At 43.4% G+C, this 518,321-nt stretch overlaps 11 protein-coding genes across 21 annotated transcripts; 3 read left to right on the plus strand and 8 right to left on the minus strand.

Moving 5' to 3' along the window:
• Positions 1-4,910: 4,910 nt before the first annotated feature.
• On the minus strand, positions 4,911-30,460 carry adgra3 (adhesion G protein-coupled receptor A3). 4 transcript variants are annotated; one of them, XM_034557225.1, is made up of 19 exons: positions 29,386-30,460; positions 21,952-22,023; positions 17,762-17,833; positions 13,836-13,907; positions 13,658-13,729; positions 13,373-13,533; positions 12,539-12,752; positions 12,161-12,325; positions 11,422-11,623; positions 11,126-11,275; positions 10,469-10,627; positions 10,180-10,347; positions 9,714-9,921; positions 9,369-9,577; positions 9,129-9,253; positions 8,816-8,939; positions 8,159-8,304; positions 7,890-7,985; positions 4,911-7,210 (listed from the first exon to the last, which is right to left on the minus strand). In XM_034557225.1, the coding sequence occupies exons 1-19, from the start codon at positions 29,595-29,597 to the stop codon at positions 5,743-5,745; spliced, it is 4,095 nt and encodes a 1,364-aa protein (XP_034413116.1). In that variant the 5' UTR covers positions 29,598-30,460; the 3' UTR covers positions 4,911-5,742. The 4 variants fall into 4 exon arrangements, with proteins under 4 accessions (XP_034413116.1, XP_034413119.1, XP_034413118.1 ...); XM_034557228.1 differs by lacking the exon at positions 29,386-30,460 and adding an exon at positions 16,601-16,970 and having other exon boundaries at positions 21,952-21,975; XM_034557227.1 differs by lacking the exons at positions 21,952-22,023; positions 29,386-30,460 and adding exons at positions 16,601-16,970; positions 18,168-19,109.
• Positions 30,461-31,967: 1,507 nt separating this feature from the next.
• On the plus strand, positions 31,968-39,285 carry gba3 (glucosidase, beta, acid 3). The gene is made up of 6 exons (XM_034557626.1): positions 31,968-32,193; positions 32,864-33,088; positions 33,233-34,035; positions 34,559-34,682; positions 35,453-37,411; positions 38,799-39,285. Exons 1-5 carry the CDS (start codon positions 32,139-32,141, stop codon positions 35,653-35,655), a joined length of 1,410 nt encoding a protein of 469 aa, XP_034413517.1. The 5' UTR covers positions 31,968-32,138; the 3' UTR covers positions 35,656-37,411; positions 38,799-39,285.
• Positions 39,286-138,535: 99,250 nt separating this feature from the next.
• On the minus strand, positions 138,536-372,892 carry ppargc1a (peroxisome proliferator-activated receptor gamma, coactivator 1 alpha). Of its 2 annotated transcripts, none has more exons than XM_034557832.1 (13): positions 372,812-372,892; positions 170,491-170,670; positions 156,736-156,930; positions 155,653-155,778; positions 153,036-154,443; positions 152,127-152,172; positions 151,841-151,914; positions 147,164-148,403; positions 145,326-145,418; positions 144,197-144,317; positions 142,256-142,377; positions 141,732-141,883; positions 138,536-139,611 (listed from the first exon to the last, which is right to left on the minus strand). In XM_034557832.1, exons 1-13 carry the CDS (start codon positions 372,890-372,892, stop codon positions 139,508-139,510), a joined length of 3,942 nt encoding a protein of 1,313 aa, XP_034413723.1. In that variant the 3' UTR covers positions 138,536-139,507. The 2 variants fall into 2 exon arrangements, with proteins under 2 accessions (XP_034413723.1, XP_034413724.1); XM_034557833.1 differs by lacking the exon at positions 372,812-372,892 and adding an exon at positions 171,427-171,461 and having other exon boundaries at positions 144,197-144,320; positions 154,014-154,443.
• Positions 372,893-379,268: 6,376 nt separating this feature from the next.
• On the minus strand, positions 379,269-402,849 carry dhx15 (DEAH (Asp-Glu-Ala-His) box helicase 15). Of its 2 annotated transcripts, none has more exons than XM_034556736.1 (14): positions 402,454-402,849; positions 400,606-400,954; positions 399,220-399,413; positions 398,267-398,426; positions 396,852-397,070; positions 393,443-393,610; positions 387,216-387,302; positions 386,725-386,874; positions 386,160-386,268; positions 382,985-383,176; positions 381,845-381,967; positions 381,575-381,765; positions 380,487-380,656; positions 379,269-379,913 (listed from the first exon to the last, which is right to left on the minus strand). In XM_034556736.1, exons 1-14 carry the CDS (start codon positions 402,459-402,461, stop codon positions 379,796-379,798), a joined length of 2,238 nt encoding a protein of 745 aa, XP_034412627.1. In that variant the 5' UTR covers positions 402,462-402,849; the 3' UTR covers positions 379,269-379,795. The 2 variants fall into 2 exon arrangements, with proteins under 2 accessions (XP_034412627.1, XP_034412626.1); XM_034556735.1 differs by lacking the exon at positions 402,454-402,849 and adding an exon at positions 402,266-402,419 and having other exon boundaries at positions 379,271-379,913.
• Positions 402,850-410,816: 7,967 nt separating this feature from the next.
• ccdc149a (coiled-coil domain containing 149a) lies at positions 410,817-423,023 on the minus strand. 2 transcript variants are annotated; one of them, XM_034557412.1, is made up of 13 exons: positions 422,861-423,023; positions 421,826-421,987; positions 421,630-421,668; positions 420,742-420,849; positions 420,522-420,638; positions 419,777-419,949; positions 419,182-419,254; positions 418,940-419,009; positions 418,119-418,251; positions 417,821-417,897; positions 413,335-413,439; positions 411,629-412,022; positions 410,817-411,594 (listed from the first exon to the last, which is right to left on the minus strand). In XM_034557412.1, the coding sequence occupies exons 1-13, from the start codon at positions 422,909-422,911 to the stop codon at positions 411,462-411,464; spliced, it is 1,635 nt and encodes a 544-aa protein (XP_034413303.1). In that variant the 5' UTR covers positions 422,912-423,023; the 3' UTR covers positions 410,817-411,461. The 2 variants fall into 2 exon arrangements, with proteins under 2 accessions (XP_034413303.1, XP_034413302.1); XM_034557411.1 differs by lacking the exon at positions 422,861-423,023 and adding an exon at positions 422,200-422,812 and having other exon boundaries at positions 410,817-412,022.
• Positions 423,024-432,044: 9,021 nt separating this feature from the next.
• LOC117747901 (serine/threonine-protein kinase ppk4-like) lies at positions 432,045-438,389 on the minus strand. 4 transcript variants are annotated; one of them, XM_034557399.1, is made up of 7 exons: positions 437,924-438,081; positions 435,014-436,937; positions 434,730-434,893; positions 434,422-434,645; positions 433,688-433,817; positions 433,502-433,602; positions 432,045-433,162 (listed from the first exon to the last, which is right to left on the minus strand). In XM_034557399.1, exons 2-7 carry the CDS (start codon positions 436,917-436,919, stop codon positions 432,943-432,945), a joined length of 2,745 nt encoding a protein of 914 aa, XP_034413290.1. In that variant the 5' UTR covers positions 436,920-436,937; positions 437,924-438,081; the 3' UTR covers positions 432,045-432,942. The 4 variants fall into 4 exon arrangements, with proteins under 4 accessions (XP_034413290.1, XP_034413293.1, XP_034413291.1 ...); XM_034557400.1 differs by having other exon boundaries at positions 433,080-433,169; positions 437,924-438,382; XM_034557402.1 differs by lacking the exon at positions 435,014-436,937 and having other exon boundaries at positions 437,924-438,076.
• Positions 438,390-442,901: 4,512 nt separating this feature from the next.
• On the minus strand, positions 442,902-446,695 carry lgi2a (leucine-rich repeat LGI family, member 2a). The gene is made up of 8 exons (XM_034557193.1): positions 446,412-446,695; positions 446,127-446,198; positions 445,337-445,408; positions 444,824-444,895; positions 444,497-444,568; positions 444,173-444,342; positions 443,820-443,984; positions 442,902-443,719 (listed from the first exon to the last, which is right to left on the minus strand). The coding sequence occupies exons 1-8, from the start codon at positions 446,693-446,695 to the stop codon at positions 442,902-442,904; spliced, it is 1,725 nt and encodes a 574-aa protein (XP_034413084.1).
• A 2,518-nt stretch (positions 446,696-449,213) lies between these two features.
• On the minus strand, positions 449,214-458,346 carry sepsecs (Sep (O-phosphoserine) tRNA:Sec (selenocysteine) tRNA synthase). Of its 2 annotated transcripts, none has more exons than XM_034557513.1 (12): positions 458,213-458,346; positions 457,019-457,134; positions 456,758-456,912; positions 456,230-456,348; positions 455,784-455,942; positions 455,395-455,548; positions 455,200-455,302; positions 454,863-454,992; positions 453,628-453,719; positions 451,710-451,803; positions 451,476-451,566; positions 449,214-449,891 (listed from the first exon to the last, which is right to left on the minus strand). In XM_034557513.1, the coding sequence occupies exons 2-12, from the start codon at positions 457,130-457,132 to the stop codon at positions 449,645-449,647; spliced, it is 1,458 nt and encodes a 485-aa protein (XP_034413404.1). In that variant the 5' UTR covers positions 457,133-457,134; positions 458,213-458,346; the 3' UTR covers positions 449,214-449,644. The 2 variants fall into 2 exon arrangements, with proteins under 2 accessions (XP_034413404.1, XP_034413403.1); XM_034557512.1 differs by having other exon boundaries at positions 454,863-455,007; positions 458,213-458,331.
• A 12,429-nt stretch (positions 458,347-470,775) lies between these two features.
• LOC117747779 (sodium/potassium/calcium exchanger 2-like) lies at positions 470,776-503,020 on the minus strand. The gene is made up of 9 exons (XM_034557229.1): positions 502,006-503,020; positions 488,166-488,204; positions 487,152-487,260; positions 478,129-478,218; positions 476,961-477,043; positions 472,585-472,719; positions 472,359-472,448; positions 471,834-472,000; positions 470,776-471,204 (listed from the first exon to the last, which is right to left on the minus strand). Exons 1-9 carry the CDS (start codon positions 502,906-502,908, stop codon positions 470,955-470,957), a joined length of 1,866 nt encoding a protein of 621 aa, XP_034413120.1. The 5' UTR covers positions 502,909-503,020; the 3' UTR covers positions 470,776-470,954.
• Positions 503,021-511,342: 8,322 nt separating this feature from the next.
• On the plus strand, positions 511,343-513,875 carry rpl34 (ribosomal protein L34). Its single transcript, XM_034557641.1, has 5 exons — positions 511,343-511,395; positions 511,731-511,802; positions 511,890-511,989; positions 513,468-513,571; positions 513,746-513,875. The coding sequence occupies exons 2-5, from the start codon at positions 511,738-511,740 to the stop codon at positions 513,828-513,830; spliced, it is 354 nt and encodes a 117-aa protein (XP_034413532.1). The 5' UTR covers positions 511,343-511,395; positions 511,731-511,737; the 3' UTR covers positions 513,831-513,875.
• Positions 513,876-514,617: 742 nt separating this feature from the next.
• On the plus strand, positions 514,618-516,218 carry ostc (oligosaccharyltransferase complex subunit). Its single transcript, XM_034557131.1, has 4 exons — positions 514,618-514,869; positions 515,210-515,303; positions 515,423-515,620; positions 515,780-516,218. Exons 1-4 carry the CDS (start codon positions 514,731-514,733, stop codon positions 515,796-515,798), a joined length of 450 nt encoding a protein of 149 aa, XP_034413022.1. The 5' UTR covers positions 514,618-514,730; the 3' UTR covers positions 515,799-516,218.
• Positions 516,219-518,321: the final 2,103 nt, after the last annotated feature.

The following is a 518,321-nucleotide window of genomic DNA, read 5'->3' on the forward strand; positions in this document are numbered from 1 at the left end:
GAGGAGGAGGAGGAGGAGGAGGAGGAGGGACCCAGTAGAGGATTTGAGCTGCTGAATCCATCAGTGGGTTTTTTCCCCCACAAGGATGCCCCTGTGCCCACATAGGCTATACTCAAATTGAATTATCACAAGAGGGTTCAAAGGTTTCCTGCAAACTAAGTGTTTGGCTACACAGTGGCAGATCAAATATGAAAAAAAAATAAAAATAAAAAAAAAGTATCTTAATTGGAACATGGATTTCTTGTTGTGTTAATACCCCGAGTGTAACATTATTCAGCAGGAACAGAACTAAATTGAAATGGCTGTTGCCCAGCTGGATTTGTAACAAATAGGTCGCCCATAGCAAAAGACCATCATAACCACATACATAACCAACCATATTATCCTTTCAAGAGAAGGCAAAAGTCCAGAAGAAAAAACACAGTAAACAACCAAAGACACATTGCAGAGCAGAAACATGCAAGCGAAACAAAGAGAAAGACTCAACAATACACATGCATTTAATGTCGCCTTGCCCTGATGGTCTTCACCTGTCAATCACTTGACGTCACGCAACATTTAAACTTTTTTTTAAATCGGAATGTCATCGACAGCTACCGCCATAGACCGTGTGGAGTTCAGGTGAGTTGAGACATTGTTTAACCTCCACTTTCATCAAATTAATGTGCCGTTGCAATAACTGCGAGCCGAGTTAAGGAGTGGTCCTCTAGCACGCGGAATTAGAATAGTGTATATTGTTTGAGCGATAAGCAAGGCAACATTAAATTTAAGTTTTTTAACCGGCGTCTCCGTGCAAAGCCTCGAACGCCACACCTGCTAATCACAACATGCGCGCGCTGCCCTACCAGGTGAAGAAGCAGCAGCATCCACGCGCCCAGAAATGGTCTCCACTCGCTTCCGGTCCATAGTTGTGCTTTTATTTTAATGTAATTGTTCCCACGAAGGTGCGCTGTGTTCGTGGAAACGGCGTCGTTTCAGTCCCGGTACTAGTTGCTGCTCATCGTTCAACTCCCAAGTTTCGTAGCGGGAGCGCGCGCCGGAACGCGGCTCGTGCATCCGGTGGTGGACGGCGGGGGCGCGCACAAGTGGGTGAGTGTCGGTGGTGGTCTCATGTCTGGAAATAATAACTAATATGGATTTGGTTGTTAATGTTTACTGGAGACAGTCATTCTGCGTTTCTGAAGAACTTAACACATGTGAGGATTTGCTCCTCAGTTTAGATGATAGCCTTATTACATTGGAGAGCCTTATGCTTTGGGAGCTTGATTGATTGAGCAAAACAAGCTACATTTTTTAATAATTATCAATCTGGGGGGGAAGTAAAAGCAGATTGATTTAATAATGAAAGTAATCATTGATTTAAATCGAGACATATACTTATCCACGCACACACACCCTAGTTTTATATAGGAATATTTTCCTAGTGGAGTTGACAACATCTTCATTATTATACACGTCAACAATCATATAATTGTTGTGGTGTCCACGTGGTCTTCTTTTGTCCACCTTTGATGGTAAAAAAAAAAAATCATTCCTCACAAACATGTCAGCAACTCCATCCATTGGCTTACACTGATTGAATATGGTCTGATTGAATATGGTCTGATTGTATATGGTTTGTTTGGAATGCCGAGGCTGCATTAAACTTTTCGGGGTGTAGACAGTTAGACCGTGACATCATCTGTGTGTCAAGTCAAACGTTGGGAAGCTTCCTGGTAAAGTGGGAGTCTGCAGACATACACACAGCACTGGAAGGAATCACACACATACACACACACACACACACACACACTCACATTGTGTGTTTTTTGGGGGGGGTTTTTTGAAGGAAAGGAGTCAGCTGAGGTGGTTCGGGCATCTAGTCAGGATGCCTCCTGGACGCCTCCCATTAGAGGTTTTCCGGGCACGTCCAACTGGTAGGAGGCCCCGGGGAAGACCGAGGACACGCTGGAGGGATTATATCTCCCGGCTGGCCTTGGAACGCCTCGGGATCCCCCAGAATGAGCTGGAAAGTGTTGCGGGTGAGAGGGAAGCCTGGGTCGGCCCGCTGAACCTGCTGCCACCGCGACCCAACCCCTGATAAGCGGGTGATAATGGATGGATGGATGGTAAGGACATTTTTAACAATATAGCAAATCTGTTTCATGCCAGCAAAGAATGAGAACTTGCAAAGGATTGGTCAACTGTCTCCAAAGAATACCACAACACGGAGAGCATGTTCTGTCTCACTAAACCCAACAGACAGCGTTAGACACGTCATGAAGCAGGAAGCCATTTACTCAGCTGGTATTTTTAGACATATTTATTTCTTGAATATACATGCAGGAAAATTAAAAAGGCACCCGTTGCTTACATGTTCCACTTACCTGACACGGATTGATGTTTCATCAAGATGGGTGCATATAAACAGCAGTTTCCCCGATGTTTGATACTGAATTTATGCACTTTAAGCATCTTTCAAGTGTTCAATCAAATCTGAAAACCGCTTTGAGATTATTATGCATTATTATACTTAGATGCTAAAATAGATGCTGATGATAAACGCTACACCATGGAGTAACGAGAGTGGCATACAAGCAGTGGGGCTGAATGAAGTCAGTGAACTGACTCAGTGATGGCAATGGACTATCTATGTAAATTAGCTACTGGTCATAGCAGCAAAAAAAAAGTATCCTATATGGTGATTCGCTTTCTGGTAAAAATATGTTGTGAGAAGATTGATGTCACTCTCCTCGTTAAGGGGGTCTAACATAAATTAGGCAATGAAAGATTCTTCACAGTTGTAAAATATTTGGAAACCATCATCACAAGCCCTACAGTGTGTAGACAAGAAACGCATTCATTCCAATAGACAACCATCACATCTCCAGATGTGTGTGTGTGTGTGATAGAGAGAGAGAGAGAGAGAGAGAGAGAGAGGCCTACTGTCACCAAACTGTCACTGTGAACGATGAGTGATGCTGTGTTTGAGGTGGCTATAAATAACACCTGCACAGAAAGATGAAGCCAAAATCTGTTGGGACAGACTGGCTCAGGTAGATGGATGGCAGCGTGAGGGCATTAATGAGAGCACAGGTCCACCAACACATGGGGACGGGAGCTCTGCAGATGGCTTGATGTCATCACGATGTGTGTGTGTGTGTGTGTGTGTGTGACTTTGTGAGGAAAAGATGGAAAATTACATTAGAGAGGGCCTAGATATCATCTTTCTTGATAAATATAGGACGAATAGGGAGAAAATTGCTGTTAAAATATTAAACAGACTCATATTTATGGGTCTTCGATTTGACTCAATACATATATTATTTTAGCCTGTAATGAAAGTCCAGCATGTCTAAATACAAATCAGGAATTATCATCTAAACACACCTACAAAAGGTATTTATCTAAAATTAATGTACAGCTCCCAAAGAGTTTAACTCTGTGTTCGGGGTCAAACATTGACCTCTGACCTCAACATGGACACTGGTGCGACTTTGCCTCATTGGCAAAACATTCCAAACGAAGGAACTTACCAACCTACGTAAAGTCACCAATTATCTTGGCAGACAGCTGCTCGACACCGACAGCGATCATCACAAACCCCGGATGCTAATTAATGCTTTAATCTATACGTCTGGCCTCGGAGGGTCCTTTGGGCGATTAGTGCACCGCAGGTAAAACACATCGAGGTTCCTCTGGACGGCCAGAGCCCCCTAATTACACTCAACTCAGTCAGGCGGCTTCACTCTCTCAAAGGTATCAATCTTCGTTCCAGTGGCAAGTTTCCACAACAGAGCCAGATGCTTCCTCCAGGCGCCACGAGCAGCGATTGGAAAATGTAAACACCACATCACTTGTCTGACTCCGGTCGTCCCTGGGCCTCCCGGTGAGGAATGGAGCTCAGATATGCTCCACAGAGCGCACTAAGTGGAAACTGGCTGAAGAAGAAAAAAAAGGAAAAAAAAGAGACTTCACGGAGGGATCATCACTTAATCTGAAAATAGACTTGTTTATCAGCGGATGATGCGTTGAGTGTTTGAATGGGATTCTCTGATGTATTATTTCTGGGATGTTTGATCTGACCCTCAGACTGAGACTAAAAAAAGATCTGAATAACTCAATTAGTTTTATCTTAATGTATTATTGATTTCTGCCCAAGGTGTCCCTGTGATCTTGAAGCAGAGATACCATCAGTTTATTTGCCTTGATGAGCTCCCCCCCCCCCCCCCCCACACAGCACAAACAGCCTCCGATTGTCATTTCTGCCTCGCCGACAACCTCGATGAACTTCATAACAGATGGCAATGCTAAAGAGCCGTGGCAATTATTTGAAGATCACTCTTTCATGCCCCCGAGGGGATCAGCGAGGCACCAACTAATCAAGGAGTAACCGCGCACTACATAATTCAGAAGTCTTATTATAATTTGTCACATCCAAGATGGCTGGGCAATATATCTTTGCCTGAGTGAAATGTGTGTTTTATTAATGCTTTTGGAGCCGTGCTTCTTCTACAACCGAGATGACGACCATCAGTAGGCGGTGACCACTCGTCGCTTCTTTAAATGTGGAAAATTAAGGGAATATAGTTGCCGCACGACCTTCCACATTTCAACATGGTGGTCAGTGGCGTGCTGTGAGGAGACATGAATATCAGTTTCAGTAGGTAGTAATTGCCTTTATTTAATAATATTGGAGAGGGTACTCCGGTTTCCACGGAGCTTCCGAAGATTATTTCACACGCCCGCCGTGCCGATCCCCAGGTTGTAAACCACTGAACTAAATTACCAATGTATAAAGTTGTTAAAATGAGATCCACTTCAATTTAATACTGTAATCCAATGTAGTACTTTTAGTATGTACTTGCCCTACTTACTAAAATGTTTGAATCCCCCCCCCCCATCCCTTAAACCCTACAACAGCAGAGGCCTGATTCAATGTCAGACTGGAACGTCCCGTGGCTGTCGCTGACACCGCCCACATGTCCGATGCATTCATACGACTCCATCGCTAGAATACTCGGCAGTCAAATCATACGTTGTGCTCTCTGGCCAACAGCGATGTCCAGCTGCGAGTGGGACTCGAGTCCGGCTGTAGGCTGCCGAGGGTGTCGGCGAATGGAAGGACGGACGCGCTCTTCACATTATTCTTTCTCGTCATGGCAGCTGCTCTGACTCCGCTGCCAATCACATAGCCCGGGCATCGAGTCAGCAGGAACACCAAGATGTACAGCGCACTCATCAAATCTGCCAGCAGGCAGGAAGAAAACACCTGTAGAGCCCAAAGCCACCAGTCAGTTGCAATTAAAGTGCCGCTCTGCAGAGGAGAAGGGAGCCCGAGGCCACCTGAAGGTCAGTAAAAAAACAATTACCAGCTGGCCCTATATTGTCAGCAAGGAGTAGCTCTTGGAAACCAAACATCTCTGACTCACCTTTTGGTGAGATGGTGGGTGTTATCACGAGAATAAAAACCTTCAATTGTGTGAACAGAACTTTTTTTTTTTTAATTATTGTTGGGACCAACTAGAAAATGAAAAGGGTCCCCGGGGTGATGATATGCACACAGCTCAGACCATGCAGTACAGAACTCTTTACAAAGTTATAAAAATAGACATTTTACAAAAACACATTGACAAAGATAGTTCAGTGGCAGTAATGATTTGCTTGTTCATAAAACAAATGTACAATAAAAAGAAAAGATGACATTTCACAGTTTGAAGGTGAGAGCACATCACAACGCAGTCTTTGGGACGGAAACGGTCGCTACACGGTAGTTTCATGTTTCCACAGGCCCGTCTTTACGCTGGCCGCACTCTCCGTGTTAATTAAAGGCACCGCGTGTCCGTTTTCTTTAACCGCGCCACCGGCCTGAGTGACGAGGTTGAGCCCGTACGACTTGGGTTGGCTTTCGAGTTCTGTGCCGCTGGTCTGCTGTGCCGGGCCCGAGTCTTTGCTTGAGCACGACCCCGCGGCGGTAGCCACGCACTCAGTCTCCTCGGCCACCGCTGTCCCGTTCCCCGGGATGCTGCCGGCGCCGCCTGCTTTGTCCGCGTAGCGTGAGCGGCGCGGCAGGCTCGCGCTGTCACTGCTGTCCTGCTGCTGCTGGCTCTGATGCTGCTCCCTGTAGGCCATGTACGCTGCCCGCCGGCTGTTGCGCGCGGCTATGTCGTAATGGTGGTGCCGCCTGTGGGGGGCGCTCTGCACGCTGCCCTGTACGCTGCCCTCCACGCTGGTGGGGACGTCGTAGGCGTACTCTCGCAACACCGTCAGCCGGCTTGCCCTGTGCGCCCGCGCCCTGTTTTTGTGATGCCTGCTCGCGTGCCCGTTGGTGGCAGCTGCCGGGTTGTTGATGTTGTTCACCGGGCGGAACTGCACCTCGACCGGGGCCACGTGCATTTTAATTTCATTGTCCAGTGAATGCTCCGTCAAGCTGTTGTCCAAAACAGCTGCCCCCCCGTTGGCGGTCGGCGGTGCTGAGGCGGGCTTGCACTGAGCTGCCTCAGCGTGCAGATTGGTCAGCTTGCTGCCGTGGGCGGAGTTGCGCATGCTCGGTGCACTCTTATTGGTGTAAGACGAGTCTGCGCTGCTGTGGCCACACTTGGTGGACTCCCCGTCTGCCTTGCTGGCCGAGCCCGCTGTGGATGTCATCGCCACACCTGGCTGAGGCAGAAGGACGTCCTCTTGTGCGGAGTAGGCCCGTCTCCCGGAGCAACAGGCCTGGGACCAATAGCGCCTCATGTCCTGCCTGTTGACACAGTGATGCGCCACCATGAACGCCCCCAGAGCCAGTGCAGCGACCCCAAACAGGCAGGTGAACGCCAAGTCGTAGGGGTGGTCCTGGGATACGGCCATGGCCCCGAACACCCAGAGGGCTGCGTACAGCCCCAATGCCCCCGCCGCACCCATCAGCTGGGCAGCAAAGGTGTGCTCGTTCTCCAGGGCCGACAGGGGCACAGGGTGGGGAGCGGACACGATGGAGGACGAAGCCTCGTGAGGCTGGAGCTGGAGGGTGAGGGGGTGGCAGAGGCTGCTGGGACCATCTGACCCGGCCTCCCCGTTGGCGTGAGCCAGATGCTGCTGCTCTTCGCTTGGCTCCTTGAGCTCGTAACGGCGATCGGGGTGGCGGCGCAACTGCAGCAGGATGCTGAGGAAGTACATGCAGTCCACAAAGATGATGAATCCCACTGGACCATAAAAAGCCCCGATACTGGGCTCCCATGACATCCAGCAACTAGAAGGAGGAAAGACAGACGGGACAAATCAAGCATTTCATTTACCATAAGAGGCTTTAAATATTCTTTAACAGCCTTTTTCTCCGCAATCATTTAAATAATATAGCATCTCCAAAGAAGGAAAATTGCCAACAGTGTTCAGTTAAACATTAACTCCTCATCTTTATCTGCCACTGTCATTATTTACTGTAAACCTAAAACAACTTTGATAAACTTTTGCGTCTCGTTTTAACAGTAACTGCCCCATTACATTTAATAACACAGGCTGCATCCGTCTTGCTTGTAAGCAATTAATTAATTAAACTCCAAAGACTTAAGACAGATACGGGTGCAGATTTCTCAATTAGGCCGCCACGTTGCACCATCTAAACAGCTGCTACTGTTGAGGGTGGGGAGCTCGCTGTAAACTGGCAGCAGTTGCTTGTTGCTTGGATGCACATACCATTAATAGGCCACCATAATCAGAACTTCAGGGAATAAACTTTTCCTACTCATAAAAATATCCATTATATCCCTAAGCAGTGCAGCTTGGCCGGTCGATAACTAAAGCCAACTTCTCCTGAGGACAGAATGTAAAAAAGAAGCATCCGGGCCCAAGAGAGCTTTTAAAGGCTGGTAACCGAGTATATGGACAAAGCATTACGATGAGCTTGGGGATTCTATACAGGGACTGCTTACTATGGTGCATTGGTCCGGCTGCCGTAGTTTTTGATGTTAGCTGCTGCAGTGATCCCACAGACAATGATGGGTATCCCTCCGCCGATTAAGTAGAACCTTTTGGAGAAAGCACAGGAAGGGGGGGGGGGGGTTCTGCTTTAGTCTTTCTGTTTTGTAGGATGACAAGCAGGCAGTCCAGGTCTCTACACTGACACCAAGTGGCAGTGTCAACACACACACACACACTTTTGCCACGCATCTGTAGTAATGCAGGATTGCTGGCATTGTACCTGAGCATCGGCCGCGGTGGCGGTGGCGGCTCGTCCAGCTCTTCGTAGCGCTTGGCCTTGCGCGTCACCTGTTTGTAAATGTTGCGCGCGGTCACGCCCACCCACAGTGCGGTAGCCAGAGTGGAATAGTGCAGCAAGATGCCCACCTAGAAGAGATTGAATCATTATAGACTAAAGCAATATAACTGCAATCAATCTCCCGATGTCAGAATGCACCCGTTGTTAAATGTATATAAAAATATAAATGATGGAATGCGTATTTAAAAAAAGGCATGATGGCCCTTGAGCATTTCTTTCATTTAGTATGTCTTTATCAGCCCAAGTTGAAAAATCACCTTGGGAGATATATCTCTATGAGGGGATTAAATAAATAAACAAAAAGTTATCTGCCAAAATCTTTCACCCAGGTACTTTGTGCAATGAAAAATGAATAAGTAATGTGTCTCAGTACAACACACCATGAGGGGAGGTGCGGGATGGCCTCCAGACATGGAAACAATCTTTCTATGCATCTCTTACTGTGTTTCCACATCTCTTTTTACGAGCACACTGAACTCAGCCAAAGGCAACTCTTCCCAACATTTTTATTTTGTTTTTCCTTGAAAACATCGGAAGCACAGCAGGAGAGTTGGAGGACTCCCGGTGGTGTACACTCACCGCTTGGCACACGCTTGCATATCGCGTTTGATTTATGCCGCCGACAAAGACCCCGCAGGTGAGGGAGATGTGGAAGCAGAGGTTGACCAACATGTGCCAAAACTTGCGGCTCACGCGGACAGACCTGGGGTCAGAGGGACAAACGTGGTGTTATGTGCAAACATGTCTTACTGAGAATATGACACATTTACAGCAATGTGAACATGAAAGAGATGACAGTAGTACATGCATTTGTCCCAGGAAAACATAAATAAAAATAATGAATAAGAGCCAAAATAATTAATTGCAAATCAATTAAGGCAAACATATTTACCTGTGATGGTAGATGTAGCTGATGATAATGGTGAGCAGGCTGATAAGTAGGATGATAGTAGTGGCATAGATGACTGGGTGCAGGGGCTGGATGCTTGGAGAGAAATACTCCACACTGCTGAGGTCCTGCATGACATGAGGTGGGAAATCCTCAGTTTACATTTAACAACAAAATGCACGATAAAGGCCATCTTTAATGATCACATTTCATACAATGACCACAAGAAATAGCCCAACCTACCATCAGCAGACCGTAGTTCCCCAGAGAGTTGCACGATATGGTGGTGAAGTTGTCATGATGGCCCAGAATGCGGCAGCCGTCGCTTTGCCACCCTCCGTGGCCTCCCACCAGGCTGAAGTTCCAGCGGGCGGACACAGCATCTGAGCCGCGGGCAAACCGCCGCAGGGTAACGTTAACGGGCGTCCTCAGGACACGCAGGGACATGCCCTCTGATGGAAATCACAAAAAGAATAGACACCTGTTTGGTTCTGGTCGTGCGGTCAAGCTTTGGCTGCATTATGCGTCAGTGGAAGAATATTTTCAGGTTTCCCCTCTGAAGGACGACACTGAAACGTTTCGACTCACCGATCTTGGCCATGATGACCGGGGCGGCAACACTCCTCCTCTTCCCACTATCAGCCAGCTGGGAGGAGTTGCTGGTGGAGGGAAAGAACTTGCCATTGCGGAGGCCCAGTAGATGGAGCTTGTAGACCGTGTCCTCTGCCTGCCCGGGGAGTGCAGCCTGGGTAAAGAGAGACTGAGGAAGCTGCAGGGAAGCCTCCACAATGGTGCTCTATAGGGACAAAACATACAAAGTAAAAATCTAACCGTTCCATATTTTATCAACAGATATGTTGTTTTGTTTGTGTTATGTGTTTGCTGCGATCAAAACCAACAAACACACTAACAACCTGCTGACACGTTGGGATTATCTCCGGGGAGAACAACAGATATGTTGTTTTGTTTGTGTTATGTGTTTGCTGCGATCAAAACCAACAAACACACTAACAACCTGCTGACACGTTGGGATTATCTCCGGGGAGAAGCTGACCTTGAGAAGGATGCTGGAGAAGGAGCTGGTTGTGTTGCATTTGAAGGCGAGTTGGCGGTCCTGTCCGGGTGTGCGCTCGGGGCTGGGCCTCTGGTACAACATGCAGGTCATGCCGTTCCAGTCATTGGCCCTGACAACGTGAACCTCCAGTGCTATGTTGGGGGACGTCTGGAAAGACAACAGGAAAGTGACTCATTTTTAGATAAATCTCAAAGTGCAACATGACATAGAGGTCCTATTTAAATTGCACTGCCCAACAAGCAGGGCCCATCATGGTGACAGGACTCACCAGGGAGAGGATTTGCACTGTGGCCAGGCGGTAAACGTTGATCTTCTGGAGGCAGGTGATGATGCGGGAGCAGGCCATGGCTTCCCGCTGAGCCGTCCAGAGCACCCTCTCATCGGCCAACATCAAGTTACTGGCCATGCTTACCATCACCTCGGCCAGCTGCGTGACGAGAAGAAGGTTGACTTGAGTCAATGCGCACACAGATCTGACAGCTAGGAGCTTACTACATGCGCCGGCAGCACGCCGGCTTCTATTCTAAATCACTTAACCATGTTTAGCCACATCTTGTCTGCATCAAACAGCCTTAAACGCTTGCTCGAGGGAGACTCATGGCTAAGTGACGATTGGAGACACATTCCAAGCACGACATTGCCAAGCAGAACTTTTAATATGCTTTCAAACTATAATGCCGCTTGTCTACAGCAGTTACAACATGCTAGGAGCTCCATTCCCGTGGAAAACTTTTCTGCTTGTTGGCCTACAGCTGTGCTGAAAGTCGCGACGAGACATCTTTTCCCATTAAACATGACGACAAAACAGCTGCCGAGCAATAATCCATTTGTCCTTGAACGAGATAATACACCAAATGCATGCATCGCATTGAACATAAGCTCGTAAAGCATTCACAGACGTGAGAGCAGCTTCGATGGTACTTACGTCTTTAAACCGCTCAACAAACTTGCCAAACTTCTCAATCATCTCAGCCACGAAGATAATGTCCATCTTGTCTGAGAAGTTGGCCGCGTCGATCGTGTACACCAACAGGGACCGAGCCCTGGCCACCACGTTGCTCTCATTCAGGGGCATCTAGCAGAAGGATAGAGAGGGAACAATTGGCCTGGATCGGACTTGAAATGGTCGGAGCAAAGAGGGAACCAGCAGAAGAAGGTGAACTCCGTGAAAGGAGCTTACAGAAAAAAAGAAAAAGAAATGCGTTGAGTCGAGACACAGACCTGGTTGATGACGTATAGAAACCTGGTGACGCCCTTCTGGAACTGGCAGTGGGAATAGTCCTCCTCTGTCCACAGACCCTTGCGATCACAGTAGCGCCACGCCCGCTGCTCTTCGCCCGGGCCGCCCGAGTAGGTGCCTGCGCTCGATGGCAGTCTGTTGCAGGGGAGGTAGGCTCTGATCCCTGCCAGGGTGCGCGGCCACCTGGAAGAAGCCCCAATCAAACAAAGTCCCGCTGTTTCCATTCCTCATTAACTGGCACACGCTACGTTCTTATTGTCTTCTTACTCTGCGTCACGTGAGCCACGATGTGGATAACCTCAACAGCAACAGTCGTTTAAAGATTATGGTTAAGGCTGTGAAGTAATTTATAGGTTTGACCACAAGAGGGGGCTACAGCGCTTGACATGACACCATGCTGACCATGTTTAAAATATAGTTGGTGGTTGATAGTTGTATATTCACTTTGAGAGTGGATCTATGTATTCATTTATGTATTCAGTGTGGAAAATTATAGGGTCAGATGAAAAAAGCTCCCGTTTTCTGACGTAATTTAGTTTCTAAAATGCCCAATAAGGCCCTTTAACTGGGTGTAGGCCCAGGTGAAATACAGCTCTTTTGATTACATGAAATGTAACAAAGTTCAGCCTTTGTCATCGCGTCGAGTTGCGCTCGGTGCTTAAGGCAACTTGTGTGAGTGAGCAGCTCTGTGTCTGCTTTTGTGTTACTGTGTGCACTCACTTGAACTCTCCCTTGTTGTTGGAGACGCGTTCAGGGGCACAGTACTCGGCGGAACTCTCCAACACGACAATGTGGACGGTCCTGGTGGTGTTGCCCCGGCTCGTCCTGACTCGGCACTCCCAGTTCCCGGTGAAACCCGGCTGAATGTTTGAGATGGTCAAGGCGCTGAAGGGAAACATGGAGGAGAAATTCCAAATCACTGATGTGACCACAAAAAGCTCGACAAGGATGCTTTTTTTTTTTTTTTACTCTTGATGGAAATAACACTGTTAAAAAATATGATTGCACCACACAATATAGTGGCAATAAAACAATAAGCAATTTGTTTTCCTCATACAATGCCAATGAATACAAACGGTACAGTCTCCACCTCCATACCTAGCAATGAGAGAGCAGTTCTGCACCATGTGCTTTTCGATGAAGATGCCTTGGGCGGCGTCGGACTTGACCATGCGGCCATTCTGGTACCACAGCACCTGCATGTCCTCGGCCACGAAGGAAGCCTGACACTGGAACGGCAGGCTGTCCCCCTGAAAGACGACCTGACGCTGGGACGGAGTCAGCTGGAATGAGGGCAGCTCCAGTGGAGCATCTGGGGAAACCAGACAAACGTTTAGAAGGAGATTCGGGTTGTCAACTCTCACAGGAAAAAAAGAATAGTTACCGGCTTCATATTTGTCACAAAAAAAAACCTTGTTATTCCATCGCCTCTGAACATACCACCTTTTTGTTTTACTCTTGGCCCTTTTCTGGACACCAAAACAGCACCTTGAATTATGGGTACTTTGTCATTCATGTCAGGCCACGGCTCCTGCTAGACCTGTGCCATGTATTTCATAATCCCTCACTGTGATGATGCCAAACTGATAAGACATGAGCAAGTACAAACAAAGGCAGCGCTGGCCTGGGCAGCCCATTTCTTATCTCCCGTGTCATTGCACAAGCCCCTGTTCTCCCAACACCAGCAGCCTCACTGATACCGAAAAAAGAAACATTAAAAAGAGACTGTGCACCATTTTGACACTACAATCTGTGTCACAACTCAACGTGACTTATTTCAACCTTTCAAACTGTCTGGGACTGGACAAATGACGCGCACCAGAACGTGTCTCGGAAAATGACAAATGACTATGATTTTGAGGCGACATTGTTTTGCGGTGTCAAATCTATGGACGCATGCATGTACAAATTCTTCCAAGCGTGTGTCCCCACCACAAGTGAGGAGCTCCGGCCTGATGGAGGTAATGAGCTGGCCCTGGAGAGACTGGGGGAAGGAGCACTTGGTGTTCTTGACCGCGATGTTCCTCTCTTTGAGCCAACGCAGCAGCCACAGGAGGTTGCAGTCGCACAGCAGGTAAGGCGTCTGGAACTCCCTGTGGATGTATAGAAACATTTGTTAGGACTTTGTTAAAAATGCAAGCATTCAGACGTCACAATTACACACGGATGCCTGCATCTTAATTCAGTACGCAGCGGCATGGTTGTCATCATACTTACAATAACTTCAGAGACACCAAGCTGTCAAAGATCCCCTGGGTCAATGAAGAGAACATGTTCCCTGAAAGGTTTCTGGAGGGGAGAAAAAAACGCTGATCATTTGTCCCAGTCTATTACAAAAACATGCTTTCATAAATGTTTTTGCACACAAGTCACATGTTCATGAAAAAAGACTTACAGTCTGATCAGACTGGTGAGGCCCTTGAAGATGTCTACGTTGAGACAGCCAATGCTGTTGTTGGACAAGTCCCTGTTGTACAGAGAGAGTACATAGTTTCTTGTTTATTTCTTCCACGGTTCAGAAATAACACAACATGGCAGCTACAAATGTCTAAAAGACCATCAATTAGCAATAAAGGCATTCGGGCTGGTGTGTTTTCCAACAAGATATGCCATGAAAATCCGATTGTATTATGTGAAGAAATTATATACGGGAAAATGCTGACGTTGCGGAGATAAAGCATACTAGGATTTATGAAAAAGAAGGGGGAAAAAAAGTGTAACAGACGGGTTGAGGCAAAGAGCCCAAGAACTTCAGCTGATGTTTCAAGGTGATAATGTGTCCCGTGTGTGGGCCTTCAGGGGGAACCAACACATCAAAGGCAGAGTAACACTCTATGATTAATTGCCTATGATTAATGTCACGAAAACGTCAACGGTGTGCGTTTCTCCTCTGGATGTGACCTGACATGATGTCCTTTGCAAACATCAGATGTCTGAGACTCCTGATGCCTTTCAGAAGGAATCAAAAGGCGACTCCGCGGCCGAACACGGAAAAGACTGATCCTGCCACTGTGGATTACACTCAGTTGTGTGGCTGCGGAGACAAAATATTCACTGGAGGCTCCAGGTTAACTTCAGCACGCCATCATCCTCTGATACGATGCTTCCCCACAGACCCCAAAAATGAAGTCATTGTTTATCATAAAAGTGTTATTGGAGTTTACCTCTTACGATTAACGAGATAAGAAATAAGGGAAACGCATAAAAGAATACCGGCGCATCTTTAAAAGAGAACCTCTACAGCAACCACAGTACGAGTGACTCAGAGATCCCAAAAAGTCTTGGCCGCTTCACAATAGCAGCAACACGTATTCTTCTGTGAACGATCCCATCGTGGAAAAAGTGCCAAGTGCAGAAACGAGCGCCTGGGAGAAAAGACGGATAATCACCTCGACCCACCAGCTACCTACTTCATCCCGGGGCACTCCAGGAATGCCATACTGGCACAAAACGATACCTGGAAAACGCGACCGTCAGGCACATGCTAAGATCCGAAACATTTATGTAATTATTGGTGTTGATCCTTAAGGTACCAGCTGGGGAATTTACTGTGTGAGGTTTATTAGTTCCACTTGGAAGAGCAGGCGGGCCAATTTGAGCGAACGGGTGGAGGGAGGAGGCTCCACTAGCTGAAGGCATACTTTTCCCCTCACTTCACATTCTAGAGTTTCAGCTTCCTCGAGGGACTTTGGACAAGATGGTGAATACTGTTATTACTTTAATTCACTTTTACCGCGTTAGGAATCGGGAGAACTAACACGACTCGCGCACATGGGGCATTTTTCTTGTCCGTCTGCTCCTACTAGTCGACTAGTATCCATTACCAAACATTTTCAAACCTCGGGCATGTGGCACATTAACAGCACGGAGGATTGTTTCGGTGCAGGGGCTCGCGTTGTTGCGAATGATACGAGGAGCAGTCGTAAAGAAATAGCCCCGTGTGATTCGGCTCGAGCGGGGACTGTTCAGCTGTTTGGTGGAATGCAGAGTCGAGAGGGCTGAGGCCGGATGTGTCCATAGGCGGCGAGTGTTGTATATTTAGAGAGACGAGGGCATTTGATTATATTTGAACGAGTGTGGAAAATGTGTTTTATACTGTGTGTGTAAAGTGAAGCAGCGGATACACTTGTCTTTCCCCATGAGGGTGTGACTCACAGTGCACCCTACATCTGAGCAGCCAGCACTACAAAAGAATCCCAGACTCCTGGGACCAGCTGACTACTTCTCTTCAACAGTATTTGTGTTGTTTTATGGATCCTGGGAAGATGCAAATGTGACAACTGACTTTTTATTTTATGGATCCACTTCCATAGTTTGTATGCGCTGCGTTGAACACTAAGTCAAGGACTACGTGTGGTGTGGTGGGCAAAAAATATACAGGGCGATGTGGGCTACTGAGGCCTTTTCCCCTCCCCACTTTCAGAAATCTCCACTGGCATCAGTGGCAGTCTACGCTGACCAATCACAGTTATTGTGGTCCAAATGTGGTATATCCATGGTTACTCTTGACGAGGTCATCTGCAGCGTAGCACATGGCGCAGTAGTAAAAATGCAGCTAATGCGTTTCACAACCGCACTTCCAAACCCATATTTTCCAAGGCGGTATGAAAATGACTCAAAGACTACAACTAAATGCACTACAACTACCACTTGAGTGCTCTGTAAAAGACTACGGTGTTTGATGTGTGGAACCTACATCATCCAAACTTCTTTTTAAAAGCCCACGTCACTGCGTTGTGACAAGACACATAAGATGAATGGGCCCTTCGAAAAGGCCCGTCTTGAAATAAAAGAAATCTAATGAGGCAATGCTGAGGGGGAAGGTAGACACACAGACGAAAGGAATTTAAAGACTGCTAGTCAAAGTTAAGAATAAAGAAAGACGAGTCATGTGCCAAAGGAAAAGTCAAATAAATGTGATGTAAAACCCTTTTTTTTTTCTTTTTTTTTTTATGTAGTTCTTGCTGCCAATTAATTAACTTCACTCCCATATTCCAAACAAAAAAAGTAGGGTGGATGTGCAGCGGTGGATGCCAACCTTTGATGTAGGGCTTCTGTGTTTACATTCCCAGGGTCCAGCACTACCTCATCATCCTCTCCTCCGCTCATCTTCCCCTTTCTCTGCTCCCTCCCTTCCACAGTCGAGTGAGTGACACTTACCCTTTGAAATTAACTGAGGCGGGCGGTGGGGCCAATTAAACGTCGCTACCCTCGGGCAAAACCAAACTGTACTGTACAAACATCCATGTGAGGTTGCAGATCACTCGGTGGTGACAGGGACAAGTCTTATGAAAAGCTGCTGGTGGGGCGAAGACTTCAGTATTCAGAAGACATATAGGCACGCATGAATCCATCCGAGTGTGGAGTGAATATGCAGTGAGAATGAGGGGGGGAGGGGTCTGGTCTGAGCCAAAGAGCTGACTGCCTTCCTGTCTCGCTCTTATTGCGCCCCAGCAGCAGCCAAGCTCGAGTTTGTGTTGGCAGCGGCTGGTTACTGTCGGATGATTCCAAGTCATGCTGTGTTCTTGCTCTCTCACACACACACACACACACACACAGAAAAAACACACAACTAAACACTTGCGTACACAGCTTCTGACCTCCCACATTCACATATCCCAGATGTATTCTTCGCATATCAAAATGACCGTCACATGACATTCGTAGACACGTTTATATAGCCCCCCCCCCCCCCCCCCCCCCCCCCTCTCCTTGTGTGTGTGTGTGTGAAAGTATATAAGGCATCATGCTGTCTGCAGCGGCCTCTGGCAGTGGGCCAGAGAAAACAAGGCAGTAGAAATAGGCCGCTGCTTGACCACGCCCCCTTATGGACACTGGACACACTCTAGACCTGCCAGAACACGCACAACACATTGCACAGCTACAAAACAGCAGCTGCTTCAAACACAATGTGGTATTGTGTCATTGCTGAGAGCAGTCTCTGACTAAATGCTGTTAAATAAATACTTGCATATACAGCCTACACGGCTTCGAAACTCAATGGGCTGCTAAGGAATTTGGGAGAAGCGTTGGATTCGCAAACATAACAGTTCTACCAATTTTCCCAACCAAAAGAAAATGGCTTTAATCACGTTTCAAAATGACAAATAAACACATGGGGACACTTGGAACAAGAGGTGCCTCTTCGCTCACAATATTCAGAAGCCACTATTCTCACAATGGCAAATGATTAAAGCGAGCGCTTCAAAGTGCCTCAGTGTGGTCCCAGAGGCTCTGAATGTGTGGATGTAGAGTGCACACAAACTTGCAGAAACCACATGAAAGAGGCCGCGAGGCGGCGGACGCTCTCCTACTACTTACAGTCTTTTGAGTGCTGGCAATCCGATGAAAGCGCCTGGTTCAATACGACTGATCAGGTTACTCCGCAGGTCCCTGTGGGGGAGGCGGGGAGATAAAAGAGAAGTTTCATGAGCAATTTTAACAGCAACAAAATAGCAGAGCTGCAACGATTAGTGGCTCGTCAAACGACAGGAAAAATATCTGCAGATGCTAAAGGATGTGACTCATGTTAATTATACATTTAGGCGTTTTATTGACTTTCTTATAGGTAAGAGTTATGAACTTGACAGTGGTTCAGTATTCTGCAGACTAATCATAGAATCTGCTCTGTGCTCCCCAAACACGCACACACACACACACACACACACACATCCTCCCTCTCCAGAGGTTCAAAGGCTTGTGGTCACAGAATTCCTGCGGCGCTCACCTGCGCTGGCACTGCCGAGTCACTCATTACAGTGGAGGTTCTGGAGGCTTTCTAGTCGCCACCTGAACCCACACAAAGGGCCTCTGGGTAACTCTGCCCGTTTGATGTGGAAGAGCTGTCATCTGAAGGTGGGTAGGTGGCCATAGATAAGTCGTAGACGGAAACCCATTGCGTGTTAAAGCGTTTGATGTGAGCTAGCAGAGATGGCTTCTCCGTGCACGGGTGTTGAGAGACAAATGAGACAGCAGGACAAGAAAAGAAATTCATGGCCAGTGAGAGCACAATTCTAGGACTTTCAGGATGTGCGAACTGGACGTGCAAACCACCACGTTGAGTCTACAAATTTGAAGCTAATTTACTTTGATGTAAACTCTGCTTAGAGTTGCAGTAGTTACAGCCGAAGGAAAGCAGGACATAAACAACATCAGCCATCCTCTACAAGTTCAGACTGCCAACCGCCCGATGGGTCAACAGAAAAGCTCTTCTGCCCACTGGTCAGATGTGTTAGCCACAAAATGAGCTTTAACCAAATAACAGAGTCAATACCAATACTGTTGATATTCTGACATACATACGCATCAAACATGAGAATTACACTTACTGTATTGAAAGGTTTAATGCAATTTTAATATAGTAAAAACAAAAACAAGCTAATTAAGTTTTATTGTTTTAAAGTTCCAATAGTAAGATGGATATCTAAATACGGTTTAACCAACTCTAAAGGACAGAGTTACTGAATGATATCTGAAGGTGGTCTCCACAGTGTGGCTATCTGTCACACTGGGGAATCCTGCGAAATTGTCCGCAGTAATAACTACAACAAAAAAGAAAGCTGTAGCTCTCCGGTTTTCGTTAACTTATGGACAAAATATTGGGGAGTCAGAGTGAACCAGTCCATGCTTAACTATCCATAACTGCATTTCCGATTCCAACGGCCGCTGACAGCACATGACCTGGCTATTTGCAGAGAAAAATGACATGTTTTCTTATGATGCTTGTTTACTTATCAAATATATATATATATATATATATATATATATATATATATATATATATATATATATATATGGCCGGCTCCCAGCATGACGCTGACATTCCCTCTGAGGAGGGGGTAACTCATCTGTATAAACCAGCCACCAGTTGCAAGGAATGATGGATGGCTCCCAGTTAATAGATAATTAATAAGAACTAAAGAACCCATTAAAAACATTTCACTCCCTATAGTGCAAACTCACTGCCAAAATCCAGCTCATAGCGAAACGTAACTTCTGAAAGACAAACTCTAATAAAGTCTAATATTAGCAAACTTGAGCCAATACTGTTACTCATGTTACCTAAGCAGTGCTCTTATTCTATTACGCTTCTCTACTGGTGCCACTGTTACATTTCAGTGTTTACCATCATCCTATAATGGTCACATGTGGACACAGTGGTCGCAAGGATGTCCAACTTTTGCATAGTGTGACGGTAACATACTGTCATGGTAACAAATAAGTAACATCGGCTTGCTTCAAGCCCACTGGATAAAGCAAGTTAGGGCTTTGTCAACAATGTCCTCGTTTCAAAAGGTGCACTTGGTAAAAGCAGTATTGCAATATCCATTTCAAATTAACTTCATGTGTATGTCTTACTTGCTTACTTCCACAGGTATTGTTCCATTCATGAATAGAAAACAACCAATTCTCCAGAAAACACTGCGCACTAGAGTGGTTATCCCCGCTCTGTATTCCACAATAAGCATTCCTCCACAGCAGCGGATTTAGCAAGGAATTAGCATGTGAGGGTCGCCTAGCATGGCTCTTATTTCTATGAGGAGGGTGATAATGGGGATTCTGTGTGGCTTATTTCCAAGCAGGGGCACCTTTGGCCCCGACAAAACACAGCGGTCTCCACAGTTACTTTGCAATTTCATGCAGAGTGCCGGAGAGGCATAATCAATTCTCTACCCCTCTCTGGCGCTCACAGCCAGCTGCTGTCTCAGTCTTCTCGGCTGCATGCAGGCAGAGTCCAAATGAGGGAGAGTTTCTTTGTGGACTAAAAAAAAAAAGAGAAGGAAGGAGGAGGGGTGGAAGGCAAGACGGAGAGCCTCGGCTCATTCAAAGTGACTGGAGAGTTTGTGGAGAAAAAGGGGGCGTGTGATTAAAAGGTAAGGCGGGGAGGGCATCGGAACATTTGAGAGAAGGAAGAGGCTCCGAGCGCATTTGAAAATCGTACCGCTGACACCTCTGGTCTTGGCTTGGCTTCATTACAATGACAAAAGCGAGCAAGCTCTCTAGCAACCTCGCTTCGCTGGCTGTGGGTGGACAGTGGGGTCGGGTCTCTGAGGAACAATGGTAGCTTTTGGAGGTAAACTGGCCTGTGGATTGGTGCAAAGGCACAGAGTTTACAACCAAATTGACAGGCCATTCACAGACAAAGCCTGTAAGTGCCTTAAGGGCTCACTGTGTGGAGGGAGATCAAAGTTTTCTTTTTCACATTCAACACACAGCCTCCTGTTTATCCTCTAGACCCGAGCTCGTAAAACCAATATTTGACCCAATTCAAGAGCCAACAGGGAATTCTCCTGTGAATCTATTAACAATCTAGGCAGATAAAAACTCAAAAAAAGCCATCCAGGACGATTTAACACAACAACTTATAACTACAAGATGAGAAAAGAGGAGTAAATTCGGCACGTGCGTTATACTGATAATGTACTAAATCTATCGTTGGAAGTAAAGCAAAATAGATTTTATTTTCTTGTATGACCAAGAAAAACTAGGAAGCACTTTCTGTGAATCATAAAATCAATGGTCATCAGTGAACAGTTAACAGTTAAAATGATTACGGGCATATTTGAACCTAATTATCTTTCTGAACTGATACCACAAGGCTAAATGAGTCTGGCCTCATTTCCCTTCTATATTGTGGGCCTTTTTAACCAGACTGAGAAGACTAAAGGGGGAAAACATGCCCTTAGAATTCCATGTCAATGCAGTCATGTGTTATTGTAGCCTTGGGTAAAAGCGCGGCCATTAAAAGGTCTGGTTATTTTATCTGCACGAAGCCATTCCAGAGTGATAAATCATCCATGGCCCATATATGCGGACCCAGAGCCATTTTCTTGAAATCTCCGTCGGAAGGAAACACTGGTAATGACATTCCAATCTCTACATGGTGTGGATGACATCTCTCCGCTGTTCAAGGAATCTCTGAGAATATGCCGAAAAATGCCTTCGAGAACGCATTTCCGTCTCCTCTTCCCAACGAGGTGCCTATATGTTACTGCTCTAGAAAAAATGTCCCCCATCCCAAGAATAACCAAGCAGCTGTATGTTGGTATGTCTCCAGGCAGACAACAACCACCCCTTGGGGTTATCACTATAATTAGCTTTTTTCTAGTGCCATCTCCAGTCTTCCACCATAAACTGATAATCTTGACTGAGGCTAAGTGCTGTGCGGGTGCCTTCTCATTTTCTATGACCTGGACGTTCCAATGGCATGAGGTCAACATGTGATTTACAAACCCACTCCACAAGCCGAAGCGGCCTTTGTGATTCCTGCTAATGCACTCGTGGATATAATGGGAAATATTGTGACGGTCTTTAACAGCAAAAGCCCCACCATTGTGAAGTCCATTGGTCCATCATTTAATGCTTTAGGGTGTGAATCTTAATGCATACATTTCTGCTGAGGAAAGCCTTTCTTTAAAAGTGCACTGTAAACATTTTGGCATGACTGTAAACAAAGCAATATTGCCCGTGCAAATCACTGGCAGAAAAGGGTAAATAATAATAATACTTACAGTTTTTCAAGTGTAGATAATCCAATGAAGGACCCATTTCTGAGTTCTTGAATCTTGTTGTTGTTTAGAATTCTGTGGGGAGAAGAATAGAAATAAACTCAATGAAACTGGAAAGAATCAAACTATTAAAATGTAATAAAGTCCCCAAAGTATTACATATTTATTTATGTTGTCTGAATATAAAAACACTTTATGGTGTTTCTGTCAACATGTCACACTAACTCTAATGTAATACAGGCCGACATGTAATTTACCAAATGAAATGTCTAAAAGTTAAAGCTTGCCACAGTACTCAAAAATACCAGCATGTGTGTGTTAATGTATTTGTAAAAGTGGATTCAAAAGAATCTCGTCTCCGTTTCAAACAGTGGAAGGATGCCATGTTGCTACTCGTTGACAGATAACAACATCAAGTGTCACTGTGTTCAGCCAAGTTTCGGCTTTGATCTTTCAAAAAGGCAGCAACTGAGCATGCACAGGTAGCCAAAGCGAGATCAAGAGTGATGTTTGTGTGAAGTACCTCTGACTTCAACAGGTAAATGCAGCAAAATCTGATCTGGAGCAGCAATTGCCGGGTTTTTTTTCCCACATTGATTCCGCAATACTGTCGTAAAGAAAAGCCTCCATTACGCCGGCGTAGATTTTTTTTTTATTACACAGAATCAATCAACAGCAGCAAAATGCTGCACCAGTTGTGATTCTGTATAGCATTCTGGAATTACGCTAGCAAAAGAGGCGTCCACGGAGAATGTATCATACTTACAGCTGACACCGGATTAAATGTAATACAATATGAGGCAACAAATGCACTCAATGCAGATAATCATAGCAGTAGACTGAAGTCTTACATACCTTCAATACAAGCAACAAGTGACCCAGTATAGTAGGAAATGTGTCGTCATTTTCAACTTTATTACCGCAAAAACTAAAGCGAGCTTTAAAAAAAAAAAAGAAAAGTGTGAATTTTTTATTGCTTCCTCACTGAGTAATAAACCATATTTTATTATCCAGTTTATTCCTCGTTCACAGCGCAAGCTGATGCGCTACAAAAGTAAAGCTCCACTTTCTGTGCCGCAGTCCCAGAGAGCTCCAGACTCTCTCCCCAAACTACTCCCAAAGGATCCGGGGGAACCAATAGCACTGTTAACTCCCAGCACAAAACTCAAGCAGGGAATTGTGGTTAGCGTATGTTTCTGGCCAGCTGGGAGGGGATGTGGTGGGTGACATACATGCGAGTTGCACCCACAATCCCGGGGTCGGATTGGAGTCATTATGGGGTGTTGAGGGGTTGTTTTATTGCGGGGTTGGACGGTGGAGACTCGTTGTACATTTGCTGCTTGGCTACGTGCCGCCCAGAGAGATTGCTCACAAAAATGATTCCTGTGTTTCACAGGCTTCTGAATGCTGAAGCAGCAGATGTTAGAACATGTACAAGGCTGCAAATTATATCGCCGCCTGTGTACACATGATCTGATGATATAGGCAGAGACGCTGGGCCTCCCAAGGTTGTGGTCACAAAAGTCTCATTTGTATTACGGAATATTTAGCATGCCAGAGGGATGCATTCACCACGAGGCGTGTGTGAATTAAGGAATGATCAATCCACATAACATAGAGAGAGCAGAACAACACCATATACAACACAGAATTGCAGTTAATACCAGTTTGGGAAAGCTCATAATGTTTGGTTGTTGACAGTGTTGGCAACTGATGCACCAGAATTTCAGTTGGGAGCCAATTAGCAGTCAAGACTATTTTAATGTCTGTAGTCCCATACGAGACATTTGCCTTTACAATCTGTACGTCTTCTTTGGCTCTTGAAGAATAGGGTCGAGAAAATGTCGAGCAACGTCCAGGTGCCACCAAACAGATCGGACCTGAGCCTCACAACCTCATTTGCACCTTATCAGTCCTCTTTAGTTGGGGTCTGACCCTCATTATGTTCATATGGCATTCTTAGCCAATTTACAGAGGTACAACATTGTGTAATGTGGTGACAGGAAAGCACAAACTGGCTTTTTTTAAATTTTGTATATATACTTCACGGAAAGTTGTATAATTAGGTTTACAGAATATATTATGTATCGTAAACAGCATGTCTTGGGAATCATTCTATTCTGCCTGCATAAATACACAATCCTAGCCTTCTGATTCTCCGGGCCGTGAAGATAAACTGTGAAGAAGAGTCCTCCAAAGAGTCATAAGCCCTTTGCTTGCCCTCTTTCCATCCCTCCCTTCTCCGCATGCCTTACGCTCCTACACAGGCCCGTCCCTCTCCCTTCCTCATGACAGGAGTGTGACCTTGTTTGCGTTGGAAACTGCTGCGGCTGCAAAATGTAGTCTTCTTTACACTTGCCTTGGTGAGAAAGACTGAATTTATTTATACATATAGGAACTCCTCAAATTCTCCACACCTCCACCGCCCTCAAGACGTCTGCAACTAGACCGTCTGCTTCCTTACCCGGACAACGGGTTGAGTTCTCCAGACTGAAAAACTGCATATGGAATGTCTTCAGGCTAGGCCTCCAACGATGGAGGAGGGGAACCTTCCTTATCTTGATGCATAGATAAAACCTGCTTGAGCTCAAGCCAGGAACAAGCTGCAGGGGGATCCTAACAGAGCTCACATCCTGTCTCTTGACACCGATGCTATAAATCTCAACGACATTTATGGAAAACCCCAAATTAACATAGAGCAACAAAACGCATTGACCTCAATTTCACCTTACCTTCAAAATGAGTAAATATGACACTATAAAAAGGTAGTCCCAATTTCACTTGAGAAAATAACCTTCCGAAAACATACGCCTCTGGCTGCAGGCACATTATCCAGCGGAGGACTAAAAATGGCTAGCCACTACACACTTCCCACACAGGCACATGGCGTCTCAAGGACAGAGCCAACTAGTGCTCTCTCAACACTTCCTTTATGCTCAGGAGGCTTTTAGACAAAGAACTCCCAAGAGCGGAGCGCTGTAACCCTTCAACAGGTTTTCAAATAAGTTTCAAGCTGCAGTTGAGCTCATAAAACCCCTCCTAGAGCGACTTCCTCGGAATATAGTGGATGGAAAAGTGGGCCTCAGTTCAGGTGGAAAAGGGAACTGGCTCGATGGCTGAGGTGCTACTTTGAGAATAGGCACCAAAAGGGCAGAAAAACTGCAATGAGGTGGAGTATTATTTTATTTTTTTTGTATTGGTGCAAAAAAAAGAAGAAAAAAATGCAGATGGTCGTACAAGTTGTTGTTGCAGCCTCATTCTAATGAATCAAACTTAAGGCCTTGCGGTAGCCTCTTTCAACATCAAACAGACCAGGCCATTACAGCAAGGTGTTCACTGTAGAGCGCTCAGGCTAAATGAAGAAAACAAATTATCTACTATGCAAACACCAGGATTATGCCAGATGAGCAGTATAGTTAACTTGACAGAAGGCGCTGCACAGCCTTGCCTCACATCGCCTTTGCCTGCAAAGCAACTCAAACAAATCCTCTGAGGACACGTATGACAGCAGGCACCTGTGTTCTAGTTACACAAACACAAAGGCTCTCAGCGTGACAAAGTAGTTTTTGAATGTTGTGGAGAACGAGCGCATGAAATGAAGCGCGTGAAATGATTGACATAAGAAGCTGAGCGCGCATTCCAAACTCATGCGTCTGTATTTACAATGCGACGTTTAAGATCCGCACGCCTAAAGGGAAACTTCTCAAGTGTGTCAAAAGTCTCAAGGAAACCAGATGACAATGTATGCCTAAATGCCAGTTTGCTCCGCTGCGAAACACGACTGTTTACTGCGCTCCAGTGTGTCGTCAAACTGTGGGTTCCTTTTCCTGCGGCGAGGGAGGAAATCCCTGCTTTTGTCCCGACATTATTCCTGCGCTGCTCTGCAGAGGCCCACAAACCAGGTGCGCTTGTGTGCACTGTGCAACCCGGGCGCTCCTGTGAAAGGATCCTGATTACACTAAACAAGACCTGGGAAGAAATCGGAGCTGGGTGAGCTACAGACGGGGGGCTGAAGCTACAACATAGATAATGTAGACGACACAGAAATAAACAATGCTCGCGAACACACCCATGCAGACGACTCGCGCGGCCTGATTTATCCTTCCGTGTGAGGCAAAGGTTGAATTCATGCCCTCGTATTTTAGCCGAGGCCTACACTAACACGGGAGGACAGGCCAGCTGTAAACACATTTGTGTCATTTCCTCTCGGATTACTTTGGCATGTGGTATTATTTGGAGAGCCCCAAACACGGGGAATGCATGCTCTCCTCATTTTTCCTCTGCAGAGAAGCAGAGTAAACTAGTACCAGCGATCATTAAAGTCTGGAAAAATAAAAGCTACTTTTACCGTAGAACAGCTTATGTGCAGATATGCATGGTTTAAAGTTTTTGTTTTTTCCTCCATGTGAGAGTATCTGGGCTACATTTTCTGGCCATGGAGACAAAACAAGCCTCCCAGTGGTTCAATGAGTTCAATAAAGCCGACAGGATAGTTGAAGGATCTCTCAAAGAAAACTGCCTGTGCTCCAAATCACTTTATGTTCTCTTATTTTTAAGCCTGATCCAAATTTCTATTCAGTAGGATCCAGACTTCCGAAGAGCAAAACCGGAAATCTTAAGAACAAAGGGGATGATGGGGATGGGGCAGTAAGATGAATGGAACAGGTCTCTAATAACACCTAGCTTACACTGTCGTTTCTGGCAAGGCTTTTAATCAACTCACTACGCAACCAGGCGTGGCAACACCCGATTGAAAAACATCCATATAACAAGTGGACTATACTGCCACCATCACATTAGAGAAACAACTTACGACTGGTTAGTCAACTGTGACAGTTGTTGTTTGGTGTCATGTTTTTAAAACACTTGTCTGAAAAGAGGTCGGAGTCACAACTCCAAAACAAACTATTTAGAGAGGTCTGCCTGCTAACACTAACAGAAGTCAGGTGCCTGGGCCATTTAGATCCAGGTCATTCATATTCGGAGAACATGGCCATGGAAACCCAAAAGGATTAAAAGAAAAAGCCTAAGAAACAATAAGATACTTCATGCAAGGTCTTTCTTTACATGCAATGAAACAATATTATGTATTTGGGGCAATAAAAAGTCACAACCGGGTCTAGTGAACCGACAGCGCAAATTTGTCACTTACACTAGAGAAGTGAGAACAGCTAAATGGGACGGGTTTCTGCTTTAGCTTAATAAGGAGAAATAATGGCCGTAATAATCTTAAAAAAGGGGGGGGAAAGGTCTCTCTTGGAGGCCTCTTCTTCAGTTCACCGCAGTCCAGACCAGCTGCGCCTCGGCCACGGTCAACCCCGTCACCACAAGACAGTGGGGAGAGTTGTAAAACAGGACCACCAGACTTACCGAGAGGGCACGGCAATTTTACAGGCCATAAATTTAAAACACGCAGAAACAGTGCAGTCCACATAAATTGCTGTATTCATTGCCACTCGTGTCCACAGGGGATTGTGAAGAGAGCGCCTCTGGAAGGAGGCAGTGCTGTTGGTTTTCCTACACTGGACGACAACAAATGTCTACAAATACAAAACTTGAGACAGGGAGGTAATCCTGGAAGTCACACAGCTTTCCGTCTGTGCTCTCTAATTACATCTTTTTTTGTACTTAAAGGGCATTCATTGCAGTGCTTAAGATTAATGCGAAATCCAGAGGAACCTGGAACATGGCACGTGCTTGAGCCAGGTGATGTTGTTTATGTCCATGCTAAAACATAGGCTCATTTCTTCAACTGTCTGCCAATGTGGTGCATTTTATACGTTGTTGGGACGAGTCAGCTCAAAAGGTGTTGGGGGAAATGTGGAAGTGCAGTGTGATGCACTCCTAGTGGGACACGGATACTGTTGGGTAGAGACGAGGACAGTGTTTTTAAAAGGACATTCTTGTGTTAAAGAGGCATTTAGTGTGTTTTACAGACAGGTCTCGTTGGCTTTAACTCTCAGTTGAGTAGTTGCCAGGTGTTCAGCTCCACCCAGGCTCCACCACACTGGCCTAATTAGGATTTTGTTTTTTGGCTCCAGCAACGAATAAAAAATGACTGCAAACCTAAACTCCAAGATCAACAACGCGTTGCCTAGACAAACAGGATATCATCAGACAACGTGCTTATGGATTTCCACAATTCACCAAATCAATGTGCTTGTGTCTGAATTTTTTTTCCCACACTAAAAGTGCGTCCTTCTGACAATAAATAGTGACTTGTGGGTTTCCTAGCTCAAGCCAGTCTCTGCAATTGTCCTGAAAATCACTGCAAACCAGTATGTAGGCTTTGGAAAGCAGAATGGAGAATCTAAAAATGTTTACCTTTTGGAAAGAGCTTCAAAGTAAAAGCACAGGTGGGTAAACGGGTTAAAACTTGCACACTTACTTAACTTACCAGTCAGTCCTATCCCCCTCTTTCCTCCCCTGGAGTATATTATTTGCTTTCTACTCCTGCACCCTGCCCTGGTATACTCAGATTTCCACCATCACTATTTGACATTTTTTATTTTTACTAGTTGTGTTGTGCTTTTCTGAATTAAACCCGGTGTGATTTGAAAATCAGTCAGCGTGGTAAGAAGAAGGTTTGGAAGGGAACTCCACTTGTATTTGAGTGTGTTATATGTGTGACGACATAAAATCCACACTGCTGCTTCTGAATTACACAGTGAACTTTTTTTGAAAATGGGTGGTTATTTACCAATCAAGGAGCAACCTATAATTCTATATAATGACTGACTATGTTCAAGTGCACTGACTATGTTCAAGTGCACTTCTTGACAAAAGCCGATAGTGAGGTGTCTCGTCAATAACAAAACGCCACACAAACTAGATCTGACCCCAGCAGAGAGTTTACAGCTTAGCCAAGTGTGTGGGGGGGGGGGGGGGGGGGGGGGGGGAGAAAGAAGGAAAAAAACACCAGAAGGATTTACTAACCCAACAGCTAATGAGCTCTTAGCTCTATTAAAATGCCTTGGAGGTTTGGCCTGATAAGTGACTTCTGTGAGCACCGATTTAGTAGCCAGAATTCCTTCTTGTGTGAATCACCACTGTTAAGACAGGCGGTTACTATTACATAGGGTTTACACTTACACCATGAGCCCACAGTATGCAGCTGTGAAAGACTGGTCTGTGGCTGACAACAAGAGGGCTTATCAAGCTATATTAGTCTTGGTTTCCTTACTTTGAACTATATATATATATATATATTAAAAAATCAGTCATTCACACATTTACTATTACGATACTATTACAACTCTGGAGTTGCAATAGTATCACAAACCCACGCCAAGTCCCTGTAGTGACACCAGGAACATAAGTGACGTTTCGTCAGGTGAAGAACTAACTATACAAGTTGCATCCCCCCCCCCCCCCCCCCCCCCCCCCCCCCCCCCCCCCCACCCCACCCCACACACACACACCCCTCTCCGTACTCACAGCGTGACTGTCCTGTTGGGGAAGGAGTCCGGGGGTAACACCTGATGGAGCTCCATGTTGCTGCAGACCACTTTCCTGTCGGAGGACAGGCTTTTCCCACCGCTTTTCGAGCGCTCGTCAATGGCTTTGCAATCGGCGGATGACGCCGCCGAGCCGCCGCCGAGCAGCAGCAGCAGCATCCCGAACAACAACTGCAGCAGATCCACCCTCATTGTCCCACGCGACTAGAAAAAACACTGCAGCATTTGGCCAATTTGTTTTGTTAGAAATAAAAAAGTGGAGTAGGGGGTGAATGTTTGAAAACGGGTGGACAACGAGGGGCCTTGTTATGAAAAGGACCCGGTCAAAGACCAAAAGGAGACCGTCGCCGGTATCTTGTTTGGCTCGAGCGAGCCTTCCTCCTCCATTTCTCGCACGGCTTTGCCCCCTCTGACTCTGCACGGTCAGTCCCACGGAGGTGTCCTCCTTTGTTCGCCACACGACTCATTCACGAGTCCCTTTCCATCCCCGGCGCGCATCTGCGTCTTCCCTGCAACTCTACGAACCCGCAGACGGTTGCGCGTCCCCGGTTGTTCAATAACGTATCCGGTTGTTGAGGGGTTTCTCTTTGTTGTCCGGAGCGTGGGTCCGAGCCCAGCGGTGTCTTTTCGGGGAGAGGCGGCTGCGGTTGTCCCAGTGTTATGCGCACGAGCTAACTTCGGGGAAACGCAACCAGGTCTTTTTTTTTTTAATTCCCCATTACTTCCGAATGCATAATGTTTCCCCACAGGAACGAGTACACTTTCTCCTTTTCTTTTCCAGAGAGCAACAGGAAATTACCCCCCGCCTCAACAAAAAAAAAAAAGAAGGGAAAAAAAACACGCTACAACAACACTCCGCTCAAAGTGGACTGCGTATGCTCCGGAAACTTAAAGTAAAAGTTCTACATCGCCGAAAAAAAGTTTTCAAATAAGCGGTTGTTGTGTGTTTTCTTGTTGTTTAGCTCCACTGAGTCTTTAGGAAGTCTTCAACGCCAGCTCTCTGTCCATTAAGAAGTCCTCCTCCTCCCATGGCTCTGCCCCGGGCTCCACCATTGTCAAGTCTCTCGGGATTCAAGTGGTATCCGGTCCGCATTTCAGAATAAAGCTCTCAGAGGCCCTTTTCTTTTTTTATATCCGTTCAGTTGCTTTAGTAGGGGTTACCTCTCACGCTTCAGTAGTGGAACGTTACTTTAAGTACGGTAGCCTACCAAATATATATATTTGAGTATTTCCATTGTATGCGACCTTTTAACATCTAGCTACTTCACTTTCAGTGGTTAACTTTTCAGAATAAAACACAAATAATTTACCCAACAATAAAAAAAAGTAGAACATCTACGGCATAGCTAATCTTTGACCAACCACGACAGTAAAATGTATAGCCTAAGTGAAAAATATCCATAAATACTCATAGTAGACCTATACTCCAGCACTTCTTCCACCTCATGGGCTTCTCTGTTTGGTGCCTCGAAACAAGTTCAGTCTAGTTCGCTGTCCACAATAGCCACGAAAGACAAAGTCCAATTCTTGCAGCTATACGAGGAACTATGTTTAGCTGCCATATAAGTTGTTTACCCTTTGGCAAACAATCCATTATATTTGTTATGACCGGGTTGAGTGAGTCCCTTCAGTCTCTAGAAAACTGGATCAGAGGATAGCATTGAATGTATCACAGGGCAGAGAAAATGTGCCTTCAGGCCATTATGCGTTCACCTCCACTAGTCTAGTTGTTCTCAGGACATTGACATCTGTTCACAAGAGCCATGACCGGTTTGACAGGACGTCACATTATTCTCATGCAGCCAACTGAGTGGATTTCAGCTTATGTGTGTGGGAATATATGAAATGTCAACTGTCGAGCCAAAATAGTCCACAAAAATAGGTGCTGATAACCGCATTCAATTCATAGATCTCCAGAAATAAAGGCTGGAGGCATTATTCAGCAGAGCTGAATGTTATTATGTATGTTATTGCCAGCAGAGAATCTCCCCCCTCAGGTGAGTGTTACATGTATGAAATCCAGACTCATTTCAAAAGACCACAAATAATATGAGCTGGCAGCAGGTTTTCTCAGACCTATAGGCACTTTAAGATCAAACATCGTCAGGTACAATATGTTGTAGATCTAATGCCAAATAATGCCCTAACCTATTAAGTTCCCTTTCAGACACTTTGGGATCAAACACCATCCAACATCATTCATCATTATCACCATTGATGAAACCCACAGAGAAGATTATAGCGTATTCAAACCGCACTCGGTGGTGTAAATCATAAGGCTTCACCATCTGGTACTTTTTGCTTTACGCTGCGCGCGCTCCCGCGGACAGGCGGGTAGGCACAGCACTTTGCTGCTTTCAAGTGCTCCTCGGAAGATTTGTAGTTCCCCCAAATCCCCAACTTTTATAGGAAAATCGAAATGCCAACCCGAGTAACTAAAGTGCTTTTGGCTGATTTTATTTACCCACAGCATTTAAGTTGCGCTGCACGGACAAAATAAAAAAAAAAGCCTTGGCTCGTAAATCACGCTGAACGAGACAACTGTCACGCCCCCTGAACGTCACACGCACAACGGAGGTCGTGCGCCTGCGTTGTTTTATCTGCACGGAAACCAGATCAACCACGGAAATCAGTTTGAATGTGAGATTCCTATGAGACATTTACATCAGAAAAGCAGAAAGTACGACATAAGAACCGCTTTGATTGCTGTATCCTAAAAAAAAAAAAAAAAACATGTTCCCACGAGAATTTGCGTGGGGAGCGGGAACTGCTGCCTATCAAATAGAAGGTAAGTAAACACATCACGAGATTTATGAAGTGGACGCAACAACGAATAGATCTACAACAAAGAGTTTACGTATAGTGTCGTTGAGACTTGAATGGACCTGTTATTATGCACAAATATAAATACAAGTATATTTAAATATACTTTGCTATCACATTTAGTATGTCAAGAAAGTCTGTAAGTTACCAACTAACCCTGCCCCTGTTTGTGATGGTGTTAGAACTATTGTGAGATAGCATGAGCCTTATCTAGTATATTTCTAATAAAGTACAATATGTCTAACAATGATTTAAAAAAAGAACCGTTGGCTCCCGTTACAATAGATTGCACAGGTTTTTGTGATATTGCGTCATCTCCCTATGGATGGCACACACCAGGACACAAAGGTCACACAAGGTCATGGACGTTAACTTGTCACCCATATAGACTACGCAGGCCACCATTGTAATGTACGACCAACTCATAGACTGTATGCAGTTAAAAGGACCAATTAAACAAGCTCGCAGATGACGCCAATGTAAAAACTGACACTCTTACAAAAAAATCCGCACGAGGAGAGTCAGTGAAACCCACAGACACAAGTCCCAACAGAAACATTACTGTGATTTGTTTTTTTAAGTCGACGTCCTACATACTTTTAACAAATGAAACAACCCTCCGTGTGCACATTGAGGTGGCTGGCAGGCAGACGGCAAGGGACCAAGTATCTGGGACACATTTTGTCACGAGAAAGCCAGAGTGTTTGGGGAGCAGAATGGAGATGAGGCCTGCAACAGCTACGAGCTGTGGGAGAAGGACCTGGAGTGTATCCAGCAGCTTGGACTGACACACTATCGTCTGTCTCTCTCCTGGGCCCGCCTCCTGCCCGATGGGACGACGCGACATGTCAATCAAAAAGGTATTTCCATATTCCCGTCAGACCCATGCCACATTTGGATCCAAAGCGACACAATGGAAATAGCTCATTTGATTCTAATCAATGGTCGTATTTCTGTTTTACCTCGTCCCTCCAAACCAACCGCACTGGATGTGTGTCCAACAGGTGTACAGTACTACAGGAAGGTGCTCGATGATTTGCTGGCATGCAGCGTATCCCCGATGGTGACGCTTTACCACTTCGACCTGCCTCAAGCTCTCCAAGATCAGGGGGGCTGGAAATCAGCGGGTATGGCGACCCTGTTTGACAGCTACGCAAAGTTTTGTTTCCAAACATTCGGCGACCGCGTAAAACTTTGGATCACTATCAACGAGCCCTACGTATGCGCCAAACTGGGCCACGAAGACGGCATCCACGCGCCGGGGTTAAAAGAACCGGGGGTCGCCGCCTACCTGGTGGGCCACAACATGCTGCGTGCCCACGCCATGGCCTGGCACAGCTACAACTCCTTCTACAGGACCAAGCAGAAGGGCGCGGTGTCCCTGGCCATCAACAGCGACTGGCTTGAGCCGTCGAGCGCAGATGGCGCCGCCGATATCGCCGCCGCCGAACGCCAACTTGCGTTCACACTGGGGTGGTTCGCCTGGCCCGTGTTTGTCACTGGAGATTATCCAGAAGTGATGAGATCGTCCGTCGACGCTCAGAGCGAGAAGCTGGGATGCGACGGTGGCTCGAGGCTGCCCAGTTTCTCAGAGGATGAGCCTGCCGTTTTGGGAACGGCTGACTTCTTCGCGTTGAACTACTATACGTCTCGCAAAGTCACGCCGGGAGGAGGCCGTGGAGAGGTGTTGTGTATGACAAGCGACCGAGGTTCGCGAGACGTTTTGGATCCGTCCTGGCCTATTTGTGGCGTGTCCTGGCTCGCCGTGGTGCCCCATGGCTTAAGGAAACTTCTCAAGTACATCAAGGTAAAACCACAACTACTGGTCCATCCTCTGGCATCATTTTCTATTTAATTGCCCTCAGTCCACATCACTCCAAAGTGTCCCCAAACAAGGCCCGAACACATCCCTTATTTTGAGTGTGAACTCAATCAGCCGAAATGGGAAGTCATTTTTCTTTCTTCTCTTGGCATCAAACTGAATTGACCTACAAGAAGACAAATCGCCTTCAACCAAACGAGTAGAACAGCCTGACATTTGTTTAGTGTCTTGCTATTGATTTTGTATGCGGTAATCTCCTTTTAACACCTCCAGAAACACATTGATGCTTCATTAGTGCTGTCACAATGAATGAAACAGTTACTTTGCTGAAAGTGTTTGCAATTGCAATTTCCTGCTGTTGTGCCTTGTCACAGGCCATTAGTTTGAGCTTGGCGCCGTTGAAATGCAGCTAAACGGCACACTGTCGACCAATCTGTCTCTCCCCGGAATGTCTGACAGCTGAGATGCCTTGTTTGACAATAATATTTGCCCCATAATGACTTTCCAGGACACTTTCAACAACCCAGCAGTCTACATTACTGAGAATGGCTTCTCTCAGGTGGGGCAGCTGCAGATTGAGGATGTCCAGCGCTCAGAGTTTTACAGGGACACCATCCTGGAAGTGGCCAAAGGTAATGTCTGGCAGATCTGCTCTGGAAATGAGCAAATTGCCATTAGCCGAGAGGAGTGGAAGATCAAATGTGGTCCGTTTACGCCTTCACCTCTTGTAATTGGGGATAAATGTGACACAAATCTGGGACACAAAGATTGGTCGCTATTGCGCCAAGAAGTCTTACCGTTGTTTTAACCACTATCACCTGTGCACTATGGACAATGTCTTATCATTTGTGGTTCCTTGGTTCAAGTTTTTTATTAATTGGGTTATTTACGTACATCACGGGGAAAAAAAGGTAGAAACACTATAATGGTGCAAAAAAAAAGACATCTGGATTAGATTTGATTTGATTTATGAATGAAAACAGAATAAATCAATATTAATATTATTTCACTTCATGTCTAAATGTAGAATTATTTGTTTTGGCACCACCATGTTGCCAATCCGTGCATGTAAAGTTCGCACGGTAGCTCCGATGCTTTCTGTACAATGGCATAGCAGTTATTAAAGCCGAGATTCAGAACAATATATAATTATTTTAGCCCCTCTGTTTAAGGTTACACATATATATACCTTATGTATATGTACTCTCCGCTTGTTGCAAATAATTCACGCTCTGGGAATGCATCCGAAGTCTTGATAATATGCGCATCGTGTGATGTGTCATTGATGGCTGTCGCCTCCTAGAGTATAAAAAACAATATACTTGTGTTTTTTAAGAAACGGTGCACTTGAACAAACTCCTTTCTACAAAGTTGTTTTAACTCCTTGTGTTCCTTCGTACAGCGATACAAGAAGATGGGGTCGACGTCCGTGGATACTTCGCATGGTCCCTGCTGGATAACTTCGAATGGGCCGATGGGTTCAGTGTTCGCTTCGGATTGTTCCACGTGGACTTCACGGACGCACGGCGAAGCCGCACCATATATCAGTCTGGACGGGAGTATGCTAAGATGATCTCAAAATACAAATGTGGTCAATCCGAATGAGAAGACCGAATAATTCAAAAGAATTGTCTGACTCACACCTTCGTGCGAATTAGATGAGTCAACCAACCAGGCTTCATTTCACTGTAGATCCAAAGTTTTAAAGCACCGCTGTTTTCATTTTAGAAAATGCTCCGGGTCATTAATAGGAAATCTGCCTTCAGCAGAGGACGTGAGGACACGGGCTGAGAGTGGCTAAGTTGATTCAGTGGGATGCAAATTAGTATTCTATCCTGCCCAGTCAGTCTGTACTGGGAGGTTCATGGAGGGAGGAGAGCTCCTCAGGCGGTCCAAGGCGGCCGTGGGCCCAAGCTGCTGCAGAAGGATGCGTATGAATGCATTGTATTTGCTGCATTTGATAGCAATAAGAGGGCTCATCTTGAGTGACGTTACGGTTATGAGTCCATGAGTCTCAGTACATGCACTCGCCTGTCGTGCACTAAGGTGATGGATTATCTCTAAAGTCTAATCCTTGTGTCTTTTGATATGCAGCCATCTTCTGGAAGACGCCACACAAACAGTTGTTTGTTTGTTTGTTTGTAGTTTTCATAGGATTTGAAGTACGAGGAAAAAATAGACGACAGACAATTTGGCCTTCCTTTGTATATTTTTTTTTCCGACACAAAAAAAGCACGCCACGTCACCCTTCGCATTGGAATGAAACCCTTCAAAAAGTCCCCGTCATAATGCCGCCAGGCTGCATAAAGCACACTCCAGTAGCCTCAGAAGGGATGCCAGCTGAAAGCAACAGATGTCCTGCCACAGGAAGAGAGCGTAATGCTATTTGCGTTCCCCGGGCAGCTGTGCAAACTCTCTACTTAAAGAAAGAAAAGAGTGAACAAGGCGAGCAGCCTCCCAAAGGCCTTCTGTTGATTCTTTATGCACGTCGTGGTTAAGGTAGGATTATTTATATGGGGGTGCCGAACAATACAAGGCTGTTGAGAGCCATACTGAGCATTGGACATGTGCTGTGTGTGTGTACGGGTCTCCAAGAAGGTGGGACGCCGTCGATTATTTGAGAGGTTTAGGTCCAAGTTTTAGGAAAATGCCGATTTAAAAAAAAAAAAAAATCAACTGCCACTGCTTTTTATCAGTATAGGGCGATGCAGAGACTGGGATGAGCAGTTAGTTAGCCTACAGTGCCACCTTGTGGCATCAAAGGGAACCACGGCGTTGAAGACGACGGCCCAGTGTGTGCTGTGCTGCGCTTCACAATATGGTGTCACATGTGTGCTGCTTTGATTAATAAAATGCGTCCTGTTGGTGTAACAATAAACAACTAAAGCCTCTCCCTAACCACAATACATCATAGATTTAACACAATTAATATTTATGGTCTGATGTGAAGGAAAATGTCATTTATATTCTGTGTTGGGAGACTTTGTTTGCATTAATAAGCATGGTGTATCGTGACATCCAGTTGGCTGTGCATACTGTTTTCAACAGATGTGAGTAATACCCTCGTGGCCCTCCTCCATCTATGTCAAGCCGAGTGAGATTCTCCTTTGTCTTATGATGAATAACAAGCTATTGTGGAAACATGAATAATGCCACCGCCGCTCACATTAGAACTCTTTTTCCGGCTGCTTTGAACACAAAGTTGAACCACATCTCGCACTATTTCAATGCTAATGAAGTATATCTAATATCTGTGTCTCTGTCAGAAGCTGCTGGCGAGCCTTAAATCTCAGCGGAACGATGGCGACAGACCGCAGAGCACCAAACATTTACTAAACAGATGTAATATGCAGATTGTCAGGTGGGAAAACACATGCGTGGGGAAAAAAAAAAAAAGAGGAAATGATAAAGACTTCAATCTTTTGTCGTCAAAAAAATAAAAGCAACAGTTCAAAAATGCTCTTACCTGAGTCGGAGACAGAATTATGACTAAAGCAGGTCGGAGTCATGTTTCCGATGGGCAACTGGATTCTCAGCTGAGAGTTGATTAGTAATTCCATCAACTGTCTCCCAGTATTGATGGATTCAATCTTCCTCCAGAGGTAGCTGCATGGGTGAAAGAAGCACCACTGCAGCTGAATTGATTGAATGAAATATGAGCCAGAAGTTACTGTTCTTACTGAATGTTGGAGTCACTGGGGAATAATATGTGCCTATTGCAGGTTGGAAAAGCTTAAAACATTAATTAGCATTTAAATAATTCACTCCTCGGGTCTTATTAATAGCCCAACAACGAATATTCAACAGAATTTATTTACGATTAGGCCGCGATGTAGAAAGTCACAAGGAACCATTTCTAAAATCTGCTTTCCAATTAAGCGCCAAATATATCATGTGTGTAGATAAGTTGCTTTTGACAATGAATTAGTGCGTTTAATTGTAACATTCAATCACATTCACTGGCGGAGATTTACCCCGAGGAAAACTCTGGCAAATTACCGAGAGAGGCCCATTTGTATTTGACCAAACTGAACTGATTGTGTTTTTTTTTCTTCCGACAGACACTATGAAATATTCAAGAACTGGGAAATTCATTTACTTATTATAAATTAACGAAATAATTTAGCTGCCGATTAGTTATCTTCACTGGGAATTAAAAGCACAATCTCGTCTATCGGTGCAGTGCTTACAGGTGCAAAGGGTATGACTTCTGGCAAATAATTACCTTTTTCTATTTACCGATTACCCTCATATGCATATTCCCTGGAGAAATTGTATAATTAGATTGTTGCTTCAATATCAAGATGAAGACGCATCAGCCACTCCCTTCCTCCGGAGCGCAGATACAATCTCCTTCTTCCTCTCCCTCTCTGGGTCTCTCAGTCAGCTGGCGAGGGACCCGCGAGAGCCCCCCCCCCCCCCCCCCCCCCCCCCCGACCGACACTCAGCCTGCCTTCTGTCTGTTTCTGTTCCTCTCTCTCACTTTCTGTAGCTCATCATCTTCCCCTCTCCTAATCGCATTGCTCGTTTTCCATTGACAAGAGAGTATGAGGAGAGAGGGAGGAGAAGAAGAAGAAGAAGAAGAAAAAAAAACATAGCACAAACTTTCTAAATCCCATTGACCTACTTCGCCAGACATTTCACTGGGAATTCATATTAGTGCAAAAGAGTTAGAAGAGGAAATGTTTTCTCATTCCAACCCCCATCTTCCCCACGACCCCCTCCTTCTCCCTCTCTCTCTCTTTCAGCTGGAAGCCATTTCCCTCACGTCCCACATTTGATCCTGTATGACCACCACAGTGCATTATACAAGTGGATAAACGCCTCACCGTGGCATAACCACCAGTTCGGAGCTCTGTCGCCACTTTTGACAGTGGCATAAGAAGCATGACGACGGCGCTATGAAAAGCACTTTGGAAGACCTCGCCTTTTGATTGATGAATTTGGCGGCGCAGACAAGATTGAGGGGGATGAATATCGCTAGGCCTTGAAGACAGGAAGTGGAATTATGACGGACCCATACAGAGAACTGAAGCGCCGAGTCGAAGAGAGAATGAAAAGAGAGAAAGGCAATTCAAATCTTTTTCTTTCAAGTCCCTCCCTGAGGGGCTGCAGATGACCCCGCTAACGACTGTTGAAATTCTAACTCCCTTGAGTGTGATGGCGCCGCGTGATGGGAGGGGGGGTTCGCAGACCTGCCTGAAAAATTTAAAGCATCTAGAATATTCAGCTAACCCTGTGCGCTCGGTTGGGGGTAGCGATTGGGGTGGGGGGGGGGGGGGGGGGGGGGCATGCAGAGATTGGTCTTCAGGGTCTGTGTGGTTGTGTGTCTGTGTGTGTGTGTGTGTGTGTGTCTGGTGGCCAATGAGCCGAGAGCCTTGTCTCACGGAAACAGTGGTAGGAGTGTGAGTGAACACAGTGGGGAAAAGAAAGACACCATTTATGGAACCTTTTAGAAGCAAAAAGAATATTACTGCGATAGCGGTAACAAGCCATGCATCCGAGCAGAGGGACTAATGGCATGGATATAACCTCGTGCTACCAATATGCAGACACCACGTCATCAACAGAAAAAGAGTGAAAGATTCATCCGCTCTAAATCTCCTCTGAAACGTTGGAGACAGAAAAGGGTTACCTGTCTGAAAGTAATGAAAGCAACACTTGTGGTATGAGCTTCATCCCACATTTACCTTGGCTTTCCGTTTCCTACTGCAGTACCTGCTTCTTACCTTCGTAGGTGTTCACCATCATTCCCCTTGGTAATATCGATACTGGAAACGCAGCGATATGCTTAGAATGATATCGAAAAGGGACAGAAACACCAGCAGTCAGGCGAACGGTACATCATCACCTAACTGTTCGCTGTAAATGTCTCTTTTAAATCACTGATTGAAAAGTTCTTTATATATAGACATCCAGAGCATTAATATCTACCAGAGCAGAGAGAAGGATGTTGCTGTATCTGTGTGTGTTCTTCTGGATTTGTTTCACCCTGGGTCTTCTTTGTCCGAGAGCAAGACAGATCTTGAGAACCGACCGACTTACCCCAGGTCCATTGATGCTCTGGCTAACCAGCTTGAGCTTCTTGGCCTCACATTATCATAACCAATGGACTAGAATACAGAAGAAATGAGGGCCATAACTCTGAAAATAAGTTTGCTGTAAGACTTCCTTCAGCTGTTCAGCATGACATTCCAGTACATGTACAGTTGAGAATCTATTCTTCAGGTATTTCCCCGTAACTACAGGTGGTTCCTGTGGTAAACGCCGCAGCTCGTCTTTGATTAACTGCAGACGCTCCGGGTTGAGGTCCATTTCAAGAGCGAGCGGACGCACGGGGCTGCAGAGCAACAGTGCGAGCGCACTAATTAACTCTAAGTGTTGTAAGACATGCTCCCTCCTCACCCGTGTTGTCACTCAGGGTTTGAGTGGCGCTAATGAGAGAATTATCTAGCCTCGGACCCCGGTAATGCATTCAAATGAACACCAGCTGACCTGACCTATGAGATGGCTTTTTAATCTCACTACTTAATACCAATCAGACCTGCTTTCTCATGAGTCTATGCTGTGAGGGCCCTCTGCTCCAAATGCCCCCCCGCCCCCTCCCCCCCGCCCCACACACTGTTGATCTAAAGGAAGAGCGTTAATTGTCTTGGATGGCTCACGGCCTTCTGCTGATATTATGTAGGGGACCTGCAGGTGTGCCGGATAAAACAGGTGGTTATGGCTACTAAAGTGTTTTGCCGGGCCATCAAAGTGAAAGTGTTTTGAGTGTATGCTTGCGTGTGCGTGTAAGCCCCTTATCATGAGAACCCAGTTGAGGATTAAGAAGGTTAATAAGGTCATGAGTTTGCAACAGAAATCGGTGACATACAATAGAGCTTTGGCATTGTTGGATTACCATAATCGTCGTCCTTTGGTGCCTAAACCTGTGACTCAATTGTTGTGCTCGTAGTGTTTCCAGCACAAAACAAAACGTTCTGCAGGGGGGGTGCGGGTTGGGGGAGTTTAATAATTACCTGCTGGTATTACCAATTTAGGCAGTTGTACTTCAGCAAGTAAGCCTGTGTTTCAAATTGGATCAAGGTCTTTCCAGTTTGTTGTCTAGCGAGCTTCACCGTGATAGTTTGTTTTCAGTGCAGAACTTGTGGGCCACATGAGCAATAAGCCCTTTCAAGTGTTTTCGCCAAGTGCTCCAGGTAACAAATAGCAGATCAGACAGGGTTCAAGGCTGCCCGCGAAAATGGCTGTTGCATTTCAATGCCTTTTTGGGGAGAGACTATTATTGTTAGAAATCTCGCCGCGTACTCGGAGCGTGTACATTTGAGCGAATGTGTTTTTGCGGGTGCCAGGGAGGACGAGGAACGCACGCTCGGGTACGACATCTGCTTGTGTGAACTTTCGAATGGAGGTTTTAAGAAGGCAAGTGCACCCTCCCCGTCCTCGCGAGCATCCCACACTTGCAGCGTGCAGAAGTGTGTCAGGGTAGGGAGGAAAAAGACTATTGATGAGTCTAATATGCAAGCTCTTTCCACCTCCCTGAAGTCATTAGAATCTATATTCTTATATTGTTCACAAGCAGTCCGGATTTGCTTGAATGGGGCCAAATTAAAAGGGATTTAATAGGATTAGCGTATTGCTGATTCGAGGAGGCGGTTTGCGATACCTTTTGGAAGCAATCTCACTCTGCAATGTATATTTTCAAGTGGTAGTATTGAATGAGGAGGAAGCCCTTTGGAGTGTTGTCGTCTCGAAGAAAGTGGTGAAAGATGTTCTGTTGAAACTGCAATGATGACTGGATTAGATGCATTATTATGCAGCTTCGTTCGCCTCCCTATTCTATGGATGTACAGTATGCTCATTTCCAAAATACTTTGGATCAATGCAGTCATGTATTCTGACAGCTCTGCGAGCGCGATCAAACCTATTGTCAGAATATTGCTTCTAATTATGTCGCGTGAAAAAAGGGTTTGTGGCGATGACTTGCGCAGACAGACACACACACACACACACACACACACACACACACACACACACACACACACACACACGCAGTATTCAATTACGCGCGACGAGGCCGGGTGCATTGTACGGCACGTCTTTACGTGTTGCCGGTTGACAGCTAATTGTACAGCGGACAATAAAGATCAGCTGGCGTGTTGCGTCACACAGAGTTGCGGCTTTTGTCTCTCAATCTCAGGCCCATTGTCATGCAGGCGCTCAGGTAACGGGCCCAGTCGTCACTCATCGGCCCGACGGCCGCTGCTATCTGCCCTGGCGGTGACTGATGACGGGAGTGTGTGTGTGTGTTGGTATCAGGCAGTGTGTTGTACCGAAGGGGGAGGCGGGGGTTCCGTGGCAGGTAGGCAGGCAGTGAGGGAGGCGAGACAGATACCACCCTGACTCAGGGCTGAGTTAGAGGCCAGTTGGCAGTGGTGATCATCCCTGACCATGCCGGTGGACCAAGTTAGAGTCGGGAGGTTGTTGGCATCGTATAGCGGAGTGGCACATGGCTCAAATTCACCAGTAGGCGTGGCGGAGCTGTAATTCATAGCTTTACTAGTGGTTGTCCGACTGTGGTGTGAAGGTCCACTGGGGGGGAATTGAAGGATTGCAGCGAGGGGGGGGAATGTAAAGTGGAACTAAAGTTGAATGAATGAACAAACAAGAGTGCTTTCACACCAGCCAGGATAACAAGATTTCAGGGGCTGGTGCCTCCGCTGCATGGGTCTGGTGCCAATCGGCTCGTAGCTCCGTCACTGCGAGCTAAACACTCGACAAAGTCACGACTGTTTGCTGTGCTGGCTCCTCATTGGTGGAACGAGCTCCCCACTGACATCAGGACAGCAGAAAGTCTCTACACCTTCCGCCGCAAACTAAAAACACATCTTTTCCGATTATGTCTTGAATAAAAAAAAATTAAGAAATAGCACTTTAGTAGCACTTAAATGCTATTTACTTAAAGCACTTTGTAGTTTGGTTTTCTTGATTCTTGTTGTTCTGAGTTTGTACTCCGGTGGTTAAATGCACTTATTATAAGTCGCTTTGGGTAAAAGTGTCAGCCAAATTAAATATAATTTAATAATAATGGTGCCCTTTTGATATAGTTTTTGTCCCTGCCCCTCAGACAGCCTGCCTCCGCCACTGAATAGAATGAACACATTTTTGACAGGTAAGGTGACAAAATTAATGTGATGCTCATCAGTCAAAAATGAAGTTAAGAAGGCAGCTTGGGTACCAAGCCTCCTGAGAATAGAAAAAAAAAAACTGTTTTGTATCTGATAATCATTTGAAGAAGATTGAGTAAGTCTCGAATCCCGAATGTCAAATAACTTCATTAGTGGTCGCATGTGCATTCCATGTGTGCATGTGTACAAATATGCATGTCCATGCACAAGTGAAATATATGAATGCGCATGGACGTACGAGTGAGCGCTCTCATGTGTCTGCTGTCCGGGAAGATCGATGCGTCCGCATCGATGTCGTCTTGCCCTCCGCACGTGAAGTGAATGGAGGGGGAGGAGGTGGCGGCAACAGGGTGGGAGGAGAGTGGGATGAGAGGCGCGCACTAAATGGATGCGATGCAAATGGCACCAGAGGACATAGGAATCAATTTACCTTATTGAAACAAATGAGAGCACCTCAGCGCTGCCATGGCGTGCGGTCCTCTTTTTTTGGCCGCCCCCATTGTTATTGTAATTAACCCACCGAAACCAAATCCCTGACCCTTCCTTTCACAAACACAGCCAAGCCCCTCAACAACCCTGTCCCTGGCTGGCGCCTGGGGTCCCTTTTACCTTAATGAAAAAGCCTTAGAGGTGCCCAGGTAAAAATGTAGGCGCTGTAATCGTGATTCATGGCCCTTGGTGACATGCTAAAAGGCATGGGAGATCTGCCTAGGAAAGCATTTAGGGTAGGGTTTTCCATATATGAGTGCCAACACCCTCACTTCACCACACACAGACAGACAGACACACACACAAACACACACACACACACACACACACAAACACGGAACCGGTAATGACTTACGGGACATTCCCTGCGACCCAGCAGGCTCTCATGTTTATAAACTCCTCACTTCACATCTCCACATTCACGGAATCCCAATAACCAAAATGAAGTCCGCCTGACGTCGGAATGACCTCGGAGGTCAGTGGCTACCGCAATGCCCGTTTCATTCAGTGACGTCTTATTGAAAATGTACCACTCTTTTGTTTAGGCCACAAGGGTTAGGCCACATTGACGCCTAAGCTCTAATTCCCCAGTGTGGCATGGGCATTGTGTAAGGGGTTTTGGGGGATGGATCAATAGTTAGAGAGAGCGATGGGGTCACGGTGGAATCAATGCGCTGGACAAACGACCTCCAGCTGCCTCCTGCACCTTCCAAGCCGCTTGACACCTGAGGCGATCTTTACTGAAATGTCCTCTGCTGAAATGCCACAGGGCCACGGGCTGCTGAGCAGTCACTCATGCAGGGCTCCCAAATCAAGTGGTGTATGCAAACCGGGGTCCGCTGTCATCCACGGCGGAAAAAAAAAGCCTTGGCTCAGCGTTACTACATAAACAAAACTCACGCACCTGAGAATGTCAATTACTTGCCGCCTGCCCCTTTGGATGGCCCCCGTGCTTGATGGCCAAATTGGGATTAATTTGTGGAGGATGGGGGCCATTGTAGAGGTGACACCGTGTCGTTCCACCCCAAAGAGCGGGAGGCGACTGCCGCATGGAGAACAGGAGCAGCCGGCCGACTTTGATTGTTCCCCTATTACCCTGCAACGGCGTTTTGCATAAGCGGCAAAAGGCGCTGATGAAAACAAGTGGCGGTTTCAGGTTCGGAAGCAGACACCCAGAAAATGAGCCCCCCCTTTTCCCTTCTTACCCTTCCGCTGGGCCGCATAATTCAGAAGAGCCATCTTGTGGAAATGTCATCGTGTGGTGGCGCTGGAGCAAGCAGTGTGACAGAATGCTGTAACGCCTCCCGGGCTGGGGGCCCTCGCCACGCTTAACCACGCCCGAGTTGGCCTGACCTTGCAGGTGCTGATATATGCAGCCACATTGGTGTCGAAAAAAAATGGACATCGGTTCGCCCTCGTCTTTGCGGAAAGCTTTTAGCCACCGCCAGAACAAGTTTGTCCTCCGCCTTGGGTTCATTGAGAGGTGGTGCATATGTTTATTTGCTTAAGGATATAGATTTCTACCCCCCCCCTCTTCTCTTTTTTTTTTGAATAGAGGTCAATTCCCCACCGTGCATTCCCTTTTATGCACCCACTCCCTATTCTTCATTCGTCTTACCTGCTGACACATCTGACAACACGCTGCTGTATTATTATCTCCCAACCCCCAGCTCTATACCTTCCACAACAACGCGGGGGCAGCTCGACTCCTCCACCCCTTCTCTTTCTCCTTTAGAAAACTGATTATAAATGGTCAATTTGAAAATAGACTGGAAAGTCCCCAAGGCTGCTTGCCTTGTCAAATTGAAAAGGGACAAGGACAAGTCAGTCGACTTGCCCCCCCCCCCCCCCCCCCCCCTTCCTTCCCCGTCCGGCGTCCTGATATTTCCGAGGCAGGCGTACGAGAGGGAACATAACAAATTCCCCCCATGCGGCGGGCCGGGCGATGGCGAAGGATGACGAGGGAGGGTGGGGCAGCAGCGAGCTGAGGATCTTCAACATCTAGCCCTCAGCATTTATATCACAAGTCTCCACAAAGAGTCTATGGATCACTCCAGTGGGTTGGTGTTGGCAGTATCAGGAAAAGCCATAGGCTGTCAGGGAGTATGTGCCTTTCATATTTCACTGTAGACAGCCTTCCCTTCTCCCGGCCTCACTCACAGCAGCCTTTGAGGATAATATCTTCAAATCTCTCCTTGGCATGCTGAGAGGCTATTTTTAAATAGATATTTATTTCATTCTCTCAATTTTTCTTCCCCCCTCACCCATCTGTCCGACAGGTAGAGATCTTTACCGCTTGTGACCAGTGGAGAAATCTGCACAAAAAAACAGTAAATGCTTGTGGCAAGGCAGGTATTTCTGTCAGCACGCATCTATGAGTCTTTTTCTTCTTCTATTTTTCCCTCTTCCATTCAGTTATTTAAAAAAAAAAGGGAAATCTCTCTGTATTTTTCTTCGTCTTCTTCCTATACCCTTCTCACCTTTCCGACTTTAATTCCCCAAATTATTGTAAACAAAGCCCGGAGGACAAAATAAAAAGCCATTCAAGATGAACTTCATCAGTCGCATCACCCCATTATGCCGAGGTCTCGTCTCATCAACAGACGGGAGTGATGAATACTTGATTTTATGAGTCTTCCGGTGATCTGCCGTGACTTTTTGTGTTATATAAATATATAAATAAAGTCCCTCTCTGATTAATCACACTAGTGAGATGGAAAGCATCCTTTGATAAAGCCGAGATGTCCATTGCAGCATGATTCATCAGGGAGGACCTTGCAATCAGATGGGACCTGCGCCTTTTTCCACCAACACGCATCCCCCCTCTCTCCTTAGAATACATTAGTGGAGTGTGAGCGACAGAATCATCAGATACCGGGAGGTGAATTGAAGTGGTCATGAACCTGGTGTCAAACTCAAATAGCTGAATGGCGATAGATAAAACAAACAAGGAACGTGAACTGCTTGCAGAGGGGAGGCGAGGGGACGCACGCTCGCACTGTCGAGAACTTTTACAGATGAGGCCCGCTAAGCCCTGCATCACAATTGGGCTATTATCGAGCGTGACCCCCCCCCCCCCCCCCCCCCCCCCCCCCCCCCCCCCCCCCCCCCCCCCCCCCCCCCCCCCCCCCCCCCCCCCCCCCCCCCCCCCCCCCCCCCCCCTCTGCTGGAACTGTAAAATATGACCCTAAATGTATTGCGTGAACTTTCTCCCCTACGTAGCATGACACGGGTCATGTTTCATGTTGAATTGTGAGCTGTCCCCGCATGCTTCCCCCCACGCCGTCCTCCTGACCCACTGCAAAAACAATAAAAAAATAAATTAGATACAAAGAAAAATGAAAAGTAGATGGAAATTTATGAGGTGCGACTTTCCCTTTGGGTTGAGTGTTGCTCTTAGCAAAGTGACGATGCCTTAAGGTTGAATACTGTGGGGATACACACACAATAAAGCTATAAAGCCGATTCATTCAAAAGCCTTTTTACTCTTAGTCCTCCAAGGCAGGCCTCACAAATTGACAGCTTTTCTGTCTGAAGTGGTATTATTCTCGTGTTTACCATTTCAGACACAAGAACATTAGATAAAAACACAATGCCACTAATGCTTTACTCTACCCTCCTCCCGTATTCCCTGACGATTGTCTCCTGCACAGTAAGCACATTTGATGTTGTTGACTGTTATTCTTTATCTTATTTCGTTCCTCTAACCATGGCTAATAACAGTTTTTCCTATCTCCCTCTATTTCTGGTCTAAGCCGGGGTCTGAGAGCTGGCCCTCCGTTTTACAGCGAGGCAGAAAATGCTGTGGTAAGCAGAGGAAGGATTCCTCCGTTGCTACTTCAGGTAGTCCCCTCCCTCCCTTTAGCTGAGATTTCTATCCCAGGCCCTTATTATCACCAAACAAGCACTTTTTGATGATGATAAGTAATAGCCACATCCTTGCGTGTAGGACTCACTTCTCAGGGGAGTTAGGAGAGCATGCTGGCCATTTTTCTTGCCTGTTTGGCATCCAGCGATCCTCTAGAAAATAGAGGCTGCATTGAGGGGTGTGTGTGTGTGTGTGTGTGTGTGTGTGTGTGTGTGTGTGTGTGTGTGGGGGGGGGGGGTTCGTGCAGCACTATTCACAGCTGGACGAATGAGCAAAAGATTGTGTCCCGCTATTCATTGTTTTATTAGTGCCTTTAACTGGTTTAGGAGAGAGAAAAAAAGTATTAGAATTAGAATGACTGGAGACACTATATGTCATATAAACATGCAAGCAAATGGAGGCATTTAAGAGTTTACCCTTTACATTGCTGGTGAAATAAATCGGAAATGGCCACAGCTCCACATTAAATATTTCAACATTATCCAACATTACAATGCGGCTGTCAAGCAGTGTGGATAATCCTAGTGATAAATCCCCGGCTTGATTGTTTGGAGCAACAATGGCAGAGAAGGGAACACTCAGAAAAGGGGGATGATTTAAGGGTCAGTGCTTCCTGACAGAAGTTCTGCAGCCTTTAAAAGCCTAGCTGGGTGACAGCGGTGGCTGAGGAAGGGGATGATAAGCTGTGGACAAAAGTGAAAATATCCTGCGAACGAGCGGACACATAAACAGCATCTCAGGGCCCTCTAATCCCACAGACGAGCTTGACAGTGGCCTGTCACATTGCGCGAACCAATTTGAATGCGCGGCAGGGGGACGTCCTTTCTTTTCAATTTGGTGGGCATCTTGTTTATTTTCCTGCTATAGCTGCATCTCGCTGCCAAACACACCCCCTCAGAAAATCTATAATTTAGTTGGACTTGTGCAATAGTTTGATGTTATAGTCCGCTCAAGGACAAAATTAAAGGGAGGGATGGAGAGATGCGAGAGAGAAAGAGGAGAAAATTGAAAGACACAAAGGATGGAAGTGAGAATTCTCAATGTGCCAAACAACAGTTTTTTTGGACGGAGAGTTGAAGGTTTAGGTCTTGTGGACAGGATGTTCCTTTGTCAATTTGCCCGCTATAAAAACCTGTGGCCTTGGGTGTGGTCTGCCAAGTACGCCGCTCAACAGAAGTGGTAATCCAAGCAGGTGTCTAGACCAGTGTGTCAAGAGCTCTGACCGGGAGCCAATGGAGCCTTTATTGGGGAGGTGAGTATTGTGGAGAGAGGCAGTGCTGTTGCTTTCACGCGTCCCATCTGTGACAAATTGGTAACATTTTCTCAGTACGTCTTAAAAATGCAAGGGGATTGAAAGCCATTTGGTCACCAATGGATGACAAAAAAAAAAAGAAATACATGTGTTGACTAACAAACATTTTCAAGATCTAGACCTACACAACAGAGTCGCGGTGTGATACGACCGACGTATGAAGGTGGTGACTCTCCCCGTGCCGGTGGCTGTCACAGTCTATCCCTGAGCTGCCGCTTAGCAGCCTGACCTTTTGGCTCTGCCTCTTAGTGCATTGATCCACTGGCCACATTGAGCCAAGATGGCTTCCCTTGTCTCCCTTGCTCCAACCCAGTTAACCTTAGTGGACTCTGCGAGTGCCTGTGCCCTCGCGCTGTGCCCTCTGATGTGTGGTTGCTCTCATACACACAGTCCTCTGCACAACCCTGTCAAAAGTATTGCCCTTTTAAATGTCTAAAATCATAATGAATTCGGGACAAAAAAAAAGAAGGAAGGGAAGGCTTTTTCTTTCCATGCCAGATGCACAGGGTCATGCGTTCTAATTTTAGGTGGTGTTAATTGCAGCCCTCTCAAGTGTCCTCACTGCCACCTTTGACAAAAGCACCATTCATAGGCAGAGCGGCCAGGCGGGCTGGCAAGGCGCCTGCTTTGCCAGTTGTTGCTGACACCTCCTTGGCAGCGCCGGGCCGACTCCGGCTGAGGCGTCTGTCAATGCCGCCTTCCCCAACGAGCATGCCTCGCGGTGTCTGTTCTATATGAGCAGATATTCCTACGTGCTCTCGTCTGGGTATGTAACAAATGTCATATCGGGTCCCCCCCAACCCCCCACCCCCACCCTGCAGGATTTCACAAACAAGTTGCACGGGAATACGGCGGCGACAAACCCTAAGAGGCACGCTGTAATTTCAAGATAAGGTTGATATGATCAAGTCGCAGCGTGTGAAATGGAATAGATCCTCTGTAAAACACTGGCGCTGTCTTCTTCTAAGCGAGGGCATTTTGTCACTTTAAGACCCGGGAGTCCACCTTTTGTCGGGCCTCGTGACATGGTCCCTGCAAAAGGCAATAGAGGCGCAGAACGTTACAGCACAAAGCAATTCAGCATTCTAACGCCCTGTCACTGGGCTCACATTTCAACCGTTCTTTATTCTCTGCCACAGTTCCAGCAGGGTGTGAATTGTGCTGGGCTGTAATTAATCCATGTCAGGTCAGAGAAAAAGAAGGAAAAGCGAAGGGAAACGAGCTGAAGTATGAGGTCCCTTTGATTATAGCACCCCCCACACCACTCTACACACAGACACACACACACACACACGCCTGAGCTACAGTTAGTTGTGCTTTCATGAAGGAAAATCTAGAACCCCCAAGGAGCTAGGCCTCCTACTGTACCTTCATGTTTCTAAATCCTGCTAAAGCACTATTTGTCCAATTGTGTGTCTCCACTGTAGGATAGCTGCAGCCTTCTAGTGGGGGCGGAACAAAATATATATATATCTTCAAAAGACAATTCATGCTGGGCTCATATATGTGACCACTGTATAACCCCAATTTCAACTCGCACTACCAAATCAAGAGCATAGAAATGTAAAACGTGCTACCCCTATGAAATATAGAAAGGGATGTAAGAGTCCCACGCCACAAAACATTCTAGTAAAGTTATGATGTTTGTCGGATAAAAAGACCAATTTTCAGGTTTAATGGAGGGGAAAAGGTTTATTAAACTCCCACCTTTGGTGATATCATGATAGTATAATTCAATAGCTTTTTTAAATTAGCCCCATCAGAAATGTGTGGCTGTCAATCATGTTGATGAACACTTGCATTTAAGGACGGAAGAAGGCCAATTCCTCATGGGAGTGGTAGCGTTTGCTGACATGATTGACATTTATTGGAAAGAGAATGATATGAAATTGGTACATGCGACTTGATTACAATGTACAACTAAATATTGTTAATAACAAGTGTATAACGGATGGAAGTACTATGTCAAATCTGAGGCAGGCATTCCTAGATTTGGTTTGTATCCATAGTTGAGTCCACAACTTGTATCCAGACTGAAATATCTCAACAGTAATTGTGTGCATGCATTTGTGGTCCCAAGAGGATGAATCCCTTTGACCTTTCTAATAGTGCCACCACCAAATCAAAAGTATCTGGTGAAATATCTAAATTTCTACTAAATGGTTTGCCACAATATTATGTCAATTCAAGACATTTATGGTTCTGATGCAATGAAGGCTATCTCTGTGATCCGCAGACCTTTTTTACACGACTATGAGATGGACATTTGTGATTTTGAGTGAAATATTGTAACATTTATCAAATGGATTGCCATAAAATGTGGTGCAGATGGTTAACCTTCTCAGGATCTTTTCATATTGTGCCATCACCTGGTCAAATATTGTCCAATACTGTGGCTTTGTGTGGGTTTTAGTGGGTTTTTTTCCATACATTGTAATCAATTAAATGTTCAGGTATGAAAGGAATATATATCATGCTGCTATAACTACCCACATCAAAGAAAATCTGACATGACACGTATGCAGCCAAAGGCTGAATAGAGGACAGTAACCCTAAAGGGCCTCTTATCTTTTCCTCACTGAGCGGCACAAGTTTTGCTTCATTATTACTTCTGCTGAACATCTCTTTCTTAGTCTGGTGAACAGAGAGATGAGCGAGCGTGAATTTAAGTCTGTCGGGTGGAAAGACGAGCGGAGGAACCACAGCGTAGAAACTTGTGTCAGGCTCCATTTAAAACTTTGAACGGATACTTTAATGTGTTTCACTCCAGACTCTCAACGGATGAGGGATTTGGGGTTTCAGTTCCTGGCCTAGTGCTCATTTGGGCCTTATTAATCTAATTACTTCCCCAATTGTACATATTTAACATCGCCCCGGTCCTCTCCCAACTCGACTGTAAGAAGATGCCCGACAAACTCAGCTGGATATACCTTTATAAGTAAAATAGCTGAAGCTTGCAGATAGTGAAAAAAAAAGGCTAAATGGCTGCAATTCATCACACAATTACACCAATTATGTCGCTGGAATCTGGATGGGCTCAGATCAGAGACCTCTCCGTCTGGGACCTCTGGCAGCCAATCCCATGTGCACACCAGTCTGAGATACTAAAGCCAATTTATCTACCTTTGGGGAAGTCTGAGCCAATATTAATGCCCTGACCATGATTCCCCATCATCTGCTTCACCCGGTTTGTGACACTAGCGGTTTACACATAGGTTATTAATGGTCTATAAATATTCACTCGATGTTTAGTGGGTGTTTGTGGCGGCCATTAGCAAAAGACGTGGGAGGCAGATGAGAGTTTTTCATTTCTTGACGTGACGCTAACCTTGGCGATCTGGTCTGATGGGGAATTGGACCTTGGTTTGTGGCACCACTTCTATTCGCTTGCTTTCCATGACTGGTGAGTCTGTGAATGATGAGCTGCACGCCTCAGACCCCTCATTCTTATATTCCCAAAATACAAGGTTAGGAAGGGAGGGGATGCACACAAGTACACCCATTCTTTGAAGCAAAACAAATCCATCAAAACTTAAATAAACATCCCTTTCTGACCAGAAAAATAAGAAGAGAAATTAATTACATTGTGAAAAATGATTCAGCCGTCTCTTTCTGTGTCATTTTCCTCCCTCTACAAGTGAGCATGAACCAGATCTGCACAGAACCAAATGCAACCAGACAGCTTCCTGGAACATGCACAGCATTACCTTGCTCACTATGGATTATATTGCCATTGACTAAGTCTTGTTGTTGCCCCCTCTTTTCTGGATATGATTTGAATTGGATTCATGTAGACATTTCTGACACAGTAAAGTGGAGAGAGGAAAAGAGGAAGGATGGAACAGACGCTGGGGGAGAGGGAAGGTGAGAACAGAGAGAGAGAGAGAGTGAGAGACACATGGGCAATCAGAGGCAGGGGGAGGAGAGAGAGTAGGAAGAGAGATAAAAAGAAACAAATCAGAAGAAGAGGGTTGAGCCAGCGAGAGACAGAGACAGAAGAAGAGAAAAGGGTAAAAGAGAAAGAGAGCATGTCTGACTGTTTCACAGGTTCATTCTGATGCATGAAGACAGACAGGAGAATAGATTGGTAGCCTTGGGTGGATAAGGACAGAACCATTCCCCAGAGAGATGGATTAGACGAGGGAGTGGAAATAAATGATCGTCGATTTTAATGGCCTTTTGGCTTTCTGCACCCCCCCCCCCCCCCCCCCCCCACACTGCTACTTTCCCATTTCCGAGTGGGGGAAATTTTACAGTGATGACATTTTCACATGCCAACTGTCTACCTTTTTTGCAGTTTAACTCTCAAAAACAATCATCGCGGTGTTCGTCGGTAGCGCGGGGATCGAGGGAATGTAGGAGAAGCGTGTCCGTCTTCCAGTTACAGATGCACGGCAAGATAAGGGGAAATGGACACCTGAGCTCGAGTTTCATGCACAATAGGTGACCTATACAAATCAGGATGTGTGCGCAGCAACCTCCACTCTCTCTTTCCATCCAGAGGGCATTACACAGCATGAGAAGAGTCACAAATGTCCCCCTGTCCTTTACTAGAACACGCATTCAGGCAAAAACACGACACGGACAGTCAAGTGTTTATGAATTTAAACAGAGAAAGCAACATAGAAAACTTTGGGCGAACATCTTGGGGAAGTATGGTAGTCGAAGGTACACTGAGAAGGACGGCGTAATAATTTACTGTTCATCTTTGTTTGGCTCACCTTATGAACTAACTACTGGTGCTTAATTATTTTTTTAACCACCGGTTACCAAAAAAAGTTAAAAGTAAAAATACTTTACATTTTTCAGTTGATTTGGTCATGAAATGAATGCCACCAGTACGCTGTGTCTACTAGATATCTTTGCTACCATTTTCGTCATCATGTTTTAAGGGGATGTCAATAATAAGTATGTCAATGTTGTGTATACAGCATGATGCATGGACAACAAAATAAGGAAAACCATTAATGCCCGTGTAACTTACAATGTTATCAATACCAGGTTGTATGAAATGGAAATGTCCTCGTCAGTCAAAGTCTTCAAATGTATAAAGAGCAATGTTTACATCTCTTTTTTCATTAAAACACTTGTGCTGTGTCGGCGCTAAAGAAAGATCGAGCTCCACTTCACATCATTCTGCTGTAAGAGAAAGAAACGCTCTGGTTTGTTTTTCTGGATACAATTTTTTTTTTTTTTTTACAATCTCAATTGTTTTTGGGGCGGGGCTAACTAAGCACCGGGAGCAGCGACGATTTCCTTGCAATTCAGAAGAGTAGGAAGGGAGGAGAATGTGGGCCAATGGCAGGCTTATACCCACAGTCCACTGGGTCAGACTCTCTCAAGTTTAACCCGAGGGCCAAGTGTGTGTTACCCTAACTGATCCAGCACACTCCATGAAAAATAGCAGCTGGTCGATAGCACGCCCTATATTCCAGGGACAGACTGTGGGGGATGCATTGTTTACTTCTACCACCTGATCAGAGGCAGAGAGAAAGCAGCCGTTATGAAATGTCTGTTCAAACACACAAACATGCACTACCACTCCCATCTCCAGGTGCGCGCTCTTTTCCTGTGCAAAGGGCATTGTACATTAATGGCACACTATTACCCAGCTCCACCTTATCTCAAAATGCAGCACCACATTAATCTTGGCAATTTTAACAATATATATATATAAAATACATTGTTAATACATTTTATATATATATTTAAAATACAGGGGAGCCAGCACATAGGCCAGTGTAGTTGAATAATATACTTGGCCATTAGTTTTTATGGAAATATAGCCTTGGGTCGTGGAATAAAAAATGGGTCTCACTCCTAATTTCTGTTATGATAAGTTCCATACCTGATTGCCTCCATAAGAGGCAGATCCGTCTTCATAAGGCCTTGTGAGGCTCCTGACAACTATTTAGCTCTGCTAATCCATTTGTTTGATTTATTTCTTACAGTATGTGGCTAATGTCTTTTAAAGATCTAGCGGCTACAGATGAGATGAAGGAAAACCAATTGCTGACAGATAGCATCAAATTTTGGAGCATCTAATCATTCTTGCATATCTTCCTCTCCTCACAATTCCTTTTGGTTAATAAATGAGATGCCTTGATGAGCACAAGAGATACGGATGCTATTCTGTGCCAGTCTCGACAAGATAGTGATTTTGAGGGTGAGATAAGCGTCGTCTAAATAATGCAATGCACTGCTCAAAATAAATTGATGACATGAAACAAGTCGCAACACTCAAGGAGCTTAAACTCTGCTAGAGAGGAGGAACACAGAGGAAACAAAGCCAGTTAGGAGCACTGAAGGAGTATTAAGTAAACTTTACTTTCTCACAACCCTTCTCTCTCTCTCTCTCCTCCTCCTCTTCTACCTTTCCTACTCCGGGAAACAGTTCCCTTCATCACTCTCTGACCTCTGACCTGTAGAAGCCTTGCTAAGGGACCAGGCCAGCAGGTTGAGGCCTGTGCTCAGATGACTTTGGGGGAGCTCCAGCCCTGTCCGACCAGGAACATCCGTCACCGTCAGAGTGACCACAACCTGCGCTCAGTCTAGCATATGGGAGGCGTTGGTGGTGGAAGGGGGGGAGGGCAAAAGGGAGCGATAAAGACTGATGGGTGAGGGGCTGCCGCTCCTCTATCATCATTTCACAGGATTGGGACTGTGAGACAGCAGCCTCTCACAGTGGGAATCACCGCTGGTTTGGGAATGGATGGGACGTGGTAAAAGAAGAAGAATAGGATGCTACAGGAAGGAGGAATGCAATCAGTTTGGTGGACTAGACTCGGCCACTTAAGGAACCACTGACTAAAGCCAGTGAGTGAGCTGACGGACTGATTGTAATTGTGCACAACAGCATTTTGAGAACCACTTGAATAGTAATGTATTTGGTGTGCTAAGTTGCAAAGTTTAGACGCCGAGCGGCTTTCCTCAATTCCTGTGCTCAGTCTGCAGACATGCAAATCCAACTCTGGGAGGGCATGCATCCACACTGCACACAATGTGAGGACTTATCCTTCAAGGAACAGAATGTCGGGCAGAATATACGTATTCACGCGCACAAAAACCATGCACGCATATCAATGCAAGTACACTGGAAGCCACGCACAACTAAGTATTTACTCTCCCGTAAGTAAATACACAACTACACATGTGGAGAGCACACGCAAAAGGCGTGCACACACACACACACACATGCAGATGCTTTCACAATCGTGCACATACACTCACACACAGTCAGATTAGGCTACTGCTGGGATTCAGGAAAATGGCTTTAGGGGACCCACGGCAGGGGCTGTGGTTCCCCGTCTCTGGCTTAGACACAGCCACGTCGATAACTAATCCTGACCTTTCCCCAGCCACCAAATTGAAAAATAAGAATAAGAAAAAATAAAATAGATGGCGGATGGTATCGAGACGGCCTCTGCTGCTTCCTGCGGGTGTAAGAAGCGCTCCATCTAATGGATCAAGAGGAGGGGGGAAGGAATAGGGAGAGGGGACGGGGATAGGTGTTGGGTTGGCCCTGTCTGCCTTTCACAAGGTCCCTTCACGTGAGATTAATTCCATCCTTGGTTTGCCCCGCTGTCCCAATCCAAACTTGGAGAGCCAGAAATGAGGTGGAATACAGCCTGACAGTCTTTAAAATCACAGATACACTGCAAGATAGGAGAAATTGACACCTGTGCTTCGATCATATGCAAAAGGGGATCTATACAAACCCAGACGTGGTCCTATGGTTCATTACATGAGGGGAGTTTAACCTTTCCTTTGGTAATACACACATGCACACACATCCACTCCTTGCTCTGTCATACCTGTTAGAGCTCTAAATTACTTGTGCCACAACCATGGCGAGTGTTCCCAAGCATCTCACTGTATCGAATATATTTGGTTACATTACCCAACCACCCGTGGTGTGGCACCAAGGAGGTGATGTGCTCCCACCGGACTCCCAGATATTTGATTTCATCAAATAGTTTGACCCCCTGTGAGAATGGATCGAGCCATTTGTGTCCACCATCAGAATGAGCAACATCAAATAAAGTCCATTGCTATTAAAGTTCATTATACTATGTGAACATTGAATGTGAGAAGTCAGAAATATCCCTTCATCGGAGGATACAGATGAGATATGCATAGCTCCGGGACGATCAGTGATTGTGTAAAAGTAAAACATTACATTAAAATCTGTCTAAATCACTTAAGTGAACAATAATAGGAAAATTAAGCCAAACGACCCATTTAGAAATGGTGAAAAATGAAGAGAACGCTCATTTGGGAATAGAAATTACTGCAGTCACTTGCTCAAATGGGACCATTTTCCTATTCTGCCCACACAAATGGAGAAAATATCATTCACGTGCTGAACTGGAAGTAGACTCATCGAAAAGTGCAACACAGTAACATGCACCGAGGCACACAGTAACAACATGCCAAGATTAACTTATGGGGGTAAAAGTTTGCACAAACACAGACAGTCAAATGTATGTATCCATGTGTGTCACGAGACATAAAGAGGGAGAAGAATGACTACAGAGCCCTTCACTCCATATTTCAAAACATGTACGCACAGACACACACATCCCTGGGTGGTGAAATAGGCTGATGTTCTATAAATATCCACTAGGGGGCGTGGTTCTCAGTCCCAAAAAGCGTGTCTACACAATGGGAATCTTCTTTGTGCATGGATGTTGCACTGTTAGGACCCCAATTCAGACTATTGCAGCCAGTTGGGGGTGACTAGGTGATGACAAATTTAAGATCCAGTGGTCATTAATAACGAATCCTAACCCTCATGCGCTGGAAATGAGAACATTTTAGCATACATGCAAGAAGCAAAATAGTGAGGAGTATTATGCAGACAGGTGTGCTGTAAATGGGCTGCATTGAAGATCGATATGCTCACAAAAAGCATTCAGTGCGCCGACTAGGGAGAAAATGTTCTTTTATCAATGATGGTGCTACCGCAGAACACTCCACCATTCTCCCTTTCCTCTTTCCATCCCTCGTCTCTGTGGGCAGATCAACAGGCTCGACATGCAACTGCCTCTCGTTGCTAAGCTATCGGTGCGTCGCGCCGCTGAAATCTGTCCCTGTCTTTTGATGCAAATAATACACATTTGTAAGACTCATTATTCACTCAGTGGGTAATGCTGCCAGACGGCGCTGAGAGAGAAAAAACACACAAGGGCAGGTGAAAGAATGGGAGAGATTAGAGTCTTAAACTTTTTTTTACACACAAAACAAAAGTAGATGCATAGAACTATATACTCAACTATGCGTGTTGCAGATGCTGCACCACACACGAGGAGTAAAAGGAGCTGTGTATAACATTCTAAACTGTAAAGAAAAACAAGAGAAACATTATTATTACATTACACTATTACATGTCATTTAGCTGACGCTTTTTATCCAAAGCGACTTACTATCATGTTACATTCATACACTGTAGACGCAGCTACAGGGAACAATGCAGGGTTAAGTGTCTTGCTCAAGGACACATCGACTAGGGCAGGGATTGGACCGCCAACCCCCTGTTTGAAAGACGGACCTGCTAACCACTGACCCACAGTCGTCATAAAGATGTAAAAGGTACAGTGGGGTCACTCGCCCTCCATGTGTGTTGTTGTCCCACATTCTCTGTGCTTTGTGCCCCCCCCCCCCCCCCCCCCCGGTTATCTCATGGCCGATGCTCTGCACTGCTGTCATACGCCGCTTACAGACGACACCCGCCCTCCGGTCTTGCGCCTCGAAGTTGTCTCCTTGGTCGAGACGATGTGCTCCGAACTATCAGACTGGAACTGTGAGAAACTGTTGTTAGGAGACATGAGCGTTCATCTTGATGACAAGAACACACTTCATTGTAGTGCATTTCTGATTCAGACTTTTTTGGCCACTTTATCAAACTTATTAAATTTGATATGGAAAAGGCGTTAGCAAACAGTTGCCCACTCATACATCTCGATGGCACAGAGCAACATTATTAACATTCATTTGTGCTCATGTTTCTGGCCACCATAAAATAATTCAAACACTTTTTTTTTCAATGAAGACCAAGTAAATGTATGTTTTAATGTAGTCATTTGAATGTCTACCATGGTAACATAATATTACTTTTTTTCTATTGGTGTGCAGAGATAGATGAGATAAACCTCTTTTCTAATGATAGAGAATTTAAAGTGTCTCGTGTTCAAATGAAGCTCCTCCTCTACATTGTATTGTGTGTTTTATTCAGTCAATCATTACATAAAATAAGTAAAGCCACAATCTAATATACAGAGAAAGAAATGACCGTAAAGGTATAGGCAGAAGCATAAAATGCTTAGAAATTCCTATCCTAAATTCTTATCAATTAAATCAGATAATTAGATTTAAAGAAAAAATAAATATATATATATATAGCTTCCTTAAAACATTTTCCTTAGCAAAATAAGTTAGTATCGTCAGCAAAAATGACACATTTTAATAATTTTGAAATGTTTTTGATAATAACTTTACAAATATTGTTAATATAAAGTATAAAAGGTATCGGCCCAATCACTGATCCCTGTGGTACTCCACAGGTGACCTTCCTAAGTCCTGACACCATGTCAATAACACACTGCTGCCGATTTTCCAAGTAGCTTTTCAGCCAAGAGTGAGCTATCCCTCTTATCCCTTACTTCACCAATGTTCTCAATAATTTACTGTGATATATAGTATCAAAAGCCTTCTGGAGGTCAATGTAAATACCAATAATCATCATTTTACCACCATCTTTACCACATTGCACACCTTCCCAGGCCTTGTCAGAAAAGGTCACTGGAGTAGCACCTTCCAGTGGTGACGTTACAGCTATTTTCCGCTGTGTTTTAGCTCTTTTTAATGCAGTGTTTGCCTCCAGCTATCCACAGCATGGCTAATTAATCGGAGTAATTATTTGCTTAGGCAGACAAAGTGAGCGTTTTGTCTGTGTATGGCAGTTTTCGACAGGAGAACATTGTGTCCGGATGAGGGCACGGGGGCTGGAGCGCCATCGCCGACAACGACTCATTGATGCAAAAGCTTTTTTTATTCTTATTCTACATTTGTATGTGTGTGTGTGTGTGTGTGTGTGTGTGTGTGTGTGTGCGCGCGTGTGTGTGTTGCTAGGTTTCTGGGTATTTGGAGCCAGGTACGTCTTTTGAAGACATGACACTAATTAACCATCTATGTCTAAGACTGCAATCAGCCATACTGAGGCTATTTGATTTCAGTGAATTTACAGTGATCATATCCTTAATACATCTACTGTCCCACTGCTCTACACCGACATGAACAGATCACTATGCGGTGGTGTTTTCAATGATAATACAAGCAGAGTGCAGTATATTTGGGACACAAAAACAATTTCAAAGACATATTCAAAGTGAAGCATTCAGTCGATCACATTTGCACCCACAAATCCAGTTGAAATGACTTGAACGCATGAGCATGCGCTCACATACACACTTGTTTAAGGTCGGTAAAGGTTTGTGGTTACGGTTAATAAAAAGGAAAATGTGACTTGCAGATGTGCTCCATGCATCCGACACCCCGACGTCTACCTTACTTTCCGCCTCACTACATAAAGGGCACGTCACTATCTGCAGTGACAATGGAGATTGGGATTGGATGTAAATCGCGAAGTGTGGAATCACCCAATTTGGATGTAATTTCTAGGGATACTGGACTGGCTAAGAGGCAGATAACACTTTTGAGTTCCTGGATAAGCTTCCTGGGTTTCTGGATGAGTTAATGCAGTGCAACCCAGCCATGAAAAAGCCAAATGACAGGTAGCAAATGATGCCAGGCATGCAGTAATGACTGGGTGTGAGTTTGGGCATCATGGTTGTAATGGTGGAAGGTTATCCCACACACACGCTCCATCGGCTTGCAACTAGCAGCTCAGCTTCCTTTGGCTTAATTATGACGAGTAAATGTGACACTCATATTTCCCCACCCATTACACAACTTCATGTTTCAGTGAAGTGAAATAAAAGCAGGCGTGAACTGAACATTTAGTCAATCTTGGCAGTCACATATAAACAAGCAGTCTCACACACACACACACACACAAGCGCACAAACTTACTCGCGCCCTCATATTGAACAGGCCGGGTCCTTCGAGCACTCTAAATCTGTTCATCTGTCAAAGTGTCAGAGTCTATGCATCATCGCTGAGTCTTAGGAGCACACACACACACACACACACACACACACACACACACACTCGCGAGACGGAGAGCATCTCTCAGAAGCAAAGCAGAAGGCTTTACCATATTTTAAATGAAGCAGGCTTGCAGAGATATCAGATTGCTCTCGATCTTATGGGAGTCGGTGGCTGCTCTTGTGTGCGTGGGAGTAACAAAACATAAACTATTTTCAGGGAGCCTGTGGAGCCTTACAACACTGCCTCTTAACACCAAACAGAAAATCAAAGCAATAAGACGTATTCATGTTTCCAGAGTAGTCAAAGTCACACTGACGATGCTGTGCAGAAGAAATGTATTTACCTTGCTCATCCGCTTACAATAAACTGAAGACTCTGCAAAGATATTATTCAGGTTTATTTTCTTGTTCCTCATAAGCAAGGAGATGTGTCAAGGGAGCATGAACATAAAAGGTATAAAAATACATAGAAAATGTTATTTGGGGACAGACAAATACTGGATTATGTCCGGAACTTCAAGGATATTGTCTGTTTATTGATCAACTTGGGTCTTATTCCGCGAGTTTTGGCCATCATTTCCATCGGTTATGATAACATTGCTCACCAAGTTAATGGGAGATGTGGGGGACACAGCATCATTACAGAAAAGTCAGGAGCAGCAAAGTAAAATAGGGGCTCAGACGGGTCGTTAACAAGCCAACAGCTTAGCACACTATCTAAAACCCTTTCCAAAAGGCAGGGCACAGGATGTGTTGGCAAAAAAAAACATATTACACAGAAAAACTACAGAAATGCTGTATATATTATGCAATATGATACAAAAATAAATGTGTCTAATCTGGGGGTTCATTAAAAACTTGAGTAATCGTGTAACTGCTTGTGTTTCCTTCCGGGTCTGACTTGTATTTTTTTGTATTTTTTTTTTTGCAGTGTTCCCTTGTTGCAATATCTCAGCAGTTATGAAAACACTACCCAAATAAGATCCCACTAGTATAAAACTGGCAAACAAAACTATGTAGTTTAGTCACTGCATAGAGAACAGAACTTTTCCAAGACACTTGGATATAAAAATGTCCTTATGTCTTTGTTCTTAATGTAACTCCACTTGTGAAATACTTGAACACCACAAAGAGATCCTCAGCCACCACAATTGCGTATTCCACAGAGGCCTGAATGTAAATGGGAACAGTACGCGTGTACGAATATGATTATGGTTCAGACAAGGGCAGCGAGCCTCCGAACAGGTAAGGGCAGTCATACTGTAGATGCAGCTATAAACAAAAAGTGATGCTCAAGCTCGTTAGAGGGAAAAGTCATTTGTAATATTACATCGTCAGTGGAATCTCAAAAGCACATACACCTTCGGTCCCTGCTCTCGTCTTTGTCTTTCTGCCACGCGCACACGCACACACACACACACACACACACACACAGTTTCTGATGGCCATAACTCAAAGGTCATGGGCGCCCTGAAGCGTGGAGTATCTAAACTACACCTCAGTGGTCCAACGCAGCTCCCAGGTGAGAAGGGATGCTGTGGGCTCAGCATGCTGATGCAAGCACGTCTCCTCAAAAGAACAGAGCGGAGCAAAGTAATTTGTTTGTGTGTCATTGTCTTTCATTGTGTTTATTCAAGTGTGTGTTTTCTAAAGGCTTTCCTACCCTTGCTACTGCGGGGGCCTTTATGCGCGGACAATGTCACGGTGGACAAAAAACAACAACACAAAGAGCTGCAATCACTCTAATTGATCAAGCCGCCGCGCTTTCGCCCAAATCACCTTTGGCGTTTCGACAGGTATCACCTTTCCTCACAAAGATCCGCTACGAGACAAGGCCTGGTGGAACGCTGGGAGAATTCAGAGTCGTCCCACTGAGCATGTAACATTAAAGGATTGATTTTAACATGGATGCTCAGAGATGATCAAATGGTTCAGAACGCCGTCCCCTGGAGCCCCAAATTGTGTTTCCAGGAACCTTGGATTCAATTCAACCCAAAGGTTTTGTCCCCACATTGTCTGTTTCTCGGATTGTTTTCCCTTTGCTTGAAAAAAAGAAGGGAAAAAAAAGGAACTCTTTTTGGTGAGTGAACACCCCAAAATCCTTTTTGGAGACCAGTGAGATTGTTATAAAGTTATAAAACAATTATGGAGAAAGAACACCATTAGGTAATTGACTGCTGGGTAATCCTTCCCCTGAACAACAACTGTCCACTAATTTTTTTGGGTAACAATTAGAGTAAAACACAGTTTGAGCAATAAAGCATCAAACTTATTTCTGTCCTGCCCATGCATCGACGCTAAGCAGCTAAAATAGGGTTGCGTTAGAATGGCAAAGCAGTCCACATGTTAGCTCAATATCATGTATGCAGCTATCAAGTGCAGATTGTTTTGGAGGAACCCATTTTGAGGGCTTTTTACAACGTTAGTGAAATCAACTCTCAATGATGAGAATCCTGCTTTTGTGTTCGGCTGTCTGAAATCGACAAGCCTCATTTTGAAACAAGCAGTTATTGCTATAAACTCTATATGTGCGCTGTAAAAATGGAAAATTATCGATTGTAGGCCAACAGCGGGGTGCAGGGCTTTGGGAGTGGTCAATTGGGTTGTAATGGGCCATTCGGAGGATATCCAAAAAAGTTTTTCCCAACTTGAACTTCTTCTTCCTTACTCTCACCTAGTCTGCCTCTTCCTGTTTGAATTGTTCTATTCATTCTGCGTCGCTGCCTGGCTCCCGCACCTCATGCTTTCTCGGTTAAAGCTCTCTTTGGATGCCTTTCACACATACTCACACACAAAATCACAATCACACATTGTCCTCCAGTCACTTCCCCTCACTCCTTCCCCACCTCCTCTCCCCTTGTGAGTAGTAAGATGAGAATGTGTGTTTGAGGAGGGGGGGGGGGTCTAATGTCAGCCCGGGCCATGATCCGCTCGGAGGAGTTGATTTGCTGCGGCTCAGCGCCCCAGAGGCCGATTAGCATTCCGCCGCTAACTCCCCGACTCCCTCATACTGTACGGCGGCGCAAACCGTAAACGTCTGCCTCTGCCGTCCTTCCCCTTTCTTTCTACACTTCTTCATTTTTACTCCGACAATCATTCCTGCCACCCCATGCCAATAATGAGCTCTGCAAATATCACCGTTACATTCACTTGCAGCTATCCCGGAGCAGCCCCGTCGGATTGAGCAAAGTGCCTTATTGCCCGTGTGGAATAATTGTCAGCAGGAAGAAATGGCCTTTCTCCCCCACCCCCCCTCCACCTCTGCATGTGAGCTTTTCTCATTGCGACTGCGGGGGGGACTGTTGGCTCACCCTCGGGACAATAAGCTCAGACAGGGGCTGAACTTGTGACCGTCTTAAAGCACTTGCCAAGCGCATTGGCATTGAGGCGTGGTGCTTTCCCTCTCAGTCAATGAGACAGCCTTAATGATAGGTGTGCCAAGGCGGCGCGGCGACATCGATCGCGAAGAACCAGATTAGTCCCTCATTGGGTCTGGGAGTACGGATAAGATGCGCAACTGGGTTTCAAGATGACTCGGATCAGATATTGGAAGATAGATGACGGCTCAGAGTTTTGACTGCTGGTGCCAATAAAAAGCAAAGAAATAACAGTAAATCTGCAGAAGTTACCTTTGAATAAAAACTACTTTTAAAACAGCGTGCAAAAGTTATTGTCCACGAACATCTGGGAGGAATATTTTGACGCCACTGTCTGCCACGTGAATGCATTTATCTTCTTAGACATAATTGCTTGAGCATGTGGCAATTCAACGTCAGTTATGCGGAACATATCTCATGCACAAATTGATACGGAGTGCTTCTTCATTGAACTTAAGCAGGAACAAACTTTAGGTTTATTGAACACACCCCAGGTGCTCAATAACCGTCAGACCCCATCAGACGACAGAAGCTCTCTATTGAGCTACAGAGATTACGTTTCTTAAAGTTAAGCCTCTCCAGATGAGAACAAAGACCTGAATAGTGTTGACAAGAGAGGTTTAATGAAAAATAAGATAAAGATGAATGAAGCGAGAGGATATATTGACATCTTATTGGCATCTCACAGCGCCTGGCCATTAATGTGTGTTTTGACATGGTGAATAGGATGCACCGGCTCAGAGAAATAATCCTAATAAAGAATACAAATGTACAAATGCCAGATTCAAGCAAAAGTGCTCAATCACCTTGCTTTCCCTTTCCTTGCGCAGGTGCAGCATGAGTGTTCCCAGCATTTTGGACAGGCATTAATTCACCTGAGCACTGCTGCTTTATTCTTTCATACATCAAAATAAGAAGAGAGTGTGTGTCTTTTTTCGTCTGCGAGTGTATATTTACAAATGAGTGCTTTTAATTTAAAAGAATGACCCAATTCTTAGGCGGTGTCAAAGACATGATGACTAATGCTTTGCCTGGAGACTCGCTGCAAGTGATTGGTTTTCTATTGCATCAAAATCAGAGATTCATAGATCATGATAAAGTGGTGCGACCGGGACAATGCTTCATAAATGACCAGAAAGGGACGCCGGCCAGTGTTCTTGAAGCAACACCCTTTTCTCATCTGCAGCTCAATAAGGCCTTCAACTCGGCGGAAATCTGAAGCAAACACAAGGTGAAGGGCAAATTCTCCACAGAACTGGCAAACTTTGACTTTGATTGGAAAAATACACAAAGTAACAGTACAGGACAGTCCACTGCCTAGTCTTTGTCTTTTTGTGGACATGTTTATCTTCCCCCTAACAGCAGCAAGACTTGAAATCCGTAAGGGGAACCGAACCCTCTTTGGCTCCCATCTGAACCCCTACTGTCTGTATGTGTCTTTAATAAAAGACGCTGTCCCCACTTCCTGCCGACTCCCTTCTGATTCACAGCTCTATTTACAGTTCCTGCATGGCGCTGCCAAATCAGGGGCCCTCAAATTGGGTAGTTAAAGGAGCTGCGGGTGGAGAAGCGCATTTTATCACTAGATATGCCCAGAAATCAATGCCCCCTCTCAAATGGCTGTCTCTTTATGGACCGTCAGGGAAATATGAGTGGAAATAGAGAAGTGTGTGTGTGTGTGTGTGTGTGTGGGGGGGGGGGGGGGGGGGGGGGCAGTGATGTGATATAAGTGAAGGCCTTCATTCAGAGTCGTTCCTCCCAGTTCAAAACAGACATTAACACGAAATGTCCCATTAGTTAACACTCCCCTCTCTCCGAGTCCATTGTGTGCAGTCGTGCTAGATTTTGCACCTGATTACTGGACATAAAAATAACTAAAAAGAAAGTTCACAAAGACAAGTTAAGCCAGAGTATACATTTTGATTAGGACATTTACAGGCTAGTTTATAATAGGAGTATAACCAGATATAGTATTTCAAGATCACTGCGCTGTGTCAACACTATATGGAGGTACAGAATGGTGCTGGTTTACGATGTAGGAGGCCGAGGCCTTGGAGAAGGAAGGAGAGAACTTTGATTTAAATTCCAATTTGCCAACAAGGTAAATAATGGACAAGAAAGGGCAATATACACTTACTGAAGGCAAATTTTGTCATGAAAATGTTCGGACTGAAAATATTGCATTAGAAGGTTTGCGGATCTTTTCTCCCTCCGTCCAATGTCAAGACCAAAACCTGGTTGACTAAGCAAACTCAGATTACAAACCAGATTAAACTGGTAAAACTAAAGAATACTTGCCAGTCTGTTGAATTAGTCAATACGTCGTTTGTCATTGCCCGACAGAACGACATATACAAGCGCTGCTGTCCGGTCAGACGCCAGGCCGACGTTATCCGCCGGCTGCCAAAACCATATCAAATCACTTTTTTCCGATCGTACACAGCTTAAATTAATATTTGGTTAAGGTCGGGGGAAAGATGCTGATGCTGGTATTTTGCTTGGCAGTTGTTTTACTGTTTGTATGTACTGATAACAGCGTGCTACCAGGGCACTTTGGGGAGTTTTTAAAAGTCAAAGCCGTTAACTCTCAATCAATCATGCAGGCCACGCCTCCACGTGAACACCTGCAACGTGTTCATGTGCTCCATCCAGGTGTTGCCACTGCTTCGACGCTGTCGCTTCCGGCCTGTGGAAGCGGCGCATCGACTCTTCTTCTTCTTTATTTAGAGCCCCGTCTCACTCGTTGAGACCCAAGGTCATTGCGTCACGCTATGGACCCTGGCTGCCAACAGAGTAGCCTATCAGTCATCGGCCCTAATGAATAGGGTGCGGTGTAAAAATAGACACAAAAGGCACGCCGTCAGAAACGCGAGCTTCCACAGGCAACAGTGGCATTGGCACTTGGCCCCTTATTATTAGTCCACATGACTGCGTGTGCTCATGTCCCAAAGAGTTATCTTCGGTTTGTTGATGGTTAAAAATACTCATCTGACACAGACAGTACGCATACGCTTTCTCACCAACTACTTCTTTTCCAGTGCATATATGAATACTGTATGTACATTTGTTTTTATCGTTTCTGTGACGTTGCAAGATCAAGACTAAACTGTTTCCCATTAATAGAAACTCTCAAATGGAAGGCTGAACCAGTCAGGTGGTTTTTTAAAGATTACCAACAGTAAAGCTGTGCGGTTGAAGATTTAAAAATCAGTTTCAGCTTGATCACCACACCCAACGCAGATGTCGCAGTTTCACTGCAGGAGGAGAGAAAAAAGCAAAGGGGCTGTTAAGTTGCTCGATGAAAAGGTTCCCCGTTTAGTGACTCGAGCGGTGCTTTTGTGAGCAGGTTGTAGATTTGTTTGCACCTCGTGCACAAGCACAAGGTCACACACACACACACACACACACACACACACACACACACACACACACACACACACACACGCATGAGAGTGCAGCGACGCAATACACGTTCCAGCTGCCACCTCAACGCTACTGCACTGAGCGTTGGTGGCAGTAATGCAAAATACATTACCGACACTCCAAACTTCTGTTTACAATGAATGCACTTTGACCCAAAAGTCATATTGTCCTTTTTCTAAAACAAATCACGCCTACCCACTCTCAGTTACTGAGGGGAAACTCAAGGAACGGACAAAGACCTGGAGTTATGTTTCAGTCCAGTTCCACAAGCAATGCGAGTATCCGAAAACTACTCCAATTATCTGCAATAGTAAATTGTATATACATCACATCCCACCTAAGCCTTGCAGTTTAACTGCAAACATGTCTGAATGCTGACCATAGGTTGAACTTAATATTGAGCAAAAAGCTGCATGATAGATTCATAAAGTGATATTCCTAGTAGCAGCCTTCGGGGATCAGCCATGTACTGAAAGTGTCCTTTGACAGGGTTGTTGCTTCTTTTGCTAAACCCAAATTGGTCCTTAGGCATTAGAGGTACAGGGCGGCAGATGGCCGGCCCCCCTCGCAGGGTGGCTCCACCAGCTTGGACTAGCACACATGTTCCCTCAGTGCAATTAAGTCTAGCTGACCCCTCAGAGCCCCGAGTACCAGCGGGGTGTTTCCGTCGCGTTCCGCCATGCAGATGCTAGCACCGGCGTGTTCTATGTGCAAACCCTCGCTACGCGTGTCACACTGTGCACATATGGCTGCTCCGTGTTCAGCATGTTTAATAATGCTGACATGTTTTAGGAGATAGCATTAAGGCAGCAGGAGACCTAGACTAAATTGAGCATCCGTATGACAAATAAAGCTGTTAGGTTTTGGTGTTTGGGCTTTGCCGTGTGCACGGGAATGGCGGCAATAATAAAGTAATAATATATTGCGAAGAACATGACTGGGAAATGCATTTTCATTCTTCCGTTGTTATTTGTTTGGTTATGCATGGCAAAAAGGTGCTTTGTTCACTTACTGCTCCTAAATCAAATCCTATTTTTTGATTGAAAAAACAAATCACTCATCATTTGCAATCTGACTCCTGGAACAGCATCTCACTTTCTCTCTCTCTCTCCACCCCTCTCGCTCTCCTTGTCCATATGTACAATAAATATATCTCTTTATTTGCATGCACAGACTGCACTGAGGCATGACAATAAAAGAGGCAGCTTAATATATCAAAAAATCTGTCTGATTTATTGGCATCTGAAGTGTTTGCTAGCAACAAAAATCATTCCAATGCCAAATAGCCTTTGTAAGGCTTGACTGCTATTTACTGTCATGCGTCTCATTTTAGTGTTATGTGTGATTATGATGGGGAGGCCTGTGCAGTCATATATTAGCATGCGCTGAATGAGCTGTGGGACATGATGCCCCGTGACTGTGAGGTAAATGAAAGCTGCTTGCTTATGCAGATGATTTTACAGCACGACATGAACTGGAAATAGCCTCAAACATTATTCAGAGTTGTAGTGCTATGTAGATATCCATACATTTGGTATCTTTATAATTTAGCCATAAATCCTTCCCTCCATCCACATTGTGTTCAACGTCCGTACCCATCAGTCTGTTCCTGAAGTCTATTGCCTCAGTCAGTAAATCTCTGTTGCTAGTATCCATCTAATTTGGGATTATGCAGAAGAGATGACCCTCTTGTTGTTTCAGATTCCAGCTGAGGAACCTCAACGCATCGGCGTGGCTGTCACTCTGTGGGTAAATTACTGTGGTTCCCACTATCCTGCTGCAAGGCCCGGGTCAGCCTGGGCCGTAACGTCCCCTTTCATCCAATTAAGAGATGGGTTAAAACCTTTCCCTTGTGCTAGGACGAGCTGACTGACACACACACTCACACACACACACGCACACACACACACGCACACACACACATTCTGGGCACAGCATCTGCCCCATCACCCGCGCCATTTCTTAATTTAGATCTCAAGTAGGATAACCGGTCAAAACACACATACAAACACACTGAGGGATAAATAGACCGTCTGTCTCAGCCCCCCTCCAACCCCCACCCCCGTCTGCCACATGGTGCAGACACACATCAATTGATTCAGCATCTCTCTTCCCGTCTTTCATACACACAAACACACACACACACACACACACACACACACACACACGCGCATGAAGTCTCTACCTTGGGGATGAAATCTCTTACGCACACACACAAATTTCGGGTGGCTCGTTGCTGGAGTGGACAGGTCTTTGTGAGATAACGGGCAAACGCAGCCTGACAGGCTCGGCTGGGCCATTATTGAATTGCAGTGAAGACTATATTACTTTAGAGTGAGATAAAAGACTACATACAAGACGGATGGGTGGGGGACATCAAACAAGACTGTGTCCGGATTGTGCCACGTGTAATCCGGTTGAGGGCAGCGCTGATTTCCCCCAGGCCAGGTGCCATTTCTCCTTGAATAATTCTTATGAGGAATCCAACAGCAGCTACGGCTTTGTGCCGCTATTTGTATTGTATTTTTCCTCCATCGCGTCCTGTTTTTTGTTCTCATCCCGGTTCTTGCCCATTCTTCTATCTTGTTTCTTGGATTGCTGTTGCACAAAAACTCCGATGTTATGATTGGAATTCCTCAAAATCGTTTAACTTCATGCGGTGCGCCCGCGGTCGGGGGATGTTTCTGGACTATGAATGGAGAGGGAGGACCCTCTGGGGAAATACTTGTGATGGTGTTTGGGAGGTTTGGCCTAGAATGCAATATGGAGAAGCCATCTGATGTTGAGGAAACATTTGGCACCTTGTGTCATCTGCTGAACTTGTTTGCAGTCGGAGGAGTCTTTGATCTCGAGACAAAAACAATGTAAACAGATGCTTTGTGTTTGCTCATTCTGAACATCTTAGGCTGCAAAAAGGCTGACAGGTATGATGATGATAATGTTGTGAAGTAAGGTGATCATTACTCACTTCAAAGGGGAAATTATCAACTATAAAAACAATGCAGAAATCCCTTTATGGAGCACGACTAACAGCTCCCCTCTTTTCGTCTCCTCTAATATCTGTTGCAAGGTGATAGCACTCTTTTGTAGCTGGCAGTGCTGAATGGCATTGGACTTGACAGTGATGCTGGCATGTCATTAATCAAATATATATGCATGGAAATCATCTAGGCGCCGTGCCATAGGTTACGCTCAGGTGGCAAGGAATAAAATAACTGGGGTGAAAAGAGGCTTTTTTTCCACCAAGATCCATTACAATTCCCACAGAATAAAAAAAAAAAAGAAGGCTCCAACATAAATCCAGAATCTACATTAATAAAACATCAATGCTCAGTGGTACGGGAAAAATTGATCTATTTGAGTTGGTTCTCAGAATTACAATGCAGAGCCAATTCAAGAATCTCAAAAAGTGTGGACTTCTTTGTCGAGTGTCTTCTTAAGGACGCCTCCTGTTATGGTTACAATACATTGTGTGTCTGAAGGATTGCGAGTGATTTGTTATTGTGTGTCTGATGCCTGATAATAATAACGCAGTTCAAGATAAGCTCGGACCGGGTCAGCGTAACGCTGGCGCATTTAAGATGACAAAATGGGTTCCGTGTGAACCGCATGCATGCATATACATCACTGTTCTGACTGGCTAGAAAATAATTTTGAGAGGGCCTAATGTTCTGGTTTAAATCAAATTCTGGTTTAAAGTTACTTTTTTTCCTTCCATTAAAAAGGCACCTGCAAACCCTAAACCCCTTATGTAACTTATTTCCCTTAAGCAGTTAGAGTTAGAGTATTTAGACCCGATTACAGGATACATCAATAGACATTATCAAAAATACATGTGCGCATGTCGGCAACGTTGTTTTGCCGCAGCCATCCAGACAGGTTAGCAAACTCTAAAAATTAAAACAAGGCTGTGAACAGCATTATTCTGTTCCGTCAGAGGAGGTTTTGACAGAATTGTGACTGGTGCTGTTTCAGTTTATCTTGACTGCGTTAACTGGTTTCAGTAGAATGTGTCCACGGTTGCTTGTAATAATGTAAATAGTTGTCATAAATAAATTGACGGGGTACACCTACACGCGTTCCTCTTGGAACTGAAACCAAAGAGGCGTATATATGCAAGCTATTGACCATGGTGACAACCATCAGCTGATCAAAAATGCTTGTGTTTGTCGCGCCTTTTTTAAAACTCGTGATGATATTTTTGACTACACTGCACCAACATGATATGCACGCCATATCTGCCCACTAAATATTGGGCTACTGGCTAATGTACCCTGTCCACTCACTAATCGCACACAGATATGGAACAATCTAAATGAATTTCGGCTGCATTTTGCGACCTAAAGTGGCGAATGCCTTTGCACGGCTATTGCATTCTGTACTTCTGTTGCCTAGCGAGCGAATTGTAAAAGGATCTGTGAGATTGTGGTGTACCTTTCCCACTTGCTATATATACTGGATGTCTTCCCTATTCATCGTGCAGTTTGTGTCATCGATTACGGGCTAAAAACATGATGCAACGACTCGGAATACAACCTGGTCTGGATTGTATTTCCCTCCTCCCTCCAAATGCTCCTTGTAGAGTTTTCTTTTGAGAGCAAGACAGCCCCATTGTCTTATTTATTTGCTGACGTGATTCACAACACGATAATAGTAATTAACTGAGGTTATTAATTTTTAATGAGAGACCTAAATGGTGCGCCCCAAGGGCCTATAACCTCTGGTTTTAATTAATATGCGGTGGGTGCACATTAGGCTTTCAATTAGAGTGGGGGGAATGGCCAGGCAATCACGGAGCGCTTTTAATCCATATGCTCATCAACGGTCCAAGTCAAGCCTTTTTAATCAAGCACTCCAGACCTGAAAAGAGCAAAAACACACGTCTATCAGTCATTTAGTGGGAACGGTTAGGACTGACTCTGGACTTCAAGAAAAGTTCCGTCCTTTTAATGAGCTTGACTTAAGACAGCAACGCGGCGTGAAACACCGAAGGAATTCAGAGAGGAGGAAAAAGAAAGTCGAATTCTTCAAGAGGATCTGGGCGGGGAGGTGGGATTAATGAGATGCAAATTAGTCCCCCATTTGTTCAAATGCCGACAGCTGAAGCGTCACTTTGACAGGGGACACCGTCAGTCCAACAAGCCCAAATAAACACTCCTCTGTTTTACCACCAGAACAAATGGCTTCCCCGCGCCAAGAAAAGATGTGCCACATCCTGCTGGCTTGCCGTAGGTGACGTGATGCCATTCATGAGAATGAGAATCCTGTGCCATGAGGGGACGTGTGGTATGCATGCGTGTTGGACAAGTGTGTTTGCACATCTTGTAAAACAATAGCCCCACTGCCATTTCATCGCAACACCACACACACACACACACACACACACACACACACACACACACACACACACACACACACACACACACACACACACACGCTCTGGCTGGATCATTAAACAACCCAGGTGTCCTGGGTAGATGCTGCATGCGAGTGAGTTCAATTTCCTCGGAGGCTATAGTGTGGAATCTTTGCTCTCAAGGGTGCCCTGAATGAGTGAGCCTTAAAACTATACTCCATTTTCAACAATAAATACATGGATGACTGTCAAGTGATTAAAATCACTTTGAGAAATGAGCAAGACATGCAATGTGCACAAAAAGCATACAACCTTGTATCGGCGAACGTCAAAGCGTTGCACAACCAGAACCACTATGTGGTTGTCGGGAAATTAGTGAAGAAAAAGAAAGTTGTGACACTAAGAGGGAAAGAAAGCAACTTATAGACAGAGAGGAGGTCGATAGATACATCGACAGGTAGACAGAGAAATCGGGGGGCGTTGTGCAGCAGCTAATGCACACCAGCAATTATGGGCCATCATAATCACAGCATCCAGTGACAACATAATCATAGCACAATCAGGTGGCGAATCAGAGGCAATTTGCAGACTATCTCTACGACTTGGAGGGGCTGTCGCAAATTCCCCATTTGTGTGCAGCAGGCTGAGAAAGCTTAATTATCCTGATGAGGGGGTGGCGGAGAAGGGGACCGGCGACCTCGGCACGCTTCAAGCCACCTATGAGACTAACGGCGGGCTGGCGTCGAGTCCTCAAGACACCTGGCAAACTGGGTCTGTGCGCAACTCTGTGAATATTCCTTTGAGGTAACACGGAGCAACGGGCGGGTGTCAAATTGATCCCGATTGAGAAGACAAGGGGGAGCAAATGCACTAGTTGTTGTTGTTGTTGTTGAGTTTTTTTTTCTGCAGATTGTTTGTGTCTGTGTGTGTGTGTGTGTGTTTACAGTCTGGGTGCGTTTATAGAAGATGAACATCAATTTTTGTTGCCACAGAGGCTGATTATCTTGTCAGGGTCTGACTGCTGGCCGAGATGAGAACATATTGATAATCTCAGAATGATAATTTATAGTTCATGCATGTTTAAGGGGTGCAGGATTTGAAATCTACAAGGAGACACACATTACAGAATGCAGAGAGGGCTCACGGAATGTTGTGTTGACTGAAAAAAGAAATACCTTTGGGTTATGTTATTAAAACTTAGGAATGAACAACAAGGGAACTGAATTAATCTCCAGCAAGAAGGGGAGTCAGATAATTCCAGTTGAGCAAATTGAATTGGAATGTAAATGTTAAAAATGATCCACATGCTGTCCCTGGGTTCCTGTGAGCACAGGCTCAGAATTCAGTCTGCTCCTCTCCCTCCGTTGCTCAAATATGTGGATAACAACAAAATTAATTATACATATTAATGCTTGCTTGCCAATTTTCCATGCGCATCTTCCTGAAAAACGGCTTTCTTCAAAAAGCACCCGTCCAGAATTTGAACTAACTAATCTCCAGTTGCCTGGGGAGAGAAAACAAGCGCTTTGAGGGAATAAGTTACATTCTGTTGCGGCGTTTACACGTGTGGCTGAGCACAGAACTTCAGAGCTGGCATTTCAATCAGGAGCCATCAGAGGCTTCCTCGGCAGATAAGAGGAGCTGCACAAGCCCCTCTGCTCGAAACTCTAATAGTGTGTTTACGCAGGAGATACACTCTGCATACGGAAGAACAAATCGGCGGCTACACTGAGGCCCTACATAAAGGCTCAGTTCTTACTGGCCTATATTTTAACCAAAAGGAAAACGTGTGTATTGTTTAATGTTTAAATGGTAAAAAAAATAAAATAAAAATGTACAAAAGCAGAAATATTTTTAATGCCAACATAGTTTCACTGATTGAAAACTATTTGTAATCGGATACTAGTGACATTCATTGATATTATAGATCAGTGGTTCCCAACCTAGGGGTTGGGGAAACTAGCAAGGGGTCATGAGGTTAACCTAAGGGGTCACAAGAAGATTATCAGGTTAGAAAATAAATGAATCCAAATCTGCAAATTATGTTTGTTTTGGTATTCTTTCTTGTGAAACACTTGCAGTTCTACCTCTACAGACCTTCATAAATAGTTTTGTATTAAAAGGAATAGTTCTATTCAATTCAATTCAGTCTATTTTGTATAGCCCAATATCACAAATTACAAATCTGTACACATACGACATCCCTGTCCCAGGACCTCACATCGGATCAGGAAAAACTCCCCAAAAATAACCTTTCACAGGGAAAAAAGGGAAGAAACCTTCAGGAGAGCAACAGAGGAGGATCCCTCTCCCCGGATGGACAGAAGCAATAGATGTTATGTGTACAGAATGAACAGCATTTACAAAGTTACATAAACACATTACATGAATATGACAATGTATGAATGGAACTCAAATCCATGAAACAGAAGAAGGTAGAGAGGAGGGGGGGGAGGGGCAATAGGCAGGTTGGTAAATATGCTCATGTGCTGTATTATTTGCTTATACGAGGAGAATGTATGTAGCTTCAGCAGCTGGTTTGATTATGTTAGCATTAAAACTGGAAACGGGGGGGAACCGCTCACCTGGCTCCAACAGGTAACAAATATGTCCACGAGCACCCTTTAAAGCTCACTTATAACCTCCGTATTTCTCTATGTTTCGTAGCCGGCGACTGTTTCAACAGTTTGAACTAGGTGTGAATGAGGATAACATTTGAAATATGTTGATGAGCAGAATTCAGTTTGTGATTTACACACTTCAGTTGCAACGATTGCAGCTCCCACACGCTCACGTGGTGCAAACGTATTGGATCCTCACAGGAGAGAAAACTAAACCAAGTGCATAATGAGACTAAAATGGCATCGTCTTACACTGACATAATGTACAATTTACATCTTGTGCTGACGTGCCATAAAATAGTAGCAACAGCTAGCTTGTGCATATAAATGATGACTCAATAACTAATGCAAAAGAAAATGCACTAAATTAAGTTATGTCTTCAATGCCGTCAAGGCCATTTGCTTTTGCTCTTCAAAACTCCTTTGTTATGTCAGATATATTTCCTGGATGGCTTCCCAATATCCTTAAGGCTTATTGGAGCGCTGCATCCACACAACTCGCAGAGGACACCCAAAGATAAGAGGAAAAGTTGGGCCTCCTCCTAAAGTCAGGTATTACTGAGCCGTGTTGTGCACTGGCTATTCGTACCCACAGCATTACAGGTTTATATCATCCAGTGTAAAGATTCATTGGCGCGATCACTGGGATTGACTTTTAAGTGACCTGCTCGCTATAAAAATGAGACTAATTACGCTGGAATGGGAGAGTGTCACCTTTGTGAAAATATCTCATCTATTGATGCCTTAATTTTAATGACACGCATGACCTTTGCGAGTCACACCCTTGAGCCAGACAAATACAGAAGAGAGACGTCTTGGCTCATTTCTGTGAGCTCTGGGATGTTACTTTTGGAAAACCTCCTGCAGCAACGTTTTGCTTTTAAATCTAACAGTCATTTACATTTCAGAACATTTAAATCAAGAGTCACTGAGTGTCCTGAATTATCAATAGGTTATAGTGAAATATGACGTTGTCAACGGCAATAAATGTGTTAAGAAATCTTGGGAGCCACTCCACCAGTGATAGTTATCCTATCCAGCATCATTTATGTTTATAGTTACAAGTCGTACATATAATATAATGTGTCTTTGCATAAGCACGAGAGGCTTTTAATATGATGTGTGGTTGTCACCGTAAAAACAAAGAAGGGATTTAAGGGATTGAATGTGTGGCTGAGGGCAACAAATTATACTTCTGCCAACGATATTATAAGCCTGAGCACTGCCAAAAAATAAATTATGTTGAGTTAGGGGTGTTTCTTAAAATCCCATTATTCTTGACACAAGAGAGAAATCTGCAATTGGGGGTGAAACAACTGAATTTATTTCAATTGAAGTCTTTCTCTCCCTGTTTTTATCATCCATCTGTATTCTATAACATGTTTTCTACAACATTTACATGGAATATGTATACGAGTTGTCATTCTCCTCTGACCACCACATTCCCTATTATTCAATAGTAAAACCCATGGATTTAAATAAAAGCACATACAGTACAGAATCTACATCAATAAATCCACACAGCTATTATCTTCAATAAAAAAGGCAACTTCAAAGTTTTTTAGTTTGTTTAACATTTTCATTCATCACTAAATTCCCTTATGAGAATTGTACAAAATCAACACAATTACGAATATTGGCAGATTTATGAGAATTGACGTCACATGGAAAATGCACATGCTTTTATGTTTTCGGAGTTGAGCGGCATACTGTCGTCAAGGTAGAGCGACTATTTGATAGCGAGCCAGCTGGCCAGTCGCGCTCAAAGACCTCCCCCGCTGTGAGCTGGCTGGAGCTTTCTCAAGAGACGGACCGCGTACGAGTATTTAATGTCCCCGTTGATGGATGGTTTGTTTAAATATCACAACACAAATGTCCATTTTTTTAAAAAAAAGGACTGAAAACCTGTGGCAATACGCCTTTTTTGGAGTTGAAAAGCTCCGTCAGCGCCTGAGGGGTGGAGCTCGCTTGCCAGCCGCCCGGCAGGCTGACTAGAGCAGCGTCTGACAGGAAAGAGACATTATTGAGCATTTTAGTTGTGAACTGACAAACTATTACACTCTCCAATATTTATCGAGATATCATAAGAGGAAAAGCAACTTGAGCAAATGTTGTCTTGCAATATTGCAACCATACAGTGTCATTCTTTTTAAAGCTCAAGAAATTGCTTAGTTTTTTCCCCTAGTGCTTTAAGGGCTTATGTAAAGGATTATAACGCCTGGCCATGCAAACTGAAAAATAAATCAATTACTGTTTAATACTGCATACTATATGCCGTATGCGGTATATACTGTGGTTGTCAGTAGTATGTAGAAAGTTGTTTTGAATATACAGAGAGTGTATTTTTCCTCATAATAACGTCAGTCAATGCCAAGGTTGCAAGTGTAAAACTGGTAGGGGGATCAGTGTTTGGGTGCATGATCATTATGCAGGTCACATTAATAATTGTAGTCAGAAAGAAATACAGCTTACCTCAATGTGATCTCATTTGTAAGTCGCCACGTAGACCATTACAGCAACTCAGCCTCCTAATAAATCTACAAGCCCTCAGTCGGTGGCCACCATCATTTCAATGACTTTGGTGTTCAGGCAGAAATCATAGCTACCCCAACTAAATTGACGTGGACCAGTTTTCCACATCAGAGGTGCTCTCCAGCTGTCAAGAGTGTGTGCATGTGTGTGTGTGTGTGTGTATCTGTTTGTGTGTGTGTGTTTGCAAGTGTGTCTTTGCGTGCATGTGCGAGATCTCATTTCTGTATCGTTTCGGTGGGTCTGATGCGTGCGTGGGACTCAAGCCCACAGCGGATAGTCAATCTGAGACATCTATTATGCACTTCATCAATCTTTTTGGACTCTTGACATTTCACTAGCTGAACAAATTGTCAGTTATCAAAACTCAATTTCAGAAATGACATGTTGAAATTCACTCCCCTACCCTTCCCTGCCTACGACCCCTCCTCCGCTCTTGCTCACTCTTCCGCTCCCTTTTCTCTCAGCATATACCTCTTTGCATTTACCTACATGCGATCACGGAGAAACACATACACACACACACACACACGCACACACAGACACGGACATAATCATGCACATGTATACACTCGAGAGGACAAATGAAGTTCAGTCCTTGCCCTCTCTACTCCGTCTCACATTTCCCTATCGCTTAAATGGCTTAGCGATGGTAGTTTTGTATGCAAAGAGTTAACGGCTGTTGCAGTTAATCGCTCCTGGGCTACCCGCGTTCCTGTGAGCAGATAAGGCTGTTTATAAATTGATTTGGTTATGCTTCATTGATAATAAAAGGAGCCAGGCTTTGTTTACCTAACAAAACACACACACCTTATTTGGATCCTGCGTCAAATGTGTATGCAAGGTGTACGTGTGCGTGCGTACATTTCTGTAGGTGTAAGTGAGACTTAAGAAAGCTGTGTGTTTGAGTGAGTGCGTGAATGATGAAGGAAGGGAGAGTGAGAGAGAGAGAGAGAGAGAGAGAGAGAGAGTAGGCCATTGGAGTGACAGGGTCAACCTTGAGGAAAGGATGCTGGGGGAAAATCATTAGGAGGAAAGTAAAGGTGAAAGCAGGCAACACTGAAGGGGGCCTAATCCTTGTTCACTCCCGTTAATGAAAGTCATCAGTCACATTCCTATGCATACTAATGACGTGTGCAAGTGCAATGACACATGCACTAAATCTCACACATGTGCACATTTAGCCTACACATGCATGCTCGTAATGTCAAATAGCAGAGCACTGTTGTATCTCATTTAAACAAACTCTGGCCTACTTGCAGCATGACTCCTTCCCCACATGACCCACTGGGCAACTGTTTGTTTTTCCACAGATTTACCTTTCAGAAACGCCTAATCTCACAGACAGATCTGAAACCTGTGTCACCTGCCTCGCTTGGTGATGTCAGCTAGTGTGTGATAACTATACCTTTCCCCCCCTTTGTGAACACAACACATACAGTATTATCGGCTAGGTAGGACAAGCCTCAGGGAGGATTTGACTTTCAGACTCATACCTACCTTCCACAAGACGTTTTAGCACTGAACTGAGAGCTGTGTAGGGGTGTTAAGGTTAACCATTAATACTTATCGGAAAGCAGTCGTTGTCACATCCTGTGTGCTTCCTGTTTTATTTTGAAGTCCTGTCTCTCGTGTCTTCTGTTTCCCTGCACTTCCTGTCCCTGTGATTGTCTGCCCAGTCCCTGATTGTTCATTCCCTTCACCTGCCCTCAGCCTCTCCTCTGCCTCCCTGATTGTTCATGCCCTACACCTGGGTCTCGTTCCTGCTGTATATTTAGTCTCTGTCTTCTCCTTGTTCTGTGCCAGATCGTTTTTGTACTTCCATAATTGATTTGATGCTGGTATCAGTTTTAACATTTGACAACAAATGCTTTATTCTGGGAGAAAATATCATTGGCGTTGGCAGCAAAGGACTAAATTATTGTGTGGCTATGAATGTGTTTAGAAGAAAATGGCTGAATTCACTTTACACGGAATCTGCGGAGTGTCTGTTCTCTTATGCGACGCTGTTTCATTGTGTAGCATAATGCTACGTAGCGTTAGCCACCAAAACGCGCCAATCGGTTGACGAAATTCTGCGATATGAATTTTGATATTTGGTAATTCATTTAGTTAGTGTTTGGAGCTTATATATTCTTGTAGCCCAGGTTCTTGATGGCTATATTTGATGGCATTAAACCATGAGTCCAAACTCAGAACAACAAGAATCAAGCAAGTACAATTTCTTCAATAACGTTAAACTATCTGTACTATCCGTAAGAGACATTTAAGTGCTACTAAAGTGCCAAACTACAAAGTGCTATCGGTAAGGGACATTTAAGTGCTACTAGAGTGCTACTAAGGCTCTACCTTCCCTATTCAAGGTATAGTCGAAAAAGATGTGTAGCTAGCACATAGCTTCCACATTCCCACTTGCCACTGTCACGTTTTTTCTTTTCATCCTCTTCTTGTTTTTTTTTCGTTTCGTGTGCCCAGAGTGATATGTTGGCTTCATTTTTTCATTTAGTTTGTTTGTGTTTGACCGGCACCGTACGTCGATGCCGGCTAGTAAGGGGGCCCCATTAGGGAGATGTCTGACGTGTCATTGCAGTGTCTACGGGGGTTTCAAGTTGTGTCGCTGATATGGAGCGATATCAGCCGTCTGTCGGGGCCCCCTACTAGCAACTAGCCAGTGACAACTCGGAAAGGGCCATGTGGGGGCATTTCCGATGCGTTGTCGTTGCAGCGTCTAAAGCGGTTCCATCATTTTGTCATTGACGTCAGCCGTCCCTCGGGGCCCTCTTCAGCTCGGGGCCCTAGGCAATTGCCTGGATTGCCTGTTCCGTTGCGGCGCCTCTGCTGATAACATTAACGATGGCTCAGTTCTGTTCAAGTGTCACAGTAAGCCGTAAAAGTTTAATGAAATTAAGTCATCATTAATTTGACTATTTACAGCTGTGTTGTTATCAGAATTTTCAGTGAAAAGGGGCTGGTCTTGAGGGGAGTCAGTGGGAGGTAAGCTAAGTTATTAACTCATTGTTCTGACGGACCATTATTCAGAAACTATAATAATTCTAAAAATATCCCATTAGACAGAAAGCCCATTTCTCTGAGAGTCCCAAAATGCCAGAAAATATATACACACCCTGGAACAAACAGAGGCACATGGCTAATTATTATACATAAGGATGCTATTGTACCTTCCCAATTTCTTTCTGCCAAAAATCCTCTTAGAGCTAGAACATAACTATAAATATATTGTTTTCAAAATGGTCAAGAGGATGGTGGAGTCAACTGACAGCCAATCAAAAAAACCATCTGTGTTTACAGGAAGTCCCGTTCAACATGACAGATGACCCTGCAGAGAGACTCAACTGCGTCTCCTCCTTATGATCAATAATCAATTAATAACCTGGACTGGAATATCCATTTAGTGTATCGGGTTAGCGAACCAAGGCACGAGTCAGTTTACTGTACTCGGAGGCAACGACAAGAAAAAAAGACAGCCCGCTGTCACAGAATTTTTACAGCCGATCATAACGTTGAGAATTGAGTTTGAAATGTATTAGGTTTTCTGCATCGAGTCATCATTTCTCAAGTGCTCATTCACAGGTGCCGTTGTTTTCCCCTGAAAATAAAAGTAAACAAAGGTGTAACAACATCACGCCATGTTCCTTCTCACAATAATCTTGCGTTTTGTCTCGTATGAGCAAAATAATCTATAGAGAATACGTCGACACCCCCAGAAAACACAGATAATAATTCAATGTAATTTAATGTACTATAATTACTTCTTTAAGAATATCTCTGGAACGCTGAGGTCTAAATAAAAAGACTTACTTTAAATGGCTGCCGCTCCATCACCACTTTCTAACGAGGCCTCATTGTCTTGTCTCTTTTAGAAGCTTTATGATCCAGCCAGGAACGACTGGTCTTTTTTAGAGAGTTAATACAACTAATACATTTAAATAGTTAGTTCCATTTGTCTGTGTTCAAAGGAGGTGTTGATGTAGTCGTTGGCCGTTAGCTAACGCCTACTAAGCGCAGCATGTGTGTAATGATGCTTTGATTGGGTTAAGTATTCTTCTTCTTCTGCGTGTTTATTGGTAGATCACTAACTACATGTGCATACCGCCACGTCTGTATGTATCTGTCGTGGCATTTTATTATCTGAATCAGAAAGATAGAAAGACACCAATTTGATTTTACTTTTCCAAATAAAATATGACATCTTTTTGATAGCTGCATGCCTGAACCTTAGTCATTTTATGATTTATGATGACCTCCTCCCAGCAGTAACAATATATTCCTTTTATGTTGTTTAATCTGAACTGACTATTGTATTATATAATAATGTCTCCTTTTATTATCTGCATCCCATTCCTTCTGCCAAGCGTTAATTATGTCCTCTCCCCTATTTACCTTCATGTACTTGAATTATGTTGTTGTCATATACTTTAAATACAATTTTCACTTTTCAAATGTTGTGATCAATTACAGGAACATGAAGACCTTGGTTGTGTGTGTGTGTTGATGACGCAGAGAATTTAAGGCTGAACTTCCTGTCGTTCCCTCAACAGTCGGTTAATTGACCTGCTAACTGATTGATTAGCAGCTTGAATTTGAATCCAGATAAAAAAAATTGGAAAAAGCCTGTGCATAAAAGCACGTGGGGAGGTGCTCCTCTCCTCATCCAACAATTATGAAGCGCTCTACATGTGAACCTCATGATTAAAACCTTTTTATGATGAATCCTACACTGTAGTTTTGCAAATATGATAATAACAGTAACAAGGATAAAATCACTCACGACAATAATAATAATGATTGATATTATTATTACTATTATCTGGCTGTACGTTGGCGTAGTAGATAGCACTGTTGCCTCACAGCAAGAGGGGTCAAGGGTCTGGGGCAGTCCTTGTGTGGAGTTTGCATGTTCTCCTTGTGTCAGCGTGGGTTCCCTCCGGGTTCTCCGGCTTCCTCCCACAGTCCAAGGACATGCAGCTTAGGTTAATTGGACTCTAAATTGGACGTTAGTGTGAAATTGTAAATATATAATATATATATATATATAATACATTGTAAATTGTTGTCTGTCTATATGTGTGCCCTGCAATAGACTGGCGACTGACTGTCAGCTGGGATCGGCTCCAGCAGGACCCTAGGATAAGCAGTTTGGACAATGGAATTATTATTATTGTTGTTGTTCTGTTATGTGTTTTCTGTTCAAACTAACAGAGGCAAAAATGCACTATGTTTGATATTACTGTTAAAAGGTGAAGCCTCTTGTGTGTTGGTGTCTTCGTGACACGGGTAGTCCTAGTTAGTTTATAGATATGCGGCCGTTTTTAAAAATGTTAACTTTGATTATTGCTCAATGTAATCCACATCGACGACTCTTCTGATGAGGAGCAAGGTGATGTTGATTTTGTGGGGTAAGTTCAGGTGGAGCTTGACTTTGCAGGTGACGGAAGGGTAGGTTGGTTACCTGGATCTTTTTGACGACGACGAGGGAGAGGACGAGGAGGAAGAAATCTGGTCCTACTGGGACAGCGAGGATGGAGAGGAGGATGAAGATGACCCTGAGGACGCAGCGTCTTCCAGTTCAGGTCTCGGTTACTCCACCAAGAAGAGCAGGGAAGAGGACTACAGTTGGTCTCCACCCTCCACTTCAGGCCTCGGCTACTTCATCAAGAAGAGCAGGGAAGAGGACTACAGGTGGTCTCCACCCTCCACTTCACAGGACTGATAAATCGGCAAATAGCTTTCCCTCGCGTCTGGCAGTGTTGGCAATGGGTCGCATCTTGCAGCAGAGCTTTTAAATATCTTCAGATGGATTTTTCTTATAAATGATAGTTGATGATGCTAGGTGGGGCAGCTGCAGGTGGACGTCAACCAATCCAGCAGACCACTGAATTACTCTCAGCACTCCAGAGAGACCCAGACTCAGTGAAGTACGATCAAACCCCTGACATCACCCGCTTTCAGTAAAGCAGATTAGTATTAGTAGTAGTATTAGTATTTGTGCTTCTAATATAGTGGGCCATAAACAAGCACATTTATATTGTTAAAGATATTGTAACGGACTGAGTGAGACATAATGTTAACCTGTAATGTTATGAGTGTTATTGTGTTTACAGGGAGAAGTTATTCGAGATAAGAAGTATGGTTCTTGCATTTACTGAGTTCAGGAGGTCAGTGAAGGCCTCATGACCTGTGTACCTGTCAATCATCCTAGCTGCCTTTGGGGGTGGGGGCATCATGAGCGTACTTGTGATTGGCAGAGCGAGTGAGATGGGCTGTTGTCTCGTAGCTTTGCTCACCAAGGGTCGCTACAGGAAGAACCAACTCCAACGTCACTTCATCTTTTATCAGCACTGTCTGCACCATGCAGGGAGCGCAGAGGAGAGACCGAACTACCGACACGTGTGGTCAGTGGAGAATAGCGACAACTACAGCGTTATAGAAATGCAGATAAGAGCAATACTCTTCTAATAGCGTGCATATATCACCACTTACGATATGTTTTCATTAATGTATGGTGTATTCCATATTGACAGATGCAGCATACCCTATCAAACTTCCTTTGTTTTTTAAATGAATGGTGGATGCCACTGATTGTCGCGAGCATTAGTCAGTACGATTAACACATCCGAGCAGCTGATCTGGTCCAAGAGCCCCTAAAATCCTTGATCTCTCCTTAAAGAGTAAATGTCTTCACCGAAAACGTTGCCAATTGAGCTTTTATGACATTAATGATCTGCTGCGGTATAAATAACAAGTGTTTACACACTGACAACACGGATGAATTACAGGGAGAACATTATTAGATTCAACAACATTGCATGAAAACAAAGCGTGTTTAATTTTCCATCCAGTTTGTCTTTCTGTGTTCAACAGAGCGGTCCCCTTATAAAACACATGAATGTGAAAACTATTTAGTTTTTACCCGAAACTCTCATTTGTCTCGTTAGCATGAGTATTGCAGATTATGTCATGTTTACAACAACACTGACATGTATGATAAATAGTAATAGTACTAATCAAATAAAATATATGTTGGACAAATATGAGAAATGAATTAAAACGTCTCTTTTTGCGTCTTGCGTGACTACGCACGTGACCACGCCCTTCAGTAATTGCCATAGCAACGACCCGCCGAGGCTATAAAATTAGCCGAACGTTGATATTCGTCCCTTTTGCATTTTGACTTCGACACGAGCTTAAACCCTCTTGTTGACCCAAACTGTAAAGCTAACCCTTTGACTTGTTGACTGCTAGCTAAAAGCTACTCTTGACTCTCTTTGGATAACAACTACTGACTTCCCTCTATCGCGGACCCCCGAGAAGCCGGAGAATGGACAACCACCAGCTGCTGCAACAGGTGCTGCGCAACCTTCCAGGTAAGTTTTATATATTTATTTTTAGCATTTTTCTTATTGATTCATCCCTTAAAACCTTTTAAAGCGTTCTCAGTTGAGGAATTGGTGAAACTTGTTTAGTTTAAAGTTGAACAGTTCACAATGTTAAGAGGTGTGTTGGAAAATTACAGATTTTGTGGAGGTTTCTCCGTGTAAAATGATTATTTGAGTGCCGGAATGTCTTAAAAGTCGCGGGATATCTGTGGTATGCGTTAACAATTACTGAAAAGGTTTAAAAACACTGTTATTGTATTTAGAGGGCATCAAATATGACATATTTGACCTTGAAATGTCTAAAAAAAGATGGCGCCCGAGCGGCTTGTCATTGAGTTCTAATTCTTAATTCTGAAATATAATCATGCGACATGTGACGTCATCGCACCAGGTGTGTTAGAATCACACTTGATTGTGACAATGAGTTGATTTATTTTGACTGTTGAAACGTGACTTATTGAACAAACATCTGCTCCTTTTACTTCATAATATTCCATAAACTATTTCTTTAACATTTAACCTTTGCTTTTATCATTATTATTGTTGTTGTTCTGTCATGTGTTCTCTGTTCAAACTAACAGAGGCAAAGCTGCACTATGTTTGATATTACTGTTAAACGGTGAAGCCTCTTGGTGCCTTCGTGACAGGTGTAGTCCTAGTTAGATAATAGATATGCTGTCGTTTTTAAAATGTAACCTTTGATTATTGCTCAATGTAATTCAGAAATATTTCATGTCATGAGGAATCCTGTTTAAATGTTTCCCTGCAGCTTGTGGGGACTTTGCTGGAGTGCCTCAGCTTCGCCCCCCTGAACCCCTTGGAAACGACGAAGGAGGTAAAATCAGAGCAAGGCACAATTAAAGGTTTATATAGGGGGACAGTGGGAAGATATGAAACATTGTTTAGTCTGGAAGGTGTGGCTCACCAGTCTAAACAGTTGGTTAATTGAGCTGCTAACTGATTGATTAGCGTCTGGAATCTGAATCCATTATTGCTCAATGTAATCCAGAAATATTTCATGTCATGAGGAATCCTTAAATGTTTCCCTGCAGCTGGCGACTTCGATGGAGCTCCTGCACAGCTTGACCCCCATGACGCCATCAGGTATGTTCCTGAAGGTAATGGCATGCAAAATGAGTTACACAATGCGGTTTTGGGTTTGTTTTTTCCCTTGCCTGACTTTGACTCAGATTTGGACGACCGCCTCCGACTCGCCCGACTCCGACTGGCCCGGTCCCGTGTCCGAATCGCCCGACTCCGACTCATCCGACTCCCCCGACTGAGGCTGGCCAGCTTCCAACGGGCCCGACTGCGAACGCTCCGCAGGTAAGTAATCAGGTAAGTTATCAGGTAAGTTATACACTTGTCACTTTAAACTTACACTTACATTACACTGTTTAAAATACTGTTATCCATTTTATATTCTACTGTAAATGTAATGTTTTAATTCTTGCACTGTGTTGATTGTTGTTGATTGTTTACTGTTATTGTCCAATGTTGCACCACCCGCCATGACAAATTCCTGTTATTATCTGTGATGTTCAATTTGAGGAGGATCTGGCCAGAGGTGATTTATTATAGAAGTTGGCAGGAATATTCTCCTGTATCTGTCCTTGCTTATTCCTTTCCTGCTGGCCATCCTCTCATCCTCCCTTCTGGTGTGGAACGTCCTGTAGAAGCTCCAGTCCCTCAGAAACCAGAAGAGTACCAGGAGGAGCAGGGAAGAGGACTCCTCGCCCGACTCCCCCGACTGCCTTCCCTTGCGTCTGGCGGGGTTGGCTGGTCGGAGTGGTTATTACTAACGTTAAGAAAAGTCTCCAAGTCTTTTATTCAGGTATCGATTGCTGTGACACAAGAAGCAACATCCAGGATCTCCTTGACGACGAAGAAGATGACTAGGAGGGAGGACCACAGGACCAGATGAGACGGATGGAGGACTACAGGACCAGATGGAGAGCGGCGGTTGCCTTTCTGTTAGTGGGCGGAGTAAGTAATCCCTCACTAAGACTACAGAAGTATCATTAATACGATTCCATCATTGGAGGCCAGATTCAACACACTAATGTAAAGGTTGTGTAGTTCAGTTCAAAATAATTAATCTCTTGTGTTTGTGACAGGACCCCCTTGTCCGTCCACTCAAACCCCGACACCACCCGCCCCGCCCCGCCCGCCAGCCGAGAGGACGAGGGGCGTCCCGTTCCCACCGGCACAGAGGACGTAGTTTGTCTCCGTCTGCTTCTTCTGTGCTGGTGGGTTCGGGAAGCTCCTCACACCCACAGGAAGCAGCTGTTTGCATCTGCTCACAAATCCAGAAGGAGATGGAAGCTTCAGGCTGAACAAGATTCATAATTATTCTAAAAGTATTTCATTTGTCACATAGAATACTGTGTTCATGTAAACTGTGTACAGTATTTATATTGTTATCTCCTGAAGAGTTGAATGAATAAATGTACCACAAAATCTCAATATGTCTCTTTATTATTTAAAAACTACTGGGTCAGCAAACACCACGTTATGATCTTCATATTGGGTATAAATCAGAACTTTAATGGTTGATTCTTTTATACACTACAATGTTATAGTTTTTATATTTCCCTTTTGGGTAGTTGATTCATAATAATAAGCGTTAGTTTTTACGCCAGTGCTCTCATTTTTCATCTTCGTAATGAGTAAACATGAAAATTATTTTTCTGTTTTGGCAAAAAGGTTTACCTTTTTTAAATTGCCACAAAGATATTTCGTACAAAACATGAAACAAATCAAAAACGGCATCAAGTCAACGTGTCAACCAGCAGTAACAAATACCAACATATCTTAAAAAATATATTTGTATATGAAAATGATGCTTTTACTACCAAACTGGATGGAGAACATTGAAACCAAACCAATGAACAGACAGCATGGAGGAGGACGTGTCCACGACCTTTGGAGCTCCAGCAGCATGAAAGATGTCCTCTGGAGTCTGAGGACAGGAGACTCTGAGCCGGCATCTCGTCCACCAGCTCCTGAAGAGACGTCTGGAAGCTGCTCGTCTCCCACAGCAGGACAACGGGCTCAGCCTTCTGGACTCTGTAGATAACGTGCCGTGTTGGTTCCAACCCGTAGAATTAATCAAATGGAGACTTTTAACGTCCCGTTCATCTTCGGGCCGACGGGCTTTCTGCACAAACAACTCCTGTCTCACATCAAAAAAACAAAAATAAACCGGAGCATGACGACTACAATAATAATGTATTTGACATGAACACTGATTCTGCTGTTGTTGCGCTCGAGGCTTTGACTAGAAACACAACGATCAGAGCTGAACATGTGACGTCTTGTTTCTAAATGGTCACTTGGTCAAGGGGCCAAAAAAAGCCAAGAAATCATCTAAACCGCCTGTTCATCAGAGATGTGAGAGTCTGTGGAGAAAGATCAGTCAGAAAATGTTGTTAAAGTCGGCTGATTCTGTGTAGATCGCAGAGAAAACACGAATGACAATGAATTTAAAAAGACAGTTCCTAACCCAGAGGGTCAGCGGTACTTTAGAGGGGCAGAGGGGCAAATTAAACTTGGTTCAGACTTTGAAAAAAAATTGGATTCAAGAAACAAAACTCCTTGGTCAGGTTTTCGGCAAAAATCATGGTTTGGGTTGAAATAGACAAAGAATATTTTAAATGGCAATGTCCAGAAAACATAATTCTGCGTAATAATTAGCCCAAGCTTCTGTTTGTTGCAGGGAGAGGACAGGGTCTTCGGAACAATGGGACATTATTCGGATTACTGGGAATAATGGGCTGTTGGCACATCCGTATGGCACCAATTCAATCCGGTAGTCATAAACCAATCATTTTTCCTCTAAATGTGTCCTCTCTTGTCTCTCGAGTGTGTAAAAATCACCCTCTCTTGCTAGCTGACGTACATTACCCAAATCATGTTACTTCAGTTACTTCGCAGCAGAGCTACTCCACCACCAAAAAAAAAAGACCCACTACTAAAAAATATTTGGTAATTAAATCGTTAAAACATAAAATCCCATCAAATCAGAGTTGAATCAATAGGCCTAACTCACTTTAAATTAGAGCAACACATTGAGGGCTATCACTATGTATTTTTTTCCAATCCGATCATTTTGAAGATGGAACATTTTCATTCCAAACAGATATGGACAACATAAGAGAATGGGTGTAAGTGAGATGTGACGCATTTCTTGCAGGCGTCGACTCAGATGATTATACCCGCTGCATGCGAGGTGAACTCTATTTAGTGCTTTTCAATCTTCCCTCAAGCAGCCACCGTGTGAAATTTAATTTAGCTTTGCATCTGTCCACGTAACCTTGACAAGTTTTTTGGAATCATTTGATTAGTCCCCACCACTTAAAATTGGTCTACTGATTTAATGACATTAGTTTTCCTTTTTTAAAACCAAGCATCCAGTTACAGTTTTGCCGGTGCAATTGTGCGTATACACGGGGAGATGATTGCTTAAGGAAGGACACTTTCAAACTACAATATTCTTCAACTAAAGTATTTCATCCCAACCTTACAGCAATGTAAGGACACAGTGGATTCTTATTAAGCTCAAGTCAACTATATTGTGCACCAAAATAGATTTAATTTCCCTTTTGCCATTTTTTTCTGCGAGATTTGTTTCCACTGAAAATATCCTGACCTTTCTCTGACACTCTCCATATAAGCATTCCCCCTTTTACACTAAAAACTGGTTGCATGGGAGGTACAGCAGATTACAAGCTCAGTAGCTCTGCTCGGGGGACACTGCTGTCTCTAGATTTATGATGATCAGGAAGCTCATCAGAGGAAGGGAAGAGAGAAGAAGAGAAACAAAAGGAGAAGAAAACATTGACTCAGAAGAAAAGTTCCAATAATCATAAACATCCGGCTCGTATTCCCAGAACAGTAAGTCCTGAGTGAAGCTCATTAGCATTCAGCAGACCCACCAGATTACTCGGGGCACTCTGTAATTTGCAATAAAAAATAAAGATGACGCCAAAACAAAAACAAATCTGAGCCGATACAAATTAGGAGGAGCGCGCTTGGTTAGTCTGTCAAAGCAGTACATTTCCTCACTCCGCGGGAAAATCTCAGGTCGCCAGGCCCACAAGCACAGGCGGGCGGAAATTAATGAGCTGTCTGTTTGTGTGACTTTATTCCCATTGTGTCGCCACCACTTTTTTTCTGGACAATGTATCAATCTGCCTCTGCGGTAATGATGCGTCGGTGCTGAAAATTATTGCATTAAAGTGATTGGAATTCATTTTCGGTGGTGAAAAAGGAAAGTTCTGCTGAATCCTCCTGAGGAAGGTATACAAACAAGAAATATTCAATTCTATTTGGAATAAAACAGCACTCAACCAGCTTCCTCTGAACAGTGTTGCATGGTGAGGACATCATTGCACATTGCGTGCATCCCTTTAATCTTTAAAGAGTCCCCCTTTACTCTAGAGTTGTTATATGGGACATTTATCACATCTCCACAGTTGGCCTTAGCTGGTTTATCAGCTGAACCAGCGATGTCACCCAATCCTAGGATGTTTTAATGAAGCCAATCCTTTCCCATGATGCCAGTGAGGGTCTCTCTCAGCATGGAGGCTCCAGCTGCTCGCTGACACCCCGATAAGCAAGACCTCTCACTCCAGCACCTCACACTCATGCTGACTCATCACTCGACCTTTCAGATTAAGAGAAAAGGTCTGGTGGGTGACACTGCATGGGGGCTAAACGCCACCTGCCCCATCTCAAAACCTACCTAACCTCTGTTTACACTGATTGAAACGTGCTGATATGGGATATACCCGGCAGGGGGAAAAAAAGAAGAAAAAAAGTTGGAAAAACAGACCAAAATAGGTGCGGGAATGAAACGCTTGCTGATGCTGCACTAACGTGGCAGATGGGAAATGAAATTGTTGTCTCTTTCCGCTGTGTCCCTCTATCTGTTCGCCCATCCATCCATCTAGTGCTCTATCCTCCAGCAGCAGATGAAGAAAAAAAAAAGCAGGGGTGCAAATGGAAGCCACCTGAAGCTTTTAGGTCAACTCTCATGGGACCTCACCCTGCGTCCCTGAAGACTGCGACTCGGTTACAGAGTCCTAACCTGGCAGCACGGCTGAACGCTCTTCGCTCGGCATGCTGCGCACACGATAACCGCAAGGGACTGTCCCGCCGGACAGCCGGGTTGAGTCTCTTCCGCTCGTGTGTGCCTTAAGCAAATATCGGATTCATGTAACCGTGTGGAAACATGGCTGCTCGACTCCCGAGCTGCATGCTAACCTGCTCAGCTGTTGTTTCCTTTCTCTACCTGTGTTTTTACTTGAGGTCGATCAAATCAACATTATGGGTCACCGAGGACGTCCCGCAGACAGCTGTGGTGCAACAGACCTGCAGTTATGGGCAGGCCTTTGTGATTTATTGTCGTCATTATTTTTGTTATTGGATGTGCTTTATCAAAAATGTTTCCTTGGCAGGCTATTCAACTGTCTTGCAACATTAGTGTATAGTATGAATAATAATGTATATAATATTGTGTCTTAATTGGGTGCATTCAGTGTTTACAACTTGGTGACTTTCTCGCTCAACTTTTCAGACCCTTTTGGCGTCTTGCTGCTCAGAGGAAACTCATTTAACAACTCCTCTGGCAAACGCGCCTCTCCATCTCATCTTCCCATCGGGCACAAGGCAGAGGGAGTTACTATAGTTACGGACATCAGTGTCGCCAGGTCATTTTGTTGTGGCTTATTCCTCAATGTTTCGAGTGTAACCTTGAACATAGTTTATGCTTTCTTAATACCACAATGAAAACGTAGCTTTAGAAAGGCTTAATGTCAATTAATATGTATTGAATTTTCAAAATCTTTCCAATACATTTGTACGTGTGGGCAGAGACAATCAAAGACGACTGAGCTGGCTGAGGAAGAAAAGATGGATTACTGCGCACAATCTTTCAAACTTTTTACATCACAATTCCTAATTCATTTGGAAAAACATTAAAATGTTCAATGCTTGAGACGTGTACTTTGCATGTAAACAAAGATACAGGAAAGAAAATACATGAAATCACCACAAACTCGTAACAGGGCATTATTTAGCGGTGGCACCTAATGTGCTAATAGTAGGTGTCGCCACTGCGTAAACAATTAAAACAGATAAAAGGAAATAAATAAATCAACCTTACATTTGGGTTCACACATTTCACACACAGCACGTTCAGTAGTCTCCTGCGTTAAAGTCCTGTCTGAACCCCCACACACACACACTAATGCGTTGTTAAAGTTGGGGTCATTACTCGTATTTATGTGAGATCACGCTGGTCCATACAGTATTCGATTAGAATGTATCCAAAAGTTAAACTACTATATATCTTGTTTTTGTAACAACATGCGCTCTTTTCAGAATGTGTGTGTTATCCTTTAAGTTATTTCCACACAGCTCTGATGTGTGGCTGACTGAAACAGTCGGACATCTAGTTCTGGCTTTCTCACCTTCACATAAATCCCTGACATGGCTGTCTGGAGATATTTACAGATAGAGAAGGCGTCAGGGGACGGCAAAGTGCTGAGATAAACCTCCCCTCACCCCCACCCATTTTTATATCTGAACCCATAAATATAAACATATACATTCATATTTGCCAAATCGGTATTGCGGCTGCGTTGCATGGCTGGCGACAGGAGGAGACACAAGAAATAATCCATCATGCCCCGAAACTGAAATAGCAAACCTAAACCTCTGTGGACATCCCAGGCTGTGTCTTCGGGCCAGAAAACAGGACTGCACGGATGCTTTCTATAGGACTCTTGAGCTGCTCAAAGATTATGGGATGAGAAAAAAACAAAAAAGAATCCCTCTTCGTCTGTTCTCCGAGCTTGGCTGAGGTTCTTATTGTCGACTATGTATCCATTACTGCTTTCCTCTGGTGCCCCCTGCGTCAATACGGCCCAGAGAAAAATCTGGTGTGGCGGCACCTTCCACTGACAAAGCATGTCTGGGTGGGTCGATAGTGTATTAATATGGGACAATGGTGTTAGCCACGAGTGGCTCGCACCACTAGGCCACATCGGAGTCTCTAGCACGCCCAGTCCAGTAGCTGTGTGAATGGCCTTTAGCTCCACCGGGGCAGTGGATGCTTCTTGTGTGTGTGCGTCTGCATGTGTGTGTCTGAGCTAGTACTGTTTTCAAGCACAGAAGTCCCAAGAAACAAGACCAAAGAGAGAGGAGAACAAAAGCTAAAGAAACTAGCTCCATCGCTAACAATGCTACTATTTAACTGGGAAATCTACAGTAACGACATGCGACAGAGGACATGCCAATTTATGGTACGCATGTGGAGACATTTTAAACATTAAAACTTAAGTCCTTTAGATTTGGGTCCAAGCTTAAAGCAGTCTGTTTTCTTTATTTACCATGCTAACCAACAATATAAATGATCCACACATGTCGGTGTGTATGTGCTTATTGATGGGCCTGTCGTACTCTGCTGAGAAAGACCATGCAGCCATGTTCAGTCATCAGCAAGAGCTTGCTTTGGCCTAAATAGGCTTTGTCAGTTCAATCCATTTTGTGTGTATACACCACTGCGTTGCTATTGGAAGAAGACGTGTTCCTGTGTCACTTTTGTCCATGCTCAATTTGGTTAAAAGGAAGGGGAGTAAATATTTGTTATCACACGGTCTGTGCATATGTGTAAAAATGTGAGCGCACAATACGCAAATATAAGTCATTGATCAGTTTCTCGAAGCTTTGCGTTTCTTTTATATTAGGTGAATCCAGCGAAACATTATGAAGACCAGAAGACAACAGACCACTGGCATTAACACCCAACTGGCATCCCAAACCATAAACACACATGTTCAGTCACACAGTTAAATGTCCCGTCTTGTACATGCTTGCACGCACACACACACACACACACACACACACACACACACACACACACACACACACACACACACACACACACACACACACACACACACACACACACACACACGTTTGGTGATTTACTAGAACAGATGAGGCCCTGGGAGTACCTCTGCCACCACAGCACTCAAATCAAAGCTGTCAACAGTGACCCTGAAGGAAGGGAGGAATCAAAAAATATCTCCTCTCTTTTCCTACTCACCATGACCTGTGTGTGTGGAGACAAGCTGTTGTGAGTGCATATAACTATTTGTGTGTGTGTGTGTACGTGTAAGAGACAGACATGTATGAAAAGATGGGTGACTGGCTATGTCGGAGATCTGCAGGATGCAGGCAGTGGCCGATTCACCTTCTCCTCCTCTGCCTGGCCATTATTCCTTGGGAAATATATGCCTTTAGATGCATGGTGGCCAGAGGCTTGTTTACTTGCTCAACAACCTTGGTAGCTGAGTGGCATTTTCAGTGATGCAGCGAGGAAGATTGACTGTCTGCCGGCAATGGGTGGGTGTCCACAGTCCCGATGCATTCTTTACTATCTCTGCCAGCGCGCTCGCCTCCCATTACATACCAGCTCACCTCACAGGCAGAAACACACTTTTGCCATTTGTGTACTCATCTGTGAGCCTACATACACACATGCAAATGCACACACACACACACACACTGACACACACACACACACACTGAGACACACACACACTCCAGCCCATTTCAATCCAAATGAATTGGCTGTTCCACGCGTGCATGATATCTATCCCACCCCTGGATCCAATTTCCATGTTGATGAAACTGTGAATTTACAGTATAAATGCATCTAAACACACTGGTGTGCGAGGTGTCTATTATAATACTGCTGATGAGTGATTGCACGGGTTTCACCAGGCCATTATCAGTGTAATCACTGTAATCATTTGACCCTCTTTTGGCCATTTCAGTAAACGTGCAACCTTCATACCTGGCAGTATCTCTGTGTGAAGCGATGCAGGAATGACTTGGGGAACGGCACAAATTGATTTAGAGGGGGGGAACGCCTGCCAGTTCGCTATCAAAGTTCATGCATTGTATTTACCCGAGCCCGATTACCTTAACAAGGCACATATATCACATAATTAATCCAGAAGATTACCATCAAAAATCCATAAACCAGTAACATGCTTCCTTGCGCTCTGCCATTAATTATATTTGTGGCGCAGGGAAGGAGATTGAAAACAGAGACAAAAAAACAAAACAGAAGGAGGGATACACGCAATAGAGGCGGCCACAGACCAAAAGGCGTATGGCATTTTTAATAAACACAGTGATTACACTGTAATTCATCAGATTATCTAGATCGCTTTCGGTCATTGACATTTTTATGACCACTGCGATGTGAACATATGAGAAGTGGCAAACTAAACATTCCGAATATTTTAATATGCATATTACGTGATGTCTGCATATCCCGTACTCTGCTCAGATTCAAAGATCAAGGCTGACTCGCTCTATTACGGATCTTTTGTCAGATTACTTAAATTCCAACTCGGCTGATTGAGGTTTTAAAGGCGCGGGGGTCGATTTCTAAAGCCCATTATTTTCTTACTGACAGATATAGACAGTGTCGGCAAGACATTTAGGCCTCCAGGCATAGCTCGAGGGTGGCACTGGGACCCGTTGCCTGGGTTTCATTTCACTTCAACCAACTTTCTCTCTCTCACCAGACGTTTTTTTTATACATCCTTTTGCCCATCGACCAACTTTGTTGATTTTTGTCTCAAGGTAGGAGTACTTTAAAATAATCGTACGTCTTTCAGAAAGTGTCTGCCAATGTGTGTAACATCTTTATCACTCATGCTGTGGGGCTGATTTTGCCAGCCTTGCCAATGGCGTGTTTGACGGAAGAGAGAGCACCCTGTCAAGAGGTCAGCCCCCCCGAGCACAAACAAGGAGACGAAGCAAGACACAGAAGTCAAAATCTTCGACTTCTCAAACTATTTCTTAAGATCTTGGAAACTGATGCAACGGCAATAAAGAAATCCTCTGATTTCCATTTTCCTCCTGCCAGAAGTGCATCTTATTCCTCTTTTCACCTGGCGTCCCGGTTTCATACCCTCTCTGTCATCTCCTCCTTTATTCTTGTGTCTGGTCTCTTTTTCTTGCCTTGTTCATTACATTTGTTTCCCCACTCACAACGCCTTTCTGTCTGATGCTAACATCTGACTCTTCGCCTTTGTGGATGTGGTGAGTCTCTATTCCTTCTTCTTTCGTCTTTGCTCATATGTCTACTCCGCTCCCTCTCTCTTCTTTCTGCATGATGGTGATGGATGGGGCTTATGGATGAGTGGGCTGTGAGAAGGACTGCGATGAAGACTGGCCTTGGAGGGGAGAAAGTGAGAGTGAGAGGTGCGTGAGAGGGGTGAGGGGGTGGGGGGGGCACAACATGAAAGAAAGGGAAAAGTAGGGTATGCAGAAAGGAGGACAGAGAGATTGAAACAAGCGTTGAGAGGTGGAGGAGACAAAGAGAGCAAGACGGGGAGAAAACAGGAAGATGATTGGAAGAGAAGGTGGTGAAAACGGCGATGGGTGTCGGCCTGGGGGCTTTTGCTGTTAAGGTTAGGAAAATGTTCTGACCCTCCCCTGTGCCTGGGGCTGTGCTTTGACAATGGATCAAGTCTGGGGCCAATCCAACAGCAGGTGATGAGGTGAGGTGAAACAGAATTTGGGAAAGCTGTATATCCTGCAAAGACTACGCTGTATATATGCCTTCTACAAGTCTTCAATGCTTTACAAAAAGACACTCTTGATCTAGACTGCGTGTTAATGTCGATGTAAGATTTGACACATTTCATAGACACACACATCAAACCCATTGGGTCCATAAGATAACAGTGTAAAGTAGCTTCCACTGACCAAAGTCACGTGGCAGCAGTAAACATGTGAGCAGATGTATTGCTAGCTCGGTGACCTGAGTCTTCTCATACCGTTCATTTCTTATCGCATGCTTTTCTCTAAAGGCTCAGACTGGTCTCATTGTTATGTTATCTTTTATGTACTAGAAATACAAACACAAATGTCTGTGATTCAAATTTGAAAAATCAAATATTAAACTACATATGTATATACATAATATATGTGGATTAAAATCAGAAATGTACAAAAGAGGAAAATGCAGAAATATGCAGAGAAAGACTAACACACTGACTGTGTACCGCTTCCTTTGTAGGGCTCAGCTTCTCTAGGAACTAAAGAGACTCAACATAACGGATATCATCTGATTTGGACAATGCACAATAACTGAGAAGAATGCTTCAATATTGTATGAGACTCAACCATATATCTTTACATCCCATTGCATCCTACACATAAATGCAGGGATCTTGAGATGATGGGCGCATTGTAAAGGCCCTTGATTTTCTACTGGCATCATAAATACGGCAAATCTCATCCTGTCAATGACGTAGCCCATCCATTCAACTTCCTACTTACATTCTATTACCAGGCAAGGATATGAAGGATCCCTTGAGAGTCCCTAAAGGGGATCCATTTAAAGTGGAGGGGACTGGTGCACTGGGAGATTTTTTGACCCCTTTCAACCATCTTGAAGCCTGTGGGGAATGAAGGGGCTCGCATAGCTTTGTCAGTGACAGAGCCCTGGGGCTCTGACACCTGCACAGCTCTGCGATGTGACAACAAGAGACAGAGGAGGCTAAGAGTAGGTTCCTGATGACAGACCTCTATAAATGCCCCGAGTCCCACAGCTCCAAGACATGTGAAACGGGTCAAAAATAGGGTAAAACGGCACGGAAATGCTGTTGAGAAACGTCTGGAATCATTCAAGAGTTGGTGGGACACGACCACATGAAAATGTGTTCTATTACTATTTGAAGACACTGAAATTATAACAATACATCAATTATAACAGTATCACTTGTAAGTCTAGGATTTTTCTAAACTCATAAATATACCACGTCCAAATTGAAGTTCACCTGCCTCTTTAAGTGTCGGACACCAGTTGACTTTAATTAAGTGCTTTAACCAGCAGCCATAACCATGTGGACCAATTTGTCGTATTCATCAGTGGTGTGTGTGTGTGTTTGTGTGCCTGTGTGTGTGTGTGTGTGTGTGTGTGTGTGTGTGCCTGTGTGTGTGTGTGTGGCCATCTCCATCAGCGTTCACTAAAGTCCACGCAGCTCTGGACAAACATCCATCAGTGGCGACAGGCCTCTTCCCCTGGACCCAACTGGAGGTGACCTGTCCAATCTTATCTGGACCCGGAGTGCCCTGTTTGCCTTCATCCCACCCCCTCCCCCAACTGGCCCCCTCGCCCACCATTCGGTAACTGCCAACCTTAATCTGCGGATAATCCCATCTAGCCCACACCTGTATCGTCTCCGAGGCTGTTTTATTGTTTCAGGAGCCTAAGAGGATACTAACTTACTGATTGTATTTGGTCACTTAACTATAAAAAGATCGAGCTAATACTTGAAAGAGTAGCTCAATCAGAATGACTCAGTGCTACTGTTTGTGCTGTCGATGATCAACAGAGGCTATTTGTTGACATGCAAGAGGTGTAATGCAATCCACATTTTAATAATACGAAATGTAATGCACAGTTTGCAATGTTTTATGAATAATTGAGGGAATGTGCCATGTCCCAGTACATCTATACTTTGCTACCCAGAATATAAATATATAAAGAGCCACGTATTGACAAAAGATTGCAGTAGATAAAATATCAATTACGATGTGGGTCAAAAGTGCAAGCTGCAAACTCAAATAGTGATTTAGATTTTAGAAGAGAAAAAAGGAGCAAGGGAGGAGTCAATTAGCATTGTCAAGTGCATCAAGAGCTTGTTTGCTCATAACCTTGTGAGACATCGCATGTCTGTTTGCATGGTACACAAATGAATCAACTATTTTAATATGCAAAGAACAGTGGAAAATCGGTGGACAAACAAACAACAAGTAGGAAAGTAGAACTCATCGTGAGCTATTTATTATAATCAAACAATTCCAGAAATCGGAACAATAGAGTACTAATAATAGTAATAATATATATATAATTATTTGTTTGTGTTTGCAAAACTCACTCGAAATGCACCTTTTCTGACAAGGTGATTATTTCCAACTAAGGGAATGAAAGCTACCCAATGTATGTCCTGGCCAGCTCGCCAGAAATGCAATATAACAGGTCATTATGGCTTGGCGGCTTCCTGGCTTTTCATAATATACTGCTAAATGAGATAAAAAGGTGAGGCACGAGGTGACTCAGTGTCACACCGGTGTTTGTGTGTTTACGTGTGCGCTTGTCTGTCTGATCCCTTGACTGTCGGAAATAAAAAGCGGACGTCTCCTTTAAACAGACCGCGCTGAAATGGCAAAGTCGGCCCATCCCTTCTCATGCTCCTACATGATCTAGCACAGGTAAGCCCATTAGCATGGGGAAAAGGTCACTTTGAGGAGTGGAAATCAAATACAGGGATTTGGGAAGGGCCATTAAGCCACCAGGGCTATTAGTATTCATGCGGTGCAGATTAATGGAAAATATGAGCCCTACAGAGGGGCCATAGTATTAAACTTGATAAGAGATGATTTGCCCAACCTCCGACATCCCTGTTTTCCCACTCCCTATTTCTACTCTTTCCTGTATTAATATTAATGATCATTTATTTCTTTTTTGCATTTGACGGTACAATGCTGTCAAGATTGCAGGGTTTTGTGACTCACCCAGCTGCCACTGCCATGATTGGCAAAAGATGTGATTAATTGTCATCCAGAGGACCTAACGTTGCTAGTCAAGCAAAACATTGTCGGTGAAGCAAATGATAATTACATAACTTAATATTCTTAAATGGTGATGATGCTTCATGATACACGCTTTCAAAGTGATATTTCTCCTGTTAATCTACTCCACAGCAAGTTGTTGGTATGTTCTTTTTAAGTTAGTATCCCATTAAAGCTGGATTTATGGTTTAGCATTAAGGGGTTTTCACTAAAGTTCAAATGTTTAACAATAAATTAAAGACAGGCCTTAAAGACTGCAATAACTCTTACATTTGAGGTACTTCCATCCCTCGAACTCCAAAAATACCTAATGAGTTACAATAATTCAGGTGTTCTTCATTAGCTTTTCAATCAATGGAGCCATTTGTCACCCACCTGTGACAGACAGAACAGGTTTTTATTGGGTGTGACCAAGGTCAGGTCAGGTTTCAGCTAGTTTCTGAGAATCACAGGATACGTTGGATGTAAAAAGAAATACTTTTCATATCGGCCTTGTATCAAGCTTTCAGAGACGCACAGTGCCACATGGTTAATGTTGTGAAATAATTGCTTCGTAAACAAAACTACTTATAGCTAGAAAGGCAATAGGTTGTGTTAAATAATGGCGTATCACCGTAATGCAACTACCGTGAATAACAAACCCCCTTGGCGAGCTTTCATTCGGAACTTTACCTGACAAGCCTAAACTCAATGCTTTTTTTCAGTTCGGTTTCAAACAGCACACAAAGAAAAAGAAAAATAGAAATGTACTTTTATTGATCCCCGTAGGGAAATTCTTCTCTGCATTTGACCCATCCTTAGTTATTGAGGAGCAGTGGGCTGCAGTGAAGCGCCCATGGAGCAACTCTTGGCAGATCCCCACCCAAAAGTTTCCATGCACCCCCCCCCCCGCACACACTCTTTCCTCCAACTCCCACCCCTCCACCCCACAGTTGCCCTCGTCAAGAACAACCCGCCTTCCGCTCCATCTGTCGGCCAATAACCTGCTGGAGCCTGCCATGCCGTTAGCGCACCTGTGCCTGCCACCTCAAATAGAGCTGTTTGACGCATGCAACCACACACACACACACACACACACACACACACACACACACACACACACACACACACACACACACACACACACACACACACACACACACACACACACACACACACACACACACACACACACACACAGCTGCCCAGTTACTGAATCATCCATTGTATATTGGAACTTGCCCCCCTTTTTATGTTTCTCTTAGATACACTTGTTTCCTGGGCTGTGACCGCAAGAGCACAATTGGACTGCCTTAGGCCACAGTCCTCTTTTGCCATTACCTGACACAACCAATGCTTCCATACACATGGGATACACATGCCACAGAGAGATGGCCACCTCTTTCCTCATTAGCTGTGAAATAAGGGCTGTGGTCCACAGAGTCTTGACCTCTATTCCCCTCTAACCTAAGTTCACTTTTACCAATACCTCCCCCCTTGCGCTCCCCCAGCTCAGTCGAGGTGTCTCTATGCGTCTTCTTCAGCCACCTGCCTACTGTCTGCAAAATACAAAGTTAGCAGTAAAATAAGTCAGACAAATAGCATGTTATCACATGTTTCTCCTTGTGCAGCCCTAAATTGTTGATTCAGTATGAATTTAGGCCGTGTTATGGGATTTGGTTGGATTGTTTCCATAGGTGTGTGACGGAAGATGTTTGAGGAGAAGACAGTCAAAAGTGTAATTGTTTGAGCTTTTTTATTTTTAACTTATTGCAACCAATTGCATTCAGTTCACATACTTTTTCAGATTCACCTCAGTAAATGCATCCCAAGTGGGATTTGAACGGCACTCCTCCAAAAACAACTGCTCTAATCCTTCGAATCGGGCAGGAGCATGCCGTTCAAACATCTGTCATGCCGTTCAAATGCGACTCAAGCATTTCAAATGACTCAAATGACACACACACACACACACACACACACACACACACACACACACACACACACACACACACACACACACACACAAAAAAGACTCCACTCAACAGCTTGAAGGGTTTGAATCATGGGAACATTTAGAGACTTAATAGCCACAGACACAATTAACCAAATCTATTTATATGAACACATTATCAAGCTTATTATAGTTATATCTAGAATCAGCATATATGAAACTAATGTTGAATGAACAACTGAATATCAAAATGGCTACCATTTTCCTTTTACTTATTAACTACAATGTCTTTAATTTTCACAGTTTAAAGCGCAGTTGGATGTCCTCAAGACCGGATACTCCCAAAAATAGTGAGCACAATGGGTGGCATTTAACTCAATGGGACGCTGATGCCATATAATCCAACTGTTGAATGACAGGCTATTAGTAAAACACCTGTTCTACTTTCTGAGCAAAATGTCAAGACTTGAGATCAGCTGATGAACACCAAGGTTAAGACCCAATTCAAAGTCGGGCTCACTGTCAGGCTCAAATCACCACAAGCCAAGGCCTATTTGATCACGAGGGAAATGCGTAATATATATTATTTATAATTTCTTATAATGCAAGTGTATCTGAAAAAGACAATCTACAAGCCTAAAGAAAGGGAAACAAATCACAATTGCACATTTATGTCTACAGATGATGTTTCTTTTTTATCCTTTAACATTTTCTCATAATGAAAGAGAAAAAGGCCACAATTAGTCAGCATTAGCCATAAATTAATAATTGATTCAGATTTGAAATTCAGATCAGGCCGCAAGCATATTCCCACATGGAGGCCTTGGCACAACAAAAAGCCTGTCAGGGCAAAGATGTAGTAATACTACAGGAATCCCAAACAACCCCAGTGGAGAGCGATAGCACCACTCCATGTCAGCCAAGCAGCCAAGCCACTGTACCTCTTGGCAGGCTGCATTCGTGATCAATAATCAAAGAGAAATGCTTTGAACTGAGATCTTGATTCTGGCCAAGACGTCCCTCTAACTGAGCTCGATGTAGAGCAGACTTTTATCTTTGTCAGGATTAGCCTCGGCAAGCCAATGGGAGCAGCCTCGATAAAAAAGTGCAGCCCCATATACACTTTCTTTATATTGACAATGAAGACAGAAACCCAAGGATTGAAGTGTCAGAAGACGGCAAAAGCCAGTTTACAAAAAGGTATGGTGTTACCATGAATATTTTATATGCGTATTCTTTCAATTTAATTGACATTTGGGCGCGTATTCATACTTGTTTATGTACGCACATTCACATTCAATCCCTCTGAGATGCAGCTGTATGTGCCTGGATGCCTACATGAGTAGGGTTATAGGGAACATTATACCTCATACAAAATAAGGGCCTATCCCTTGATAAACTAAAAGTATGGCATTCCAGTGCTCAAATTAAAATAAACCAGCCGTGTGGGGGTTGTGTTTTAGATTCTACATTTTAGTCTGTTCATTTAGGTCCAACATATCCATACTGCATGTCGTATCCATATATAAAAAGGTTGAAGTATCATTTGCTATAGACTGTATCCGTATCATTTGAATTTCTGGAGTCTGAAAGCTTGATTTAACGTCCAGATTATCTGGGATTATAGTTCCCTAGAATCATATTGATCATGGTCCCATTTCTATTTTTGACTTCCTTTTTAACTGAATGGATTTGTTTATGTTAATTTGTAACTTTTCTGCACATTCAATTTAAAAACTGAAACTTGCCTGTAATTCCGTATTACTTTGAAAATGGCTAAGAAGCTTGCCCACTAAACTGTTCAGTTTTTCAGAAAAAAAAGATAAGAAAAAGGACACTTAACAGGCATTGGTACGGCAGACTAATATTTCTCAAATTGCTTGTCCATCCCCTATAGTTGCTGGCGGCAATATTGCCTGCAAAAGATGTCTTCTATTCAAGGACCAAATGTTCCCCGTGTTGCAAGATGACCTCTCGACAGACGAGCAATCACAGTCGTCAGCATTCGTAAAGCCAGTGCTTGGCTGAGCTTGCAGACGGAACCAACAAGTTTTCACTCAGCTTGATAAGACAGTAATACTGAGGAAATAACCTTGGCAGGTTACGGCTGTACACTATCATTGATCCTCCACAACAGCAAATAAGGAAAATGGAGACAACGGGTTCAAAACGGCACATTCTCCATCTCTTGTGTCCTTTTAATGGAGAGATGGTACTTTCCCTGTATGCTGTCCTCAGCGCAATGCTTCTCTCCTGCTTCTACAATTTAATAACTACCTCTATTCCTTATCGAAAATGATTTTTTTTCCCTGTTTTTTTAGGGGGTTGCTTGTCAGATAAAAGGCCAGGTTTGTCACCAAACTTCTTATGCTGCTGCGAGACAAAGTCTGTTTACTTTTTTTAGTCATCTCTTTGCTCTGTCGGGGAGAGGAAATGCAAACGATCTGTATAGAAAAGTCCTGGGCTTTTACTTTGCTCATCTCTGTACCCCATTTACTCTCTTCTTCACTTTCATCGGCTTTGGTTAGTTAAAGGCTCATTGATATTCCGTTGGTCAGCACGAGGACCAATAGACCTTTTCCCCATCAGGACTCTGGAGTGGCCACTTGCAGATTGCAAATGACACTGGTTGATGATAATTTAACAAAGCATGGCACTGATAAAAAGGCTTATGGGATGGGATGAGGTTTTACCCTCCCCTCTCATCATGTCCAATCCTAATTGCGTTTGACATCTTAGTTGTTTATTGTGCAAGTGTCATGGCAGCTTGCTATCATTTCAAACCCGCTTCATCTCCCCCTTTGCTTTTAGATTGACATTGATCACGGTGTAGCTTTAGAATAAACACGCATACAATGATCTTATCAACAAGAACTTAGTGAAGACCATCTAGTGTGGACTGATGACAATTAAAGGGACACGATAAAGGGGCTTTTACCCACGCACGCACTCACCAACCCCGATGATGACATCATATTGAGATTGAAGGGTACTCATTAGCAGAAAGTGATAGGGGCGTGGAGTTAAACATATTTGAGTATTTACAAGGCTGTGAGGGTTTGGTTGCATTGTGGGAAATGTAGGAACAAGCATTTTAAGGGCTTGGCCAATTTGAGACTAAAAGTCTCAAAAGATTTTGGCAAATCTTTTAAATATCTGTCACTTGTAAGTCTGCCAAGTTTACGGAAGATCAATACTAAATCCTTGGAATGGCCATTTATTAAATGAACAGCAGATTTCTCGGTGTTTACGTACGTATCTGATCAAATTCCTCCACAAGAACACGGTTTCCAATCTGCTTCCACATCTGTACAGTATTATTTTTCAGAGATGCAAGGCGTTAGATGTTGCTGACCTGAATCTTAGCTGCAAATCTACTTTTGAAATAGCAGCAACTGTGTAAGTTAGAGAGTACACTTTGTCCCAGTTTGCAGAATGCTGCTGAAGAGCCGCAGTATTTTAAAAAAGGGAAAAAAAATACAGGTAATGTCTGGGCGATCCTCAACCTCCTCACCTCCTTTGTCAATCAATAGTCTCTTTCATCGGCAGGGGTTGAGCTATCATTAATAATAGCTGACACGCTCCTATAGTGGTAATAAACTGGGGGAATCTGGTATGTAATGGTACAGTAATGGCACCTGGGCAGGGTGTTACGCACTCGACAGCTTCTGATGGATAAACCCTAGGTAAATGGATTTGGGCTCATCCAGGGGAGAGGAGCTGCTGCTTTTGGATTTACTCTGTTTTTGTGAGCGGTAGTGGGTGAAAAGAGCCCGTACAATTCTGGAGAATGGAAGAGGGCAAGTGGAAAAGAGCTTTTCAAATGGGACAGTGGGGCGTGCGGTGGATGGACACGTAGATTTTACTTCAGCTCCATAGCAACAAGACGCAAGTGTGTCTGAGTGTGAATACACTGGGTGAGTGCTAACTGGGGCATGTTAAGGCAATTGTCATCCCCCCCCTCCCTGTTGCCACCGTGAAGAATGATTTGCTGGTTGGCGTGCCATTTTTTCTTCTAAAAACAGAGACAAATGTGGACCCAGAGTGTTAAAAAGACTTATCCCATCATTTCCAAAATCAGAGGAATATAGAATCAGATTGATAGATCTTTAGAGATGATGAGTTGTCACTTCAGATAGGGGGAATAGGAGAGAAAAAGTTGAGCAGAATCCGAGAGGTATTTTTCCTCCCCTAACTGACAAGCTTGAAATATGGTCTATTCTGGTTAACCAAAAGGAACACATACATTTCTACATTAGAAAGAATTCCCATTATTTCTCTGTGAGCCATGAAAATCAATTCTAAAATGATTGCTTTCAGTGACGATGGGGAGAGAGGAGAGCAAATAGTTGATGTGCCTTTGGCTGGTCCAATAGATAGAAATAGTGGTTGTTTTTTCCAATTCTATTTTCTCACGAGAGATGGTTGAAATGGGGAGTGTAACTATTTCAGTTGTTCTTTTTTCCTTTTCTTGTCATCTCTCAATGCAGCTCTTTGTTCATTTCTCCGCACAAGTACCCAAATCTTAGAGCATTACATGATTTCTCTGCAGTTCCAAATCCAGGGGCTTGTTCCGTTGGCTTAAACCTTTATCGCATTATGTTGTTTTTGTAGCAGACAACAAAAACGGATTCTCTCACTTCATTGGCAATGCTCATCAGCATGTTTTGCATTGTTCCGTCTTTTCCATTTAATGAAGCATTTAGCAGCAGATTAGAAAAGAGCTCATCAACTGTCAATTTAACAGATTAAGTAATTTCTTAATCATGGCACTAAATAAGGCGTTTTAACTTTGCAATTGCAGTATTGGCATCAACTTGTTTACCCACCCCAAGTTTATATATATATCTTGCCTCTTACCCTACATCTAATGTTCTAAGTGGATTGAAAATCCTGACTCTTCATGTCAATAAAACACAATATACATGCGTTACAGCCAATAACACCATCTATTTGCGAGATATTGCTCTTCTGTGCAGCTTAGAAAAAAAATGTCGATGCTGCATTGATGCGTGTATGATCCAAGAGAGAGTTTGTGTTTAACCCTTCCCCTCGACAGTGCACCGTGCCAAGTGCTTTCTCCCAGGGCAAAATCACTAACCCTTTGAAAGGCCACTTTCAGGCAAAAGAGGCAAGAGAGCGTCAATTCACTTAGAAGCATTCTTATTTTGTGAGTGTCAGATAGAGTTTCATGGTTTGGTCCTGCATGTAAAGTGACCCCGCGTTGTGCTGTAGAGGCGAGCACCGTCTAAAATAAGCAGCGGTGGTATTGCCTTCAGAAAGCCACAAGAGACCCGAGTCCCCTTGGGGATCTCTTCACATTGATACTCTGTCTACCATAAAGAGGCTTTTAAAAGGCAAGACAGATTGGGTGAGATTTGAGGAATGACCTTCCGCTAAAGTGGAGGACATCTTGTGTGCAGAAGTTACATTTTTGAAATTAATAATATTTACATATTCGTAGATTATAATTTAGATTTGAGAATTTTTAAACAAGATAATTGAAGTTTAGTGTAATAACAGGCAAATTCATATTTGTATGAAGCATTTTTATAAGGAGGGTAACTTTCACCATACATTGTATACGTTTACGTAGTCACTATGACGTCACCCATTGGAGCAACATTCAGGGCCATAAGTACTTGGACTGACACCATTTTTCTTATTTCCCTCTTGACACAACTTTACACGGATTTGAAATGATGCAGTCAATATGTGGTTAATGTGTAGACTTTCAGCTTTAATTCAATGGATATAACAAAACTATATTGCATTAACTGTTTAGAAATTAGAAGCATTTAGGCTCAAAAGTAATTGGACAATTGTCTTACAAATGGTTCAATTACCAGGTGTGACCTGTTCTCTCAAAATAAGTAGATTCAATGGTATGAAGATGGTTACACATTTTTAATTTGCATGTGGTAGCTGGTCCAGAGAACTCTCAGCATGAGGACCAAAGAGGTGTCGATGCAAGTGAAGGAGGCCATTAAAATGCTGACGAACTACACAAACCTATCAGGCAGACAGCAGAAACATTAGGATTGACTAAATCAACAGTTTGGTACATTCCTAAAAATAAGGAATGTACTGGCAAGCTCACCAACACCAAAAGGCCACAGAAGACATGTAAAGTAGATGTCGCGGAAAGTATTCCTTGGTGGAGAAAAAAAAACCTTCATAACACTAATACTGTAGTCAAGAATACTCTGGAGGAGGTAGGCGTGTCAGTCAAAGTCTACAATCAAGAATCGGTATAGTGAAGGTGCAAATCACTTGTAACACTGAACAGGAAGGCCAGATTTTGCCAGATAACATCTGAATAAGCCTGATCAGATTTAGATGAAGGTTCTTTAGAAGATGACATCAAGATTAACTTGTACCAGAATGATGGGAAAAGAAAAGTGTAGAGAAGGAAAAGAACGGCTCCTTATCCAAAGCAAACCACATCATCTGGTTAACATGTTGGAGGCAGTGCTGTGGTATGGGCTTGTATGGCTACCAATGTCACAGCTGATAGAAGTAGTAGACTGAGTATTGAGGTGCTTAGGGCTATACTATCTACTCAGATTCAGCCAAATGGTGCAAAACGGATTGGACTGCGCTTCTCAGTACAGATGGATAATGATCCAAAACCTACTGTGAAAGCAACCCAAGATCTTCTCAAGGTGACGCAATGGAATAATTTACAGGCCAAGTCACCTGATCTCAACCAAAGTGAGCATGCTTTTTCATTTACTTTAGGCAGAAAGAGCCACAAACAAGCAGCAACTGAAAGAGGCTGCAATAAAGGTCTGACCAAGCATCTCTAGCGAGGAAACTGTCACGGTCTAGGCGTGGTAGAGCAGAGACTCAGGAGCAGAGGACAACACAGGAGACGAGGTGAGGGAAAAGGCAAGGTATTTACTAGGCAAAAGGTCATTCACTGGGGGTCAGTCCGGGAAGGCAAACAAATGCGACAGGGAGTAGGCAAGGATCAAAAACAGAGTATCGCAGAGTCCAAAAAAACCATAAAGCTGGCACGGGAAAATACTACTTAAAGACGATGCACACACACTAGGTAGTAACAAAGACAACCTATGGTTGTTTATATGCGTTCTTGTCTTTACTCGCGTCCTTGTGGACTTGTGAAACGTCATAAGTCCCAGACCAAGTACGGTTCCAATTCAAAAGTCTGCATCTTGCAAAGCATTTGGACCGTGCTTGGCAAGATGCAGACTTTTGAATTGGAACAGTACTTTGGACACCCATTTTTTGTGATTTGATCCGCCCATTTAACCAGTATATATATATATATATATATATATATATATATATAAATAAAATTATTCTAATTTAAATTAAAACAAAAAAAGCAGGGTTGCAATATTATGTTTGATTGTAAAAATACTATCAGGAAACACACACATGGAAAGCAGGGGACTGAATGGGAGCAGGTGAAGGGAATGACAACTCAGGAGACACACATGGAACTAATGGGATGTTACAGTAACTCAGCGTTTGGTGATGACTATGGTGTAAGGATTTTCCTCTGAGTATTACAAAGAAATGTTATATTCACTATTATGTTAGTTTGTCCAACTACTTCTAAATCTCTGAAAATGTAGAGACATTTGTACAAATTAATTTAATTCATGAACAGTAAATGCCATATTGTTGTTATATCCATTAAAATAAAGCTGATAGTCTACACTTTGACCACATATTGAATTCTTTATTTTAAATCCATTGCCTTTCATCCAACTAGGCACTAAGATAATTAATTTTTTCCTCATAGATGTATTTACAATCAGAGTTTGCAGTGTGTTAAAGACAACAACCGTGAAGCACAGCGTACCTCCAGTCTGGCCAAGGACTTTTATTTCATCTTGCCACTTTTGCTATTAAATAGTAGATCATTAAAATGCCCACAAGATGTTGCCATATTTTCTCTCACCAAAATGCTGGCTTGGAGATAAAAAGAATTGTTGACGTAATTGTTGCAGAATCGTCCACCATCAATGTACTTGAATAGACAAATTCAAGTACATTGATGAAAAAAACAGTTAGGTGAGGAGCCATTGCTCTCTCACCAAGGGGGCAGCAAAATAAATGAGGCCCCACCAGAGGATAGAGAGAGAAGAGCAGCAAAGAAGAAAAAAAACAACAAAAAAAACAGACTTATAGACCCTTCACCGGTATTCCTAAAAATACACTGCTGTCATATGTGCTCTTGTAGAAGAAAGGGGTACAATTGGGTTATCCGGGCAGCATATAGAGACAACAGCACACACGGACAGGAAGATACACAAATATACAACTGAAGATAAAACTGATGAATCTATAAAGCTTTTACTCACACATGCATGCATACGCACAGTAAACATGCACCGCTATCTCTCTTTTCATGCTCAGTGACCTGCCTAAACTGACCCCACATTTCTAATGTGACTCCTCATCCATGTGTGTGTATTAAAGATGAATGAGACCGACTCAATATCTCCTTCATGGCTTCTTTGACACCACCAGACCCTGTCTTTCTGAGCCTCCTTTACCCATCTCTGACCCACTCCATTTTTTCCCCCCTATTATTTTAAAAGATTATTCAAGGTTATTACTTTCTTCAAAAGGCCACTTAAGATGTGCAGTGGAAATATGTTGACTCTCTTCGATTTCTAAAGGGGTTTAAGTGTATTTCTAATTCACTGGTGGCATGGTTCACTACATATGAGGCTGCAGTGTGGCTTTCAATGGACCTTAGGGGAACATATTTATAAACTGAATTCCTGAACCAATGGGACTCGTAGGGAAGTGTTTGGCTTCGAAAGCATAAAAGTGAAGGGATCACCATCTGCGGTACTATATTATACATTAAAAATTGAGATGGGGTGACTTTGCTCCACGACTGACCCTTATCAATATTTGATCGCAGAAAAGAGCAACTAGTAAACAATAAGGGAAAAAAGGTGATTCAGGGGAGAGGTGAAGGTCACGCCACAACCATGAAGCCCAAGGAACTGCACACCTGGATAATGTTTGATCTACAAACTCCACCGCTAGATCCACTTTTTTTGACAGTTTGGGGCCCAGAACATATTGGTTGCCATGAAATAAAGATGGGTCACTGAGGAGAAAACCTTCCCAACTAACTCATCTGTCCATTTGCCAGGTAACAATATATGCGTCACACACTCTTTTAGCTTCTTCCAAGGAAAATCACAAAGGGTGCTTAATAAGTCTTCAGCTCAGAGATGAATTTGGTTTGCTTGTTTCCTGAGAGCTTTAAAACGCAAATGGAAGGCTTCTCTCTAGAGGAGAGCAAAGTGCCTCAAGGCTGCTCTGACCCCTTAACCCAAGTATAATTGATGATCTCACTTTTTTTTTTAGGAGCAAATGCAAAAGTCATCCGCATGTCAAGAAGATACATCATCACAGGAATGACGGTTAAGGGCAACAAACACCGACGGCGTATTACTTGCGTCAAAGCACCCTATTGTTTGCAACATGGACCCACGCACCGGCAGCAATAAAACCCATGTTTGTTGTGGAGAGTCTTGTAGCTTGACACAGGAAGCTATGTTTCTTGTTGTATTTTTCCAACACTGACGCACACGCACAGAATCACAGGAAGTGAGAGGGAAGAGAAAGAGAGAGAGATTCAATGTGTGGTAATCGGAGCTTCTTTGTGCTTTGTTTACACGCATACATAAACATGCGTGACGCGGATGCCTTTCAGTGCATGTTAGCGTGCCCAACTGAGGCCGCCGCTCTGCACTGCCATCGTAAAGTTAACATTTGATCTCCTTTATTTAATTCACACGATAACTAAAGTTTAAAAGTTGACGAGTTGTAGTTTCGTGAGGGAGTTACACGCTGGACCAATTTCCTGGACGGGGTGCAATGACTTCCTGGAGCCTGGCTGTCAATATGGAGGTTGCCAGGTAACAAGCATAGATAAGGCACAGAAGCAGTTTTATGAGTAGCTGTTAACAGAGACATATAGCTGGATCACACACACACAACAATGCAACACAAAAGTGCAACCAGTGGGTCTCTAGAGTAAGCCATTGTTGTGCTGGATACTACAGCATTTTTATGAAAACAATCCAACAAGTAGACAAGGATCAACTGGTGTTTATATTGTCGCCTGTTTCGATCGTCATCTCAAATGAAAAGGTTAAAGGTCAGCCAGCTTAATAGACTGAGGCCGGTCTATGGTACATCAGGCTCTCACACATGAACCGGCAAACATGCACTCACTTCTTTATTTATGATAACGTTAGAGATAATCTTGGTGGCATGTGGAGGGAAAGAGACAGAGGAATGGGGTACAAGTTAATCATCTCAGAGTAGCTTCTCCCATCAACTGGCAGCGACTTTAATCAAATTATGACCTTGTAAAGCATGCACTTGTCATTTGGGACCCTAATCTCTTCGCTAATGACTAATTAGCCCCATCACCTGTTCCTCTACGCTTCCATTACACCCCCAACAAAGCTTTAAGATAATGGAATAAACAAAGGGGGGAAAAATACTTCCCTTGCCACACATAAAAAAAAAGAGAAAGAAAGTAGACCAGACATACATCAATCAAAACCTGGGAGATTGATTAGAGACTGACAAAACCGCTTTGGGATTTTGTTTCCCCTCTCTGACAAGAGACCACTCTTGAGGACAATAAGGATGCACAAATTCATTAGGAGTAATTAACCAAAAATAGCTGTGGAACAGAGGCCAAAGGGAGAGGATTCAGCCCAGGGACGCTAAGCCAGCGTCGGTTACAGCACACTGAGCGCGTGGACATAATCTAGTGGCCTTGTTTCATCAATAACTTCACCTTGTGTTGGGACAAAGCCCTTTGGACCCGAGTTACAAATGGGTAAAGCCCACTTGTTTGTATTTGTGTTAGGTCTTGTTATGGATTAACTCATTTGCCTCAATCTGAGGCCGCACACGTGCAACATCCTGACTTTTGCAGCGGATCTGCAGAAGGGGACGGAGGAGGCTGTTGTTTGTGCCATCCAGCGCCCGTGCAGCTGCACTACTTGGCGGCAGGCACACAAACAGGCGGCTCCCATTCATTAGGCCTTTTTATATCAGAGACACTCACCTTCTGGGGGCCCAAAGCATCTGCCTCCATATCAGTAGGAGTGAGGGGAGGGGTGTGGGGGTGGGGGCGTGGGGGGAGACACTGAGTGGAAGAAGATGGAGAAACAGAAAAGAGAGAAAACTGATAAATCTGTGAGGGAGATAAGAGGCGCAGTACAGAAACAGAGCAAACTGTGGCAAGAGTGGCAAACTGCACTCGAGTGTGAGTGAGACAGCAGTTGAAAGGGGCAACTCTGATGCAGCGAGCCTCATTATTTGGTTGTCTCTTCTCTTCATCACTCTTTCCTCATCCTCCAATCAGAGGAACATCTGGCTCTAAGAATTATAAAAGAGCTTCGGCTGGGCATTCATAGATCTCACACACATTTGAGCGCGCACACACACACACACACACACACACACACACACACACACACACACACACCTCAACGAGCTATGCAAAAGGGACCCATGGGACTCTGTGCACACAGCCGTGCGCAGCTGTAATGAAACACTATTATTTTAACACAAAGCCCTAACGGTTTTCACTGATTCTGTATCAGTGATATTACATGAGCTCATGACACGTTGAAACACTTTTATTTTGTTCAGTTAATTAATGCACTGTGCAGATTTCAGTTCACTGTATTTTGGGATGCAGAACTCAAGGAGTAATGCAAATTGTGTGACTAAATAAAACAACAAAAGTGGCCAGTGTTATAGCAGCTATGGTGGCCTTTGGTTCTTTATCTTACAGTGACGAATGAGGCATGCCACATCCCAAATGAAGATATCCCACAGGCCACCACCACTGCTGTAATGAAGCACTTCAAAATGATACGGCCAACCCCAATGGAGGTTGTGCTAAATTTCATCTCATTGAATTTCATTAAAGTCTACACCAGGAGGTGCAAGGACAGTGGCTGTCTTTTGTTTTTGTTCAGTACGTATAAATCATGACACCCAGAGGGTACCTGCGGCTTTTCTCACGGGGCGAAAATAAATAAAACATCAGCTATATCTTCATACAAATCAAATTTGATGAGAAGTAACAGGGGAATGTGTGGTAGAAACAGTTGAACCTGTCAGCTAAGATTGTGTCGGGTCCCTTCAGCATTTCAAATGATGATACCAGGGGTACAGGGGTAGATCTATGGGTAGGAGATGAAAAAGAAATAAAGAAGATATTCAAAATGCATGATTGCATATTAAATGGAAACTTTTTTTCCCTCCATCCCGGCAGTGCCAGTTATAACAATAAAGAGGGAAAATCATATTTTTTTGTTGAAAAGTATGCAAACTTAGGAGAATTCATCGGGTTGCCAGAATTCCTGCCAACCAATGTAAATGCTGTTTTGAAAGATAATGGGACAATATGGAACTTGGATGGACAATCTGCGGAAATTAACATCCACAATTAACCTTTATTTATTGCGGACAATGCACCTCTGGCCAGGTCAGACAACCGATTTGCATGAAATTGAATACAAAGCATCTTCTAATGCAGAGCAGAGACCTGCTATACGCTAAAAACACTGCCTCAAATCTAAATGGAAATTGTGCGGGCCATAGACCCAAGCGGAGGAAGATAACCTTGCTTTGTTGAACCCGGGCCCAAAGAATACAGATACATGAAAGAGAAGGGAGGCTGTGGGTACAGCAAACAAAATGATTACACATTTTAGAGCAATTTCTGGGTCCTGCGGTCATAATCATTTTGTCGATAGCCTTCCAGTGTGCAGGTGTGCTCATACAGATGGTTTTATGAAGATCCATTAAAAATAATTTCGCTCATCAGCAGGCCCAGGAGGGGCCCAAACCAGCAACTGGGAGACAAGCCCAGATGCCTGCTTAGGCTACAGCTTTAACCCACGGCATACTCCTGATGCAGACCCCCCCCCTTCCCCCCAGTCACCATGGGAACGCAGCGTAATAGCAAAACCTGTGGAGGTAGGAAGCGAGGATGTGTTTGTGTCCACACGTACTAGCTCATGATCACACATAATGTGTAAACACATACATCTTAAGGAGTGAAGCTCGAGCGAGCAAAAAGCAGCGGTGTCCAACATGTGCAGGAATGATGTCAGCTATAAAGTTTTAATAGAGATGAAAATGCTTCTTGTTTTTGTTTTTTTAAAGAAAATTGGTGAGTTTTAAACACAACATTGCTGATTTGACTGTCACTTCAGGCTATTCCACAAAGGAAAACAACTTCTCGCAGCATTCCTCATATCACTTCAACATGCGCCGCGGTAAAGCAATGCTGCATAACTAGGCAGCCAGCGAGCGAGGAATCTTTTTGACGTGGTTGTCCTTGGTGGCAAACATTTGATTTTGATTAGACTCCGGTGGGGGGAGATTATCAAAGGCTAAGAGAAATCAATGTTCTTTTAATAAAGAGGACTTGGGTGGGAGGGAGACAGACAGTTCTGTTGATGACAGGGCCTGTCTCTGCCTTATCTCCAGCTTCTCAGATCCCCTAGACAGGCAAATATTTTAACTGTAAACACCCGTGGCTCGACAGCCTGCGTGGGACTCCTGTCAAGCTTTTCCACTTGCTACTGACTCACCTACTCTCTCACATGACCAAAAAAGGGTTTGCACAAACACGAAACCACACACACACCAAAGCGTCGACAACTGCACACATTGATAATACACAATAACCTGCTCCGACTGACCCACAAAGCTTCATGCGCACACTGTGTTGACTTTAGAACGGTGCCGCATACACTAAAATGATACCTGCGTCCTCCAGCTGCCATCCAAATCCACTGTCATCCAGATTAGGCTGGACACCACCAGATGCCTCAGAGCCGCCAGGAGAAGAGAGGCGCGGTGTCGTGAGTTCCAGTAATTAATCCCAGATTACATCCTGTGCCTCTCCATCAAGCGAGTTAGCCACAGTGTGGAGAAAAGGCTCACTCGTGAGAAATACGACGCCAATGTGGGGACACTTGAAGAGGTCTCGTTGCAAGGACGTTTGTAAAGTAATTTCATTTGCGAGTAATGATTTGTTAGAGATCCTATGTCCTACGATAAAGAGAGGTTTCATCCAAACAAGAAATTCTGAAGTTACATGAACTGAAAAAACAGGAACTTCACAAACTAATCATAAAGGAGAGGGGAGTTCCTTTTTTTTTAATAACTTTAAAAAAGGACACACTTGCTTTCTTTACTTAGTTGATCGAGTTGAGTCTGAATCAGGAGATAGCTGCAGATGTTAACAGCGAGCCAGCGAAATGCGAGCTATAGGAGATAATATGCAAAAAATACAACTACCCAACTTTTTAATTAGGAGCACAAATTGATAAACTACCACCCCGCTACATTTATGATTTTACTTCTTCACCTGCACACTGGGGAAATGCACCAGTGATGACGGCAATCAACGCATTAAATATCATGCAAATTACATTCCCCTTGTTGGAGAGGATGGGACGGTAAGTGTTGTGGATTGACAGTAAAACAATGGTTTACATCCGCCGATAACCTGCACATGGCACATATAAAGAATATGCAGGGTCTCGGCTGCAAGGAGGGAGATAAAAGCATCCCTTCAACAGTACGCTGTATCCTCAGCATACTGAATAGCAGCCTCTTTATCCATCAACTGAGGTTTTTACTCTATCATCAATAAAACTTTGAGGCAATTTGCGGCCGCCTGAAAAAGTTCACGCCACATTTTCATAGTCTGCGAAGGTAGATTTGTTTGAAAAACTAATAGAGCTGGTGTGCTCTGGAATGCTTATATGTTGTCTGACCTTTTCAGCTCAATTCCGTTTCCCCGACTATTGAATCAAAATTAAATAAATGAACTACATTATACATTAAAAGGCATTTCAATAAAAAATGGTGATCCCTTTGATGCTGAGGCTTGGGTGGTTGCTGCGCTTGAGATGCCCCCCCCCCCCTCCCAACCCCCTCCCAGGAGGCCTTGAGAGCCTGTTTACTCCAGATTAGGCCCACAGTCATTTCTCCCTGTCAGTCTTGTAATAAACAGGACTGCTTAGCAAACTTGCTCCGAAAGACTCCCAACTCATACGTGGCCCATTCAATTTGCTGCTGGAGAAAATATGTGCATGCATTTGTTGCGTTACTCCCTCATGCTCCTGTTTCCAGTCCCTGACATTTGATATGGAAAAGCATCAGTAAGTCATCTGCAGAGCCCTATAGCCTCCCGCCCTCCCCAAAGACAAGCCAAGAGCCCTTGAATTAACTCAATCATTTAGTCGTAACAAATTAATTAAAAGAATAATTAAATCATTAACACATTAAATACGGCAATTAGAAATCTTGTCCTACATCACTGAATTTGAGTGAATTTAATGGGGGAAGCAAATGGAGCAATGGGGTGTGCCAAAACATAATTTTTATTTAATGTTTTTTTCACAATAACATGCACTTTGGGATAACCCTCCACTACCGAAACGGTTGACTAATGTTATTTCAAAATGATATTACGAAAATACTAAAAAGGGGAATCTTTTACGACTCTCAGTCTAGGGATAATGTAGACAGAACTTTATGGTTTTAAGCATATTTTACATCATGTATAATGCATGAATTAATAACTGTGCCCAACAACTGGCCTCTACATTGGCTCCAGCCCCATACCTTCTTTTGTTGCCTAGTAACTGCAGCATCACCTTGAGGAGGTTGAAGGGGGGTAAGAATGATTTCGGGGGGTATCGAGCAATGAAAAGCCTTCTCCTTCTTTTCCAAATCGCTTGTTGGCTTATGGAGCTCCCCAAGAAGGATGGCTCGTCCAGAGCAATACCCCCTGATAGCAAGCTAAGTCATAAGCAACATTGTGGAGCTGGTTAATTACATGCTATAACACCCGCCGTATTTATCCCCTGCCAACAGACATGATCTTTAAGTTCCCAACCTGCTGGGAACTTAAAGATGCAGCACATTTGAGTAACACTGCAACGTACTGCTGGACAAATCCGGATAGAGGGGCACGGGTGATGGGATGAAGTAGGGATGATGAAGATGAAGGAGATCAATGGAGCACCCCTCCTCGGTTAAGGCAGGCATGGAAGGTTTATAGTCACATGTTCCCTATACTGTTAAATCATATATGACCATGACCTATCTCCAACAATTTGACTCCCATTCTACCTGCAAACACATTTATTGCTGCTACACCCCAGAAACTATAACTTCATCCACCTCCTCGGCTTCGTCCTGCATCAGTATTTAGATTTATGTGAATTTAGAAGGTGTATTTCCAGTACGTGTACACGGAAATCCAAATGTTGTGCTGCATCTCTGCCGGGGGGGGAATCGTGAGATCGAGGAAGGCCTGTGTCAAGCTTGCTCACATCTGATGCCAGAGCATCACAAGAACAGCACCGCCAAACCATCCGCTGAAGTTCAGGGTCTCGTTGAATTGCAGGGTAAAGAGATGGCCGACTCCAGCCGTGTTCATAGCAATATACATAATAGTCCCTTTTTTCATACAGCTTTCCCCAACAGGACGCTATAGATTTTAGAAAGGAGACATGCACTCCCTGCCCAAACACAAACACTACCCACAAAAGGTAGGACGTCCAGTTCCTCATAGAACCCTCACATACAGTGCTGTGTCTGCTATACTGCATTTCTTTGACAGTTGTGATTAAAAAAATGTTTTGTTAAAAATGTAAACATGCACAGTTCTTTTTGTTGCTCATATCACATCCACATTCTGTTTCGAGACTGCCAATAGCTAATGGCTTGCATATATGTCTAGTTGCTGGTAGAACATGATATACAAACAACCCAAGGACTCATTTACAAAAACATTGTTCTACAACGCTACTAGATGTCAGAAACTTCCGTTTTCCTTTAATGACATTGAACATGCCAGCGCTCATGTCATTTAGGCACACAATACAGCGATAAGCTCACAGCAAGAGCATCAACTCTGGGGCAATAGGAATATAAAGCAGGTGATTGGATGTACCTGACCATAAGTTTTATATTTATATAATTATATTTGTTTATCTTTGTTGAAGAACACATGGTAGCTAATTCAGCACATACATTCACATACACACTCTTCTTTTCATGGTTATTTAATAGACCATTGATGGAATAATGAGTCCTGGGGGAATGCTGGTGTGATAGTGGATATGTTACTCCTGTAGCGAGTACGCATGTGTGTACGTATGTGAGTAAGCGTGACAAAGAGAAAGACAGAGTAGCGAGTAGCCTATAGACACAAAAATAGTGGTAGAAAAGACTGAGGCGTGCCATTAAAGTAAAATAGGCAACATTACATTGTTTCTCAAGGATTGAGACAACTGAAGCGGAATCAACTGATCTTTCTTTAGAAGTTCGGCGTGCCACATAAAAGCAGTTGATGTTGCTTGGATGCTATGGCAGCATCTTAGCTAACCTCATCGGGAGCCGCCATTGTTGTTTTGGACAACCTAACCACGGCTGTAGCAGCCAGTAGCTTGGTGGGTCCGTGCACTAGCTTACCGGAAACAAAAGCATTACTTGAAGTCTGACAAGATGGATTTTCAGTGCGATATGTGATCCCACGATTCTCACATGAACCCGCGTTATTCATATAACCAGATTACAAATGTATCAGATTCATTTAAAAATGGACTGAAACGTTAATGTTAGGGATGTTAGGGAAGCGGGGCCTATAGCTGAGTGCTTTAACATCTCTGTGTGCCGCAACAGTCGGATAGCGATCGAACGGCTTCACATGAAAGCCTCATGAAAACGACTTGACAACAGCTGGGTCAGAAAGTTTGGCACGGGGAGTGTAGATTGAAAAATACATCTGCTGTTGAAAGTTGCGGCAGAGTAAAAATCTCCCGACATAATCACACCGCAAAGTAAAGTGTCTCTGGCGGGGCACGCGCCGCCTTTCACAGGCATTATTCTAAGCCTGAGGTTTTATATTCTGTGAGACAAGCTCAACCTTGCATTATGAGATGTAAAAAGCTCTGCATGCACGGGTGAAGGGGAGCCAGATATAGTGATTGTAACTATACGCGCACACTCTGGCAGCGGAATCACCTCGACAGCAGGGCAATATAACCATGGAGCCCTAAGGGCATTCAATACCGTCAATGGTCTATTTGTGTAAACATATCGCAGCAGAATTGAAATGATCTCTCACATTGATCCTCCTAGTCTAAATATTTTTAGAAAGCCATCGATTATATCGGCTGGTATGTTCTGGGAAGCATTAGCAGAGAAATGTGTTTATGCATTGGTGAAAATATACAATAAATGTCTGTATATATGGGGATGAACAGTAATGTTTGAATGATTAAATTCATGCCTCGTCAGATGCTCTAAACAATGCTAAATATATAGAGCAGCATAGTGACCCTGCAAAGATCTGCCTCCTGTGCGTGGAGTCTTATTGAATCTCTCAAAATATACCTGTGCCTGTGTAATTTGCACGCTTTAATAGTCACAAGTCCCTCCGATTGGCCGTGTGCTCAGTGTTTTCAATGTTTGTTCCAATGGAAGCAGCCCAATGGTCCCACAGGTAGTGTCGCAGGAGCAAGCCAAATCAAAGAGCCGGCACACGCTGCGGCCGTATTACTACACGCCGCAACCAAACGGAAAGTTTAAACAATCCTTCTCGCACTGTACTCATGAAATCTTGCAGACAAATGCGAGAACGCACACAGAGCATCAACAACACCCTCGAGTTTTTCTAAATGCTGCAAATGGATGCTAGGAAATTGATCTCTCTGTGCGGTTAATCTATTGTTGCCTTTTTAATGAAACTATTGCAAATTAGCACTACCCAACATTAAAATGCATAAGTAATGGATTCACTTTCTAGAATCTACCGAAGAGGCAAATGCACAGGTCCTAATTGCACAGATTTAACTGATAGCACAGCATGTGCTGCGTATAATCTTTCTGGAAAATTGCGGGGTGCCGATTTAGCAGATATCCTGGGAGATATGCATTGCCACAGCTAATTGTACTGCAGGCGAGGTTTGTACAAAGTGGTTCTTATTCAATGAGTTTTAAAACATCAAAGTATTTACTTTTAAGAAGAAAAAAAAACACAAGATAGTTCTTTTAAACACAGGGCTACTGGAACTCTTATATAAAGTTAATGTGCCAAATGTTAATACAAAATATTGTAATAAAGAAGCAATACATCTCCAAATTACGGACGTATAATATATTAACGACCACAGCATTGCACTTTTAAGCTACGCGGTAAAACCCAGGCATAATAGTATAATGCAACACATAACAATGGCTCCAACACATAAATATTACATTGTTTTGTCCTGGCTTTAAACTGTTTATGGTGGCAACTGCAATTCATTGTTTGATTATGCCTCGATGACCAGAAGCCATTTGTGTGAGAAAAAAAATACTATTAATATGCTTATGAAGGGCCAAAAGGGATCAACCAATTTGAATAACACCCCCTAAAACTAATGTATTCAGCATCTTTGAAGTGTGCTAGCTACAAAGCTGGTTAGATAAGGTCCAGAATGCAGTATCTCTAATGCCTGCTTTGTTGCTTCTTCTCCTGAGTCTACTTACTTCGTATATATACACCAAAGACAATGCTGTCCTTGCAGTCAAATTGAGAAATGATATATTTGACAGTGCATGCAGACTACTTGGCCTCATCTTAGTGAAACAAGCCCAGGGCTTCAGCATATCTGGAACGAGCACTGAATGAGAATATGGTGACGGAGGATACGCATGTTTCCATTGACTATTTACCACAAATACAAGAGGAGGAAATTTGAATGCAAAATCAGTCACCCGAGACCATTTTAAAATGTATATTCACAAGAGGAAGGAACATTTAGTGCCTCCATCTGGCTCTCATCAAATCAAGATACTCTAAACTGTTGAGTAGAAGAGACGCATAGGCATTTAGGCCGTCGCCATCTTGATTTTGTCGATCCAAAAGTGACACAAAAAGGGTGGAGCTAAGTACAACAAAACACTGAATAATTAACACAAATGTGGGACCATAATTTACTAAATGAACATCAGGCTGTACAATCATGATGTATAACTAGCAATTGAGATCATAAAGACATGTTAACCAAGGTAATAGAGTGAGCTGTAACTGTATAAACCTCTATACTATACACTCAGAATCAAAGGAGCCACTGCAGGACCCACAAGTAAACACCATCACCGAGCTTCCAGCAACTGCTCCAAGATGCACAAATGAAATTGTCCATTTGAAAAGAAGATGGACAATCTCAAGGGGTTTATCCTAATACATGTCGACACTTGCTGGCGGAGCCTGGCAAACTCAGGTTCCTCGGCCACTCACCGCACACAGAGCACTTTAACAAACACGGATGACGTTATTAAAACATTAATATAAAGTGGTCTGACACGTTGATTTCGTGTAGGTTCAGTCTACAAATAAACCCAACATTCTGAGCTGCAAACCTCGACAGAGATGTGAAAAATACGCCGCTGTAAAAATCTGGAGTCTGAGCACTGTGTACAAAGATGCAGCACGAGATAGGGGCCGAGCACATGCCGATAATGTTGAATTAGCTCCTACAGAGCCGCCTGGTTATGGCCGCAAACCTCATCTCAGATCTGTGTCGGAGAAATCACTTCTCCACCTTTTCTCGCGCACTTGCGTCAGTTCCCCCTCGTTTGTTTGCTGATGGACTGCCCCCTCACCACCCCTCACCATTCGTGCAGACACACACACACACACACACACACACACACACACAGCAAGACATCTTAAATTTGAAGACAATTTTAGTGAGCGGTAATGATTTCATCGGGCCGTCGTGGCAGCTTATTGGAATGCCTGTCAGACCCCCGATCCATTTGCGGTGATGAACCCCAACAGCATGCACACAAATACGTTTTAATGTATTTATCAAGCATATCATTTGTGAGGGGTATCATGTGAGAGGAAGTCTGTCAGCCTCTGATTCATGGCCAAATATTCATGGGGATCGTTTTACTAGACATGGGTCTGACCCCCCCCCCCCCTCCCCTCCTCCCCCAACCCAACCCAACCCTCACACACGCACACACCCTAGAGAAGCACAATGTACATCTCTGAGCAGACCATCACTGGTAAAACTGTAGAGTCGTAATGTTCTCCAGCCTTGGGGGCTTATTAGGAGGCATAAAAGCTGCATGCTACCTTCATTCATATTCTCCATAAACACCCTGCCACATCACAGCTTTTATTTATTTTTTAGCTGCTTTCCCACTCTGGGCAGTCGGAAAAATATAAGTCTCTGTGCCACTACTTTGTGCTGCATGATTGATTTGCAAAATAGGCCTGTACTGGAAATGTATCTGAATAGAGCTAGGATTTGCCTCTGTGTGTAAGTGCAAATTGCAGTGTCAGATCTCCGCGTGGATGTTGTTTGTCAGGCGTAAACTCAGCATGGCAGCAATTTTCTTTCCTCTCTTTACACCGATGTCTGTATAATCTACAAAAATGGGAGCTGCCGTTGATTATATCCGAGGAGAGAGAGAAAGGACTGGGCAAATGACATTTCCAACCTAGAGATCCTGGTGCATAAAAGCAACCACAGAGTGCCCCGAGATTTGCAGTTATAAGAATAGAATGATGCATCCCCCCGTACAGCTCGCAAAAGTTCAGCACGGGACAAAACCCACTGCAGCTTAAGTACAGACAATTACAGGGACTAGTGTGCCATCGTGGGAATCACATTTTTAGTATTATCTGGATTTGGAAACATGGCCCGGCCACTGAGATCACACCTCTTATCCCCCCGCGTGCTGTATTGAAGACCGATTTAAATCAAACGGTTGGTTCAACTTAGAACTAGGTCGCTCGCATTACATGACAAGCAGAGGGGAGGTAGAGGAAGTTGGTTTGTGTTCGTGGGTGTGTTGTGAGTAAATAGAGGTAGAAATGGAGGATATGAAGAAAAAACGAGTTAAAAATAGGGAGAAGAGTTGGAAAGAAAGTGAGTTTTCTCCCGACCACCCGTCTCCCTCCTCGCAGCAGAGGAACATCTGGTTTTGAAGCAGCCCAATGAAAAGGCCACTGGGAGGCGGAGGAGTGAGCGAGAGAAAAAAGGTGTGAGAGAATGTGTGAAGGATAGATAAGATAGTGGAGAGATGCAGCGATACAGAGGCAGTGAGAAAAGACAGTGAGACTGTAAGAGAGTGCTCGGGGGCTGTCATAACTGCCGAACCGGGCCCCCCTTCAAATGACACCCTTCCCCAAATCATATTTCACACGTGGCGACAAAGGCCACACCACATTTAGAGCACTCCGTCCCCTGCAGGGATGGCAATGGCACTCTGGGTTCCCATTCGCCTCCTTCTGCAGAAATGGCCACTTGCTCCCCGTGTGTGTGTGTGTCTACATTTACAGTGTGCAATAAAAGATTGTGACGGCACCGACATGCAGAAGCACTTGTAGCTGGACACTAATTCACAGGGGACCGCATCTGCATGTGGATAAAAAAAGGTGACAGAAACGGTTTAAAAGACACTTTTTTTTTTTCCTTTTGGAGTTGACCTGAACATAGCCATATTATTATAGTCTTTAAAGAAAAGGAATCCAATCCAATACTTTAATGTTGATAGTTTTTGGTCACAGTCTCTCCAGCATCACACGACGACACTTGCTCATCAAAATGTCAATTTCAAGAGAAATAGTATCCTTGCCTTCCTTTGCTGCAGTACAACTGTGTGCAAGACCCGAACGGCTTGTAAAAAAAAAAAACACGCGTCGATGGTAGTGGCTGGGGTTCTGCGGCTGACAGAGTGGCAGCTATGTTTGACAGCTACCTGTCAAGCAGGTGGAGTGTGGCACTCCAGTCACAGTGTGATCACTGTCATTTGCGATGCTGAGCAGGTCTTGTAGGTAAACCAAGCGGGCTGCTGTCGAGAATTCAAACTGATCAATAACATCTCAGTGAAAACAAACACCACAGTATATAGAACATAATGATGAGTCCAGATAAGTTTCAACATAGCAGATAGAAAGACGGCAGTACGCACAACACTGCAGTGAGTATATGGCATCTAGTCTTTTTCTCCGCCAATTGCATCATGTGTTTGGAAATCCAACAGGCAGGAAGCAACAGATTCTATTTGCATTGGTGATCTGAGCCTCGGCAATCCCTGCCTCCAAAGTAGGTCAGCGCGAATCGGCGCCTCCGAAAATAATAACAAAAGGTGAGCCCCTCGCTCTCTCAGGGGTGAACGCTCCGCCTTTCGTGCGACTCAGATGCCCCCACTGCGAAATGTGCCGTATCAGCACTTTGCAAATCTGTAGGCATTATACCAGGGCACATTAAGGCACAGTATTGCATTCGGCATGCGAAGGCGCTCAGCAGCCATTGTAAAATTGTAACAAGACAATAGTGGATACACACACACACACACATTGTAAATATGCAGAGTTTTGTTAGAAGGCACTGGAGTTGAAATTGTAATGATGTTAGTGTGTGACGGGGGCTGCCGCGAAGACCGAGTGTGCCGCTATAGCCTCATCCTTTTTCATCAGTGTGTTTTCCCAACCCGAAAAGTGAGTTGGAAAACACAGTCTATTCCTTAGGGGCCGGGGGGCCGGGGGGTGGGGAGGGGTAGCTTTGAGCAAAGTGCACTTCATCTACAAGAGTGAGTCAGGGCACTATCACCTCAGCACATGCATTACACACAAACAACTACACTACAGTATGTCCTCTCTTACTCCGGGATTCACACCGAAATACAATATGCCCTTCCTCTCTTTGTTTGTGATTCTCACACACACACACACACACACACACACACACACACACACACACACACACACACACACACACACACACACACACACGCCCTCTGTCAGTATTTCAACAGTACATGCAATGTCCAGAGACCGAGCTTCATGCACAGTTAATGTCTCTGCTGTCCAGATGATTAACGTTACCCGACTCACAATCCCAAACGTTGCCCGAGTTCCACTCTCCTCTCGCCTCACCTTCTGTGTTGAGCTCACTCCTGGGCTTCAGGTAAAAATAGCCACTCCATCCTGTTCCTCTCCGCCGTCACACAACCTGCTGTGATATCGCTGAGATATCAGACCTGGACGGAATTGATTTTATTGAGAGAAAGAAAGGCTTTTTACACGTGTCATAAAACATTTTGCATTTCAGGAACTGTCCAGCTACAACGCTATTGTTCTTTTTGCCAATACAAAATGGAGAACGCAAGTTGCAAATTGTACCCCAGCTTGTTCTCAACCCATTCAGAACGCAATTATGTTAACAAATAATAATAACATAACCACTAAACAAATATTACAATGCTGGATTTCTGCTCTAAATGCACTTGTTTTTTGAGTTTCAAGTCAATTGAAACACGCGTTGTGTACTTTTAAAATATGTTTAATAGGTTCATCTGTGCCTCACAGGCAGCCATGTGTGTGTCCACGCTAAATGGTGTGGAACAATGTGATTGGCTTAAAGACATCCAATGAAATAAGTGTGTGCATTCCGTTGGATACAGATGACAGTAAACATCTAAATATCTCTGCAATCCCTTTCTCCAACGTAGGTTTGACAGACGAAAGTTATGTCCACTGGAATGGACGCGGGATCTGAACGGGTTAAAGTATAAATTCACATTTTCTACAATTCAGACAGACTCATCTTCAGTTGGACTGCAGAATTTATTCTTGCAAAGAACAAGAACTGTAGATTGTGTCCTTGTGTCCTCACTGAAGACACTTTAGGGAGGCATCTTCACATAGTGTTGTGAGGAGTTTAGACTACAGCGAGTACCTTCTTCATTGTGTCATGACAGAACAAAGACTAGAACCCAAATGCACAACTCAAAGCAAAGTAACAACAAAAATCTCAGTTTTAATTAACTGGAAAACATACAAACAGAAAATCTACATGAACAAAGTAACATAAAATCGTGACTGATGAATTCCATGAAAATGGCTGGTTCTCTGGCACAAAAGACAAGACGAACTGGCCCAGAACAAAGGGAGACACAGACAATATATACACAGGGTGAGGGCACAGGTGGAAACAATCAGGAGGCAGCCAATCAGACCAGAGGAGAAACACACAGGGGGAGGAACAAGTTTCCTGAAACAAGAGGAGAGTTGACTTTCACAATAAAACAGGAAATCACGAGACAACATGGACACAAGACACAAAACTGATTAATTTAACGTCAGTTTCCTGGACATGACACATTGTACATATAAGTAAGTGAGTATTGAGATACTTGGGGGTGGGATCTATAGCCTTTAACACATGATGTACACAGAAACACAAACTGTGTTATAATATTCACTAATAAAAAAAACAAGCCCTGGATTTAGGCCACCAACCTATTTTGACGTTGTTGGCAACAACAACAACAACAAAATCACACCAATGAGCTGAAAGCTTGCAAAGCTGCATTGTGCTGCAGATGGGTGGGTTGACTGTCAGATTCTCAGTGGGTTCTGCAGAACAAGCATGCATAATGGATATCAGAGCTTTAACTTAGAATAGAAAACTTTCAAAAGCTTTGACGTGTAAAAAGAACATTCAAGCCTTCATCTTGTTAACATGGTAGCCCAAAGCACCTGATTAGGTGCAATATCAAAGTGTGTTTCTTTCTGTTTTGTTTGTGAACGTTTCTTCCCCGAGTTGTCGCCGATCGCTTAATAAAACTTTAAGTAACTCAGTCAGAACTTACCTCTGACAAGTGATGCAACGCAGCTTTTGGAACGCTCCCACAATCCTCGGTTGCCACGTCGGTGATTGGACTGGATGTGAAAGTCGTTGCCCGGGGCCAGAATGCACACATTGGGAGTGAGTGGAAGCTCTCCAGCATGGCATCTCTCTTTATGTAATGCAATAGCATCTGCTGAAGGCGTTGACATAATCCCAAAAATGAGCAATGCGGTCGGCATGCCAACATGTTTGCAAGAAAGGGATCTAAACAAGCAGGCAATCTAGGAAAGAAAGAGGGTGACACATTTTGGGTAAAAGGTACGAGTTCAGATAGACGGTGTTTGTTGACGGTGGCTGCTTTAGTATGCAAAAAAACAAACAACTTTTATGCCATTTAGTTGCTCCAAACTTTATCATCGTTCATTAATAACGACATATAAATATTGATTCTTGTTTACCAAGCGGGGTTAAACCCAACACTGCAACCCACATGCGTGTCCTTATTGCATTTCTGCATTTACAGACTGAGGGTGGAATAATGCAAAAGCAAATACATGGAGGTTTTTTTTTTTTAAAGTGGGAACAAAATTGAGAAAAATCAGGGGAAGCAGTAATTCAGGAACAAACAAACAACAGGGGACTTGAATAACTGACACAGGATTTCCAATTAAGCCGCAGAAATCTGCAAAACAGTACCGAGCCCTCTGTGAGGCTTCCCCGCTGTGGGGAAATCACATAAATGCACATCTCACTTAAAGGTCGTGATCACGTAGAGGCTTCCTGCCCAGCTCTCAGCTGACGTGCAAGATAAGTCACATGCTTTCCTCATATTTGTAAGTTAAATATAAAAATGACGATGGAGGGGAAACATTGGCTCCGGAGTGCGGAAGAGCGCCGTTTGAACACGAACTTCTGGTGTGCAGTTCTGGGTAGTCTGTTCCATCAGCTGTGCCGTGTGCATGTGGGCCTGTTGCCACTCTCCAATCAGCGTTGATTGAGTCCAGGTGCAAGTTTGTCCTTCCAAGTGTTCGGGAGCTGAATCAATACCCATCCACCGGCCCCGATGTGTTCATCACGCTCGCCACACAACTCTAGAATTACAGTATGTGGCGTTTTAAACCCAAACCGTGTCCGATCCCCCCCCCACCCCGGTGTGCTGCTGTGTACGAGTCCAGCACACCGCGTGTCCTGCGTTGTCCTCTAGCAGCGGCCGCGGCCCCCGTTGTCCTCGTCTCGTGTGTCAGCGTTCTGTACCGTGTCTGCAGCAGCGTCAGCCCAGAGGAAATCCCTGCGCGCCCGGTTCGACTTTTTTTTTTTTTTTTGTTGGAACAAATGATTTTGAAGGGTCTGCTGTGAAATTGTCCCTAAAAGTAAATGTCAGCAAACCTCAAAAAAAAAACAACCCAAAAAACATATTCGCAATAAGAATATTGCCGATGTGTTGCTGCTTCTCACAAACTCACACACATTATGTCCGCAGACTGCTCCTATAGTTCCAGTCAGCGTAATACAAGTGCTTCTAATCTAACACGGCGAACCGGCATTCACGAAAATGTGAAAACTTCCCACAAACTTCCTTTTGTCCTACAACTTATTGCCCTGTCTCTCTCTAACAAGAAGCAGGCGTGCTTGAATGCAAGAACAGTTCTGTCCTTCACACTGTCTGATTTGCTTAGGAAAGGCGCTCACGTCTAATACTAATCTGAACGACAGCAGTGGAAATCTTGGCTCGGTTTCAGAGGCTAGATTGGGCCTGGCCCAATGACCTTCTCTGAGAGAACATGGAAAGTTTGCCGGCTCAATATGACACAGCCAGCGTGAGCTTAGAGAGAGAACAAGAAAGGAGTGATTAAATGGGTTAGATACGTGGCTGGCTTTGGTAGATGTCAGGAGGAGTGCAGCTCCAGCTGTATTCTGATATTATCGGAAATTCTATGAGTTGGAAACTCTCTCGTCATGGATGCGTCACACTTTACAGTCCAGAGAACCAAGAGACGAGTCCTAATTTTGGATTTTAGAGGTGATTGGGCAGTGTTTTCCACATTCAGCTCTGGAGGAGCTGCGTCCGTTTAGTATGAATGCAACAAGTCGAACACATCACCATCGATCAATAAAGCCAGCCCAACATTACAACGACTGACAAAGCTATTATTCTGGTTCGGAGCCAAATTCCCTTCCCGGACTAGAGCAGATCCCATCCACTGAGAATCAGTATTTCAACGTCATAAACAACATCCAATTCAGAAATTGGACATTTCTTAAGGCATAATTATAGCAATTGAAGTAAGTTTAAAGCAAATTAGCCTCACAGGAAGTTGAAACAACGTGTTAAAACGGGGTTAATTGAATTGTAAGCCTTGTCACAGAAGATTACCAAGTCCAAGAAACACCACTTTAATTGCGTTATTACCATGTGGATTAAGGCATGGGGTATTTTTGCCCAGTAATTATAGCTTGACTGTCCCTGCATTTTAATGCACTTTAGTCAGGATGATTTGGGCTGAAATGTTTGACAGTCCAAACAAAGGAAAGTTCAATTACAAAATGATCCCTAATGCTTTGAGAGAACTCTGGCATTTCAGTTGTAAGGGTGTCCCCAAAATCAGGATTAAAAAAATGCATGGAGATAATGAGTAATTAATTTTACAGGACATCGCCTGACTTGATGCAATCAGAGTAGAGAATCAGAGGAGCCCAAATCAAAGAGACTCAACACACTGTGGCCATTTTCTTTTAAATACCAGGATTGTTAGCAGCCACAGAAACATCTAAACAACTACGGGACGGATTGCCATGGTGCCTCGACGATGAATTCGTTGCTTCTAGCACGTCAACTTGTTCACCCATCTTGTGAAAGGCTTTTGGTGATCGCCTGATTTGGTTTATCACCAAATACCTGCAAGAATAATGCCCATCAACCTCATCTCCACTTTGTGTTTAGTGCTAATTAGCTCAGGCACTAAACTAAAACGTTGAATACGGTAACGTCGTAGCTAATAAACGGAGCACAACCTTTCCTACAGCCTCACGCTTAGTCTGACAAAAGCTTCCGTGCGCTCTGTTTCCGGTACAATTACAACTTGTGTTGATTGGTGAGGAGAGGGTTTTTCAAATGGACTGTTTTCAGAGAAGCTGTGGCCTTTAAAAGGAGAGTTGATGTCACTGAGCTTTGAAACGATATGGAGGACATAGCGCATCAAACCTTCTTCTTCTTCTTTTTATACTTTATTGATCTCCTGTTGATATCCCAACCCATATAGTCTTTGAAGCTGCCGGGAACTCTTCTGACTGTTGCTCAAGGGCACTACAGGCCAGATGCTACCAGACGCTGGAATCTGATCACGGCTCTCCAATTAAGCAGCGGTCTCCCTGCTTTCTCCTACTTCTCACATTCATGATTTCAACAGCCAGGGAACCCAGGACGGTTACGGAATATGATTAGCCTAATGGACGGGAGCGCGGGACGGCTAGAATGAATGATTGCATTACGGTGCCATTTGCCGCAGTCTGTACATTGACATAAATAGTGCAAACAAACAATAACTGTCCATGTGCCCATTCTACTGTATTGTGATGGCTTGCTGTGTGATACATGGGTTCAAGCAGGGGTCTGAGAGAGAGGGAGAGATGCTCTCTTGCGCCCTTGTGTCAGAGTGAGTGGGTTTGGTGGGGGCTAAGTAGCTGGGAACTGGATTTAGACACAACTCCGCGATCCTCCCGGACCACTCTGTGAAAAAAAATACAAGGGGCAGATAAAAGAGAGAGAGAGAGAGAGAGAGAGAGAGAGAGAGAGAGAGAGAGAGAGAGAGAGAGAGAGAGAGAGAGAGAGAGAGAGAGAGAGAGAGAGAGAGCAGGAGAGAGCACTCAGCTTTTCTTTTTCCAAGCCATCTTGTCAAGACTGCTTGAATGGAGCCATTATGAAGCCTGAATCATCTAGTATGGGACAGTTTAAATAACCCGAAAGATATATATATATATAGCTGGCTAATACTTTCCAAAGAAGTGGTTCCTGAACTGGGGGTTGGACGAGCGGGCATGAGCTGAATTTCAGGGGTCGTGAAATAATGAGAAAAATTCAGAAACACAACATTTTGTTTATTTTTCTCAATAACCCTTTGGTTGTTCCTGTGAACTACTAAGGAGAGCGTTACCTCTTTAGGACTCTGAAATGGTTCAAATGCAATATGAATGTCTTTTGAAGATGAAATAACTCTTTAACTAAACTGCTCACAAGCCATTGCTTCATTTAAAGCTCAGATGAAATAAATGCCTTTTTAGACCTTTTAGATATCCCCATCCACATTTAAAAATACATGCAAATAAAATTCACCAACATAATATTTCAAAATCCAATCATCCTTTCCTTTGATGCTTACGTAAAGTAATATCCAGCTATTAACTGATAATAAGACATCATCCATCAATTAATCTCTACATTATAAGGGAGGTAGTGTGGAGCCACAGTCCAGAGCTACGGAGGGCTGTGGCCACGCCCGCCCACTTTTTAGCAGTCCAATGAAATACAAAGGATTTGATTCAAATCCCTCTTGTGACGCTCAAATATTCTGTTTCATTGGGGAATGCTCACAGCACAGAAACTAAAGACGCTCTAACTTTCGTTTCACTGAGACTTTGAAGAGGTCACAAGCAAAAAAAAAAGATGAACATTTTTTTAAATTTAGGTCTCGCGCGACTTTTTATTTGTGGTACTTGAAGTTCTTAATCCAGTCCGTAACAGACTGTAAACGACCGATTTGTGTGAAGGAAATAAGCATATTTGATTTGTCAGTATTTTGAATGGAGTCATTAAGTACTGAAGTCATGGAAATTATGCTAATTGTTATTGATGCTACTCCGTGATTGCCAAATAATAACCGATAATATGCTGCTCACATCATCACATTTACATGTCGCTCTCCACATTGGCTCGTTAGCGGCGGCGCCGTGACGCCCGGCCTAATGGGATCCACTCGCACCACCTGCACACTCGGGAGTCTGTGAGCGAGGGGACAGCTTTGGTCCGTTGCCGTCGCAGCCTTGTCACGTCAAGTCAGTCCCGCTCCGTCTCTTTCCTCTCTCCGTCTTCCTTTTCCCGTCAGGTGAAAAAGCCCAGCGGTCTGCATCCGGAGCCCTAACCCTCTCTGTCAGCTGGCTGTCCCTGCAGTCACAGTGGAGATTCATCTTTCTGCTGATGTCCCTTCTGTGTGGCGGAGAGTTGCCAGGCCCCCAGCATTCTGGAAAAGGCCTTGCGTGGCCTCGAGGCTCAGGAAGCAGGTAAACGTGAGCACGCCGAGGCAACACTGATCTGCTATTAAATGATCAAAAGGCCAAATCACCAAATGATTGCCTTCTGGATCCGATTCCTGTGCTAATCCATCAAGAAAATCTATACGAACACACACACACACACACACACACACACACACACACGCACACACACACACACACACGCACGTCATTAAAGACACTTTTAGGTCTCCGTTTTTTTGTTGTTCTAATTAATACGCCACGTCTTGGGCACACTTGAGGTAATTAACATTGTTTTTTGCCAGCAACACACAGCAGATGGTGATTGAAAATAGAGGGATGAGTCGCTCAATCAACCACCATTTGTCTGTAGCCATTAATTATCTAGCGAAGAATACATTCAGTCCCCAAAGTTGATAGTTTGGGGGGAAGAAGAATACTGTCCTTCTGTTCCTCATTACTCTTTAACAGCAGAAGGTACTGAAACTAGAATGCCGGATAGGGAGATTGCGATTTTAATAGCACTGTCATTATCTTTTTCGCATAAGGTGGCATATGATAAAAGGCGTGTGGGAAAAAATGGCGCTAACAAAGAAGCATTTCAATAAATGGAAGCCAGGCAATATCTACTGGTTCATTCTGTTCGGATTCATCAAAGACCACTTTCAGAAATGGTGGGGACGAAATGCAGTTTCATTCTAGATGATGAGTCCAGGCACCGCAGAAGGAAATGTTGATTTTTTTTATGATCAAATGAGAACCAAAGGGTCACTTGACCACCACCACCACCACCACCACCACCACACACACTACAGGCCATGTGACTTAACCAATCAGCCCTAGTTTGTACGTGCAATCTGATTGGAATGGAAATGGAACAGCATCTCGCCTGCAGCCAGCGCAGTCATATGAGGATGTTTCATGTGTTTGCTTCTTCCCCCAGATCTGGCAAAAGTCTTGTTGGTTTTTCTTCACTTCAGCGCCTAATTCTGCCTGGCAACACATTGACATAACACACTCAGTTTATATGAAATCCTCTAAAAAAATGTTTAAAAAAAAAACTACAGGAGGGACAGAGAGAAAGAGGATTTAGGACAGAGAAAACCTTGAAGGGACACAAGGGGCAAGAACTCAGCGACACATCCTGGCTTTACTTCTCTGATGTTTAGTTTTTTTTGGTCACCAACAGCTTCCTAATCCTACGTCTCTAATCTTGTTTTTATTCTCTCTGCCAGCCTTGTAGTCAGAGATAATCAGTGTCACCTATTTTAATTAATCGTGATAGAACCGGAGATACATGTTGCTGCTTCAATGTCAGTTGTTCTCTATTGGTACAGAAAGGAAATTTGTACTCAGAAAAAAAAGAAAAGAAAAGAGTTCATGAATGTAAATTACTGGTAGGATTGCTCATGTTCCACCCCACAGGCTTTAATTAACTAGTCTCAGGTAGTCTAATCTTATTATCGAAGACTGCATTCACACCCTAACCTGCTTACGGAGAGCCAGTAGAAGGGGGATATCCTCATGAAAGAGTTGCCAGGCTAGTGCAGGGATTTCATTTTCAAGTTGCTCTCTACTGCTCGGCCACCAAAATACGAACCATTTACAAACTCATGTCACATAGCTGGAGAAGAAGGCTGAATAGTCGGGTGCTATTTCCAGGATTTCAACAGCTTCCGACACAGCAGCCACAGCTAGATGCCCAATAAAATACAGAGCAACACAACTCAGCGGCAACATCTCAGTGCTTGTCCCACAGAGAGCCCGGCCCCATCAAACCCCATTATCTCCAAGGCCACTACTTACTTCCAACTGGAGTAGAGATAGCTGCTTATCTACTGGTTAATAATAAAAAAGACACATAACAGATAAAAAAAAAGCCATCCTATCGTGATGGAAAGAGAGAGGTGGGAGAGACGAAGCCGACAGGGAGCAGGGAGATTTCCAGGGACTGTTTCATTCTGTGGAAAGGGCAAGCAGAAGGAGACCTCCCGCTGTAATGCGGCAGCCGAGCCGAAATGAAAGCCAGCCGCTCTCTTCTCCGGGGCTAAACAGCGGCCTTAATAAAAAACACAATCAGACCCCCAACCTTAAAGTTTAATGCACATTCTTCCCATATTTCTCTTTGCGGCAGTAAAAAAAAAGAAGAAAAAAGACACGGTGGAAGCTCTAAGATGTGTGTGTGTGTTACATATAAATAAAAGAGGGGGGTTGTTATAGTCATTTAAAGGCCCCATTGAATATCAAGCACACCATCAACCCACTATAGCTCTCCATCGTGTTAATGAAATTGTTCCCCCCCAACTTTTTAATTAGCTTGCAGACTCACGGTGTGGAGTCAAGTTGTGGACACAGACAAAGACTACGGCGCTCTCTCCCAGGTGATATGAATATCAAAGAGGGAAGTTACTCTGAATTAGGCTGAGTTCCTTTATTAGGGGAGAAACTTCAGAGAGAGACAGATGTGCTGAGGTCGGGCCGGTGTCATTTCTCCTTCGTCACTCAGCCTTCATTCAACACTTTGATATACAAGCACAGGAGGGAGGGGATGAAGCTTTTAATGTGAATCCACATCTACGACATGCATTGTTTTCATAACTTTTACATTTTCCCTTTTAACTTCAAGGATGTCTCGTTGATAGTAATCAGAGAGAGCACAACTCATAATCATTCCACAGCGCTGACTGAACAGTGCTTGATGAAGGGATATTAATCACAGGGGGAAGGAGATAATAGGGAAAAGACACTAAAAGAAAGAATGGGATTTTTTTTTTTTTTTTTCAAACACATTTCCCTTTATTGGCATGGTGAGGCTGATGAGAATTGCACATAAAAAAATGAAATTCACAAGAAAGTCGTACAATAGGTAGAACCACAAAGGCATTGGTAAGGACTTGGCAGAAGGCAACGTGGATAGGACACAAACAGGTAACAACCCATAGCGAGCGACCCCCCCCCCCACCCCACACACACACACACACACACACTCCCAGCACACACACACACTCCCAGAAACACACACATACCTGCCTAAAATCACAAACTCACACTCACATACATACATTTGCTCATACACATATTGTCCTTCCAAAAAAAACATGATTACCCAACAAACGTTTAAGCAGTGGCAAAGTCCTCAGTAGGTCACATTATTAAAAAGTCCGCCACATTTGAAATTTGAACCATAAGGTGTTATAATATATTGCTACTCTAGGCAATTTACAAAGCATTTTTTATTACAATGATTAAAGCCACATCTATCAAATGGGGCACGACACCATTACCCAAACGCTATACAGACAGCAAAAAAAGTAAAACAATGTCTTAAAACACAGGTAAAGGTTTCTTTTCTTTTTTCTTTTTTTTTTAAATCCTTCCCTCGACCAATTTGTGCCTCTTTGCATCATAAAAATGTGACGTTTCTTGTCTCCACAGTCAAACTCCATGGAAGGAAGCCTGTGATCAGCAAAGCTTTCATACAGAAGACTTCTCCTCCCCGTGATGGAACCTGGTTCTCTCATTACTTGGCTCGAGCTAGGAACGGGATATTAATTGAACCAGAAACCGCAAGGTTACCTTTAATGTCATGTCGACGGCGCTGTGATATCTGGACTGTGAGTGGGGGCGGTGTGTGTGTGTGTGTGTGTGTGTGTGTGTGGGTGTGGGTGGGGGTGGGTGTTGGGGGGCGGTGTGGCATGCGATACATTGTTGAGTAGTTTTCTACAGGCTTATAGAATGTCATTTAAAATCTGCCAGTTAAGACAGCTGAGAGGCAGATATCCAAAGTGGTTTATACTGTACCGACTGTCATCCTGTAATAGCCATGCACTACACAACAAACAGTTTCAACTCGACACGTTTTACACACAGGGTGGAGTTGAGAGTCAGTCACGTTTGCACAGATGTCACAAGGTAATGCGTGCATTACAATTACATAGACTCAATTACATCTTAAAGGGAAGAGCGGGAGGTGGGAGCGGGGACCGCACGGTGATGAGATGCCAAGATATTGGAATAGTGTCATCCTAGCTACCAGCGACTGGGTAATGGGTCAAGTCCAAAAATCACACAACAATAGGAGCTAAAATACAACTCTGAAAAATAATTTATTGCTTTTTATAGAGTTTTTTCTTTCATTTATATTATTATCATTGTTATTATTAATCATCTTGTAATTATTTTTGAATAATATTAGTAGTATTATCAATATATATATATATATATATATATATATATACACATATATAGACACATATATACTGTACATATATATATACATCAATATATATTTATTTATATATATATATACATAAATATATATTTATACACATACATATATATAAATATATATATATATATATATATATATATATATATCAATAATCATACAAATATATATATATATATATATATATATATATATATATTGTACATCAAATACAAGATCTTAAAAAAATTCAGGAAAAGGAAATTGTAAACTTTTGTTTGGCATTCACATAATCAAGCATGAGTGGAGCGATGACAACAAGTGTTTACAGTGGTATAACAAAATTCCTGCAAAATCAATTTATTGCTTCATGTTCTGCTTCTGTGTGGAAAGGAAAAACAGCGACGTGCTGCAGATGTGACTGATCGTGGAGACAGAAATCACTAAAACGAAGAGGGTCTGACTGCTGGAGTGATTAGCTCAATGTTTTGATTGTTTTGGAAAGGCATAGAAGGTAATATTATCCCCACCAAACCATTTATTGTACACCCTGTCTAGTGATTGTAAGTTAAATAACACAAATCAAAGGACAACAAAAACAGTAAATACATTGTGTGAGGTACGCCAAGTAAAATGGAGTCCATAAATATTCTTGATTCAAATATTAAAATAAATAGATAAATATGTGTATGCACTGATTTTAAAGATTTGAATGCAGTATTCTCTTTCAATGAAGTTAATCAAAAGGAGAACCATACGAAGCAATGAAATTCCACATTATTTATATATAGATATATATATATATATATATATATATATATATATATATATATGTATTGATTGCTTCAGAAATAATGAATAAATATAGATATATATCTATACATATAGATATATATCTATTGTAGATATATATCTATACATATATATATATATATATATATATATATATATATATATATATATGTATGTATATGTATTGATTGCTTCAGAAATAATGAATAAAAAAATGGGGTACCTTTTTTACAATCATGAAAAACATGTTAAAAATGCATTTTACACTGGTTGTATAAGCAAAAACACTGATTGAGAAACTTTACAAACAGAGAAAACTATACATGGTTGACTGTTTTTTTCCCCAACAAAATAACTTAAAAAAGGACGTTTGTTCACATGCTCTCTCAAAATGAGCAGCCGGACACATCTTTTTTTCTTTTTTACAATCATAGCATGTCTTCTAAACATCATGTAGGTGTACAATATGTTTTACAGTATTGTAATTACTACAGATCGACATTCTGAATTAAGAAATTTTCTCCTCATTTTAAAAAAAGGCTGCGTTTTACAGTGCATAGCTGTAACAAATAAAGAACTTTATCCGATATGTACATAAAATAAAAATATTCCTTTTTATAATATTTGTAAATACATGGCTACATTTCTTCTTCAAATGTAGACAACAATGTTACCTTGAGAATTTTACCTCCAAGATACAATTCCCTATACTCTTGTTTGTAACACTATATCCAAACACCAGATTTAAAAATAAAGAAAAATCAACAGCAAAAGAAAACAAATCTGGCTGAACAAGCTGCATGTTTTTACCCTCAAAGAATTGTGGGCATTGTAGTGCTTGGAGAAAAAAAAAATCATGAAAGTTTTTTTTCTTCTTCCTCCACTGATGGTTGTACAGCAGTCGAGTGCACCAATCAGGTGCATCAGGTTCTGAGGGTTCACTGGCTTTCCCAAAATGCAATGTCTCTTCCCAGCTTTTCAGCAGCTATGTTCATGTAAACTTTATTTTTGATATATTCATTTATATTGATATAGGTCTATAGACTTAATCTTATATACTCTATGAAATAGAGTGTAAAACTTCCGGTAGTCTCGTCGTCAAAGGAGCGAGAAACAACAGTGAGGTATCAGAAGTCCCTCTTTGTGACAGACAGCAGGTGCCTCTGAACTGGTTACCTTCTCAGGCTGCGCTGGGCCTCCCTCAGCAAGCTGTCAAAATCCATGGAGTCATACTTGCTTTTTGTGGAGGCTGGATCAAAGTCGTCCGAATGGGAGTCTGAAAGTGGCAAGAAGGATCGTGGTCAGTGGTGAGCAGGGGAGCGTTTCTTTTAACATTCAAAAAGAACACCAAATATCCAAATGTATGTTCGGATTTCTTGGCTGGGCACAATAAATTGTTGAAAAGCAGCTCAAAACATCACTGCATATTTACACTAGCAACCATATTAACTATTACAAAATAATTTCTATAGTGCTGAAAGAAAATAGTGCCTTATTTTTTACGCAGAGGCAAAAGATGTGAAAGCTTATCCTGCGGTCTGTCCATTTCTCACATGTCCTATTTTTTTTCTGATCCACCTGATAATACATAAAGAGTATCTTATCTCTGCCAACAGACAGCTTCAAAAATGGGGCCCCCAAAGGGCCCAGCAGCACACTCCAAGAGCTTTGAGAAATGGGAATGACCATGGCAGCTAGAAGGCGCCAGTCGTGATCTAATGCTATGGCCCAGGGCTGGATTATGTCACACTGCGCACCTTGAGGGATGAAAAACACCTCGGCGCTCTACTTAAAACTAATGGACAGTGTCTCAGAACACACAAAAAAAGATGCGAGAGCCAACAAGATTGAGAAGACGGGGAAAGGTTTGGATACCGTGCTATAATAAGATCCTCCCTTCCTCTCAATCTCTTTATCCTGTGCTATCAGTATGGGGGACGATCCAAATAGCCTGTTCCTGACAAAGAGACGGTCGAATGAAGGCCTTTCCATTTCAGCAGACTGATTAGTCAATCTCAGCATAATGTCTTTGCTCAAGGCTTTAGGATTAGCAACTGTTTCTCAGTGTGTCAATTTCTCATCACGTCTTCTCTTTAAAAGCTGATAGCTTCAAGCATGTGCTTTGAAAATGTATAGCGACCGCTTCATTTATGGAGGAAAGTGCTCTTTTTCTCTCCAGTGACCCGTTGACCCCCTTGTAGCAGTGCATTATATCGTTCCTGACCTCGCATTTTGCTGCTAAATAAACATCAGGAGGAAAACTGGCTGCAGAGTCAATACCTATCTTGTATGTCATCATCAAATGAAGGAGATGATTGTCTGTGGGTGTGCAACACTTTACATAATGGGGAATCTCTTTAAGTTTCAATATGGCTGCTCGATTATCACAAACAATATAACAAACAGAAGAAAAGAAAGTAGTTATTTTCTTCTTTTTTTTTAAACCCACATTGATTTCATCCATTTCAGCACAGATTTCTGACAGATTCATGTATCAGATCAATACAGAAGCTATGTACACACATCGGCAACATACATGGACGTTCACTCAGAGCAATCACTTAGTGTAGATGAATTCTGCCATGACGCCCCGTCTCCCAACAAAGGCAGTAGGTGTGCATAAGTGGGTATGCTCCCACAGTGGCCCCTCCCTCTAAGTGAATGACCGGCCCCTACCTGCCACATCACGGCTCTGCCTCCTTTCAGCGTCGCAACAGCTGGCAACAGACGGAACCTCACTCTAGAGAAGGGAGGGGTTGCTGGACTTAACCTTGCTCCCACCTTCCTCTTCTTCACCTCATCTCTTTTCTTGTCTTTCTTCTAGCGTGCCTTTCTCCTCCTAATTTCATCTCTACTCCTCCCTCCTGTTTGCCATTCTCTTGAAGTGATTCCCATCTCACGCACACAAACACACACACACACACACACACACACACACATACATATTATATATACAATGGCAGATGAAAACACATCTGCACACATGCTTTTAAGCGCTATCTCACCTGCATTTTATATCAACAAGGTACAAACAAGCATCTCAAGTCCACATGAGTAATGGAGTCTGCCTTGTTTTCTTTATGACACCACAGCTACTAACAGGGAAGAAATGGAGCTCTATTCTTGGTATGTTCACAGATTGACCTCTGAACTCTTTTTGCCCCTTGAGCCATGAATGCCTGGTGGACACATTCAGCACTGTAGGAATTGTTCCCAGCACAGAGATGGGTCTCTAAGGATCTGGAAGCATCACTCAAGCCTTTTTTTTCCTGCCGTCTTATTTTCTTCTTCTCCCCCTCCCTCCCTCCCTCTTTTCTTTGACAAGTCCTCCAAGCTACGCAAATGTCCTGCATGACTGCAGGGGGCAAACGGAGAGAACAACAAAGCTGCACTTACCCAAGTCTGTGTAATGTGATTTGCAGAACTGCTTTTGTCCGCCAAAGCACAGCTCGAACTGAGGCTCGTTTGACCTGCGTAAGGTGTGTCCGTTCTCAAGGGCGGCGAAGGCGTCACAAGTGTAGCGGTACGTGATGAAGCCAAAATTGTCCCTGGTCGAGAATAGAAAACGATACGTCAGAGTGGTGCTGCGGGGCAACAATAACTGAACAGGGGGGCCTTGTCTTAGGTGACGATCACGCTATTTATATGCAAAAGAGAATCAATAAAAATGTATCTTTGGGGCTCCATAGGCTAAGACCTAGAGGGATCAGGAGACGGTGAGAGACTGCAAAAGCTTTGTCCTTGTCTTACACTTTCCTTTGCTCTAATTTAACAGTTACAGCAGACCACTTGTGTGTACGACATGACATCCAGAGGGGAGGAATAAATGTTCCACACCCCCCTACACGAATACCTCACTACTATATAGATGCACACACACACACACACACACACATGCACAGGAAATCCTGGGGCCTTACCCATCGTCCTTCAGGTTCACAGCACATTCTTCAATTTCGCCAAAGACTTCAAAGCGGCGCTTCAACTCTGTCCGGGTGCAGTCGGACCTCAGTCGGCCCACGTACACCACCCGTCTCTCCTCCTGCTCGTTAAGAGGAAAGACAGAGCGGAGGGAAGGAGATTAAAAGGGGGGGGTCTGTTTTTTCTTTTCCCCCTCTCTTTCTTCACTGAGCCTTAATGAATTGGTCTTGATCACTCCTGTGGATACTGCAGCTGACTTGGCCCCCCCCCCCCCGTTTTTGTCCCTCTTCTCCGTCTGTGTGTTGTGTTTCTCTGTGATTGGTTCAGCCTGCTTCCTGTTATCTGATGGAGTTGCCGTTTGGAAGCGCCCTCAGTCTGCCTTGGCACTACGATTCCTCTTTCTCTCTGCAACTCATCAACCAGAGGCAGAGTGATTTTTTATCAAATGATGCCATGTCTTAAGTTTGGGGCTGCTTCTTCTTCTTTTGCAAAGTCTAAAAATAAAGCGGTGAGGTGACTCAGCCATATATCAGAAAAGCATCTTTCCCTCCTTCCAACTTGGGAGTCAAACTCACAATGTGCAGTAAACTAGGCCTGGTCAGTTAATTGTGTACAGATACTCATATCCAAGAGAGAGGGAGCATTGGGAGCAGCAGCAGTGAGCCACAGGGTAAAAAACATGGATTTCCTTCAACCTCAGAGGACGTAAGGGTCATAGCGGAATAATTTAGGAACAAACTGCACAAGGCTGCAATTATGGTGTTTGAGTACTTTAATTGCATATGCTAATCATATAATGCAGCACAAGCTTGGGGCTATAGTGTTTCACTAGTATTATTTATTTATTCATTCATTTACTTGCCATTACTGGGGCGCGTCCACCGAGGCCCACTGAAATGTTGAATGCTGTCTTGAGGATAGTAGTAATTCCAACAAGTAGTAAATCAGTAGCCTGGTGCTAAACTCAAAGTTTACCTTTGCCCCGTCCGACTTATATAGTCGCTGCGGAGGATACAAATTAACTTACAGATTACTGTTTTTATGCATTTTTTCCCCCTACTCCCTTAAAGGCGTACGTACGTACTGTATGAGACAAAAAAAGCATTTGCTGAATTAGGGGTTTAGCTGCTGACAACTGATAAATAGGCGGCCTTCTCGTGACGGCACCCTGAGGGCTGCCTGTGTGTGTGGGCGAGTGAGAGAATGAGGCAAAAACAGAGGGAGGGAGAAACCGACAGGAGGACACGCTTCCACATCCATGGCCTTCCCAAACATCGCTTGACAAGCTTGAGCTTTGCTGCTCGTAATTGTTTGTCTTGTCATCTCTGAACATGTATGCATGCCAAGCCACGTTGCATTACTGCATCACTCAATGTGCGCTGCATCAACGAGCGGTGGTAGCGCTACCCCGCTGAAAACCTGGGTAATTTCACACTGAGACGTGGAGAGCGGCGATATGGGAGAAATGTGATCAGCGGCCGTTTCCTTCTTTGTCCTTTTCCTCCGTCTTGCTCTCCTAGTTTCTGTTTTCCACAATTTTAACATTTTACCCCCTGTGGTGTGATTAATAAGAGTCGACAGTGTTTCCAGACACTGGAGCTGTTAAAAATACACAACCCCGAGATAAAAAAAAAAAGGAAGGGCCTGTCGCCTGAGTCATTCAGGAAATCACTTTGTATGTATTCTTTCAGTGGGGTGGCACGTGGAACTGGGCTGGAGGATTTCCCATCCTAAGTAATGTGTGTGTGTGTGTGTGTGTGTGTGTGTGTGTGTGTTTGTCTGCGGGAGCTTTCTGGGTGTTTGCAGGAATTTCTACATGTGCCACAGCAGTGGTTGCGTGCGGTCTTTTATCAGTGTCGACAGGAAAGACTCAAAGTCAAGCTCAGAAAAAATAAAAGAGAGAATGGGAAATTAGATGGCGTTCGTGTCAGTTAACTCACTATTGCTTTTTGCTTTTGCCTCTCTCTTTGCTCGGCCCTTTCGAACTCCCTCTTCTCGTAGTCCCGGCGGTACTCCTCCCTCTTCAGCCTCTCATGCTGGTACTCCTCGTAGCTGTCATACCTGCTGGGAAAAGGATACGTATGACATCACTGTCCTCGCTCGTCCTCTAAATTCACCCTTCCTGTTGATGACTGTGAAGAACAATTGCCAGTATTCACCAAGGAGTAGTCCCCTATTTTCTCACCACTGATGGTTGAGAGGGGGATTTCAAATGGAAAGGAAATGGACATGTTAATAAGATGTCACTTCGCCGTCGCTATGATTACGGAGCCCACAGGATCGGCCCGCGGGAGTGCCGGCGAGCAGCGCAGCCGGGGGAGCCAGGCAGCTGCAACTGTCAGCACAACTTCACATGTCATTACTTTCTGCTTAGTTAGGGCTTCATCAAGAAGGAAAGTGCAACTTTCTCCCCCACCCCGGACTAGCACCAGACGTGTCCGTTAAGTTTTCGACTGATGAGCGACTCTCAGGCTTGTCGGGTGTCATTAGGCCCGCGGGTGCCAAATCAGCTCGGAGCGCTGAGATGGTGTCAGTCTCCCTCTCTCTCTCTCTCTCTCTCTCTCTCTCTCTCTCTCTCTCTCTCTCTCTCTCTCCCTCTCTCTCTTCCTGCTCTGTGACAGCACTTCTCTGCATATGAAATGGTCGCCTCTGCGGGGGCTCACGGAAAACTACAGAGGCACTAAGTTGAATAGGCGTCGTTATACACTGGGAGCGTGACTCATGAGGAAAGTATGAATGTGCATCAGTGTGATTTGGGAATTCTTTTGTCACTAGTCCAATAAAACATGATTAAATTAAACATATTTGCCCCCAATAATTGTCACAAGACCCCCGTGTGGACAGGACGAGCTGCAAAAAGCTTCAGTCTGGATGCGTGAAGGGAATCACCGAGTGGTGACAGGAGAAAGTTACTAACACTGCATGTGTCTACAGTGACTGTGATTCAACCACACTCTCTCTTGAATTGTGACAGTTTCTAAGAATAAACATGTGTCCTAACCTGAAGAACAGCGACTTAACAATACGATACGGAACGCGTATAACTGAAGGGGAAATTTAAATAATCACCTTGGCCTGCGGCTGAGAGGAGATCGAGACTGAGGGTGGGGGCTTTTGTGAGTCCTGGAACGAAAGGTGCTGGAATCTGTGTTGTGACGAGACCTGTGAGAAAACGGAAACATTTTAAATAGAAGAAACACATAGGAATGCTGTTTAACTCACACATTTGAAAAAAATATATGTTTAAATAAATGATGCTACATACTGATGACTGAAACTTGTGACACCTTGGTTAATTTATTCTAGGCTTTGGGATCCAAATTAACCTCACAAGACGCAGCCATTTTAGATGTTAGAAACTGGGTTAATTCCAGATAAAAGCATTCTGTATTCTCCTAATCTAGCTCATGGCCACATTTAGTGTGCATGATTTCGTACAGCTCTTTTATACACACCCGAGCTAGCACCTTCATACATGCACCTGCTGTCTATGTTGTATGAGGACATGGTCAATACTGTGGGCCCCAGTGACCTGACTGTAGAGCTTGTCCTGTGTCTATGCAGTCCGTGAGCTTCTGATCCTTAATTATTGAAGCGTTGCTGAAGAGGCAAGATCTGAATGATGGAGGAGGAGAAGTTCGGGAAGCGCAGCGAAGCAAAGGAGTGACAGTTTTGAGAGATCGAGGATCCTACGCTGCGGAACTTGAGACAGAGAGGAGGGATTTTGAGAATTATTTTGCTGATATCCTATTTATCTTTTCTTGCATGAAAATATAACAAGCTTCTGGTTCTGTCCCTTTCAAGACTCCAATCCCTACACAGTATTTTCAGAAAGCTTGTCAGTGTCAGAATGTGATGGAATGCCTTGAGACTATTACTGTATAATTTGTGAGCGAGTTGGTGTAGAGCCCAAGAACAAGGGCCCGGGCAGAGTAAAGTGATTCTCTTGGCTCTCAGGAGTAAACTGACCTTTAAGTAATCAGGCAAACAAACTGAGTCACCGCAGTGGAGTCATGCACTGTGAGGCACTCAATGGACCACTACTGACAAACTTAATTTACTCACATCCTTCTCAGTAACTACGGTTTGCCTCTGTTCTTCTACCAAAAAAAACACAGACAGAAACCCCCTCAGCTCTGATCAAAGGGAAGCATGGGAAATGTAGTCCTCACACAGAGCTATGATGATAGGAGTCTCTTTTGAGAGGGGTTTTGAGACTACATTCCCACACCCTGGATTTGGCTTTCATCTGTGGGGATGTAAAAGAGGAGGGTTTGCCACTCAGTAAAAACAACAGCTGCCGCTTAAAACAATAGCCCCGGCATCAAACGAAAAACAGGAGCATGCGAGGGAGCGAGTGAGGAAGGGGGTGAGCGTTCGGAAGATGTTCAAATAAAACTCCCTGCCTAGAGATTAAAACTCATACTTTTCAGAAGTCCAGTGCCTCTGGCGCGTTTAATGTTCTGTGTTTTTTGCCTTTTTGGTTCATTGTGTGTTTTGGGGAAATCACACCATTCAACCAATCTTTTTTCCCCATTGTCACTTTATAGACATTAAAGTGCCGCCTGGTTCAAAAGGCAGCGTTTGGTTAGTTTAATAACTGCAGACACTTTGGTTAGAATCTCTTCAACATGGCCTGTTCAATCCCTCTGTGTAACACTTGCCATCTATTCTGCATTTCGTCCAGACAAGGCAAAGAAGCAGGAGATCAAGAACCCATGCTGAGAGTCACCAGGGTCTATCCTGTCTGACACCAGCTCAGATGACTGATCAGGCCTGTTTTACACTCCTAAGCTAGATCCCCTGACAGCTCCAAGCTCCTGTACAAAGTGCATAGGTCGGGAGCAGCCAAGGCTCAGCGAAAAGAAGCAGGAGGTTTGTGTGCGTGGGTCTGAGAAATGTCTTACCATGAGGGGTGTCTGTCGGGTGAGCTAGAGAGGGAGCGCCTCCGATGGTGCGAGGAGGAGCTGCGGGAGTCAGAGTGGGAACGAGAACGAGAACGAGATCGAGATCCGCTGCTGTTCCAGCAGAAAGGCCTGCTGGGAGAGAGGAGGAGGGAGGAAGGTGGGGAGACGGAGCCTCGTGAAGGGGAGCAGCTGGATGGTGGGGAACAGGAGGGAGAACAGGGGGGGCAGTCAAAGAGAAGGTCCAGAGGGGTGCCCTCCCAGGGATAGAGGAAGCGACTCTCACGGCCCTCACCCAACTCTAGCTCATCCTGGAAGGGCAGGGACCCTGGGTGCAGGTAGCTGGAGCCAGGCAGCCTGTGGGAGTAGGAGCCATTCGCTGCCTCCTCAAGGGACATAGCGGCCGCAGCCTTACTTGTTTTGCTGCCAGGTTCTCTCTCCTTGGCACCCTGGCTATAAAGGGCTTGTAAAGGGGGACCAAAGTGCTTGTTGAGTTCTTCTCTGATTTCCTGGTCACACAGGAGCTTCCTGCTGATGGCAGAAGAGTAGAGTTGGTCCCAGTCAATAGGGACCTCATGTGAGGGGATCTGGGGGGATGGTGTAAGGGTCTGCTTGCCTAACTCCTGGACCCGGGCTGCGTCTCCATTCGCAGAGGCAACATTTTTCTGCTGAGCCAAACGACCAGATGAAGCTGATAATGGAGAACGAGAAGATGAAGATGATGAAGAGGATGGTGGCATGGCTGAGTCCTTACATTCGACATGCCTGTCCCCCACTTTGCCTGCAGTAGGCATGGGAGCAGCGGTGGCACCTGGGGTGACCGTTATTTCTGCTGCTGGAGTCATGGTAACAGTGGCTGTGCCGCCGTGCTTCTTAGCGACAGCTGACGCCTGGCAATAGTCATGGTCACTGTAGCCACGGGGCGCCGCCCGCTTATTGTTGCTAGTGCTGCGATGCTCCTCAAGGTCGCCGCCCACAGTGTGTTGGGTGACCGAGTAAGGTAGGGTGGTGGACGCTTTGTTCAGCTGGGCATAAAGCTCAGTCTGTTCGGGACCCTTCCTGGTGGGGCCCCCGCCTGAGGCACCTGGGGCCGGGGCCAGAGCGCCGGGGCCCAATTCGCTCAGCCTGGCTCTTTTGCATGCCAAGGCTGATGAGGAACATGAAGACAACTTGGTTTTGAGCGATGCTTTGAAAGGATTCTCTTGACTGGCTTTGTGTGGTGGCGTGGTTGGTGGTGTCAGACCTGCAAAGGAAGGGAAAGGCAGAGGTTGGTGGGGGTGTGGGGGCTCATCTATAAACTCCCAGGTCAGTTTATGGACAGTGGACACAGATACATGCCTGATTAAAATATTCACTTTCACTTGGCCTAATCCTGATCTCTATTTCATTGCAATCTTGACAGATTAATGTAATGCTTGGTGTAACTTAATACGGTGGTGCTGTAATACGGATGACTTGCCATCCATTTCCTCTCTGACCTTGGAAGGATCCCTTTCACGAAAAAAAAGAAAAAAACATAACACAAAACCCTGCAAACACCCAATGAAAAAAAATGAAAGTACATGTATCATATCTCTGGCTGGCTCACATAAATGTCTGTACTGGACAGCAGCCAATTCATCTGAATAAAACCAAAGACATTTTTTATCAGCCTAAAAAAAAATTCATCAGTGACATGACGGCGTGTGCATGTTTCACGATTAGCCAGGACAATGGCCCTTTTCTGTGAAACATTGGAGCATGCCTAGTGAAGTTGCCATGGCAAGATGTCATAGGAGCACAGGAAGTACTGGCGAATGGGCCGTCGTTCTTCTCAGATGGCATGTCCCGTCTACTTGTGCCCCCCCCTCCCCGTCCCCCAAGTTTGCCCAGCCTCTTACAGATTTACAACCAGACAGATGGCAGTTATATGGGAAGTCCTGAGATGAGCCCACTTTATAGCATTGTTAATGCACTCACACAAGCACCCGCCACCATTATTCTCTCTCTCTTCCCTTTAGTCGTGTATTCTCCCCTTTTCTCTCTTCCTGTCTGCCATCTTCCCTGGATCAATCTCTATTTCTCCCTTTCCGTCTCCCAGCATCCTATCCAGTTTCTGTCTCACACAGAACAAATGTGCCCACACACACACACACACACCCTCGTCACTAACAGTCTCTCACTGGAGTCAAACTCAGCCACTTTGAAACACCTACGCTCTCCCCTCTTCTTTGCCTTCCTTATAATGCACATCATTCTTCGCTTGCTGGTGAATCGCACCAGATGAATGCTATTAGTCTCAAATCCTGTGTTAGAGTATGCACTGGGAGTGCGGGAGCCTGATACATAAATATGCAGGTTTCTGAAACCACTTGCTGTGTTTGGAATGCCTGATCCAACGGCTTATCATCCTACTTATTTTCTAGAATTGTCTGTGAGTAGGACTGCAAACCCCACTCGCCTCTTTCCCCCCTTTTCTTCCCTCACTTCTGAATGCGATATAGACATATTATTTCTGCTGCCGATGGAAATGAGCTATGAAAAGAAGGGAGAGAAGGAGGGGGACGCCTGAGGAACTTCTGTTTCACCAATGCAGCGCCATCTGTCCAAAACAATGTGCGCGTGGGGTCATAAACTAGGAGGCATTAGCAACGGGGGTGAAATAAATCAGAATTAGATAAATATGTGTCTCTCAGTCAAACTCGCTAGTGATGGATGATCCGCCGATACAAACACTAATCATGTAGCCACCGGAAATGAAACAATGAAGCAAGTGAACAAGTCAGAAAGAAAGAGGAGCATTAGCATTTTTTTTTTTTCGCCAGCTGTAAATTGCAAGGAGACCTTGGAGCGAATAACAACTCTGTGCTTAAAGAGTTGATCCGGCGGTAAGCCATGCAAATAGCAACACACAGACCACCCCAGTGTCATGAGATACAGTAATTAAAGACAACACTGCAGCACAGGGTAAATCTATTAGCTTGGCAGAGATGAGGCCAGAGCAGTCAGATCCCATGGGGGCCTCATTGCCTGTTGTAACCTTTACTGTACCAAGAAACATGCAGCCAACAGTCCAAAAGTTGACTTAGTATTAAGAATCATGGCTCAGGACACAATGTACAGGTTCTCCTGATAACAAAATCAATCTTCCTATGAAACAGTAACCACTACTACTACTACAACTCATCATAAAGGTATTAAATAATATGTAACTGGCAGCAATTCATGGAAATTTCCAACAATGAGTTGTCGACCTGGTGGAGCACACACACACACACCTGGCTTACTTCCATCTGGTTATCAGTACCACTGCCATCATTTTTATTGTAGTGGAATATTACTGTCAATCTGCAAAGGACATTCAACTCCGGACCTCAAAGCGCTCACCTGCGCTGACTGGGATCCATATCCATTTGTCTCCTGCAGCACGAGATTCAAAAGTGAATCCCTAAGTAGGAAAGGGGCTCACTAACCTTGAGTATTCTGGACTAATGATTTTCCTGCTAATATTCAACCCTACATTTGCTGTAAACTCAGGCTTTATTTGACTGTGCTTGTAATGCAGATGCAGTGGAACAGAACGGTCACCCGGACTTGGCCACAGGTCAATAAACTCACCCACGAGCAGTAAAACAGGAAGAAATATTAACCGCACTTGATTGCCCCGGAGCTTAAGCAGCCATGCTCTTTCCCTTCTTTAGGTCTCAACAGGCATCCCCTTTGACCCCGAAAGCTTATCTACACAAAAGGGTTAAACACCCCTTGGACAGAGGGAGATCTCTTGGGGTGTGATGTGCCCCACAAGAGATAAGTAGAAGGTGCAGGGGGCAAACATGAGGTATGTATGAGGACCATTTTACCTGCTGGTAAATGAATACTCAAAGGGGGCCAGTGCAACATCACACAGTACAAGAGGCTAAAGGGCAGCCATTTTGTTTTTTATTGACCTGAGATGATTCATTTGGAGAAGGCGATAATTACTGACATCGTTCATGCAGAGAGAGAGAGAGATAGAGAGATATGACGCCCAATATTGCAGATATTCTCTGAAATTCTCTTCATTTTTGTCTTGTAACCTTTTGCCTATAGCTGTCTTCCAATGAAGTTAATTATAACTCAATAACACAAAAGGATGACGGCAATAATGATGCTGAAAAACACCTCACACTGACTACAATTACAAAACAGCATCCTATGCATACACATCTTCACATTGGAAATTGACTCCCCAGCCAGCTGATCTAATTGCAGAATTGTCTGGGGGCCTAAGGACAGGACGGCACGGATCACACAGGCAAAACCAAATTACAACGCAAAACCAATTAAAACAATAACACTGCCATTTCAATTTTCCTATGATGTGTAGGCTAAGTAAGCTGTCAGTCAGAGAGCATTAGGATCTGATACAGGAAGAGGAAAAGCATATTAACTCATCAGTAAAAGGGGAGTGGAGGTGGTGGAGGACGGGAGGGGTTTGCTAATAAACCCCGAAGAGATTGGAAAGCCTAATCAATACTCAAGCACATAAAAATGTTCTCCTATGCCTTCACCTTGAACTCTGAACTGTAATGGACTATCAAGATGTTGAAACAGCCAGTATTAATAATAGCTACAACAGGGAAGTGAGAATTTCCACCTACTAGTGTCTTTTATATGTAAAATTCTAACATGTGTTTTAAATAGTCAGAAAAGTATGCTTACCTGGGGTTCCAGCAATCTCCACACTTAATGTGCGTTCAATGGTTTTGTTCTCATACGGTGATCCCTTGTGGTCACTGGAAGACAAAAAGAAAAAGTGCAATATTTTACTTCTCAGGTGACAGTAAGACCTCAAAAAGCTTTTGTGATCTAAGAAATGGAAATGAGTCACAGAAATGCCTCAACTTGGATTCGAGTCTGTGTTGTTTTCTTTGGATTTGTGTTTTTCGGTAGTTTTTCGGTGCATTTTGTTTGCCTAGAGTAACGTGGAAAAACATCTCACACTTACTTTGGAGACTCTGGGGTCAAAGGAAGTGGCAAGGTGGTTGGTTTGGCTGCAGAACACAAAGGAGCATGTGTAATTATTGACCTAGTTATAACACGCATGGCAGAAGAGAACAAGTCCACATTCTGCAACAATTAATCTCAATTTGGTGCATTAAATGCAATTATTGCTACAAAAAAACCATACCTGGTTAGTAAGTATTTCTATGGACACTATTGTGAAAACCAAATCTTTTTAGATTGACCCCGTTTTAACAATATTTTTGCCTTAAGTTAGACCGTCCACTCTGTGAGGCAGGATGAAGTGATGGTACGTTTTTTCACAGGTGTCGAGACACAGACATACCCCGCTCAAGACAACAAACAGATCGAAATGGAATAAAGACACAAAGAGACGATGCCACAAACAAGACACATGACAGTGGGTGAGCCCCTCTCTGAACAAAAAAAAGGTCATAATCGCATGCACCAACAGCAGAGGAGGGGAAAAAGAAGGAAGAAAGGAGAGTCAAGGAAGCTTGTGCAGTTGCCCGAGGCTCTGGCCGACTTGTGCTCCAGCTAAGGGAATGTGGCTTTAGTAGCACGGCGCTCTAGAGCAGCACCTGGGCTCTGAGTCTAAACCAACATATTCAGCAGACTAGGCTCATTCAGCCAAAGATGGTTCAAGGGTCGACTCTGAGTACAAGACGTACACTAGCAAGACGAGGCTCGGCCCTTTTCCCACTCCCTCAAAAAAAAAAAAAGCATTGGCTAGCAGGCTGTTTGTTGTCATTGTTTATGCCCTCAGAATGACTGTTAGATTCGAATTAGAATAGGGATTAGTTGTGAAGTCAAACTTGGAAGTGATTAGAGCAGGAGAGGGAGAAGAGAGAGCAGAGATAAGGCCAGTGGGGGGGGATGCAGTCATGATTACCTAACAACGAGAGGCCCTGGTCGTCGGGGTGCTCGCTGAGTGCCTGCCTGTGTGGGTGCCCTTGCCCTTGTATGATGTAGGGAGGGGCGGGTTCTGCAATTCTAGTATCTGGGAAGAGTGGGCTTGGTGGGCCCTGTGAGAGCACTGCATCGGGGCTGCCCGTGACATGGTCATCATCATCAACACCATCATCATCATCATCATGGTCAACATCCTCCCCACAGAACCCCTGGTTTAGCCACCGGAGCTCTAGTCCAAAGCCCATGTCTAGCCCTAAGTCTGTCTGGTTAACCCAGCTCTCTAGGTCAAAGGCCAGAGGAGACAACAGGGACCCTGAGTCAGGCTCTTCGAGCTGACTTACTCCCCGGTTTCTACAATCATTGGTCCCTCCCAACTCTTCCTCCTCCACCTTTGAGGGAGCCTGTGCTGGGCTCTCAGACCTCTTACCTGCTGATTTGCTCTGAATGGTGGGTGAAGGGGTGATCTGAGGTGGGAGTAGGTAGGCTCGATACTGAGCAGGCCTCTGTTTGGAGGTGAGCAGCTGGCTAAGTAAGGGGTGTCCCGGCTTCTCATCCTTTTTCTTAATAGTTACTGTGATGTGCCTATGTGGTGCACGGCTGGCACCTCGATTATTTCTGCGGCCTTGCCTGCCAAAGCCCTCACTAGCCTGAGTGGCGCCCTCAGCCTCTCGGCAATGCTCACAGCTGTGACTCACCTCTCGGGGAGGGAGGGAATAAGAATGCATATACCTAATAAACCTAGCGGCGGCCAGGCGGCCAACATCGCCTGGCGGCCTTCCTTCTTCACTGGGCGGCCCGTGCTCCAGTTTGGGGCGGGCATGGCCGCAGGTGGAGGTTCTGTGGCCGACAGGGATAGAAGCACCCTCCGACTCCTCAACCCCGTCATCGTGAGTGCAACGCTGCCACTTCCCAGCCCCAACACCAGCCACACTACACTCGGCTGCAGCCCGGCTCTCACCTCGCTGGTGATGCTGCGGTGGCGGCTGTTGCTGCTGCTGTTGTTGTTGTTGTTGTTGTTGCTGTTGCTGTTGCTGTTGCTGTTGTTGCTGTTGCTGTTGTTGCTGTTGCTGTTGCTGTTGTTGCTGAGATGGCACAGCTGACTTCTTCTTGGAGGTGGTGGAGGAAGAGGAAGACGAGTTGGAGGAGAGGGAGGAGAACGAGGAAGTAGATGACGAGGATGGCGAAGACGAAGAGGAAGAGGCACCAAGACCACTCTTGTCCCTGCTACTGGCACCCCCCCAGGTGCTCTTGGCTTCGCTGGCTTTGGTGTGGAGCAGGATGTCATCGGTGGCTGTCAGGTATTTCAGCAGCTCAGTGCAAGGCCGCCTCACCGGGCGGTTCTGTTGGCTGGAGCCCCCTCTTGCTTTGCCATTCCAGGGGCTCTCCGTCTGCACAACAACAAAAATACAGAGAGAAAGAGAAAATGATTACGTTTGCTTAAATACAAAGTTTTGCTCAGTGTTGTTTGTACAGTGCGGTTGTACAGTTGTGAGAAAGTGCTTTATATGGCACAAGAGGCTGAAAGAGAGCCTCCGACAGCCTGAGCACAGCGGTTAGCCAACTGTCTGGGAGGCGATGCTGGGGGTGCGGTCCGCACATCATCTTAATTGCGTGGCACCGCGAACACCACCACGGCACTCTGTACGCGCATCGTGTCCTCCGGGAGTCCTCATTCACTGTGCTTCAGAAATGGATGACTCAAAGGCACAGTGCAAAAATAGACCATGCGAGGAAGGTTGACGCACTGCATGTGCAAACATTGTGTGCGTAACACACACACACACACACACACACACACACACACAGACTGTGTTGTGTTTCCCACAAAATATGATCACACACATTTGCTTTTTACATTCAAAGGAAATTTAAGCACGAAGAAAAAGCATAAAACCGAGATGCCAGACATGTTTCCCCAAACAAGAACAAATGCTGTAAGTTGTATATGAGACTGAATATACAGCATGGCACATTCAAACATGAATTGCTAACAGATCACTAAAATCACATACTTTATTTAATCACATTCCTAAACCCATGATTCTTAAACTGGCAAAAATGGATCTTAATCAACCCCACCCTTTTAGAAAAAAAGATCCTTTCGAGAGCTGTCTAATGAGACCATCACGTCTGATATTTTGATCTCGTCCGCTCAAGGCATCAATCTCTCCCGCAAGAGCGCCCGTCGCTGTTTTTTTTAGTTTTTTTTCCAACAGGCACCATACCAAGGCGGATAAGTGGTGGAGCTAATGAGACAACGGTGCCGATGCCTCGCTGGAAAGCCCAACAGCAATCAGCCTGTTTTCATTACGAGATGGCCCCCTGGGATAGTAGACTAGAGCAGTATTCTAACATCTTCTAAAGGCGGCCACCAAAACAAGAAAAGTGTGAGAGGGAGAGGGAGGGAGAGAGAGAGAGAGGAGAAAGAGAGAGAGAGAGAGAGAGGAGAGGGAGGGAGAGGGAGGAGAGAGCAGACGTTGCAAGAACATAGTGAGGGAGAGATAAACAAACACTAACAAAAAAATGTGTGTTCAGGAGTGGAAAGCAGCAAGGCAGTGTGTGTACGTGTGTGTGTGTGTGTGTGTGTGTGTCCCTACCTTGACGACGGCAGGTGGTGGTCTGATCCGGTGGTTGCTGCTGGCTGCATGGTTCTGTGCCTTGCCACCTGTGTATTGATTATAGCTGAGCTGGGAGTTTGCGGGTGCCAGAAGGAGCTTCTTCAGCTGCAAATGGACCCAAACAGAACAAGAGAAAGTGGTGAAGGAGGGGGAATTGAGCGTGGGTTATGCAAATTACCATTTTCTTTCAATTAGACCACCTGTGCTTTATAATTTTATACAACCAGGAGAGACCAAAGCTGCAGTTAGAAAAGATAATATCACTGACGTGTTTAAAAGATTAGAGAATTTCACGCAGTTTACAGTATGAGACAGGACACGTTTTGTTTTTCTTTCTTCCTGTGCAGGTGTTTTTGTGTACACAAAGCCAAGGTTTTCTAATGTGATTGAATAAACACACTGAGGTACGTGGCTAAATGTTATTTGAAAAGGGAACCGGGATGGAATACAAACTGAACATAGCATAACATTTTAGGTCAAAGCCCTTAAGCTAGAGAAATGCCCAGATGTGTGTCAAAAAGGTAGGCTGACTAAACCGAGAGACCTGTCTCTTTGCCAAAAAAGATGACTCGGGCAGAGGGAGATTAGTTGGGGCCCAGTGAGAGTAGACGAGATGGATTACTTTCTCCCCTTACTTTCATTTTGTGCCGGCTTGATTTCAGGGCCTGTGGCACTGTGTCAACCATAGTTGGCCCAACCACAGTGTTCATATCATTGAATTTGGCGCCACAATAGCACGGTTATGTAATTAGCACTGAGCAGCGAACACACTGATCCATTCCATTTACTTCCCTCCTCACTGCATCTCTGCACGCTGTCACTACACGTACTGTGAATACATAGTGGAAACTGTGGCAGAGTGTGGATTGGGCGCTGCCAAATACAGAAGCCCAAAAGACAAATGGCCACTTTTGGTGCCCGGTCTTGAAGAGTCTTCCATGGGCCGGCGCAAAAGCAACAGAGTGTGCAGGGTGAGAGGTCATGTCTTCAAAATAACTTGTGTTTTAACCCTGGAGTGTTGGTGATGGGAGGTTCTTGAGGAGGTCAAGCAGTTGGTCTTACCAGGGAAGGCTCCTCGGGCTCTGGGGTGCGTGGCGAGCCGTCGGGGGAGGAGGGACAGCTCCGGTCACTGGCATTGGTCACGTCCCCATCTGCCAGGGCCTCAAACGAAGGCAATCCGTCCTCATCCACCGGGATGCTGTCCAGGGTCTCTGTAAGCACTGCCAGCAAGTTGGCCTCATTTTCTTCATCTATCTTCTTGGGGGGGGTGGGGGGGAAGACAGAGACAGAAAAATAGAGAGACGGGGGAAAAATAGGACATTTTAGTTTAGAAGTTGCATTGCTTTTTTTTTTTCTTCTTCCAGGGAAGTAAAGGTGGTGGGTGGTTGCATGCAGGCTTTCATTGTTAGCAGAGTGGGAACATTTTTTTCTCATTTTTGTTTTGCATCAGAGCTGGCTCTATTTTGGCAGCCTTTTTAAAAAAAAAAATTCTCTCCCTGTGCAAGTGAGTCAAGCCTGTCACTCATATTTTAAGCATGCAGCTTACTGGACCAAAAATAATATCTCCCCCAAGAAACCCATTACCAGGGCTGACAAGTAACAAGTATCTCGGGGAGACAGGAATGGGTCGGGGTGCGTTGCGGTGTGTACGGGTTTGTGGGGGTAAGCGAAACAATGAGCGAAGTGGACTCTCCTCTCTCTTCCTTCGCGGAAACTGAGAGACGATCGGCGCGCGACGACAAGATGTTCGCAAGCAATCCACAGATAAGCCGAATTACCACCCGCTAATGCTAAATAAATGTGATATATTTAAAATGTTGGCATGACAGCTGATGTTCACAATGGGCGGGAAGTTGCCATCAACATTTCATGAAAAATAAAGCTTGTTCTTGCCACTCAGCTCTTCTTTGATGTACCCGAGGAGTTGTGTGATTGCTGCAGCTGGCTGTTTAATGGTAGAGATAATAACTGTGTGTGAGAAATAAACAGACGGAGAGATGAATATACTGTATGGAGATGGGTAGTGGGAGAGAGGGAGATTGGAGCTGCCAACTTCTTTCAATGAAGGTTCACCGGGGATAATAACTATGCATGTATGTAGAGAAATAAACAAGAAAAGAGAGAATAGATATTAAGAGTGAGCGGAACGCAGCTAGTGTTCGTGTGTGCGCACGGCTGTGCCTTTCCACTGTGACAAGTGACAACAGGAACTGTAAGTTCCAGGCCCATAAAAGCCCCGGGGACTTTAAGACAGCGGAAAGATAAACAGCGTCGTCACCTCGGGATGTTCTGTGGCCAGCCCAACAAGAACAAATCCCTTCATGCACATGGCAGGATGTTCCTCGCTTGGCGGCGGCGGCGTGTGGCCGTCATTATGCCATGGGGGCCGACCACCTCTCAGATACCAGCACTAGACCTCAGAAGATTCCCACACGCACAACATTCACCCACCCACTTGTTTCTGTCTACCCCACTGATTTTACATAATTATACACCCACCACGGATGTCACTTTTGGAGCAGTTTTGGATTTACCAATGAGATAGCGGCCATTTTAATGCTTTCCCCCCTCCAATTTTCATTTATAGATGACAGAGATAAAGAGGTAAACGTTCAGTTAGTTAACTAACAGCGAGGAAAACGTTAATCTGATGTTCATTGAGTAGATTTTCTCCTAACAACATGAGCACTCAGTCATTATTAAAAAATGATAAAGGGGACATATTTCACAGAGATAACGCGACGTAGACTGGGGCCATGTCGCATTGGCAAGCAAATGCCTTGCAGGAAATTGCTCTGTATGAGGTGGCATGCTGTTTAATTACTTGCAAGGAGCTTCAAATCCACTGTGCTGGAACCCTATGCTACTAAAATGTTCCACATTTCCAGCATCCCAAGTTATTACCTGAGCACTAAGCGGGTAGGTATTAACCGCTGATAAAGACGGAGCCTTTTCTTAGCGCCAACATACATCCTCGCATGAGAAATTGAAAGTAGGATCATTTTTAGATTATCACAAATGAGTCTTTAATGAGCCAGCCATCTGTTTAGGCCCAAACTCACCAAACATCAAAGCAATGCTGTATTTGGATGGGGCTTTATTCACCTCTATAGTCAGTTCAAACCTACACATTCTGGAGATATTGCAGTCTGTGCCACACTGTGACATGAGTAACATTACGAGTTGAGAGGGCTGTGCAAGCTTCATTATGTCATGGTGTGGAGAGGATTGGGGAATTTCTGAGGCTGTGGAGGGCTCAAATGTAGCGATTTCAATCCTGTTTCAAAAACCTCTACCAATTGGCAAGCTCCCACAGGCACACTGTATCCTCGCAGATAACCCAAAAGGGACTCTCATATTCTGAAAGAGTCACTTGTAAAACCCTGAGTCGTGACGATCATGCTGAAGCCGCTGCTGCAGCTCTAGTGGAGGCACTCATCGGCCAAGTGGGGATTTGAGGAACTGGGGTTAAGAGCAACCTCAGTGATTGTTTCTACCCTGGAGTGAGCATGATCTAATACCCCTGTCCAGGAGGGCAAGCTTTTCTATGCCAGCTTATGGACCACACATTGCTGAGTTTCTGCACCAAAGTCAAGCTTCGACCAATGACTCACTTGCCCCTTGTATATTTATTAAAAAAGTCTCTGTGTGGGCCGACTTCAGGAGCTACGGCACCCAAAGGGGGCGACGCCGGGATAACCTAGAAACCTCCTGACGGCCATGTCCACTTATATTGATTACTACAGCAGCTGCTGAGAGGAAAAGAGAGCAGGAGGAACAAAGAGAGGAGAGAGAAATTGTCTCGGTGGGAGCACTTTCTCGCCCATCCCGCCTAATGGACCTCACCAAATTAAAGAGATCTTAACAATCCTGGGCTAATTGTGGGATCACAATATATTAACCCCACTCCAATCCTAAAGGGTGCCATTTTGGGACTGTTTTATTCCAAATGCTTCAATTAGCCATAAAACATGCCGCTGGGAGAGCTCCTCTGCCCCCTTCCTTCACCACAGCATCCCCACGTCAGAGAAGACAAAGCCAACTCCAGTTGTTCATTATTAGGTGAGGCCCTTTTCTTATCAGTCAGGCTGTCTTTGAGGTTGTCCTTGCCTTTAACTCTTTTATTGAGTTCCATGGCACAGCATTGTGTTCCAGGAGATACTATTCACGCAGCTGATAACGTGAGGTGAAAGTGCTGTTTTAAACAAACACCCACTTCTGCACACGGGGGCAAATGGCCAAATTAAATCTGCTAATTGCTTCTTGAGGATTCCAAGCTCCTGAGCAAATTTGCCGGGGATCACATTTTAACGAGCTTTTCAGGGCAATGCATCATTTACATGTTAAAAGGAACCCAATGTGTTGTGAAAGTGCCAGAATGATAGACCCGATCACTGAATAACACCGAGATGAAGTTTCAACAGACTAAACAGCTCCGCCGTTATCAACAAATGAGAGGCAGAACATGTGACAGACACTCTGGATGTGGGAAGATAAAATATCTCCCATTAAATGGGTCATCTGGTATTTAAAGTGCTGTTTATTCTCCCGATCTCTTTTTTGCACACTCTTTCCTTCTCTCTTTCTGTAGATATAGGAATAGCATCCGGTTAGTTCAGACAGAAAACATTCTTAATAAATTGGCCCCCAAATTGCGTGGCGGGGTTAAATCTGTGCCTTGACAATTTAATTGCATTGCTTCATCTCAATCTTTTTTTTTCTTCTCCTCTCTGCTCTGTCAGATTTGAAAAAAAAACATTCCCTTGGAGGGTAAGCGACTAGCCAGACCTTCTAATCATGGCACAATCAGAAATTGCGGTGTGTGTGCGTGTGTGTGTGTGTGTGTGTGTGTGTGTGTGTGTGTGTGTGGGGGGGGGGGGTTATCAAGTCCTCACATCTTGAGTCTGCCAAGAAAAGCAGCCTTGGATTTTATAAACAAATAATGCCATTCTGTGTTATTACCCCCAGCCCCCCGATTTCAGAGGAAATAAATCAACGTCAACCTTGCCGTTAAGGCGTTAGTCAGGCCTGACACGTCAACCGGTCACACAGGCACAACATATGGCAGCTGAGAAGGAGGGGGAGCAGAGAGGCAGGGAGGGTAAGGTACGCCACGATGCACGGCAGAGAGACAAATCACGGCAGCCGCCAGAGACGTCTGGTCATTTAGCATGAGCTTACTGAGATGGAGAGAGGGTGATTATGGCCTATACGGAGCAATGAAGCCATACATAACACTGTTAAGTCCCTCTGTGTGTCTGCGTCTGTGTGTGTGAGGCGGCGGTGAAACAGTCTGGCAATGTTCCAAATCATAAAACTAAATGTTAAACCTCCAATGTGGGCAGGGCTGCGATTGGCTCTGTAATACATAGAAGCAAACTGAAGGCTCCTGTTGTTTTCCATCTGACTACAGAGTCAATAGGGCATCTTGTTATTCGGAAACAATTTCCCAAGCGAATGGTACTATAGACTAGATATTGAGAGATGTTTTGGATACACACCTGGTGGCCAACCGTATCTCAACAGGACGTACACCGCCCCTCTGTCTCTCCTCTATTGTCACCACTCCGGGTTCAGTCTATATTCTGGCTCATCATGACGGTTTGTGTTAATTGCATTTTTTTTAAAGTAAATTGCTGAATCTTGAACCCTCTAAATTCAGACACGGTTGCCCAGTCTGAGCACCAGACAGCTGATTTTAGGATTCTCCATCCTGCTTAGCAATAATACCACAACTTGTCTTGTGATAATCCCTCCGCCCTGGCAGGCATTTGCTATTTTGTGCCTGTGCTTGAACAAAAATGGCAGCTCTCTGAATGAAGAAGAAGTGCTTTTGCAGAAGCTGACAGTTTACATGCCAGATGTCTGTCTGAGTTTAGAAGGCTATGTGAGTTGCACATCAGTGAGGAAACGGTTCAACCAAATCAATGAGGACCAGTGTGTGTGTGTGTGTGTGTGTGTGAGAGAGTGAGTGAGTGAGTGAGTGAGTGAGTGAGTGAGTGAGTGAGTGAGTGAGTGAGTGAGTGAGTGAGTGAGTGAGTGCGTGTGCGTGAGTGTGAGTGTGTGTGTGTGTGTGTGTGTGTGTGTGTGTGTGTGTGTGTGTGCAGTGATGATGCATCTCCTGGGAACCATTTGAGACCGTTACAGCCCTATCTGATGAGCTAATAGGGGACCGAGAAAGGGAAAGAGAAAGTGAGAAGAGGAGATATCTGTGTGTGTGTGTGTGAGTGAGCCAAAGAGAGCAAGAGAACTGTTGTTACACATCCTGACACGGGCCAGATCCAACCCAAGGGATGTTAGCGGCGCTGTTCTTTCTAGTTCTCTGCAAAAGAATCCTTTGACTGGTAACCCTGCTGCTGAAACTAACCACCTGAACTCTGTCACACAACTGCTGAGATCAGCTGAGGCTGTCACATGACCCGCAGACACACCGGGCCCTTTCTGCCGTAATTTTTTGTGTACCTTTTTCACAAAAGTGCACACAACAAGAACTATTTACGGTGGACCCCGGGGACCGAACCACCTGGAGAGACAACGGAAGCCACCCATGAAACATTCCCATCCGCACGCCGCATCAAGTGCATGTGCACTCGTGTTCATATAAACTCCCAAGCATTCTCACACAGCTATGCAAACAACCACGAGGATCACAGGGGGTTCTGTGTGTCCTGGTGGAGCCTCCCCATCTACAGTCCTGCCCCAAGCTGCTGTTGTTTTCCTTCCACAGCCGTCCAACAGATGGTCCGAGCAACCGTTTGCTAACACCACAGAATCACACGCCATCAATATGATTGGACTCTCGCTCTTTTGTTTTGGCAGCAACTTCCCAATCGGCTTGGCGCGAGGAAACACTGATTGCCATGATTGCTCTGACTTGCTTTGACGATCATAGCAGGAGGGCGAGAAAAAAAGCAGAGATTCGGAGGCTGGAATAAGGAATATTCAACTAGATGCAGAGACGGGATGAAGAATGGTGCTTCCCTCTGCTTTTTTTCGCCTAATAGAATGCAAATAGCTATTTGCTTAAGTCGGCAGCTCTGAATGTGCACTACTAAGCAAGGGGCCTTTGAACATACTGTTACACTGTTGATAATGTGTTGGAGGAACACAGGGAGGGGGGACGGAGCGCATGCAGAGAGAGATAGAATAAAAGGAGCATTGACTGATTCCAATGGCCATCTTGCTAAATGGACGCTGCCACATTTCCCGGCTGGAATGTACGTCTACCATCAGCAGTCAAGCGCAGCTGTCCATAAGACTATCACACACACACACACACACACACACACACACACACACACACACACACACACACACACACACAAGGCTGGTCACTTTGGTTTTGACATTTACATTGATTTGCGAGGGGAGCGGAATGGAGCACAACTCGTTTTTTCCCACCGAGGACTCAATGTTATCATCCATTGCTGACACCACCTTTACACAGAACCACACACACACACACACACGCGCACACGTGCATGCACGCACGCACATGCACACGCGTGCACCTGCACAAATACAGCTCCTGACCTTTCAGGGCCTGCCAAGGCCATCGAGGGTGTGCGGCATTTCATTCGTCACAGTAATGTCTTCCTCGGAAAGATGCCAGCGCAAGCAGAGTCAGGGTGCGGTGGACAAGACGGAGTGGTCCACGCCGTCTCAAACAAAAAGGTGTGTTTCTGTCATCTTTGCGTGCATGTGTTTGGCGCATATGATGGGGGAGGGGACGCAATATCACAAATTTATGGTAATTGAAATATTTTGGGGGGAAATGCAGTCGATTTGATTCTGCGGCAAAAAAAAAGGTCACCCTATTCAATTTGCGCTCGATGCCGTCCGTGGTGCGACAGGGAAAACACCTGAAAGCAAACGATCTTATCACGGCCTCAAAGGCTTCACCACTTACCCACTGCATAAAAGCTATTTGCTGATTACTAAATAAACGCATTATCTTTTACCTTGACTTCTGTGTGCGCGAGTGAGTGCCTTTTCACTCCTGGATCCAGGTAGGAGGCTGCCGCTGCAGTGTGTATGCCTCTTAGCCGAGAGTGACTTTGTGAGATCTGAGCGGGGGGCTTTTTTTTCTTCTTCTTTTCTTGCAAACTTTCAAGTGCCATATGTGTATGGGCTGCACGTGTAGTAGCAGTGGTCCAACACAAAGGACTTCACAAGCCTTTGCGCGATGTGTTACTGGTAACGATGTGGGGATGCGTCGATCTTCGCTGTTAAAGAAATGAAAAATCATCAAAGAGATTGTGCACTTAAGTCGATACAAGCCCTACTCGTTGACGTGAAGCAAGGATACTATGAGAAAGGATGGGGGGGGCGGGGGAGGGGGGGGGAGGGGGGGGGGGGCATGAAAGCTCTTGGAGTTACTTTGTAGCACCAACATTGAATGTTCAGCTGTATTTCATCTTAATCTAGGATCTATTATCTGTGGAATACTGATCATGTTGCCTTTATCTTGGATAGGCTCGCCTTTCACAGCTTACATTTAGCTGAGCCTGGCCAGCACCTAAACACACAACTAGACTGTGAAATGTTTGCCAAGAGCAGAATAATCAATGGTCACTGACCACTTGGTGACATGTGTCCAATCTGCCCGTCAAGTTATTATACAGCGCGGCCCACAGCCATATGAAATGGGGTCTTGCCGGCCACTGCACAGCCTGACACTGGTATTCTGGAAAGAGCTGATTAACAAGCAGAGCTGTTATCTTCCTGAGGTCAACAGCGCTGCAATGGCGGATACATGCAGCCAATTCTTCTGATATTAAAAACGCTTGCTTTTGCCAAATAATCATGTTGACGTGTATTGCAAGTACTCAATACTCTTGAAAGTATTGAGTACTTGCAAGTGTTAATTAGTCTTTCATCAGTGACGTTGCCATTTGCTTGAGACGGACTTTCCTTTATCTTCATACGTGCACAATTTTGTTTTCCAAAAGGTGAAGTGCAAGGAATGTGTTGGATGTGCAATGACCAAATGTCTGTAAAAGCTTCTGCTTTCAGTTTAGAGTCAGGAACTACTGATTGGGCAGCAAGTGAGTCATCCAAGCATCCAGTCACTCATGCATCAGCAGAGCCTAAGAGAGCCTCTTGAACTATTTGAGGCCTGTGCAGACTTAAATATTTCAGGGGGGAAATAAGCTGGAGCTATAAGCATGCAATGCACATCATAAAGCTTAGTTAGAATGGGGAGGGTTTTTTTTCTGCATGGACGACAACTCTTAAAAATAGACTCTCAACCAGGGAAAACTAGTCATTCACATGTACTGTACACGATTGAACATCAGTTGGGTGAGACTCCAGGTGCAACCAAGCACACTTCTGACTACACTCAGCAACCACAGAGGCCACACCTTTTCACCAGAGAGGGCAGTGAATTGCTTGTATTTAGCATTAAATCACTCTTTACTGGCTGCTGTCAGCTCATCCCATAACTGTACTCATCTCTTTTATTTATTATTTTCTTTAATTAATTCCTTAAAGACATAATTTGTTCTCTGAATTATTCATTATTGTTCAGAATCAACAAAGTTCTCTGGAAGCTGTGACGCAAACACACAGAGATGGACAGAATATGGCAAACCACCAGAGCAGAAGGGCTGGGCAAGGCTACTGCCACTGCTGGGCATGCTGGCACGAGACACACACACACACACACACACACACACACACACACACACACACATGGGATCGATTGGCCTTTCCTGGAGAGGGGAAGCAGGCTCTCATCCAAGACTGATAGCGCTTCACCGTGAATTGCGGCACTCACTGATTGACGCTCCATCCTCTTCCCCGTCTCCCTCCCTCCGTCAAGGTTTCCCCTTTTGTCTGTTATTCACACTGTTTTCTCACGACTGGCTATAGCTCTACCTGTCACTCTTTTATCAACTCGTTTCATCTATGCAAACACCATCTTGTGCTTTCACCGTCTCTTTTTTGGTTGCAAAAGGAGAAGAGCATAAAAGCATTCTAGGAATCCACTGTTTATACATCCCTCCTACTAAATAATACAAGGAAGGTTGGTCTTATCGCACGGCATCGTTGAAACGTGTTGCTGAGTGTGTGAGAGTATAAGTGTGGGGGGAGGGGGGGGGGGGGATTATTGGCTTAGTGTTTTGGCCAGGTTTAAGTGAAACAGCTCTGAAAGGCTCTTAGTGGAGATTACCCCAGGTACTAAAAATAGTCATTCCTGGCCAATACACACACATGAACACACAAAACAGAAAGCGATGATAGTGTTGTGTCTAGCCAAAAAAAGACCACTATCTGATCTTTGTATAGGGTGTCTCAATTACACAAAAGACACACATGCACACGAACACATCGGTGGCTCCAGTGTGATGAGAGAGATGGGTATCCACAGGGGGGTGGGGCAGGGGATCAGCTGGGGCAGGAACACCAAACCAGGCCTCAATCAGCAGCAGTGGCCCACTGGGAATGTGGCTTGAGTGTGTGTGTGTGTGAGAGAGAGAGAGAGAGAGAGAGAGAGAGAGAGAGAGAGAGAGACAGAGAAAGAGAGAGAGAGAGAGAGAGGGGGGGGGGGGGGAGCAAGACATGCAGCCAAGAAGCCACCACCAGACCGAAGGATGTTCCCTTGCTCTTTTTCAAAACATTCCCTGAGGGGACTCTTTTTTTTGGGCCCCCTCCCCCTCGTCCCCCCTGCTCACCATCTCTTTATTTTTTTTGCTTTTGCTCCAGAAGCGATTGTTGGAGGCCAGAATATATTTGTTTTGCCACTGCAGCTTCAACTTCCCATCAGCCAGGAACAAATGCTTTGCCTTGGGAGCGAAAAAAGACAGCGGGATGGAGGGAGAGGGAGAGGGGGAGGGAGAGGGGGATGGCAGAGAGCAAAGCCCACAGTGTTGCAGGGCGGTGGGCTGAGAGCTCTTGTTGTGGAGTGGATCTGACAGACGCTCCAAGAAGACACAGCCTTGGACAGCCTAAGTCTGCATCTCTCTACTATATACGTCTGCGCCTACTTGTCTGCGCTCCCTCTCATTTGTGTATCTTGAAACAGCATAGCCGCGGGTCTGAGAGCGCGGTTTGCCTTTCAGTTTGACAGTGATGGAGGATTTCTTCCATCACACAGTGCAAACAATGCATCAACACAGTAAAAAACTGGAGGGAACTGGAGATGAGGAAAGTATGGTGTATTGTAATAAGACTCACTTGAGAAAATCATATTATACAGGGGAATATGATAATTCATACACCCTTTGCTGGAGCGGTGAACTGGTGCGGGTGGTGTACTCTCAAATGTCAGCATAAATTTGCAAAATAAACGCAACCGGCATTCAGCAGGGAGTAAGAACAGGGACAATAAGGGACTCTGCTGTCTGTGTGTGTGTGTGTGTGTGTGTGTCTGTGTGTGTCTGTGTGTGTCTGTGTGTGTGCGTGTGTGTGGGCAAGACAATTCCTTGCAGAGCAGAGGATCGATGACTTTGTGCGCACTACTTTTTCAACAAGTTTGTGAGCTAATCTGTGCTTACACGTGTTCGCAGGGAAGGAAGAAAAAACATTTAATCACAACATGTTTTATCAAAGCCTACTAAAGATCACCCAATCAATTTAATCTGCTTTTACTTAAATATAAGCGCCTGAGCATCTGTCCAAAAACGCTCAAACAAGCGAGACAAAGCAGGATGATGCCTTACAAAGTCTGATGCCAACACACACACACACACACACACACACACACACACCGCATCCTGTTGGGAGTAATATAAAAAGCTTGCGTGGCCCACATATGTGCGCTCACATGCATTGCAATATCCGAGTAATGCCCTGAGCCCTGGCATCTTATTTTACTACCTGCAAAGCCCACAACCTTTTACTTTCAATCCATGAGCTTTGATTTGGGCTGGCACAAGTCCAAGCTGTTCCTGGTCTCTACATTTGTCTCTTTCATTACCCATCTGTCCCCTTGTCTGTCTGCGTGTCTGTTGTGTCATCTGTTGGCCTTTTCCTGTCTATGGCTGCGCCTCCCTTTGTTTCACTTTTATCTATCTGCCCCCCCGTCCTTTTGTCCAACCTGTCCATCTATCGTCAGTGTATCACACAACAGGACAGGTACAGCAGCGTTAAAATCTCAGAGGGGGAACTCGGTGCCAATGTTCTTGCATAATCACTCAGACACGTTCATCTGTATACGTGCGCCCCGTGGCGCATCCCAGTGCGGCCGCCATCCGGGACGTCCACATCGGAATCCGACTGGGCTAAAACTAACAGGACCCAGTTTCCATCAATCAAACGGTTGAAGCATGACATGAAATCTGAGTGGAGTCCCGCGGTTAAAAAGGCTTTGGGTCACGCTTCTATGCTATTATCTTTGGCAGTACATTGGGAACTTATTGGAGTAACCACCCCTTAACAACTGCAGCCCGAAATAGACTGTGGACTTTCACGGTCGGCCCGTTTTGAAGAGGTGTCAAACACAGGGTGCCAGGAGCGACAGCTATTATGTGCGTGTGTGAGTTACAAGGGGGGGGGAATATCATTCTCCACATTTCTCGTCAGGGACAGTCGGGACGGTGGCAGGGAATGGAGCAAAAGGCCAGCCATGGGACAGCTCGTGATCTCAGACCAAATGTTGCTTACGGAACAGAACACACGTGCATGAACTGATCGAAACACGGGCTTATTTACATCCAAACAAACGCTTACACTGCGTATACAGGGTGTTAACAATGTATAACCCTTCCCTGTGGCATACCAACTATGCTCCGGGTCCCAACTGTTCAACCAAGACAAACTCTGCTTACTCATTTGCTGCCGTCCGTCACATGGAACTGCAACCTGAATACAAGCCCCCGGTCCACAAAGAACAGTAGGTGTTTGTCTTTCTTCCTGAGCTGCAAATCATTTCAACAGTTGACTTACTTGAACTAATGAAAGACGGTTCAAACTTCCAGGGAGCACGTTGTTTGATGGGGACTTTCAAAAGAGGGGCCTCAGCGGGACAGCTGCACCCAGCTGTTACACGTGTAACTCGGAGCAGGCTTGATCACCTGCCACGCGATTTTTATGATGACACGCTGATTTGTTAAGGAAGGGAAAATGAAAGAAAACAATGAGTACACAGTCGCAGGCTGTAAATCTGCCCGGTTATTAACATGTTCTCTAATCTTAAACTTTTGATTGGTTGCTTCTCTGCCCTGTGTAGAGGCCAATCAGGGGGGTGCAGGAAGTACAGCTGCAGCCCCCAGCTTTGTGATCCTTGCCGAGCGGCAAACTTTCCCCTGTCAGATTAAGTAGGATTAGCTGGGTCCTGCCGTATGATGAACTGAGCACTTCATATGGTGACTTGAAACTTTCCAAAGATGGAGAAAAAAAATTCCTCAGTCAGGGAAATGCATTACTTGCTTTGAAACCCCAGTTTTCACTGCTTAAATCGAAGCCTTTCCATAACCTCAGCGTAATACAATGGCTGCTGGCTCGCTCAGTGTGTGAAAACATCACCCGCTCACCGCAATGTACAGCATTCACTGGGATGTAAACACGTGCACTGGTGTGCATGAGCATGTGCCTACGCAGGAACACAAAATACAGACTGGGAGTCAGGCTTCTTGTTCAGAGCTAGTTCCTTCACAAGGGTCCTCCGTGGGTGCTAAGTTCCATTGTGTTTTAAAATGACACACACACATACACACACACACACACACACACACAAGCCCATGCATACACTCTCATTTGTATTTTTATCCATCCCCAGAGCCACTCAGTGTCTGTAAGCCATATCACTCTCAGACGCCAGAAGAGCCACGGTCACACCAACTAGTACTTAAGGCGCCCCTTCCTGTGTGAGTGTGAGTATGTGTGCGTGCTTGTGTGTGTTGGGATGGTCAACAGAGCTAGAATGTGTGGTGATATAAAGAGGCTCTGAACAAAGTGGCAGTAGTAGAGGAGGTGAAACGTGGAAAGAATTCAGTCTGTTATCAACTATTGCCTGCAAGACCACTGAGGAGTCACCCACACACATTCACACACACACACACACACACACACAAAATACAAAACAGAGACCCTGAAACGTGACCACATGACAGGGCCATAGGCACACACGCACTGCCTTCTCAGACAGGGTTTTTCGTCCCGAGGCGAGGCTAAAGCATCCAATCTCAGTCTTTCTTGTCTATCTCTGGCACTGATAAAGGCTTATAATGAACTGGGGACTGGAACTCAGTCCCAAGACCGATGGCTTTATGGCCCTGGCCAGATCATCACCCTCTGTGGACTTCGTTTGTCACCGGGTGAGGACAGAGAGAGAGGGAGTCAGATGGAAAGTGAGGGATGGGAGGAGACAGAGAGAAAGAAATAGGGAGAGAGAGGGGGGGAAGCAAAGATTAAAGTTTTACAATCCAACCTTTGAGAAGTGTTTCGCAATACAGTGTCCAGAGTTTACTACCGGAGCGTTCTCTCAGATGTGTGCCGCGGTACTGACTCTCGGCAGAAATAAACGCTCAACGTTTTGATAAGAATGCTAGGATGCAAACAAGGGAACAAAGGTATTCCTGGGCTTATCGTTCTTCTGGTTATCTCCCCTTTTGTACTTCGGAGCAATGCAAAGCATGTTTGTAAACTGGTGGACATTTTTTTTTGCGTTCAAGATGTGCACATTGTAATCATTCCAGCTTGCTCCTGACCCCTGGGAGAGCGCATAGGAAATCACTTACGGATGCAAAGGCGTTTCATAGCACCACGCTGCTTAGAAACAGCACGTTCCCATGTTATACATATTGATGAACATAATGAATATGAAAATATATAGATGCTGGAATTAAAAAACAAACTGTGAGCTTTACTCACCTCAAAAAGATTGGATGCATCGTTGCCATACTGGGTGGAAATAATCTCCGATTGGTCACTGTACCATTTGAGGCCCCCCAGGAAGCTGTCGGCATCTAAGTCACTGACATCCAGCTCTGAGAGGTCAAGTTCAGGGAGGTCTGGGCAGAGGGGCTGGTCTTCACCAACCAAGGCAGCACACTGGAGGGGACAAAATAAAGGAAACAACGAGGATTGTCAGACACAAATCACATATATTTCATATGCAAATTAGACGATACATTCTTGGTGCCAAGTTTGAAAACAATGGGGGAATCCAAATCTGGGCATCAGACAAAAGTCTTCTGAACACCTGCTGTTGAGTCCGAAACAAACGGAAATACATAAGTGTGTGAAACATTCAAAGCCTAAGCTTCCCATCTCAATGACAATTAAAATGTCACTTTCCCTCATTTGATAATTGGGAATACATCTGCCACCTTCAACGAAGTGCTTTTTCTTACGACGTCTCTATTGCTTGTCAGAATAGTTCTGATTTTGCACAACAACATGCAGACCTGCAACCTGCTTCCGCTCCGACCCGCAGAACGCCGTGGCCTCTCACCATCCCTCCCCGAGCACTGCCGTAGGCGCAGGCCTGCTAAATGCTGCTTGTTGACATTTTGTTATTCACCAGCCACTTTTGTGTAATGGAGCCCATGTGGACTGTATGTAGCAGCTGTCCCCACTTCCTGCTAATCATCCGCTGCAAGTGAAGAGCTCTGGACAGGAAATCAATATGTGAAAAGGTGTTTTTGGTGGAGGGCAAAAAGGTGGCAACAAGTTATGGGGCTTAGCTGATTTTGCATGTTAATTTCAAATTGAATATTTACCCGTACCTTCAGTACAGTGCGATCCCCATTTCTAATTGTTGCACTGTATTGATTGATTTTGTCCAGAGAATGACAGCCTACTCACCACGATGGATAATGCACTCATTTTAGTATGCGATCCATAGTCTGAAACATACAAAAGGCAAACACAGTGAGTGTGTTTACACTCCGACTGTGCACATGCAAACCCAACCCATCTGGCTCCTGATAGGATGTGCACTCTTAATTGTGTAGGAAACACGTCAGCCGATGAACGCACGCCACGGTTTGGCCTTAAGACAGATAGATAGTAGATAGATATCTCCGGGCTAAGCCGGGAGGTATTTGACCTGCAGCTTCTCTGGATGAGAGTCGGGTTCGGCTCAGGGCAAAGCTGGGAGACGGATGCTGTGCCAAGTAGGAACAAGCGGCCAGACACCGCTGTCACAGCTCATCCCGTCGTCGGATTCGCACCAACGCCAATGCACGATGACTTCGACTACGAGGAGACAAATCCGTGATGTCGCAAGAGCGACAGATGATCCAGTCTGACAGGGCATGGAATGGGGGGGAGGGAGGGGGGGGGGGGGAATACGGTAACAACGACGTGGGGGGTGTTGAGGCTGGACGTCCTATGAGCAATCTATGCCCAATTATCTCGTGGACGTGTTGGTGGACTAATGAAAGCGCCGCCAGAGCGCTCCGGTGATTTACGCACGCGCAACGCACAGAGAGCACCTGCTAGGAAGATTATTAGAGGAAGCGCTGACGTCCTGGACGAGTCCCCCCCCCCCCACCCCCCTCCCCTCCCCTCCCGTAGAAACAGCGAAGGTTCCATCATCGAGTCGACGTGCATGCATTTCATAGAGTGAGTCGGAAAGGAAACGCGTGCATGTGTGGCACCGACGCGGGCAGACAACTGGAAGCGTGTTGTGCCCCGGCGATTAAAGTGCAGAGGGGGCGCATGTGAATAAAGCGCAATCCCTAAATCGGTTGTAAATAACACATCCTTACTTTAATCGGCAGCTTTTCTCTCCACACATTCTCACCACGCAGCGTGGATAACAACATGCAGCCAGACTGCAGTCACATCGTGTCGTTAGAGAAAAACCTCTGAAGCGTCACGCAGTGTTGCCAGGTACACTTTAATGTCTACACGCCTGGCGGACTCGGTACATTAGGAGGAGGGGGACGAAGAAGTATCCCTTTGATGTGCCTTGTTGTCTGTGTGCACTTCAACCAGAACGGTGGAAGAGGTGAGACAGGTTTGTGTTTAAAGACGACGGGGAAGCTATTTCTCCAAAGAGATACAAAATTACGCAGCAGGTAAAGAGGACATTGGCACACACGTGAAGTGATCACGTCTGGCTGCATGAGATGCTGCTCTCCAGCCAGTGCAACACTCCAACCCGCCGGGATGTTGGCGTACAGACGTGCCCGGTACCGGTAGTATTATGATGCTCCTGCGCAATGCCAGATAGTCCTCAGTGTGGACAACCTTTGCTCTTGCCTCTTTTTTTGTGTGTGACAATAACACGCCTTCTCACCGACACAGCACATCAAAAGGGAGTGTTATCGTCAGCGGGTTTCACGCATCAGCGAAATACCTGACTTTGAGACATTTCAGTCGTTTTTGGGCATGAACACCTTCTCGGCACCGGAGCGCGTGCAGTCCGCGCGGCTGGGAGGATATCCGCAAGCTTGCAAACACTCGCTCCGACTGAGCAGAGATCATATGGGGGGGAGAGCAATGACACCCTGAGCCTGCGCACGCGTTACGACAACTACATCTTTAACTGAGGCGAAACAGGGGATTCCACTTGTCATATATTCCCGTGTTGTATATCCCCCCGCATCCTCAACTGCGTCCAGACGCGCACTACACCGGCACGCCGCCGCCAGCAACCCGCAGACCAGAGGAGAAGAGAGCCGCGGACTTATCGGTCTCGGATAGCCAGTGTTGTCCAGGGCGGAAAAAAAAACAAAAACAAAAAGAGAAGAAAGTCCAGGGGGGGCTAGAAAGATGAAAGAAGTGCGCTCACCTCTAATTCTCTCCACACCGAGTCCTGGTTACACCTGTCCCACGCCATCCAGCCACTGAATGACGGCCCGAAAAAAAGAAAAAAAAGAAGGGAAAAAAAAAAAAAAAAAAAAGAAAGAAATCAAGTAAAAAAGAAATCCACACACGCTTCCCACTCGCTCTCACACAGGCTACTGCTGCCCCTCGCCGAGAATGAACCGAGGGCACCTGTCTTACAACTGCTTTCCATCACATGACAAAGCTATTAAAAGTAGGCAGGGGAGTGACTCCGAGTCCACACTACTCGCCAGTGACGCGCGGTGAGCAGGCGGGGTCTGGCTGCGCACATAGTAAAATCATCTCCGTGCACTGCAAAAAAATGTACGCGACAAATTCTGCTTTTAGATACACTCTCTTCTGGAAGTAGCGGGATCTTGAAATTAATTTCAAATGCTGTAGTTAAAATATGTTCTTGATGGAATTCCTGCAGAATCTTAATTACTTTTAATTTAGAACTCAAACTCATGATCTCAGCTTTGTTGTGAAATGTTTCCCGGACATAATCAAATGATTGGGGGATTTGTCGTTCTTATCCCCCCCCCCCCCCCCCCCAGTGTGAACGGCACATTGTAGAAAATCTAACTAAAGGGGTTTGAATCTATTGTTGTAGTGTGTACCCCTTAAACTAGAAACATGTCAGAGATGTGTAGCCTTCGACATTCAGGATCAATGATATTTTTGGCGAGGTCCATTTGTCAAGGAGTGACTGCCCATCATCAGTCACGTATTCGGTTTGGATCGAGTGAGCAGATGGGACTTTACAGCACCTCGGAGTTTAGTGAGCTGACGCCCCTGACCTTGGGTAGCTCCCCAATAAGTGACAGCTACATTTTCACAAGGCTGGTCCTGTAAATATGTCACCGCTCCCACCGGGATTCCTGCACAAATGCACAATAACCACAATGGAAATGTCATTCGTGCAAACATAATAAACCAGTCTCATCGTGGCTTCCCAGGAAGAAATTGTCACGAATTGTCACTAACGTTAAAAAAAAAGAGAGCTTCAGCAAATGAAAATGGAGGGCTATATTAGAGTAGATGTCTAACACATTTAAAGTGTTTCTTTTCTCTTTGTCTCTCTCCGCACTAACGATAGTGTAGGTTGTTTAGCAATTTGTGTGAATAGCTTTAATTAAATCATCGTTCTTTCCCATGATAATTTGTTTCCATTGTTTGCTCCGTTCTTGAATTAACTCCAGACGTTAAACTCAAATGCCCATGTTTGGCGTGTAGAGTATCAGAGTGGGTAATTCAACCTTTTGGAGAGTATTTCTTTGTCCATTCAGAGGCAATATAAAGGACAGGTGGCAGTATCAACCATGTATACAGTGTCAACAAGACGTGTATAGGCAACACTACCTCGGCAAAATAAAAACAAAAGCTTTGTGGACATTTCAAACACAGTGGGGCATCTGTTGGGTAGACGGAGTCCTGCAGCAAGAATTCTCTTTCAATGACAAACGTTATTGTCTTCCTCCATTCATACATTTACCTGAAAGATTATGTAAATTGTCATTGTCCCCTTGATTTTCTTAGCAAGTCCGTGAATAATGTGATTCAGACGCGACACCGTCGCATTAGATCTTTAACAACGTGGCTAGTTTCCTGTTTAGACGTAAGAATTTCACTCCGTGGAACTTGCTAACCCCCCAATCCAATTTTCAGTCTTGTGAGCCTATTAAGTCCACCTGAGCATGCGAGGAGCAATTGTCTCCCTAAATTAGTGAACCACATACAGTAAGTCTCATTAAACACAAAATTGCACAGAAACCTGTAAAACGATTGCGGGACTGGATATGTAAATTGTGGAGTGTGTGTGTGTGAGCACGCCAGTGTATGCCCCGTGAGTGCAGTAAGACATTATGTATGTGTGTGTGTGTGTGTGTGTGTGTGTGTGTGTGTGTGTGTGTGTGTGTGTGTATGCTTATGGGTGTCTGAGGGCATTTGTACCACTCAATCCATACATCTGCCTCTCCACGCGTGCCCAGAGAAGCTACCCAGAAGCAACGGCGACACCCGATCGGAGCAGGTGGTGTGTGCAGTGACCTCATAGAGCCCAGATGGACCAGTACCACGGAGACATAATATAGCGGGGAACATGGGAGTGACATGCGGCTCGGTGGTGGCTGGCTTCGTGACTGCGGCAGAGATAAAAACACTCAGACAACAGAGATTTAATGATGAAAAAGTGTTCAAACTAACCTCCCAGTCTTTATGTGGTGTTTATGTGTCCAACAGATGTACCCAACTGCCGGTCCAGTGGCAACCGGTCAGATAGATTCTTTCACGACTTGAGTAATAGCACCATGGTGAACACAGACTTGCCGAAAAAAAATCACAAAATAAAAAGGAGAACAAAAAAATCTTGGCAGAAGATGTATGCTGGTAAACTATATTCCTCCCTCTCCTGAAGCGGCATGCGAGTCACAGTCAAAAGGCTTATCTGATTGTACTCTTCATGCCAATTAAGACAACGGAAGCTAAATATAGATATTATGTTATGATTTCCTTTCTTGAATGGCCTTTGATTCTTCCTTTTTTTCTGTTTGCTGCAAACACATTCTTGCTCGAGGCTGAATATTTACGTGTGCTGTGGTAGAGATTTGTAGATATAGGAATCATATCAAAGGGGGGGGGGGGGGGGTTCTACAGCCCCACTGAAGTACAGGTAATCTTTGAAATGCCACAGCTTTTGTTTCAGTCGCAGAGAGATGCTAATGAATGGGTAAGTATGGCGAGATTGTCACAGACTCGTGCAGAATGAGAAATAGGGGATGTTTAGTAGCACCACATCAGAGGAGATATTTGGGCCAGTGCACTGCCAGCTGAAGAATGACCTTGGGCCTTGCTTTCACACTGCTGTTGCATTTATCCGCTCCTATAGATATCATGTCGACAGGGGACTGAATCTATAGGTCGGAGTGCGAAAACTTGTTCACACCGATTTGATGCATATAGCATGTTGTCATATGCCGGACCTGCACACTTTGAATAGTGTACGTTGTAGAGCACAACCTTGCAGACAAATGCACTTCACCAGGAACCATTACGTCGCAAATCAATTAAAAGTGACTGTTGATTAATTGCTAAATGGCTCACAGCTCAAAAATAATGTAATGTGACAACTTTTCTGTGTGCACAGAGAATACGGCCAGCTCCACGCGCAGACAACTACAATCAGACCTGCTCGAGTCGGGGCTGTGCTGCTGGCATTCCTCAGGAAGCAAAGGGTCTTCATGATTAAACAATTTCTCCCAAGAGTCAGCTGACAAGTGGCGCTCTCAAAGCCAAAATGGGGCTAATCCATAGCTAATTATCTTTGTTTGAATATTCAGACTCATTGTAAAGAGTCTCCCATTTGCATCCACAGTCTCCGATTGAATCTGATATTAAACATCTCTGTTAGAGAGTCGAACGTGTGCCTACATGTTTGATTCCGATACAGTCTGACAGTGTTTTTGTATTTGTGTTTTTTTTTTTAACAGTGTCGCTTTTGACAGTCCATCCATACTCAAGTGGCTGTGTCTTGTTTTCCTTTTTCCATAAATTGTGTCACCGGCCCTCTGAGACTGAGCTGCTGCACAGCGTGTGTGTGTGTGTGTGTGTGTGTGTGTGTGTGTGTGATGATTCATATCACTTTGTTGCATGTCATTGCTCCCAATAGAATCTATCCTAGCATCTGGCCATTTTAATACATGGTGGCTGGATTCATAGGAATTAATTGAGGGCAGAGGTATAACAGAGTGTTACATCTAATCATTTGTTGTCTGAGACTGTTAAAAGACGGCTTATGCTTTGTTTCTCCCGCATGTCATTTGATGTGATTTCCGTTCTTTGGTGCTCGGGTGATTTTCTTTTCCCTTGACAAGTCATATTGTTTTCTCCTTATTAGGAGGAAGCGGAGGAAGTGGTCACATTTCACAGTAGTCAAACGCTCTACAATAACATCGGATACAATGCCATACGAAACGGGCAACAGGAAATGTAAGTGGATACACAACAGTGCAAATGTAAGATGGTGGTGTCAAATAATCACACAGGACCACTTTAAAAGTACTCTTTAATCAACTCGATTGACTAAATTCAACTGGTTTGCATATTTGAAAAATATTAAATACAATATAACATTTTAAATTGGTTGCAATTTCTACCTTTTTCTTCTCAGCGCCACACAAAGATCTCTCACTAGAGCGGCGCATGCACTTGGCCTCCATAGGCTCCTAACTCATGCATTACAGGCCACAAGACAAACAGTGTGACGCCACAAATTAGGCCGACGCTCGCCCTTTGACATACGGGAAGCTGTTGCGTTCTCCTCCTGTGAGGATTTCACATCTCCTCTCTTTGTAGTGCCCTTCAGAGAAGCGGTCGCCTTGCCACCCTGCGTGCAATCCTTTTCATCAATGAACTCCACTGTGTCATTTAGACACTTTCGTGATGGCGGGTCCTTTTCCCCGCTGAGAGTCCAGCCCCCATTATCAAGGCAAATGGCATGAAGGGGCCAGGGCCAGTTAGCCGTGGCGGAGCCTTGGAACTGAAAATAGCATCAGTCCCATGCAGGGGCAGGTAAACACAAAAAGGAGCCTGGGGCGCAACACAAGACGGTTCCACCCTCCCCTTCCTTACTCCGGCTCTGTTTTGGAGGAGCCGGGGGAAAAGCGGCGGCTTTGCCTCCCCCGCCACAGATGAATAATATCACGGTCACATGGTGATGCGAGTCGGAGTCCCCCTTTGGAGCCGTGTGTTGTGGGGCTGCTTTTGGGCTTGTTTAAAAATCACCAGCGAGTCATGCAAGATGCATTTGGAAAGTGGTGGCACAAAGAGGGTGAAGCCTGGTGTGCTATGCTCTTGGTGGAGAATTGTGCTAAACTAGCGCTCTGGGCAGGGACTTGTTAGGCACTTTGTGTTCCGCTTGGGTATAGCACTCACCAAGAATATTCAAATTCACGGACCATGAAGGTCTGGGTTGCAAACACACATAAACAAGACTTAAAATGCTACAAACCCAAACTTTTACATTTGAATTCCTTTGAAATTGCTGTAAAACCGGTGGTGAAGTTGGTGAAGTTAAATATGTTTCTACTCAAAGGGCACATGGGAATAGTGCTTGTTGTCATGCTGAATATCCAGTAAGGCACTTTGAAAGTTTAGTATCAAACTTAAACCTATTGAGTCCAAATTCAGAGGTGGGGGGGGGGGGGGGAAGGTTGGTGACACACAGGTAGAAATTTCTAGAGCAGCACAACCATTTCTTTTTTTTAGACCTTTTACTCGTGTATCATGGAAACGTGAGCAGAAACGTTACACCCCTGAGTCTACACTGCAGTCTAATTATTTTGAGCAATGAAAAGAGAAGGGAAAGGGGAATGAGAGAGAGAGAAAAAAAATGCATGCGAATTGCAATTCTTTCATACAGCCTGCATACGGGGTGTGTAACCACAAGCCTGAAAAAAATCCTTACGGCACAATAAAACTGATTGTATCATCACCTTTTTTCCCCTTACAGGGTGCATTTCTACTACTCTTCACATCACCTCCTAAAAGGAGCATGTACAGTGCTGGAGTACATAGTGATGGGGGGGGGGGGGAGAAAAGGAAAGCGGAGCTGGGATGAGAGGAAAGAAAAGGCACAGTCAATACCCATTTTTGCCAAGGCATCCTCGTGAAAAAGAGCAAAGAGACAAAAGGAGCAGATGGATGGAGATGGAGCTAATGGTGAAAGAGAGTGTGACAGGGAGTAACAAAAGCAAGAGGGAGTGAGCCGCTGTGAGTGATAGAAAGATTTGGACAAAGACAGGGCATGAATTAGAGGCAAATATGGAAGGAGGGGAAGGAAGATGGAGGCTAAGTACAAGGAGAAGTGATTGGGGACAGGAAGTGTGGACTTTAACAAAGGGTTGAGAACGATGGGAGGCTAGCATCCACCTTGCCATGCTCCTGGGCTGTTCCATCACTCATCTGAAGATAAACCAACTCCCTGTCCCGGTCTGCGGTCCGACCGCGTCCACTATCTCGGTGTTCATCTAATAGCTACCACCCTCCTCTCCCCCGCATATTCCCGTCATGGTCTCAGATCTTCCTGTTTACGATGGGTATCTGGCTCGCTCGTTACAGGAAGGCCTCGATTCTCACACACATACAAACAGATTCGGCCAGTGCCAACATGACCTCATTCCCCCCCACATGACTATCACGTTTCGGATAGAAAATCGTGTCGCAAATGCACTCCCTCCCTCATTAGCAATATTAAAGTGGGGAGAAATAATAAGGTGCAGATGTGACGATGACAGAAAGTAATTGGTTTTGATGTAAAATGGTGATTTCAATTGGACACGATATTCAAATGGCTTGGCAGCCGCCCATCGACATGGAAGTGTGTGTAAGCACATTGCAGATTGTGCTGAGCAATAATGTTGGCTTTTCCTCGTGAGCAGGCAATGTCAGTGTTTTTTGGCAACTAAAGCTTTTTTTTTCTTCTTTTCACCAGTCAAATGTTGTTATGCCTCCATAAGGCATAACAACATTTAAAGGCACTTTCTGGATCTCCATCACTTTTTTTTTTTGTCGTGATACCTGATGTGGTCAGTGGTAGAAATCAAGTTCCAGATGAATCAGTCAACCCCTGCCCCCTGCAGCCTTGTCCGAGTCCCTCTCATAATCCCTTGGTGTGTGTTTTGTGGCTCTGTGTCCAGCGGGACTGTCATTGCCGACACAATAAACAGGATTAATCCGTTCTCGCGTTGGGCACTTTAGTCCAGATGACGCGTGTAATTAAGGAGTAATTGGCATGTCATCTGTACATGAGAAAATATGACGTGCGCGAGCCAGATGTATTCCTCGTGCCGCCCGGCAACAAGCAGCGCTTTAACAACTGTGTCCGCAAAGGCTTTTCTTTTTCTTTTTCACCATGAAGATAACTTCCTTCGCACTGCTGACACTCTCGCTTCCATAACGTCTTTATTCACCCTGCAAACTCCCTTGCATTGTAATTCACTCCCTTATTCATTTATTTACATGCTAACACACTTAAACACTAATTTGTTAACTTATTCATTTATTTACATGCTAACCCACTTACTGCCGCTTGCATTCAGCAACTTATTCATTTATCCACATCCAGGATGACACAGTTACTTTCTTGGGTATTCATTTATGCACGTAGCAAGTCACTTGCATTCTCACTTGCTTAATTAAGAGGCCCCTCTCTTTTCACTTGGCACAAAAGGTTTATGCAGCTCAATATATACTGTGGCTGCACACAATGGGAGATGGCCAAGATGCCCTTTCATGTTTAGGGTCATGCCGGCTGCAACAATAGGTCTGAACTGCCCTTATCTCTCCTTGTAAACGTGAAGCTCCGGGATAAGTCAGAGCGCAATTTCATGGCTCATGTGGGAGATGTTAGGATGAACATAACTGAGGGGAGAGTTTTCGTATTTGCCCTTGCACGTTCTATTTCCACGGTTGTTTGGAAAGTCAGTAATATAAAAAAAAATTCACCACCAGGCTTTAGGACGATGCTTCATCTAAGCGTAGACGCATACCTATTCATTATTACTTCATAGTTACTTTGAGTATCCGCAGCCATTTGTCAGCGTAAATGCAATTTTGAATTGCATTAACTTCAGAAGCAACATTAGGAATGCCAAACTTGCACCGCCTTCGCTTTATAAATTCAATTGACTCGGGAATATTAAAGGCGTGCCAAAGAAAATTATTATAATGGATCATGCCTCTTATTTCTGGGATCATTTTAAACATACCAAACAAACTAAAGAAAGAGCATCACCGAGCATCACTGAAACAGAGTTCAGGCTGCAGCTGGGCATGGAGCTGGTTCCAGGAGGGGTGAGCTTGGCAGGGAGTGAGGTCAGCGATGCACTTGGCTGGTAACCTCAGATAGCTGCTGGCTAATTTGCAGTATGCCTCCAATCGCAACAGAGAGTCACGCTGAGGGGAGAGAGGGTGGCCATAACGGCAAAGCAAATGGCTCATAGAGATATCCCAGTTGTTTTTCATCACATCAATTTCACGCCTGTGCCACCAGTTTTTCAGAAATGTGACAAGATGGAGACGGGGAGGGGAGAGAAAAAGTAGGAGAAAGAAAAAAGGCGAGTGAAGAGGAGGGAAAAACAACGAACTCGGAGAAACATAAAGCTGGGAAATGTTAATCTCAAGGCTCCGTTCCTGGCGCCAGTGATTGCTGTCATAGATGTCTCCTGAACAAACAAATCAGAATATCTCCAAAGCTAATATCTACACTGACAATATTGTTCACCCACTTATTGATGCAACACACAAGTTCTTCCGGCAATTCAGTTGTTTCTGGAATGTTTGCAGGGCGTCAAAGTAAGTCATTTGTTTTTAGTGCAATAAGGCTTTGGAATGAGCAAATGTCGACCTTACTGAGCCTTTTATTGCAGCTTCCCACAAGCATGTCCTGCTGTGAATGAGCAATACAACTACAGCTGCTTTTAGCTCTGCTGTTACGTTCAGGTACTGGTTATGTGTCGCGCCTCAAAAGGAACAGGACTGGATCCACAACAAAAACTTCCGCTGAGTTCCCAAAAGGCGTTGCAGTCATAGTTTTTATCTATGGTGCATGTTTATACAGGCTGGGATAGCAGATATTTAACCTGCCAATTGCTTTATGGTGTCATGATCAAACACACTTTATAGCCGTTTGCATAATTCCTATCTTGTATCTGTTAGAATTTGAAATGAGCGGTGCGCTTTGCCGCATAATGACTAAATAGTAAGGCATCAGCTGATTTAGCAGCAACTGAAATTTAATACAAATGCGTTATTGCAGGTAGAAATCATCTCAAAACTACAGAAATTACTTACTTTTGTGAAACTATAAGATAAGTTTGTGTTATATGTAGGGACTCAAACACTGCAGATGAACAGCAGGAAGTCCAGGCCTGATAAAAACTCTATAAAGCCCTGGCTAGTCAACACGACTCCAAACTCATTGGACAATCTTCCATCCAATATAATTAATGATAGTGCATTTTTAATTACCCCTGTGTGGCGGTAGACGCTACAGCTTTTGTTTATTGAGCCCCACTGATACCCATATTAACCAAGTTAGGTTAATGATAGAGGTATTTATCTTAATAGCATTTTTATTACTCCCGCTAAGAATGAAGCTATTAATTAACAATGGGCGAATTAAGTTCCTCTCCTGTAATGGCCTACCAACACAGGACATCATTACCAATAGTCAAAATAATTCATAAAGCGAGGAGTCGGGTGGCAGGACGGCAGTGGGAACAATGAATATTCCCCAGCATACGTTTGATTTTTCATTTTAGACTGGAATAAATTATGAATACGGTCTGTCAGCAGACAGGTTGGTGGTACTGCATGCAGAGTGAGCCGCAGGATCAAAGATGCAGTACCTTAAGTCGCACATTTGACATAGGTGTCTGGCACAAAAAAAAAGAATGTTTCGGAGGACAATATGAGCAGGTGAGTGTTATTTGAAAAGATAAAGCGGTGAATTAAAGATGCGCAGATAAATGAGAGAGCAACCAAAAGAGGAGAGATGGGGAAGTGAGGGAGAGGACTGAATGTTCAAGAAATGACATCGAATAATGGACCTCAAAGACATATATAAAAGCGCATAATCTTTTAAGCTTGCATTTGAAGGTAATCTTCCATTAAAGAATACTAGCTATTTCTTTGTGGAGGAGAAATGCAAAGACAGCAGAACTGATGGGGACTATTGGTGTGACTTTGAATAGAATTTGACTGAAATGGTGCAATTTCGTCGGCTCCGGACGGCGTCGGTAAATTCTTCCATTCCAAGAAGAACTACTAAAACAGTGGCTGCAAAGAAATATAATCCCCCACCCCCAACCTCCCAACACCCAACACCCAACACACACACACCCTGAGCCCAAGTACACATGCAACAAAGAGGGAGAGATTAAAGCATTAATTCAGTGAGAGGGAATAGGATACTGGCATAAATTTAGAGTGAATGTTTGGGGTTATCTTCTCTGCTGACTGCTGTTTCTCTATGTACTCCATTGCACTCCACATGCACATGTAAATCAGGGTCACACCCTGTATCCTGTAACATATCAGGCTGTAAACTCTTGTTTTTCTTTGATGAGCTCTGAATATGTGTGTGTGTGTGTGTGTGTTTGCAGCAACAACAGGTGCACGCTTGTGTGTGAACGTGGAAAAGTACCAGTGCTCTGTCTTTATGAATGTATATGTGTTTGGGTGGGTGTGTCTGTGAATGAGAGTACACCTCAGACAATGCCTTTCAAGCTGCACGGCTGCCTTGAAAAAAAATTTGAATAAAAATGAACAGAGAGCCTTATTTGTTTGCTTGTCATTGCTAGGTGGGATGTATGCACACCACTCTGGACACCAGCAGAGCGCCACTGTCACACACGGACGGGAAAGTGTGCCTCATCATATAGAAAGGTAAAGTCAGGCAGCCTCCAGTCCTCATTAAGTATGCACCAACGCTGAATGCTCCCATTAATCTAAGCATACTGTATTTAGCGAGGGTAGCCTTGTGTACAGTCTACACAACAGAGCAATTAAAGCAGGTACCTTTGACTTCATCAAGGCCCAGCCGGGCGCAATGGGCCAGAAATGTGAAAAATTCCTCCAGCAGCCAAAGCCCTGTCTGAGCCAGGATGTATTCCATAGCACTAAGATAGATATGGAATTGGGAGATGACATGATTTAATCTTGCTCCTGCCTGATAATGGAAAGAAAATCTGTTAATGTTCCATCTACAGTGTTGCAGATAGTCATCTTTGAGGTATCAATTCTTATTTCAAGACATCAGTCATCCTAATATAGACTAGAAAATTAGATATATGGGATATCGTGATAGATAATACTAGTATATGGTGGTAATTGCCACCGTGATAATATACAGGGAGAAGTAATTCCACTTGCATAACCCCAGCTAAATAAAATGGTGCTTATTTGTGTTGTGTCATGTGTGTAACATGCTTGTTGGTGCAGTACAAAGCGGAGGACATTCGATAACGACATCTGTCATGACATCATTACGGCTGCTGTCGGAACTTCTAATAGCAAAGGGTTCAAGGAGAAGCGCTAAGATGCAAGCCATCGAAGCATGCTTTCAACTGCAACCCGAGTAGGTTACAACGTGGAGAGATCACATGTGCAGACCCTTTAAGACTTTGATGATTGCTCAAAGGGACAGACAGAATAGCTTGCATCGCCCTGTCCCATAGCAACAGCTTTTTCCTTCTCAGGTTTAAAGCTGGCGCAGCCATATGAATGCTCGTGGATGTGTGAAATAATTGACAGAACCGTCCACAGAAAAGACACAACATTGTGGGGTTTCAAAGGTTCTATTGGCTTTGAAAGTAGGCAGACATCAGTGACAAAACAATGTGGTCTGTTACTCTGACTCTTAAACTTTATTGGCATGGCTTCGATGCTGAATGGTATCGTGTGTTGGTCCACATAAGCATTCAGGTCTAAAGCGGCGGTCACAGGGGGTAGGGATTCAAATTGCCAGAGCATTGTTGTAGCATGTAATGCTGGTCATATCATAATCACTAATAAGCACTTATTTTGTTCCTGTCCACGCTAGCCCACAAGGGTTATACTGCATTAGCCACATAAATGGATAATGAGGCCTCGCTCATAATGAAAGGATGCATCGTCCACAAAGTAGCATTACAATCCAAAGATGTGAAGGAACAGATCAACCAAACAAAATGAAGTCCCTCCAGAGACTCCAGTCCCTGCTGGAGTGCCTTCCATATAAACCGGTGAGAGTGACTGTGTCACTGTGTTGTCTTTGCCAGTAAGGCGAGCTCGACTATGTCACGCCGTCAACATTTCCATATCCTAATAATAATTACCCTAAATGTACCCTTTGCCCCACAAGCAGCTGGAGTAAACAGGCCAAGGATATAACCACCTCCATGCTAGAATGTGATTTCTCATCGGGAGGTGGCCACATGGTCTGGAAGATAAATCACTTTCTGTACAGTATATGAGAACTACTGTGCTGCCAAGTGTAAGATAAGAAGTCCACTCAGTCCACTGTTGTTTACAAGGTTCCTTTTTATGGATTATATTTATAGTGGATCATGACCTTGAATAAGATTAGTGAGTCAATAACATAAATTCTGTGAATTGCATTCACTGATAGGAACACAATGCAGGATTTGTCCACTTCCAGTGGATATGAAACGAGTATATGATTATGTTTAAGAGTGGAACTTTACAATCTAACTACTGTATAAAGATGAATAGCAGTGTGATTTGATGGCTGCCCTTGCTGCTGACAGACACTTATACAAATCTGATTGTTAGTTCCCTTTCTTTCCTCAATAGAAACGTGTGCCATCCAATCGGAGTATTGAGCAGGATAGTGCTGTGGGATAAGGGAAGCCACCTATCACCAATGTTATAGATGGATTCTATGAGATACTGTTGATGTTCATAGAGCCCCTGACATTTCAACTACTTTCATTGCTAAGATGTAGACTGACTTTCAGCATTTAAACTACATACAAACGGATAACTTCATACAGAGTGTAAACTTGAAACTAAACTTTTAAATGTTTTTTGGAAATTGAACTCGAACTGTCATCTCGAGAACCTTCAACTTCAGCTGACACTTCAACTGCTTTCAGTAGCTGCCTTAACACAGAGATTGCAAAGAAGATCCTCCATTGCTTTTCCACACTGTACCAAACACTAATGCAAGGAGAAAAAGAGGCATTACGCTTTACGCAACAGTGTTGACGTCAAGTGTGACGAATATCACAAGCGTCGGGCAGCGACCTGCGTCCTAAACAATGATGGCGGGTGAACTGAGTGTTGATGTCCTCTGCTGGAAGGGTAAGTTGCTCCCGGACCTCGTTGTCTCCCCGATTCGCTGCCATGCTCGGTTGCTGTAGGTTAGCTGCTAACTGCTGCGAGCGTTTCATAAATAAACATAACCAAAACGTCACACCCGTTTCACCGCACCGGCTATCCGTTTCACACAGACGTCAGCTCAGCTCTGTGACTACCTCCTCCGCCGGCTCAGCGGCGGAACCACTCTGGCCCCCCCATTCCGCCCCCGTACCTTTCATACAGACGAGCAAGACGGGGAAAAAATGGCGCAACAGGCCCCTCTTGAGCAGGCTGTGTGAAAGGGGCTTGTGCTTCAACTTCAACTGCTACCCCAATTTAACATCTTAGAAAAACAACAAAGACAAACTTTAACATTTCATTTTCATAATTGATGTTGTATTTTGCATCCGTAAAGACACTTTTCAACCAATACGACTAATAGAATAGATATCCACTGAGAACACTGTTCTGAAACTGGTGTTTTCTTGAACCTTATTAAGACAAAGTGGTTATCCTGCATTAACCTTGAGAACTACTGACATTTTGCTTTCAAGTGATGAACTAAATGAGACATGGACTTTGATAGTTTGAGTCTTGTATTGAGTGGAAGTAAACTCATCTACACCGGACCAAAGATGCAGTAGGGTCCAGATAAATTGACGAACACCTTATTATAAGCTACAGTTGGTTACATAGAGGACAAACCTTAAATGTTCCTGCCTGGGTCCAACATCCTGCAGAAATGAGAAATGATTGTCCACAGTTCTGCTATGTTGCAGGTTCTGGGTTTGGGAATTGAGGTCTGGAAGCATTTGTTAAGGAATGAAAAAGATAATACATTTGTCTATGTGTTTTTCACTCTTATGTTCTCCAAAACTACATCTCCTTAGGGACTGCCAAGCTCAAACCACAACTGTTCCTCAACCATGTTCACATTCTGTTGGCCCAGACTGGGGCAAGGCAATTTGGCACTCGGACCATCTATACAGTGCCTTGTCTGGGAATGGATTTAGTGATTCTGATCTTTTTTTTGTGCCTATGCTCTTTGTCTCCATTGTCAAGACTCAGGAAAAGAGAGAGAGAGAGAGAGAGAGGGGGAAAAAACAAGTTTGACCGAAGCCCAGTCAATTATCTCCCAGGTGTTTGACTGAAGTGATTGTAAGCGATCGCGGCAGTTCCCACGAGTCCTGGACTGAGACGGGCTGGAATTAGCCAGGAACAAAACCCAATTCAGCAGAAGTGAAGAAACAGCAGTTTTGAATAAAACCAGGCAGAGAATGCAAAAGAAAAGACTCCCTGCAGAAGATAAAGTCGAATCTTGGCTCCTTTTTTTCCCTCTTCCTCCATTCCTCGGTTACACACAGCCTATCATATAGCCTAGTCTTTCAAAAAAAAAACTGTGGGGCTGGAATTGTGTCTGTGGTGCTTCCAATGCCTTATTGTGTGGAGGTTAATTACTGGCAAGGCATGAGAAAATTACATTCTCAAAATAAAGTATTATGATTGGCCCTTCCGCCGGCTATTTTAAGTAATGCCTGGTCTTCATACAAGATAGCTGGGAAGCCAGATTTTTAGACTTGTTCGATATCAAGTAACCTCGTTTCAAGTCCTCTATTAAAGCGACTATTCTGACATGCAAATTACCTTTCTTTCCCAGGCCCCAAACACCATTTCCTCACGAAGATTAAGTTATAGCCTGTACTTGAGTGCACACAGTGTTGTAATAACACAGGACACTTTTCTATTGATAGCAGTGTCTTTTCACATATCTCCCTGGGAGGATTCAGTCATGCTGAAGGGAAGCGTTTCTGTATGGGGAGGATATTGTGTAGATTGACATTTAGAAATGGAGGGGGAGGAAAGTGATGGATTTCTGAAGCACAACCCGCGGTGGTGTAAGCTAACGTACGTCGGTCTGGCCGAAGCTAGCTGCTGCAGGAGACCGGGCACATTCCTCAAGTCATTTCTCAACCACTAAAGAATGGTTAACCGAGTAGGGACTCTGACTCAGCATCAATGAAGAATATAAGCAGGAGCCTGCTTAGGTTTGCATGAATCTCGTGACGGAAGGCAATGATTGTGCATTTTCCTCCCTGCTGAAATCTTATTTACTCTCGCCTTCCACATGAGATGGCCACGTCAAGCATGGTTTGCGTCCGCTGCACATTCGCTCGGCTGCTCGTGCCGCACGCCAGCTCACACACATCAGGGCTTATGAATATGAAGCCTGGGGAAACGGGCCTCGCCTGGCGCGGCAAGGCTGAAGGTATATCTGCGGGATGGGCAACCCGGAGTCAAAGAGCACATCTCGTGCAAGTTGCCGCTGCTTTGGACTGTGATGAGCATGTAATCGCAAACTGGGATACAACTCCAGGGGCTATATGAGGCATTGTGCTTCATCACCCCAACAACCCCCATACTCCACCAGCATATACTGGCACACACATACACCCAAAGCACATGCACCCTTAACCAGAAAATGTCATCTAGATAGTCTTTTCCAATAATGGGTGTGTAAGCCCTATGTGGTTAGCATTAAAGGCTAGCATTAGTCTTGAAATAACACATTTTCTTTAATTCACAACAATCCATCTCACTCTTCTCAGTTCACTGATCAAACTGCATGCTTGTGTGCGTGGGTTCAATCATACGGTCCATCCCACACACACAAACATGCAGCCAGCGACAAGTGCATGTCTCTGCATGAGTTTATTAAATTAAAGCAACACAGAAAGTAACCCAAAACAAGAGCTTCCGCAAATGAGATGTCAAGGTGGTCTCACACTGAGCGGTGGAATACCCTCTAAAACAGAGGGAATGAGGGTGATGAAAGGTCCATATGTCCCAGACAAACACCTTCACGGGCTGAATGTGGTTCGAGAACCTCCTGTGAAAAATAAATGCCTGGGCCAAGGCGACACCTCAGCTTGTTGATGGAGTGCGACATCCTGCAAGGAATGAAACTCCTTCTTTTCCTAATGACCCATATGCAAACTAGGCTCGAGCATCAAGCTCATTTGTAGTGTCACCTCCTGCCCTCAGTTTTGTCATCTTCACACCAGATCACATGACAATTACACGTTAGCGTTTTGAAGAAGCTCCGGTTTACCTGCACACACACTACTATTCATGGCTAAATATACTGTATGTGCTTCGGAGAGTACATCCCTGAAGCAAATTTGATCAGGTAACACTTGCAGTATGTTGAGATCTCCCAAGAATATCCAGTGACATTCAGAGACATCTAGAGAAAATTATTCAATATATGTATATAATGTTGCAGTTCATTATAATCCATGCTTTCAGTAACACCCCTACTAATGAGCAGCCAGTGCCACTGTGTTGAGCATGGCATCTGCCAGTGATTGCTTTGTAACAGGGTTGCCAGTTCTTTGACATCAATGTACTGACAGCAACTCCCACATCCCAAACCAACAAGCAGGAGACGATCTGCTGAGACTTGTGAATCTCCTACAAATGATAGAACAGAAGCCAATGAGTGACCATGTTGACACACAGTATATACCTACACTATAAAAATAATGACTGTAACAGTGTTTCTGCAACTTTAATGCAACTGCATCAAATAACTGATAATGTAAGACTGCTTCTGGTTAATACCTTTTATAATGCGAATTAAGCTATTTTTAAAGAAAGATCAATACATGGACTGTTATCGTAATCATCTGTGACACATGAAATGTGGTTCTCTAACTTGCCAACAGAATTGCCTGGCAAAAGCAATGAACCTTTTGCTGCCACACAATGCAATGGCATGGCAATGGGTTGGCCAACTATGTACAAGGAGATAACTTTGCTACCGACTGCGGATAAATGTGTCACTTTGAGACACAGTAACCATGAAATCATAATTATAAATCCTGCTTAAACATTCAGCTTCAAACAATGATGATGTCGGCAGTAAAAAGGTCTTAAGTAATTTAAAATGCCGTGATGTGTTGTGCGTCTGATATAACACAGATGTTTTACTGCGACAAGTGGACTTCTCAGATCACATTTACCACCAGTACCTGTAAACACCGCCCCCCGCCACCACCAACCCCTCACTTTTGATTCAATCACACCATGTTTGGTCTTAATGTCTACAAATAATCCATCCTCCTTGCTGCCTGAGCAGTGGTTTTGAGGTCTCAATTGGTGCAATAAGCATTAGCAATTTAAATCAGGTGATGCTTGAAGTCAGCAGAGACGGAACAAATGCAGTAGCAACGAAAAAATTAATTCTTACAGTCCACCTCTAACATAGCAAACACCTTCGCACAGGTGCTACTAAAAACAGATAATGTTGACGTCTAGTCTACTGCAACAAATGGACAGTCCGATAGAACCCAAATGAATTTGGAATTGCTGCAGTCGCGCTGGGACTTGTCTCTGTAAATGTAGCCCAGTTACAAGGCGCGAGTGTGTACCAAAGACAGAAAGAGATAAAAACAGGGCCATTAAATAAAAACTGCCTGTACTTTAATACACAGTGGAAGAAACAGAAGCTGGTGCGTGTCAGCATGCAAGACAGATTGACAAAGTCATCACTGGCTTGAAGCTCAGGGCTTTCATAGCCATACCCAAAACCTGTTTGTAACATCTTATTTGCAGCATGTGCCCAGGGGCCACTTCTGTGTGTCTCAGAAAGCTGTGCTTTGCAGCCACACTAGCGTGAACCCCCCTGTTGGCTGGCAGAGCCCTCTGATCTGGCTGCTCACACTCTGGTCCACACTCTGGGGATCAGGGATAAAGGACCCTTCTCTCTTCTCAACCCGGTTTTTCCCCTCCCCTACTTCCAGTACTCCAACCATGTCCGTTTTAACAACCGCCTGCCTCCATCACTCACTTGTTTTTTTAACTCCCTCCTTTACTGCTCCTCCTCTCACACTTCCTCCCCCTTTCCTCTCTTCTTCCTTCTTGTTTCCTTTCTGCCACTAGCCATTGAGTGCAGCCAAGGCTTTTGTGTGCAGAGTGGCTCTTTATTGAGTGTCACGCTGGCCGATAATCGCTGTTTAGCGGTTATCGCCCCTCCACACCAGGCCCATTAATTAGGCTTAATAGTCGAAGAAGCAACTTTTAAGGATGCACTTGTACAGCAATAAGGCCACGGTTATGAGATGCCACTTGTTTGCGTGTGACTTCTGAGTGTGTTTTTATTAATGCCTGTGTGCAGGCTCTGTTATTATTAGCCTGTTGAGCTAATCAGGGGGAGCCAATTGTAAGTGACATGTCCGTGGTTTATCAAGCCGATGATGTGGCGGGTGAACAATGGTGGCGGAAACAATGAGCGGGGGAGCGGTGTCAACTGAGATTACAGACGTCTCGGGGATAGGCGAGAACCCTCGAGGATGTCAGATCACCATATTGTAGGGCTAATGAGATGGCGACACACTGTACACAAAAGGTGTTACGAAAGCCTTTCTCTGTGATGGCTCAGCCCGCTCGCTGTGACATTTCAGCAAGGGTCATATTGAGGTGACACACAAAGACAAGGTCCTCGGAGTTAACCTGCCTCCCGAAGAATGTAAGCCAGGATTCTCTTTGAAGCAAAGGCTGGATGGATTTCTGAATGTTACTCAGATAGGAAAATAGCATTGTCAAGTTAAGCAACATGTCTGCTTTGTTGCCATTTCTAGTCGGCATAATCTAGGCGTAAACATGTCAGTTTCTCACCATGCACAAGTAATGTGTTCTTTTACATTCCCATTAAAAGCCATAGGCCCATTTTCTATGGGAAGCCGCAGTGAAATAAACTCAAAATATTTGTGCTTGGCATCAAAAGGGGCTTACATCGCAGACAGCACGTCCTCAAACAAATATTGGCGAAAATGTTGGGGAGGGATTTTGTTAATTGATGCTGTCCTCTTCCCCTTTTAATCACATAAGCCCTGGATGAATCTTAGTTTAATTCGCTGATAGAATGCCTCTTTTTCCAGCCTTCCTCTGCCTCGTGCTGAAAGCTGAAGGGATCAGGTCTAATCCAAACTTCCCCTCCCCGGTCCCTCCCCAACGTCCCATGGATGGTCAAGTCTAGGCTGCTCGGGAGAACAGAGGCGGGGGGAGACAGGAAAACTGGCAGGCAGAGGTGGGGGACTGTTTGTCGGACCTGGTTATTCCGCTCTGTGGATCCCATCAGGCGAGTCGTGACATGTCTCGTCCGAGGCCAGGTCCCACCTGAGCGCCGTGCAGGGGGTTGGACTGCGAAGGGGAAGAGTGAGTTTAACTGTCTCATCTGGTCACATTCAGTTTGCATCCCTGGTGTAGCTTGTTTTATGAAGTCCAAATGTGCCAAATCCTTCTTTTTTTTAAGTGGTCGGCTTATATTTTAGCAATATTTTATCGAATATAATTTTTTGTTTGCTTCGACTGTTAAATTAAAATGGTTCAAACCAAGATAAGCTTATCACCCCAAAAGCCTACAGCTGCAGCTCAATTTCCCGTATTCCTCCCGTTTCCATATTTTTTCATCTTCATTTTTCTTTTTTGTTCTCGACTCTCCTTCTAATAAACTGAGTACCCCCTCCATTTAGAAAAATTCAACCTCTCTGTAGCCTCGAATATGAATACGTCAACTTAAGCGGAACCTTTATGCCAGCCAATATCTCTCAATTCGACAATTGCTGAGAATCCTCCAAGCTCCACTGACTGTGATTCAAGCGCGGAAGCTGCATGTGTTAGCCGTTCCATGAGTAGGTTGGAGCGCAGTAGGGGGTTGGGGGGGTGTCCATCCCTGAAACCCCACCTCCCCAAGCCGGTGAGGCGTGAGAGCACTTTGAACACCACGACAGGAGACTCAAGACCCCCAACTGGAAAAAAGGAAGTTTCCACCCACTGAAAAGCTCATCTGACCGGTATCTCGACTTGTTGAGTGGCAGTAGAGGAGTTGTGTTCTGTGTGTAAGATATTCACCAGGAGAGGAAGTGACAAATGAAAAGACGAGAGGACGGGGGAAGCAGCATCCCATTGAAGAGAGAACAGGACTAAAGACAAGTCCAAGGGGTGAAGAGTCATACGTGCGACTGGGACAGCAATCACGCTGATTTGCATTGTTTTACATCGCTCAGACACATGTGTAGCACATGCTTACCGGCAGTATATCTTTGACAGTATGTCTATCTTTGTCAGACATTTGCGTGCATGTGTTGCGCCTCTGTGTTAGCATGTGTGATAGCATGTGTGCTCATATTCATGTCTTTCTTTATATTTATATTCACTTGTCTCACTGTGACATCCGGACCATAGCTTGAGCCGCTGATTACAACCGGTGCTAAACCTCAAACCTGCCTCAGTGACCCACTCACAGCCAGTTGTCCCTCATTGTCTGGTTTGACCTCCCTGCTCTGAGTACAGCTGTCAGCCTCATAAATTACATTGCACAGCAGCGTTATTCTTGCTGTGGATTTAACTTTTTTAAAGCTTGTGGATAACCTTTTTTTTTTTATGGAATTCTGAATGTGTTGGCTAATGAACACCAAATGATTAGTCAGAGAAATGGTACCAACAGTGGCTCATAAAATATCACCATAAAGAAAATTCAAAATAACAGTAAAAGGCATTTGTATCCCCATTAGACTGCATGCGCAAATAAAAAAAAGCCACAGAGGACTACATCCAAACTAAGCCAGTTAAATATGAAAACTTTTTCCTTCTTATCCTTTAATAATTAAATATATAATATTTTGTCAGATCACTTTGTGTCTCCAAAATATTGATATGATCAAAACCTTGAGTTAGGGGCTGCAATGTATTTACTGTTTAAGTAACTTATGAAGGGTAAATTAACACATTAACTTGGCTGGGTGCAGTGACTTCAGTTCAGCTGCCAGTTTGTCCTCATTTCTATGTGCATGTGTCGGCAGTGGGACGTAAAGAAAAATGGTGGTGGGTGTCGCAGGTCACCACTGCCAATTGGCCTCGGAAGCGTGTCTCCCGGTGAGGACACATGCTGTGTTTGAATATATGTGCACATAGTCTGGCAACACGTGCAAGTGTCAGAAGGCAGGTTAGCATTCTGTGACTTTGATACTGCTATCGCAAAGTCCATATTCGCTTGCCCACATGACTCCACACACAAACCAGAGCAGGCACCTCAGAGTGTGTGTGCTCCATATTTAAAGGACATGTCTCAGTTTGTGTGTGTGCGTGTGTGTGTGTGTGTGTGTGTGTGTGTGTGTGTGTGTGTGTGTGTGCTCGTGAATGTGTTAGAATAGAAAGGGTTCAAGTTGACAAACTGCAGACGCCAACACTACCAGAGCGAGATAGAGAGAGAGAGAGGGGAGAGGGGGGGCTGGCCTGGGCAGAAAGGATGCAGGAGAGAAAGAGGTGGGGGTGGAGGGGAGGGGTCTAAATCTGTGAGAAAATGTCTAATCCCTGGATTGCTGAAGCTTCGGAAATCCTGGAAATAGATTAGGAGCTTCGCTGGCCCAGCCGCCTTTAATAAGAAGGCCCGTTTGGCTCCAAAGTCATGGCACAGCACTTGCATAATGTGCAGAGCCGCCACTTCTTGTAATTATCGTTTCCCCTATTTGGAAAATGATTCAATAAACACTGATCCACGGTGTCCCACGCATACTGACAAGCTGCGGATGGAACGCGCAGAAGCCCTGGTACATGTGCGACACCCGCTCCGGCCACTAATCCAAATACAGGAGGAGGATGAGGGGTGCGCTAATCGAATGAGGACTGACCGTATCGACGGGAGAATCTTTGTGCAGTTTCTCTCGAGCCAGACGGCCACTGAGCCGAGGAGGCTGCCGATACATTTAGAAAGGTCCGCCATCAGATAAGAGAAAGTTGAAACGCTACTCGCGACATTATCTGCTTTCACACATCAGCAAACTTTCGTCCTTTTTTCATTCTCCTTTTGGCATTCCCTGCCACCAACGTTGTCTCCGATATCTTTTTGTAATGAGCGAGTTCTGAGAAATAAGTCATCTTCATCTATTTGCTCACAATGAGATTGCATTTCCCTCTCCACTGGCTCCGCTGTATGAAACCATATATGTCTCCCTCTGAGCAGGGGGGGGGGGGGGGGGGAGGACACTTGCAGTGGCAAAATGTGATGAAATCAGGATTTGATTTGGGTTTGCAAAACACAAGAAGCAAATTCCTTCATTATGAAGAGTGAAGTGTGAACACGCTCAAAAAGAGATATGATCATGTTATCATGTTCTCTAAAATGGTACCAGCGATTGCATCTTCCAGCATCCAGATTTATCAGTGTAACCAAACTATGACAGACAATAAACTTGAAATAGAACATGACCTTGGCACTTGTTGAAGTCATACCAAAGCCATTCTCAACCAGCCTTCAAAAGGGAGAGGGCCAATAAACAAGTTCACCTTTCCTTCATCTTTGACTGGCTGTTTTTGACTTGATTGTGTACAACTGAAATAACAATAATGAAGGTGTTACTTGCAAATCAGCCACGCAACTTTGACATCAGCAGTAATTGCAGTAAATAGCTCTAGTACTTCAAAATGACCTTAATACCAGACTCTGGGTCCTCAGGTAGTTGGTTGTCAGCCAAAAGCTCAGTCGCCTGCAATTCATTCTCATCTATTGACACATCTGAAGCTCCATTGGACAAGGCTCCAGAGCCATAATGGACGTGTCAAAATGAGAAATATTAGCTCTCCTTTCCCTCAATCAATTAAGAAAACTAGTCAATGAAGGACTATTGATGACAGGACCCATGATCCAGGGTCATTTAAAGAAGTAGGAAATTTCACTCCAGTATAAATAACTGCCTCCCTTCTGTTTTGCTCTCCTGGCTTTGTGCTGTCTCTCTCCGTTTGCCAAAATGAGGGTAATGTGCTATGAAAGGTATCCCAGATTTCACACTTCCTGGGGCCCTGAGAGATGGAGCGACCAGCTGTCCATATCACAGCACCCGTGTTCCTGGCTACCCCCGGCCAGAGAGAGCCACAGGCAGCCAGAGAGGGGGATATGGAGTGAGAGAGAGAAAAAGAGGGAGAGGGGGAGAGAGCCAAAAAGGAGAGAATGAAAAGAGCAACCCAACTGGGTTTCGCCTGGTAGAACAAAACCTCTTTGAAAGTGTGTTGATATTTCGAGACTATACAGTCTGCGATTAGAGGCCTCATCAGGTGAAAAGCCTGAGGAGTTCATCAAGGTCTGCCGAGTAAAGGAGACAACGTTGTGCAATCCAGGGTAGCTAATGACTTAGTGCACTACTGAAGGGTTCATTAAGTTTCGAGAGTAGCTTTAACCTTAACTGGGATTATCCTGCCAGTGGATACATACTAAACAGCATTGTTTGATGAAGAATTTTCACACTCTTCGTCCACCTTTGTCCTTAATGACAATACAGTCATATACTGTTTTATTCACTCTGATATATTTCACAGATTTTTGACGATGACGAAGCTGCAGCTGTCAAAGAGGTCATTACTACATTTCTCCTCAACATCTTTGTGGTCATCAAAGCCAAGGATGAAGGTCTTGACAAGCAACAGGAATAGCCATCGAGCGAGCAGAGGTTCTTTTTGGTATTTACGATATGCATGCTTGTGCCTGACTGAAATTTACCTTAGTGCTTTTCCAGAAGAGTTTTCTAGAGCTAGAGGATGTAAACAAAACAATTATCTCAGGGCAGGATGAAAATGTATTACTATAATGTATTGTGATTTTATATCATTTCAGTGGAATCATATTGGCAATAAATGGGTTGTCATGATTTTTTGTTAGGACATAATATACAGTATATTGACAATAAACTTTTCCTTTATACTTTATATTTCCTTTTTTACAGAAACATATTGTGCTTGATCTACTTGAAAAGAAAGACTGGTCTTTGTATAAACTACTTAATTATTTGTATGTAAAAAATATATTTTCAAGTCAAGATCATTTTCCAAGTTTAAATTGACTATACTTTACTGACTTTAACTTGCGTTAACTTTATTTTCAACTTGATTTTACCTGAAAATTGAACTTTACTTGGTAAATGTAGTTTTTAGATAGACCCATCTTGCTTGATCTACATGATAATCTGATGCAAAAAGTTGATCAAGCAGGATATTTGACATGTGTGTGGAGATTTACAGCAATGTCATCTCATTGAGTCATGAAAAGTCAGGTGAGCTTCCTGGAAAAAACATTAAATCTGGAAATATCATGGATCACAACAACTCAGGCCTAGGTTGTAAGCAGTCTGTGACAATGAGCTCAATCAAAAAAAAGTGTCCAAAGTAAGATATCCTGTCACTTTCGCTCTCCCCCACCCGCACACAAACACCACTCTTAAATGCGGTTGCCATAACACTAGTGTGGTGTACTGCTCTAGGGCGCAATTTTCCATAGACTTGCTCTATATTATCATCTGAGAGAGCTGGATCAAAATGGCATGGTTTCAGCTGGGAAGTCTGAATATTATTGTAGAAATAATCAGAGCAGGAGTTTGATATCAGCCAGCTATTGTATTCATGTCACAGTGTCGGTACATTTAGGCCTTTGGATCTCACACATCTGCAGAAACCTTCCATGTGTATATTTTCTTATATCTAAAATGCCAATGACAAGATAGGAAAGACAATGAGCAGATTTGCATGTGATTACCAAAAAAGGTCGCAAGTGTTATTTCAATGGAGACACAGTGCTGCATGCAGGAGTATCATTTTCAAATTGTATATCCATAAAGAGTACTGGGGAATTTGTGTGCAACTTGAATCCGTTTTCAATAATATCCCCACAGAATGTGTAGGAATGCATCAGACTCAAAGCAAATGCAATCAAATACTCTACTAATACCTTATACTGAGTTTGGAAAATCAAAACAAAGGTTTATGTCCCTCATCTACTGTGTCTTTCTAAGGCTTGATGGAAGAGTTTGCAATGCATGTATTCGGTTTCTTGCTGAGAAAGTACCACTGTCAGTATGTATGAACCTACCACTAGCAGCATATTAGCTTAGCACAAAGAATGGAAACAGTTAGCGGGGTTCTTTTCAAAGATAACATTATCCGCCAACCAGCACACACGAGTGGTATCACTCCTCTCATCTAACTCGGCAAAGACGCCATTAAGCCTATCCCCCCCCCAAAAAAAACAATCCTTTATCTTGCTATGAAGAAAGGAATTTCTTTCTGTCTGTTTGCATTTGGGTATGTCCTTTGCACATCTCAAGAACCATTCGTCCGGTCTACTTCACATTTGGCAGGTGTATTGGAGGGGACCTGGAGAATTGCAGTGTGGCATTTTGTGTAATTTGGACACAAGACATGTTCAATATTAATGAATTTAAGCAAACGGCACTCTGTGTAGCAGCGGGGGAGGGGAATCCATAGATATGCTGCTCTTTCTTCAATGACTAGAATACGGTTGACCGAACCAATTAGGCTTGAAAAGATAACAGGATTGAAGGGGATGATCAAATGCATCAACAAGCACATAAAGGTGGTACAACAAAATCAATCTGTGTCCATCAAGCCAACCCAGAATATTCACATTACATTCTTTAATGATATCAAAGGTATTTGTGTTGCCCAAGACCACCATGAATCACCGTAGGGCAATGCACACACTTGCAAAGGGCATATATACTCATAGCCTGACAGGCTGTTATACATACACTGACAGCACATGTCAAGGGTCACTAGATGAATTATTCCAGGATTTTTGACTTGTGATTTCTAAATAAGAGGAAGTGCTAAGTCTCTGTGGCAGGTCGGTCCATGATGCCTGTGCTGAACACTTTAACCTTCTTTTCAGCATAAATAATCCCACATTACTTTTCAAAGTGCCGGTTTCAGAGACGGTAAGTCGTTTGAATGGGTGGGCGCTGAGGTCACTGGCGGTAGTAGCCCTGAAGGTTTTCACCTGGAGGGAGCGGGGCCATTTATTGATTGAGGAGTGTTCATTGGACTATATCAGTGAATGATTGACTGCATGCTAATCCCGCCCATGAATGTGGTTCAGTAGCTTCATTTTACCCCTCACTGCTTTCTGGTGGTGATCATTTATGCTTCATTTCTGACAACACTTTTTCTATGTGAGAAAAAAAGGGAGAAAAACCTATTTGCTGCACTTTAAATCGTGAGGATTAGGTGTGTAAGTGAGCGAGAGAGTAAGAGACAGAGAGTAAAAAAGAGAGAGAGAGAAACCGAGAGAGAAAGGGCACAATACTATTCCAATCACAAGTGCCAGAAATACAGAGCAAATAAGCCACAGCAATTTATTCCAAGACAACACAAATCTTGTTCTTTTTGTTCAAATGAGCATTGTGGTTTTCAGGCTCGTGAAAAAGAAAACGATAGAACAAACACAGTTAGAAGACGAGGAAGCAATGCCAACATCCCTAATTATATGCTATTCATGTTCTCTCTCATCACTTTGCAGGAAAACGAGAGCTGATGTCGCCCGTTCTGCGGACATCTAATTGCGTGAGCAACAGTGTGCGCTTCCAATGCATGAGAAACTCTCAGACCGATTGCTGTGTGTTCGAAAAAATATATAAAATTAAACAACATGTTTTGCATTAGTGCTACCGTAGCAGTTGCTTCTCAGCACTTCAGGAGCTTTAAGCATGGGGTTCTGGGTTGTTTCAACCACCCGGGGTGCTTCCTTTGAAAGGCCAGGAGTCACAGTGGCCTGCCTTTCATATTTGCACTGATTGTGGGGGCTATTTTGATTCCCTGGTTGCTTCGGCCAGACGACCTGCTGCTCATTCCAGTCACACACTCAGCCACCGCCTGATAGAAGAGGAAGCCATTTCTGAAGGAGTGGTCACTCTCAGCTAAATAAAAAGTAACTTCAATAACCGTGAAGACAATTTCTGGAACATTTTCTTCACTTTTCTCGCCCTCGTCCACTTTTGTCTGTCCTTGTTGTAAGAGACTATGTCCCATCAAAGTTCTTTGAGGTGAAGTCGATGGTGCGCACACAGTACGAAGTGCATCCCTGAAGCCAATGTGATCCTCGGGCTCTGTCACTACTCCTGCAGTGTGACGGGACACCGGGTCCCGGATCCCAACCCGAGAGTTTTTAAGTGGCTTTGAGATGGGAGAAGTGATAGTGGCTAAGCCCTTAATAGCCATTTCTCTGTAATCTTTCCTATGAAAGGCTAAACTATGGGGGTATTGATTTGTTTGAAGAAGGGTGGAGGGGAAAAATGGAAGAGCGGGTGAGAAAAGTACTCCATCAGGACGGGGCATCTTGAACTGTGACAAAGTTGTTCAACAGCGGCAAAGATAAGCTCAGATTGAGCCCATTTCATCCGATAAATGCTGCACGTTTTGCTCCGTGAGAGCAAAACAAAGACAAACTCATCAAATCGAAGTTTGACAAGACTCACAAACAATAGTGCTCTTTCTGTCTCAACCCAGTCGGCGCTCTGACATGGCGGTGGTAACATCAATGGCTTTTCTTTTTTTTTGCCTCGACTGCGTTGGCTTCAACCTTTAATCAGGCGCTCCAGTTAACAGCGCCTCCATTGTCATGAAAAGTGCACACGATCCCTGTGAGGAGGCCGGGGAGGGAATGTGCTCCTGGTGGCGTGTTCTGGGACTGCCTAAGTATCATAGGTCTGTTTGTACTGGTATTATTTAGATGACTGCTTTTCAAATGACGCTAAGCAATGCTTCATGCTATATCTCACTGCACACGCCAGCACACATCTCCCCATGGTAACAGCCCTGAAGGATATGGTAATAGGGCTATTATTAGATATGGCAGTGATAGCATTGTTCTCTTTGTAGTCCCAAAGAATACATATTCCTCTGTTTGATGTATTAAGATAATGTAGAATGTACCCTCCATGCTTGGGCATGGAGCATGATTTAAGAATATACATATTATATACGGTGCACATGCTTGAACTTTTGAGGGCAGAATTTCACAGCAGCCTCACAACGATAATTCCACACCGCGAGCGGCTGCCGCCAGAATCTCGGACTGTTTTCTGAGCACAGGAGAGACATTTCCTCGCTATGTTGGTTCATCTGTCGCTCGAGGGAGGGCAGGTGGTCTCAGCCTTATTTCTGGGCTCCATGTTGATGTTCACTTCACCTGGCCTCCACCCCCCCCACTCCCATCTCTCCCTCAGCCCGTCTGTGTGCTTGCTGAAACAAAAACCCACCAAATCTCTCAATAGGTTCAGGCCAAAACACACACTTCACATCACACCTTTGCCATAATGAAGACAGCTTTTCTTTAAACCAACCCTGCTGTATTCCAGGGACCTGACAAAAAGTGAGTTTATGTGTTCACGTGTGTGTCTCGCGGAAAAAACAAAAACAGTCTGAACTCTGTTTGTGGTAGCCTCACTTGCAGAAGATCATTATGGATTAGTCTGTTTTATTCATTTATCATGAGCGCAAAGACGAGCAGAGAAAGTTAGTTTTTTTTACCATCTGGAAACGCAACAATTTTGACACCTCACATACGGACACATACACTCACACAGAGCCATACAAAAGTATACTCTATTTTTTTTTGATCAGACAGTATGTACTTCTCTCTTGATTTTCCTCTCCTGTCTTTCCAACAGTCATTAACCCTCATGTTAAATCCACTTCCAGACACACTCAAGGTTCTTGACCCTTTGACCACCAGAGGTTACTCATTATCGCATGTCTGTTTGTGTGCATTAGGGGGGGGGGGGGTTGTCTTTCTAGCAGCCATCAGACTGAGACTAGTCCAGTCAATAGGCTCCACTGTAAGCCATTGAGTGGACTGAAAGGAGAATTAGCAATTATTAATTTATCATTGACAGTGCATTAATCCAGAGTGTGCAACCAGGCCATTGCAATTGTATTCTAGCTTTAATGAGTAAGAAAATATGTAAAAAATATTTTTTCATAAGTGAAGAAGTGTAGCAGTTTGAGGCACTGTAGGACATAAAAGAGCTTAAATATTCATAAAGCTAGAATAGGTGTTACTATTTATTTTGAATAGTCCCAAGACATTTCTTCACAGTCCATTCCAAAAGAAAACAGACAAATGGTGGGGGGGTAAGCCCTAAGTAGAACATGCAGTAGAGGTTTGGGAGTTGTTATTCTCATTTATGCATAGTCATGTGTGTGAGCTAGTGGGTGGCCAGGGGTTGAACGTCCCAGTGGTAAAAGTCCACAGTGGTAAAAGTCCACAGTGGCTTTAGTCCGTCTGGGTTATTGGCTAACGGGTTCTTTGGCTGTGAGAACTAACCTCCACAGACGTCACTCGTCCCAGGCTTCTGCAAACATGATGGAGTGATGAACGCACACTCGTACATGGAGGTGGAGTAACACCAGCCAATTACACAATCACACAGCACTAGACGTAAGAGGGAAGAAAATCATTCACACTCGCTCCTCCCCGCCTACTGTCTCACTCACACACACACACACGCCAGAAATTTCCTCTTGCACAAATCATGAAACGCACACACACACACACACACACACACATACATACATACAAACACACACATGCACGCACACACACATACTGAGGACAGAAAAATCAATACCGATCATAGGGCCAGCTGTTTTGGGCCTATCACTCCATTGTGATGCCGACTTCGAGGTGATTCATGACAGACCACGCTTTCCCACTCCCACGCCTCACAGAACGACTGATGGATTCCTCCCTTTCTTCCCCCCCCCCCTGTCTCCCATCCCTCTCTCTCTATCTCCACCCCCTCTTCCTCTCGAAGGGTCCGAGGTGACACTGCACAGAAGGGGTCTTTATGCAAATTTGATATGCCCCCTCCCTAAGCTCATTTGCAAATCCATGCGTTATGGTTAGACGGGACCAACTGCGCAACCTGACCGAAGCCGGTGAGCTCCATGCAGACGGCGTGAGGACTCAAGAGAGATTTATTATTCAGCTTGGTAAAGAGTTAACATTAAAATCAAGCAGTAAGCAATGAGAAGCAGTCCTAAAATATATTACATGCATGGCCTCTTGTGGATTACAGCTTCTATAAAACAAAAGTAACAAAGGTTATGCGATGTAATATATATATATATATATATATATATATATATATATATATATATATATATATATATATATATATATGTATATATGTGTATAAACAAAACATGATCTTTATTTTGAAACGATCATTGTCCCGCAGAGTAATATAATTATATTAGTGGCATAAGAGATGATTTCTGGTGAGTGCATTAATATTTAAATCAACTATTATGCGGTCAAAGGTGTGCGTTTATTGGACATTTTACAACAGCTTGAAACGTGACCAGCCAATCAGATTAGACCGAGACTATCTGCTCAAATATAGGTATTTATTATTCCCTGTCCAGGATGGAACTTGAGCTCTTTGCCCAGTTGTGTTTTGTTATTGTGTTTTAGAATGTCAATGCTCCGATGTCTTGTTACCCAAAGCAGCTGCTCTGTAACATAAATACAGGCCTTGAGGTATGCTCAGGAAAATGTCACGATATAGCGAAAATAACAGTTATGAAAGAAAGGAAAAGGCAATACTTTGCCTACGCACTAAACACACGCACACACATACATACACACACGCACACACACACACACACTAAATGGCCCATTGTTTTCGTAGCAACCCAGTGTGACACACGTGCGCACAACCTTGCAGACGTTTGTTCATATGTGTGGAACACACAGACACACAAACACACACTACTTTTGACATTTGGGGATTGTTGTTGTTTTGGTTGACTTCAGGCAGCAACCCCACCTGTGGCGATGGCTCTGTTTTGGGTCCCGACTTGTCACACTGAGAGGCATCAGGAGAAAAAGCCCAAGGCAAAAAGTGGCCCTGTTTAGCCCCGCAGTATGCCGGTTTGTAATTGGCCAAAACACCAGGCGGCCTGTGGCCATTTGTCCATTTGAATAATTGATAGAGGGAATGGTCACACTAGTAAACGCGCTGGCACTTTAGCTCACATTCATATCCGGGCGTTTCCCTCATTTGCAAAGCTCTACGCACGTCATTTTCACGTGCAATTCTGTGTGATGTTATGAATTATGTATTCAGCTTCATTCCGATTAACATCTAAAAACACAGACCCATGTACCATTAGTCCAACTAATCAATTATGAGAAGTATAGAAATGAGTGAAGATACAAGCAAATGAAGATGAAACTGGGGAGATAGCTAGTCAAATTAACTGCCGCTTGTTAGGGAGGAGAAGATGAGATTCTTGTCTGCTGTTTTCTTGTTAATTCAGGCTTCATTAAAGACACGTTCACTTTAAAAAATACTACTATTCTCCTGTTTAGCAACGGATCCTCAGCCAGTCAAAACCCTTCATTCGTTGACATGCCCTTTTCATGCTGCACAGTCGAGAGAAGGGATAGTTTTGATGAGTGCCTTTTGTTTCACTCTTTCTACATTCCTTTTTTTTTTTCCTCATGTCCTAATTAACTCCCTTTTGTCTCACCATGTTTTCCAAATGAGAAACGCTGTGATTCGCTATCTTGGTGTTATTTTTGTCGCTAATAAATGGAGGTTGAGTATGGTTTCCTTGTAATTAGTTGGAGGAACAATGCAAAACTGCAGCATTTCTGGCCTTGGTTTGTTTTGGTGTGATTCAGAGAGTGTAAGAGACAGAAACACAGAGAGAGAGATGAGGTGGGGGGGGGGGGGGGGGGGGAGAGAGAGAGAGAGAGGAAGCACAGCCAGAACCCTACGACTCCCTGTTGAGAGAACATAAGCTGCGTTGCAGGACTGAAAAATATGCTGCCTGGCTTCTAATGCCAGATTAGCGATGGCAAACCATTGTATTGCGTGCCATGGCATCAGCATGAGACCAGTGTGCATGTATACGGCCTAATGAATCTGTCACTAAGTTTGAGGCGGTTTGGTATGTTTTTTAAATTAAATCACAAGCGTCTGTGTTTAAGGTCAAAAGCCTTTTTAACATTTACATTATGCGCAGTATTGTGTTGTTATTTTTATAGTACGATGCATATGGGACCAATGTATGGTACAATTGTCTTCTTGTCTTTTGATCCAACAGAGGCCGATTCAGGAGAAAACCAGTTAGATTATAGTACGCATGCATTTTTCAGACACAGCTTTTCTGAATATGACTTTTGAGTTTGACATTTTGGGAGAAATTAGTATTCACTTTCTTGTTGAGACTTTGAGAAGATTGATACCACTGACATATCGACACGTTGGATATGAAGCTTCAGCTAGCTGCTGAATAGCTTAGTTAGGGTAAAGAATGAAAGCAAGTAAAGGTCAAAGGTGAAAGAAAATCCACCTCGAGTACCTGGACCTCCAAAGGTCACTAATTGGGTTTAATGTGCTTGTTTTAATATGAAAACAAAGTACGTATCAAAATGCCATTTTCGCTGCAAGGCAGATTCTGGACAGAGTCACAGTCGCCATAGTGTCCCCCTGTTCCTCGACGTTCTGCCCAGCTATCTGGCTGCTGGTTTTAGCCTCATATTTACCTTCAGACATTCTCTCATCAAACTCTCGGCAAGAAAGCATATGCGATGATATGTTTTTACGTCAATCAACTAGTTTTTACGCACTAAATATACAGTTATTTGCAAGGATGCAGGAAAATACATGCGTGTGTTGAGTGCGCGTCTTTGTTCATGTTGGGTGACAGAAAGCCTCACTGCAGGTACCTCAACACATTGTTTAGCTTCAGCATAGGCCTTTCCCATCATCATTGTGTGTGTGTGTGTGTGTGTTTTTGAGTGATGCACGTGCATATCAGCATCCAAACCACATTTGCAATTCACAGCAGCCTCCCTCGCGCATTGTCCAAATCTCTGCCTACTTACAGTGCTTTCTTTTTCTGGTTCCCTCTGTGCATTGTTTTGGCCTGCAGCTATTGTGTCTGTTTAGATTGACTGGTGGTTTGGCTTTACCTCTTGGCTTCAGGATCGGGAATGGGGTAGCAGAGAAGGGGGTAGATAGCAGAAACCGACAGGGTTTTGATCACCCACGCTATCCCTCACCTAAATATTACGCCACAATTCCCGCCCCCCCCCCCCCCCCCCCCCCCCCCAAAACAAATAGGACATGTTCATTTCCTCTCCTCTTTATCTCCTCCGTCTCATGCAATCCCCCGTCTCTCCTTCGCAGATATTCCCTGCCACTCAGCCCTTGTTTTTTTCCCCTTCTTTTTCCTCTTTTTTTTTTTTATCTAATTGCATATATTCCTTGATTCTCTCCTCGTTTCTCCCCTCTCAGGTTTAGCAGAGAGGAGGAGCGCCAGTGATTAGGAGGCGTTAGAGAGAATGGACGTGCTGTTCCCGCAAACCGCTCTGTGCTGTCAACACCAGCTTTGGTGGAATGGAATCAGATATATTTTTTTTAAAGTGTGTGTGTGTGTGTGTGTGTGTGTGTGGGGGGGGGGGGAGGGGTCAATTAGAAGTGTACCTCGCCAGCACCAGTGAGACACACGACTCTCTTGCCCACTACTGTAAAGTCAGTTTGCCCTTCAGCTGAACTTTGGCTTACTTGAGCTCAGCAAAGTCGGGCCAGACGGAAATGAAAGGTGGGGAAAGCGAGAGGAAGAAAAAGACAGCGAAAGGACCGACTCACAGTGGTGGAATTAATACCCCCCGACCCGTCTCCACATGCACTCACACACGCGCACGCAAATATCTGGCAACATATGGAGCGAGTGATGGGACACTTTGGCAGGGGACCGGGATATGGGGAATGCAGAGAGTCTGCCAGAGACTACCAGGGCAAAGGGAAGCAGCAGTTCCAATGACATTATCAGCTGCCTGCTGTGATTCTCCTTTTCCTCCCTCGTCTCTCAGATCATATATAATACATAATCTTTTCTCTGAACATGCCCATTGGAGATTTTAAATAAAATCACACTCAGAATATGAACTTACTTTAGTCTTACCTGGCTCTTAATTTGAAGTATTCAAATAACTGAAAAAAATATCTTTTGTTCCTGCATTTTTTCCCTTTCAGGCGAAGGCTGCTTCAAGTTTCAAAATCTATTAAAAATAAAATGTCTAAACTATTAAGAATGCACAGAACAGTGTATGAGAAGAACAGCCTATAACAAACTGCTAAGAGATGCTACTAATTAGCAGCAGTCTCAGCCTTGTTCATGGTGGTTTCATCAGAATGTCACTCCACTTGATACACATGTTTCTATAAGCCGGACACATAACTTTCAAATAAAAATGTAAAAGAGGAGAAGAACGTGAAATTAAATTATTATGTATAAGTTCATTTTTGAACAAGTCTCTCTCTCAAACTGTCACACTTGTTCTTGATCCACAGGTATGCGGATGGCTTAATGTGCGTGACTGGAGGTGTTTCTCTCTGCAGATACCACATGTCTGCCTGCCTAGTGGCCCAACTGGCTCTGTGTTCCCTCACAGGCAAATTGTGTGTTCGCCACATATTCTCATTTGCAGTGGCCACGCATCATCTGCTTAGAGAAATCAGGGTGAACCATCAGAATATCAAAGAGGCTGACATTTACTTGGGAATGTAGTTGTGTGTGTCTTTAGTGTCGACATGATCATAGTGTTCCCTGCTTTCCACTCCTGGTTCCGTCCTCTCACACACCGACGCGCACACACACACACACACAGTGCCAACACACACACACCAATTGGTGGTGCAAGCGTTAGATTCACTGTGACAGGGAGAGGTGGAGGGAACAGAATGAGAGGAAGCAACAAAAAAAAAGAAGGAACAAAAAAAAACAGAAAACGGATGACAGAGTGGGGAGCGATTCGCTCATGCTGAGTGAGTGGAGTGTCAAAACAGGACTAAAGTGTAGCGGTGTCATGAAAGATTGAATGCTCAGAGAGACTCCATGTTCCACATAGCATGTACAGACAGACGGGAACCGGCAGAAAGAGAAGGGAGTCGCAAAGATAATGTATTTTGAAAAACCACAGCGGGACTGGAGGAAAACATCCTCACAGTGGGTGAGCTTCATACCTCAATGGATAATAAGGCTAATATAGTATAGTTATGAGTCTGAGATTGGCATCTTAAGGTAAAGCCCAGCTATCGCTCTCTGCGGTAAGCCATTCCACGACTCCCCTACTTGCTATTGCTTCACGCCACTGCACAATAAAGCTGCAATGCAATAAGAATAATCGAAGAAAAAAGAAAAAAAGATCATCAAATAGTTATGGATTCTCATAAGCTCAGAATTCACTAAAATGCTGAAAATGTGAATCAGATATCTAACCCAGATCACTCCACCTGTTCTCCTGTGGTGGATGCTTATACCTTCAGCCACTAATTGGCAATTATCGGGCAACCCGCACACTCCCTCCACCACTCCTCACATGCACACATATATATACACACCTAGGAAATGGATTGACCTCATTCACAGGGCTTGGGGGGCCACATTAAAGGGTCTCACACTCTCTCCCTGGCAGATTGTCAAAAAGCAGGTGGTCAGTATAAGTGAGAATCATGGCCTAGTTTGGCAGGCTCTGTTGGGAACCAAGTGGTCTTTTGACAAGGTTTTTAATGGATAGGAGTGTACTATGTGGATCAGGACCTTTGCACTATATTGAAGCTCTCCGAACCTTTAGCTTGGTGGACATTGCCTGTCAAGCTGAAGAACAATTATATTATTCTTCTGAGATTGGATACTTAGGGTTTGGGCCTATTGAGCATTGGGGAACTCCATACATATCTCTTCTCTCTTTTTCAAGTCCTCCACTAGAGTTATGAACATTTTATTCTAAATTTCTAATCCTGACTATTTTCCATTACGTTACCTATGTCCACGTTGTTTGCATTTTTGTCTCCACGTGCAATCTTTGCTCCTCAAGCTGGTTGTGTTCGTTACATATTTCAGATGTCTCATGATGCAAAAGTGCTGCAAACTTGCCAGTTAACCTGCACGCAGCCATGCCAAGAAACACACATGAAAACAGATATGCCCACACTCAAAGAGCACGCAGCCATAAATCATTTAGAGCACAAGTCTTCACTGAGAAATGCTTCGGATAAAAACAGCCCACCTGAGTCCAGCAGCACGGAGATCAATCATGTATCAAAAGAAAGTCAAGGGAAGAGTGGGATAACAGAAAGAGAAGTAGATGGGGGGGGGGGAAGAGCTGCCTTCTCAGCTTTGAGCACCCTGAGGCGTGCGTAGATCTCTCAACGAGTGCAGGTCCTTGCATGTGGGAGAGATATTACATGGAATGGTCATGATGCACCATGCGCGTGCAAGTTTGTATATGAGGGTCCTGCATTTAAAGGCCGCGGCTATCTGAGCACACAATGCATAATGCATCGGCCGTTCATGCCACTGTGCATTTAGCAGTGCTTACACGCAACCAGTGCACGCATTAAGCATCAGCGACTTTTGGCCGTTGTGAAGGCATTAGCCACGGCACTCCCTCCGCCACTACAACCCCTCGTTCTTTCTTCTTCTCGTCAGTGAGAGAGGCGGACAGAGGATAAGATAAGATATTTGCTTGGTTTGGCCTCCATTTTAAATAGGCAGTATGCACAGCAGGTGGGGGGAGGTCTATTATAAAGCGAGCTTGTTTTAGGTTCGCAAAGGGCGCTCAGTGACAACAACTAGTAATCCTTCTTTCCCAGGCCTCGAGGGGACAGAACGATAGTATGGAGAAAAACGGTAAAAGAAGAAAAAAGTCTGGCAAAGAAAGATAGCTGCCGATATACTGGCTGACCAGGCGCATGGAATATTTTCCTTGAAAATAAGTGGATGGATTTTTAGCACTTTTTCGCTTGAGGCAAAAGGTCAAATTATCTCAGTGTTCTTGACAAATAACTCATTGGCAGAAAGACGGTTGAGCCATCGATAATGAACCTCTTCTTCATGTGATACAAATGTCCAAATACCTTAAAAACAGTATGTCATTCGTTCCTCTTTGACTCTTTCACCTGACCCCTCCGGGCTTGAAAATGTCCTGGGCTTCATGAAGAGAATGTGTCTCTGTTCTTGGACTAACGGAGATGCAAGGGAAGCATCCCTTCAAAAAGCCAGTTCGCTGCTGCCTGCAATCTTTAAAATTGCTGGGGAGGATCAATCTGGGTCCGAAGAAGGAGCTCAGGTCGGTCTTCCCCTGAGTAGCAGGGCTGTGTGTAACCTTATCCCCTGATGGATGTGGAGAGGGCTAGCTTTAATCCTGGACTAACAGCCAGTTCGCTGGCCCTTGATTGCTGCGCAGCACCGAAAAACAGCCCAAGGGGACAAATATAGTCTTCCTTTGATATAAGGGGAACCAGCAAAGATTTATATTTGTGAGTAACAGAACATGCGCAAACATGTGAAAAGAGAGGTTGATTTTATTATTTGTTTGTATTGGGTTCTTTGCTCAAACATAAATCTTGGCCATCAATAACAATCTCACTGAATGATAACGAATGAGGACCTCGACCAGACAGAGCAAGAAGGCTTTGATTTCACATAAATGTCACCACGTACATGTCAGCAAAATAGTTTTGAAAACTCTTACAACATTCTCAGTTTTTACAAAGAATAAAAGTAATGTAATACCATGTTCTTATTTTTAATTGGTAGGCTATTGGCAGGATATATTGTATGAGATTTGGATCCAATAATGGCTTTTACAGCCTCTTACATTATCAGAGTTTTTTATTAAAATATATATTTCTTTTAAATGGATTTCCAGTTTCCTGAATTTCTTACAGACACAAAATGAGTAACAGCCAGAGTAAACACACCATAGGCCTCCATACCAAATAAAAGGCGTTGCCACTTTGGATCACTGTTAATGGGTTGATTAAATATTGCTGTCCTGTCAAATCAAAAGTATTCTTGAGCAAGAGCCCCCATATATATGAATACATGTAGTGTACATCAGATATAATGTGGTGAAACAACACAACACAGAGTTAACATTGAAACTGATTTATAAAAGGACATGGTCGTGGGGATTCTCAGCATGGGACCTTGCGCCTTCAATGTAAATAGTTATGAACACTCTCAGCTGCTTGACCTCTGGCCTCCTGTCTGTTCATTTAGACATGGGGAGCACAGACATGGTGATTATCATGCTGGACAGACAGCAACAGGTTAGGGTTCCGGGTTGGCTGTCAGCTTTGGCTCATTTAAAGGTTTGGATTGGGAAGAGATGTTTTCGACAAAGACGTCATTTGGAAGGCTCGCTTGCTTCAGGCAATGTTTCCATGTCATGTTTTTATGTCACACTCTGCAATGTAGTCTAATTATTTCAGGGTGTAGAACAAGATAGTTGTGAGGTTGCATTTCGGAATACACGAGGCCTTGATGTGGGTTAATTAAAATATGGTGAAGGTGAACCGCATTTCAGTGCAGTGAGAATGAATAATGTTTCAGCAATGCTTTCAGTGTTTTCAGTGTAAATGCAAATCTTAATTCTTTACAGGCAAAATAATTCCCTATAACACCTAATTACTTAAACATGCCAATCCCCTGGGAGCAAAGAAAAGTCTAAAAAAGGCCCCCCCGTGGTGGCAGTGATGCCCAAGTCATTGAAGGTGGCAGTGCCAACTCGGGCTGGCACTGTGCCCAGCCTCTCTGGGGACCACTAGTGGGATGCACCATTGCACGTCGGTTATATATCTGAACCAATGAGCCACCCCACCGCCTGCCTTTGCCCTAAAATATGCCCCTTTAAATGCACTCGCCTGCCAAAATGCCCTCATGCACAACGGCCCGTGCAACCTTTAGAAAACCTCACTGTCATCTCTCCAGCTCACCCAGGAGGGCATAAATGAGAAAAATATACATTTTAATTGAGCTACTTAGAGTGCCTTATGCCCTTGTGCAGGCAAAATGACTAACTTCTATACGCACAAAGTGTACAGTGTTCCGGATCATCCATCTCTGCTGCCAATGAAGCTACCTTGCCCGAGGGTGCAGCTACGCACTGCAATGCCTTCCTATGGGGACAGGGCCACTGACACATAGGACTGTCACCTTTTCCAGTCCTATTTCTACTTCTCTCCCTTCCTCTCCTCCTCCAAAAGCTTCCCTTCCTTCTTCATGCTGCTGCAAATAAACAGCAAAAAGGGCTTAAGGGTGACCGAGTGGGTGATTTCTTTTTTTTCTCCACGCTCCTTCCCATTTCCTCTAAAGTTACGGTCCCCAAAAATGGGCTTTAATGGGAAACTGAGGACAAGGTAAATGGGGACTTTATCTGGCCATCAGTTTGGCAGTTAAAACTGCTGCCGAATGGACTTTGAAATCTCCTTAAGGCAACTCTGAGGTGAGGAGAGGAAGAGAAACAGCGAGGTGAGGTCAAAAGTAGAAGAAAGAAGGAGAGAGAGAGATAAGGGCTATATAAGGGATAGAGGGTGGGAAAGAGATTGCTAGTGATGGGAGACAAGGGTGGCTGAGAATGACTGTATGGGCAAAGTGGTAGAGGTGGAGATATGATCGGTCAGTGAGGACTAGAGGAGGTCAGAGTTGGATTAACCTGCATAAGGATTAGACAGTGCTGTAAAGTGAGCCTCAGGGCGACAACAGCTGTTGCCCAGGGTGCCAGTCACTTTTCATCACAAGAAGTTTGTGTGTGTACAATTTGGCCAACAGATTAAATACAGTGAAGATGTGTACATCCGTACCACACAAGTGAGGAGGATGTTGTTTTATGCCATTTTATGTCGACCGTTTTCCTCAATTGGAGAAACAACACAAAATCATTTAATCGGAGTTAAAGAAGTCAATTCAGTGGTCTAGAACGAGGCTATGATAATCCCTCTAGTGTTTGACAAAAAAGAATAGTTTTCAAACTACAAACTAGCCACATTGCCGCGAAAATATGACATGGTGTAGAAGACAGGAGGTATTGAGTCAGAGAGGTTTTGGTCTATTCATGGGATTTTAGAAAAATAAGACAACTATACAATATTATTTAAATAACATCACCTTGCTGTAAAGTCAGCCTGAAGTGACTAGATGCCCTATTTTGCATTTGACTTTAAGTTTCTGTCAAAATGTATGTGCTTAAATATGCATGTACATGTGACCAAGTGTCATCCCTTCACACATATAAACACGGCAACAGTTTAGAACTTCCCGCCATCTGTGGAGCTGCCCGTCTCTCTTTCCCTCTTATCTTTTGGACTCGGCTGCAGAGGGGCTCTGGGCTATGTCATCTTGTCTTTCTGTACACACACACACACACACAGACAGACACACACACACACACAGATCCTTCCTCCATCACAGTAGGAGACAGTGGGCTTGGCTTTCGCTCTGATCTCTCCATGCAGCCTCCGAGCCTTGGAGATAGGGTCAGCTCAGCGAATGATGGCCTTCCAATCCGTCTCTGATACAAACAATACACGCACACGCACACACACACACACACACCACCTGAACATACAGTCTCAGAAACTCACACATCTCACACACAGCACGGGTCAATAACCAGGGTATACCAACAGCAATCACAGGACTGCTGGACGTGGGGGCTGTGTATTTGCGTGACATTCGATCGGATGGATTCGCCTTGTTCTTTGCCCGTCTCCTGGGAGAAGAAGCTGAGGGGAAGCGATCTGTGGCGTTCTTTCAGGGATGATTCTTTCCTCTGTCTTTCTGATGCTGGTGGCTTTGGCTCACAATGGGTACACAACGGTCCGGCATTGAAACAATTGCTCCTCCACGGGCTCACTGTATTCTCTGTTGACCCAGAGGGGGATGGTTTGTGCACTGTCAAAGGTTTGGGTTTCATTGTGCCGCCTGTGTGTACACAAGCACGTGGCAGCCTTCATGGTGTATCGTGTGTGTGTGTGTGTGTTTGAGCAAAAACACACAGAGAGAGAGAGAGAGAGAGAGAGAGAGAGAGAGAGAGAGAGAGAGAGAGAGAGAGAGACAGAGAGAGCTTTTATCTGTATTGTCAGGGGATAATCAGCAGCATACCCTTGAATATCCTGTGTGATAAAATCTGATGTGACACTGTGGGATTGCAGGGATGATTGAACTCTTGTCTTAAACAAATCAAGCAAATCCACCGTCACTCCGCTTGAGATGGGGATACAACACAACAATGTCAAATGACAATGTTTGGAGCATGAGGCAATCAGGGAAATAGGATAGCGGTTACAAGGCAGACCAACATGAAACCTTGCTTACACCGGGGATGATTAATCTCAAAGAATTCTCGAGTGAATTAGATCTGAGAGTGTCTTTGTGTGTATGTACTCCTGAATCAAATAAAGAGAATGCATCATGGATATCAAACAAACTGAAAGAAATTGGATTTAAACAAGGCGCAGACTTGAAATTGCTAATTTCTGAAGGTGTTTTATAGATTGTTATTTACATGTTTTTTTGTTGTTTTTTATCTCCGAGGGAATTTCTTTTCTTCTTCTTTCAAAAGTTTGCATTTACTATAGAACAGCATCCCTAGAGCTTTAAGGGATGCAGTGTATCGCGTAAGGACACTAGATGATGCATTTTAAAAGAGTCAGCGGTTAAACATTAATGGGAGTCCACATGTGAAGCGAAGCATCCATATGTGCAACTCACATCGATTTAAACCTCCATTCGGGCCATCAATGACTTCAGAACCAGCTGTCCTGTTAGCAGCACAGCGCCTAAGACAGAGGATCAGAACTCTTAAGAACAAACATTCTTAAAATACGCTTCATTACAAGCATGCAGGAAGATAACTCAACTGTTGGATTCATCAATTCTGTTTCCGACTGAGGCGTTGGAAGACGAGAAAAGGTGCGAAACAAACCAACACACGTCCATACACTGATGGCAGAGGCTAGCATGCAAGGTGCCACCTGCCCACCAGGACCCTCAACTAATTCACCTTCATTCACAATCATACATAGATCGGTTTTGCAACACGTACCAGTGGAGATTACGCTTCACTATACAGAACATGCGCCAAAGAATAAAATAGATACATTTTTTTAGGCCGGATAAAGAAATGCGGCGGGTCCTGAAGTGACGTGCATCTCTCTGTCTGTGTGGATCGCTGCATTTGATAAAATGGCCACTTATCTGTTCTATGAGACGTGCCAGTGACAGGCACTTCAAATGAAGCTTTAGGTGTGGATTGCCCTTTGCTCTTTCTGTTCTGTAAACCCAATTGTCCATTTGCTCTATTTTTTAAGCTCCTCAAGCGGTGTGGTCCATCTTTGTGACAACATGATGTGGAGACGGGCATTGTTAAAATCTGGACAATTTAACTGTTAAGCCTAGCCAAGACCTTTGCATTAGCGAGATACAAAAAACACATCAGATGTGTAAAATCATGCACAGTGTCTAAAGGTTTACATTTGAGTTAATTGAAAAGCTATATCAAAAAAACATTTGGATCAAAAAAACATTTGGATTTTGACATGTGTAACTGTAAGTGCTGTAAGTGAAAAAAAAACTAAAAACATTGGATCCAGTTTGCAAGTTTCTAAAAGAGAAATGTGTATTTGTCTGCTATCACCAACAACTTAGAGGGAACAAACAGCTTAAAAATGGCAGCCAGCGACCATTAGCATGCTAACTGCAATGCGTAGAGTTGTGAGAGAAGCCGAGCTCATAAAGCTTTGCCTCTCATAAAGCTTTGCCTCTCATAAAGCTTTGCCTCTCATAAAGCTTTGCCTCTCCGAAAGATTTTCCACGCTTGACCTTACGAATGATACTTCCGCCAGATTTTGGAGTGCTTAATAAGTAATATTCTGCTAAAGGCCAGCAGGTATTCGGAGCAAGGAATCATTATTGAATGAGGCTCAGACCCGGTTTATGGTCCCAATTATGCTGGGCTATAAAAGTGTGATACTGGCCAAGCAAAAACTTTCACAGAGTTTCCAAGTTGCTGAGGAGAAATTAATTTGAGAAAAGTGATCTGCAATTAAGATCGTGAGATGGGGGGGGGGGAAAGAAGTTGCATCATACTTGCACCAGCTTTTATCTCTGGTCATATCATGGCTAATATCTGTTTAAATATGCAGCTTTCAAGACTGAAAGTGATTGCAGAGACACACACAATGGCTCCAGCCACACAATTAATTTACACAGAGCTTTAATTTAAAACATCGCTTTTACAAATCTCAATATGCTTACTTTTTTCAAACATATTCCATTGAATTTATCTCAGTAATATTTAGTATCTAAATGTGTATAAATATATTTCACCCAGAGACAGAAGATACACAGCAGATGAGTTGGAAATATTTCATTTTTAATTCTGGGATGAGGTTTTATTATTGATGAAGAGGGTGTGGACCTTCTCTTGCGTATAGATGATGATACAAATGGATATAACTCTCACTGAAGGTTTTATAACAACTGCTCTGGTTAAGATAAGAGCATGAATGACACCGAGGGAAAGTTCAGTCTTCCATCCTCTACCTATATAATATCACCTCTTCCTCTTTTTTTACTCCGTCAACTCTATTCCTCTCTGTTGGCCATGAACCTGCACTTGCACCCACACCCGTTCCTTTTTTCTCTGCCATGGTATATCATTTGTCTCATTGCGTCTCTCTCTGCCAGTCTCTGTCACGCTTTCACCCTCCTCTCATCTCACCATCCACCCCCTCCCAGGAATGGATTCAGGTGAGCCAATTTCATCTCGGTCATGCCTCTTGTTTGCAACAGTCAATTCGGCTTCTCGGGGAAAATGGCCTCCTCTCTTCATCGGGGGCCTTTTCATTTGGACAACTTGGCTCTTTTGCCCTAACCCTGAAATTACTTTTGGGTGGTTGTGAAAAGGGTGATGCGTTAGTGTGATATGCTCCTGTCTAGTCATGCTGGACCGACACCTCTGTCCAGTGGCAATGGTTTTGTTTGACTCAAGCCAAGTGTGAAGAGCAACAAGACTAAATATGGAAAGACTATAAGCCAAAATGCAACTTTTGGTGATATCAGTCACACTAGCAAAAGGCTTGAGCAATCATGAATAGTGTAAACACCATGGGGGAAAAAATGATGACGGAAGGTACTTGTTTTATTATTTACATGATGACATAGTATTTTACAGAAAATGTGTATACAGTATATTTGGCAGTTAATCACTGTTATGGTCAGCGAGAACAAAGGTTGTGTACAGTTTGTGCCAAGTTACAAGACAACCCATCTCCTGTTGTTGACAGTATTCAAGGAATGTCTAGTTCAAGTTATCCCGATCAGACTATATTAGGTATCTGCCAATTGAGAGTAAAATCCAATTCTTATATTGACCAAAATGTTGATTAAATATGTATCTGACTGTAGACTTTTAAATATGACACTTCATTGTTTTAGAGCCACTTGGTCCAAATACTAGAGATCCTGGTTACATTTTTAGCATTTATTTAGTAAAGGCGGTCCTCAAAAAAGTTCTAACAAACACAAGAGGGCCATAAAATACAAAGGGTTGAGAACCCCTGTGCTAGAGGGAAGACTTACTACTCTGTTTGAGTTTTTCTTACCAGGATAACTCTATCCATGTGTGATTGTAAAGCTGTAACAGAGTGAAGCCTCCTCCCTCACAAATTATCTATGGATGATACAAATTCTGAGGATCAGCTCAGGTCATCGCTACTCAAAACCAAAAATGTCAACCGTATGATGGCACAATCTGGAAATTGAAGGGATCATCAAAGCCATTAGGATGCATCGTCTGCACCTCATGAATGTCTGTACCAACATGCATATATCCATCTGGTATATGTTGATATATAAATACTGGATAAGTGATAATGTTGACCTACCCTGACCCTGTGTGTTCCCTGGCTTACCGGACACAAGTGCTACTACTTAAAGCCTGACAAGATGGAATTTTCGTGTGACGTGTGACCTTGCGTGATCTCGTGATCCTCGTTCCAGCTGGCGTGCATGTAGAAGTTGATCTACTGATGGCACTAAATCAAATGTCAGGGGACAGAATAACCTGACAGTAGGCCTCATCCACAAGGGGCCACGAGTGTCTGAACAATCTATCAAATAGTGTAGTGGAGATATTTCAGACTGGATCAAGGTGGTGGTCTAACTGACCAAAGAGAAGACCCCCTGACATTGCAATCCCTCTTGTGATTCTTCAGACACTTCATCTTCATCTACCTCGTATGTTATATTGCCAAATAGTAAAGCTATGTACAAACCATGGAAGTAAATTAAAACTGTGAACATTTCAGGTGTCGAGTTGAATTGATTTCATGAAGAAATGTCGCTGCGATGCAAATTATTGCTCAGAAAACTACAATTGCATACAAAGTAGGACCGGATGTTCCCTCGACGTAGTTCTTTAAAGTTAGAATGATGTAGTCAGCAGCTCATTAATGCTTTGTTAACATTTTGCGTAATGGGAAATAAATTAGGCACAAGCAATATGGCAACCTCTGTTATAAGCATATTCTCTCACCTGTTCGTAAGCTTTGACATTTCAGAAAAGAGACACCTCACCAATCAAGTTTCACATTATGTGACAGACATCAATGTAACCCAATGATGCTGATCCAAGTATGCAAGTATTCTTTTGATGATGCTCTTCTCGCCGCCTCTCTGTTTCACTCCCCATCGCTGGCTCTTTTTCTCCTTTTTCATCTCGCCCTCGGAGAGATCACACATGCTCCAGCCATTAGCTAATAATTCTCTCAGATCGCGAGCCATTTACTTCACTCACTCACACACTGCCAGGCTAGTCTAATGGTGATGACCCAGGTGTGTGCGTGTGACTGAAACTTGAGTGCGAGTGTGTGTGTGTGTGTGTGTGTATGTGTTAGCGCGCGCACGTTTATGCATACTTTGCGGATGCATCTGTTACCTGCGCTGCCTTCACGCGTCATTGGCTGTAGGAAATGAGAAGCCTTCGCCTCCCATCCTAAGGAATAGAAGCATGGCACACCGCTCTGACCTCAGGCAATCAGAGTTAGCGTTAATGGTGGCGGCTAATGAGAGAGGGCTAGCGTTGTGACTGTGTAAAGAGGGTGCGGAGCCACGGCTAACGCAAACATGCTCAGTTGATTTTAAAGCATTGTGCACACACACACACACACAAAAGCTAGAAATGGTTTAGCTTTTTGGATTGTATTGGCATTTAGATGGCGAAAGAAGTAAGGAGGGGACATACAAGCAGCCTCAGAAGCAACTCGAATACCTGGGCAGTGTTTCCTCTCGGAGGAAATGTCTTCCAAATGTTCTCAGTTGCGTGAATTGGACACATTTGTCGGATTAGAATGCAACCGACAGGCAACAATTCCACATCATCCCCTCATTCGGACATATTTTTCTGCATACACATACATTCACAGACAGTACATTACGACTGCATCGTCAAGGGAAATCAGGCCATTCTGAGGCAAATGTCACATGTTGACATTTTACACTTATCATTACTTGATGCATAGGAATGGAATTACTACAATTTCCCATTAACATTAGAAATCACATCTGTAAATGTTGAATTAAACAAACAATGGAAATGTTGATAACAAGTGAGATATGCAGACAGACAGAGAGAGTGAAGCTGAAGACCAACAACACCCAAACACTCCCTGGCTCTCATTCAAAGATAGGATCACAATCAGATAACAGACACACACACACACCCACACACACCTGCTTGTTTGTCTGTTCCCCTCCTCCGACCTCACTGATTCTTCCAGTAAAGAAATAGGGATGAGGAGAGAAAGACAGGGGAAAGGACAGAGAGAGAGAGAGGGAGAGAGAGAGAGAGAGAGAAAGAAGGGAGGGAGGGAGGAGTAGAATGGCATTATGTCTGTGGTGTGGATAATTGAATGTTGGAGCGTTTTTCTCCAAGCCTTTGTTGTCCAATCAATACAGCAGTTCCCATGGGAGCTAATCTGTATTAGCAGAATTAGCCTGCTGGCTAACTCAGATGTCTCAACCAGAAGGCCCCCTTTCCTTGTCCACCGGAGTGATGTGGGGATGCGGGACCACTGACAGCTGCATGTGGATGATTATCTACTATAATATAGAGGTACATGTACCTGTTTATCTGTGTTGGTTAAAACAGTAACGTTGGTTCTCCCCTCAGTATTGAGGACCGCTCACAGAACTAAACGCCTGTTATGTGGGGAAAATTGTCTGCTTAAAAAGGAAAATAGGAAATCAATAGAATATTGAGAAAAGATATGAAGTGATGCAGACTTAAGTTTGATGGGTAAAGTGATGGCAACAACATAAAGCATCACCGCCATCTCTCACCATTTTGCTGGAACTTTATCTGCCTTGAAAAAGAAAGTGAAACATCAGCCCACAATAATTAATACCATCAATCATGCAAGATGCACTGTGGTTCCAGGTATGATGCTCTGAATGTGATAGAAAATGATGAATATAAATGATGGAGGGGAACTGGTGTTTATCAGTAACACCTTTCACACAAGTTACAGACACAAGGGAAACCACAGCGCTGTGTTTACAGAGCTCAGCATGGAACATATGAGAATTAGTGGGGTGTGTGTGTGGTGTATGGTACACTTGACTGGGCTCTATTTGAGTTCAAATGTGTGTTCCACTGTGCCTGTCTGTCTGTCTGTGTGCATGTGTCTGTGTGTTTGTGTGTGTGCACGTGAGCATTAAGAATGAGCGGCCTGCTAGTGCTAATGAGAGGTGAAGGGAGACAGTAATTGAAACCCCGGGGAGACGGAAGTGGAGGGGGTGCAGCAAATGGAAAAAACACACACAATCCCTGTGCTACTATATTTTCACCATGGATCTAGGCAGCATGTTTCCCCAAGAGACACAGCCAGAGGGGAGAGTGCTCTCTTTCTCTCCTTTTCAGACGTTTCAAGTCGTGCGGTAACACTGCAAAACACACGGTCAGGACCTATGAATGAATGACATAAAGAGCCTGGTTTAGATTTGCATGAAACTTTTTGTTTCTTTTTTCTCTCTTTTCAAAACCTCCATCTGCAATTCGTGTACGCCATGGTTCTGCCCATCCAGCTGTGGAATACGCCTCTCTGCTGTGTTGCATGGATCTCAAGTGAAATGTGGACCATGTCGACTGTTGAGCGGTACAATGAAAATATAGAGATGCAAAATGGGGCTATTTAGGGTCAAAAGTAAAGTCACTTTTTCTTTACTTAAAACAAACTTTCACTCACAGCGCCAACATTTTATTATTATTAGAGATAATGCCATGCTGAAGCTAAAGATTATGCCTCATAGAATGGGATCAGCTCCTATTTATATTTTGGATACATTTCAAATGGCATCAGTAATGGTGCGGTGCATTGATACCAATTGCAACAGTAAAAAGTTCAGAATGTTCTGCTTTGTGCCTCTAACTGGCTTCTACTCCTTTGCAATGCAATGGTGGCTAAGTGTTGGGTATTGTATGTATTCAGAGTCACTTACCATGATATGTGAAAGTGATCGCCATAACTCATACATAATGGAACATACATCCACAGTAGTTTCATTAATACCAGCATGTTCCTAAACCTTTACCATTAGCTCTCTAGCCCTTTCACACTGTTTCTTGGTCCGATATTAGCAGTATGTTTCCGATGTACGATTTCAACTTGGCTGTGATGAGCCAGAAGCATGGGTTTATTTGACCCCGGCCATATCTGGACACTGCCCGCTACAGGGGACCCAAGTGTTGTAACACTGTCATCACGTGATAACTCACAACCTTTCACAATGACATCTAAGACGCTTTGCGCACACACACACACACACACACACACACACACACGAGTGGCAGTTGGAAACTGTATATGCTTATCCTACCGTACATTTTAAGTTGCTGATGATATTTAAGTAATGTATGTTGGCTGCATGCTTGAATGTGATCAATGCAGGAAAGAAAAGATGAGGCCAGGTCTTTAATCAACCAACCACTCAGCAGGCACAGGGCAGACACAAGGACAACCCTACATGTGCACTCGCTCACAAAACACACACGGACATCTTCCAGGAAAGCTAGGGTAAGAAATCACCATCCCCTTCTGCCACACACGCAGAAACACACTCACCAAGAAAGACATTACATTTGCCGAGGCTGCAGCGAGCGAGGTGAATGAGCTAATACTGGGAGTTGATAACAATGCTAATGCTTACATCCCCAAACACTACACAATTTCCAAACTGTTTTTCTATATTTTAAATTACATTTTCAAAGACTTGCTTGTCATGTAAGCTGCTTTTCCACAGACCGAATTGTATTTTAGACTCTGACATTATTCTGGAAGGACGCAGTGAAAAACTTTATTTAAGCTTCTCGCATGTATAAGTTTCTTCAGAGGTGCCAGCCACGTGTCTTGGAAACAAGCAATAAAGGTGATACAGACAAATTACCGTAGCACCCCACTAAGCCAATCGATTTTCAGCATGAAGCCAGCATAAGAGAAGAAAAACACTCTAAAATGTGTATCAAGTGTTAAGATATATTATAAAATATAGCTGTTATTGTGATTCCCATCACAGGAGACCACGTGTGTGCACACACACACACACACACTTGCACTGTATGCAGACCTTTTTCTAAACTGGTGCTTTAGCTTTAGCTTTAGCATACTGTTTGTGGTAGGTTCTCAGCCTAAAAACAGAGATACAATATGAGTAATAGGACCTTTTGTTCAACCATGTCAGCCTTGTCATCTGGGCTCTTGCTGCCAACTGCACACCAACTGCAACATTCTATGAAAATAGAGACTCTCATAAAATGGTGACACTGCAATCAAGAGAGAGGTGTGACAACACATCAAGGGTCTTATTTTCAGAGGACACATCATGAGATATCATTCTAAGGATATTTTAGGAAAAGGGGTGCATGGCCACATGTTAAACAGACAAGAGGGCAAACCCATGGACACTTCCTTACACGTGCACACCATTCATTTGCATGCAGGAGCCTTTGAAAGCCTTGAAGGCAAATGCATTAAAAGCAGTTGCTAATTCCAAATCCTCCGATTATCCCCCAACACAATTCCCCGGCCACAGCAGCTGGGCCTGCATTCAACAGATTGATCAGAGTCCCACTTGTACGGAGCCGGTGCACACTTCTGTGCATGTACGTTTTGCATGGTGCAATACGGTGGCTGCCGGCCAATGCAAGAGCTGCGAAGGCAACATTCCACCACACATCCAATGGCAATTTATATGCCTGCTTGGTAACTGGAAAAGTTGAAGGTGAGAAAAGGATGTCGTGACATCTGCTGGATTCTGCACATCCCTTCATAAACAAGATTCTCCACAGTGAGTACATTCCTGGAGATGTGGGGTCTCATGTACAACCAAAACGGAGCCAGAAAGCGGCATGGCCACTTCCCGAGCGAAGGTTGGGATCTATAAAAAAGAACTAGATGGAAGACCTTGCGTCCCTGTACGGCACACACTGCCGCCTCTAGTCACCTCACCTGGAACATCTTCCTCAAAGTGGGGAAATGAAGCCAGTTGCAGGTCTCGCGTCAATACACTCCATATCCTAATTATCAGTCCTAATCATAATGCGGGCCAAAACAATACTTCAATAAATCAAATATAGTGTGTTCACCTATCAAACTTCCATTTAGAAGAAAATAAGATTGAAGGGTGGGGGATACCACTGACCGCCGCGATCATTTCTGCAAGTTGTGAAGCAATTAGTCAGATTGCTGTGAACATAAACACTGCGGTGACTCTCGTGTGTAATGCTGCATGATGGATGGGTACACTGACACTGCTGGAGGACGACGTGAACGGAAGAATCGGGAGGGAACGAGTGTTCAGGGACTACCTCAACCACAAGCACCTCAAGTTCAGTGTCAAAAATAAATCCTTTTCCTAGTCTTTCCATTGATCCGCGGGCTCGGTCATTTGCATCAACATTCATGAGGTGATTTTCAGTCACCATTTATGGTTGAATGTGGGCGTGTAGAGGGCTGGATATGAGGCAGATCCACCTACACACATTTCCACTAGGATTGTGATTTATAAGGGGAACGTGGCCTGCAGTTTTACAAGGGCATGTTTTTATAAATCTGATTATTTTTTGGCGCCCCCCATTTTCACATTTTGTGAAGGGTAATTTTAAGCTTCCGCACATTTCGTCCGACCGATGGATGCTAATCGTGAACGTCCAGACCTTTGAGCAGTTGCTGAGACACAGGAAAAGAAATACACCCGAGTCATAAAACATGAAAGTGCAGGAGCTGGCTCTCTGTCTTGGCCGTGAGTTAGCCATTCCTACTTTGAAAACAAGGCCTTAAAAATACCACAGCCCTGAGGGGTGCGGTGTGTGTGTGTGTGTTGGAAGGGTGTTAGGATTTATGTCCGTTTGCAGAAGGTGAATGAATATGGGGCATATATAAAAAGAACCAGAAAGGTCTAGCCCATAAATTAGGGCCAAGGGGTAGATGCAGGGCAGGCCCATAAAAGAGTGGGACCCTTTTGTGCAAGGTGTTCGATGACGCCTCATTGTTGAGTCTCTTGTACATTCTATTGCCTCCACTGACATGAGGGGAGAAGAGGGTAAAAACAAATCATACACACATGCTGTGCATACACAGATTATGGCAGAACTTTGGTGTTCAGCTATTCAACAATTGGTATGGTGGATTAATAACGACCACACTCATCATTGGAACGTTGCACGTTCTCATTGGCTATCGCTTTGCAGATTTACAGTGGATGAGAAGCACCAAGGTAATGAGTAGGCGGAAGGATATAGTGAGGACGCGAGAGTGAGAGTGGATGGTGCACCTCCCCCCAGTCTCCCTCCCTCCCTTCTCAGAACTGATGCAGGACTTAATCTCTGCTGCTACTTCATCAGTCCAATAATCTAATTAGGGGGAAAGGAAGAGTGTCGGGATGGATTCATACGTTGGACTGTACCGCGCCCCCTTACCTGCCCCCGCTGCCGATGCCTTGCACATTAATCAGAGAGGAACCTCCTCTCCTTCTCCTCATGAGAGAGATAGAGGAGGGGGGCATGAAACAGACACTTTCCAAAAGGCCTGGCTTACATATTTCATGGCACATTACGGATGTCTTGCCTCAGCTCCGCCGACAACTCATTAAGACCTTTATGAAGGGGGGAGTAGAAAGGGAGGGAGAGGAGAGGGAAAGAGCAGGAAAGCATTCTTAATATGCATCCATATATCAGTCTTTTAGACTTTTAGCACAAGTTTAAATGGAATACCCAATGGTGGGTTTAAGTGCAGATTTTTCTCTCTATATTTTTAAACGATGTACAGTACAACTTGTTCTACTCGGCAGCAGAGAGCCATGCACTTCATCCAGCACACATGGAGATGGTAGAACTCACACAGAGGTTTATGCTGTGGCGCCCAGGTCCCCACCAATGCAGACGTTCCAAGCAATCTGATGGAGTTACCGGTACGGGAATAGGAGCATAAACCCTCAACGGTTTCCCACCAGCAAATATGGACACTTGGGTTTGATAGAGTGACAAGAATTCAACCCGTGTTGCTGTGGCGCTTGATGAGCTCTTGCCTTTTCTGGTGCTCTTCCTAAAAAAAACACAATCATCAACTATTGATTTCAATGGAATCTAAATATCCTACAAGCCCCCTGTGTCAGATTATGCAAATATTACCAAAATATGACACAAATGTGATACATAACAAGATAAAGCTCCAATGGTTACACATGTGGTCTCAGGAGGGCCCATTACTGCATGCGCCTGTGATGGTACATCTGTGATAAATGGGTACTTTTGGGCATAAAAATGGATTGTGCTTGTGTTTTTGAGTTCGCACAAACATTTGATTGCTGGCGAGTGTTACAGCATACTGTACATGTGACACGCCCACTTCTTCCCCTTGACTATTTGAGCTACAGTTTATTCCAATAGCAAACAAGGCAAAGTATTCACACTTTGAGATCTGAGGAGATGATTTGTATGCCACTTTTTGTTAAATATGTATAATAATGTATATTTATTTTGTGTGATGATTCCAAGTGTGTAATTTCTCTGCTATGTTCCACAGTTGCAGGACTACATGTCTGATAAGGGTGATGGGAGAGGTGGGTGACGCACACAGAAGGGAGAGAGCTCAGCTGATGGCTTGCTGGTGGCCTGATTGCTCTGGCCCAGCGGCCCACTGAGCAGTGATTGCCACAGCTGGGGCCTCCGGTACAGATTCCTCCGGCGCTCCCATAGCTCAAAGCTGACACCTCCCACTAAGCACTGTCTGCCCAGACCAACCTCTCACGATGCCATTTGTCCTGACAGATGGAAAGACAGAGGTTTGAAACCATCCTATATCTTCTTCCACTGATTTGTCCTTTCTTTTGTCTCCCTTGGCTCACCCATCAATCATTTTCATCCTCACTTTCTGTCTCTATCTTCTCCTCTCCTCTGTCCTGCCCTACTATCCTCTCCTTCCTAGTCTCTCTCTTCATCTCATCCACCTTTCTGTTTCCAGGGCAGAATCCACACCTGCCTTTTCAATATTCCTTCTCCAACTCTTTCGCCTTTTGCCCTGGTGTTCACATTCATTTATTTGGATCGCTTCCACCTCGGAGGGAATAATCCGCTAACTGGTTCATTCATACGGATGACATCATCAAATCCCTTCGTTGCCATTGGCTGGATTAATCCTGCTCATTCTCTTGCACTGACGGAGTTCATTATGAAGGCACAAATCCAGTCGGTTTTAAAAGCGCGAAGGGGTCCGGACTACTACTGAACAAGCTCCGGGGGAAGAGAGTGAGTGAGACAGATAGTGAGAGAGGACGGCAGGCGAGGCGGAAGGAGACGGAAAGGAACAGTCACTTCAGGCCACGGTCAAAGTGCAGTATTAAACTAAGACTATGGATTTTAGGATCTGCATTTGCACGAGGCTGAAGCAATTCATGTTATGCACCGTGTAGTTTTGAAGAGGAGGGTCGGGGCAGGAAAGAGTCTGAGGTGGTGTGTTATTATGAATGCTACAGGATGTGAAGCTAAACAGTGTTTATACATACACCTATTTATATACATACACACATATATATATATATATATATATATATATATATATATATATATATATATATATATATACACACACATACAAACATTCCTTATTACGTAATGTGCTGGTAAGGTAGTTTAACCTATAATAGCCTACAAATAAACTAATGGTGTTAGAATGTATGGGATATTATGGGATTCCTTTAATAAACTGCTCTTCTTCCTCCCAGAATAACTCATGGTCTAAGCCTAAAGCTAGAGGGAAAGATTTTACTTTATATGCTGCTTGGAGCTCCTGAAAGTATCATGATTGCAAGGTTGAGAATAACATCCCAAAAAAGAGCTATTGTGGCATGTGAAGTTGCAGAAGATTAACTTGGAAACCATATTTTCTTTTTAAAACATTAAAAGAAAGGCATACTGTGTAAGTATTTACCTTTGGTTGTAGCCGTTTCTATTGTGCAATATTTTTGCAGTTCTTCTTTGGGCAATAAATAAAAACAATTACTTCAGCTATTATTTGGTGTTGATTTTGAAGTTGTTTTCAATCACCAAAGTCCCTTTAGAAAACCTTTTTGTTTTTTACTGCAGTAGGGTCTGACAGTCTGTACTGATTTGAGTTCTCCCGTGCCACCAGCGGGCCCAACAATAGGACCTGGGCTTCCAGCATCGTGGTGCAGGAGCGGCTGCTGCCATGTGCGCAGCTCTCCGTCTCCCATCGGAACTCCGGCTGCAGGTCAAAGGAGGCAGTGGAGCCGGATCTGGGTCTCTCGTAGGTGGGCCGGAAAAAATATTTGCGTCTGATTTCATGGAGGATCTCACGAGATGACAAGACGAGATTGGGAGCAATTTGATTTCCCCTTAACGGCTGTCAACATGGCAACGCGAGCCGGCCGCACAGCGTGGCCGGCCCGGCTACGTCAACGAAGCAAGGAGAAGCAATACGACCCTATACCTTTACATAGATAATGCCCTGGATGTTAAGTACACCTCCTTTAAGAATAACATTATCATAGCTGATGGTCTCGTTTGCCTATGTAGGTGATAAAAAGGCATAAGTAGGAAATTGAGACGGTTACATAACCAGTTTTACTGGCACTACAGTCCATGTTTCTATCGTTACAAACAGATATAGCACATATAGCACCTGTGTATTGCAGTAGTCCAAAAAAAAATTCTGACAATTTAAGATTGGAAAAATGGAACAGATTAATCGGTGTAAAATAAAAACATTATATATTAATATTAAACATTATTGAAGTAGTGTGGTATCGGGATACCTTGTGGGAGATAAGCTTAGTCCAAACCTGCACCTTCGCTTTATCGGTTTCCTAGAAATGTAGACTATTAGCGGTTCTGCTGTTACTGTGAGCTCCACTCAGCTCATTAAGGTTATACAAAACGACATAGCTATGGGCAAGAATCAGAGTGAGGGGGGTAGCATACAGGGGATGGAAACTACATGCCGGGCTCCACAGGTGCAGCGTCATAGCAACGTGTCTAACCAGATCCATGTTGTGTGAAAGTGTCCAGTATATACTGGGAAGACTGTGGCGGATTCGCTAGACTCCGCAAGGCCAGGAGGGTCAGGAAAGGGAGGTGGGTGAGGGGAGGGGGGCTTTAAGCCCCTGGTCCTTGCGTGACTTCACTGATAGGATTGCTTTGACTAACGGGCATTTAAGTGCTAGTGTGACCCAGCGGCGGCTGGAGAGGTCAGCGATGAGGCTGTGGCCAATGACAGGATAAATAAGCTGTGGCATTCCATTTATGCATTATGTATAATTGCTTACCTGAATACATGTACAGTGTGCTGTCACTGTGGTATAGGATACGCATGTGCATGCATTGATTACGTTTCTCCAAGTATTCCATTGACAAACACATACTGGCACAACGTGGAGGAATAGTGAGAGAAAGCAGAGACGGGAAAAATACAGTCGTCACTTTCCACGACCGCTTTTCATGTGCTGACTGGGAAGAGGCGCGGCTCCTCCTTTTTAACCGGGTAGTGCACATGATTCATTTTGTTCTTCATGCTTTCTTCTCAAAAACAGAATTTTGGAAACTTAGTAGACTCAACTATTCTCCTGCTGTAGTATTGGGCCATTCTTTTTTTTGCTCCATTAGCGGCGAGACTAATTACTGTATTTCAGATCGGATTGCTATGAAATTTACAGTGAGTATTCAAGACCCCCCCCCCCAGGATGATGGTGCAACATAGTTGATATGCCACCATCAGCACTTTTCACTTGAGCAACACTTGGGACCATGCATCCAAGATGTAATGCCTTAATGGGCAGATTTTCATGTTCCAGTTTGATATAGATACTCATAATATACGGCAGATGAATCCCTTTGTTTTTGGCGATCAACTGACCTTTTATCCAGGGTTATCTTCGGTTCAAATATCTCAACAGATTGCCTCCCTCATACACAAGTTGTTTGGTCCACCCAGAAGCTTTGTACTGTGTGGTATGGGAAACATTAAGGACATAGTCTTTTGTCAGGCATATGGTTTGGCTGTCTTTATGTCAAATAGATGGAGGTCCTTGGAATGCATCGGTTCTTTTCTTCTATTTTTAGAGACCTGTAGGCTTTAGTGAAGAGTTACATTGAAGTATTCTATTGTAGGCTGGATGTGTGTGCAGCCATAATGGAAATAGTGAAGGGAGTTACCAGGGTGATTACCACAGAAAATGAGAGACAGTAATAAACAATAAAAATGCTAAATATATAGACCCCATCATCCAGGATGTTTTTTGTCAGTGTGTCCTACCCAAAATCCCAAAAGAAACGTGTAATAATCAATGTGATATACACATTTTAATCTTCCACTGAATATACGCATGGCTGACTTCTTGCAGACATTACACACATAGATAAAAACCTGCGTGATATCTACATTCTGGTCCGAACTAAAAACCGCGTGTAGAAGTGTGGACAACACAACTGTCTGTGGTTCGACTGGCCAGTCGTGGGCGATGGAGGGAGTGGTCGATCATTCACGTCTATCTGCAAACCACCTCTCCCCTCCCTCTCTCCCTCCTCTAGCCAGATGACACACGTTGTGGCTGATCCGTCAGTGCGCCGACATCGTCGGGGCAGGACATGCATGATGTGTCAGAGATAGAATGTCACGCTAGAGGCCCCTGGATTGAGAGGGGGATGAAAAGAGGGGAGATAGAGAGAGAGAGACATGACAGATGAAGCGCGATCGACAAAAGAGTGCGGCACACAAAAGAAGGATGGAGGGAAACAGGTGGATTGAAGCTGTTAGGCAGAAAGAGAGACAAGGATGGAAAGGAGGGATCAAGTGAGGGGGGATAAGCACACGGAGGCAGATAGAAAGAGATTATTTCGAAGGCCAATGATGCACATTCGCAGTGCAGGCATAAGGACGGCAAGGTGGCTGCTTACACAACACACACAGACGTATACACACACACACATAGTTAGAGGTTGCCAAAAAGACCTGCTGGGCGCCTGCAGAGACATGAGTCATAGTATCCATATCACTACACCACAACACATACAAACAAACATATTGTGCTGCTTGAGTACCGCCGTTACAGGCATTTTGACATTTCCCCGACAAAAAGCTGAAGATCTGAGGATTCTGCCCAGCTGTGTTGAAGGAGTGAGAGGAGAGCAGCAGCTTTGCATCGCTCTAGTTGGTTCAGTACAGGAGAGCAGTGAGTTATAGCTGGCCTCTTACAACAAAGGTAGAGCCTGTGTTGTGTGTGTGTAGGTACACAGTTGGGAAAATGTGCTCTGTGTGGGCTGGTGTGTGTCAGTAAAGACACAGATAGCTAGTGGGTGTGTTTACTAATGTGTGTTAGCGGAGGATGTAGTGTGTTAAAGCAAGTGTGTGTGTGTGTGTGTGTGTGTGGTAGCGGGGATTTAATGGGATTTCCAGCTCAACAGAATGCGCCTGGTCGTCTCACACACCCCCAACATGTTCTGGCGCGTGCACACACACACACACACACACACACACACACACATACACACAGTGTTCGCATCGATCCGACCGCCAGCCGCAGGGTCATTCATCAGATCGTTGGACACACCCAGGTGTGTTTTACTGTTGGCCAGTGCTCAGCAGCGCATTCGAGGAGCAGACAACCATCATCGGAGACATGCCGAGAGAGAGAAAGAGAGAGAGAGAGAGAGGAGAGAGAGAGATTTGAGTGTTTTGTCCCACATGTAAGGTTTACACCACTAAAACAGATGATTAGGTGAGGCAATATTATTAATTTCATTAAATATTAAAGAAGTCAACGTGTTTCTGAGGTGTTAGCGGATCTTATTAAAGTGCTTTCAGTTGACTGAACAAACACAAATGTTCATCATACTTTAGTTGGCAGGAGGAGATGTTGGAAAAACAAATATACTCTCTGTGAACACTTTGCAGATATGTTAATTATTGATATTTCCCTGTTATAGAATAAAAACCTAGTCTTGGCAGCATTACGCTTCCTACTAAATGTATCCCGCCATGGTTTTCTGAGAAGCGCTGACGGCCTCCTTTCGGCTCACATGTAAACAAACCAATAGGGACTGAAAGTAAGCACTGGACGGACATGTCTAGGGATACTGAGCTGCTTAGGAAGCTTCTATTTCTTCTTCACAAGAAAATAAAAAAAACCTAAATTGGTGCCATTCTCTCTTTTTATGAGATTGACAAATACCAGACGGATAAAAAAAAAGTGTTCATGTTTTCACCATTCACTCTCAATATAACTCTGTTGTCATGTTGAAGATTTCATACGAGCATTCTATAAATTACCTCAGACATTATGCAGATGTACTGACACCAACAATCAAGTCTGACAATGGCCTAATTAGTCACCCCATAGTGATAAAGGCTGATCGCGCTGATGATGACTGTCACATGTCTGAGATACAACACAACTTGACATACAGCAGCTTCAACCTCCACCCTAATGACAGAACAGTTGCCCCCAACGCCATAGCAACAACTCCGTGGCCTTGTCATGGTTGTACCTCTGATTCAATTACCTTGACCTCGGCGGGTGCCTGGGCCTCCCTCCCGGTCTTGCTCCTGTAGCCGGGGAAGGTTAATTGAAACGGAATGCAACATTAATTTCCTTATTAATGAGAGCAGGTGACTGGCCGCTAACTGTAGGAGAGGGTGACCTCACAGAGTTTTTTATTTTATTTTTTTTACTTTCCCTTGCCAGGAAATGTGATCATTGTGTATTAATCAAAATGTACCAATGTATGTTATGTGTGTCTGTATCTCTGGCCTTTGGAATGAGGTACAAACAATTGGCATTTGAGCTTGTGAAGAGTAACTCAATGGACTCTTATGGCCCAATACCAAAGGCCACACACCATATAGGGGCACACGATCACATGAACCCTGGCACACAACCCTCTTGGCCTCCTTCGAAACTCTGGAGGGCTTCACTTGGGTTACCTAGCGCTTGGCACTGAGACTACCAAAAGTTATAGAGTCCATTGCTTGTGTATTAAGAGAGCCCATTGTGAGTGCTCAGCCTCCTGCATTGGGTTTCCCTCTTAATGCATGAATGGGAGCGATTAGCTTATAGTCTCTGAAAAGAAATGTCAAGCGGTTTTGACATCTACCAACGCACATTTGCGTGGCAAAGTGCATTCCTTGTGAGAATGTGCATGCTGTTGATAGTGGTTATGTACTATTTATGTGTATTTAAAAAAGGTCAGCCTCCCTGCTTTCACCCCACGTCGTTCAAAAAGTCCCAGAAAACTTTACATCCAAGAATAACTTGAATTCATCCGCGCAGCCGCCCGCAATGCAACAATACTCCACGTGTGTGTGCATTCGTGCCTCGCGCCCGTCATCTGTCAAAACATGATAAGATATAAAAACTCTGCGGTGACTGGAACAAGCAGCCTCCTCTTCAATCTCCTTAAACAAATACCAGGCAAATGAATGAATTTTGAACAGCCACTGCCGCCTCTATCACCAGACGGATCTCTGCTTTATTTCATTCCGGCACCTCCAGAAGCCTTTCCGGAGGATGCGAGCAACTTGTTCTAATAGGATTCCTTTTTTTTTTTTTTTTCTCTCTGCCATTTTGTCTCTTCCACCAGCCTACCCCGACTTCCTTGCTTAATCACAGAGTCTATTAAAAAGGCAATTAAACATCATGCAGGTAATATGTATAATCCATTGAACAAATCCTGGATCAAATATGCAAATAGCAATATTGGAAAGTTGATTAGTGTGCCTTTTTGCCTGCACTATTGATTCAGTAGAGTTAGAGCGAGACCTTGTGCCCTTAAGTGGCATGTTGCCTGGTTTTAAGGTCTAATAAAAAATGCACCGATATTTCTTTTATGTTCAATTTATGCAACACGGTTTTGAAGGGAATTCCACATTTCTGCTCAGAGGCTTTCTGCGAGTATTGCTGCACATTTGGCTGGGATGTGACTTTTTCCATGTGAAAGGAATCTGCAAGAAGTCTTGTAGTGTTTATCCCCCCTAAGGCTAACACCCCAGAGCTATGTGATTTCTGTGTGTGTCTGTCTGTATATATGTGTCTGTGTGTGTGTGTGTGTGTGTGTGTGTGCGCGTGTGTGTGCGTTCAGCAAATTCCTCACATTGTTACAATCTAGCACATAACAAAAGTTTCACGGCATGTGCGGTACAAAGATCTAACAACCTGAATGCAATTAGAGCTGAAAAATGACTACACTTCATCGTCCTAAAAGAAAACTTTGGACACAAAAATCAAAGTGAGAATCACACAGCACAACCAAAGCACTCGCTTGAGTAACACCATGGCATTTAAAAAGTATTTGTTTGACTCGTTCATGCCCGTCTGCCGGAAGGTACCTAAAAAGGCACATGGAAATGTGGAAAATTATCCCAACTTCAACTGTTAAAAATAAGAAAAAAAGCACTGCTTTATCACTTTCTCAGCTTGATGCAGTTTATTTTAGGGGCCTTTGCTGTTTTGTTTTGAAATATTAAAAGTGGAGGAGGACAAGCTGGAGGGAAAGGAGGAGGAGGAAGAGGAGGAGGAGGAGGAGGAGGGTGTTTGGTGACAGAGGATGGAGGGAGGGAGGAGGATGGTGGGGTTTGTGTTATTGATGTGCAGGGCTGGCTCAGATAAAGGATTGGTGGGAGCCAACCAGCTCCTATCTGGCTCCTCCAGCCAAAGGCCTGTTTGCTTTCCAGGAGTTGCCGTCGACCAAAGTTTGTCTGTGTGTGTGTGTGTGTGTGTGTGTGTGTGTGTGTGTGTGTGTGTGTGTGTGTGTGTGTGTGTGTGTGCGTGTGTGTAAGTGAGCTGGGAGGCTGGAGAATGGAAGAAGAGATAGTTGGGAGGGTAAGCGTGTAGAGGCTTTTTTCGGAATTAGATTCTGCTTCCCTAACAGCAAAATTAAGGTACAATCGGAGAGAGACGGTGCAGGGAGAGAGAGAGAGAGAACAATTCTCAGGGTTAAGCAAGGATAGTGTATAGTAATGGACCGAGTGCAGTGTCACAGATGGAATATGATTACCATAGATCCATTTCTGTCATGCTTTAAAAAAAAATAAAATAAAGGAGGGACCAAATTAGAAACACCCATGTGGCCGAAAATAATCTGAGGACGAATCAATGCGGTTAGTAACGGAGGGTCAACAGCGCTTGATGAAGCGGCAGCTTTATCAAAAAGATATGTTCCATAGATGGGGCTCTTGATTTATATAGATAGGGTCCCAATGATGCAACATAAATTACTGGCTGGTTAGAATGCAGGGATTGAGAAATGGAGGCTAAATGAAGCAGCACTGTGGGGGGATGGGCCAGAGAGGAAGTACGTCTTCTCTCCAGCAGCATCTCAATGTCAGCGCAGAGAGAGCTCGACACGTTAAAATCATACAGCGCATTGGGAGATGAGCACGAATGACTCAAGTAGTCAGGTAAAACTATGCAAGTTACAGAAAAAAAACTACTACAAGCTGAACACCAGTGAGCTGCGGTCCATAACGGTCTTCCACCTGCTGCGATTCTTTGGAGGACAGTTTCGCTCCGATGGTGGTCACATGTCTGCTTTGGATATCTATTTTTTTTTCCATCTAGTTATACTTCAACTCCCTGGGTGGAGGTGTACCTAACTTTAAACAGAGGATAATATTTAACAACATTGAAATCATATTTTTAGAACTTGCAGAAAGATCTTGCTTTCACATGCTATGCTACATCACAGCTTTTACTGTGCATGTACAGAGTTTATTTACAGAATCCAAAGTCCACTGGTGCCAATGATTCACTGTTATAACCCATAACAACAATCATTGATGAGCGAACGTCTGAGTTCGTTGGCTTTCAGTGAGACATTGAACACTGCAGTGGTGACGATGTGTATGTGTTATGACAATGGGGATTGCAGGTGTTTTGCAAAACTGTCTTTGAAGGATTTTTAGGATATTTTGAAATAAAATGTTTTACTTTTGTGTCTTGTATGACTTTGTTGTTATAGGGATTTCAATCTTTCAACCCTTTATGATCCGTCTTGTGGAGACCCCAAAAGTTATTTTGAAAATCTTATGCACATCATGTCCTCTAAAAAAAAAAAAGGAAGATTTTTCTTCTTATCCTAGTCCTTTCAGTCCCTCCCTCCCCTGCTCCCTTCATCATGAGTGATACAGGCTCTGTGCAACCCTCCATTTGTGTGACCCTGCAGGAGGGGAACTGATGTGCTTATCCATCAGAACCACACGGCTCCATTTACGGGATGGACCCCTGCCTCTAAAGCAGCTCCTCCAGCCGGCACCAACAGCTGCCCGCCTGTCTTAAACACACGTCCACCAAGGGCAAGGGCAGATCCCCAACGCTACCACTGAAGCTTCTTCAGCTCCCACTCTGTTGACTAGTGCAGCTACTAGAGAACGCTCTGTCGAAAACAATGAAGTGCACCGCGTCTTAATGTCGATCCCAGGGACGCTGATTGAGCATGTTGGCTTTCATTCCCATTGAGCATCGGTGTGACACTAACTTATGAGCATTTGAAAGTTGTAATCAATTACACCACTGTCTGAAACACACAGAAGGTTTAATAGGGTGATGCTGAATAATTAAAAGCAGGAGAATATTTCTTGGTTGGATCAAATTTAAATGCTCCCAGTGTGTCGAGGCCCCATTCATGAAACCTGATGTTTTAGCTTCATAGACACGATATTCTTTCATCAACTTATTGTTTGATCCCTAAGCATATGCATGAAACTATCCCATTCAAGTTTCCTCCATGCCGAACACGTCATGGGGTGAACACACTTCTGCGGGGCCCCACTTTCCAGCCCATTCATGGTCTCGCTCTGCAGGGGCACAGTAGGACATATCAATTGAAGGCAGACAGGGGTGACTAGTGCCTCTGTGTGTGTGTGTGAGTGAGGAGGAGGGGAGAGCCAATGTTGTGTGCCTGCACATAGAAGAGAGCTGGAACTGATACCCCCCACAAAGGCAAATGCGCGAGCAAGAAAAGGGTTGGCAGTTGGGAGAGACTCAACCAGTGTTAGCTGGCTTTCCATTTCCACACTGGCAGGTCAGTCATGGGACTGAAACTCCATCCGCCCTCTGGAAAGTGCAATTTGAACAGTCTGTTTCAAGACGAGGCTCTGGTTGAGCATAGATCTCATTTACACTTCTTCAGTCTTAAGCCAAGTGCAAGCTGTTGGGCAATCTGTTTGAATATTACAGCAGGCAAACATCAGGTGAATGCTTCTACTTGGCTATAGACGAACAGTAACCAAAAAGAGGCACATTACGTAGTCATAATGCGGCTATAACGGCTTTGGTTGTGTCCGCAAGACAACTCAAGTTGGAGTAGGTGTGCACCTGCAGGTGGGTGCCTCTTGCCACCCTTGTTATGTTTAAACCCGGCAACCCCTGAAGCAATGACACCTGGAAACACTGTGCCGACTTTGGTGTTGAACATTAACATCTCCTGTACACCAGCTGGCTGACTCATCCATGGAAACTTTAGACTCAAGTGTCCCTCATTTCCCTCACACATGAGAATGTATCTCTTGTAGAAATTCGAGGGTAGCTCACTTTCCCAACCTCAACCCCGTCACTAACCCCAACCCCCCCTCACCCCTATCCATCTGACTGTAACCGTACCCCTATCCCGGGGTGTGTAATCTCTCTCATGTTTCTGTCTCGCTCCGTCGTCTAATCTAACTTGTTCCCTCGGCTGCTTCAGGCTTGACGTGGAATGCCACAGGTCACGACTGGGGCAGCTTATATACGGGGCAGGTGCTGTCACGAGGTATGTTTCCATGGTGGCAGAAATATGCGAATCGTTTTTTTTCTTAAAGGCTAAAGAGATGGCTTCCACTGGCCCCTCCTCTCAGTCTCTCTCTCTCTCTCTCTATCTGCACCCCCTCTGTGCCTACATTTGGCTTCCTCTTGGGCTGTGTCACGAGTTGTGTCAGTAGCAGTTGCAGTTTGGCCGGGGAGAGCGCTCGTCATGGGCAGAGGATTGGCTACGAATCTTCCATTAAAGTTGGCCTGCAGTAAGTAGCACATGATTTGAGTCAGAGTAGAAGGGAATGACTCAACAGCACATTCACTGCCAGATAAGGAAGAGCCACATACACAACACCTCCTTAGGATGATAGTGCTGCACTGCCAAGAGAGAGAAGTCCTACTTTCCACTTCTTTCTTTTCCTTCCAGATGCTTCACATATTGTTTGGTTTTATTTCACTTGCAAATGCGGCAGTTACAAGATTTGCATACATTATACTCATCTAACCACCATCTCCCTCGTACTCGAAACCATGAAACTAAGGTCAAGGGGGCTTGAGTCATGAGGACAACCTTTGACAACACATCCCAAGTGCACGAGCAACGGTGCCGCTGCTGAGAGTGACAGTGAGCAGCGTGCAGCCGCCACAGTGGAGGGTCGTCTCCGTGTCAGCTGTCAGTGATGTGAAGCTGCAAGCTCAGTGGAGTATTTTGACCTTTCGCTAACTATGATGTCATCCTCTTGCTTATTTACATAGTTAACAGAGCTGTTCCCTGGGAATCTGTGTCACAAGTGCACATTGAGTGCTCGGTACAAATGTTTTCAGAATATTTGCCTTTGATACTTAGTAATGTTCATGTGACACGATATCAAAATCACACCCCCATCTTCTGGTTTAATCAAAGTGTTACCTCGCAAGGGAAACTGCACTTGTACTAAATTAAAAGACTGCACACATTTTGTATTGAACCTGCAATCTTCAAGTATCAGATGAAACAGACTCCATAAAAACAAACACTCCTTTTCATTTCATCCACTTGATTCTTCCTTCTACTCCTCATCACTCTTCAAAGACGAAGGTTGACTCTCACAGCTCCAGGGTGTGCTTGTTCTTCGGTGCGTCTGTATCCCTTGCCTCGTTACTGAGCTTCACAGACAGTATAATTTCAGCCTGACACTGCCTTGAATGTGCCGCTGTCAAGTCGGAGCGCGGCGGAGTGCGAGTTGAGGGATGCAGGCTCAAAAATGTCACTTTCAGTCTGGCTGAGATGAGAGCGAGAAGAAGAACGGGGGGGAGAAGGGGGAAAGGGGAAAGGGCCGGGGAGGGCTGGTGGATGGGTGGCTGGAAGAGGCCTTGGAACAACTGTTTAAATCGTGACAGGAAAATGACCGCAGTCTAAAGAGGTTTGTGTGTGTCTGTGTGTTTGTGCATGCACAGAGAAGGATCAACAGCCTGTGCTCGTCTGTGGAGTGTATTGTTCTCTTGGTGTGAGCGTGTGTGCATAAGTCGATCAGGGACTTCATGCAACTCTTGTATAAAAACAAAGTCTACGTGCTTGCCTGAGAATGGACAACGATACAAAAAAAAGTGCACTATCTGCACCTGGTAGGTCTTGTAAGTCCATCAAATGTGTGTAAGAAATGTGTGTTTGTGTTTCTCGCCATACGTGTGAGTGCGTGTGCCCGCTTGTGCTCCAGCATATCTGGCCCGACTACAAAGCCCCTCTGTTCTTAGCATGAGCTCCATCTCTGGGCCTTGTCAAACAAACGGCTCCTGGCGCCTCTCTCCTGGGCATGTGCCACGGCCGCTGCCAGGTCCGCCATGGCTTGTGGAGACCCTGTTCTTGGCATCTTGCGAAGCGCTGCTAAGCATTAACGGAAGTCCCCTCCGTCCTCGTTTACATTGATTAAAACGGTAGCACTGGGCTCCCCCAGAGCGTTGGGAAGCTTCGCCAAGCCTGCCGCAGCCGATAAACCGGGGCCACCTCTCACTGCCCATTCGCTTTGCTTTCTTCTGCTTTTCCCTGTGCCGCCCTCTGTCTGAGATGGCGACCCACAGCACCCCTCTGTGGGCATGGGGCTCTGGTCTGTTGACAACATTGTGTCTCTTTCTTGGTCTTTACTCTTGTCTTTTTTCTTTAATCTTTGTTGTTGTTTTTAGTTAAAATGGCACATGTTGTCACTGTCCCAAGATGAAAGGGCATTGGAACCAGTTTTGTGGGTTTCTGTGACTTTAGTACGAGCCTCGACTGTGCAGGTAAAAGTACAACATAAGCCAAAAGCAGATAGTTTACCATTTCAAAACCCAAACAACGACTGCAGTTAACTGCCACCTATGAACAAAAAGCATCAGGTTCACCGTGTTAAAACAATATGTGTTTAATACATTACAGTGCAAGACTAATCTTGAGGATTTGGTCATCAGGGTCTGGAGGTGGAAATTGTAACTGCAGCTCCTGCAGTCAGGTTTTTTGGACGGATGTCTCAGGGAGTGAGGGGTTAAGCACCTCCTGTTAAACTCGTTCTAATTCTACTCATATCACTGGACGTGCCTTAAAGGGAGTCAACTGTCCTACAGCTTTCATCCCCCTTTGTGGCCATGGCTTTTTGAAAATGTTAGGTCTAAGGTTGGGACCTGAACCTCGTTGGGTGGTTGGGGAACAGCGGTAAGCATCTTTCTCTCATTCCGCGCCTGGCTGACGAATAATAACCCTTAGCTCAACCGGCATACAGAAAATAGTGACGTTCCAGCTCTACTCAGCCCTTAGAGTCCTTAATGCCAGAAACATTTGAAATGAAGCTGACTGACCACTAACATCACTAGCTCTCAACTCCCCTGTGCCTCGACTGTGTCTTTGGGGTCATTCTGTTGTACTGAATGGATGTTTGTGTATGCACGTGTGATGGATGAAGGTAGTTGCAGGGGGTGTGGCTGGTCAGACGAAAACATAACCTCTGGCGAGAGGAGACGATGCCGCTCTGGAGGGAAGATCAAGAAATGCACTGCTGGAGGAAAGACAGGCCATTGGCTGAGGGGGGGAGCAGGCAGAGATGACAGAGTGTCTAAATAGAGAGATGAGGGAGGGAAGTCTTAATTACAAACAGCAAGTAGGGATAAGGAGATGGATTAGGTCATCCATGGAGCACGGAATTAGAGGAAGAAGAGGGGGAAAAAAGCTGACTTTAATTAGCATTGTTGGTGGGGCAGTCACGTGTTAGTGTTAACTCCAAAGAGCTACGGCTAGCTGTCATTAGCATTCATATAACGAGAGCTGAGTGCAACCAGGCCATTTCGGTAGCAATTACTTTAGCCTGGCTAGTGGCGACATGCTGGGACACTACACATAAAGATAGTCACTCGTGCTGCAGGGGAGACAGAGGCCAAGGGAGTGAGTGATTGAGAAAAAGCGACTGGATATTCACTCCAACCAGCCTTAGCATGTCATTAACTTCCTCCCCATCCCTGCACTACCCCTGACTGGACATTATGAGCTTATCACATAGAGCAAAAGGGAATAATTACCCAAATACTATCCAGCACAGCCATCTTTAATCAGAGGAGTGTGTAATTACTGCCACACAAACGACTTCAGTTCATTACGAGGCTGCCGTAACATGTCCAACGATGGATTGTTCATCATCCTAGAGTGTATTATTTACCAACGCAGCAGCAAACCAGGGACAGATAAATACACAATTGTCATTAAGGAGGAAAGGAAAAATGGATGTGCCGGTCAGACAAGTATTTTTCAAAGACATTAAAAGCCTAAAGTAGGGAGAGACATTAGAGGGCAAGTGAGATGATAGTGGAACCCCGGGCGACTGACGGCATGTTTTAAAAGCAACTTCCACTTGATTAACTCCCTGTTCTCGAAAACAAATCTAATTTCTGCATATTTACATTAACATTTGGATTTGTTTTCTGACATAAACAAATCTGTTCATGGCAGGGATTTATTTCTTCCCCGGCACACCGCTTCGGAAAGCATTTCCGAGGCTTGTTGTTTTTGTGTTCCTTGAAGTACACGTGATGTGTATTTTCCTGGGGTCCAGTAGCACACTAATCTTCTGGAGCCAGATGTGCTTGTAAAAGGCAAGCCACAAAGCCGCCACCACTAGACGTCTCTGCATCGCTCCTGGCCAGATATGATGCTGCATCCCTGGGGGCATTAGCTGAGAGCTTTGCTGGGCTCCAAATAGAACTATGCTCCTGCTCTGGAGACAGCAGGATAATGGAACAGTGTAAGGGAAGACGACCAGTCAAAGTTCAGGTCTATCATCGGGAACCACTGGTACGCCACTTTCGAAAGCAATACATGTGTGCTTTTTAACGACAATGACAACCACATTGTTTATGTGGTTGTCATTTCACATTGCACATGTGATATGCGTGGCCGAGTCCTGATCGACTGTGTTCATGTTATCCCGAGACCATGTATGGAAATTATCAAAACTATTCATAAAGTAACTCTTCATTTGGTATTGGGAAAATGGAAATTAAGGAACCACACAGCAAACGTATCAGCAACCGGACATTTCTTCCAACTTCGGGTCTTTGTTACAGTCTTCAAATACGCATTTCTAAGCTGTTTTTATCTCAATGATTATTCAATCAATCATTGCAGCATAAGGCAATTTCTAGAAAAAGTATGCTGGATTGCATTTGGATCCGCATCCGCGACGAAGCATTTAAAATGTTGTGCGATCTGGAAGGCTGCAAACGCTATGCAACAACAACAAGCAGCAGCAGCATTTCTTTCTCGATTGAGTGGCGGTAATTGTCGAGTTGTCAAGCGGGCTTTTGTGGCCACAGACGGAGCTGACAGAGCCCATCAGTAGAAAATTACAGAGCAAAAGAACAATCAGCTTCTCTTCTGTTACTTAAAAAGAAAGAGTTGCCCAACAACAGGGGGATCCAAACGGAGATGAAACCAACCCAAAAGGAGACTGTTTACCTCACTTTGTCTTTGTCTTGAGAACGAAATGTCAACCGGAAACCAAACGGAAAGAAGAATGAAAAAGAGAAAATCAACTCAGGCTGCCATTGCTCATTCCTCAAACATCTGACAACAAATCATTACGCCGTCGCTGCAATTGATTAACAGTCACCTGGTAATTGATATCAACAAAGGGAGGGTTGTTTTTAATTCAAGGCTCTCACAGGCAGGCTGTCTTTTTCCATGAAAACATTTGAAATGCTCTTTTTTTACTGCCACTTGTCACGAAGGCAACCAGCTCAATTCATCAACTAGTGTTCAGAGCAATGGAAATTAACACAATACAAACCACTCAAACAAGATCCCATTGTATGGCCTGAAGATGTTGCATCCAATCTCATGCCGTTTCCCCCTTCGGCTGACCACCGTTTGGTACCAATGTGACAACAGTTAACTGCTCGTATCTCTTAAAGACTATCCGCATTAATTGCGTCCCTGCTGTATAACCTTGTATTGTGACATAACCAGTTAGTAGCAGTTTGTTTTGAAATGAAAAAAAACTTGTGTGAATAAATATTCTCTATTAACATACATTAAAGCAACCCTCTTGATCGCTCCATGTGAATATTCCATGTACTACAAACAGAGTTAAAAGTGTGTATCGGGCTGTAACGACACGTACAATGTAGCTTGGATGAGTACTGGCAAGAGGACAGTGAGAGTCTAGCATACCTGACAGGGCAAGCCTGCTGGCCTTGATCGTTGTGCATGTTTAGCTGGCCCGGGCATGCAGGGCCACCCGCATGACCAAAACCAGTGTGACAGGAGACACTTCTGGACCTATGAGAGGGGTTTGTTTCGTCACCACCTGCTTCACAGCTCATGCATGTGAACAAATCCTTTGTGGCGCGCGCACACATGTCACCCACCTCCTCCCCGACTAAATGCAAACAAACCACACTTACGAGATCAATACCCTTAAACAAATCCTCACTCCTTAATTACTCGCTAACGCCCAAACAGAAAATGATGATCTGAAACACAAACACCCATCTGTATTTAAGGTGGCCTGCCTCTCTCGACATCTGGCGCTCACTGAATTACATTGGGCCCCCACACAGAGCAGCAAGCAGGGGACCCGTGCTCTGAATGGCGCAGGTTGGGAAACAGCAATGGAAGGTTCGCCTGTACCCTCTGTATGTTCCACAGCCTTGCTCCTGGGGCTGAGATATGGCAGCCACCCATTGCAGGGAGTCTCCTCGAATGGAGTCCGCCATGGGGGCTGCGCAAATAACATTTATCCTGATGCTCATACATATGGCGTCATAAGTGTTTTTTTCTAGGGCAGAAAATAGGCTAAAGTGAGAGTCAGAAGCAAGTAAGAGAAAAACAGATTATAAATAATTACAAAGAGCAAATTATGTGATGTGTGTGTGTTCATTAGGAAGAACAGTGACTCATCAGAGTTAATAGGGTCGAAATGCTTTGTCTCATGCAGTGTTGGAGGTGGTTGGCGCTTTCCTTTTCTAAAATGTATTCCGTGGGAGATATGTCTTTTACATTTTGGGTAAACTGTTTAAGAGCAAAGTGATGGATGAAGAAAAAAAGCATCACAGGAAGTGGGGGTACTCTCACTCTTGACCTAACTAACTGGTCGCCTAAGTGAAAGCCAGAAGGCCATCGACTATTACCCATAACCCCAACCACCTCGCTCCATTGTCCTATGCCATCATCTCCCTGATGGACACTCAAACCCAGCGCTAACCCCACCTCCCCCACTCGAGCACCCTGTCAAGCTCGGAAGCATTCTTCACATGGGCGGCGTTACTTTCACGAGGGTGTTAGTGAAACTGAGGACGCTTGCACGAACATGGGGAGGGGGAGGGATATAGATTTATGTTGCTAGGGAACATAGTAACTTGAAATCCTTGTATATTTGTCATCACGGTCGTTAGGATATCAAGGGATACAGGTCACCACTCGAGTAGGAAACATCAAAGGGAACAGATATTTAGCCTGAATGTTTCAGTTTCCTCCAATTGGTAACACCTTCATAGTGGGGAGAACAAAAATGAATGGCATGCAAGAGAGAGCGTGAAAGAGAGACGCGTGAGAGAGAAGCGCTGCACCCTTTGGGCCATGTTTTAGCGTGAAGAGGCAGCCCATTTTGCATGCCTGGCTTATTGGTTGCGGAAGTATGCCAGCACACTTTGTGCAGGTTGTGATAAATAATAACATTTGGATGTGTATATGTTTCTTTAACTCAGTCTGAGCTCAAAGAGAAACTCATGTGTGGTTGCTGCTCATTGTGTACACACACACACACACACACACACACACACACACACACACACACACACACACACGTAATGCGTCTTTACTGCACATGCTAAGTGAAATCCAGTTCTTTGCTTGTGTGTTACATCAAGTGCACAATGTGGTTTTCACTGGTTCACGTGTCAAAAGGGTTTAATGCCAATATAAGGCTCCCTTCTATAGCTGGTGCTGAAAATCAATACACCTGCATACTCCTTTGAGAGTGTTTGGAGCCTAAAAACACAAACGCTCAATCGTACACACACACTGCTCTGCTTGCATGCAGTCTCCCCAGGATACCGTGTCACTTCGGGGCTAAGCTACACCTGTCCACCTGCACTTAGGTGGCTACTAATATGTTTGATCCAGAGTGACAAGGTCCTCACCTCACAACACTTCCAATTTTCTCTCGTTGGGAGAAAACTTTCAATTCTTCGTTGACTATGGGTTTGTGCATGTGCGTATGTGTGGGTTTGCGCAGATGTGTGTGTGTGTGTGTGTGTGTTGCACTAAGGCATATAATCCCCAGATGCATTTATTTAGGACATAAAATACATTAGCATGAGGGCTTCTGGACCTATCACACTCAAGGGGGCCAGACAACACTGATGTGGTTTGAGGTTTAAAAGCCTCAATAACAGTAATGGAGACTTTTTGAATTCACTTCACCAAACAACACATTTGTGTCTTGTCTGTGGTCACACTCGTGAAATACGCATATTTACAAGTGGCTGTCATGCTTAAAAAACAGTCAAATGTTCAGATGATAGGAAGAAATGGTTCCTCCACTTGGTCAAATTTTCCAACCAGAGTGATCTTGAACTTATTTCTCTCCGTGTTAACAACCGCATTTTTGCCGAGGTTTAGGGCCGTCTCGCGCCATCAACCAAAAGATTCATCATGTCCTGCAAAAAAACAAACAAGCGGTGTGTGGTCATCCTACTGTAAGTGCTTCTAATTACATCTTTAAAATCCCGCCAACAAGCTATTAAACAGCCACATTCTCATTTTTTCTCATTCCCTTCCACGCTGTCTCGTATCTTGAAACACTGCGAGCAATTAGTCCGAGTGACTTTATTCATTAGGGGCTCAGTCCTAATGATTATTAAACTGCACACAAGTCAGAAAGTAACCGCAGGGCTGCATGGTGGGAGAGAGTGAGAACGAAAGAGGAAAAAAAGGGACAAGGGGAAAGGAGGCGAGGAAGGACGAGAAAGCTAGAGGGAGAGAAAAAGAAACAAAGACAAAGGGTTGAGGATGAGAGTGTGGGAGAGATGATGGGGATTAAAAGAGAAAAAAGGCAGGAAAACTGTGGACAAAGTCGAATATGGTTGAATTTATAAATCGGGGACAAACGGATATGGTGCAGATGAGGACGAGCTGTCCACTAAGAAATTAGGGCCGATCATTTGCATTGTGGCAGGTGGATAATCACGCGTTAAAATCAATCATATAAATCACCAACACAGCACGCAAACACGTGTAAAATGTAGAAAATAAATGACAGACAGCAGATGCACCTATAAAATCTTGCAACAAAATGCACGCACACAGTAAATGGTCTCAGGTGCTTAGCAAATGAGTACACACCCGGAAAGACTCATGCCCGCAGTGCAAACATGCATAGGCTTTACCACGTCCCTGCTGCTCTGTAGCCCTCTTCAATCCACACCTGATGTTATCTCTAAGGGAGATTTATGCACTCGCCGGAGTGAATTTATGAGAGACGGCCTCCTCAGTCAGCGGTACGCCTGCTAAGAAATTGCTTTGTTGGAATAAAGGGGTGAAAAAAAAAGAAAAGGCCGATTTGAAAGATTTATTTCTATCTACAACAAGGATGCATGATATATTCAATCTGTTTATTTGAGTGAAACAATCATTTCAGGGAGGGAGGCCTACGACACGCGATAAGGCTGAATTGTGTTTAGCGCCTCCCCCTCCCGACCCCAGTTTGCAGTAGGGCCTTTGTGTGCTTGCTCAAATCTATTTGGTTGTCATTGTTTTTATTTGCAGCGACCGAAGGGGGGCGGGGGGTGATGCATCATTTTCTGCCTTTTGTTTGTTTTGCCTTTTTATTGATAGATTGATTGTTACCTTGGATGTTGTGATGGAGGATCTTGGGACAAAAACACAAGTGGCAGCTCCTCGCCGTCAGCTCACCTGTCAGACTAGCGAGTTCATAAAACATGATCAATATTGCCCTCTCCCCCTCTATCCATTCATCTATTCATTTTTTTTCTCTCCGGCTCCTTATACTTGTAGCTAGAAGAAGAAGAAAAAAAAAAGACCTGGTGTCAAAAATGCGAAGGCAATCCCTGTGTCTCATACAATGCCGCGATAATTCAATGCCATTTTCTTTTCTTTTTAACCCTTCCTTCTCTGTACAGACAGATCAGTTTGGTCCTCAAAATGAGTGAATATGTGATGTGACATAAAGTACAAATACTGTGGTGAATAGAAATAAAAAATAGTGCATTTGGTAGACCTGACGTTAGATGTCCGAGGAAAGAAAAGGTCAGGGTTTGATTGTACGTTCCGGCGTTGCTCAAACAAAGCCCCGTCTCCGAGGGGGCAGAGGACAGGCGCAAAGTTAGCATCGGCTCCCCCGGGTGCCGAGACATGCCGCTCCACTTCCATCTTAGATAGGAAAGGGGGGACTGAGGGCAGACGGAGGGCGAAAGAACAATCACTCTGGACTGTCGGGGACAGGTCACTCAAATGCAGAAAGGAAAATGTCCGTCACCTTTTTTCATATGGCAGATAAGCGTTATTCTATGGTCTACCGAGTTAATGTCAAAAAGCTTAAAGAAAGCACTCTGAGGAGCAGAGTTACAACTTTAACATATCATGCATATTGTGCCAGTGGGGCCACCGTATCAGGTCTGTTTATGTAAGGACTTATGAAAGATTCACGTTGGATGTACTACTAGTTGATCTCTTTGCCAACACAACAGGAGCCAGGGTTGAGTGAAGGTCCACAGCTGACTGTTGGGTGACCAGATGGGATAAATGGGTGAAGTTGGGGACATGGGGAGTTGGGGGTTGGTGTCAGGTGGCCACCAGAACATTACATGTATCCTAATATATTATCTACTTTTCATCTGAATATAAGACGTCTTTCCAGAAACTGTGACGTATTCATCCATTATTTATCTTTACTCAATCATGGTTTTTCAGCTATTGCCTTATCAGAAACATGGCTTAAAGAGGACTCTAGAGAAATATTTAAAATACTTCAATACAATTTGGTTCACTATGTTGGAGAGAATAGATTCTGAGGTGGAGTATCTCTGTTTATTCATGGAGACTATACATATACAATTAGGCATGATCTAACTTTGAAGTCAGATGGGATGAGGTAGAATATATAGAATAGCTTTCTGGTGTCTCTGGTGGAGCGAATGTTATTGTTGGTGCTATTTCTGTTCAGTTCTCTTGACCTGATAAACGGTCAGGATGAACTTTGTTACATTATAGCAGATTTTAATATAAACCTTTAGAAAATAAACTACATATTACTACAGACTTGGGGATTTTCTTTACTAATCAACCCTTTTGGGACAGGATTTGGGGCAACTGCTTGTACATTTGGACCGTCCCAAATCAGGCAGTCTAGTCCACCTAACTGAATGAGATATCCTTAAAGCAATTCAACACCTAGAAACTAAATCGAGTTCAAATTTGGTGAGCTCTGACATGTGAGATTGCGCCATTGACTCTCACTATTTTCAACAATAATGATCTCTGAAGAATCACAGAGATTGATTGATGGATGGATGGATGGGCGAGCACTTCAAAAGTGTCAACCTGTTTTTCAGAACCCTCATCCTCTGGAGTATAAACTGCTCCACAGAACAGGAGCGTATGATTGAAGAGATGCAGCATGATTTGTAGTCATTAGTGAGACACAAGTGGATGGCACATGTACATTCCTTTGAAGGAGCTCCCTTAGTGCACTCACTCACTCACTGTGCCCAGTGAGTAGTCACTATATCACCAAGCTTTTAACGACGCATAAAAAATACATTTAGGAATCCGAACGTGGAGATTTTGAGCGAAAGGTTGCTGCAAATCAGTATCAAACTATTTATAGAGGAAATGCAGAGCTTTTAATACCCATGTGATTAATGCTCACTGTGGCCTTTGTCAATCTGGGGTGAAAAGGTTTAGGAGCAGGAGCTCATGACATTATGTTGTGTGATCCCTCATCACACTGACGTGTTGTTTCTGGTAAAAATATTGTGTCCGGGACCCTAACCCCTGTGTGTCTGATGCTTCTGGTGTCGCGTGACCATCAGGGGGTAGGGAGGCCATGTGTCACATGGTCAGAGATAATCCTGGTCTCTTCCATCGAGCGCTGGGGGAATCGCTCTCCCCAGTGGTGGGACTTATTGGCAAGGCACTGGGCAAATAGGTGACAGAATCTGAGACGAGGCATTTTCAGAGGAAAATGTGTCATGCCTCACATTCCTCAGCCAATTAAAGTGTCTGCACCTAAAGCAGAGTTATAGCATAGTTAACCATAATGAGTTGCAAAGTTTAAGATCACTGCCTGCCAGACATAAAAGAAAAGAAATAGAAGGTGCTAATCCACTGAGAAAGTTTGGAGTAGCACAAATCATATCAATTGCTCTGTATATGGTGCACCTCTGAGAATATTTACAGGTATTAAGTGTTCAAACAGCTGGCTGCTCACCTGTTATTTACTCTTGTTGCCTCTGTCATCCCGTACATACTGTCCTTTGTCTAACTCCAGCAAAAGGAGAGAATGTATTTATTTTTATACCAAGTGACAGCTCTTAGATCATCTCATGCTCAGTCAGGTTTAAATTTTTAAACCGTCTTCTCCCAGTCAGAGCACTTTTATGTCTTTCATTGATTTAGTGTCCTGACATTATTTCTTGAGGCCAAATTCACTTTGCATCTTGTTCATTTGAAAGTCTCGAGCTGCATCTGATTTATGTCAGCAGATAACCATTCGAAGTAAATCACGGGCCGGATACATCCTGTGTACTGTGTTTTCACTTTCACATTTCTGCTTTATTTTTTCTCTTCGGTTTTACATATTGCCAGTGAAATCTGAGCTCAGATTCGGTGCGTGTGCCTGTGAAGATGGCTCGTTTTAACTGGATAGAAATCACCGTCAGTGCACCACTCCCCTGCGAGCAGTGGATTTAGACTGAGGTTAGAAAAGTGAAATCCTGGGCTGGCAGTATTCCCTTCCTGCCTCGTGTTTTTTGCGCTAATCTCCTGGTCGGGTCAGCGCGAGAACAATTAAATGAGGAGAGCCGAGCGATTCCTCCAGGACCCGAGGGCCTTGTCGCATGGGTAGGAGGTTAGCTCGACACCACTGGTGGGAGAAGATGCATCATTAATGAATCAGGAAGTGGAGACCGAGCATGTCGGCACCCCAGTAAACTCTATTAGACCACACCCCATTGCCTTTTACTAATGAATAATGTATGACACCCTGCTGGTTCCAGGTGTGACTTGACACAGCAGTTAAAAAAAGCCTATATGAATATTCAGTGGCGGGTGGTAATGAAATCAAAATGTTCAGTATGGGAGTCCGTTTTAGATTGAGTCTATCTCTGCTGTGCGGAACTGGTAGACTGTGCTGATGGAGAGAAATGAGAGACTTTATATGCACTGACAAGGCTGAAATTTTGCCCTGCACTTTTAATGGTTTGCCTGACAGCAGATGGAGATGTCACTGTGTGCGCACTGATGAAGGCCATTTTGTTTTGGCAAAGCAGCGGTGATTTGTTTGTCTGGGAGGACACTGATGAGCAGGAGGACAGAGAAATGACCCGTCGGTCAACACAAACCAGACTTCATTTAGTTGCTCTAATAGAGGGCTTCAAAATTGCACTGTCAAGGAAGGCATTGTTTTTTGAACATGTGATCCGTTCTGTATGTAAAAGGTTTCATATAATCCACGTGAGACTTTAACATGTGAGAGATGACTGATTCATCGCTGTGGCATTGTTGAAACCGGTGAATATCTTTTGCTAGTTTGTCTAGAACCGCTGCTGAAAAAGAAAAAACATCAAACTAAAACATATTCTCTACTGCATGCTTCTGTGTCCTCTCTCCATGCCCCAGCACACTACTACACTCTGGCATTTACAGGGTCCATCCAGAAGCAGAAACACAGACAGAAAGCTTGTGAACAAGAGAGCATGAGCCCGTCATAGACAAATGACCAAGCCTCCGAAGGTTAATGCCCGCCATGTGTGGAACGGGGGGCCGCAGGAGGCCAACGTCGCTGCATAAAAGCACGTCCCAGACTACCCGGCAGGCGCGAGGGGCTCTAGCTGCTGATGAATGCCATACTTTGGCTAATTACCTCCTCAGCGGACGTTAGCTTTAATGACACAAGTCATCAGAATACGTCAGTGTGGATGGATAGCCAGTTGGGGGGTGGGGTTGAAAGAAGAGAAAATCAGGAGAGATATCAGCGCAGCCGAGCGTCATAGAAAGCCATCGACTGCGCCTTCCCACCCCATTAGGTTGATTCCAGCACACCCGCCACGCAGGCGTCCGTATCTGAATAATAACTGCCGCTCACTTGCAACCCCACCCCCCTGCTGCCCTTCTCTCAGTCCACCAGACCAGCATCAACTGGGTCCATTTGGTACCTTGTGATGCCTTCAGCCAAACTCTAATTTACAAAGAAATAAATGGTCTCCATAATAACAAGGGCCTGAATGCCCCAATCTCAATGAATCTGCCTCATCCTCCCACAACAATTCCAATGCACCTCGCTAACGGAGAGCCAATGAGTGGACAATGTCTACAGATATCCTGCCCAGCTGATGAGTTGAAAGTGCCTGATTGGCTCCGTGTGCTATCCTACAGTGTGGTCATTCAAGCCCCAGTGGAAGAATGAACTTCGATGGCAAAGCTAATTTGGATATGCTTTCAACCGGGAAATATGGAAAAGAGTTGCTAAATGAGCAATTAATCCCACGGAGATACCATGTACCTGTAAAAAAAAAAGTCCATGGAAAAAGAGAAAAGAACAGAGTAGAGACAGGAGCACATTACCATTTTAACTTTCCTTAATGTTGCAAATAGTTTTGAAACATACAAATTACTTAACATTTCAAACTGAGAGAAATATAAAACACTTCAAAAATGTTTGCATTGCATTGCGATGCAGACCTTCTTGTCATATTTTTGAGCTACGCTTTGCCATTTTCACTTTGAAGGTTCCGGCTAATTGCTTGTGGATAACTTTAGCCTTTTCATTCTCTGAAGCCCTAATTGTAATGTATTGCTATGGAAGGCCGCAGGGCTCTCCTGGAAGTCTTACTTATTTTTGCCATTTATCAGTCTGTTAAATTTAGTCAATACCACTGTCAACGTAAATGACATGGCCCGCTATAAAGGCGACTGTATATGGACGAAGTAACCAAAGAAGGACCTTGAGCCGGTTCCAAGAAGTGTTCTGAAATGCGACACTGATGCTGATTCTGAGCTGAAACAGGGCGATGAAAAAGGGTGTCCCTTGTCTTTTTGCTCTGCTTGCGATGTGAGAGGAAAGGGTTCATTCCAGTGCCACAGACAACAAGTGCCTGGCTTAAGTGTCTGGCACTGTGACATGTAGCTGAAGAAATGGTTCTCCATCCCTCGTCTTGTGTCTCCCTCAGCGACAGAGAGAGAAAAGACAGACGCTGTGTGTGACTGCATTTCAGTCCCATCTAGCTCTGGCAAAATATTGATTTACTGAATGTCAAGGTAAATGTTTGCCACCTTTCACTCTGTAATTATGTCTTGAGACAGTACGGACACAGTGCATACATACACAGTTTTGTCCTTGAAGTTGAGTTGGGTTGGCGTTAAACTATTTCAATTTGCACAAGACTGCCTCGGTCTATTTTATTCAAACAGAAAGGCTCGGAATAATCTCCGCCATCCCTTGTGTGTGTGTGTGTGTGTGTGTGTGTGCACGTGCTTCACACACACTAATAACTAGCAATCATGATAATCTATAACTGCACTCCAGCAGAGTCCCTGGACAGGCATTACAGTCATGTTGCGGGCCAATAAATAATGGCACAAATAAAGCGTCTGTCCATTCTCGCACCCTGTGTATGCAAAATAGGTCAATAACACTATCCTGGAGGTCATTGCCAGACCGTTTGCTCTTTTATCGACTGTACTGCAATTCCAAAGGAATTAGGCTATGTCACAATTCATCGTAGCCGCAGCCTCTGGGTCTTTGACAAAAAGCGAGCCTTCTGTGGGGATGACAAAACCTATTTGTCTTACAAGGTTGTGTGTGTCGGTTTTGTTTCTGCTTCGCCTTCAGTGACCTGAATCAAAATAGGAAAAAGGCTTTCATGGTGTGTCTTTTATTTTAAGTTTTTGCCTCTTTTTCTCAGAAGTGTTAGAAATCTATTTCTCTCTTTTGACCGAGTGATTTTCAATGATGAACCTCCTTTTTGCACCACCCAGAATTAAAATACTACTTCAGATCACTTGTTACCTGGTGTAATCTAAACCTGTTATCTTATTCACTAGATCTCTGGCAGGCTGACAAGAAATCAGTCACCTCATTTGTTTAACGTCTACATGGGTATCTCAGTCTGCTATTTGTCATCACATGTCAAATATTTCAAAAATGCATCCCATCTGTTTCTCCTCCTCTAAAGAGACAACGCTTTTTGGATGACTCATTCTGCACTTAGATGCATATACAAAACCCATTCAACAAATGCTTTCAGATTTCGGGTGTAGTAACAGCAGAATAATGGGATGGTGATATGAGAGTACTATACGTGTCCGTTTGCAAAGTCATTAGCTGCTCTGTCCCCTGCCAAAGGCGCAAACATGTGGCTTCATGCCCAGTTTAAGAACACATCTTTCCTTTCGCCCTCCTCCACTCATAATTGAGATATGAGGTGGTGAGTGATCCTCAAAGGCCACTGTCCGTGTCCATTTTATAGTCTTTGTCTCAACTAACTCGAGGGCGCATTCACACCAGCCTTGTTTAGTCCTGTTGAACTGAACCCTGGAGAGTTTACCCGCTTGGGCGGGTCCTTTGGGTTGGTGTGAACGCCGGACTGAACTCTGGTGCAGCAAGTCAAGTGCGCTCTAGAACGGTGCGTTTCTGTTGTGAACAGCATTCAAAACAATCACAGGAAGCAAAACCATTTATGTGCCATTTCATGGGTTGACAAAAAGATTTGCTTCCGTGTCTTGGTGACTGGTGAAGCAAGGCAAAAAGGACCAGATGGAACATTTAAACAATGCATCATCATCACATTGCTTCTCTGAATCTCTCAATCAGGCCTAAAGCCATTATGAGGGTCTTTTTGGATTAAATTATAGTCCACCTTCCAAACTGTATAGGGTAGTGAAACAATCCTTTGTCGTCCCTGTGAGTCTCGGGCAGGTACAAACGAGGAACACACAGGATTCACTTCTTATGGGTTTTTCATTGTTCCAAATTTATGCCGTTTAATGGTGTCCTTAATCCCGGTCGCGTCGGTCATCCACTCCGATCCCCCTGCTCCACGCTTCTATTGCTTTTATCGGAAAGAAACACACACACACACACAGATTGACCCCAGCTGAGGCTGATTACACCTCATCCCGGCACCGTTCCCTGAACCACCCCCTCGCTCTGTCCCCTCTGCAGCTGAGCCTAACACCCCACCGCCGCAGGTAGGAAACACCACGATTGGTTTCCGTGGATGTTTTGGTACTTTACTTTGTGTCTTGTTGCCTTGTCACCATGGGAGTCTATTTGTCTGTCCAGAATACAACATCATCTGTCATTCTATGTTTAGGTAACCTTTTACAGATGTACAAATAGTGAGTGTCCGCTTTCGACAGCTGGTCGACTGGTGGAAGCAACAGGACATTGTTCGACTGTCGAAAAAATAGGGCAAAGACCACCATTTTTCCAACTTACAGGTGCTGAATGTTTAATATTCAAAAGATGTATTTGGGGTAAAATATCACTGAGTATGCAACACTCTGCAATCCTGTATCAGTAACATGTTAATGTTTCATTGGAGACTTTTTATTTTTCCCTTTTACAGATTTGACTATCACATAAATCAGCCATGGTTTCAAAACAAACAAGGACTTGGGGATTGACCCACCCAAAGTTGTATCCGCTCTGTCATTATAGATTCATTAACGTCCGGAAGACCCTTTTTACCTCTGTGATGTGTTGGCTGGTGCTGCCACCACTAAGCCAGTGGCGGACTCTTTATAGAAAAGCTGACAGACAGACTGAGGAAGAGTGTCTACCACGTCTGGTGGGTTTTGATACTGTCACAAGACATCTCTTCCCTCTCCTTTCCACCAATCTTCTTTGTCCATCGCTCTCCTCGCTCCTCTCCCAGTCCCATCATGATGGCCTGAGCATGAAGGAGCCATCTGTCACTCCGTGCTCATTCCTGCTCGGGTCCTGAGAGCCCGCCACTCGCCTCTCACCCGCCTTGGCTGTCATGTCCGCTGGCTGACGGGAAAAGTGACGAGCGGCGACAAACGTCCCCAGCTTGAGTCTGTCAGTAACACCGCCGCCCCACCCCCCCTTTTTCTTTTCCACTCCTTCTCCCTCCCTTCACATGCATGCACACACAAACCCTTCCAAATGTATACACCCATCTATGCTTGAAAGATCTGCTCTCTGTATCTATACAGACAGCCTTCAGAGCGCTCACGTTGAATTGATTTTCTCCATTTTGCTACAGCATGACATTCTGACAGGGGAGAGAGGGTGAGCACACGAATAGAGGAGGGAGGAGATGGGGAGAGACATGCAGAGAGTGGTATTCCCCCATCTGACCATTATGAGCGGCATGTCAAACGAGGGCGAGAGACAGAGGCCTTGACATGGGCCAGCCCACACAGGGAGAGGCTGGAAGGGGGGGAAAGGAGTAAGGGGGGAGAAGCAGGGACAAGGCAGGCAGGGGAGGGTAGTTTCAGTCAACGGAGAGGAAAGACCGTGAAGGATGTAGAAAGCCACAGTTAAGAAAATAAGAGGGAAGAAAGAGAAGAGGCATGTAATAATGAGGTAGAGCAGGTGGAGAAGAGGAGGCGGCAGAGAAAGAGCGCTCCTTATAATCTCCCATCGATCGGGTACAGTTAGCTTGGCCACGCCGACCTCCTCTTAGCCCTCTTTTGCCCGTGATCACGCCCTCCCCTCCTCCTCGCCCCTCCCACCGCCCCACTCGCAGGGGGCAAAAGTAATAGACAGTGAGAATCTAGTGATAGCATTTGATTGTCAGCTGAAGTGGCAGTTATAAATTTACTCCAGGATAACCATTTACTGTGACGGCTCGGGATTGAGACAGCGCGGTGTGGAGGGAGAGAGATGGAGAGAGGAGGATGAAGGTAGAGGGGCATCTCTGGGAGGGTCCCCTGCTCCGATGTTTGTCTCCCCTCATCCGTTGTGATAAAAGTGCTTTTATGGGTGCCACCAACAGACACAACCCTCTCCTTGTACACATAAAACCTTCAAAACCTACAATATGGCTGCTGTCTCAATTTGGGCAATTCAGAGCTTCTAGCTGGCTCAGAAAAAAAAGAAGGTCTTTACACAGGGAAAAGAATGACCTCTGTTTCGTATAGTTTACTGGAACATCTGTCTTTGTTTACAATAGCTTCCTGATATTTGGAAGCATGGGGCTTCTGTGGTGCAGCCATTTCACAGCGCTCCCCCGCCCGTCATCCCCCATTCCTGGTGGATTATTCCTTCAATTTGTTAAAAGCCAAAGCCTCTGTGGGATGGTCCAATCGCAGGAGAGGGATGGGGTGGGGGATGAAGGAAAGCAGTTGGCATTTACAAATGCTGTGGGTGCAGTGAAATATGGCAGCCATATTTCAACATGTGCGAGGCTGTACACGAAGACACACACACACACAGGCAAGCCCAACTCTCGCCTCCCACATAGAGAGAGCACACATTGTCAACATGCTGCAGGTGAATTTGTGTGTTTGGGGGGGTGCTTGCATGGGTGGGTTTGTGTGCACCTTTGACACTAACTTGACAGGCTCTTAATTGCATCCAGGGTCCAGGATGCCGCTTTCTTTTGCAGACAGTGTCTCACACACACACACACACAATCTAAGATCCCGATGTTGTCGAGGACATAGTTATTGACATCCATTTTTTTTCCCTTTCTCAAACCTGTTAATTAATCCTAACCCTAACATCAACACTAGCTTTCACTGCATCGAAAAAATTACACTTTCTACCATGACAGATTCCTGCATCTCGCAGGGATATTCGGACCCCAGAAAATATTACAAATTTGATCGCACACAAATGTGGCCCCGCGCACACGCACACGCACACGCACACGCACACGCACACGCACACGCACACGCACACACACACACACACACACACACACACACACACACACACACACACACACACACACACACACACACACACACACCTCATGACATGAGCAGGAGGAAAATGAGACAGAAGAGAAATACGACAGGCACGTCTACCTGAAGGCACAGGCTCTAACTAGCAGCTAAACAAAAGAAGCTTTGTCTGCCTGTGTGTCGGCTACCTGAATTTTTTAGCTTCAGCATAGGCCTTTCCTATCATCATTGTGTGTGTGTGTTATTTAACTCTTTCCTTGGCTTCCTTTGGCTCTTTTAGAAAGTCTTATTTCAGAGCTATTCTCCACGAGAGTCCAGTAATGTCTCGACCAGACAATCTCATCACATTGCCCTTTTCTTTTCTTTTTGCATGCGCAAAGGATTTCTGAGGGGATCAAAAACGGTCGTCACTATAGAGACGAGCTTAAAAAGAAAGAATTACGATCGAGATGTGATCTCCAAGTGAAAACTGAAACTAGAAATATTCTGTCATGTGCCTCCACCAAAGAGCTAACTTTGGTCATGCTGTGTGATCTGAGGATCAATATCAGCACAGACATTTGCATATTCAACAATAACAAGGCCATCCACAAAAAAACACTATACTCATGTTAGTATTGTGTTGGAATATATCTCTTTCTGTCAGAAGTCAGGGTAGGTACAATTGAAGAAAAGAAAAACCATCATGGCATTCCTGGCATGCACGGGAAGCTGAGGCACAACAAAGACAGGTACAGCTACAGCCTGAGATAAACAGACAATGTGATTACTGTAGGGTACTGCATAGTACATGAGCCAAACACACACATTCATAGTCACACATGTATCACACACATATTCAATGCATATTTGTGCTCACCCTGAGTGAGAAGGAAAATTATAATGGTTTTTGTATCTGGAATTCAGCTAACCCTAAAATGACCTGTACTGTTAGCATTCCTCTCATAAGCCAATAAATATTGCTGCTCCCCAGCTGGCTCGCCATTTAATATCTTATTGGTTTCAATATGAAAGAATAAGAACGGCAGTATGATTATAACACTCAGCCGTACGAGAAATAACAAACTAATTGTAATTGTAATTTCATTTGTCTACAATTTAAGACCAATCTGCACAAAGATAATGTTCAAATGTTTTTTGTTGTCGCTCTCAAATGCTTCTATTGACCAAATATTTAATGTTCCATGAGATGCACAGCTCACACACATCAATATGCAACCCCTTTCATTCTGCCACTTGTTTTTTTTTTGCACTCCAGTGAACCATAAACCCCACAGGCTACGGACTGCTGAGCAAATGTTGGTCTTAACTTCAGTCACATGACCAAGACTCAAGGATCTGAATCCAGTCACACATGTGATGACTTCATACGAACTTAAACAAAGACCGACTTTGACACCAATACCACCGGATTAGAGTCGGAACTGAGCCTGATGACTTCAAAGACTTCATATCCTGATGTGATTTTGATGAATGACTTCAATGAACTTCAAGGCAGGTTTCTTTTAGGGTTGTCCACGTTATAACACTATAGTGTACGTGTAGAAAGATTAGGATCCAGAGGAGAGAGGATGGATGGTTGGGTTGGGGGGCGGGGGGGCGGGGGGGGTTAGGGATACAATATCCAATATTTAGGATTATTAGAGTGCATTTTTAGAGCTATTGAAATTATTATAGGCTACATTAAGGGGAACATAAATGATCATGTGTTGCCCGTTTTGAATTTCAAAAGAGTAATTTTATGAATAATGCCACGGCTTTTTCTCCATCTTTGCTAGTGGACTTTATAATGTTTGAATCAATGGACTGGATAGGGGTTATAGTGGTTAGAGGCATAGGGACTAATATTTGAATGTCCATGTATTATGTTTCATGTATGACATTCATCCTGTACATCCTGGATGTAAACAGAGACGTCCCACAAGACTACACACATTCTGCACAGTACAAAGTAGCTTTTGTCTTTAATTGAAAGATCTGGGACACTTGTATTTCATTTGACAGAATTCTCCTGTGGTATCCATAGATAATCTAAAATAATATTTAAATCTGAGTCGGATGGATCTAAAATCAAGTTTATGCTATTCATAGCCTCATTGCATTCAGAAATATAAATTAAAAATCAGAGGCTGTTTTGTAATCACAGCTCCTATAAAGTCTCTCAAACACCATGAGGAGAGAATGTCTTGCAATAATATTAGATGCCAGGGAAATCTATTGAAAAAATGACAAAAAATTAAGGTTTATAATCTCTGTCTAGGATTAAGAAATGTGGCGAAGTATCAGCAATGGATTACAAAACAGCTATAACTTTTGACGAACGCTTTGAGGATTATTTTTAAAACTTTCTTCCTCCTCTCCTAAGTTTCCCATCATTGTTGTTGTCTCTCTTGATGACAAACAAACAAATAAAAAAATAAATACACCCTCATTTCCACATCCCTAATGGGTGAGGGAAAAATATATTTTGTTAGGTATTTCCGAAATCACTGGCCCTTTTTGTCCCCCCCCCCCCCCTCCCTCTGAGCCGTCCCCAAAATAAAATATGCATAGGTTGTGCACTCTATTTTAAAAAGCGCCATTCAACGGGCACTAAACTGAAACATTTAAAGTTGCAGCAGGATTCACTCTGGATCTCGGGATGTGGATGGCAGGACACAACAAGCAGTCACAATACGTGCCGATGAAGTCCGGCTGCACTGCTCTTAAAGACACATGAGATGGCTCGTCCTCTGCACAGAGCTCGTCTTCTTATGTATTAGCACGAGGGCCGAAACAGGCGGCGTGCTGGAGGTGAAACCGTTCGTTTAATATGGATTCAGGCGCTGGCGCCTTGTGGGCCTGCCAACTGTGGGCCTCCCAGACCTCATTGTAATTTCATTAGCTGCCGCTGCGACAATGGACGGCATGTCGCATCAACACTTCAACCCCCCCCCCCCCCCCCGAGCCGCCGATCCCCACGAGCCAGCGCGCGCATGCACATAAACAAAAGAAAAAAGACTTACATCTGTGCTAATGCATGCATAAACACAGAAACCCACTCGCTCACTCATTCACTTTTCGCACTCTCTCACACACATTCCCACACTCTTCCCACCCTCCACCGAACCTCACAAGTTTTCTTTCTCTTCTCCCACCGGTAGGTCTCTGGTGAGCAGAGGGAGCAGGATTTCTTCTGGGGCTTTCCCTGCCTTCCCGTTTTAGAACGGCAGAGCTGAGAAGGAGGACATGGTGGAGGCAGAGGAGTGGAGACGATGGGATCGGCTTTGATATATGGAACCAGCTTTGATGGTCTCTCCCTTCTTCTCACTATAAATAGCGAGCTACGGCTTTAGGGGGAAAGGAAGAGAGAGCCAAGAGGAAGAGGAAGGGAGAATGGGGAGATCCTTGGAAATAACATGTTATGCTCATAGATGCACACATGTACACACACACACACATACACACACACACATACACAGACACACACACACACACATGCATGCATACACAACAATCTGAGATGAAAGAAAACATTAAATAAGTTTGAGTGGCAGTTCTCATTGGCAAAGACATGGACATGTTTACATTCTGACAAAGTGACACACATTTGAGACACAAACATGTATGCAGCAGACACGCAATCCACACACACACACACACACACACACACACACACACACACACCATCACAGGGGTGTTGATGGAGAGAGGTTTATGCCTGGGGCATGTTGCACATAAGAGAGGTCAGGTTCCTTTTAGCTGTATAGGAGTGTAAATGGAAGGCAAAGTGAGAATCACAAGTACATCCTATTATCATCAACACGTGCCGAGTGTATCACCATGATAGCATGTGATGGCACACAATTTCTCACCTCTTTAAGAAGGGCCATGCTGGTGGCTTCGGTTGTTTAGCTCATTAACCTCAGACCGTGTGTTCTTTCCTTTACTACACGCCCCTTTCCAAAGGGTTTTCGCAACAGTTTCCTACGTTCCAGGAAGATTAGTTTAAAAGTTGAGTGGCAGTTGGCTTGAGATAATCCATCATACACAAGTTGTTGTATTTAGAGTGTTCTATCCACTTAAAGTGATGACGTTTATAAGCAGGGATCCATTTTAATTCAGCTTGTTTCGCATTGAGGGATGCTCTGACATACAAATATACGGTAACTTGCAAAAGAAAGGATTATACTCATGTGCTATGCTTTTTGATAACCAAACTAGGAGGGTGGAGAGTAACAAAACGGAGCATTTCGCTATTGATCTTTTCAAGGGTCTGCAATTCTAGTTATGTTCAGTTAAAGCTGCCGCTGCTAGCTGGAATCATGCCAGCAGCCACAACATGCTGTGGGCTGAATGATTGCTTTACCTTATCACGGTTTCCATGATACAGCAGGCATTTGAGTGTGGATACCCGGTCTGACGGGTCGGCCCAGGTTCGGATAATTATTTCCAAATGATGTTCAGATTGGGTCGGGTTCGATCTACTTGAAATGACGCTTGCTTTTTTTAGTGAAAGAAAAATGGAAAGGTAAATTGAAAGGATGGACCGACTGTGCGTGTGAATGTGTTTGTGACTATTTCCGAATGCATATCTGGAACACAAACTCAGTGCTTCAGATTATATTAGTCGGTTGGCACCGAGTCAGTTTGGACATGAAATCTGAATGTCCCTGAGGTTCAGTTACTCTCTCACACTCGGGTTGGGTCCGGACAAAAATATGTAACCTGACTCGCGCTCTAATTTAGTCACACATATGTCATGAAATACCAGAAAGATCTACCGTCTACAATTACATATATGGGGACTTGAACGCAACTTGGCTGTTGGTACTCAATATGAATATTAATTTACTTTGGATTGAATGAAAACCTTTTACTGCCACCCAAGAAAGTATAATTGAAACAAACCCCAAGTTATATCTTACATAACCACCGTTTGTCATATCACATAATGGCAGCAAATTACCCAGCATGCAATAGAGTACAGGCCTGGAGGGCCAGCATCCATCCTACCCCACTGTAGCTTTACAACAGGCTGTCAATGAGAAAGGCTAAACAATGTCAACTGCAGCAACATTCAATTTAAGACCTGCTTTACACTCCTCGCAGCGAGCCTTCAGACGCGCCGCCTCCCTCTCTTTCCCCCGCTCTCACTAACGCACGTGTACACAAATCAAATGTAAACACGCAGACGGCGTGTCTCCATCAGCCACAGGGGACAGGCAGTGGCAGCTCTGTGTGCACCGCCCCACTTTTACCACCCAGAAACAAATGACCAGTCCTTTCATTTCCCCGCCACCACGCTGTCTCACCTAATCACTTGTCGTTCGTAAACATGACAGAGCTGTGCCTCAAGTTATGACTCCTGGATGATGGCACACTTAGAGGCTGGCGAGAGAAGTTAGCGCTGAAATAGATTGATACATTTGTCGCTTCTCTGAGGACCCCCCCCACACCCCCCCTTAAATGACAAATGAGTTTAACTGCAACCGTTAAAGGCATTTATAATATTGATCTGGCGAGAGTCAATAGTCAGTGCTATGCTCAGGCACTCATACTATTACTTTGAGCAGTGTGCACACTTGAGCATAAATACCTACACAGAGACACACGCGCACTCATATACGGTCTAAAAAAAAAAGAACAAAAAAAAGAGAGAAATCAATGGACAGTGGTGCTAAGAGAAAGACTAATGTTCCTAACTAATGAAAATAAACACATTAGGAATGTACGGCGTCAAACGACCTCTGTGTTGACCTCACTCCATCTTGTCACAATTAATCCCTCGTTAAGGGGGTAATTGTTTGCCACTGCTCATATTTATTGTTGATCGCGGTGGCGAAGGTGCCCGCTGTGTTGAAGCCCGTAAACACACGCACACACACACACACACATATAGGCGGGCCGTTCATGCACGGGTGTGTTGAAGATAGCCGTGGTGGTCTTGAAGCGCTCGTGCCCCAAGTTGCCGGGGGCAGCGATCGATGAGGAGAGGGAGCATGCCGGCAAAGGCTCTAATTGAAATGAATTTGGCTGCGGATAGATAAACGATTGGACATGTAAAGAGAGAGAGGGCGAGAGAGAGGGGATGAAAAGGGAGGGTTCGTCGGAGAGGGGAAGAGATTGAGATTTTTTTCACCTTTTCTCTCAAAGGGCGAACGTCTGGGGAGTCTTCAAAATGAGAAATACGGTCACTTTATCATTGCCAGCGACCAATAGGAATTGTACACAGGGCTGAATCAATCATGCTGGGGTTTCATATGGAAAGGGTTGAACAGAGGAATATTTGCACAATGTAACAACACTGTCTCTACAACCTGTCCATTTGGTCACTCACGTTTGATTAGTAGCTCAAATACTCAACGTGTCTATGCAACTGTATCGCATTAGCATCTTTTCTTTTACATTTCAACCGCTACTTGTCGATAACGTGGTTCCAGTTCACTGCTTGCATTACCGTGTTGGTGTTTGCGGAAACAGCTAGAAAAGTCGTACAAGCCAAGACAGAAGAGGAAAAACATTAAATAAATGGACAGATTTTTAACTCCATATCGGTTAAGCGAGGAAGAGACGATTAGAGCCTCATTCACAATCAGATGATTGACAGCTCAGCTTTCTGTGGGGCTAACATGCATGCTATAAAAGGTCAGCCCTGTCGCTGTGCACTCGTTCCTCTGTGGAGCCGTGCACCGGGAATCAGCTCTAACAAACATGTGATCTTAACCTCCTCAACAGGGGAAGTGTGCTCGCATGCCAGGCGTGACGCTCTGTGTACAGAGGGATCAATGTGCTGACTGCCATTCCCCTGACTACGCAGAAAAGCGGGGGGACGTTGTGTAAAGGTAAGGAAGAGAAAGTCTGGGACATCGGGGAGAGAAAGAGCACAAGAGTACACATGTACAAGATCAATTGTGCGTGTTGTTGACCAGGTTCCCCACGCTATTTGTGTTACACAGAGGGGCCGTCAACCTGAGGGGACACTTCCAGGACAGCCAACCACCAACCTACATACACACTGTCAACATATACTTTACATGTGAGCACACACACACACACACACACACTGTCCATAGTGTGTCCTATTAGTCCCTCCTCTGGCTTTGACTCACCTTTTGACGCTGCCTTTGAATGATTGCTTGGTATTGGGGTCAAAGGTTAAGAGTGGGTAATGATCTGGCAGTTACATGCACAGCCACGACACAACACACAGACAACATTTCCCCCATGGTGAGAAGTAGTGTGAAGATGACAGCAAGTCTAACAATATGATGCATTCTAATGACTTGGGAAGGCATCGGAGAGCAGTTGTTTGAATCTATATGTTGCTTTAGTTTCCCAATGGCCTCAGAAACTGAGTTTTGTATTTGAAAAAAACGTTATAAAACAGTGTGACAATGAAAGTTGGAAGACCGAGACATTAGAAATCAAACTACCTGAGAAGGGAACGGAAAGTGTGTCGATGTCCAAGTCCACCAGTGCCGAAGAGGAACATGGAAAAGAGAAGACAGGAAAAAACTCATCAATAAGGACATTAAACAGGCAATATTTGAGAAAGAAGAAATGCGAGAAAAACCGTTGACATTTGTTAATTGAAAGGCTAAATGCTAATCAACAAAGAACAATGGTCCCTGTTTTTGTGATAAATTACTCAACTTTGTATTATTTCCATTTGATCATTACCATTGATTCAAATAGACATGCATTTGTTTTGGTAATGATGTCTGTTTTATCTCTAATTATTCAACCAGTTGTTCAATTATAAAAAGGAGAAATAATCGATCAATCAGCTGTCTGCAGGCTAAAACCGCCTTGACAAGCTAATTTTGTTGGTCATCACAGGACCTGACCGCACCGCCATATCTGCTCCACGGTGTGAGAGTGACCACTTTGTGCGGGGCAACCGTAATTAAAACATGCTGCGTCCACTGCTACATGAAGCAAATTAACCGTCGGAAAATGAATTACCATGAAACTCCAATGAGAGGGATGATGGATGACAGCTGTCTGACACTCTTGACAGTTTTTACATTTGACTTTCTAATTAATGTAGGGATTTAATGTGTTTGTTAATTCTGTCAATAGCAATTATGTCTCTTTTGGCTGGCTATGCCACACACACATGTGCCCGATTTTATGTTAATGTGCTGTTCTGTATGTGCCGGAGCCATGACTGCCAAACGAGCCCGGCCAGCAAATGGGCTTTGGCTCCCCGTGGAGAAAGAGCTATGCTGAATATACATAGCACAGCATATGAATTCAAGACAGCACCTCGCTGGTGTATGCTTAAGGAAATTGGCAAGCGACTTGGGGAAGTGAATTGAAATGATTTGTTGTGCATGAATGTTGGGAAAGGATCATGTTTACAGAACAATGGAGATTAACTGATGGCGATATTAAATGAAGAAAACAGAAACATAAATGATGCAGCGGCAAATTCGTATCCAGTACAACTACTGAGGGCTCGGTCATATATTCCCGAGCATCACTTTCACCTGGTTTGTCAATTTTCCATCAAAACATTAAAAGAAGGACTTTGTTTTGTTTAATCAGCATTTGTAATTCGCACTTCCTCAAAAACATTTTTGAATTTACAGTCTCAATAAATAAAATAACAAAAAGTCCTTGGGTAAACTTTTGTAATAAGGTTGCAATCTTGGTACTTTTTGGAGGGGGACAGAGACAAACCCTGCCGAGTCAGCACACAGCGCCCAAGGACAGAGGAGCCGTGGTTGGAGAAGAAGTGAGGAAGATAGATTCAACTTGCTGCGGGACAAGTCCCTTGCTACCGCCCACTCCTCTCCTCTTTCACCTGGCCCACCACTCTCTGGTGCGCTATCAATCCCTCGCCTGCCCTCCTCTGACGCCGACTCGCCCCTCAGCGCCAACACACACATAAACACACAGAGGACATCAATCACAGGACTGCTGTTACTTTAAGTGACTCACTCGTGACACTCTTCAGTATGGCTACTGATTTTCCTCACTGCGGCTCTTAGAGGAAGTGTGTGTGTGCGTGTGTGTGTGTGTGTGCACAAACATTGCCGTCGCCATTTATTTCCCTTTTTCAATTTAGCCAGACGTGCTCCCTATGAATTGACCCCTTAAAGTACGCAAATTAGTAGCGTTGATTACTCCAATATGTGATCAATGAGGGGGCAGAAAGACGGAAAAAAAAACTTCTTTTATTTACTAATGCTGTAAAAGTCAGCGATACTTTTGGGTCGCCATGTTGTAGAAATCTGGGACTATTACCCTTTAAGCAATATCAACGTGTATAACTGCAGACATGATGGAGTACTGAAGGGTCCCTTTATGATTGACCCTTTAATATTTAAAATGCAGACGTGATGGCTTGTACAAATGAATTTGTGACTTCCTAAAGGAAAATGTAAATGTTTGCAGCTCCGGCCATTTGTACTTACAAAAGTAATTGCTGAGCTCTTGGAACCATCCAACATTGCATACGGTAAAAAAATAATAAAACATGCAAAATAAAGTTGAATTCCAACTTTTTTGCAGGCATGTGCAAATATTGCAATTTACATGTCTGACTTGTACATTTTCAATGATCATAGGTTTGTTGATTCTTTAGCTGCAGTTAAAAAAAAAAAAAAACATTACGCCTCCTCAGACAATTCTTTCATAGAATTAATAATGTAGTTTATAATCAGATCTTCAGCAGGCTTCTCCCTCATAAATTTAGCGTGCGGAGACAAAGACAAACTGACAGGAAAGCATTTTGTGGAGCTGTTTTTAGCAAAAGAGGTCCCAGGTTGGTATGGGAGACGAGGTTTTGGAGTCGAAGAAGCGAGGGGGAAAAGCAAGCAGTACCTTGCAGACACAGTACATTACTTTTTCATCAGCACATGCACTCCCCTAAGCCTTGGTCCATGGGGGTGTGCGTATTGAATCACAAGCGTGGCCCAGGCTCTTTCTGCTGCACTCTCATATATTGCATACCATAGGAATGGAGGGCATGGTAAACTCATATAAGCCACAACCCCACAAGATGCTGTCAAAAACTGCAGACAAACACAAATAAACAGTGGCTTGGAGATGTGCATACGTCGCATAAAACACACACAACACCACAAGCGGCACGGGACTGAAAGGCGACTTGGACATGGGCCGCAAAATACACACAAAAAAAAAAGAGCATCAAAGTAACATTTGCCAACTGTAAGGATCTGCATCACATCAGAGGAAACTATAATAAGACGAATAAGACTTAATGAGGAGGCAAATAAAAGTGTGACCAAACAAAGCAGTGGTTTACGAGCCTGGAGAGAGAGCTGCCTCGGGTGCTGCAGGACATGACCGCCATGTCACATTTACAACTTCACATCAAAACCTCTTTGTGTCCTTGCCAAAGTTATCAGTGTGTAATTACCACTTACTTGCTCTTTATTACATATCTGGCTTATCCGATAAGGCCCGAGAGGCCGTCTCCCCATGTGTGACTTCAAAGTGTAGCTGTTTAAATCTACAATAATAACCTCAGAGAGCAGGTATGAGGTAATTTGTCGTACTTATTTTTGCTGGTTTCCTACAGCCTGGAGAAATGCTTCCAGGGTAGATATGAGAATGTCCATTATTGCTACTTAAGGGAGTAGAGAAAAGGAGCTTGTGGAAGAGCTGGGGAAGCGGAGGAGGAGAAGTCAATCAAGACGGGTAGGATGTTCATTCTCTCTCTCTTCTTCTTTAGTGGGCCATAAAAGCTAACGGGCCCGGAACAGCGCTCACCTCGGAATCGCCCGATTGCTTTTTTTCCCCCCTTCTCCCCTCATGCCTCCCCTCCCTGTGCTTCTCCGACAAATCAGCAGCATGGACAGGGGGGTCATAAATAAGGAAAACAGTAGTCACTGTCACATGCAGGTGCTTGCATGCATGCACACACACACACACACACACACACACACACACACACACACACAGTCTCTCATGCATGCACAGCTCTAGGCACTTTTTCTCCTTCCTCGCTGCACACGCAACACACACAAGCGCAACACACACAAGTGCAAACATGTCGAGCATGGCACGCTGCAACCGAGGACCTCCCCCAGAAACGGCCATCCTTCATTTTTTGGTCCACCCCGCCCCCCCACATCGTGTTGCCTCAGGTGCCGAGAGGGGAAACGTGAGCAAAGACTTCTAAAAATACCGTCTCAGGGAGGAGTTGGTGCCACTGCAGAGGTTAAACAATCCGAGGGCTGCAGGCAATCATTCAATTTAAAACGCACCAGGAGCCCTTGGGGCGCGAGGGGCGCAGGACGCATAAAGAAATTTAACAACTCAATGTTTTACGGCCCACGAAAATGAGATCCGAGTACAGGAGAGGGTTGGAGGCACCGAGAGTGGCTGTGTGGTCCGTATTGTCCGGCACAATGCTGCCAAGAAAAAAGAAAAAGAATAAGGGGTCAGCCGTTGAGTGTCGAGTTGAGCTCATGACCCTTTCCTCTGGACTAAAGTACAGTGCCGCCACAGCGAGCTGGCAGCGAAGGAGGGAGAGGGGACAACAAATCAAGTCTTAAGAGTGTTGCCTGCTTTACCTCTTTTTTACCCTCACTCTCTCCTTTTACGTCCGTCACATATGGATGTTTTTCCAGATTTACCCATGTATTTTCCGTGACTATTTTACAATTGTAGGTAGTAAACGTTAACCTTCTTGGTTAGACGATCATTAGTATATGTATGTGCTGCTAGTCGGGCGCAGTTTTTCTGACACTTTTCATCTTAAAATGACAGAAGGCCACACTGATGGGAATTGGTCGCTGATTCAAACAGCATTAAAAAAAAAAAGAACAATCAGAAAAGTCGAAAGGGATGAGACGAGACGGCTCGTGACAGACAATGAAAACAGACATTCACAGACAGGCTGATAGAGGCAAAGCTGGAGAGAAAAAAAAAGACAAAGATACATAGAGAAAAAGACAGGCGGGACAAGTTGAGACCCATAAAGACAGGCGGACAGACAGGCAGATAGGAAGGCAGACAGTTTAGATAAGCCTAGGGAGGACACAGTGCAGCTAACCAGCGAGAGCTGGAAACAGGAGTGTGTCACATGCAATGAAGGCAAGCACCCAAGACGGATTGTATTTTTAAAGACTTAAGAGGACAGTAGGTAGTGTGGGGTAGGATAGGTCACAACGAAGGAAACAAGCTGGAGAGAGGGGAGGCTTTGCAAGGTACAAAATATTTCTATTAAAGATGTACCATTGCTTAGTGCCTCGATTATTCAATATTAATATAACATATATTACCAAAACATTTACAAGGGCCATTCTACCTGGATAAAAGGTAAAAAATAAATATTCCTGTGTACTTTGCAGTGGTGGAAGATACACAGTTGATGTTCGCAACGAAGTAAATGTACTTTGTTACTTTCCACCACAGGTACTTAAATGCAGGACCTTTAGTGGAATTGCAATATTGTTTTGACTTGAGCAGATGATCAAAAGACTTCTTCCACCACAGAATATCTTGGTCAAAGTTCCATGATGATAAACTCCCCTGTGAGTCCTCCACCCTCTCAGGTACATCCTTTTGTACATTTTCACCTGATGCATCATTTACTTCAGCTCCTTTTTGCCGTCAGCATCCTTCTCATCTCTAAACCTTCAGTGGCGTTTCCTTGCTCTGCGGTTACTTCCTTCCGTGCAAGCAAATTATCTGCTAATTCCCTTTTACAAAGTCAATTCCTAAATACTTTAGCTCCCTCTCCTTGTTTGTACTCAAGTCCCTCACTTCTTTTTACCACGACCTGCAATGCCAGACCAGTCCTTCTCCCTCCCATTGCAGTCCTCATATAGACCGAAGTCCTCCCCGTTTGACAATAATTCCATCCATTCAACACACTTCCTTCCCCTTTACTACCATTTCTGTTCACTATATGCCTCTATGCAGCTCTCTCCCCTCAACGTTCCTCCCCAGTATCCCTGCATCCATCCTTTCCCCACACCTCCTCTCTGCCGGCGTTCCCGTTCGACACTTCTCCCTTTCTCCATCCTCTCCCCTGGCAGTGCCCCCCTGGCAGAGGGCCTGAGTGTGGGCCTGTTTCCTCAGCAGGCAGCCAACCGCTGCATGCCCGCATTGTGAGCTGGGGAAATATGCTCCATTGTGTCTGTGCGGCGCTCACTCCTCAATGTGAAAGTGGTCTGAATGCAGGCTCGTTAACCAATCAATAGAGCAGACGTGTCTAAAACCTCGTCCTTGAAACCCCTCTCTGCTTTTGTTCTATGCATGACAAATGAGCTAAGTGGAAGAAAACATCCTGTGGTTTTTTCAGTGCGGATTTTGCCTTGTTTTAACGATTTTTTCTATAAATCACTCCCTCTTGCTAAATAGCAATTTGACAAACCTGATTAGAACATTTGGAAGAATCAAACAACACTGGTTTTCTAGATGAATCGAAGAATGGGATCTATGGTCAAATGAAAGCCACGCGTCCACTAAAGTGGAACATGTGAAACTCTAACTCTCCCTTCTTGCCAGTCCAGCATAAGAAGGGAAATGAGTCATCCCCAAACAGATGAATGGCTTTACAAGTAGCCTAATAGAGTCCTCCGATGTGTTCACCAAGTAAATGATCCTGTTTAACCTATAAAAGGATGTCAGTTACATTCCATTTCATTCCTGAACATGGTGCCACAAGTGGGACAGGATCATTTTAATGTGATTTGCGATAATTAAACGACCTGTTTTGAGGTCCTTCAACTTAAAGTATAGAACACTTCATGACACCCAATGTCTTCACGCTGCTGGATGTGAGCCACTTGGCAGCATCACTTCCTCCTTTCCAGACACAATCTTATAGAAGCATTAATACGGACATGCCAAAGGCACTTTGTCAAGACTGCACTGGATACAGGAGCAGTCTTGACAAAGTGCCATGTTCCATGCTCAAAACTTACTTATTACACAACATTCTGCGTGTTACTGATAATCTACATTATATTTGGTATTTATTTAGCACAGGCCCGTTAAAAGGTGTCTCAAAACAACCCCAAAACCTTTCTATGACTTTTTGCAGTCGTAGTAAAACTATCAGAAGAGAACATCTGCAGGGCGCCATGAAGAGAAAAAAAATAACAGTGGAACCAAATCCACAGAACGGAGAGTCAAAAAGGAATCGGTGCCAGTGTCCGATCTCCACCCTGGCATCGAATCAATCCAATCACTCCCGGAGACGTCTAGACAAACCCTAAACACTTACAACTCTGAGCAATCACTTTCATCCCATGATGCATTTCGTTGGTGATAGGACAGGTCTCTTTCAGGGTGACAGTGCGACAAGCATTCAGGTAGAGATTATGTAACATAACAGCTTTGGTGTGACAGTGATTTGATAATTACGCGGCAGTGAGGAGTCATACACTGTCAATAATTATACAGGTTAGTTATACCGCATGCTGTATGCAATATCAGTCCGTCAATATCAATATTATTCAGTTGACACATATAGTTACGCGGCATAAAAAGCCACACAATAGTGGAATAAATATAATTATTTTTAGATAGAGGGTTCCAAGAAAGAAACGGTTGAAGGGATGAGGGAGAGTGAATTTCTTTGTCTGTCAACATTTTAACCCGGTCTCAACGCTGACAGCTTCAGTCACTTATCCACGGATGAAAATGAAAAGAGGCACAGGAAGCAAGCAAGAAGAGAATAAAGTGGAAAGGAGCCAAGGAGGGCCAAGCGGAAGAAAAGAGTGGACCTATACTCTGCTGTCTCAAGAGTTACCTGCGTTTCACCTTTAATCCCTTCTTATTTTGCTGGGAGAACAAGGCCGGCGCCGGTTTACTGGGAGAATTCCTTTCCAACTGTGAGACGATGGCTCCCAGGGCTCGGTATTTGTCAAAGAAACTCCTGCACAGGCCTCAGCACCAGCCCAGAAAAACCCTTTGTCAAACAGCCAGCATTTTTCATTCTGCTGTTGTTGTGTCTCGGTCTCACCTAAGGCCATTAAACTCACAAAAGAATAAATTACATTAATTGCCAGTCTCGATGAGAACAGCTGGGCTGAGGTGCAGAACAACAACGATAAAACGAATTACAAGGAAATAAACCCCGGGTAAGAGAAGCAGCTCAACTGACTTTTTGGGGGGTTTTTTGGGGGGGGGGGGGGGGGAAGGGGTTGTGAAACAAAATGGCTGCTATTTGATGGACTTCCAATTGCGGGATGAGTTTTCATTTAGGTCCCGCACGAGGATAAGTCAGAGGACGTTTCATTTTCTTCTCCTGAGTTGAAGGCGTTCTCTGCACCCGTGCTGCCCCAGTTCATCTTGACACCTTTCACCATTAGGGCCCAGGTGCATAGCTAATGAGGGTCTTGTGATCCACACACCTGTGTGCTGCGGGAGGGAGGCGGGAGGCCCAGCACCTTGACTAATGCACTCACCCCTGTTGCCCTGTTTTCCATCTGTCTCCTTCCCTTCTTCCTTTTGTTCTGCCTGAACAAACCGCCTCCGTTCCCATATCCATCAGACTTGAGCTCGCCCTCTCGTTCCTCCGATGCGCTCTCTCACTTCGACGCACGTCTCCCCGGCTCCGCGCTGAGTTTCCTGATAGTTTGTGCCTTTGGCTGAGGCTGCCCCGAGCACATGGCTGAGGCCTACCTCATTAGAAGGTGTGAGCTCAACCCCTGATTGATTTCGGAGCATGACACAGTGAGAGAGCCAAGATGTAGCGCAAACACCTCTTCTGAAGACAGTGTGTGTGTGTTTGTGTGTGTGTGTGTGTGGAGAAGATGCGAGAGTTGAGGGTTAGGGGGATCAAGAAAGAGAGTGAAAGAAAAACAAGGGGGAGGTGAGAAGAGGAGACAGCCAGCAGAGACAGAAACTGACTATGCTCTCTATTTCTTTTATGTGCCTTTTATATTTTGTTGTTGTTTCGCTCGCGTTCAGGGCTGTGCAATGAACTGAGGAGTGGCTAACTCGCTCCAATTTGTCAAGAGCTCTCCGACTGTTGTTTGGGCTGTGGGTGGGGGTGAGGAGGGCGCAGCCGCTGATGCCAGCCCTCCAATAGCGGAGTGATTACTGGGCACTGGGCCGTGCTGAGCCGGGCTGGGGCGTCAAAACATGCCGTTGCACTCCACTAGACACTGCTGTATAAAGATGTGTGCTGAGACCTATATGCTCTGACAATGCTTTGCTAAATTTAGAGAGGCAACGCAACGTTAAAGGGGCTACGTGATTATTTGCCAGAGACTTCGGCTCTTGAATATCCATACGGACGCTGCAAAAAAGGAGATATTTCAGAAAGTTATATTGCATTTTTAAAAAGGTAATACAATCTTGTCTTCACACCGAGGATACATCATTTTGTCAAGCATCATTTGCATTAGGTTATTAAATTTGTTTCAAGGTAACTGATCTTGATCTGTCTTCGTAAGAATGTCTAAGATAATGTATTTTTAATCTAGATGCAGATAACAGGGTTGTCATACTGACATCCCAAACATTGTTTAAGAGGAAACTGGATGGCTTTCAAGAATCAGACCAAACTGGTCAAGATAACAACAACACCGCAAACATCTTTTTTATTTTTTTTTTATTTAATTAGTACATCCTCGTGCATCAGTCAGCCATGCCTGCTTATTCTCTGAAAGGGCCGCAGGAGAACGCAGCTGACATTGGGCCGCCAGTCGATCACAAGGCTGACACATGGAGGCAGACAACCATTCCCGCTCACATTCACACCCACGGGCAATTTGTAGCCGCGAATGAACACAACCTGCATGTGTCAGGCCGGTGGGAGGAGGAAAGCTCACGCAGACGCATGCAAACTCCACACCGATCCGGCCAGCTGGGATCGAGAGTGATCAGCGCCACGCCGCCAGCGTCACAGCCCACAAGTAGAGTCAGATCACACTATATCTCTAAATAAGAGGGCGCCGTGTAGAGCATGCAGATACATGACACTTTACAGTACGGGTATCTCGCTTCACGTACTCAAGCTAATGGAAAATTGGACAGAATCATTTACACAGAGCAACCCAGCTGTATCTTGTTAATGGTTGAATTAAAGCGAGTGACAATCTATATTTTCTGCAAAACCCTTTCACAAAAATTGTATTGGGCACATCTTTGGTGCCACGGTGTGGAAGCATGTCTTGTTCTCCGGTCCCTGTCCCTTTATAGCAGCATGTAAACAACCCCGTGTATATCAATTCCCCATCGTCATTCTTAGTCTCTCTGCCCCACGTCTGCATATGATTATTGATTCTATAAAGAGGGGGCCCTTCAATAGCGTCAAGGCATTTAGATTTGCATTTATATTCTCGCTGCGATGGTGTTCTTCTAAAGCAATGAAACCTCTCACTTGCCCAGGATGAGTGGAATGGAGGGAGAGAGTTTTGATAAGGCTACTGTCATTCGTTTCAATTTCCTTATCGAGCCTAAGTGCCTTCTATGAATTGGCCCTTTAAAGTACACAAATTAGAGCCATCAGTTATGCCAGAATGTGAAACAAGGACGGGGAAGCAGTGAGCGGATGTTAGGGAGGCAGAGAACAGTGCCAGAGCCACGGGGAGAGAATTAAACAAACGGAAGAAAGAGAAAAGAGTAGCGAAAATAAGAAATGAGAGAGAGAAAGACAGCGTTAATGAGTGTGTGAGACAGTGAGACCACTGTGTGGGCAGCCCTAAAGAACAAATGTCTCTAATGCTTAATTCCACAGGGAGCAGTCAGGGTACGGTTCTTATCATTTTATAATGATGATTACTCAGGGTCTATGGAATAGGCACCCACTCAGGGGCCATAGCGGAAAGGAAAAAAATGCCAAAGTCAAGCAAACACAACGGGAAGTAAAATATATGCTGAAGAAAAATTACAGGACATTCAATTGCAGAGATTATGTGTTTGCTCCTAATAAGTGCGGTAAAAGAACAGAAAAACTCATGCATTTAAATATGCTTCTTAGCCTAGTATAATCCCTAGTCTCTGCGTCATTGTGACTCTGGCAAGAGATGCACCCAAACAATACTTCTATACCAAGTACTGTTTGTTTGCTTTACATATGAATAGCCCACTTTATTTCTGGAAGTACACCAATCACTTTTGGTCCATTAAATTCTAATTAGCAGAGATAGAGCCTAAAGCCTCACTGAGAGAGATAATATTATAGAGGCTGGGAGAGAGCAGAAAAGGGAGAGACAGAGGAAACAGAGCCTAAACAATGCCCCATAATGGAGAAGGCCTCAGAGCCGGTTTGAGAAGCAAATCAACCCCTTAAGGCCCATTAACTTGCATATTTTATTATCTGGAACAAACCTTTTGAATTCATGTCAGTTTGGATCCATTTCTATAGTTTTGACCCACCTGTCTGAGCTGGGAACACACATGTGTACCTCGTGAATTGGGTTACCAACATTTCTGATGCACGTTAAGTTTTACCTCCAAAAAAAAAGTAGTTTACATAAATGATCCCCAACGATTCCACTACTGCATATGACCAGTTCAACCAAAACGTAATCTTCATTATATTTGTTTAAAAGCCTGAAAAGATAAAAATCTACAATGTGCTTTGATTTCTCAAGGTCAAAATACTAATTAACATTTACATTTATTTCCGGTTCATACCCTGTTAATCATCATGTGACCCCTTTTCAGGGTCCAGGTCCCCAGCTTGGTAACCACTGGTTTAGATATTCCGGCCAAACTGTTTCTTGTTCTCTTTCTCGACATACTGGACAATTACCATGTAAACCACATCTGATGATTATTTCCTTAGTTGTTTACATGTATTATGTTCTGGGTGCAAATCAAATCTAGGAGACAGTATTTCACATTATAAAACCAGCTGGTTAGGACTCCACTGGGGTAAAGTGAACTAAACCATGTGCACCCTTTGGACTCCAAGTGGCTCCAATGTTGTTTTAAACAAACAATATGTGGGTAAACTGTTTATTCTGCCACCAATAATATTAATGATACATCACCTACATTTTAAAAAAAATATAAATTCCAAACTTTTAATTCCAGGTTTCTTCAATGCTCAGCTCATCGTCGTGACTTGGATAGTTAGCTGCATTTTTTTCCCCTCACTACAACGCACCTGACTTACAAAGTGCAATGTTATCATAACAGACAGAGAAGATGGACAAAACTGCTCAAATTCAGCCCAAGTTATACAAAACCAGTATTATCCGAGAAGTAGTGTGGTAAGTCCATTCCTGATTCATATCAGCAATCATTGTTGTTGTTGAGTGGATCCAGGAGTAATCCGAATGTGTGTGAGTGAATCAGCCATCGATCTGATGCAGCCCATAAAGCAGCCTCAGACTTTGGTAACTCAGGCTTCAGGGGGTTGGTACAGTGTCTGCCAAATAGCAGGCCTGATTAATGCACTGATAATCTGGTCCAATAATAGAACCACCAGTCAGTCTCTGTTTTGTATTTTATGTATCTGCCTTTACTGCAGCAATAACTGTTGGAGGGCTGTATTTCACGGTTGTTCAGCCGCCAAACTTCCCTCACTTACACCGTGTCTCTCCCTCTCTCCTCCTCCTCCTCCTCCTCCTCCTCCTCCTCCTCCTCCTCCTCCTCCTCCTCTCTGGCCTGGCTCCCCTTTGATGAAGAGTGAAAGAGCATGTTGTCTAAAACTTTTTGGCAAGTGGTGAGAATACAAAAAAGACTGAGGAGGTAGAGGGAGCTTTCACAATACATCAAGCTCTCTCTTCAACAACACCTACAGTTTGCCGATACCTGTGGGTCTCTGTCATCATGAGTCACTGATAAACAGAGAAGAGGCTGCCGGATTAGAGAAGAAGGCTGGAAAACAGCACCCCCTTTTGAGAGAAGAAGCCTTGCCAACCAATAACATGGGTCACCGGTTCCCAGGCCAAACTGTATCGTGATGGAGCACTCGGATGCCAGGGCTCAACCAAGAGGGAAGGTGACAAAAGGAGGAAAAGCTTTTACCACATCAGCAGCAGAAAAAAAAAAACATTTGTTACTCACTACAAAGGGAACATGGCAGAATTCCCTTGTCCCAATCCCCTTCTGACTGGAGATATAGCTTCGGGGTAGTCATGCTCTAGCAGACCTCGCCTGAACCAGATCTTTCTCCCACATTAGCATTCTCATGTGAATAAATAACAGTGGTAATGGTGACACTGTTCGACATGCTTAATGGGAGATGGTGGGCTGCCAGTTCACAGGGAGAAAAAAAACACACACATCCCTGAAAAGCATGTTCAGTGAACAAAAGCTGGAAGATACATATTTGAAAACGTACTCATTAAATGAGTACAAAAAAACCACTGAGGGCCAAAGCTGGAACTTTTGAGTCATTAAGGTCTCCAAACAAACAATTCAAATAGTTATCATATACCGTTTGCTGCTTTGTTTAAGCGTCACAGCAAAACACAGCAATAAACGCTGGCCTTTATCCTCATATTAGAGAGCACACTACTCTTCAATCCCACCCATTTGCACAGCTTATGAATATTCTAATTTAAAGCATGAAAACATCCTTTAAGTGGCCGTTGGCAGTTACAAGCTGTGATTGTATGGCAGCAGAAAAGCAGCTAAACAACAGCAGCAACCTCTGCATGATCTTCCAACTTGACCGCTGTTTTAATTACAAAAAAATATAATTATGATGAGTCGGATAAATGTGTCCACTGGGCCTAAAAACTCACCCAAAAACAATGTGCTTTCATATTCACAATTGTATTTTGTGAGGGCAGAGGAACACGTTTGAAATAGGGCCCCGAAGCAATCGTTAATTCCCTGTATCCTGAGATGTTGCCTTAATTTATTGACACCGGTTTGTTTTCTATTTGAGGTGAAGTGCTCTGGAGAGTATTGCTAAAAGAGGGCGAGGGGGGGATTTCCATTATGTTCAAGGAAAAAAGGCAGCGACAGGAGCCTTTCAGTGCACAAAGCTGCCCTGTGACTTGATGAATGGCCAGCCTTTAATGTTATGGGGGATTAAAGATAACTTCTGAACGATCAGCGGGCCAACGTATAGGCAGCTCCTCTTTCACCAGCATAATAAGTTCTCAGCTGCCACTGGTTTAATTACCTCCCTTTAAAACTCAATCCACGTGGACCCCACTTTAAAAAAAAATATATAAGATGGCAGGAGGATTAAGTTGAGGGGGGCCGTGGGGGTCAGGTATTCCATTGATTACAAGGTACCATTAAAGATCAAGAGAGGAGCCTCTTAAAGACATCCATCAGGCTAAGACTGAAGTGGCCGTAATGATCTTCCTGTACACCATAAATAACACTGATCGTGTTGCTTATATCTCTTTCACACCGCTCTGGGTTTGTTATGAAGTGGCTCAGCCCTCCTCCGTGCAGGCAAGGCCCTCGGGAGTGTCTGTTTGGACCACCCTCCCTCATTCCACCAACCCGTGCTGCTGAGCAGGTTTGCAAGAAATCCATCAGGACTGCGTTGCGACGAACAGATCATGTTAGCCGTCATATGGAAAACACAGCGGAGGCACATCTGAGTCACATTATTCATGCGGATTGCAGGATCGGCGTGCCAGGACCTCGAGATGCAAAGAGACTGTCCGTTTTAGTCAACGGATGGACAATGTTCCTGACAAAAAAAAACCACTCTAATTGTCGAAGAAGAATGAACTCTTCAAGCAGTACATTGGTGATAGATGCAACAGTGACTAAAACATGATGTTAACATCTGTTACAATGACAAACATCTAAAACGGATGTCGTATGCGCACAGATTGTAAAGCCCTCTGAGGCAAATTCGTAATTTGTGATATTGGGCTATATAAAATACCGGTAAACAGAATTGAATTGAGTTAAAACGTCTAGTGTTTAACCACCATTGGGAAGCAACGTGTAAGTTGATGTTACTAGCAACTGAGAAATGTATTGGAGGGAATCCCTATCCTCCTCTTCACAGGAGATGTGTGTTGGTGCATATGGAACCAATGTGAATTAAAAGCAGCATGAGAAACATATGCTTTGGCTCCCAGCGGACTGACAGACCACAGGGACCATGTGCTTCCACCCCTGGCTCCCCCACTTTGTTTTCATCTTCGTTTGTCTCCAGTGGGCGGCTGGTCGCGGTATTATAGAAATTAAAAAGAAAAAAAACAACGTGTGGCAGTCGGAGATCCTTATGGGCTGGTGATGAAGGACGGCGGCATACAAAACGGCCGCCTGTTGACACCTACTGGGGGCGGGGTTAGAGAATGGGACCGCTGTATCTGTAGGCGCAGGGTTAATGGAGAGCACAGCTTGAGACGCTGCCGCCATTACACATTCCAGGATTCCAGGAAACCAAATTAAACTGCTGGAATATCATCTGCTCTCTGCAGGTTTATTCACTATTCCCTACAACCAAAGGCATGAGGGCAGCTTTATTTTAGTGGTGCACTGTTTAGCGTGTGTGACTTTCACACAGTATGCACTCCATAAGCTTCGGCAATACCCACAAAAAATAATGAAGCATTGTCCCCAATTCCCAACACAGTGTGCTTTTGAGTTTATTCCTCTCCTGAACAGTGCGGTGTGCCTCATTGATCAACAAAGCTGTGCATCGCCCTCGGTGATGGCGTTGTTTTCTGTTCCACAACAACTCAAGCAGGGTGGGACGCGGGAGGAACAACGGGAAGGTGAAAACATGGCCACGTCCTAGCCATGCTGGAAGAGAAGAGATGGCGAGGAAGAAGATCCCACGGGATCCATGGTACAGCAGATGACCCTCTGCCGGGTTGGCTGTAGGGTGTCCTCATAGTCTGCACCCGACTGATAAAAAGGTAAGAGGAGGTCACAAAACGCCCTGCAGCTCCTCTCACTTTTAGCAAGCAAGACCAGATCATCATGAGAAGAAGAAACAGCTTCTGCATCCATAGATATGCTCAAAGAAATGAATGCATTCAGCTCAAAATAACTGACCCGCGTGCACGTGTACATGTTTTCGTACATGGGCCAAAAAATAGGACAAGTCCCAACGTCGTATCCTGTCATATCATTGCACACATGCGCAGTATAATCTGGTCTGGCACACGATCATAGAACATGAGGATGATTGTTTGGTTTCACTGAGGCGCCCTCTGGAAGGGTGTCATTGTAGCCTACTTCATGGGTGAGAATTACAAATCTACAATTACTTAAAAAAATTAAAGACCATAAATAAACGCTTTCTATTTGAAAGCGGTCTATTGTACATCGGCCGTCATCTATTTGAGCGTGCCCAAAAAAGTAGTGTCAGGCCGAGCGCACCCAGGGGGCAGCTGAGGAGAAACCATCCCGTTATTTCTTTCCTGCACCGTCTGCTGTAACCCTCCAGCATCGCACTGCGCATGTGTCCAATCCCCATCGCTCTCATGGGGTCACGGAGCGTGTCGCAGCCTTTACACCGTACCCCTGGTACCCTTCGGCCTCCTCGCATTCTGTGCTTTGAGCACTGCAGAGAGGCTGCTAATTTGAGCAGATGCATGTCAGCAACAACACAATGTGCTGGGGACAGGAAAAGAGACTTTTCTTCTTCTTCTCTTTTCTTCCTTTTTTTTTTTTGCAAATAAAAGATTAGAGGATGTATAAAAAAAGAAGGAGGGGGCGAGGGGAAAAAGGAACAATTAGAGAGTGAAAAAGAGAGTACTTCAAAGAGAAACGATAAACATTCCATGTACTTTTGCTCTCCTGATGAGAAAATGATTTGCTTTTCTCTATGCTTGATTATATTGCACAGCAAATAATACACTCAGTATCGCAAATTAACATTTTCTTGCACAACTAGTTATGATTTGAGGTAAACCTGTTCAAGTACCGAGATAAAAGCTGTACTGGTTAACTGTAACACTGCCAACTCAGGGTTATTCCCCCCCGACAACATTAAGCTGGCTGCAGGATGCAGGCTGAGACTACTGCTACTCTTGGCAGGGGCTAACCCAGAAAAAGGAAAGCAGGCAGGCAGGCAGGCATGCTGGCTGCTGGAGATTGGGTCTGGTGGAAAGCAGGTCACACATACATCAGAGACCAACGCAGCGCATTGCCTGTTACAGCTTAATATCCACAGAAGCCGGAGCCAGTACATATACACCACCACAGATAGAAGGAGAGAGCCAGGCAGAGAGAGAGAGAGACTACATAGAGGTAAACAAGAAGAGAAATGCGGAGAGCTTGCAGGACACGGAGAGCAGGAGAGGGAGGAGAGGAAGAGCAAGCTGAAATGATGGGTTTATCAGGTGTCAACATGGGTGAGGGAGTGAAAGAGCAGGAAAGCAGAAGATAGAAGAAGAGAAGATATCCAGTTGATCAAAAAGAACTGATGGAGCATCAAGGAAAGAGGACAGTACAAAAAGACTGCTGCAAAGGCTGAATACAGTATAAACTGATGGTTAGGTAGAATTGAAGGTGAATAGTGAGAAAAGTAAGTCAAGTGAGCTGAAACGGTAATTACGTCTACAAACATATATTCTTGGTTAGGCTGGCGGTGCTTATTAAATCATACAGATGAGGGCACATAGCTTGTATGCTGACTCAATGAAGTTAAAACATTTTTGGTTTGTCGTTATCATTAAAATCCCGGCTATAGTTGTTAAATGAGACAAGAGACACAAATAAAAACACCCTAAAGACATCAATTAGCTCCAGCGAACTGTTGGAAGGTTCCTCGACATTTCAGCTGTGCTATAGAAACAGGAAAGAAAAAGCATGTGCAGTAAGTGAGAGGAAACAAAGGGACGACTAGGAACGAGTGTACAAAGCGCTGACAGGCTGTAATGCTGGAGTGGAGGTTGTGAAGGGAGTATAACAGAAAGAGCACGCAAGAGAACGGGAAGGGAGAGATAGTGTGTGATAAAGGGGGGAGGAAAAAAATCACAAGGCCAGCTCCCACAGGAGGAATGCACAATAGTGCAATAAGCTGGTGATATAATGGTCTTTTTTGCTGTATCAAGCCCATTCTCTTCATCTTTGGCAACCCTCATCAAATCAGCACGCCGTCACCTCAGGTGGTGCTTTAATTACTGACGGAATCTCAAGACCAAATAGCAGACAAAACATGCTTCTGCTAATTCCAACACACTCACACAGAGGGCTTAAGACATACCTCGTGAACAAAGAGTCAGAAATACTGGCGACATGATAAGTCAATGGATTAACAATACCTTTGATTAGTTATCGTTTTAAAGTGATATATTTAATAAAGATCTAAAATAGTTTCTCGCCGTTTCTCTTTTTTGTTCAGTAAATTGGGTATCTTAGGAATTGGAACGCTCCTCAGACAAGACAAAACAAAACAAGCAATGCAATCTGTAAAATTATTAATTGTGTGCTGCAGTTCAAAGCTAAATATATAAAAAGAAACGCAATGGGCTCCCTTCTGTTTTCAAGGGTTGCTAAATGATTGCACATTGGTATGCCTTTATGCTTTGTGTTACAAATGTGATAATCCTCATGACAAAACCTTTTCCCAGGACTTTTCACGTCGTATATCAAACCTTGTGGATTAAAAGATCTAATGTTTAATTTTTATAACATTTGCTTATTTCATATCTCTTGAGAATACTCCTCCCTTTACGTATGATTGCCAACACAATTTGTAATTATACTATACACATACTAACTCACGTAAACACGTGCACATTCTCAACACACAAATCTAAAAAATAAGAAATAAAAAAGACAGAATACCATCTCGGCGGGCGTATGCGTACATAGCCATGAATGTGTGCATCTTTCTATCATATGCAGTTATGTTGTTGTTGCCATTAGACTGTTATGGGACCGAGAGTGGTCCCAGGCGGATGCACGTCTGTAAGGCAAACCATCGGTGACATCCTAAGCACGGTTAACGTGGTTACGGCTGCAGCGACACAGACGAAGAGCCTTCCCAGGATACTCGGCAGCACAGACGGAGCAAAATGAGATGAGTGCGGGGGCCAAATCTAATCAGGGGACGAAGACACAGCACAAGAGGCATGGAGACGGCACGGCAGAGAAATAGAAAGGAAAGAACGGGGGGGGGGGGCGTTCAGAAGAGGTAAACAGAGAAAGCAGAAGGGAAAACAGGGGGAGTGAGAAAGAGAGTACATTTCTGTCACCCACTAAATATCTCTGAGTGCTAAACTGCAAGGGAGAGTGTGAGACGGAGCAGCGAGAGAGAATGAGGCCGTGCAGGAGAGAGGTCTGCATGCACATGTGTGGGAAAGCAGGCGGAATTGGTTGTGTACCCCCCTTCCCGCTGGTAAATGGGAAACACAGCCTGTGCCGTGTCGTCGTCGTCGTCGTCCCCCCCCCCCCCCCCGGCACCCTGCACCCTCCTCCTCCTCGGCCTCTCTGAGCGCTGCCTTTTCTCAGCCAGCGCCACACAATAGCAAGCTGATGAACCTGGGGCTAACGTGCCCTTTGAGCTCAGTCGAGGCAGAACGCATGGAGGGTCCTTAATGATATCAGTCCGGCGCAGCAAGAACGCCAGCACACACTCGCTAACTCCTTCACTTCCTCCCTCCCTCCCTTCTCCTCGCCATACACCTCCTCACTCGAACCTTTTCCAGCTCTCTACAGAAAGAAAAAAAGGAAGAAGCCTCACATCCCAATTCCGTTAATGAAGAAAAAGAAAATCTCAACATTGGACAGAGATCGTGAGCATCTTGGCACTCCACGCAAGAGCTTGAAATTATTTTTTTTGCAATAAATGCTGCCTCAAGTGATGGCAGCACAGCTGATAGGTAGATTGGATGGAGACATGAGATTAAAAAGGGCTGATTTTGGCTGCCTGATGTCCTTCACTTCCTGTTTTGAAAAGATGAGGATGATATCAAGACATACTTTCAACCTTTGCTGGCAAAAAAAAAAAAGGAAAGAAGAAAACAATATGCAAATCCCAAGGTTTCCTCATATATTAAAGATGCAAAAAGAGATATGGGTATGTTGTTGGGTTGGCAATTCTGTGTCGTGTAACTAGAAGTGTGTACTTGAGGAAAACTACAGGAAAAGATTGACTGAATAATTGAATATGTGCGATAAGGAAAGGTTAAAGGGTCACAACAAATGAATGTCTAGACTTGGTCTTTTCTCCTTTTAAATGGTGACCTCTGAACATTAATGATTAGATCCTACAGCCAATTAAAATCCGGCTTCTGTTAACAGGGAGGCCCGGGTGAAGAAAAAAGGCACTCACTCAGCTCAAACCTTGACAGTGGTCCTTTCAACGTGGCCACGCACCCCATAGAACAAACAAGTCCTAAAACCAAACAACAAAGTAAGTTGCCTATCAGTATCTTCCAAGTAAAAAGCATCAACGAGTGACTTCAGGGGTACTGCAGGTAGCATGATGCTGAATTAACCCCTGCTGGGCCAATAGCCGAGTAAGCAGCAATCAGTGCCGAGGAACTGGTCAAAGTAAGAGAAGAGGGTCCGATGTCTGACCCAAGATGACAAAAGTAGCCCCTTTTGTTTCTGAGGAAGATTACGTCTCCTTCTCCCTCCTTAGGTCAACTGTGCTGTCAGTGGCACGTCCCATAGTGCAATGGAAATGGAAGGAAATTTAAAACGCAACATTTTTGACACTTATTAGAGCAAATTTCAATTCATTTTAGATCACAATGTCCAGCTGTATAAGTCAACAATGTGGTAACTTTTGATTGTGCATCAATCAGCATCAGCACAAAGACAAATTAGATGCAAACCTTTCCTTCGCTAGCAGGATGCATTTGCCAAAAATATTGTCTATTTCCATTATCCAAGATACCGTTTTCATTGAGTCAATCAAGCCATCAAATCAACCACTAAGATGTAGTCTGACAAACGTAATTTACCAAAGACGATCAGCATGTGGGCTCCATAAGCATCCTCTCCAAAACATGTTCAGTGTTTGAGTGATTACATTTTCATTCCACTCAAGTTCCTTGTTCCATTTTTGGCACAATCTGCATTTTTATCCTCTTTCGACGATGCTTAATATATGCTAATGCTGATAAAGCCTGGATTTCTGTTGTTTTTTTGGTTTAATTCTTTATCAGAATGAAGCAATCAGCTAAGCTTGAGGGTCAGTTGTATCGCCGCCGGACACAAGGGCTAAGCACGTTCCTTTAATTCATCAAGGTTTGATTACTTCTGTGAAGATATTTTCCTCCGCCTGATAACCTGATGCTCTCCAATTAATGCCGTTTCACAATCCTGCAGCCGCCGACATGATCAGAGCGTGCTGGGCCTCCCGCGTGTCTCTGTTCCCTCGCTTTGTTAGAACACTCTTAGAAAGTTACACCTTGGAGATTTTCTTTAAACCATTTTCACTCTCAACTCTATCAACAATTGCAGTTCATCAAACAAGATGAATTAATCCCGTTGGCACTCTGGCAACGAGCCCAGGTAACTCAAAGTGTGTGTAGAAATCAGTCCATGAAAAGGTACATGCTACTTCTGTGATCATTCTAAACATGACAAACTTAACACATCTGATCCACACTTGAAATAATTATAACCTTTTGCACAAGGGTAGTTTTCTGGGGCATCGCTTCTGTTTAATTAGTGATCAAGGCATAAAATATGCTGTACATCAAGAGCCCACACATTGAAATAGAATTGTAAACGTACAATGTCGTAGCCTATTTACTATGTTGTTTGGATGATTTATATTTTACTTACAACTTTAAATTTGTTTTGGGGTGGAAAAGCTGTGCCACAAACTATGCCACTGCCGGCATAGTGGGCGTAATTTTCTCTCATGTGCACGCCGTCTCTGGCCGACAAAGCAGGCTTGTGGTGCAACATATGGCACTAAAGTAATGTAGTGTTATGAGTTGAGTTTAGAATTATGAAAGTAATGCAATTATATAATAGAGGCTCCGATGTCTGACCCAAGATGACACACTTTGTATTGTACCTACCATGTCAACGACGGCGCATTACAGCGTCACGTTTCTCTGCTCTTCCCTTTCAAAATAAAAGCCCTAGAGATGAACACTGAATTACTGCTTACCAGAGATCATTTAAATTCTATCAGAGTATTTCGCTATGAGGCAACACCACACTGCTGGTACTTATCTCTGCTGGGAATTTTCCTTGTCATAAGCTAAAGTGGGACGTGACGGTGGAGTGATGTGAATGCGTAGATCTAATGTGATCTAAATTAAGAGTTTCTCCAGTCCTGATTGGATAATATAATGTGTGAACACACTATGGTACAATAATTAATCCCGTTGTTACATGCCTGCTTTTCACATCCTCCTCTGCATTGATGTAGTTTTCTATAATTCCATTACTTTTCCGTATGTTTTTTCGGGTGTTGGCGTGGGATTGTTTTAGTATAGGTGTCAAGACTTTAGGCAGGTATCATATGAAAGTCATAATTTAGGTATTGTGACCATACTAAGAGCCACTGCAGTCTTCTTTGGATGTCAAATCATGGAAACAAAACAGTACAAACAGCTGCAGTACTCATTTACAATCAGCACCAGGTATGCATCGGACGATCTGACCTCTATATGCCATGCTCGAACAAAACAACCCAAACAATTCTGACAACTACAGCCCTATTTGTGATGCTTATGGGCACGACGCACAAAACGCAGCAAATATGGAAGCTGCTGAATTTGAGGGTCTAGTTGCCTCTGATTCATGGACAGGAACATGTACGATACTCCACATCTCACTGCAGCTCGGGCCTACTGGGTCAGCCGCTCAGCCTCTCAACACAAAGAGGCTTCCTCTTCAAAGTCCGCAATCAAACACGCGCGGCACAAAAGCATTTATCTTCTGTTCATTTGGAAATTAAATTTGCCCACCAAATTAAAGAGTGGAGGAACATAATGGATTGATCTGGAGTGCCGGGGGGGGGGGGGGGGGGGGGGGGGGGGGAAAGAGCCTTTGTAAATAAAAGAGAACAGCAAGAGCGTTGAAAGGGAAGGTAAGCGGAGAGGTTTGCTGGATCAAGTTGCAGTATTGTCTTATTTCATCGGGGAAGCGTTTGTGCGTGTTTGTTTGTGTGTATTGACCGCGGGGGGGCACTTCATTTTCGAGCTGATTGTGCGCTGCCCACTGGCGGCACCCGCTGCCAGGCTACTCAGTGTAAAGCTTCCACTTCCCTCTCCTTTTCGGCTGGAAATAAATCAGCCACAAAATCAGATTACGATCAGGAGAGATTCATGGGAATGATACAAAAAAAATACAGCGCTGAGGGGACTTTGAAGCAAAGCCCCAAAAGCAATGAGACTAGAGAGGGGAAAGAGAGAACCTTGCCTGCACATTACATTTTTACTAGGCAGTAAACAATTGGGCTGGTTTTCTCAGGGCAGTGGCAGGTTGCTCAAAAGTGATGCGTAGGTTAAGTCAGTCAGTAAAGCTCAAAAGGAGATTGGAAAGGTTACAGTGCTATGAAAAAAAATAAGTAGGCATTTGTGCACATAAGGAAAAAAGATTCCAATCTGGGCTAAAATATACATTAAATACTCGCTGTTAAAGAGTCCCGAAGACCAGCATTATACAGGCCAAATGAATGAAACATGAGCACAGTCAAAGGCTTAAATTAACAAATGGATAAAATGAACAAAAGTTATACAGCATGTCCGTCCTTCTCAAAGAATACAGCTTTCCAATCGTTAATTCAGTGAAAGACTAACTACCTCAGATACTTAAAAATATATCACAGAAATTGGCCTCTACTAAGGGACATCATAAATATGACCACATAATGAACATCCGCTCGGGAGACTGACTGTGATAGGGGCCATAAACCCTCTAAATTCATTCATACTGTCTAAAGGAACACCATTTGTCCTATGAAGGACATAAAAATACATCTTTTTGCCCAGGTAGTCTTCTACATCTCTCCTTTGGCACCATTCTCCAATCTACATGTCTCGAAGGGCTTTTGAGTAATGCATTTCTATTATTGTACCTTGTGTAGTGTCACATTGGTGACTTTATCAGGAAGTTGTTGTAGGGTGAAGCTGGAGTGGGATGGAAGGGTTACTTTGTGGGCTTGGCGTGCATTAATCTCTGTCACTTGTCCTCTCTGATTTATACTCCTCCCCAATAAGCCAGTCTATGGCCTCCACTTCAATTGCTACTTTGTGATAGCGCTCCATGTTCCGCCTTCGTCCGCACATTGAAGGCTTGTTCTCCAGACCAACGGAAAGTAAAAAGCATAGTAAAGAATTACATTTCCTGCACCGGGAACAAGAAAGACAAGATAATAGGAGCCTGGAGCGCCCTCCACCCCCATATGAAGAAAGCCATTCTCTTCTGAGTGCATTAAGCCCAGTGTGGCTTCTGCTTGACGACTTTGATCAAGAGCAATTAATCTTTCACCAGGAGAGGGAAACGCGGTAAAGGCCTGGCCATGAATACATTCAAATTTTAAAACCTACAGAAAATATGTTTTTAAAGGTGAAACAGGAGCGATCTATGAGAACGAGCCTCTGATTAATGAGCATGAAGGCTTAGCTCCAAGCTATCTGGTCAGAACGATTCAACAGCAAACTCCTCCGATCATCTCCTTTGCATTTATTAACAGACCACCAGGATGGGCAACCATGAAACCCACCTACTGTCTTACAGCCCCCCGCCCTCTGCCGTGGTCCGTATATTACCAAAGTGTTTAATTACAGATGATTTATCACCAAACTGTCGTTTGCTAACTGGGCCCTTCCGTTCTCGCTCCCCACGCCACTCTCCCGCTGTGTTGAGGGAACCTTCGCGTCATTATGAGAGAGCTCATTTATATTAAAATGAGTATCACCAGTTAATTCGCTCCATACATTTTGGTAACAGCATGTGTCATGCATGAGCTTCGGATCCCACCTGGTTCGTGGGGTCTTTCGGCATACATCAAGTGCTTTATTGCAGGAAAGTTAATGCACATTTGATCTTGCTGCGATTTTGCCAGAGAGATTAAAGAAAAACATGGAGCGTAAGTCGTGTATGTTAATTCCATATTGCCCTTGCAAACATGACCATCTAAGGGGACATTAAATAGTATGCACTGAATTAAACATAGAATGCGAAAGGACCATTTATGTGGAATCTCATTTCCTCAATTCACCTCTGGTCATAGCTTTCATTCATCTTCACTAGTCAAGGACAATCACGATGTTTTGCTTAATGCAAATGGAAAAACCAATAATGCATATCAAAAAGTAGTTTATGAGAATAAGTGAACTAATATACACTCTTCAGAGTGGGCTGCATCGTGCCACAATCCTCCAGCTCTTCAGGATGCATTCACAGAGGAAATAAACATACTCACTTAGATCCATAGAGACAACGCACTACCGCTAACAACCTCCGAGCAATCCTAAAGGACGGCAAGCAAAACTCAGTTAAATATCCACAGGGAGCGCATCGCTACACATACCTCCACAACCATGTAAATGAGGGCCAATCGCAGACAGCCCAAAGAAATTATCCAAGTTGGGACGGGAATAGCTTCCTCTCAGTTCAGTGAGGGGGAAATAATAATGAGGGTATTAAATACAGCCGGCAGATGAAAAATAATAACATATCGATTGTGCACATAGTGCTTTCAAAAGGAGCGTAATGGCCTGATTCCTGGTATTGATCTGCTCGCAGGCTCGGGGAGGAGTAGCTAGTCGCTCCTTTAAGACCCCCAGTGAGAAGGAGATTGGTGAAGCCATCTGAGGTTCTGTTTCTTGTTTCCTTTCAAAAGGGTGGCGTTGTGTTTTTTCCTGAGCGGATGTGAAATGAATGCTGCAGAAATGGTCTGACACATACAATATTTTCCATCTTGTGATCATACTTATCTGTAACAATGTGGCGGTGGTATACAGAACTGTGCATTTTGAAACCGAATATATATATATATTGTATGCTTTTTTTAAATAAAGTGGATTTGAATGTCCTTCAAGAGAGATATTTAACTTTTGGTGCATTTACTTTGCAAGGCGCTGAGTATGATTTGCAGGGAGGAAATATCATGCAGCATTCTGGGTCCTTCATATTATTTATGCTTTATGGATGCTTTGTATTCATGGCGTATTATGTGCATGTTTGACTGTGCAAAAGCTGGACGAAATTCAATCTTTAACTTAACACATATGATCCCTAACCCGCCTCTCACAAACTCTTCAAGTGATCTTATTTCTGGCTCAAAGAGACAGAAAAATCTATATCTCAATTTGGTACACTTCAACTCCACTCCAAAAGTGCCCTGAGAGAAAACTGAATTAAACTGAGACAAGCTGATTCAACACCCTGAAAGATGAATTTAAGTAGTTGTTTCTGAAATATGTATTTGCCATGTGCAATATCGGGCTCCTCAGCAAGAGAAAACGTGATAGGACTTCACAGCAGCCTTCCGTCTGGATAAAGGTGTGTTTTCCCAGAATAAAAACGTGCATGACTGGGAATACATTAATCATAACAATGTGCCAGCCATCCTGACAAACAAGCAGAGGAATAGGCGCTTTCTATTCCTCAACATGTTCAAAAAAGCAACAAAAAAAACTTACAGGGCAATTAAAGGAGCATCAATAGCCGTGTCAGCTGGATTAGGGGCTGGGCGTGAAATTGTCACATTGTGTGTCAGGGGTGCTCTGTTAACAACTCGGCCCGGCTTTTGCCATGGAGTGGTGGAGGGGGCCCCGATGGAACGTGACACTGGAAGAAATACCGTCAAGTCTGTGCAAGGCCAGATTAGATTAGCACACTGGAACAGGTGGTCTTTTATTGGCTGCGTGATACTGTCAAGGATCCTCTGAAACTGGATGCAGCATGTGCGTACAAATGCACACACACACACACACACAGGGAACATTCAGGGCGAAGGTGGCACAAAGCTTTTTGTGCTGGAAACCAAAAAGAACCTCGACTTGCTCATGCCGGAGTCAATTGTAATGTCAGAATGCAGCGCATGCGGTTTGATGCTGCAGTCACTGTTGCAAAGAATAGAAGGAGGGGGGGAAAAAAGAAGTCACGCTAGGGTTAATGCGCTTTGGGCAAAATAAAAACACACTGAGGCGTCTGTTGAGCGACAGAAAATCCAAGGATTGTCCAGCTGTCTACCAGGCAACAGCCACAGAGCAGCATCTAACGAGTGAGCGGAGAGGGGCGACGGCGCTGAGGACAAGGCAGCCTGCCAAACCGTTCTCCACACCCACCAGTATATTTACTGTCATTTACGGGGAACATATTAACCATGAATAATACATGTGGGGATGTAGGAGTACGAGTTGGCTTCGGATAAATTATACAGCGAACCAATACTGCGTCATCTCCCCATATGGACAGCGAGGCATAAAAAATGCAGGGAGACACCTCCGACAAACTGATAGTGGGTAATATACAGCCCACTCTCTCAGATCTGGCTGAAGTAAATCTACGGAGCAGCGCCAAAGACGGCGGATCCAAATGCCACCTTGGCGATCAGAACAATGCATTCGACTGTTTTGGGTTTGAAATTGTGTGGGGATTTCCCACAATGAATGAGGCCAAAATAAGAGATACCAGACAGTAGACTCTGGGTGTTCTTTCAGTGGGAAATGTGTTGAGGTGTTTTGATGTGAGAGAAGTGAACAGAGTCTGATGAGGAGGTCTATTCAAACTAGGTCACGAGGGGGGACATTTAGTCAAAAGCCTGAGTGAAAAGCATTGCAAGAAACATGAAGCACATTTCCAGTCTAGGAAGAGAAACTCTTTTCCATTTCTAGGACAAAAGAGACTCAGCTCTTCTAACGTCATGGCTATATAGGAATGAGACAGTTTAAACGTTTTAGAAAAGCTAATGTGTCACGTGTGTCTTCTGAAAAATAAGTAATAAACGTGGGTGTTTCAAGTACACTTGAGCAGGAAGTTGACGAACTTAGTCTACTTTTAAATGTGCAATTTCATTACTTCTGGAGCCAAGTTGGCCCACTTGTTTTAAGTATGCTTGTTGATTTGTTGGTGTACTTCACATACACTACACATTTGCTTTTAAGTGGTACTTAAAGAGTCTATCAGCTCATTTTATGATGTCACTTTTTCAGTGATTTGGGTAAAGTCTGGCCTAGAAAATTCACAAGGTGTGGATCTGTGGCCTTTCAATTAGGCAGAGTTTATATAACTGAGAAGGGAACGATGATTGTAATAATTCCAAGTTATTCATGCGTAAATTCTCATTTTAATCGACTAGTCTGTGAAAGGAGTTTATGAAAGGAGTTTGTACAACCCCAAGTTTTGCCAAACTCTCCCATATCCAATAAAAGCTCTCAAAAAGGTACAGATAATGATGTGTCTAATTCAACCATTAACTTCCCACACAGAATGAGATAAGATAGAAGGATCTTTATACTCAAGCTATGTCTAGAGCGCTACTGGTTACACTATGATATAGGGAACAAAAAAGAAAACAATGAGGCAGGCGTACGGAGAGTCTATTTAGGGCAAAGACTGCAGATGAAAATTCATGTTGGTGCCTTTGGAGGAAGCTGAGGTAGAACACAAGGGAAAGACGATATTCAAATCCCGCAGTACTCGATCAGACAGTGTAACATGTGGTTTGGCACTATATGTAACCCAGAATGAGTTATGAGTTGGACCACTATTATGGCTCCATTCTAATTGAAGGTGTACAAGAGCAGGTTTTTGTCTCCTCACAGCATCAAATGAAAAGGTGTGATATCTTGTACTGGCTGGTAAATGGCACACTCAAGCTAAAGAATTCATCTTGACTTATTTGAGCTTTGTCAGAGTTGATAAGTGGTCGTAACTACAGCCCTCAAATGAATACGAGTGTTTCAGCGTATGGGGGTAAAAACAGGACCTCCACTATTCTTCTGATGTGCCAGAGACCAAAAGTTGGGAACATGCATAAGATAAGAGCCTGAACTAGCTGGGGAAATGTTTGGCCTCTGGCAATACACAGAATCCAAAATGTGTAATTAATTGTTTATTGCCACCTTGTGAAGAAGCATGGGCAAACCTTTCTTTTCTTTTTCTTTTTTTTTTTAAATGTACTGCACCAGCTTCTTTCTCAGTCAGGGCTCCATAACAATACCCGGTGAACTTTCCATGAATTCTTATGCCTAAATACAATGCAGGTGCCGGTTTGAGTCGACGATTAATAGCTGCAATTTACAGCAAATGGGCTTCTGCACAATATGTTTAGCGAGGCTAGATAAAATGGGTCCCTGGCCACTGATCTGGAGACAGATTAGGTTTTTAGTCGGCTATGATTAAGGCATGAATAGGGAATGTGAGATCAGACTTTGGTCCTGCAGTGTTTAATGCTGCCCACCTGTTATAAATGAGCAGTTAAACGAGTCAAGCGCTGGTGGTCCCGGGCCAATTCAAGGGCATATAAGCTAGCTTACACACACACACACACACACACACACACACACACACACACACACACACACACACACACACACACACACACACACACACACACACACACACACACACACACACACACACACACACACACACGGCAAAATCCGTTCTCTACCTCTCTCTTTTTAAGCCACCCCACCCCTTTTGGATGTCGACACTCTCGCTGCTTTGAGTTTCTTCAAGGTGCTTTTTGCACGCTTGGCAGGTCAGTGGGCCTATGATATTTCTCTATGATTTGTCACTGCGCCAAGATCAACAGATCTTCTCTACATGTACAACCAGACTGCTCCGAATGTGAAAGTGGTAATAAATGACTCTTTAAAAGAGACTTTTTGCCATGGACTCATCGTCGTCCAGAGTAATGAATCACAAATATGCGTGTTCCTCATAACCACCAGACCAAGAATTGCCAAAGGCATCTTAACTCTGTGCATTTTCAGTCTTTTAAAAGAGCATTTCTTACATCTGCTCCATGAAAGTGAGGGCTCCAAATTGGGTCAACAGACTGTCGCTGAGGTTCTTTTTCTCGTCAAGGAGTCTCTCCTTGTACCTGCAGGCTGAAAGTACTTAACACGTTCTCTGAAGTTTGACTTTCGTGCACACTGTAAAACATCTGAAAAGGCTCGCTTTCTGTGCGAGTGCTCACGTTCGCCGCCGAGTGTTGTCCTCGTTTATTTCTAAATGGGCTCGTTGCATAACAGCCCACGGAGGGGCCGGTAATCTAAGTGGTACAACATGTGAGAGGTGTAGAACAAGGAACTGGGGCTAGCCATGGAGAGGGGCCACAGTGGTAACGCAGGCTAAAAGGTTAAGGCAGCGGGGGGAATTAATACGTCTTAATGACATTCTAATGAATGGGAAAATATGGGACATCATTTATTAAACGGAGTCAAGTGTATCAGGGAAGTGCGAGGACTCACAAACGCATTAATTATCTGGCGGTCTCTCTTCATGGACGGCAGAAGTAAGCACTGGTGGAGAGGTAATGACAGGCCCCGAACGGACGTTATAAATGACCACAGGGGGGCTTGAAGACGTCAACGTCTCGTCTCACTCCTGCACTCACGCAGCAAGATGTGCTCTCATGTGTCCAAACCGTCGCTGGGAATTTGGACAGAAAATCAGAGTTGCCTTTTCAAACTCAGTCATTTCCAGACAAGAAAGGAGGGAGATGCCCTTTTTTCCCTCTAAAGCCCTGATATCATACTGGCGAGACACATCTTGTTATTTATCATACCTGTCACACTGGAAAAGAAGAGATGTAAGCTTAAGTCCTGTTTCCACACTTAACTGTCGTGGGACCAAGGATGGGAGGAGGGAGGTTCAGGCTCCACTCACGAACTGTCATCCATAACCGCTGACCTGCTTTTAAGATTTGTGATGTTTGGGCCTGATCCACGGTCACCCAAGCACCTGTTAACGATTGCACAACTGAAGAGCAAACAAGAGGTGAAGCACTGTAAGCGCCACAAGCATTCATTTTCTGATAACCTGATTATATAATCTTACTTCTCAGAACATTACATTCCCTCGGATTTACTGCTTTATAGTAACGTTGCCCGTTACTACAGTCACGTTGAACCACATGCATAAATCTTCTCTGAATTAGAAATTTGAAAGAAGCACGACGCTTTCCAGCATTGAGCACCTGTTCAAACCTCCCCAAATGCTTCTGTACTGATACATTACAGCAAACAACGGAGAAACAGCCTGCTTTTCAGCTCTACAAATTGGTTAATTCCTCACGCAATAAACCCGCCAATGTCATCCAAGGGAATATTGACCAACCAAATGTACATCCGAGCTCAGTGGATCTACAGCTTGGTGGCCATATGTTGTTATGGCAATACCAGCCACCCACAAACACAGCCTCTAGCAGAGAGATCTTTGTTTTTTCTCTCTCTCAGTTTTTCTCTCTAATCTCCCGGTGCTGCTCGTCTGTCAGCATTTCAGTATCTGACTCCGGGGGTCAGCTGAGTCAGAGGTCGAATGCACACAAGCTTGGCACAAGCACAACAAGGGCTTAACTTCCTTGGACAGTTCAGTGAGGCCGAGGTGAAGGAGGGTTTTCCAGGTAAAATTTGATGTTATATTTGATGTCAAAGTTATGTGACATGGAGGAAGAAACCTTTATTAAAATGATGTGTTGACTGACATTGTATTATGTCTCTCTTATCCAGACAAAAGACAAAAGTTCAGAAAGGTACCCAAAGAGTCCAACAACGCTTTTTGATGAAGATGTGGTTGAGTTGCTTTAATTCACTTCACCTTGTGCTTCCCTCTGTTTGAAAACACCATTCTTCCTGCTATGAATTGTGGAAATAATTTCCTTTTGGCATCTTGTGGATTTCAAAGAAAGGTCTCAGATCAAGACTTAAACACAGGAAAGTGTCAGAGTGACATGTTGAGACAAGTACTGAAATGCTCTTGTCACTCTGGATTGGAGCAAATGACACTGAAAATTGCTGCAATTATTGCCGACTTAAGGCCCGCCTGTGGGCCCTAGGAGAATTAGAGGAGAAAATACAGACTCCGTCTTCAAAGGCAATTAGTCTTCATATTGTAGCGTGTCCATTCAGCGAGTGTTCTTGCCACTCATGGGACTGCACATGTGGACATGGCTAATAGTCTCTGTTAATGAGCCAATTGTTCATTATCAATCATCTGGGAGGCACAGTGTGAGAGCAGCATCCTGTTGACACATTTAGAGGAAATGGCCGCCGCATGCCGTTCCCTATATACGTATGCACAGCACTGCGGCGCAATTGTCGCTGAAGGCTGCGAAAGAGCTGCTTGATTCCACGTGTCCTTGTGGAGACAGCTAAATTAGACAGATTTGCATACTCGCACATGCAAACGCATACACGTGAACGCAGTTTGAAGCCGAGCCTTTTCTGGAGGGGGAATGCCCTCTTTGTCCCTGGCCACCTGGTCAAAACACTAACAGCTGACTTGTTGCTGAGCCCTGCGATGGTAATAAATCACAGTGCACCCCTAAAAACACATACATGCAGTCGCACACTGGCCGGCACCATCAGCCTATTCCTGTACACCCCGCCAGATAGCATCTCTTCATGTTTTATGGCAGGATAGTTCACCCTTTTTTCATCAGGGTGCAATCTCCTCTGCTGTGTCTACAAGCTCTGAGTCTGGTCCTATCAGCTCAGAGCTCATGGTGGATGTTGGGCCTTTCTACATGAGCAATGGATGAGCACACCATTCCCTACATGTACTCTTAATGCGAGCACATTGTCTTTTTTTTCCTGACATGGCCCAAGTGCCTCTCTTTGCCTTTGGACAAATAACACTTTTTGACTTTGACAATTTGTTCATCCTGTTTTGAATATTCAGCTTTTTCCTCTGCATCTTGGTTTTCCTCACACTGTCCCTGATGTGTGCCGGACGCAGCCGTTTCCACAAGCGACCCACAGTAATCTGAGCTCTTAAAAGCCCTGTACATTCCTCCCTTACTCATTCATTCTCACTTTGTCTCCCATCTAGACAGACTCCATTTTAGCAGTCCAGCAATTTCCATTGACCTTACAGTGCTTGATTAAGGGCACTGGGCCTCTGGCGCCAGTGCATTTCCTCCATGTTTAATTAAATGGTGAGGAAAGTCCTCCGTCTTGTGATGACTGCTTGGGTACATGATTCTTTCCCTGCCAACCCAAAATCTCTCTCTTGTGGCTCGGGCCCCAGGCTTGTGCTTACACACGTCCCTTCACTTTAGGCTGTTTTCCCAAGACTGAAAACTTTTCTTGACCTTTACGCTACCGCCAAGGAAACTGTCTATCTTTCAGTTTCCCTGTAATATGCTGAACTCCACAGGATCAGATAAGATGAGGAGATTTTTTTTCTTGCCACTTTGTTTACTGACAAAATATATGTTTTGTTGAGAAGGGAAGGAAACGATCGTCATAGTCTATAACATAAGTCGCCTTGTCAAAGCCTGTTTAGAATACATCCTCAGAGGAGCCGTGCAGAAAGGAACACAGGGGTGCACTTAGTGTCATTGCCGATGGGGAGGGGGCTGTCGAGCGCCAGAGCAGCAAGGAGGGGGCTGCTGTTTCATATGTCTATGGCAATTAACGCTGATGTGACACATTCTAAAAGGTCCCTTGGGATTGACAAAGCCAACAAATTGACTTACCATTTGAGCACAAAGTCGTGGGAGGGAAGCAAAAAAAGGCATGCGTCTTCATCTCATCGTCATTATGAATCTGGAACCTACTCCTGGCAGGTGTGTTGCTGGTGTTTATGATTGCACTTCATTTCCTGTATATGCCATAACATACCACTGTGCTCATAGGGACATTGTGTAGCTTTTGACAAGATGGTGGTGGGGTGGCTTTATCGTGTGGTTCTGGTAACTTACACGACAAACAAAACCGTTGCTTTGCTGCTCGCTATAAATGTCTCCTTAGGCCCCGGAGCAATGCAGGGAGAAAGACAGATGTTTCATTTCATGCCATGTTTTCAAACTCTAACACAAAAATATGAACTCTGCCAATCTGACAAACCTCTCCTCAATCCTGGATGATAAATGCATCTCGCATAATTTCCCAGTGCCGTACTGGAATCACCCTCCAGCTCAGGGGGCAGGGCCATTGGGTGGCCAATTTGTTTTCCCATGGGGAGCTGTGGTTGTGGCATTCGGCTTTCCTCAGGGAAACAAGCGCAATCAGCTGGAGCTTGTTGAGAACTATGAGAGCTATTGACCTCTGACCTCGGCTTTGGAAGCCACTGGAGGTTTCAAGAAGACGGACACCATTGGCATAGAATAAAACCTTACACGATGCTGCCTGATGTTAAATTGCACTGCAACGCACCCATGATTTTAACCTGCACACCACCGGTACAGCACAGATCCTTGATATATAAAAAAAAAAAAAAAGAGGCAGCACATCTGTTCTGATAAAAGAAAATAATAGAGTATATAGAGTAAATATTAAAAGGGAAGGTTTTATTGATGGAAAGAAAAGTAGTTGACATACAATTAACAACACCATTAATTCTTAATCACGACAAAAACTCCCAGGTTGTGTCTAACTTGAGTGCCACAGAAGCAATGACGAGAGATTCTGTGGGGAACCCTTACACGTGTAATGTTGGTCCACAGGATGTGGCTGAAGGAGGGGTGGGTGTTTGGTGGCATTGAGGTGGTTGATGGGGCAGATGTCTTCTCTGGGCGGCCATGCATACAGGCCTAGCCCGGGGGATCTCTACCCGCTGTGCATCAAGAGCAATTAAACACGCCTCGTGCTGGAGTTCACTGACGCAAACAGGCTGTAAAAAGCAGACGCACACGCAAGCAACCTTAAAGGACAGGACGAATGGGGAAAACTGAAGCGCCACGGGCAGAAAATGTACAAAAATCAAGAGAATCCAGTTATTTTTGCTCCCAAAAACAATTCAACAAAAGTGAAGTGCATATACAGTATTTAGCATCATGCCTCTCTCCAAAGGCTCTGACCTAATCTGTGGCATTCAGCTGCGCTTTTAACAATCCTACAGCTACATGCTAGAAATGTACACGAGAACAATTGACATGGATTTCAAAACACCGACAGCAGGTACATATTCAGTACAAAAACAGTATTGCAAAGCCTTCCATGAATGTCAACAATAAAATATTATTAAAAAAAGGCATGAACACTAAAGCTAGTATTATAGTACATTAATATGAGTGATTTTCATTGCACATATAATCAGAAAATGATAATTTGTTTCTTATTGATATGTAGTGAGAGAGTTTCAAATCCTGGTTTGCTGCAGGCAGGAAAGAGCCACACTTTGGATTATTTACAGTGTGATTAAATAAAGGGCAGGAGGCATGTGGGCCTGCAACGGAACCAGTCAAAACTAAAGATGTTGCAGGGAGATCAACTTGATATCGAAAGAAATCTCCATTTACTCCACTACCGTTATCTATATAAAACTATTTCATTTCCTGCAATTCCGGTTCTCTTTAGAGGCCTGACAAATTAATTCAACACAGTTCTAACTAGATTCGGTGGCGTGCTGAAGTAACCAGCATTCTACAGCTAAATCAACATCAGACACTAGGCTGGTCCTCTGGGGGCGCGCTGCAGTGCCTCAATGTTTCTCAGTCAAAGCAGCGTGCTTTGCCTCAAGCCCCCCTGGAATATCTCTTAATGTAACTGGCATCTTCACTTTGGCTTTGCTCTGATTTTGCATGAAAAATCAAATCCTCTATTTTAAGTCTGAAAAGTAAAAGGTTTGGGAGAAAGTGGGCAAAAGAACAAAGAGTGCGAGACCAACAGAGGAAAACGATGTAAGCTGTTAATGCTACGTTAATCCTCGACTAAAAACAGCTGAAGGTAATGCAGAGCTAGATTGCTAGCAGAGGAGGTGAGTGAGAAAGAGGAAACGGGGGGGTTACAGGGCATGCATTAAATAAGAGGAAACATCCCCAGAAGTCTTTCAACCACTCTGAGGTATATTTTCTGGGATAATTATAAGACTTCATGCCTATTTAACTTTGTTTCGCCACAGTCGCACAGAAATCTAACAGCCTTTGGCTTAAAAGACAACAAGTCTATTTAAAAGGTACTATATGAAACAATTTGTATCGCTGATGTGTGTACGGATTGTGCGCAAAAGTCACTTTTCAGTGCTTGTGAACATACATTTGGGTGTTTTTGTGGGCTGTTTCAATCAGAAATCAGGTGATTCATCAAGCCGCTCATTAGGACACAACGCCTCCCATCTGAGTACCCACGTTTTGAGAACTTTGCAAAGGTGAGCCATATACCTTCGAGCAAGCCAATCAAAGCAGACGGAGCTTTTTTAGGAAGGGGTCTTAAAGAGACAGAGGGTGAATACAGGTATATTCTGACAGGCAGTATGAGAAAAGAAAAAAAAGGAGAAAAACAAGTGTGAACCAAAATAATAAAAATAAAAAGTAATTTCTGAAAGTTCCACATTGTACCTTTCAACTTAAAATTGCAAAATTGCTAAATATGGAAAAGTCTAGAGTCTATAATTTGGAGTCTATTAATGCCATTGTAAGTTATATGTTTATCGGATAAGCACTCCTAATAAAAAGGAGAGAAAAATGCCCATGACATTGATAAAAGATTTAGTGTCTCTGGAGTTACGATTATTTTGTACTACAGCCTGAAGATGCCCTAAACACAAACAGCCAACACCAACGGCGTAATCGCAGGCTGGAACAAATAATGGGCTGCACACAAATGTCATTTGTTCATTATTCATTCATGGAGTGCATACACATACAAGGCCATACAAGGCTTCAGGGTGTGTTGACTTTCCTGACCATTGTCAGTTGAAAAACAAAATTCTACAAAGAAAGGCTGACATGGGAGCTACACACACAGCAGGGGATGAAAAATCAATCACCACCTCCAAGCACATGCTTTCAAAATAATGAAAACAAGGGGCAGGCAAGGTTTGTATTGAAGACTGTTTTTCTTATTATTATTATTATTATTATTATTATTATTATTATTATTATTATTAGGCAACAATTAAATATGTTAGCTCTTGGAATTGGAAATTCTGCTTTGAATTGGGATTTTAATGAGCAATGACTACCTGCAGTGTACATTAGGTGTGAAATTAGATATTTCACATCCACCACCTCAATGTAAAACATGGTTATTATATTGCGTAGTGTTTATAAATTAAAAAAAAGCTGCCTTTTAATACCAGCATCTCTCCATAACTGCGCATTTGGATAGCACTGCTATTCAGTATATTCAAATATCCTCATGGTAATATGAATTGTATGAAGCTCTTACACAAGAGGTCACCGCAAAAATGTACAAAACAATAAGTTTGTTATCACTGTGCACAGCTAATGTTTAGGTCAAGTATGTCAGCAGCCATTGCTGTGGTTATAATTTATAAAAAGGGTCACAAATATACATTTATATATAAATATATTAAAAAGCCATACCTCTGTAAACTGTATCAAATGTCTTACCTCCAGCCTAACCTGTGTTCAAGAAACAATGGAATAAAACAGGTAGAAAGAAAAGAAAAAAAAGAAAAAGTAACAAATATTGTGTTTTTTATGAGGACAGAATGAGCCAAGCAATAGCCCATGAATATTCATGTGCACCACAACAAACAGTAAAAACGGCTTTGTTAGGGAAACCAAATCCCATGCTCATGTTGGAGAGAAGAGAGGAGGGGGAGGACTCTCTGGAGGGGGCTTGGATCCCAGCCTGCTAAGATGGTTGCCACCAGTGCTGGCGTTAAAAAAATAGATTTTTTAAATAAACAGTACGGCTGAAGTGCTGTTTTCCTCTTCGGCAGACACGCGGCGAGCCCTGTGCTCGAGCATCAACAGTGGGTCGGTAAAAAGCCACCGTGTTTGGTAGCTGTTAATTGAGGCATTGAAGTGATAAATGTAATGTTCCAAAGTGTGAATTTAATGTCCTTAAGTGTGAAGAAGACAGAAAAAAAAAAAGAATTTCAGACTCTACAGGTCGTCGATAAAGACATTTATTTTAGGGGAACATTTTGCATGTGAGGAATATACGTTTCTGACTTGTAACCAGGGGATAAATAAATAATTTAAAAAAAATTAAAAGCTAAAAAGTAGTTCCACAAAGATAATAGTCCTTGTTATAATCCACATAATATGTAATAAAACAGAAGAATGAGATATGCAGCATCCTGATTGAACAGACAGAACTGGGTTTAGCAATGCAATTCATTATTTTAACTTTTTAGAAGTTGGTGAAATAATTAAATAATTTTTTTTTCTATAAGTAATATATTACATTTTAGGGTAATCATGACATAATTACCAATTCTAGCCTCAGTATGATACCGTTTTACTTGAAGCAGCACAAACATAGTAAGTAACATTTATGTATGGTAGATAAGTAATGATGAATATTAGCAGAGTACTGAAGGAGGAACCATTACATACTGATGTATTAACATCATACTGTTGAGTTATCTATTTTATGGTCCTTGAAGAGTTATTCAGGAACTATGTTAGCTGTTGATTAAGTTAGCAGTTAGTTCCTAGTTTATTATTCTTCACTTGTAACTCCTCAGAATGTTCTGCATCCCAACGTTAAGTGTTACTGAAGACGAGATAGAATGACAAAAGAACCCGAAAGCAGATTAATCCGGGAGGAATTGATTCGTTAAGCTTCTCTCTTTTCGCGGGGCGCTGCAGTCGAACAGGATTTAAGCACGAGCCCCTGAGATGCACATCTGCTCTGAGCTTGTCCTCCCTGGGACCGAAGGGACCCTCCGACCCGGGCTCCGCTGGGTGTCTTCCGATGCCAACTGCCCACCAACTGGATCAGTGTGTGTGTGTGTGTGTGTGTATATATGGTGTCTGTGTTAATCATGTGCGCACATGTGTAAGGTTTCATGCCCTGCCAGGATGAATAGGTGTGTGGTGCGTGTCGGTGTATCTACTGTATGTGTGCGTGTCAATGCGCACTTGTACAGTATGTGTGCCAGCTGTCCAGTGCCGCCTTCAGGAAGAATGTGTAATGGGGATAAGCTACTTCTAGCGGCTTTACTGCAGATCTGTTCCAGGTGTGTGTGTGTGTGTGTGTGTGAAATTTAAAGAAACACAAATGCAGTGGAGCCAAGCCCCCAGCTAGCTGCCCAACAGAGAACAACATCTCCATCTAAGAAAGCGACAGCGATAAGCCTGACATAATGATGTCACACTGAGCTATTTCAAGTTGAAACACAATCGTCAAAGCTCTCACACTGCTCCATCACAGCCTTTACCAAGATAAGAGAACGTTGCTGCACTTCATCTTTTAACTACAACAAATTATTATTAAAAACTGTTTTGATCAACGTTTCATATGTTCTTCTTTTGAAAGGATATCTTAGAAAGGAGAACGCAAACTGTTATTCAAATGAAAAATAAAAAAGATAAATACATCATTCCAGCTTTGTTATGAAGCCTTAAAGCTGAGTTGTGCTGTTTGGCCAGAGGTAAAGGCAGGGAAGCGGATTATGGTTAACGATATTATAGCGCTGATGCAGCACGGTGGAGATAGAGTTTGGCGTGGAGGAGGGTCTGCTGAGATGGAGACGGTGCTAATACTGGGGTTTCTGACCTTGGATCACCTACTAAGCCCTCCATGCATGGGTACCTGTGAGCACAAACACACACCAACCCACACGCCTCACACTCAGCCCTGAAGCTCTCTCCATGATAAGCCAATGAGGAAGAGGGACAAAGCAAGGCAGAGGAGGAGGAGGATGTGGCACTGCCACTTGCAGCAGGCTGTTTACTTGCATTGTTAATTTCATTAGCCCTTCGGCAACCACTTCAATATTTAACATTCTCGATTTAGCTCTTCCCTTTTTTATTATTTATTTTTGCACCTTTTTCTCTTAACAGGTTTGCCACCAAGTCCAACAATTAAACAGAGTGGCCAAAGGTAATCTATCAGCACTCTGGTCTTACCACTTAATATAGTGGCACTCGATTTGCACTCAACTGGAGGCCAAACCTTGTAAAAGCCACAATCCTTTTAAATGGGCAATCAATTTGGCAATGTGACTTTGCAGCGTGGTGCTGCTCAGCCCTGCTTGTATAAAACAGCAATACAGAGTATTAGCAAGCATGTGGAGGCACAGTGGAAAGGAAGACCTGGCTATGTATGACACCTGATCCACTGAGCAACAACATATGCCAAAAATGACAACTAATTAAACTTTAAAAATAAATAAAAAAGTGATTTCATGCTACTTGCATTTCCTCTAAAAGTAGCCAAGTGTCCAGGGTCAATGCCACAGTGTTTGGTATAATCTAGATTGTGAGTGTGAGCTGCAGTCAGTGTATTAGCATTAGCGGTCACATACATAGAGCGCGCTGAAGAGTGTGACAGCCTGCTAATGGCTCTGTCACAAAGGGACCGGAGTTTAGACACAGCTATAATCATGATCTCAATAAGCGTGCCACCCTACCAGCACACCAGCTCAGTCGTGTCCCTTGACATCCATACTCTGACATCGTATGCGTACAGTCCCATGAAATCTAGCTGCGGCTCAAAAGATGGCTTTGCATACTGCCAGCATTTCCAGTTGGGAAAGCAATACTGGGACTACTTTGCACACTCCTGCAGTACAATGTCTACTCATACACCCTGTGTGAATAATATCCTGGCCTCTCCTATAATCCCCTCCCCTCAGCGCAGGATCGTATTGTCGGGGTCTTTCATACAGACGACGCTGCAATTTATAAACTGGTCTTTCCATTGTGGTGCGCTAACCGCACGTCCAAACCACCTGTCTCCATAACCTCTCCCCCTCGGCTGATTTATTAAACAATTCGCACACATAAAGTTCATTGGTAGGTGTGCTGGCGAGGCAAAGCGTTAAAAAATATTGCAACAATAGCACAGGAGACCTTTTGATTCACCATTCAAAACAAATCGGACTGCAGCGGGCAGAGAATAAATTCTGACTTGTAAGTAAATACATGTAATTGAAGCAGTGGACTGTTGAAAATGCATCAGGAGCAGGCTTTTTCTATTATGGGGATATTTATCTTCCTTCCTGAACGAAAAGGCCAAGGGAGAAGGCAAGCAGGCGGGTGCCGAATGTGTTTGTTTTTCGTGCAGTACAGCACTGTGTGCAAGCGTGTGTGTGTGTGTGTGTGTGTGTGTGTAATTGCTGCCTGTTATCATTAAGCTGGAGCGATCGGAGGATGCAGAACAACCTATGAAGGGCAAACCTGGGGATATTGTGCGTGACATTGGGAGTCTGTGGGTAAGTAATGATCAGAGCGCCGTGTGACAGCCCAGCCTTAGCGGCGACAATGGCACATTGTTCGCTGCGCTACGTTGCCCGTGTCCAACTCCTACCCACCTCTTCATTAGTAAGGAAGCCCCCAGATTCACCCATACAATCCTATAGAAACAGGAATGCGACCAGCGCTGCTTCTTCAGTACTAACGGAGACATTATATTTAACAGTCATTTGTAGAACGCCTGTATGGGTGTTTTCACACTTCATGAAATTGTCATTTTTTATGCTGAGGAGGCCAAACAGAGGGATTTGTTCCTCTCTTTCTCTCTGGGGTCATTCACTTATCCTCTGGCGCTCGAGCAGGTTCAAACCAGGGCCACATCACCTTGAGTAAAAAGCGAAATAACCTTTAATTGAGGAATAATCCTCAAGAATTGGATAGGGGAGTGTAAGATAATGAGCAATTGTCTGTTCACAACATGAGACAATTTACTTGGAGCTGTGACATCAAGATGGCAGATGCAGATGTGAGAGCAGAAACAGATTAATGAAACCAAATACCATATTAATCCATACGACCAACAACCATACAATGGACCATTGGCACCTACCGGCTCAATGGATGTACAGTATATATGCGTCTTTAAAGGGTAAAGCTGCTTTTAATCTTAATTTATTTTATTGTCAACGAATCCCAATAGCAGACCAAACACAAATGCATGAGTCTGTCTCTCAGGTCTTCCCTGCCTGTGTCACAAAGCCCCAAGCCCATTAATTCCAATTGTAAACGTAAATCTTTAAAAACGGGTCACAGATATAGACTAATTTGAGAAATGCAGGTCATTTTCAGCTTGGCAATGTAGTTTTTCACAAAACGCATGGGTTAGTAGCATATTTGCTTGCCCAGATTACAATTTTATTCATTTTCTTTGCCCCAATACACAATTGTTTTATCAGAGTATCACAGCATTGTATATTTATTCTTATTAATAATAATTGCATTTCAAAATAAAATAATTATTTAAAATAATACTGTCAAAACAAAGTCTGCTTTGGTCATTCTCTAGAGACTACAAATAAGCACCAAAAAAAAACAATTCATGCAGTCATATGAAATTATGTAGAGTAATTTGAAAACTTTATTCATCTAATTTGCTGTATTACTCTTTATGTAGCACAGGTGATGGAGTCTAGAGTTCAACGTAATACATCTTACATTCATATAATATCCGAAGCAATCATAACTGTAACACACAATTGGTGAGTCTTCACGCCACCAGGAAAGTGTTTGTGATCGACTCAAATGAACCTGTGCCCATTTTCATCACAATAAATGAGCATGTCTTCCGGCGCAACGGTGACAACAATCGAGGTCTTTGGCAAAGAGGAATAAACTCAAGCTCACCAGATAAAATACACTCATTTTGGTCTCTCATGGCTTTTGTTGACAATAAGAAAATAAATAACATTGTCAGCCTAATCTATATTTGAAGTCTGAGGGGTGCAGTTTGTCGACACCATCACCAGAACTACCCAGGGCATGAATTTGTTAACTTAGTCACTTTGTAAACATGTCAGCACTGCAGGTAGCACACCCATGAATGTCACTCAAGAGGCAGAGTAATTTCATTTTGTTGGGAATAAATAAACCTTCGTCCCTCAAACTGATTACGCTCCCCTCGGAATCTTTTCGGCTTGACTCCCGCTTTGATGAAACAGTGCCCCGCTTAATGATGCTGTTGATTCATATCCGGTGGGTATCGCACCAAAAAGGAAGAGAGAGGCAGAGGCTCAATTGCTGCTCGAATCAGCGGATCCCCTGCTTCCATCGAGCACTGCTAAAAGAAAATGGACAGACAACAGCAATTCTTGTTTTGGCTGTCATGAATAAGTTATATCAACCTCCAATGTATGAGTGAATATGAAAAACGAATTACCATATTTTCCATTAATGGGAACAGAAAAGTCGTGGGTGAAGTTCTCAAACTGCAGTAAATTCTGTAATTATGGGTCTTTTCTTGTTATTCTTGTTTGGTAAGACGGGAAACTCACAATGAACAATATTCTCTGGATTTATAAGCACCCAGAGAACTCTGGTGGTAAGCTGATAAAGGAACGAGCTGAGCTGGTTTGGCGTTCTTGTGCTAAAGACAGATTTTTAACGGTAATAGGAAGTATTTATATGACCTCAAAGTCTGGCTTTGTGCCTGCTATTAGAAAAGTTAGGACAAACAATAAAAATGTCTGTTAGAACTCTTTTGGTTTATAATTGCCAGCAGAAGCCCATATACAGTGGTATCAAACATCCCACAGCTGGAAGCGAAATAAACTGCTGCATTCATGTCGGAACATGATTGATTCATTAGGCCAATATTTCATATTAACAGTCAGTTGATGTAAACAATCTACATTTCAAATAGACTCTCGCTTTGCTAAAGGACTTGACATCTCTCGGGGTAGCTCTTAATGCGGTTCAACAACAAAGCAGCCTCATCGCGGCCAGGAAATACATGGGACCAAGTGCGCACATGAACTTAACATGACTTCCCTTTCCGAATGGCAAAAGTGGGTCTGCAGAGCTCAAGGAAGCTGGGGATTTTGTACACTAACCCCTGCATCGATCCAGATCAAGAACTGGCAGAAAGCAGTGGGCGTTGGGAGCAGAACCCCTTTGATCAAACAGTGGTCATGACTTCTTCAAGAAGCAGCAATCTCCCACTGAAGTCTGGGAACAGTGTGAAAGTCCCACAAGGGCTTATGTCTGAGTATGTCAATTACAGTATGTACGCAGAGCTACTCAAGGGTAGGATCTGCCAATCTCTGCAGCTTTCTGAACCCACCTTGGCTCCAAATAGAAGGTTCTGTTGTGTCTGTGCCAAAAAAAACAACCTTACTGCGAAACAACAATCACACATTTACAGCATACAATGATATAGTGCTTTATTAAAGCATATCAGGATGTTTTAAGGCCATCATGACAGGCCCCTGGCACTAAATTACCAATGTGATGTATAGTGTGGTATAATATATAAACTCATTTGGTTTGGGCTTTACTGTTCTTTTGAATCTTAAATGTGTTCATATATAAAAATGTGAACCCAGACTATAGAAGGTAAGCCATGGCTTGTTTCAATTGCCATGGCTACATTGTTCATGGCTGTGGAACTGTACAGGATCAATATAAAAACCGTTTGAAGACGCTGGCTTATTCTAGACTAACTGAACCAACTGTGACAGCTTCACTGATAGACTGTGGGAAAGCTACAAAAAAGTTACTACGTTGGGCTTGATTATTTTGTCAAATACGGCATGAGCATGAGACATGGTTGATCCAACCCGGTTGCCAGAAAAGAGTTTTGGCATTGTGAGTTTTGGCAAAACATGGGATTTGTTGAATGTCAATGTTTCTGAATCAAAAATATGTTTCAAAAACGTGTTTCATATGAGCCTCATAGCACGCTTTTTAGAAGCGCACAATGCCACAAGATTAACATTGTGTTTTGTGATGAAATAGTGACGATACAACCGTTACCATTGTGAATAAATGACAGCCCTTTCTTATGGAACATTGTGTAACAATGTTCATGTTTTCATTTGGTTTTCCACGGGGCACGAACATCTCTTGGAAAGTCGGCTTTCGTTTCTCCCTTTCACCACATCGCCCACCCTCCCTCAGTGGACTTGAGCGCTGGTTATACTGGTTACTACTATACCACGTGACTTCCAATAAGGGTTAAACTACATCACCTGCTCAGCGTGTTGCTCATTCTAATACGTCACTTGCCCTCCCCAAATGCAAATACGTCCCTTTCCAACACTATCTGTGTTTTGCAGTAATACAATGCTTTCCCGTTGAATCTCAAAGCATTTAAAAAGGGTTTAAATTCGAGGTGGGGAGCATTTTGATTGCCTCACAATGGCTCAACATGGAAACAGCTGACCCGGTGGCTTGAAACCAACAGTCCTCGCAGCGCTAACAGTGCAAACTACCCCAAAGTGTTCACCTGGGGGAGAACCGGAGGTTGGGTGCTTCGCTTCTGAGTCAGCGCCGTCGGTCGGGTCGGCATCATCAGCTGGAAACGCAGTATGAGAGCGGTGCAGTGCGCCGGCTGTACGCTAACCAGTGGGACTCACATGCATGGACGTGGTTAAAAGCATGCGCAGCTAGCCCGGCCATGTCAGCAAAGCACAGAGAGGCTAGAATTACGACACACAGAGGGAGAGTGACTTCATTCTCTGCTCACGTAGACAGTACTAGCTGTTTGCTCTGATTCAATGCTCTAAATATCAAGTTTAGCACCTTAAGACAAGTTTGACATACATTTATACTTATTTATAAGAGAAGTCATCAAGAATAAACAGACTTTTTGGCGTTTTAAATTCCACCTGACAAGTGCCACAAGGTGCATGAAGTTAGACATGACTTTGTCAAGTTGAGAAACTTCTATAAAAAAGTAAAGTGCGAAAAATACATTTCTGTTATAAATTAATACATCTATTAAGGTAACCCAAAAAAGGTAGTAATAGCCAAAAAAAAAAGGTCCTAGTCCCTCAAGAGGAAAGATCACAAAAGAAGATGTTCCAACACCTTGCAGGTCTCTGTTTTCTGCCAAATAAGATCAGTGTCTCAGTTCCTGAAACATGTCAAGTCACTGTACAATTGGAGCTGATCCAAGACCAGATTAAAAAATGAAATGAAGATCTTTTTTTTCTCTCCTGCTCTTCCAGAGTAAACACACTAATCCGCACACTTTGCTGCCTCGTTACTTGGGCTCTTAATTAAAATGCAACCACTTCTCCTTCAGGCGGTTACCAATACTTGATGCGCTGGATTACCGGCAGTGAAGTCGGACATAATTTGTTTTTAATAAAACATCGGAGGGATTAAGTCGATGGAGTTTACTGAGATTTGGCTCCAAGGAAACGCATGTCTTGTAAATGCTCAGCACAAACAAGCAAACAAATGCTTTGGCATCTTTAATTGGCATTTAATTGCTCCTAATATAGAACAAATGATTGTAATAACAGGGATTCCTTACATAAATGCAGCTACTGTAAATAGAGAAAAGGCGCATACTAATGGGAGACTTACCTGTATATTTGCATTTGTTTATATTAATCTAGGGTGAAATGGCTTGGTGTAATGTTTGGAAGAAGTAGTATTAATGTGTAGCCTTAATTAGGATTTTTATGGGTTGCCACAGTAGAGAGCACATAAAACGACAGCGTCATCACTAATTCAACATGGCAAGCCTGCAGAACGCCATCTGCTGCCCGAGAAACTGTTAATAAAGTCACAATTATCTTTTTGTTAGCACTTTATTGAGAATAAAATGTGCTGATTAATTAGGTACAAGTCAAGTCCGCGGCTATGGGGAGAGAAGGAGGGGAAGAAAGGCCAAATCACCAAAGGCAGTGGCAAACCATTTGATTCAAGAACGTTTTGCAACCAAACACACCCGTGGCGCTAATGATAATTCCGGGTTTCATTGCTGATGATTTGAAACAAAGGCTTTGTTTCACTTTTTAATTGCGCTTCACATCCACTTACACGCATTTTGTAATGAGGCTACACATTTAACCGTAGCCTCCTTCCTCTCATCACAACAAACACAACCCCAAAAAAAGCAGTCTTCGCAGCCAGTAATTGCACAGTGTTAACAGCTGGCTATCAAAACCCAGCAGGAAAATACAATTCACCCTGTAAAGTTGAGCATCAAGCCTATTCATGATCAATACTGCCGGGCCAAGAAAGCACTTATCTGCTGTGTTTACATTGTTGTTAGTTTCTCATCAAGAGCGCTTCCCTCATTACCGCCCTCCCCCTCGGCCTCACCCGCGTCAGCTTTCTCTGCGTTTCCAGGCCTTTGTCAACACCGGCACCGACAATAAATGGCCAGAATAGAGGCCAGATAATTGTGTTAATCCCCTTTGCCTAAGACCTTGACGAGTTTAATTCATGGTGATTGTTTTGACTCCCCTCATTGCCGATCAATACGGTCCATTTCAGCACTTTTCTTTTCTTTTTTGCCAGGTTCAGAAGAGCCATTGCTGCATCACTCTTCTTTATGAAGACTGCACACGGTATCCTTCAGTCATCAAATTTGTAGACCGCACACAGACACGCACAAACCATTGTAATAACTACTCTTCAAACTCGGCGGCTGCCAGTGGAATTCACATGTCACGTTCTACTTTATGCGTCTCACAGTATCTAAGCCTGTAATATACATGTCACCCACTTTCTTTTCTTTCTTTTTTTACTGTAATTGGCTATATAGGGGAAATAGTGGAGATGATGCTGTGTGTGTGTGTGTGCGTGTGTTGGGGGTTGTGTTGGGGGTGGGGGGGGGGGCGTCATTCCTTCAATCTATGTCTCTGAAGCGCTTATCAGTGACCCCAAGCAGCTAGACGCCCTCTGACCCTGTCATCAACACACACACACACACACACACACACACACACACACACACACACAACCTCTTCATTTTAGCCGACAGGCGATATGAGCAACTACCTCTGCAAGAATAAAAGATAAACAAACACACACACACACAGTCCTATCAAGCTCCACTTCCCTTCTTTTCATATGGATCCATAGTGGCTGCAGTGTAAAATGGAAAAGCGGTGACACTGAGGTTGCCAAATTAGCCACTGTGGCACTGTTTATTTCCCATTTACAGCAGTGGAGAGGACACCCTGGAGAGGGGTGACCAACAAACATTTTTAACAGAGGCAAGGAAGCGGATGTGCAAGGTAATTGTTCTTGTTAGCATGATTTATGATTCATAAATTCTGCACTCACCCGGTAGTCCCTTTGAACACAAAAAAATAGGATAAAGAATTTCCCCTTTTCGAACGTTTATAAAGCTTAATTACCTGGGCCTGGCCGGCGGTTTATGTATTGATGTGAGAACACCAGGGCAATCACCCCAGGTCTCCTGTGTGTTTTTTTAATGAAATGTGCACGGCTGCTTATGCATAACCAGATTTGCAGTAAGAAAGTGCACAAATTAAGCATGCCCATTGCTCAGACGGTGGTACCTCCTAAGTGGCATTTGGAAAATTACCTCATATATTTGTGGGCATGCTTTGTTCACAGAGTGGCAATTGACAGCAGTGTAATGAAATTGCAAGTGGAATCGCTGAATGTGTTTTTTAAAGTCAATAACACAAAATGTAATGCCCCGCCGAGCAAGAGTTTGGGAATACAATAATGATCAATTTGAGTGCTGAGGGCGGCCATTTTGAATCAGCCTCATACAGAGACAATGGGAGCCTCTCACTCGGTGAGCTCATAAAAGAACTTCATCAGTATTTGTGCTTATGGGGAGATTGAGCACAGACAAAAGAGATGCATGCCGAGTAACAGCTGAACCTTTTGGTTGTTTTAAAACCAAGAGGTTCCCCTTTTGAATATGGATGTATTAAAATTACTGGATACAGCGTTGGAGGCGGGGCCCCGTTCATTCAAAGTTCAAGTATGAGATTCAGATAAAATTACCAGAATCTACCAGTGATCCTACACATCCATGGGCCAATAGAGCAAGCGCATTGGCGGCTGTAGCTCATGGGGATGAGGTGGTTGTCCCGTAACCAGAAGGTACCCGGTTCGATCCCCGCTCCCCCCATTAGTTGCATGTCGAAGTGTCCTTGAGCAAGACACTGAACCCCCAGTTGCTCCCCGGGTGCTTTCACAGCAGCCCACTGCTCATTAATAATCAAGGATGGGTTAAATGCAGAGGACAAATTTCATATATATGTAAAAATGTAATATGACAATAAAATACGGTTTAAGTTTAAGCACTAGCGTGTCCTTTAGCTCCGCCTCCCAGCCCTCGGCCTTCGGCACATTCACAGGAAGGAAAATAACTCTGGATTCAGCTTTCAATGCATTTTTCAACCTTTAGGCTCCAATAAGGAGTAGTTGAGTGTTTGTACTAGTAATTTGAGTCCCTGCTGATGCAAGGCAATCTCTTTCCCAATGCAAATGTATTGGGAAAAGTATCTTTCGGGCCCAGCGACGTCAAGTGATCTAGAGGTTGTAAATCCACGTTTTGGCCACTATGTCAAGTTTTGACAGTATGCAGGTACACAGTAGTTTGAACTATACTGTGGCCAGCGGTACACTTTGTTGCACTCCCCCTGTTGAACTTGTTGAACACTTTTAAATAAATCAGTTACAGTATTATTACAAGCGAGTCAATCTGCTATTTCCTGAATCCCCTCTTTCGTCTTGTGTCTCAGTCTTTTTCATACTACTCCATTCCTATTCTTGTCCTTGACCAGGCAAGTATGTTTACAGCAGCCTTTTCTCCCCTTTTTCTGAGGTGGAGATCCAACTCCTCGAGTGTGTCGCTTGCTGCACTTCACGGCTCAGGCACTACATTCTGGTTGAACGGTCTGGAGGAGACGCCACACCACGCCAGTGCTTTTCACTCCTCGTTCACGAGCTGCCTTTAAGTGACCACTGGCCGAGGAGGCACGTCTGATTTATCGACTGGAAGGGAGAAAACAAGTTGGGTTGGGCCTTGATCTGTTTCAGGGGTATGAGTATAATGGGAACCTTGAGGAAGGAAGGGGATTGATAGGGAAGATAGGTTTCCAAGCCTCAAGGCGTGTGGGCATCATCTCGAGAAGCAGAAGAGTGCAACCCAATGTATGTACCTTATTACAAGAGAATTGCTTTGTATGATGATTTGGCTCAGATATTTTTTTTTTTTTTTTTATCAAAGTAACTATGTAAGTAAAACAAATCTACTTGTATCTTAATACCTTCATACAACATCAGACTACTTCCCTTTTTGGATATTTGATAAAGAATATATTGTATTAAAAGCCTATGTAATAGCATATAACTTCCCAAGAAGCCTTGTATATCATAATTACAAACTGTAAATCTTAAAACTGGAAAGTGAAAAAAAAATTACATTATTAACATCCCAACATTTTTGGGGATCTTGAGCAGCTATACGCACGTTCAGGAAGGCGGCTTTAAAACCATTGTTTGTGCATTAGGAGCTGCTATCTGATAATAGACTGCTCTGTCTTAAGTATGGGGACCATCAGGATCAGACTGGTCAGACAACATGATCAGATTGCACTCACGTCAGACGGCTTCGGAGCGAAGTGAACGGAGCCAGCGCCATCGTGTTTTCCTCATTAGACGCTATCAGGTGGCATCAGCTGACAGAGCAGGCGATTGCTGCATAACCTCCAGACTCCTGGTGGCTGGCTTCCCGTAGGCGCCTGGGGTGAACCCTTTGACATCATTACTATGATCACCACTGCTTTGTTTATCAGATGACAGAGTTGTAGCACGTGGCTGTCATGCTCAGACCGTGGCACAGTATCATTTGTTCCTAAACAGGATAAGCAATCTGGTCTACGTGTACTAGACAACTTCAAATGCTGAGCAGCTCAAACAGCATGCAGGCATTCAGTGGAAATGTTCTGCAAAAGTGCTTCTTGAATAAAGGGTCCACAAAAAAGAAAAAGAAAAAGCTATATATATATATATATATATATATATATATATATATATATATATATATATATATATATATATATATATATATATATTTAATTTCCAACTTATTAAGCAGTTTGTTTTTTAAAGCCGTTTTATTCACTCAAAAGTGGATGAAAACATTTTTACATACTGGTGGCGCTAGAGAAACAGACATGGCTATCATTAAAGTCATGCGTTTCACCCAGTGGTGATAACAAACATCTATTCCCCAATTGCATGGCAATTCATTCAATAGTTGTTTGAATATTTCAGTCTGACCGACAAACAGGGAGACCAACATTGCCTTTTTTAAAGCCATGCCACCAGCGTAGCTAAAAATAAACTAAACTAATAAACAAAACAATCCACTATTATCTAGTATCTTTAGAGTGTGCAATGAAATGAAAAAAAACTATCCTGCAAAATATTATTATCAGCATGTTATGTTCTACTGTACTGGATGAAAGGACCTTACAGTAAAGTATTCACAGTTCAGTGTATCTCTGTGTTCATGTTTGGCACCAGTAAGATTGGATTGACATTAGCAGATATTGCGGTTGTGGCCATGTCAATAACCCTTCAGCCTGTGAGAGTGAGCCACGGGAAATTTCCCAGTCCCTGATCTAATTAGCTGCCAACCAAGCCAACTCAACCCGGGCAATCCCCTTGGCCGCTTGAGCCACCAACAGCAGCCAGACGGGCAGAGGTCAGAAGGTGGGCTGCCACCTAAACTTTGTACATTGATTACAGTTGATCCCTCTGGATTTGGTGATTGAGTGTGCTTCCAGTCCACACCGCCTTGACACCCACATACATAAACATATAAACACATGAAAACATAAACGCATGAAGCCAGGCCTGACATATAAGCGTGGGAAGGGAGCAGTTCAAAGGCTCAGTGCAACAGTAGCGGAGGCCAAATGAATCCATATTGATGAGTGAATGATTTTGTTTTCATGGTAGAAGATGTCCAATCTGATTGCCAACACAGAGTGGGGCGGTCAGCATTTGGATGAAGACGTTACAGATTTGAGTCTGTACCCTCCGTGAAGAATGAAGCTGTTGAAGCTTTGAAGTCGATTCAATATGCTGTTAAAATTGTGAGGGTGGGCTGCCAACAAGAGCTAGCAGAATTCCAGCCTCTATTTATCCCAGTTTTAATCATTTTTCAACCCGAGCTCCATCAAACGCCTCTCAGTCTTTGTAAAACTTCACAGACACTGCATTTCTCAGTCCTTAGTGTCAGCAGTTAATTAGTGGTTAACACACACAGTCTGCCCAGAGACAGATGAGTGCACATCAAAAGGGGCAATACAACAAGATGGCTCCTTCAGTTTCCATGTGTTTATCCTCCAACTGCAACACCCTGTCAAACCTGATACTATGTCCAGGGCAGTCTGCCACCTCTAAGGCGTTGACCCTGCTCTGGTCCTTCAGCTGTCCACTCCTTTGGGATTCCTAAAGACCTGCTGCCCCCCTGAGGACTGAGCCAGGCTCCCTCTCTCTCTCTCTTGAGCATGAATTCACAAACATCATCTTCTATGGCATGGGGTGAACACCTTTTGCATCTTCAGTAAAAGATAAAGAACAGTCATCTCTGCAGCAATGGCACTTTGATGCCGGACAGCTTGCTGGTCAGCTACTGTACGAGTGAATCCAGGAGAGCCGTTGAGCATCGTCGTCAAAGTGCAGGTTAAGTGCGATAAGCGAAATGAGCATATGCCGGGGGGAAGATAATGACTAAAAATGACTTTCCACGTTCCTTACACAAAGAGAGACAGGTACAGGGGCACAGCTGCTGTGGAAGATTAATGGTGCTGCCAGATGTAGGGACTCTGGAGAGGGTGACCAGCCCCTGGTGCTCTTCACCATGCTGGAGGAGGACAAAGCCGCCATCAGAGGTGCATGGGACAGACACAACCAGGAATGTTGATTCATCACTGCATGCAGGATATAAGATTACATGACAGCAATGAGCATAAACTGCCACAGATGACAAGCTGGAGGTGTGCAGGGGTTCTAATAATGATGTTTTTGCTGCCAGTGATGCCTTAAAAGCTATGCCTAAATATGTACAATACCCACAATAATCCCTAAATAATGAATCACCTTGCATTGACGACACCACGCCAGTAATGCAGAACATATTTTAAAAGATGTACCTCTATTCTACACCTCGTTTTGCAAACGCTTTGCGACACAGTATGAATGTGAGGGAACTCTCAAAAAGCCTAGCATTGTCACAGCTGGCTACAGCACAAGTGGAATCATTAGAGGCCAAGACAGCAAACAAATTTAGGAAAAGAGAGAAAATAGATAGGGGAGTCTTTCAGCAAAGCACACCGCTGCCTCTCTTCCTCTTTAGAGTCACCTCTGACTCACCTCCAGGTCACCTGAGCAAACGACATGCCATCACAGCACAGTGTCAATACTGCAATTTGTTTTTCTATTTCCTCCCTTATCAAGGTTAAACGGGACAAATCAATCATCTTAGCCGCTGCGAAAGAGGGGAAGAAGTACCCTTCTTGTCAGAAAACAAGGGTTATAAATAAAACGGCAGCAGAAACCAAATACTTGCGATACAAATTTCTCAAAAAGGCAATTAACTCTGGTAAGGGGAGAGAAAGAGAAGAAGAGAAACCTGAAGCAAATGCCTTCTGAAAGCCCTTCTGCCAAATCTCAGATGTGGAGACACCGGTTACTTGTTCTCAGTACAGAGAGAGTTTCAATTACATGGAGTTTGTCCTTGGTTGGGCTATTTCAATATTTTATGTTGATAAATTACCACTGAAACATGCCTACATTTATTTTCATTCAGGAGCAAGAGCTTTAAGCAAAAATAGACCTTTTATAAGGCCGTGCTCTGTGTTATATTATTGTGTCTGTTTCGATAGAAAATAGATCTTAGAGAAGACACACTGCCTCAACATAAATGAGAAATCCACAATTACTTTTCATATGGATTCCTGCAGAGCCAAAAGTGGCAGTGAGATTGTTCTCGCACAGCTCACGCAATATCAGTGACATGTCTTGTAAATGTTAGCATGTAATTGGTTCAACCAAACACATGCAGTGATACACGGGTGTGTTTTGTAACATTTTGCATAATACAGGGTTGCTGACACAATGCGTGCTGTTCATGAACCAGATAATAGAGAAAGGCATTTGCAGTACATCGGGGACCACTTCAAATGGGTATGACATTGTGTTGTATGGAGGTGGAGACAGGTGGTCACCATATACCTGTGCAACAATAAGAATTCCTTACACAATGCAATTTGTAATTGCACGGGCCACTTGACGAGCAATGACCGATGTGAGAGCAGGCTTCTCGTGAACTTCACAGCACACCTATCCAGTGCTGCAGGGATGACGTATGACCCCAGAAGTCATCATCCGGGTTCCCTCAACAAAAAGCCAATGGGATTTTTCAATTGAGATTTGTTTAGCGAGATACTCTTCACAAATTAACAACATGTTTGTGATTATGTATGTGTGAATGGCAAAAGTCACATGAGCACGACTATTCACAACGAGGCTGTAAAGGCGGACTAGTTGCCATTATGACGTTTTGTAGTCCCATTCAGACACTTGTTAGCAACCACATTTTTTAAGATTAAAAAAGCCTCACAATTCACACGAGAAGTATTTACTGAGATATTTTATATCGCATAACAAACCGTTAAAATCTCTTACGCTTGTGTTTAACACAGACCATATTGCAGGCATCTAAGCAAAAACTATAAAACTCAAAAAAGAGAGACCGGGAGTGCAAAAAAGCTAACTAATCTCAGAGTTCTAGGGCTCATTCCTGCAGCACTCTATTGGCTCGCACCAAGAATTTCAACTGTGGCCCTAGCCTTGAAATGTCTATGAGTAGAAGCCAGAGCGAGGGTTAATATGTCCCATATCATTGCATGCAGGCTATATTGTCCATTTGTTCCGTTTCCACCCAAGGTTTCATTAAGCTCCATAGCTGGGAAGGCAGCGAGATAGATAGGCTGCTGGTATTTATTGGGCACTGATGGCCCAGGTGCCGTGGAACACAAGCATCAAGCTTTTTTTAATATCTGGTTTACAGCACAGCTGTTTCTGCTGTGCTAACGCTGTGCACATAATCACTGCAAAGACACTCAAATCATCATCGAAAGCTTCTAAAAATGCAAAGAGAAAAAGAAAAAGAAGTGTGGACCTGTCCACTTAGCACTAATGGCTTAGGGCAAAGGTCAATACGATGTGTCTGAGGGAGTATTGGTGTGCAGTTCAAACTTGAAGGGATCCTCCCACAACTCTCAAAGGTTTGTGGTTAATACCAGCAATTGGTTCATTCAAAATATTACATTCCCCCTCCCAACGCCTTTTTTTTGTTGCCTTGCTCAAGAGCTGTGTGTCCTCTAGAAACATTATTGGAGCGTGTGGCAGGTCCACTGGAGTGTCACTCTAATCATTGTAATGTATCTCTGTTCTTTTAATTAAGGGATAATGTCCAATTTCATGATGTTTATGAGGTTATAACATCCATTAGCCTGCAACAGATGCTGTGGCTGAATAGCTAACTAGCCTCGAGCTGAGCCACACAGGTCCTCCTCCAGGGCAGCAAGCCACACTGTCCGGCACCTAATGGTGAAAGACATTCACTCTTCTCTCTCTACCTCTCCTTCTGTTTTTTGGTTACTAATTGTCCATACTTTTGTCTCCTATTCTCTCTGTATCCATTCCCTCTTGCTGCCTCCGAGCAGAAATTGGAAGGAGATTTAAAGAGTATAGCTATTGAACTTTAAACAGCTTATAGCCATGGAACATAAAACTGACATTTGAAATTTGTGATTGCAATTAAACGCAAGTTATTCGCAATGAGAATGTCAAAAGCAGGTCTAATCATTTTTATTGTGCCGCTTAATTATTGCATTGCACTTTTTCCTCACCCGAGCCAAATGCTTTCTGGGTGCATAATTTCAACCTTTAGCTCCTCTTCTCTCGCTTATGCCAACAGCAAGATGAGCAGTCTGCTCTGAAGCCCCTCAATTCCAACAAAACGAGTCTGCCTGAACCTCTCCAACACTATATTTTTTGGGCCTACAGCCAGCCCTCCTCTCAGTGGTGACCTCAATTTTCTTATAAATACCTTTTTTTACTCGTCCCAGTGAAGGGTGAAGGACACAGTCTACTCGAAGCATCAATTGAGATATTATTAGTTTGCTGCGGAACCAAACTATGAAATATGTATATCCACGTTGGGAATTAAAGGTGGTCAAATGCTAAATCGGTAGCTGATGCACATGCCATGGCAGAAAACCATTTGGGGACATATTGTGTTCCATGACTGGTTCTATAACTGTTGAGTTTTAGTGTTCATTTAGTCAAAGTAAAGGTTTTTGGATAACTTTAAATCGACAGACTCAGACAGCACTTAAGGAGAATTCAACACCAACCTTTACCAAAATTATTATTGTCTATTTTTAATGAAATATTTGTCGCGTGAGCTTAGGTTTGTAAACTCCAGCGAACCACCATAACTCCCCTGAGGCGCCCCTGTCAACATCCTGCGATTGAGACAAACTTGAATTGGCAACAATGGTGCCAGGTCTCGGGGTCCAGGGTTGGAGGACAGGGGAGTGAGTTAGACGGCTGTCCCCAGGGCAGGGTGAGGGTCTGCTGGGCAGCTGTCCGGTAATTAGTCCCCTCCCCTATGCTTGCCCCCTGGCATCTGTCGGAGCAGCAGCAAACCGTGCACGTGGCCCTCGTCCAGCTCTCAGGACGCAGCTCAGTTAGAACCATTAGACTTTATTTAATCACATAAACCAGCAGTTGAACACACACCTGGTCAAGTTGTGTGATGAATGTGTCGATGTGTGTCACTCCAAACTCAATGGTATAATACCTGTTAAAATGTTCTTTTGTCTTTGGTTCCAACAGTTTGACCAAGTTTATAAATATAAGCCATATTGGGCATGCTCTTTAACTCTCAAACCTCCCATTAGTAAGAGCTCCTGTGGGAGTCCACGTTGCTTGTGCCATGCTCCGATCTGCACAGTACCTCCAAGACAGCAGTGCCTGAGCTTGCATTTCCTGACGCAACATTAACCTTTACAAAACAGAAAAAGGACGGCTTTCCCCCGGAGTCCAACTCCTCACAGGGGCTTTAAAAAAGTCCTCTGAATGAAAAGGATACTGTGCACCATCAATACCTTAATATGGATATACTGTAAAACACGCTATTAGACAACAAAAGCACTTTACTTTTACTGCGCTTTGTGTGGCCCTGCCTCTGGCTTTCATAAAGCAGTGAGGGTTCTCCACACTTGGCTGAGTAATAACCCTGTCGCAGGACAAACAACTGTACCCTGAAGATAGAACTCCTGTGCTGGTCAAGTCTCTCTTTATGTCCCTCCTTCCTTTTCTCCCAATGTCACTCTCTTTGTACTCTCCCTGTATTACCAATACGATATACTCAGAGTATTTTACACGGTGTTACATATCTTCCTGCATCTTCCATTCCTGTCAGTATACTCAGTTACACTTGCAGTTACCTGAAACATTCTCAATCCAGTATGCTCACAGTATTTTCCTCAAATTCTTCACTTCATGTCTACGTGTAAATCCTGCTTAAATCAATCTGAATGCACATCTAGAACTCCAGGGTCCCTTACTCTGGTTTTGGGCAGGGCTCAAGTCTCTCTTGCATGCTCTGCCAATCTTTTCTTTTTTTGGTGTCAGTCTCAACTCCCTCCATCTCCCACTGTCTTCTTCTCCGGTGCATCAGCCGGCCTCAGTCGCACTTGGAGAGAGAGCCTAAGTGTCCTTGGGCGAAGGGGGTTCCCGAGGAGCTAATGGTTAGCGCGGTATGACTAATGGGGAAAAAGCGTGACAAAATAAGACAAATGGTTTAGACCAACTTCATTACCTAAGTGACAGCTTGACGGCCCTGCTGTATAATTTGGTATTTTTCAGCTGTGACTCATTTGGCAAAGGAAAGAAGAAGGGACTAACTTTTTTAAGACTTCAAAGCGCTGCTGATGTTATACCTGCCTGAGCAGCAGAAGTAGTTGGAGAAGTTTGACATTTTTAAAAGGTGTTGTGTGCTTTGGAAAAACAAGCATACAGTACGCGGAGAGAATTTTTGATTTTGAGTAAAGATACAGTATTCTGATGCATTGGAGAGTGTCTTAGGTTTTCTAACATCAAACTAGCAGGCAGATCGGCACCTAGAGGCTAGCAGTGGCAGTCTGTTTACTCACCAACCTCCCTTTTTTGTATTATACATCTATGGGCAAGTCGCTCAGACAATGGCACATGGAAACCTTTATAATGCATCAGTATTCAACAAAATATGACTAAGAGATAAAGCAGTAGTCGAGAAATGTACCGTGATTCCTGTCAGCGTACAGTTTCTGTAATAAATTGACAATTAATAATGAAAACTATTTAAAACGTCTTCAGCTTCTGATGGAAAAAACAAGCCAAGTTGATGACAACTGATCTCAGTTTACACTGGAGGGTTACCCTAAATAAACCCTCATCTGCTCAATATCAGATTAATTTTTCATGAAAGGAAAGGTCATACGGTCCACTGTAATCTCAAGTCTCAGTCTCTATGTATCAGCAGCTGTCCGTCTTATGCTGTAGCATACATTATTCAACAAATACTTGAGAGTTCTTCTAGTGAAATACTGTGGTTGTCCTCACTGTCTGCTTTTGAATTACACAAATTACACTACGATATTGCAAAGGTAGCCTAAATAATTCACGATTTGCTTTCTCCTTCGAGTGGAAATCGAAAGCGAAATAAAGAAAAATAAAGCAGATAAGTCAAGTGTTTTTCAAAGTCTCCTTTTGAGATTTTGCATGAAATAATGTGTGTGAGCTTTGCTTTTGAAGTGCGAATGTCGGATCACTGTTTACTTTGCGCTGTATTCCTCAGGACAGTGATGGTCAACATCAGCTCATTTCCTGTGCAATATCCACCCAAGTTAATATAACACGCTTCCCAAATCTACATTTTACTCACTATACCATAAACACACTGTTTATCTGCTTTATTTAAATTTGTTCCACATTTCAGATGAATTTTTATATTTTACACCATCCACGTTGAATTAAGCCAAACGGGCTGAGTGGCATGGAATCATTTTTTTCCTAGGTCTGCTGGATGCCTTCAATGGTATATGTCCCAGACTTATCCCTGAGTAAACGCTGCTGGGCCTCGGCTTGCTGCATGCTGCGTTAAAGCCAAGGAGTCATTGCCTCTTCTGAGGAGGGGAATCCATCAAAACCACCAAGGAATAGCTGGTAGAGCAGCTGTCTGCCAGTAAGGGAGGCACGAAAAGTGGCAGAGTTCCAGATTATGTGTTATTGTTGAGCTATCAGTCCTTACTTTCTCTCTCCTCTCCCCGAGTTCCCAATCTCCAGGTATACTTTGCTATTTGTTCCTGCAGTCCCATCTTTCATCACAATCGAAAACAGTGCTTGAGCCACTACACAACATCACTTTCAACTATATTCCACTGCAAATAGAGGCTTATTTTATTCTTGGCAAAAAGGCAGAAAATCTCTATATTTTTGTAATTTAAGAAGAAAATCTGGCTTGAAATGAAATGTATAACATACATTCCATTTGAGCTTCTGGGAGAATGTGATGGACGCTGCCCTCTAGCAGGTCATTGAAAGGTAAGTGCGCTGACAGTTTTCAGTGTTTTAGTTCACTGTAGTGGTCCACCTGCCTTTCAGGCACAGCTAACAAGCCGTTCCATAAAAAAGGAGAAAAGAATCAGAGTAGACGAAAAGGGCACAATGAGTGAGGTGCAAAATGAATTATTCTGCGGTTGTTCTCCAGTCCCCTGTACAACACGAGGCTGACAAATCCAGCAGGTGTCCTGGGCACATCGGTCCATGCCAAAGAAACTGATTTTTTCACAGCAACATGCAGTGAGACATCCACAAAGATTTATGAATTAAAGCTCTAACTTAGCATCCATCCCTCTGTTGTCCTCCCTGTGGCTTCAGCTGAGTGAAGTCTGGACTTTTCAGAAAAGCAGACGGGTCACTGCCCACACAGCTATCTGCCTGCCCTCACAGGCCAAACCCCGGTGCAAGCCGGGAAAAAGAATCCTTTGAAAAGAGCAGCACTGAAGACTGTGTACACAGTCCCAATGTGTAAACATCCTTTCTGAGGCCTTCCCTGAGACGATGAAGGCACTCAGCTGGGACCAGAGAAGAGGAGACAGGAGGTTCAACAAGATAGCCCCGAATTTCTATTATCACATCCAAGCGACGGGTCAGCATAAAATAAAAGTCAACTTCAACAGTTGAGTGTGCTCTGCGAACATGTGATGCATTTATTTGAAGTTCCCAAAGCGTTCCAAACAAAAATGGAAGAAACGGCAAAGAAGAAGAGAGGGAGTGGTGGTGAAGCAGTTGTTTCATCTCTGCATCCCTGTGGGGAAATCAGGAAGAAATTGGTTTTAAAAGCGAAGCCGCACATTAATGTATTTCTGACTAACTCAATGTGATAAAACTTACGACTAGTTTTGTGAAAGCAGTATGTTTTTATTTCAAAGAGCACAACTAAGAAAAAAAAAAAAAAATGACCAACTGGTTTCATAAAACAAGGGCATATAAGAATGGTGGCATGTTCACACTTTGTGTTGACCACTATATAATATCATACGAAGAGGCAGTGGTTCCTTGTACCACATTGATTCACACATTTATGACTCTGTTCTGCATGAGGACTTTTAGCCATTATCATTTTCCTGACCTGTCCCACATTGGATAATTGCCATAGATGGACTAAATTCTCCCCTTCTGCCAATTTCAGCCTGGCCTCCTCTTCCGCATGGTTGCCCAGACCTACATTTCCTGCATAATTGCCATGGATCATTGTATTTTATGAATAAATGATAGTTTGCTGCTCCACAACTTGAGTCAAAAATACATGTAAACAAAGGTGTTTGTGTTGACTGCATTATTATTGTTTATGGTACATGCAGTTTGACATCTTCCTGCTTCTAAGGACAAGATTTTAAGTTAATTCACTTAATTAAAAGTAGTAATATCACAACAGAAAATACTCAATTGAGTCCCGCCTCCTGCTGCTACTCCGTCAAGCTGTCAGAGCCATAGAGCCCACACCGTCACAAACTGCACTCCCTGCATCACATTTTTGGAAGAATTAAAAAGTGATTTAAGGGAGCCGCAAAAGTGGAGCGTTTAGCTGCTAAAGAGCCAAGTTTTCGATTAATTAATTGGTGAATCGAAAAAAGAGATAAAAGGGGAGTGAATATAGGACCCAAGAAGCATTCAAGACTGATTGTTGATTATGTTGTATGTAGATCTTGTTCTGTATGTACAATCTTAATGTGCCAAGTCACTACAACTCAAATACATTTAGTGGAGTAAAGAATATACTGTAGTATCTACCGAGCATGGATTATACTTTAATACACTCCTTGAGTTAATGTATTTTTATCTCCAAGACTGCACATCAGGAGAGCATCAGTAATGCTTGGAGTTAATGGATTTTATTTTATCTTTGTTTTGTTTTGTTCCTCAACAATTTCTTTAATGGAGAATTTAGCGGGAAGTGAAACGCATCAACATCAATAATTAAGAAGCAAAAGCATAACAGTGAGATGGCGTGATCCAGAAGCTAGTTGAAATGTACGGCCAGTTTGTTTGTTGTTATTCTGTGCGGGTTAAAGAGGTCTTCAGTGCAGGAAAACCCCTTCTGGATTGTGCGAGTGTGTGCACCGAAGTGCTTTTTAATCACTATCCCCCGGTGAAGTAGCTGAACGTGCTACCTTCCGACTCCGCCTACCCTTCAGTCTACTCTGATGACATGGCATCATGGTGGACTGAGAACAAGAGGATTGATGAGGGGAACACCATATTCATCGTTTATGATATTCAGTTAGCTATGCCACCATCTCCACACAATCTTCCTCTTATTTGGAATAGCAAAAACAAAACCAAGTGAGCATACTGTGCATCTACAGTCACTTAGATGCAGCTCAGCAGACAAAAACAAACACCACACAGAGACACATTTCATACCGAGGGAATAAAAATTAACCTGAGATGCCATCAGCAATTAAGCCTAATTTCAATAACGTTCAACATTTTATATTCGTGTGTGCTTTCCCATTAGCGTAATCAAGCGACAACAAATGTTTCTCTGCATGATAATGGCAAGCTGCCTCCGCTGTGTGTGGATAAATTAAGAAAAACATACAAGTACTGATTAAATTTGGCCCATCAGGAAAACGAAGTGGGATGATGCTTACACACCTTCTAGACGGTGAAACCCCCCACCCTGATCTAATAGAAGACCAAAGAGGTATCCCGACACACGCAGTCAGCTAACCTTGAACCCCGCCAAACCCCAGGACCAATCACTATTCAGGAACACACCACTGTTAATGATGTTATTTCTCTGATGAAGTGACGTTGCTGTTAAGAGTTGTTTAACATTAATATTCAGTGGTACTCTAGGTAGGACCGAGCAAGGCAGGCGTAATTAGAGTTGATGGGCTCCATAAGCATTAATATTGTAGTGTGGGCTCCCGATTGGCTTTAAAGGGCCCAAGTAACGGTGGCTCACAGCTCTGGCCTCTCTCTGCCGGTGCTGGGAGGTACAACATTTCCCTAGCGAAAATTCTTGCATCTCTAAATATATATATATATATATATATATATATATATATATATATATATATATATATATATATAATATATATATATACATATATATATATATACATACATATATAATCCCATTTTAGACATATTTCTTTTGTGATATCTTGATATTGTAAATGACTTGCAGCCAACAAAGCCAATCGGGTGTTGCACTATTGCTATCTTGGACAAACATCATGCATTTATACTCGATTACCAGTTTAACACATACTGGAGACAATTTTGAGTTGACAGAGCCAGAAACCCTCAGTGATAAAAGCACATGTAAACATTATTCAAACATGAGATAAGAAGACAAAAATAGCCCCACTTATAGGTGCTGACTATGTTTCATCCACGGCGCCAGATCGTTCCCAGGTATTGATGTCAATTACAGAGACGTCCATTAGCTCTGGAGTATTCTGAGAGGAGTCAATTTTGGTCATGTCATGCAGTTCAGTTTCACATTGAGGAATGACCCTTGGAATCGGCTGGGTTCAGCTAGCACTGGGGCTAATGGCCCTAATGCATGATACAATAAACATGTGCCTTTATAAACCAGCCGGAACCTCTTACTGTGACAGCGGGCTCTCAAATGACACACACTTAACATTAAGTCTGGCCCATAAGAGTGTGTAGCTTAGTGTGATTACATTAGCAATGTGTTCTACACTGTGCAGTATGGCTCAATGAGGTAAAGCTGGGATAGTAATTACTGCCATTCCACTCTGTGCTTGTGTTGTACAATCACTGGATAACAGCTGGTTCTGAGGTCACCTATCCAGTCTTTGTGAATTTGTTCATCATAAGCGCTCATTAAATCTTAAAACAGTTCCTTTGTAAAAAGCAATGGTGTGATACCTTTGAATGGCGGCACTTGCTTGATTCTTCCACACAAATACATGCTGCACCGCAATCTGCTTTTAGCAACCATGCAGAGATAAAAACCAGCTCTGACCTATCTCGCGAGGCATGACCCGATCTTGACCCCAGTGCTAGGTGCACACACACACAGGGAAAGTGAGACATGAAGTAGGACAACCAGTCAAACCTTTCTGCCAAATCGCATGTTATCCTGAGATGAATTAGAACCAAAGCATTTTTGAGGTTTTTATGATGAAGGATGGAGCAAGGCTGATATTATCAACCTCAAAGTATGGTCAGTATTAATGTACGTGGTATGAAGGGGGGGTGAGTGAAGCTGAAATACGAGATGCTGGTCTGAAGGACAAGATGCCTGCTGGAGCTCCGGGGAGTATACATACATACACATATATATATATATATATATATATATATATATATATATATATATATATATATATATATATATATATATATATACATACATACATACATACATACATACATACACACACACACACACACACACACACACAAACACACGTTCGCGTGTGCGTGTGTGTGTAAAGTCTGCATGGGTGTGTAAAGGAAGAGGTAATCTCAAAAGTGAATGCCTGGCAAAGAGCTAAGAGATGACCTCTCCAAGGAGGAAAATGAGGAGAAGAGGGAAAGGACTATAAAAAAAAACAAGAATGCGATCAAGTAAAGGAGGAGGAGGAAATAAGGTAAAAGCTATCGGAAAGAAGAAAGGTCAAGAGAACAGCAGATCAGAGGGCAGGAAGTGGAGTAGGACGGGATTGGTCTGTGATGAGGACCCGTCCAACTCCCACTTCTGATTAGAGACTTTACAGAAAGCTGTAAAGACTGCAAGAAAGGCTTCAAGTAGCCCACGGTTGGCCTTTTCTCTAAAGACCTGTCTCATAAATCCCAGTGGGGAGAACATCTAATAACCGTGTCATGCTGCACAGTCTTTGACTTTCCCACCATTTAGTTTAGTATCTCTGGCTGAAAACAAGTATCTGGCTTGATGACAGCATTGCTCTCGGGATGACAATGTTGGTCGGACGGTTCACCAAATTGGCAAAGTCACAAAAGTCTCACCAAATATTTGATGATTGCTGGGAAATTTGACAGATATTCATGGTGACAAGAGGACTCTGACTTTTCCTGTAGAGCCACCAGTAGGTCAAAGTTTTCACACATCCTGTGAAATATCTTTGAGCTAAATGCTAAACACAGCCTCACAGAGCCGAGAGCATAGATTTAGACAAGGTCAGACTGGACTAATTATTGATTCTTAAATTTGGTCCTGAAAAAAGACAACGACTTGTATCTGTGTGCGTAAACTTGACCAGGAACCAGCGTCTCTCCTAGCAGGAGTTAGACAGGATCGACACAATCCAGCAGAGTGAGTAAAAATGGAGCACTTTCTCAAGGTAAGGTGAACATTTAGTGCAACCATAATAGTGGGGGGGAAACACAATTTAGTTATGATGATGAGGCACCCTTTCAGAAAAATTGCACATAGGCCATTTTGATTTATTAGTAAGCCCCAGTTTTTAAATTAGCTTCAGTGAAAATTTCTAGATTGGACCAAAAACAAATAATGCAACTGTAAGGCTCTATACGCAAATGTACAGTATTAACACTCATAATCACCAGTGAAATGGAAAACATGCAAAGGCTTACAATATGTATATCTCGCCAATAGTTTGCATCAGGAACACAATTGTGCAGTGTTATGCATAATAGGGATGAACAGCATCATGCATAATCAGGCCTTTTGTTATAGGTCCACAGTGACCCGGTTAGTGCACTCAATTTCACATAAACAGAAATCCTGCTATGACAGATTCCAAAATATTTGTTTTGGCCAAGAGGAGCCTTCTAAAGTCTCACAGCAGGGTGTCACATGCAGCTTTCCCTATCTGAATTCCAATGTTGCCACAAGGCCCATTTGTCGAAAAAGACTACTGTACAAAAGTCTCATGAATATAACATTTTCCTAATCTAGCCAGGTGAACTGTGGTGAACCCACAACCACTATAAAAAGATGACTCCAAACATTGCTTGTCTCACAAACACACAGCCTAATATACACCGTATATGCAAACCAGTATATTGTGTGCAGGCAGTAAGAGAAGAAGGATCTAACCTGGAAAATGATGGTTGGTTATGCCAATCCATTAATAATAAACACTGACCAAACAGGAGAAACAAAGACAACTGGGAGAAGAGAGGGAGTGGTGGGGGGGGCATTTGTGCAAGTGCTCAAAGGATTGTCTGTAATCACACATTGCCGTTACCTCCCCCCTCCCTATCTAGGAACATGAACGTGAATGTATTATGCGAGAGGAGTCACGGAGAAGATGTTGATTATGCATTTTCTGCGCGCGAATACAATTTACAGCTATCAGGTCCTGTGATGATTGAATGCCGTCTGTTGCCCCCTGGTAGTTGAATGGGGGAGGAAATGAAGAGTGGCGTGCGCGCAAGGAAGACGGCGCTTTCTGAGGAGGAGAAACTGTAACCAGACTATCATATCTGGTCCTGTTTACCTTCCGACGCGATCCATCAGTCAAGCAACAGACGAATCCCTCATGAGTAGATTACCCATCGGCCCAGCTTTGTTGAATGCGTAATATTTATAGCACCATTAGGGTCTGTGCATTACATTATGTGCCGTAGTTGCAGAGAGGGAATCACAGAAGAACTGTCTTGTGTATCACTTGATTATAATGAAATGAGAATGAGGCCTCGAGATGGAAGAAAAGTCTACTTCAAGGAAGGCTGGGAGGATAGAGAGAACATGAAGTTTCAATTTCAAAAGGCCCCAACTCAGAAGCTGCCATAACATAAACAAAACGCTGTGCACGATACCTGTCGTTGGGAGCGCGAGAGAAGGGGTAGGGAGGAGGGTAGGAGAAGGAGACAGATTCAAAGAGAACATTAAAAGGCAGGGTATAATGCATGTACACATCACGTGCTTTGGCTCTTATCTGTTCCAAACAACACATCTGTTCAAAACAAGAGCATATGAAAATACACCATTTGAAGAATGCAATCAGAGATGGTTAGGTTCCCGTGACAGCGAAGCGCAGCTTCATCTCTCTCCTTGCAAACAGAATCCTTCTTCCGCGTGGCGGGAGGCGGGTGGCGGTGGCAGCTGCGATTTCGCGAGGCCCTGACGCAACAGCACGCCTATGGTTTGTGGCGTTCACAATTATTGGCGCCCATGTGTGACAATATGATGTTTGTTGAGGGCTGCTCCGAGTGTCTCCAGTAATAAGTTGGCAAAAAGACAGCAGCGCTGCTTGAGTAAACAGACAAAGTTATCTGATGAAATACTAAATGAACAGCATGAAGTAGCTCACAAGCAAACTCTAACCATCTGAAATCCTTTATTTTATGTAAAATACTTTCTGGACAATTTTGAAATTCTATTTTCAGTCAAACAACTCTTGCTAATGACGGTTTGTTCAATACATTGACAATTCGCAAGAGCTTTGACCATTTAAGATTTTATAATGTTGCGATCTATCTGCTCAAATCCCAAATTAATTAATTCATGGCTGTTGTGGTAAAATAAATAGTGGGTAAATCCGCCCTGACCTCTGCATTAGAACCAATTAATCAATCATTTTATAGCAGCTTCTAATCTTGAGTTTTTTTATTTAGTTGGATGTAGATTCTATGTTGATAAACTCTGAACAGTTGTTCTACCTTCTCTAGACTTTGTTAAGGAACATTGTTTTTAACCGTGGTCCTACATTTTGCGTATACACTATGATTGTCAAGCCCCCAGGAAAGGCACAGGGCATTGAATGAAATTTGACAAAGTGGTCCAAAAATACTTTACAATACTTACATTGGAAACTTTAATCAAGCAGATACATTTATAAATGAACACTTTAGCCCTTATTTAAATCAGGGGGCCCTAAAAGTTGACCGAGCAACTGGGAGGCAGAGTTAAAAGTGTGCTTGCTTTATGGGCCCCATGGAGGCTGAAGATCAGGGTCATTTTATACAATAAGTCAAACTTATTTTGCGTAATGCACCACTGAGCACAGGATTGAAAAGAGCGCAAATAAAAATAATCAAGGAATGCCGAAGCCATGTCACAATAATCCTGTTGGATAGTCTTTAGATCCTGGAAGAAAGTATCAAATATTTGTGTCTGTAATCGCATTGTTAGAATTTATGTTTTAGGGGCGAAACAAAACGGGCTGTTTTTGTTCTGTTGCATTGGATGATGAGAGAAACATTTTTATGAACCTTGATTCATCAACTTGAATGGATTCGGGCAAAGTTAAATATTAAAAAAATCCAGGCTGACAAAAAAGCACAATAGCAACATTTTCTGCATTTATGTCAGAAAAAAACAGCTTTCCTCTTTGGCTCTTTGGTAATGAGTGATGTCTTCTACAATACAATTATACTTTGATCAATTAATTTACCACATTATTAAACCTTTGATTTGGTGTGGTAGAAACTGCCCATATCTAGTAACTGTGATATTTGGGGTGGTGGTGAGCAGCCACCTCATGCAATAATGATCATAACCAATTACAAATCCTCCAATCACTCTGGAGATAATGCGGCAAAGTTGGTGCTCGCCACTGGCCAGGATAGCTGAAGACAAATTTCACGCTAGGTTAATGCTGGCCAATTGTATGCCACTTTCAATTAAGTTCATTTTCTCCTCATAGAAGCTCACAATTGAGATATTTTTTGACAGATTTTAAAGCTAACCATGCAGTAACTTTCATATCTTGATTCAAACTGGGCTGTGACAGGAGAGGTTAGTCCACCCAAAACCCTCCACACCACGATGATTGAAATCAAATTAGCTATTTGCTTACATGCTTACACTCACATATTGCATGTTTAGCATTCAATCAATAGTTGGTGTTGTGGCACAATAACTTTTTGAAATGCAATTAGCTCCGTGGCATGGGAATATGTATGTAAAGCGTTTCGGCATGAATAGACTTGATTCAGGTTATGCAGTAGAATTATCTGCTAAGGGGAAGCGCCAAACAGTGTGGCAATTTGGCCCCAGCTCGCGCACACTGTACTGTTATGATTACCTTTATAGTCCCCATTGATTTCCTGATGACATTATGACTTTTTACAAGCAATCTCCATGAGAAGAAGCTTGCTGTTCATTTGAAAGTCATGATTTCAGTTCCTTCCTTTAGCCTGGGCATATAGTATCCCCCCCCATTCTCTCATTCTTTACTCTCCTCTACCCTCCGTCCTCTCACTCCCCCATGCACACATACACAAACAGATGGGAATTTCTAAGAAATTAAAATCCCATTTTTGGCTCGAGTTCAATCCTTTTCTCTCTCTCCCCCCCTCCCCCAAAGCTTCTGGCACGGAAATGGGCAATTCATGACAGCAAAGCTAAGTGAGCACACTAGTGCACACATTTACCCGTGGCAATTTCTTCTAACAAGATGAGGTGTTTTCCGTCTCGTGTTTGATGTGATACAGGTATGGATGTTACCTTTCTAAGCCTAGACAAGTGCACTGTAATATCCCTCTAGACTAAACACTCTGGCATGACCAGGCTCTGGAAAAGAGGGAAAGAGAGAAAAAGGGCAGTCACTTCACAGTCAATGTAATGCATGTGAGTATTTACTGTGCCACTCTCTTTTTTTTTTAAAGCATTCTGCTTATCTTGTGTTAAATAGACAGCCTTGTTCATAACATGCCAGATATGAGAATGGGGTTGGGTGATAACCTCAATCTCTCACCCCTTTCCTTATAATAATCAAAGTTACTCGCCACTGCCAGTACTGCACTTGCAGCGCGATTCGCTTCTCGATAGCCCACCATCCCTCTAGCAATTACAGTTCTGACAGCTCCACTAAGACACGCTTCCCCGCTATAATTACCCATGCCGTATTTATCCAGGATGGGTATGTAAGTGTGTGTGTGCGACTGTGCCGAGCCGAGGGGGTTTGGACTTGTAATAATGATCATTTGGGAACCTGATCATCTAACAGGGTGGCATGTTTGTGCTAAATAGAAAGGGAAACCCCATTATGTTGCCTTCACTTCTGCAAAGAGTCTGCCTACCATGTTATTACAAGGCGCTGGTTAGCAGCATGCCCTAATATAAAGACAGAGAGTCTCCATTTTTCTCCAACTCGATACCAGAGCAGATCATCAGAACAAAACAGCCGGTGGATGGAGCAGCTTTTTGATGAAGACAGAAGGCTCGACTGCTCTGATTAGGGTCAAGCGTCTGCTGCAGCGTGGGAAATAAAACTCCTAAAAAGCTGCCTCTTGTGATTGAAATATATGACAAGATAAAAAAAAATTGGGGGAAAAAAGCAGCTTCGGGGTAAATATGTCAAGTCCCACTGCCTTTCGCTGCTTGCGACCCCGTCTGATGAGATCACAGTTTGTGCCGATGATACCGTCAGTCCCACTTAGCAAAAAAAATGATTGGTGCAAATTCACTCAAGACATTTGCAACAGGCATCAGTGTTAAAGTCAATGTTTTCTTCTGCAGGTCTTGTAGTATTTAACTGATTTAAGTATGCGTCATAATTAACAGTTGTCTGGTCTCAGCATTAGTATGTCCTACACAATTATATGCCTTTGACTATGACAGCTGTGTTGGCAAACGTGAGTTGGCTGCACGATGCAAATACATTCGGACATTTCACAGTGGAAGAGCATCAAAAAGCTAGTCACATTTTCCCTCCAGTACAACATTATGACTGTTTCCTGGGGAATAGAAGAATCAAAGTACGGTAGGCTGTCCATTTGCAATGTGTATTACCCTCGAGATCCATAATGTGATTTATCTTTACACCACCTCATTTCGTTACTGTGATCATTCGGCGGATTGCCTTGTTTAGTTTGGTTTCCCTCTGCTGTGCTAATTTTGCCACATTAAAAATACAGGGAAGGTACTGTTCTGACAAATTATTCTTTTGTTATCCTCATGGCTCACTGGCAACTGGAGGTTCATATTTACATTTTCCAAGCTTGTAAGTATAAGTCTTAAGCACACCATTGACAGAAAGCTGACAACTTTAGAAAAAGAGAAATGGAAGGGACTTTGACTTTGTTTGCAGTTTTTCTGCTGCTATTTAAGTTGGGATGTTGTCTGCATCATGACAGCAAATGATGGTAGTGCAGTTTTTGGTGGGGGATTTGCTTTTTCCTTGTGAGTGGCTGTCACTGCGGTTCAAAATCAGGCGTCATAGCCTCTTCCCATTAAACACCATCCATTAGACACATGGCCCTGAAAGCCATCCAAACAGAGCTCGTTTTGACCCTTTTACATCCCTTTTTCTTCATGTGCCAGTGAGAGGAGCAGAAAACTAGTCTGTAGCTGGCGCACGATAGACAAGGTCATTTTAGATGCTCTACTGAGGGACTTCTGCTGTATTTTTCTGGCTATGGAAAAAAACGAGCATGTACTGTACATATTTGAGATTTTTCTAATCCCTGCAATTTTCGTCTCCGAGCTCAATCCTCCAGACCGGCTCTAATGCAGCGTTTCAGTCTCAATTACATTTAATGGATGGATTAGACATCTAGCCTATTCAGTTTGCATGTTATGCAGTTGAGCATGTGAATTGGGTTGGAACTGCAGGGGAACACTCCTTGTTTTCTTGGGACCAGCCTCAGAGGTGTACAAGGCATAGCTGCCAAAACAGGCAATGTTTGCCTCCATCAAAATTCCCCAAAGTTAACCTCGTAACATGTAAGGTGGAAAAACCGGCACGTCTTGCATCTCTGCACAACAGCTCAAGACGTGTCATACTGTTTTTCCTCCGCTTCGATGTTCTTAGCTTCATGGGAAGCATTATACAAGAAAGCCATGCTGCCAAAGTGCTGAAGTTATGAGTACTTTTGTGCCTGAGGATGAAAGACTGTCTCACTTCCCCGCAATGCTGTCAAGACATACACAAGAGTTAATCCTCTGTGCCCCAAATGTTGTTTCATATAATTAATACTCAACAGATGGACACATTATTTCTGAATGTTAAAAGTTGCAACTTCTTGCTTTTGAGCTGCTGTGTTTATCAAACGGTAATTCGTGATCCTTCAGTTACTGTCGCATATGATTAAAGGAATAGTTAAACATTTGGGGAAATATGCTGACTTACTTTCTTGCCAAGGGATAGAAGAGAAGATCATTACCACTCATGTCTGTACTGTAAATATGAATATCCCCGACAGCCAGTTAGCTTAGCTTAGCATAGAGACTAGAGACAAGGGGAACAGCTAGCCTTGGTCTTGCCAAACGTAAGGAAATCCATCTACCAGCACCTCTTGAGATCACTTATTAATACATTACATCTTTTTTAAGAGACATAAAAAGTGTTTTATAGGGCCTTTTTTATTTCTTGGCTGAGACCAGTAGCGTTGCCTGGACCCAGCCAAGAACGAGTCAGAAGCAGCCCCAGACAATTGAGTTATATAAATGGTTCTGTACCTGATGATTCATTTCTATCAATTAATCTATCGACTATTTTATTATATTAACCTACATCTATCAATCGAACTGAGCATTCATTTCCCGTTCATTTTATAAATCTGTAGGTTATTGTTACTCCTACTTTGACTTTTTTCACATTCTTTGGCATTCTTTCCCCCCCCCCCCCCCTATAGCCTCGAATGAAAGGGGGACGTAACAGGTATGTCATTATATAATGCAGAACAAAATATATTCTTACGGTAGATTTACTGCATGCTAATACATGTTTGATGCTGTATTAATTCTCTGAATGTCATATATATATATATATATATATATATATATATATATATATATATAAATGTCATATATATGTCATATATATAAAAAATACATGACAATGTTTAAAGTTTATATATATATATATATATATATATATATATATATAACACCTTTAAACAATTCAGTTTCTGACCATATACAAGAGTGTTATCAATCTTCTCATAACAGATGTTATCATCAGTAATGTGTCACTGCAGTGCCCGAGTCAGCCCCGTGTTGGACACCTGGCTCCGTGAGACATCTTCTGACATGCAACAGTCTTTGGAGCAAAGGGAGACAAAGCATCGGGATTACCCGCCTTGTGAAACCGGTTCGTTTGACTTGCAGAACATTTTAAAACTCTACCAACATCACTTTTTAGGCAGCAAATGATCAAAGCGTAGCAATATTTGGAACATCAAATGGAAAATCTTAAAAAAGCTGGGTAATGAACAGTCAGTTTCTTTTGGCGTGGACACATTCATTATGTAGCATGGTGAGACGTGCAGCAGGACAAGCTAGAAGGTCCTGCAAACAAACCGAATATACACATGACGCAAAGTCCATCTTTCCTGAGCAGTCTGGTTCTGTTGGACTTTTAGCACAGTTGTGGAACTGAGGACCAGACGCCACCCTGCACCATGTTAATGAATGCCACAAGAAGAAATGAATACCCTTTTAATTTGTTTCATTCTGGGATGGGAGGGGAGGTTGTTATCATTCCAATTCAAGTAATTAAAACATCACTCTGCATGTGCCAAAGAATTGCTGCTTTTCTTTTTTTTTTGCCGCTGCACAGGTCTCCAAAGCATCAGCACATTACAAACCAATTTCCCTATATCAGCTTATATTCATATTTGATTCTGTCGCAGTGCTGATGGGAGTTGGAACACGGGTCTCTGTACACAGGAATCTAAATAACGTTATGAAGCCTGGCACAGACCTCATTTATAATCCAATGCCTTGGCTGAATTCCATTATGAGTTCCCCCCCCCCTTTATTTGTGGGAAATAAGGGAAAAGTGAGATTATAAAAATGGCATCAACGTACAGTAGCTGCTTGGAAGCCGTGGCTCCAGTATAAAAGCGACCATGTCCACAAAAGGTAGCCGAGGACCAGGTTTTATAAATTACCCTCCCTTTGGGGACAGCAACAATATATCGGCTTTGCTTGCTGAACTTTTATCATAGGCTATTGATACTTGATACCTACGGGTCCTATTTTAAACTTAAGGTCCAACTGCTTCATGTAAGGCAGAGGGGCTGTGTGGGGGAAAACAGCTGAAATTACATATTTCTCTGGTGTAAGCAAACACACTGAGGAGGCTAACAACACCAATTAATCTCAAACCAAACATGTCATCATAGGCAGCTGCCTTTATCACAAATACCGTGAACACCTGCAAGCCAAATCAACATCTGGAACAAAACTGATAAACCATTTCCAAGTGCAGATGCTTCAAGCAGAAACTGCTTTAATATACTCAGAACTTACTTTGGAGGAAAGTTGTTACACTGACTCAGGTGTCACAAACGCAATGTCGGGATGGTGATTTGACGACAGTGGCCTCCACGTACGGAAACCTTGGAACATCTGGAAAATCCCTTGGTGAGCGGCTGGCAGCCGGGCTGGGAGAAGGTGTCAGACCTGAGTGACACAGATGTGCGGCCTCTTGCCTGTCCGAGGCGACGAGGCTGGGATAACTCATTAATCAGAGGACCCTGCCAGGCAGAGGGTACCACCACCGCCAAATGTTTCCCTGCACACCGCCTCCACAGCTCACAGACAGAAACACATTTCGGCCTGTGATGCATACTGTATATTAATTGACATACTGCATATATTTCCTGTTCTTTTCTGTCACAATCTCGGCCTGAAACTCTGCGATAATTGGCACAAATGACCACGACTGACAAATACTAATGCAATCCTCTGCTGCAACCGCAAAATATGATCCATTTCCTTCATAGTATCAGGCACAAAACAACAAGCTCTGCACTGTATATCATCATTACAGAGCTACTCTCCACGGGGGGGAATGACAAAGAGTTACCTGTCACCTTGTCTTGGGTAAAGGCTATTTAATTACTTATCAAATAGCCTTCAATGTCAACAGTCTAAATCTGTTTCATAAATGTGCAAGTAACAATTTTTGACTTTTTCCACTTCCCAAGGGGAGGAAAATCAATTTTAATCTAAAGTCCTCAAGCCATTCCATATGCATGTCCCAGTGCAGCGTACTGTACATCATCTGAGGCAATAAATGGCTGTGTGACAGAAGAGTGGGGAGAGAGGGAAAAAAACATAATTGAAGTTGTTGTTTGCATTGCTTAGTGAGGCACTTTTTGCTGAGCGCTGCCAGACTCATGTTATTGTATTGTCAACATTCCTAATGACTTGCTCTTATAATTTAGGAGCCGGGCATCTGATGAAGGATGGAGGAAAAAGGTGCAAAATAAATCTTTTGTTTGTCATGTTGCTGGATGATTACTGTATGCAGACCCTTTGCTTTGAAACAACCCACTCGTTCTGATGCGTTTCTGTACATGTTAGTCACTCAAAAAGCTCTCCACAACACTTGATTTATATATAGGAATAGGAATTATGCAAATGGTAGAATGCTATTGCTCTTTTTTGAGTGTGCTCTCTGTGTGTATGACACTGAGGTTGCTTTCCTTAATTCAACTCAGATTGCATTTTCTGACCCTTAATCCTGACAATGGCATTCGAAAAGAGGATTTCACATCCAGTTAAAATACATATATATTAATAGAGAGAAGGAATTTGTTTATTTCTGTCTAAATGCTAAAGGGCTGACTTCTTTCATCACCAGTTGGACTTTTGGCAGGCAAAACCCCAACAAATTAGCTGGAATGACAACTCTGCCTTAAGCATTGGAGGAAACTCGTTTGAGGCCACCATCTAGAGACTAATCTATTTATCACACTTGGCATTAACTCGACCGAACGGCTCAGACCAATGCATCAAAACATTTGTTGGTTGTTACGTATTGAATCACTGCGTTACACAAAGCTTTTTTGCATTTTCATTTTTTCAACCCCCCGGTGGTAGAAAGTCAGGCATGTTTATACATGAAATGCCCAGAGAGTATTTGCTCTGAAGGGTTTCCTCCGTGAATCACAATAGCCTTCTTAGGGAGGAGGGGGAGAAGAGAGAGAGAGGATGGACAAATCTGCTTACTTTGGAGCTTATTGAGCAGAATGAGTCATGCACAGAGATAAAACGTGACTGCAAAGCATAAGGTAAGGAAAGCCTGACAAGAACAGAGGAGCGAGGAGATGAGAGAGCAAGAGGAGGAGGGTACGGAGAGGTGAGACAGACAGGAAAGAAACACACACAAGGAGACAAAAGGGGGGAGCATGAGAGTGGGTAGGAGTACAGACAAGGAGGCATAAATATGTGTACACGTGTGTGTGTGTGTGTGTGTGTGTGTGTGTGTGTGTGTGTGTGTGTGTGCGCACGTGTGTGTGTGTGTGTGTGTGTGTGTGTGTGTGTGTGTGTGTGTGTGTGTATGGGACTGGGATGGGTGAGGGAAAGAAGGGAGGGACGGGAACATTAAAGGCCAGATGAAATTAGTTCCATCAGGCCACTCTGATTGTTCTTTTTATAGTGCGACCTGCCACCGGGGGAGCTAGTGCCTTCTGGGAGTGTCAGGCAGGGTTGCTGACACACAGCACTTTCAATATCACTGACTGGATTGCTCAAGGTGTCACTATTGATAGGGACACAGCCCACCGAAAAAGGAGCCAGCCTTCACATTTTGTTTTTCGCTCCCTCAGTCTCCGTCTCTCCCGCTTCTTCTGCCGAGGCCGCTGTAGTTGGTTTCTCTCCATTTTAAAAATAACTGTACAGTCAAGCGGTTGGGTGGGGCTGTCTGAGAAGGTGGCCTCCTTTCTTTAGCTTTATATGAGTGAATCGCGTCAGTGTGGCGGCAAATCATCCAGCCCCCTCGTCAATGTCATGACTTGACTGTGGCAAACCTTAAGTCCGCATTGAATTTCCTCTCATTCAGGTGGAACAATGCTAAGGGTTTCCAGGCTACTTAGACATTAATGACTTTGGGGCCTTTAATTGTCAATGGGGACCAAGTCTCAGGCACAATAGACCTGGGACGGGGAGCTCTTTTTAATGCTATCGATTATTTATTCTGACCTTCAGCCATGAAAAGAGGAGAAGGCAACAAAGAAAGGGAATGTTTCCTGAGCAACTGAACACCTCTGCCTCTGTTTCTCCATCTTTTATCCACCGCTACAGCCCCCCTGTTTTATCCTATCCTTAAGCCCAGCTGCCTCTCCCTCTCCGATTCCCACTGTAGTCTTTAAAGCCCGTCCAAAAGAGTAATCCCCATAACTAAACCAAAAAGAAAAAGTCCAAGTCCAACAGGATGAGGTAGCCAAAGCACTGGCTTGATAGCAAACAACAGCCCTCCTTTCTTCAGGAGCACTGTGTGGGATTATGATGCACATGGAAATGAACATCACTTAATATTTCCTGAATAAAAACTATCAACAGAGCTACTGTACTGCAGAGGTCCATTGTAGTAAACAAAGGAAACCACCATTGAGTTGTAATCAGGTTGAGACATGAATCAAAAAGGTAACAACAATCAGGTGTTATGCTCATTAAATCGATCATCTACATTGAGGATACACTTTGGAAAGGTACCAGAATAATACCGTAAAGGGCTGCATGTATAATTGTATAAACCATATGCTTAAGAAAATAGAAATTCACCAACCATCAGGGGAATTACAAAAGGGCGCGAGGCAAGTTTCAAAGCCAGCAGTTAAGCTTGTTGACACATTTTAATCTAGGAAAGCCAGACGTGTGCCTCCCAACCCCTGACTTTGTGGAGAGATGTAAAGGCTGGAGTGTGCTTGAAACAGATGTCAGGCTCTTTTTTCCTCGTCCCTCTGAGTGCGATATGGATGCCATCAACATCACGGGCTGCATTCATAACAGCGTTATTGTACCTGGGCTCGGCTCGATTGGAATTCACAGCCACGCCACGCTGTTAAGGCTCTATCTTAAAACATGCACCTGGCTACGTATGGAAAATAAGCTTGTTGTTATCCGCTGGAGGGAGATGAGGAACCCCGCTGGCTCTCAGCAAACTCACCTTGATGGCCAAAAGGCTTTTTCAGAAACAAAGTCTCCCTCTTTTTTTGGAGAACAGGGGGAAATGCAATTGATCTTTAATTTGCATAATCCATTTGTGATTACACGGCTAATTTTCACCTCAAGTTTATCGTAATTCTGCCAAACTTTGATATGACCAAACAGGAGTACATAAATGTTTATCAAACTAGGAAAAGTCAAATTTCAAACGTAAACTTCTTATTGCAGCATGCCGGATTTGAAAAAGACCCAGGATATCAGAAATTCCACCTTAATTATGAGGCAACTCACAACAAGAAGCCATCTGTTATGTTTTGTTATTATCTAGTCAAATAATTCCTTCCTGAGTAGATGGAAAGGGAATTTATGAAGCAGAAAGAAAGTAACAAAGAGCCCCAGCACTGGCAACTATAAAAATATCAGTGCATCTAAGTGGAACAGTGGGTGACTCAAAAGGTGACACTACATGAATCTATATCAAGCCCTGGCATGTTTGTTCCCCTGAATTATTTGTAGTCGCAAATCCCTCTACTGCTGTGAACCAACCTCAAATCAACAGCTAAATTAGCACCCTGACAATTACCAGAAAGTGATCAAAGTTGATTTTTAGTTCAACAGTCCTGGGTAGGACAATTCATGCCTAATTGTCTTGGCTGCTGCTGGGATTGAGTGTCCCCTTATGTAACAACTACAATGACTAGCACAGTGATATGACTGTTGAGGGGGGGGGGGGGGGGGGGGGGGGGGGGGGACAAACCAGGAAAACCAATACAGCTTTGTGTGGTGAATGTTCAGGCTGGAGATTAAACAAGTGATTCACTTAATATGTAAATTTAAAAAAAGCTAAAGTGAAATGTGTGGTGCCAAAGACGTCATTGCGAGATGCATTACGGCCAGGGTTTGCTTGTGGATTAAATAAGAGTGTGCAGTATTGGCAACTTTAGCACACACCTTGCACAACCATGTCGCTATCCAAAAAATCATCTATAAATTCGCAAATGTGCAATAAACAGTCATTTTTGACCAATGAAAATCGCCAAGCCTATCAAAAGATGGACACTTCTTATTAAGACCAGCAGTGCTTTTGGTGATTGATCAAATTACTGGTCCAATTGTTTCAGTTAGGACATTATAAATCTTTGTGAGTAGTTTTTTCCAAACCACGAAACTTCTTGACAAAAAAATTAAACAGTATCAGTCAACAACAACAACAAAATAAATCGTGTTCAGGGTCAGTGAGGTCTTCTCTGAAAGCTTCTCCCAGTTTGCTCAATAATCAAAGAACAATTCAGAAACTGAACTGTCACACAGGCGTTTATGCAGCGCACATATCCGCACTGCTTAAGTTATACATGAACATTGCTGCCATGGAGCCAGTTAAGCAATGGGCATGCCTGGGGGAAATACCGGAGGTCAGTCCCCTTGTCCATTCATCTTCTCCTCTCCCTCTCTCCCATGGTGGCCTTTCATGCTAATTATAAGATTTATCCGTAATCCTGCACAAAGTCACAATCTGCCGTATAGGAAATATGTATACATACTCCTGCATACCCGGAGCTGCTCTCGTTCATACTGTACATTCCTCTCACTTAATGGTTTATGGGATCTAGTCTCACCTCTGCTTGGCAGGGGTGGCACACACGGTTACACGGATTTATGCAAATATGGTTAGCTCACCTGCGGTGTTTGTGTGTGAGGAGACGCGTGTAGGGTGGAATCACTGGCATAGCAGGGGGGCGGGGGCAAGAAATCACAGTGGGGATTTAACTCCCAGCAGGACAGGTTACCAGAGTAACAAAGCCTGAAGGTCAATTATTCTAACTCATTTGTTTGTTTAGGGCTGAGTGGTGCCGCTTTATCAAGGCCGGCCTTGACACACTTGGATATTTGCCCTCTTACTGCTCCACACAAGGTTCCCTCGCATCAATTGATTGAACACACACACACCTGTGCTTACTGAGTAGATGCTGATCATTCAAAAACATGGTTGGCTAGTCTTCACAGGAAGGCTGTTGCAATGCTGTAGGTAATTAATTAGAGGGGTTCCATTGTCTTTCACACAGGAGGATAACTGTCCGGTCGCTGCCAGCCAAGGTCCGGGTCCACCAGTTAATGGCACGGCGCTCCAATTAGAGGTGGCAAAAAGGAAGGTCCTGACCCCCATAAACCTTGTCAGTGGAGAGCTGTCAATCAGAGCGCAGCAAAGGGGAGGACCCCTCGCCTGGCAGTTATTGGCGTGATGGGCGAGTCTAGGTCCGTTGTGATGAGGTCGACATTGACCTGCGTGCTTATCTCCGATCAAACATCTGCTGCTGATACAAGCGCAGGGGGAAGGTACAGGAGCGTAGCTGAATGACACCCGCATCCGTTAATGCTTAAGAACGTGATGGCGTGGATGAATGGATGGTTGTTCAATTAGAGGTCACCTGGACACCATTGTCATGCACATGTGAGATTCAATTTCCTGATTGCCTGGGTCAGTCCTCATGCCGCCCTTAAGTAGACACAACACATTTCCGTGTAACCGAAAGAGGCTCATTTCATCGAAGAGTAGAACATTAAAGTATTGTAAATGTTGGATAGTTCTGCAAATATATCTCCAGTGCTTTGAAACCGTTTCTCTAGTATAAAAGAAAAAATGTTCGGCAGAAGGTGTTACATTAGTCTGTGAAGGAGTTGTCATTTATTCAAACCACATTTAAAAATGTATGAGATGCTGCAACAAACAACAAATCTAAATGGAGATGATTTCTCTGCTCCGAGTTGTTATGATGGCAATAAGGCAATTTCACGTATAACGAGACAATCAGGAAAACACAAAATGCTTTGGGATCAAGGATAGTTTGAGAGAAAAAGTTGAAAGAAATCAAACACAAGTACCACAAATGAGTGCTGGAGATCACTCGCATCTTACAATGACAATGGAAGGCAAAAGATTGATTGAGACTTACTGTACTCGTCCGTATTAGAACCTGCATTGTGATATTTGCATTGTATGCGTCTTGGAGCACTTCAGACACAAACTCATGTGAGAGTTTTTGGACTGAGTTAAGTGTGCTAACATCATGTGTTTTCCTAAATGTATCAAAAACAACTTACATTTTATAACTGAAGAACAAAAAAAGGTTCAAAATGCATATATGTACAACTTCACAACAACAACAAAAAAGCAGCCCTCAAAAGGCTCTCATGTTGTGCCAGCTTCAGGATGCGTAGGAATATCTAGGCTGCAGTAAACAGTCACCGTCACAGAAGCAGAGAACAGTGCCAGTAAAACAAATGCACTTCGAGATCTTCCTGCCCACTGACCTGCATGGACTGCTCTCCCTGTGCACCTGGATTCTGGCACAATCGGTTTGTTGAGTGTTGAATTTGAGAGTGTGGCTCTTTGAAAAGGCTGCAGACAAAAAATGTTAATTTAGGAAATGTTTTTTAATTCAACGTGACTCCTTAGGGGGAACGGGTCATTTAATAAAATACTAATTAAAGTCTTCTACCTTGCACACAAATTCAAGGACAGCACATTGCAGGTTGTACATGTTTTACACTCTTAAAATGACTGGAGAGTTTTTCTCATGTTAAGTTAAATGCTAAATCCTGTAGCACCTTGGTATAGCATGCAACAGTGTCCAGTTCGGAGGTGTATGGATTACCCATGTAAATCCATGATTATAATTACTTCATATTGCTACATTAACAAGTGCACCTTAATATAAAGTTGAATTGTTATGCTGTACAGATACGTTTTTTTGGAATGAAGATAAAAAAGGAAAGAGACAGCATGAAACATAAACCGGTGTGCACTGAGGCCCTCTTATTATTGGATAGGTGCAGTGCTTCTCGAGGTTACCATGAATGATCTCACACTCATTTCAGGCATTAGATCACACTGATTATCAATCCCACCTGGGCTGTGGTGTGACTCTCTGCTGCTGCTGCAATATTGTCCGGTCTCACTTCCTGGGATAACTCCGACGAGGTGTTGTCACTGACAACACAAACCATCCTCTCTAGGCATTCTCCGCCCTGGACATGCAGAGATTCCTTGACACGGACAACTATGTGGCAGGGCTATGACAACCTGTTAGTAAGGTAACGTGTGTGTGTGTGTGTGTGTGTGTGTGTGTGTGTGTGTGTGTGTGTGTGTGTGTGAGTGGGTGTCTGATGGAAAGATGATTGAGGGGATGCAACATGCCAAAAGACATGCCGTCGTAGTCGCTGTCTATTTGCGAGGTGTGTGATGAAGTTGGTGCGTGTGTGAGCGACTTGTTTTTCTTCCCGTCTTTTAACTCCTAACCGAGCACGCCCTCCCGTCCTCTTTCTGCTCCGTTTCTCCTCCTCCTCACCTCGCCTGGTCCCAAAACCCAGAACAATACATCAACGGGTGTCCAGGCTGCCGCTCTGTAATAACTCTGAAATCTCTGGAGGAAATACTCCGTCACAATGCATGCGACAACATCTTTTTTTAATCAATTGAGCAAAACAAACAATGCACACTGACAAACGCTGCCCACGACCAACCACCGAAAAAAAACACACTGAATGAAGAGCGATACACAGATGGGAAACTAAATTACCGTCACCATTTATCTGAGTACATTTCATGTCTTGAAAAGGGGTGAGAAAATGAGAAAGCAAGGAACACTCAATCATTAAATGATGCCCATTTTAATTTTGTTCCCTTCCATCACTTTCAATTATTAAACACCGCCTTTGACAATGAGTTACTTTATAACTACAAAAAGACCAATAGTCCCTAAAGCTGCATGTTACATTAGTAGACTGTGTGAAGAGCAAACGACTTTCATTTAGCTTTACAGCTGACTAGCTTTTATGTCCCTCTGAAAACTATCCTCAGAGCCAAATGGTCACGTGAATAAGACTTGGGGGGGTGTAAAGATGGATGCGAGGTGGGAGTATATCAGTCCACAAGCACAATGACTATAATTAATCATCAGCTGTGTTATTTCTTATCAGGAGATTATTTAGGGGAGGAGAGGTTGCAAGATAGGAGGGAGAATGCGAAGGTGGTAGGGAGTGTTCACCACTGACCAAGGGTGTTCATGGGAAGTGGTGCAGTTGTTGGCCATCAATATGGTTGCTTTGCAACGCAAGGATTAGAGGCAATACCCCGATTTCAACAGTGTCACCCAACTGTCAAATCAACAAAGATATCCTGAAGTCAATATTTAGGTTAGTAGGTAACTGGCAAGAAAACCGCTTTTAAAGTCACACTGACATGGTTAGAGACGCAAATACACAAAATCCAGCGTGGGAACAGATCCTCGCTCAACAGTAGGTCATGTGGCTCGCCTCAAATGCTTATTTTAGAGCCTGCTTGAATCATATATTCGATCAGGCTCTGTGTTTAGCAGTTTAACAAACACCATTTCCCAATTCCTAGACCATTCTGGGTATAAGTTTGGAACAATAAAAAACCTGTAAGAAGTGAATCCTGTGTGTTCCTCTTCTATACCTGCCCGAGACTCACGGGGACGACTAAGGATCGTTTCAAAGATGTATGCAATACAGCCTTTGGGGATTTTTTTGCTCAAATAAAAATATGATAAACTGTAAAAATAAAAACAAACAAGGTCATATATTGAAATGTTGTGGTTAGCATTTTATTATCAGGGGGGTTGTGCCCCACAAAATAGGGTCTTGACAGCCACAACTTGACTTTAGATTCATAATACCTCAAGGGAAAGCTAGCAACTTACTTTTGGGTAAACAACCTTTTATATGGCTCTTATAAGCAATAGCCTTGCTAAAAATAAAGATTTTTGCTAAGAAGACTGTGCCTTGAAGACATGTTTTATTGAAATTCGTAGAGATTGCTTTTGATGAACACAAATGTGTTGGAAAAACAGTTTTTATATGTGATGGTTTCCAAATTATGGGACACTCTAGATTTCAAGCAATATTAAATAATAAAAATGACCTTTTGTTTATCAATTACTCACCCCATGGTACCATTCATTCTTGAAGAAAGAATTACAAAATTTAGAATGATCTTTACTAAATGCAAAACTATACATCAAAACATCCATTCACAAATTCTTTGTCAACTTGTGCAGTACAAGCAAAGTCTCATGTATCCAGTCGTATGCTCACTACTAGAGCTGCAGTGGTTAGCACTGCCACCTCACAGCAAGAGGGGCCCAGGTTCGTTTGCACGTCCTCCCCGTGGCAGCTTGGCTTCCCTCCGGGTTCTCCGGCTTCCTCCCACAGTCCAAAGACATGCAGCTTAGGTTAATTGCAGAAAATTGCCCATAGGTGTGAATATGAGCGTAAATGGTTGTCTGACTCTATATGAGCACTGCGATAGACTGCCGACCTGTCCAGGGTGAACCCCGCCTTCGCCCAATGTCAGCTGGGATGGGCTCCATCGACCCTGAATATGATAAGTGGTTCGGATAAAGGAATGGAACGCTCACTACTTTAATTGTGTGAACGGATGCTTGATATAGTTGTGTGGCCCCCCATTTACTTAAATGCATCAAGACTTTATGATTCATTAACTGTGGAGGCAGATTCTCTGCAAGAATTCAAGGCAACAAGGGGTGAGTGACTAATATACAAATGGTAATTTTGTGGAGGGAAGTTTTCCTTTTAAATCAAGACTCTTGTAGTCTCAGAAGAAAATCTCATAAAAGAAATGTTTCTTCACACTGAAAAACTCCGATCAATAGAAAGCATACCTACTCAGACCCAGGGGTCTGCTGATGAGTGCCCGTCACCTTTAACTGACCTTTGAGGAGCTTTAATGTGTTGCTTCTATCAAGAGGAGGATTTGCAACAGGATGACATGTATCAAACAGCTAATACGAAGTAATGATTGCAGTGGTATAATCCTGCTGTGGTTTTATTTGAAAACCACATGAATGTGAGAATGTTCAGAAGTGAAGGAAGAGAGATATTCAATATGTCAGTGTAGGGCGGGTGTCTGCTAGATATTTAATTTCTCATAGCTCAGGATCACTTGGATCTAATAAGCACTGCATCCAACCCCTATTAAGGATAGGGATACATAGACACAGAGGAAGTAATACCAGAACCTCTGAATCTTTTGGCTAGGTGGCACTTGACTGTTTCATCATCAATATGGGATCAAGTACCTTCTCTAATGACTCCAATACGATGCCCTGCACTTACAGAGGCACGAGCCTCCGAAAATGTCAACAGTGGCATTTTATGTGCTAATGCCATATGGGTGCAGTGGGGTGGTAAAAAGCTTTTCCTTCTGCAAGCTACGCTCAAATGCTAATACCTCGGCACTCTCTGGTCTGCTTCATTTTCAGTTCTCGTTATGCTAGATTAGCGGCTGACGTCTCGCAGCAAGCGGCCAGCTTGCGTTGATACAGAGGAAGTTGTTCGTGGGTGGCCATTCTGACTCAACCTCAACAGATTGGTGTGCCGTACAAAGTGAGTACATTCAGTGCTCTGCCCGGGACCTTTTTTATTTTTTTTTAACTCGGTGGCAAGGTGAAGGGGCCCCCGAGTGCAACCTGTGCAACTTGTTCCACAGAAAAAATATATTATGTAACATCCATATTTTCCACCCGAAAATAGCAACATGGGCTTGGCACAGTGTCGGGGAGCCATGCATGACAGCACCCAAGAAGTGTGACAAAACAAAAGCCGCAGGGGACATCAATCAACCTTGCTCATTTTGTTGACAAGATTTTAGACCTTTGCCAATATTACCCTCTATAATATAGAGAAATAAGCTAGACTACAGAACGATTGCCCTCCATTTCTCACCGCACAATATAACATCCAGGCCCAATGATGAAAGTAGGTTTCCATCTATTAATAAAAGATTGTTTACTTAAAGTCAGAGCATTTTGGATGCTTTCCAGACTACCAACAAATACTATGGACTTCTATGAAAGTAACAAAACTGGAGAGACAGCTTTTTTTATTGTTCTTTCTTGGTCACATGTCCTGTACTTGAAGAGCATCGTTGTTTTTTGTTACCAAACACCAAGTTTCTTGACCCAGTGCACCGCTCCCTATTTTTTCTTCATAGGTGGAGAGATTTTGTCTAATAGCTTTGTTCTTTGACAAGCCAACAGTCTCTTTGTTCCTCATCACACTCCATAACCCAACATGACTCATTTTGTCACTCATCTCCCACACAAAGGCTGTCCTTGCCTTTTTGCCCTGTCAACTGACTCACTCTAAATCTTTCTGTAAAGATGGGAATAGCGCCCAGGCTATCCCCCCCCCCCCCCCCCCCCCCCCCCCCCCCCCCAGAACGGATTTGAAATTAGGTAGATAACCCCTGGAGTGCTTTCTCTTTCTGCAATGCCTTGCACACTTGTCACGACCTGCAGGTGTGCCCACGTCTTTGCATCCCCCTCACTCGTTCCCCCACTCGGCCTGTGATGTGACAAGAACAGAGCAAACTGGCTCTCGGCAAATTGCAGAATACGAAAAAACGCTGAGGCCTGGAGAACGGCTGTGTTTATCTGCTCCGAGATCTGCAGATGAGCTGACTGATCTAAAGCAAGCAGGGCTCGGGGCAAAATGAGATTTCTAATCCTAAACACATTCTGAGGCAAGGCGGAACAGAAGACCTGAGCTCCCTTATTTACATAGGCTGGTATCACAAACACAAAGCGACAGGGAGGCAATCCAGGCAGGCAAAATGTCAACCTTGTTTGAGTGACCTCATTATGTAGATTAATACTGACATAACTTGCCATTTAGACAGGATGGAGTAATCCTGCAGGTTAAGATTATTTGAGTATCAATAGCTTGTAGGCCAACTCAAAGATCCATTAGGCTGACCAGGCCTTTAGAGGAGTGAGAATTTGTTTTGTGATGCCTGAAAGCACTGCTGAAATGTCAGCGCAGCTGTCACTGACATCTGATCAGTTTCAGGGTAGCAGTGTGTTGACATTCAGTACTTAAATCAAATAAATACCCCTTTCAGTTGTGGAATCAAAAGCCCTTTATATGTTATGTGTACATTTTAGTGTGCAGTTTATTCAATCATTGCGCTTCAGTAATCTGCAAGACCCTCCTCGCTCCTGTTTTTCCATCTCCCATTAAATGGTAAAGATAACAGCAACACTTAAACTCACTGAGAGTATCCAAGCGTATCCGTTCACTAAGAATAATTTGGAAACATCATGCAATTCAGATTTTAGGGCTACATTAATTACAAGAAAGAAGAAAAAAAAAGAATCTGATCTATAACAAATTAATTAAACTTGGGTGAGTGAATGTAGTGAATGCTGGGGGAACAACTGAATAATCAAAAATGCACTTAAATCATCAGTGGTTCTACAATACCCTACGGCAAGCCCAATGAAAGACTTGCAAATTAGGAAAATGACCATCATTTATTGGTAACAGCTTAAAGGCCAGTTCCCGGAAACCCAATAGCTGTTCCCAGACCTGTTCCGGGCCCCTGTAGCCATTTTCATTTTTAATAACAGTATTGAAGCACAATTTAAAAGTACTGCTTTCCTACAGACTGTTGCACACGGGGAATACATTTGATCGCTCAAGTGTGAAGTAATCACGACTCAACACAGAAATAGTTTCACACTAAAGTCGACACTTTGTTCATTTGGACCGTCGGTACACGTTGTAATCTGAATAAAGTCAGTTGAACATAATCAAAACATTGTTGCACCGAAAACAGGAGAGAACTAGTGATGAGAATTAATAGACAAATAATAATTTCTCTTATAATCAACCAAGTCGTGTCGCACTCTAGTCGCATTAACTGTATAGAATACATAAATCCTAAGGATGACTGTTAAGAATGTAATGACGTTGTCTGTCAAATGAAATGTGCTCCTTGTTTAAATTTTAAAAAAGGACATTTTCCTCTTGCTCTTCTTTATAGATTTTGAATATGAAGATGTACTTGCAAAAACAGTCAATATGATGTGTTGCTATGTTATTGTTCTTTGTAGCTACATCACAACATGATTTAATTGTCACACCTGGCATTCATGGCAAAAATAGCGAGTTGTACCCAACAGGACATAATGCCTTTAGCCTTCTTGAACAAACCAACTGATGTTTAGGGAGACAGCTTCTCAGCAGAGATAAACACTCCAGTTCAGCTGACTCGACCTCCTGACCCACAAAATACAGCCACTTTATATTTACATGGGAAGGGGGGGGGGGGCACCGTTTCCACACCATGAGAACTTGGCACGTGCTTCAGGAGCTTCACACACTTACTGGAGCTGGCATCACTCTACCCCTCTAAAGCTATGTAAAGGTCCAGCCGTGACGCAAGGCAGGAGTATTTTGGGATGAAGTGCGTGGGTTCCCAGAGAGTGACTGGAGATAATTTAGACTGGATGAGCACAATTCCTTCCTATTCCAGTGGAGAAGTTATTTTTGGAGGATGCTTTACAAGGTACCAGGCACAGCGGAAATAAATACCACACAGTTGGAAGAAACAGGAGAGGAAACATCTGACACGGTATGGCGTCCTGCAGCCAGGGAGAGGTGCTAAAACGCATGTATCCTACGTAGTGGTACAGTCAAGCTTTTGGCTGAAAAACAAATCTAATTTTGTGGGTGTAATATTATTTCACAGCATCTGATATGTCAAAGTCTTCCAAAGCAATCTATGATAGTCTGATTACATTACACATCTAGAATATTGCAACAAGGGGACTCCTGTGCATATCTGGTGTATTTATACTGAGGATTTAGATTATACCTGTGTTTCTGCATGCTTTCATAATTAACAGGGTTAAGCAAACTGAGAGAATAGCAGATTATATTGGCTCAGGAACAAGCTGCACATTGCAAATATAGATGGACACCTTTTTTTTTTTGCTCTCTAATTCATATCTTCTTCTGCACAGAGAGACTCATTACATTATCAACACCTTCCTGGGCGTATTGCCATGTCCTAGATTTACACAGCACACCTTGCACACTTCACTCCTGTACTCAAGAGCAAAGAAAAAAGAAAAAGAGAATAATGCGATCATTCCTATAAAAAGGGGCAAACAGAGTTTTGCCTGTGGTTCACAAGCTACTAGTTTCCAGGTTTTCTGTTGCAATGCTTTGTGCGGACATTGCATTTTCTCTGTTCCTGGGTTTCGTGTAAAGCGATCCTGGCACACCACTGTTCCGGACTGTCTCGAGTGATCCATTACTCAGAAATGTCATCCCTGGTGCTTCTTGCAGCGTATGTTTCTATTGCAAATCAGTGATTTTTTAAACATTAAGGCATTTAAACCCCACACTCTTAAGTCTTCATATCCGTATTAAACTGTTTTGGGTTAACTATTCGAGGCTGCAACTGGGGCCTATGTACATCACTCATATGCAAGCAAAACACGAAATTTCACCATGTGAATTCTTTCTAATTTATTTGGCCCCAGGCTTTGTAGAACTAAGCCAATGGAGAGTCTGGTTGTATTCAGCCAAATTAACACACTGCATTCATTGAAGCTCATGCAATAATTAGCTTACATCGGGCCCAAGAAAAGTTGATGGTTGAGTAGTTGTCACATTAAAGGTGTAAGGGGGAATAAAAAAAGAGACGTTGAGTGCCAAGTGTGAAGCAGTAAACATCTGTATAAGTGCAATAGTCTTCGGCCTCTGACATGGTGCAAGTTCAGGAATAAGCGGAAAGGTGATGCGAGGTGTCAAGTGTTTGGGTGGGTTGTAGAGAGGTAGGGCCTTACTTTTTCCTCAGTGTGTATGTGTGTGTGTGTGTGGTAAGGCCCGCTGCTCCACGGCTCGTTCTCCTAATCGTGCGGAAACTCAGACTACTTACAGAAGCAATGAGGGAGGTAATGAGAAAGTAATTTTTACTAATTTCAGCTAGCTTTGCCTCCATTCTTTACGACTGTGTGTGCCGTCTGCATCATTACAGGCAACATCTGCAATGACTCGCCATGCGTACGCCACCAAGAAGGGGGAGTGTGAAGAAAAGAAGAGGGAGAGAAATACATGAAAGACTACAAGCTGGTGAATAAGTTTTGATGTGGCTTGAAGAAAACAATGTCTGCCAGTCCTCCGTGCTCATACTGCCTCCTGTTGCCGGGATTCTTACTCATCAAGGTGGTTGTGGTCTGAGACAATGAAACTCTCTTTTTTTTTTTTTTTTTCAACAAGTCTGTCGCCAAACAGCTGCTGCTAATCTCTGTTAGCAGAGCCCCGCTGAACAGCTGACTACAGCCTTTAATCTGGTCCCACCACAATCATTACCTCTGGAGCCAGGAGGGGGGTGCCTAACACAATTGCAGAAGAGTAAACAAATGAAAACAGATTTGTCTCCATTTGTCTGTCATTCCTTTGGCTTTCATGTAATATCATTTGAATATTTGTTAAGGAGCCAAAGTCGCTATCATTTCATCAGGCTGTCTCATACATGCTCCACAGCCCGGGCCCGAGTTTGCCCATTCTGTCCAATCGTTACGGTCTTCTTTTTGTTACCTTTGAAAAACGTAATGCAGTAATTCAGTTGTATTCCACCTTTGACCTCCAGGAGATCCAAGCTAGATGTACGCGCACTCTTTCTACAATATAGTTCGACCCCATCGAGCCTTCTGTGGCCCCTGTGGCTCCCATAGCGGGCCCTGGCTTGACATAAGACTCCTGGTTGCTTCATCATTTTCATGTCACGCTTGCCCGTCAAACTAACACACCGAGGCGGCCACTTCAGATGGCGAACATCGGCACAAATTTGTCTTTGGTAAACACGTCTCCACCAGACAAGCATGTCATATATATAGCATGTTCATATTGAATCGCAAGTCCCTGGCTCGGTCCCAGTGCTTATATGAAATTCCTGTGATACGAGTCCTCCGCCGTGAGCACATGAAGGAACAGGTGCCCGTGAAATTAAAGTCAGGGGAGGTTTTCAGAAGTGTGGAAGGAAATGCAGAGAGGCCCTTGCGCTGCACACTGCAGATTATCTCTATATGGCATGAGGGCCGCTGGAGAGCTGAGGCAGCCCCCTGTGTGGAGCCCACAGGGAATAAGTTACCAGCAACTTGACAATGACATCTGGACATTTTGTTCTTTGCTCCTCTGCGGGGAAAAGAAACTGGACTTGTTTGGTGATCACATGGGTTTTGATGCTTGCTGTGTTATCAGAAGATGCAGTGCTTTGCCATTATTGTGCCCCTGTGCTTATTATAGATTCCATTAAGATGGCAGTTAAATTGGATGTCCCCATCAGCTCTGGAGCATGTTGTTTGTTTTAGAGAACGGGATGCTGAGTCACGGAAGCATTATTAAGTCTTTCAGAAGATAACAGATGAATTAAAGTGCCAAAGAGAGCAAGATGCTGCTTCCTTTTATTTCGACAAGCTTTATTAACAAAATGAGAAATCAAAATACCGTTAAACTTCAATCCATATTTAAGATAAATTAGTGTCAAATAAGTTTTGTTCAGGGCTTGAATCATCAATGACTTGGAATATATGATGTCAAGTTGCACAGCAGGGCAACGCCAGTGATAACAGGCTGGAGACTGACCATGTGGACACTGACATGCGTGTTGTCGCACTTTAAGCTTAAATCATTCCTCAAGGTTTTCCAGTCAATGGAGTTAATAAATAAACATTGCTAGGGGACTTCATAGATAACTTCAGACATGTTAGTTATTGTTAGATGTAAGGTATCGTTAAGGTTTAAAGCTATAATCAATTGTATCAACAATGGATCAAAAGCAGATGCTTACACTGCGGTTCCCTTCACCTCAACAGATTTTTCAGTGTCTTTAGCTCATTGTTTAATTTTTATGGGCTGCAGCATCGAAAGGCTCTGATAAACCTACTGTACACTAGCTGCTGAGTACCAAACCACAGACAGACACAGCGAGCAGGTGAACATAGTGCCTGAGGAGTTGGTGAAGGGGAGTGAATGTTTGACTTATAATCAGATGGACAAACGCGTCTCCAAATGAATGCTAATGTTGCTCTGTATCTGGTGTATGTGTTAATAGGCAACTGTTTCAACTTTATAAGGTTCAAATATTAATGTTGTGTTTACAGCTTGTGTACAAAAAAAGGTATTTCTTTCCTCATACTGCATTTTATTTACTCCAAATGTGTAATTACTTTAATATTTGACATTTATTGAACTGTTATTTCTCATGATACCAAATTTGTGTTTTGTCCACCTTTTTTTGCTCCATTTTATATGCATTTCAGAACTGAATGGAATTAAGAAAAAAATACAGATATGAATTCACCTCTCCAGGATCACCTCAAGGTGTGTCACGTTTAAAAATAAAAAGGTAAAAATGACCTAAAAAAGTCAAATGAGACAAAAAAACTTTTAATGATACTATCAAAAATGTTTCAAATATGAAGCACATACAGTAATAGTAATCAGTGATAGTAATATTAATATGAGCATTACCAACAAAATAGTATATTTACTTTAACCCTTTCAAATCATGTAAATGCACCTGTCGAAATCTCAATGCTTCAAAATAAAATTGAAAACAGTCTGTGTACTGTGTTTACATGTATGAAAGTAAATATTATTGTCTACTAATGGCTGAATGCAGACACACAGACACACACACACACACACACACACACACACACACACACACACACTGATGACCTAGGACCTATGACGACAATAAATAAATAAATTATTGTTATCAAACTGCCAGGTGACGCTAAAAGTCTCTTATTTTCTTCAACATACAGGATATTTGTTACCAGGAAGACCAACAAATACTGCAAGCGTACAGTAATCTAGTGAAACTGCCATGCAACCAATCTGTTTTTTACACAGCCACTATTTTAAGAGATTTTCCCTGCATGGCTGAGGAAGGCGCACATTGTAAATGAAAGATTTGTGCGATTGTGTTACATTATTGTGAGGTTCCCCTCTCAGCAAAGGCTGATTTGTGAGCCCGTACAGCAATGTTTTCCAGCACACTCCCTTTGTAATAGATTCACTGGGCCTTGAATTGTTGTGCAGTAGAGGGAGTTCAATTAATACAGCACCACCATAAAATAACTATTGAAATGACAAACGGGTAAATGAATAAGCATTCGCCTCTGCAGGCGTGGGGAAGGATTTGTGTCTGCTGAAATTTATGCCGGCAAATCAAGCGCTTTTGGGGACGATAATGCAGTAAACTAAATATATCCTGCTGTCGCACACAAGAAGGGGCAGGAAAAGGATGGACTCGTTATCTCTCACACCATCGACTGATGATGGCTTATTTGAATATTTACAGCTGCACCTTGGGTAGGTAGAATGATCTCCCATCATTAGGCCACGGCTCTTCAGTGCAGCATAAAGATGCATCAAAGATGGCAGTGAATGCATGGGAGGGAGGAGGAGGGGGGGGGGGGGGGGGGGGGGTTGGCATGCATTGTACTCAGCTAACTCACAAGCAGTGAGGAAGCCAAGTTGGCCATGTGGTGGGATAGAAAACGCCCTCTCACTGTTGTCAATATTAATTTCCGGCAGCATTGACAAAAGCTGCAAGGATAAATATGCATGAGGGCTGAAGGAGGGAGAGTAAGAACTCCTGGTTTTAGTCAACAAGCCCACACTGTTCATGGCATGCTGATTAAACACTCAAGTGCAGGACGACTAAGTCATGTCTGACAACTGCAGGGTGAGTTTTTAATTCACACGTTGCCACATCCAGAAGGTTGTCTCGTATTAGTCACTCCTGGCTGCTGTTTTTACTCGGTGTAATTGGACTAAGATGCTTTTGACTATCCAAAGCCTGTTATTTTTGGTGTTGCATGTCACTATCCCAAATATATTTGGTTGTGGTTGTCTTGAGACATTTCCCATCAAGACTTCATTTTGAATTAATGGCCATCATGTGCAGGTTTGGGAATTACTTCGAAAAGGGATGCAAATTCAATGGGGAAATGATCCAGTTCAAGGTGAGTTAATCCTGGCATCAGTTTAAAAAAAGCAGACAAATTGCGCACACATTTCCCTTTTAGTGGTGGCTTTCAGGAAAATGGATGGTGTCCAGAGTGTAGTTCACATGAGTTTCAATTAGCAGTGTCTAAATGAATTAAGAGGTTTAAAGCCATTGCTGTTCTAGTGGTGGTATTAACCTGGTGCTTCTCATTAGACACCCCTGGCTGATAAAGAGAGTAAGGGGAGCGGCGGTGCAGACGGACACCTCTTGCTGACAACGGGTGACAGATTGGATCACACTGCCTCATGAATAGTAATGGCCGCCAACATGTCCCATTCTCCCCCGTGTGAGGAGTGACGGATTCTTGTGTCAACAGGGCCTATGGCTAGGGAAAAAGGACTGACAACTGACTGAGACATTCTGGAGGGAGGAAGAATGGAGAGAGAGAGAGAGAGAGAGAGAGAGAGAGAGAGAGAAAATCCAGTCTTGACATGACGGCTGCGTCATAAGATTGTTTGTCTGTCAGAGCCACCTTCATTGCCTCCCTGAGAGTGAGTAAATAAATAGTGTTTGCAGGGAAAGGAAGTGAGACTGGATTGTTACACAGTGCCCTTTGGGTGCGTAGAGGGGCGCTGGCGCGTCTCAATAAATCAGGCTGAGCCGCCACTCTTAATGCACTCCCCAAACTATCGATAAGTGAAAGGAGAGGGGAACGTTGCTTTTTTTTGCAGGGATGTCACTGATAACCTGGCGGGCACACACTCTTCCTGACGGACTGGGTCTTAGCCAATCAATAGCAGCACAATGCCTTGCTTGGCAAACGCACAGTTGTGCAGAATGTCAAATAAGCAGCGAAAGAACGAAATGTACAAAGACCAACTTTCTAAAAAGGAGCCAGAAGTAATAGTGATGTCCAGTGCTTCAGACGGGAATCACTAAAAGCTCTTCACACTTTAGCCAGGTCCACAGTCTTGAAACAGGGATGGGCTGGAATTGCACTTCTACTCCCAATTGTCTGGGTGGGGCTTTTTTCTTTTTTTTTTTTTTTTCAAAATCTGTTTTTGTCATTTCCAACCAGGGGGTCGAGCAGGGAGCTGCAGGCTGAAATCTGAGCACAGCTGGGTCTAAAACGTTCATTTGTTCTCTGTGAACTCCCCAGGCCTTGGACAGAGTTTAGACCTAGTTCTGAAAAGAAGGTTATAGGTTGCACAGGCGTATAACGCGTCTCAAGCCTTTCAACACAGCAGAGCATGAAACATTTTATGAAAAATCGCTCAAACCAGAGTCGATGCTTTTTCAAACTACTCTACTGTACACTGCGGTCATGTGAATGTCTCATACCCAGGAGAAGAAAAAAAGGGGGAGCTGTTTAGTCACTTTGCCACCTGTAGGAACACAAAATAATGGCAGCACAAGTTTAGGATGGTCTCCCCCTACAAGAGGAGAGAAACAAGATGGTTACACCTGCTACAACATACTGGTAATGACTATTTAAGATGTTTTCCTACAAAAGCTGAACCAAGCTTGGTTTCCGTCCTCTGAATCGCTGCTCACATCTCAAATGTTATCAGCAATTAAACTATGTCAAGTTTTGCACATGGACAGCCGTTCGGCCAGTCAGGACTTAGCAGGCAGCATGAAGAATGGGAATGCAAACTCACTGCAAAATGCTGAAAAGATGGCAACAGCTGCCCTGTACAGGTTGGTGTGGGTCAAAATGACAAAATAACCACTCACTGACATTTCTTTGATCAATGTAAAAACAGATCCTAGCAACTCTTATCTCAACCTCAGAGTCAACTCAAATTATTAGTGGGTTGGCAAACCACACCCCCACCAAAACAAGAAATCAGTTACCATGAACATGGTGTCAAACCAAATGACTGCATGTAGCTGGCCAAATAGTAGCAGGTATGATCTTGTCCGTGGACGGTGCACATCAGCTTGTCTACATCTGCTTTTACTTTCCTTGTCAGCAGGTAGGTTTCAGGTGCTTTGCAGCAATGACTCTGCCAATCCTTGGTCGGCTTGGAAGGTCTTAATAATCTGCGCACGCTTTCTGACTGGAGTGACAACTTTTGACTTATCAGGTAAAAAAAATTTCAGACACAAAATTAAGGCATGGTATTCACAATCTTCCCAGAACTTTCACTTGTTAATCAATATTTCACAATGTAAAAGGACAATTTAAGGACCTTGCAGGGGCAACCTTGGGCCAGGGCTCAAGATGGAATACCATGTTGATATTTTACTTCTTGCTATGTTGCATCCAGAAGATCGTTGTGAAAGAAGCCATTGTTATCAATATAGGATCTCTCCCTTGAGAGGTTTCTTATCACAAATGAAATGTGCATCAAGGCCGACGTGGTGCCGTTTGTCAGACAGCCCTCAAATCAACCTCAGTCTGAAATTAACTATATTTTCACACCATTTGTAGTCACACATTCAGCCATTCTTCATAAGGATGTGATATGTGCGTTTGTCAGTTGTCAAATAATTACTGGTGGCAAAATGTTTTCATGTCCTAAATGAATGAATCAGTGTACTGCAACGGCTCAAAATGCGTACCATTTGGTAGATAAAACGGTTCAATAGTTAAAGAACTGTGGCCATTGAGCAATGCTCTTATATAAAGCTTGTGACAAACGGCACTGACGCACGCTCCATTAGATAATCTTTGACTCAATTTGTTTCTATATTTATGTTGCTAGTCATTTCAGTCAGCAGAATGGAAGGAAAATGTTCGTTTGAATTTAATTTTCACAGCAGAAAAATGAGGGGATGCTAATCTAAAATCTTAAGGACCATGTTAAAAGCAATGCAAAGACATTTACTCTGCAATGTAATTCATCATAAGCCATTAACGTTGGACTTTTTTTATTATTTCCGTATTAATGTGATCACTGCACCCAGGCAAGTGACTCACAAGCATTTTGTGTGTGTGTGTGTGTGTGTGTGTGTGTGTGTGTGTGTGTGTGTGTGTGTGTGTGTGTGTGTGTGTGTGTGTGTGTGTGTGTGTGTGTGTGTGTGTGTGTGTGTGCGTGTGTGTGTGTAAAGGATAAGGGGGGGGGGCATCATTCTGAATTTTGAAAAGATGAGCACGATTTCCGGCATCAATTATTCAAGTGTACAGCCTGATTCTGTAATCGTGCTCCTATTGTCCGCTAAACGTCCCAAACCACCACAGAGTCGACATGGAGGAAGACCGAGTGTGTGCTCAGCAGGAAACTATGGGATGGGGTTTCCTTCAGCACCCTTTTTTTTGAACTTATGATGTACATTATATTAATCATGTGATACAAAATCAAACTAAGGTTGTACTTTGACCATATTGACGATTGAGTTGAGCAATGCACTTTTTTTAAATCAATTCCCATGTTGAGTGCTTCTTACTGTACGTACCTGCTCTCCTTCAAACAGTCTAAAGCCTTGCTAGTGGCTGCAGCTACTGATAACATGCTCACAATTATAATAATGTAATAATATCAATAGGCTGATGTTCAGCATGTATAATGTTTACCATGTTCACAATCTTAGTTAACAAACAAAACAGTATGGATGAGGATATTGGGAATGTAATTAATTTTGCAGTATTTAATCATTAACCTTGTGCAAAATATTGACCTGATGATTGAGCAAGAGTTATTATCATTAATTCTGAGGCGAACAACTGATCTGTAATAGTTGTTGCCATATTTTCATGTGGACCCAAGTTGTGGAGCCATAAGAGCCATAATGCTAAAAAAAAAGATAACAAATTATGAGTAGCTAATCTTACAAATTGATATCAATTTCAGAAAAGGATGAACGCAAGGAACAACTGATCTCATACATCAAAGGCTGAGCGTGTGCATTATTGACTTTCGGGTGTAAATGTCCATGTTTGGTTGTAGATTTATAAACTTTTGTTCTGGAGATATAATCCATGAAGAACTGAGAGTAAAACAAAGATAATGCCTGAATCAATTGTCATATGGACTCGACAGCATCAATCCTCAGTAGTTCCATTTAATCACATTAAATCAATCACTGCCGCAATCACTTTTATCTTGTTTTGTTTTTTTTCTCACCCACTTTGTTTTACAGTTGGATTTTGGCCATCAATAGTCAACAGTGCTATCATTTATTGTCTTCTTTACAGCAAACAGAGGTTGATGTTCTTTTCAGTGGGGTTTTACTCTCGTCTGGGAGCTGGACGGCTCCTGGTTAAGGAATCAATTTGACTGGACAGCCTTACAAATTGCATAAAGAGACAAAGTTGTCCTTGGAGTGCGCCACAATTGATTGATGGCTCAACACACTTGCGCCGTAAATCCTCCCGACAGAACGGAGAAAAATCAGTCGCTTCTGCTCCCCACCCTCCCGTGCCATTTACCTACCTTCCCTATCTTGCCTTACTCGCGCACAAAATGATTTAAATTTCTTCCAACCTTTATGTTTTGCCAGAAATTGCACACAAGTGCATCTACAACACACAAATATGCTCACCAGACACTTTATATGTAAATTTGCAGTGAGAATTGAATGACAGTTTATTTTGTGAGGCTGTTACAGAATTAAGAAAGCCATCCTGTGGCGACTAGATGACGTTCAATCCAACAGTGTTTTTAGTTTTTTTTAATGTAATCAACTCTGTCGCCATCCTGCACGTATCATCATGTTCTTGTGATGTGAAAAACAAGGCATCAGCAAGCGCACAGTTTAAAGCCAAAAGTTAACAGCACTTGGGAGATAAAACAACTTCTCTCAGGGTTGTGCTGTGCTAGGGATATGGCAGTCTTCCCTTGGGAGGCCACACCACTGTTTGTTTCTGGAGAAAAACACCACATGCATCTTTTTAAAGAACGCCCACTAATCAGAAGTGATCCGTTCACATGTGCTATCCACTTTCCCCCGGGAAGGAATGGAGAAAAAAAAGTTATTTCTAAGAGAACACTCTTAGAAATGAACATCCAGAGAGGGCAAAGGGGTTGAAACATAAACTAGTGCAAAGACTAACCACCATATACTGTATAATAAATTAATTTGTGCTTGCGTGTACAGAAGTGCAAAAAAAATACCACAGACATGCCTGAGACACGAATGTGAAAGATGGCCCGAACAAGAAATGAAAACAAACAACTGCAAAGTAATCTAGCAGGGCTACTCAAGGAAAAAAGGATTTAAGAGTTTCTATGCACACAAGAGGGCAGAGTGGGCAAACACTCTCCCTGCCTAATGAACACATTGAAACGGGATGATACTATAGCACCTTTTTGTGAAGTAAGTAAGTGAGTATTATTACATTTATTTATTAGAGTATGTTCATGATGGTGCAAACAGGTAGAACACAAAACAAGCCATCTGTTTGGGATTCAATTGAATGCTACCGTTCCCCCTTCCACATTTAGGGATTCTAAACTAATCTGAACTAGACACTCAATGGGGGAATATCAGATTTCTCCTGTTGTATGCATGTTAGCGTCGTCCCGATTTTCATACCGTAACAGATAGGTATAAATTATTAAGCAGCCTGTTGCCCTGAATAGCCGGAGAGCAAAAGGGAAGAAAGGAGGACACAGGAAAATTAACAGCAATCAGCCCCGCTTGCAGCATTTAAAAGCATCTCAAGGAATCACCAGGAAATTCTTATACTAGGACAAAAGCCTTCTACATTCTCTCTCCCTTTCTAATAATTAAAATACAGTCCCTGCCCTGCTTAAATTAAAATGCAGTGTGCACTATATTTTTTGCCACTTTAATGAGAGCAATAAATGCTATGCTAGCTTTGCCTATTTATGAAATTTATGGGACAAATTTTGGCATAAAGGGCACAAATCAGATAAATGACAGACGAAGGACAGCTGCGGCATCGACCCTCCATTAAACGCCGCAAATGGCCAACTGTGGCCCGGGCAGTTAATTAGCCAGAGAGGGCCTAATCAGAGTATTGGAGCTGTGGTCCTCCCCAGGTAGCACACTAATAGGAGAAGCTTGTGGAGACACAGATGGAGTGTGGAAGCAGGGTAACTATTGGCTTTGGGCCTATAAAAAAAAAGCATCAGTATCCCACAATAACCTGCTTTGACCTGTGTGTAAAAAATAATTAGCTGATAATTGCATTTCATTACTAATAAAACATTTGCGAGGCTTTTAAAATATTTTATATTGTGCATTGTTTACATCCATGTTTGCCAGGCAATACTGCTTTATTACTGCGTTTCTTTGACATAATCATCGTAACTGCAGTGCGCAGGTTTAATAACAGAATCCTTAAAAATGAATGCCTTTACTAAACCGAAATACACCTGTTGCCGCACCACGCCGTCCATCTCAATAGAGCACGGAGAAATGTCTAGCGATGTCTCCCATAAGTCATGTCATGGAGATGAGCCAAGCCTGAGCCCTGGCCACCGTTGCTCGTGTCTGAGCGTTCTCCGATGCATCCTATGGGGGCCGAGTGAAAGCCCCTGGAGGCCGCATTGCACACTGACTTGCAACTGGGCACTGCCGGAGAGACGGTGCAGAATTTACGGCGTCATGAGCCTCACAGCGCCACCATCTCGGGGCACAGACACAGCAAGTGTGACTTTGATACACGTCTACACTCACATACACAGAGGGATGCGGAGAAGAGACGCTGAGCGCAGACTGAGCAGTGGCTCTGTTCACAGCAGTCCCACCAGTGACTAGCGCTGAACGCACGCTGCATACATGGTCATAATCCCAAAGATGTTTGGGGAATCTGCAGTATAAGAGAGATCGAGAGATAGAAAGTATGATGGAAACCAAATCACCGTTGTCCCTCCACAGCACAGAGGACAGAAGCAAGCATGTGTCTTCGGTTAGTACGGGACAACAGTGGAGGGACTAGCACTGAGCAAAACAGTCACCCAGACGACACAAAGGTCTTAAGCACCCTGAAGTTAACCTATGTACATATCAAAACATGTCCCCCAAAATAAAATCCAACCAGCTCCCGTTGGGTTATCTCCTAAACAATCAGTCAGCTTGCACATCCCATAGAGGAGAAATTGTGAGGAGGAGTAAAAGACAAGGAGGAAGAGAGGAAAAGGCAAAAATAAATGAAAGTCAGGTTGTCCTGACTGATGATGTGATGCTGTAAACAGGGAGCCTTTTTTCTAACAATTAAAGAGCAGGGGCTTATTGATTTCCAATGGTGCTCTCGAGTGACTTGCTGGCTGTCACAATGAAGCCCGGGGTAAGGTGACCATGTCTCTGCTCAACGTGATAAACCTTGCATCAGGTAGGGAGGACGCGGTGTCCCCCTTCCTCACCCCATCCCCTCTGCCTCACAGACTGCCGCTCCAGCATTTATTATGAGGCGCTTCATTTAGTAATGGAGTCACCAAGGAGTTGGTGAGCGCAGCCGGCACATACCAAAACTGGAGTAAGTGAGTCAAAGTGCCCTAAGAGTCTTAGTACTAACATTAAAAATTCAGATGCTAAATGCACACCAATTCTACTTGTGCAATATGAACTTTCTCCAGATGACACATTGGCCAGCAAGCCAATCATGCAACTCAATGCGCGGTTTTCTAGGCATCATGGGAAGTGGTGGCAACCTAGATGAGGGGCCAACTCCAGTCTTACTCGTCCGATAAACAACCATAAATCAGAAGACGAGCTGTCACTCGAGTAGATCCATCATGGTCCAACCTGCGGTGCCTTACACATGCGCGCACACACACACGCACACGCACGCACGCACGCACAAAAGCTTTTTAACAAGGGCGAGGAAAATAGAGAAAAGGCCCATGCAGATTGATTGGCTCTTTTAAATGAGTGGCAGTGGGGTTATGTTGATCGATTCCATGGATAATTGACTGATTCTGGTGTTGTTAAAGTGGAGTAATGACTACATGTCAGCGCTGTGATGTGACACGGCCCGCGGGCATCTTAAGTTATAGACATGGCTAAGAAAGGATGTTGATAACGTGCAAATAAATTGGCCTTAGTTGTTGCTCTCTGAGATTTTTGGACTTTGTTAAAAGGGTTTTGCAGGCAAAAACACTTGATTCTATAGGAAGCCATGGAAAACATAAATTGCAGAAATCCACGAATTGAAAGCATCCTGTTTCCCAGACTCATTTGCGCTGCATTTTAGTATTGAATCCTGGCAGAAATGCATGCTGCATATAAATATCCCTTTTTATTGTCACTTGGAATAAAAGTTGATGGAATTTTTATGCTTTAGAATTCATCCAAATGGAGAGGCTTCTCATCTAATATTCCTGCACCTCCGCCGGCAAGTCGCCATTCTCTCAAGTCTAGACCAATCGATGAATTAACTCGTTACTCAGGCATTAAAAAGGCATAACCGAAGAGGAGTAGTCGTCTACATTTGGAAACCTTCCCGCTTTGTGACACAGAAAATAACAGATGAAAAAAGAAGAGATAGAAAACTGTAAAGTGCAAATTCAAGAGTTTTCTATAGATCTGTGACAAGATAAAAAGACAGAGAAGTCCAGAAAATGCCAAATCACTTCTGAGTGAAGGACCCCTCCCCTATAGGATTCAGCCAGACATATTATGCCAAGAGGTGGCCACTGAGTGGAGGAAAGGACATTGATGCATAGAATGCAAAGCGGCTTTTAATTATTCTTGGGAAAAGAGCACAAGCCCTTGGCTTGTTTACCACTTTACCGGAAACAACTTATGATTGCTTTGTAATTATCTCCTTGATAATGTAAAATGTACCCCCCACCTCCTTTCCGTGCACTCCTTTCCGTCGAACACCACGCAGAAGTGATCAAGCATTTATCAGTTAGCCCAAATGTTTTAACTTATATTTGGGGGAGGTGGAGGGAGGGCTAATAGATTATGGGTAATGAAGCAGCTCCAGCAGAAACACAAATGGGGCTTGTTGTGAAAGACACAGGCTAAGGCACGCCTGTGCTGTGATAATCAGTCTCTCTTTTGTCTCATGATAAGCAAAGAGCCCAACCTTGCCCCAAAGAGCACATCATTTCCCCGATGCGAGACTTAATGAGACATTAGCCATACTAACAAATGGTGGACGAGAAAGCGAAAGTGACTTTCCAGGTAAAGGCCGTTTGCCTGACCATAATCAGTCCCCGAGTGCAGCTAAAAGATGGAAACAACTCGGAGTCTCCGTCTCTACAGCTTGCTGTGGCTTTTATGACGAGCCTCCCAGGGCCAATCAAATGGCATGTAACATCTTAATATACCTCAAAGAGAACAGGTAATCAGCTTTTGTTGTTGGCTAGTTTGCTGTGATACAGACAATGCAGTTTGTCCATTTCTGTTAAGGTTTAACACAGAACTAGAACACCATTGCCCGTCAGCTTGGGCATTTATGTAAGAGCTTATAGTTGATTGACTGTATTGAGGGTTATCTAATAGAGAAATAATTGAAACTAGTACTATTGGCTTCAAAAAGCAATACAGAGAACTGCTGTCATTTACCATGAAGTATGGAATTTGCAATGCATTTAAATCCCTTTTCAGATAAAATCAAAGTGCATCTGGCATTACTGAAACATTGACTCGTGCATTAAAGTACTTTTTCTTTTGTGCCGCACCGAGTGGTTTGGAGATATGGGACTAAAGACACAGTGGTGGATGGATAAAAAAAGGAAGTGACGAGCTGGTGTGTGAAAGGGGCCCTGTTCCCCCGCCGGGCCTCCCAGCTCAATTAGCTCAGCTCATCCCGGCTTTCTGCTGATGGGGAAAATCAGCTGTACCATACAGTCCAGGGAGTCTAGCCTGTTAGTGAGTGAATGAGTGAGTCAGTGTGCACATTATGCGTCTGTTCATGTCTCACATGCAGATTTTGCATTTGTGTATCCGAGTGTGTGTGCCTGTGTGTATGCGTGGGCTGTCTCATCTCTGCAAGACTGGAGCCCCACAGTGCTCTCTGTATCAAACACCTGAACCAATTAGGCTACACTCGGAAAAAAAAAAAATCCCTCAAGCCACTTACAGTAATGTCATAAATAGTCATGCAAAACTTAAAGTTATAAGAGAAGTTTGTCTGGATTCACTTATAAAAGATAAAAAAAGATGAACTGGAGAGAGACCAAGACCAAAAAGTCTGAGTTATGGATTATGAAACTCCAGACTAGAAAGGTTATATTTCCAACACGTTTCTGCCAACAACTCTAGGCTAAGAAAGAAACTTCATCATGTCTACATTTTGAACTCAGGGAAAATACCTAAGAAAGATCTGAGCTTTTCTTTACTCCTTTGGCAATTAAACTTATAGTCATAGTGTATCCCATACTGTGAATGTACTGCATGGTGGTCTGCATGTGTGTAGTGCATAAATCATTAGGATGGCCCCAGGATGAGTTTTCAGGATGTGCTGGAGAAGAGAAGGAAAAAAAAGGCCACGGTCTGAAGGAAGCAAGCCATTGCGATACAACAGTCTTTGGAGATGTGATGCACATGCGTGTCTCAGAGGCAAAGTGAGATGCTAAAGAGCACTCGGTGTTGGGAAGAAAAGGCGTAACTGAAATTGCTTGCCCAACACAACTCAAGGCCAAAATCTATTTAATCATGAAATAAGGACAGTTCTAAAAAAAGGCAGTGTAATATTCCTGCATCAAAACGCCCCCGCATCACTTGACACGTGCCCCGCAGTCACTTTATGACACACAATACATTCACCTGACAACACACATCTCATCCACTGTAGTAACTCTTCCCAGAAATTAATACACCTCTCACACAACTCATCGCTCAGCCTTCCTTAAAATATAGCCAAGAGTGCTGCAGTGCGCCAAGTAAGTAGCTAAACAAACAAAGTAAATACACTGATAATGCCGATGATAACATCCTAGGCGAAATGAAAGGATGAAGGTCAGTAATTGAGAGAAGGTGGGGAGATAGAAGCATGGTGGGGTTTGTTTTCCTCCTGGCAGGGGTCCATCTGGGCACGTGCGGCGGGCTCCGGGGCAGTGTAGGAGCACGTCTGTGCAGAGGTTAAGAAAAGCAATTAATCCACAGCGGAGATAATCAAAGGAACCTCCCCCTCCAGACACCTTGGTGGGGGAGGAAGAGTGAGAGAGTAGAGCGAAAGGGGAGGCAGACAGAGAGGGAGATGGGAAAATACTTGTTTACAAGCACTGCTGGCGCGATCAAAAGCACAGGGGTTCAGCTCTGCCACCGGGGCCCCTCCGTTTCAGGTGGAATTGATAACACTTCAGATGTACAATTCAATGTTTGTGAGAGTACTTTTACCTCCCGGTGAGAAGGCAAGGATTTTTCACAGTCTAAGCTGCATTTCCTTTCATCTCAGATTTTGCAAGGTATCAACAGATTGTCAATGGTGGGGAAGACATTTTCCCACACATAATCAAAGAATGTCGTCTGGAGAGCCTGCACGCCCCCTGCTAAAACGTGGATTCAGAGAGCACTGAAAACGCTCCGATTGATCGGCCACTGATTGTTATCGGCTGACAATTTTTCTGAATATTTTGATCGTGGTCTCTATAAAGAATGATCAGAAGAGACGATCAGATGGCTCAAAACAAGAAGACCATTCCTCTAATCGTTATACAATGATGTTCAGAATAGTTAAATAAATAATGCAACACGATGAAAAGAAGGCTACAAATAGACCCCGTGTTCGGTACAAGCAGGTACTGCAGCCATCGGTGATCTGCCCCCAAACATCCTGATTGGAGCACCGTAAGACAGCACTGTGCGAGAAGCCTTTAATATCTCTGGAAACTGATATTGTGATTATCAATTTCTGTGAAACAATCACCTCCCTGGGACATACAACTGAAGATTAAGCTGAAGGATATTCCTTCAAAAAGCACCAACACTATCCCTTTTGTTTCTCTCTCTCTCTCTCCAACTAATATGCAGTTTGTATTTGGCCGTGTGCTTTAGTCAAAAGGTTCTCCTGCTGAAAATATTTTAAATGTGTCAGTTCCATTGGGAATCAAAGCTTGTTGCTCCTCTGGTGGTTCACATCTCCTTTGAATAAAGTGTGCTTTGAGTACATCTATGTTCATGCTAGGGTAACAAAGCTGTTGTTTCTCTGAGTGAGACCCTGCCCTTTGTGCTCAAACTGCATTTTTAAATCGTTCAAATGACAGAATAGCTACAGCTATGGATAGTATCACACTTTGGCATTGGCATATATTTATGCATCATCAAGTGACATGTTGCCATTTCAATTCATCCTCTTTTTTAAAATGGTCCTCTGCATCATCCATGTAAACCTTTAAACAATATCCTACACTGTAACAAGCACCCAATGTAGCTATATGAACAATTTAAGTATAAAACCATCTTGCAGCCAAAACTGGCAGACGGTTAGCAGGTCAGTGGTGAGTAAGTGGCGGCACTTAGATTAGATAATTACCCATCCATATCTTGGCAATATGTTGCAAGGGAACAACACGCTTCTCATTAAACTGCTGACAGGCCCTGGTCCTGTGGGTTGCTATCAAAAGTCAGGTCTTCAGCAGGCACACACACTTGTTGATTAAAAAAAAGATGTGCCAACATGGAAATTAGATATACTCCTTTGGGGGTGCTTGTAAGAGGTGGGAGTAGTTCTAGGTGCACAGAGCACATCATGGACTGAAATCATGATGAAAAAAAAGTAGGTGAGTTTGTGGAACAGATAATAAGACTTCTTTCGAGCTTTGCCAGAGGTTTTGCCCTGCGTTTGTCAAATGCAGTTCACCAACTACCTTCCTCATCACTGCTACAAACGTGTCCTGAAACTAAAATGAGTCTCTGCTGATACACTTGGGTTTACGCAACAAGCAGTAAATCAATGTTCTCTCCATCAACATACATTATATGGAATAGTCTCAATCAATCAAATCCTCAAAGAACAGCCAAAAGGTAGAATTATTACCTTGTGGTTGTAGCCTCAACCCATGCAAACCAGTCAAATTGCAGTTTGCATTTATACGTCTGTCCAGAATGTGATCACTTCATAATTTGTATCCTATTATAGTTATAATTTAGTTATGGGCAAAAGCCTTGACCACCAAACTCTAACCTGTCCATCCTTGAGTCCAAGTGGATGTGTGTGACAGATGTCATGACATTCTCTCCAGGCATTGCTGCGATAACGTGTTCACAAGAATGTATGTATGTATGTGTATGTGTATATGTATGTGTGCATGCATGTGTGTATGTATTTGTGCATGCGTGAGTGTGTGTGTATGCATGTATACGTGTGTGTATGTATGTGTGTATGTATGCGTGTATGTATTTGTGTATGCGTGAGTGTGTGTGTGTGAGTGTGTGTGTGTGTGTGTGTATGTATGCATGTAAACAGCATACCTCAGCCACGGCTGTCGTCGGAGTGGAACAACATGAAACAGTATCAGACATTACTCAGCTCACAATCACTTGTGCTCCAAAAAGCTACCATATTTATATATATGTTATCCCTTTATTGCTGTTGTGTGTGCCTCCACTAAACCCATTCAGTCTACTGACTCATTACAATGAAAAAGAAGTGACTCGCATGGATCAAATACTGTACATGAGAGCGCACACAAAAGGCGCTTTCATTTAACCAAGCCACTGAGTGAGTAGTAACGTAACTTGAGCCTTGCTGTGATGAAACATGCCGTAGGCAGAAACAGACACATAAAAAAAAATGCATTAGTCCTCACTGCTTCTGAGAGCACGCTATGTTACCTGCAGCTTTTTTGAAACGGCTTGAATGATAGGCTTCACCCTTTTGAGCTGGACTGCCAAGTGCTGGCACACTTTGTCGAGACAAACTGAATACATTGCTTTTGAAGAGCAGGGATTGGAGCATGGAATTTTAAAAAGACATGCACAAAATGTGTGATGAAACTTTCAGCACCATGGACAGCAGCCCAGAGAAGCCTGGCGAGGGGGAGCGTGAGTGTGTGAGATGCAGAGAGTGGAAAAGAAAGATGGCGTGAAGTGAGAGGCAATTGTTTTATTTGATAATTAACAAAGACATCATCTTTCCCATCCTGTGCATTTCAGCTATCCCCATGTCTGCACTTTCAAAATTGGAGGCGCTTACCCCAAAACACACACAAACACACTCCTGCGGCAAGACCCAGCTTTTCCACAGTTTTCCCCATCTCTGTGTCTTAGGCTGAATAATGCAGGGCCTTTACCCAGTGCTCAAGCATGAGTGGATAATCTGGCCACAAGGACAGGCTGTGTCAACATTTCCCTTTACTTCCTTATTTATTTATTTACTTACCCACCCGCCGTAGGACTTGGGGAGGGCAATGGAGGATATGTGCATGGCTAACAACATGCTGGCCAAGCCGATGACCTGCTTTTTTTATTTTTATTTTTTTACAGGGAAGGATTATTAAGGGGGGTGCAGACTGTTCCAAACTGTTTTTGGGAGATTACACGCAAGCTTCCCAGGGAGACCAGATTTATTTATTCAATAATCATTATCAACTAATCCTTTTGTCTATGAAATGCTAGAAAATATTGTATCATCACAGTTTCTTGGAAAAACTTTTCTTTTGAAATGTATTTTTGTTAATTATTTTAGAAAATTGCACCACACCTTGGAATGACAAGACGATTCATTGTTCACAAGTATGACATTAAAGTTGAATTGAATTCAAAGAGCTTTTTCTGTCCGACCCTGCAAAATATTCAATTGTGATATATAACAGAAGCAAACCCTCACATTCTAGGAGACGAACAAACCAATCTCTGGTATCTTTGCTTGATAATGGACTTACAAGAGGAAGATGTTATAACTTTAAAAAAACAATGTACTGACCATTTCTTTCAGCTCTCCAGAAATGTAAAGAAGGCTGTCACATTCAAGTCACATCTAAGAATGTGTTATGAACTTTAACTTAAACCCTCTGTTCAAGTTGAACATAAGAGATGGGCGGCTTCAAATATGTGCTCTCATTGTGAATTTAAGTGTCTTAATGTCCCCAAATTGATTTGACAAAATCAGCAGAAACTGCTGAGGCGTAGTTGTTGCCCGTTTAAAATGCCATTCACTGATTGAGGTGGCTCTTGTTTTCTGTGCTTAAATAACTGTTACAATATGACTCTTGGCACAGCCAATCACGAGAAAGCTCAGACTTCAAGAGCTTAATCCTCTTTATTTCGTGATTACTTGTATTCAAATGCTGGCCCACTAAACCACGGGAGATGTATTGTTTAAAAGTCTTCCTGCTGCATTACAACCTGGATACTGATAACAGAAGAATGCATATCCTGGATATATACACACTGAGCTCTCACTGTGGCATTAAAGTAAATTACCAGTAAAATCACTGTACAAACATGTTGGCATCAATCGTGGAGCATAAATTGCTAAATAGCTGGGAGACTGTCTTAGCATTCAGAGAATGATTTCATTGGCTTTCTTGTGGCAGATGACTTTCGCCTCTCACATTCCTCACACACAAATTATAATGTGAGCATTAAGAGGGATTTCATACAGCATGATAAGTGTATTTTAAAAAGGCATAACTGATTAAGCTTGAGGGAGGAATTAGGTAATAATCTCCAAAACAGACACCACAGTTCCTCCGCCTTGTGAGAGAACAGGCCCAAAGTGCTCGGTCTGTTCTCACCGACCAATCCAAAAGGCGCCGTTACCTGACTCCATCACCTACCTGGCAACCCACGGGTGTCGGGACGCAGAGGTACCGGGAGCGCTCGCGTCTCGTGATCTCTGCGCGAGCATCACTCAAGATGACGCATATCAGTTACTTCAAAAGGAATGCTAAGTTTGTGTTTTACCTCCCCCCCCCCCCCTTAATTTATTTATAGAATTCCTGGCAGAAGATTTATTTCGTCTACTCGGTTAATTTAATATTGATTCCAAGGGCAGGATGTTTGAGGCCATCCAAAGAGCTGTGGAAGTTCGGCAAGGCGACCTTTTCCAGAGAAGTGGTTTCGGAGAGAACTGCAATGGGCTGCACGCACCTGGTAGTGAAATGCATGCAATGGGGAGGTGGGGTATTCGGGACCCTCTCAAGGGGGCATCAATTAAGTTTGGTGAAGTTGCGACCTGCTCTCGCCTCGTGAGCTGACTCGTTCGGGGGGTAACCTTTGCAACTTATGTGACTTTTTTTTTTTAATACGTTGTGTTCGTTAGAAACAGTAGTAATGTTTAGTATTATGTTAGAGAGAGAGAGAGAGAGCGAGAGAGCGAGAGAGAGAGACGCGTCCTACCTGCTCGTAGCAATTCTCCCAGGTGAGGTTCAGGAGGCACGAGGAGAACAGCTCATCTTCGGTCCGGGCATAACCGTCCATGATGTGTGCCAGCCGTCTCGGTGGGAAGAGTCTGCGGAGTTCTTAGGTTGCAGACTCGGGCACGAGGACGACGAGGACCACGCTGTCTTCGCTTCGTCTTCCCTCGGCGAGTGTCTCTTTGGCTGTGTGTGTTTCTCTCTCTCTCTCTCTCTGCCCCGCTTGCTTCTCCGTCCGGCGCCGCGGAAGCTGTCAAACGAACAGCGGCTGGCTGGCTGGCTGGCTGGCTGGCTGCTGCTCCCCCTGTCACGTGTGCGGCTTCTCCCCAAAAAAAAAAACCCCGAGTGGGATGCTTGGCGAGGGCACCGTTTCCCAAAGTGGGGCCCGCGGACCGCCTGTGAGGTGTCGTCGTCTGCGGGTTCAAGAGTGTGTCCACAAATGGCGGAGGCTAATTTAATTTTCAGAGTAATATGTCACTTCACCTGCTAAAGTAGTAATACGGTTGTTATTACCACTCGAGACGAAGTTTCCGCGAGCGCAATAAGCTAGCTGGCCTCAGTTAATTAAATGCACCTGGTGCTTCCAGCTGCTATTAGCTCCAATGGCAGCAATTTAAAAAAAACGAGCTGTCCTGGCCGGTCCTGCTACACTCAATAGTTTGTCTAACATTGACATTTTTAACACTTTCAAATCATCGGCAACCATTTTCGCATGCAACAGAAAATGGCATAATGGTAAAGAAAAGGGGCGCAGTAATGTATTGTGGGATATCCAGCAACAAGTCCTGCAGATGCTACTTTAGTTCCATTGTGGGAACTTTTTAGAGCCTGTGGGCTGAGTGACATCAGGCTTCTGCCTTTTAATTTGGGATGACTCCTGCCTGAGCCCACAGACACAAAATAAGAATTATATAATAATAATAGAGTGCAGCGAACTTCCTTTTTTTCATAACAGTAAATATAATTTGAATCAAACTTAGCTGTGGTTAACCCAGGTGGACGACAAACTTGCAAAAACTTTCAGCTCTGAAATTACAAACGATGTAATTGTGTAAAAATAATAAATATATACTGCATCGCTTTACTTTGAAACGTTCTTAAGTTTTCTTTGAAAGTTTTAAAAAGTAAAAGGCAATAACAATCTAATTTAAGTTTCACAATCATGCCACATCATATTGGTGTATTGTCAGAACTGCGTGGGCGTGTCCACTGTCTTTGATTGGCATCTTCCTCGCTCTCACGTGACATGTGTTGCACCTGTTGCTGTGGGGCAACACCTTTATCATGTTAGTACAGAGAGAGAGAGAGAGAGGCGCAGTGACATTATGCCATTCCCACACCGCCTAGCTTCAGCCTGAGCAGACGTCTAGTCACATAGAATAAGTGAAAACAACTGCATGAGTGTGCAGGGCATTTAATTCGGACTAAATACTGAAAATAAAAAATAAACTTTAAATGTTTCGACCTATAATTAAAAAAAACAAGTACGCTAAAACTTCCTGTCACTTCTTGAAACACACTTTCATAGATGTAGCCAGAGGCTCCGGTTATTCCCAAAGCAGGTGCCACTTAAATAGAACAATACAAAGCAAGGGAAGGAAATTAATTAGTGACAGAAAAACGTTAGCGCAAAGGTCAGAAATACAATATCATTACAATCATTTTTGACATGCGAGTACACCAGCTGCATATACATTTACCTCGCTAGCCTATAAAGCTCAAACTAAAGGATTGCTGACCACCAGTGTAAGTGCACGACGGGGCAATCCGTCCCTCACAGCGTTGCTTCCATGATACCAACCAAGGCTTTACAGCAGCTTCAAGAACATAGTGTCCTATAATGTAGTGTTTGATTGCGTTTTAAAGGTTTTATCAGTCGCATGACAGACGATGAGGCGCGAGTTTTAATCGAGCCCATAACGATGACTTCAAATGAAAAGCCTGCATGATTAAAATTGAATTATATTCGCACAGCTTTAGAAAAGAAAAACTAGGCGAAAAAGCAACACAATATTTGTACTACAGAACGTGTTGTGCACGTGCAGCCATGCTGAGCACAGAATATCTTTCAGCTCTGTGGACGGAGGGGCTGCTGGAGGAGCTCATTTGGAGAGCTGTCTCTCAGCACATTATTTATTGTGGCGTGAGACCCGTGCAGTCAGACGGGCCTTTTTTGTTCATCAGCCTTCTTTGCCGGCCTCCTTGTTTGATCAGACGTGTTTGCCACGCATGATCTGCACCTCGTTTGAAGTGTGGTCAATTGTGCATTTCGTCTTTTTCCTGGAGGAAAATTGTCAAGGATTCACTGCAGTAGTGAGAGTATAGAAAGACAGAATGACAGTGAATGTCCCCCACGGTGACCGACCATAACACAGCCTACATATTCCATCTTCTTAATCCTCACGAGGCTTGTAGCGGTGTCAATGCTGCAAATTGTGGAATAAAAACACATTAAATTGCTCTTCCTTTGAGAAGCAATAAATAAGGATTTTCCAAGGCTTTGAGCTTTCAGTTGAAGGTCTGAGTGATTCTACAGTTTTTGATTGTTGTTGCATATTGTTTTTTAATGAAAAATGAATTGGGAGGGGTAGAGGGGGGGGGGGGGGGGGGGGGGGGGGGGGGGGGGGGGGGGGGGGGTGGGGGGGGGGGGGGGGGGGGGGGGGGGGGGGGGGGGGGGGGGGGGGGGGGGTGGGGGTTGTGGTAAGAAGTAAGGAAGAAAAAAAAGAATGATGCAAGCAAAATGAAGAGCAGTTTGTTCTTTAGCCTTATCTGTCACCATCGTCCATAATCTGTCCTCTGCTGTAGATTAATTTAAAGATTATGGAGTGCCATACATTTGCACAATGCAGTTGAGTGCCATGGCACAAGCGGGATCACCAATCGGATCGAGCTGGCTTCTTTCTGAATATGTGGCACGGCTCGGCCTGTCCCTGTACTTGTGGCTGCGAGTTCCCCTTCTTCAGCCCAGTGACACATGAAAGCTTTTCACGGCATCAAATCAACAGCCTGAAATAATTCAGTGTGACAATGTAACAATTGTGCTGCTGTGATTTTATGTGGGGATATTTCTTATCGTTCACACGTGTCTCATGAACGCTGCTGCGCCTGGGAAATTGGGTGAAAGTTCAGGACAGCCACCGATGTGGCCGCGTTGAGGGGGAAATAAATGAGGTCAAATCAAACCTTGTTTCCCCCTCTGCTGACAGGCAGTGGCTGCACATTCTGCCGAGGTGCCTTCAGTAGTGGCGCGATCCATTTCAAACTGGCAGCCCATTTTAAACATGCAGTCTACATGCCACATCTCCCCTACATAACCAATTTATCAAGCCTAACCCGGCGGTACGTGCATATACTCCCATATCACAGAGAAGGCTGGGAAGCAACTGTCATAGATGGCATGATTGAATTGTTCCCCTTGCACTGTCACCAGAGGGGCTATTACTTCAAAATTAGCATACAAATTCAACCAGGACAGATGGATTTGTCACATTCCGGTCGCCATCTTCCTGGAAGATTGGCTGTGCTTGTGCTGCGTGATGGAGATAAGACACCTGTCTCTGCTCCGATTGGTGGGTGAAAGGATCGGCGTGGGATGGGAGGAGCACTGGGTGGGGGCGATGGATTTCCTGAAACGCTGAGGTGTTCTGCAATAAACTTCCCTACCCACGGGCTCAAATGATGATGAGGCACCATACTGGACCCTGTGGGTGGCAGGAGATTGAGCTGTATAGCGGGGCGGGTGATTCACACTGTTTGGAAACAAGCTGAACAATACCTGTCTGGTATTTGTTTTGCTACTTTTCTTGAGTTACTGTCAAAGAGACACACAAAACGGCCTCTAACATCAGCCCAGGGTGCAAGGATGGGTGTGTTGCGCGAGGAAAAAGTACAGTAATATATTTTTTCAGCTTGAACAGCGGAAACAAAACTCCAAATGTCTTCACAACTCTGTCAGAAATCAACTTTTAATAACGCCGAAGATCCCTGCGTGAGACCATACTACAGACGGACTGTGCGATTATCTATATCGGATACTAACAAAATACGAGTTGGGAGACAATTATGACTTTCATTTGTAATCACGGCAGTGTGAATCAATGGGAAGTATTGAGTAAGAAAAAAATGTTCTTACCTCAGGATCAATTCCATATAATTTCCACATCAGCTCAAACTAATGGGTTTTCTATTGGCTTCACTTTGGAGAGACTAATCTCTTTAGCACCATTTTGTGGTTCTGTGTACGTTCCACAGCAAAAGGCCATCCACTTTAAAAACTTGTCTCCCAATAGTCCAAAAAAATATTAAAGCACACATGCTAATTTCCTGACTTGGCATATTACACAATCTGCGGGCTTCATTTAAACTCCCTTAGCAGGCCGAGTATCTCTGCCTGCCTACTTACACTACAGAGATTGTGAAAAGTGCTGACAGGTTCATTTCTGCGTTGTGTATATTCCCCGACAAATACAGAGGAAGACTAAGGTTACTGAACAGAAAACAGATCGAAACAAGAAGCAGTTCAAAATAATTGACATTTAAAATGCAAGAGTGCTATGAAAACAATATTAGGGACTTTAATTTACATTTATCATTGCAGAGAGCGCAAACTGTATTTTTATTGGGGGCTACCAATTCTTCCACATAAGTGTCCAACTGATGATGTAACAAGTACATCACTGAAACAATAAGTCGTTTAATCCATCAGAAAATGTATTGACTCCCAACTATTTGGATCATTTTCATCCTTTTCCCCCCAAGCATAAAATGCCAAACGCAGCTCATTAAAAGTAAACATTTGCAGGGAGTTTTCTTATCTCACATAGTAAACTTAATACCGTTGGGTTTTGGTCAGAATGTGGGGAAAAAAAGTTAAATATATATATATATCAAAATCGATGCAGCAGAACAAGAGGTATTGTACTTATAATTCCCTGCATTCTTCTTTGTCAAAACCTGGCACACACATTACCCACAATGCAACACCACCAACAGTTAGGTCGGGTCTTTGGGTGCATAATGTTCGTGGTGGCTAATGTAGCTTGAGTCACTCGCCTCAGGCAGAGATCAGGAAAAGGTTGCAGAGGGCTGTTCAGATCACTTTTATCTAACTCCACTTTTCAAATATATTTTTGAACTTGGAACTCTTCAACGGCAATCAATCAGTCACCTGAGGCAATATATCAGGCCAAAGGCTCTGTACTAGTTGTTGTTCACATGTAAATAGACTTTAATATGTCAAATTGATGATGGCAAAAATAATTGGCATATTAGTAAATCATAAAAAAAAAACTTGTTAGTTGCAACCTTAGCACAAGTCCCATCGCAAAACATGAAATTCGAGAAAATGTATTTCATTAAAAAGCTGAAGGCTTGAAAAAGAGAATGGTCAAAAACCCGATGGCGCAGAGGCCACACCGTGATCCTCCCCCACTTCATAAACGCAAACATCTTTTCAAACACCCCACCATCAATTTGTTGTGGAAGATTTCTGTAAAAATATTATGCCGAGCTACAATGCCTGGGTGATGTCCCAAGCCATTTTCTCAGACTTGACAGACGTTGCACAATTGTTTCCACAAGATGTGGAGCACTGCTGCCGACTGGAATGAGCTATTAACTGTGAACGGGTGGAGCGCTTCTTTAATGCATGTTTCAGCTCTGGAGCGGAGCGGTTACTCACTTTGAAAGACTTGACACACACCATTACCTGGCAGGAAGCATCCCTTAGGGTGGTTCTGTAAGACCGGGATGCTCCCAAAGTGATCCCTTACCCGAGCTCAGGGACAGCACCCCCCCCCCCCCCCCCCAAAACCGTCACAGGCCCCTCATGAGTCGGGTTAGTCAGACTCTTTGTGGAAGTCACGCTCCGTCACTCACAGGCAGCTTGCCTTGTTGAAGTTGTTGACCCGCAGAATGAGAGGGGAAAGCCTCTCGAGAAAGTTTGTAAGAGCTCATCCAACTTCTCTTGTTGCTAAGGACTTCTTAAAAGTGTGGTGACACAAGTTTGACCCGATAGCTGTGTTAAAATACACATTCAGGTTTTGTCCCTGCCCATTATCCTGGTTATGTTCTAGATCACCACCAGTGTTTCATATCCGTGCTTCTCCCAAAACTGCAAGCGTTACCTTCCACATTACAGCGGCACTGACACAAAGCAGAACAGCCGGAACAGGCTCCAGCACAGCGGGGATTTCACACTGATCTTCTTCCGAAACATTTGTAATTAACATTTCCCCTCACTCCCAACTGTTTCTGAAGCTATCAATATCCCAGTAAGAAGATTTAACTTCCCCGAAGAGCCAGGAATCGAGCTGGACTTGGCAGTTCAAAACGTGATTGCTCAGTTTGTGTGTGTGTGTGTGTGTGTGTGTGTATGTGTGGGGGTTAAGTGAAAGGTTTACACACTGATTATCCTGTTATTTAAATGCTGACACTGGAAAAACATTTTATTACAAAGTCATTTTTATTAAGTTGAACAGCGACAAGAAATGGGACCAAAGTGGCCCTCGTTGCATCTCCATGAAAAGAACAATACATTATGGCCGCATCAAAATACAGTATAAATTATATTGGATCAAAAGCTTCCATGGGCTTTATGCCATTTCATGAGTAGAAGACAGACAACAGCAAAGAATCCTGAGCTGTGACTTAAAGTATGGATGTCTTGAAGAGGAATGTTGAAATGTACACAACATATCATGCTTTAAACAGAGTGGATGACTCAATTCCTGATAACCGGTCATTTACGGTCCATTTCAGGCAGTGCTTACCCTCTGGGCTTCAAAGAAATGACACATGGTGGCCCTCGAAGGACACATTTCATCAATCGTCATGAAATACATCACACACACACACAGCACGACAAAAATAGAATTCAAAATTAGGTTGTTGGTGGAATTAAAAAATAAGTTCAGGTTTTTACTTTGTACAGATACTGAGGGTGTCGTCGCAGCACATGCAAACTTTCTTAGTACTGAGTGAATTCCTTTGATGAGAATTTAGCAATGATACGCTCCAACTGTCTCTTTGCTTCACACTGGGGGAAGTTACCCATCTCATAGTACTGCGGGGCAATTTTCACCAGCCTAGGAAAGAATGAGAAAACATTAGTCACAAAAATGGTCTTCAGTGTTTACTTGTGGGAGAGCGCCGTTCTTCCATATTCACACGGCGACTGCAAGCTCAAGTTTGATACTTAATTGTCGAAGCGCACACGGGGTCGGTGTATTGCAGTGTGTGCAAACAAGCCTCCACTGGTGAGACCTACATTTTATTATGAAGTCAAAACTCATAAAAACTGTGTTGGCTCTGTACACTAAAAAGGTAAAGGCTAACTTTTAGCTTTAATTAACTGTAATTAATAAACCTCTGTTGTCACATACTGTACACCCCCCCCTAATTTATTGAAAACACTTTTATTATTATTATATTAGAAGCATTATGCTTCAGTCTATATCAAGTGGTGTTTTTCAAAAATCTCCACCAACAACATTAAGTTAGGTAGGGACGCGATTCAAAAGAAAGAAAGAATTACCTCTTTAGAGAGATCATGAAAAAAAAAAACACTATCAATTCATCGAGCACAACATGGAAGCACTTAAACCACATTTTGTAATTAAATCTGATAATTCTCTCCACAGCGTACGGCTGAAACGTACCATTCCGGTTTGATGTCGGTGCATGTGCGGATGTAATTCTTGGTTGTGAGCACAAACTCGTTGTAAAGCACCCATTCGGGCTTGTGGTCCAGCACAGTGGAGGGGTGCAGCTGAACGACCTGGTTGTCCTTCACCGTCAGGTAATGGCCGGTGCGTTCCAGGTGAGCGATCTGTTCGCGCCACAGAGAGAAGAGGATCACTGCCGAGCAAATCCAGCTCTCACAAATACAGAACCAAAAAACTAAACATGTATTCATTTCAATTAATTTCATTCCAGTCATTAATTTACCTTGACAAGCACATCACAATCTTATTAATGAATTTCTACTATTTTTGATACAAAAGCAGCCTGATGCTGCAAACTGGCAGGCAGTGAGAGACTTTCCCTACTTTGGAGACGCTAGGTAAAAAGCTGCAGTGGCTGTTGTGATTAACCAAGGCAATCAGTCCCAATAAAGACATGGGTTCACAAATGCCGTGAAAGCTCCAACATGAACCTCAAAATCTGTCTCCAAGTTAAAGGTTAATGTTGACAAATATTGTAATATTAGGACCATAATTCTACTTGTCAGGTTGCTTGTTTCGTGTAGCCCTGAAAACAGCTTCTTGCTAAATGCCATTTGTTTCCTTACACAATGAGCAAATTGACTTGATTTCTTGTTATGCGTTTAAAGCAAAGCAGCTCTCTGGGTGTCTGTGTGTGTGTGTGTGTGTGTGTGTGTGTGTGTGTGTGTGTGTGTGTGTGTGTGTGTGTGTGTGTGTGTGCGTGCATTACAAGGCGGTTATCCATTGCAATTAACATCTCTGCAAAAATGTTGTCAGTATTAGGTTTATTTTGCACAAAAACACTTATTTTTCAAATGATCAACCCAAACAGGGGCAAACTTCAATGAGCATCAGCATAGCACTGGAGCTGGTTATAACGACTGCCTTTGCACAAACAACAAGAAATATATATTCAAGTTTAATGATGTATTGACAAAGAGAAAGTAAAAGACGACAAAATGGCTACGAATAGGCTAAAGAAAAACATGCCGACACAACAGGCTTCTGGGAGGGCTTCACAAAGGGACCCCGACGTGACTGACCTGCATGAAGAAGCCAGTGACCAGCGCGCGGCGGATGTTGGTGTAGTAGTCTCTGCTGTTGAACTCGGTGCTCCGCCGCGGCAGGTTGAAGCGGTCCATGATCCTGGACAACTGCTGGCGCACGTTGTCTGCCGACGTTAGCGAGCGGTAGTTGACGAAGTTCTCATAGCACCACTGGGTGGAGTCGTGGTCTGTGTGAGACGACAGCAATTTAGGACTCGAGGCAACCACAGCCAATGTTAAACTATTCAATGAAGCCCTTGGACTCACTTTGTTTAAAGGCGTGGTAGACGTTGAGCAGCGTCATGTGATCGCCGTCGATGTGTGCAAAGCGCATCTTGGACTCGTCAGCCACCTTCTTAGCCTCCGTGGGTCGGACGAAGCACTGTGGGACTAAACAAGGTTGGTATAGGCCCCAACACAGCCGCCCATAGGGATAAGTTAAGCAAATCCCACAGACAGGAACAAGGCCTCAGCTCAAGAGAGGCACAGAGCACAGTGTATTGAGAAGTGTTTATGGTGGAAAAAGACGATGAGGGTCAAAGAGAAGGGAAGAAGGATGGGTTCTCCGTCCTGATGCGCTACAGAATGGCTTTATACAAGCTTCAGCAACCATGTGGCACCCATTTTATAGATGAGATACTAGAGCTAGACAAATCAGTGGGGAAGAGTTCATCCAGAGGACTCAGGTTCTGCCGTCTCCCCTCTGTGAACTTTCTCTGGGTTGCTTAATGTCAAACCTGCTTAATTGTGGCTCTAATGGGTAAAAGCTGTGTTTATTGAGCCTTGTGGTTGGTTGCTGTGGCGGCACCAATCTCAGGTGTACTTCCACTGCTTACTCTAATGAACTCAGCAAAAACCTGCCGTCCTGAAACACCTGCTTGAAGTGCACGCCACGTCCAAAGAGCTAGTTAAATCCATTTCCCCACTCTCAAAGACCCTCGCACTCCCTTCAAAGGCGTCAAGATTCATCTCAATGAGCAGCATTCTGCTTTGGCAAGCCTAAAGTGCAATTACTGCTGTAGCATGCTGGTGCTGCTCCAGCTACACCTATACATTTTGTACTTTCCTCCCTTCCTCACACGTAATAGCTGACACCACTGACTTTATCCCGTACTTGCTTTGTAGTCAAGTTTAATAGGAGAATTTATTCTGAGTAGTTTTCAACTTCTGGGCTCGACTGGATCTATTGTTCGTACAGGTTAAGTCAGTTGTAGGTGAAATTTGATGACAAATCTAAAACAGAATGACGGGTCAAAGAAAGCAAATACATTAAAAAGGGACCTAACAGAAGCTGCTTTATATATTTCCTTGAAGCTCACTGGTCATTTCTGAAGCACGGTCCATGAGCACAGGAAATGGAAAGAGTAGCAGCTCAGACCCACACATTTAGCCAGCCCTGAGCATTACCTGACAACATGGCAGTGATGGAGAGGATCTCGTTTGAACAGTTGAATTCACAGCTGGCGATGACCATCTTGGCCAGCTGGGGGTCCAGAGGGAACTCTGCCATCATGGAGCCCAGCTCCGTCAGGTCACCGTCGTCATTGAGCGCTGCCAGGTAGTTCAGCAGCTCCAGGGCTCGCATCAGGGTCTCTGGGGCTGGGGAAGACAGAATGGGAGAGATGGGTCATTACCAATGCTCCAAGCCCATGGGCAATACACACAGATAATAGAACAATTCACAAAACTGTCATTTTATCATCGCAGCAAAATTTGAGGAGAACCATTTGGGGCCTTTTCAAACACACGGATCTCCAAATAGATTCATAAAATTGTTGGTCAGATGATACAAGACGTTTGAAAAAGTCACCTTGGGCATGGGTTATTATAATGGGAAATTAATTGAGAACATTGGCAGATTAATCAATCAAAAATAATAATTGGTCGCAGACCTATTTAGGTTTTTGTCTCTGCAGTTAGTTACCAAATAATACATTTGTCTATTATGGTTTCAAGGATAATCTGACACATTTTGTTTTAAAATCTTGACTGGTCGAGCATTAAAAAAAATCCTGCCTCATTTCACGTGTCTTCAAAATTTAATTAAATTATAAAAACACAAATGAAGAAAAAGTAATAATTGCAATTGATTTCTTTGTAGATAGTTCATTTAAGGGGAATTTTTAATCCATGTCATAATTCAGCCGTGCTGGTAGTTCTGGTAATTTAACGAACCAAAGAAAAAAACGCTGATAAAACACCAGTTCCAGCGCCTGCTTTACTCAGACCTTCAATAGAAGACAGATGCGAGTTCAGAAAAGACAGAGACAGTAAAGCGGTGGCTAAGTGGTGGCAGGGAGCATGAAGTCAGTCAAAATAAGAAGGCTCTCTTTGCGTGGTGCCCAGAGTTACACTAGACAGAAACTTAGCGGAGAAGTAATCATGGCAGAGCTCATTTTTCATCCTCTCAGGCAATCCTAAACAACTAATGCAATTACAGGGGAACTTTCTATTTAATGTTTCAACACAAAAGGCTTCCACCGTTTGGTGAAAAGATTTTTCCTCCAGATGCAATTATTGACCTTTGGCTCCCGTGAGCGGAAGCCTAATGACCAGTTGCATGTTAACTGAAAATTAGCTTCAAGCTCCGGCTGCGGTGCTCGTTCACTTTCATTTCTCTCAAGTGCTTCCAAAAAATTCAATTTAAAACAGCAGGGAGGCATTATTTTATGATTAAGAAATATTGATTTGGGGCATCAAAGCTACTTTTTTTCTCCTCTTTTTTAATACACAAAGTGAGTGCCGGTCACATTACTTACCACACCATTGGCTTGTGTTGGGATAAACAAAAAGCTGAACATTTTCCACACAGTAACTGCTTTGATGATGAACCAGTGTGGAAAGTCAATATACACACACACACACACAAAATCAGAAAGTAACTATTGACTCACACAAGAATCCGATATATTAACCAAGGGCCAAATCAATAAGATGAAAGGCTAAAGGTACATTAAACCACATTGGCTTCGAAAGGCACTTCTTTGGAAATGTCACGAGGCAAATTAATTCCACCCAGCCAAGTCGTTGTGTAAATCGCTAACGATTTCTTTTGGATTTTCCATTTGGTTGGCTGGCTCACAGTCGCTCCTGTGCTTAGTGAGCGAGTAGCGAGGTGGGCAAAGAGAGAAAGAAAATAGATATTTGAAAGGAAAATCAAGGTTCCCATTGAGAATACGGACAAGCTGAATGGAAAAAGCCAATGCCTTTTGGGGCCGACATTGTTGGTCATCAGAGAGATGATACCTAAATCAAAATCATCCGAGTTGAAATCTAAACATCAAGGAACAACAATGAATAAATAAAACACATGTTGGCCTGGCATCATCTATGGCTTCCAACCAAGGGTTTTGATTGCAACAAGTTCAAGAATGTCCACCTTTCCACTCATTTTGGATTTGAAAAAAGGCAAAAAGAATATATATATATATTAAAACGCATCTTAAAAGTCATGTAATGCTTCCCGTTTCATCTGCTGATTCTCAACTCTCCAGAAAAGCTTCTCTGACCTGTCCATATACCCGGAAGTAGGCATTTGACACGGCGTATCAACATTGATCCGGTGTAACTGGATGCTATAAACCTTCTCAGACTCAAAGCAGACTTCATTCGTTGCACAGAAACTAGCGCCGGCTCAGGAGCTAGTTAGGAAAAACCTTCTGCCATAAGGGGATCAAATAAATAAAAAGATAATCCTCCCCTTTCCCTTCACCCCACTGTTCTCAGTTACTCGGCAGACAAGGCCAATCCCACACGTTGACGCTTACTCTCGCGTTTTGTGAGAAACGTGTGGGTGGTGGTGGTGGAGGTCAGTCACATTTCACTGGAGGAATATAAAGGGAAGGCAATAGCCAAGGTGATAGTGCAGCTATTGATGTAACCAATTTCATTCTCAAAATGCTGTTTGCCACAGTGGACGGGGAGAGATGGGTTTAATCTCAGAGGTGAGATGAAAACTATATTATGGTGAGAAAAGGGGGGAGGATAAGGATAGGGAAAGGAGGGGTGGTCTCCGCGGGAACACACATTCTCCTGGAGAAAGTCATAACTTTGTCCTCTTTTTTTGGGGGCCTACATCCAGCATGATTCAACTGAACTTCAAACCGCATAACACTGCTGTGTAATCCATGTCTGCCAGAGCGCTTAGTCAAATCTCCAAACATTCACTATGCAGTATTTGATCTCTGCAAAGATCATTTTATCTTTGCTTTGACGTTTTCCCCGAGCTCCCATGTGACACAGCCAACAGATTTGATATTGTACATGAAACAACCACGGTTCAGCTAAATGAAGATTTCATAGCAGTTTGTTATGGCACTGATCAAAATCAAGAGCTCACTAGGATTTGATATTGGATGAAGAGCAACTGGTGTATCAGTTAAGAGTGCACCCGAACATTTATGATGTAGTCTGAATAACGAGTCAGTCAAAAACAATTGCAAACACAATCCTATTTCCATGCTGCACAACGCGCAGCGATAGAGAGATAATTCTTCGTCGAGCTTAGCTGAACGACATACTATATAAAATAGACTGAACACACAGTAGAGATTATATATATATATTTTGAAGTCATACTAACCTGGTGGGTCCATGAAGTCAAAGTGCACCAGGTCGTCAATACCCAATTTCTTCAGCTGCAGCACCACAGAGCCCAGATTAGACCTCAGAATCTCTGGATACGTGTTGTCCTATGCCAGTTAAGAGGTACAAGACAAACCCAAAGAACAATTCATTATGAATTAGTCGGGGTGCTCATTATCTCCTCATGCGTTGCTCATGTCAACTTGAACAGAGACCGGGAGTCTCAGGCAATTTAACTTGTTTGAAAGATTCCCTTTGCCACTCAGCATGACGTGAAATAATTAGCCTGTTAAAGTGGAGAACTGAGCCTCCGCAGGTTCATTTGTCACAAGGTGCCGGTTTCACGAGCATAGGTTATGAAGAAGGGGGGAGGCGGTGTGGTTTAGCACCAAGCTCTTGGAATTATAATTCAGTTGAACTGGGAATCATGGATTCGTAGTGCAAATGTTGCATAATGGAGAGTTCTTCCAGCAAGACGGCTGCTTTGGGGGAATGCAAAGTGCTTGTGGCATTGAAGAATGTGAGAATCAAACACCTCATAGTATTTCTTACCGTTTTCTTACCTGCATTTCTGTCTTGTAAGCTTTCTCTGTGTAAAGGCGGAAACACTTTCCTGGGCGTGTCCTCCCAGCACGACCGGCCCTCTGCTGGGCCGAGGCCTTGCTGATGGCTGTGACCAAAAGGGATTCCACTCTGATACGCGGATTATATACCTAATAGGAAAGGGATAGATGAATTAAAAAATAAACCGATTTTTCAGGAGGTGAAAAATAAAAAAGGAGTAAAGTGCATACTAACACCCTTAATCAGCTATATAGATACAATATATAAAGCAGACGTATACACTATCCACTACCGTAAGGAATCTCTACTGGCGCCCTGTGTGTGACTTGGCTCCAGGCTGGTGAAATGTCAGAGGAATAAATAACTGGCTTTTCCATCTTTGCCGCTGTCAGGTGTGCACTGCTGTGTTTAACAGACGCAGATGATCGTGACAGATAAAAAGGTGGTGGGAGAAGACGGGTGGGTGGTGGAGCGGAGGGGAAAAGCTAACCTTTTGCTTGGCAAATCCGGGATCGATTACAAACACCACGCCGTCAATGGTCAGCGACGTCTCGGCGATGTTTGTTGACACGACAACCTGTGCAGATGAGAACAGATGGGTTAAGAAAAGATCCACCCGGGGTGTTCGGGGGGGGGGGGGGGGGGGGGGGGGAATTCAGCAATCACGTTCAATGGGCTATATTAACGCATTTGCGGCGAGCGCTGCCTTGGCGCTCAGTGTCCCATCCAAATGCATTACCTCTGGCCCTTTTGGGTTATGCGATTGTGTGTGCGAGGTTGGGGGTTCAGTCTGAATGTCCTCAGCATGCTGCAGAGATGTCAGTGTCCCCCTCTTGGAAAGGTTTTCAAAACAGTTTGTAGTGTAGTTAAAAAAAAGAGTCGATGTGATGGTTCCTCTTAGGTGGCCTGCTTTTTGCTCTACAATGGCTACTGCTTTCATCCAAGCATCATTTCTTGCAACTGCAAATGTTACAACATCATTGACCACTGGAAAGCTTTAATTGTGTGGCTGCTTTTGAGATTCCTACTTAATTCTCAACACCAACAGTGGACCTTCATCCCAGCATGTAGCACTGGAATATGTATGGGCACATCCAGTCCTTGAAAAGAAAAACTAGTGAGACAAGACACGGGGTAATTTGTTAAAAATACAATGCAGTAGTGTGAAAATTAAACACTAATTTTGGAGTTGTTAAGTCACCTCAGAGCCCACGATCCATACACCCTGGGGGTGCAGGTGTTATGAAGAAGTGAAAAGACCCACCAAATGCAAAGCTGGATTTTTGTTGATGCAAAGGGTTAAAAAAAAAAGTCCTGTCGTAGATATGAAAACACCTTTGGAGTAGCTTTTGATTTAGAGTTCAGCACTGATTTCCCCCGTCGATACCACCATCACTTGTTGGACGTACTGCGATTAGGCAGTATTGTGCTTTAATTATATGTATTCCCCACAGTAACTGTTTACATTCCTTCCTTCACTTTGGGAAATATAGGGACTGTGGGCTATGCATCTAGTTATACAGCTGGAGTTACACCCACGTATTCTAGACTGTACTTTGTCTTATCACAAGAGAATATTGAAAATACTTTTCCATGCAATCAATTCATGATACTGCTACTTCACGTTACAGGACAACACGGCGATAAGGCCTAATAACCACCGTACAATGTGTGCCAACTAAGAGTTAAAAAGGAGAAACTGGTTGTGTACCATTTCCATTGTACGCTGACAGTTCTGGGCACAACATTTTAAAGCAAGCTAACACATACCCCGTGCCATTATGATCAACTGATAATGCCGTCAATACCAGAGGTGGTTTGCCACAGTGGTATGGGAGTAGAGTAGAGTAGAGCATCAGGGCAGATGTCACTGTTCAGTGTCTTTGCACAGAAATGTAGGAAGAAACGGTAAAAGAGCATAAGCAGAGTGGGGAAACTGTGATCCAGCACCGTCTCCCAGTCTCAGATTGTTTTCTATTAAAACGATCCCCTATAGCAAGGCCGTCTATATGAAATGACAGTTGAATCTGCGCAATGAATGCATACACAATTAAAATGAGTCACATCACCCTATGGTCTCTTGCTGTCAGCATATACACAGCGGGAGGAGAGGACGACAGATTTGCAGCGGCTCCTCACGCGAACCTTGACTGCCGCTAGGCTGCGTTCCCCTTACATAACAGTTCAAACAGACTGGACAGAGAAACCTTTTGGAGTTATCTTAGCGCTCGAGACTGTGGCGGCCGGATCACAGCCCACTCCACTGGCAACTGCCACAGCTTAATATGCAAGAGGGTGTTTGGAAAAATGCCACTCCACACATCAATATCCTTCCCTTGCTAACTTGCTCAACATCTACCAAGACGGGAACAAGCTGTGGGCTTCCCAAAGCAGCCATTTGGTGGCATCCCGTCTGAGGTCTTGGTTGTCCGCGTGATGAAAGCACAAAACATTTCTCTATAGTCATTGCCGATACTGGTCCACAGAACCAATTTTGCACACTTGACACACTTCCTTTGTAGCTGTGCCTCTTTAGCTGTCTTCAAGCTGCAAGCTTTACAGACTTTTTAAATCCCACCTTTTAAGTGAGGATTTCTCTTGAGCCTGAGAATGCCTGAGTGTTAAGTTATTAATGCCAGAGAGGGCCTTTTCCACTCATTCAGACCTTGACCTTGGGTTATTCACCTGACAAAAGACACATTCCCCTATTCAAGCAGAGGAATGAGGAGATGGCAATAAACGCCTGTATGAAACTGATCAGAGAGCAGTATCTGGCAAATGTTTGGGTTGTTTGTGTTTCCTGGATGAATGGCTGACTAGATCTGATTGACATGAGCACCCCATGACAAATGTGAGTTGCTTCATTTTGATAGACAACTGAAAATAATATGTGCTGTCAAAAACCACAACCAGTAAGCAGCAACACACCAAAACCAACCGCTTGGTTTAAAGCTGCACATATAGCCCATTTTCAGTCGGAACGTAGCATGCAGCCATTATTCTGCTTAAGGGACGTGTTCCTGAGACATCATTTCTAGTAACTGTTGAGTTGTAGTGGATTTTATATACACTTGCACATGTAGATAAGAGAGGTTATGTTTTAAATTAATACATAAAGAAAGATATGATAATTAATTTGAGGAATGTATTATAAAGCATAAGAGAGTATCACTGTTTTATTATTCTGTTTGTTGATGACAAATGTAATGATTAACTGTATGATGCATGAGAATGAATTATGTTTTATTGTTTAGTTAAAAGGGATGCCGATTGAAACCTGAGATGTTGCTTTTATTCTGAAGGCAGGATAATAGGTTTTATTCTGAAGGGGAACTTCCTGTCCTTGACAGGAAGTGTGAACTTTGACCCCGTTAGCTTATCGATTGGAGGCATTCTTTGAACTGGCCAATGGAACTAACCCTTAGGTGTGAACCTCATGTCTTATTCGCTGGTCAGCATAGCATGCTGTGTCTCTGAAAGGTATTTGCATGAATACCTCCACTAACCAATGGGAGCTTAGCTCAGCGAATGCACTGCGAATAAAACTAATTGTAAGACGCGAATTCGCTCTCTTACGGGGTTACGCCAGACAGAAACGGCTGGCTACGTCAGGAGACTGTGGAAGCGGAATCACGTGAGCTCGTCCAGGCCGGGACCATGTATGTATACTGATGACTCTTGTTTGTTAGGATTAAATAATGATTATTATACATCTCTGGCTTCGGAGCTTCTTCTTCCAAGCACCAGGCAGCTCGAGATTCTCTGAACTTTTATATAACTCTAAAGCAAAGTATTTCAGAGGTTGCCGTCAGTCATTATTTGTTAGGCAGATGTGTCGTCACATTTCAGTGAAGAGGGCGACAGAAAACACGAGTACTGCATATGTATCAAACAGGACAACCAACAATAAAGAACAATGGAGAACTCTCGGAGACCATTGGAAGAGAGCTGGAGTGTGCTGCTGGAAATGAAAAAGGTGTCGGGAAAACGTTTTCAGTGTCTGGCACAAATGGAGATACAACATACTGCCAAAAAGTGCAGGGAAACAAATCTGTAACAACCGCTTATTTCAATCTCCTACCAAACGGCACAGGAAATGACTTGGTAGGTCCCGCTTTTGCCTTTCAAAATGGCATATATATATATCTGAAATGTCCCAGGTTTTAAAATACAATAAAAACTCAGGAAAAACCCAAGTACCAAAGACTCAAAAGGTTCCTAAAAGATTAGTTTATGTGAAGCTTCAGGGAATGGGTGGAGTTCCTGCAGTGGAAAAAAGGCCCTCAGTGGCCTAAAGATACAGAGGAATTATATCGTCACAAAACCTATTAGCCACACTGTGGCAGAATGAAATTAAAGTGGCTGTCCAAAAAAAAAGACAAGAAAAAAAAGAAAAAGGACTGTTTCGTGACAGACACTATGTGCCAGCGACAAACGTCCCAGCAAGGAATGAGAGGCATGGCATGCTTTAAAGTGTGCTTTACAAATGGACTAGGCTAGGTTGCCACTGTCCTGCGTGTTGGGACACAGTCGGTGCTCCAGCAGATGCCACACATGACAACCTCTCACATTTCATGATCATATGGGTGGCCTCATTGACTGCATTGATTCTGAAGGATTATCCGGGCTGGGGCCATTACACTGAACGCAGGCTGGCTCCTTCCAGTCTGTTGCTGCACTGGATAATCCTGGCTTCTTTATCAGTAATATCATTAGAGCATCATCTCTGCATGTTATTTCTGGGTTATTACCTGCAGGAGAGTAAGTACTATGGCTAACACGGGCCATCTTTCACGTTCCCCGCTGGGGAAACACAGCCTTGTTGACGAATAAAGCCTTCCCCTGACTGGGGGGAAAAGGAGAGCGTGCCTTGAGCTGCATCCACGTCCAAAGCCCATTGGAACGGATACGCGGCAGAATCACGGGTGACATTTGAGGAGTATTCCAAACGTGACAATGTTAAAAACAAAACCAACACTCATCACAGCACATTTGCTTGAGACGCTTGAAAGCAAAGTGAGATTATAGTCTTTGTTTGTAATTAGTCAATTGCTGCATTGGCTCTAAATGATTAAACTGTTCAAAAATAGAAGATCAGTGGCTTTCCTGGAGAAATAGAGCAATGATGGGCAAGTGCTTTATGTTAATTGAGGGGTGCCTAATGCAGTCGTTAGCATGCGTAGCTGCAGCCGTCGCAAACCTTAATTCTTTTTCACTACTTCCTCTTGGGCGGGCTTGGATGACATCTCTGCATTTTTCAATTGCTGATCTTGAGGGGAAAAAGGGGGCATCGACGGTAATGTTCAGACGCTGAAGTGGTGGCTGGCTCGACAGTTCAGAGGTTACACCATCACTGAATTAACTTGGTTTCCTGTATTAACTTCCCTTCTAACTCAAAGGACTCAGGAGAAAGTTGCCGAAAGATGTTCACTGAGAGGAAGAGACGCTTTTAAGTCGGCTGCCAGTGGAAAAAAAACTAGTTCTATCACATCAGATGAATACAAGTACATTTACAGGGCCTTGCAGGTACAACTGCAGGAGCCACATCATATTCAAATCTGTCCCAACGCAACCACGGCCCAATTCCATGTCAACTTCTCTTTGAACAGCAGATGCAAACACTGAGAATTATATTTTGAACTTTTTGAAAAAGAGATCTTATCCAACACTGGCTAATCAAACTACTCAGAATGCTGAGTCTGTGCAGCAGCAGCACACACAATTAAAGCAAAAGACTGGAAGAGATAAAACTATGATGGTGCTAGTGTGTGAAATCTTTGATCAAAACCGTGTGGGGAAACTCAGTGCAACACTACACTGTTGTAAATGTAAACTTCAACACACAATTGATCACCATTGTATAGTGAGTAATTAAAAAAAAAAAATTAAAAAAAATAATATATATATATATATATATATATATAATATTTAATTCATATTACGAGGAATCATATGTTCCCAAAGTCCAGGTTGAAATGAACGTTTACAGTATTGTGATGCGTTTAACTTTGAACGTCCATAAATATTTCCACTGCAGCCTGATCTGCCTCAATTAGAGGGGCTGTAGCAATGAGTCATTCATCAACACCGTCCCCTATCCGATGCTGGTGTTTGTTTGAATGTTTACTCATTCACTGGCAGTGATGATATTCTGATATTCTGTCAGATCCCCAGCCAACAGGGTGGCAGCGCAGGTGGTGCCTCTACACTGGCGATGAGCCCATCTGAATCCAAACTGTCACACAAAAGGGAGGAATTGTCTCACGTCTGTATCAATGAGAGGATCATCCACACCTCTGAGATTAAGGAAGAACCGAGAGGAAACTCTTGTTTTGGGATCAGCTCACATAGTGCGTTTCACATGGCTTCAGATGGCAGAGGTCTAAGGCCTCCTCTCTAAGCAACGGCAGGGCCTGTGCAAATGTAATGGAAAAATAAAAATGACTGAGAATGCAGTGCTTTCCTCAGGCTCAGAAGGCGTGAGTAATAACCCGGTTATAATTTAGAGCAGAGAATCGCATGCTGACAAAAGCAGCATATGTTGTGTGAGTCAGTTCTGCGCTAAAGCTGAGAGGGGGGGGGGGGGTCCCAGTCCCTACCTTCCAGCTCTCTTCCTTTACCCACCTTATTCCACACAAAACCCACTAATTTTCTCTCCAACTCCCCTCTTCAACTCCTCCCCCTCTGAGTGTTTTTACAGCAACAAGGCAGTTATACCTTCCTTCCGATGGCACCGCTTGGTTTATTGGGTGGGGGTGGCTCAAAGATCCTCTGCTGCTGCTGTGGAGGCAACGTGGAGTACAGCGGGATGATCTTGATATCACCGACTTCGGGGCCCAGGTCGTCGACCTCCCTCTTGATCCGCTTGCAGGCTTCATCAATTTCCTGAAAGGCGCAAGTGCAACAATTAATCCAGGTTGTCACCTGTGTGTAAACAGGAAATATCAAACAGCTTCTGATCAACACCTGGATGAACAATGGCAGTGAATCTGGATGATAGAGGAAGGCGTGGGGATGCGGCCGGGGAAACCGTGGTTCCCTGCTACAGTACATTTGTTCTAACTATCGCTCCAACTGACGGAGGAAATTAAACCTGGACTGCTGTATGCTTTGCTGAGCTCCCTGTGGCTTTGTTGTCAAATGCAGCAATCATGGAAAACATGGAGGCGCACGCTCCGAAGGCACACACACAGAGCCAGACAGACTCAAACAGGGTTCATTATTCCACAGTGCCATATTGTAGAGGGGAATGTGAGATGAGACTGCAGCACTGATGCATAACCAGCGGCAAATCATGGCAGATCAGTTTAGTGAAGCTGAACGTTCGAGAGCCGGTGGGCTGGCAGACAGACACAGGACCCGAGTAGCGGCAGGAATAAGAAAGCATGATAGTGAGCATGGGGTTAGAGCCCTTTCTCTGAAGGCCTGTTGGAATACACTATTAAATGTCCTAAATATGCTGACACATTCCACAGGCACCCCTTGGTTGGAACGCATTAGCTCATAGAAACTTGTATTATGTCACATGCCAGCATACACATTTTTTAAAAATCACCATACTTGAACAGCTTGTCGTTTCCGCTGTTAAGAACCATTTTCTTTGTTTTGCTAACAACAATCATTTAATCCTCATGAAGGAGCCGTTACCATATGCGTCACGTTACAGCCTATACTGTTGCACCACCTGCAGGCCCGTGGGAGCAATGCAGCAATGTTTCCAAATGAGAAGTCATAAGGCGACGATGAACAGGAACCAAATGTATTTGTGCATAAAAAAAAAAAATCAGATGTAGCACAAAACTTATTTATTTAATAATATTTATTATTTAGTACGCTGACAAACCAACCCACAAAAACTTCTCAGACATTTGTCTTCTTCTCTGAAAGCATACTGTGCTGAAATCAGTTTAAGCATGACTGAAGCGGACATAATTTGTACCGCCGTGTGAAGCCAGTAACCCTTGCCGTGACACGAGAAAGCACCGCGGTGCCGTTTCCTGTTTTCCTTCTGGACCGCAAGTGTGTTATTAGCCCTGTTGTTGCCCTTGTTCATCGCATTAAGTTGGACCCTGCTGATGGCCATGTACCCTTTTAATCAACACACGGACACGTGGAAAATGGTAAATCTGAATGGATTGGTAAAATTAGCCTGGGTATTAATAGCCTATCAAGCCTCTGGATGCAGCAGCTGCCGTGGAGAAAAAAAAGGGACCTCTTTGCCAAAGCGCTGGAAGCAAGCTGGCTGTCTATCCCTTAGGGACATCAAGACAGAGTGTGTGTTTGTGTGCGCACACACACACACACACACACAAACGGGGGGCAGTCAGTTGGCCAGTGTTGGGAACCTGTCCACTAGCTCTCCCTGCGACCCCAGGAGCAACAATCTACAGCCAAGCTAATAACCGACACATTTAGGCACTCCTCTTGACTAGCAAACAATCTCCCCCCCCCCCCCCCCCAATCCCCATGTTTTGATGTTAGCTGCTGAGGGGGAAGCTTAACTATTAGGACTTATCTTTGCTCAACAGCTGTGATAAGTTTCAACCTTCTTGTTTGTAGTTGGTGCGTTGGTTCCATTTGTTTGTGGGAGCAAAATATCCTGTATAAAATCTGGAGGAGCGAGGAAGAGTCCATTTTTGCTTTCGTAAATTAAACAGTGGATAAAAAGAGTGGATGGATTTGCCATGGATCTGCCTCCCAATCATTAGTCTACATCAAAGTTGCTGGGAGACTGAAGAGGTTAAGAAGCGCTCGAGGGGCGTGCTGCAGTACCCTTTGAACACCCATCTCTGCCAGACCTACCACACATTAACTTTTTTAACCCAATTAGGACGGGGTGATAATGAACTCAACGTGGGAGTGCTCTCAGTAATGCCTTAGCTTGACACAGCGCGGGGTGGGGTTAGGGGGGAATATAAATCAACAACTTACATTTAACTGCATGAGAAATGTTCAACACATTGCTTGCAAATATCCCAGACTTTTCTAGACATCACAAGACTATCAGCGTTTCTAGCCCTCCGAGCAGCTGGGATACTACTAAATCTGAAATCAATTACCAGCCCTCGAAGGAGACCACTTCAAACACCATGCCCTCCAATGACTTTATCCCCTTCGTAACAAGCCGCATATTGATCCTGCTTTGGCAAATGAAAACTGACGTCGGTGTCCTGCCACAGTCAAGCTGATGTCGAGTGACAAATAATTACTGCTAATAAACAACATGTAACAGGATGTGATTGGAGAAGCCACAAAGACAACCACGGGCTAATACCGAAGTCTAACGTGTCATTTTAATCTCCAGAGCAATTTGTGCTGTATTGACACCAGTTACATTTTCCTTTACAACCACGAGTAATCACATGGTCTCCAACACCATTTTGTCAAGAGTGCTGAGAGAATAATCATACGAGCACAGGCCCTGTTGGCTCCGACAGGCTTCTCCTGTCCAGTGATCAGGACATTGAAACATGTGTTGCTGCTTTCCTGTGTGCGTGTTCACCCTGCTGTGACCAAATTCATCATTTTGGGCATGATCCCTGCCCTCTATTACACATCAGTGGACGGCATTTGCAGGGAGGGGACCAAAATAATAAATTACTTAATTTCAGAGATTTGTGATAAAGGCAGAATGTGGGTCACTCCTAGCTTTTTTTCTCCACTGTGCAAATCCTGGTAGTTCCCAAGCAGGCTTACTCACGTACATCTATCAAACTGAGGATTAATAATATCCTGTGCTGAAGGTGCACGAGTGGGCTCATAACACTGTGTATGCGAGTAACTCATCTATGTAATTAGATTAATATGCGCACTCTTAACTTTGGGAGATGTATAACATCTTTGCCCAAGTTTATAACCATGTTTGTTTTGCAGCAGAGAACCATATACATGCATCTAGTGCAGTAAAGATCGGTTGATTAATCAATCGTTAGTTGGAATAATTGTGACGGACATAACTTTCTGACAATTTAAAGTCCAGACATCCCCCCCCCCGCCCAAAAAAAAGAGTAAATTGGAATCTGCCAAACAAAATTGAAATCGGGTCATCTCTATTAACAAACTTAGCTTTTGTACAACATGGGCAACCGGTAAAACCACATCTCATTTAAAACCTATGGAGTCGTACCTCTTGTCCAGTGAGGAAGAGCAGAACGTCGCCTTCATCCACCTCACACATGTGGAGCTGGATCACCGTTCGGATGGCCGCCTCCAGGTAGTCCCGCTCTGGTTCGGGTGTGTAGAAAATCTCCACGGGATGCGTGCGTCCGGGGATGGTGAGCAGCGGGCAGCTGTCAAAGTACACCTGGAACTTGCCGGCATCGAGCGTGGCACTCATCACGATCACCTGGACAGACAAGGGCACAGGAATAGGAGAGAGAAGTCTGAGGGACAATAAATTCACAAAAAGAACTGCAGGGTGTAAATGTGGTGATTCTGGGAGTAAGCACTCAAGTGTAGAATGAGTTAACAGTTTATACGGCTTGATGATAATTGAGGATAAGGACACATACTAAGTGGATATGGGTGCAACCAAATACAGAACAGATGAAGAGTGCAAAAAGCTACACAGGATGAATAATGCTTTGAATCAGGATTTCTGCTACGATCCCAAGACGGCGGTGTCTATGGTGTAGAACTTGGCATTACACTCCCGAGTCACTGACCTACACAGAGCTATGACCCGCCATGTTCTTGATGTTGGATACACAATGTTCTCTCCAGAGCCATTAGATAGAGCGCATTAGGATTCTGATGGGAAACGCGACTCCAATTTTCAATCTCAAACATTTTCAGGGGCCAGTGTCTCGGCATTTCGCTTTACGCTCTGCGAGACATCATAATTGCTCTTAATCAAGGGAAATTAAACTTTCGAATTTGGAAGGGGATAGGGATGAAGGGGATAGAGGGGGGTGGGTGGGTGATCATTCCCAATAACCTCGAGCTCATTTAACAGTCCGCGAACAACAATCTAACCTTTGATTCCACACTGACAAACAACCAGTCATTATCCATCTGCTTTATGAGAGTGAGGTCTGGCACAGTCTGCCCATAAAACTTCCGCCTGTCTGTACGCTCCCATCCACACATTGCCATTCTCCCCCTGGTTGATTGGCTTAAAATTGGGCTGACTCGAGGAGCAATCTGCACTAGTGCTGAAGTGCAGAATAGATGTGCATTTCTGAGCCCCAACAGCAACATTTCTCTTTCCTCAACACAGATACGCAGCTGTCAACGGGGACACCGTCAGGAGAAAATGTGACAAAAGGAAGGTGACAGAAGAGGGGCATACCCTGCAGGAAGTCGTGTTTAGGGTTTTGACAGTGTGACATATTTGTGGAAACAAAAATCAGACTAGTGTCACAAGTATTTTCCACACAACATCTGGAGGTACAAACAAAGCTGTAATTTCCTGAATAAAAAGTAAATTTACATAGTTACATTAATATTTAGAAACTTGGATTACCTTTCAAATAAATCAAAGGATTTCAAAACCTAATCCTGAAACAAAGATCATAAAAGAAAAAAAAGCTTGCGTTTTACCTTGAGGTCAGCCCTCTGGCGGACCACCTCCTTGAGGACTCCCATGAGGATATCTGTCGCTAATGTGCGTTCGTGTGCCTCGTCTAGGATGATGACACCATAGCGCTCCAGCAGAGGATCATTCATGGCCTCCCGCAGCAACATTCCATCCGTCATGTACCTGGAAGAAGACACGCAGGCTTCATCAGCACACACACACACACACACACACACACAATAGCATCATCTGAATAAACACCCGGTTTAAAATTAACGTAATGAGCGCAGCATTCCCATACGGACCAATTCCCCGGACAAACTGCTGTGGGCAGAACATAAACAAAAGGAGGAGAAAGTATAAAAATCCAGATGGATTAAAGAAAATTCAAACATGTCCTTTAAAGCAAGTAGGCCACGCGTCAGTAATTTACATCTATGAACTGAAAAACTTAAGTTTACTGTGATCAAGAAAATAAAAGGAGCAGAAATTATGGCAATGTCAGTTTTGAGCACCCCATTCGTTTATTGAATTAATGTTATATTGTTATTTACTTCTGCCACCACAGCTGTAGGTTTTGTCCCTTCCCGTCTGCAGTAACTATCCCCAGGGACTAGGAACCTTTTGAGGAAGTCATTGTGCGTCGACAGAAGGGACCAGGCACTAAATTAACTACCCCGGGACCTTTTGGGGTGGGGTTTGCCGATTGGTCAAACGGATACAGTGCTGCTGCTGCTGCTTCAATTTGTGTACCGTTTCAGTCATAAAACAAGGAATTACTCAAGTATCAATTTAGGGACCATTATATGAGGACAGCATTTTTAGCATTTTATAACATCAAAAGTAAAGTTAGGCATTGTTGTCTGCTTCCAAATTCATAGAAAAAAAGAAAGAGATTGGTAAAAGAGAGAAAATGCTGTGAATGAGAAGGAGAAAAAAAACACACAAGGGGACCATTTCTAACTAGCCTTCTTACTTGAGCACAGTCTTGGCAGAGCTGCAGTCCTCGAACCTGATGGAGTAGCCCACCTCTTGGCCCAGCATGACGTCCATCTCATCAGCAACCCTCTGGGCGACGCTCATGGCCGCTACCCTCCTGGGCTGGGTGCAAGCCACAGCCCTCTTTGTTCCTGGCATTGACCGCACCATGTCCACGCACCACTGAGGGATCTGGAAGACGACAGACAAGCCAGATTGTAACTTAAAACTAGGAAAATTAATGCAGGAAATATGATATAGGAGGTTGAACCTAATCAGCCTATAACAAACATTTTAAAGGAAAAAAAAGATGTTATAGTACTACTACTAGGAAGTGCGCCACTGCAGTTTACCATGTCCTGAAAAACAAATACCTATGATAGTCATACCTGTCAACATTTTCACAGACGTTGTGTTCTTGCATAGAGCTTAAAAACAGAGAAGCCGCTTACTGAGAGCAGCTCGAAACGAAGAGTGTCTTACTTGCACTCTATTACGCTTGAGGTGCCCTTTAGAGATGATTCAAATCTTACCAGTCTTTGAAATGTCATCCAATCAGAAGAATTATAAAAAAAATTTAAAAAACAGATGACATGTTTGGAAGAGATAAACATTTCAAGGACACTGTAAACATATGTTATTAGTGGTTACAGGGCCTGACCCTAATCACCGGAGTGTGTTTAGTGGAATGCCTCATTAGTACATGACAAAAATATGCGCTGCATTTAAATTTTTTTTTAAAAAGTTAATGAAATATATGTTTTCGTTTTAAAAACAGATTTTCTGACAATTGTGAGAAAGACGTTTGTCAAAGTAAAATACTAAACACTCAATAGAAAAACACCATCACCAATGACAAAAAGCAACCTGTAAAGATCCATAAATGTAGCTCCTACCTTGGGCGAGCATGTTCCGTGTCTATTTAAAGGTGACCGCAAACTAACCAGTCTATGTCGGTCTGTTCAAAAAGTCATGATAAATGTGTGGAATACACATGATTTCTTGCATCAGAGGTAAAACGCACAGACAAGATTACACCAAATAATTTAAGAAGTGTTTGGAAAATGGTTTGTAGTCCCCTCAGGCTCAACTAGTAATCAATTCTAATGTTCTCACTTATAGACAACCAAGAACTTTCAATGAACTTCACCAAACACTGTGAATCAGCTTCACATAGGAACTGTTTAAATGCTTCATCTGTTCTTTGCTCCTTTTTTTATTTTATTTTAATAGTACTATTAAACCAATTATATTACTGGATTTCAATGAATTTTGACACATTTTAGTCAATGTAACATTAAAGATGGTTTTATGGGACAAATGACAACAGAAACGCATCTTTGTGTGATGGAATTGCAAATGCGCAAAACATTCTGCCGTGTACCTGTGTGGTTTTTCCAGAGCCTGTCTCTCCCACCAGCACAAAAGACTGGTTACGCATCAGGATCTCAGTGAAGCGCTCTCTGTATTCAAAGACAGGCAGCTGCAGACGTTTCTTCAGGATCTCATAGTAGCGTGGCGTGTGTGGCAGGTTGGTAAAGGGGTTGATCTGCTGCTGAATGGGGCTTTGCTTAAGGAAGCCACCGACGCCTGCGGCTAGGTTGTTGGAGACCCCGGATGGCTTCACATCTCTGTCCCAGCCACGGTCTTGGGCTCGGTCTTGGGCTCGGTCTTGGGCTCGGTCCCGGTCCCTGTCCCTGGACCGCTCATCACGGTCTCTGTCCCGGTCACGCCTGTGAGAGAAAGATGCACAACGTTAAGATTTGATGAAGCATTGTCACACAAACTAACCCATTAAACCTACCAAAGAAATGCAACAAATACTAAAAATGCATGTATACAACTCCCCCCCACATACATTTAAAACAAAATTGCACTAGAAATGGAAATGATTCAACCAAACGTGAAATGCACAACATAGAATAGACGGTGCACACATGTTGAAATTGAATGAAACGGTTATGCAAAAAGCCTGCAAAGGTCACGAATAAACTGTGCACAATCCACAAGCGTTTTCTCCTATTGCAGAACAATGCATGCAATGGCTTCAGAACAGAATGTGAGATTGGATCGGTTATGCATCTGCAAGACATTACTAAAGTATACTTTTACTACCAATCAACCAAAGTGAAGCCCAGCATGACTCAGAGGTGTATCATCTGGTCTGAAAGCTCAACACCAATCAGCATGCTTGGATGTATGCCTCTCTACCACTCAAGTCCTCCACGGTGGGAAAGCTGCAGCATGCACGTCGGATGATGCCATGCTGGATTGGTTTTGGACGTGAATATAACCGAGCGTTTCGGTCACACGATGCACGCAATCCATTCAACGGTGGCCCTTTGGGACATTTGCATTTAGCCTGTCAAGCCCCTTTAGCCAAAGCGACGTCGAATCCAGGGCAGTGACCCTGAGAGTACCCGCGGTGACTTTGACAACTGCCAAGCAGGGACGCTTTCAACCTCCTCAGTCCTCCAACGTCCACAGGCCTATCAGACCCGTGTGGACGCGCAGCGCCCAAAAGAGAGCTCGAGCGACGTAGGACTGTAATTTGATCCAAAGCGGTGACATCTCATTTCCGCTAAACGGCTAACATGAGACTATCTATGGATGGTGGTCTGAGTTCAGTGTTCAGCTTCCCTTCAACGTGTTGTTAAAGCCCAACAACAATTCATTCATTATGTCATGTTGACTTGGGCTCGTGAAATGCGCGTCCTTTCTCCTCGAGACACGGCGTCTCGACTCACGCTGGCTAGCACGTAGCCACGTGCAGACCGGTACAGGCGGGCTTGTTTGCTAGCTGGGTTAGCCGACGGCACGCGAGCCACTTTGCTGGGCCTCTTCGCGACCCGACAACAAACCCCCGTGCAGTCGGGTGGCCGTGTCGTCGCGAGAACACGTGTGCATTTCCAATACAGACTCGCTATCTGAACGTGCGACGGTCAACGTTAGCACGGCTAGGTAGAAACAGGACAACACAAAAAACAGCCGGAAGAAATAAACAAATACTTCAAAACCGTACAGGCCACGCTAACGTAACATACCCATCCGAAGGTCTCTTTTTACCCGGGGAATAATCTTCCCCCAAATCTAAACGATGTCGCTTGAACATTCTTCCCCCGGTACCAGTCCAAACAGCGGCTTTAGCAGCTTATTATTCCATGCAGGCCCCCCCCCCCCTCTCTCTCTCTCTCTCTCAAACACCAGCAAAATGGCGACCGGAAGCTCTTACCTCATCATTATCCTTGACAAACTGACTCGAAAAGCAGCGGTTTACTGTGAGACCAACACGTTGCAGAGAAGAAGAAAAAAAAAAGGTACTGGCTTTACTGAGCCCCGCACATGATGCGGTCCGTGAGCGCCGATCGCAGTGGCGTGGGGATGGGGAGGATGTGGGAGGTCTGCTGCCTCTCGGTCGGGTCGGGTTGATGATGTGCCCGCCAAACCGAGGCGCGCGCGCGCACACAAGACTGTTCCCTCGCCCCCTTCAGCCCAAAGCTCCCAGTCACTGCAGTGCAGGAGGCTCCGTGTTTAGGCTCAGACAAGCCCGCTGTTAGCTAGTTGTTATGGGTGATCAGAGGAGTGAGCTCAGTGTGTAACGTTTCGACTGCTTTGTCCCTTGCACGCCACCGTTGCGGGGGACCCCCCCCCCCCCCTTTTTTTAAGGACCCCATATCATGGTATATTAAATTAATTAATTATTCTGAAACAGGACAGAAGTCATTTGAGTGCATCACATATTGTTATTATTTGTATTTAAACAAAAGATATATATCATATTTAAATAATAAATACAGAAATTCACATTGCAAACACGGACATCTAAGACCATGCAAAACAGATGAAGACATGCCATCACATTTGGAATGAAAGTGACATTATTGGTCAAATTAATTCTCTGCTTTTCCTCTACATTCGTTTCCTTGCATTACGTTTACATTGCCTACAGCAGTATTGGGACCACATTTAATATTATCAACCACTGATTAGATGAATCAATTTAATCAGCCCTTCACATCGTGGTCTGTAACTAAACCATCTCCTACGACTGGTTTAAGGAGTGTTATCAATTATTTGTACTCTATGTGGAATTGGGCAGACAACCGCAGAAAAAAAACAGTACTGAAATCCCGATGTTCGAGAAATGTTCCCATTGCCACATAAAATGAATGCGTTTCGCAACTGATGAATACCATTTGTAGCGATTTATGCAGTTTTCTTATGTGACAACCCCTCCCTTTCACTTGGTCTGTGTCCCTGTGTCTCTTTCTGTCTTTCAGGATGTTGATTGTCGGTTAATAAGCCACATCTGAGCCTGGTTCCAGCTTTAAAGTCTCTCCACCTGATCTTTACCCGTCTCTGAGTTGGTGGCGGTAATGCACCAAACAGTTGTTTGCCAACCACCAATACAACTTAAAAAAGAAGGAGAAGATTGCCCGTCTCTGCTTCCTTGGCTGACATTTTGTTTGTTTCAGACATTTTCACACATCCACGCATTCTGACATCACTGATTACTGATTCTCCATGATTGTTTAGATTAGTTTATGTATTTAAATAAATGTTCATTACTTTGAACTCATCTGGCCTCCCATTCATGTTGCAGCCTTTGAGCAATTGTTTTCAGATAATGCTGGATGCATTTTACGTTTACAGAAAGAATAGGTGTTTTTCTTGTATCACAACTATTGACACACTTGATCCAGTCTGAAAGGTGCAACCAGGAAAAGCAACGAGCATAGATCTTTTTACTTGGCTCTGCTAGAAGAGCTAGAAATCCTTCTTTCAACCTCGACAATTATAAAGTGATGAATAATCTGTCACTGAAGACAATCATTGCCGTTGACACAGGTAATTACACAGCCTGGACATTGCTAACAAGCTGCATAATGGCGAATGGCTCATTGCTTATAGCTGGGGGATTGATGGTGATGGTTAAGGAGAAGTCTACAACAAAGTCATAATTCTCTAATATGCAAGGATCATTTAAAATACAGTTTTTATTCCCCCCCACTTTTGTCTGTCTCGCTTTCACAGGCTATTAAATGTCAGTCCAAACGCTGTATGAAATGGCTCTGGCAAACAAAGCTGCAGCGCTGGCTGGATGAGAGAATGGACATTACTAACACTGGGGACTAATCATTTGGATTATTGCTCCATTAACTTAAACTGCAACCCCCAGCTTTGAAGAGCTGAACACAAAATAGGTTTTAAAATGACTAAGTTAGAAAATATGATCTAGAAGGCATGTTTTCATGCCTCTATCATTTTGTTTCAAACAATATTGGAGCATCAATGGATCACTGAACCCCCACAGCCCCTGGGTACGAGCATTCAGAGATCCCCTGGTCCCAGGCTGCCGTTTGCAGTGACTATTGTTGGAAAGTCAGAGCTCAGTTAATGTCTTGATCTTTTTTTTAAAAATCCTGATCAGTCAATATTTTTTTTCTCTCTACCAGTGTTTACCCCACTGTCTTTTGAGTTTATGCTGTGACGGTTACTCATCCGGTTCAACTAATCATTGTTGTTCTCTACCGTCCACCTGGTTCCTTGGGAGACTTCTTGGAAGAATTAGACGTCCTCCTAAACTTCCCAGAAAACGGCCCTCCGCTCATCCTTCTGGGTGACTTTAACATCCAGAGAGAGTAGTCATCTGAGCTGTTACTCTTACTGTCTTCCTTTGCTCTCTCGCTCAGTCCATCCCCTCCTACTCACAAAGCTGGCAACCACCTTGACTATATTTTCACCAGAAACTGCTCTACATCTAACCTCACTGTAACTCCACTTCATGTCTCTGACCACTTCTTCATCTCTTACTCTCTCCCACTCTTTGGAACTGACAACACTCCCACAACAACGGACTCTGCACCTGTCCGTCGCAACATCCGCACCCTCTCACCCTCTCACCCTCCTCTCTGGCCTCGTCTGTCAGCCCTCCCTTCAACTGACTCCTTCTCACTCATGCCTCCTAACTCTGCCACTGACACTCTCCTCTCTACTCTGTCTTCCTCTCTTGATTCTCTCCTCTTAGGACTCGAATGGTCCGCAAGTCCTCTCCGGCTCCGTGGTTGTCCGACTCGGTGTGCGCCGAGAGAGCCACTATGCAAGCATCGGAAAGGAAATGGCGAAAATTCAAACACGCTGACGACCTGCTCGCCTATCAATCTCTTCTCTCCTTCTCTGCCTCTATCTCTGCAGCCAAAAGCTTGTTCTACCAATCCAGAATCGAATCCTCTTTTTCTAACCCCAAAAAACCCTTGACCCCCAATGTCCCCCTCCTCCCTCCACCCTTCTACCAAGCCCCTTTGTAGACTACTTTACAAACAAGATAGATGACATACGCTCCTCATTTACTAATCCATCTTCTATAAATACACCTCCATTAACTTCATCTTATTCTTCGCTTTCCTCTTTCACCCCCCTGTCTCCCAATCAAGTGCTTACCTTGGTAACCTCTGTCCGCCCAACCACCTGCCCCCTCACATTCTCCAGTCTATTGCTCCAGACCTTCTTCCCTATCTCACCCATCTTATTAACACCTCCCTCTCAACTGGCTGTTTCCATAACTCTCTGAAGGAGGCAAGAGTCAACCCTCTCCTGAAGAAACCCACCCTCGACCCATCTGAAGTCAACAATTACAGACCTGTCTCTCTCCTTCCCTTCCTTTCCAAAACTCTAGAGCGAGCTATCTTTAACCAAGTCTCCTCCTTTCTCCACAGTAACAACCTTCTTGACCCCCACCAGTCTGGATTCAAGGCAGGCCACTCAACAGAGACTGTAAAACCATACACCCCAGCTCGTTCACTTCGCTCGGCTTCTGCCAATCGGCTCGTAGCTCCTTCACTTCGAGCTAAACACTCGACAAAGTCACGACTGTTTGCTGTGCTGGCTCCTCATTGGTGGAACGAGCTCCCCATTGACATCAGGACAGCAGAAAGTCTCTACATCTTCCGTCGCAAACTAAAAACACATCTTTTTCGACTATACCTTGAATAGGGAAGGTAGAGCCGTAGTAGCACTTTAGTAGCACTTAAATGGCTCTTACTGATAGCACTTTGTAGTTTAACGTTATTGAAGAAATTGTACTTGCTTGATTCTTGTTGTTCTGAGTTTGGACTCATGGTTTAATGCACTTATTGTAAGTCGCTTTGGATAAAAGCGTTAGCTAAATGACATGTAATGTAATATTGAGTAACTGACAAACTAAATCCTCACAATATTGAGTAACTGACAACTAAATCCTCACCAATATTAATTTTGTTCCGGTTATTTTCAAGGCTGTACAGTAACATTTAATTAAAATACAGCACCTGAGTGTCACCTAAAGCGACAAAAGGACCACAACCGACACTCAAGACGACTACAAAGAGACACAAAACAACCACACACCGATAATTAAGGACTGCCTCAATATACCAATGCTCAGAATATGTTTGGTCCAACCCTGATTGTCTTGCCGGTAAGGGGAAGGTATAGCATCTGCAGCTGTTGCCCCATCACTGATATCACATCAGGTCCTGTCAGCTCTTATCACACTGGCCCACCATCTCCTATCTTAATGGAGATCTGACTGTACGGCGTGGCTACGTGCTGACCCCAGGCGTGGCCTTTCTGCTTATCGGACGTCCACAAGCTCACAATCCTCCAACATCCTGCGACTTTGCCGGCCTTGCTCGCCAGCAGGGCCTTCGGAACCATGTGGTTTTTGTTGCAATTAGTTTTATTTTCTGTAATCTGTAAACTCCTGAGGTAGGTCACAAGGGACAAAGAACAGGCTGCGGCATGGCAGCAAGTATTCTGTGATAAAATAAACTTCTATATTGATATGAGGGCTGGTCCAGTGTATTTACAATATTTCTGTAATTTGAATAACTATACCTATATAACTACATAATGGTTTGATGTTGCTTTAAAGGAATGGTTTGACATTTTAGCGAATATTATTAGAGTTATGATAATATGTATACCACCCTCATATCTGTGATGATGAGCCTCCAGGAAGTTACTACGCCCTGCAAAGAGACAGTCCCACTCAGTGTTCAATGGCAAATATTTTTTTCTACTCTTCTATTTTTGACCTTCATACTTTATTTGAAATTTGTTTTGGACTCCATGCTGCAGTTAAACAATGCCTAATGTTGGCTATAGAAACGGCCACGTCCAGGGTTTATGCGACACATGGCCGTAGTTTCATATTCAGCAAATAGATACGAGAGTGATATCAATCGATTCATCTAAATACGCAAAAAAAAATGTTTATTTCTGTCAATGTTGACCTATTTCTTTCGCATTTAAAAATCAATTAACCCAAATCTTCGAAGGGATGCCAAGCCTGTATGGGAGGACACTGTCCCTGTTTGTACCTCAGGACTACATCTACATAGCCTTCATAAAGTGGAGACACAATTTATCAACCGACTAAACCATATGCAAATTTGACAGCCGAAGTGATGAGAAAATCCACACAGTAATTGCAGAGATACCGAGTCCATATGAAAATGCAAACCGAGCAAATGATGCAGTTATGCACATCGTGTCTCTGATACATTAGTATTATTATCTCCACATGAAACAAGTGGGGAAAAATATGATTGACATATTTTGCCTGTTTTTATGTCTCCTCCTCCTTCCACTATTATCTCAGATAATAACAGCATTGTCAGCAACGGAGCAGAAAGTTACACTCCTCAAATCACTCGGGGAGCAAGTCCTGCAGGGCTCTGCGTCTCAGAGGCACCACATGATATAACTCAGGTAAGCATAAAAAAAAGCAAGGTGAGCGAATGTAGCGTGGATCATAAGGGCATTGACCATCACTGGAAGGGGCATCCTGTTGGTATAGTAATTAACCCTGCTGAGTGGTTGGCCTGGAAACTGCTGGCTCCACATGCCCCTGTCCACCCCTATCCCTCAAACCTTTGGAGGACCCAGAGATGATGGGATGTCAAAACCTCCCTGGTCACACTTATTAGAGCCAGTGAGCATTTGCTGTGACCCGGCTGGTCTCTCCCAGTATCCAGGCTCCGGTAAGATAACTGGGGGGGGGGGGGGGGGGGGGGGGGATACTGTGGTAAGATGAGTGGTATATATGATATGATACATCTTATCATGAAAGGGTGCAAAGCTACACAAGTCAAAAGGACACGCACACACATACAAATGATTCCTCCCTAGATCTCTGTTTGAAGCACAAATACAGATGGGCAAACACACACCTGAGTGATGGAAGCAGTATGGGGCCAATCAAAGCACTTTCACAATGCACTTTTCTTTTAACTTGCCCTCTACTGGGGGATGTCGCCGTCACAGATAAGGGGCTAAGATTAGTTTTTGGCATGTGTTAGCTGTCTGGTACTGTAGCCTCATTTTATTTGTAGTGGTTATGATTGGCTTCAACAGCTCTCAACAATTCTATTTGGCTCTCTGGGGTCATGGGAGGCAGCCTGAATCTTTCAGCTGTGAGATAAGTCTCTGATGCTCATATACAGGTGGTATTTCTACAAAGGTTGCTTGAGTGGTTATAAGAGGTTATTTCAAGTAATTCAAGTATTATTGATATAGTTATATAGTCTTGCCTTGTCTTACTGTTTTTTTCTTGCCTAATGGAACTTGCAATGCATTCATAGGAGCTTAAAATCACTTTGTGCTATCCGACATTAATAAACTCACCTATAAATGTTGGAGTTTCCTGCTATAATATGACCGATACTGGATTTTCGACGCAAACACATTAAAGAATTAAAGAAATCTATCGGCAGATTAAACACATAAACATAAGCATATACAGATCTAAGCATTGAGAGTTGTGGCCACGACATGTTCTGAGTTGGACAATTTGCAGTCAGGGCTCTCTGGTGGACAAACTATGTAATGGTAACACTATTTCTACAAGACCTCAAAAAATATCTTTGGCATGTCTGCACTGTAATTTCTTTTCATACATTGGCCAACATATGCACAATACTATCAGCCGACAGATGGGATCTGTTCAGTTGTGCTGACATGTCATCAGTGACATAGTGAGAGAGCCTCGAAAGGAAAACGGTTAACCTAATGGTGAAAGTCTAAGGAATGCAGGACAGATTAAATGAATAGTGTCAACCCTAACCCATGTCCCACCTTTAACTGGCACCACAACCGTGACTCTGTCCGACTCAGGGAAAATGTGGTGAGGAAGTGCATCTCACTATGTTCTTTCTTCTTTAACAGCAAAGCTCAATGGAGAACCCAATGCAAGCTGGTGTCATCTTACAATTCCATTAGTTCAGACTCCATCTGGTTTATAAACTTAAACTCATTGGGAAAAAAAAGGCTTGCTGCAGTGTGCCAAATCAGCTGCCTGGCACCGGGCCGACATTGGGTACACACCATACTATAGCTTCCCGAGCTTGAATTCTCTCTCGCTCTCTCTCTCCCTCTATTTCGTGTCAGAGATTAAAAATAGCAAGTGGCTTTCTGCAGAATAAGCAGTTCGTGGATTCTGGCTTCGACACTGTGTTTTCCTGGAGAGGCCAGCTGTCACCTGCATGCAGGGAGAAAAGGCCTAAACCACCGACTCTCAAGACACAGTGGGTTGTGGTTTTTGGCTGCTGGACAACATGGGTGTGTCTGTGCATCCATTTTACACGTTTGGGTGTCTATAACTCTGTTTTTTCAAGATTCACGATCATACTGAGATATTTTCGAACAGAATCGAACAGAGGAAAAAAAAAAAACTTTCTTTGGACATGAACCAAAGCCCAAACGGTTGCGGATACAATAAATATCTTTCCAGAAAATTGATACATTAATTCAATTAAAATAGAATTGGAATATTTTTCATGATTTTCAACAGCTCATTTGTGATGGCCGAACAATTCTCTCCCAAGGCTGGAAAGAAGAGAACCAAGTTAAAGCTTTTCTAATCTGTAAAACAATCAAAAGACTGAGACTGCTGCATTCAGAATTAATGAGAGACCAACCTTGTGAACACTAAAAGAAATTAGTCAGAGATTTTCTGTGGATACGGGGCTCATTTTCTGGTTCAGAACATTACTATTAAACAAACCTCATCTGTGTGTGAAAGCTCAAACAAATATGACACCAAGTTCACAAAGTCAGCCTCTGTGTCCGAGTGGACGCTTCAATCAGATTGAACTCCTCCTTGTGTGGTTTCTAGCTTAAGGAGGGAGCTGATACAAATAGCAATCAAAAAACACTTTCAATGTCGTTTTTTCTCTCAACACCCCTTCATTGACAACGTTGTGCGTGAATAGTTATGTAAAGTGGATATTGTTAATCATATATTTGAGCTGTCAATGTTGAGGTCGGTCTAGTCAAGTTTGCATTTTTTTTAAATCCATCTTTAGCCATTGATTTGAGTTATTTGAACCATTTATTTACGAGGCTACTTTTAGCAAACCATATTGATTACTTCTAGCTGACTATTTAATCTACATGACCTTTTAAGCTATTTCACCATTTATCTATTACTAAAATCAAACTCCATTACTTTTGCTTTACAGCCTATGGTACAAGTACCCTTGGGTGGGACTGCAGTAAACAAAGATATATTTTGTTGTGTGTGCATGGGTAGGAAAAGATCAACATCCAGACAGGTCATATTGCAGAATTATGCATTTATATGACTACATATCAATAAATACAGCATTTCTACATATAAAGGCACATGCAGGCTCATCCAAATATCAACTTCTAAATGACCATAAATAAGACAAAATAAAAACTGACTGATCAGTAACATTCACCCGTACAAATGAATATACATAAATAGAATCTTGAATATTAATATTATCCACTTACACATATTGACAACACATTCATTTCAAGTTTTTTTAACCACCTATGAGAGTAACAAGAAAATGCAGCACTCTGTTTATTGGCATCCCCGAGGAAGAAGAAGAAAGCAAACAATTGGGATTATCTTATCGCATGGGGATAGGAAGAAGGGAATATGGGGCACGGGAGTCGAGGCTGCCATATCTGTTATTTTCCTAGCTAAATTCTTCCTGGAGGGCATGGAGTTTGCAACTCCATTGATTTCAAGATTGCCTGTTCCTGCGCAGCAACAAGCCTGTCTAGATACAAAGTGCACCTCCGGCTCCGTCAGCGGTGGCTGAAAAAGTGTTTTCTCTCTGTTTTTATTGACTGAAACCGAGCTGCGAGGAGGAACCGGGCGCTCGTGAGAATGTAACTAGATTAATGCAATTATCAAGGACAAGGATTTAAAGGCTTCCAGTGACGTCAGATCATGCCGAGGTTGTCACTACGGCAAGTGTCCCTCTGCAGTTCGACACCGCCCCGCCCTCCTGCACTCGACACCTCTGTGGACTGGTTCTCCGGACTGGATAGTGAGGCTTCGACATGTTCAGGCGCGGGAATTGACCCCATCATCCTGGGATTTGCAGGGCTGATGGCCCACCTGTGAATGATCTACAGAGACTTGCTCATTTGGAAGCCAAGGAAGGTCTGATTCAGTGGACGTGACACCCAGTGCCAGAGCGGCCTCTTCTCCTTCCTCCACCGTGGAGCCCAGTTCTTCATCCTCGACTCCCTCAGCCTCACGCCCCGCCTCTTCCACCGGACTCTGGCCCTCCTCCAGCTCTAAGACAGCTCCATCTTCTGTCCGGGCTGCGATTTCTCCCCCTCTCCTGTCGATCCCATTCGTCTCCACCCCGACGAGAGGCTCCAGGCTGTTGAGCAGTGCAGGTGCGTCTTCCCTGCTGACGCCATCTGTGCCAAGGTTGCTGCCAGCAGTGAGGCATTCCCACGATGATTCATGTGAACTTCTGTCGTCTGACACAACTGGGAGAGGGAAGATGAGACAACTGGTCATTTTAATTACTCACTTGATTCGAGGCCATAGAGTACTGTTGCCCCTATTCTGTTCCTCTGAAGGCCTGTGATTTGTGTTAACTGGCAACTTCCGCATGATCCACTACCAAAAAATAGAGCTGCCAATAACAACAACAATAATACCTTCTGCTACTTCCACTTCAACTCCTCCTTCCCTGAGACAAACAATATTCTTTGTGATGACTCCACCAACTACTTTTTGGATTAATCGATGCATCAATGAGTTTAAAGATAGTTTAAAGATACCCATCTCAATTGCCCAGAGCCAAAGACGACATTTTTAATAGCCGTTTTTGTTTGAAAGTACAACTTTATTTGATTTGCAATTATATGAAATAGAAAAAAAAAGCAGAAATGTCCCACATTTTGAGAAGCTGGGAACAGCAAATATTTGTCGTTTCTGCTTAATAAATAACTTTAAATGTGTTTGTGAACATTGCTGTACAAATTATGTATAACTATAATATTACTAACAAAAGATGTTGAGTTTACCATTAATTTTAAGGAGCAAAGGAAGCATATGAAATACAAAACAATGATAGTCAGTAACAAAAGACCTATTATCAAGTGCAAATTAAAATATGTTGAAAAAACACTTTATACAGCAAACACAAAGAAAGCGTTCCTCTTTTGGACCATTGTGTCAATGTAGAAAGTTATTTCAATTACTTATGTGACTGAAGTGCTTCCATAGCAACAGGCTAAATATAGCAGCAGCGCCCCCAGACAAGGGGACGCAAGACAAGTGTGACGCCCCGCATCTCGGCAATAGCAACAGCTTAGTTCTGCTTCTTCACCCAAATATGTTCTCACTTTGGGGATTACTGACCCATATTTGTGGATGTGCAGGCAAAAAGGTTAAAGACTGCATACAAGAGTCTCAGCCACCTTTTCCACACACTCACACACTCACACACAAAAACAGCCAGGAAGAAAGCAACATTACTTGAACTGGCATCCATATTTATGCCCCCCCCCCCCCCATCCCCCATCCCCTTTCAAAAGGGAACACGGCAGAAGTTTCTGAATGTCAGCGGACGAGAATTTGCTTCACATTTCCAAAATGCCATGGCATTTGGGCAGCTTGCACCAATGAGAAGCAGAGAGGAGTGGAGGCGCGACGGGGAAAGGACTCGGGTTAAACGTGGGAGATGGCAAGGAGTGTTTAGTACGAGGTGGCTAATGACGGTGTTGATGCCGTTGGCTGCGGGTTCTCTCATCAATAGCTGGAAAAACTACTTACACAGAACTGCACGCTCACCTTTGGGTGGCTTCACACTGGGCTGCATGATGGGCTGAGATGTGACACGCGTTGGATGAAGCTCCGGTTGAAGATTGTCACGCAGTGGGATGTTGTCTCGGTTTCCTGTAAGACCCCAATCAAGGAAAAAACACCCCCCCCCCCCTGTTACCGTCACATCCCAATCACAACAAAAAGACAAAGTGAGCAGTATGGAGCGTTTTAGGCATGCGAGGGTTGGATGGAGCCTGTCCATGCACATGTATGGTGTCGTGTTGTGCGTACAAACGTACATGCACGTATGTGTTGCAGTGATCACAGGAAGTGGCTTCAGTCCCCTGTCATCTGTCTTCATTAGTGATGGCTGCACGCCTCTTAGGCTAACATATGCTCCTCATAGGAGACTCTGCACTATAAACCAGACATCACGATTACGCACACAAAACGGTCCTCACAGTGAAGACACACACACACACACGACAGTGAGTGTGCACATCAGCCCGCGCCTTTACAGAAACCCCCTGAATAGGCCTGTTTCTCTGACCAGTCAAGTGTGAGGCACAAAAACAAACAGAAGAATGAGAAAATGGATGACTGGGTGACACGATGCGTAAGAACCATGAATGGCAAATTCATTGTTATGAATGCAGGCCATATTGTTGTGGATGCTCAGCGTTGACACTGATGGGGGGAGACCAGTGAGTGATAGCATTGGGTGGGTGCTGTTTGGATCCTCAGGCTTCTGCATACCAACTGGAGGCGTCAAGAGAAACTTCAAAGTGGCCGATTGTCTAAAAGGTTTCTTTTCTTGAAGACAGTGGTTTTGATCCTTATGTCAGATGTTTTCTGTTTATTGAAATGGATCAACGACTATTGGATGGACTGCCGTGCAATCGCTCACAGAGCCGCTAGCGTGGAAGTAGACTTATAGCCTCGTTCAATCATAAAATTATTATTTCAAAACAGCCACTTATGACATTTGAGTGACTGCCCCAACGACCCGATACCAACAGAGATATCAATGGGTTGAGAAGAATCTCCACGTAAACGATCGTGACCATTGGTACGTCTGTGATCTCAAGATACATCGATATGCATTACACCTAACAAAACTCTAGCTTCGCTTGGGGTTGTCTTCAATTTTGTGAGGAAAAAAACGATAGGTTGTTTAATTTTGACGTATCGTGTAGCGGTTGTCAAAAGGACAATAGAATCAGCACCTCATCAGAGGCAAATATCTTCTTCATGAAGCTTAGACATCTACGCCTGCATCCATGTGTCTTCACGTTTTGAAAGAGGGGCCTGAGAGGAGTATCTACTGCCTTTGAAAGCCAATATTACGGGTGCGTTGGTTACTGAGCACAGCAGGGTCCAGGCAGCCCTCGGGAGGAGGCACCAGCATCTCCATTTAAACCTCACAGGCAAGCTGCATGTCCGGCCATCGATCCATCTCCTCATCACACCCATCTAGCAGAGATGACAGTCTCTTCTGAACTATATGATACTCCAATATACCAGACCATATTCTCTGTATTACAAATAAGGAGAGAATAAAAAAAAGAAGAAGAAGAGATGTCTGTCAAGCAGTCACATGGTTAAACCCTCCGCTGAGATGCAGCGCTGTCTAGCTCTAGAGTGACAAGGAAATGCCTTCTTCTTAACTGGAAACAGTCTGTCCCCGGACCAAAACAGAGCTATATGGATGCATTTTGTATCCACCTCGTCAATAGCTGATGCACACTGACAGGCTTTCACTTGCTGTGTTACGTTTCAGCTTGCACTCATTCACCATGGGGGGTTGGGTGGACTGGAGGACTGATGGGGATCTATCAATCACATTTTCATCTAACTCACTGCATCCATGTCACTGTTATTGTTTTTGTCTTGCTCTCATCCGGCGACAACGTAGTCACCTCTAGTGTTCTCCGGGCCTCAGATAGGCTGCCAAGGCCCTCCATCCTATCCTGTTTGCCTTTAATATCCATCAGACCAACTTCATATCACATCAAGGCCACAGACGCGCACATCTCTCTCTATATATTTCTGTCTCGCTAACTGTGGTGGACAGCGTGGTCGTCAGGCACTCTGGGCCCTCGCCTACAAATTCCCTAATAACGGCACATTCCCCTAAATGTGTTTGTAATGTGGGCAATCATTTCCAGTAATGGATGCTTGTCAGTTTTATGGCGGTGAGAATGACGGTCTCATGACAGGGCACCTCCATCCAGCCGCAGTCTCTCCACCTCTCAATTTGGTCTATACACGGCACAACATCTCCCTCCGGTGGGAAAAGCAGGGAACTATTTACTCGGCGGACCTGACTCGTCTCCCGCGTTGCATTTGGACATTCTTTTCAGACTGCAAATGGAGTTTGGGATAGAGCATTTTGATGCAGTTAACATTTGGTAGGTGACGTATTTTTCGGTGGGAAACAGCTGGCAAACGGCTTAGCAAAATGTAAGGGCTGCTATACGTACACTGCATGTTAGAATATTTAGTTTGGAAGCCTGGGTTTACTTTATAAAGCATGGATATCGGTGCACTTTAAAAAAAAAAAAAAAATGTAATTACATTTTGCTCCTCTCTGTCAAGAATATTAAAAAGAATACCTGCGGTATTGAGAGCATATTTCACTACGAATTTCCCTCTCATCTCCTAAAAACACTGTATTGGGTTGACCCCAATTCCCAGAAAGAAAAAAAAAACGTGGTCGGTTCTCTTATCCCTGACTACACAGTCGGCATCATACACTTCTCTATGCTATGACAGCCTTCAGTCTTGGTCTCAAAACATCCATCCATCCATCCATCCATCCATCCATCCATTATCACCCGCTTATCCGGGGTCGGGTCGCGGTGGCAGCAGGTTCAGCAGGCCGACCCAGGCCTCCCTCTCACCCGCAACACTTTCCAGCTCATTCTGGGGGATCCCGAGGCGTTCCAAGGCCAGCCGGGAGATATAATCCCTCCGGCGTGTCCTCGGTCTTCCCCGGGGCCTCCTACCAGTTGGACGTGCCCGGAAAACCTCTAATGGGAGGCGTCCAGGAGGCATCCTGACTAGATGCCCGAACCACCTCAGCTGACTCCTTTGGACACAAAGGAAAAGCGACTCGACTCCGAGCTCCCCCCTGATGTCCGAGCTCCTTACCCTATCTCTAAGGCTGAGCCCGGCCACCCTACGGAGGAAGCTCATTTCGGCCGCTTGTATCCGAGTCTCAAAACATGTACGATTTAAAATCTTGGCAGAGAGAATCTGAGCAGATTTTGAAATGAACCCAGAAGAAAGCACCGACATTGAAAAATGATCTTTTTTTTCTCTCCCCTGAATGTACCATTTCAGACGTATCCACCAGACCAAAAGGATCAGTGTTTGATACGCATACACCTGCTCCAGTAAATGGTATCATGAGCAGACACATGAGCGGGTGGTCAATGGAGTAAACACATTGTAAACGATGGGCATGAGGTGACACGCTTTCTGGGCGTCTGCCCAGATTTGTCCTGGCGTAACATAGAGGAGGGCATGGATGGGCTAAGTGGGGCAGAAGGAATACATACTCCCAATTCCCACGGATACGTGGTAGGTCAAGCCTGAGACGCAGCCAGAGAAGGGAAGAGAGAAAGACACACTGTTATCAACATAAAACCTCAATAATGTATTTAGGTAAAGAAAACAAAGCCAGTTTGCGAGCTAGAACAATTAGAGAAAATGTTTGTACTAATATATAAATGATTTTTTAAAAAAGAGATTCAAATGCAAAGTACTAAGTGATTCAAATTAGGAAGAAAAAAAAGCATTTCTCTCCTCAAATTTCTATAGCAAATTCTCAACTATGAAAAGGGACAGAAATGAAACAGTTAACACAGTCACAAGTTAACTGGTTGAAACGGGTTAACCTGGTTAACACGTACATAGTCACACGGTCATGTTTGCTAATGGTGTGGTACAGTTTCCATTTCCAACCAGGTCAAAGCATATGCAGATATGCTTCCCAGGAGAGGATACATACAGAGGATGAGCCTGATGCCCCTACCTCACACTGAGGTACACAGAAGGTTCAGATATTACGCAACAGCTTTATAGCAACAAAGAGCAGCTGTGTTTGCTCTAATTCTATATTCTTGGAAAATCCCTTTTGACATGTTGGATTGCTCAGAAACCCAAATAAATTTATATAAATTGTAAAATTATGAATATTTTACACACAAACCAAAAATAATGTATATCCATGACAAATGACTGTGCCATTAAGAATACATTTGAAAATATAGCGAATGTATCACCAGTTGATTGTTTTCATATTCTCTCTCATATATATATATATATATATATATATATATATATATATATATATATATATATATATATATATATTCCAATAGATAAATGCTCTGTATTTGTATATTACTCTGTATTTGTTTTATAAGTGCAATGTGTTACAGCGTAAATGTTTTATTATTATTTATTTTTTTATTTAAAAAGTCTAAGCTTTTGTCTTGAGACCCACCTGGAAGACTCCAGAGTCCAGAAACCTCCAACGTCTTCAGCTTTCTTTCCAAATCTGCTACTCTGTTTCCAAGGATCCTGCAGACCAAATACAACGGATCAGGTTACTTGGGACTCATGAACAGTGTTTGTGTCGGTGTGTGTGCGTGTGTGTGCGTGTGTGTGTACTTGTGTGTCACAGTTCAGTGTTTGCCTTGGAGGTGGAGGCCGATTTTCAGAACAGGTATGCAAACATTCCGATATGTGCCGGGGGGCATGAAGAAGTCCTTTGACACCACTGTAAGGTAGCATTTCAATACCTGTTGGTGTGCCTCTGGTGCTCGATGACCAGGTTCTTCTCATGGATGGTCTCCAGCAGAGCCATGGCCAGGGACTTGAGGTCAGAGATGGACTGAGGCGTGGCTGGCAGGCTGCAGCCCTGCTCTTCCAGGACTAAAAAGGAGAAGGTGGAAAAAAAATAGAGATGAGAGGAGAAGGAGAGAACAAAAAGGAGCGAGAAAGCATTTATTGTGTGCCGATGTTCATCGACGATAATGTGTGGTACTTTTCTACAACCTGTCAATAGTGCATCGGTAAAACTTTCGCAAAACTTAAAAAAATATATATATAAAAGAGAGGGTGATTTAAGATGAGACGGGGGGTTGGGGGGGGGGGGGGGAACAGCATGACAAGAGCAAAGAAGAGATGGAGAGTTAGAAACAGCTGTCTGCTAGTGACACTCTTCTATCTTTAACTCCGGAGCCCACTGCGCTGCTTCTGCCAGCTACTGTCAGTCATCTTGGCAGGCTCATTTCCCTGCCAGTGGTGCTCTCTCCCACTCAGAATACAATTAGTAGCCCAGCTGGAGTCCAGGCGGTGGCTTGAAGCATCGGCAAAAAAATGGGTTATTAAATAATGCGTTTAGACGGGGCAAGAAACCAAGGGGGCTTTTAAGAACATATTTGTTATACTGAAGACAGAATCAGTTGAAGAGTTTATCCGGTCAAAAACGACAACTCGCGGCCATAAAATTGAAGCGACGGCCAACGTTTTACTGGCCTTCAATACTTTCCGGATCAGCCGCTCTCGGTTTCTATTCATGTCCGAGTTTCAAAGTGAGCCGAACAGTTTGTGTTTTCACCTTGTTTGGCTCCGGTGCTGCGGTTTGATTTCCCATATGCGCTGGAGTTTTTCGCCCTCTCAAGAGACGTCTGCGGAGAGGGGGGAAAACAAGATAATGAAGCTCAACCACGCCGCGTTTGATTAACAATTCAAATTAAAGTTTGGCTTTTAGTGCATACGCAAGGGAATACAAATTTAGTGAAGTCAAATGAATTGTTCAGGATTCATAAAGCCCCAAAATCAGAGACATCGCATCGGCACCTTGTACTTCATGAGGTTGGATTTCAGCATGTTCACCTCCTCTTGTAGTTGGCTGAAACGGTCATGCAAATACCTACAGTAACAACGATCAAAATAATAAAGCAGGAGAGCCAAAGCACATAGAACAAGGTTGATGAAGCGCAGATTACATGCAAAACATACCAGACTCTAATCATTTTTACTTGAAGACAATCATACATATATATATATATATATATATATATATATATATATATATAAAAGGTATTTATAGTATAGTATTTACACAATGTTATACTATCAGTGTAAACCACCTCTCATGATCATCTTGAATAATAGTCAATCTACATTTTGGGGTTATTGGTTTACTCACTTAATGTCTTGACTTTTATGTGTTTTATTCTTCAATTTTCTGCTTTAACCAGATCATTTCTTTAGCCTATATTCCCCCATAAGTATGACTTTTCATCAAAGATGTGTTTACAACCAGTAAAGCATCAGAAAGAGGAAACAGGGGAGAGAAGATTGAGAAGACTAGAAGTGGAACAGACTTGTAACAATGTGACCATTGTAGGTAGTAATGTGTACTCGGCATCTGCTTCTGTGTCCCCCTTGCCTGTTCTCCATGCAGAGGGCATCCACATCAATGATGCGGGCCTCGCGGTTCCCCAAGACGTGGTTGAGCTCCACGTTGAGTCGGTAGGTCTTCTCCCTGAACGCACTGCGCTCCGCCTTCATGTCCTGCAGCTCGTCCGTCAGAGCCTTCATGTTGTGCTCCATCTCCGCCATCTAGAAAGAAGCAGCAAGGACAAAAACTCTTTTGTCAGAGTGCTCAAAGCTTTTTTGTTGCTAAAGAGGAAATTGCTGAGAGTGCAGACACTCTTTTAGGCAATTTAGGAGCTCCGCACTGTGAAACCACGTCTACTGTTTTGTGGGCGGCTCCACCAAAGCAGATAGACGTCAGAAGCCTTGCTTGGGAATACCTCAGCAAAGTATTGTGTCATCAAAATAATAAAATCTAATAGAACACCACCAGGTTTTGAAAAAAAAACTACAAAAAACTATGTGAACAGGAACCGCACCTGAACTAAAATGCAACTATGTGGAATTGTTTTCCTTGGTCCAGAACAAATTAATAACATGTTTCTACAATAGTTCCCGGGCCGCTGAAAAAGTCCATGTGGTCATATCAGAACAAAGTGGCACGTTTAGGTGAAGCCCTTCGTCATTGTTTCTGACAGGCTGAGCCCAAAATTAAACTGTATCTGTGTTTGAAAAAGCTGAAAATTCACCTGCAATCATAAGCCATTGTAAATGCACTGTACATGTTGGAATATGAATTAAAAAAGGTATCCATCCACCTGTAGCCCGGCTGTCTCAAGCTGGTGAACTAGATCCTCACGTTCATGGGTGGGGAAATGGCGCGCCCCCACCTCCTCATCCCCCAGCCTCTGTCGAGTAATGGTCATCCTCAGGAGCTGCAGAAAAAAAATGTAAAAATAAAGAAATTCACCGTTTCTCTCAAACATCTACTCATTCACCCGTACGGGCATCAAGTTCATGTGCTCCAGGTAACTTCACCTTGTTGTCCCCGTGGGCCTCCGTAAGTCTCTGAGTCAGCTCCTTCACCTCCTCGGCGAGACGTTTTGCTCCTTCCCTCGAGTCTCCCAACAGCTGAGCCAGGTTCACCTGAGGAGGAGGAGGAGGAGGAGGAGGAGGAGGAGGAGGAGGAGGAGCAGGAGAAGAAGAAATGAGAAGACGGTCATTTATTGGAAAACAGCTGGCGAACGGCCACTTGATCCATGATGGAGAAGGTCCAGGTCCACCAATAAAACCCATTTGATTTGGGGAGCACTGCACATCTTTCTTCTTCAGCTCGAGGAAACATACACAGGAACAATTGTTAACATGCAGACACAACGCTCAACTGTTTTCATGAACAGCGTTTGAATGGGTCGTGCACCATCAATCACATCAGACAAAGGCTCAATAAAGTTATCAAAAAGACAATATCCTTCTAAATAATCACGATCAGAACAAAAATAAAAGTCCAAGAATCACATTATTTACTCTCTAAAATGTCATCTAGTCGGCATGATCCTTTTCACAACACTGCTGTTTGCCCTCGAGTCAGCAAGACTCCTTTTGATAATGCCGTTCAGCAGTTCTGGTTCCCACATGTCCTTGAGGGCCCCACCAGGCAGAGTCCCAGGACTCCTACAAGACACCACCACCAAACTATCTGGTGTTTTGACTGTTGACATGTCATAGAAGAGGTCTGCAAGCCGTGTGAGCACGTGATCTGTATTTGATGTGCAGTCATGTGCCAGAGGTTATCCTCACCTCACTAAATCAACGTAACAAAAACGGATTTAACCATGACACAACATTTACACTGTAATATGATGTAGCAAAATAAGTGTTGCGTAAGGGGCAGAAATAAAGTCTTTGAAATCAATCACGACTTACTTGATTACGTTTTTCTGGTGGCAAAGAGGGGTCACCGTCCTAAAACGTGAAAAGAGTTAAATAATCAACATATTCTGAACATTACTCTTTAATGACCTGTTGCTCCGTCATAGAGTGGTAATAAAGCAGCATCTTGCAGTCAGTCATGTGTGCACACGGACAAACCAACATCACCGTGAACGTTTCAACCACTCACAATGAGTTCCCTGTACTTCTTCTTCAGTCCCTGGTGGCGCTCCCTCAGCTGGTTGGCCATCAGCTTGTATTGGTCTCTCTCCTGCTGACAGGTGTCCAGCTCCTTGGACAGAATGAGGAGGGCCTCCTTCTTACTCTCCAGCTTGCGCTTGCACACCAGGAACTACGAGGAACATGTGAGAGAACACAAGGAGAGAACAGAGAGCGCTGGTATTATGAGAGGCCTCGGTGTGGATACAGCTCACCGTCACTCCTCTAGCTCTGGGTTGACTCCAGGGGCCGCAGGTCTCCCCTCCATATCCATCTATCATCTGTTCTTGGCTTTGTTCTTTCAAACAGGCCCGGATGGAGATGGTCACATGACTTAACTGATACCTGGACAGTTCCCTACGAGGTGGAAACACACACGCACTGGAGCCAAGTGTTTAACGTGTAGATAAGACGCGCAGAGGGAACGGCGTGGACCCTGACAGCTCTCACGCTACCCAAATGACATCGCAGAGCTGCGCATGTGCAGAGGTAGCGTGTAGTAAGACGTGTACTCCGGTGTGTGGCTCCACCCGTACCTCATTCCTTATGTAGAGCTACAACTAATGACGAAAGAACCAGACGGTTATTTTCTCACTGAAAAGATTGTTTGTTTGGTCTCTGCTCCTCACTCCAGAATCACAATATATTATGCAGTTTACCTTCACAAAGCAGCACTAGTTGTGTTTACACGTAAAGGGAAATGCAGTCACACAAGTGTACGTGTCAAGTCTAACATACACACACGCACGCACACACGCACACACACGCGCGCACACACGCGGCGCCTGTGATGCTGTCGGCCTGACAGAAAAACGCGAGCTCAATATCAATCCGCAGCGCATCTAGCGAGAGAGACTCGTAACGTAAAGCGGCTTCTGTGTGTCGTACAACAGCCCATCGGGTCTATTGAGCCGCGACACCGCAGCTCGCTCCTTATGGACCGGGAGCGACCTGTAGATCAGTCCGTCTCTGCAACAGCTGTTCGCGGTGTTCTTCATCCACGTACCTCGCTGACCAGCCCCTGCCAGTCAGTCTCACTCCCCTTAGAGGACTGCATTGGTCCGGACTATTCAGACCAAATGTCAGACTGCAGGTGGCCCCTCTCTGCCTCTGCCCAAGCTCCGTTTGTTTCGCCTGCAATGTCACTTTCTTTCTTTTGCCTCTGCTGTCAAGTCGCACGGATGAGAGAACGTAAACAAGATAGCTCTTCCGGTATTGCATTGGAAATAAAATTATGGATGATGAAAAATGAGTTTGGAGCAATTCTGCTTTTAAAAGCAACACCGTTTTAAAGAAACACTGGATAGCGTGCACTATTCGGAAGTAAAGGCAAACGTTAGCGATCCTGAAGAGGAATTAAGAATAATCAAACGTAAATTGCTCAATTGAACAATATTTCCTTCACAATAAAAGCACAGTTATTGTAAAAACTAATATTAATTCGGGATCAAAATAAGTCAGACATTTGATTGATTAATATGTAGCTCTTATAGCTTCATAATTAATGAACTGAGCCTAAATGCTCACCTTGTATTATGGTACAAAGGATGTTAACATGTTGGGTGCATTGAGATGGGGGAAATTACACTGACTGACCAATGGCACAAACACGACAAGACACATCTTACAACAGTGTATTACTAATATATGATGTGAAAAATATGAACATATTTATTGGGATAGGCCTACTCAAGTTTTATTTTGCACTATATTCTGAGAATATTAAATATGCCAAATAATTAATAAAGTAATAAGATGATCCGTATTTTGTAAGGCTGACATATTCTATTATGTTATGACATTACTATTCTGGAAGAGCCAGGCCTTCAATATCCAAAGGCTTGTAAATGTGTCTTTTTGCAATACAGACTACTTTCAAGGAAAATAAATGGACGGCAGCAAACTGATTGATTGACAACCTTTATTTCTGCAAACAGACTAACATTTTACCACCACAGTGTCTTCATCAGAGTCAAACAGGAAGTGTACTTTGAATAGCCAGATTAAGGAAGCAAGTGAATTTACGGCACTCATTTACAACCACACACTACCAGGTCTTTTTGCATGAGCTGCTGTTCATTGTTGCTGTTCAGTGGTGGCAGGCCTCATTTACATTTAAATAAAGATGCCCTGGAATTGAAAGATGGCAGCGACAAGCCTGGTGGCAATTAGCAGCTGGCTGAGTTCAAATGCTTTGAGATTCTTGATCTGGGAAGTGGAGATGCGCTCCACACTTTTTGGGTGGCGTTACAACTCCGGGGGTGAAGCCTTCTCTTGGACACAGCTCTGTTTACATTTCCTTCAGGGGTGGCTTGAAATTCCTCTCTTTGCTTTTGGCAAATGTATAAACACACCAAAAGAGATCAGGGAACGTTGACATCAGATCAACTTTGGCCGTGTCCTCGGCACTGCAAACAGAAAGATACAATTGTATGACAAAGAAAATCCCTGAAAGTCATCCACAATCTAACCATTGGGTCCCAACATTTTGACTTGTGACCCCCTTGAACAAATGTAATGTTAACCTGTAATGTTATGAGTGTTATTGTGTTTACAGGAAGAAGTTGTTTGAGATAAGAAGTATGGTTCTTGCATTTACAGAGTTCAGGGGGTCAGTGAAGGTCTCATGACCTGTGTAGCTGTATCACCTGTCAATCATCCTAGCTGCCTTTGGGGGTGGGGGCATCATGAGCGTACTTGTGATTGGCAGAGCGAGTGAGGTGGGCTGTTGTCTCGTAGCTTTGCTCACCAAGGGTCGCTACAGGAAGAACCAACTCCAACGTCACTTCATCTTTTATCAGCACTGTCTGCACCATGCAGGGAGCGCAGAGGAGAGACCGAACTACCGACACGTGTGGTCAGTGGAGAATAGCGACAACTACAGCGTTATAGAAATGCAGATAAGAGCAATACTCTTCTAATAGCGTGCATATATCACCACTTACGATATGTTTTCATTAATTTATGGTGTATTCCATATTGACAGATGCAGCATACCCTATCAAACTTCCTTTGTTTTTTTAATGAATGGTGGATGCCACTGATTGTCGCGAGCATTACAGTCAGTACGATTAACACATCCGAGCAGCTGATCTGGTCCAAGAGCCCCTCAAATCCTTGATCTCTCCTTAAAGAGTAAATGTCTTCACCGAAAACGTTGCCAATTGAGCTTTTATGACATTAATGATCTGCTGCGGTATAAATAACAAGTGTTTACACGGTGAAAACACGGATGAATTACAGGGAGAACATTATTAGATTCAACAACATTGCATGAAAACAAAGCGTGTTTAATTTTCCATCCAGTTTGTCTTTCTGTGTTCAACAGAGCGGTCCCCTTATAAAACACATGAATGTGAAAACTATTTAGTTTTTACCCGAAACTCTCTCATTTGTCTCGTTAGCATGAGTATTGCAGATTATGTCATGTTTACAACAACACTGACATGTATCATAAATAGTAATAGTACTAATCAAATAAAATATATGTTGGACAAATATGAGAAATGAATTAAAACGTCTCTTTTTGCGTCTTGCGTGACTACGCACGTGACCACGCCCTTCAGTAATTGCCATAGCAACTATGCGCAGAGGCTATAAAATTAGCCGAACGTTGATATTCGTCCCTTTTGCATTTTGACTTCGACACGAGCTTAAACCCTCTTGTTGACCCAAACTGTAAAGCTAACCCTTTGACTTGTTGACTGCTAGCTAAAAGCTACTCTTGACTCTCTTTGGATAACAACTACTGACTTCCCTCTATCGCGGACCCCCGAGAAGCCGGAGAATGGACGACCACCAGCTGCTGCAACAGGTGCTGCGCAACCTTCGGGGTAAGTTTTATATTTATTTTAGCATTTTTCTTATTGATTCATCCCTTAAAACCTTTTAAAGCGTTCTCAGTTGAGGAATTGGTGAAACTTGTTTAGTTTAAAGTTGAACAGTTCACAATGTTAAGAGGTGTGTTGGAAAATTACAGATTTTGTGGAGGTTTCTCCGTGTAAAATGATTATTTGAGTGCCGGAATGTCTTAAAAGTCGCGGGATATCTGTGGTATGCGTTAACAATTACTGTAGAGGTTTAAAAACACTGTTATTGTATTTAGAGGGCATCAAATATGACATATTTGACCTTGAAATGTCTAAAAAAAGATGGCGCCCGAGCGGCTTGTCATTGAGTTCTAATTCTTAATTCTGAAATATAATCATGCGACATGTGACGTCATCGCACCAGGTGTGTTAGAATCGCACTTGATTGTGACAATGAGTTTAATTTGTTTTGACTGTTGAAATGTGACTTATTGAACAAACATCTGCTCCTTTTACTTTATAATGTTCCATAAACTATTTCTTTAACATGTAACCTTTGCTTTTATCATTATTATTGTTGTTGTTCTGTCATGTGTTCTCTGTTCAAACTAACAGAGGCAAAGCTGCACTGTTTGATATTACTGTTAAACGGTGAAGCCTCTTGGTGCCTTCGTGACACGTGTAGTCCTAGTTAGTTTATAGATATGCTGTCGTTTTTAAAATGTAACCTTTGATTATTGCTCAATGTAATCCAGAAATATTTCATGTCATGAGGAATCCTGTTTAAATGTTTCCCTGCAGCTATCGGCGACTTCCCTGGAGGTCCTCAGGACGGCCCCCCTGAACCCATCCGAATCGACTACGGAGGTAAAATCAGAGCAAGGCACAATTAAAGGTTTATATAGGGGGACAGTGAGAAGATATGAAACATTGTTTAGTCTGGAAGGTGTGGCTCACCAGTCTAAACAGTTGGTTAATTGAGCTGATAACTGATTGATTAGCAGCTGGAATCTGAATCCATTTGTGCTCAATGTAATCCAGAAATATTTCATGTCATGAGGGATCCTGTTTAAATGTTTCCCTGCAGCTTGTGGGGACTTTGCTGGAGTGCCTCAGCTTCGCCCCCCTGAGCCCCTTGGAAACGACGAAGGAGGTAAAATCAGAGCAAGGCACAATTAAAGGTTTATATAGGGGGACAGTGGGAAGATATGAAACATTGTTTAGTCTGGAAGGTGTGGCTCACGAGTCTAAACAGTTGGTTAATTAAGCTGCTAACTGATTGATTAGCAGCTGGAATCTGAATCCATTATTGCTCAATGTAATCCAGAAATATTTCATGTCATGAGGAATCCTTAAATGTTTCCCTGCAGCTGGTGACTTCGATGGAGCTCCTGCACAGCTTGACCCCCATGACGCCATCAGGTATGTTCCCGAAGGTAATGGCATGCAAAATGAGTTACACAATGCGGTTTTGGGTTTGTTTTTTCTCTTGCCTGACTTTGACTCAGATTTGGACGACCGCCTCCGACTCGCCCGACTCCGACTGGCCCGGTCCCGTGTCCGAATCGCCCGACTCCGACTCATCCGACTCCCCCGACTGAGGCTGGCCAGCTTCCAACGGGCCCGACTGCGAACGCTCCGCAGGTAAGTAATCAGGTAAGTTATCAGGTAAGTTATACACTTGTCACTTTAAACTTACACTTACATTACACTATTTAAAATACTGTTATCCATTTTATATTCTACTGTAAATGTAATGTTTTAATTCCTGCACTGTGTTGATTGTTGATTGTTTACTGTTATTGTCCAATGTTGCACCACCCGCCATGACAAATTCCTGTAGTTATCAGTAGATAGATAGATAGTTAGATACTTTATTCATTCACAGGGGGACATTTGGTTGTAGAAGCAGCAAGCAAGGTTACAGAGTAAACATAAAATATTAATATCAAGTATGAAAAAATGCACAATATATACAATACACTGCAAGGTTTATTGATGTTCAATTTGAGTAGGATCTGGCCAGAGGTGATTTATTATAAAGTCTTATAGAAGTAGGCAGGAATATTCTCCTGTATCTGTCCTTGCTTATTCCTTTCCTGCTGGCCATCCTCTCATCCTCCCTTCTGGTGTGGAACGTCCTGTAGAAGCTCCAGTCCCTCAGAAACCAGAAGAGTACCAGGAGGAGCAGGGAAGAGGACTCCTCGCCCGACTCCCCCGACTGCCTTCCCTTGCGTCTGGCGGGGTTGGCTGGTCGGAGTGGTTATTACTAACGTTAAGAAAAGTCTGCAAGTCTTTTATTCAGGTATCGATTGCTGTGACACAAGAAGCAACATCCAGGATCTCCTTGACGACGAAGAAGATGACTAGGAGGGAGGACCACAGGACCAGATGAGACGGATGGAGGACTACAGGACCAGATGGAGAGCGGCGGTTGCCTTTCTGTTAGTGGGCGGAGTAAGTAATCCTTCACTATGACTACAGAAGTATCATTAATACGATTCCATCATTGGAGGCCAGATTCAACACACTAATGTAAAGGTTGTGTAGTTCAGTTCAAAATAATTAATCTCTTGTGTTTGTGACAGGACCCCCTTGTCCGTCCACCCAAACCCCGACACCACCCGCCCCGCCCCGCCCGCCAGCCGAGAGGACGAGGGGCGTCCCGTTCCCACCGGCACAGAGGACGTAGTTTGTCTCCGTCTGCTTCTTCTGTGCTGGTGGGTTCGGGAAGCTCCTCACACACGCAGGAAGCAGCTGTTTGCATCTGCTCACAAATCCAGAAGGAGATGGAAGCTTCAGGCTGAACAAGATTCATAATGATTCTAAAAGTATTTCATTTGTCACATAGAATACTGTATCTTCATGTAAACTGTGTACAGTATTTATAATGTTATCTCCTGAAGAGTTGAATGAATAAATGTACCACAAAATCTCAATATGTCTTTTTATTATTAAAAACTACTGGGTCAGCAAACACCATGTTATGATCTTCATATTGGGTTATAAATCAGAACTTTAATGGTTGATTCTTTTATACACTACAATGTTATAGTTTTTATATTTCCCTTTTGGGTAGTTGATTCATAATAATTATCGTTAGGTTTTATGCCAGTGCTCTCATTTTTCATCTTCATAACGAGTAAACAATTACACCAAAAATTATTTTTGTGTTTTGGCAAAAAGTTTTAGCTTTTTTAAATTGCCACAAAGATATTTTGTCATACAAAACATGAAACAAATCAAAAACGGCATCAAGTCAACATGTGTCATGTCTGTTGGCAACCAGCAGTAACAAATACCAACATATATCTTCACTCTAAATAATATATTTATATTACATGTGTATATGCAGTATATGAAAATGATGCTTTTACTACCAAACTGGATGGAGAACATTGAAACCAAACCAATGAACAGACAGCATGGAGGAGGACGTGTCCACGACCTTTGGAGCTCCAGCAGCATGAAAGATGTCCTCTGGAGTCTGAGGACAGGAGACTCTGAGCCGGCATCTCGTCCACCAGCTCCTGAAGAGACGTCTGGAAGCTGCTCGTCTCCCACAGCAGGACAACGGGCTCAGCCTTCTGGACTCTGTAGATAACGTGCCGTGTTGGTTCCAACCCGTAGAATGAATCAAATGGAGACTTTTAACGTCCCGTTCATCTTCGGGCCGACGGGCTTTCTGCACAAACAACTCCTGTCTCACATCAAAAAAACAAAAATAAACCGGAGCATGACGACTACAATAATAATGTATTTGACATGAACACTGATTCTGCTGTTGTTGCGCTCGAGGCTTTGACTAGAAACACAACGATCAGAGCTGAACATGTGACGTCTTGTTTCTAAATGTGTCAGGTGACCAGGAACAAGGAAGGTTCCACGTTGTCATCACATGACTGACTCTTGAGCTACAAGAGTCAGAAGCATGAAGAGATCGGATCAGTCGTCAAAGAGCAGAAACTAACGGCAACACGAGTCAGTTAAAGACCGGATCACTTCCTGTAGCTCCTCTTGGATTGATCAATTGTTAATATTACAAACTGTGAAGAGTGTCCTGTGTGCTTCAGAGTTTTGTATGTTTTATAAATGACTGTCTTAACTTCCCTCTGATAATTTAAGTATTAACTGTATATCTTCATAACATACGTTTTTTGCTGCTAGTTTACAGAAAATGATTTAATACTTGGATGATGGATGTCAATCTAAATATATCTTTAGGATGCTAAATTTCTCATTTTATGCATGTAACTGAAAAGACGTTCTTATATGACCTTTATTTAACCAGGTAAAATCAAGTGAGAACTAATTCTCATTCACAATGATGACCTGGCCAAGAGGCAGTAGCACAGTCCACACAAGTGACACAAACAGCACAGATACAATACAGTATGACAAACACATGAGAAAATGGATAAAAACAACATAGGTAAATTAATAAACGCCATGTACAAACAAAAAGGTGGATTACTGGATGCTCTTTGTAAAAATGGAAGAGAGAGAGAGAAGTGAGGGCTGGTCAGCAAGTAAAATGAATGAAAGGCGTTATGACCAAACACAGTACGGACTTTTGGAATGATGAGCCTGATGAAGTCACTGGATCTTAAACAGCGATCGCTGTCAGAAATGTGCAGAAGATTTGAGAGGTAGCGAGGGGTCATTCCCAAAATGGATTTGTAGACCACGAGCAGCCAGTGTTGTAGCCGCCTGGTATGAAGGGAGGGCCAATCCACCAATCTGTACAGATCACAGTGGTGGGTGGTGAAGGGTGCTGTGAAGGAGGCCATGTTTCGATACAGGAAACCCATCTAGCTTTGACTTTAGCCAGAAGGTTATTGATGTGTATGTTAAAGATTTAAGTCAATGAAGTATATTAGTTGTTTATGTACCAGTTTCTCTATGACTTTGGCCAGACAGGGCAAGATGGAAATCGGCCTGTAGCAGTTTGGGTCAGAGCCAGAGCCTCCTTTAAAGAGGGGGAGAATTGTAGCCGATTTCCAGTCAAGGGGGAAAACAGATAAATGAAATGACAGGTTAAACAGTCTTGTAATAGGGGAAGCAATAATATGAGCAGTTTTATTTTGGCCTTCACGAAGACGAGGTGGACAAGGAAGTCCTTTATGAAAGTTGTATCTGATCTCACTGAAGAACGGATTATGAATATTAGCCTCCTTGAGACTTTGATGCAACATCTTTGTACATGTCGATCATTCAAGTGTTTAAGGAGGCCCTCCATGTTTTGTAAATGTCATTTTGAACCTTGTTTGTTGTCAGTACCTGAAAGAAGTGGACAGATGCAGCGCGCGGCTCCACTGACCGTGAGCGTCTTTCAGTCACATTTACAATTATATGAACCCAATAGAGTAGCTTAAATCACCATTCAATTGGCTGCTTGCACATTGACTGCAGGTTGTTTTTCATATTTAATATTAGCATTCTTTACACACACACACACACACGCACACACAGGTGTGATGTTCACGGTGAGAATGGCGCCACCTAGCGAGCATAGATATGCATGACACAGGCGAGTAAGCAGACAGCATATAATGGATACATGTGTGGAAGCGAGCGGAGAATAAAGGCTCAGGAACCTACACCAAGTTGTCGTTCATCTGGTGTTTAACCAGAAACAGAAACACTACAATAGGTAAGGTAGATATATGATTCTACCGATGTATACACCCCCCGTGTGCTTTTCATTTGCCATCGCAATTCATCCCGGGACGGCCCCTGCTTATAACACCGTACAAGTGCGACGTTGACAGCTATTTGTCCCTGTGTTCCTGAACGTATCACAGGAACGTGGGTGTGGCCAATTACTGGATGCAGAGCACCTGTTCCTGGAGCACCTAGGGGATAAAAGCCCTACTCCAGGGTAGCTCTCCCCTCGCGCTGTCCGGCTCAGACCAGGTTAGGCTTTTATTTGTTTACTGTGATAAAAATACAAATATTACAGTGGTGACAAACAATGAGAAAGCAAAAGACATGCGCCTAACCCAGTTTGTGAGGGATTGCACAATCTGAGATGAATAGATTAATTGATGTTAACTATATACTCAAGACATTGTTTCCTAGAAATTAAGAAGTTTCATTGCAGGCTTAAATTGGTACAAATAGTTGCACCAACAGGTTTTTCTATTATTACCATGAAGGTGTGTAGAATATTAAAAAGGAACAGCTGTATTATGTGTTTGTCTGCAAAATTGGGAATGGTAAGAAGCCTGATACATTTTAATGTAACATTCAAATAGTAATAGCTGTGAAGACAAAATATTCCAACTTGTCTTTAAGTAATCAAGATAAAACAGTAATTGAGAGGGGAGACTTGACCTTCAACTAAGGTTGTGCTATAGTCACAAACATCATGAAAACATCTCACAATGTTACACATTTATTTTGATACCCTTACAGCACATGTTGAGACACATTCAATCTGCTTAAAACAAAACCATGTCATCATGTTGTAAAGCTTGCATGTTCCATTATGTTTTCATTTATTTGCAATAACATTCACTTAATGAGCAGACACGCTTTTAGACTTCCGAGTTTGTTCAGTTTAAAAATTTTAAAAGGTGGCAAATGACAACAAAAATGTTACAGGACGTGCAAAGATTAGTTTAGGTTGTTGTGGGGCAAACATGTAGTGGCATTGCAGGCCATGCTTTATGTATCTAAACAAAGAATAACATAGAAGTAGGTATGTGTTTTGTCATGATTTTTTCAGTGTGTATAAACCTTAATTTGTGATCTAACTAGCAACTACAAACATCTGAAAATGTAACAACATCAAAGTAGGATAGTTCCTTAGAAGGAGAATGGTCAACTAAAATATATAACATAATATAAAAAGAAAAGGTCCCTTAAAATTGTACGACAGTCTTATTTTATAATCTACTTTATGTTGCTGTCACTTTTTGTAAAATAGTTACTGTGTATAATAGACATGTCACATTAGGAAAAATACAACATAATAAAATGAAAGATGGATGCTTTCCATTTAGCTGCTTCAGTTTCAAGGTCCTTGTATTGTTCGGGACGTCTCACTGTGTCACACTGGCATGGCTTACTGGAAACCAAGCCATTGCTAATGATATTAATAACACCTGTGCTTTTCCTTCTATTATAAGTCTGACAATGTCAGGTGTGAAAAATACCTATTGGACTTCCTTTCTGTGCGTTTTTTTTGCCAAATTCTTCCTACGGGCCATGGGCTAGACACCATGACGACTAGAAAGTACAACATCAGAGTCCTTCAGCCTTTTGGATTTAAACTTCACTTCAAGTCTCCGGGTTGAGACTCTTGAACAGGGACACCCAGATGCTCATCAGGCCGTATTGACAGCTTGGTAAAGCTGTTGCTGATGTCTTCTCTTTGAAACATTTCCTTGAAGGGGGACTCTAAATTCCACCCTTCGGTCTTGGCCAACTTGAAAGCACATCCAAAGAGATCAGGAAATAGCTTCAACACATTCACTTCAGCGGCCTCGGTGGGACTGAAAACAAAAAAATTAAATGTTATATTTCATTTTGGTATATTTTCTAATCAGATTTAGTGTCATAATATTACTTTCTGAATTTAACTAAGTACATACTTGGCTTGTTTATTTGATTAAATTGTTATTTAGGGTGGTTATAGGTGCATCGTATCATCAAGCAGTGCAATGGTATGTGAAGAAAATTACATTGTTTTATAAGACTTTAGAATTTTAAAAAGACTGACAAACAAAACTCGCTGAAGAAAATAATGCAAGTAAATATTATGCAAGTGTTGATGGATTATGAAGAACTGATTTTTAGGGACATTTTAAGGCCCTGCATCCCTTTTCACTTACTAGTGGTCATTGAGGTTCCGTATGAAGCGCAGTAATCCCAGTGTGTTGTCAGGGTAGGCTTTGTTTTTGCCATCCATCTTCTCGACCAACTCGGATGGAAACTGCAACACCAGCAAACATCATATCATGTAGTCATACATTTGATTCAGGAACACAAAAGTTACATTTGGTATATGTTGTAGTTACTTTTGTTTTCCACTGTCTGAAGGATCCATCTGGGGCCCATGTGTCCAATGAACTAAGTAGTTCCTGGTCAGCCTTTCGACAGTTTTTCGCCTCATCCGTGTTGCCAACCTTTATCAGGTATTGAACTCTCCTGAAAAATGGTTTAGTTTAGGATATATGAATTGTAAAATGAACAGAACTACTCACGTTACTGGGCGCAGTTGTCTAATCACAGCTAGCCAAGACAGGCCTGGAATGCTTTAGATTCAGCAGCATGCATGACTGATCTTTAGAAACACAACTTCACAACTATTAGGAATTTATTTTAAAGTACGATGTAAGCTACACGCATTTCAATCCAAACCAAATGACCATACTGTTAGCTACAATATTATGCATGGTCCAAAGGTTTGAAAAGCCCTATTCATGACTGGCATCTACTGTGTCAGAGTTGGTCATGGATGATACCATAGCATAGTTTAAGCTACCATGAACAGTTCTGTTCATACAGAGGATGAATCCTAGTTGCATTAGGTATGAATCCTGAACCAAAAGTGACAATTCATGTCTGGGCTAGATGAAAAGTCCTACGATCACCAATCATCAGGATACATTTCCTTGGAATCATGAATATTTGGACCAAATGATGTAAAGATATTTAACACTCTGGACCAAAGTAGTAGCACAAACAAATGACTGACAATGTCCTCCCACCGAAAAACCAAAATCAACTCAATCAGCGTTTCATTTTTTACTTTTCAGGGTTCCAGAAGAAGGGATGACTCAAGCTTTCTTCCACTTGAGGTCTGTTCTTTGGTTTTTCATCGATCATCCACTCAATGAGATCCTTCGCCACCACGTCTTGAACGTGGTCCAAAGTGTACTTCCCATCATGAATGTTGCTCTCACATTTATAGGATTTGTCCCCAAAAGGATGGTGTCCTCCAGAGAGGATGTAATAACTGAGCATTCCGGCCACCTAAAGAATTAACAGAACATTTGAGCAATTAAGGAGTTTAAACAAAACAAATTGTCAGTAAGTTTGTAAAGGAGATAACCCAACCTGAATATCAGTGCTTGACTTGTATGGTATGTCTCCTTCATCTGCTAAAGTCTCCTTAGCCATCCAGCATTTGGTTCCTGCACTGCTTGTGCAATAAGTTGTTTGACCTTTGTCAAGCCGTCTACTTATGCCAAAATCAGCCAGTCTGGCCCTCCCCTGAACATCTGTAGGACAAATCCGGTGGACAAACTCTATTATGCATGATATTTATACATTTAAATATTGTTTTCTAAATTAAGAAGATAGTGAATTTAACCATTGTATTCTATTCTAACTTGTTTTACCGATCAGAACATTCTGTGGCTTGAGATCCCGGTGGAGAATTTGAGGATTTTGACAATGAAGCACCTTTAAACTCTCGAGGACTTGAAAGACAAGTTTCTTCATCAGCAGATCATCATCTTTATCTTGGATGTATTCTTCCAGGGTATATTCACAAAGTTGAAGACCAAGATATCCAAAGTTATGATCCTCCGCTGCATCAACATATCGCACAATGGATTGATGATCGAGCTCTGGAAGTCGTAGAATTCCCTCCTCATTCTTCAGCACTTCATAGTTGCATTTAGACATTCTCTTAATGGCAACTTCAGTGCCATCATCTCTCAGCCCCAAGTAGACTTCAGTGCCATTACTACCCACCGCTATGCGGAAATTTGCATCATTCACATATTTCATGCTTCCAATTCTGTTTGTTTCCCTTTCGCCCAGCAGCTTCTCTAATTGTGCTCTCCACCTCTTGCTGGTTTGTTGCCATTTCGGTGTTATTGAAGACACAGCGTTGCTGAAGGGAAACGGCTTCACATTCGAAGTTGACTCCTCAATAGGAGCTGCTTTTAGATCAGTTAAGGCAACGTCATCATTTGGCTCTTCTTGCTTTTCCGACTTTCCCTTTTTCTTCTTCTTCCTCTTCTTCTTACTGGGTCCAGGCAACGCTGCAGAGTCCACACATTCCATGTTTGGTTTGCTGAAATGATTGTTCAGTCGTCTAAGCGCTTCTTTCAGCTTGTCATTCATTTTCATATCTGCAGATGTCAGTACGCTCTCAGGGACTGAAGTGATCCCCGCCGATGTAAAGAAGGTGGCTGCGTGTTGAACTGAAAGTAAACTTGCAAATATGCCATATGTGTAGACTCTAATGTCAGAGGAGTGCTGGTCCTTTACAAAAGGAGCAACTGTTTTGCATAACGTCTCAATAAAGTTGGGGCCCCAGCTTTCTTTGCCGTTTGTTTTCCTTGTTATCACATATAGTGTTTGCAGAACAGCATGACATACAACAGTATTCTCCTTTATTAAGCAACGCTGTAGTTGAGGGATTATAGCTAGTGCTTGCTCATTTGGTATATCTTCCATTGTACAGAATACTGCATGCAAACTATCAATGGCCCTCTTTATATTTGCCTGAGTAATGTTTGGAAAGCGTTGGACTGCATCTGCAATGTAGGAGTTCCGTTTTTCAGTGTCTTTCAGCCAATTAACACTTCCCTGCCGGTATTTTTCTTCATTTTTCCCAGTTGCATTAAAAAGTATTTCAATCATGGTCAGATGGTTCCGGGGATCCTCCAACATCATGTGACTGTCAAATGTTGTGAACACTTCTTCAGGGGATCCCTCTTGTACAGCAATTTCCAAATCAATAAAGTATCTAATTTTGGAGCACAATCGTTCTCCTTTCGATGCAAGCGTATGAATCATCTGAGATATCTTTCTATTGTGAATATATTCAGGATCAGTGGGGGGTAACAATGTTACCAGTGCCCCAGCCGAAAGGAGCACTTTAAAGACATCCTTCCTGTCATTGATGGCAGCAGTTTGCAACGGTGTTAATGGCGTAAAGGGATTCCATACATTTGGTTCAGCTTTTGCTTTAAGCAGTTTCTCCACAAAAAGAACAGGTGCTTTGGATAGTGAGACATAATGCAAAGGTGTCAAGCCGGTTTGGGATGCCCTGTTTGGGTCAACGCCTTGTTGCAAAAGGAAAGTGAAAATATCCCTGTTGTGATATACAACAGCAGCAATCAGTGGGGTTAAACAGTCATTCCACTCTTTGCATGGGTACACTTGATTGATGTTGTTGACATTAAGTATTTGCTTGAGCTTCTTGAGGTTTTTGTTGATAATATGCTGTATTATAGGATGCGTTTCCGTTACGGGGACTTGGACGATCTGAAATGTTGACGAAAACTCCATTTCTGTGCTTCATAGGAACTGTAAAAAAAAGAATTACATTCTGATGTTACTTTGGTGCCATTTGACAAGCAGCCAAAAGCTATAGAATTCCAGGCTACAGGGTTGACGAGACTTGCTGTGAGAGGGGTTAGGCCTCTTTCATTTTCGTTTCTTATTTATTCATTCTTTTAGAAAGTTATCTCTGAACGTTCTCTGGTTTGATAACAATATTGATACGCTCAGCTGAGTGCCTTCATTTGTTACAGTGCGTTTACAGTCATATGCTTCAGAAGGTAAAAGATCTTGCTCTTGGTTTTGCCTTATTCGACATATGCTCTGCTTGTTCTAATTTCCCATTTCTGTGCTTCATAGGAACTGTAAAAAAAAGAATTACATTCTGATGTTACTTTGGTGCCATTTGACAAGCAGCCAAAAGCTATAGAATTCCAGGTTCATTACATTTATTTAATTTTGTAGTGTGATTGGTCAGTGCTTTGAGAAGCTTTAATGCAATTCGATTGACCACCACTGTATCTAGGCAGGTACAGATGGTGAACAATTCAAACTAAATGAGAAACCATCTACATGGCTGCAAACCCAACCGTACAACATAGGGTGCCATTTATCACCAAGGGAGTGGTTCAGAAACCCTTCAGCCAAGTACCGACATGTATTATGTCATGTGTTTCGACCTGCTGGTCCACAAAGGGTGCGACACCTTGCACTCACTGACTGTTTTAGACTTTGAACTTTCTCATTTAGGTTTCAAACCGGAACTGAACTTTGAAGTTGCACAGCTGTGAATGACTATTAATAATTATTTAACTTAACCAACAATTAAATATTGTGTTAATCGACAAACTGACATAATGAACAATCATAAGAATGGATTTAGAAAAAAGAGAAGGGCTTTTGTTTGTGCTTCTCCTAAACTAGCAGACAGATTAATTAAATAAAATCATTTAATTCATTACAAAATACAGTTTTATGGTAACTGTTAGAGAATTATATGAAAATGTACTTACAATGTGGTTGTAGAGTGTCCGCTGCAGAAGGAATTCTAGCCAACAAAAGTTAACATGCTGTGATGTTTCCTGTTTTTCTGTCTGGTACTCTGACACTGAAACTCTGACACCCAGATTCTGTTTCTCTGTGTTGCTCCTCCCATTAACAGCTACAGGGTTGACGAGACTTGCTGTGAGAGGGGTTAGGCCTCTTTCATTTTCGTTTCTTATTTATTCATTCTTTTAGAAAGTTATCTCTGACCGTTCTCTGGTTTTCAAGTCACCAAAGTCCAAAAGAGTTGATAACAATATTGATACGCTCAGCTGAGTGCCTTCATTTGTTACAGTGCGTTTACAGTCATATGCTTCAGAAGGTAAAATATCTTGCTCTTGGTTTTGCCTTATTCGACATATGCTCTGCTTGTTCTTATTGGTGAAGGTTTGACACCGAACACAACTGAACACCAGTCAAGGATAAGACAGCAAGTACAGACTAGTACAGCAAGCCGATCTATAAAAGAAATTAAAGTGATTGAAGGTAGCGTTTGTGCATTAATAGTACAGGCGTTTATATAGCATTCATATTTGTTCTGGTATACTACCATTATTATAGAAAGCAAAATAACAAACTGCATATTCATTTGCTAGATTAATTCAAATGGCGCTTCACTGCAGTCCACTGCTCCTTAATAACTAATGATGGGTCAAATGCAGAGAAGAATTTCCCCACGGGGATCATTAAAAGTGTACATTTCATTTTTTATTTTCATGATTGATTGAAACGCATTGTCCTGCTGCTCCTGAACGCATCATCTCTCTCTTCCGGTTACCAGCTAGCGATGGCTTCCTGCTCTTCCTCTCGCTCGGAGTGTCTCATGTATAGCTATTCCTCTGCCTCCCTTAATGATAACGGTACATGCAACACGTGTAGTTAATTTGCTAGGTTGGAGGCAGTTCTAAGTGGGTTAGATGCACGGCTCCCCACCATCGAAGCTCAGATGTTAGCTACATCCGTTAGCTTGCCTCCACCCGTAGCTTCTGCTAGCTGTTCGCTAGCAGCCGGATAGCTGGGTAACTACTCGAAGGAATAATAAGTCTAAACAGAAGCCCACTGTGCACCTCTACCCTCTTCACGTTTCTAACCGGTTCTCCCCACTCAGCTACACACCCGCTGAGAAACCCACTCTGGTTATCGGCAGCCCCATAGTCAGAAACGTGAAGATAGCGAAGCCACGGACCAGTCATATGCATCCCGGGGGCCAGAGCGGGCGACTTTGAATCTTGTTTAAAGCTGCTGGCTAAAGATAAACGTAAATACAGTAAGATTGTAATACACGCCGGCGGTGTGTATTTATGCCAAGACTATGTCGGACTCCCTAATTTTCTCTGGCCCTCTTCCCAATTTGGTCAATGACGACATGTATATTTTTCATTTTATATTCATATTACGTTAGATAACTGGCAGACTTTCTGGGGGAAACCTAATCTGATGAGGAGAGACGCCATTCATCCCACTTTGGATGGAGCAGGTCTCATTTCTGCTAACATGACCAAGTTAGTTAACGGACATAATCCATGACCCAGGGTTCAGATCAGGAAGCAGACGTAGAGTTGTAGTCTCACATCCTTCTGTGTACTTCCACTAGAGCAGTTACCCACCCTTATCTCTATAGAGACGGTGTCTGTCCCACGGCCACTTCAATTAATTAAATCAAAAGTAACCAGAAGAGGAGTCATACAAAATAACCTCATAAAGGTTAACAACACTAGTGCAACAGTGTAACAAAAAAGGAGAATTAAATGTGGACTCCTAAATATTTGATCTCTGTCATCTGAAGCTGTATTAGTACATGATGTGATATCAGACAATCACATTGATTTATTGTGTCTTACTGAAACCTGGCCATGTACCACATTCCTTCAAAGTAGCTGTAATTAAACCTCTCCTGAAGAAGCCCACTCTTAATCCAGAGGTGTTCGCTAACTACAGACCAATCTCTAACATTCCCTTTCTCTCTAAGATCCTTGATGGCATTGCCCTGGCATCCAACACCACTGTAAAGAATCTCGGTGTTGTCTTTGACCGAGACTTGTCCTTTAACTCCCACGTTAAGCAAATCTCAAGGATTGCATTTTTTCCATCTACGTAACATTTAAAAAAACAGGAACATCTTGTCTCAAAAAGATACAGAAAAGCTGGTTCACTCGTGTATTACTTCTAGACTAGATTATTGCAATTCCTTATTATCAGGCTGCTCTAATAAGTCTTAAGTCCCTCCAGTTGATCCAGAATGCTGCAGCTTGTATACTCACAACAACTATGAAAAGAGATCACATTACTCCTGTACTTAGCTGCTCTGCACTGGCTCCCTGTAAAATCAACAATCACATTTAAAATTCTTCTCCTCACCTACAAAGCCTTGATTGGTGATGCACCATCATATCTTAAGGAGCTTGTAGTACCATATTGCACCACTAGAGAGCTGCGCTCACTAAATGCGGGGCTACTCGTGATTCCTAGAGTCCTAAAAAGTAGGATGGGAGCCAGAGCCTTCAGTTATCAAGATCCTCTTTTATGCAACCAGCTTCCACTTTCAGTCCGGGAGGCAGACACAGTCACCTCATTCAAGAATAGACTTAAGACTTTCCTGTTTGATAGTGCTTATAGTTAGGGCTGAATCAGGTTTGACCTGGTCCAGCCCCGAGATATGCTGCTATAGGCTTATAGGCTGCTGGGGGATGTTTTAGGATACACTGAGCACCTATCTCCTCTTTTCTCTCTCCTTATGGATGAATTTACAACTCTCCATCGCACATTATTAACTCTGTTTCCTCCCCGGAGTCTTTGTGACTTCACGTCTCATAGGGTCCATTGGACCTGGCTGTGTCTGAAGCCTCCTGCCTGGTGGGTCGGCCTCCTGCCTTGGCCCTACTGATGAGCCCCACCCCTCCTCTCTACCTCCTTCTGTCTCATGGATTGTGGAGGTCTGGATCATGGTTCATGCCTACTAACGTAATTTGTGATATTAGGCTATAAAAGTAACTGAATTGAATTGAAATGTAACCAAGGCAAAGTAAAGAGGCTACTGGGGCCTCAATGGTAGACACTGGGGTTAGAATCATTAGGAAAACTAAATCAAAAGTTTGACATGGGTTCCCTACAGAGTGGTAACACAAACATACAGAGACTAGGGAGCGCCACCAGCTCACCACCCTGTATGTCTAGTAGGAGCATCAAAAAGAAGGGAACGGGTTTAAGGGCTTAGAAACAACATTGCCCGAACCATCCAGCTTATAGCTCGGTCGAGTATGAATCCATGCCTCCTCAGTGGGAGATCAACTCCCCATTGCCCTAAAAATAATGTAGAGGCAAAACTGATAAATAGTGTTTTAAAAATTGTTCATGATGGCCAGCTTTAAAACATATCTTCCATGAGGAAAGCCTGTTCCATATTAATTGTTGCAGCTTTAGGATCCCAGTGGCCTTTTGTTAAAGCAATGATGAAACACTTCTTACAATCATACTTTTACACATTTATTTTGATTTACAGTATATTTTGAGAGTAACATTCAATATGCTTAAAATAAAATAATACAAAAGAATCTGCATGTTTTAAAGCTTGCATATTCAATTATGTTTTTCATTATTTGCAATACCATTCACTTAATGAGTAGAAGTACTTTTAGACTTCAGAGTTTGTTAGGTTCATCTAGAATTTGTTAAACACCCTCTTTTGAATGTCATGCACTTGCAAGCTGTTATTTTATTGTAAGTGCAGAGTTCTGTTCAGGTTTGTGTGTGATAAACAGGTTTTATGTACTTGTAAGTTAACATATTAGTAAGAACAGAACGACAGATGGAAAAAGCCTCTCAAATTGAATATATTTACATTAACATTTTGTTTCCTTCATTTTTTCGACAAACAAATGATGTCCTTTTATCAAATAATTTGTTTTAGTCCACTGGCTGCTGCGGTGAGGAGCCTATTTCTAGTTATAGTCTAAAAAAAGAAAAGTTGAAATATGTCAGTTGTCCAAGAACTGGTTATTTTTTTCTAACTTATGAGCAGGTTTACTTTCCACTGACATCCCCTCAACACTAAATGGATGGAAAGGCTTCCATCTGCTTTGCCACCTATAGTACCTCAAAAGTAAAAAGTAATTTAATTCTCGTGTTTGTCTAAAAAGGCATCAGCTATATACTTTCCTGAATATTTCACCTCCTAAAACAAAAAAAACACTCCTTAAGTGTCTACTGTACGCAATACAATCTATAGCACCTACAGTAACATTTTCCACTCACTCTATGGATTGGGGTCTCGGCAAAGGTAATTAAAGGTTTGTGCTTTCAAGACATTCCCTGTATGGAAAAAAGCAAAGGGGTGTGACACTTTATCACGGCCAGATGGGGGCACTGTGAGCACAGAACCCAGAACCCCAGTGCTGATAAGGCCACAATCTGCACATTACCACACAGTATGAGGACAGGCGGTAAGTTGCACATAGATAAGCAACCACACCTTTTACATTCCCAAAAAAAAGAGAATAAAAAAAAACTAGTAAAACTATTTTTCTTTCAGGTACTGGTGTATATTTTTGGGGGGTATAAAACCTTTAGCACAGGGAATACTAAACCGAAAGATATATCCAAATAGATAAAATTATATTTTGAATACACCCTCAGGAATGTGAGCTGGAGTTTTAGGAGAATACCAGCCTCCCCTCAGTCTTTGTGAAATGGTCGGGTCTCTGAAAGTCATGAGAGACCATGAGAACAGATATTAAAACAAGGCCATTGAGAAATAGTCAGGAAACCTTAAAATACAAAAAGGATTCCAAATACCACTTGTCCCAGCTCTTATCTGTGACAGAAACATATGGAAGAATTGATATTTGACAGTACATTAAGTCTGCCCTGGTCCTTTTTTTTTTTTTTTCACAAATATATCTTTTTAGTGGAAGACGTTCGATTGCACAAGGGGCAATAAAGCACAGCCCCTCACAAGCTCAAGTCAACGATGATGTGCTCAAAGATCTGTGTGTTTCCCTTGAAGCTAGAGGTGAAGATGAAGTCCCTGCGGTCAGTGAGGACCACAGTGAAGGAGCGCGGCGCCTGGATGTACACCTCCTTGAAGCGGTCAAAGAGTTTGTTCTCATCATCCCACAGGTAGATCTGCGAGAAGGTGTAATCACTTCCCAGGGCCAGGTAGTAGCGGCCTTTGAAAGAAAATGGCTGGAGAATCATGGAGCCTCGTGAGGGCAAGGCCTGGAGCTCTGCAAACTGTTTGGCACCCCAACGTAGAATTTTGGAGTCACCGATATAGCGCGTCATAGCCAGGTAGAGTTCCTCCTTGATACGGAAGTGCTTTACGGCCACAACATCCTCCATGTTGGGGATCTCGCCCTGCAGGACAAACTTCTGGTTGCTCCGGCTCCACTGGTAGATCACAGGCACCTGTGAGCGGCTCGCCAAAATAAGGTGGGCCTTCCCATCCAAGTCCAAAAACTCTGCATCTGTGTCGCGGTACCACTCATGCAGGGACTGGTATGAATAAAAGCCCTTATCGTTCCACTTGTAGAGCGTTGACAGGCCTGCTTTGGAGCTGTCTGCAATCAAAAAGAACCAGTCAGAGCCAATCTGGAAGGCCTCGATGTCATTGGGCTTGGAGATCTTGGACACCTCAATGTCCTGGAACTTGCTGAACCTGCTTTGGTCCTCATCAAACTTGTAGATGTGAGAACCACCAAAGAGCTGAGCCACAATGACAAACACCTGGTCCTGGATGACAACTGACTTGCAACCCACAATGGACTGACCTAGAAGGCAGGGGAAAGCAAATAAACAGGCCAATTGTACACAAGAGGGTAAACACTCAACCAGGGTATTATGAGACAGCTTGCGGAAGCATTGCCGTACCTGTGATGTTATCGTAAGTCCTGAAGTTCATTTCTATGTGGTCCCATTGGAAAACCATACAGCTCTCGGCGCTGGGAGCAGCAATAGTCACATAGACGTCGTTCTTATAGCTGAATGTGTCAACAGACAGAGACTCAGATGCCACGGACTGATGGAGGACGAAATCTGTGGAAAGGCACACTCCGAATTGAAATTATCCCGGGAAAAAAAAGTAGAATAAGTAGCCACATTATATCTGGGATAAACTAAGAAAACTAAACTTGTTTGTTTTCCTAACACTTCTTTGGATGACCCGATTGAGTCGCATTATACTGATGATAGAGACTAGGCCAGCTGGCTCAGGTGTTTCTCACCCGTTGAGATGCATTCATTGTGCAGGCTGGTCATATCATTGAGCCGCTTGTCCTTCATGTCCTCCGGCCCGGCACACACAACATCGGACACTGTGGCATTGGTGTTCTTCAGCCACGTCATCAGCCACTTGGCACGGCAGTCACACTCAAAGGCATTGCCTCGCAGGTCCCTGCAGAAGAGGAGTACTGTAAGTCATTGCAGAGAAGACGACAAGCTAGAAGGCGCCTTAGAAGATTAAAAAGAAAGAGGAAGAAGATATGCACGGGACCCAGGATACCTTTTTTTACACAGATCGTGAAGTTATAACTAAAAGACTAACTTACAGCTCTATCAATGAGTCCAAGTCAATGAAGAGGTCCCTGGGCAAGGCTTTGATGTTGTTGTTTGCCAAAGACCTAGAGAAATAACAGCACTGAATCAATACAGGAAATGGCACTAATTAAGATTTTTAAAACTCATTTACAAGAAAATGGAAAAGATGATATTGTGGAGGTCAAAATAATATTTTAAAAAGTTAACCTTCATCCTAATAAAATAAAAACAGTGAATCGCCTAATATTGTCAAGGAGCTCCTTTTAAAAATAAATATGACAAATTAGACATTTTAACAGTGTTTGGTAAGAATGTTGAATATTGGTGTTGGAACATACAAGTGAGTCAAGTCCCTGAGTCCTCTGAAGGCATATTTGGCTGCAGTTTCCATCTTATTACTCTCAATGAACCTGTGGAAGATAACAACAACAATGCATGTTGGATTGAGTGATGAGCTGGTGGTGAAAGAAAATTAAGTCATATACATTTATTGGAAAAGTTCAGTTCATTCTTGAGGATTGTAAAACATTCTAATAAAAACATATTATCCAAAATGGCTATAGTGCCAGCAACAACACTGACACGATTTGTAATATTCTTGCAAAATCTTTTATAGAACAAATTGAACCACTAGAGGGCGTACAGTTGATACTTTCCTGCCTCATTCACTTTTTGAAAGACCAACATCCAACCACATACATTAACCTCATGCCCATAAATGCACTAGAAGACCATTTCATTAAGTTAGATTGAAGTGTGCATTTTATTAAAGTTACAACTGATTAAATTAATGTGGAGAACATTTTTTAGTAATTACTTAAAATTAAAAAAAATAGAAGTGTAGAACTTACAGATATTCCAGATGTGAAAGACCTGAGAATGCATCATCCCTTACAGTTGTGAGAGAATTGGAATTCAAAAGCCTGTAACGAATAATAAAATACACATGTATCAAAAACAATGTACCATTTTAAGCCTCTGGCTGATAAAACAGATGCAATTTCTCAGATAATTATTTCACATTCAAGTAGCAAAATAGAGCCAACGGGGGAATGCTGATAAAAAAGAAAATCAGTTGCACTCTCACCACATGTATCTAGCTGCAAATCATCACGTGTTATGACTAGTTAAATGCTCTCCATCTGCCACGCCTTTGTTTCTGCTGGCATCACTAGTGGAGTAACAACGTAGATGTATGGCCTCTGGTAAGTACAACACTGCTCACTGAAAGCTCAGGACTAGATTTCCATTATTCATTTCCAGGTGTCCTTTTAAACCCTTCCCTGCTGATTGCTTTAACATGCACCAAACAGACTTTGCTTTACTGTATCTAATGCACAACAGACAGCTAGTTACTGTACATGCATACAAGTCTTAATTAAGTCATGCTATTTACATGCCAAGATGATAGGTTATTATATCTGTGTAACAAGGGTTTGTTGTGTGTATTGCAGCGTTGGACTTTCAGGTCTCTGCCATCTTATAGGCTGCACGGTCTGATGCGTGTGTCATGTTCATCACACACATTAAAGATCAAAGTTTTAATTTGCATAGTTTTTGTCCTAAAAACGCCTTTTTAAAAAGGGTCAACTCCCAGAACCTCATAACACAGTTCATCATATGATGTTGAAGTGCTCTTACAGGAGCTGGAGGGATGGCATGTGAGCGAACATCGCCTCTCTGACCTCGGAGAAAGTCCCATTGACGAGACTCCTGAAAGGAAGAAGCAGCAACGATGAACAGAAAGCCACCGACATGCAAATCAGATGCTGAAAAGTGATCAATCAAGAGAAAGGGACTGCATCGGCTTATTAATATGGTGTACGGTATGCAAAAAGACACAGCTAGGGACCACCGGAATGGAATCAAATAAGCCTCCATTGCTGCGTATTAAAACGTGCATGTTTCGTATGTAGAGCTACTCACAAAGAACTGATGTCGTTGGGGCTAATCCTCGGGACGTTGGAGGACCCCACGCAAATGATGGACTCCCTGGAGCAGCTGCATGTTGAAGGACATCGGAAAACCTTCTTGAAATGGCCCGGTTGAGACAGGAAGCAGAGCGACACACAAAACAGTGCCCAGATCTGGAGAGTTGGCAGCATCTTTCGTGCCGGGCTCGCATGTGTGAGGGTTTTTTCTTCTTCTTCTTCTTCTGAGAGCACCGATGGAGGAGGCAGATGGCACCGCGCGTTTACACCCTGCACCATGAAATGCTGCACTGGCTCCCTGACATCAGCAAATCAGCTGCAGCTCCCCTCCGTCCACTTTAATTATTTATTAAGTCAGAGCCCCACTCGGAGAACTGTTTGGTTAAACCACCGCGCACCATACATCGAAATCAAATGGGAGTTCTATAGGCTGCCGCAGATGTGCGGGTAACCTGAACGTCGCACACATCGTTAGTGTTGCATTCACGGACGCATTAACAAACACATATAGAGTTGGCGTGCATGTAGTTTCGTTATAATGTGAGGTACACAGCGTGTCATACATTTATAGACTTCCAAAATACATTTCCAATGACGTCAGTTATTCACACATGTACATTTTTGTTAACAATTCTATCTCTGGCAGTGTTTTACACATTTATAATATAAAAAAAGGGCGTCATATGAAAGTTTCTTTGTGAAAACGTTTGGCAGTGATATGCCGTTTATGAGGGACGTTGTACCTACAGTGAGCTGCACAGTACGGGACCCCTCCTTCATACAGAGGCGCATAACTGCAGCACCATGGACAGCGCCTCTGCTCAGCTGTAGGGCTTTTAAAGCAAATCCCATGGCTGTCTGATTGGCTGCACGTATGCAGACTGCAGCATGTACAGTATTAAAAACAATATGACAATATGTTGGTCTCTATATACCAGCCAGGTGTAATGTTCCTACTGGTACCAGTCTGGTAATCCATGACCCTATTGGTAGTCCGTTAATCTTTGGCCCTGTTTGTGCCACACTCCGTCATCACTGAACTGTACCTGGCAGCTGCTGAAAGCCAGGAGAGAAGGGCCGTTTGTCATTCAGCAGCCTCCCCGGGGTGCTTAGACTTATGATTGAGTGTGTGGAGTACAGATTAGGGAGACATGTTTATTTAAGTCAGTCTATTCGGGCGAGGAGGGATGGAGTTAAACAATCATTTGGGTTGAAGGGAAAACAAATGTCTTTTACTATTTTAAGATCAAGAGATACGTATACGTTCTAATGATAAACCAACTCACTTGGGTCACGATGAGGCCTCGTCTCACCGTAATCAATGCCATTTGATTTCCCTGAGCCGTTTCCGTATTGGAATGCTTGACACTGATCACAAGTTTCTCAGCGGCAGCCCTTTTTTAATGTACACACTGCAGCAGACTTGATCAATATACTGGGGAGTTCCTTTCAAATTGGCAAGCACAAAAAAGTGAGTCTGACTCTCTCGATCCCCACAGTATTGCTGCAACCTCAGCAAAGAACGTGGGAACCCATCAACAGGAACTGGAGAGGGAAGAGAACACGACGTTTGCACAACAGCTCTGCACATGACGAGGCAGCCTGCAGCTTTGTTCACTACATACCGGTTCCACATCAGTCATCAACAGCTGATTAGTTCTTAATTCGGACTGGATGTGATGAAACATTTGCCACCGCAGAGGCGGCCGTCAACATTGAGAAAATAGCTGTTTTATAAATCCCACTGCTGTTTTTAAAAGTGCTGCACCGTAGTGTGTTTCCACTGTATTTTGTTATTGGTTCTGTACAGCATGGGAACAGTTAGTGTGTTGATGCAGCCCCCTCATCTATCCGACTCCAGTCCACTTTCAAAGGCTGCTGGGTGGATTAGGCTGTGCTGTTGCTATACTGCAACACACGCAGTAAGACCTGCATTACCAAGCCCGGTTGAACAACCAACATGCGGCCCACGCATATAGTGTTTGAACTTGCAGCAGCATCTACTTCACATGCCCTGAGCTTGCATAACAACAATCAACCCTAATAATCCACAGCAGATGATGGGGAGGGCGCAGCAAGAACTTGGACAGTGCAGTGTCGAAATATAGATTAGTCTTCAGTCAGTGAGGCTTTAGTAGGAGTCTATTTTTGTGCCTCAGGGCACTACCTGCTCTGCTTACAAATGAGTCAGATTGAAGAGCAGAAGGAATAAGACACAAGACTTAAGAAAACCTGATGATTGATTGATTGATTCCCCTGGTGAAGTCCTGACTTCATTCCAAATCCATCCAACGCTGTGCAACAGTAAAATACAGTATAACAGTCAACTTCCCTTAAATTGTTAATCATCTCTCTCTCTATATAGATAAACATTTCCTTTACTAAACACAGGAGTGATCTATATTTGGCATACTAAATCGATTATGTGATCCCTGCAGCCTGAAAAGTAAATGAGCTAACCCAATACACCTGCTTCCAATGGAGATAATGGCCTAAGGGCTTTAGTATCAGATTACAACACACTGCAGAGGACATGGCATAACATACATCATGAGGCTATATTGTTTCACATGAGTGGAAAAAGCAGCCTAATGTATTCCCAAAACAGAATGCACATGAAGTATGCACAACGATGTGTCTGCCTTAACATTAGCGGGCGAATCCCAATTATTAACCTCCTGCAGCATTGTTTTCAAACTGCACAACTGGCTACTTTTCTTGTACATTTCATCCCATAACTGCACTGTGTAGGCTGACGATGGGTTTAATTAAGAGAAATGACACACCGGAAGCAAAGGCCATTTCATATGGTTTATCCATAATCTATTTTTAGACAAAAAGTCACAATTAAGTAAAGCATTTTCAACATATATATATGGACAACAATGCAAGTGTTTGCGGATGCTTTGGTCCAACTTTAGATCAGTGGTGAACAACTATATGCACCCAAGAAGCATTTGTATGCAGCGTGTGTCCTCACATAGTGACACACCTTCACAGAGGAGAGAATAATCAGTGACATCAGCGTTTGTAATGAACACCTGCATGCGTGTCATCGCCAGCTGTTCCTCGCTGGGCTCAAGGCGTTGACCTCATTACAAAGTCTGGTTTGGTAATCCATCAGCAAGAGCCATTCAAACACACACACACACACACAGTTCAAATCAGGGTAAGAAGGAAGTGCTCAAACTAAGTAGAAATCACTTTAAAAGTGTTCAGCTCAGTCGGTCATTCTCCAGTCGTGTCCCCCTCGCCCGATGGTGCTGCTGGGGAACTACTTTTCGCAGCATTGCCCTCTTTCTTCAGGGTCTTCAGGCACTTGTCAAGCCTTTTGATGCACAGCGTCACATCCTCCCGAGCGATGCCCACAGCTGAGGCAGCATTAAGGTAGGGACAGGGGTATGCCTCACAGTGGGACATAAAGCCGCGGAACTTGTGTCCACTTATGGTCTGCTCCTTACCCAGTGGTATTACCCTAGAAACATAGGTGGAAAAACAGGGACAATGTGGTAAAATACAAATTATTTCACTATATCAAACGACTAGTGACAAGTCCAAAGCTTAAACTACATCCAGCAGACACGCAACAACATAAGCATTTGCTTGGAGGGATGCTTCTGGCCTCCCGACCAATTTAGGTCCAGTATTCACTCTCCTTTTGGCCTCCACCAAGTCCTGAGGGAAATAAGCTGATAAAGGTTGTCTGTTGTTTGGTGTACAGTGGGTTTATAGAGCTTTTTAGCACAATGAGAGTGGTGACAGTCAACCGGAAAACCAAAACAACGAGTTGAAAGACTGCAGAGCGCAGAACTGCATGTTTAATAGTGATGATGGCAGTTTTAAAGATCACATTTCTATAATAGAGATCACACTTGTTCCGGCTTGCTGGCATCTGATCTGGCTAGGTGACCTTCGGCAGTTAGCATGTGACTTATTGTGTCATTTCAGCACAATAGAACAAACGAGAAAGGTTTAACTTGGAATTCAACTGTCGCTAGTTGTTTTTTTTTACAAGAGTTAAAAGATTAGTTCTAGAAGTACATTCCTTTAGAAACTTGAATGCTTTAAAAACAAAAGAGCAACCATTTTGGGAGAGAAAAGTATTGTAATGAGATGTAGATCTCTTAATATGTTAAATAGCACATTGTTGATAAAAATTTTAAAAAGCCAGCCACCTCTCATGCACCGAAAACACTTCATAAAATAAACGTGCATCATATCCTGCAATAAATCATAAAGATGAATATGTGTCATTGATGCATGACTCTTTAAAGTCATTCTGTATGCTACTGCGATACAAGGAGGAACGATTTGAGTAAGCTCTGCACTCTGGCCATGAGAGAAGTGTTCACATGCTCACGGAACAAATCAGGAGGGGAAGAAACGGAAGTGTGGAGGCTGTTTGATGTTTTTTTTTAATGCAATTGGGCCATAAGTGCATTAAAACCCAAACACAACACAAAACAAGTGTGACATAATGACCCAAATAAATCATTCATTTGGGATATTTAAAATATTTAGATAGGCTCCAGTTGCGTGGCCATAAACCATTGAAGGGGAAAATGGAAAAAATAAAATGGACAAAAAGCCAACTGGTACTTTTGCAGCCATGAGGCAGAAGGCAACAATGAAGGCTTGACAAATCCCCCCCTCCCTCCTACTCAGAAAAAGCACAACCAGTGGGGGCGAGAACATGGCTGTGACGGTCTGTGTCGCTGTCCCAGTGGAGACAACACCGCTCTGTGGCTCGTAATGGAAACGCGTCGTTAAATTGTGAGGCGGCCCACGATAGGATGGGCAGTCTAATCATCTCAAGTGGTTTCCTCTCCCCCAGATACAGCAGATCCATCCGGCTGATTGCTGACTTTTCAATGGCCGTTTTGTTTGGCAACGCACAGCTCATCCACGCATTTTTTGAGGATGCAGACAAAGCTATTTTTTACGTTTTTGGCGAGTGGAATCACTCCCCAGCACCTCCACCCCATCTTGTATTCAGTCACCTCCCCATGTTTCCATTTCCAGGTCAGATTGCGGTCATGCCCTTTGAAAGTTTTCATACCTGGCTCCGGACACTTGCCGGGTGAACAACATGGAGCCCAGCTGAGTCACCGCCTTGTCACTCTCGGCCTGGAGACCATCCAGAGACATGGCTGGAGGAGAGCGGACACGGACACACACACACACACACACAGAGAAACACAGAGAGACACACGCACGCACACAGGGTCAGAAATGTAACCAAAAATAAACCAAAATGGATGGACAGAACATACAGCCAGTGAGTTGAGCTTACCCAGTGAAATGGGGTTATGTGGGGTGTGAAGCAATCTCTCCCCGTGTGCTGAGGCTAGACTCTTGAGCTCCTGGGCCAGGAACAAATAAATCTCCTGCAGACACAGAGAAGAGGCATGGAAAGACAGAACAAGAGGGAGCCGTGGCCATGCGAAACAACTATAAAATAGGAGCACAATGCTCCTTTCACACTCTGCCACAGTGTTATTTTAGCAGCTGCAGCCTTGTTTTTTCACCCGCAAGCAGACCGGTCCACGACCAACACCACCCACCCTCCTCCCCCATTTACTAATTTGCCTGACTGTGTGCGTTTCCATCCAAGCCTCAGCACAACAATGTTTCCACTTCCTCTCTGGCCAGGACCTTCGTCCTTATCGCACATCCACCCCTGGGATCAAATCAGAGAGGCAGGAGAGGCGCAACACGCGCCTTCGTCCGGAGATTTAAACATGTTCAAAAATATGATGACCAAGTGTGTTTAGCTCACAGAATAAGGCCAATGCACACAGATGTTATGAGCACAGGGCAGGCAGGGAAGCTGCTCGACAACAACATGAAGCTGGGTTTTGTGTTGCTTGCTACCAGCACCCGATTCCTGAGTGAAGCACATTAAAGGATCTGCTCTCTACAACAGTGTGCGTGTGTCTCTCTACTGCGCACTCTGCTGACTCATCGCTTCCATTTGAAAACACCAAGAAGGAAAATATTTTCACTGACATGAGTCGAACACAAACAGCCTTGCAATGATGTCAAGTGTCTCTTGTTCTCTTATAACAATGGGTGACTTGACTATCCTTGGAGGAGGAGGAGGGGGTGCAAGTGGTGGAGAGAGTGCCCGGCTACGACTGCACACAATAAGTGGGTGTGTGAGGTCTGAACCCCATTTCACGCACGCGCGCGAGGGGTGGGAGGTTGACGAAATCACTCGGTTCTGCAGACACCATGGAAAACGGGTCCTGTACATTAATTATGCATAATGTGGACCAAGAGAAATCAATAACCCTTGATGGGTTCGGCTCATCCGAGAGGCATTTCCTAAATGTATATTTCTGATTCAGAGTCGGCTTCACGCAGATCATATTTTGGGTATTTTATTCCGTCCCATAAGTATGCCATTTTTTTTAGGTTTAGGTCCAGTTTGTAATTACGCAATGTATTCGTGTCAGAAAACTTGACATAATCCATCAGAGAATGTCCTCTTCCAGATTTTGAACATTAAATAAGAATCATGTATTTCCATATCTTCCAGAGTCCTGAGTGTCAACAGAAGCAAACGTAGTCCAGCACACATGCAGCGCATTCACGGTGGAGCGGTTTTGGAGGTGTGAGAATGCTGCAGTGCCGACCATTTGAAGAAGAGGGGGATGCTGCATTGTGAGCAAGTCTGCTTTAAACCAGGGAGCCACCAGGGGATGTTTTCTGAAACTTCTGAATCATTTTTATCTTCTTATAGCATATTCCTCACTAGAACGCTCATTGAGCAGTGGAAAGTCTCATTCCTGAGTCAAAATGCAGGGAAAGAGCCACACACACACACACACACACACACACACACACACACACACACACACACACACACACACACACACACACACACACACACACACACACACACACACACACACACACACACACACACACACACACACACACACACACACACACACACACACACACACACACACACACACACACACACTTCAATACAACTGATGTAAGCTGTCCTTTTCAGTCTTCAGGGGAAAGATGTTGACAGAGCGCCCATAGAAACATATTCAGACTGACATTGGCGCAGTGTTTTGATACCCATCCACATTTTTCTTGCCATCTGGAAGCATCCTGCAGATATCACACCCCATGTGAAGTATGTGATCAAATCTATCTCATATTATAAACAGGTGATGTGTGCGTGCTCTCACCTTTCTTTCAGACAAGAGTTTCTTGTAGCCGCTGGCTCCCAGAGTGAGGAGGGTAATGAGGACGTCAAGGGAAGGTGAAGCTGATGCTCGACCTGGACAAAAGAAGCCAGACGAGTGACTTTGTTAAACCGCAATAGGAACTAGACAGAGGTGGCTGTGTGGAAGCAAACCTCATTATCAATATAAAACATATACACTCCTAACATTAACCTTTCAACAACAAGAAAAGAAGCATCAGCAGCTGCTAAGGTGAAGCATCACGTGTCTCTATGGCGGACCAGGTATCACTTTTCTCTCACTGTCTGCATGAGTCCTGCTCCAAACATGAACAACTGAAACTGTAGATCAGTGGATGGCGGTTAAGGACGGACATCGAATCTATGACCGAAATGCATCTGTAACACTGACCATCAAAAACTGTATCAAAAGGCGGCATGGAGTAATTAGTTTACATATTCTTTGGCCATATAGTTCTGGGGTTATTCTATATGCCGTTATCAGATTAGCCAAAGCAAAATATAACTTATGCCACAGAGCTTCATTGTTCTGGGAAAACATTTTTGTTGTTGTTCCTTCATTAGGATAAACATGTGAGCTGTAGTTTATTTAGAGTCAATCTCTCATACACTGTCCTAATGTTGTAATTACACAAAATTTGACAATGGATTTGATGACAATAATAAAATTATATCAAATTGATGGGTTTAACCTTTAAATCAAAATTCTACTTACATACAGGGCATTTTGGGCTATATTTTATACAAACAGAGTTTCTGTTTGTGTGAAGACTAGATAAAAAATGTATCGATTTGTAGGGGAAAAAGTACTATTCCTCAAAATAAATGTAATTGAGTCAGGAACAATATATCAGAGGGATGCTGGGACATTTCAACCAGTACTCATCCTTAATGATGGCCTACTCTCACTAAATATTTATGGAAAGCTGTTTTTGTACATCGATGCATTAAAAACTATTTGCTGAAGAAAAAACTATGACAGTATTAATTATCCTGAATTTACTGACGTCATTACTGATTCAGCATATTTTAAATGGTGTAGATGGAAATGCCCTCGTCATAGTGATATAATAACGGCAATAAAAGAAAAAAGGAAAAGTAAGGAATACAAATAAAAATAAAACTGAATTAAATACACATCCATTTAGCTACTATTTGAATCAATTACCTCCATAATTTCACTTAATGTAGCTAAGCCATAGTTTTGTTAATACTCACCGGGGTACATCTGGCTTATCTCCTGTATGAAGGACTCGTCGAAACCTGCGATAATGGCGCCACCTACTGGAACCATGAAGTTCTTGTCCAGGCTCTGGACAAAGGCATCGATTCTTCCAACTCGAGCCCCCTGATGAAAGACCGCCTAGACAAATTAAGCAACCCCCATATCTGCCACAAATGAGTAAAGTACATGTTGACAGTAATGACGCTTGAATAGCACACATTTGTAATCAGAGGTGAGCTCCAGTTCAATTAACAGTGAAGACAAGTGCAAGTTCTCCAGCGCTTCCAAAACAAAGCGAAAGAGAGATGGCTGAGGATGAGCCGTACCAACCTGTTGTATAAGGTGCATGCATTTGGACGACTGCACGCCGTATGCATTGTTAACTATGTGGGGGATATTATGTTTGGCACACACAGCAGCCAGTTCTTCAAGCCTACGAGACGAGATAATTAATGACGTATCTTCACTGTGTGAATCAACTGCTGTGACATCTAGAAAAGAGGGGAAGTGAAAACGTATCAATACCTGTCAGGCACACGCGGGGCAAAGCAGGACGTTGTTGAATGAACACACAGGATGTTCTCGGCTCCGAGCTCTTCGATCTTGCGCTCGACTGCTTCCAAATCCGTCCGCAACTCGTCGCCCTCGAGAACATTCTCCACCACCGCCGGTTCAAAGCCTGTTTAATACCGTTGAACGTGGGCAAGAGAGTGTGTTACTTCTACCTCTCATAGGGGGTGAAAACGGCAACAGAAAGTGCACGAGTTTAATCTGTCATCACATAATGAGGCGTAATGGCATTTCTTCAGAAATATTTCCACCACATTTGCTATCTGCTGCCATATTTCTAACGCCGACGTAGTTTGTGAACAGGGTGATGTAAGGGTGACATCGGATAGTGATGTCATCATCACCTGCTGTGATCATGGCTTTGAAACAGGACTTCTGGTCGATGCGTGGCCAAACGATGTAGCGGGCTTTGGGTCTTCGATGACGAAGAGTCAGGAAGCACAGAGTCAAGCTCATTCCTGTTGCCATGGGAACTACAAAGCAGCTCGCCACACTCCGGACACCTGTTGTCCAGAAGAAACAAAGCACGCGTATGTAAAAACCTGAATACATTTTTTTTTTTTTTAAAGGGACACCATACTGATATTCGGGAGCTTTCTAAAGTTTTGAAAAAATAACCCTGGTGATGTCATCAGAGGTATCCCAGCTTGGATTTAAGACTTCAAATGTAGCCGACTTACAAAGAGGCTAATGAAAGATGCCGTGTTTGTGGGACTAAAAGTAAGAACATCTCTGCTTCTGCGAAACAAGTACTGGATGTTCTTGAGTTTGAATGATAAGATACACACACCTGACAGCTTTAGGATGTCCAACACCACGGAATTGGTCAGCTTGTTAAGCAGACTGGATCCTGCAGCTTTGGGCTGAATAGCAGCAATGTCACCTGACCGACCTATGCCATGGATCAACCTGCATAAAACAGCTGGATGTCACAACTGTGAAACAACTTTCTTAATTTGAGCAATCTAAATATGGTATTTCACCGGTCACTAGTAGAAATAAAAAAATGTAAGATGACCTTGATTTAAGATTTTTGTTCCACACTTTAATGCATTATTTGGATTAATTCCTTATCAACCACGGTCATGGGATCCTCATGGAAATGCTGATATTAACAAACTGATTTTATTATTCTCACATATCAATATTGATCGGGCTACAACGATGTGTATATATATAAAAAACCTGACCGACAAAGAAGCACATTTTTCTACAGTTAGGCTGCTTGCTTGATAAAAATGTGCATTTCTACATCGGACACAACATTATACAAAGTGACTCCGGTCAAGCGTTGAGTTCACGATGTTTAAACTTGAACCTGTAATGTCGTCTTGCCACGAGGCTCGATGCCACCCGGCCCTCCCTCTCTCCGACACCACAGTTGCCGAGGAAGTTGTTGCTGTCCATCACAGCCAGCTCACTCAGGAAGAGCTCTACGGTGCTCTCACTCCAGCCCTCCTCTGGACACTTACCCTGCAGCACACACACACACACACACACACACACACACACACAACATGCAAAGAGGATGGATCTACAGTGACCTTGAGGAACCTTGAGGGGCGGCCGTAGACCTTACCTGCTCCAGTAATTGTCGAATGAGGTGCTCATGGCCGCGGCGCGCCTGACTCCCCTGTCGAACGTAGGCAGTCGACACTATCTTCTCACTCAGGCTGAAGTTTTCACTGTTCATCTCTGGGAAAGAAAACGGCTTCATGTTAACACTAGACGTCAACTGTCTGGAACACATGGGAACATTTCACACAAAAATACTTAACTGCACTTAAAGGGTGCAACTGTAGAATATATGACCAGCATATAAAACAATTATATCAAATAATCTCCAATATCTAGCTCTCCTCTCTTCAGTACAGCCATATTGGATCTCATGTCAGATATTGGCATATTCTGTATGTCGGCCTATAAGTAACAAGACAGTGTCGTGCCAAAATAGCAAAGAAAGAAAGAGACCCCTGACAGAAAACACGTTTTTCAGCTGTAAATGTCAAACTTAGTGGATACTTTATTGATAAGTCTTTAACACATTTAAAAGTTACTTATTATATTTGTCAAAACTTCCAAATATGAATGTTGATATCGGGGTCATCAACCTAAAGGATCTTGCATCCGTCAGGCTCTAATATTCTGTCCTAAAGAACAAGACTGTCAATTGAGTCATATTGTGCACATTGTGATATTTGAAATGTCACATAAAGCCCCACACAGAGCAGGTCACTAGATTGTTCATAAAGGGGCTACTAGATCATCAAAGATGAAGATAACTGTTCACGAGGAGCCAATGAAAACAGTTGCATGATGTCTCCCGAGATACCTACATCACAATGGCCAACATTGGTTTGGGCTTGTAGACTATCTGCAACAACACGTCTTCGTTACACACTGTGGATGATGTGGGCGTGTACCAGCATTGGGGCGGGCTCCAATAGAAAGAGGTTTAGTTGCATTATGGGTAAATGTCGGACCCAGTGCTTTTGGTGTTAAATCCATTGCAATGACGAAAAAGTCAACTCAGCCTCTGACGCTCTGGTTTTAAAACACTTTATCTGTGCATTATGTTTATGATATTATTATACAGCCACGGCGTCACGTGTTTCTCTCTCTCACACCTACCAAGAGAGGTGTCTCGTCCCCTAAACCCAAAGGTTTCACTGCAGACCATCAACGAGAAGCACGTGCCAACGGGAATGTTCGCGTTACGCCCTATATAACCCCAACACAGCTTCCGTAGATGACAGTTAACGAATCTTCTTACCTCACAGCTTATCCTGTGAGACTCCCTGAGTTTCGTACCGTCAACCCGCCTCCAAACTAGCGACAGCAGGAGGACGCAGCGGGGACGGAGCGTCAACACGACGTCACGTCTTCTTCTTCTTCTTCTTCTTCTTCTTCTTCTTCTTCTTCTTCTTCTTCTTCTTCTTCTTCTTCTTCCGGAGGGTTTGACAGCATTGCTGCCATCCCCTGGAGGCAGTCAACTACTGCAGTGACCGGTTTGTCCGGTTTGTCCGGTCCGCTTTCTAAAAATCCAGTTATCCGGAACGCGTGCCAAACATCTGACGTCATGTCCACGTGTGCACTCACTCCTGTTCGCCCAAATCTTGTCATTATTACCTCCTCTTTTTCTATTCCCACCCCGTTTCTCACAATACCCACTCTATTTTTAAAGTAATGTAAATGTCTCCCCCTGACCCCAGTGCTTTGTTTCCAGCCACCACACAGGGAGGATAGGCCTTATCCCAGTTGGACATATACTCTCGGGTATCTCGATGTTGCACCTCCATTCCTTTCTCAGCAGGCCTGTTGCACTTTTTGGGTTGTGTGACTATATTAAAAAACTTCTCAGATTCATCCAATAGTTGGCTGAAGCAGTGGTGTCATGCTGCATGAGCACAGTGGTATTCATCCTGCCTCAACTCGCAGAGCACAGACTCATATGCAGGAAACGTTGATTTATTGTCATTAGTTTAAGTGGCCTATTTATGTTTCTTACAGCTTATTCACACCTACCGTCCCTCCATGGTAGCCCTCTGCCTTTCGTTTTATTTAGCTTGGACTATGAGGGTTGTACTGCAGTGCAACTTATTACTATACACCATTAATGTACGTTTAAGAATGGATAATGGTTACTTCAAGGGTTTTAATAATTCACAACCACTAATTCCTTACTTCCCTTCAACCATGATTCCATTTTTTTATTTTTAATATTTTTTGTAAGTATATATAAATATAAGCTTTCATTAAAGAATGTTAAGCTGATATATTGCCATTTTTTATAAATGTCGTCAGAAACCAATGGCAGAAAGGTATAAATCAATAGAAATCGAACATAAAACATATTTAAATATATTTGTATATAATGGACTGAAAGACAAAAACAGAACTGTACAGTGATTGTTTTGAAACAGTTATGTTTTATTAAATAGTTAATGCACTACCACATACTTGATATTGTCAAGCCTTCAGAAATAAATCATTACGTCATCATTTCAACTCTATAATCAAATGTAATAGAATTATTATAACAATTGCAAACCTGAATCGTTTAAATAACAATATTTCTCTCTGATATGCAGTGGAGAGTGAATGGAAATACTCAAATAAAGTACCAGTACTTCAAAGTTGCCCTTAAACACAGTACATGAGTACTTAGTTCAGACTTTCCACCACTGGGGGCGGGTTTGTTTTTTTGAACATGTTCTTATTCTTCAGAAAAACAATAACAGCCTTTAGCCTGCCTGATTTTGTTCTAATTATTGTAAGGCAACATATGTCAAAACACATGGCTGGCCAGTCTGAAATTAATAAGATTGTTAAAGTTTCATAATAGTTCACATATATGCAACACATGTGTTACACCCACTGTTGGCATTGCATCTGAACAAAATAAAAATAATTTTGTCAGAGATGCAATTTCTTTAGAATAATTAATTTAGACAACATAATTACAATATATTCCAGTGAAATTCAACTGAAAATGTTGAATATTGAATTAGAGCCAACCCGTACGAGACAATATAAAAAAGAGTATCACTCACTCACAGATGAAACGCTTTTATCTCATATTTTATTTTGTAATGAGCCAACAACTGTATTGCAATCACATAATTTTTTCCTTATACAGAGGCAGATTACTTTAAAGTTATAACGTTGTTGTAAATGGACAATATTGCTGACATTTACATGCAATATATATATATATATATATATATATATATATATATATATATATATATATATATATACACATGATTCAAAATGTCCACAATTTAAGCATAAATGAATCCACTACAAAGAGCACAGGACAATAGACTTTCGGGAACATGTCAGATAGATCTACCCATGGACTTGCTGCAAAGGGGAGAGAAAGATGGCAATGTGATGGCATAGCAGGGCTTTCAACTTAACAGCTATGCCAACATCTTGCCTTCCTTCCTGGACCCATGTTTAGGTCGGGTGGTAAAGTCCAAACGCGCACGCTGCTTATCACACATGCTAGACTCGTGGCACGTGGAGTGACTGAAACAAGGAGCCAAACGGAGTCCAACAGGTTTATGCTTAGTACAATATCTTAAAAAAAAACAACAACCACCATTGTGATAATGCAAATTCAACTTCACCATAACTTAAAATGGGCGAAAGTGAAAAACGGAGGACTGGTCCTCGCATAGAGGGTTCCACTTCACAGCAGGGGCAACAATTCAAAAGGAAAAGCGAACAGGTTAACACATAAGTCATTGTAGAGACCTGTGTCCTCACACCTACCTGTGGCGGTGCGTCCTCACGTCCATGTGCGTTGGCATCAGGCGGCAGCAGAGTGAAAGTAGGCTGAGGGTGGAGGAGACGCGTCTGCGCTCCGCTCACTGGAGGACTGTGGCAGTTCACAGTACAGTAGGTGTGTTTGGGGTTGGCGGAGCAGCTCTGCACGTACGTGGTTTCCTGCACCTTTGGGCGCTGACGAGGTATCTAATTGGCCTAATTTGGAGGAGGGGGGGCACCCGTTCGAGGAGAGAAATCCGTCCAAACCTGTTTGGACTCTTGCATCTTCCCCAAATCCCAAGATAATTATGTCGTAAAACACAATATGTTTGTACAATGTGAGACAAAAACCCAACCTTTAAATGTGTCTTATAGTACAGGCACACTACTGTACTTTAAGACACATTCATGGTTTATTTTGTGTCCTGATAGTGATGTCTAAATAGCATCCTCTACTACAGGATGCTATTTAGACACTTTATACCACAGGAGTTCATTTAAATGATGAACTATTGTTTCATTTCCTCCAAAGATAGTATAAATAAGTATGGTCAGAGGCTCAAATTGTTTTTTTATTTTCATAAATACCCACAACAAACAAATATCACTGCTTCTATTCATGCTCAGACTAAATGAGTATTAGGCTAATGAGTGATTGTCCTGTAACTTACCATGTGTATGAGGTTTTGCGGTATGTGTATTGTGTGAAGTGTACTTTATTGTATATCAATATGGTGTCGTTTGGCCATATGGATATAGAGAGCTATACACTTTAGGGATACAGGGACACAAGTTGAGAACTATCAAATATAGCATCTCTGTGCAGCACATCGGTTTCTTGCCCTGTGAGTATGTTAAATATGATCAACCCAAATAAAATAAATTGGCCCCTGCAGTCTGCATGTGGAAGTGTCCTGATTATGAACCCCAAATTGCTGTGACTGTGCATGTGAATGTTCATCGCGGTAACCCTTGTTTCCGGCTCCTTAGTGAATCACACAGAATGATTCAAAAGCTGTCTAGACCAGAAAGAGATGGCTATCCAGGACAGGAAGCATCATTTTGGGACAGACCTCTTTGGCAGCTTTAGCAGCTCCTCCATGTAAAGACGTTGCTGTCGTTAGTGCCAGTCGTTGCTGAGCAGAGATACAGTAATGTACACACATTTGTCTTCAAGAGAAGATTAACACTGAATTACAGCTGTTGCACATTCACGAAGAGAGAGGAAAGAACATCTGTGTCCCATCTGGGAAGTAACATTTACTTAATTATGTAAGTACAATGTTGAGGTATTTTACTTGTGTAATTCTATTTTATGTTACTTTATACTTCCACATCACTGCATTTCAGAAAAAAAACATGGCACACTTTTTACGCCACTTCAACACCTTTCATTATAAATTACTTTTCAGATTAAGACACACAAAGTTTGATTAAGATTAAATATGGATCTCAACCTTTTTGATTTGTGACCCTTTACCAAACAGTGGCGTCTCGTTGGGCCCATGTCATGCATCATGTCTATGAGTCACTAACACTTTCAGAGACATTTTTTCCCCTACTTCTCACATCATTTAACTCAAATGTTGAGGTTCAAATAGTTCCTTTTGGAGGTCGCCGACCCTAGTTTGGGAACAACTGGATTAAAATAGCATATAGGCTAGCTAAGGCTAACTTCGCCGTGACCAGCTACAACTTTGAAACGCAACTCAAGACAGAATATATCTAATATATATATATATATATAATAGGGTCAGAAGCCTGCAGATAGTGTACTTTTACTTACCATAAATTAAGTACATTTTACTGCTATACTTCTGTACTGAAATTATACTTTGAGAGCAGGACTTCGCCCCGTATAGAGTGTTTGTATATCATGAATTTAATTTTAAAAAGGTGTTATCACGATGGCAAAAACAACGTAATCTTTCTGTTCATTCACCTCATACACCTGTAGACCTACAGACAATTCTGTTCTCTAGTTCCAGCTTTTGGGAAAGAGTCATTCCAAGATTGGACTGTTTTATCTAATCTTTGAATCCACATATCAATTTTCCGTGTGAGTAGATATTAAGTGTGTAAATATAAGCGGATGCACAATACATCATTCTATCTTTTGAAACAATTTGACAATCCTAAAGTTGACTTTGCAATTGATGACTCACTTCCGAAGGTGACGACACCGGCACACCTGTCAACTCCCTCAGAGCAAATACTTTACATTACAGGACCAGACAGGGTTCACTTTTCCATTACGTACAGTAAGCATTTGTTTATCATGGTTACCGTGTTGTAAATAGAAATTGTAGGTTATACCAATTTTAATTTGAGATTTATTGCATCAGGTAGTGCCATTAAGGTGACTCTCCTTTGAAATAATATATAACATTTAAACCGCAGTGACTAACAAGATGAAAATAACAGTTGTGATCCAACTTAACATACAACCGCTAAATATCACGACGTGGCGTTTTTCAGGACAGGTGTTTATTTTTACTTATCTACTTGATATTTATCTAAAAATAAAACAGATTTTTGGGAATCAAGATTAAATATTGATGATAAGAAAACGTGAACAATATCAAATCAGTAAAGTAACACCAAGCAACACATAAAACACACTGTAAATACACATTTATGACTATGAAGGAACCTTTCATTACAGGTGACTGTAATGAAAGGTTGTTACTATGTATGAGAAGTTGTGACATATGAACATTTCAGAATAGTTTCTTTTGAAAGGTCAGCTGACAAAGGGTGGGAGAGACTGCTTTCTCCTTATTTGGTGTTATTCACACTGTTCCTGACTCAGTTTAAAATATCATAACGGCATGTCCCTGCATTATTGGCTGTTGTTGTCCACCATTTTCTCTGCTTTGCAAACCAAAACCCTCTCGCAGACGATTGTCAAGCTGAGTCACAGAGCCACATGTGCAGCAGCTCCAAGTGAGATCAACAATAACCCTCTTGTGAGTCATCGTATGGTCTCAAGTCGACTGAGCCCCCCCCTGTTCTTTTAAAGTAACTCACCAAAAACAGCCAAACCGGGCTCTTTTTGGTGATGACTCGTCCGTGTCTGAGATATTTTGAAACTATTCTCTCAGTCTGCCTCAGACTTGCTTGTGATAGGATTGAGTGAGTGTGCAGGGTTTGGACTGGAGCCTCCTCGGAGACGTTCTTTCTTCTCCTGTTCGCTGAGTCCAATGGAAGCACACCCTGTGACAGATGAAGTCACGGAGCAAAGTCTGGCCGATAGGGAGCTGACTCGCCGAACAAGCCGCCTTCGGTGCTGCTAACCTTGCCCTCGGGACCATGTGGAGTTTATTAATGGTTTTAGTTGGTCTGTCGTAAAATATGAAAATCCTCACAGACTCTGCCACCACTGCCATTGACTCACAATTTTAAACGGAATCTGGATTTCTTTCGCAGTCAACTTGATGAATCATAGTAACATTTTAGAAGTGATTTAACTTTCCAACATCTATTGTATAAGGCTAAATTATATATTTCCCTTATATTTTCATATGTTAGAGCTGTTCACTATTGAAACGCTTGTACACTCACTACTGAAACACTTACACATACATACATACATACTCTGTAAATACTCTTACATGCATACAAGTGAAACATGTATACGTATCTATCTGTTTTCAGTTATATGTATGTATGCTCTTACATGAGGATGTGCAAGCGTCTCACATGTATTCATACAAGTAATTTCAGTAGTGTGTAAGTGTTTCAGTAGTTAGTGTACGAGTGTTTCAGTAGTATGTGTGTAAGTGTTTCAGTAGTATGTGTGTAAGTGTTTCAGTAGTATGTGTGTAAGTGTTTCAGTAGTATGTGTGTAAGTGTTTCAGTAGTGAGTGTACGAGTGTTTCAGTAGTATGTGTGTAAGTGTTTCAGTAGTGAGTGTACGAGTGTTTCAGTAGTATGTGTGTAAGTGTTTCAGTAGTATGTGTGTAAGTGTTTCAGTAGTGAGTGTACGAGTGTTTCAGTAGTATGTGTGTAAGTGTTTCAGTAGTATGTGTAAGAGTGTTTCAGTAGTATGTGTGTAAGTGTTTCAGTAGTGAGTGTACGAGTGTTTCAGTAGTATGTGTGTAAGTGTTTCAGTAGTGAGTGTACGAGTGTCAGTTTCCAGGCAACGAACCAGGGAACCAGTCTTTGGGATTACCGTTGAAATCTCTTGGACTACCTGGAAGAATGAAATACACTTCTGAGGAAAGATTAGAGATGTTTGGCAAGTTTGAAAAGTACAGAAAGAGAGACACGCCCCTTTTTAAATGACGTGGGATGACGACAGGGGATTTCTGTGTCTCCCGAAGAACTATTACCACGAATAACACAAACAATTAACCTTATCTTGAGTATGAATGTCTTTTCACGTTCAGAAATGTGAACACCCCATGTAGTCTCATCCACATAATACTTTCCCTTCTGGCTTTCAACGTCGAATTAGCCTTTTCTTTTTTTTTGTCAAACCAATATTCAACCAGGATATGTATGTGATGTCTGATGGGATGCACTGGTGTTAAGGTCATGGGCCCTTCATGGGTTTTAATTAGGGCTTCCCCTGAGTGACGTAGGGCCTGCAGTCTTCCTCCAAGCTCGGTATGTAGGGCTCTATGTTTGTGGACATTGACAAAGTGCCCCTTCTTCATTTAAGCCCTCTTTGCCTTTGGGAGTCGGTAATACGACAGATGAACAGTGGTGAGAAAACTGTTTATTGTCGGTGAACGCAGAGCCTGACATATACTGACTCATCGTTCAGGTTTTCATGCATCACCTGCTGGGTAGTATGTGGGTAGGCTATCAGGAAGGAAACAAAGTGATGATTGCATCATTACTGTTAAAATATTGAAGAGTTGGGCTGTGAACACAGGAGGGCGCCCTATTCCACAACTAGTCTTCATACAGGCAGGAAGGCACCACAAGAGAAGAAATGCGAATCATTGCCCTTGTAAAAATGTCCTTGTTTCCAGTGCTGATTTCTATTTGAGATCGCCACTGAGGCTTTAACGCCACTCAGACATTTGGTGCTGAAAACCCTGTTTCCTCATTGCAAGCCTCTCAGCGTAAGTGTGGTTCTATTTTGAAGTATTCTTACAACGGGCGACAACAGACGATGGAGAAGTCAAAGAAGCTTGCAGGTTTACAAACAATGGGGTGTAATCACTTCACATCTGCAGGAAGGGTGTATAGTCTTTCTAAAGGATAATTCAGAGTACTCCTACATAAGAATTGTGTCGGCCAGGTGTGCACCCCGAGACATTATTGCATGAATTTGGAAAGATGCTCAAAATCATCCAAACTGAATTCATTTATTTGCAGGTGTATGTGCTTTAGGAATTAATTGTTTAAGTTAATGTATTCTGTGTCATTGCATGGCAATCAGAACAATGCACTATACCATTAAATGCTGCAGGAAATTGAGTACTTCCAATATTTAGTACTTGGGGGACCCATTAGATACAGGTTAAAAAAAGAGTGGTCAAATGGTCAAGGCAAATCATTTTGTATCCATAACTTTTATCCTGTCGTTTCGGTAAACTCCCATAATGTAACTCTGTACCAATTTCATTAGTCCCCACCGCCTCCTAAATACCCACTTATTTCAAATATAAAAAATCTCAGTCTCAAGACCAAATCCAGATGACCCTGATGAAAGAAAGAAACACAGAAGTCATTACGCAACTGTTTTCACAGCTCGAGTAGTCATAACCATGACGAGTACACTAAATTTAATTTGGAACATTTGTGAAGTGCCCCTTTAATTATAATAAACAAGTAAAAGCCTAGAAAGAAGCCTCAAAACATAATTAGTTTCCAGTTCAACCACACATTTTCTACCACTATTATGCACCTTAAAACTGAGTGAGATGCTGGCCCAAAAGCATTTGGGATTATTACATATAAATGAACGTCCATTAACTAGTTCCCACAATGCTGATTAAGCCTATATCGTCATCAGGGAAAGCTCTCTGTGTTTCGCTGCAGCAAACTGGAGTTGTTAAATTAACCCCTAAATAAAAAATAATATAAGCAGTTGACTTTTAAAATAATGTCCTGTGATTATTAACAATTAACATGTACTGCTGGTGCGTGACAGACTGCTCCTGTCTGTACCTTTAACTCACACACTCACTGCCTTATGTCAGTTTTTTCCATACCATAGATAAGTAAATGTACATGTCATGGCAAAGAGTCCTGGGCATGGGGGAGAGGCAGACACCCCATTTAGAGTCGGTTTTGATATCATCAATTCTTTCACCCCTTAGTCACCAAAGTAAATATCGGGCCCATTTTCCAAAAGCCACATATCTAAGCTAAACAATACCAACATGCTAAATATATCTGTTAGCTGTGTAAATAGGACTATCTAAAAAAGCAATGTAAATACATTATGCAAATAGGACCCAATATGCATTGAATTCATCCATTCGTTCGCAACACAACCACTTAGGAGACAGGAAGTTTAATGTTATACAATTTCAAACCATTGGCATCAATTTTAATGAGTCATTTTTCTCACAGAGCACGCGTCAACAGCGTTGGTGTAATTCCTCTCACTGCCAGGGAGGAGCGACAAAGGATCTGAACTCCAGCCTTAAGTAAAACGTTTCATTTATACATTTACACGGTATGGCTGTAACACGTCTAATGCCATATAATTACACATTAGAATAAATAAGGAGTTATTTTTGGCTGACACCTCCACTATGGTGTGTTATAAACCACATATTACATATACAGTAGGGGGGGTGGGGGGTGGGGGGGTTGAAATAAAGCACGACTGACAGTAATGTAAAACCAGCGAAAACGTTGTTGCATATTTGAATTATCTTTATTTGTTCTATTATATACTTTGTGTTTTTACATAGAGACATATTTCTTTTACACATATAGATTATATGGTTAATTTGTATCTGTATATATGTACACCTTAAATAAATCTTACATTAACACCAAGAAAATGAAAACATTTACAGTGCAAGAATGTTCATTAGGAGGTCAACTTTTCACGGCCGCTTACCCTGCAATCACAATCAATGCCAAGCTCACATGCTAAACCGGTTTGCCTTTTGATTTTTGATTTTTTTTTCTTCCTTTCTCCATTCTTGGTCTCACATAAAAAAAACACCATGGGAACGTTGGAGGAAGAAAAGAAATATGTCGTGTCTTGACAGGAGGGGTTTTCGCAATGGAAAGTTACAGGATGCACAGGTGAGCAAATGATCTCTTGACCCTTTGAAGCAATAACACACGTTTTATCTTTCGTACCGAGAGTCAGACGAGACGATACCACTCCGTAGTCTGTACGGTAAATATGAAGCTACCGCAAGCAAACGGTTAGCTTAAATTAGCTTGGCCTGCACTTAACCCCATTTAAAACTGAAACGTGTCGTTTTTTTACACAACAAGATTATCGTTTTTTTTGCACTAAGATAAGCAGGTGTGTTTCTAACTTTGTGTTTACCCCACTGAAGTACAAGCGGCGTCCATCTTCTCATCTAACTCTCGGCACAAAAGCGCCGCAGAGCATTACCCAAAATGTCTCACTCTTCTTGTAAAGAGATGTCAGTGTGTGGGCGCTCTGAGGGAAGAGTTTAATGGCAAATGTGTGCAGGAGAATTTCACAAAGTACACGAGTCATTGTAGAGGCCTGAAAATTGTCTTTTTGAATTTTGGGTTCTGGAAATGTTGAAATGAGATATACTGTTATGAGGCCACGCGTAGCAGTTTGACATATGAGTTTGGTTGATGCAGGGATCATAGTTATATATTACCTTTATCTTTGACAACAAATGCCAGAAAATATAATTATATAGTGGCAGCATCACTAAGTCTGACTGTTGTTTAACTCGAGGAAGCAATAGGGTATTTAAAGCCCACGTTTTCTTACCAGAACCTGAACAGACATGTTTCCAGTGTAAATACGCTAAAGAGATGTTGAGTAGTTTAAAAATAAATTCTTTTGAGTTGTCTTTTTTTGTATATACTTTAGGGCCTCCAGCATATCACTGACCTTTTCCATCCACTATTACAAAAGAAAAAGGAAAATAAATATAATACATGTGTGAACCATTTTGTTCTTGCAAAAACAGAAATGTATATTTACAAAGTATAACCAATAAGTTCTTGGTGTTCTGAATGGATGCATAAAAGTGAACATATATAGGTCTAAGCTCAGCTGTACAGTCAGTGGGTAACCAGCCCAAATTTCTCGCATGCATTTTTCCTCACATATTCAGAGAATCTATTTACCGTATTTTACAGTTACTACGCTGCTGTACAGAGGCTGTGTTGAGGTAAAGCGGGTGTTTCTGGCCAGCTGGGGACAGTTTTGGGAGAAATGGTCACCCACTTTCTTCTTGTGGGGTGTTGGACCACGTCGGACAGGAAGGACAGCGAGGGACAGACGCGTGGTTGGTGGGGGGTGGGGGGTGGGTGTTGCAGTTCTCAACGACGACACACACCGTATATTGCTGTTCAATTTGTGATTTCTACATTCTATGTAGCTTAAGGAGAGGTTGTGATCATTATTTATATGTTCAGTATAAAACACATTATGTGTTTTCTTTCTTTTTTCTTTTTTTTGTTGTTTTGCAGTCAGTTGCAAAATACTGGTGGTTTAACTTCTATTCATAGATAAATATAAGGAATGGTCATTGTGTGATGAATTCAAATGCAGACCGCACACATGCACACAAAAGCACCTTTGATTAGAAAATAAATTGCACAAGTTCGAGAGATATCATTGACCATACATGTTGACACTTTCTACATAGAGACTGAGCACTGGTTTGCATTAAGGAGTTATGAAACATGTTTGAAAAAGTATACATTTTGGTATACAAATTCTTAAATGTCGATTGTTATTATTCACCTCTGAGTGTCTATTTTCACATGCAGTTGACTCCTTGGAACTACTACCCCAGGAGTTTGACTAGCCGGTGAGTTGAGCCCAGTTCTACTGTGAACAAAGCACTACACATTGACTATTCTAAATCAACCATTACACTTAAACACTGTTAAGTTTTTTTTTCAAATGTATTATTTTGACATTGACTTCGTTACGGAACGTTAATGAGCCTAAAGCACTCATGCCTTTTTTTCTTCTTCATCCAGTGAAAGATATTGAAGGCTAGCATATATAATGAGGCTAAACTTCAAATTAGGCCTTTTTTTTCTTGCCTTTGTCAGTCTGAATAGTGTGAAGTGTGAAGCGTAAAGCATGAATGGTTCTGTACAATCAGAACGTGTGTTCAGTGGCAAAAGAACAAATGAGAAGAAAAATGGTTGAGATGGCTCTACATTACCTAACAATGCTACAGTACATCTAATGCTACTTCTTATATTTCATGAAAATGAAAAAAAAAAAGAAGAAGAAAAAAAAAAAAGAGTCTTCTGAAAAGACATCCCGTGGTGAAGAATGACATCCGGCAGGGGAGAGAGGGGAAGCTTAAACTCTTCATTCGGGCTGAGCGCATGATGAATTTGCAAATTAGAAATGACAACGGAGAAGTTTGTCTGCGCCGGCAAGAATGTTTCATCCCTCGTTGCTCGGGTGCGAAGCCCACAGGAGAGTCTTTTCGCTCAATACCATCAGACGGGAAAACACACTTCATCCACAGAGTCTGCAATTCCCTCATCCACAAACTCCTCTTCACTCTCGGCGACAGCTTCTTAGTCTGTTGAACCAATGTGTGTTCAAATATGCTCACAATTTCAGCTCAGCCGCTGCATTTGACATGAGGAGTTATTTCACGGCGCATCTCTTGTTCTTCTCCCCACAAGTTCACAGGAGGTCATTCTACTCAACCTACCGGGCGTGGTCTCGAATCCAGCTCATCTAGTGACACTAAATGGCATGCATAATGCTTCTATATTTGGCTTGTACACCCATAACCCCCCCTCGCCTGCCAATTAAATAGTAATAATAAATATAAATCCACTCATGTTAGGCCTATGCTAAACCAACTAAGGCAAAGTATTGTGCCCTTGTTGGTTTATCCCCTCCCCACCACTCCTCGCTAGCTGAAAATATCTGTAGATTCCATATCTTTTCATATTTTTATGATTATTCTCTTGTCAAGTCCTCCCTATTCTTCTTTTGTTCCTGGGGTAAAGGATCACAAGGGGCAGGTAAGAGCGATGGCAGACAAGAAGGATGGTGGTGAGGTGGTGGTGGTGGTGGTGGTGGTGGTGACGAGGGGGAGGAAGTGGGTCCTCGAACGACCTCAGACGGACACGGGACAGGTGATGACCTTGTCCTCCAGCATGACGCTGACCACCAGGAAGACGAAATACAGCATGAACATAATGAAGCCGAGCAGCTTGCTCATGCGCCACTTGCAGGCGGCGATGGAGATGATGACGAAGAGAAGCATGATGAAGAGGAGCACGATGGCACAGAAGAGGCCGTTGGAGCTGACTTCCACCGATTGCAGGCCGTTGGTGAAGGACCACATGAGCCAGGGGAACGGCAGTCTGTGAATACACAAACACATGTTACAGGCACTTAGAAAATATACTTTATGTAATAAAGCTCCACAATGACTTTTGTACATTTTCTTCAAAACAAGTTCAAATGATATCCTTGCTAAGGATCCCTTCTATATCAGAAGACAAGGATATGAAGCAAGTTTATAAGGAGACATGTTTTTGAGACAAGTTCTTTCCAGTCAAGACTTGTTTTCCTGTCAATATCAGTTTGCTCACACTCAGCAGAGCATAACATAATGTGCACATAGATAATATGGCAGCAGCTGAAAAGGTTGTTTTTTTTGCTGACGTACAGTTTCCTCTCACCTTGCTGCAGTGATGTGAGCAGCAGCATACATAGGTGTTGGTACACTAAATAATATATAGACATACTTGCATCAACACCTTGTGTTTATGTTACTACAAGAAGAAAATATGACAGAAAAAGGCTTTTATGTTTCCGATTGTATGTACAGTTGACATTAAAAGGAAAATGTAAAGACTTCTACATCAAACACATGTCGTATCATGTAATTGTAAGAGGCATCAGAATTCACAGTCATATTATGATCATGGCATACTGAATAATAGAGATTTAAACACAGCAACACCGGGCACATGCTCAGATGGCGTACCCAACGGTAATGTCGAAGATGTTGGAGCCCACGGAGCTGGATACAGCCATATCACCCAGCCCCTTGCGTGCCACAATCACACTGGTGATGAGGTCAGGGATGGAGGTTCCAGCTGCTAATATAGTCAGGCCCATAATCTCCTCTGTAATCCCAATGGTCTGTCCAACCTGGAAAAAAAAAGAAGAAAAAAAAGGAAACTAAGCTTTGGGAAAAATAAAACCTAATCTTTTGTTCTAGCTATTTTTAATTTCCTCGTGATGCTTGGGAGCTGATGGAGGTGACGACAAACTCTGACAATCTCTTTGTTTTGAATAAGACAGCTCTGCTTATGAAGGAGTGGGTGGATTATAGAATATGGTTTCATTTTAAATGTCAAGGATGGGAACTGGAGACAAAAGACGACTGCATCTTGCCTTTGTTTTTTGACATGGATTATGTTAGGATTTTAAAATGTTCTGGGACTACTGTCATGATCACATGACACCCACTTCATTTTTGCAATGTCATTTCTGAGGGAGTGTGTACCTGGTGAGCCCACCACACCATTAGGTAGGAGAAGGCTGCGATCCAGGTGATGGCACCCAGGAAGGTGACGGGGAAGAATTTCTTTGATGTCTGAAAGGCAAAAAAAAAAGAGAGAATAGTGAATTTTGCAGCAAACACACACATAATGACTCCACACACATCCATCCAAAACTGATGGCATTCTTGTGTGAAATGCTTTGCGAAAGGGGAACTCTGTCTCACACACCGCCTTCCTGACATCAGGCAGCGTTAGCCACAGGGGGAGGACGATGGGTATGATCAAGAGGTAGGTGAGGCGCTTGCGGTTGGTGTCGGGCCAGGACAGGCTCAGGGGCTGGTCCTCCTCCTCCTCGTCCTCAGCCTGAAAGGAGACACCATAGAACAGAAAGAGGGAGAAGAAGTATAGATTACAACACATTCACCATAACGGGTAATGCCACATACAACATGTAACATTTAGAAGTACAAATACCATAATTGTATAGTGTTTAACTTAGTTGATATTGGGTACATATGATCGAGTTAAGTAATGCTTTCTCAATTCTTCTAAAAGGATGTAGGGTCTCCTTCAGCTTGATCATTTATCTCATCTGGATACACCTCTCCATAGAGGTTGGCAGCACACTTGCAACACAAGCACTTCAAGAGGGAAAAGACAACACAGAGGTCTGCAGAAATGGATGGCCGGACCTGGAAGTGCGTGTGCTTTTGCTCTGCGTTGACCTTAAGGCAGAGGAGTGCGATGACTGTGATTTGGGAGATTGCACCGAGCCTGAAGGGCTCAGCCTCTCCACTCATCAGGGGCTCATCACTGCTGACTGCTGATGCCGGCTGCACCGCAGACCCCCGGGGTCTGATTGGACCTGCCACTGGAATGCCAAGTGAGCCAAAGACTGTCACCTGTCTGCAGATCAGCATCAAATAAGCTGTCACTGTCTGAAGATGACACATGGCCTGGCAAGAAAGACAGCGGAATCATCTTTTCATCCATAGCTGTTGTGCCTACCGCTGCAAACACAGACTCTCAGGTGAAGATGCTGGTGCTTTAACGGTACAACAACAGGGCTTCTGAGAGCGGAAACATGTCTTGGGTCCCTTCGTATCCAATTATACAGGCTGCTACGGAGCCGTGGGGAGCTGCAGCGAACAGGTCCACACATGCAGATCTGAGCAGAACACACTGATGACCTAGAACTTGCCTCCTTCCCTTTTGGTGTAATGAAAAAAAAGAAAACAGGTGCAAAAGATAGAGACTGGGCCGAAAAACCTAAAACCGGGCAGATGCTGATAACAGATGTTGCTCAGTAAATAATAATGTTCTCAAGACAATCATTTAAGTCTGAGCATGAGCTTGAAGATGGCTACTAAACACATCCTGAATCATATGGAGCTTATCCTGCCGTGACAGCTACTGCTGTTGAGTATTGCCTGGTAACCTTGGTAATCAGAGCTGCCAAACAAAAGGCAGCGCTTGCATCACTTATGCTCAGCATTCTGATTTCTCCTCGTCTCCATATCCAGATGGCTGCATTGTTGTCTGGTAAAAGGCCTAAAACCGGAGGCTTCAGAAAGATCAATTCTGAACCGAATCCGCTGCTAATTTGAGAGATGTAAAGATGTGAGAGGTTTCCATCTCTGTTACTGCGTGTCCAACAGCTACTTCATACGTCCGAGCAGGAGGCGTCACATTATACTGCAGTTTGCCCTGCAGCTCTTTCATGGATATGTTGACTCCATGCAGGTGACTGTTTCTGGCAGTCTGGGAGTTCGTCGTTTGTATATTTATACTTTATTTGGTTTCTCTGCTAAAGCACCCCATAGAGATGGTGCTCCCTTCTCTGAGTTGGCTCCCAAATGCCAGCCCCTCGGGGGCCTTTCCTGCCCCGTGGTGGCTCAGTTGGCAACACTGCAAACTCTGAGCTTGAAGGCACTGACTTTTACCAGGCACCACAGAGCTGCGAGGGGAAGCGTGACATTTGCTTCTTTTTTCTTTCTTCCCTAAGCGTGTGCGCTGGCACCTGGCGTGTTGCTACAAAGCTACAAGAGTTGAAATGGTCACAAAAATAGTAAGCACATAAGCACAGCTGCAAAAAGGGCTGCACAGTGATGTATTTGCATTACTTGCTTGATCCGACTTTTAGTATCATGGAATGGACACAGCGCAGCCATCTATCTGAAATCACTTGTGTCTTCTCTTACACCTGTCCAATACTCTTTCTGAATATGTTTATGGTAATCACACAGCACAGGGGGAATCTGACAAAACAAACAAAAACTCATTTTTCCCACGGATTATTAATCTTTTTTTTTGGAGGTAGTACTGTGGTATGAATATCGGCATCTGCTGCTATATGGATTTATTTTTGAATTGTTCTTGTGTTATTTATTTTCCGTTCATTTAAATCTGATGTTACTTCCTTCCTAAAACCCATGATACACAATGTTTATTTTCTTTCTTCAAATCATTTTAGTTGTGGTAGAGGTGGGATGAGTCACAAAGTCCTATTGGTTATGGTTTTCTTTAGTTTCACAGTATGTTATTTAAAGAAGTGATTACTGGAGCTTTACGCTCTCATGCACTGAATGTGCTCATCATTCATCTTTGTAAGACAAAAGCATAACATAAGAACCAGATGAATGTATACTGTCTATAAACCTTTTAATCTCTGCTGTTGGGGGACATATTGCAGTATTTGATCATTTACGTCAGCACAGAGTCCGGCAATTGTTTTAGAAGTCTGCTGCAGATTTGAATTAGACCCTAACTCTGCCCTCATTCCCCAATCTTGGTTTCCAAGGCATCCGGGAGGAATTGAACAATTAGTATGACGGAGCCTCTGGCGGCATGTGAAGGTATGAGCTGTCTCCAGCTACTTCCTGTTTGACACGGACTGGTGCGCTGTGGGACAGACTTCTACAAATAGCAGGGACTGTGGGACTGAATGAGCACCCAGTTCTCGCAAACTCAGTGAATCGCCACCTGAAATGTTCCATAAATCACATATCAGGCTTTCTGACATTTTTTTGAGGTGAATCTAAAATTCTTCGTTCTCCCAGAGGCTCCAATTTTATAGGCGCAAATATTGTTAGCTTCAGGGGAGTGATGACTGTTTTATCTGCAAAGGCTATTATTAACCGTGAGATATCAATCTGAGAACAACTTGGTGCAGTGGAACAGATCAATAAGCACATGGTCATGTTGCAGATCAGGGCTCATCTTAAGCAGTCTATTCTGAGAGCTTCCTATATGCTTCCACACCAGTCTGTATTTATAGACTACTGTTTCTTGCCTTGGAGGATTGCTGCATCTCAATGTGCTACAGTATCTATTTTATAGGTGCAGAAAGATTTTGGGAATTGTTTAGTTTCTACAACCAGAGCTAAAGCGTGTTTTTCAAATCTTTTTCAAAGGGATAGTGCGAGTTTGAAATGCCTATAGTTTGTCCACACCTTTGAATGCGAAGCTACTGGTCACATTACAGTTTGCAATACAAGGTCTGTTATAAAAGCAGAAAAAGAATAATATGGAGGTGTAATAGGTGAACTGGTAAACTGCATTAACAGCTTATGAAATTAGTTTTGGGCCTTGGGGAAGTAGAATTACCGCCTCGGGGTTGTATGCCAATGTCAGTCATGTTGCAGTTTGCATTAAATCTGTCCAAAAGGCCATCACTTCATGATGATCACGATGGGAAATGATCATAACATGCATATTCCTGAGTTATGGCGAAAAATGAGTTTCGTAAGGTCACGGTGACCTTTCAACACCACATTCTAATTCAGGAAATTTGAAAAGAATTCCCTCCAGGCATTTCACAGATACCGCGTTTACGAGATTGGACCGGATGGAGAACCCCGAAACATAATGCCTCGGGAAAATGTGGGTGTGTAGAGCTGATATTCGAAAACAATTCTGTTCGAGGAAGTTATTTATCTGAAACTAAATCATTCAGCCCCCAAAACCAAGTTGAAACCTATACTTTTTGCTCATTTAATGGAAGCAGGATTCAGTCTGTTTTGGGGTTACTCTCAGTCAATAAAACGATTGAGAATCCAGCAGGATGACCGACACGCCCGTCTACTCTGCGTGCCTCCTTCTCAGTGGACGACTTTGAATAGCTGCCCTTTCACCCCAGGACCGTCTGCTCGCCTGGCGGGTCGCTGCGTCCCACCATCATCGCTCATGCCAGCACAACTGCTGCAGGTGTGTGTGTGTGTGTGTGTGTGTGTGTGTGTGTTGTGGCGAGTGTGTTTATTTCGATCACCCGGCGGCGGGGAGCAGCAGGTGAGTGAAGAGTGTGATTACAGAACTCAGTGGGACGAGGCGGGTCTTTGGCAGGTCTGGGTGAAGATGGAGGGACTCGCCCGAGTGCATGCTGGGAAATTATCAGCGGTACTGACCTGTGCCATAGTCAATGCAGCCTTTGCATCAATCACACTCAAGGTGGAACACAGACACAGATGAGAGGCATAAAATATCTGCAAATGTCTCTCCAACATTGAAAACCGGTCTCTCGGTTTTGCTGCCCTTTCATAGCATGACGTCATTAGTTGGATGCGGCATTTTGTGTGTGTGTGTGTGTGTGTGTGTGTGTTTCTTACCGTCTCCCCCTCTTGACCTGCTGTTCCGTTCATGGGAGGTGTCACTTCCACTTCCACGCTGGAGCTGTTTGGAAGGTTCTTATCTGTGGGAATTTGAAAGAATAATTCAAGCACATGGAGGAACTAAAGTTGGCATTGCCTCAAATGGGCATGAGAGTGTTAGCTGTTGTGATGTAGAGAGACGTGAGACAGTGCCTCGTGGTCAACCCACCACTTTTACACTTCTTCCCCTCCCTACTTAACAACATTTATTTGAAAGCTATAGCTACTTCAATAAGCAGGAACCAGTGAATGTTTGTTCACCGTAAGCATATGAACAAGAATGTGCTCGTCTGTGGCTGTCACTACCATCCGTCTCCCTCATCGTATCCTGGTAGTCCTGATAGGACTCCATTTCATTTGAGGCCAGACTTACTTAACAGCCCTTATTAAAATACAAAGAGCCGAAAGCCATGTAATCAGATGATAACACTATAATTGCCGTGGAAATTCGCTTTAATCCAAGTGTGGTTGTGACACAATTAGAAAGATTCTCAGAGAGATAATGCGACTCGATACCACTGTGGTCCAACACATGACATCACTCCCTCGCATAGATGACGTGATCGCACAGATATAAAGATGGGATATGAATCTAATCACATGCATCACACACTAAACTACACCGACAGTCAATCTTTACTACAGACACCAATTTAAAGATATGTGAAGCTCGGAAAGTAAAGTATGCCGTGATGACTACCAGTCATGCGATTTGATTAAGATGGTAATATGTTAATGCCACGCTGTTAGCATAATTTGCCTCGTTGATAAACATCTATGCCTCGCTTTGATTCTGCTGCTCTGACTACACTGTGGCCAGGAAAGGGCATCCCATTGCCTCCTGTTTATCCTTTGGTCCGATGCTCTTTGAAGTGAAACAAACACATAAATTACACTTGGCAGTGACTGTGATTGATTTAAATACTGCTTGAAGACAACACTTGCAATCAATTTGGCAGTTCTTGATAATGTCATGCTTGTTTAACAGCGGATGTGACGTTCATTATCCATTTCAGTGGGCATTCCTGATGACTAATAAGGAATATTAAGCAAGTGAACAAATGTATTCACCCAAAATATCTAACTATTCCTTTAGGAACATCAAAGGCCATTTTACCTGAACGGCTTGCTACTCCGTTGGCCTTCTCACTGTCCTCCACTTGGCATTTCTTTTTAGCGATCTTATGAAGGATGGATGCCTTCTCTCGAAATTTACCTGCAACAGAATCGCCACAGTGGTTAAACATGGAGCAGAGGGCTGCGTACTTCAAGGCCTCTTGTCCTCTTCCCAGTGAGAGCTCCTTCGTTGTCACCTTTGACCCCAGATGGGTCACATTTCAAAAGCACAGTGCATACAGGATGGTGTCTTCCCACAAAACTGCTGTTTAAACAACATAGAGTCAATATGACATGGCATATCATATACTGATGATCCTGCAATGTCCTGGTCCTGGGTGGAAGCAAAGCCAGCGGGGAGAGAATCTCTTGTGAAGATATCTACCTTCTGGAGCTCAGATTCACTCCTGTACACCAGTTCTCATACCAGATCAGGAAGTCACAAGAGAGGTCAGAGGCTAGCTGGGAACTAAAAGCAACCAAAGACTTAGCTGAGGACGGCATCATGGCATATCAGAAGTAACGTATATAGGTTTAAGACAGGGTGTTACAATATTTAAACAGGAAGCACCAGATTTGACCATTATTATAGTGCTTCTATTTTAGCATTGCTTGTATAGCGTGCTGCAGGGATGACGTGTTTTTGTTAGCACCACACTGATTCCCTAGACAAAAAAGCCAATATGATTTTTCTATTAGATTTTGGATTATTGCATAAAGAAAACTGTGGCAAACACAAGTTTATGATACTTACACTTTTTTGTTCAGCAAGATCATCTTCACAAAGGAACACCACTTTGATGATTTTCAAAGCATGAATACAGAAGTAAAAATACACTAAAACACGTCGTGCCCATGTGACCTTGATGTAGCGCATTACTAGTATACACAACGAGGCTATTCAAACATCTTAACCTGTGTTAACCATATACCTTATTTCAGGCATTTAACCAAACACCACATTATTTCCAAGTTTTAGGACTCATTCCTGCAGCAATCTATTGAAGCGCCTCTTAAATTGAAATATTGTAGCATGCAAGAGACATCTGCTAGTTTGAATTTGATCAATATTTTAAAAAATATATATTGTTGTTGATAACATTTATCGACTCCACAACACTGGAGAGGCGACGCCGTGACGCAGGAGACTGAATTGAAACCGTCATCAATTGAACAACATGATCTTGAGGCTTGCATAAGCTGTGGGCTCACGCAAGGCAGTTCTGCCCATGACGAGCGATGACTGGAATTCCCCCAACAACACACACACACGAACAACACGGTACTCAGACGAGAAGAAATTTGACACCATATGCACAAAATTATGCGGTGTACGTTTTTATGTTCCCATGCAATTACATATATATGTTAATATTGAATGCCGTTGTCAGGGAGTCTGTCTCATCTATCATTTCCCTTTTTGTGTGCGTCAGGTATCCATATTTCATTTCACTGACTGCCTGTGCGTGTCAGTTTTTGCATGCGTGTCCTACCTACTCCCAATCAGCCCATTGTAATCAATGTGAAAGATTTTTTTTTTTCATTGCAAGAGGGGCATGGCTGATTTGTCAGTGCTTGACACGGTGACGCGTCGATACATACTCCACCCGACCATGTCAGCGCTGTCTGTGACCTTCTGGCAAAATCATTAACCACCCTAAGTCACCCCCGGCCTTCCTCTCGTCTCCTCTATCTAATTCCACGGTTCTCCATCGCTCCTGTTTTTCTCGCTCCTCCATTCTTTTCTCTTTTTCTTTTGGTCTTTTTTGTCGTTTGGCAACGCACAACACTTCCTCGCCTCTCTCTCTCTCTCTCTCTCTCCTTTTCCGACACACACATGCTCACCGAAGACATACGCACACACGTCCACTGTACATTTTTCACAAAAACGACGTCACGCATTCTCACCGCTTTGGCGTCACTCACCTTCGGCGGTCATTGTCAGTGGGTTTGTGAACAAGTGTGTTCGTCTTTAAAGATGGAGGGTGTGAGAGTATTGTCTCTGCTCGGGAATACAAGGGTTGGGCTTTTTGATGAGGTCCAAAACGAAATTCTTGAATGTTGAAGAAAACCACTCTGGCATGAGGTTTCAGAATCAGTGAACCAGTTATGAAAAGTTATCTGTAGTTACTAAGAGCAACTTAATAACTTAATTATCAAGATGTCAATTCATCAAAGTGGATATTTTTCACTTTAAGATAACAGCTAGGACACAATTTGGTAATTTTAGCTGAAGCTAAGCTCAGCCTATCTCCCTATAGCTACCTTTCACTTGATAAAGCTTTTTAAGTATGGCATAATCATTTTAACTAAACTAAATAATGTTACTCCAGCATATTGTCTTTGGGTATGGTTTGAAAGTCCACTAATGCTACAGCTCTCAGGGCAAACGAGGATGAAATATGACAGTTCCAATTTGCAAGTCTTTGAGAATAACCAAGTTCAGCCGTCGCTACACAGCCGCTCGTTTTCCCTGTCAGCTCTGTTTGTTACGCAAGTACCGGGTGGATGAGTCACTCCTGTTTGACAAATTCAGCAACGTACGTCTTACATGTGAGCACCCGCCGCTGGTGCAAGTGGAACCTCCAAGTGAGTGCTGAGGCATGGATGATGTATTTCTCAACGATGCAGATGGGGTATTAAACATAAGCAACATATGACGACAATTTCTGTTCAAATATCTGAATAAATGAATAGAATAAAATCCATAGAAGCACTAGACACAGTAACACATAATATGTTTGTACATATTCTCTGGGAATAAAAAAATAAAAAAATACAAATACAAATGAGAATAAAAAGTAAATAATAAAATGGAATGGCTACCGCGATTTGCACTTTGTCAGTGAAATCCCAGAGAGGTTGTCAAACTTAAAACCCAAAACAAACTGTATGTCATGTCGCAAGCAAACAAAAAGTGGAGTTAGAGGAGCTGTTTCGTAAATAAGATGGAGAAAAAGCAAGAGGGATGACAGGAGCTGACTCAAAGAATCAATTGAAAACTTTTAGGCTTACCTTCCTCAGTCATTGAGTGATAATATTTTAGTTTCCCATAAGTCCCAAGCTCTACAACATCACAGCAAAAGACAAGGGTAAGGCGACGAACAAACAGAGAAAAGGAAAAGAGTGAACATGACAGAACAAGACAGGTCCGCTGGTTCTACATCACATCCTACAAACACTCACACGGGCACAAGGAGTGACATACAGAAAGACAAAGTCTCTCAGAGTCATCACTGCAGAAGTGCAAAAGAAAGTGGCAAGGGTTGAATTATAAAAGAAATACATCATAGTTTTACAGTCAGTCAGTCTGATAAATAGCCTGCCAATGGCACAGGTTGGATAGCTATTAGAGAAGATTTGTGAGCGAAAGGGAGGGGGAAGGGACCCTCAATATACTAGAAAACACAAAAAACAGGTGCATACAATGATATATAGAAATATATATATATATATATATATGTGTGTATACAAATTAAAAAAACAGAAGAGGAAAGTCAGAAGAGAATTTACTGGGTCAACATGCAACAAAAAGATGAGTCCTCCTCTCCTCTGCACGTGATCTCATTCAAAGGTCTTGATGATTCGGCCTTTTATTTCCACAATGAAACCCAAACAATTAATTTGATTCCCTTACTGTAGCAGTTCTTCGTGCCATTGTAAATAGACGGTCAGCACATCTGCATGATGAATTAGCTGGGAATTCAAATCTGCAGCAACAGCTGAACGTGAAGCAGCAGAAGAGAAGACACCGGGCCGTAAGGCTCTCATAACTAATAGCATGAGGATTTAGTTCATGTGCAGACGTGATAACATATTCTCACTTAACTCTGGTGGTTAGTTCATATTTTATTTTGAATGTTGACTCATGAAATCATCACTCTAATGTATGTTTGCTAACTGGATGGCACTTGATGAAAATATGGGGGAAGATTGATATACAGTATGTTCTGAAGCTTTTGACTGTTTTAAATAGCCAAGCTATCTCCTTTATATCTCTATAAGCCCTATGTTATTGAGCTCTATATAAATAGTAAACCCTTTTACCACCATGTTAACTACTTTTCAGTGCCAGACCGCTCTTGTAAAGGAGATAATTTATGAAGACACTTCCTGCTTATATAAAAGATTAAGTAAATTTGGGTTTTAAGTGCCGCATCACTGATAGGCCGGCCTCTAGCCGTGGTTGCTCTGGGGGCAATTAACCCTCAACAACAACAACCACTGCCGGCACACTCGTCTGATGGAGGCTTGTTGTTGTTTACCAGGGGCCCTCTTGTCCTTGCGGCGTGACCTCTAAACCTCGAGTGAGCTGTGCGCTAGAGTGTGCTGGGGGTTGGGGGTGTCAGGGAAATTCACAGTCTGTGCCGAAGCAAAAAGGCTTTTAACATTGATTCCTTCACGCGCCCGGCGCAGGGTTAGCTCAGAGGGTGCGGGTGGGGGTGTGACATGTGTACGGGATGATGGGTTGATGGGTTCTGGTTGGCTGGTCTCAGTTACATAACCATTTCTTTCCTGCATTCAAATATTAATGCTAAACATGTGAACAATAAATAGGTGGCTTTAACAATACATGACAAGATATCACATTAATGCCCCATTACATTGCAAATACAGTATATTATTCATTGCATTTGTCGATACGCGTGAAAGGGCTACCATTTCAAACTTTTGCCTTTGTGATGTTGAAGTTGGTGTTACATGTAATCTAATGCGTGAAAATGCAGTGTTAAGTTTAAACAAATCATTTAATACCGAGAGCAGGATGTCAATATTTTATATCTGCATGAATGGTAAATATCTTTCCCTTGCGCAAGAGGAGAGTGAGGTCAGCGACAGCGACTGCTTTATTGAACCATGTGATCAATGGGGCCCTGGGTTACCACGCAGACAGCTGGCAGCAGTATGGGGAAAACTGGAAACGTTGGCTTAAATGGATTTATCACTCACAATTAACGGCTGTTAAAAAAAAAAAAAATCACAGCATATAAAAAATCATCCAAAAATACTTTGTTTTCTCGTTCACGAATGTATTTTGTCTGGTTTGGGTGTAAGACACGTAAACACAAACCGTGTTTGCTGCTGACTGGTTTCTTTGCGTGCCTGCATCCATCTCCGACCCTTTTTTGTCTCACCAGTTTAGCCAATGACCGTAGTGTCTGCCAACATGAGTACATCATGGTTTACCCAAATGACCTTGTCCTGTCTATGCCCTTGGCGCAACGTCTGCTCAATACAAATTACCTAACACATCAACACAGATGTCCAAGGCCACATTGGTATTGCGAGCAATCTCAGTGAGATAATGATTTGCAGGAAAGCATCTGATGAGATAGCTGGTCTACGTATACCACTGTACTGCACTGCATAGTCACAGATTATGTAAAGAGTGGGAGATTATCAGTAATTTGAAATAATCAATGAGGCCACATTTTCATTCTATAGCATATGCAAGAATCAACCTTCTCCTCAACCTTCGCTGTGGTTATGCACAGACTCACCACCGGAGTTCACATCTCGGTGTGATAAATCTTATTGAGGGCCTGGGCTAAAGACATGCACGCAGCCAGAATTCTGAGTGCTGTTTGGGGAGGCTTGTTTCAGCCATCCACCGAGAGCTCAGACAGCCACTCTGCCCGTCTCCCTCCCCATCTCTCTTTGTAGTTCAATATTTAATGACGCTCCTAAGTGATATTGTTTGTAGCTCCACACTGATGGAAAAATGTGGGCACTTGTGCCGGGAACTGACTGTACCAGACTATTGCCATGTTCTCTCCAGTGGAAAACACGGAGGATTAAAGGTCTATTATTTAACGAAAGAACATGCACACTAATGAGAACAAGAAACCTGTTGATCTCAATGTGGCTGCTGAATAATCTACTGGATCTCCCGAGGAGCGTGTGAATACTTAAATCGATTACAGTTTGATGGGAAGTGCTAATTGTAAAACACATTTAAGTCCACTGCAATTAATTGCACTGTCCAGCTCTTATTGACTCTGAATCCCAAACGAAGGGCAATGTGAGGAGGACTGAGAAAACAGCTCACAATTTTTCTCCATCTGCCCAATAAACAAATTCACAAGCCGAGCACAGCGTTGTCAAGTTGAGAGACCTACCGCATGAAATCTCCGTCTTCTTGCTACACCACCGCCATGTTAACTAAATGTCTGCTCGGTAAAGGACCTTCACAAACCAGGAGTTTGAGGACAACACAACAGGGAAAAAACTAAAATCGTTTTTTTTATGTCTCACAGAGAGCAATAGCACAACACCAGGACTAAAGGGAGTTCATACGAGGAGAGAGAGGATTGGGGACAATGGGGAAAACAATGCAGAGATGATCACAAAGGGTATCCAGGAAGAATACATCCACAGAAGATAATGAGATATTTGAAGGAGAGAGTCTGCAGGGATGGACAATACAGAATTGACATACAGCACAGCGGCGCTGGGGAGATGTATACAGAGGGGACACGTCGGGCAAGATAGCTGCCTCCAGGCTGTTGGAATGAGAACAAACATATTTTTTTGGAGGGGGGGGGGGGGGTGGGTGGGAGATAAAAAAAATTAGAGTAGTAACTCACCAGAGTCAGCAAATTCTGAGGGGTCAGTAAAAAAAAGAGAGATAGGAAGACAAACAGAGAAAAGATAAATCCAGGTGATATTTAGTGCGATAGCGAAACATTAAATCACTGATAGGTATTCTTCCAAGATGAGAGTCAAAAGTCCATGAGGCTATAGAAAACAATGAAGATTTAAGCTTCAAATATTTTGATAATTTTGGATGTATGCATTTTTTGTTCAGACTCTACTGTCCGATAGCTGTGTGCCCGTTCTATCAGGTTTGAGATTGGTATAAATCAACCGAACCCTATTTCTTTATGGGAGACACACATGCATACCCACACACATACTGACAGAAACCCACAAACATCAACCAAGGTTTTTCCTGCATTAAGTATTTAGTATTATGTTACCTTAATTTAAGCCAGTGTTTACATAATTAAACCTCTTCGAATGCATCACCGCCAGCTGTGATGTCACAGTAGGACAGTAGGATAATACAAATTGTATTATATTTTGATGAAGGGCGCAATAAAGTAGCATTGTTTAAGCCAGGACAAATGCCATAAACACAAACTACCCCCACTCTAAAAGTATACCAAGTGAAACGTAACCAGTTCCCAGCACTAGCAAAACAACCTCAGATTTTTCCTTCGCCTCAGAAGAGCAGACAACTTTATTTTGAGAAATGTCTATAAAAAATGTATGGATGGAGTCCTGGCACCTCCCCCGGCTTCCGCTGAGCTACACTTAAAGCCTAAGAGCACGCAAGGACAAGCAGCGCAACCTCCGCCTTTGATGGATGCATCTGCTTGTCTCTCTCCACGCCGCGAGCTCACCAAACAAAATGCTTCTTTGCATTACTGACGTCAGTAAATGTGCAATGGACACGGTCACTCGTTTTGAGAATGGAGCCAACCTGTATTGAGCCCAGACGGTAATGGATCAAAAGGAATCATTTAATGGCACTAAACGAAGGACGCATGTGATGAGTGCATTCTAAAATGTATTCGAGATCAATATCGTCGTTAAATGTTGCCCGATGTGTGAAAACATGCGACATGGAAATGACACAATAACAAGCCCCAAAGTGTTGCTTTTGTTCTCTCTGGCAATTAATTAAATCCTTGTGTCGTGTCACACTGTACTCGTTGCTGCAGTGCATTCATTTCCAGTCATTCATTTGCCAAAAGACTCATCGGTCAAATAATCCAGTCTATGAATCTTCATGCAGTCAAACGAGAAGTAAATATTTCATCATCAGCGCATGTTAGTTGCTCCTTAAAGGACCGAATGATAAATGGCACTACGGGTGTGTAAAACCTTTGCTTGTACATAAACGACTGCCGATACAGACTTCCATTCCATCTGCAGCCTCGGATTTACATTTTAATCACTGAGATGGTAAGATGGATACACTCGGAAACGGTACACCTTGGATTTAGTGTACGACGACGAGTTGATGCATGGTAATTGGCATTTTAAGTCAGTCCGCTTATTAATCTTTCCTGAGCTGACTCATTCTAGGTTTGGCTTTCAAGAAATGTAAAGTCATTTTCTGAGAAAGCTGAAATGCCTCCACAGTATAGAGCATACATCTGCTAATGCGATCCCATCTCTCCGTAGGGCATTGTTTTAAGCTTATGAATGTCTCACTGGCCCTGTCCTTGTTTTTTTAAGGGTTAGGATTCATCATATCATAAGATAATGCTTCCAATTTAAAGACCTTTCATGAAAGCCCAAAAAAACTCACAACAAATTCCTCAAACCCGCGTTGCTCCACATTATTGTGATTTTTTTCTTTCTTTTGTCTTTGTGTGTTGATAATGGGATGACAAGGCGTCTCCCCCAGTGTATTAACATATTCATCCCCTGCGTCGAGCACTGACACTCCTGTTTTACATTTCCTTTAGCTTAGCCAATAGGCCTTGATCTTGGATTAAAGGGAAATGATCTACCACCTCAGCTGTTTCGACACAGGATCTTGCCTTGTCTCGTACGGACTATTAAAAAAAAGGGGATCAATGCAGTCCAGGCACACAGGGGCGAGAAGTACAGTCTAAATGATGGAGACTCTGGATTTAAAGGGGTACATAACATGGGGTACTTGTGTATGCATGAAAACCAATTTTTATTTGGAATGTGGAATGTGGAAACTTTGCCAAAACCATACGGAGTGTTTTTTCATAGCCCAGAGTGTGAGCTCACGTTCCGGATATGAACATATTTTAAGCGCCCATAATTGTTTTCTGCCAGTAAAGGTTTCTGATACACCTACAAGCAGGATTTAGGTCATTTTAAGTGGAAAAAAAAGACAAGAATGATGACAAATTCAAAAGCAACATCAACCTGAAAATGAACAAAGACAGACATTAAAAACACATGTGCATTTATATCCTGTGTGTTAGAGACTTACAGACTTAAAGACTTAAAAGAGTTGTGTTTTCTAGGTGCAGACTGTCTTACCTTCACTTAAAGGATCCAACGTGTGAATCATCAGCTGGAAAATGCTGTTCCTCATCAAGCTGTTGTGCAGGGAGGCGGAACTACCTCCCCTCTGAAGCCGAGGCCTGGCCTGTAAGGAGAAACAAGATGTCAATCAAATATCTTTTGATTTGGATGGGACCTTTTACCTAGGACACAATTCCTACAAGCAAAAATGATATACCTTGGTCCAACCACTAGCTCTTTTAATTTTTAACATCAGTCTATCAATTGTAAGCAGTTTACCAAGCTGCTCCTCAGTGGAACCTGCAACCCAGTGAAATTATCATAAAGTGCCTCATCTTTTGAAAAATATATAAGCCCCGTGGATTGAGACGGGCATTCACAATTTAAGTGGCATAGATGAGTGCTTTCTCCCAAAACAACCCTCGCCAAGGTCACTCCAGCAGTTGAAGCTGAACTTGAGGACTGTGGGAAATTAAGCACCGTTGCCGGCGGCAGCTGTTTGGAATGTGTCCGCCTTTGGCTGCCCACAGGTGACGCGTAGGCACAGGAGGTGTCAGGTGCTAATTCACAAGCCTATATGGGTGCGAGCGGGAGGTGGGAGGTGGGTGTGGGGGTGCGGGGGCCGACGCGCGTAGACTGGCATGGCTTGTGTAAAATGTGGCTTCTCTTTGTTACCCTGAAGATTCTCCTTCTGCTGCTCTTTTTTTCTTTTTCTTTTTTTTTGTATCTGCTTCCTTTACAATCCGGATGAAAACGTGCTTTTGTAAAGTATAAAAGCATTAAAGGGGTCTGATGTTTTCCAAGCACATGCTCCTTCCTCGATTGTCTTTTGCATGCTGCGTACAGGATGGAACTGTGGAGAAAAAGGCTTCGGAAAACAGATGGAGCTACTCTCTGAAGGTTAGAGCTAACAGTGCACGCGTCTTAACAGTACGGTGGGGAGAAGCTCAAGTTACGCTCCTACATCGACACAGAAACGGGGACAAACACAAGCAGGAACTGGAAGAGTGTCAATCAGACAGGACCTACCGACAACTTGCCGTCATCTTCTGGGGTCACAGGAATTTCCTTCTCATCCAACACAGAGAGAAGAAGAAGTAAAAGGGGGAGAGAAAGAGAAAACAAGACACAGTTGTAAAGCACAACCACACGGACAGGATGAAAAGACGAGAGACATTACGGTACACTTACAGTGATGGTGATGACTGACTGAGATGTGAGTAGACAAGACTTGAGGGACAGATTCTTCCCCACTGCTGTGGCTGCCTACTGTGCAAGTCGCAAGCTGAGCAAGATTACATTGTCTATTGGAATTTCCTTGAAATTCATTAAAAAAAACATCATTTCGATTTCACTCGTGTGAGTGAGGGGACGTCGACTCTTATCAGAATGTCTGGAGTGTGTAAAGGTAGACCGAAAGAAAATGACGCAATGGAGAAAATAGTTTTGACATTTTGGGAAATAGGCCTCACATTCTTGTTGAGAGTGAGCTGAGAAGATCGCTACTCCTGTGATGTCGATGCAGCCGGTTAGCTTAGCACAAAGCCTGATAACTAGAGGAATCGGCTAACCCGGCTCTGTTCACAGGCACCAAAATCCACTTACAAGCACCTACTAAAGCTCACTATTCAGCACATTATGTTATTGTAATAAAAACTATTTCTTGAAGTAAACAAAGCCTAGTTTTGACCTGAATGGTCTAAAAACTCTAAAACGTTGTCCTTGCGGTCCAGGCTGGCAGTCTGAATGTGATGCTTCTGAGAGCGGGCCTGCGTTAGATCATACCAAAGTGACTCCAGCCTTTTCGCGATCACTCAATTCTCTGCCATCATTCTCAGCGGGACTATTTGGCATTTAGAGTATGCTGTAACATCTATTTTTGAAACAAAAAGCCTTTCACCAAGTGACTGAACTGCAGTCCCTTCATCTCCAAAAACGTGTTTGTGTGAGTGTGTTAAATAACAGTCGCTTAAGGCCTCCGTTTCTAGGAACAAACACTAAGCTTTTGTTCAGATCGGAGCACATCAAGGCTTTGTTTCATAGCCTACAGTTTTCAGACAACGGCTTTGAAATGTGAAGTGTGGAGGCACTTGTGTGTGCTGATAAAGTGCGCGATGCCAAATGAAATGCAAAAAGAATGGTCAAGTTTGATTAAAAGACTGTTAAAAAAAATTCTGTCATATTCAACAGTCATTGAATATCAAATCTCTTGATGGCGACGAAGTAAGTAATGTGGCGTCAACTCTGTTTCGTGAGGAGTAAGCTAACGCATTTCTTGATTTAAACAACAAACAAAAATGTCATTGTTTTTCTTTTGTTGATTATAGCTAAACTCTGAATTGACTAAACCAAACTAAATTCCTATTTACGCAATCATCCTATAAGCTCCATATTGGTTTTCACCACTGCAGTCATTGTGAATGTTAGTACCCACTGTGTCCCACTGTTTCTGTTTAACGGCCCATCATTTACCATACATTAGGTTTGCCTCTGTATAGCTACAGAATAACTACAGAAATGAGCTGAAATTACACATTTGCCAAAGAAAATGTAGCAGAAACTGAGCTAATCCTGAGATTTCCCACAGAGCTATTCAACTATAACCTCATTTTGTCCCTATTTCATATCTTACACTTGAGGTATAATTATTCTATTTAACTCCCTATCGCCCTCCTCAAAGGCAAAGTCGGGATGGTTAGGAGAGAACAGGTGAATGTGCCAGATAGAGATTACGCCGTGGGTCGCTCATTAAGCCAGCGTTAAATATTATGACTAATAATCACATAGGGAGATTAGTATGTTCTCTGGAGTTTGTGTGTTCTCTAATACCGGCAGCTCTGCCTTCCAGTTCTTACGTAATGTCACATTAGGATCATTCTTGGAAGCGGATCAGCTGAGGGAGATAATTGTCCCTCTGCAGCCGCATGCATGTAACGCCCGTGTTACGGAGAATTATCGATCGAGAGTGTGACATCATGCGGAAGTACTTCCGCTTTCACCACTCAAATTGCCCACAGCTTAAAGGGGGGGGGGGGGGGGGGGGGGGGGGGGGATCTGTGCATATTGGTGAAATGCTGAAAGCAAAGACCTGTAAGTCCTGACTTTCAAACGTCGGTGGCAGATTATAGGTCTGCAATCTGTGTGCACAGGTCTATTTCTGGATGAATTTGATTTGCATTTCCTTTATGCTCCTGCATCCAAGCCAAATTACCACGGGGAATAATAGCTTTTTTTCACACTTTCTACTTTGCGAATGGTGGAGTTTGATCCTTAAAATCCTCAATATACTCAACGTATACAACGAATGGTGCGCAATCAGCAATCAGCTTCACAGTTTATAAATCGTATATGAGCCACTTTCCATCATTCCGTTCTACTGTCATTACAATAGACCGTTTACTGTAATTTATAAAGCAATACATTGACCCTTCAAGCATCATTCAAGTGTTTTGGGATACTCACAAGTGCAATGAATGAATCCCGTCGTGATCACAGTGAGAAAGTTGGCCAACGAATGTGATGTAGAAACACACTGTCTCACTTGTTTACCGGTAATACAATACAAACTCTGAACTTAAATTCAGCACCTTAGCCACAAAGACTGGCTTCCAAACCACGACACTGTGGAAATGATTTGGGAAAATAGGCTTATTAGCTTTTTTTTGTTGAGCGTTACATCAGAAAATTGATAACACGCCATCTGTATGCCAATTATAAAGCTTTAACTCAAGGCTGGAAGATAGAGAAAATCCAATATCTTTATTACCTTATCCCTTGATATTACAAAAAATAGGGTTCGCAAATTAGATTTTTTATAATTAATTATCAGTAATGTGGATATAATAATAATAATAATAATAATAATAATAATAGCGCTTTTCAAAACACACAAAGACACTTAAATATATAATGACTAACAGCTAGAACAATCTGGTAAATTCAGAAAAGTACATCACTGTAATGCAGCCTTTAAAAAAAGGAAAAAACAACAGTTGTGACATATTACAATACAATATCTGAAATCTAAAATGATATCTCATACCTCACGATTTCCCACCCTTCACTTCAAATATTAGTGACAAATAAACGCATACAGGCCCTTTACATGGTATGCAAATAGTTGTCACAAGGTAATGCGAGGAAGAATATTGTGCATGAACCAATGATTAAGCCAGACCCACATTCGTACGTATTGAAAATGTAGTAGATGTGGATATTTGACAAATACAGGATCTGTGAGCCAGTGCATGTAAAGATGTGTTACAACCACACTGCCCGGCTTGTTGAGCCAACTTGCAAAGTGAAATCTTGCACAGCTCCAGGCGGTTGCCTGCATGTGCTTACAGTAGGCACCCTGTCAGTAAGAGCATGACAGAACACCCTTGGAGATTTGTCCATCTAGATTCATTGTGTGTGAGCTAAATTGTAGAGCTGCATGATTCTCTCTCTCTCTCTCTCTCTCCCTCCTCCTTTCACTCCTCCCCTTTCTCTTTCTCCCTCTCTCCAGTTTGCCTGGAGACGATAATGATGATCTTCAAGGAAAGGAGGGAAAAGATGCACAACAAGTCAAGAAGCCATCCACTTGCTAATTAGTAACCCCTTCATTTTTCTAACAAGCAGAACTAATTACAGGAGCTGCCACGATGCTGATTTCCCACAAGGCAATGCTCACCAGGACTAAGACAAAATCGCTTCCTCTTACTCCCCCCTCACATGAGCCAGTCAGACTCAGGCTTTTCTGGGGGAGACAAATAGGGAGAACAAAAACTGCAGCGTCATTTTTTGCGAGTGAATGTAATCACCCGAAGCCGGTTGGATCAGGAACAATTTCCCATCGCAGAACTCCGTGTGCATGTAACGTAAAGTCATGTTTTTCGATTCACGTATTCACCAGAATAAATTTAGATTGCACATGTGCATCGTCATGTTGTAGCTGAGTAAATACGAGTGTGTGTCGGCTTCACAAAAAAGTTTCTTCCTTTCTTCTTGCATATATATATTATGCACTGTGTTCCTGCTGCAGCACCGCCTGCCCCAGATACATATTTTTATTTTTTTAGCCTCTCCTGTTTATCTGCATAACCTGAGAGTCTTTTGTTTGGGTGCCGCTACATTAGTACTAGTGCTACTGTCTTGTCAGCTCCTGATGCTGACAGATATTTTTACAGAGAAATGAAGTTCCCAACAGGCAACCAGACTAACTCAATCGCTGACAGTGGTCCAAATCTAGTTTCTCAGAAGCTACTGGGCAGTCTTTTTTCTTTTTATCCTCCAGGTATTGGTTATAGAGATAACATGTATACACTGGAGCATCCAGAGCACTTTCCAGAAAATGAGCCACTAGAATCTGATAAGTAGAGGCATCTGTGCTCCAGTTGCCCACAACGATGTAAACTGAAACCAAGATACAGTGCTAAACTGTATTAAGTTGGATTCTGAGATTGTTGTCACGCCATTAGTGTCAGAACTCAACCATGACATCGTAAGGAGATCAAGGCAATGGCGAAGTAAACATACTCGCTCTGCATCCTGAGCTAGTTTTGACACTTCTCATGCCTGATATGCGATGTATCCTCGTACCCATACTGTAGGTGAACGGACAAGATCTCTGATTTCTCCGTCAATACAAACGGATGCGCTCACCAGGCTTGATATGTACAGTAAAGTGTTACTTTAAAGTGTGTATTCTCCAACCAGTCGACCTGCTTAGCGACCAGATTGACTTTTAACATCTGACAACAGTCATTTTCCTTTGTACTTTAAGTCCAAAGATTCAGGTTTGATCTAGTTATATTATTAAGGATAAGGCTGGTCAACAAATCCCAGTAGAAGAAGACCACAAACACTTTGTCAATACTTTCATTTGAAAATGACTTCCAAATACATTGTTCCACTTTTTAAAAACCTCATTAATTTCCAAAACCAGCTTGGCACTGTAGTTTTTAGCAAACATTACTCAAACATGAGTACTATTTTCTGCTGCGGATGATGTATGTTGGATTGAGTCCAAATAAACTAGTGACCATGTTTATTGTAATAAGGGAAGATTTCACCCAGTGGTGTGACTCAATATAAAAAAATAAAAAATAGTTTTAGACAACAATGGATTTCTATAGCACATAGAAATAAGATATCAGGCCTTGGATACATTCATTAATTTTTCGTTGTTGGTCTTTTCATGGGAAAAGCAGATTAGCAGTCAGTCACCTCCCATCTGCGGCACAGTGCACAGAAGACCCCTATTTGGATGAGGAGATGGAGGTGAGCGTATGCAGAGGAAGCTTCCTGCTAGCCAGTCACATTTGCAGATGGGGTAATATGCTGATAGAGCCCTTTCAGGTCACCTTGGTGGGCTTGAGTGGGGGTGGGGTTGAGTCGAGGGGTATGCATCGTGTGTCCATCAGTGATGGAAATAACAAGTGGTAGCCCTCTTAGCCAAGAGGAGGAGAGGCTTCCAGCAGATTCGCTGAGCACCAGAGCGTTCTCTCATTAGCTCATTAGAGACTGTACGGTTGCAATCACTTCCATTTTAAGAGTTTACTCCCTTAAATTTGATTTTAAATAGTCTGCGGCTATCCGTGCGATGGCAAGTCTGTCTGCAACCGTGAGATCGTTACACTAGCACTCTCCCTGGATTTCAAAAAATGATGGGCATTACATGAGCTGATGTAATGTTCTGCTGCAGCAGCTTAGCGAGGCTGATGCTGAGGGTCAACAATCCCCCCAAGGAAGGAGTTTGTAAGGCCTGGCAGTCCTCGGCCACCCCCGACCCAATGGCTTCCATCTTGCTGGGTTATGTCATACACCAAACGAGATAGAGATCTCGGTGTCCTTCACATGATGCTTTTACAGTGCCGTTACAATAGCTAATTTGACCCTGCTTTCAAAAATAGCCCTTGATCGATAAGGCTTTTAGTTTCTTGCAAGCCTCAACAGTTCACCGTCAGGCCCTCCCTTGAATGAAAAAAAGATACAACAACAATCTCTTATTTCAAGTTTTCCAGAGTTTCTTTGTATTAAGGGGCCGACAATATTAAATCTGGAAATACGTATGCATTAAACTTCATGACCTTGAGCTACTGATTCATTCGAAATTTATAGCAAAATAAAATGTATACCTTGAGCTCTAAAACCATTTCAGCTCATATCACATCTGGTTATGTGAATATCTGCTATAGGTTTACCTCTCAGGAGGTAAACTTACACTACAATCCAAACAATGGACAAATAAAATAAAAATGGTCTCCAATGAAGACAGCCGTTAAAGCTGGAGCCACAGCTATTAGGACTGTCTACGTCACATTAAAATACACGCTCCATAAGCAGGGTTTCATCAACCGTCTGCGTAAACTATTTCAGGGAAGCACCCTTTACTTGCAGTTTCGTCCCCTTAACCCTTGTCTTTGTTATCAGAGTGTGAAGGGCTCTATGAGGAGGAGAAGTTTTGATTATGTAATGGCATGACTCACCGAAAGATGGAACAAAAGATATTAAATTGAGACTGGGTGTGATAGGGTTGGCTTTTTACGGCAGATCGCATTAAGCTTATTGCTGCATTAGAGATTCTGACTTTTTATTTTCTTGAGCTAATAATGAATTAAAATGGAAGCCAAGAGCAATGGTTTGAATTGACACCACTACATGTCACATGGATGTACAATCAGAAGGGTGAGGTTTTACTCACAACCTGCTTTTTCTTGAACACGATGTACATTAAAGATTCAAGGAGAGCTGAAAGTAACTTTCATTATTGAATAATCTGCTGATTTCTTTTTTTGATTAATTGCTTAATAAAACCAGGAAATGTTGCACTTTTTTGAAGATATGGAATACACACTCGTCAACTAATGACAGCGGTATCATGCAATTTAAAGCACTGTTGTATAGAAATAGCCGTTCATTCCACATGTTGTGTCATGTGTGTTAAGTGACAGCAAGATTGACGTGGACATTATATATAATTTTTTATGTGCATGATCTTAGAAGACATTGATATCAAGGGGCAAGTACACATTCCTTTTTGTTGTGTAAACTTTGACTCAGAAGGGCTCTACTTTGCATGGCCAATGATATTTATCAAGGTTTATTGTTTTGTTTTTCTGACCTTTAGCAGAAAATATATATTGCAGACTATATTGTGCTTCTGATTACAACACAGACACTGTAATAAGTCACATGGTGACTTTCTAACCCTTCACAACACGGAGGAGGCAGTGAAGAGCCACTGCCCACTCTGATAAGAATGGAGGGGGAAGCCAAATAGTACAATAACCAATCGAGGACAAAATTTAAAAAAACAGCCATCTTGATGCAAATGGGGACTTCACTTTCACCATTAGTACCATTGAATGCAATTAAATTGAGTTTGAACAAAATCAGGGCGCTAGACAGACGAGAGGTGGTAAAAGAAGAAATTCTGTCTCAATAACCCTCCACCTTAGTTCCTAAAACCCATCACTGTGTGTTTTGATTAGTCTATTACTTTATTCTGAACGATACCTTTATCTCCATAGACTGGTCTAACCTCCCGACAGTACGGAAAAAAACCTCCAAAACAGGAAAACTAATTACTGGCTCTCCTTGGACACGGAGCCACAGCTGGAACGGATGATAAAACTTGGACTCCTCATCGTTGTGGTGGGATCAAAGTCGCAGGCGTTCTATTTTTAACTGGACGGTGGCTGTGTTGTCGCTGGCTGAGCTCAAGGGCCAAAACTATTTCATTTCCCCCCTGCGAGTAGGTATATACTGTAGGTGCTTACACAGGTGTCTGCAGAACCATGTGCATATATGACCTTAAAAACTACGCCGATAACCGCATAAACAAAGACAGCTCAACTTAGCTTCTTTTCAACTTTGCATCAAACGATCAATAAAACTATTTTCCTCGACTTTCTGACATGTTACAATGCATGTACTCACTGTAGAGTGCTTCTATTTTGTTGTTTCTATCTGCCACTCGGTAACGTTGGGCCTGCACGAAATGCACACAAGCATTATTTTTTTCATGCAGATTTATTCAAGGTCAATCCCACAACTTTTCTTTTAAAGGATACAAACATGAATACTCTCATCGCTTTCACAGAAATACACAGTTCAAATAAAAGGAAAAGGATAAGTACCATACGAATGATACTGCCAAAATAAATTAATTTAAAGTTCAACTAAGGTAGCCTTCAATCTGTACATGTCTACAAACAAAAGTGAGGGTAGTGTTTCTGGTAGTGTACAACCCTTTTTCTTTTACTGGAGGTAAAAAAAGGGTATTTCGACAGCACTTTCTAAAAAATTAGCTCGACAAACGCTTTTATAACAGCAAAATCCATTCAAGCCCAAAGAGGCCATCTGAAACGGATGCAGTTTATAATTTGGAAGGAGTTCAGCAGTGCACATCTGGATTTTGCAGAAAAATTAGGTAGACATCCGTCATAATGGGAGATAATCCCATGAACACGTCACCCAGGACTAAAATAAACATCGAGTGACGGAGTTCATGAAGTGCACCCTGGTGGACTGGATCACAATTAAAAAAAATATTGCACACTGTGCAGCATAAAACCTCAGATTTCATGTGTGAATATACAGAAGGTGTACAGCGTCAGCCCTGGTGCCCGGATGTCTATATTCACAGGGAGGAAACACAAACAGTCTGCTCCCTGCACAGAACCCGCTTTGTAAGTGATCTTTGAAGCGAATCCTGATGGAAGATCTCGACTCTGTGACGCTATTTATAGCTCGGTAATACATCAGAGGTCGCACCTTCCATCTCAGCAGAACCAACATTCGCCTTGATACACACTGACAGTAGCAGAAATCTCATATTGGGGTTGGATTTTGAATCTTACCGAGACTACAAATTTCACAGGAGTACAAGAGACTTTTTGCTTCGGTTTGATTTGCTCACATTTAATTGGCTCATTCTTATGCTCTCACAACTACATTTAAAGATGCTATTTGCTGTTCGACAACCAGTTGTTCAGATGTTTCTGATGTGTGGCCGCTCTAAAATGACAGAACGACATTTTGGTGTGTCACGATGATAGTAACAAGTGGATGGGGGGCCGTCACTCCTCTGCCTTTCATAAAACCGAACTGGACAAAGGGTTTGCTTAGCTGATCCGCCCAAAGCCTGTATTTTCAAAAGCAGCCTGTCGGTCCATCAGGCAAACAATGAGAGAGTGCACTGCACATACTGGTGATCAGTAATCAGTCTTTTCTGCACAGGGTCCAAGTCGACTCCCGTCCCGTTGAGTCACTGATAACACCATCAGACCATGAAGCTTAACTGTATGAGAACATGCAGCTATTAAAAGGTACAGTAAAATGACGCCATTGTTGACTCTACAACCCTTGTAGCTCACATTTGTGACACTGTAGTCACCTTTTGGAACTAATCCCGAGGGAGTACTGACATGACAGATGTGTCAGAAAAAAACCGTGACGAACTGTATACCTAAAAATGATCATCCCAACTGAAGATATTAATCTTCACAAAGGTAGCATGTATTACAGGAATGCTGCATTGGATTAAGACACACTGCAATGTTTTTGTAGACAATCCACTGGCTACTGTTGGCCGATCCGTCTCCTTTTCTGTTAAAAGTAGACGAGGACAGGGAAAATATTATCAGTCTGCAAGGTTGTGTCTTTAGGGGGTAGAGTGGCAAAGGTGGCAACTTAACTTGCTGGGCTCAGACAGAGTGCCCCTGTTGTGAGAACAACCAGCAACTAAACACTCATTAGGCAAACAAAGGTGTAGCACCAATTAGGCCAGAACTAATAGGTAAAGACATCATTCCTATATTTTTTGGGGTCAAAGATGAACAAATAAAATCATGTCATGCACTTGGATCAACTGAATGGACACATCTGAAGCAGGATTACATGTAACGACTGAGGATTTCTCACAATTCTGAGATAAAGCCGCTATTATCAATATTTCTATATTGACAATGGACTGTGTATGTGAAAGGAAAGCTTGTGTTGCTTGTGTCTGCTGAATGTGCCAAGAACTGTTGCTTACATTGCAAGATCAAATAAAATGAGACATTTTATGCCCACTTTTAGGTTCATACTTGTATTTGGGGTTTCTACCAGAACATTTAATGTAAAAACAAAAAAAAACATTATTTTTCTCATTCTCAGTGTCTGAATGTACCTGTATTCACCCTCTGTCAGAAATGCTCCATTAAAGTCCGAGCCCGTCTTCTAAAGCCCCCCCCCCCCCCCCCCCCCCCCACACACACACACACACACACACACACACACACACACAAAAACTGAGTTTAGCGTCACTTCTACTGTCTACATGGTGTATCATACGAGATTGGGAGGAGTTGGATTGCCTCTCAACGGCTCTCAACATGGCGAGAGAGCTGGCGGCTCATCGCCAACAGTGCAAACTGCGACAAAAGTGTTGACGGAGCCAACAGTGTCTACCTGAGGGGGAACCGAAGGATGTGTGCTATTTTCTTCCGCTACGTCGTTGTCCGTTCGCGGCGGCGTGATTAGCTATAACCGCCATATGGGGGCAGTTCAGACCAGCGAATAGCTGTAAGCGAACCAGAAGAGCGCGAACTTGCACTGAACCCAACGCAGCTGGCGCGCGGCTATGTCAACAAAGCGAGGAGAATCTTGGATAAAGAAAAAACACACATGAGTGACCTCATTCCCTGCTAGGTTGACATTACTCCACTAAATCTTGCCATAGATAATAGTTGTTTGCTGCTATATTAATGCTCTGAATGTCGTATATTGCTCCTCTAAAAAGGTGATATGTCAATGTTGTGTTGAGCCTGTTTACACTGCTCCTAAGTGGCCGAAAAAATAAATCAGGTAATGCAGGATTAAGTATATATATATATATATATATATATATATATATATATATATATATATATATATATATATATATATATATATATATATTTATATTTATATAATATATATAATATAATCTCTATACAGTATATATAAATATATATAATCTCTATATATATATATATATTTCTTTTAGGGGTGCAAGATAATTTTCCACCTCCAACAAATGAGTGCTGAGGTTCTGCAACTATGTGTCAAGTTGTAAGGGGTTACGGTAATAAAGAATTTCATGAGGATGTTAAAACTAAGATGTATGGAAAGAGCGTAAAGGAATCCACATGCTGTCACCTTTCAAACTATGTGAAGTGTTGAATTCCATCTTTCAAAGACCCAATGTGCGGAAAGTAAAAGCCTCTTCCCTTTTCCATCCCATCTGCTGTAATTCCAGGTCAGTCTAAGGGCATGACATTATGGAGCATCCATGGTTGTGCTAACTGGATTGAGAGATTATTGCAGATTACATTTGACGAGGTTGACAATTGAACAATGGCTTTAAATAGACCTAGTATCCGCACTGAGATGTGACAGTTATTTCTGTGTTGTATTGATAATGTAACACCTGATCCCTGGGCTCTAACAGAAGGACGACTCTGATCTGCAAAATGATGGAAAAGCAAGTCCTCCTCTCGCCATCTGATGCTGTGCCTGGGAGCGAAGGCATTATTTTTGAGAAAATAAGAGAAACAAAGCCAGCTATTTTTATGTTACGGGGAGCAGAACAAAGAAGTTTTGCAAAATCAACTTTTTTTTATGTAAAAAAAGAAAGAAAAAGAGACGGCAGTTCTGTAGTGAGATGAAAGGCAGCAGTTGCAGACAGTACTAAATTGCCAGATGAGTGCTAAATGCAGAACATCACCCTGCTGTCCATGTTACTCTCAGAATTGAATTTTAGATGGTATTTATAGCGTTATTGATGGCCAACTGCCAATTACCAACAAAGCAACCTCCACTCTTTATCCTTATGGTGACAGGATAACACCACTTCTCTTTTACTGCAGCCTGCCTGTGTTTCTGTCTATGGCAGAAATATGAGAGACAACGGGGACGTCCCAATATCATAATGCATGAAATAATCTGTCTAGTGCAAAGGCATGGCGTCAAATAGCTGTATGGAGGATTAAGGACACCTTGGAGCTCAGTCGTGACAGTAAAATGATTAACTTATTTAACAATTGCTCAGTCCATAGTGGTGAATGTCACTTTAAAATAGAAAGACAAAAGAAAATCAGAAAACCAGACCCTCAATCATATTTTGCAGGACACTTGTCCTTGCTCTCCTGTTTGACTCTCCATTACTCACGTATGAATTTACACACACATACACGCCAGCTAAATTGCCAATTAATTCCCAAAATAACATGTGTCTTAAAATACACACGTCCCCAGTGTCAAAGCTTGATTAAAAAAAAAGGTGTTTAGATGATTATATTCTAATAATATTTGTGCCTTTCTAGTTCTATTAACCCAGTAGACCCAGACTACAAAATAAAAGAGGTTCACTGACAATATGGGTTTCGTAAAATAAAAGCTTTATTTTGTACATTATCTATTTATTTTTTTAATGTATTCTACGTTTTATATGTTCAAAGCCGGGTGCTGAGAGTTGCAGCCATGAGATCGTTACCCACAATGCAAGAGAGAGGAGAGGCTAAATCGGTTGCACGCGTCATCGGAGATGAGACATGATGGTGGGATTTGATCGACTCATCTGTCTCATACTTTTTCTTCCCCCCCGTCAGAATTTTTTTTTTTAATACACACACGAGCGGTCCTGTTGGCCAAAGTACCCAGAATCCATTGCAGCTCAAGGTCACCTGAGTGTTCTCTGGCACTCAGCCAATGCACCAGTTCTCTTTTCTTGCATAGAAGCCCTCAATCAAATCAGTGTGGCAGAATAGGAGCTAATGAATATAACTATTTTTATGCATGCTTTTTAAATAAAGAGAGGATTTAATTTTAGTATTTGGGTTTTTACACACTGCAAATCAAATGGCGATATTGGCTTCTTCGAGAGTTTCTCCCCCCAACATTGTGACACCTGCCGTTTAAATATTATGTACTTAGAATAAATCCAGATTTAATTAAAGCTTTACAATGCAACTTTCACAAAATTTCATTTCCATCTCATGTTACAAAGAAATCTAAATCCGTCTGGATAATCTCTACACCGGTATCAAATTGCACTGCAGTGTCTTTTGCCCTCAAGTGTCATTGAGGGGGGAGAACGTTATGTAAAACAATGATGGACTATTAACTGTTATAGAGCAAAAAGTAAAACATTGCTCCGAGAGACTGAAAAACCTTCTGAGAGCAAATGTGGAGAAATGGACCGAACAAGCAAGACTACCACAGCAGCCATTTACTGCATGTGGTTCACCTTATCATGCTGCATGTTGTTCACATGTTTACGGAACGATTTAAATACAGTATTATTTTGCTAAATCTTTAACTCGGGGATAAAAATTAAAAAAAGACCGGAACACAATTTGTAGAGCTTAACCCAGAATTACACATATGACTGCGTTGTATTAATCCCACAGTGGAATACTGTATGCCAGCCCTGTGGAGCACCTTTTTAAGCCACATGAATGGGAAATGGTCAGTTTATGTTTGCTGCATATTGCATGAACTACGAGTGCGGGACATCTGTGAGGCACTGATGTCATTTGAAAATGCTCATTAGGCTGATGAGAACAGGGAGAAAAAAAAAGATGCATGGAATTAAAAGCATGTCTCCACAAACAAACCGGTTTCATCACAGCCGGACTTCATCAAAAATAACAAATCAGCTGCCTGATATGTGTAAAAGGATGAGTGTGTGTTCCCATGCAAGAGGAGACACGGAAGGTCATTTATATCAGCCAAAATACCAAAACTCATTACTGTAACTACATCACAGTCTGACTTTTCATATAACATTGTATTTTCAGAGGAGATGGCAGTGAAGGGAAGTGTGAGCAAAGTAATATGGATCAAGAAACCAACTCACCTTGGGCTGTACTTCTACTTCTACCACTTGGTTCTTGTTCATGCAACTTTTGACGAATCTCTCAACGGTGCTGTTGCACTTCATGAAGATCACGTAGGCGGCGTAGGCTGAGAGCAGCGTGATACTTTCCCACATGGTGATGATGTTATCCAGGAAGAAGATGATGAGCATGATCAGATCCAGGATGTAGAAGGAGACGTCGCGGAAGAGTGGCCACCATGTTAGGTTGAGGATTTCCTTGGAGAAGATGGCGCACATCCCAATCACGAAGAGGATGTTGAAGACGGCCGAGCCCACGATGGTGCCGATGCCCACGTTGCTTTGTGAGATGAAGACGCCGATGATGGAGGTGAAGAGCTCCGGGGCTGAGCCGCCTGCCGCCATGAAGGTGGCGCCCGCTACGTCATCCGAAATGGTCAGCTTCTCTGTGATGACCGTCAGCGCCGGGACGAAGAACTCGTCACACACTATGGCTAAGGCAATGAACATGTAGATCATGCCAAACATGTGGAGGGCCACGGCTCCTTTGCGTCTCTCCTCAAGGGAGAAAAGGTCTGGCGGGTACGACCCGTGGCCCTCGCTGCCATTCGCTGCGGATTTCATGGCTGTTGGCATGTCGGCGGACACATTGGGGTCCCTCTGATGTTGGGTGAAAAGCAGAGTCCTGTGGGGGGCCGACTGGTGGAGACTCTCCTGGGGGAGCACTGGCTCACTGAAACCCCCTGAGCTCCAGGTCAAGGCACTTAAGGAGACAGCACTTAAGGCCACCAGGCTGAGGGCAAACCCTACGATTCGCAAGGGCCTCAGCTTTTTCCGCAGACACCGGTAGGCCTGCCGCTTGCAGGCAGCACTCAACGTGGGCCTTCTCTCTAGTGAATCCATGCAGGGTTGGTCTGAACCCATGTCTGTGCAGCTTGCGGTGTCCTCACTCTCAATGGCTGGGTTGGATGAGGGGAGAGCGGGGAGCAGGTTTTACCGGAGACAATGCATGGTGGTGTCACCGGTTTCAAATGAGTTGAAAAGATTGTAGATGCTTTCCGGGGTCTGGTTTGCCAAATGATGTCTTCATATTAGCCTCTGCTGGAAAATGTCAACAGAACGAAGATAATTAATAATTGAACCGGGAAAGAAACTCAAGAGTGTAAAATGAACATCAAAATACAATCAAATTAAAAAGGTCGTTATTGAGTACAGAAGGTATTTTTTAAAGATTCTGCGTTGTCAGTTTAAAGCTACAAAGTGAAATGAGACAGAGAACTAAACAATTATTCTCAAATGTGGATTTTTTCTTTTTATATACAATTGTAAATGCAATAATTATAAATGTGTGATGAACAATTCATTCATGACTTTCATTATATGAACTTGAAACATGCACAAAAAAATTATGAACAACAGCTACATTAACCAATAACCATAGTTGCTTTGGAAAGGTCAGCTTTAAATCAGGGCTAATACTCCTGGCGCCTGCCAACAAAGCTACATGTAGATATTCAGAAATTAAATCTAACAGGAAATCCCCAGTTAGAAGATTACGCAGACATGTGAAATACTAAAATGCATATCTTGAACGTTAAACCCACCATCATGGTATTCTCTCACTGCACTCTGAAATAAATATATATAATCAAGACGAAATGTGTATTTTGGAAAAATTCCTCGAGAATTGATAAGAAGTTTGAACATATACTTTGAATGGAAATCCTGTGGCTTTAGTACACTTAAATATAGCTGCATACCATTACGTATATATTTAGTCATTTACATGTAATGCACAAGATGCAGCTAACTTAGGCTCCATGATCCTGCTGGAACTATATTTCATTTTTAATAGTGACAACTTGCGTTTAAAAATCGGAAAAGCTTGCATTTTTTTACCTGGGGAAATATCACGAAACATGAAGGCCGACGGTTTACGGACATCAGTCAGCGTACACGGTAACGGCTACGATGCTGCGGCTCGTGAAAGCACATGAAAACACACGCGCACATCCTGTCCTGTTTGACTTTTCAATGATGCCTTTAAGCCGAGCGGCTCGTCAGAGATGGCAGTTCCACTGACAACTCCCCCCCCCCCCCCCCCCCCCCCCCCCCCCCCCCCCCCCCCCCCCCCCCCCCCCCCCTCCCCATGTGCCCTTCAATAATGCCTTCGCCCTTTCAGCTGGAGCATCATCTTCCACCGAGAGAGCCCAACATTAGTTTCCCCGGCGTGGCGCATGACGCGTGGAGCGGCTGCAAGACGGGTGGCATATATATACTTTACCTTTGCGAGAGGCGAGAAAACAGCCGCACGGCACAGCAGCAGGTTGAAATTAAATCCTCTACAGTGCCCTCCTGCTCTCATTGAGCAATGTGTGACCGCTCTCTGCTCTCCTACGACAGAGGAGGAGCTTTGGAGGAGAGAAGAGAAGAAGAAAAAAGAAAAAAAAAATGCGTTGTTTCCAACTGCGCTCACCTCTCTCCCTTACAAAAGCAGCAGCAGCAGCCGCAGCCGCAGCATCACCCACCCCGTCGTCTCGGATGAGAGGAGGGAAGAAAACAAAACAAAAATCTTTAAAAAGAAAAAATCGCCCGGTCGAAAATAACTTGCTAATGTAGCAGAATAGTGTGCTGGGCTAGGCTGCCCACGTGAACCCCCTGGTTTATTAATAAAGCCAGGTAAGCGACAGACGGCGCATCCTTTCCTGCTCGCTGCGCGCGGTGGGGGCTTTGGTGATGTTGCATTTTGAGGGAGGAGTTGCCGTGGTTACACAGCAAAAGGCAGTATTTCCACTGGTCCCTTGTTTTTTTTGTTTTTTTTATTATTATCATTATTCCTATGATGACGGAACAGGTGAATACGCTTCAGCTCCGTTGACGTGCAGGCAATGCCTTGTAGGTCATTTCAAGGTTATATGCAAGGGGGTGGATCCACTGGAACGTGCAACCATAGGAGCAGCATCACTGTTTGTTTTTTTCTCCCACAAATTACTCTTCTTCTTTAAGATAGAGTCCAATATTTCGTTTGAAAGTTTTATATATATATATATTTTATTTTATTTTTATTTTTTTTTACTTTTGGGGAATTTGTGTATTAGTTTTTCTTGCCATACGTTTTGGAGGAGAGGATTGATACCCTTCTCAATATATGTTCGATATGAAGAAAAATCTCTCTTCCAGCAGTTCTTAAATTCCCCTATTGTAACTCGTTTGTTTATTTCTACAATAACCAACAGGTTAAAAGGACACTTTCTGGGTTTAGGGGGTTGTGTAAGGGTTTTTTTCTTGGTCGGGTGCAGTGACAACTTTATTAATGCAGAATAAACAAACAAGAAGGCGGTAGTCGCTAACCGACGGCTGGCTTCAGCTTCATATTGACCAAACAAATGTAAGATTGATTTTCTCATCTATTTCTCGGCAATTCCCAATTTGTTGAACATTTCCTTCAATATCTTGATTTATTTTTTTTAAAATGTGTTCCATTACCAAATGGGAGAGTGAACATTTAATTAAAAAAGGTAACGAATGCTGCAGCTTGCTTCATTTTGAATATGTCAGCCAATACCCGGCCCTCATCTGACATAACCTTCATGCCCACAGCACCCTGGGTCGCCATCTTTCCCCCCCCCATGTCAAAGAAAGCCCCCAACCACTTAGCATTAGTCGACCAAACCCTGTTTGATAGACGCAGACACGCAATCTAGTGTGACAAAGCATGTGTGACACTAATGGCCTGCTGCTGTATAATAAATCATGATTCACTGACCTCATTGATTGCACCCTCTACTCTGCTCTCATCTCCTCTCGGCTGTAGCTGCCTTTTGTTACCTAACAGGAAACACAGAGGCCGACAGCATTGACTTGAGATTATCAATAGTCAGATGTTTTGTGACGACTGTCCGTTGTGGTTCATGTGGGTCCAGAGTTTTCAAGCCTAATACTCATTTGAATTTGACCCCTCTGTATGAGGGCATTGACATTTTCATCTGCAAGAAAGCAAATGAGCACATTTACCTAAAATGTCTATTCCTTTAACCTTGAAGGCTCAACCTCCATTGTGTGATGTCAATCAGAACTCCCCCGTCACAGGACCTGCAAGTGAAATCTTGTCACACTCAGAAGCCCAGAAGACAACTCATAGGGGCTTAGTTTGAGCGCCTCACTACATTTATCGCCACTGGGCGTCCTCACCAACCAGTCCCACGCAAACTGGTGGCTGTCCTGATTAAAATGAGGATTTGATTGGTGAATGAACACATAAGGAGGCTACATCATCAATCAGGATGAGACCGGGCTTTGCGACAGGGTCTTTGTCACTGAACCACTTGTCAATTTGGAAAATGGGAAGGGCCATTCCACCGATTTCACAATACTCGTCATGATGAGTATTTTACTCCGTCTGAGACTTTGGCCTTGAAATGTTCCACAGAAAAATAATAAACTTGAGCTATGGTGTTTGAAAGGAGTAGGAGTTTTAGAGGGCAAGAAGGGTTGAATTATGTTTTGAAGAAGACTCATGAAGATAAAATGGCAAGATCAATAGACCTTTTTACCTGAATTGAGGAACAGAAAAGACTGCATAAGTCAGAGTTGGGATTCATTTCAAGTGTGTTGACCTCATGTGTCCACCTGGCCTCAGGGAAATGGAAATCACAGAAGTTAGTCTGAATACTGACTGTAAAGCAAGGGCTGTCCCAAAAGCTGATCCATTTGTTTAAAATGTCATGTTTAGCTGTATGAACACATGCATTAGATTGATCGACATAATCATTATAAAGTGCACTCTGCGCCTGTGATCCCAGTTCTTCAAATTGGATCTCTCAATATTTTTGCCTATCAAATGAGATCCCATCCAGACACTTGTCAGCTCTTTTTCAACAATGGCCCCCACTGCACACGCAGCCTCTCCTCCATCCCGCCGAACAGACCACTCCGGATCTGCATTTCCAGCCTAAAAGTGATGACTGTGTCCGCAGGTCATGTGGGTTGTGGTGGGGAGGAAGGGGTTTTTGAGGGGTGATGGTGCCAGTTGTTTTGATTTGGCTGAAATCTGTGCTGTGACAAAAACAACAGAAATTTCCGTGCTGGCCCTGCCCCCCACCCGGTCCACCCTCGCTTTGGCCCGGCAGCTAAATCCGAGCCTTTGTGTCCCACATAGTTGTATGGATTTGTCAGCAATGGGGCAGGGGCAGTGGGGGGTAGATAGGGTGACGATAACCAAGCAAGTTTTTCCGGTGAAGAGGGAAGAACAATTGACTGAAACAAGGTATTGAATTAGCTTTATTAAACAAGTCATAATTGTTCATAACCAACGCCAAAAGCAGTTTGGTCCTGCAGATGAGGAGAGCAGTGAAATTGGAGTCCCAAGATAAGCTTTTTCTAAGAGACTTGCTCCGGATTAGATGTTGAAAGCCTCATATTAGCAACCCCGCCCCCCACACCACCACCACCACCACAAGTATGTACAAAGAGGCTTGGACAGACCACCTACCCCTTAGGAAAATGCGGTCAGCAAAACAAAATGGGCACGGGCACCAATGGGATGCTCAGATAGTAAATAGTGAATCAATGAGGCTCTTAAAACCGCTGAGTAAATGTATTCCAAAAGACAAATGGTCTGCCACTGAGTTAAACACACAAAAGCAAGATTATTCAAAGATAAAGTGGGAGAGACCATTTTAGCTGAAAATCAGGGGTGGCTGGGAATATTCATTTTAGCAGCAGTAGCTCTGAAGAGATTACTGAATTGATAATCCACAGGCAGGACTGATCACTAAGTGCTAGAGCTGATTAGATACGAGCCCACAGTGTGAAAGTGAGACCCTACTTTTACCAATGGTCCATTTAAAAACACAAAATCATTTTGAAGAGATTTAACATTTTAAAGGTTAATTAGCTGCATGTATTTCATATTTGTTGGTGTGAAATGTTATAATCGCTATATTGTTTGGAAATATTGTAAACGTACAACAGCAGTCGGAAATAAGTTCTTGTGGGAAAATTGGACCTTGACACAGTGGTGCTTAAGGCTCAATGCTAGCGTAAGTTTGCTAGCGTACAGTTTGCTAGCGTCAGTTTGCTAGCGTCAGTTTGCTAGCGTCAGTTTGCTAGCGTCAGTTTGCTAGCGTCAGTTTGCTAGCGTCAGTTTGCTAGCGTCAGTTTGCTAGCGTCAGTTTGCCCTCGATGGACTGGCGGCCTGTCCAGGGTGTCCCCTGCCTTCGCCCTATGTCAGCTGGGATAGGCTCCAGCGCCCCGCGACCCTAATGAGGATAAGCGGTATTGAAAATGGATGGATGGATGGATGGATGGATGGATTTCTCTGCCGAGGTCATGAGTTTAGCCGTTTGTAAAAATCCAATCAATCTTTACCTTTTGTGATCGTACAGAATTCAACCATTGCAGGATAATACCACCGGGGACAAAAGAGTCGCATTGATCTGAATATGGCGTTCAATATTTCATGGTTAAACATCCATGAGATGTGGTCCACAAAGCCCCGATTGTAACATTTGTTGTAAGCAATTTCATGTGAGGGTTTCAAGGTTCGAGCGGACCACAATATTCTGTACAGGAGCCTATATTTCTCTGGTTATCTGTCATTGAGATGTGCGATGTGGAGGAGGACAGCATTGATACAGGATGTGTGCTGCATTATAAGGTTAATCCGTATGTCAACCGCCACACAGATGGGCTGACCTGCTGAGGTTGCAGGGATGAGGTTACCAGAGGGGAAGAAGTTGAATATTGTCGCGACCGGTTTGATTGCGAAAAAAAGTAGTGCGCTCGGGCAAAAATCCGACGGCTGAAAAAAAGTTGAAAAATGTTTCATGCTCTGATGTCATTAGGAAGGCAAAAGCAGAGCTGTAATCCTATTTTAATCGCAGTGGATTTATTAAACAGGAGCAGCAGGTTTAAATCTCAGCGGATTACACAGAAGGCCCAAGGAGATGTGGAGAGGATGGGGGGTGGGGGGGGGGGGGGGGAGGCTTGCGTAATCAAGTGCACTTAAGGTGATATGGTTCATCTTTGACTAGTCAGGACCGCTTGAGAAGTCGGGGGCCACGGGTCACTCCTCCAAATGTGAGGAGTAAATTCAGATGGCTTGACAGTAAATACAATCTGAATGATCTAACCATCATTCATTTATTGACATTTTGTTGTAAAATCTAAATTAAATATTCCATTGAGATGTCTTAGAATAATTACTTCTGACAAGATTAAGACAAAGTGCCTGCAGATGTTACTAATTATTTGGATGTGTGTGTGTGTGTGTGTGTGTGTGTGTGTGTGTTTGTGTCTCTTGGAGTCGCTGCAAATCTCCTTGGCACCCTTTGTCAAAGACCTTGATTCTCGTGAAGAACTGGTTTTAAGCCCAGGTCGCGCCACATCTGGACTTAATCAAATCAATCCCTAAACGGAACATGTAGGACAAGCCTCAACCTCGAGAGGTCATCAGTAAGAATCAGTGTAATTGAACAACAAAGACATTTCCATACAACAAACTTGGCAATTGATAATAAATCTCTCTCTCTCTCATCGACTATAGGTTATCTCATACAATTTTTTAAATGTTAAACTGCTCCTGACTGGACCAAGTGAATGCACCAATTGTTAGAGGCAACGTTGTACGGTAAGTATTCAATTAGCATTGAGTGGTATAATGGATTTGTTTGTGAAACAATATTACCAGGTGCACTGATTAGTCCCCAAACAACAGTGCTCAATAATGAACTTTCAGCCCATATGGATTTCTGACTGAGTTAAGCATGAAACCAAACAGTTAGTTTCATGGCTTCAATGCGGGTGTGAAACGTGCCAGCGTTCCGGACAGAGCCTTGCGTTGTCACTGAACTTTGCCTTTGCCAAATATTTTGCCTTAAAGGATGCCAAGCTCACCATCTGTTGGCTGTGCTTGGCAAATGTCTGTTTTGTGACACAACGCCTCTTTAATAGGGAGCCATTTTGAGCTATTTCTCTTATTTTTAGAGCTAGGGCGTGTGCTACCTGGATCTTGGCTTGTAGTGTGCATGGCATGTACATTAGAAATGACTCTTTACAAAGGGTGATCCGTTGGACACGTTTTTAAAAATAGTTAAGACATATGTATGATTGCAACAATTTTGACACTTATTTGATGACTCTTAAATCTCTTACAGACGACTTGAGAAAAGCATTTTGTGAAGAAACAAAAGAATGAAATATATAAAAATTCAACGTTAAAATGTTTACATTTTTGTGTACTTCAAACAACTCACATGTGTGTTACTGTATTAGATCATATCAGGCTAAATGGGAAGCAACATATTTACTATTACTCTGTATGATAGCTTTACAAATGTGGGACCACCATACAGATGCTGGCGCATAGATATGAACCTTGTTTCAAGGCACCTTCAGGGTCGTTTACATCAAAACTAAATAGAGACATCCTTGTCCAACAAATCAAAAAAGAAGCTCCCTTATTCTTTACAAAACTCACAATTCTTAGTGAGCTCCTATTTTGATAATATATTAAGATGTTTAGTCAAAAGGGACTGTGTGTGCATATATTTCTCCACAATGCCAAACAACAACTTGTCAGGTCTCTTCAACGAGCATACAACTGCTGCCATCTAGTGGACAATCCATGCACTGCATTTACGTTACAAACAAAGCACTGACTTCGCTCCTTGGTTTTGTAAAGTCCCCTTTAGGAGGAAGTAACTGTCGATGGGATTTTTTTTTGCAATGTTTTGACTTGTCAAGCTGGAAAAACACAAGTGCAAATAATCACTTTAATTAGGCTCTAGGTGTGCCAGTAGGCCGTGTCAGGAGGCAAGTGAGAACAATAGCAGAATGCTGGAACTTGAAAATGTAAATGGCCGGCAGCAATCATTATAATTATTATTACTGCGCTTATCCTGCAGAGACATGTCAAAGTAAACAGTGGAAGGGCCCTACGGTTTAAATCAGGTGGTCTTGAACGCAGCCCCTCAGCCAAGAAGGTTTCTTTGAGATTTTCTTTGATATATTGAAACAGTTTGCAAGAGGGATTTGTTTTGGAGTGAATTGTGTAATTGTGCCCATTGGTCACCCATAAAAGTACTTATGTAAATGAGACGTGGAGATCTTTGTTTAGGACATTTTTACAAATTCAATCGGCTGGTATTGATACAGATATATTGTTTTCCCTTCAGAATAAAGAAAGCAATTTGCTAATGCAATATTCAAATACATTCCATTAACTTACCTTTCTATAATTTAACGAACATCCTATACATATGTTATATACTAATTGATGTGTGTAGTAAAAACGACACGACAACACCAGCAGGGGGCGGAATAACAGGGAACGGGCACGTGAAATAACCGAGGAACTTTAACCCGCAACACCCGCCTTGCTCCTTCCTCTTCCGGTTCCGGCGACAGCAGGTATGGCGGCGCCCTGCTTTACTCCGCAACACAATGATTTCAAAATCTACTGTAATCCTACGTTTTAGAATAAAATGTGGTCGATGTCAAGTCGTGATTATACTATGAACAAGTCCTTGTTTCTGAAGATGGGACCATTGTATTAGATTGTTGTTTCTGTGAGGCGTTATAGAGAAGCCGCATCCGGGTCCTTAAGGCCGCTATCTGTGGCCTGAGTTGTGCGTTTTAATACCGAACATAATCTTAAACGAAGCAGTGCAGCTGCCGTTTTTAGTGTGTATAACTAAGTAACTAATGGTCAGCATCATGTCCTAACACTGCATCTTCTTTTCTAGTTTCACAATGGTGCAGCGCCTGACTTACCGCCGTAGGTTGTCCTACAACACCGCCTCCAACAAAACCAGACTGTAAGTGATGTGTTTCTCTCTGCGATGTCTGCGTATCCTCCGCCGTGTAAATGCTCCCCGTCTTAATTGTTGTGTGTTGTGTTGCAGTTCCCGGACACCTGGTAACCGTATTGTGTACCTGTACACCAAGAAAGTCGGCAAAGCTCCCAAGTCGGCATGTGGCATCTGCCCAGGAAGACTGCGTGGAGTAAGTACATCCATTGAATTGCAGTGAAGGCTCTCTTTCTCCATACGTGTGTGTGTGTGTGTGTGTGTGTGTGTGTGTGGTGGGGGGGTAGGGGGGGTAAATGGGCCATGCATTTGAGGTCTGTATGGCCCACAAATGAGCTGGTCTCCTTATATACTGCCAATCAATTTAAAAACAAATCAGCAGCAGTAGTAGTTTAAAGTTCTTTGCAGATCTATAAATATTGTAAAAACTATATTTTGTAGACTAAAGGATGAAATTCAGTCTTGAAAGTTAAATGTGCATTGGCTTCGATTAGGCACTGAATCAATGGAGTGACCGGATCCTGTATGCTCAAAAGGCTTTGCTTCCATTGCTGTAACGGTATCAACGCAGCTTTCTGTTTCAGAAATAAATGCTGGGCTTCTCCACTTCGCAAAAACAAACGTATACTGATAATCAAATCTTGTTAATGTGGCGTCCATGAAAACAATTTTGAGCAATCGCTCAAGTTTTGGACTTACAAAATGCTTTACTGACAAGCAACTCACCAGACGTTGTGTTTCTCGCTTTGCATCGTGACAGTTTTAATGTGTTGAAAGTTGTCCCGAGGGATCCTAACACGGTGCTTCGTGTTCTGCAAACATCATGGCATTCGTCAGTACTTTTTCCTATAAGAAAGAAGATTGTTAATGATGGGAACCGTCCTAGTTCACATTAGACTGTACAATATACACATACTAAACATGCACTTGGTGAGCTCAAATCTGGTGCACGGCAACAGCATGAATGGCTAAGACTCAATTTAGTGACTGGAGGAAATCAAATGTGGCAATTTAAGCTAACTTTTGTAATTAAAGGTATTTAACAAACCAGTACAGTTATTTTAAATGCATCTATACATTGGTAAACCTAAAACAAGCTGTCTTAATGGAAACGGTGCCCTGCATAGATCTCACAAACTGCTTAGATGTGCCTTATTGTGGACTGGTTCTTTCCCTCAATATGTGGACACATCTTCCAGTGCTTTTGTAAAGGTGATTCCTTTTACTCTGTTATGTCAGTATTCAGGAAGGAATGATTGGGAACATGCAGGTTAATTCCCAAATCCAACGTTATAATGTATTTTACACTTCAAAGCAAAAGTTTACAATACATTTTCTTAATTACAGTCAAGCAGTATATCTGTGTACAAAGTGTTGTGCACTGTAATTGATCACTACATTCTAAGAACTTGCATGTATTGCATTTATTACCGTGGTAGTGTTAATTGGTGCACATTTTAAAGTTGTCACCACCGTCTATTCGATTTGAGCGCAGGGTTCAAATCCTCCGTCTTTCAGGATGCCTGGAAACGTTTCTGTTGAGTAGCATGAAGTGTGGAGTTTGGTTGTTTTCAAGCACAAAGACTTGTTTCCATGCTCCACCGCATTTATGTTTTGGATAACTTTCCCCTGGTGGTGGTGTCGGTCTCAATGTGTCTCTGTTGTGTCTTGTAGATCCGGGCTGTTAGACCTCAGGTTCTAATGAGGCTTTCAAAGACCAAGAAGCACGTCAGCAGGGCCTACGGAGGCTCCATGTGCGCAAAGTGTGTGCGTGACAGGTAAGATGAGCGTTTCCCTTCTCCTTACTTTGTTGCTGAGAAACTGGAGGGATGCATTTGTCTTGATGGAGGCTGATAAGTTGTCACCTCAATAGTTGATCGACAACATGGAAATGAGAATGAATCCAGTCTCTGATGCATTATTTCTAAATTGTGTTTTACTTTCATTCTCAGGATCAAGCGTGCTTTCCTGATTGAGGAGCAGAAGATTGTCGTCAAGGTGCTCAAGGCACAGGCACAGAGCCAGAAATCTAAGTAAAATGTGTATTTGTATTGCCACAATAAAAAATGACAAACAAATCAATTTTCTGTTGTGATTTACTATGTTTTGGTGTGTTTAATTGAAAAGGAATAAAATATGTGACAGGGTTTGAATTGAACTAATTTAGATTTGATTTATTGCTCCTCTGAACAATGCTAAAACTACCATTTTGAAAGTTCACATTTTAATCAGGTTTAACACTCATACAATGTGGCCTTCAATTAATTGGAATTACAGTAGTTTTATAGATTATGTTCGACTGATCATTTCTGTGAAAAATTAAACTAATGGCAAAGACCAGATGTACTATTTAAAAAAAACATTTATAAATGTACAGTTATATTTGTCAAATTGTAATGTTGGCCTTAAGGTGCAAAGGGATTATGCCATCCTAAAGTTTGTAACCTAAATATGTATATCTGGTGATTTTTGAAGATTTAACAATTTGTGTTCGAATACATTATTCATCCTGGTTGTCCATAGCGAAGCATGTATCCACGATTAAGCAGCAGAACATTACAACCAAGCTACTTGAAATAAATCACGATATTGTCTACATTTATAAACATGTACATGTAGGACAGTCATCAATGTGTGGAAGAAGAGTTAAAACACTTATTTAGCTTAATTGCATTATACATTTCGTGAAGTATTTACTATTATGAATTAGTTTTAAGGTACTTCTTTGGCAAGTATTTGCTTGCACGGGGTGCATCACACTAAAATCGCCGAATAACATCCATGTGTATATATACGCGTTGTAGAAAGGTGGACCGCCCAGTGGAGAAGAAAAAAAGGCATGTACTTCCGGGACACGTCAACATATGTGGCTACGCAGACGTACACCAGCCGAGCGCGAGCGTCTAGACTAGAGAGAGACACACTTCTTTTTAAGTCATGGAGACATTATACAGTATTCCATTTGCGTTGCTGGAATGCCCCAATGTCAAGCTGAAGAAGCCGTCGTGGCTGCACATGCCGTCGGCAATGACCGTGTACGCGGTCGTCATCGTGTCCTACTTTCTCATCACCGGAGGTAAATGCTAATGCGAAGACTGCTAGCCTGTTAGCGGCGACTCCACTTTGTCTCGACGTGTCGTGAAAAGGGTTAAAGTTGATTAATGTGCTGTTTTATATATAATGCCAGATAACAGACTTGTTGGGTGCGTTTATGAAACTGCTTGCTATATTTAACGCAGTTAAATGGACGAGAGAGTAAGTTGAGCTAGCTTATAAGTTAGTTAGCACCAGAATGCATCTTGGTCTATTTAGCGTTACACTCGAATGTGTATTTATTAAGGTCAAGCAATAATGTTAGTAGTGGAAATGTCATTCAATAGTGTTGTGTTTAACATGCATGTGATCTGACATCGTAGGCATCATCTACGATGTTATTGTAGAGCCACCGAGTGTGGGTTCAATGACTGATGAGCACGGACACCAGCGACCAGTGGCCTTTTTGGCTTACAGGTATGTCAGTCAAAACCTTGTGAGCACCTCCACACTGCAGCTGAAGGAAGGGGGCCACACGTCACATTTAAGCCACAGTAAATGACGCACAGCCAATGCAAGTCCCATTTGTTTTTCAGAGTAAATGGACAGTACATTATGGAGGGGCTGGCTTCCAGTTTCCTTTTCACGATGGGAGGCATGGGCTTTATCATCCTGGACCGCTCCAACGCACCAAACATTCCCAAACTCAACCGCTTCCTGTTGCTCTTCATCGGTTTTGTCAGCGTTCTCCTCAGCTTCTTCATGGCCAGAGTATTCATGCGCATGAAGCTGCCGTAAGTCTAAAGCTTGTTTGTTTTCTACACCTGTAATATTTCTATTTCCAACACCAATCTGTGTCCTCGTATAGTCACAGACACCGTGTAATTCTACTGCTCTGAACTTACGTTTGCTGCGTCACAATGTCCTAACGAATGAATGATCTGTCTTTTCAGAGGATACCTCATGGGCTAAAGGCAGACTTCAAATGATTTGGAACGACAGAGGACATCAACGCATGGGTGCCAAACTAAAATATGGATAAACGCAACCTTATCAATAATCAACCAGAGAACTGAAAGCACTGACCTTGCTCAAGAAATTAGACATGGCTGCACTGGCTGTCTCATTGGTGTTTTTTGACTTTCTTCCCTTTCTCCATCTCCAAATTTCCAAACGAACTGATGCAGCAGAGGAGGATCACAATGACATCATCATGATATACAGGCCCCTCTCAGTGTAGTGCATCTAAAGCATACTTAAGAAATTAGATTTTGCACACAAAAAAACCTAAAACAAGAGGAAGTAACTGAACACTGTTGGCATGAAGCTATGATTTATGTTGTACGTTTTTGTAAAGAAATCATTAAAAAGAAAGCCAGTTGCATTTTTGTACAAGCGTCTGAAATAAATCTTCTTTTCAGGGCTCCTTGCAGTCGTCATATATATATATATATATATATATGTATACATGTGTGTGTATATATATATATGTGTGTGTGTGTATGTATGTGTGTGTGTATATATATATATATATATATATATATATATATGTGTGTATACTAATGTGTATATGTATATATGTATACATACATATATTATGAGGGGCCGTTTAGGCCATAACTATTGAGACACTCACACGCACTACTGAAACACTTACACACATACTAATAAAACGCTTGTACACTCACTACTGAAACACTTACACATACATACTCTGTAAATACTCTTACGCTTACATGCATACAAGTGAAACATGTATACGTATCTATCTTGTGGTGCCTTCCTGCCTGTATGAAGACTAGTTGTGGAATAGGGCGCCCTCCTGTGTTCACAGCCCAACTCTTCAATATTTTAACAGTAATGATGCAATCATCACTTTGTTTCCTTCCTGATAGCCTACCCACATACTACCCAGCAGGTGATGCATGAAAACCTGAACGATGAGTCAGTATATGTCAGGCTCTGCGTTCACCGACAATAAACAGTTTTCTCACCACTGTTCATCTGTCGTATTACCGACTCCCAAAGGCAAAGAGGGCTTAAATGAAGAAGGGGCACTTTGTCAATGTCCACAAACATAGAGCCCTACATACCGAGCTTGGAGGAAGACTGCAGGCCCTACGTCACTCAGGGGAAGCCCTAATTAAAACCCATGAAGGGCCCATGACCTTAACACCAGTGCATCCCATCAGACATCACATACATATCCTGGTTGAATATTGGTTTGACAAAAAAAAAGAAAAGGCTAATTCGACGTTGAAAGCCAGAAGGGAAAGTATTATGTGGATGAGACTACATGGGGTGTTCACATTTCTGAACGTGAAAAGACATTCATACTCAAGATAAGGTTAATTGTTTGTGTTATTCGTGGTAATAGTTCTTCACTCCACAGTGACCGACAGTACATTAAAGTTCATTTCTGTCCAAACGTTCCATGATCGCCTCTTTCTCGCCTGTGCCACTTCAAAGTGACATCTCTCCCTCTTTCTCACTTGAAAGAGGGAGAAATCCCCTGTCTTCATCCCACGTTATTTAAAAAGGGGCGTGTCTCTCTTTCTGTACTTTTCAAACTTGCCAAACATCTCTAATCTTTCCTCAGAAGTGTATTTCATTCTTCCGGGTAGTCCAAGAGATTTCAACGGTAATCCCAAAGACTGGTTCCCTGGTTCGTTCCCTGGAAACTGACACTCGTACACTCACTACTGAAACACTCGTACACTCACTACTGAAACACTCGTACACTCACTACTGAAACACTTACACTCACTACTGAAACACTCGTACACTCACTACTGAAACACTCGTACACTCACTACTGAAACACTCGTACACTCACTACTGAAACACTTACACTCACTACTGAAACACTCGTACACTAACTACTGAAACACTTACACACATACTACTGAAACACTCGTACACTAACTACTGAAACACTTACACACATACTATTGAAACACTCGTACACTAACTACTGAAACACTTACACACATACTACTGAAACACTCGTACACTCACTACTGAAAAACTTACACACATACTACTGAAACACTCTTAAACTCACTACTGAAACACTTACACACATACTAGTGAAACACTCTTAAACTCACTACTGAAACACTTACACACATGCTACTGAAACACTTGTACACTCACTACTGAAACACTTACACACTCACTACTGAAACACTCGTACACTCACTACTGAAACACTCGTACACTCACTACTGAAACACTTACACACTCACTACTGAAACACTCGTACACTCACTACTGAAACACTCGTACACTCACTACTGAAACACTTACACACTCACTACTGAAACACTCGTACACTCACTACTGAAACACTCGTACACTCACTACTGAAACACTCGTACACTAACTACTGAAACACTTACACACTACTGAAATTACTTGTATGAATACATGTGAGACGCTTGCACATCCTCATGTAAGAGCATACATACATATAACTGAAAACAGATAGATACG

Source organism: Cyclopterus lumpus, chromosome 18 (assembly GCF_009769545.1).
Source record: "Cyclopterus lumpus isolate fCycLum1 chromosome 18, fCycLum1.pri, whole genome shotgun sequence".
In the NCBI taxonomy this organism is placed as follows: domain Eukaryota; kingdom Metazoa; phylum Chordata; class Actinopteri; order Perciformes; family Cyclopteridae; genus Cyclopterus; species Cyclopterus lumpus.

What these genes read in the sequence shown, in the direction of transcription:
- LOC117747779 (XM_034557229.1), bottom strand. Translation starts at nt 502,908, where the DNA reads ATGGGTTCAGACCAACCCTGCATGGATTCACTAGAGAGAAGGCCCACG. An exon ending in CAGGTCAAGAGGGGGAGACG is followed by an intron (nt 472,720 to 476,960) that starts GTAAGAAACACA and finishes GTCTCCTTTCAG; the next exon opens with GCTGAGGACGAGGAGGAGGA. An exon ending in TGCCTGATGTCAGGAAGGCG is followed by an intron (nt 472,449 to 472,584) that starts GTGTGTGAGACA and finishes TTTGCCTTTCAG; the next exon opens with ACATCAAAGAAATTCTTCCC.
- ostc (XM_034557131.1), top strand. Translation starts at nt 514,731, where the DNA reads ATGGAGACATTATACAGTATTCCATTTGCGTTGCTGGAATGCCCCAAT. An exon ending in CTACTTTCTCATCACCGGAG is followed by an intron (nt 514,870 to 515,209) that starts GTAAATGCTAAT and finishes CTGACATCGTAG; the next exon opens with GCATCATCTACGATGTTATT. An exon ending in GTGGCCTTTTTGGCTTACAG is followed by an intron (nt 515,304 to 515,422) that starts GTATGTCAGTCA and finishes TTTGTTTTTCAG; the next exon opens with AGTAAATGGACAGTACATTA.
- ppargc1a (XM_034557832.1), bottom strand. Translation starts at nt 372,892, where the DNA reads ATGGACGGTTATGCCCGGACCGAAGATGAGCTGTTCTCCTCGTGCCTC. An exon ending in ATGCATCCAATCTTTTTGAG is followed by an intron (nt 156,931 to 170,490) that starts GTGAGTAAAGCT and finishes ACCCCCCCCAAG; the next exon opens with AAGATAGATGAAGAAAATGA. An exon ending in GGAGATTGCTGGAACCCCAG is followed by an intron (nt 148,404 to 151,840) that starts GTAAGCATACTT and finishes CTTCCTTTGCAG; the next exon opens with GTCTGACACCACCAACCACG.
- ccdc149a (XM_034557412.1), bottom strand. Translation starts at nt 422,911, where the DNA reads ATGCAGTCCTCTAAGGGGAGTGAGACTGACTGGCAGGGGCTGGTCAGC. An exon ending in AGAAGTACAGGGAACTCATT is followed by an intron (nt 421,669 to 421,825) that starts GTGAGTGGTTGA and finishes TTCACGTTTTAG; the next exon opens with GACGGTGACCCCTCTTTGCC. An exon ending in TTGAGACAGCCGGGCTACAG is followed by an intron (nt 419,950 to 420,521) that starts GTGGATGGATAC and finishes GCTTCTTTCTAG; the next exon opens with ATGGCGGAGATGGAGCACAA.
- lgi2a (XM_034557193.1), bottom strand. Translation starts at nt 446,695, where the DNA reads ATGGTGCAGGGTGTAAACGCGCGGTGCCATCTGCCTCCTCCATCGGTG. An exon ending in CCCAACGACATCAGTTCTTT is followed by an intron (nt 446,199 to 446,411) that starts GTGAGTAGCTCT and finishes TCTTCCTTTCAG; the next exon opens with GAGTCTCGTCAATGGGACTT. An exon ending in CTCAGGGACTTGACTCACTT is followed by an intron (nt 444,569 to 444,823) that starts GTATGTTCCAAC and finishes TTATTTCTCTAG; the next exon opens with GTCTTTGGCAAACAACAACA.
- LOC117747901 (XM_034557399.1), bottom strand. Translation starts at nt 436,919, where the DNA reads ATGGAGTTTTCGTCAACATTTCAGATCGTCCAAGTCCCCGTAACGGAA. An exon ending in AGTCAAGCACTGATATTCAG is followed by an intron (nt 434,646 to 434,729) that starts GTTGGGTTATCT and finishes TTAATTCTTTAG; the next exon opens with GTGGCCGGAATGCTCAGTTA. An exon ending in TCAGACAGTGGAAAACAAAA is followed by an intron (nt 433,603 to 433,687) that starts GTAACTACAACA and finishes CTGGTGTTGCAG; the next exon opens with TTTCCATCCGAGTTGGTCGA.
- adgra3 (XM_034557225.1), bottom strand. Translation starts at nt 29,597, where the DNA reads ATGAGGGTGGATCTGCTGCAGTTGTTGTTCGGGATGCTGCTGCTGCTG. An exon ending in CTCACCAGTCTGATCAGACT is followed by an intron (nt 13,730 to 13,835) that starts GTAAGTCTTTTT and finishes TCTCCCCTCCAG; the next exon opens with AAACCTTTCAGGGAACATGT. An exon ending in CCACCGCGGCCGATGCTCAG is followed by an intron (nt 7,986 to 8,158) that starts GTACAATGCCAG and finishes TTTCTCCAAAAG; the next exon opens with GTTCTACTTAATCGGCGGAG.
- sepsecs (XM_034557512.1), bottom strand. Translation starts at nt 457,132, where the DNA reads ATGAACAGTGAAAACTTCAGCCTGAGTGAGAAGATAGTGTCGACTGCC. An exon ending in CAAAGCCATGATCACAGCAG is followed by an intron (nt 455,549 to 455,783) that starts GTGATGATGACA and finishes GGTATTAAACAG; the next exon opens with GCTTTGAACCGGCGGTGGTG. An exon ending in GCCCCGCGTGTGCCTGACAG is followed by an intron (nt 455,303 to 455,394) that starts GTATTGATACGT and finishes CTCGTCTCGTAG; the next exon opens with GCTTGAAGAACTGGCTGCTG.
- dhx15 (XM_034556735.1), bottom strand. Translation starts at nt 402,333, where the DNA reads ATGTTCAAGCGACATCGTTTAGATTTGGGGGAAGATTATTCCCCGGGT. An exon ending in AAAAAGAGACCTTCGGATGG is followed by an intron (nt 400,955 to 402,265) that starts GTATGTTACGTT and finishes TTTCTCTCACAG; the next exon opens with GCGTGACCGGGACAGAGACC. An exon ending in TCTTCCTCACTGGACAAGAG is followed by an intron (nt 393,611 to 396,851) that starts GTACGACTCCAT and finishes TGCGCCTTTCAG; the next exon opens with GAAATTGATGAAGCCTGCAA.
- rpl34 (XM_034557641.1), top strand. Translation starts at nt 511,738, where the DNA reads ATGGTGCAGCGCCTGACTTACCGCCGTAGGTTGTCCTACAACACCGCC. An exon ending in GCCCAGGAAGACTGCGTGGA is followed by an intron (nt 511,990 to 513,467) that starts GTAAGTACATCC and finishes TGTGTCTTGTAG; the next exon opens with ATCCGGGCTGTTAGACCTCA. An exon ending in GCAAAGTGTGTGCGTGACAG is followed by an intron (nt 513,572 to 513,745) that starts GTAAGATGAGCG and finishes TTTCATTCTCAG; the next exon opens with GATCAAGCGTGCTTTCCTGA.
- gba3 (XM_034557626.1), top strand. Translation starts at nt 32,139, where the DNA reads ATGTTCCCACGAGAATTTGCGTGGGGAGCGGGAACTGCTGCCTATCAA. An exon ending in TGCTGCCTATCAAATAGAAG is followed by an intron (nt 32,194 to 32,863) that starts GTAAGTAAACAC and finishes GTGCACATTGAG; the next exon opens with GTGGCTGGCAGGCAGACGGC. An exon ending in GCGACATGTCAATCAAAAAG is followed by an intron (nt 33,089 to 33,232) that starts GTATTTCCATAT and finishes TGTGTCCAACAG; the next exon opens with GTGTACAGTACTACAGGAAG.